This window comes from Ischnura elegans, chromosome 2 (genome assembly GCF_921293095.1).
Source record: "Ischnura elegans chromosome 2, ioIscEleg1.1, whole genome shotgun sequence".
Classification (NCBI taxonomy): domain Eukaryota; kingdom Metazoa; phylum Arthropoda; class Insecta; order Odonata; family Coenagrionidae; genus Ischnura; species Ischnura elegans.
Window position 1 is genome coordinate 43,311,722 of NC_060247.1, and position 426,834 is coordinate 43,738,555.

Here is a 426,834-nt window from a genome sequence, read left to right on the forward strand (position 1 = left end):
CCACAATTCTATGTTACGCATATCGAGCACAGACGTGCCTATATTTTATCATAAAGTGTACCCTAAAAGTAAAATCTCAATTTATCTACTATGCGAAGTCGACTATCTTGCTTTACTGTTTGAAGAATAATTTATATGCCGTACCAATAGAGTACCAAGAAATGCTGAAGAGGTACTGTGCGAGAATTCCCACTTAGCGACATTATGGAATAGCGATAAGACCTTGATGACAAGTGCTAAAGTTACGCCTATTTATCTTTAAATTGGCGTAAGTAAGGTTTGAATCAACCTAGTCAAATGAAGTCCGAATGAACAATAGTTGACAATTCAGCATTACCAAGTATGTGCATTTTCTCAATGTCAAGGACAACTCCAGGGGTACTGTGGCTGAAATTCCACGTACCCATGCCAATAATTTTCTACGTGTCAACAGAAAAAAGTAGCATTGTTGTGATAAAAGCATTAAAATATCCACCAAAATAACAAATTCCCTGATTCTTTGTAACTGTATTAATCTGATCCCCATATTCGATGATTTTAGTGATTATAAAAATAGGTATTATACATGCACTTAAACGGATTTTTTTTTCAATTAAGTGAATATATTCCCGTGAAGTAGATAAATATCGAAGCGTTAGTGTACGTACTGCTCTTACCGTAAGTTTTCGGTCCGAGTCAGACGAGTTCGCCAACGCGAGTGAAGACAGGTTCAGGTGATGACGAAGGTTCCCGACGGCGCGGCACAGTGGGATGGGGCTTCAGGTGAGGGGAGGTGGAGGGGCGTCCGAAGAGGGGAAAAACGTGCTGAAGAGGGGAAGGGGGTGAGAGCGGAGGGTGGGAGAAATAGGGGAGGGTATTAGAATGGAGGCCGCCGCGTTTTTTCTCCCGTGATGAGCGCCTGGGTGTCCAAGGTGTGTGGTGAGACAGTTCTTCACGCGAGTGGTCCGGATGCTGGAAGGGCTCTTCTTTCCCACTACACAGTTGTGCGGTAGGAAACTTGTCAAGCACTGGGTGTTGCTAGGAAACTATTTTCCACGAGGATCTTTGGAAAATTTTAGATCATTCCATTGCAACAGTGATTTTGATTTTGCCATCACCCGCGATATTTGCTTGAGGCACGAATCAATCAGCCTTCTCCTTAGGAAGAAAAATGCGACCGTCTCACAGTCTTTGAGGAATGCCGAAGGCTCTCCACTCCTCTCACTGTTTTTACCAAGTTTTGGAAAGTTTTCGTAAGTGTATTTTGCCCTTGAACCATAAATACATCTGCGTAGGTCCACCATGGTAACTCGTGGCCAAACTATAATCCTAAGCTCAACTCGTTAACCTTCACGCATTCCCTGGCCACTGATTTGAGTAGTCAACACCGGCAATGCCGTGATAAACACAGCATCACTCATCCTCAATCACATTTAGTTTGGCGCTGAACAATTGGTGTGCAGACTTCAGTCACAAATTTGCTCATCACTCGTAGCAAACGGCTCGAAAAATTTCGTCGAAAATAATTCGGTAGAATCCAATCCAGGGTGAATAATACGAGTATAAATTTGCAGAAGAGAGCGCGATCGCAGAATTTTCCGTGCACGACCGACCAGGAGCACTTCGCGCGAAACAAGTGAACGGACACTGGCGTAAAGGAAAAGGACAGAGGCTCTCTTTCCTTGTGGCCTTACACCAACCTGCGGCTCCTTCCTTTTCCGGAGGTGAGACGTCACCTTGGCGACGTGAGATTCACGGGAAAAAAGGGACGTTTTGGGGGTAGGGGGCAGTGCGGGTGCATATGAAAGGGTGGGCGGAGAGGAAACGGCCTCACCTTTTCCTCTTCCGTCCACACTGAGGCCCTTTTCAAGAAGGGTTGGACAGTGGAGAGAGGTGTCCGTAGGGGAAGGCGAAGTCTCATGGGAGCGAAGCAATGGAATGGAGAGAGATGTCAGTTGGTTCTTCGTTGAACCACATGAGGAAAATCCATTGCTACCGATGTTTCCAGATCCGACTCAGAGCTCATCTTCAGAGCTACTGGATAAAATCTTCATCGGTCTTCTTATCGCGGAGTTATTTATTTTTTATTATTCTTATTTTTTAATAATAACAATTGCCTTTATTTGCATTTACAAATTTACTTCTATGCCACGAGGTCTGTCAGAAGGTTCCATTTACAGTACATAGTGGCATATTAAAGCATAAAATTTATTTTAAGATACATTTAAAATTTTAATTTCATAAATAAAATCAATGACAATAATATGATACTTAACTTTCTAAGGAATATTGAAACCAAATTGGGAGATTTTAATATTGCTTATAAATATCAGGTTATTTGTTTTGACAACCAATAAATAAATCCAGGATAAGAAGGCCAATTTCTTTGATACGACATTCAACAGCTCTGAGGATGGGCAATAAGTCGAAGCTCGAAAGTTCGGTAGTTTCTAATCCGGTGGGAATCCTGAGAAAAATTTACCCGCATAATTTACCGGTAAAGGATCAAATATTTTTTCCCCGCGAGGAAATAATCATATGAAAAACCAAGAACGTCTCTAAGTTGTCTCGCAATACCTCTATTTAACTAGTAACTGCGTGGACGCCGTCATTTTAATCGGGTAAAGATTAGATTATTAGAACACATATTGGTAGCGGTGATATGTTTGACATAAATTTTATTTAAACGTATGAGGGTGAGGAAACTTGAAGGGTGAGGAAAAAGGATTTGTTGAATGAATATATAGAGAGGAACCCGGGGCGGAACGGGGTAAGCGATTTATAAGTGCGCAATAATGCGGAAATGACTATAATAATAATAAATTATGCTACTAATAAGTTAATTTAGTCAAGTTGCTTATAAATTAAGCAACATCAATCTGGACTAGATATAGTCATTGCAGCTTGCGCCTCACCTTTTTTCGCACTTGATAAAATCGCTTACCCCGTTCCGCCCCTGATTACCTACCTACATATCTGTGTGCTCTTTTAATGTGAGTTATGCCCAATTAAGATCATGAAAATGAATTGAACTGTAGGAAATGATGTAATTCTGCCGATGGAAAAAATCAAATTTAAATCCATAAATGACATTATGAGTCATTCAACCCTACGGTATGAAGTACTCAGGGTACTCTGCAAGGTGGCGTCACGTAGGTACATAACATTTTCATTGGAAAACGCGCCCTCTGAATTTCTTATACAAGGGATTATTTGAAAATCCTCGAACTGCGAGATGGCACAGGGAAAGATACCTCCCCCCCTACCCTGAATGTGTGAATTCATATCCCTATGGCTTAGTCTGGGGTGTGCTCTACCCTCACCTAACCAAACCAACTTTAGGGTTGGATCGCTGAGGGAGTGTAAAGGGGTTTCTTGAGGCGTTTTCGTATTCATTCTTCTTCACGGGACTATTCTCAACTGAATTTTTAACTTCTACAGGTAAGGAATGAAAATTGGTGAGGAATGACTCGTACCATCCATTCATGATGATTACACGATTGGCAATCTTAACTGCGGACCATATCTTTTGACTGGTACATGGGAACAAATTACATGCTTGGCCGTTGAGGTTTTTCACTCATTTTGCGAAACCTGTCTCGACAATTATTCTTATTTTGTGTTGGCTATGTCCCTACTCTTTGTGGTTTTTCAGTTGATAGCTATCAATCTTAAATGGTTACGTATAGAATAGCTTCATTTGCACAATGATTAATTTCAAAAGAACACAATTTGTCAACTTTAGGATAACAAAAGATCTTCTTGTGTACAATATTTTAACATAGATTTTCTAAGTATACGGTAAGAGGAATTGGTCAACAGTAGATTTATTAGCGATTAAAAAAATCCATCTCTTTCACATGTAGTTAAACTGAACATTTTCATTAGTTCTCAATGAATTACATCTTTAAAGTGTGGGAAAAATGGAGTCAAATATGTAAGCCCTCAGGAATTTAAGCCTCACGTCCGCATGGTTAATTGAAAGTGATATTTTTGTTTTTATTGAAAAGTCTCTTCTCTAGTAAATCGAAGTGATCGAAGTAGTTTCAGTTATGTTAAATATACACGGAGAATTTATTCTAACTGGGAGTTCAGGATCAATAGTTTAATATAGTAGATTTATAGCATTGTAAAGTCCTTGAATCCCTGAGTCAAGTGATGATAAATTATGTTTATAATTATAAAAATTATAGGATAATGTAAATGAGATCGTCACAAAAACTATTTTGTATTAGTGATTTAATGAATGTTCATTATAGCTATTAGTTCGCCGTCATAATCAACCATGGACAGAGTAAAATGGCGTTTCCTCTCCATGATTTGTGTTGATTTTGAGATGAAACATAAAACAACTTTCTATAGGAAATTTTGTAGCAACTTTTCAACCTTTTTCGCCAATATCTCCCTCCTTTATTTGAGAATCCTTAGGTATAAGCTCACCGAATAGGAGCATAATTAAAGAAACCATTTACATTAGCAGTTGCAAATCAACTTATGAATTAACTAAAAAAGCGACATTCGAGAGAAACTGCTTTTCTAGTATCTATATCCCATCAAACCTCCACAACATCATTCCCATTCAGTTATTTGACACGTTTTTGTGGCTCAAGAAATGAGGCAAATCGAGCGAAAGGCGAAGTGTATGGTGAGAGGAGAGTTTGAAAGAGGCAGGAAGAGGGCGCGGGTGTTTACGATGGCGATCTAGATGGGAAGCAGGAAGAGACGGTGCGAGCAGATGGGAAAGAAAAGCGAAAAAGGATGCTCTGAGGTCTCTCACACATCCTCTCCTCTCCCTCCACTGTCAACGCTTCTTCAGTGTGCTCTTTCGAGAGGTAGGCGAAAGGGAGAAAGGAAAGGGGAAGGAGGCGAACACCTCCTTCTTATTAGCGATTAAAATTCCATCGGTTTCACATGTAATTAACATAAACGTATTCAATAGTTATGAATAGACTACATCTTGAAAAGTGTGGGAGAAGAGAGAGTAAGATGCATTATAAGCACCCTTGCACTATAGGCTCATGCTAGTATGATTTAACTAGGTAAATACCGGAAAAAATACCAAATAAAAAATATTTGAATTAATCACAACTAAGATAAGCTTTATACCGTAGAGTTTATCAGTATAAAGCTTAACTTAGTTGAGATTAATTCAAATATTTTTTTTAATTTGGTATTTTCCCGGATATTTTTAAAAATTCTAACGATGAGTTAGACGCAAATTTGATGAACGCGGTCGTCTTGAAAATGTTGAAAATGGTTTTTATCGTGACACGCTAGTGTTTTCCTCGTAATTTAGAAGTTGAAACATGAAATATCGTCTGAAGTAGTGCCTTTTTTTTTACCAAAATTTGACTAAAATTTGACGAAAAGCACCTGATGTTAAAATCTCGTTACGCCTTCACGGAAATTGGCTCACAAGCTGATTTCTCCAGCGAAGTTCCCGAGAAAATTTAGAGCTAGTATGTGCTAGTAAATTAATTATTCCCTCTAATAATGAAGAGAGTAACCATTTGGAAGTATCTTGGGCTGACATAACCATTTGAAGATAGGTATGTCACCTATAATGGGATTAACTGCCTCCGCAAAATCACTTTCCTAATAAATCCAAAAGAATTAATATAAGAGACTTACGCTATTTGACTGTATGATGTAGAATGATGGTATATATTTCGTAATATTTTTTCACCTAGAATATACTCCGTCCTTGTTATCCATTTTTCTATTCATAAATAAGTATTTCCATAGGAAAAGAACGACTTGTCTTGTATGTAAAAACTCAAACTTGTAAAACTCATGTTTCTTAAATGACTTACTGAAGTGGTAGGAAAACAAGTTATTTTAGTTTCCATGGAAAAGGCGTCTCATTACATTTCATTTAATCATGAGTGTGTAATCACGTGGGAGCCTCTTCCAAAAGAAGAAGGAAAGATGGCGACAAACACAGGTTGTTCAGTTCCGTGAGGGAAAATTATTCATCTTATCCTATAATTTAAATTATATCAACTTTATGTATTAATGAATTTTCGATGTTGATGTTTCGTTGATTGCCAATTGCCAAAACCACACCTCATTCCTCTAAATCCACCACATTCGCTTTCATTCTTTGGTAGATCATCTAAGAAAAGCAGCCTTGGTAAAATTCTTTTTCCGCTTCGATTTGGTCTCATTCACAGTTTCCAATGAATTGAAAAATTCATAATTTCATGCTAGAAATCCTTTCCCACTTGATGAATAGATACTTGTTTGACGAATGTATAATAATTGCGTTTAGGAACTTAAAATATTAATTTAGTATTTTCCGTTAGTTTAATTATTTATTTATTTTTTAAATTTCGCATTGTGTCTCTACGCATCTACTCCATTGTCAGGACTGAGTGGATCGATGCAAATCTGAGCCTATAATTAGAATCAGTGTCGTAGCTATGAAAATGCCTTGGGGGGGATGGGATACCTAGAGTGGCGACCCCTCCCCTCAGGAAAAATCTGGTGAAATTATTGAAAAATGACATCTCTGGAAATATATTTTACATCATTTTGGCATTAAACATTTAAGCAGATGGAGTTATTACATATGTGGGTTGGAAGCCAAGGGGTATAAGTGATTTCTTTTTCTAAACAGAGTTAGGTACAGAATTAGGTATAGTAAACAAACGAGATGAATTAGATATTTGATATAGTGCATTTGATTTTCCACTCGATGTCAGCACAGAACAGAGACGCACTCGTTTCCCTTGGCAACCAGGCTTTTGTGTATTTATTCTAACAATTAACTTTACCTAACTCTGTTGGGAAAAAAATCACTTGTACACCTTGGCGTCCAACCCACTCGTATGTAGACAATAGCTGTTAAGATTTTTTTTTTTTATATCTCTGAGGCTCTGGGGGGGGGGGATCTATCCCCTCATTCCCCCCACAGTTACGCCACTGATTAGAATAATATCTAGACCTGCAAGTTACTTCGAATTACACCACTTTATTCCGTTGCATTGTAGTATAAGCTTTGATTAAGTTATCACTCCAAAATAGAACCGAACCAAGTGAAGTAACGTCGCTGAGTGTGTTTTGAAAAGGGAGCTCCTTTTTCTCCCGGCTCACTTTCCGTCTTGGTCGGTTGGGCGTCGAGAGAGAGGTAAGCCGAAGGATGTGAGACGTGTCGTTGGTGAAAGGGAAGGAAGGTGCGAATTCGAGTGAGGTAGGGCAGGGATGGAGGAGGAGGGGAGTGGGCGGCGGAGGGCGGGACGGATCATCGCCGCGCGCCCTCCTTTCGCCGCTCGAGTGCAGACAACGAGCAAAAGAATGTGTGCCACCTTCTGAAATGAGCGGCATGAGTGGGCGAAATTGCGTTGTGTTGAAATGAAAATCTAAATCTCATAAATACCTAACTGTAATGCTATCAGATTCGCAGCTGTGAGATATCATCTGGTGTGAAACAAGAATTTACGTGTATTACTATAGCAGACGGAGGTTTGTGATTTCGGCGTTTCATACTGCTGAAATAAACACTTGAGATCTGGAGTTCATTTCAATGTGGAAAAATACGCCACTCCAATACGCTTGAATCTTCGGATTTTATTTTTTCTGATAACTACCTGTAGAGATGTACGCTCAGTCACCTTCAGACGTTTCCAGAAAATCTGAGAACTTCTCAGACACCTTCAGAGGTTTAAGCTCTATGGCAACCATACCACTTGTCAGGTCACTTACTTCTGTGAGATATCATCTGGTGCAAAAAAAGAATTTACATGTATCATATCTGACGTAGATTAGTGGATTCAACTATATCTGCTAATAATACTTGCTAATGAGCAGGAAAATGAATGCAATAATCGATGTATGATATTCTTTGAAGAAATGTATATAATCAATTGCGTCGTCATGAAAGAGTTCAGATAGCCACAGAGTGGAGACCTGTAATGATACCATCTACTTTTCAAGTCACTAGAAAAGTGATGTTACGAAGCAGTTATGAAGCTTAATGAGGTGTCGTTTTGATAAGGCATGATAGGTTGCCATTGCTTCATATCGAAATGAGAACTTTCGCTCATAAATACCAAGCTTTAATGAAATAGTTTTCAAGGACGGGAGAATTTAAAAAAATGGTGAATGCAATGGGAATACACGAAGGCGATGCATCTTAAAGCTATACCAAGGGCCGAGACCGCTGGAACTGGTGAAGTATGAGAGCGAGGTTGACAAGGAAGACCGGGTTCCACACATATTGAGGTGCGAATTCTAGGGAGCTATAAAGGGCTTAAAGGTGAATGAACCTCCTGGAGCAGACAACATCAACGGTGAAATCATCAAGGCGCACGAAAATAAAGCCAAGGATACCCTCTATGGCATAATAAAAGATAGCGACCAAAGTGGAAGACTTACGGAGGACCCTTAAAGGAGTGTGATTATCGCTATACCGAAGAAGAAGAGGACTGAGAAATAGGAGGACCACGGAACCTTGAGTCTAGTGACGAGGCGTAGAGAAGCGCGAGAAATTCGACTAGAATGAATTGGTATCAATGGGGAAGAAACGAATATTATCCGCTTGGCAGCTGTGGTGGATACATATGGGGGTGCGCACCCCCCCCCCCTTCCCTGGCGGGGCTGGCCGCATTGCCGAAAACTGCAGAAACACAGTTTTAATATTTTTATGTCATAAAATGGCATTGTCAAATTGTATACGAGTATAATCAGTATGAATAAAACTTTCATAAACTTTTCATGTGACTTTATTTTCTTCACGATGGAATTAAAGGTAGCTCAAAATATATTTTGAGCCCCCAATATTGAGTTTTTTCTGTATCCACCACTGCTTGGCAGACAATATCGCTGTCATAGCGGGAAACCGGGATGATCTTCTAAGGTCGCTAAACTCAATGGACCAAGTTCTCTGGGGGTTAAAAATGAAAATAAAGAAGGCTAAGTCGGAAATGCATGTATGTAGAAGAGAAAAGGAGAATGTAGTCGTCTCATTGAGAGGAAAGAAAGTCACTCACCATTCATCTTGGAAAAAATCAACATGTGGGATGGAAGATGTACCTACTATGGACATCAATCGAGGAATAGCGCGATCAAAGAAATTAATGGGAAGGTAAATGGGAAATAGTTTTTCCCCCGTATCATAAAGGACTTTAATAAATGCTAATCATAATTTCGTTTTGATGTCATTTCATATTTATGTTTAAACGGCTGGTGTCGTAACACCCCCTGCCACACGCCTTTTAGGCGGCTTTCGTGGTAGTATGTAGATGAGCTATTCATGATGAATAGACAACTGATGCGTGTTGAGCATAGAACTCTTTGAATCAGAAGCATGGATCATTAGAAAAGTAGTTCAAAATAGTCTTGAAGCTTTCGACATCTGGTGCTGGAGGAGAATGCTGAAGATAAGATGGACGGATAAAATAAGAAACGAAAAAGTATTCAGAAGAGTAGAAGTTCCATCACACCCTGAAGCACGATGGATTCGTGAAGAATATAATTGAAGTAAATAACTAGTGGGAAAATCCCCAAAGGCTCAAGGACAAGCACATGGAACAGATAAAGAAGTAAGTACAAGGCAAGAAGTGCGAGGAAGTGAGCCAACTATTATTCAATAGAGTGGGATAACCGTTGGAGTAAAGCAATCTCAGTACTGAGCGTCCAAAGAATGAATAAATGAATTTTATAAATGTTTAATGCCACATTCCATCTTTTCTTTACACCATTAGCACGGATTATCAAATGACATCGAGGTACTTATTCAAATACGACGGTAGTTAATCCTTTTTTTAAATGCATGAATACGGTTAACTTTATCATTTTATGATAACATAATAAGCGCAAATTAGGCGTTTATTCCTTACTCACCTGCATTTCTACCATCGTGGTCCCATTTTATAAAGATTGCGTTGTTAATGGCGCGCATAGCAGTTATGAAGTATCATTACGTTTTATCTGTGATAATCGAGTCATATGCACCCACACTAGATCCGCTGAACGAGAATTCATTTTTCTAGTTAGAAGTTATTTTAAGTTTCCCGATGATCATTTGTGCCTACATTGAGTGTGACTAATTCTTTTTAAAATGATACGTTGAACGTTAATATGCCACTCCATCCAGATTTGGTTTCTGGTTTTCCTGAATGATCAACTGGAGGTTCATGCGAAGAGCTTCATCTCAAACAGGTTAAACGAAAGGTATAAATTCAGAGCTATGCATGGGTATTTTTATGGGTATTAATTTAGCCTCAATACTCCTTCATAGATCAGCTGCTGAATATTTTTTTTACTGTTAAATGACCTGCCGTTTACTTGTTGTTGACAAAATAAAGGTTCAATAACCTTGTAAAGAGGACACCATCCTCAGGGTGTAAAGAGTAAAAAATGTATGGATTCAAGTGAGGATGCTTGCGCATACCATCTCCAGCCAAGTTGCAATCCTTAGTAAATGTAATTATTTCATCTGGTCATCAGTGATGATAGAAAATTAGTTATTTTCTAACTTGATAGCTCCACTTCTTTTTCAACATTGCAGAATATCTTTCGTAGGGAGAGGAATAAATTTTTATCATAGGAATTTTTCCCGTAATTTAATACAAAAATATTTTATTCTCTTAATTAAAATGGTTTCTTTTAAAAAAGCACTTCAAAACTATCTTCCAAGAGGAAAATTTCCTAACTTTTGAGCATTAGTTTAGTACATGTCGATAGCATAATCTTGCATAACTTCCTGTGGCGATGTTGTCATTTTATTACAAAACATTTATCATTTTTTGTAGGTATTTCCGTTAGTCCAGTCAATTCATTTTCCTGATACAACTGGGAAACTCCAAACCTGTAAACTATCAAGAACTTTGCGTACTTTGGGAATTGATGATATTTTATTCGGATTCTGAGGTAGGGGCTAGATGGAGACCAGGCGACTTCAAGGTAATGGAAGATCCCGGTGTTCCTTCCCTGTGGTTTGCATAGAAACTTAAGGAAGAATTTATGCTAGGAATGTGATCTCCATTTCTACGAAGCAGAGACTCTTATTTATTATATGATCATTTACTCGTTAATTTATCTGACATGCCCTTTAAATATTATTTTCACATCGAAATTCCAGTTAGGTACATGATGACACTGGTACTTATGTCTACTTTTGTCTTATGTGTCCACATTAAATACAAATTTAAATTGATGCGCTGAACGGGAATTGATATTTCTATGTATACGAAGTTCAAAGTTTTCCGGTGATCACTTGTACTTATATTGGGCATAATTCGTTCTTCTTAAAATGATACGTTGAACAACAATATGTCACTCCATCTAGACCTGTTTTCTGGTTTTACTGAATGATCTGACCTGCCATTAATTTTACTTTTATATATTACTTCTATGTATAAAAATATATATACAATATACAATACAAAGTAATATTTAAAAATACCTAAGATTATACTTAAAGATAAAAATTCCTATCGCTGAAATTATAGAAGAATAACCTCGATTATTTTTTTCCAAGCTGTTACAAAGATAATGATGGGAATAAAATAAATTTAAGTCCACACCACATACCTGCATCCACTCTTCACCCTCTGAAGTGAAAAATATTTATGATGACTGCATTTTCATGAATACTACGATTCAAGTTACTGGAAATCTAAAAAAGTGTCTTATGAATTATTTCGTGTGGATGCAGGATAAAATATTTGTGCAGGTTAAATCATATTTCGTCGATCCTCCATCATATTGTTCAATCGTTTCCTCATATTCAAATCTGTTTGACACTCTTCCTGTTGGCCCTCTTGCTATATGTTCTTCTTTTTATCCATTGTGTGGTCGTTTATTGCTGTGTTTTCCCATATGGCATGATTTTTAACGTGTCCTCTTGTGGTCCTTGATGTATGCAAGTTATCGATGTAAATATTTCCCAATATCCTGCCGTAATCAACTGCACCGAGTCCACTGTCCATTTCAGATGACTTGGTGTTTGGATGTAGTTATTATATACTTTTTCGTAATGTTACCGCCTAAGCATTTCAATTCAAGCTTTCAATTTGAATATTCTTTTTTTATTTTACTCTTTTGTTGATGATATCACTCATTCATCCGCCGTATTGTACCAATTGTACCTACCATTGCTCTGATTTTTTTGAAAACTCTGTTTTACTATCCTCCCTGTCCTCCCATATCATGGTGATTTTTGAAAACGACGAAGAAAATAAAACTATATTTTATTTAACCCTCAAGCGAGCGCGCTGGTGTATAAAGTACGTCAATCTTCGAAAACCAAATATTTCAACATAGCACGTACATTCTGGTCTAGAATGGCCTCGTGTACTCTTACAATGTCCTTTGGATGGTGTGTTGGCTAGGCAGTCCTTCGTGCCTGGGCCTATCAGCTTTCCAACGTTAAATACTTTGAGTGCCGGCTGCTAAATTTAAAGCCCTACTGAAAAATCCAGCCATTTTTTTTATTATATTCGTACATTTTTTAAAACATTAGCATCAAAAATATATTTATATCGATGTTCATTTAAATAAAAATGGACTTTGCTCTTCTTTATGAATGAGTTGAATAACATTTATTGCTAATTTTTAAATAGATAATTTAACAATGAAAACCTACTGTTTTTGAAAAATAAAAAAGTTGCAACATATGACGTACCGCCATAGCATGCATAATAATTATTTTAATACGCTCAATTTGAACTATTTAAAGCATGGAAATCATAAAATAGCATCGTTCCAAGCAAAGCTTTATAAATCCTGGATGACAAAAAGGGTCAATGCACCCTCAACGAACGGTCCATTGGCCCAAAGAATTTTTATACTAAGTGGCCTAAGATGAGGATGCCGGTAGCTACAGAGGACTAATTCGTCCTCAAGACATAAATTGTACTCTTTTTCCATCGAGCAGTTGATTTTTGAAAAAACAGAACCCCAAAGCAGTAAACTGGAAAAGTACCACGGGCGAAATATTACGGCTTCGCGCATACAAACCCAATAAAATGGAAAGACGTAATATTACGTCCATGGCACGCAAAGTGTTAACCGTTTACAATGTTTCCAACGAGTTCCTTCGACTTTCCATAGTAGGAGTTTTTAAAGCTCGAAATATTGTAGCTAATTTACTTTTAGATCGGCAAGGGGAACCGACACCCATGGCATACAAAGTACGCCGCGCGACTAGCCGTGTACCTCGTGCTTCACTTTTCATGAATGACCTCGTGTATCATTACAATGTCATTTGACTGTCTGTGGCGGGTGTTTTTAAGTCACAAAGTACTGTAGCAATTTTTTTTTAAATCGGTAAGAGGAACCCGGCACCCGTGGCGTATAAATTACGCCGTGCGACCGGCCGTGTACCACCTGTGTACCTTTATATCTGTATCACCTATAAATGTACAAGCTTGAATAAATTTCTACAAATAAAGATAAATTTGAACAAAAATCGAGTGCTATCATATAAATGCATGTACTTATCGTAGACAAAGTACGCCACGCGCCCGATCATGTAAAATTATCTTAAAAATATAACACGTTCGTGGATATAACGTGTCCTCCACAGGCACTAATACCATTCAAAAATTCTCTGTGGTGCTTCTCTACGGTCTCAGCCAAGGAATATGTGCCCTTGAAAGGATTTAACCGCGGGAATCAGCTCACAGTCGTCCCGGATGCTCTTGTCTCTCGTCTTGGCATGCTTCCGGAGTATTATTCGGATTCTAACGCATCCGCTCGCACATCCTGGGGGAATATGGTCACCTCGGGTTGCCTGCTAAAATGTCAGCGACTTGTATTAGTTGACTTCACTTGGCAATTATGATAATAATTCACTCTTTTCGCTTCAACGAAGTATCATATTGCAGCAGCATCCCCGATAATTGTCTTCCATCTTTAACATTATGCCGAGTATAATTTTAAATTGATGAATTCTTCTCGGGTTTTCAACCAGGCCAACTCAGTCGTATAGGCCGACGTTTCGGAAGACGACTTGTCTCCCATTTTCAAGGCGTGTCGCTCAATGAAATTGGAACTGGTTGAAAACCCGAGAACAATTCATCAATATAATTCACCAGGAGACATTAAAATCGTTTATAATTTTAATAATGTTTCAAATTCTCGGCAACCCCTAGTTTATGGAATTATCTTTGCAATTGCGGGTTTTTTCCATGATATTTTGTACTTAACATTTGGATAAAGTGTGGCAATCAAAATTTTCAGGGTAACCACCAATATTGCCTTCCATAAGTAGTAGGAATGATCGCTTTGAAGGAAGCGAATTACATGCGTTCCTGCCGATTCCATCCCTCGAAAACACAATCTTTCTTTCCTGTATTTCGGGTGTTTCATTCGTAATCACAAAAAGGATGGTGGCAAAACACATTATTCAAATCACTGTACAGATAATAGGTATGAATGCATGAACTTTTTTGTGAATTTCGAATGTTTATGAAGAGTAAAATGCCCTAAACCTATTGAGTTGGTTCTGTCAAGCCTGTTCTGTCATTAATGTTTCACTGTTTTCTATGTATTAACATTCCCATTTGATCGATGACTACATCAGTTTTAATGTTTATTTGGGTCTCAATGGATTCATAACCCCAGATTGTGCTTTGTAGAGTTTCTGAAAGGTGTGATCCTTGTATATTTCTGGAGCTTTCAGGAGTTAAGTACTGTTTTCTTTTTTGTGGTGACTATCAAAAATTTAATGTGTCTTATCATAGGGTAAAATGGTGTAAGCAATCAACGCAATGTTGTGGTCATTAATTAATGAAGATTTTAAATATACCTGAAGATTATTTTCTTCATGAGATTTCAAATTGGTTTAGATAGTAGGTATCTGATTTTTAATTTTTTTAACTTGGGCATATGAGTGGTGGATGTTTTCATACTGTCAGCATCCTTATGGACTTTGCATTCTAAAACAAAGCCTAAAAATGAGTTACCATAAACGATCTTATTGAGGAAAATCTTTGAAAACAACTTCCAACAAAAATATTTTGACCCGGTGTTACCGACCATGCATTTACTATGTTCGACAATGCTCCCAGATTGGGGAAACATTTGATGATATTATCTGTTGGACATTGTATCACAGTAAGAAGTATCAAGGTGGCGATTGAAATTTATTTTTTCCAACATACAAAAATTAAAATATAGTATGATTTAATTATATTAATTCTTAAATCTAGCCTCATGCCAAAGGTTATTGAGATGCTTATCAGAGCATCATGTAGATGGATACACCGCTCATTTCAACTGTACGTTGGCCACAGTCTCAATTTTATTTTACCGAGGGTTGGGAAGGACAATATGATAGAATATAAACAGATCTGTAGCAAATGAAATCAACAAAGTGACACTAAGTCTGACAAGGTTTGTATCTGCGCAAAATGCACTTGAGATACAAAAATGAGATTACGCACTAAGAAAAGAACGATAGAAATATAAATTGAGTTGTTTTTAATCAGCATTATTAACATAAAAAAATAAGATTTTTGTGACTGAGTTTTGTCCAAATACATATCTTAAATTGATGGAATTTGCAATTGAATTATGCATGGCTTTCACATGTTTGATAAGCAATCAAAAAATATGTAAGCTCTTTTCGGTCGTAATAGGCAGTGCAGTGTAAAATATTGATTACTCATGTCACTTTTTGATCTGGGAACTAGTGATGGGCAAAGTCGATCATTTTAGTGATTCAATCATTTTGACTCGAGTCACATAAATGATTCAATCAATTGATTCAATCATTATGATCGAAAAGACTCAAATGAATCAAGATCGAAAAGACTCAAAGGAATCAAGATCGAAAAGACTCAAAGGAGTCATGATTGAAAAGACTCAAAAGGAATCATGATCGAAAAGACTCAAAAGGAATCAAGATCGAAAAGACTCAATCAATGGATGTAATAAATCACTTTGAATAATCGAATAAATACTGCCTCATCTGCGAAGAGCATTGGTAACGCTGATTGCTATCCATATTATCATTTCATATACTATTTTAATTGTGAATTCCTAGATGAGTAAATTAGATTGAAAAAATGAAGGAAGCAGTGTCATGAAAATATTTGTGAAGGCGAAACTGCCACAGTTTCTTAACACTAATAAAATAATTTCTAACTATAGTTGATCAAAATATAACACAAAATACACCACACAATGCATGAATCTGATCTGCAGGATAATTTTATGAACGGCACAATAAAATATAACCAGCTTTAACTTCTACTTCTTAACGTTCTCCTACAGGAGTCATCTTAATATTTTCCTTTTACGTGTACTGGTGTTATTAATACTGATAATTGCTGGAAAAAATTTAAGAAAAAGATTACACAAGTATTCAGTTCTTCATAACATAGTATTTAATTTTATCACAACTATTTCTGCCCTGACGAAAAGAGATTAAGCATCAGTCCATGAACATACGTATGTTCATGCATCGGTCGTTCCAAATTTTGAATCAAACCGGAAACTGAGATGATGGATATGAAACCGGAAGTCGGAGTGATTGATGATTGATGATCGACTTGTTTAACGAAATGAATCATGAGTCATTTGATTCACCTAGTGATTCAATCTTTTTGATCGAATCGTTCATGATCGACCCATCACTACTGGGAACTCCTTTACTGCTGATTTTTTTTCTTAGACTGTGTTAAATTCTTAAAGGTATCCTCTATTTGGGTTTTATAACAAGCTTAGTGAATTTTCTAGCGATCTCGCCGGCCAATCTCATGACCTCATTATCCTACTATCCACTCTTTCGTGATGCGTTAGTACTAAGACCAATGCAATGGAGAATGCTGCGTTTATATATATTCATTGTAAAGCAAGTCAGTATTTCGAAATAATTTAGTTAAGTCAGCATTCCGTTAGAAATGAAAGGAATCAGAAGAATAAAACAAATGAGTGTGTTGTAACTGACCATCCATTCCAACCTTGTATCTTTTTGGTTTTCATTTGATTAGAAATACCCAAATCGCAAGAATCAACCTCGCCACAATTTGTGATTATCAACTCTTGCAAGTAGTATTTTAAATGGGATAGAGTTAATCAATTCCGAATTGCCAGAGTAACGGTTTAGTAGATTACATGGCATCCCTACAACGTTTTGCCTGGCCTATCAATTTCCTAAAGAAAACACCACTCGGTACCCTTGAAGACTTTCGGAGCTGAATTTACCAGAAGAATGTTGACTATTTAATGCCTGGATAAAAAAAAATACCCCATTACAATGTATAATACCAGGGTATAATAAACACATTTCTCATTTTTAAAGTGTAAATAAGCAAACGAAAAGAGATATTTCCAATCCTAGGGATAGCTATCAAAAGATTGAACTGTAATGGAGATGTTAAGTGCACGGACCAGCGTCTTAATCTATTGTTGAAATTTAATGAGTTGTATGGAAGCTATCCAATTCAATATTCTTCATTTTTGTTTAAGGTTAACCTACTTCTTAGAATTCAGAACCGTAAGAAAATGGTGTAGATGTTCACAGTTCCGCCTATATTGTTTACAGATGTCCTGTAGGAAGCTTATCAATCTAGAGAATCCATTTGAATCAACGAGAGAACGTTCAAGATGTTTAAAGTATGTGCTAAGTATTCTTGTAGTACTGAAATGACATATAATTTTAGGCGAATGATTGTTGCGGTGATGGAGGTAGCGATCGAGGTTTTAGCTTTAACCTTAAGTAGGCGCATCGACCACATGGGCGTTTCAGTCGTGTGCCGTTTTTCTTATGATGGTATAATACACCTACATGAGATTTTCAGTAGCTGCACATTATTTAGTCCTCGAAAGCCTCACATATTTGTTTGTTAGTAATCGGCACAAGATTAGCGATAAATAGCGCTCGAATAAAAGCGGGGGTGAATAGACCACTTACGTGGCCCAAGCGCCTTGCTGTGTAAAATTTTTCTGTCAGTATAAATTATAGCTGTGCAGCAAATTTTGTATCACATTGTCCGCTTTGACGCGTAAACAATATTCGGCACGTTTATGTTACTTTGGGTACCTTATGGGTACCTCGGTAAGAGGCCTGCTTTCTTGAATTCTTCGCTGGGGAGAGGGGCAGGGGTGCATTTTGGTTCCACTATTCATTAAAAATGTATTATCTAGTAACAAAAAGTTCACTAAACAATTAACAAAGTACAATTTTTTTACAAAATGTTGAAAAATTGAAGAAATTTAAAAAAAAATTCAATTTGGGCCACGAGTGTATCCCGCGCATGCAACCGCGTAACAAAATTTAACGCGCCCATTGAACGGTTGATTAAATGACGCTTTTCATCGAATTCTTTAAAGATAAATTTATGAACAGATGTTGTCGAAAGGAAGAAGAAATGCTTTCCTTACGACAATTGTGTTTCCAGGTTCATATGTGACTAATTACTAATTTTAAAACAACTTTTCCGATTGAAATTCCCTATTGCCATCAAAATATTTACCTTATTATCTTGTTTCTGCCAATGTTGGCATATAGGTACTCATCATAACATATGCCATTCATCCTCTCGGCATAAATGCAATAGTAGGCCAAGAAATAAAAATAAACTCGAGGGGGCCCAAATATATATTTCGGTACATGGATCTGAAATAGACTCACTCTAGTTTTGATAAGTCATAGCAGTGGGATAAGCCCACCGTTGGAATATATATTTTCTAAGGAATGAAATTTGTCCAAATTAAAAAGGCAGGGATTGTGAATTAATTTCCGTCTAAATAGGTTCGACATAGTTGTTCATTGGAATACTGCATTATATTATTTATGCCTCTTTGAATTACCTCCAACGAGATATTCAGACACCGTCATCGCATAGTTAAAAAATACATACTCCATTGGGTTAGTCACTATGTAATTTAAACTCACTTCGAATATCTCAAGAAGTAAAGTCTCGAACAGGGTAATTGTTCAGAATACACTTACAGAAATTAGGATGGTTATAGGAGGACACGGCTGAGTATGAGTGAGGTATGGTGGGCGTGAATGAGTTGATAGGAGATTTACTGTTATAGAAAACGCATCGTTCCCACTGAAAAAGTTATCTTTTCCCCACGAGATGAAATTTCAGACTATTTAGATTAGATTGTTGCTAACATTTTTGCCTATGCCTCAAATATGTAAACATTACTCCAGTATCTTTTTAGATGCAAAATTTTAAAACTTTATGCACAGTTGACTGTTGAAAAAAGGTCTTCTCAATGCGTCCTGAATATTTTTGGATGATAATACAAATTCTAATCAAGGAATTTGTTGCGAAAAATGGACTGGTAATCCACCCTCTTTTGACGGTTAATCTTAAGTGTACCACATCATTTCTTATTCATGCTCGGCACTGAAGTGATACGTCCTCTTATTTAAACTCGTGGCAGAGACATCGACGCTTGATGTCAGAACGCGAGGAGCAGAGGAACAAAGAAGCCGCCGCATCTGCGCTTCCTCGGCCGCCGCCGCGGCAGGAGTGCCCTGCTCGGCCGTGTGATAGGGGCGTCCCCCGCCCGGCTGGGAGGAGCGGGCCGGCGGTGGGCGGGCTAATTGATCCCCGTGCCACCAATCACGATCGCCGCATCGCCACCTTATTGGGCGAGTCACCGTGCAGCCGTGCCCCCCTCCACCGTGAACCCCTCCCCGTCCCCGGCTGTCTACGCCCCCTCCAAAGTGTAATACTGTGGGGGAAGGAGAGGGGAGTCAAATGGGGCTGGGGGAAAGGAATGCGGTGGCCGGAGTATGAGAGACGCTATTTGGGGGGACGAAGGCTAATGGAGAGAAATAACACCATGCCGAGGCCACGCCCATCTAGGACCCCGCCCCCCCTGCCGTCCCCCCCGCCCCTCTCTCCCGCCCGGCAAACGTCCACCGCGCCGTCGCAGCCTCCTCCTCCCACGCAGAGCTCCCCCCCCATAACCACCCCCGCTTCCCCCCTCCAGGGCCGATCAGTGCCTTGGCTGCGACGGGCACGGCAAACGCCAGCACGCCCTCCTCACGTAAGCACGCGGCGACGCGCTCCTCTTCGCAGCGACGGGCGCCACACTGCATCCTGCCCCCCGCGACGCCGGCCGTCTCGTGGGCGCCGCGACGCCCGCTTTCCGCAGTGCCGGCGTCCTTCTCTGTGCTCGACCTCCTCCTCTCCGCCCCCACCTCCTCCACTCTTTCCTCTCACACCCTTTTTTAGGGGGGCTGGCACCCCCCTCCACTCAAACGCCCCCTCCCCCCTACCGACGCCTCCTCCTCCTCCCACCATTCTCTTCGACTCACTCCATCGCTTGGTCTTCCGAGGTCATTCTTCTCGCAGGCACCTGTTCGACGGCCACCAACGACGCAACACGACGCTCGTGACGCCGACTACGCTGGCGCCCCGACTACCGCCGAATCGACGCTCCTAACGCCCGGCGTCGCGACGTCGTCACCGGCCGCACTTGACCACCCACCGGCATCGGGACTTTGTCTCCATCACTTTGACTTGTTCTCATCAGTAGTGTTTCAGTTCTGGTGGGAAGATAGTTGCATCTGAAGTTACTACTACTTCCCGCGCCTTCGAAACTGTGGGTTTTCGTTAGTATTCCATGTAAGTGTAGAAATTTTCGTCCTAGTTTTGTGCCTAAATTTGACTCCGTCATCTTCAAGTTTCCTAACCGGTCGTTCCCTCGTCGATCTGCCAGGAGTGGATTTTTCTGTCGACGGGCGAAGAGCTGACTTTGTGTTCGATAAAGACCGGCGCACGGGGACTTAGTAAAGCTACTACCCCGAGTCCCGCTTCGCCGAGCTCGCCGGGTGCCCGTCTGCCGGGAGGCGACGGCGAGGAAGCGGGGAGAACCTCCTGCCGAGTGGCGGGGACCGACGCGGCTTGTAAGGAAGCTTCAAACCATCGACGCACAAATTACAGGAACTGAACAGTGAACAGACTTAGGCCATAGGAAGCTTTCTACAGAATCGAAACTCTAAGCCTTGAGGAGGGAAACGGAGGAAAACTGTGATCGCTCCAGAAAAAGCTGCTCCTTCCGCTGAGTAGCGGTGCAAGAGCTGTGATCTATCGCCGTGCATCTACTAAGCAGGCAGTGAACGTACCTAGGAACTACCCAACGATTCATTCGATACACTGAGGAAAACCGCGTAGAGTGGCGATTGCTCCCGAAGGAGTTATTCTCCTACGGGCGAGCAGTCTTAGCGCGAGAGCAGTGATTTTTGTGACCATTGTTCCGACTTGGTGCGATTGACGCGAGACGGAGTGGCATCTTCGGGGGCCTGCAGTGGTCTTGCGGGTTCCCCGGCCCCGCCACGGTGTCGACCGCCTTCCCGGGGGCGTACCCGCCGCATGGCCCGGCCTCTCGGCCCCCGACTGTGCGCCCCCCCGCGGCGGGCCGCCCGATCATGAACGCGCTTCACCACGAGCGCTCGCCCACCACCATCCACGTGTCCGCGCCCAGCGTCCTCGGGCCGCCTTCGTCCTCGTCCTTCCTCGCAACGTCTTCCGCGTCCTCCCTCGCGCACCACCACGGCCTGCCCGCGCACCACGCGCACCACCACCCCAGCACCATGCCGCAGCGATCACCGTTCGCCATCCAGGAGCTGCTGGGCCTCGGGTCCGGCGGCAGCGGCGGCGGGGACTCGTCCTCTTCGTCGTCGGCCGCCTCCGTGACTCACCCGCACCACCAGGCGATGGGACACCACGGAGGAGCCCACCTGCACCCGCAAGGACACCAGCATCGGAGCCCCACGGCCGGCGTGTCGGCCATCACCCCTCCGCACTCGTACCCGCCGCCCCCGCCGCTGCCACCGCCGCCTCCGCCGCCCCCGACCTCCTCTTCCGCCGCCGCCCGTTCGCTACTCTCGCAGGCCACCTCTTGCTTCGGCGGCGAGGCCGCGCTCAACGCCGCCATGAGTTCCACCAGCCGCATGTACTTCAACGCGCAGGCGGCGGCAGCGGCGGCGGCCGCAGCGGCCGCGGCCGCCGCCTTCCTGCCCAACGTGTCGTCGGTGCCCTCGTCCATGACCCCAATGGCCACCACGGCCACCCCCGGAGTGCTGGGTCTCAACCACGGACTTCGGCACGACAGCGCCAACACCTCCGGTGAGTCCGCTTGTTCCTCTCGCGAGCTTGTCAATCCGATCTTGGGACCAATATCCATCAATAGCATCCATATTTATTGCATGCGGCAATATTTCATTAACGTGAATTTTTAAAGAAAGACGTTCAGTTAACCATGATGTATAATACACTGCGAAATAAACTGCAAATACTTTAGCCCACATCGTTTGAGTGATTATCTAACATTATCTAAGTTAGGTATACCTACAGCCAAAATTGTTTTGGGTAATTTACAAATATTATAGTCTAAAACATCCGCTTGAGTCCGACCTGGGGCAGTTGTTCCAACTTACAAACGAAGCATGCCGAACTACGCCAATGCTTAAATGTGAGTGTCAAAGTAACGCATTCGGCCCTCACTGAATTGCCGTTCGATAGAAAACTTTGTATGTATATGAAGCATTACTGATCCTGCAACCAAACTCAAAATGTAAACCCAAATCACTAAGTCCAACTCAGGCTACCTATTCCTTACGTGTGACTATTAAAATGAAGTTTTTAAATGTTTTAGAGCTGTGTAAGTTACAGTATCATTTAGTAAAACGCAATATTTAGTGATTAGTAAAGAATAAATTTTTAAAAGATTGAATTGAAATCCGGTGGAAAACTAGGAGCGGGAAAGTAAGTTGGAGTCTTTTACTTATGCCCGTCTTATACTTCTCCTATCGACAGCCTAATATTTAGCGACGTATTCCGCCTGAATATTCTTCTTTTGCATAAATTTTTCCTCCTTTTTTTTATGTTCCCTTTCCTAAGTCTCTTCGAGAAGTGGGTAGCTTACTTTGAATTATTCTTAACAGTGCTCCATTGAAATTAAAGTAAATCGGAAAAGTTTCGAAATATTAGTTAAAAGAGGTATTGCCGTATTTCCACGGTAAGATTTTAAGTGTCGGCAGTAACGTCTCATATTTACTAGTACAATGTTATGAAAATTTTTGACCGTAGATGTAATAGAAAAGAGTAGGTACTCAAGCATCGAGAAGAGAGCATGAAAATATGCAATTACTTTGTTTAATTCGTATTGAATGTACGCTATTTCATTTCAAGTTATTTGGCGAATAATATGTATGAGTCGAGAATTTCGGGGCTGATTTACGAAGATTGCCCGGGCCAAAGGAGAATAGAGTCACTAGATTTAGAGTACAGCGATAACCATGCTCGATTTCTGAGTCTGTAATCTCGTTCAACTCTTCTATTGCCTAGGTATTTCGTTTCGAAAATCGCGGCAAAAGTAAAATTTCCGTTACTCGTTTCAGATCACAGCGCGATTGAGTGTCCAGACTTCCGTTTTTGTGCCGTAATTTCTTTCTATGCATTTTTAATTTCCTTTATTTCTCTGGCACTTGGCTTTGATAACTTAAAATGTAGATGCTCTATCAATAATTAATATTAATCCACACACAACTCTGTACTTAAGTCGGGAAATTCGGTTTTACGTTTCAATAAAATTCTTTGAAGCTCCTAGCTGCCCATGTTTTCTCGTTAAAATTATATGGCACGAAATAAGCCCACTGATAGCCTGCGTATCATTTGTGGCTGAAAATGATTATGATTTTTCCCACTCATTTCCCGGCAATGCTTGAGTACCATCAGCTATTCCCTCAATGACGTTATTTCAAATGATGAGATGATATTCGTCAGTTTTCGCCACATATACGTTAGGTATGTTGACATTACTCGCGTAAAGGTTCAGGTTCCGAAAGTTCTTTCTTTCGTCAGGAAGTAGTAAGCATTGAAATTATCATTTTCAAATTTCGAGAGATTACGGCATTATCCGATAATCAATCTAAAAAAATTGAACACAATGTTTCACTGTTTTGAACCAAGCGCGTTAACTTCACGGAAATACGCTAATACATAGCAGAGGAGGAATAAAATGTTTCCTTTTGCACTGAGATGATGTCCCGAACTTTCGTATGGATCGGCGGCAATGAAGCCGGTCGTCTGGTACTGGTCGCACTGGTCGTCTGCATTATACCTATAAGAATGAAATGATGGCACATATTTCTTTATTTTTCTGACGGAACTTCATCGCTTCCCGTACCGCGTACAGATTGATTCTTCAGAAATTGCATTTGGTTTAAATTTGAACTTATTTTTAATATTTCTCCATTATTCGAAAGATCTTAATAAATGGGAACCGTAAAACCCCAGATTTTTATTATAAGGATGCTGCGAAAAAATATTTTGATCACTAGAGTTCACTATGAATCAAGATTTATTATACTTACTGGTTGTGATTTCATTTGCATGAAATAGCATAGAGATAAGTGCGGTGTGTTTTAAATTGGCAGGAAGATAACAAAATAAATCCATAGAGTCATTTGTAACATTTATAGTCGATTTTCTCAGTAGGTACGGAAGTTATTTTATTTTACGTTTCTTCTGGTAGTTAAGTACGTGGTAAAAATCAACACTCGCAGGGCTACATAATCTCGTCATATTTTAACAATTCGTTTATAATCATCAATGTTATTCTGAAATCAATATCCTTATGCACATCAACCTAAGCGAAACAAACTTATTTATTCTATCACTGGGTAAGAGGGAAAATACTTGGATTTATAATACGGCCGATGTGTTGCCAATTCGGTCGGAAATTGAAAAGTGAAAAGCGAAATTCATTGAGATTTTGTCAATTTCACAGAATTTTAAGTTGTCAAATTCAGTTAGCCAATTATAAGGGCGAAATTTCGAGTAAAGATAGGTTTATAGATAATTTGTTCAATTTAATTAAATAAATAATAAATGAATTCAGCCTGACTGTTAAGCAGTTTGTCCGTTAAGATAATAAATCGCGAATATGCGTGATATAATATTCCTGCTAATTTGGAACTTCTACCAAATAGTGGAATGTATTTGCTGGAGAGAGAAATTTCAGGCGTATAACTTTTTTGTGATGTCATCAGGTACATATACCTATTTTCTCATCTATCGAATCTTGATGCTACAACCGAAAGCCCATTTTTGGTTACGTTGAAAATCTTATCGCAGAATACAATCAAGTATAATAAGTGCAACTCAGGTTTCGACTACGCTATGATTCATTGCGATATTATCTGCGCAGCAGCGTTAAATAACTGTAATAGTACATTTCAAGCGGTTATTTCGTTTTTTTCTAAAAAAAACTGTATTCTCCTCTCATTGTCCCGATTAATACTTTACTTCGGAGAATGATGGGTGATATCTGTTACATTGTCTTAATAATGCAAGTATCTGCTGTGATCACTATCCGCATATCAGTTTCTAATTGTTATTTAACTTTACTCCGACCATGTGTGGGCACTGTGGACACAATAGTGTAATCGAAGCATTTCTTGTGGTAGATATCATAGTTTCTTGAAAGCTGTTGTGCATTTTTTATGAGAACTTAAAATACATTCACTAGAGTCAATTAATGATTGCTACAGATATTTTTTATACTTTGCGCGCAAGAGAAAAGGATTATAGAAGTTATATTAAATTGCAACGTGAATTTTTTGCACAAAATAAATGTGCCTTTAGTTTATGAAAATAATCATTTAATTTGTTCCATAAATTATTGGTTCGGAAAGAAATTGAAAGTTTTAAGCTTCCAAACATAATGAGGTTATGTAGTCATGAGGGCTCTTAATACTTAATTCTTCGTAGAATCATAATTAAATAAAATAAATTTAAGTCCACCTTTTTCTCCCAATTGCTGAGTCACAGTTTTTAGATACCATAATTTCAGAATCAGCAATTATTCGTGATTTTATATGTGGCTGTGAGCGAATAGCTTTATTGGAGGTTTTGATAAGAATATTTTGTTAGGAAATGATGTCTCAAATGATTCAATATTTTCTATGTTACGACGGATATTTTGATGCTAGAATTATAGCGAAAAAATATATACATGCGAGAATTTTAATGATGAATTTTATTTACGAGAGGAAAACTAAAGGAGTAAGCAATTGCTACTTTGATTTGCAATGTTATGTATTAAAGTGAAACCTCTATTGCTTTCTGCATTTATGATGGTCGTGGAAATCATTTAAAACTTTTTATGTAGACATGATATTGGTCGAACAAAGATTGATTTCAACAAGCAGATTTATTTTGATTTCAGTTTCTGATAGAATTTACAGCTATTAGCGGTCGCAGATGCAAGAGCAAAATGGACATTTTATAGTTCAAAAGGAGGTGGAAAAACTGTATTCAATAGCATTGAATTTAAAAAATAAATTTCTTTGCATTCATAAACATGATACCCACTCAATTTACGACGCAATGTGTTATGGGATTTTACTTCGAGGGGTGGCATATTTTTAGCATGAAATATTTTTAATTACTGAAGGGCATATCTTATTACTGATAGTGAAATTTATAATGTGGAGAATATTAAGATGCCCTGTCCTAAAGAAATCCCATTCTATTAATATATTCTCGATTATTGGCATGTTTCTCGCTTGTACCATTATATTATTTTTGATTTGGTCAATGGTCTCCCAGTGTCTAGTTCTATCCCCTATTAGTCGAATCCCCTGTTGGTAATGTGCTTCTCAAATTTTGCATTTTTATGCGGAGGAAATCACTTTTAATATTTATTTACTGATTTTAACCAAAGGCTCAATTCCATATTTTTTCTGAAGGCCATGCAGTATTTTTCAGACAGTTTGCTGGCAATGGATGGGAAATCTGAAAATGTAATACGTTATCCAAATTTCCATTCAACGGCGTATGTAACATATACGGTATAAGGTCTCAACTTCCTCAGTTTGTCAGGTACTCGAAATTCTTTCCTCTACTTCCCCATCTAGATTCGTCGACGGTAGTCATTAGGTCCTTTGCTTTAGTAAATTATTCTATGTTGAAAACAAAAGCATCTATCTTCTTAGATAGTTTTCCCCTCACCAATAAAATAGTTCAAAACGTATTACCCGCTTCTATATACTTTATTTAGAGAATAATGAAATAAATATTCCCATGAAATGGAAGCCCTAGACGAGAAACCAAAAATATCGCTATCGTAGCAGCGAGAGTTAGTAAAACATTTTAGCCATTTATTTATCACTAAATGTATTAATAAACTTTGAATTGTCTTAATACTGAATATCCAATATGAATAATTTACAGTGTCGTGCTACTTCACGGGATAGACAAAGTATGTTCCGAACTTTACTATGTTATAGCTAATATTATCTGGAGACTAGGCAACACTTATGGCCTATAATTTGGATCCAATGCAAGGAGAATACGTGGCCTTTTAATGTATTGATAGTGATGACCTCGTCTATTTCTGCGGTGTTTATTTATTTTTGTGTACCTATTTCCCGGTAATAATGCGTTTTTCCGCGCTTCATGCTGACGCCCCGATTCCTAGGGTAGAACCATCAAACGAATACCGTAGTGTTTATAGGTGATGTAGAGAATCAGTTATTTCAGTTCATTTTAAGGCTAGGAATAGAAAAGGCGTGTGGTTTATAATCTATTTCGAAATCCTGGCATAGCAATGAATCTATTTTTATGCTATTTTATCTCCGCCCGGTTTTCAGTTAGTAGGTCTATCTACTGTTCGCTTTCAAGAGATTTTTTTAACAAGATCACACTTACCCAGCATAAATTGCGGCTACCATCTACAGTATTTGCAACGATAGAACTATTCCCGTGTGGATCAAACTGTTTGCTCGAAGAATTGTAGTGCATGATGAACGGAATTTAGAGCTAATAAGTTTGTAGATTTCTAATGTCATCAATATAAATGACAGAAATGTAAGCAAAAGAGAGCTAGCACGAGGTAATTTTAACACGTAAATATGTTGTAGTGGTGACATGGTGCCAGAACGCGCGGGAAGCCGTTCCAGAACTGGTAAAAAAAAGACATAATAGCCAAACAAAACTTTTATCAAATTTTTGCCTCAAATTTCTAATGTGTACATTTGTAACCAAAGCAAAAAATTGTAATAAAATGTAAATAATAAAAAATACAGAGAGTAATAATTCGCTTCTAAAAAAAGTTAAGGAAAGAGCTTTCTGGCACTGATAATTGTTGCCATGACTTCACTGGATAGTGGGGATGGAAGCAAAAGGTTCCAACGATATGGAACCATTAAAAAATTATGGATCAATCACATTTATAAAATGCCTTTTTCTTTGCGATAGTAAATCAGTGATTGCGACTGCATTTCCTTATGTCCTTGGCAAGAATTGCGGGATACATTCCGCGTCTTCCATTAAAGGCCAGACACATTTTTGTTTAACTATTTTTTCTTGGCAATATCCTGCAAGTAGACCATCCGACGGAGATAAGGTTTAATAACTTAATTGCTAACCATTATCTGCTACTTTTGTCAATACTGTGAGCGCAATTTGAAGATGATATTTTGTGTATAATTTCTGAGTTGAATCCTAATTGTCGGTGATAATATATATGGCTCATGCTTCTCTTTTCAGTTTCATTTGTTAGTTCAAAAGATAAATGATAGATTGATGATTTTTTGACTCTATGCGTATGAATTTAACATACGACAGATCTGTATTTTTATCGGGTTTCCTGTTGGCTAGTCTGTTTCACTCATGTATCTACCTTTATTGCTTAAGAGATAAATTTAGCCATTTAAAATGTACATGCACATCAAATAAAATTGAAGTAATTGAGATATTTTATATTTATAATTTAGATAGATTTACTGGAACAGATTTTTACAATTACGTTTTTATTGGCTGTGATAGATATGACTTTTCAGAAGATGGTTGACGGATAATGAATTAGGGTTAAAGATATAAATGATTGATACAGGGTTAAAGATCTCTGTGCAGTGAGTACGGCATGCAATTGTAGTTACCACGAAAATTTCAAGTTTTTGTTGGTAAAAAAGTTTATTCTTAAACGTTACGATATTCTATATTTATTAGGTATTCTAACGCTCGCGCAACCTCCCCTAACCAATGCCTATATTGTCGTATGACCCCGATAGAAAAAGTTCCTAATCTATCTATCATTAAATGCAACACTAATCGTGATTTCCCATAGCTCTATCGTTCATGGGCTAAATACACTTTTTAACGATAGACATGTATCTTATACCATCTGTTCGGCTAATCTTATATAAATTACTAAGTCTTATAATGTTTATGAAAACGTGAATACCTCTCTTGTTTGTGTTCGAACGATAAGTGTTTACTATCGTACAATACCTCCGAGATGTGGTTTCTTCAGCTGTCCAATTCTCGATTTGCAGCCATGTCTGATGTTGGAGTCTATTTTCACCGTCTTACTCTATGCTTTGTTCCTACCACATTTTCGCCCCGTTAGCCGCTCTGTTGCCAAGCTCAAAAATCACCATTCCCACTCATCCCCCATTTAGCAAGCTATATAGTAAAGCATACGCGTAGTTAGATGCTAGTCTCCATCCTATTCCCGTCCCTCCCCCCACCCCAAAGAACCCTCTATTTCTGCCGTTTCTCCCACCCCCTCATCCCCCTCCTCTTCCCTTTCCCCCAAAAACCACCCCTCCCCCACTTCCCCTTCTCCCCACCCCCCAACCCACGGCGTTCACGTTCCACCGATTCCCACAAGAGCCCATTGGCGCTGCCGTCGAATCCACGGCCCATGTCTCCGCGCCGCCGTCGTCCTTGCGCCCAGCGCGCGTGCGTTGAGTCGCCACACACACGCACAAAAACACGCGTACGGACACGCACAATGGCGATAGGGGGTGGCTGATCGTGCGGTTTGCTAATCGGACGAAAGGGGTTCTCTCTGGCATGGGGAGGGAGCAGTTCGGGCGGCTCCGTGGATGGCCGTATATCCGTATACAACGTGGGCAATGGTACCGTCAGTGCTTTTGGCCACACACTTCGGAGGGAGAGCGCACTGTTATTATCGGGTGGAAATGAAGAGGTCCCTGCGTCGGACGAGTGGGCAATTCGCGATTATGGTGTCGCTCACGCCCCAGTGGACGCAGCGAGTTGAATTATCGCGGTTAAGCGGCCAAAATAATACCGCGGCATGGATCACAAACGGGCTGTTTGCGCAGTCAGCTCTCTGAGTGTACGTGAGAGGATTCAATACTCAATGGCTGCTTTATCGTTATGATCCCAAGTTGATGGAAATTCTTTGTATGTTCCGAGTTTACGCTCATCTTCTTCGGCGGCAAAGAGAGCGTTATGCATTACATCTGATTGATTTTTGTGTGCATTTTTGAGATTGTTTCGCCACAGACAAGTATTGCATTAAGATATTACCTGACGAAGTGGGAGTAGACTATAGGAGAGAGAATAGGAATAAATATATCTACTCTTGAGTATTTGTTGTATATCATTAATGTAAAAATTAATTTCTATTAATTCCTAAAGTATTTTAGAGTGCAAAGTAAATTTCAACATATTTCTTACTAGTATATTTCCATTTTAAAAATATGTTGGAAACTTCAAGAAGAAGAACCTGTTTTTCTTTAATCGGAAAACATTTACCGTAAGTATTTATAATGACATTCAGCCGAAATAGGAGAAGTATTTATTGATTTCGATAATAATTTTAAACAGTATCAAGTCTTGAGAGTTCCCAAGGTCACATAAAATCTTACCAGGCCTTAAATTGTGAAAGAAAGCGATGTAATACTTTCATGCTACTTTAACCGGCTTGTTAATTTCTGCCGTGTATTAATTTTTTTAGTGGCAATGACATTTCAATTTTTTCCACGAAGTCCATACGAGAAAATGGAACTTGTACTGAGGCCATTCCTCTTACTTTCTTCTCCACAAAATCTATCTACTTGGAGATCTTTTTAAGATGACACTTACTATTAATTATAGAAAACTTACACTTAGCCTAATTGTTCAACGTCAGTCGTATCCAATCGGTAGGAAAACAAAACAGCACGTATTTTTCTAACAGCCTCGTAAGTATTTGAATTACGATATTATACTTTCACTCTGGAATGGACGAATTCCATGAGATGAAAGATTAGCTCATCGAAGCACCAGCGCATCAACGCAATTTCAAACCCGCACACGCACTCCCGCCGCACGTCGGGGGTGTGCAGTGCATAAATTATGAAGTATATTTACGGAGAGAGGTCGTTCCACCAGTGTCGGGGGAGGTTCAGGAGCGGAAATGCTAATTCAATTAACTCAGCCAATGAGCGATTTTCTCCTCACGCGTCATTAGTCGTCAAATTGGCACTCGCGGTGCAGGTAACCTCTTTTCGCCCCGCGATCATGTTTATTTTTTTCCATTTTTTTTATTTTGCACCCATTTATTATTCTCTCGCGGAAGGGGTGAGTGTTCGAATTGAGGTGAGTGAGGCGGTTTTTCAGGTAGGGTGGGGGGAGGTATGGGATTGTAGTGGGAAAGTGGGATGGGTGGGGGGGGGGCTTTCTCTCGGAGGCGGGGGTGGCAAAGGGGACACTCGGAGGGGCGGGAGTGGTCGCCGCGCTGCTCCGGTGTTACGGCACCTTCCCAGAGGGCTACAGTGGCGAGGGATGCCAGGATGTGGGAATTGGGGGGCTGAGGGGAGGGTAGGGTGGTGGCGTGTCATGAATATTCGTGCTCGTTTTATTAGGGATGCGGCAGCCCGGACGACTTCAACTGATCCACGTCCTCAGTCCTCTCTTGCCACCCTTTTCGTACGGGATTTCCACCTGCCCACTCCCACTAAATACTTATGCACCCTTCCAGACGGTAGAACTTCCTTCTCGCCTCCGAAGGGGATGTTCAACTCCTATTCCTGGCTCGTATGTTTTGAGAATGGTGCGATTACAGGTAGTTGGAGTAAATTAATTTGGTGATTGGAGTAAAAACATTAACAAGCACGATTTTCATCTATAGAGTACACGACCAAGTTGAGATACAAAATTTCAATTTTCCAAATTTATTTAAGTGTTTTTTTTTTTTTTTTTTTTAACGTGGAAAAATTCCGCTCCATCAAGCTTGGATTTTCAGATTTTATACGACCAAGATTGCGATGTCAAAATCCCATATCAAGTGACGTGTATGTTTGGATCACTTCGACGGAAGCGTTTGTTTTCATATTGACTATTTTCATTTGAAATTTCGTTTGAAAAATTCATGCCCACGTAGTATCAAAAGGACCAGGATATCAATAAAATCTAATAATGAGTATTTCATTTGCTATTTTTCCCCATTTCCCGTAGTAACACTAAAGTTGAGGTTACACTATCGGCCTCAGCTTTTTGTTACTGCGCATTCACCCTGAGGATTATTGTCGGGGCTAAGATATTCACCACATTCCTTAAAATCTCCATGAATCGGATTCCATAATTGACCCCATTTTGTGTTTTCACATGAAATTTATTCACACATTTACACGACCATGGTTTCAACGTTAGGCGTCATCATCAGGTGAACTCTACAGAGGTCCATCAGATCGTTTTATACCGGGCTCGGAGGGGGAGAGAGGAAGGTAACTAGGCTGAACGGATTGGTCAGCAGATTGGTCCCTCATCTCTGTTGACCAATCCGTTCAACCTAGTTACCTTCCTCCCTCCCCCTCCAAGCCTGGTATAAATTGATGTGATGGACCTCTGTAGAGTTCGCCTGATGATGACGTCTTACCTTGAAACCATGATCGTGCAAATGTGTGAATAAATATTCATGTGAAAGCACAAAGTTCCTTCTTTTTCGTTTTGCATAATGAATCGCTTTCACAAAGTTACGCCTCAAACCCAAAAACGGACCCTAATCTACGATAGTCGTAAGCTGCCTCTCCTTGCCCATCTACGAAATGTAAATTAGTCTTATTTTATATTCCATTTACCATCTCCTTTGGTCATATTTAAAAATGAGTTAACTTGTAAAAATTATCCATTTCAAACTTCTTTGATTTACAAACATGCTGAGTTTTGACTGTCACCTTCATTTGTCTTCATCTGTATCTCCTCCATGAGTCGACTATCCATAACTCAGGAGAGAACGTCTTGCTAAATCTGTTGCTTCTTGCCACATCAATAACCCTAACTTCTTTTCATTTGTCTAATGTAAAATTAAAGGAAACGTTATGAAATAAGATAACTCAGATGACAATATCAACTACTAGTTTACTACTAGTTTTAGTTTTGCCGTGATATACCTTTTTTCAATTTCCCGTGTACTTGCAGCCGTATTTACTCTGGAAAAGAAAATTTTTTTCTGAGCGGCAAGGTTGTTAGGGGAGTTCTTACGAATTAATCCGAGTCGACGACAGGCCTCTGGCCGGGTATTGTTTGATACTGGCGGCCCGCTCGAACGACGACGGGTGAAGGCCATGAAAAAAGTGCGACCCACGGCCTGTTTGTGTTTACCTGAAACCTTAGCCCTCACACTCGTTGGTCGCGCGCCCGTGTTTACTCTGGACACGAGCCCGCGGCAGATAAGGCCGGCCGGACGATGGGGCGACAGATAGCACTGCCTAACTGCCGATCGGCGCTTGGGATGTCGGCACGCACCGACCATTCTCGCCCCGTACTCGAGGTATCCACTCCCCAAAGGGGGCGCAATCTCTTGACGCTATCTCCATCTACTGCTGCATGCGGGTGCTAAACCCTGTGGCGGGCGCGTGCTGCGGGTTATCTGAAGTGGGGGATTACATGGAGCATCATCGTAAGGACCTAAGTATGTGCACACGGAAACAGTGAAGACGTTCCATCGTTCTTCTACAATTTTTATTATATCCTAAAAACATACGTGGCTCACGTTAGGAAAATAATTTCAATAATTTCATGAGAAAATATTTTTTTTCCTCGCTACATATCGCGTCACTAATATGTAATAGTGAAGGTGGATTCTATTGGTCTAATTTTTTTAGCATTGTCTTAATTTTAACTACCCTCCCTCTTGCAGTTTTCCTTGAAATTTCACCGAATCAATTGCTACACTTTTGATTTTATTAATTGGTAGCTGACTGAAGCTAAAATAACTACGCGAAGTAATATACTGCATGTTGCCAGGGCAGATGCTGTGCAACTGAGACAATTCTTATAATTTTTGGCGATCCCGAAGATTTTTTAAAGTTCTCTTATGGCAAATGTTTTCTAATAAATATAAAAATAAATATATCCAATTATATAATCAAGTAATAAAATTGTAGGAAGGAACGATTGATATGCATCGTCAAATAAAAATCGTGGTAATTATACTGGTTCTCAGGTTCTGTAATGTTAAACGATTATAGATACATCTAAGATGAATCATAGGTCGTCATCTTGGCTGGTTTAAATCTCAGCTGCATATATTTAGAGCGAAGTTTGAGGGGAATGGCACTTCATTATAATCCTAAAGTCTTATGAAATTATGCGAAACCTAGGATTTATGGTCAGCTTGTAATGCTGCAAATTCGTATTACGGGAGAGGCTACCAAATTCTTTTACTCAGCAACGTTTGTTAGCATCTTTGCAGTGGAACAATAAATACCTACTCTGTTTAAAACAGCACTTTTCTAAGGATTTGATATCTAAGGCCGCCAGGTGTAGGGCTCCAAGCGTTAGTTAATAGAATCAAAATGGTGAATTCAGTTTCTTGGCTAAAGAGCCAGCATATCGAGGACTTAACTGTTAAATACCTTCCTTCATTGAACTCTCTTTAGAGAAGGTGGTGGTAGGTGGTTTTCGCTGAATATTTTGAATGAATAACTCCAACTGTGATTTCCCACAGAGTTTTTATTAAATCATGACCAAGGGTTCAACGGTTAACGTTTTTTGGAGATGACTCTAACCGTGAAAATCATGGTCGTGATTTAATAAAAATCTGTGGAAAACATAATTGAAGTTATTCATTCAAAAAGAACTCTCTTCAGTTAGTAGCGGTGATATTACATTTAAATTCCCAGAGTATCGAACGGTATGCCAATGGCTAAGTTCTAACAACACGTATCTCAAAAATAGCAAATTTTCAGTAGAGCAAAAAAACGATATATATTTTTTACTTGTACACTGAAATTAAAAACCAAAAGTTCGCAAAACTGATAAAGAAGCATTCATTTGCAAACAAAGAGCTCTTTTCTGCTTGCATTTTATTTTTTTAAATGATATTACACTTTGTTTAAGATACCAGTCTCAAACCGGCCGAATTTGAGATACGTGTTGTTAGAACTTAGCCATCGATACGTGATTTTCTTCGGCACAAAACGGACCTTCCTTGTCCATGTGGCCATGCCAAACATTAATTTCCCATCCCACCGCGCAACCCTTCCCCTGTCATACCCCATCCTCCCATTTACTCTCCGATACAAACCTCCGCCCCACAATGCAAGACTCCCCTCCCCCCTCTTTTCCCCTCGCCCTGGCTCAGTGTTATCCTCCCGGAGTACTCGTTCAAGCGACACTCGTCACAAGTATCGGAGACAAGTAGCCAGCCACGCAATTTCAGACTTTCAATTGGCACACGGATAAAAAAAGAAAGAGCCCTCCCTTCTTTTTACACACTCCCCTCTCTCTCCCCGCGACTCCTCCAGCGCCAACGAACGTACGTACGTTCGTACTACAAAAAGTCGGTCCTTCGGCCCACAGAAAGAGAGTCGCGCGGTTACTCTGTGTCACCGCTCATTCGAGTGCTTATTTTCGGACCGAAAGGCACGGTTTAATGGGTAAAAAAACACAAGAGGAGAGAAGAGGTGGGAGTATGGAGTAGAGGAGGAGGGAAAACTTTTTTTTCGAACGCCCGTTGTGAATCGAAAATATCGCCGGTCGGATCTGTACTCAGATTATTCCTCTTCCTTGCCTCCGCTCTTACACGCTTTGTTTTTAAAATAATGTATTATATTTATCAATATTACGTAGGGGGATTCTCCACTTTTCAATGTTATTCCTCGCGAAAAACTCGTTTTAAGGCCATTAGGAATAAATAGGTCGCTCTTCAGTTATCTCCCTGCCGCGGACATTTTTGAAAACCGATTGAATAACTAGCGCAATGGCAGCATAAATCATGATAGAATAAAAAATGAACCTTGTTATATTCCATACAATGTTTAATAAATACTCCACAATTTTCGACCTTTTCAAGCAATTACCAAGAGGTAACAGAATAAAAAACAGGGTAAAACAGATAATAGTTAACAGTAACACAAATGATAAAACGGCTTCTTTTTTTTCCACGGATTTATTTTATTGGCACGACATGTTTCAACCTCAAGAGGTCATTTTCAGGTACTTGAAGTCGTTTTGTCATTTGTGAACTTCAACTTCCACAAATTTGAGCCGGATACCATTGAAAATAGTTTTGTTACCTCTTGATAATGACCTGAAAAGGTCGAAACCGGTCGAGTTTTCTGACTTGACCTGATGATTTCAGGCTTAACTGTGTGAAACCTTACCAATCTGGAAAATGAAGCAATAAACTTTGTTTGATATTTGTGAACTTAGCAAAGTCTGTTCTTTCATTTTCCACGGTAGAGTTTAAAAAAAATATCGTGCGGAATGTAACAAAATTTATCTTTGATTCTATCACGTCACCATTCCACAAAATGAACTCGCGAACCATTGATTTGAGCAAAATCATGGCACTACGAGACGGACTGGGTCCCCATCTACGTAGTACCCTTGATTATATATTTCGCCTTTGATCCGCGGCCGGGTATTTAAGTGGCGGTGTCCATTTCGCTCTCATTATTGCTATCATCGTCGTCGTCGTCAATATTATTTGGGAGCGGGGAAACCGATGAGCCGACGACGTCCTTCAACGAAGGATTTACTCCCACCCTTACTTATTCCTCCGCTTTCCCTCGCGGGACATCTGCCCTGGAGGGAGGGAGAGGGGTGTTTGAATCCCAAGGGGGAGGCGCAGATGGTTGGGCCTCCCGTGATGTCCCTCCCCCTTGCCCCATAGGGTCACCCCATTGCCCCATTGTCCACACCACCCCTCCCTCCCCCTGCCTCCGCAGCCACGAGATCCGTTTCTTTCGGAAAAAATCGATTAATTTAATAAGATTAGTGAGCCTCAATGTCAAGTAGTGATAGCTCCGAGTCGGTTCAGTAGCATTGACCTGAATTGAAATCAATATAACCCTGTTTTTGGGAGTTGATTAAGAACTGAGCTACTTAATAAGCTCTAAAAGATGTTTTTTTAAATCATCAACTAGGTATATATTTTGCAAAGAAAAATGCTATGTAAACATTAAAAAAATCAATGGATTAGGGCGCTACTTCGTGGAAATTCCGAACTAAAACCATGGTAAAGAGACAACGTTGTTCCTCGTAATTTACAACTCAGTGCCTACTTGTTGGCTCACTATTGAAAGTGAAAATTAGTCGTTGAAATCGATCGGGTTAATTATAAAGCTTTTTGGAAAGTGTTACGGTTTTACGTTGCCATGTTTTACTATGTAAACAGGACTCATACTCTATCGTGTGCAACCATGAGACAGCTCTAAAGACACCTTTAGTGTTTTCCACTAGCTCACTCATACCCCTGATATACATATGTAAGAATAGCTGCTTAGCTCTTTTACAGTGTATGCTACGTTTGTTTGCAAATAGTTTTCGACTTCCTAATGGAGTTAATGATGACTTTGTAGGCTGAAAAACTTCGTTGTTGAAGAAATCGCATGTAGAATCTCCAATTTAAAGTTTTTACCTGAAAGTATACTAGCAAAATTAATTTGCCTCCCTAGCTAAGTAATTGTAAAAGCTTCTTATATCTCGTTACGATTCCTGGTCAATTTGGTTTATATTTCCTTTATAGAATTTTCGCTGTCTAATTTAATGGAAGCTGTTCCATTAGGCCCTAGGATACGCATCTAAACGTATATGCGTGCCCCACGGAAAGTTTACAACATCCAAGGAAAAATTCGACATTCCATGTTCCGATAGATATCGAGTGAGTAATTTAAATGATACTGTCATAACTTTTGGTCATTCTGAAATCAACGTCAGATTATTGAATGTTATCGCATTTTCATATACAATCCATTTATATTCTCACCTCAATAGGTCTCACTCTGCTGACGAACACGAACTGTATGTTTGAAAGGCATTATTGAGTGAAAAATGATGGATGGATGGCCATGAAGAAGTGGCGATGGTGGAGGGTGTTGTGACGGTACAGAGGCGCCACAGATGCGCCGCGGACATCGTGTGAACAAAGAGCGGCAGAGGGACATTTCGAAGTACGCGGAGCAGTCGCGCGCGTGCGTCACGCCTACGCGATCCGAGCTGACTCCCGCACACGTCTCACCCTACGGAAACATGGGACACAATTACAATTTGGTCCAGACGAGACGTTTTTCATCGACCCACGGCTAACGAATAATAGCCGAAAGAGAAAACTGCGCCATTCCTCGATAAGATTTTAGTGTTCTCGTTTAATCAACTTTTACAATTATTGACTGTAAAATCGTAGTAACAACCATAGCGAAAATTTGTAGTAGAAATGAGAAATGATAAATAAAAACGTATCGATCTCATTGAGGCAGAGTCTAATTATGGATTAAGTACTTCGGAAATAACACCTATCAACAGAAATTTATATTTACAAAGAAATTGCGCAAAAACATCACTATGATTTCAAATTGATAACAATTTCAGGGTGAAATATTCTAAAAATAATTTTTTTCTATCAGCAGCAATTTATATTTACAAAATAATTGCGCAAAAAAATCACTACGGTTTCAAATTGAACACCATTTTGAGTAAAATATTCTAAAAATGAGTTTTTTTTCCTTTCCGCACCCCGGCGTCTAAGTATAAATGAGATACGAGTTTTACAGATTTTAGTAACGAAGCGTTTTGTTTAAAGTAATACCCTAACGATGTTTACCATATTTTTTGCTCCTTTTCCGGGTCGCGCACCGTAATCGTGAGTTCAGTATCCTGTGTCAGGGGTCGCGGAGGGAGGAAACTGAAAAGTGATCTCGTTTCATTGAATGGGTAACGAGAGACGGAGGCAAAAGAGAGAGAGGACGCGTGACCGTAGATTTGCGCACCTGAAGGGATGACAGGCGAAGCAATTCGGAGACAAAGAGGGAATCGGGAGGGGCAGGACAGTCAATGGTTGAAGCTGCTTCCAAGCGGGCTGAGTCGAGTTTGTTGAGATTGGCAATTGATTGGAAACGTAAACATGAATGGAGGGGCTAAGCCCTTCTCTTTTTCAAGAACCCCAATCTTTTTCGTCTCCACTTAGGCGAAATGCAAATCGGAAAGTGTAATCAAAGTGATCAGTTAACAATGTTTAACAAATTAAGAAATTAAATGGGTATATTTTTGTTGTTTTGAATTATCCTACTTTCTCTAGCGACGAAATTATAAAATAAAATACGCCATGCAAAATACCAGCAGGTTATCTTCCTTCTATATTATTGGTAATGAGTTACCAGTGCCGTCTTAAGAGATGTAAAAGTAATTTTGAAACTGAGAAATTCTATATGGAACATTATGTGACTTAAGTATTTGAAAATTATGATTAAATACTGTGCAGCGTGTTTCTTTTGAAAACTTTCCTGTCCTCAGCCAATGAATTTCTTTTCAATATTGTTTTAATTTTCCCCTCAACATTCGCGTGGCATTTGAGGGGAACGGCATCAACTTTTTTATACTATTTGTGAAACGAATAATAAAAGAATAAGCCAATTTCTGCTCAGGTTTTTAGCCCAAATTTTTTGTCAAATAAATTTTTTTTCAAATTCTTTGAAATGTATCAAATACGTACCTACCTACAAGCAATCAAAATAAACTGCTCTCTTGATTGTTCTTCCCATTTGTTGAGTTTACTTACTATCGTAATGCCTACTTATGATTTTTCCACGCATAATCAAACACAACTCTCCACTTAAACATGTTAGTCCCCTTCCCACACAAATCACCTTGGCAGTGACCCAAAAAAGTCTGTGGAAGCCGTCCATCACTTAATAAGTGACAGTATAAACCACGAAACAGAGACCCGAAATGTCCTGATACGCCGTCGCGGAGCATTTTGACAGGGGCCTATTGGGACGAGACATTTCTGGAGGTGATGGGAGCAATAATGCACAGGTCAGGGCCCTCGGGAGGCGTCGTGGAGATTCAGGGCCGAGGAAGGGTTGAGTCGGAGAGTGGTTTTCGTTGACAGCGCCACGGGAGCATCGACAAAGAGGTCCCCAATTAATTCATCACCCTCCCCTCCCCGCCCACCCATAACGCCCCTCCCCTCCACAATGAACATTCCTCCACAACAACCCTCCGTCCATCGCCGCCCGCATCAATTGCCCATCCAGGAACGGCTCATGTGCCGGGCCAAAGAAACCAATTACGCCCCGAACCACCGCCTCTGCCCATCCTCGCCTTCCACACGGTAAGAGGGAGAGGATAAAAAATATTCGTCCTCTCTTCAACATCGCACGCTCCTTGCCATCATCATCTTCTCTTTGTCCCCATCGCAACCCCTTTCCCTCATAAATACCTATCTACTCCTTTTCCCTCTACTTGCCTGACCACCTCCTCGGAGTGGTGTGTGTGTTCGTTCCTCGCTTCTAACCTTACCACCACTCCCCTCACCTTTAATACGTATATATATATATATATATGTAATGCGTCTTCTTTTTGCGGCTTTTTCTCCCTTTTCGCCGCTCTGGAGACGTTGGCATTTTAATTTGCCCCCGGCTTTCTCTTCCTTCTTGCCCTGTGCAAGTCTTAATCCTCCTCTCCCCTCGTACTCTTCGGCGACATTCCTCCTATTAACTCCTTCCTACGTTGCGAGGGTCGCCCCTGCTAGTATTCATTCCCTTCTGGCAGGGTCTTCTAGCCGTAGTCGACTACCGTGGTTCTAGTGAATAGGGGCCGAAAGTTTACCTCTTTCAGCTGATCAGGGAGGCTTCCCACCCGGCTTGGTTGATCGAAAGTGCCAGAGGAGATTCTTAGATTTTTAAATTATATTTTTCCGCCTTTACGCTCCTTCCGTATTTATAAGGCTCTCTGAAATAAAAATTTGAATCTATATGTTAAGCCTATTTTGAAAATGCCACCACTACATTTCATATTGGATACAATGGATGTTGAAATTCCTTAATTTAGATTTTTAGGGTATATTTGTCTGAAATTCTTGGTTTAGCAAAACCATGTCTTTTCCATCGTTCCAACCAGTGGCGGATACAGAGGGAAGGCGCGGGGTGAGCGCGCTTCCCTCGGCATTAAGATAATATGGCATTCCTTTGATTGTGTATAATCAATTTAAATAAAACTTTCTTATACTTTGCATGCCACTTGGTAATTTTTCTTTGAGATAAAAGAAAAGGCAGATCAAGATGTCTTTTGCGCCCCACTTGAGTTTTTTTCTGTGTCCGCCACTGGTTCCGACTCTGTTGCCCCAAAATTCAGTGTCTTTATAAGAGTACATTTGTCCTAATTTAGTTGTATTATTTATTTACGTGCCTACTATTATTAGTCTATCATTGAGAGTACAAATTTTTCAGCTCTTCGACCCACTTGTTCATCAATTGAAGCCATGGCTGCCATTATAAAAGACACACATGTTTTATTAGTACTTTGAAAAACGTAATGCTGAATTCACTATTTATCGATAAATGTCAATGGAAAAGTATGAATAAAGATGATATTATGTAAGTATTAATACCAACAAATTATATATTATTCTAATTATTTTTTTTCTTTTTTCAGGTAAGTGAAAATATGCAATGACTGAGTGAATGAAAGTATGTGCTGAATTCGTAAGTAAATAATTGTTACGCCATACATTTTGTTTATTTTAGGCAAGTAAAGGTAGAGTTTCTCTTAACTAAGCAAAGGCTCAAGTCAACATGTTCAACTTATGCCTCGGCTACAAAATTTTGAACCACTCTTTTAAAGTAAGGAAAGAAAATATTTATTTAATATTTCTCATGGAATTTATATGCGTGCATTATTTGTAAACGGCTGCCATTTGTTTATTTTGCGCTGAGTGTGCTGCATTTGTAAAAATTAGTTTTATGCTATCTTTCAACCCTCTAAAATTTTTTTACGGTAATAACTATCACTGTAAACTGAAGGACATGGAGTTTTTCCATTCTCGGTTAATTATATTTTGTTAGTGTTTATTTATTAATCAATCGGAAGAAACTAGAAAAATAACTTTCCAATAATAAGGAAAAATTTCAGTCAGCTGCAATGTAGAGCACATATGCCTTTTAATGCCAATTGACAATGGTAGGAATTAATTCATCTTGTAAGGTCTAGAAATTCCATGCAAGGAGCATGCTGCACATCCTGTGCAATAAGGCATAAGATGCTTCCGCATTATTATCGCCACCGCTTCACGGATAACCCCCTCCTGGATAAGGCGCTAGTCTTCGATCCACAGTGAAGGGGGTTGGGAGGCAATTAATCGACGCCTTGACACTTGTAGGTGCGACAAGTGCTCCTCCTTATCCCCTACAGTCTCTTGAGAGCTCGGGCGGGGGCGTGAACCTCTGCCCAAGGTTCGTTCGCCGTCTTGTCTCGCAACGGCGCAAGTGCACACTATATGTACTGTGTGAGGCGGGTCATGAAGAGGTGGGGAGAGGTAGGAGGCCTCTTCATCAGTCACAGCCTTACTCGAACAAGGAAGGAATTTGAGGAGGGGAAGAGAGGGGACTGGAGAATGAGCTCAGCGAACGGGTATACCCGTAGGCCTGCGGAAGATCGTCCACTTTTCTCACGTGCGGGCACTCAGGCGTGACCATGCGCTCCTGAATGCGTGCTAGTTGCGGGTCTCCAGTTTCGTTCTGATATCCTTGGAAATTATTTTCTCGTCATGACCAAGAAAACTTAGAAGCTGGAGCTTCGAGGCTCAAACGATCAGCTCAAATTATTTGGTGGATTATATTGCATGTCTACACCGGTGAATTGATGCTTGGAATGGCAATACCTAAGAGGCGAACGCTTATCGTGTTATTTATTATGTGATCATAGAGATAGAATGCCAGGACTTTTGTAAATAATTTGACCACAAAATATACCATATACTGCATGTAACCGTGAAAAACTAACGATTTATATGTGAAATTGTTCACGATAATAATTTTTGGGCAGAAGTCATTCGAGTGATGCATACTTACGATGTCATCTCTCTTAACTTAGGATATTTTTTAAAATGCCAACGCCAATACTGAGTTCGGTTTGATCATTGGAGATAGCTTTAATTCTATAAAATGTATTTTTTAAACTTATTTAGCTTCAAATTTGAATTTTAATCGGGGAGTTAACCATTCACTTTCTGAAACTCGATTCATGCAATGCGTAAATGTGTTCAACGCATTATGGACTCAAAAGAATGGACTTCGCAAGGTTCCCGACTCCAGTTTTCGAGCAGCATTCCTCCTTGGAGAGAGACGAGGTCTTTCGGGAGGGAGGATGTGTGAGGGTAAAGGGGGGGGGTGCGCGAATCGGGAGGCAGGGGAATTTCGGGGTGGGTGATGTATGCAGCCAGGGGAAGAGGAGAGGAAGGGAGCCGAGTGGAGCGGAACCGCTTAATATCGATTGGGAGATCACCCGTGCGAGAAGTGAGAGCGGATGCAAAGTGGGAAGAAATGAGGCGAAAGTGGCGAAGGTTGGGGGAATGTGCTTCCAGGCTGAAAGGCATACCTAAGAGTGAAACCGAGGAGGCAAAGAAACGAGAAGGCGAGACCAATGGCCAATCCATGGTTACTGGAACATAGTCACACGCCGGCCTCGATAGTCTCGTAGTAATGTCCTCACCTACCTATCCCAAGGTCAATGGTTCTAATCCCACCTGGGTGTGAATCTCAACATCCACTTCCTGGATTTATATCATAAAAATGGACTAGATGTTTCTCAATTCGCTCGAGATATTTCGTATTTAAGTTCTGCACGATATTCTGGCATTATTTAAGGCACCACAATGGACGCAGATTCCAGGTCTACTGCTTGGTTCCATAGTTACTGGAACAGGGTATGATTCGTCGCGACGCGTCCGTCTCTATATCCGCGTTGTAATTTCCTCGCCCACCTAACCAGAGGCCGTGGGTTTAAATCCCGTGAGGGTGAGAATTTCAGCATCCAGAGCCAGGATGCATATGTTTGTCCCACAATTGAGTCATAAGAATGAGCTAGACATTCCGTAAATCGGTCGAGTTATTTCGTATTTGCGTTATGCACAATATGCTGGCCTTGATGAAGATACTACAATGTACTGAGACTCCTGGTCCTCGGTTGGGTAAGGAGCACTCACAGAGAAAGAAACTTTAAAACGAAACTTAAATTTCGAGTGGTGCTCTTCACTTGGGTAGCATCAAAGAGATTAATCATTGAATAAAATGAATTAGGTAACTACAAATTCAGCTATATATAGGAAAATTATTTGTCAAGGCAAGGTGGTGCGGAAGGAATATTACCTCTCAGACATTTCATGGATAACATGCTTTGACCAGATTCTGTTTGTAGTTGGCTGCTCATCGGGTCGTATGTTATTTTCTGTAGCGAGCTCTCTGGAATGTTTTTCCCTTGGAAGTTATTTTCAAATCTGGCCCTATCACTGGATCATAAAAGCGTGGTCTATTCTTTTCTCCCGAGAGTGTGTGGAGGAGGGGAGGTGGTCGAAATTGGAGTGGGGAGGGAATTCAAATGGCTGGGGAATGGTAAGGGGAGTATTGTGCTCATGTCTAAATGAGAGGAAATGGCCGGTGCCAGGATATCCGTGGCGACCAGCTTTCGCTGTCAACTAACAGCCTGCCTCTTCCTCTATCTTTCCTTTCCCGTCAGGGCCACCGAAAACATGACCAAGAACTCACGGTTTGGGGGAAATCAAGGGTGCGGTATAAAGAGAAGCCGTTAACAATTATGAGTGGACATCTCATTGCTTAATATGTTTTCTTCAACACTCTGATTGGCTCCAGCTCACAACTCTTGCCACGAGATGTATCCCTAAACGCGAGTATATAGTACTTATATGATATGTTATTAAGCATGGATTTCATGACTCAGTTGTTAGCGTTTTTTTTCTCCTGGAGATGGAGTTAGTAAGTCTGATAGCTATAAAATCTTCTTTATGTAGGTTATGTAGAAGTTATGAAATGTTTTGAATTGACATTAAGATTAAAGTTTTATGTCTTCAAGATAAACTAAAATACAAATTTACGTTAACACTTGTGGCTACATTAATTCGTACAAATACTGCTCAGAATCTATCAATGAAGTGTCCTCTAGCCACTACCATAAAAGAGTTTGAGACAACTAGTTGAATGACCCTCGAAGTGTGTGTCACATATCTTTCCAAAATTCATTGTTTATTGCAATAGGATGTTATTTTTATAAGATTACTTCAACTACTCTCATTGAGATATAAATCGCTCTGGTGCCTCTGATCTGCAACAGACCCTCGTCTAGCTTCGTTTCACTTTCTGCTATTATTTCCCCCTGCCAAACACCCTTGAGGTGGCTCGTAGGGTATTATGTAGATTTAAATTAAATGAAATTTACGACATGTAGGCGTATTTGTACCGACTGATGTGAAACAGACAATTGTGGGACTGCTGGAATGAGCTTTTTACTAAAATTATTTTTATTTAAATTAATTTAGAAAAATTATTTAACACGTTTTCCTTTGTTTGTGAAATCCGTAGCCTACTTTTCGAAACATCAACAATCTTACAAATAAATACCAAAAAGCTAATAGTTGAGGTTATAGAGTTGACGAGTTAGTAGAGTTGACGCTGCACTAATAATGGAATTCTTCATGTGATCTCTCTTTGAAATAAATTTTCTAAACCATCGTCTTTAGTGAACAATCCTAATATAGGCTTGACGTTGTACTCCATTCTTCTCTCCAATCAGCTAGTCTTTTCATAGCGACGCATTTCTTCTCTTTCACAATTTTTACAACCTGTCCTCTATAACTGATTCGGGGCCCGTCTTCCATTCCACTTGTACTTCCACGATTGTTTTCATCTGACCATCGTGCCTTATATTCGTGAAATATATAGCTTATTTTAGATGCAATGTTTTACTGATTCTGCCTATTGCATCTAACGCTCCGGATAAGTGGACGACTACTTATTTGGTTATCGAATTCTTCTCAATGGTAGTGTCCCTAACCCTTTTACGTCCTCACCTCCACCCAGCCTTTTCCCCTTCCAACTCCCATTCTCTCTCCCACAAAACGGCATTCTTCGGACCTCGTCCACATGACCCTCCCCCGACCCCCACAATGGCACCACTGCTCCCACAAAGACCACATGCACATTCAAATCCTCTTTTATCTTCTCGCCAACCCTCCCACTCCACCCCTTGGAGAGTGAGGGCGATCCAACGACCCCCCACCCCCTTCCCTTCCCACCTCCGCACAAAACGACCCTTTTACCAGCGTGTAGTCGTCGAGCAGGGCGACCAATCACTCAATCCGGAGTTGCCAACCTCGCGAGATAATTAGGCGTATCGCGTTGCTCTCAATAATTTGGTCCATCGAAGAGGAGGAGGAGGAGGAGGGAGGGTTATAATCAGAGGATCCACTCCCCCTACCCCCTCACAAACATCCAACCTTATTTTCCGTCTCTCTTTCGCCGCGTGAGGAGTGTCGCTCGTGTGACAAGGGGTCGGTCGGGTCACCGGTGACTGCCCGGACGGGCGCACGTCCATCTCGGAAAATGTTGGGGCCTTGTTTTTTGGACGACTGACATCCCAATCGGTCAGTCCCGAGGAAGGGTTTTGCTCCCATCAACATGAAAATAGACATGTTATCGGTGAATTAAGACGTCGATGATGGGAACGCAAATCCCATCACAAAATTTTCTGCATCTTAAGGCCGTTTTACACGGTACATGTAATTACGCAATCTGACGTACGTGCGGAGGCGCAATCAAAATTGCGTGGTGTAAAGCGGTGAATTGCTAGAACACATGCGAGAATGCGTGGATTCGAGACGGCAAAATAGCCCCTGTTCTAATTTCGTTCATGCATTCGCGCAATTCCACGCCGTTTTAGATATAAATGCAGCTCTAACCTGCGCAATTCCGTGCCCCGTGTAAAACGGCCTTTACAATCAGTTGTGATTAGTTTTTTGACATCTCGACGAATAGGCATGCTAAAAGGTCTGTTAAAAAAAATCATACCTTTGAAACTTTGCAAGATGAAGTGAGGGCCCTTTTGAACGACTAACATTCGTTCGGTCAGTTCCTAGAATTGGTTTTGATTCGATCAGCGAAAATAGGTGTGCTATCAGTGTATTGGGCGTGAGGACAACGAATACAAATAAGAATTCTTGCTTGGTTAAGTGTATGATGTTCCCAGCTCAAAATTTCACTATCTTACAATAAGTTTTCATAAGATTGTTTTGATAAGATCTCCGCAAATCGGCATGCTATCAACGTCATAAAACCAATACACTTGTAAATAAAATCAATACACTCGTGTATTTGAAACTTTTCAAGATAAATGGTATGATTTTCCCTCCTAAAATTTCTCCTTTCTGCATTACCGATTGTGAAGTAGGGCTCAGAAAATATTTACAAAAATAAACATTTCATAAGTAAAACTTGGCTAGGTGAAACCAAAATTTTTTGTCATTTGCCATATTAGACATACTCTTTCATAATGATGAAAACTAGGAGAAAAATACATGTAATTGACTGCAAGCAAGAAAATTATCAACTTAAAATATTCTCTGTTATTTGCGGAAGCTCTCAATTTCAATGTGGTGCCTGAAAATCGGTAGAAAAATTACTGCAAATTCTTTTTCGCCGTTCCCGTTAAACATTAATTCATAAGATTTTTTTATTAATCTCGAACATGTTATTGAATAAGTCGGTTATAAATTCCCCAATGCCATCTAATTTACAACACACCATCGATAGTTCAATTCCTATTATACTCTTCCGGATTCATGATTGAAATCAAGCTTCGAAAATAAAACAATTCCCACCGAGTTCATCTACGCTGTGGCTACGCGTTGAACCATATGGTGAGATATGTCGTGTTCGCTTCTCGTCCACTGGAGCCAACCCGTTCACTCCCGATCCTCCCGGTGGGCCCCAGATAGTGTGTTGACTCGACACTGTTGGCAAAAGCGGGTCGAGTCTGGGGGGGTGGGTTGAGGGGGAGGCAATAAGAAGGCGTGGACCACGAGGACACGACACCGCAGACCTCGCGACCGCAGGACATGCGCGCACAACACAAACAATTTCACTCATCCTCCGGCGTAACCCGAGATTGTCCGGACACCTCATCCCATCCCATCGTGTTTTTGTCTTTTCATTTCGTCACTCCGCGTCCATCATCGCGCTCCGAGACAGCCCTCGAGGTGGTGTTGCTTTCACTCCGGTCGAACCGGGCGGCCGACGGCGGCGGCTTCGAATAAATTTCGCCGATATACCTACCTACTCCTCTCTTGCTCCTCATATGTTTCTCTTTTTTTTCTGCACCGGACCTACGCTCGTTTTCGTCGAAACCTCAAATTTACACGGATGGATGAACTCGAAGAAATTACCGCAGAATGCATTTATTGTGAGAGCTATTGTTTCAGCTTCGAAATCACCACCTCGGTGCGGTAAAACGGTGAGAGATAACAGAATTTCGTCGATGTAAAATACTTTTCAGGATATTTTGAGTTTCCAATGCCTCAAGTTGTTGTTGCTACTGATTTGCTCCCAAATTTTGTCAATAATCTTGCAAAAGCCGTTATTTTGAGGTTTTACTTTCGAGCATCATGCATCTCAATTCGTAAATTTGGCTTTAAAATATTAGCGAAATAACAGCTGTTAAAATTTGAGATGCATCTTAAAAGAAGGCTATTTTTTATTACATCGTCTTAACTACACTAGCATTTAGATATTTACTATAATATGCGCAATTCATCGATAAGCGTCGTTTTTTATAATTATCTTCGAGAGTAGGCGATATCTACTTAGTCTCATTTGCCAAGATGCTGACAAGAGGTTCAATTGATACTCCAACCGTCTCTCTCTCTCCCGTCCAAATGACTTCAGCGCCCTCGTCCAGTTGGCTTCGACAGCTATGGTTGACCACAAAAGATCTGTGACGACTTGATCGGGTCATCCTCTATGCAGCTGCAGCCTACAGTCTCTTTCAAGTCCAGCTAAATATTTCTCTATACTTAGCAGTTACAAGTCAGGCGAAAATATTCATTTTGTTACACGCCATTAAAGCAATTCACAGAACTACCGTTTTCGATTTAGGAATGATTTGTGTATTTTTAATTGTCGTCCCGCAAGTAGGATTTCGTTCCTACAGTGATTCATTCAAATGTGAATGTTAGGCTGGCGATCCGTGAAAACGCAGTTTTATGCAGCCTTACCAATTCTTATATTGAAAACAAAGATATAAAAATATGTTAAGTTAAATATGCTGGAAATTCAACATTTTTACCATGCTTGTTTTTATTGATTACATATTTTGTACTCATTGATCTCCCTAATACAAATTAGATATGAGAATAAAATGAATTGTTTAGGATGCAGATGATTCTGGATTTCAGGTAAAGTACCTCAAACTCTTTTTTTTTTTGCTACTAATATTCAATTTTGACAGTGAACATCAGTCGAGTCAAATTTAGAAAGTTTTTTTTTTCATATTTTATAGAATGTTTAACTATGAGCTGCTTGTGTTCATCCCATTCCGCAACAGCCTTTGGATTCACTCATTTTGAATGGTTATCAGTTCCTGAACCAGTGACGTCATGCCAAAATTAGCAGCACCGGAAACTTATTTTTAAAGTGAAATATTACTCTACATGCTTTTTTATTACAAGTTATTATTTACATTTAATTATTTTGTTTTGGTTACGAAGGCAACAAAAAAATGCTCATACATTAGAAATTTTCAGCCAACAAAACTGATAAAAATGTTATTTGACAATTATGGTTTTTGTTAACCTGTGCCGAAACGGCGGTCCAGCGCATTCCGGCACGATGACACCACTGTCCTTAACCGAAGTTAGATGTGAAGTACTATAAGATTTAGCGATTTCAAAAGACATATTTTTCTGTTGAGAAGCTTGTGATCCACATCTGAGCCACAGCTTGCGACCGCGGAATAAGCGCCTTTTAGTATAACCCCTGCTTTCTCAAATATCATGCGAAAGTATTTTTATGACGACACGTATATGATAATCATACCATTCATGAATATGTGAAAAGTAAAACTTCGCAAAACAAAACGTGGAAGTTGTTTGAGGGAATCGGTTGTTTATTGAGATGTGGTGATGAATTGTCCGTGATATTTTTCAGTTTTATTTTCCTTATTTTCAAGGTAGAATTCCACGAAATAAATACCGAGTCATCTGCCTCCTCCGAAAAAATCATCCGAAAAAGACTTCCCATTATTATAAATTGCCATTTCTATGTTAAAATGCTGCACTTTTATTCATATTATCGCTTTGAATGTCTGACGCAGGTACTCCCTTACCTGCGACCGTCCGGCTTTTGACGAATGGATAAAACTATTTAGAAAAGCAACTGGTAAATGATGTCAAAAATTTCTTTTTCGACTTCAGATAGTTAGCTGTTTTCTATGAAAGTAAGCTCGAAATATATATAATACCATCATTTCATTTCGTGCTTTGTGAACAGTAGATTTCACAGTTTTGTTTTAATTTATTAGTAATAAAGTTCTTGAAATGTTAAAATGATCTTAGATAAAAGTATGTGTACTTTGCAGAGCGAATATACGGCGAAGCAACGTTTAATGATCGATTGTGTCCAGTAGGTTATTTAATTCCTGCAATTACGTGTCATTTCTGCCTTACGACCGATCCGACACACGGCCAAGTATTCGTAAAGTACCCTTTTCTTGTCCTTGTACTGATCCTACTTGGGCACTGGGATTTATTTATTTATACGTAGTTCTTAACATACATCCAACAAACAAAATTTCCATAACCTACGAGAAAGTTTTCCTTCGATGCTCAAATATATTCAGGTCGTCACATAGTGTGTTGAAGGAATTGCAAATTCTATTTAATTTAATGTAGCATTTTTACAATAGTCACTTTTAGCATTCATAACATAAAAATTCCTCTTGTACCTTCCTTTGCTATTTGGAACATTCATAGATATTCTTCTCCTCTGTCTCCCATGTGACCGTGCCGTCTTCACACCTCACTTGACCCCTCCCTCCTCCCCGCCCCCACTTTCTCCTTCCCACTTCGCAATCGAAGCATCCTCTCGACCGATCCCGGCTGCGAAATGCTATCGCTCCCCGCCGTCAGATCGCAGCACTCGCGCCGCCTCCTCGCCATTTCAACTCCCCGCCGTCGGAGGCGCTCGCGAGCCTCCCTTTTGAACCGTCGTCGTCCTTTGCCGTGGACCACTCCCCTGTCGGAGCGAACACACCGAATGGAACGCAGTAAACGCACCGTCATCCCTTCGCTTCGTCGTCGTCTTTTATATACATCCCTCTCTCATCCATATCTCTCTCTCTCCGTTTCCCGCCAACTATTCCGCCACCCATGCGCTCCATCTTCACACGCGTTCCCTCTTTTCGAAAAATGAAAATAAGAGGAGCAGATGAATAAATCTGCTAGTCCCTGATTCCCACAAAAGGAACGCGGGATCGCTTCTGTAGACTTCAAGCGCGTCTCTCTCTCTCTCGTTCGAACGTTCGATCAGTCCCGCCGCTACTGAGGATATGAAGCTCAGGGATGATTGCGTCTGTTTGGCTGTTGGATTTTCGGGAAACAATAACTTTTTTTTACGTTCTGAATAGCTTTTGAAGCGTTCATAGCTTGATCAGCCATCACAGAGGAGGGACTAAACTGCTTCATGTTGGTTAAATCGACTCACAAGAGGATTTGCAGGTGTCCTCACGTCAAATCGTGTATGCAAAATGCTTCATTATGATCTAATGAATAAACAATGCACCCTACCTATGTATACCCACTCATAACCGAGGCTAGGAAACTATAAAATATGCAAAAATCGCTTTTAACTGGTTTGTTTACGGCCCGAGTTTCATCGATGATCTGTCGATGGTATAAAATGTTGAAAGCTGGGAGGAACGCATAGTGAAAGTACGTTTTATTTAAAATTATGTAGAAATTATGCATAAATAATTAAATATTCCATTTAAATTATTATCTCTGAAACAGTACGCAATTTGGAGTTAATTTGTAAATGCCATCACCATAATCACAATTAAGGACCAAATATTCCGAGAGTGCAGTATCCCGTACCGTTCTACTATCTAAAGATTTTCTCATTTTACGCATATATCTTACGTATATCTAGAACAGTTTGGCCTTCCTCAGCGATTGTCTTTATCAGGCAATAATTTGTTATTATTAGGCGATAAAGATGTCTCGTCTTTTTCTTAGGTAGTTGAGAGGAATGTCTTTTATCTTCCGATCTTCTTACTCATTTCTCACTTGGATGATCTATTTTTATTTTCTTCGTTGTTACGTAAACACATTGACGGTGCACTTGAAATGCTTCCAACCATTATGTAAACAAACACCATTTATGAGATCTAACATTTTTGGATATATATTATGACCATTTTTACTAAAATAAGCCTAGCTGTCCGTGAGAGCTTCTTCTCGTATTACGAGTTCTCCTTTTTTATGCAACAAAAAGTTTGGGCTTAGCCGAAAAGAAAAATATTGAACGCATATTTGTGAGAGTTCTATGCACATTGTGCATCTCTTGGTTGCTTCATCGGGAATGCATTTCGTTGCAACCCCTCATTGTCAGAGTTAAGTACGTTCTTCAAGATTTTCCAATTAGGTGCGTGAGTTCGATCTCATAGTAGATGCATGGAAAATAACGCTCGAAGAAGCATTCCGGCCCCAGCAAAATCGAAGCCCTTCAACGTTGCATCGAGCCCTTCTTCTCCCAAAGCGCCAGCACGTGTACCTTTTAAATGACTCATTTTTTTTCGCGAGAATAATCCATTCATATTTTTTTCCCTCTCTCTCCGCGCCGTTAATGAGTCTTCCACGTTTCTTTGCGCTGCGCATGCGCCGTTTGGTGAAACATGCAATCCGGACCCCTCGTGTCTCACTCCTCCCCCCCAAATTTTCTCTTTCCCCCCAAATTTTTTCCTCCTACTCCTTACTCCAAATCCTTTCCCCCTCTTCCACCACATCCATGCACTTCCAATGCATCCCCTCCCAAACACTACCCCTTGCACCCGTTGATGTTAAATATTTTACGCCTGACGGTGCCCTTCTAACGTGGTCCAAAACAATGCGGTCCTTTCGCACTATGTATTTCTGCATAAACGCTTCCTCTTTGTCGCGCTTTTGAAACGAGAAAAAAGGGTGAGAAAAAAAATATTTATATCGCATGAGTGGTATCCTTGGCTCCCTCGCACGGAGCCCTTGTCTCGCGACCTGTGTTCACGTAACCATGAGGACTATTCGCACCCCTCCTCAATCGAATACTTTTACGATTCCACCTCCCACCCCTCGCGTGGCTCGCGTAATCGCCGGTCCTCAAACCACTCACTGCACTCCCCCTCCCCTCCAAAGTACCTCTCTCTCTCTTGAAGGACCCCTTTTCCTTGTGTTACATGATCTTGCACGTTATGCGCGCCAGCCTAATTTCGTGTGTTCTTTATTTGAGCGCGCCCCGACGTCAAATACCTCATGCACGCATGATGCGTTCCATTCCTCGGAATTTAACAATCAAGTCTCTGAAATGAGATTTAAGTTACGTGGTTGAGTTTCCGTGCTTCGATAAGATTGGGTTGATAAAAATGAGACAAAGGCACTTGAATAACTTATTCCGTCTACCCTATTCCTATCTCTTCCTCAAATATTCAAATGCCAACACGAGCCGTGCAAGCTACCATCTCCCCACGCTCGTGATACACGCATTATGCAGAAGTTTAAACTAAGGCGTCCTATTGGGCACGCCGGAAGTTTTTATTCGATATCGCATGTATGCATGACGGGTCCTATTTGCGATGGCTGAATTACTTAGCCCGTAAGAGAAAATAGATAAAACACAGATTCAGTGGCGTAACTATGGGGATGAGGGAATAGATCCTCCCCACCAAAGCCTCAGAGAAAAAAAAATCATTTACGACTATTGTCTAGATTTGATGTATAATAACTTCATCTCCTTAAAGTTAATTTTTAAGTGCCAAAATTATGTAAAATGTATTGCTAGGCATTTCATTTTTCAAAAACTTTCCCGGACTCCCCCTTGCCTGGCGGGGAGTCGTCCCCCCAAGCCTCTGCGTCCCCCACCAAAGCATATTTCGAGTTATGCCCCTATTTAGACTGATATACCACGATAAGCTTTATGTGAAGAAAAGGTACTTGAACAGTATTGATTCCTATCTCCTACTCTTTTTCTACGTCAAAACATTTTACAACTAAATTCGAATGGTTAAATTACACATCAACTCCATCTCTGACTAATTCTATATTTATGCCAATACTGTGCATAACGCCAACTGCCTACGGCGTTAGTCTTCTCACAGGAATGGAGGAGTGAGAGAAAAATACCTGTCTCCTAATGTGATGACCCATTTTTCTCCCCTTAACCTTACCACAGAACTCATCACATCTCTCTGCCCTTGTCCTTCCTTTATTTGGGTCTCTTTTCACCTATGTCGTCACCCTACACCTCATCGCCTCTTGTGGTGATAACTAGAGTTGGGTTGAACTTTTCCTTTTGATGAACAGCTCATTTTCATCCTGTTCAGTAAAATGGGCAGTTCTACATATACGTTCTTGACGACCAGTCAAGTTACTTTATTTAAATTTAATATTTTCCATTCTTATCATTTCCTCTCCCGTGTAGCCGCTGCTTAACGAGCGATGAAGATTGATGCTATTCTCATATTTTACTGTTACGACCGGTGCATTAATCTTCCTCTTGGGCGTTTATCCGTATTCAATACTGGCAGTTGAAAGTCCAATTCCTACAGCTTCGTGGTTCTTCCATGCTCCACGATGCCGTTATTTAAGATTCTACAAAACATTAATTTCGCAAGCAATAATTTCGTATTACGTACTAATTCCTGAGACTAATCTTAACGCTGAACTAAATTAAGTCCTCAATTTCAATTAGACCAAAGTTATGCTTCAATTAAATATTGGTCTCATAATATGTCAGTAATAACTATTTTATCGCATCGAGGTATTATCAATCACATGCATTTAGTGGTTCGATTATTTTTGACCCGTCCCTAATGACAACGGCGAAGACGATGGTTGATTGCACCAAAGTGCGTACCTTCTGCATTCATTCTGTCTCTTTCGAGTAATCCTAATACCGCATTTCAACAGTTGTGGTGTAACCTTTTACTCCTCCCTTCTCCGGCCCACCCTGCCGGTGCCATTGGCAAGATTTTTCCCTCGTTTTTTTCGACCCGCACAATGGGGGGGCTCTTTTGACAGGATAAAGACCATCATTGGGCTGGATTGGAAACTTTTTTGGTGCGTGTAAAAAAAGAATATCTCGGCTTACTACCGTAAGATTCGGTTTCCTGGATTTAGTGTTAATAGCCTCATTCTCCACCCATCCTACCGAAAGTGGAGAGTTACCTATCTCATTTACAACTCTTCCTAACGGCATGATTTGGCCTCCTTGATTTTCGCGATAAAAATCTTCGTTGCTTCATATTTTTGCAGTTTTTACTCAATTTTTTTCATTCATTCACGATTTATTCCACGATCTTGAATGGTTTTCGGGACTTCCTACCACGCTCAGGAAGTAGACACAATTATAATAATTTAAGAATAACAAAAAAAATTCGCAGTCACGAAAACCAAGAAACCCTATCTATTGCTTATCCATTTCTAAGCGAGATTAAGCGATAGGGGTCACCAATGTAGTGCTGGAGACATCCTTTCTGTTCGAAATTATTGGCAGCAGAAAAAAATTAGCTGTTTTTTAATTCAGCAGTTTATTAAGACTTACATTAGTAGCTATGTTGGCTATATGTTGGGGTAGGTATTTATTTAGCATTCATGATGATATAGTTTCAGAACGAGCGCCAGAATTAAATACCCATTCGTAAAACTATCAATTCTTTCATGGTTCCTTCATCAAAATATAACTTTCACTTCATCCTTTTATGTTAGATAATGCTACTTTCCATAATTTTTCTCTCTCTTCAGTGCTCTTAACACCCAAGCGACGTTGCAGTGGGTCGTGAGAGATCAATGAAGAGTGGGTATAGAAATTTCGCAATCTCCCATTCTCTCGTTCTCCAGCGTCCCCCGTATTCCTCTCAAACCCCATCCCTTTTCGCCTGTATCTCCTCTCCGCACTTTGCATTCGCGTTCGAGTGTCCCGGGAGCCTCTCAGTCCGCATCCCATCGTCGCTACATCCTCGCGAACCCAACCCTCCCAATAAGTACCCGGAGCCGTGCTCGGAGAATAATTAGCGTTTGCAGCTGCGGCCCTCTCTTTCCTCATCCTACCCAGCTTACACACCTACGCCACCCAGACCACCGCCACCCCCCTCATCTCCGCACCCACCCGCCACGGCTCCCGGCTGCACCAGCAGCTTCAATTACTCCCGAGTACGGTTGACTTTTCGCTCTGACATCCTTATTACCTCATTGGCTGAGTTTTATTTCCTTCATTAGCCCTCCGCGCCTCATTCACGCTCACCCGTGCTTTTGTGTCCTCTTTGCACCGGTGGAAGCAAGAGAGAGAGAGAAAGAGACAGAGGAGAGTGACAAATACGGGATGGAAAAATATCCAGCAAGAGCGGGATGGTGTCGAGTTTTTTTATGAACGAGAAAAAGGGTAGAGATGGGACTGCATGAATATATGGTAAAGAATGGAAAAAATTCGTGTCCCAAAATTTTTACCCTGGATATCTGATCCCAGTAGGATCCAAAATTAATGTTAATGTTAAGGTCGAAAAAGAACCATTTTTGATCTACAGAAAATTTTTGTCAAGCGCTCCGATTGGCCGCGAGTTTGCCCTATTGTCGGATGCCTTGGATGCAGCGCTATCTCCAGCATATAGAGTATTCGAGGTCAAGACTTGTCCAGAGCATCTAAGGCCTAGTCATGACTTTAGCCATGGGTTTGTCCAATCGAAGCGCTTGGCTGAAAATTCCTGTGGCGTGCGTTTCGACCTAAAAATCGTTAGTAATTTTCATGCCTACTGGCATCAGCTATCCAATGTTAAAAGTTCGTGATACTATTTTTCTCCACCCTCTGAATAGATATTGCATTTTCCAACGTATATTACTCTTTCTCTTTCATCCCTATCCTCGCGTTCGCCCTATCCTATCTCTATTTTCTGCCTTCTCTCTGTCTCTCTCCCTACTGCATCACATCCTTGATCCGGGCGAGGAACGTGAAGCTTCGCCCAGGATCGGAATTGGATGGAATAAAAAAAAATGAATGGTTCGACCCGGTCGGGAACATAGTAATTTAATTTTGGCCCCGGGGTTCTCCCTCGCTCTGTCTCCATTCTTCGCCTCCCGTCCATCTCCCTCGCGCAGCCTAATCTCCCAATCACACGCCTTCCCCCCTCTCCGCAAGAGTGGGTTCGATACCCCCGCGAGGGCAGGCGGAGGGGCTGGCGCCACCAAAGGGGGTGGAAATGGGTCACTGGGCATTCCGATATTCAATTACAGTCGATTATCGGCGCGGGAGAGTGAGGATCCGGGCGTGGTGACGAGAGAGCCCGTGACTTCAAGATTTGAGCGCAACCACCTTTTGCCTTCCGACGCGGATATTTTTTTTTGCTCGTTCCGGTGGTGCGTGGGTGGTACAAATCCGGGTAGGTTGACCACCATTCAGTGGCCTAGCCACGGGGTTTCCGGGTTACCACCCCCCTTAAGCCTTTACAACCACTGTCTTTTCTTTATTTTTATAAATATTCGTACAAAATTACTGTTTTTGAGTCCTAAAATTTACGTTTTCGAAATTAAAAATCCAAAACTTTTCCCAGCACCCCCTTTCCCAGGGGCTTTTTTCCATATACTCTGGAAGGGCCTCTAAATCTCCGGTAAACCCTCCCATTTCAAAATCTTAGCTAAGCCACTGCCATCATTGCATGACCAATTTGACCAGCTGGCAAAGTTAACCCATTACAGTACCAATGATGCTTCTACGTGACATCAAAAATGTATAATTTTTCAGCTCTATTCAGGAAAGATGTGTTCTTTTGTCCTGTAAAGTTAAATGGCGAAATATGTGGTTGCCTCAATAATTATGAATGATTTGAAAACTTTCACCTTTTTAAAATGAGAAGTATTGAAATTTAATTTCTTCCGGAGGCAGCTCTGATTTAGAAAGGGTTGAGAGGACACTTCCCTCCTTCTCGACCGGTAGTAATTAGTCTCTTTCATTGTCGAATTACTCCATAAAAAGTATGTATTCACTTAGTAATTTATTAAGTATTATGAGTGGACGGTACTATATAGTTATTGGAGGAAGCGACCGAGGGCTGATGTCATTTGCGCCATGAGGAAGGGTAGTGAAAGGACGGGTGGAGGGAAACGCGGTGCCGAATTTTGCCTGCTCTGTATGATATGCACCAAGAGGACAACGGCTTAACGTCCCATCCGACGGACGGAGTGCTCTGCATGAAGTCCACTCCACAATAAATTCTAGCAGGGATCAGGCAGTCAAAATATTCAAGGAAAAATCGTTCATCTTGTTCCTGTCTGGCAGAGCCCGCGGACTTTTCTCTTGAGTATCTTTTTTCCGTTTATCACCAGTAAGTATTCCTATGTAAAGACAAAAGCCTGGGTTTCTTACCGATTTCTCATAATAATCATAGAATTCAATTACCCTAAACCAATTGGAATTATTTGGGAAACACTTTTCACATTCGAGCCCCATGAGATCAATTTTCTGCTATTTTTCATCATTTATTCCAAAGTTTAGATTTATGTTTTCAAATCTCTGTTTCTTGTGGCATTATGATGGGTTAGGTATGACATTCGGTGTCGTGAACGTTTATTATACGCTGAAAATCGTTACTTTGTATGAGGATTACCATAAAAATTCATGAATTTCCTGTTGGTAATTATGTATCTCACCGGATAGGAGCCGGCATACTGACTTTATTTGCCTCAAATTATCACTAATTGACAAATTATTTCAATACGTCATCAAAAAATACCTAGAACTCAATGCCTCATCAAATTTTGCCGTTCGTAGGGAGGAGACCCCTATCAGCTATCATCAGTTGCATAAAAAATCGATGCAAGTCACTTCGAAGATATATAATACTGGAACTACTCCTGCCCCGAGAATTATCTCGTGCGGGACGAATACCACTTCTAGTACTAGAGTCCCGAGCGTAGTTGTGTGAACCCCTGCGAAAGTGTCTCGCGGTGTGATCCGCACCAATTCGCACGTGGTGGTCGGACACCATTCAGCCTCCCGCCGGCTATCCCACGCTCCCCTCTGGGCCCACACCGCAGCCACCGGGGGCAGCGGGGGCGGGGGGAAGGAGGAAGAGGTGAGGTGGCCCTTCCTACCCCATTGTGAGAACTGTCAAAGCGTGGGTGTGGGGCCCGGATGGTTGCGAGGGCCCCGAACGCATTTCAATCCTGCGACGACCTTTTCTTCTCCTCGGAAACCTCAACTCCAGGGGCCTCCCGCCGATCCGAGAGGTGTCCGGTTACGCCAACTCCCCTACCCCGGCAATCCAGCCACCATCTCGCCGGAGCACTCCCTATTCCGCTCGGCGCGCGACCCGCAACCCAACGCCCTCGATAATAGCCCCAGAGCGAGAGAGAGAGGAGATGTCCTCCGGAGTGGAGAGCACCGTACCTTTTTCCCCCAAAAACCTCAACGCCCATTTGTCCGGTGCACGCACATGGCACCCTTCTCGCATTGACTCAGTTGAATGTTTGACACCCCTCGGAGCGTCTTCGGTTTCCCAGCTCGGTCCGACACCCTCACATCATCGGTTGTGTGCCTTGGATGATACATTTCCCTTCCTCTCCATCCCCCTTCCCTCCGTGAGTGAATCAATTAAGTGCACTTTGTAACGCCTGACTGCAAGCTCTATTCTGTTTTAGGTTGTGCTTGAAAGCATGCAGCTTATATATGTTTTGTTGCTTAAGTTTTGTTTATATTTGAGGACGGAACGATTGAAAAGTGATTGAAAGATAATTTAAAAACTCACCAATTACGTTTACTTACGTTTTTACCAATTTAAATGAATAAATTCTATTGAAAGGTGGTTGTTTTGTTGTGAAAGTTTTGTTTCTATTTGAGAATGGGATGGTTGAAAAGTGATGGAAGGCCACTCTTATGAAAACTTTCCGATTTGCCAATTTAAATTATTAAATGTATTGGAAGGCGATTTCTTGCGAATAGCGATGTAACTCATTACCATAATGGGAGCGTAGAAGCATTTTGCGTGAGAAGAACGGTTGTGTGTTTATGTTAGGGCAATAGGCTGAAATCCCGGAAGATGCCATCAGAATCTTCTGACAAAGTTACAAATTATATGACTTTGAAGAATGATAGCCATGATATAAAATCAAGTGGACTAGCCTTAGTTAAGAATCGCTTAATTATTGTTCGGCGAATTTTTTAGAGCCATAAAAACCGAAGTATTCCGGATCAGAGTCGATAGTATGGGTTACCAGATAGGTAGGTATAATTTAAACAGCACGATTAATAATTTTCTTTAGTCTCCCTCTGTGAAATAATATCCGGTTTTGGAAGTAGTAGCTTTTTTCAATAACGAAGGAAGGACGCCAAGGAGGAGCTGAGGGCCTAGAATCAAAACATATTTTTTAAATGAGTGTGAAATTCTCACTTTAAGAGGGTTCTGAGGCGTAGTGAAAAAGTAATTGTATGTTGCTGTGATCCCCACTGGCTCGATATATTTTCTCTTTCGTTAATGTATTTTATCTCAAACCATTGCCTCCCAAACAAAATACTCTACTCTTGAAATATATATTTCCCTGGAGCACGCCTAATATTACATTATCTGTTAACCATCTTCTTTTCATGAAAATACGTAATATCTTACAATGGAGTAGAAGTCGATTCAATGCAGGATGGAATGGGTTGGCGAGAATGTCATATTAAAAATGTGGGCAGTGATTTTAACGGTTGCAAATAAGTTTAAACCAAGAGATTTCGATGCGCTACTTGCTCCTCATATTTTGTCGGACGATTGGAAAAAACATTCCTCTTTTCGAAATATACATATGAGTTATAGAACCAAAAATTTGTCATAACTACAGTAAAACCTAAGTGATGAGGTCATCGACTGCTTCGCGGTGGTGAAAGACGTCCATGCAGTTCTCTCCACTTTTGACAATAGTCCGGTTCTTATTACTACCGGATAAAGGTAAAGTTTCAATTACCTATTTCTTACAATCAGTATAGCGCATTGATTAGTCCATTGACGATAAGATTCAACATATGTACGTGTTCCACGTGTTATTAATTTTTGTCTTTTCTAAATAAAAATATACAAGTGATGCTTTCATTTTTCTAAATAATTTCGGCTCGATTGAGCATCATATCATCCAGGAGCAAGTGTAGTGGAAATACAAATATAGATAGTAAGACGGTGATAGTAAGGCGTAATCGTCCAAACCAAATGTAATTTTCCCGTCCGTATATTTATAATGTTTTAATTTACTACCAGATGGAAGAATCAATTCGAGTGCAGCTAAACGAATTGCCATTCGATCATACTTCTCATCCATAATTGCTATCTCGTATAGTGAGTTTCTCAATAATTCGGCGGCATTTAATGACGTACAACAACAATCTCGATATTGTACGAGCGGTGGCGCCGGTAGTGGTGGCACCTCTTGACTACTGAGGTCACGGTGACCCGTGGAAAGGGCGAGGCGATTGTTGAGGGCGCGCGCGTTGAGGGCCCTCGAAGCCCGATCAAGTGGGTGGGGAGGGCGTGGTTGCGGTGTTGTCGAGGTGTCTGAGGTAGGCGGCTAAGACGCGCTCAAGAAAGGAGTTTGGACAGTGAAGGCCGGAGGCGGAGGCCATCCCCCGTCTCCACCCACATTCCTCATTCCCCAACACGACGAGCCTTTTCATTGTCGGGGCTGTCTCCGGAGGTGACGAAGGGCGCCAAGCTGGGCCCCCATCCCTCTTCACCCCACCCCCTGCCCTCGCTCTGGTCGGATAGAATGTGTGGAGGCTCTTCCCATTGGTTTTACCGCGAGCACTGAATTAGATTTTCATGTTGAGAATTATTTATAAAAGCGTATAAGTATTGTATAATAGAAATGCCTTGCTTTATCATTTCACTGCAAATTAATCTCTTCAATGTACGCCCAAATTTCCGAATTGTATTTCCTTGTATGATATTTCTTTGTGTTTACGACTGATTCCTCATATTCTTCAAAGACTTGATTATAGCAGTATCAATTGGAGCCGTGATCAAATTCCGAATGGCACATCTTAGCAAAATAAATGTAGCAGAATAATCAGTGAATATCAATTAAAAATAGAACACTGATTGAGAATGGTGTAAAAGTGTCAACGGGGTGAATATGACTTATGCTTTTGAGATAATTGACATTGAGTTTACGATTCACATTATCTTCAAGATATATTTTTTGGTACGTAAGCATTTGACGACGCAAAAGTAAAAACTCGTTGCGCAGGCAGTTGAATATTATTCCCATTCCATTGGTGATGTTTCGAGTGCCGGTCCATTTCAAGTCTATTTTTTATTGATAAATACAGAAATTTCTGATATTTTTCTCTTAAATATGCAGTTAATTGTACACATTCGACATCTTGCATCGAAAAGTAGCTATGATCGATCGCTAAATTCGTAATTAAGCGGTCTCAGTATAAAAAGCTGCGGATAAATTATGGTTCTCGCTAATTAATGATAATACTGAACTATTAGATTTTGAGTAACTTCTTGTTGTGTTTTTGGAGCAATGGAATTTTTTTGAAATGATCGCCGTTTAAAGGGAGCAACTTATAAAACACTTAGTGGACTTTTTGACAAACAATACATATCTCACTTTGCTTGAGCTGAAATAGACCGTCAAAATAAATTTTTAATGGCCCGTAATTGTGAAATGGCCTTCCTCCAAGGTAATCTGGGAAAAAATGATGACTCTTTGGCCGAGCAAAACAAAAACAGTGAGATAACCGCGGCTGAAATTGGAGAAGGGCTGTCGCCTATAGTCTTGGTGCGTGGCAATTACTCAAATACCTCCCCGTCGGACAAAAGGCCCCTATTTTAGGCGATATGGTCCTCTCACGCCTCGCTACTCTCGTATTTCGACTCGGCAATTAGGTCCCTGAAAAAAAACTCGTGGCTCGCCCTGTCTCACTGTTTTTGAGCGTTGGGTTGTTTCCCTCAGCGCTGAGCCGTGGGATGACTACGGTCTATTTGGCTCGTTTGTGCTCTCGACGCGTGGTCATTCCCTCCAACCCTAAGGGATGCTCCTCCCCCCATCGCTCTTATTCTTCTGCTCAACTTCACCCTCGTCAAACCCTTTCTCACTAAATGCCTCAATAGGGATCCTTTAAGGGACCACGCTACCTCGGCGGAAAGGGTAACTCTCTCGAAAAATAATAGCAGCGATGCTCCTCTTATTTTTTCGTTAAAACCGTCAACAACACTACCCTTGGATATTTAAGGGTAAAAAAAATAATACAGAGCAAATTTTGAGTCTAGTTGGATACGCTGTACAGAAATAAGTGAAATATCTCGAAGTATCCATGAATATTTTAAATATTGTAGCCAATAATTCATAAGTTAAGTAATGCTGTTTATTTTTTACGATGATGGACCGATACGTTTTAGCTTTTAGCTTAGCTTTTTGTATCATCACTTGCATGGTCTAAATAGCATTAATGTATGGAGTAAAACTGGGGGAGAAGTTAGCTTTAAGTTTATTTTGCCTAAATTCAACAATAAAATGAACAATGTCTCGTAATAATTGCTCATGTTCATGTTTGCCTTAGAATACCTATACTAAAAAAATCACTGTACGATCATTAAGGATTAGTTACGATATAGGAAATAGTGATGGTCATCAGCGTAGCATTCCGCATAGTCATATGACCTTAGGCTCAACCAATTCCTTATCTCAGGCCCAATAAACCTTTATTCAACCTCGGGCCTACGCCCTCATCATTGTTAGGAACTGCTCGATCCCTTTTCTCAAAAACCCTCATCACGCATTTCTCCCGATGCAGAAAAATATTCACGTGCAGCGGACACTTTTAACAGTTTAGGCGTGACAAGCTGATCATCTGGTTGACCGTTCGTGCCGTCGTGAGAGCGGGTATGTCGTCCGATTGTTGGGACTTATCAAAACAAGCCTCTTCCCTTTTCTTAACCCTCGCAGCTCCCAGACGTGTCACTCCTCCTCAAAACGTTTTTTTTTCTTTCGCTCTTCGTTCGGTTTTCTTAACCTTCACGCTAGATGGAGGTCATGGAAGGGCATGTGAATGAATGATAAAAATGAGGCACATCCCCATCCCTCTCCTCGCTAAGTTTCCATCTTCAGAATAAAAGGAGGCTGATGATTTTTATACGCTTACGAAAACACAGGCTGTCGCTGCTAATGCCTAATCTGTAGTCCTCGGCTACGATTAATGCTTTACGTACGTACGTCTACTTTTTTTGGATTTCTAATTTCGTGGATGGTAATTTAATTCTCTTTATTTATTTATTTGAAGGCTATTTTCCAATTCGATTACATATTTTTTCATTCAGGACCAGAATAATTCGTTGATTGTCCGAACATAAATGATAACTTTGAATATTAAGTTGCCATATTGCTGTATTTTTAAAATCCAGTCATCAATTAGAATTCTTATTGAGTGTGGCAAATTATTTTAATATCTGCATATAAGAGGGTGATAATTATGTTCTTTCTTTTTTCTGGATAGGTAATCATGTCATGCTTGTAAGGCGATTGGGTTCCGTAACAGTCATTTCATATACTTACGACGAAAAATAAGTACTCGTCTGTGAGTTTCTGTGATAAAATACGGTTAGTGCTAGTTAAAATACTGTTTGAGCTCCACTCCATTATGGAGCTTGTGGCATTCTGCTGCGACAAGCACGTGTCGGAAGGGGGAAAAGAGTGGATCTTCCACAGCCCCTTGGCGAAAAAGACCTGAAACTTTAAGGTTATGGGGCTCTCCGCCCTCCACCCTCCCTCCCGGCACGACTTGCTCCGTCTTAAAGGCCCAATGTGGGGCGATTCATTTCCCTTTATAAACTCCCTTGTCTCTATTACGGCTCTCGGGGAAAAGGGCGCCACCCTCTACGGAGGGCGGGAAAAAAGGCCTTCTGCACCCTCCTCACAGAGGGAGCTCCCTGCATCCGAAGGGTGTGTGTGGGTGCGGCTGGCAGATGTTGGAGGTGGCCGTGTTGGAGGGTAGTCGGATGTTGGCAAGAGAACAAGGGAAGCGAATTTTCTCGCGTTTTCTCTCCGAGAGTGTGTTTTACGGTTCATTAGCGTGGAGACGCGGAAATGTGGGAATGCGGACGGGGAGCGGGGAGTGGGTGCAGGCTAAGGGGGTGGAGCGGCGCGGAAAGGAGTGGATGCAGATAAAGAGAGGGCCTGGCGAGGACAGCGCCTGAATTAAAGTTGTAAAACTTAGGCACAATTAAGAGATTATGGCGCTGGGGGCACTCGTCCGTTTGCGTCTGCTAATATATTACGCCGCTGCCGTAGGAAGCGCTCTCTTCTGCACAATCCACCCACTCCGCTTCCTCCCATCCAACCCCTCCCCCCTTTTCCTCATCCTCAAACGCTGAATAAACGGATTCTCTTCTCTCCACACCCCACTCTCGCCCAACCTCCTGTCTCCTCACCTCGGCTTCCAAATCTTAATTTCTCAACCTACCTTTTATCTTCATTTTTTCAAGTGCGTGGCTATCCATAATTTGTTAAGTTTCGGACTACATCACCTATAGATAATAAATGACACGATTATAAAAATTTTATTTTTTTACTCAAACTATACTAAGAAAGACACGGAAAATCCTTGGAAAAACGTTTGGAACTGGTAATGAAGGAGGAAATAGCTTACAAAACGTTGAGATGACACCTCGTAAGATAAGTGAGTGGAGTGTTATTTCAAACTAATTTTAAGATTGTTCACAGGAAATGATAGTGATGAAATGTAGGCATCAGCCTCGCCAGTTTACTCCGTCGTGTAGTTTATTTTAATTGCGTAAATATAAGAAAATGGCGGGTAAAGTAAAAATTGAACCAGCAGCATGCATATATTCAATTCAAGCATGGACAGAGATCCACAACTTACCTTAATTTTCATGTCTTGGTTTTTGGTGTTCCTGACTTATGCTAACCTTATTTTATTGAGCTTTATTTTCGGCTAATGTCTTGCATTATGCAACGCGGACACTCTTACATTTAACTTTTTCGAAACATTTACACCCGAGTTATGTAGCATATTTTCCCAACATTTTTCCTCCTACTTGTATTCGGACTTTTTTCTTCCGGGTTCAAGCTTGAGAAGATAGATAGGGTGGAATTTCTAGCCTTTTATTGATTGCTACTGTAGTTCGGTCTAGCATTTCAGACTTCATTTTGTAAACTTCTGCCAAATAATTTTCAACTTCGAGCCAAATTCAATGCAAAACCTTAGGCTTACATCCCTCTTCCCTTCGGTCCTCTCTCAAAACTAAATACCCGCTTAACATTTGGCTTCGTTCTCTCCACGAAATCATAATATCTCGAACTTTACGATTTCACGGTAACGTAGACGTATCCATAAAAACATTTAAGCTCCTCACGTAACCTCCTCCGCATGAAATTCAATCCGCTCGGTAGGAAGAAATAATGGGGGAGAGAGAATGCCGACTTTTAATGTACCCGTTGCGTTGATATTGAAGACTCATCGCATCCCTTATTGCCAGACCGCATAAAAGGGAGCCATCTCGAAGCAATTACGTACCCTTTCCCTACCCCCACCTCCTCCCTCCCACCCACGCTGCCTCCTATTTCACACAGCGCACCCGAGCCAACTCGTACACCACCAGCACTCCAATCGAATTAGCGGTAAACTCCCGAACGGAGTCCCCGAAATCCGCTTATAAAAACTCCGCCGCTCTCCGGAAGAGCACAGGCGACGAAGGCTTGTGTCGGGGGTCCTTTAATTTGACTCTCCGGGACGCGCCTCGCGTAACCAATGCGCCTCCATTTCTTTGGACCTCATCCAACCCTTTTTCCTCCACTTAACCCCTTTAGTAAACCCCTTCCCTTTTCCTTATGAACCCCACTTTTGGAGGCGAGAACGAGGATTTACTTACTGCCGTCGACAACGGCTACTGTCTGATCTTCCGTGTTATTGCCACCGACTATCAAGCCCTTCGGCGAGGTCCCTGCTTCGCGTCCCAAAACTCGGCATGTCTCCGAGGGTCGGATTCCGGGCGTGCCTTCCTTATTTCATTCCCGCGAGAGAAAAGTGGGGACCCCTCCACCACTACATTTTCCAGCCTCCTCCATTGCTTCACAAGGAGGCACACACGGCTTGCCTCCTTTAATAAGAGGAGCTCGGTAGCAGGAATTGGAGTTGATGTCCCGCCTCCAGCACCTATTTCCCCCCTCAGCCACCCTCCTCAGTGCCTGTTCTTCTCTTTCCTCGAGGGCGTTGAGTGCCTCGGCCCAATTGCACCCTTCGATCCTTGGCTCGGCGTGTAGTTGTCGACCTCAACCGAGCGAGCGATAGTCTTCCCCCTTTTCCCGGGGATGTCTCACACGATTCCCCGTCTGAAATAGGCCTCCCCCCGTGCGCTTTATGTGCCAATTAACCGCTAGCGCCTCTGCTCATGTTGATATGGCCCAACAAAAAACGAGTTTAGTGTTTGATCAAAAGGTCCATTTTTTCTCATTCCAACTCCTAAACATCATTTTGACCTTCTGTAGGTACTATGAGCTAAAATTCACTAACTCTTCTTTAACATTGTGGTATTCCATTATAATTTTTCTTGGATATCACACAATTACTTATACCACTTGGTATAAGTAATTATATTTTTTTCATATTTTTTCATTTTTTTAACTTATATTTTTTTGTGGCATAATAGTGGTATAAGTAACTGTGTGATATCCAAGAAAACTTACTACGAGCTAGTCAAAATTCTTATATCAGCATAATTTAAAATTATTACTAATTTTTACTTTTTAAGGTAAAGCAATAAAATATAGGCGATTGAACGATCTACGGCCGTTGAACAGTTGAAAGAAAATAAATTCCCCAAGGCCGTATTCTTTGCTGGGCAAAGGTGGGGTGGTGGGAAGTTACAAAGCTGACAGGGGGGTAATACACGGAAAACAAGCTAATTGTTTCTTGTTCTGTTGCATAATGTTTTAGCATGTTTTCAGTGTATTACCCCCTGTCAGCCTTGTAACTTCCCACCCCCTACCTTTGCCCAGCAAAGAGTACGGCCATGGGGAATATATCTTCTTTCAACAGCAATAAAATGTTTCTTCTTATTTTTCATTATTTTCTTTCGCAAAACTTAGGGTATGTGATCATAGAGAAATTGTAAAATTAAACATATTCCAGATTCAACTGCAATTGATTTCCCACATCAGGTTAGTTGCTGTCTATGTGTTTTCATAACTACGCATGAATATTTTACTATTTCCCAGTTTTGAGAGGCTATATTTTTATGAAATTCTCCCCTTTTTTTAACTTTCAGAATATTTTCTCACTCATTGCTTGCTGGTGGTATCATTAAAACATTGAAAATTCAATTTTAATAACAAACGAATGTAAACTAGGCTTAAGAATTTTTTTTTCTTTTTTAGCCATTCTGGAAAAACCAAAAAACACTCTTTTCTCAGCGTATTCAATTTTTATTTTCACAACCAAATCGTACCAGATTACTCCCTTCAATTTCTCGACTCAAAATAGCTTATATACGTAAACTTCAAAACTTGGCATCTTGTTAATTTTTGATGACTTGTTTTAGGAGAATAGTAGAGATGTATAAGTAATTTGTAAAGAGTGTGACCAATGTATATGTAGAGATTATGATCAATGCAGATGTAGAGATTATGACCAATGCAGATGCAGAGAGTATGACCAATGTAGGTGAAGAATTATGACCATGTACGGGGATTTTGCTATCACATTAAACGTATTGAAAACCAAGTGCCGATAAGGCTTGCCGTAACCTTCAATTTCTTGATTCGAAATGAGTCCGTATCAGAATTTCTAAATTATTCCTACCCATTCATCTCCAAGTTTCGACCTCACTAGGCCCCCAGCATTGTTCCTCACCCTCTGTCCTCAGATCTCAGAAGGGACCCCTGCTTATAAGATAGCCAGGGGAGTATGCTTACGGGGGTTGGAGAAGGAATGTCCTCCAGAAACCATTCTCTTTCTCTGACTCCTTCTGGTCCCCCCGAAACCCAACCCCCCCCCCCCCCTAAAACTCACCCTTTTCTCTCACCCCTCCCCCAACACCCTCACAAAACCTCCTTCCCGACCCTTCCTCCCTCAAGAGGAGAAATTCCGGCCAAGTCTTGGGGGAAATGGGCTAACTTGCGGCTTAATTACTTGTTAAATTAAGAATTTCATTTACCCGTTTCACAAATCAACGCCGTTGGACAGGAAGGAAGAGGGGGTGCGGGGGTTGGCTCTCCGTTTCTCTCTCTCTCTTTCTCCTTCTATTTCTCTCTCTCATCGTATTCACAAGGAAGAAGGCTTTTCAATTCTGAGCGAAAGGAAAGAAGGCGGAGAGGATAGGAATAAATTCGGAGAAGGAGGTGGAATGGTTCAAGAGCAAATTAAGGGACGAAGCGAAAAAGGGAGAAGATGGAGACAGGAGTGTGGATGGAAGGGAATAGGAGGTGGTGGTGGGGAGGAATAAGATTCGGAGGAGTAATAGAGTGGTGTAGAGAGAAAAGGGGAAGGAATCCAGGGCTCATAGTAGGTACAACCTCAAGTAAGAGCGAAAAGGTACCTACTTCATTAATTTGCACATTTTTTTCTTTTGGTCTCATGATTCGGATTGGGTTGCAATTTGGATGAGAAATCTTTGGTACCCTCTACTATTTTGATATATTTCAAAACTACAGTGGAAAGAGGAGAAAATCGTATTTAAATCGTTTTCCATTAAAATTCATGCTAATTCTCTGCAATTGTTTAAGTTCTTTCTATAAAAAATATGCAAAAATTCGAAACGAAACTTAACTGTAGTGAAAATTTTAAAATAACTTAGGCCAAGGTCCTTCCCAACATAACCTATGATCAAAATCGAGATCGAAATCATGAAGGAAAATTCTGAACCACTGCCTGCATTTGAAAACGTAAGTTTAGGGTGGGAAGTGAACGTAATGGCCACCCCACCAATCAAATCTTCCATATCTGTGCGTATGGTTTGTTACAATCTGGGTTGTACCCTCTTCGGTATGCACTCCACTGCCGAGCGAACCAGTTTCTCACTACTCTTTCTTACCCTCCCTCGTAATGGAGAAGAAAGATTTTCCAATCCGAGGCGAATGGGAAGGGAAAAAATGCGGGGAAGAAGGAATGTCCCGAGCACAAATTAAGAGATGAAGCGAAGAGGGAGAAGGTTTAAGGCAGAGAGAGAGAGAGAGAGAGAGAGGAAGGTTTCAGGAAGAGGCGGTGGTGGTGGGAATAAGATTCAGGGGAGAGAAAGAATGGCGCAGGGAGGAAGGAGACTTGGGAATTCAGGGCTCACTGAGATAGAGTGAGGGCGAATTAATGAATGGGCGGCATTTATTCTGGCCCCTGGCTCCGTTTAAGACTCTCGTGGAATGTGCCTCGCACCTCTATTTACACGAGGGCGGGTGGCACCGACCGCCCCTGATCCTTTTGGGGGGGGGCCTCTTCTAAGGTAAAGCGTTGCCGGGGGTGACTTCCACGTGCGGCCGCGGTCTCGCCACTCACCGCGTCAAAGGCTTCCTTAGAGCAAGCGAGGGCTTGATCTCGGAATGACCTAGTTGGGCCTCGGAAAAAAAATATGTGATTATTAATGGTCTTATGCTAGAGCTAGTCTCAATACCATATCAATCTGCAAACCACGACCCCCATAATGTTAACTATGACATGTTAACTAATGTTGACACTCAAGGAAAAGGTGGATATTTTACTTGATCGAATAGCATAATTGAAGTGCATTAGTTCTTAATTTAAAAAAGTAGCTCTTGTAAGAACTTTTGTCATATGTAACTGCCATTTTTAAGATGCACTCCGCTGGTGGGAAGATATGCAACATTTGATTAACCGCCTTACCTCCGTAGTGCCACTTAGATGGCGCAATAGTAGACATTACTCGCTCGCTTTATGATTTTATTTATAATCTAAGAGATGTATGTGAATATCCATGTTTTGCATATTCATGTCGAATACTATTGGCATTTGCTTAGACACAGTATGTGCTGAGTGAATATTCGATGTGCTTTTCGAAATATTAGGATCATCCGCTGGCATGTAGCCGTCATCACCCTGAATCCCCCTCCACTTCTACCACCTGGATCCTAGTGCTATACGCCACATCAAAAATACCTCTCACTCCCTTCGCTCCCAGTTATTTTGATGTAATGGACCAAAAAAGAGCGAAGGACACACACACTTACTTGACGATGATATGTAAACATCTAAACGCGTTGGGAGTGTAGTAAAGCTTGTTGTGGTGATTGTGGATAGGATTTTTTATTTATGACAAAACGGTTCCACCACATATCACCTGATTAAAGAGTGACGTACGGCTGTATGCCGCATGATATATTGGATATTCCCCCGACGTTTCGTGACCGACTGCTGGTCACTTCTTCAAGGGAATGGACCATCTTGGGACCTAATCAGACCTAATTGGACCCACCATTCCATTGAAGAAGTGATCAGCAGACGGTCATGAAACGTCGCGACGCGTCGGGGCAATATTCGATGTACAACGCGGCATACACCCGTATGCCTCTCTATAATCATCATGAGTCGCGAAAGCTTTAATCAAGAAGTATATAACCTGAATCATCTGGATACATTTCGAAAGTCACAATCGCATCGAACTAACGGATGATTTCGATTTATTGCGTCGTCAATCTAGCACGTTGTATACCCTCTGCGCGTGTCTTGAGGGAACTCTTCGCCCACATTCATTCCACCGTCTCCTTGTTTTGTCCGTCGCGAACCCAAGGTGACCGGATGGAGGGGCGTGGTTGAGCGTCGCTGGATGCAATAAACGCGACGGGGCTGGGGGGAGTTCTATGAAGGGGCCTCGCCAGTCTTCGTCTTTGGCTGTTTTGCGACGAGGCTGCTTTCTCCACGGTGAAATGGGAAAGAGGATGCATTTTACCCGGAGACGGCCTCGCGAGGTGATTCAAGATGCTTAACATGGCTCACAAGGAGGCCTCATTATGAAATCCTCTGGCTGAGGATGTGGGGGATTTTTTAATTATGCCTGGCGTCTTACGGATGCCGTCTTTGGGGTAATTGGCGTGCCGAAGTGTTTGCTTTCATTTATAATTCGCCGCAAGGTGGCTTCAAGATTTTCGTATTAAGATAATTATGTGCATTAACATTTGAGGAGAAGGAAGTATTCCTGCTTCAATAATTAGCGTAATATGATGAGGAGAGTGGAGCGTAAATGGAGCTCAGACTCAAGAACGGTTCTATTTTTTTCACATTAGACGAGACCTATTTATTTCATAAAGACGATTTTTTATGTCTTGGTTTATGTACATGACAAGAAAAAGATTATTTCACGTAGGCAAGTGTTTCTGGCGTCTGTCTGGGGTTAGTTCTTCACATTTGTTTGCATTTTAGCCATTTTGCAATTTTATACATCTCAGTTTTCACAACCACTCTATTCTGCACTTGAAGATGTTGAATTAAGAAGTAATATGCGCTATGCTGGCGCCAAGTTATTATTTTGCTAGGGTAAAAAATATTGCCTTGTTACGTATATATCATAACCAATCTCCTTGAATTAAGCGTGAACATTTTGCTCTCAGCAAAATTAATACTTGGTTGTTCCACAGAGAAAAAATATTTAGGAGAATTAAATTGTAGAATTAATTTTCATTTAAATGCAGAATAATATAATAATATGCACACACTCATATTATCGCGATAATTATTGCCCCCTAACTGACCATTTCCCTCGAAGTTCAAAGCACTATTTCTTGGATCATTGCCTGTATTCAATCTTCTTGGTTTTAATTTTTCGGTGGCCTCCTCTCCCGCTGGAAGCCCTTCCTTACTTAGGTAGCCGCGGTATTTTTTTCAGTTAAATTAAGGATTAATTTGGCAAGAATCGTGCGGGGTTCATATTCATGGGGCTACTTAAAACAATAACTTCCCGGTGGGAAGAGCTGAAAAATCATCAAGGTGGGTAGGTGTGTAAACGAAACCTATTTGGGCGACCCCAGAGAATAAGTGCCCTTTCGCGGGCGAAATGCCACAGGGAGATAGGTCGCGCGGACGAGTTTTATTTCGGGGAAATTTTTCACTCTCTCGGGTTACATTTCTTGCTGCGGTCCGTGCGAGAGGCTGCGAATGTGGCGAACCAGAAACTTCACGCGGACGAGAGCGGTAAAAAAATGTAGGAAATAATAAAAACAAACTAAACGTTGGCATTCTCCTCTTCGTGGGGAGGGGGTAAAGGTCTTGAAGCTTTAGTGGGACGATTTTGGTGACGGTGGTCGGGCGGTTTGGTGGGCAGGGAATTTTTTGGGCAAGTCGGGTTGGGGACACGTAGGTTGGGTTGGAAATGGGAAGAGTGGAGGTCAGTGGTGAGTGGCGAGAGAAATATTGCCGGGGACGGTCGCGTTTTATTGTGATAAGTGGTCAAAGTTTTGGTCAGAGGCGGAAAGAAGGCGAAGCTTTATGTCGGCTTTAGTTCTTTTGAACACGGGTGTCGCGAGCCTTGTGGGGTGGATTTGGTTGGACAAGTGATTGTAGAGGGGGAATTGGTTGGAAAAGCACATTTTAAGTAGTTTTAGAGCGGTAGGGAAGTGGAGGAATGCCGTTTGCGGACGGATAAGGGGAGAAGATTTGTGAGTAATTGTGGGAAGAAAAATTTTCTCTTGCCTCCTCCTTGGTTACATGGGGATTTCATGAGCTTGGCAATAGCATATATTTTTAAAAGTAATAGGGAGAAGAAAATTGTTCCCTGCAACGTCCCGAAATAATTTCATTCTCATTATTTTGCATTGGTGGAAAGATCATTTCTCTCCCACTATGAAATACATTTTATTTAACACACTAATAATGCAACGCAATTTTTACTATCCAATCTGGCGTGGCTAATGCGAGATAATAAGCGTGTGATTTCTGTGTGAACTTTCAATGCCAGGTGGATCACCTGTAATGATTTTTATATGAGTGTATAGAATGTATCGACGAGAAAACATTACATGAGTGCTTAGAGCACCAACAGTTGAACGTACTTTGATGAAACTCTTATTAACCCATATCTTCAAAATTTTCATTTCAAATTAGAAGAAACTTTAATCGACTATTTTTTCGTCCTGTTAAATGTAATAATTGTTGTAATTATTAAATATGATGCAGGGGCAGAATTAAATAATGTGTATGATGATTACAGGCTACTAGTTTCTAGAGAAGCGTTTCATGATTGACCCGCATGATGTCTTGAATGACATAAACTTAAGGATTTGATGAATTTGAATCAATTTTTTTGCGACAGAACTAATTTGAAAGTAATAAGCTCAACAGGCAGTAATTTTCTGTGCTGTAATCGTGGAAGACGTAGATGTCTATTTCATCCGACTCCCTGAAGTAGCTGAACGAAGTCCTTGCTTGCGAAAAGGGATGAATCCGACTCCTTTTTTATTTCTCTCCCGGGACTCGTGGCCTCCGCCTCAAGGAAGGCACTCGGCTGCGTCCGTGCGCCCGTAAGTTAACTGGTTACTCAGAAGAGAATAAAATAAATGAAGTCGTCCCTCTAAATGCTTCACATTAAGCCAAGTAAGGAATCTAAGGTCGGAGGGAAGAAGAAAAGAGGAGTTTAATTAAAATATCCGCCCTTTTGCCGGGTCCACGTGGAGAGGGGCGTGTTTTTTCTTCTCCTTCTTCCTTTCGGTTGGGCGCACGTAAGTGTACGCGGGGGTGGGCAGTATAAGAAAAAAATGATGGTTTGGCCCGAGGAAGAGGTTAAGAAAAAGGGTTTGCTCGCAGGGGTTTTTGGACGGTTGGGAGAATCACAAAGGGACACCAAAGAAGGGTTAGGAGGTTGGGTGCGGGTGGTGTGGGTGCCGAGGGAGCGGCAGAGTCTCGGGGAGGGAGCGGTCGCGATATAAACATTGCGCGGGGTTGCGGGAGGAAGGCGGGGGTTAGATCCTACCCTGCCGGGCTGCGCTGCAAAGGGGAACGGAATTCGCTCGTAGTCTGCTCGTTACTCAAGGTTAGTGTTGACTCTTAGACTTAATTAACTCAAGTAATTCAACGGCGCGCGAAGGCTTGGGGGTGGTTCAAAGGGAGGTCTCTCTCCTGGACGAGACTGGGGGTTGAAAGGGGGAGAGAGGGGTCGAGGGGGTGTCTTTCCTTACCCTCCATCCCCTCTCATCCTCCTCCCCCACTTTCAATTCCGTTTCTCCCCACCAGGTGGCTTCCTGCGAGACTCATCTTCTACTCTTCACTTCTATTTCTCCATCTCTTCACTCCCTTTACTTCTCCATCTTTTCCTCTCATCCACTTCATGGCTTCCTCCCGTCTCCTGCTGCTGCTTCATTCCTCTTAAAAACTCCTCCCAAGATGGTCCTGCTTCGTTTATCATTTTAAGCCGCTTCTTCCACACACATGCTAATTCAGATGGCCATCATAAATATTTCACCCTCGGGTCTACTTCCATGAGACTATCTACGAAGAAGACGAAATGAAATACGCGCTCTGTTAAATCGATCTGTTTCGCGTTTACAGCATATATTGTACACTTTTCCACAATTTTTTTAAATATCTGGAGGTTTAACTTGAGCGTATACTTGCTTAACATGCTTTATTTTTCCTGAATTGATATTATGGTTGAGTTGGATCTTCAAACATTTCTTAGAGAATGTATATACACCAATCTCGAATGTACTTCGTGGTCCCTCAGTTTTCTTTCCTTGAGGTTAAGTATAATACGAAAGTATTCTATTAATATGTAGTTCTTATTAACATTCAATTGACATTTATTATTAACTTCGGTCACGTAAGAAATCGGTAATTCTTACGGTTTTTTTCGTTCGTATATCACGATTAGTTGCTGAAGATCTTCCCTGTGATCGGTTTTGATTTCCACAGTTCCATTGTTACTTGGTCTCATAATTACATTCCTTTTCTACGTAGTGAGCTATTAAGTCTGCAGTCGTTTCAATTTAAAATCTCCACCGTTGAAGTCCCCTTAACTCCTTTAGAAGCGTCACCGTGACGTAAATATCGTTCTTTTATGAAAAAAACACTCCTCATTCATGCCCTTTTGTTTTCGAATGCGACGATTAGAGCTGGCAGCATCTCTATTATAAAATAAAGCTTCCTTCAGTGAGCTCCTGTCCCGTTCCCTCGGCCATCATTTGAAAGGAAATCTCATCCGACGGGCGTTGTCTGAACGGAGATCCGAATGCTGGCAACTGACGTCCTCGGTTGTCGCTGCCAATTCATTTTGGGACGATCATTGGCACTCTATAGTCCCGACCCTTCTTCTTTACCCTTCCTCCAGCCGTTTAGTCTCTGTTTATCAACGCGACATCCCAAAACCGTGAGTTTTCGTTCTTCCCAGTCCTTCCAAGGCTCCAAAATTATTATTTTTGCCTTTTAAAGTGATTTTGTGTGAATTCTTTTGTGCATAATTTAATTCAATAACGCAGTTATTGAATTAAAAAGTTGTTCGCCAACTAAGTGACAGATAATAGTTTTAAAATTTCTCATTTTCTCATTTGATATATGCATTTTTCTCGAGTTTTCTACTCTTTTTCTTGGCGTTTGGCCTCTGTTTACCAACCCAACATCCCAAAACCGTGAGTTTCCGTCCATTCCAGTCCTTCCAACGATCTAAAATTATTATTTTTCCTTTCGACGCGATCTTGTGTACCTAGATCCCCCTTCATGATGTAACGTCGTGCCTTGTCCAACTCCTTTTTTATTTATCTTATTTAACTTTATTTATTTAATTTCGTTCGTTGTTTGGGTTTTTCATTCTATAAATTTACATGTTAGTGTATGTTTTTCTAGGCTGATGTTTAAGAAAGTTTATTGTTTGTTTAATGGAGCGTTGCTATGTGGTGGTGATGAAAATAAGGGGCTTGTGACAAAGAAAGTTTATGAGAGAAGACATGTAATGAAGAGGGGCAATGTTGAGATTTCAAGGAAGTTTATATCAATTGAGGGATCCCAACGTCACAGTTATTGAGTTAAAATTTTTTTGGTTGACTGCATAAAAGAAAATGTTCAAAAAATTTCTGCTATCACAGATTTGATTTCTGCATATTGTCTATGGTTTTCTTCCGTATCAGTTGGTTTGTGGACAATAGTAGAGGTCAAACCATCACAGCGGAAACCTTTGTTCTAACACTCACGTGTTTTTTGCACAGATACTCAGGCTCTCTTCAATTTTTTCCTTTGCTTGATCGCTTTGATGAATGATTAATCGATTTAATTGCTACGGTTCATTTACTTCAAAACTGATTTAACCTGGCATTACTATCTTATTTTACGATGCTTGCAATTGTGAAGCCCAACTTTGTCTTCAGCAAAATGCACAAACGAGTGAAAATGACAGGAAAACTTGGCACGAGAAACTTGATTTTAATAATATAATTATGCCAACCTTGATTTACTAAACTTTTCGCCGTTATAAAACAAAAGATACATTCTAAATTGGGATAGGTTATAAATGCGCGCATTGAATTCATGAGCATACTCGTCTCATTTTGAAAAGTGCTGGTGTACTCAAAGGTTGACTTTGAGTACGTCATGGCTTGATTTGATTGCGGTGATATCCCCTCGCGCTTATTTTGTCCTCATGCCATTTCTTCATCTTGTCTTTCGTGCCGATTTCTCATTTAGGGATGGTGTTGCTGTATCCTTCTTTTCAAGGGAGATATTCCCACTTATTGGCTGCCATCAATTCTCTCTGATCATTCACTTAAAGTACGACTTTAATATTGCTCCAATGCCACTTGTTTGTTATTTCCATTCCGTGTTAAGGCAAAGAGATGAAAGTCAAATGCGACTTCTCCTTGAGATTTATATCGTAAGAATCACGGAAACCTTTGAATATGGAATTGGCTACGGGTCAATACCTTAAAATTCAAATTCTTCCAAAGAATTCTTACCTCTCATTCTCTTTAATATTCATTGAATTGAGAATCAAGACAGCTCTGTCGATGAAAGGCAAATTGGGAGGCAAAAAATCTTGTTGAAGCGATACAGGTTGCTTCTGAAAAGAAAATTTAAATATTCTGTTTCAACGGAAATTAACATGAATCCATTTATCAAGATGTTTAGTCAAAGGACCTATTCGGGATTGCAATTTTGGTTTCAGTTGTAGTCCACTACAGACAATATTTTGCGTGCTAAATTCAGGTCCAACCTTTTCTAATTTGAAACTCAATGAGAATTAGTGATGAAGTAAAATATTGGAAGTGTTTTCTATCGAGCTAAGGATAATTCTTCTTGTAGATATACAGTCAGAAATTTACACCATTTTGTACGGCATTTAGTGAGGACTTCTACTTTTGCACAGCTTATCCGTTAGCTATTGTTGTCTGCTTCTTTGTAGTATGTCATTATCTCCTTAATTCATATCATCTCCTTTTTCGGTTTTATGTCCCACTATATTTTTTATTGTACGCAAATAATATCTGTGACTCAGAAAATACCCGTATTTTCCTCTATTTATGCCAGTCTTTCCTCTTGTAGGGCACAGAAATAATGCTATTTAACTGAGTTCTAATTAATGCTTTCAATATAACTTTTCTATACTAGCCTATAGATTATAAATGATAACTACCGTTTTGTACTCCTTATTTATTTACTCGAAGTTTTGTGCAACTTCATTTATTCTCTTAATATTTCATTATTTCCAGATAAATATTATTATGAATCAATTCATTTTAAAAATTTCCTAATGATGGAATATTCAGCTATAAAGATTCAATTAATACAGTATCATTCGGTGCTATTGACTGAGCATGCCTAAAAATAGTGTCCTCGGTTTTGAAAAACGAAAAAATAAATGTGACATGAGTTTTCAAACATGGTACTTCTAATTTCCACGCCCATGTCCCCTATAGTTCTGGGCTCCGTATCTGTACCCAGATCCGTATTCACTCTAGACGTCGTCTTATGCTCTCCTCCGTCTCCCCTCCCTTTCTCCCGCCACCTGCCTTCGAGATTAACGGGATGCTGCGCAGATGACGTCACTTCCTCCCCCCACCGTATCTAATTCCCTGTTTTCCCTCCCCATCCCACCCTACCGACTCATTGCGCATCCCCCCCTTCCCCCATAGCCACCCTTTCCTCCCCACACCCTCCCTTCTCCTGCCTCGCACCCACAAATCCTGACAATGACAAATCGCCCCACGAACCCTTGCTAATTCTCTTCTTCACAGTTAACCCTTCCTCTCTCTTCCCTCTTAACCCTTCCTCGAAATTCCTCTCTCGCCCCTCCACCCTGCTGCTTCCGCGCTTTTCCGATGCTACCCGAGTTCACACTCACTGACGAACAGTTTCAACGGTTCGATAACGTTTTTTTTTGCATTTAGAGTTCATAATTTTATAGCTTTGGCGAATCGTGTTGAAGAATATTTGGTGCTGATGATAACAATATTTCGACTAAGAATAATGAACTAATTTTATCAGATTATCTCAAGATAGAGATGTACACCATTTCATAACCTGGTGATTTTTACATTAATGGGATAGTGGAGTGAAGTGAAGTTTACAGTAATGAAATAGTTGAGTCTTGAATAGTTACAAAGAGGAATATGTCTTTGAACGCAAGAGGGAAGTAAAATGTGGGCATGGAGCATAGCAAAAATTTATCAGTCATTAAAAGTTCCAAAAACGGTGGAATTTAATAACGCGGTAAATTATACAGTTCGTCTTGATTTATATTTTGATGTACAAGAAAATGTTTCGAGTAGTACAAAGTCTTAAATTTGAAATTTTGTCCCGCTTATCGAATGTCATGCCTCAACCTATAAATTTACATCTAAGACCGTAGATGAAGACTTAGCGTGAAAACTTTGTAACTTCGATCAATTTACCATGTCGTTCTGTGCCTTTTATAAGGTCATTGGTGTACATGGTTGCGATAAAAATTCTACTAGTAAGTGCTAAATGGGTAGAAATAGATATGTTTTCAATTCTTAACACTGATTTGAACTCTAAGGTTACTACCAAATTATCATTAGCAATTAAAGATCCTCTTAATGTCTTCATAAAATAATTGTAAGTAGCTATCTAATGTCGAGAAGAACCATTCCGCTAAAACGAACGAACAGCCTTTTGTATTTATGTATGTATTCACGTGGCATCTTTTATTACATTTTTCTTGCTCAAAGTTTCATTTGTTCATATCTACGTTTCCTATGGCCTTATTTTATGCTCTCTTCCTTTTGCATCCGATCTATTCCCAGGCCGCCTTTTTGTCGCTCTTCAGCTTCCCTTGTGCTCAATTCTTCTGCGCGGTTTCCTAATCCCTTTCCCTCATCCTCACTTCTTGTCTTTCTCGACCTTCCTCCTTCCCCAAGGATAATTCCATCGAGGGTCACCCTCCCTGCCCCGCATTCATTAGCGCTTCCCCTATTGGTGGAGCACCCTATTTGCGGAGATCACTGCCGAAGTCAGCACTTTTGCGCGAGCCGTGTGTCTTCAGGACATTTTGTCGAAGATTTAATTGAATGAAACGCCAAGTAGTTTGAAGGCGTTAACCCAATTCCTCTCCCGATGGTGACGTTCATTCCCACTCCAACGCCTTCCTTTTCTTTCGAAGTGTGTTTCCTCTTCTCCTATTATCTTCGTTTTCGTACCTCGTCTCAAGTTTACCCTAGCATTCCTGAGCTCTGAAAGAGCGTATATGACTGAGAAATGTCCAAGGAGACACCCCCAACGTATATATCCAGCTTTCTCACAAAACGAATGGCTCTCTTCTTAAAAATTATTTACTTTCAATGAGCAATGAGGACGTGTGCTCTTTGATTCAGTGCCAAGATAATCATCAAGTGTTTCCACCGAGGTGTAATTGCAATTAATTTGAAAGCCGAGCACGATTTCCCACCACTGTGATTGAAAGTGGAATCTTATATTAACACTATTCCGTTGGATCTTAATTTATTCCATTTTTAAACCGAACGTGCATCTCTCAATTAAGCATGCAGCTAAATTGGCATGAATAATAATTTCTTTCTCTCCACAAGCCCTCCAATTACTTTCACTTGATCTTTTCATTGAGAACTAATTTATCTGATGAAGGAGAATACTTGATTGACCCTAATTAGATCTCCGAGTAGCTCTCCACTTAAATTATAATGGAGTATCCATGGCATATTTTAGTTATCACATGAATGAGATATTCTGCAAATGCCATTGTTCAGGCTATCGATAATTATTTTGAAGTGCTTGATAAAGTTTGCTTTATGTCTTATATTTCATTTATAAATCCATGTCCTATAAAGACATACCCATAAATATAGATGACAATAATGATGGATATCCGTAAATAAATCTTTGGTTACAACCAGATTTTAGGCCTCAAATTTAGTTTATTAGACAAAATTTTAGAGTAAACTGATTATCATTTTCGATAATCGATGAGGATAGTTGCTGGTTTTTATTAAAAAAAAGTTGGTCACCAATTATTTGTTTTGGAGTAAAATATGCATTAAATGTACATATTCCCATGATAAAAATAATACACCACAAGGTTTTTCCTTCACCTCCACACTTTTATACAGCTCGATAGTCATGCGGGAACTGATAGTAGGATAGACGACGTGAAATATTAGGTATTAAGCAAATATATCTTTTTCCACGTTTTGTGGTGTTTTATTTCGGGATTTCGACGCATCAAGAGTTTTGCCAAGTTTTCCTGGACATGGAGGGGGCATGAAACATAGCGTGTGGATGCTGTGCTTCCGACTTTGGTGTGGAATCTCAGGGAACCAGGCGGTGTGAGCCAGTGCCGAATGCCGGCGACTCCCCCCTCGTCCCCCGCGACTGCGTGGGTGGCGAGGGTGGGTGTGGCCACGGGTGAACCCCGGCCAATGGAGAGAGCATTTGGGGGGGAAAGGGGGTTCCCCCATGCGTATCGATTTTGGCACAATGGGAGGGTGGAGGAAGGGGTGGGTAGGCAACGCTAGAGTGAGTGTTGGGGTGAAAGGTAAAGGGAAGTCAATCTTCTAATTTGATCCATCCGGCATCAACGGGGATTATCCCGGCTATGCCTCGACCTCACCGAACCCCCTTGCCTTCCTCACGTTGATACATCCCATATCCCAGCAATCACCGCCCATCAACACAATTACTGCTTCTGAAAAAACATCAGCTTCTTAAAGGTTGGCGGTTTCCGGAGATACTTAATGGAATTCCCTGAAAATTTTGAATGAATTACTTTGTTTTTTTCCGCAGAATTTTATATTCAAACGCGACTATGATTGACGTCATCTTCTGGTGACGTTATCAGAAGATGACGTTAACTGTCGAAACCATGGTCGTTTTTAGCTCAAGTCATTCATTCGATAAAGCTCTACTTCTTGTTAAGACAAAATTCTCGGAAAATTCGTCCAAAACTTTGCCGATTAGGCACCTTCGTTCATGTTTTTTCGTTAATATTTATCATTAGCGTTTAGAAATCAAAACTGAATACCCCATCACACCAATGACTAAATAAAAGAACAGGTCTGTGGGAAAACTTACCGTATAATCTTTCACATAATTAACCCTGTTTTATTATCGTTTAGCTAGAATAAGTGCGCATATAATATATATTTTAAAAAGGCGTACACGCGAAGGTTTATGGATTTATTCAAAATCTGGAAACTGAACACTCCATCGAACCTATTACTAAATTCAAGAAAGTGTCAAATAAAAATAAGAAAGAAAAATATTTGTATAATTTTTCGCATAATTCACCGTATTTCTTATCAGCGAGAATAAGTACGCATGCAATATATTTATGTTTTTAAATGAGGCGAAAATGTTAAATGTGTATGGATTTATTCTGGAATTGAGCGGTAGGAAAGTTTCCCCGATCACAGTTAGACATTGTATGAGGAGTTGAAGGAGCCACATTTTTGTGGAAGTGGATTCTGTGTGCGCGAGAAGAGAGAGAAGAGGGGTCGAGAGAGGAGGCAAGAGAAGACAAGGAGGTCATTCTGTGAAAATAGTCTTTCAGTGCAAAACAACGTGTCTCTCAGCCACCCGCTCGCTTGTCCCGTTTCAAGAAGAGAGAAGGAGATGTCTTTCACGAGTGGCTACCATTATGTTCGCGAATAAGGACAGGGAGGAAGGAAGGAAAAGGAGGGAGGCGACACCAGCGCCTCGGAGCGGTGAAAAGGAGAAAGATGCGGACAACAGGGAGAGGATCCTACCACGGAGTCCATTTAAAAATCTCCCACCCTAAGCTTCTCCCTATTTCACCCCGAGGCCAACCTCAAAAAGGAGATTTAAGTGCCCTCAAAAAAACATTGTCAAAACCTCATTTGTCACCCTCTCGCACGACTTTTCTGTGGTCTTGGGGGCTGAGGTTAGAGGTGTTTAAGGAGTGCTAAGGGTGTTAGTTGTATTGTGGGGATGGGGGCCGAGTGTGAGATCTTTCCCCCACACCTCGGCCGCGTCCACTTCCTCCACAAGGTGTCCCTCGTATCGCTTCAGTCTATGTGTACCGCAAGGCTGCCGTCCCGGACCCCTTCGAGTGAAACACGTGTAGGCCTCGCCTCTTTCCATTCTTCTCTCGCAGCTTCTCTCTCAAAACTCCGTTTTCTTTCCTTTTGCTCCCAGTTCTTGTCCTCCACCATTCTTCCCTGAGCTCAGCCTCTTTCCTTGTCTCCGCTAAGTGAGGATCCTCTCATTCAGGATCCTGGGAGGTTACTCGCTCCTAAGTGCCTCAAAAGGTTCGAAAAGGAACCGTATCTACTTGACAGCTTCCAGGTTTAAGTGGAGCTTTTGAGTCGAGTTAATCCCCACACAATAAGTTAAAAGGAGGCAATTTATGTTCTCTATATTTTCGCATGTATTTGGCCTTGAGTGAATTGGCCAAATATGGGTGCTCTCGCTGAAACCGATATTACAAATTCTATTGATCGTTTAAGCACAGCCAGAAGGTTTTTATAGGCTATTTCAAAATTTATATGCATATTCATGTGTTTTAATCTCCTACTCTAAAGCAGCTGTGTACAAGCATCAAGCCATCATTTATCAACAATTTAAAACGACCGCTTCTTGTGCTTACCCAGATAATCTGATCAGTTGTTGTCGCTGCTCTGTAATGAATATATACCGCGGATTCATACTAATGACTTACACTGTATATTCAGTTATCTAACAAACTATGCATTGCTGCTATCATTTTGCATCCACCTAAAAATATCAGTGAGTTATGAGCATTTCGGCATTTAATCAGTAATTTTCTGATTTTCATGTTTGGAGATTGAAAAATTTCCGCGTAGTTTTTGCATGATCATGTTCGGTAATACTCATTTGACGGCCTTCATTTTGTTTAGAAACTTGAAAAGGGTTGCAAGAAAATGACTCAAGGTCCGAATTGTTTGTAGGAGTACGATTTGCTTTTCAATATTCGCGAAATTTCGGTGAATCGGATGCTCTTATTTGCTGCGCTCAAGACTCGTAGATTGGTTTCCCTATTCTCCTATGAAAAGTCATTAATTTGAAAAAAAATTCGAGTTCCTTAAACGCTAACCCCGTCGACTGATTTTGGATCTTCCTGGCAACTTAGCATTCGCCCTTACGAGGACCCAGACTTCTGAAAGAGGTGTGTTGGACCTCACTATAATGAGGTCAAGTGATCGATGTCGCCTTTTCGCTCTTCTTCCACTCGCTTAGTGAACATCGCCAGGGTGTCTCTCGTGACCCCTCAGATCACCGGCACACGCCCACTCAAGTGTCAACGGCCCTTTCTTGTCGCTTCCACCTTGGGAGATCCGTCCTGGGCGTCAAAGGTGGGCGGGGACGCTCAGTTAATTGCTTCCTGGGCCATGCTCTGCCGGGCCGCTGCACGCGTGCATCAAGGCGTGGTCGAGCGCCTTCCGTGATCGCGTCCATTGCTGCGGGTGACAGCGGTGCCCTCTAACCAGGGACAAAAGGAAAGTGGCGAGGGATGAGGTCTACTTCCGACTTAGGGTGCCTCAGGCTCTGAAGGAGTCTATTGCTCCTATTATCTACACTCTTTTATTCTCTGACCTGCTAGGATATTGGCGGATCTTTTTCTTTTGTGAAATTCAAATCTCCTTGTTTTTTATTAATCTCAAAATTTCTCCGGTCATGGCCTTTTACATAGAGGTGTAAGCATACTATATAGAACGATACACTAATCCATCTTTTGTGTGGTGAAACTCTTCCAACAGGATTAAAACCGGCATCCATTCGATTGGCAGGCGGGGACTCAAAGCCAATCCGTCTATTTTATTCCATCGTACTCAAGCATTTCCCTCCCATGGAACTCTAATCCGTGTATTATAGCCATTTCCCACTCTGAAAGTTTAAATGCTCATTTTATCGCTTCCTTCGCTATCCCAATTTTTTCGGTGATAAAAATGTTTGGTCCATGAACAATTCTTCTCTGAGCCACTTTTTAATTAAGCCACCTTTCTATAACTATACGTGTAAAATATAAGTTGAGGTGCTAAGATCGATATGGTGAAATTTTGCCTTCATCAACAGGCGAATTGAATGGCTGTTTATCCCTTTTTTGATGGAAAATATGGGAAAATTGATATCACATTCGCTAGTAGGCAAGTTCATACTTTTGAAATTGCTTTCTGCAGTAATTCCAAGAATGCATTAAAAATTGAAAACGTATAAGTCCCTGGAAATCTAGGATTCTTGTTTATCATAGTTGCTTGATGATGCTTGGCATACAATACGATGCACTAATGATCCCCAAATGGGGATTGTGGCGTGCAAAAAACGCACGAATCGGAGAACTGGCGACCGCACCCACTCTGCGGCCTCAAAACCGCGTCGTGTGCTGCCGTGCGCCGCGTCCCTTCTGTCGGCGCCACGTGCCTTCCGCGCCCGACCACGGAGACAAGTGGCGCGCGATTAGCTTGCGCGGGCGGGGGTTCGCGTCTATCGCAGCGGCGGTGCACGGGTGCACTCCCTGGGGTGCACGACGCCCGCCCGGCCGAGCGATGGTGACGTGGGGTGCGAAGGACGTCGCTCTAGATGAGAAGGGGCTTGCGGTTCGCGATAAGACAATGCGTGCGTGCGTGCGGCCGCCGTCGTGACGATCAAATTCCAAGCGTCTGCAGATATGGGAATATTTTTCACCCTTTCATGGATTCGCAAAAGCGTTTAACCGCAGCAGATGGGAGCTGGAGATGCGGCCGGAAGCACGTGCTCCGCCGTACAATGATTGGCGTACGTGTTTGGTGGTAACCCCAGGAAAACTTAAATGCTCGCCATCTAAACGCAGATTAAATTACAATTTGTTTTGCAAATCCTCCTCATATATCTAATTCATATCTGTCTTCAATTATTTCATAACATACTGTCTTAGCTTTCCCAGGATAAACTAAGGTGATATCAGGCTTAAAATTGCTTATCGTCGGGCAAATTACCAATGCCAGTCCATTTATCAATACTTCTGCTTATGTATGCATTGGTTTCTTTTTTTCTAATTTTTCCTACTCATAATGTCAATCATCTTGATGTGAGTGTCTTCCATTTAATTATTGACCCGGTATTTTGAGCTCGACAAGCTCTGGCACATTTATATGCGCCTCGGGATTCGCGCTTTGAAAGATATTCGAAATAGAAAAGTTAAGTTCAGTTCACATTAATATTTTTTTATTCACTGAAACTGACATTCCACGTTTGACTATCTCCTTGGCTTTTGAGTCTTATAATATATTAGTCAGGATTGTTGCATGGGATAAATTTCTCAAATTATATATCAAATATCGCTTGAGTTTAGCCTAATGTAATCGCCTCGCAATTATTCGCGACTAAGGCGGCTGCCTTCCCACGATCAGCCCGGGAAGTTTTTTGATGGGGAGTTAAGATCTCGCGCTAAGAATTTTCGTTAACAAAGTAAGAAAGGTTCATTGGAGGAGGAAGAGGAGGTTGGGGGGGGGGGGGGGCAATCTAATTGGCGTTGTGCTGCAATCCGTGTCCGGTCCGGATTCAGAAGCCGCAGCAGCGTCGTCCGCGCAGACGCCCTTGGAGGAAGAATGGAGGAAGGTATGAAGGGACGTGGGAAAGAGGAAATGGTTTTTGAAATAAGACAAGCCTACCTTTTCTTCTTTGCGAGCGGAGAACAACTGCGCGCGGTCAAACCGTGCATTTAAGAGGGTTTTTGCGGTCGCGCGCGAAGGAGAGGGGGATGCAAGATGGTGCGATGGCTTGAGGGTGGTTGGAAACGGGGGTACGGTGCGAAAATTGAATGAAAGTGGGCATGAATGACCATTGTGGACGCGGTCGCGGTGGGGCCGCGGAGGAAATGCCTGAGCGGACGGCGAATAATGCGCGGAGAAGAAAAACGGGCAGGAAGGGCCGTTTTTCGGAGAAGAAAGGACGGGAAGATGGGAGGGGGGAGGCGTAGGAGGGAGGAAAGGCGCGCGCCTTGGGAAGGATTTGGGAAGGTGCGGTGAGCGGGGAAGTTTGCGGAGTTTTTGGGCAAATTGGGCTTCGGAGGAGTGGTTATCAAATGGTCCATGTTAAAATCAAGGGACTCTTGGGGCCGCAGCCCGCGTATGAGAACGATCGGTTACTAGATACTATAATTTATGTAATATTTCGAAGCCTGCCGCGTGAACGGCGCGGAAATATTAATGAATTTCTATGAGAAAAAATTCCTCTGGACCGGAAATCGAACCACGGACCATTCCGTAACTTAAAGGTCTGTGGTTTTTCTCACGACAATTCATGTAAGTATACCATCATTTATACATTAGAATTCGGATTTTTCATTTAAAAATATCTTCAAGGAGTTCTATAGCATCAAATGAATTTATTAAATTATTTATATTAAATAAAGTTTAATTACCGGCATCTAGAGACATTTCTTAGAGACGTCGAGTTCTCTTACCGAAACCATTGTCAAGTCACTAGCCATATACAACCTTGGTTCGGTAATGTATACGAAAATTCCGTTTTTCTGAACTGGTGGATGACTTTGAAGGACTATTCTATTATGGTTATTGCTTAAATTATCTTTTTTCTTTAAAAGACTATTGATGAGCTAAATTTATTTCCAACCTTGCGCACGCTTTAAGATGCACCATTCCTTCGAGATGATCCTTCGAGAACGGTCGTATTTTGTCATTTTTGCTACGCATAACTTCTTCAAAATTTAAGCTGTCACCTTAAAACTTTCAGAGAATATAAATGTCAAAATTACCTTTTTTCATTAATAAATTATTTGCTACTTAAGTCGATCTTTCAAATTTTGTTATGAAAATGTTTATGCCTGAGTCTATTTTATGTACCTTGAACATTTCAAGACCGAAGTGTAATTTTTAACAGAGTAATCCATCACAAAACGAAGGAGGTATGCGTCCTCTTAAAGTGAGGCATGAGCAAGATGGGATCGTGTACTCCAATACAATATTCGTCGGCAGCGAGTTGAATAGGGAAGAGCTGAGATCTCTCGAAACCGATTCCGCGTTCCCACCCGCGCCACGGCTCTTGAGTGGCTCTGGAGTGATTCCCTCACTCGCGTCCTCTCCTCCGCACCGTGCACTGAGAAATGCTGTGCAGGAAAGAGGGAGAGGGAGAGATCACCCACCACCACGCTTACACATTATGAAGTTCCACCCCCGAACACGAGGCCCTCACAGCACACCCCCCAACACCACCATCCGAGTACTCCCTGCTAATCCTCAACACGCCCTCGTAATCCGGCTTCACAGCGGTTCGCTCGCGGAGCATCCACCAACTCGCTCTTATTGGCCAATTCCTTTGAGCTCACGTTCGCGACTTCCGAATTAATTGACATTTTTTATTAGCGAATCGTTGATAAGGAGTAGTCGTGGAAGGGAGAGAGAAGCAAAATGGAGCAGAAATGCTATCGGCGCCACGCCGCCCGGGGGTAAAACAAAAGCAGCGGCCCTGGAATGAATTGAATTGAAGGGTGGGTTGGTGTGGGAGACGTGCCAGGGTCTTTCTCCCTTCTCTCTCTATCTGTCTCCCTTTCGTTTCCGAAGTGGTCGGTGGGAGAGAGGAATTAATTAATAACTACTCAGGAGGGACTCAATTAAAAAATCTTTCCCGTTTTCCTCCTTTTTTCCTGTTTCGATGCTAATGAACGTGGAGGAGGATTCGAGGTATTACAAAAAAATTTCAATCTGCTCGCGATTTCAGAGTTCACTTTTGTTCAACAAAACCGTTCGGGAAGTAAGGTTTTTCTATACGCCATGCCCTGAGATTTGTCTAAAGGTATAAAGGAAGAGATTTCATTCTTTCAAATATAAAACCGCAGTATACTACTGATTATTTTTTTCCGGGCAACATCGGTCAAAGTTTCTAGTTTTGAAATAGCGAAATTGCCCTCATGCAAGTGACATCTTTTCTGCTTTATTTTTTTTACTGTGGTGACTAATTCGTACGATTTCTAAATTGAAATTATTGTATGCTATTCGTTTACTAATCAACTCGTATTCTCGATTGAGTTTTCTCCATATTCAAATCAAGTGATAACGTGTTCTTCTTTATCATTTAATTTAAAAAGGATAAGTTGATTAGATATAGATCCTATCCAACGTAAGTGCTCTTATTTAGATGCTCGAAGCGTATTCACATTCCAGTATCAAAAGAGTGCTTCAGAATACGAAGCAGGATAAGTTTTCAGTATTCTTTTTCGTGTGAATGTCATTCAATGTGCTTAATATGCCCATATACGGACCAATCTTTTCTATTTTGAATGTCATTCTTTTGAGTTTCTTCAGGCATAGGATAATGAGCTGTAATTCTTGCTCCTTATCTTTTAATTTTTTTAATATCATTTTTATTTATTCAATTAGATATTTGATGTACTTGAATCATCATTGTTTATCGATTAAAAAATCTACCATAAATATGAGAATCCAAGCATCTGCAAGTATATTTTGAGGATACCATTTATGTCTGTGAATTTTTGTAGCTTTAGGTTGGCGGATAACGAATTATAGTGTTAGCTTAAGTTTGTCAAGCTTCCCTTACTAATCAATTTATACATTCTATCCATTTTCAACAACTGTTCCGTACCAGGCCTCGCTTAACTGAAATGGTTAGGTGTAAAAAATGGTATATGAGGATTTATAATAAACTGAGGTACTTGGTGCAATGTATATCGGAGCATAACATTTTGATATTAATAAAAATATCCGTATTTAAAGGATTTAATTTTTCTAAGATGTCTTAAGTTTAGTGAAATGCATCTACTTGAGTATTTATTTTTCTCTCTGCCGAAAATATTACGCTGAGTTGCTTGCTTTGAGTGGCCATGGGGATAGTATGCTTGGGAAGAAGTCTGGCGGGAGGGGATGTGATGATTTGTGGAGGAATGGGTTAGGGGAATGAGAGTGTTTTTGGGGAGGGGGTATGAGGGAATAGGTGGGAGGGGTGGAAGGCGGGGGCAGAGATGCGTGAGCCTCCGGCTTTGATCTAATCCCTCGATTGGATTAATAAGACATACGCTACTTAGCGTAGGAAACTCATTTCGAATTTGAAGCGGAAGCCGATTAGCGTCCGTTTACAACCTACGAGTCCATCCTCTTATCATCTCCTTCCCTCCATCCTCTCCCCGCTTCCAACGCCGTTATTCTTCATCCCCTGTCCTCTCTCATTTTCTTTCTTATTTCCCTTTTCCTCCTCGATTCGTTGTCGTCACCTTCATTATGTAGGCTGCTGCGGATTGATCAAATGTATTACCGCCACCCTTCTTACTTTGTAGTGCTTTTTCTAATTCCTTGACTACACCTACCATTCAACGTTGGTCGGTGTTCTTGTTACATATTTATTTGGCATGTAATAGAATAAATAAATAAGGATTTCTTAGCATAATCTTCTTTTGCTCTCGATGGTAATTCTTGGTTGAGTGACATTTACAATTTCAGACATTATAGGATACTAGGATTTTTTTTACCGATTCTCGCTCAAAAAAGGTAAGACATTTATATTCCAGGCCTAAGCTTGTCAAAAACATATATGCTGAAATTTGTATAGATTCTCAATGTTAAATCTTTTCATCCTCCAAATGCCGTCAATCATAACAGGGGAAACATAATTTCTGGGGCTATTTTACCGGTTTGTGTTAATTTATTTTCACTTTAGATAAATAAAATTTGACTGTGTTCTTGATTTTCACAATAACTGAGCTAGCACGAGAAAGTGCACACAATAAAAATTGCAATTTTTCAAGAATGGCAATTCAGTATCAAGTGCCAGTCGTATACTGTTATTAATAAACTTTGAAATCACACCACCCACGACCATAGTATTCTAGGTGAGGAAAAATAGTAGCGGAGTAACTAGCCGTCATTTTCCCACCTAACGTTGTGGACTTGCCTGTCGATGTTCGCACGGTGTAGCTAGGCCCTGAGGGCTCCCATGTGCCCACCCCTGGGCCACTCTAGGGAACGCCCACCCACCCAGACCTCCCCCTGTACCACCCGTCGCCTTCTTCCAATCCTTACAATTCAGCTCCGAGAGCGACCTTAATTAGTCCGAGGATTGAACGTGGAGATAGTGGGGAATGAAGAAATAAGCCCTTGGCGGAGGGAAGGGTTGGCTGCGACCTCGCATCAGTGGGTGCGAGGCCATAGGAAGGAGCTGCCTTGCAAGCTCCCGCTACTCTTCGGAGAGAATCCTTTCCAAATACCCACTTCTTCGCATCCTATTTTTCCAACCTCATTTGTTTATATTTTCCCCCCCATTCAAAACCGTCTGAGGTCCCAGGGTCTCTCAATCACTCCGTGTCAATCTTTCAGTGTGTCAGTGTATCTGAGAATTTAAATTGAGTAACACCAAAACCACCGCTCCCTTCGTTGTGTAATAATCTACGTCAGAACTCTGCTCTCGTAGATATGTTTCTAATGAAGAAATTTAATATAGATTTGAATTAAATTTTAAACTGGAACTGTATCTTTAAATGATGAAATAAAAATGTTGAAAATAGGAACGAAGATGATTTTTTTTCGTGCAATAATTCCATCAATATTACTTTCCACTTGAAAAAACTCTGATTTTCCTCAATTGGCGTTCTTTTTTAAATTGCCCACTAACTTTGCAAATGAATTTGCCTCTTGAAATCCATTAAAAACTCCGCAAATGAGTGAATTCTTACCGATCATCATTTACAACTTCAAATTTGTTAACGTAAACACGGCGTAAGCCTTGCATTCATAAGGCTTGCATCGTGTAAGGTACGGGAAATTTTTGGAATAATAACGAATGTAATTATTTTTAAGCAATGCTATAATGTTTAAAATTTCAGAAAGTTGACATAATTGAGATTTCGGCACCATAACATATCATACTCCATTCATAGGAGAAGCGTACATTCTAAGAACATTAGGTGGGAACTCCATATTAAGGAAGAAAATGAGGTTTCGTTAAAATTGTAGAATAAATATCAATTGTAATCTCACCCTTTTCTATGTGCAATTTGTCGGATGTGCTTGACTAAAACAGGTCCACACCCTGGTGGAAGGGACGTTTAATGGAACTATGCATTCTAAGGAACTACAATCAAATTTTCACTGAACCTCTTACCGGGATACTATAGTTGACTTCCCAGTGCAAGGATAACAAGGCGACACCACGTCATGACCCGCCGCACAGCCTCCAGTAGACAGTTGATTGGGCGGATTATAATAACTCGATTTCGCCGACCACAAAAGAGTGATTTCAGGTCAAGACCTCGGTCCAATCAAGGAGTTGGCCGTAATCTTGGCGGAGTCGTCGCCTAATGACCGTGGCGAGGTGTCGATTAAAGAAATGAAGGCCGGTTGTTGGATGAGGGAAATTGCTGTAACGAAGTTATTCTCCTGGGTGCGACACAAGGGACGCGTAGACAGCCGCGGGTGTACTACGCTGCGCTACGGGGGATTGGCAGGGGAAAAGGGTGGTCGGAGAGCGTAGGTGTGCGGCGACAATGAAACAATTATTGCAGCTGTCAAGTGCAGTCTCAAACCGACCGCGCGACAGTCTCCATCTGGCCCGAGATCTAATCAATCGGGGAGAGTTTTTGCCGGCAGTGGGTGGTTGGGAGGCGGAAGCACGTGACCAGGGTGGGGCTGCGCCCAGGGGGTGTGAGGGGTGGGGCGGTCGCCCTGGGTGTCTGCTGCTCTGCTGGGGCTGGCGCGAATCTCTCTCGCCCCCGGGGCCCCTCCGACCCACCCCCACCCTCGCGTCACTCATATGTGTCGTCGTCCCTGTGGGACATAAACGTCACTCACTTCGTCGTCGTCAACTATTTCTCAATTAGTGAGCGCGTGTGGAGAGGGGTGGGTGGATATGTGAACCCTGGAACAAGTGTGACTATGATTGGATAAGCTTAGGAAAGGATCAAATCAAATGGTATCGGCGTAACTTGTTGGGTCCAAGTAATACACTTTTTAAGCATAACAAAGTACGGTTACGAAACACTGAATTGTTGAGGCCTTAAACTTGTAGAATTCCATTCTAAATCAGGAAAAATAACAACTTTGCTTTCCACAACTTAATTTTTAATCGCAGACTAGTTTAGAACTGAAGTAGTCGACGATTTAATATTAAGTTGTAGAAGGAAAAGTAGTTATTTTTCCTAACTTAAAGTGTGGTTGTACAAATATGCTTGATACTGTCGACAAGTTGCGTCATTTCTACGGTCTACGTTTTGTTGTTTACTCTGAGCTTAAAAATTAAAGTGAGGGAGGTAGGCGAATGTTGAGAGGAGAAAAGTTGGCGTAAGGTATGGTCACCGGTTTCTTAGTCCCAGATGTTGACTGGGAGTGGTATATTGCTGCAGCAGGTTGATTATAGAGAGTCCTGCAATGCAAGAATATTGTAAGCGAGGAGTTCATATTTTCGAGGATTTTTTTATCTTGGCACACGCACTCTGCATTAAAAATCACTTGATTATGCTCCGATTTTGAATAAAACTTTTTGAAACCAGTATACCTTGTTAAATGTTTCTCATTGTATAGTTTTCTTGTAGGTAATGATTTGACTCCGATTTCTTTCTCGTCGGAATTTTGTGAAACGTTGTTGGTGCTTCCAACTCCTATAAACTGGTACTTTGGTTGGTACTTAAAACACTTGAATTTGTCAATTTAGGATATATTCGCGCAGTATACAGTCTCTAATACACTCTCAATGGCTATCTATCCAAATCCATCACAATAATTTTCAGCTTTAAATTTTGAAAGAGTGCAGTTCAACCGAGTTTTTTGGAGTCTTATGATAAACGTTTGATATTTTCTTCGAACCAGTGGCGTAAGATATTATAAGAAGGGTTTAAGATATAAAAATTAGGCTTAAACCTACGAATAAAATATGTTCACCATTTCGCGGTCGTAATCACAATGAACACTACCGTTCAAATTTGGATATCTCCGCATCGCAGTATAGCACCTTGCAGCTTCGACGGCAGGTCGTCCGTTTCCGGCTTTCCGATTGGCAGCAGAGGGTACCGGAGAAGGAAATGAAGGGGAGATGTTCTATAGTGGGTGGGTTTGGAGGGGGTTGCATTGGGAGGAGTGGGGTAGGTGCGTGAATAGTTGAAGGGGTTGAGCGTACCAGAAGAAGCGGTGAGTGAGGTGTGAATATGCGACGTTTCAGAGAATTGACGAGTGGGAGACAAATTTTCAACGCAGTCAAAGCGGCGTCGCGTGAAGGGAATGAAAGGCTTTATATTTCTCGCTCTCTCTCTCTCCCTCTCTGACCGACCCTAAGCCCGGTCCAAAATTTTTACCGCCAACAACGCCCGCGCCGGAGCAATCATATTTCATGACTGGCGGCGTTGCACATTCCATGGTGACAAAGTCAATCACTCCCTCCATTGAAAATCTCCAACGTCGACTTGCCGTAATTGTATTTTCAATTAAAAAGTCACTTTTCTATCCTCTTATAGTCATAAATTGAACAGTAATCCATTGAAAAATTAATGCAAAGTAAGATTTTATAAAAATCCCGAAATTAAGCGTCAGCTTTTGGCGACCGAAGCTGTAGTGAGGTAAGGGTTTTAGTTTTGAGATCGCCTGCAAAATTTTGCGCTTTAATAGATTTGCGTACCATTGGAGGATTTATTGATAGGTGCGTCGAACGCAATAAATAATATATTTCGGAAAACTCGAGTCCCGTACATTTAATTATTTCTCCTGACATCAATTTGAAAAACTAAGCTTCGAGACAGCTTCTCAAAAGGTCATTTATTGGTGCTTTAAGGGGTAACTTTAATGAAAGCCTATCATTATGTATCAAAACAACATATTTTTTAAATACTTCAGCTTTCCCGAACTAGGTTTCAGCTATTGAATGCCGTGATGATGGCAGTGAGTCTCTGGAAATTTGGTCATTATAACAAAATCAGCGAGGAAATTACAAAATTATGTTTGTGATAAGGCCAGTCACATATTTCCGCAAACTTTCGTCCGGCAGTCTAAATTACGAATGTGTACGCAGATTTTGGCATTTGAGGTAAACTTGCGGAGAATTATTTTAAATATTTAGGCAGTTCTTCAAAGTTTTTTACCATACTCTTTTCTTAAATTATAAATTCAAAGAAGAAATGACTCAGCAAAAATTCTTGAAATCATTTCAAAACTCCATAGGATCAACATTAATTTTCTATGTATACTCCCTTTCTAATGGATTTGCAAATAGGAAACTATAAAAAAAATACGAAAGGTGGAGGTCGTTTTATTTTTATCTTTACCATATTCAGGAATGATAAATTAGTAATAGTAGCGGGCGTGACTTGGTGGAAATCCTTTAACGTTGGAATTGAAGGAATAAATACTTTGGTTTTTCCACGTGGTGATTTATTTTGTCCGATCATGGTTTCGTTACTGCATAAAATTTTCCACTCCATTTTTAATGCAGTATGCATATTCTGTTCAATTTACCTGTCCTTCTCATATTTAAAATTTTGCGCGGTAACCATGGTCGGACAAAACAGATCACTAGGAGGAAAAGCAAAGTATTTATTTCTTCAACTCCAACAAAAATAAATTAAATTTTGATCCACTTTAAACCACAGGGAAAACTGGAAACTCTCCCAGTGCTAATGCACCCTCATGTAAGATGCACAAACGATCAGCATTACAATCTTCCTATCTACAATCTATGGCTTGGACACTCTTAAGGCCACTCTCACACGATAAATTTACACGTCGAGTTAATGCCTGAGTGCATGAATGATTTTGGAGGAACGGATCATGTACTAACTCACGAACCAAAATAGAACAGGTTCTATTTTCTGTTCATGCGTTCGCACTAGTTGGGTTGTTATACAGTGCATTTTGGCGTTCATTCGCGCGTTTGTACATTTATGCATTAACTCATACGTGTTAATGTATCGTGTACCAGGATGTTATGGGAGATAATCCACGGTGGTGGCAGTTTATGGGCCGGTGCTGTGAACGAAGGCTTGTGAGTGACGTTCAAAGGAATCGCTCTTCTCTGTGACCCGTCCGTTTCTCAAAGTGGTCGATCGCGTCGAAGCGTCGGGTTCGAGATGATGGGGAGAAGAATGGCGAAGAGGGAAGGTCTAGCGGGGGTTAATATGGAAGAGGAGGTCGGGGCGTGGGGGTTGCGAGATGAAAGGGCTTATGTGTGTGCGCCGGAGGTTAATATGAGGGATTTGTCGTGGTGGTGGTGGTATGGGCACGTCCGTGGAATGCGGAGTCCTTTTAACGGGTGGCGGCGGGGAATGCGTGAGGCAGAATTGCGAATTAAAGCGACGCTGGTCAAAATGAGAGGGTGCGTTCCACGCATAGGAAGGCCGGGGGGTGGGTTTCATAGAGTATTAGGGGAAGGGAACTTCAGGGGTGGGTGCTCTCTCCACGGGAGGCCATTACAATTTCTACCCCTCCGTCCCGACTGTTATATGCATGCGACTACCCTTTTAAATCTTGAGCGCACATCTGTATTTTTTTAATGGTCTTCAGGTTTTCGCCATTTCTCGGTCGCTCATATATTTTATAATGGATTTCAATTTAGTTTCTATCGAGGCGGCCACCCAGTTGGACGAGTCGCTGTCATCGGCAGGGGTGGTTTGGGGTGAAGTGTGTGGCGTTGGTAAGACAGCATGGGGTGCGGATGCATTGGGAGACGACAGAGGCGATGCAATAGAAGTTCTCTGCTACTCCGTTTACATTGTCGAGATATAGTCTATCTAAGAATTCAATTCTAGATTCGTCATATTCATTCAATACGTACTAGTAGAATGGATGAAGTGGGAATTATTAATAATAGATATTCAGGATTTCGAAGCCCTATAGAAAATCGTCGGAATATTTAACTAATTTTTTTAAAACCAATTCTCTTTTATTTTTAATAATTCACGAAGTGGGGTTTTCCTAAAAGAAATGCCTGATATTATTCCGTATAATCTTCTTACTTTCCAAAAGCAACTGAGTATTGGTGAGATACAGTGGGAGTTTCATATCTCATTTGAACTTTGTAATGATGCCTCAACAAATCACTATAATTTTTAATGAAATTGACGTATTCTCCTGCGTCTTCAACTGATTACCTTCTCTGCGTGGTTAATTGTCTGTACTTCGATAGTGTTTAATTTCTGAACAATATTTTTTTTGCCTTTATTTTTCCGAGCATTGAGATAAACTTTAATTCAGTACTTTCATATAAAAAGGAGTGAATAAGGTAATAATATACGTCGGCCATCATGGACATTATCAGTTTAAATCTGACCATCGGCTGTTGTATTAACTTCGCTTGATTCACGCACTTTGTGATTCAACCCGAGGTTATTTTAGATAGGAAAGGGTTGAACTCATTCCATACATTTTCTGGGTAGGGGGTCACTTTCTTATCCTGGCAACCTCACACCTATTTGGGGGTGCCCTTAGACTTCACATGGGTATTTCTCGATAAGCACCCAACCGATCCATTTAATGGGTGAACACGCTACCCCATTGATTAAGATCATGTAAATCTCAATCAGGTGGAATGAATTTTTTTTAGTGAGAATTAGAATGTATAGCGATTTTTAGGTATGGTATTTGGAACAGGCCACCGGCAACTGCGCCATGTGGGAAGGGTTTGGAAGTAAGTGTGGAGAGAAACCCGGCGTCGACACTAGCCTGCTCTTAACGAAAGGTGCCAAGGGGTCAGCGGCTTGACGTCCCATACGACGGACAGTGTTGCGCTTGAAATGTTCTCCACAAAATATTAAAGCAGGGATCGGGCAGTCCCTTTAAAATCTCTGCCACCGCTGAGATTTGAACCCGAGCCCACGGGGTAGGAAGCCAACACTCAAGCCACCTCACCAACCCGATCCTCATATATTTCAAATTTTTTACATTTACCCTTACCTTTCTCGCCCCCTCTTGCGCTGCACCCACCCGCACACACGTCGCGTCGCCCGTCACGGGCACCCACTCCAATGGACCAATTCACACCTCCGGCCGAGTGGACAAAAACATCTCGCCTCGCGCTGCCCACTCGGCGTCTTTCCCTCCAGCGCCCTCCTCCACCCGCACTCGACCGATCCTCCACCGCCACGAGCCCCTCTATTGTCTCACATTTAATTATTGCCTCAAATTTTTGACGAGAGACGGCTGTTCTTTCGCCGTGGCCTTCGCGAGTGCCCTTCAAAAGCGTCCTCTCCTCCAGCGCCGCTCCGACATTGATTTTTCTTTCTCTCTCCCTCATCGCGGAAGTGCAACAAACCCGACAACAGCCCGTAATCTTCTGTCCTCCGTATAAATAGGCTGTTGGGGTCTCCTTCGCAAGTGCTATTTACATCGAGACTATGTAGACACTGGTTAGACTCGTTGTTTACTTCTCAGCTTTGTGTAAAAAAAGGCTGTGGTTGTTTCCAGTACTTCTGCTCGATACAACTGAGTGGCACAGTAATATTTTTATTGCAATGAGTTGTTATTTAATCGCTATCTATATTTAATCATTCAAAATAAATCATTCTTCAAATATTAGCATTCAGAAAAGTGATAGTCTTCTTGCATGTAGTCTCTACAAAATAGTCATGGATCTCAATTGATAAAATCACTTCTTATGCAATTGATCTGTCTTGCGCCTAATTTTAAATTGAAGTATAGTTACTGAGCAATGTTTAGAACATTTAGATTCGTAGAACTACGATATTATCGTGTTTTTTTTGCAGTATTTCTTCTGAGTGGCATAGTTAAAGATACAGTTAAATAACATTGGGAGATATATTTCATCAGAAGTTATATTTTGCCGGTCGAAATACATTATCCTTTTAATTTTTTCGCATGCATAAAATTAATATGTTCATGTGGTGAATACTAAAAGATTAGTGTTATTACAGAAAAAAACTTGAAATACTCTCGTAATGCCATAAATTTTCAAAATAATTGGAATTCTTTGCTAAAGAGTTTTGTAGCATCCATGTCGAATTTTCCCCCCTGCTCCGCCCCCGGGATTGATGCACCACTGGCAGCTAACGGTTGACTCTCTCTTGGCCCCCTGTTCTTCCCCCCGCCGATTTCGCGGTGGTGCGTACCATATACGCAGCCACTCCCAGGTGCCCGCGCCCTCGCCCCCCCCCCAAATTGATCGTCATCCTAGTGTTCGCTTGAACACCTTTCAATCGCTTCGGCCACCTCTCCTTTCAAACCCACTCCCCTGTTACGCAATCGCTGCTCTCCTCCGGCAACCAATGGCAATTGGCCCATCATCATCATCGTACTCATAAATGGCAAGCTCCCAAAATACACACATTCTCCTTCCTATTCTCCGCAGCAGATCGAGACTGCTTATTCTGTGCTCACTCGCACTTCCAGCCGATTCACTACGTTGTGAGTAATTGCATTCATGTCGAGTATTATTCTTGCATAGTGATCCGTTTTCCAGGTTTCTCAATGCAATTCCCCATTGTGTGCGAGTTGCACTACTGGAAACAAGAGCAGACGGCATGAAATAATGAAAAAGTATGCACGTTCTGTGAAAGGGTTGACGTATTTGGGTTTGAAAGTCTGGAAGATACCTAAATATGACAGACTTATTGTGAAGCTTTTGGAAAAGGGTTTTTCACGGAAAAAATAGCTATAAATTTATGCTATCCTTGGTGGTGATTTGATTGTGATCTTTGTTTAGGAAGTATTTGCGATTAAACTATTATAATATGCAATTAGATTTCACGGCTTTTATGGTATATTTCTTTTCGAATTACATTAATAATTTTTTTGCTTGTAGATTATATCCTTCGGCAGTTTTTCGAGCACTATTTTAAATAATATACTTTTACAATTATTCTCTAATTTTTATAAAGTGTGTAGGATATTCAGCTCTTCAGATTTACGGACAATAATGGACGCTGCTGTCAAATGAATATATGGCGGATGTCATTGCAATTTTTTTTATTATCAGGCGTGGTCTGTGATAATGATTCATGATGTTTCTAATTATTTATAGTTGTAGCGTCTAAGGTTTTTTTTTAGTCACATCTATCGATTATCCATCAGGCTTTTGCCAAACTTTCTGCCATAGCTTGAATTTACTATCACACTATCGATAATTACCTGACTGAGTACACATTTTGTCTAGAAGATCATTTCACACACTTCGAATATTTAGCAGTTGGCTTTTAACAGCACCTGAACCAATAACATGCGCTACTTCGTGTACAATGTTCCATATTTAACGCCGATATTTTTCGGACTGCGTCCACGTATTTTGCTGAACAATCAACTACAGTTTTGCCAGCCATACTGCCGGCGTCCTCAGGTCAAGGAGATGGAAAAATTCAACAACATAAGCGGACTCAGACCGAAAATGTCGGCGTTTTCCTTTCATCGCCGCGAATGTACCATATTTACCTGCCAATTTCCTCGGATGAAGCGAAGGCGATGATTTTGGAGTGAGCGGTGCGTGGAGAAAGTGAGCCGGCCTCTATAGGAGGTTCTTTCGCATTAAAGCGAGCTTGCGACGCTGATGGGCCCCTTCCCGCTCACCTTCCACCATCCGCGCCAACCCCTCACGGCGGTACTCACTCAGCCAACGCCGATTATTGCCTCCACCGTCACTCCTCACATCTCTCACCCTTGAACTATACCCTCCCACTGATCTCCATCTTCATCCACCTCTAAACCAGGAATATGGGCGGCGGATTTTTAAATCAAACGCCCTCCAATCCAAATGACACGATAGCGATCGCTGCGCCACAGTATGGTAAAGGAAGAAACCCCTTCTTCGGCAGTTGGTGAGTGAAAAATTTTGCTTCCTTTGAAGCAGAAAGTCGATCTCAATCAAAATTACTAATTTTTCTATCCCCGAGTTGGCGGAGCCTGATATCCTGCCTGCAAACGCCGTTTTGTGGTTGAAAAATCCATCCAGGACTTAGATTTTCTTGATTGTGTGTAATTCTGATCGCAAGAGGAAATAATAGCTTATGCCCGCTTAAAAATGCTTTTAGTATGTATCGCGTGAAATGATTGACGACTAGAATTGCCTTAAAGTCTAGTTTATATAAGTTGATAGTCGGGGATGCAGCCACTCGCATGCAGTTGCGACTTAAGAAGAGCATCGACTCACATCCGTGAACGGAACTAGAACACACCTGTCGTCATTCAATTAATCCTCTTCTTCCATGCACTCTCCTTGCTTCCCCTGATAGTATAAACAATTTTTATAAGGAAATTGAAACATTTCTACTGCTTTCCAAGTATCAGCGGAATTTGCATCCTAACTCTAAGCTTGAAATCCGTCTCAATATAGTTTTTCTTTAATATGCCACCTTAAATGTCTTTTTTATAGCACTTTGCATACCTTTGACGTTTTCACAGGTCATTTTCAGTTAAAATTCCTTGTAATTATTTGCAAAAAAATTCCACGCGTCCTTGTATTCTGAGAGAAAATTTAACCATGAGACTTGCACGTGTTATTTACAAGTTTCCTCCGTGAATCACAACAGTTGCTCACTTCTTCCGCTTCGGTACTGCTCCCTTAACCCGGTCCCAGAGGCTTACCTCACCTTCTCGACTCATTAAGCTGAGTTTTAAAATCGACACCATAGAATGTGAGGGGAACCGAATGTCAGCAATGGCAACAGCCCATACGTATACATATATTGAAAATAAGAGGAGTCAGTACTCATCCCACCCACCTCCACCGGAGTCCTCGGTCCCCCAACCCCTCAAAAATTCTCCTCTGAAAAATCCCCCCTCTCCTCTTGTTACCACCCTGTGTCACTGCTGCGTCTTGTCTCTTACTATTCGTGAGATTCGAGAACTGTACCTTTAGTCCCATCGGAGGCAAGCCAGGAAGTAAGGACGCACCACGCTTTCGCCGTCCCTAGGGGCCGCATGGAGAGCGCGGGGGCATAAGGTTGTTCTCGCTCCTGGGGGTTGGGAACAGGGGTTTTTAAGGGTGGCTGGTGGAGCCCTGGGGACACCTGAGGCCTTCTGGGGTAGGTGGGAATGGAGAAACGTGAAGGGACGCGGATGGAACTCACGTCAAGTAACCTCAACCATGTTTCCACCTTTGGAATCTTGTTATACGGGTTTGATTAATGCTATGGCTACAGAATAGTTATTATTATTACTTCTTCGGGGCAATTTGGTTTGCATTATCTCGGTGGATCCGCACGTTCAAACTCCGGGGAAATAATATATCTATCATTAGATATTCGGCACCTAGAATGATTTAGTTGAGCTACTCATTGGATTTTGTATAATGTCCGGTGGCTAGAAAATGCAATTGCAGATAAGGAGTATCCCGATATTAGACACCTCCACTGGTGTTTTGAGGAGTTCATCTTAACCCTTGGGCTGCAGGATTTCACGATTTTAGCCACCAGCTAGTGCAGAAGAGAGCCTCTGTGCATGAGGGATGGTCTGGTAGAGTTAAGCCCCTTTGCGATCCTTATGGTTAGGGGAAGTGCCAAAGTTCAAGATATCTAGGTAGCAATGAAAATTTTGAGTAAATGCCGCGCAAAACCTATAAAAATGTTCCCTCACTCTAAGGGCTAAGATAGAGTAATGCCTTCTCGGGTTTTCCGTCCATTTAAATTAACCCATGTATGCCTTCGTTTTCAATCCACGGGATAAAAAAAATCCTAGTCTCTCTAATTTGACGATTTGGTGAGCTTTGACAGCGGCCCCAAAAGTAATCTAGTAATTTATCATAGGAATTCATTGTCTTTCAATCTATTTTATCCGCGGTAACTTGGCAAAGTGAAGGATATAAGCGGGCTTAACCACGCAAGTACCGCGAAGGCATTAGGCAACACTGTGGAATATTACTCATGCCGCCCGATAAGGCAGTACACCGTGGTCCGCTAGTCATCACAAGGAAACTACTAGTAGGCTTTTGTAGCAGCAGGCTTCCCTTATTCCTTCAACCCGAGCTTAAAATCTCAGCCCAACAGCTGTCCTTTTGGTTTGAGTGCAGATTAGTATGATTAGTCTGGCTCAGAATACACCTATGACGATGGTTTTACCGCCCAACCCAGTTTTTAGTCCCGAGTGTGATTGACATTTCGTAATCACTGTTACCTGCAGTCGTGCGTGGATAATCCTGCTTAATATGGATCAGGCCTAATTCAAATTTGGATGAATATACAAATCCGAAATAGAAAAGTAGCAATTTACTTGGGTTTCGGGGAAACCTCTCTTGCAAGGCCTGTATTTATTTCTCATTAACGAGAAATACATTTTCGATGGCGCATATTAAATTGACAGTTGGAGTTCTGACGTAATCCTATAACTATTATACAAGTTGAGGAAATATTTAAGCATACATAAAGCTTTCCACTATTCTATTCATTGAGTCTTACATAATACCTACCCGAGCATGAATAAACGCACGCTTTTATAGGAAATTTAACGTACCAGGTGTGTGTTTGTTTATTGAATATTTAGTTTTTTATACACCTACACATTAACCGGCAATGTTCTCATTATTCTGAGGTTATAAGTGGTTAAATTACGTCCCTTTCACCTTCTACGTTTTTCTTTATTCTGTATAGGCTCGGTAGGCGTAAAAAATACCCCTCCTCCACCACTGTCATTATCTTACTTATAACCGGCCATGCTGGCGGGCAATTTTCCTGAGAATCTCTTTATTCAACCCATCGATCGTTCACCGGCCACTCGAAGCATTTGAGCGAAAAATGGCCTTCGCGTTATGAAAAGGATGGAGGATGAGTTTGGAGGGCGAGGTTGTGTGCATGGTTGGAGTGTGGGGGATTACTTTGCTCTTGCTTCAAAGGAGCGGCGAAGGGTGCAGGGAGGGGAGGCGAGGAGGAGTAGGGGGACTCGGGTGCGGCCACGGCTAGCGGGCACGCACCAGCGTCAAATCCGTCGTCCCGCGCCCATCCGTCTGTAGGATTAAGGGGGACCTCATTAGCCGGAGCGGGTGGGGAGGGTCCGCCGCTTTGTGGACACGCTTTGCTGCCGCGCGCCAAATCGGTGGAAACTTCTTTCCGCAAATTTTCATCCCTCTGTCTCTCTTTCTTTTTCTCTTTGTGTTTCAGCTTCGTTATCCCTCCCTCCCCCTACCCCTTCCTATCCTCCGATACTTACCTCCACATTCTTCTTCCCCCTCTTGTCCGCCCATCATTTCCTTGTTAACTTCTGCAACAGTGCCTCCAATAACTACCTCCTAAGTTTTTTTTCCTACGCCTCGAATCCCTCGTAGATTCTTTTACGGGGATAAATACAAGATTGGAGAAGATTGAAGAAAGATCGCAGGCTTTCCCGGCCTATTGTATCGTGGAAGGTTACTCGGGATTTCCACCGGGTCAGGTTCTTCATCACGGCCGACGTTTCGATGGATGACTCGTTTGTAGGCAACCTGGTGACGATGGACGAGTCGTTCATCGGATCGTCGGCCGTGATGGCGATCTTGACCCGGTGGAAATCGCGAGTAACTTTCCGGTAGTGTATATTTTTTTACCATTCGTCAATGCACGCCCTCTCTGATTATGTCTCAAAATTGGTTAAAACATTTTTTTGACGGTATCGACTTTTATCCGCACGTGCCTAGAAACAAAACTAGGGTGAAGTGATTAATAACGAGGTGTGATTTCGGACATCTATCCGGAGACCGGAGAGGGAGGCGGCCGCATCGGAATCCCGGTGTGTGCCGGAGACCTTCCTCGGGACCTCACGCCGCCTCTCCCCGATCTCATTTGCACGCTTCCTTCCGACTCCGGGGACCTTCATTGGCCACCCTGCATCATCCCATTTTCCCACTCGACCCCTTTCGCCTCTCCCACCTCCCTCTTCCTCCCGTTGGATAAACAACCCTCTCCCGACCCATTAACGAGGCTTCCGAAGACCCGAACGAACACAGGGAGAGAGAGAGAGAGAAAGAGCGAAAAAAAGGGAATAACTTGAGCCGTCGTCACAGGAAACAGAGTTGATTGAACGAGTGGATACGGGGAGTTTCCAATTATTGGTTGCAAATTATTTTTGCCAATCACTCACGCGCCGATCGGACCTCCGAAGGGAACGTGTGACTCGCTTTTATGCCTGCAGCGTCACGTACCGCAGACGGGTGGCCGTCTGGGTCCGACCGTGCTGTGTATTTCGTGATTCCTAAGCGTTGTTTTTTTTTCTAACTTGTCGTCGTGATTCAATTTAAAAAATCCATTCTCCCGACGGCAACTATTCATAATTGGTTCGGCCTATTTTTTTTGTGACAAATTATTTGGAATTGATTTGCTCGCTTGGATAAATATCTTTGTAAATTTCTCGGTGATGATTTTTTTAACACGTTTTCCCGAAGCGGACAAGGCTCTCGAGGAAATAAAGGGTATATGCGATTCATAATTGGATTTTACATTTATTTGTTGGCGGAATTTCGAGGAACAAAATGACAAGCAATTTTTTCAGCTTAGTTAAATAAGTTGTGTTCTTATTTTGAAACATATTATTGTCGAAAAATGACGTGCCAGTCCACAGCTTTTCACTAAGTGTGGCATTCAGTGGAGTCAGTCAATTCAGAGAGTTATGAGAATCTTTCTGAGAGGTTGATAATGTTTCATCATATGATGATAATGTGACTATTCTTGCCGGAGGTGGGTTGACATATTTTGCCAATTGTTATAAAACTAGATGCTAGCAAATCATGCATAGACGTGGTGGGATATATAATGGATCGATTACGGTTCGAGGGAGAAGTTCACATCCAATCTAAAAGGTAATATCTCATTCAAGGAAACGACAATTTCATTAAATATTTAACAAATATTTTCCGCAATTTCGGACTTGAAGAAAACAACAATAGATGATTTATACTATGTTGCTGCTTGAACTCAAGAATGTATTTATGAAATTAGTGCTTGCGTTGTAAATTTTGAGCAATGCTCGTGAAGTTTATAGAAGCTAATCAACTTATATTTTTTTGCAGGTTTCCCTCAGCTGAAAAATTCTTTTGCAACTGGTTCCTGTATGCCTGGTAAGTTATATAATATTTTAATTTTATATCACTATTATTATTTACCCATGTATATTTTTTTCTTATACATATATTGATAAAAGAAATTTTGATTTATTTATTAAACAACTTCTTAGGTTACCCACTTGAAGATTATATAATACTTTGTATGGCGAGTTAAATACTTGTGATAAACATTTTTTCAACACCAAACTAGTGCACTTACCATAAGTTATGTAAAATGTTAAGCGCGAGAATGTGGTAAAAAGCCTCTGTACATTTTAAAGATCTTATTTAGTATCATTTTCTTATTTTTGAACTCAATATATATTTTTGATGATCGAAATTCGTCGTATGAATTCGAATTTCTTCTCGAATCATCCATTTATTCATCTCAGCTTGGAAATTATTTATTTCCTAAAACATTAAGAACTTGATAATAATGAGATGTTAATATTATGATCACACATTATCTAACTTGAGTTATTCAATTTTCGTCACTGCCTTTAGTTATGCGTGGTCGGTTTATGATAATACTAGGGTAAATATTTATATTTTAGTTTTGGAATGAATATTTTTTGTATTGAAAACTAAAAAATTCTGTTGAATATCTCTGGTGCCGACCGGGGTGCTGGGGATGTTTAGGTACTTTTTCGGATGCAAACATTCGGGTGTCAATCCTTGAAATTTAAAACTCACCTAGGCATGAAATTTCCGGGGTCGAATTTAGGACCCTCAGGATCCTACCGCGGCCCTCATGGGTACCCTAGACGACAGAGGAGAGGACGGGGAAAAGCGGGGAAGCTGAAGCTGAAGCTGAAGCGGGGGTAGGGGGTGAGCTAGCATCGGTCCTCGGTCAGAGAGCACGGGGGCACGGCCAGTGGTCAGCCGCCAACGGGGTGTGCCGCGCGTTTGAATGAAATGGTCGACCTTTTTTGAAGTCGGAGGTGGCTCCATCGGCGGAGAGGGAAGGAACTGAATGAAGAAATAAAATAATATTTTTAATAAGCGCCCGGGAAAAGGGTGAGTGTCTCTCTTTTAACCCGACGGAGCAAAATAGGTGGGAGGTTGAGGAAATATAAATAAAAAGGGATGGGAACTTAAAAAAGATGAGGTTTCTTTTTTTCGTTCAAAATGTTATTTGTTTTTAATTTTCGGACCGATGCGAAGCGGATTACCAATGGTTACGTTTGAATTTGGCGTCCGGTCGTCGTCTCGCCGGCGATTTTTAACGAACTTTGATTCGTTCCGGGTTTTGAAGGTGGACACGAGGCGTGGGATAGGAAGGGAGTGGAGTAAAGAGAGTAGAGGATACGAAAGGAAAGGGGACCATTCCTTTTTATTTTTATTTGAAGGGCAGACGGCAGCGGGCGTTAAAGGTCTCACTCTGTGTCGTCCAGTGCCTTTCAGTCACTCCGTGAATGAACGTCCACCACTTACGCCATATGAAACGAAAAACGTGTGCCCTGGAGACTTCTTGCCCGTCTGGGTGAAGCGGATCTCGACTCTATCTCAATGTGAGAATTCTTTCCGTCATTTATATTTATATTTTCATTTCGCCGTAAGTACTGCTGTGGAATATTTTGTTTAGATTCCACAGTAGTCTACCGATTTCGCGATTATCGAGTAACGACTCTCAAAGAATAGATTTTATCTTACGGCATGTGGGGCCGATTTAATGCTTTATTAGGCCTAACTGCTATGAGAAAACCGTATTCACTGCCCTTTGTAATTAGATTTTCTTATTAATTCAACAACGGAGTGGTACCCATGGATGTGACGCAGAACAGCTGAAACGGGTTTTATAAATAAGAATTACGTGGCATAATAACAAATGTTACACCCATTTCATTTTATTAATCTTATAATATGAATACATGAAGGGCTAATGAAGGTAAATAATGTATCTTTAGATTCAAAACGCAAAGTTCAATGTGGTATTTCGCATCATAACGCACACGCTTACGTATTGCGATTGCACAGTAGCTATTCTTCGCTCTTCCACGGAGGCGTGTCATTTCAGGAGATAACTGTATCCACCCAAGCCGGTGTCCTCCTTGTTGAGCGCACTTCCACTCCCCCGTTAGGAAAACAAACAAGATGGTGACTTTATGGTCCAATATGGCGGCAACTTCCTTGTGTCCCTGAGAGTTTTGGGGAGTGGGTATGAGGTGTTCAGGGGAGAGAGAGGGGATCTTTGGAGGAGGAGTGGGGGAATCGGAGGGAATGGATGGGGAGAAGGGTGGGGGGGGGATGGATGGATGTGTGAGAGGTGGTTGAAAGTTTTCCGTGGGCACGGCGGGGGGCGTTGTAGCAGGAAATGGAAAGGATGGAGGAGTGAGCAGGAGAGAGGGGGTGGGGAAGGAAGGGAGGGGAAGGGGGAATGGAAGGGAGACTTAGGGAAGTGGGATGGGAGGTTACGCCGCCGACGGCGGTGTCGGAAGGCTGGCTTCACTCGAGTCGCCCGCTCTCCGTTAGCTTTGCGCCAACTCGCCTTTGCCTTCCAGACAAGGGAGTGATCGGGGTGGAGATAGACAAAGATCTTGGACCATTTAAGACTGTTTTTTTGCAACCCGTCATTACATAATATAATATATGTTATCATCATGTCATATAATACGTATAACATAAATTATATAATTTAAATTGACTTTTTGTGATAATTATTTTCTCCCCTAAAATAGATGCTCGCCAATTTAAAAAATGTCCTATTCTTTACGTCTCTGCGGAAATATCTTGATGAATGTTGTGTAACCGTTCGAAGCCCGTCGCACTTGTGTTTTTCTTTTCTAATATGTAATCTCTATCACCGTAGATATTTTAATAATCGAAAATCTTCGTCATTCAATGGCCTTTAAAAACCTTTCATTGATCAAATATCTGTTATTTTATTTATAATTTTTTTAGCATAAATATATGAAACGTGTTTATCCACCTTGATATGTCACAAGTACAAACAGGAGTTTCATGCATGTAATGTGAAGGTGGATAAATTTAATTCATGTGAAAGATGTAAGGAGTGAATATTTATTTTATCAAAATTTTCATAGGTAATTATTCTTCAGGCACCACAAAGATAAGTACGAATGAAGCTGACCCTTTTTCATGGAACATCTTATTAAATGTATATACATGTAGCTGTTAAATTTTATTTCATATTCCCAAAAATATTTCCACAAAGACAAAGCATTCAAATTGTGACATATTTAAATTCACAATGAAACGTGTTTTTCGAGATTTCATTCACGGGAATCTTCTCCAATTTTTTTCTGCTACGGAAGGGTCTTTAAAAAGTAGTTCAAGAGTCCTGTCATCCTATCTTTCTCTAGGCGCAGACATCAATTAGCTTTTCATCAGTTTTAAATGGACTCCCAATAGCACGGGTTGCCGCCGCTCCAAACCTTCCCATCTGCTCACCGCCCGCCCGCACGCCATTAGAAAAACACTCACTCCTTCACAGCCTCCTCCGCCATAATTCCCTTCCGGCTCCCAACTGCGCTGACAGGGTTTCACGAAAGGCAACCGTCCAAAATAATTGGGAGCCGTGCTTTAGTTCGAAAATTAGTTTGTTTGCCGTTCTCTGCTCTACCAATTTCCCTGGCTACTTGCCAGAGAGGAGAGAGAGAGAGAGAGAGAGTTTAAATTCGCTCGTTCGGATGACTCGGCGGCCGCCCGTCAGGTGGTGAGGCTCTTTCCCCCGGGGAGCGGCAGGGAGGAGGGCGGGTGTCTCTCCATCCCCCTGTACTACCGCCGCCGGGGGTGCGGGAGGGGCCGGGCGAGAGGGAAGGGTCAGCGTGGCCGCTGCTGCGGCGAGTCGGAGACCATTGGCCGGGAGTGGGTGTTCAACTGGGCCCTGGAAAGAGGGAGAGAGAAGCGAGCACACACATTCGAGGGCATTAGGAGAGATTCAATGCGGATCCCCGGCAAACCTCTCATCCAATCTCACTCTGTATGCATGTGCAGACAGTAGGTACTCGTTGAAACCTAGGGTAACTGGGGACTTAAACATCCCTGATATATTTTCTATCGTTGTGCCTGGATTTTAAGTTGTCTAATATATTAAAAAGTGGCGACCGGAGCTCACATAATAAAGTAATAAAATATACCTACATTTAAAGTTAGTTTAGTTTAATATATTGTGTATAGATGTATTTTTTATTTGACAAAGAGTAAAATGTAGTTTTTCATAGAAGAAAACTTAAGCAATAGATCTCTCCTTCTTTTCACCACATCATCATTTAAACACGCAGGCATCTCATTCATTGAGACAGACACTCATCTTTCTAAAGAGATTTAAGTAAGACTCACCAAATTCCAATCATTATTGTTTTTCATTTATTTGGTGGGTTTAATAATAAAGATAATTATATTCAAAGCCAGGAAATCGGTATCCTTGAAAAATGCTCCATCGGTGTCACTAAGAGTTTTTTATTCATCTTAGCATTAGAGTTTAAAAGAAAATGAATCCATAATCACGTATTGCTTTCCTCGCATCAAAATTGGTGATTTATGGTTTGTTTTTGCTACGTTTATAAGGGCCCTTAAAATTTAACATAAAAGTTTAGTCATGCCAATTAAATGATCGAATCCCTTAAACTCTTTAAAATCGCTTTCGTTTATCAATGTATTTACCCATTATAAAACGTTCAAGAATAAATGAAACTTAAGGAATTGTTTTAGCCTTAATGTCGTGCCATTCAAAGATGAAAATACTAAATATTATAATAATTGCGATTTTCACAAGAAAATGAAATTATTTTAAGGGAGATTGCCGGTGACTATTAAATTATCATTGGTGAAATAAACACTACAATTTTCCGAGAATATATTTCTAATATATCCATTGAAAATTGCTTCTTTATAAGCTTCTATCAGCATGGAAAAACTCCACTCCATCACGATTAAATCTTCTGAATTTATAAGTTATCAATTTTTGGAACTTATAAATGAAGCGCAGAAGCTTTTTCAATCCTTATTTTATGCGAAGGTGTCTACGGTGATGTGACAGTTCACTACAAAAGACTCGAGCCTTACTTGTTCCCGGTTTGGTTCGTGTTCTTTTGACTGCTGGCGCCGGCATCTTGACTCGACGTTTCTTTTCCGTGCGTGTGTTGATGTGTAGACAACTGCCATCCGGTTTCATCAGAGGGACGCCGCCTCCGAAAGATTGACACCACCACCGCCTCTCCTTCGGACATCCCTCACGGCCTCCGGGCCGGCTGCCTCGCCTCCCTTTCTGCTCCCATCGAGGCGGCGGCGTTTAGACCATTCGAGTGACAACCACGAGGGCTCCTTCTTCGGGGGACAGCAGATTTCCTGTTTCTTAAGGGGAGGAAAACATTCGTTACACGATTCCCGGGGACCAAAACAAACGTTTGTCCAAGGGAAAGAGCTAATCTTTGTTAAATAGACATCAGACGGAAGACACTTGTGAGTGCAAAAGGCGTCCGATTCAAGGATATGGAAGTGTGGTCACATCCGGGGCAGTGAGTCGCGTTTTTTTCCTGAAATTTATGTTGAAAGGACTGATTGAGTAGATGCTTTCTCGAGTTTAGGTTGTATCAATGGTGACCGATGCAAATTCGTATAAACTCCTCATTCAGTGTCATTACAGCTCATCATGTAGCAAAATGCGTTTAGTCTTATTATATATATTCACTTGCCGGTTTATTGATTGTTATTTTATTATTCAACTAAACGAAAAAGGACATAGGCAGCTTTTCTGTTTTTTTTTAAGAAGCTATCATTGAATCTCAATTTTCGAAACCTGATGCACTTTCGTAGCAAGAACTGGAAATTTAGCTAGCAGCTGGAAATATAGAGGGCATTGTTTCATAAATATTTATCAATTTTTAAATGTATTGACTGCCAGCCTATTCAAAGTGTGCAAAGTCTTGAAAACTATGATAAAATAGTTCTAAAATTTATTTCACGAAATGGAAATTTCGGTTTACACCCCTAATTATACCTTATATCCTCGTGAAACTCTGATCAATTTGCCCGTCAGCGACGCGTGTGGCGACTTCTATAAACAAATTAAAATGCGCGGTGGGCGACAACACATTATGAGGCCGACTTGAGGATACTCTATTGCAATATTCGCGTTGGAGAGAATGAGGGTGGCGAGTGGTCGAAATAATGGCAAACGAAGGGCGAAGGTGTTGAAGGCGCAGGTGGTGCCTCTGGTGGTCAGGTGGGAAATGTTGGTAGCCGTGGAGCCGTGCGGGAGTCGTGAAAAATTTATTGAGCTAAAGATTGGCTGTGAGGGGATGGCCTTTGCATTACTGTGTTCGGCCGGAAGCGCCACTCTTACATAGGACGGGGATAGCAGGTCACAAACTCGATTCATGTAAACTTTTAGGTTTTCCCGGCGTATAGATTGATGAAAAATTTCTCGGGATTCCCACCAGGTGTGGTATTGGGTTAATTCTCCCAACATTTCAATGGCTGAGTCTGCCATCGTCTTCAGGGGTTTACTCTTAATGGCACTTTTTTACGGTACTCATTTATTTATCCGTATCCCTAGTTGCCGTTATTGTTGTGTGCAGATGTAGCGATTAATTATGGCATTCCAAGCACTTCTCAGTTGGAAGCCTTTATCTTTGTTTAAGCTCTTCTCCTCAAGGCTAATAGCAATTGCCTCCTTTACAATTCTATCCCAATAGTTATTAGTGCGGCGCAAAACCTTCGTATCTTTGAAGTATCTATGACCGAGGTCCAACCAATGCTCCGCTACCGCCGACTTTAGCGGATAAAACAGGCGTATGCATCTTTCATGCTCCGTCAGACGTTAAGAGTAAACCCCTGAAGACGATGGCAGACTCAGCCATTGAAAGTTTGGGAGAATTAACCCAATACCACACCCGGTGGGAATCCCGAGAAATTTTTCGTCAAACTCTATTCATGTTCTGACGTTCGAAAGAAGCTATTGTTTACATCTTAGGGTATTGCCAGATTGTTTAAACATCATTTTGCATAATATCCTGGTGCTCATGTGAGCATTTACTCGAGTCTTAGAGATGTTCGAAACTATGTGAGGGGGAAAGATGCTACAAACTGAATTGCCTGTCCATTATTTATTTCTCTCCCATTATCCATTATTGCGTAGATTTTCTCATGCTTGGTTATTAAAAGAGGATCAAACAGCATTTCTGCTTTACCGTCGATCTCGTGTCTTTCCTGCTGAACAACTGGCATAGGGTATGGATAAGTAGGGCCATGGATATGCAATCCCGGTTATTACAGGATAATAACATTCCGTTATTTAATGAATCATTACTTATATGCTGATACTTTTTAAATTTAAATAAAAAATGTTTAAAATTGGCTGCAAGTTTTTTTATGACAATCATGTGCACGTAATATCATCATCATCATTGGTCAACAACCCTATATATGATTGCTTTGACATTCCGCACTCCTATCCGCTAGACTTTTCATAGTGACGTATTTCTACTCTTTTTCATCACTTAATGTAGTAAAGAACCAGCTAATGTTGTCCATCATATTGAACTTACTTCGACAACAGCACTCACAAACCAGATTCCGATTAACGAGATTTTATGTTGGAATAAAGTCTAATTTCCTCTTACTGAACCTGTTTTGTGATATCACCTATGCGTTTTGTAATTGTATTTTATAACGTAAAAATCACGTGCCTGATCGTAATATCACCGATCATGAGACTTGAGCCTCGTGTAAGTTCTCTTGTGGTATCTCGGTACACTGAGGGTTCGCCCACATTGCCTCACGACCATTTAGCAGTGCTTGTCCTTTTTTTCCCGCCCCTGTATTTCAACACCACTCGAGTTACCCCCCACCCCCAACCCCTTGGGCCGCTGCCCCCGCGAGCCGCACTTATTAGCCGAGCCACCCCCGCGAACCGCTCGAGGGAAGCAGAAAGGGAGAGAGAGAAAAAAAATTGAAGGAGAGGTTGCGAGGACCCTTTGTTGTCCTCTCGCGGCGAGGGCGGCGGTCAGAACCCGCACACAACGCACACCATATCGCTGCCCCTCTTCATTACCCTTATTCCTCTCCCTCTTCTTCTCCTCTCTTTCTTTCGTTCCTTTTCTCCTTTATTCCTTCTCTTTCCTCCTCTCCTTCTTGCCTCCTCCTTGCCATTCAACCTCAATTAGCTCGCCATTCGCGTCGCTCCAGGAATTCTCCGGCTTTGTTCCGGCCCCCGAAAGGAATGATGGAAGATATAGAAAAGGGGTTCGAAAAAATTGAGTAAAAAAAAGTGAAGGAGTGAGAGCGTATGAAAGGGAGCGGGTGAAATTCACGCTGCCCGGCTGTGCCCCTCTCGCAGACGGTCGCTCTCGCACGCTCGGACGGAAACGGAGGCTCACGAATCGTGAAGCAGAGTGATCGGAGTTGTGATTTAGGTCTAGGGTGGCTCCTTAGCCGTTCCGTCAATATATTCAAGCATGTCTCCTTTCAGTTAGTCAGGGAAGGTCTACGGGTGGAATTCGTGGAGGCTTTTCCTCAAGAAACAGAGTAAATGGCTGAGCGTATTAAAGAGCTTAGTTGCTAGTCCACACGTTATTCGATTCAGACCCAGGTTTCGGCGTAGTGTAGCATCCAGCAGCCATTGCTACGCGTGAGCCGGCACGTTGGCATGCTAGTCCAAAGTGCAAATCTACGAGATGACTCGCTCGTGATCGGCGGATGTCGTTCCAGGGGTAGGGTAGATAAGAGTGCTTTTTGGACATTCCCTTGGGGAAGATTAAAAGGGTATGCCTAGCTTGGCTCGGGGCTGAGTTGTGGCTTGGCGACTGGATGGGCTGGATCGCCCAAGTGGCTGGGGACATATTTGTTCATTCTTAAAGGGAATAAAGTCACTGCTTTTTTTATTCTGAGTGACTCCTTTTATTTCCGGCACCAGATCCTTCAATTCGAGAGACGCTCGTATTGTCGCTAATATATCGTTCGAAGACGAGCGGGATGCGACATTAGCATACCATCATCAGGGTACTTATTGATACCATGAAAAAAGCGGAATTGAATCATAGTAAGGACTAAAAACTGAGTTTACATTTGTGTATTAAGAAGCTGTCCCTCAGAGTAGCGATGGAAACGGTATCCTATAGTAAATAGCTAGACTTGAAGCATCATCTGTTAGCTTATCGGCATGACACCAGTGGACGCTATTAAACTCTCATAACGGGCTTTTGAAGGAATGGCTTGCATTCTCGGACGGCACAGGAGGCTGTCAACCGCCAAATAGGTGAACGATAATTTTTAGAGGTATTATTTTGGTCTAAGAAATCAGGTAACTCCTTGACATTCCACCGGCAAAATTTGAAAATATCCAGTGCCAGCAATCGTGGGCTTTCTTCTGTAACTTGTGAAGTGAATAAATGGACTGTGTCATATTCACTGAAATGAAATTGGATTGTTTTGTTTGCATTTTAAAAGGCGTAGGTCGTCTAAGTGTAAACTAACCTTCTCACCGCAGACCCACGATTACAGCTTCCCGTAGTAGGTTTAATAAATATGCAAACGTATCATTTCGTTATTAAAGCTCACCTATTTGCATCCTCAGGAAAATGTGCTAATTCGTCAAGCATATGACAGTCGACTCTCCAGCATATATATTGATCTTCTCAAGTCTGTATTGTTCGCACTCAAAGATTCACGTTTTTTTCTAGCTTCATGGGAATGTTCTTTGACCGAGACAATAGCTCCGTGAATCTTTTAGGTCTGAATATGTTGGATTAACAGTTAGAAAACGCTGAATATAGTGCGAGATGGTCGTTGTTGTTTACAAGTTCAGAATGAAAATCAGTTAGGTAATCCTTCCTCTTCCTACTCCTTTCAATTTTTTTGCATTCACGCTAACTTCCCTGCTTTATTGTCATATCTTTCGAGTTCTTTTCTCCAAATCTTCAGTGTCATTGTAAGAGCAGATAGGGGACGAAAATGCCATTATGCACTCTTACTGCGACACTCTTGTATACAACTGTTTTCATTTCAATCGGGCAACCATTTAGTATATCGACATTTCTCTCTTTCTCTTGACTCCTCTCCCATCCTATCATGCCACTTACCTCGCAGTCGCTCGCGTAAGAGCGCCAGCAAAACGAGAGTCACAGTTCAAGACGGGAATGTCGGTGCGCAGCAGCAGTCGTTTGCTTTTTTTATTTCAATGTCAACGGGGTGGGAGTTTAAGTCGCGGAGATTGGCGGGAGAAGGGTGGGGGACCGCCGGGATAAGGCACTGGAGGCGCCGAGCAAAGTGGCATTTGCTTAAGGGATGTTTATGAGTGTTCGGGCGAACGGTTGCGGGAATTTTTTTTTCTCTCTCCGCGTGTTACGTGCGGGGAGGGGTTGGAAGGGTAGGTGGGAGACGGTGGCAGGAAGAGATGGGGAAACAGCGGGGGTGGCGAAGTCCTCCCCTCCCCGGGGGGTATTCCATGGGGCTGTTGGGTGGGAGGGGGGGAGAATTGTTCGGGGAGTGCGAGGGGTGTTGCGTGCTCTTCTTCATTTTTTCCATCTTTGGGTGGTAGTGTTGGCGGCTGGAGAAAATATGGGTTCGTCTTGGTAGGGAGGGATTTATACTATATGGTCGTAGGGTTGGTATATGTCGACGATATAAGGGAGAAAGAGGGTGGTTTAAAAAAAAGGAGGAGACTTTGAATGTAAGGGAAGTGGCGACCCCCCCCCCTCCAACTCCCCTCTTCGAGTTACAAGGGCTGCGAAAATATTCCTCCCTCTCCCGCGCAACAACCTCACATTACTACTCGAGAGCATCTAACAGATACATACATACAAACAACACAGAGTGAATATCAACCCCTTCAAACATCCATCCCCTTGTCCAAGGCATACGCCATTTACCCCGAACCATATCGCCCCCACTTCCCAGTGTCCCGCCCCACCCCACCCCACACGTCCGAGGATCCACCCCAGTCCCCCACCCCCTCCACCCCATCACCTCCCCTCCCAGCCTCCTCTATCGCGGACTAAAATCAATACGCCGAGCACAGCTATCTCCCATCCCTCCACCGCAGGGAATTGTACCCCCTTCTCCAAAACCCCTGTCGAAGGAGTGGGGGGGGGGGTGCGATCGGCGCCCGGAGGGGAGGCATTGTGTATATACAGGGGGTGTTTGGAGGCGGGGGTGGTTCGTCTGAACAGGACTCTCTTGTTTAGCAAGCCTTGGAGGCGGCGGAGCCTAGTATCGTGGAGTGGAAGGCCAAGGAATCGCTGTCTGCCGACCCTTGACCATTATGCATGCAGATTCTCATGCTTTTTATTCCAAACTACCCTCCATTTCCCTGTCAACCCCTCCATCCCTAACCTCTGCCCTCGTTATCGAGACTATAAGGGAGGCTCAAGCCTTTTCGACTAAAATAGCAATGTAGTACTGAGAGCCATAGCGAGAGTGTGTTTGTATTTGTTTTGATTCAGTGCAGTAGTGTCACAGAGAAGAATACTTTTTAGATTCAAGGTGATAGGGAATCATCTCCTCTATACCACTTGCGCCGAGACCTTTCCCATAAGAATATCACCGTGTTTTATCTTTTTGTGCATTCCACATTAGAGAAGAAAGGTGAGGACTGAAATTTTTACCCAAGAAATTGCGCGTGAGTTCTTCTATCACTTTAAGATCATCTTCATTGTCATGACTTTTGAATGATGATCAGATGGTTTGGTAATTTACTCGAATCACTAAAATTAATTTTATTTTTCCTGGATTTTTATTATTTAACCAAACAACCCGCTTTATAGGATTTTAATTTTAATATTACCTGTCTTTTTGAAGAATTCAAACATAATGATATAATGGTAGCCCTTAAAATTTGATGCTACACTTTGATAATTTTGCAGAATTATTTGCTAGGCAACTGATTTGTCTCAGATTAAAAGGAATCAATGTCTTAGTAGGTGTTTGCCGCCAATTGTATTCTGTTAATTTATTTAGCCGGTGCTATGGTTTTGAGACTGCTCTTGCTTAAAAAGCTCTGTTATCTGAGAGAAGAGCAGTTATACTTTACAGTAATCTCAAGTTAGAATCGGATATAATCTTCTCCGGGCTGTGAAATGTGTGATGTAGAATTAGATTCAACTGCCCAAAACATCGTGGGTACTCCCTGCCTTTAAGAATGCTCTAGTTGTGCAGGAACAGGGACTCTCATCTCGAGGTCTCATTTGGAGGTGAGGTCTGCAAACACTCCTCGGCCCAATTCCTCCGCTGTTCCCGAGGAGGGTGGCCTCTGCAACCAGGGAATGAAGTCACACAGTCAGAGGTAGCACCTGTGTCCGACAAAGAAGGATGTGTATGAGAAAAAAGGCAAGAAATATATTTTAACAGACAGATACTTAGCATTATAGTAAAACTGATTGGCATAAAATTACTTCACAGAGAAGAAAGTGATCCATAAAACTTTTTGCCATTCTTATTTTATTTAAATTTCGGTAGTCTGCCATCAGCAAGTGAAAAACCTATGAGATGTATAAAAAGTAAAATTTTCTATTATTCAAAATTCTTTGCCCTCGATAACCCAACTGGGATACTAATATATGATTAATTAGTTAAATCGCACATCATTTCGCCCTCAGATCTTTCTACCATATCATTTGCATTTAAAAAATCAAAAAAATCTTACATTTATAGATTACAATTTTTAGCGTCCCTCTTCTTAAAGGAATAATTGTTCTGTTATAATTTTTCCCAACACTCACCAACTGCATGTGTACCTACTGCACACGATGTACCCTAATCTTTGGCTTTGAGCTACAAACCTCACTCTTTAGTATGTAATTGTCATCTCAAAAAGAACTTTTCAATTAGACTTCATGTTGACTCTTGTGAGCAACTTATAGCCTGATGGCATTGAAATCGCCGTTGTGTTCGTCATCGATTCAAGGTCTTCCCTTAAAAATCGAAGTCTTTTGGCACTCATCTTATGGATGGATAATGCGGACTTTTTTCCACGATACCCCTAATTAATTACTTTCGGAGATAAGCTATTCCCACCCACAGCCTCCTTTATTTATCTCCATCATTCACTCTCGCCTATCTGTGGTGTTTGCCGCGGTCTTTTTTATCCCTCTCTTCCCTTCGAAAAGGAGGAGAGAGAGAGAGAGAGTGATTTTTGCTCCTAACCAGAAGAAAGAAGCGCATCCTCCCCTCCGCGTTTCTCGTTCATTTTTCCGCAAAATTTCCTCCACTCGTGGAAAAATTCTCGAGGCCTCATCTGTCGGCTCAATCCTCCCATTCTCCTCATCTCCCCTTCCATTCCCTCAACATTTCTCGAACCCCTTACCCCCTCCGTCAGCCTCCCCGTCTAAGTGATTGCCTCACCAGTAGGTACCTACCCTTCCTCCCCACGGCCGACATCACCCTTCCTCGTCCCCCGTATACCCAACCTCAGAGACTGCAGCGCGATAAATTCCGGGAAGGGCGTGCGATGCCTTTTGTTCCGCGGAATTGAAATGCTCCGTCCCTTCAGGGTGTGTGTGTGTGTCTATTTTTAGTGCTATAAATTATTACCTTCTATTTTTACCTAGACCATTTATTTGTTCACAATATTTATTTTCCTCTGCCACTAATCTCGTGGCGTTGAGGAATCTTCAGTTGCAATGATGGTGGTTAATAATTCAATTAGTGTATTTTTCTTGTTAAAACTTGTAACTATTTCATTAGCGGGGAAATTATTCATGTATAATTGATGAAATAAACAATAAATATTGCTTAAGGAAACCGAGGGCAGGTTTACGGTTGATATGTGAGTCAGGTTGGAAGTAAATTTGATTTAGTTTAATTAGAATCATTTCACAAATGAAATAGCTCAGGGAGCTGTGATAATAATTTTTACTTGCCAATGATAGGTTTGTTCTTTCTAATTTAGTTTTTCTCCGTCGCATCCATATAATACTTAGGAAACTAGGCTCCCCTGAATACAAGTAACATAATAATACTTAAAAAAATACTAGACCTCCTCCCCTGATTGTAATACATTCTCCCGTCTTTGGCTTCATCTTGGGTGAAACCTACCCTCAAACTAGCCAAGCAAACCAACCAGCGGCCAAAGCAGCGTGCATGCATTAGATGTACTATCTTATCTAACTATCTTATAGTAACTTAGCTTATATCTAGTGGTACGGTAAAGATGGCTGGGGGAGAGAAAGACGGAAAATTTCTCTGGGAAACTCTTCCTTTCCATTTATTTCTCCGTTTTCGATTGGAAAAGGGAGGAGGGAGTGAAAGGGGTGAATTCGTTTCGGGTTTCCTTTTATTTTGATCGGGGAGGGAGGGTAAGTAATGGGCCCGGGAGTGAATCGGGAAAGGGGATGGTCGGGCTGAAAGTGAAACTCGCCTCGTTTGGGTTCGTTATATGTGCGTGTCGTCCGGTGCAGTTGGGGGGAAGGGGATGGGTAGGGACAGGCCGGTCACGGAAGATCACCGTGATAAATGGCCCAATAAAATTTCAGAATTGCATTCATTGTGCTCGCGTCAGGCGACAGAGGGACGACTCGGGGAAAATTTTTGTCGGCAGAATTGATTATTAATGGTCGTGTTTGATATTCAACTGTTATGGAGATGAAGTCTTCTCTTTTCAACGGGGTTTCACTATATTACGTAATGGGATGTTATGTGTGTCATCATGCTATTACGCTTTAATCGTAGGCTGAGAAAAAATGTGAGAAATCATCATTGCTCTGCAAGGATTTTCCCAGTTTTTAATTTTTGCAGCAGTTTTATTTATTTATTTCTATAACCCCGAATTCAGCACTATTTGGCCTTTACAATGGAGGGTTTTCAACAATTAACATGGGACAATCACAAACAACCATGCCCTGGTAAGGGGTGAACCATCCAGGCGGGATTCGAACTCAGGACCTTCGGTGTGGCAGGCGAGGACTCTATCCCGGCAGAGAACATAAGTTTTGATTATGTTTTCTCTATGATGCTATTGTAATTGTGCCAGTATAATTTTATAACGCCAAATCTGATAAAAATAGGTTTACTATGGGACGCTGAGACATTACGTCTTCAGCAGATATGATACATAATTCCTTCTCGGATTGATCACAACTTGTTTCGAATAGCATATTTTCAAGATCTCATTTAATGGATTAAAATATACTACTTATGGTTAGGAAGATCCTTTGTCAATTATCAGACTCGATTCTCTCTTAGACTCAATTTTTGTATTGATTCTATTTAATTCATGGAATAAAGTAGCTTTTCGACAGTAAAAGGGCATTCATTGGATGTGAAGTCTCGTGATTGTAACTAGTTGCGTTTGACAGAATGGGTAATAGACTCCCGATTTGAAATCCTAGAATACCGTGAATGGTCCAGTGCGTAGATTCTGCCTACGCGTGACAAATGATGCAGCTGACGTGTATAGTGTACGTACGTTGGTACGTACGTTTTTTTCTGGGGTAGAGTAGGGAATGGACCAGAAGGGTTGAAATAAAACGAGTGAAAACGGGGTGGGGGGTCAAAAGGGAGAAGAGTTTATAGAAGATTGATTCCCGATTGATTATATTCCTTTAACGCCCTTTTTCAGCGGCAGCCACAACTATCCGGCACAAAGGAACTTGTCGCGTAAAAAAGACGGGGGAGCTCTCTTGAGAGCGGTATGAATAAATATATGTATGTATGTACTTGGTGCACAAACGGCCGCGGCCAGAATCGAACCCGGGACAAGAGGGAATTGGGGGGAGGAGAGATGAACAAAGGAAGTGCAGCGGGCGCTCTTTTCCGCCGTGATGACACACCACCACACACGGAGAGGGAAGACAGATCTGTCGGGAGACGCTTGTGTCAGTCAAGTCCGCCCGTGGGCTGCGGCGGCTGGGCTATGTTCACGGCGGCGGAGGAGGCCCTCCTCTGCGGAGGGTAGGTGTCTGTGGGGTGGGTTTGTCAAGTGAGACAGTGGATCGGGGGTGGCTAAAGGGGTAGGTACTGATGGTGGTTCAGTGTGTGTGTGTGTGTGTGGTGTTTTTATACGTGTGTATTGGATGGTAAGAGAGGGGGATTGGGAGGGAGATAGAGAGAGAATGGTTTCTGAGGAAGACGCTAACCCCCGTAGCGTGAGCGGCAAAAGAGGGCCGAAAAGGGAAGGGTGGGGAAGTTTACCGATCGGAATTGAAAATGGGGAATTGAGATTAAGTTTTTGGGGGCTCCCTCCCCTTTTTCGCTCCCCCCCCCCCCCCCATCTACCTCCCACCCATTTGGCGTTTGGAGGGTTTTTCTCCCTCCCCTCCCCTGTTCGGATACTTTGAATCCCCCATCCCCTTTCGGTCCCCCGGGAGTCCTCGTCGCCCCGTGTGGCGGAAATCTGCCGCCCCCGGCCAGGCTTGGCTTGAGACACCCGTAAAAACCTACGAATCTCGTCGAGTAAATTTCGAAGATTCGGGTGATACTGCATTGGATTTGTCGGCATACTTACTTAAAGCATTCTTGAATATCATTTTTATTGAATCAAGCCATACCTTCTTTGTAAATATTCACAGATTTTTTTACTTGACTTGTCATAGCTTTTTACAAGCGTGTCATAGCTTTTTCCGAACGCTTCGAGTACCCGAAAACTCAGCGACGAAACGCGTCGTAACGAATGAAAAAAATCTGTGAAAATTTACTTAGGTGATGTATTTTCATTCAGCGTGAATTTTCTCCGACTGAAATCGTTCGATTTTATGATTTTAAATATTTTGGAAATTATTGGTTGCGACAGAATTCAATGTGACTAGCATAATCATAATGGCTGAAAAGTGGACGTCAACGGCAGTATAGGCACAAAAAATACGAATATAATTACTGGAATGACTAAATAATGGAAAGGAGCGCTCAAAAATGTGTAGTATGTTTTGTATGCTATCTCCATTTTTCTATCCATATCTGAACACGTGAGACACCGCAATAAGTGATAATATATTTTATTGGTGATGTTGTAATTATTTTATATTTTGGCGCATCTTTTTACCTTCCCCTTTCCCGACTATGCTATTTTTGGACAGTAAGCTTATATTTTGAAATAGGTTTGACTTGTACCTATTGGGGCAAAATCGAAAAAATTATTTTATTGGAAATTTTATATTTATTTTATTTTTAGTGCATTTTTCAACCATCCCCTTTCCCGATTCCTCCTCACATTATTTCGACATTATGCTAATATATGAAATAGGTTTGACTTGTACTCAAGGCCGTCTCTAATACCTTAGTCTCCTGCCTTCACCCCTTTGCTTGGCGTGAATGAAGGAGAGCAAAGGATGTCTGAGGAACGGTGCGAACAGAATGGGTAACGCGAACTCATAATCATACCTCGCCATCTTCGGATGAAGCGAATAAAATCGATGAGCTTCTAATATTTCGATTATTTTTCTCTCGTTCGACATCCTCCTCCTCTTTCACCGTCCCATCACTTCTTATCCCTCGGGACGAGAGTTTGGTCGCATTGTAAATATATTTTTCTCCTCTTCCATTCTTAAAAAAATTGCTTTCTCGAAAGGTATTCTCGAGTGTCGAATGGAGGATGTGAATATTATGGTTTATTTCTGTTTCATTTTTCATTAATGTTTCGCTTCACCCAAGAGAGAGAGATGGAATCCGAGCGGGGATTTTTTTATTTTTATTTTCGACGGGTAGGAGATGAGGATGAAAACGCAAATTTGTCGGCTCAAAAAGTGGATTGTTTGGATTACGTTTTGCCGCCGCGCGATGCATTAAAGAGACCGGCGTTTATTCCCAATTTCGTGAAAATGTGAACACGATACAGATTGAATAGGCTGCGGGGAAAACCAATTGTGGGACCAATCCGCTTGGAAATTTTATTCTGCGGGGAATATTAGATTGTGCTTTCCTCCATTGTGTTGCCGATTTCATTTTTGCAAGACCATATGAAAAATATTCAAAAGCTGTATGACAGTAGTTATTCCCTGCTTTTCAGCGGAGTTCTAATTTTTTATCGTTGCTTTCTGATTCGAAAACAGTCCATCGTATTCTTTTATTTGTATCTCAGATTGATAGATTCTATTTTTTTCAATGTAGCAATATGCAGTCCACATAGTGATTTTATATTATGAAGTGCTTGTTGTTTACCTAACTAGTTTTTCAATCCAACTCTTTTCCGTTTCAATCTGATACACAGTCGTCTCCCAACAATCTCAAGTTTTCTACATTTTTTTCTGAGAGACAAGGAAATTTTATCCATATTCCAAGCATATTCATCTACCGATAAGTAATGGCGTGCTCCAATTGGTTATCGAGTTCGATTCCTCTCCAGAAAAATCGTATGGTTGTGCGATCATTTCCATAAAATTCTGTCGGTGAAAAAATGTAGAGTTCCGTACCGCTAACATTCCAATAGCCTATTCGATGACACTTTTTTTTAGTCACACAACCGTTTTGAATTCCCCAGGCGATACGGCAGACTTGGCTCGAATTATCCACTCCTTGTTTCGAAATCATGTGCGCCAAAGCAGAAGGAAGGAATTGAAAAAAATTAATAAATGAGAGGAGGAGTACACTGGAGAGATTGCGGCATTGAAAATGACATTTGCACGAGTGTCGCTAACAGGTTTTTCACCGCGGACAGAAAGGCGCGCGACGCGAACATTTAGTTCGCTCTTTCCTCCCATTCAAAAACGATACGCAACGAATACATGCACGGCGAAATACCTTTTCTGCCGCGATCGTTCTCTCTCTCTCTCTCCTCGTTAAACTCTCGCAATTCTTCGCCAGATTTCCATTTTAGTGCTCGACGAGTCTACACTCCACTCGGTACGCCACCCTTCGCCGATGGTGGTGGGAAAGAAAATAACGAGGAAGAAGAAAAGGCCCTCCCAATGCACACTCTTCTCTCTCTCTCTCTTTTTCACCAAAAGTTCTCCTCTTCTTTTTCCGAGCTAATTTAGGGAATAAAAAAAACATGCACACACAGAGTCGGAGTGAGGGAGAGAGAGAGAGGATGGATGTAAACAAAAGCGGCGAGGCCCTTGCAGGTGTGCGCCGAGCGAAGAGCGTGGGAGGGCGGTTGCATGTATTCCGCGTGGGCACGGATGTTCCCGTGTACTCACTCAGTCTCTCTCTCTCTCTCGTGGATCAAGTCGAGTGGAAAAAGAGAATCCCCAAGTAGCATCGCATGCCATTTTTTAGTCTAAAAGACGTCAATTTTATGTCACCGAAATCACTTATACGTCACCATCCCTTAAGTGACATAAAAGCGATGTCATTCAAGGATCAATTTGGATGTTACTTACGCAGAGTTGTTTCAGGCATAATATGGTGGTATTCGAACATAAAAATAATTGGAAAATACAAGAAAATTACTTAATGTTCACTTGATGACCGTTTTCGATATATAAATGTGTTCTGTAGTAAACCTATTGACACCGCTCTTGAAGTAAAATTAAATTTTTTGTACGAAAGTGCCATCGTTTTTCAAATCAATCATCTATTATTAAAATTGATGGCATCAAAATTATGAAAAAAAAATGATTTCAAGGAAATAGTTCTATGCATTAAGATTCGATATCTCCCCTTTCTACGAAAAAGTGATACCAATTAAATATCACTTGGTAATGGCATTGTAGTTGGTAAGTTTGGCGAATTAATAATTTTTACTGCAGCGCACCAAAGCAGTTTTTATTAATTGACGATAAATCTTATTTTTGACGGATAGGATAAGTGTTAGATCAAAATCATGAAACTGGTAAATATCAATGTGGTGATGAAAATCTTAGAATTTTCGACGTCAAAAACGGTGTTTTCAGCGATAGATTTTCAACATAAAGTGATTCAAAAAGATATAACTACGCTGCATGGGTTTCAATCGATCTCGTCACCCAAGCCATGCGGACCCGTTATCCGTACAAAAAGTATTTGGCTTGAGTAAAATTAAATCAACTACCTCGACAATCAGAGCTCATTGACATCAGTCGTCTTTCAGAGGGAGAGAAAGGATCGTTGATCAGAGGCAGTGCGGTTTGATATATCTCTCCCCCGGATTTCTCGATTCCATCCATCCGCTGTGAAACATTCGCCGCTATCCCTTGCCATCTGCCGACAAGCGTGCACCCTACAGCATCGAGCGAACCACAAGCACCCATGGACCTCAAACTGGTAATGCCGAGAATCAGCTTGTATATTTCTGATACACATTTTTTAGTCAACAAGAAAAACATAATGTGGTCGTTCACTAACACCCGAAACCGTATTTTATTATGTATGATCGTGCAATTTCATTTTATAATTCGGTCGATGGAAGGAGAATGTAACTTTCGATGAAAAAACGATTTTCCCCATTCAGCCCTATCTCATAAAATGTCTCTTTGATGAAAAACTATTACTTATACCATATCTTTCTAAAATAGAGCGACCCGGGTTTCGATAAATAATCATCATAGGGTGAAAATTATTATCTATTTATCTTATTGTTGTAACCTTAATTACATAACGGAAGGAGAGATGAATTTTGAAGCGGATGCCAGAATAGGGGAAAAGAGCTGATGAGTCTTATCACACGTGAAATCCATTGATTGCGAAAATTCATACTGAATAAATAAATGCAATCTATGTAAATTTCACAGAAAGTTCTGTGGAAATTAGATTTTATTCTTATCTCATATATTTAAAATAAAACAGTTGTCGCTAGCTTATCATGATACATCCATTGAAACATGGATTAGCTACTGGCTGTGAAAAATAATTGGACGTAGTAGTCTAGTAGGTTGTGTGTTTGAGTGATGAACGAAGGTTCTAGGGTTCAAATAGGGAAGTCTTCGGACACGCCGAATCAAAATCGTCCAAGTGGGAGTTTGCCAGGGAAAGGTACCTACCATGAATATATGTTATTCACACGTCTGTTTCAAATTCTATTGTGGTATGGTCTTTGGAGGAGGCGACCGACAGCTTTGGTCTTTTGCGCCACGAGGGAATGGTAGGTAAGGAAGGGTGGAGAGATACCCGGCGTCGGCATTGGCCTGCTCTTAACAAAAGGCACCAAGGGGACCGCGGCATAACGTCCCATCCGACGGACGGAGTTTTGCGCTGGAATTGTCCTCCACATAGCATTCAAGCAGGGATCGGGCAGCCTCTGAAAATTCTCTGCCACCACCGTGATTTCAGCCCGAACCCACGGGGTGGGAAGTCAACACTCTAGCCACCACACAAACCCGATCCCCGCAAAGTCTGGAATGAGCTCTATCCTCACTCACCCGAACTAACCTTGGGGTTGAATCAATGAGTGAGTGAGCGAGCTGAAGAATATGTAAGAATTTCCGGTGGTATCGGGGCGGGGAGGGTGGAGACATGTAAGCGTAATTAACCAGCCCGTTCGCTTCCGTCTCGTAGTTCCTCGAACTCTTTTTCCTTCCAGAACCTCGCGCAGGGTACCTCCTCCTCCTTTCTTCGCCACCACCCTCCCCCCCCTTAGTCTCCCATCCACACCACCCTCCTGTTTAAAAATCCCCTCACCCCACTTCCCAAAACCATTCACCGTCTCCCCCACCCATCTTCCATATTCTCCGCACCCATTCCCCCCACCTCCTCTCCCGTGGCGTACATATAGGGAACGCACGGCGCGTGTGTTATTTTTCATTGCAGACACTGAAGCAGCATCAACCATGCCTCCTCTCTTCCCCCTTCCACTACCCGTTCTCTTTCAAGTGGGCCACTCGTTATACCCACCCCCTACCCAATCCTTGCCGCCCCACACCAAGATACCAGTACCTCAACCCTTATGCCTCATACCCCTCCCCGCGCCCATTGCCACTGCAAAAAGCCCTTCCCCCTCATCACAGGATCCTCGTGAAATCACCAACCCGAAAGCCTTGGGAGCAAAAACTAAAAAAAATAAACTTACTCTCCCATTCAGGTCTTCATGGCGTTCAGAACTTCAATATTGAGTCGTGATCGAAGAGTTGAATATTTCCACGAATGGATAATATTGCTTACCAAAAAAATAAAAATACCACGCCAATACGAGGCCGAAGCGTAAATATATTTTTTTTTGTTTTCAAGTCGCGGATCGAAGCAGAGGCCGAGATACGTGTGGGAATGCCAATTAGTCCACCTGAAATTGCCGACTTTCCTCAATCAATCGGGATGCAATATAATGCATCTCGTCGCAGGTCGATATATTGGACTGTGATGCTTTTATGGTCGTGGAGCATTTCTTAGGGATAGCATTCAATGCTTTCCAGGCCTGCTGTCATTTTTCTTTCATTGCCATGTGCCTGTATTTTACTTTTCTTTTGCTGTCTGTGGACTGATGCTTCTTCTGATCCTCCCTACTCTATCTAATATTCTCCTGTAACAGTGTAACCAATTTTGGAGATGAAATTTGTGCTGAGTATGTTAAATGAAAAGACGTTTTTAAATATTATTTGGAAGTGTACCTTCATGCGTAGATATCGCCAAATTTAGATATTTCTTTTACGCACAGTTTCAGAAATTTATAGCATTTTAAGAATTTCTGACAAATATAATCAATGAATGCGTAAAGATTTGTTCATTTAGTTTATCTTCAGAGAGACGGTTTTAGTATCCCTTATGTTCACAATGAATTCGGTAAGAACGATAATATCGGTAAACTTATCTACTTAAGGGCGAATGGCGATATTTGGTGGAACTGTGTAACAGGAAACATAATCACAGATAGACTAATACTGCATATTCGGCAATTTTTTTCAACTGTCTCATCCAGGTTTGGATACAATGCACAATGTTTTTTATATGTACTATAACCTTTGAGAATGACATAGTACAATGTCGAAACTTGGGTCAGCCAATTGAACAATTTGTGGAACATGTGGTATAAGTGTATGATCTCAAGTTTTCCCGACGTATCAGGTGCAGAGAAGTTTCTCGGGTTTTCCACCGGTTGATGTTTCCCATGTCTCCCAGCGTTTCGAGCACCGACTTGCTGTTCATCCTCAGGGAATCCTCTGAATAATATTATTGTCTCCGTGGGATCTTCTGATATAATATAAGTATCTCCGTGATTATTTTTCCCATTAACTTGTGCAAGAGATGAGTTACGTATCTCCACATCAATAAAATTATATTTTTATATAGTCTCTACACCGCCGCCATCCCTTTCTTATAATCTTATTTTTTTGGTTCTTCTTCCTCTTTCTCCTTTCTTGAAAATTTCAAGAAACCGATCCGTTGCCTAGCGGTTCGACGTCTTTTTTCGCCGAACCCTTCCTTTTCTTTTTGTTCACTCCTCCCTTCGAGTTTGTTCAGGGATAACGTTTCTTTTTTTTCGACGATTTCACCTCCATTGCGAGGCTCGTCCCAATTTCTTCCGCCCCGTGGCCGATCATAATGAAGGAGGGGAGGGGGAGGGTGGGGGAGAGAGGAGGGAGGGGGAAGGGGGTGAGGCTCTCTTCTTGGAAATACTTTGTCGCGTTCTCCCGAGGCGCGCAATACAGCGGAAGCAACGCGTCAAGCACGCTGCTGCGGATCACTCCTCCTTCATAATTAGCGTGTTTGTGGCTCTCTCTCTCTCCCTCTCTCTCCAATGCCCCTGCCACAGTGTCTCCGAGACCGTGTAGTGCATCTGTGTTGGTGTGTACTTGCATGGGCGGGCAAGGATATACCTACAACCACACACACACACACATATATATAGACACGTAATTTTTTTTTTTTAATTTTTGGGCACTTCCCTCGATCGCTTCTCTTAATTAACACGGCACCAAATATAGCGCCTCCCTTTCTCTCACACCCCTTTCCCCCCTACTACTTACTCCTTCCTTTTCCTCCCCCTCCCCCGCATCCCTTCTCTTGCGCCTTAATCTTTCCCCCCCCTCTCTCTCTCTCTCTCTCTCTCCAATCCACCCCATACCACCCTCATGTTTTTTTTTTCGAGAGAAAAAAAATCGATGCGTCGAAAAAAAGGGTGAAATATAAAACATTTGCACCCCTCTCTCCCATTCCCCCTCATACCATCTGCCCGTTACAGTACAATCCAGGGTACACACGTATGCAATTCACGGAGAAAATCCACCGCGTGCATTCAGGATAATGCCCCATGTCTTAACCGATGTGTATTTCCCCCTCCCCCACTTCGTATTGCTTTCCACCCAAGATTCTGATGCGAGATATCAGTGTGGATGAGTATCGGTGGTTTGATGTGTCATGCATGTGCCCCTGAGTCCTTGATCATGTCGGCCGAACACAACTTTAGATAAATACTCTTGGTTAATTATAGATAAATCTATAATTTTGAATTTTTAGTCTTATTCAGTGAATTAAATTTGATCCCCATCAGTGAAGCGTTATGTGAACAATGTCTTAAGGCCGCTACACACGAGGAATTATTTTGCGAATGATCATGCTGAATGACAATGCAAATGAAATCATTCGCCGTGTATAACGGAATGATTCGCGAGTGAATTGCGCATGATCAGTCAATGAGAACTAGTACATGTTTTGTTTTGCTCGTATAATCCTGTGAATGATCACGTGATCATTCAGCATGATCATTCGCATGATTATTCACCGTGTATAGCGGTCTTTACGAAAAAAAAGACTTCCCGATTAATATTCAAATCATGTGTGTGTGGTATTCTCATAAGAAACTGGCGAAAATTCTATTACAAAGATGTGTGAGATAATGTATGTTAATCAACTACAACATGAAATAGTGGTAGATATTTTTCCTGAAAATTATTTTATTAACTCTTTATAGATGTCATGATAAACTTCCTTAGATTATTTCGATATGCCTGGAAACAAATTTAGTGAGCCAGTTTGTCGGTGTCGCAAAACGAAAATAGAATGAAAACCAAAGAATTGAGATTTCCTATATTATTTCCTCAGAAATAACGCCTTTGACAGTTACCTTTCAATCTTTTGTTATGCATCTCACCTATTCTTTCTTTGATATCGATTTCTTCTTTGCATTCCTACGCTGTCATGTAACATGAATTCGCTATTTTATAACAACCGGTGAATGTTTTTAATGAAGCAGGCATTTAATCGTGTTTCTAATCCCGTACTTCTAGTCAGTAGGAGCGTGAAACTTTTGATGCTCCAGGTATTTGCTAATGGCTTGCCCGAGAGTAGCCCTTTGTGAACAATCTTAATGAGCAATCACGAACGCCTTACTATCCTTTGATGATGCTATATATATCAAAAGCTTATTGTCAGCCATTTAGATGAATTGGAAAGTATTTCATGGTGGTACATAATGAAATTGAGCGCGGAGCGTTTTGTATCCTCGACGGAATACGCTAGTGATTTCAACGCTGGGTCTTTATACAAGCAATACTAATTTTGCATTAATGAAGGTTATGATACCAATATGTTTCGTGCGATTCTCATCCAACAGGCTCTAAAAACAATTGATCATGATCTGGACTCGTCTCATAGCTATCGGTGCGTAAATTGCTTACCATTGGGTGAGGTATCTCATTTAGAAGCGATTTCTTGAATTTAAATAACATATTTCGCTTGAAGAAGGTCAAGTCGTCTCTATTCCTCACACTGTTCTCATCCTTGTGGCCCGAAGAAACTCGGACCATGACCCACACCCCTCGGCTTAGTTAGAATGTTGAATACCTTTCAGCGAGGGTATCAAACAGGCAGGAAATGGAGAGGACCTCTAAGTGATGACGAAGACGTTTGTCCTCAGATGAAGAACGGGCCATTTGGGAATCGCAATGCATGGTGGGTAACATTATGGTGGGGGGGGATAGCCTCTTTTCTTTCTTTTTCAAGGGAGAGAGGGATAGAAAGACTGAGGCAGATCAGAGTCAAAGCTCGAATGAAGCATTGCATTATGGTCTCGCGACCACGTCGCAAGGGAGAGAGGGGGGGTAAGAGTTATGATGGAAGGGGTTTGGAGAAGGGGTGCTCGGGAAACAAACTCAAAGAGGCCTGGGGAATTCGGAAGGCGCAGGAAGAGGTATTACGGGAGCGAGAGAGAAAGGGAAGAGGAGAGGTGGTTTTTGGTTTTCTTCTTCAACTTGGCGTCCCTTATTTTTGTTGGCCTGTCACATTTTTCCTCCCATCGCCGAGAAAGGCGTCCTTGTTCCGAGGCTCATTATTGTCGGAGTCGTTGTGACGCGATGCAAGTCCTGCATTGTGCTCGTCCCATTCAGAGCTCTCGAGGAATTCTCCGGGGATGGCTTATTTTCGACGGCTGGGTGTGAGAAAACTTTCAATAAATAGGTAGCTACTACTTTTAGAGCTCTCGGCGCGGTAAATCTGCATTCCGCAGCGAACAAAACTCTTCCAGATGGAGGGCATTGTGTGGAAAAAAATTTCAGCAGAGAGGCTCGAGGGATATTTATTTTTATTATAAGAAAAGTTTCTCCGGTTCTATTAAAAATATTGCCCTCGTTTTCGTAATTAAACCAACTTTGCCGTTTGCCAATGGAACTCTTAAATTAAATTAGTCGTCAGAAGAGAATTTGCGATGAAAATGGTGTACGTCAGTGAGACATTTGGAAGAATGGTGTTATTTCGGGTGGTTTGAAACAGAAATAATTTTAATCTAAAAATTACGGGGATGGAGAGCCAAGCTTTCTTTTTGTAAATTCGTCCTTGGCTATAATGTCCTGTTAGTAATTTATCGGAAATATTTTAATGCGATTCGCAGATTTTCTGTGAATGCATTATTCTGTTCACAATGTTTGCCACTATTATTGTAGTATGTTTTGCGTCTTGTATTAAGGAACTTGTTGGATTTACAATTAAGAAATGTGTTTGAAAAAGTGCTTCTTTCCTCAAAAAAATACGTTATCCTTATAATTCATCATTACAAACTTAGAGGATATTCACACTTTTCAAGAAATTTGAGATTGACAATGCTGAAAAGTATTTGAAAAATACTTTTGCTCTTTTTAAAAATTTAATTCTATTTAATTCGTTTATTATCACGGGGCTTTCTGGCCAATAAGATATTTTACATCAATATTTCAGTAGTTTTTTTGACAAAAACCGTCTTTGCGTTATTTATTGCATTGTATTTCTTAGCAAATACTCACCACTGAATAAATTTGGAGGTGATTATATTTTTCGCTCCCTTTACTTTTTTTCCTTTGATCGAACTCGTTCAATATTGGCATTTTATAAGTTTTCGCTGGTAAAAAATTTTTTGTTGCGCGAAAACTTTGGGACTGGGAACTATTGGGAATTTTTTGGACTGACAGTTCTGAAAAGCGTTTTAAGAAGAACTTCTTCCCGCAAAAATACGTTCTCCTTACAATTGATAAATTTATATTGATATATATATTGAATATAAGACACTAGGGATTGAAAATGCTGAAATTTATTTGCAAAATTAGTTATGCTCTTTTTTGGCAAAAACTGCCTTCATTGCGTTATTTATTACCATAATTTTCAAGACATTAGGGATTGACCATATTGAAACGTATTTGGAACATTAGTTACGTTCTTCTTTTTTTGCAAAAACTTACATGCAACAACTTGCCTATTACATATTATATACTAATATTATTATGTTATGCATTACATCGTATTTCGTAGTAAATAATCACCGCTGAATACATTTGGAGGGCGCTTTAATTTTTTGCAGCCTTCGCTATTTTTTCCGGCGATCGAACTCTGTCAATAATCGAATTTTATAAGTTTTCGCCGATATATAAAATGTTTTGTTGCGCGAGTGAAGAAAAAAATAGATATTATGTGGTAACTCGAAAAAGTTGGCCTTAATGAGCTCTTTAAAAAGGCTGAGCGAAAGGAGAAGGAGAAAGAGAGAATCCGCTCTTGTTGTTATTTCCTCCTCTCCCCTCCACGCCACGCCACTCCGCCACGCCACACCGTCGCCAGCACGCCCTTCCCCCCCTCGCCTCTCTCCTCCTCCTTCCTCCGGCGACAAATCACCATAATTACGCCACCTGTGTGGCAACTAAGGAGGAGACAAAAAAGGGAGGGGAGGCGCTGGCAGGAAATAAAAGAAGGGCGAAAACTGGCGCGAACAACTGGAGGGGAGTGGAGCGTGGGTGGGGGGTGGTGCGCTGCTTGCTCGCGGGAGGGTGGGGTGGGGGGAGGAAAACAGCTGACTTGCGCCTCACGCAGGAGAGGGGGAACGGAGGCGATATGAGGATCGGAAGGTCGGTGCGTGTAAGGAAATTAGACTTCTGAGGTGGATAAAAATGGGCCTCGTTTGATCGTGGAGTTGGCAACCGGCACTTGTGGTCATTCTCTCCGTTGAGTGAAGCATGGGGTTGTATTCCTCGGAAAAGTCTTATTTAAATCTGTATCCTATTAATGGTCTGCTATTCCTCGGAAAAGTATACACCTCCTGGATTCGAATCTTGATCCTATTAATTAAAAGTCAGATCTCGGACCCCTCGAACTTAGTATTCCCTTCCTGTCAGCAGAGTTGATTGGGAATAGTGATGGATTTCTCAGCCCCCACAGGCAAGGAAGTATTAAATACTCGGGGATACTAAGCGAATAAATTAAGTCTTAAGCATTCATTATTCCATGCTACCAAATCCTTTGTGCCACAATTTCATAACCTGATTTGTTTCTGCGGTTTTGTGCAACTTATGAGTGACAGTTTTACGAGTTAGCTGTAAAAGGTTATCTTAAACTTTATAGGGAGCCAGAGGGCTACTCTCCTCCTTGCCAAAACAAATATTCCCATCGCTAAACGAAAGTGAAGTAGAGGAAAAACCAGTCTTGAAGTCAGCCTTCTGTAAATGGTTGAAGATACCACAACTAACCCTCACACAGCAATGTTATAGTGATTGGATTCTTCTGGAAAAAAAACTGTGCCACCCGGATTTTAGTGTGCATTAGAAGTCATTACTCTGACTACTCTACCTAACTAGCGACGGATCCAGGATAGGTGCTAAGGGGGATGGCTAGGCTGGGGGTAACATCCCAGCAGTGGTGAGGGTCCGGGAAGTTACGAATTTTTTTTATGATTTCAAGGCTTGTAACAATACTTTGCTTTAAGGTTGTCTCATTACTAATTTTCAAAAGAATTAAGCTTTTTGAACACACATTTATGTACATTTTTAGTATATATTCGATAACTGAGCAAAATTGCCATTCTATATAATGTGAATTGAGTATTGCCCATCTGTAGATCCGTCACTGTGCCTAATCAATCTTCTCAAATTGATTTTTCCCAAGTTCTCAAGCCCACCACCAGATCTGGGACCCACATACCGTGCGCCTTACACCTCCGCCCTTCGCGGCGATCTGTCGTGATCCTCCTCAAAGATCTCCCTCGCCTCCTTCGCTTATATTCCGCTCCACGCACTCGGCCGCTCCGCGCCGGCACCACCACCAAACTGCGAGGGGAGGGAAGTCCCGCAAAACCCTTCCAGTCCCTTCGGCGGCTAATTAGCGGTGAGTGGGGCAACTTGGCCTCTCCTCGCAGCCGCGGCGAGGGCGTCCGTCTCTCTCTCCTACCGGAGTGGATCCAGCCCCACACCCCCGTGGGTGCGGAGATGTGCCCATGTGCGCAGGTGTGGACCGCGCCGTCCCGCTCTCAAAGAAGTGTGTGACTCCAATTAACGGTAATTATGTCGTTAGGAAGGCTCCCAGAAGCACTGTGTGTGGCATTGTGAACCTCCCCCTCCATCCCCGTATCCCTCACACCTTTATATCATCCATTCTTTTACTTTTCTCTCTTCTTTTCACCTCTTTTCTCTGCCGCTCTCTCGTGTGTTCTTCTTTCGCGTTGTGTAGAAAAAGGGATATTGGAGAAGTGCGGAGAGAGAGAGAGAGGCAAAGCACAGAGGTCGCACCACAAAAGGGACGGAGCAAATAGACCGAGCGAATCGAACGTAGAGGGGTTGGGCGCAATGGAAAAAAATACATAAAGGAAAGGGTTCTCTCTTTCTCTCCCTTTTCTCTCTCGTGTTTACTTTCCATTGCGCGGGGCGGCCTTTCCGCTTTGGAGAGATTCAGGCGCCCCTCCCATTGTTTGCTTGAAGAGCGCCAGCGCAAAAAAAATCCAAGGCTTTCGAGGCGTTCACAATGCTTCTTTCCAGCGGTGAAACACAATCATTGACCCAAAAGCTGTGTTATTTATCGCCATTTGGCCGCGAATTACCCCTCTGTAATCTCACGCGAAGTCAAGATTTTCACTAATAATTTTGAATTACGCTGCCCTACTTGAAGTCATCTGCACAGTTCCTTCATATTCGTAGGCGTCTGTTGTGAGAATGTCATATTTTCAATCATGGTTCCGGATGGTTATAGGTGCCAGTATATCTTTTACTGAATCACTTCTAGTGCTGCGTGTTATGCTAAGTGATGTGAAGTGGTTGATAATTGATCGAAATCCCATCTATGACGTGTTAATGTAGACATTTTCGTCGAAAAAAGTCCAAAAAATACGTCATTTGCAAGTGAGTAAATGCCTGTTTGCTATGAAAAATTTTCATAAAAATCGATTATTGATAAAATTAATTGACAAACTTTCCTCTGATGGCTTGGTGGAATCATTTCAATGCTAAACATGACTAATATCTTTGTTAAAAATTTAATGCACGAGAAGGAATTGGTCCAATTTCACCCAGCCACTTTGGTATGTGGTGTACAGACATATTAATATTCTTAATAAGCATTGCAATCAACATTTATTGAAATAATTTTACAACTTAGCAATAAACTACCATTCATTGTCCCTTACCCTCTTTAGACATTTTTCAGTTTTGGAATTTATTTTTCAAAACTTGTATCACTCACTACTCCATGAAATCATCTATTTACAAAGGTTAATCATATGCTGTTATGTATTTATTTCTCTCAACGTTTTATGTTTTAACACTGATATCTGGGGAATATATTCCTTATTCATTTTTCATGCCTATCTTGCCGTATTTCACCGTCAATTTCTAATATTTTGATAGTATTTCTCTTTCCCGAACATAAATTATTTCAATTTATTGAGTAGCTTCAATTCATTTTCACTCTTTTCAAAATTCGTCTCTTAATTCGTCAATCGCTCTTCCATTTTTACATACTTATCTTATTTATCCTTTTATACCTCTAATTACGTTTTTAAATCCTAGATATTATCTCTTTTTGCCATAGTTAATTTATGGCAAAGATAGAGGGCTCAACTGGTTATTTACTAATGGAATTAGCGTAGTTATTAATATTCAAATATTCACAATGAAATGGAGCATAGTCGAGAGATGTTGTATTCACGTTTTTTCTTCCAACGTATATTCATGCATTGTAACCCTTTGCTTTAGTGTTAAGTAGAGTTGAGTATGAGCTACATGGAATATTTCGTCACCGATCGGCTTGATAATATGGACTCTATCCAAAGCATAACTGTCTGACATTTGTTGATTTATAGGGCGATGTGTATCTAATTTTATATTTTGCTCAGGTGATGTCTTTTCCATTCCTCGTCTGTCCGCGATGGAATTTATCGGATTCCCACTCCTCCCACCTTCCTCTCTTTCCTTTAATTCATTCCTCTCTTTTTTCCTCCCTCCACCCTTCCGCGTCCACTGGCCAAAGCACATGTGCTCATGAACGGACATGGGTGCAAGCGTGAGCCTACCATTTTTTTTCTCTTTGGGCAGCGGCGACTGGGAAATACGGTTGAAAGATCGGTGTGGTCCAATATGCCACGTCAGGCATGCTCATGGGTAATATGAGCGAATGACTGAACAATTTTGGCATGCCTTTACCTCAAGGGTAACCGCACTCTGCCATTTAAAAAAAATGGAGGAAATCTAATCTGAGCCTCACTAACCGTGGAGGGAATGGAGCATGATTTATTTAGTTTTTTTTTCACTTTATTTCTATGTTTTTACTACTGCTGAATCCCAGTTTTTTTTCTCAGTTTTAAAAATGAGTTTCAAAGAAACATTAATACAGCACCCGTGTAGTTGATGCGTGTCCTTTATAATTCTAGATACTTATCTAATATTCAAACGCTCATTTTTCAACGAAATGCATATTTCACATCCCTTTTTATTACTTTACATGATACACTTAAAAACAAGAGGACGTGATGTGCATTCTATTATATTGGTAGAAAGTAATTCTCTTCAGTTACTGACTATATGAAAAATGACGTGATCAATATGATCTTATAGGCATTTGTTCACTGTATTTTAATGTGGTAGTGCAAATATTTGCCTATTCAGAAATTATTACATAGCATATGCAAAGGAGAAGTAATATTTTATGGATTTTTGTCAGCTCTCTCCCTCTCTGTCACCCCATGATGCAATAGCGGATATTGGGACATATAAAAAAATACTTTCTTTCATACGACAAAATCCTTCAAAACCGGATGTGGATCTGTAACGGATGAAGGTCCTAAACTGTATTCCATGCAAAATAGCTTCTACTTGACCTGACATTAACTGGAATAAGTTGCGTTTGCTGCGAGAATTGGTTACCGTGTTCGATATTTTACGGTCGCGGGAGTACAGCGTTCCCCGGCCCTTAGGCTGCGTCGGACGAAGAAAAATTTCCGCCGCCCTCCCCGTTTTTAATGACTTCACTCCATACGTCAAGCGATCATTTAAATTATTTGCTCTTTTGAAGTTAATCATGAAAAGCAAGGTTTACCTGAGCCTATGTCTTGGGTTTTAATGTCTGAACATCCCAAAATACTGTCTAGAATAATATGTCAATTCGCAAGTATCAGTTATTTTAAATCATAAATGATTTCGCAAGATATGAAAAAGAGAAGTTATATTTAATGGATTTTTGAAGTTTTCTCTCTCTCCCACTACTGTACGTAATAGCAGTTAATGGAACGCATTTAAAATACTTTCTTTCACAGGACAAAATTGTTCAAATCCGGATGCGCGGTAGATGAGTTGATACGGAGATTACCAAGCTAATATGGATGTATAACGTACTTACGGGAAACATCCAAGAAAATGAAATTCTACTATTAAAAAGCCGTACATGTAGCAAAAAATAATTATTTCAGTATCAGGGCTAATTGCGGAATCATTTTAAAGGGCCGTGTAATATTATAATAAATGGTTGTACGCTCCAGAAAAGCAATTCTAATGCACGCCAAATTAATCCTATTGCTTTAATATTTGGAAAATATTTTGGTAATACCTTTTATATTGTCCCTGAAATATCCGTCAGTCTAGCCACACACACAGTTAAAAATTTCGTCGTAAATCATGAATTTCAAGTTGAGAAAGCATTGTTTCTTTTGATTTAGAGTATCATTTAAGTCCAAAGATGGAGTTTAACCAATGTAAAAAGCTTGCATATTTTTTTGGTATCGAAATCCCTCACAACAGGGTTTTATTTATTTCTCGTGCACTTAACTTTTGCATGAAACATGCATTACGTTAAGACCTAAATATTTTTAGTTGCACTCCATTTAGCTTCTAGCAATGATCACTGCAGTAAAATCTTTTCTTTTTCGAATAATTCGCAAAAAAATTCGTCCAAATCTTTCAAGGAATTCCTGTTCCTCTCCCACTATTTGTATGTGTAATTATATGCTTTTTATGTGCTAGGGTACCCATCGCGTTTGATGATTTTGCCAACAATATTTCAAACCTGTTAATCGTCCGGTTTTCACTTCCTTCGCTCATTTCCGTAGGCAACAATTACGCTAAAGTCTCAACCAGTATTTAGAGAAACTATCTTCTGTAAAGATCGTAATAAATACGAACAAAATTGCCGTCAGTAAACAAGTTCGAGCGCGTTGAAACCCAATGACTATAGAAAGCTCAACACATCAACGCCGGAAATGTAAACGTATAACCTCCTCACTAACGGGACATATGCCCTTATTTTTGGTCTGAACTTCGAGTTTTCTGGTTAATTAGATGTTAAAAAACAACATTTTTGATATATGTGCTTCTATACGATGCTTTCATCTGTCAGGAAACACTGACCAAGTTGCAATAACGACATTTAACTTAAAGCCAAGCGGTAAAAAAATTCAAACGTCAGTACACTGTATACAATACGACTGGTCCGAGGACATACGTCAACTTTTCCCATATCCGTGTATTACTTAATTTGGCCTCCGCAACATTACCTCAACTTTTCCCATATCCCTGTATTACTTAATTTGGCCTCCGCTGTCATAGTTGTATTGTTAAAGGTACGTACCCGATGATAATCCGCGCGAGAGAGTCCTATCCTTATCGCCGAGATACTTCTTCGGACCTAACGCTGCCCAAGGGAAAGGAAGAACAGTCTCCAGCACATCCGCGGTCACCGATACGTGAAAAAGGCCGTCGCCCTCATTGAAGGAAAGTCTCCGTCCGCGAAAATCACGGCGATCCTGCATGCTCTCTGCCTCACTTTGCCGAACTGATTTCGTCGCTGACCGCGGTTGTCCAGTTCAGTCAACCCTCAGCTCTCTGGTTCTCGCCGCGAAGGATCTGTTTTGAAGGAATGAGAAGCGGTGAAAACGGACTCAGCCAAAAGACTGGCTGCTTTTGCTGGTGGTCAAAGGCGTTCAAATAGAAGTGTCGGGGGGATGTGGGGGGGGGTTGGGGACATTTTCATGAGCCCGAGATTGCGTGGCTGGGGTGGGGGGTGCATACCGCAGCGCGCAATGCTGTGGAGTGGGGGGAGAATATATTCAGTGGTGGAGGAGGAGGTGGGGGGGCGGTGGAGCACATGGCCGGGAGGGGTGTACGGGGGTTGAGGGTGTGTTGCGCGGGCAGCACCGGAAGGAGTGGACAGATGACGACCCCGAAGGCCAGTCGAAGGCGGTTTATTTCGCCGAGAAAAGCTTCGGCGGGCAGGGGGGGTTGTATTCATTTGCTCAGACCCTTCATAGCTGTCGTGAGTCTTGGAGAAATTTCGAGGTATAATATTCGCTATATCCCTGGTAAATATTTTATCAATCCTTTAACATCTTTTGAGGAATGCTTTCTATAAAATTATTCCCGGAGCAATGAAGTAGTGTAGTAAAAATTTAGGTGATTTAAAACAATCCAAATTGTGTATGATAATTTTTACTCAACCTTTTTCCTTCTACTTGGTTGGTGCTACAACAATCCCAGTCACACGTTCATGCGTCGGCTCGTAGGTCTCATGGGTGAAGAGAATTTTTAAGCTTGTTTATTGATGGAATGTATTGTAAAGGGTCAGTAACTCTTCAATTATCACCCCGTTTGAAACTATTATCCTCCACTTTTTATCTATTTCCGTGTTTAATTCACCAACATGAGATTGGAAGATGTTATATTTGTCTACGTTCGTGGGAATTGCGAGCATTTTTTCCTGAAAGTTGTAAATATCAGAAATGGTTCGGAACTCCAATTAATAACTCCAACCACTTTTTAAAATATATTTTCGAGTTTAATCCACCAGTATGACTTTTCAAGATTTAACAGCATATATGTTGAAATGAAATCTCTGGTAGGTACTTATTAACCTATCTATTTGTCTACCTTCGTGGGAATCGCGGGCATTCTGATCGTTACAGATATCAGAATTGGTTCGGGACTCAAGAGTAATCATTCTCGAGCATTTGCAAGTTCCCCAACTATGCCTCCCTCTGTCGAGAGCGAGGCGTGTTCCGGGTGATATAATGGAGCTGAGGATTTGGTCCAGACAAAGGGAAATTATGGCGGGGATGCTGGGAGGTGAGAGAAAGGGGGGAGTTATGTATTTAGACTTGGTCATGGAGGGCTTTGAGTAGTGTGGAGTGTGAGTGGAGGTGTTTCTTGGGCTGAATGGAAAATGTTCTGGCCTTCGCTTAAATAGTCGGAGGGTCAGGAAATTGTGTGCGACTACCAAATTTGGAGGTTGTTCAGAGAGGAAAACAGACTATTGGAAAGCGTAAGAAGCCTTACCTGGCATTTCAGCTCCGTTTTTGGCGTTGCTAAGGGAATGTCGCAAGACGTAACCTTGAGTGCGAACGAAAGAATCATCCTTGATGTTTTATATCTCGATAATAGGGCTTCCTTGAGAATTCATTTGAAAAAGTTGTGTATTTAGCTCAAACTTTCAATCATTGCTTCATATTTTATTTCATTACCAATATTTTTATATCCGATTGAAATTTTATAGTTTTTTTTCCAATTATGTATTAATAATTTATCTTAATTCTTTCAAATTTAAAGGGTACGTGCGTCAGAGTTTCAGAAGTGCTCTATATTTTTCTCGATTCCTTTGCTTCAATCTTTTCGGCCTGTAGAGCTACAAAAACCTGAGATGGTTGGACTATCTTTTTGCCATATGAGCAATTGGGTGGATGGTGAAGCTACTTTTTAAAGCCACTATAAATTATCATCTTAATTTTATTTAGTTATTAAAGGCTATTCTGTATCATTAGTAGTTGACATTTACAATGTATAGACCCTTATGATTTTTTGAAACGGTCAGAGCCATAGGTAAAATATGAATTATTTAAATTTCGCACTAAAGGTTTTGGGAAATGAGAGAACGAAAAAAATATGCATGGCATACTTAGTAAATGACTTTTGGCAATAATCAAGCAAGCACTGTTCACTGGAATGTTGAACACCATCGTGCAAAATATTTCCTGCCACGGTGAATGGTGTCGGGTTTATATTGCCCACTTGATCGCTGCACGGCTTCGCGGTGGGCACGGGGAATTAAACATGGGGCAGTTGTGCGTGCCCGTCAATCGAGAGGGGAGGGTTAGGCCGGCCGCGGATGGACCAGAGGGGTTGAGAATGTACGGGGAGAATGGAGGGAACGGGGGGAGGAGGACATGCGTGCCTTTGGACGTTAAAAAAAAGGGGAAGGCATATTTTTGAAGCGGTGAGAGCATAATGCATGAAAAGGGCTGATAAAATTCAGTTGGGGCGAGGAGGAAAAGGAGAAATGAGAAAAAAATATGGAAGAGGAAATGGGAGAGGCAAGAGAGAGAGAGAGAAATGTGGAGATGAAGTATGAGGGGGTGGGAATGGGCGGAATGGTCCCTACCCTTGACCTCCACCCTCGCCCGGGGGTGGGGAGGGGTGAAGGAATAACCACGAGCGGAAATAAAACAATGGGTTGAAAAAACTCGCAGAAGAGGAGGTGAAGGGAGAGGGATTGCGTGGTGTACCGAGAGCAAGCAAGAAGGGAGGGAGAGGGGGGATGGAGGGCGATCTGTGAGTAAAAAGCCATCGCCCAGTTGTGTGCGTGTTATGGGAAAGGATGTGGGAGAATGTGAAGGAGAAGGGGGTAATAATAACGTATAGGAGGGAGGCTTATGGATTGTTTGCGTTCGTGGACTGGGATGGACTTTTGAGGGGGTTGGCCAAGGGACGGTCGTCGTGCAAGCTGGCTGCCTTTGGCGTGTGGGAATAAGACCCAGAATTATTTTTGCCCCCGTCCATGGTTTACGTGGGGTCGCGCACTATAGTTCATCGTGGTCTTATGGAGTCACCTTTCACTTATTCAGTCTTTCAACTGAAAGGTTGATAAGTGAAGGCGATACATCAATACAATGGAAGATGGGATCAGACACTATCAGATGTAAATTAATAAGTTAGGTACGTTAAGTGGGTAAGTCCGGTTGTGTATCATAGTTCCATGTAGAATATGAACCTCATGATATTAACGAATTTCTTTTACGAATTTGGATATGCTTCAAGTTATAACAGACCAGATGGGAGATTGTGGTAGGGAATTTAGCTAAATAACGTAAAAGCACCATGATTGACCAGGTAATATTCAACTCAAATTATTTATACAAGTGCTAAAAGAGGACTGAAATTTTAAAATGAATAGTCACTTTAGAATTTTAGGTGTATACGGAAATTTTGTCTCCAATAATCGGAATAGGACATAATTTTTACCGTATTCTTATTTATAGATCTCATATTTTTGAGCTCTTTTTGTATTCAAATTTGGCCCCTAGTGAGAGAATATCGGTGCATTTCAATGCATACGTAAAATTAGAATGACATTTATAATAACTCTCACACAATCATGGCAGGTCTGTGAATGCCTTTGTTTAAAGAAGTGAAAGAATTTTAGAAATAAGGATATTTGATCGATCTGCCAATTATCGTGACTGAAATGAAATATGGGAAAGAATAGCCACGGTAATTAATAGATTTCTTGGAGGCAAACCGTTAGAACACCTTTTTAGGATTCGGATCGCATCCGGTCTCGCGATGAAGACAGGGCCAAGGGCAGCGAATTCCCGTTTTTCGTTCCTTTGACCCAATCTATGAGAATAGGGGGTTGGAATGGAGGAGTAGGGGGGCACCACCACCCGGCCCTCGCTGACCACCGCGACCTCTAGGCCACACGTGTCCTGCCACCTTCCAAGACTCCCACCACAATGCCCCCTCTAGATAAAGCACAGCACAAACCTTATGGACTAACCTCCTTCCGTCGTCGTCTTTCCAACCCCCCTCCCCCATAACCCCTCCTCTCCTCCTCACACCGTTCCATTATTCCGACCATCTTTGCCCCCCTCCCCTTCCTTCACTCCCGAATTACCCCGTCGACGTCCCTTGAGAGATTCCGTAATACCCCCAAAGAAGGAGGAGAGAGAACACGAGGGATGAAAGACGAAAAGGGGGCTGGTTCATTTAGTGAGGGAGCGCGGGTTTTCTTCCGCTCATTATGAGCGCCAGTGAATGGTAGCAGCGGAAACCAGCCAGACGCACGCGACTCGACAGCCAAGGGAGGCGACTCGTATGTGAATGTGCTTGCTCGCTGCCAGCTTCATTCCATTGCGTTCGAACCCCTTTCTTGGCTGCATTCCTGGACCCTTCCCATACCCTTGCTGAGGTGTACCTCACCTCTCCTCAACTGCCCAACTTTTTCTCCTCTCTCTCCCATCCTCAAACCTCTTGCCAAACTTTCCACCCCTTGTTCGACCTCTCCCTCTGTCGCCCCCAGAGCTTTTTTTTATTGTGTCAAGGCTTTTCCCGAATTGGTGGGAGTGAATTAAAAAAATAACATGTTCTCAGTGGACCCACGCCCTCACCTCTCAGCTGACTCTTGGACAGGGAGTTAGACGATTAGTGTGAGCATGATTTTTTTTGTGGGCCAGCAGGTCATAACATTCCCTGTTTATCACTGGGTATTTTTGATTCGTCTTCATCCGATTTCATCCGATCCGATCGTCTTTCGTCTGGTATCAGGCACTATTATTTCCGTAATGTGATGTTGACTTCAGTTCAAGTGCAATATTTGCTGATGGGGAGGGTAATTTACTTGCTCCGATCGTAGTAATTTAAACGGTAGAGAATTCTTGACTGCAAGTTTTAACAAGCAGGGCTGTATATATTATGGCAGACTTGGCCTGTCATCTTTACATTCATGGGTTGTACAGTACACCAAATTATCAGAACAGTTTTATCAACTCAAAGCTCATTTATTGTAAAAGAGGAAAGTTAAAAGAAGCATTGGAAATATATGTTTAGATTCATACAGAACATAAAGAAGTCATATTTATTTGTTTGTTTTTTTCTAACGTATTGCCGTCAAAACTGTTATTTGTCTTTGTTATACATGAAATTTACTTGACAGAAGCGGTTCTTCGTAGAGGTAGCAAAACAAAGAAACAAAACAAAGAAAGAGTCCTGAATGCTATGCATTACTTTTCACTAGCTTTGATGACTCTTGTGTCATTTTGAAGAAAAATAATGCCTTTTCGCAATATAAACGTCAATTTTCGTCATGAAAAATTACACAGTAGTCATCGAAACTATTCAACCGCAATACACGGTTTGTGCAACCGTGTTTTCTAGCGTGCCGAGATTATTAATTATTGCCAACATGTAAGGCCGAAAACAGTTGATTTAATTTATTCACCACTCTCCTTCAATGAATCATCGGGAATTGGTCGACGCATTCCTTAGCCTCCGGATATTTTTGAGCGTTCGATTCATTACTATTCTGAATATTAGATTCCGTCCAGTCAATAGATTTAATCCAAGAGTTCCCCATCGGAAGACGGACGAAATCGTCAGAGGATGAATGAATCTGTGACCACGGTTGCTTCGTCCTTGGACCCGGTGGCACCGACCTCTCTGACCGATAGCCAAGACCCTGGTTGACTGCATAAGGGGGTGGCATTAACGTTTTCCCTAGTTAAAAAGGGCAGAGTTGGTTGTGGTGGAGAGGGGAGTGAGTCGTGGGGGTCAAGTCATGCAGGGCCCGAATAGGGGCGATTGCAGCGGGGCCCGCAATGGCGATGGCCCTGCCCAGGTGCCCGCCACCCACTTCCGCCACCCCCTCCCTCCGCGCGTAAAGCCAACCACGCGTTGGCATCGCGACGGCGGCGGCTCCCGTGCGCGCAGATGTCGCATCATAATGAAGTTCCAATGGATGGATGGAAGGGGTGGGGGAGGAGGCGAGAGCGGAACTTCTCTGTCTCTCTCTCTCGCCAGAAGAAAGAAAGCCTCCTTTTATTTTCCTCCTTCGTGCGCGATTTGGAATTCGTTGCGACGGTGGCGGTGTCTGCTGTCGACTCCCATAAACCCCATCACCGTCACGAGGGGACCGTAAATATAAAGGAGGCTACACTGGTTCCCATAGAAGCTTGATGTATTTGAAGCTTGGAAGCCACTTTTTGGGCTATTAGTTTGATTTTTAATCGGATTTCTTAAAATTCCAAAGCACAAAATTGGGTTCATGTACTTTTAATACTTGCAGTAGAGTGGCAATTTGTGAGTGTTTGCAATTGGAAGGAATGCCATCGGAAAGTTATGTAATCGATTGATTATATCTTCACGAGTGATAATATTCCTAATTATTGGTTCTTTCCCCGTGAAATTAAGATCACTCCACCTTTAGCGTTATAGTTTTTAGTATAGACTTTAGTTAAGCTACTTGACTCCTTTTAACCCAGAGTTGCTCCTGGGAGAAATTAAATTTCAAGGCTTCTCATTTTAAAATGTGAGAATTTTCTACTCAATCATAGTTATTGCGGTAGCTACATATTTCGCCATTAAACTTTACACCAAAGAACATTTTGTTCCAATCTTTCCTGAATAGAGCTGAAATTCTAAACTTGTGCACGTTACTTAAAAGCAATGTTGGGATTTTATGGGTTAACTGCGCGGTGAGCGACAACACGCCCAGAGGCCGACCATAATCGTCCGTTATAATAGTCGTGCGTCGTCATTTCGCAACGTTATCCCGCGGGGTATGACTACACAACCCTCTTGCCCAATCCAACTGTTCCTTCATTATTATTTTTCCTTCTAAAATCTAGTAACGAAACGGTTTGTTCAGCGGGATCGTCCCCATACATAACCGCAATGGTTATAACTCATTCACTCGGTGGCTCAACACGGAGATTGGTGGATTTTTGCAGGTAGAGCTCACCTTTTACTAATTCACAGACGCACGAATTGCACACATTCAGGGTTGGGGAACCAGTTCCTTTCTCGCTGCCGCCTCGCAAATTTGCGATTTTTGTTTCCTCAGCCGCGGAATATGTAATATCAACCGGTATGAATCCATGGCTATCATCAATGGCATAAATTGATGCCAAAAGTATTTATGCTCATTACTTGAATTGTACTAATTACGTACTTTATTAATTTCTGAATAGATACTGTAGAAACTATCCATTTTCCTGCTTCATGGTCTCATCATTTATTTTATTGTTTAATTGGGTCTAATTATATTGTGTCCTGTCCTTTACATCAAGATTTTCCTAAATATTTCTTAAAGTTATTGAGAAGACACGATACTAATTGATTCTATGCTATTTAATTTAAATAGAGACGGAAGAAATGTCACGTGACTAATCTTCAATATGGTGTTGGATGTATTTACGATTGTCCTTGGGTACTCAAAAGCAATTCTTAAGATACGAATAGCTACTAAAGACTACAAATATGTCTCTTTTTATGTATAATTACTCAAATATCATCGAAGTCGAGTCCAGCATTTTTCGTGGACTTAATGAAATTTTTGATGATATCATGTAGTTCTTCAAGAATTAATTTTAATTTATCCCATGGAGAAAAAGCTTAGTAAGTCAAATTTCACCCTTATTTGCAAATAATCCCCTGAGATCCCATGAAGAGTGCTCAGAAACCACTTCTAGTTTGAAAGCTGAATCAATTTAGTCTTTAGAATTAATTCCTTTACCTCACAAAACTTGAATATTTCTCGTTCCGGAAATTAATAATTCCTTTCAAATTCCGAGTTATCCAATTTATACCGGAGAGCCCTTATTCAACCCTACTTTTAGCGACTGATTTACATTCGTCAAATTTATTTCCGATCCCATTCCATTTTGATATGGAAATGAAAACCTCTTATTGAATCAGAATACAACTTTCCTTGATATCGAGTTTTGGATCTTAAAGAGTTCCAGTTTTGAAGTGTATCAATTAGTATTTTTTTCTGATGTGATTGAATGCTAATTAAAACCTCAATAGCTTAATCGCAACTATGGTAATTACAAAGGTCGTCTCGTATATCTGAATGCTGCTATAAACATATATTTTGAGATAGTGCTCCGACGTGCGTGGTGTGGCCTTGAGCCAATTGAAGACATGTCACGTGACTGCACTTTAATATGGTGGTGAATGTATTCACGATTGTCCGTGAGTACTCAAAAGCAATTCGAAAGATGCGAATAGCTATAAATACTACAAATATGTCTCTTTTTGAGTATAAACTTTTTATTCCTCCTCTGATGGCTAATTTATATTGCCATTTATGAGACTTCATGTTTTATCTAAAATATGTGAGGGGTCCGAAGCGTTAATCCCCTCGGTAATAAAAACAGAGAATTTCCCTAAAATATGTGTCATGTGCGGAAATGGAACTGGAGAAGAATGCACTTCCTCCTTATTAAAAAAGATGAAATATCGTGTGTTTAAGGCCTGAAGCAAGTACGTAGCCTTATAGCCGGAGACTAAAAAAGGTTTTTTTGTTCCATGCCACTTGGCAAAATGCTTTGGCCACGACGAAGATGATTAAGTATAATTAGATATGAGTTAATGCTTTGATTTCTCTTCGATACAGAGTCCACCTACCCGTATATACTCATTTGCCCACGTATTTGGCAATATATTTTATTCAATTTTTATTGGCTACTTTAATATCCTACCTCAAGGCAAGCTATGTAATATGTGAACGTTTCAACGTGGTTGCTGTTACTGTGCAAAAAAGAAAGGGTTTATGCCCTTCTAATGAATTAATGAAGTTATCACGATATAGTTACTAGATGATGGAATTATCAAGGGCATCGCGATAGCCATATGCTAAAATTGGTTACTTCATCAAAAGTTACATAGTATAATGTTTTGGCACCAATGAAACCAACGTATGTGAGAATTTTATAATACATAAATACCTTTACATTCTCCCAGATGCATATATTCCTTTGATCCTGTTCTCACATTTTCTTAAGCAAAGATATTTTAATTTTATCTCTCTCTCTCTCTCTCTCTGGTGACTGCTACACGAGGCTTAAGGCTTTGAATGAAATATGTGGCAAGTGCGGAGCCGCTGAGCTTTCTCACAGGTACATAGGAAGGAACCCCACATATGTGCGTGCTAATGGAATAATCGACCACAGCCCGTTGGGCCGTGGACTGAAATGAAGTTACTTAGGTGGAGAATGGCGATTGGCTCTGGACTTATTAAAACACCGAGGACGGAGGGAGTGGAACGGGAGCAGGACTTGGGCTCCCGTGGGTGTCGGCAGCGGAGGGGGGGAGGGAACGGTGGGTCTTCTGCTAATGAATCCCTTACCATCATCACACAGCGGCGACTCATCGCCTGCGGTCCTGTAGCACCACCTCACAAACCCCCCCCATTCCCCCGTACCCCCTCGTGCACCCACTCTCCCCACCCCCTTCCGGCTACCCACGTGACCACAGCCTCCCCTCAGGGCGAAAATCTCCTTCTGATCAAGAAAATCCTGCCCCCCCCCCCCCCTCTTCAGTTCATTTCCCACGCCGACGCGGCGTAGCAAACGCCCGAATCCTCAGCCATTCCATTATTCTACCCTTTTTTTATTATTATTATTTTTCCCTCTCTCACGAACACACTCCGGGAGAACGCTACTTAGTTCTTGAGGGAGAAGAAAGATTAAGTCCGCTGATTTCTCTCCCCGGATCTAATCCTCCGCAAATCTGCGAGCAATCCGGAGTCCTTTTCCCTCTCTCATTGTCTTTGGGAACAGTCTTGGCGTTGTAGTGATGGAGCGAGAGATAGCTCGTGCAAGTTCATCGCGCAATTAACGATACGTGACGTCGTTCGTGAAATACTTCATATGTATTTTTGCAAACTACTGATTGAAATTAGGATCAGAAGGTTTATTTATGGGGGAATTTTCTGTTCATTTATTTATGATAGCTGTATGTCATCTTTAATAGTACATTACATCAAGACGTATTGATTTATTTTCCTTGGAAAATCCCCATTTTCTCTTGATATAAGGACTAATTTTCGCGATCAATTACTGATAACTTGCTATTGCTTGAAATGCTGAAAGGAAAATTTCACCATGTTTTATTATTGGTGAAGCTCATTTACGCACTAAAATGATTTCAGCTATTTCTCATAGGTTTTGGTGCCCTGAATAAATTTTCTGGGGGATTAACTGACTGTCGTAGTGAATATCTTATTGTATGGATCATTATGCCAAAATCTGCAAACTTTTTTTGTAATTATGTGAATCTATGCTCATTTAGATCATACCTTATTGCACATTAAAAATTAGACGAAATTATAGCCTGCTTACCTTGTTTAATGGTAGAACAGTGAAAAGAAAAAATATTATGTTCCCCACTTGTTGACGTCGTCCGTATAGTTAACAGCAATCCCTTCCTTCGTCCTCATTTGCCCTTAATCGAGTGTGAGAATATCTGGCGGTCGCAGTAATGGCTTCTCGTCCCTTAAGCTCTCAAGGCCGTGGGAAATTGCGGAATTCCTTCTCCACGTGAACGTCTCCTCAGGTGCAAGGGCCGGGCATTGCATTGATTCTCTCCGAATCCCTTCCGTCCCCGCTTCCTCCTCCAATTCCACCTTCCTCCCGCCCCCGCCTCCAACCCTCTCCTGTGCGCGGCGTCACCTTCTTTTGTCCTCGTGCGAGAAAAGGCGCAACTCCCGCGCCCGCACAATGCCAGTCCTTCCTCCCGCTCTCCACGACAACGCCTCCTCTTCTTGCTCATTAGGTACCCTCTCTCTCTCCTGAGATATCTTTAAGGGGGAACACCACCAAGGTGGGAAGCGGAGAAGTGCTCGAAATGTACTGGCAGCAATTGATCATCTTATCTTTTTTATGAAAACACAGTAAGCAGGCTCCATTTACGAATGCAGAGGTGCAGTGAACGAACGAAGTTTTAATATTTTTTAAGGGATTTCTTGTTTACTCCGGAGAAATAACTCGACATTAGCCTATGCAGAAAATGTATGCCCGTAAATGCTGAAATGCATAGTTTTTATACCATGACGTGAATTTTTAAATATTTATTGCAAATACCTACGAAGCATAGAATGCAAAGGAGCGCATACTTTGATAAATTTTCGACGATGCTATACGTGGAACCGTGAGTGAAATAACACGAAACGTGCATTTTTTCATTCCATAGTGTAGCTATATGATAATCATTAATTCAGTAATTAGGTTTTTTATGAAGATGAACGACCTTTTCGTGCAGCCTTTACATCACTTAAATTATTACATTTTGGGTGAAAATGCGTATGAGTCCGTTAAAAAACAAATCAATTTTAAGGCTGTTATGCCTTAACATAAATACAAAAATAACAATACCTTCTTATGCCTGATTAAGTTCAAAGAGGCGTATTTTTCTGCGAGTATAAAAGTACGCTAAGATGTTGTAGTGCACCACCGCCAGCGTATAGGCTACGGAATGGGGAATAGATTGTATGATGGCCCGCAGCGCCTGCAGAGGTGGTAGGGTTCCACCTTAAAACCCCTTTCGCATCAACCTTCCTCTCCTTTCCAGCGCTAATAAGGGGCCTACCCGGGCGGGTGAACAGGGGTAGGGGGAGGTGCCGCGCTTAGGCAATGAGTCGGATCGGGTGTGGAAGGGGTGCAGGGTCGGATGGCGTTGAGGTGCCCACGGGGCTGAGTCTGCGGTTCGGCGCGGGAGCGTGGGAAGCAGTTTGGGCGAAAGGATGGATGGTTATGCCGGTCCATTAGGCACCCTCCCTCCCCATGCAAGGCCCTGTTCCGTCCGCAAGGCCCAGGAGATCCTTCGCACCGTGCGTTCGCACATGATCGGTGAGAGACGCTGGACCATTTTCGTTTCATGGCTCCTTTGGGTTGACGCAGACACCAAAGCCACTCGCTTCGGGAATCAAAAAGCTGGATCATAGATAATGCTTACCCTGGTTTGCCGGCATCGGTGGCGGCGGGGTAAAGTCGAACCGAAGGTCGTGTGTTCGAGTCCCGCCTGGGTAGGTTACCCCTATCCAGGGCAACCAACCCAGGATGTTACAATCTATCCTATGGATATTCGTATACGTTTAATTGTTTAAAATGTTATGAAAATCCCGTTGTAAAATGCCAAATAGAGCTTTTTTCGGCGGTATGGCGATAAATAAACTAACTTAGATAATTCCAACGTGCTAATGAATTGCTTCCCTTTTCGTTTTGGAAGAAGAAAATCAGTGTAAAATATTAGGAAGTTATGCCTGATTTTTCACTTTCTCGGCGGAAAATATTCGCGAATTATTTCCCAGCTTCGCTTCCGGGATATTTATTTAAGGTTAACCGACGTTTTTGGTTCTGACTCGTCAACAATTCCGTGTCAGTAGCCTTCGGCATGGGTGGCGAGTGGGAACACAAAACATTGGCAGATCGTAAATTCCTTGCCTCGTGGTGAACCCGAGAAGAAGTCACGTAATTATAGCTCTTTGGCGTATAGTTGATTCAAGTCAGATAGGATGGTGCCAAGAATAAGGAATGCGATATGATAACATTGTTATTATACCAAAATTGGATGCACAGAAATAAATTGAGCAGTACCTAAGCTGTATATAGGAAGTTATTGAATTAATTTATTGCACTAATTTATTTATACCACTATATGGCTGTCCATTTTTCATTTATTGCCATTTACAATTTTCCTAAAGCGTTTTGAGATTGGAATTGATTTTTCATTGAAAATATCTGGTAAAAACTTTTTCTGGACCTTAGAGTTTTGGGAGCTATTACTCTTGCTTAGTAATTATTTTCTCAACTTTATTGGTTTTATATGGTTTATATGACAAGTAAAATAATTAATACATTTAAAGTAAGCATTGTTGGAAATCAAAAAGGAGCGTTTGCAATATATACATGCTGCATTCTGTTAAGATTTTCACTAGTCATTTTTTCATTTAACTAATAGTACGAATAAAGATTAAAAAATGACCAATCATATTTTTGAATTCCACAATGCTCAATCGCTTTTAAGGATATTTCAACCTCTACTACAAGCCACATTGGTGACCTGGCCACCCAAATTGTTGTGTTCCGTACCATTGCTTCGGACCGACTTGGCTGCGAGCGAATTCATTTATCCCCGGGGAATTCCAATTCCATTCCATTAAAGGAACCAAAAAAAGGAAAAAAAATGCTTCCATACACGGGCGAGGAACTCCGCGGGGGCGGGCTTATTTTCCGTCCAATACTTCGGAAGGATCTCCATTCCATTACTTCCTTTTCTTCGGCTCTGACTGCGTGGAGAAGAAGATCCGGTCGTCTCTCGTGAAAGGGGGGAAAAAGCGAGGAAATAGGCTTTTTTCATTAGAAGATTGGAACAGCAGTTCACCCTCGCCTTGCTCTCTCACTCTCTTTTTCCTTCGTGGGTTCACCAACTCCCCTCTCCCCCACATCTCCCTTTCTCTCTCTAACTTCTTCTTATCATCATCTGGCCACCCTCTTTCCACCTATTCCCTCCTAACCCCACCCCAACCTTCCCCCGCCCACCACAAAAAAAGATATCGCAAGGTATGAGCAGTGTGGGTGCTGGTGATCATCTTCACAAGAAACCTTTTTTTAACGCCCAAGACCACCAAACAGGCTCGATGAAGGTATTAGAACATTTATAAACTGTCCTTACAGGGAATTGATAGTGATAGCGAGGGAAAACTTTATGTCCGATAAACATACAGGTGCAACTCGAGTGAAATTGTATTTATACCGTCATCATTGTATGATGGAATTGGCTAGATTTGATGACGAAGAAAGATGTAAATATGTTGATTAAAATAAAAAATCACACGTAGGAAAAATTTTTTGCCATCGGGATTCTATTAATTTCAGTTAGAGCACGCATAAGTTATATTAGAAATTAGTTTTTCCACGAAGTTTCTCTATTATTTCGAGAAAGATATTAATTATATCTTCGGTAGCGCCAAATTGGCATTCATGATATCTCGTAATCATCATACCACCCCGTCGTATTTTGAAAAATAGTACTTACTGTGTATGCACATTTTATTGAATTTTAAGGCATGTGTCAAGATACAAAGGAATCTATTATTCCTGCAGGGGCTATTCAATTCCCTCTTTGAGATTTCACTTGGTAAATTTAGCTAAGATCTGCAATGCATTTCCAAATTGATTATAGTTTTAATGCAAATGCTGGTGTATATACTATTACCTTACCTCAACTTTCAGATCAACTTGATGATCGGTATCCTATGTTGCGCGGACCAAAGTAAGATACAGTGCAGTAAAGGGATGAGGTAGTTTCCACCGGTTGGCGCGAGGGGTAATGAGGGGTGTTTGTGGGTTGCTAGCACCCGGGAATGAACCCGAGTGAGTGTAGGTGGGTGGGTTAGCGCGCTGGAGGGGTGGTAAAAAAAGGTTTCAAGGAATTTTCCGGAAAGATGAAGACGGTTTGGGGGAGGTGAGGATAATGGGGTGGCGGAGAGATAAGAGAGAAGAAGATGGTGGCCTAAGGAGTTCAGCGGTTCAGTAGATACGGGGGTTGGGGGAAAATCCAACGGAAGAGCAGCAAATTACAATTTCTCATTTTTTTCCTCGTCTTCCTTCTTGCCTTTCGCACACACACAGTCAACTTTCCTCTCCCTCCTCTCGCCCTTATTAACGTATTTCCTCTCGGATAGAACTTATTAGGGTGGCCCCGTAAAAAAGGGTCCGAAAGGGAGCGACAAGGGACCCTAAGGGGGGGGGGGGGGGAGGGGTGCGGGGTGAGGCGAGAAAAAAAGTCGGTGACACAAACTACCGCTCCAAGACGGTGGCGCGCTCGCGTCGTCAATGACGAGACTTTATTTTATTTTTTTCCGAAAAAGCTCCGAGGGATTAGAGGAAGAAAGGGACCACCCAAGGATGAAAAAAGGAGCGGAGTTTGGGGAGGTGGTTATATCGGGAGGAGTTAGCGAGGAGGGGGGTCTCTTGGAACGGGGATGAGTTTTGAGGAGGCGTTTCCATGGATTTCTTCATTTATCACGCTCCTGCCGTGAGCTGGCCGTGCCAACCGACTTTGGTTTCTGCACAAAGTGACCTCGAGCGCGCGATCTCCTTGACCTTTGGTGATTGCGATGGGAAAATTAATGTCCATTTTCCAGTCGGGGTATCAACAAGGTGAATATTAATTCTTCACTGTCAACAACGTGAGAAACATTTCTTAATTGCATCATGCTATCATCGCCAATTAAATATCCCAATTTTGATTCTGACGGAAATTTTTATGTCCATATTCCATTGAAACATAATCTGAAGAAAGTCTTGAGTACATTTCCTTCCAATATCCACTGTAAAATAGCCTGATTTTGTGATAATGTGTGAGTTAAATGTGATGAATAAAATAAAATCTTTTCGCAGGAAAAAGAGCACTTTCCCTCATGCATCAGCCAGTTTCAGTTTCAGCCGCATATGTCACTTTTGCAATCAGTGTCAGCAAAATATTCCTCAATGCCTTTCAGAAAGGAATTTTTTCACCGTCATTACCCTCGGTATTTCGAGCTAGATATCTTTATTTATTATTCATGAATAAAATCTGCTCATCCGTAAAGTTTGCTTACGTCAGAGGGTTTTTTTCTAATAGAGGAGGAAAAATAAAAATTTTAAATATTCTTATTTCGCCATGCCGTTCTGCTGACCTGAAAGAGTAGGCTGCAACACTTTGTAGATACGAATAATCCAACCAGCGATTTTTATCTCTATATCGCTTACCCCTTTCAGAAAATGTTCCCTTCAGCTCCTAAAACTTCCCATCGGTATTAGTCAAATTTAATTTCAACTTAGCGGAGGGCTTTGCGGGTTGGAGGTAAATCTTCGAAATGCATCGCCAGCACATCGTGGGCCCTGGTTAGCGATAGCTGCTGAGATGAGCTAGGATGCTCCATCCCTCCTCTCCTTGGAGATCAAACGGCCATGAAGGGAATTGCCATCCGAAAACTCGGGACGCGGAGGAGGTAATCCTGTGGCACAAAGAGATCCCGTCGTGAAACGCGATTACGGTTGCCTCTTAAGGTGGATGAGATTTTCGTAATTACAAGAAAATAGCAAGATGAAGGCTTTTACGAGGGAATTGGAGTGGGGGGACCCCAAGTGCTGAGTAAGATGGGATGAAAACGCGATATAACTCTCTTAAGAGAAGAGAAAGGCCTCGTTAGGTTGTAGGCTACTGGTTTTCAACAAGACAGTATGGCTAAAATGTTTATTTCATTATCAACATACGAAAAATGAAGACGAGGAAAAAATATTCATATGGAAATCAACCAGATAAAGATTTTGGGTAGAGGTACCGTATTTCATATAATGCCATATCCATTATTTATCCTGTGATATGACTTAAAGTCAGTTTAAATTAGAATTGAATGTTGAATTAATTTTTTATAAATCATTTAGTCATGAAGAAAGATTTCGTGCTTTCCCGGCGAATGGACTTGGTAAAGAGTTCTCGGGATCGCCACCGGGTCAGGAACTCCATATCTGCCAACGTTTCGATGTCCGACTCGGTCATCGTCTTCAGGGCTGTAAATTGGTGTGCTGTGGCTGTGGTGTGCAGGGCTGTGGTTGATTCACAGCCCTGAAGACGATGACCGAGTCGGACATCGAAACGTTGGCAGATATGGAGTTCCTGACCCGGTGGCGATCCCGAGAACTCTTTATCATTTAGTCATATAATTAAGCGAAACTAAAAATAAGCGATTTTACACTTATTTTCCTACACCAAAATCACAGTTATGACTGTGTGACATCTTAACTTAAACTTCCTAAACAAATGTGGTTAAATTGCAATGAAATAGCATCTTTGACGGAGTTTTATTATGAATGTCACTCAGCGGGAAACTTTTCTACTAATGCTTTCTCATTGGTTGGAAATAATACGCAATATTTTATAGCTAGCAGCTACTAGAATCCTTTTTAGCATAAATAAATAGTCGTTGATGGTAGTAATATTCGTAAACCCTGAACCTGTACTTTCCTCTTTATTATGCAGCAGTAACAATATTGGTATTTATTAAAAGATATGCGATAGCTTCAATCTCGTTCGCTCTGTCTTTTTACTCTGGTACTCTTCGAATACATGACCGCGAAGATTTCAACGCCACACTCACCTTAAAAGAGAGATTTCCTTTCCTCATTCCCAGTTATTATATTTCTGGAGTTTTAGAGTGTTATGTTGATATTTTATAAAAAAAGAGGGACCTGAGTTGCTATTTTAATTATTTCTTCGGAACGCAACGACTTTCCAAATTATTTCGAGCAAGGCCAACGAAGCATTGGAATCCAAACTGTACTTATGCTCTGATATTCTTTTATCCTTCGTCGGTTCGTGGAAAACTGGCCATCAAGAATATGTATATATGATGATGAGTGAACTTAGCAGCGTTGAAAAATATCAGCCAGTGAAACAAGCTAACCCTAACCTATTTGCCAACCTTCGTGGGTGGCATATTGTCCTTGCAATTAATTTACTAATTTTGAGAGCGATTTTAGCAAATATTATGAGTTCTCTCCCATGCAAAATTTACTCTTTAATACTTGAGGTTGAATTCAAGAAAAAATAATTTTATGACCCTACTATGAAATGAATTTTCGCTGAATACTGCGCCTACCCTCTTTCCCACGTCGAGGATTTGTATAAAATTAGAAAACAATACGCATTCATGCAAAAATATTTTGAGATGAACTGAAAGTGTAACCTTATCGAGAGGCACCACCATTCTTTCGTTGAGATATTAGTGGGAGCCAGCGCTGTCATACCTAAAAGTAAGGCAACTCATTCATTATATTTTTCTCTCTTCATGCGTTCTTTTCAACGCTCGGACGCTTTGGCCGGCTAAATTTTAATTTCCCCAACGAGCTTCGTGATGTCCATCATGTTTGTAGTGTCTAAAAAGGCATTTGGAACTGGAGCGAATGAGTACCTGCCTTGCTTCGACCGTGGAGCTGCCCGTGCGAGGTGGGATCAATTGTTCAGACATAAATGGGGGAGTCAACGCGTGTTGGGCAGGTAACGACGCGAGGGATGGCTCGAAAGAATGGATATTATTATTCACGTGCCTTTTCGCCATGCCCTTTCTTCATTATGTATATATTTTTTTAAAAAACTCCGCCATTCGCGAGGCACGCGGAGACGGGTTGCCAGAGAAGAAAAGGCTGTTGGGAGCAGGGCCGCACCACGTAAAGAAGAGTCACCTCTCTCGGCTGCTGCGGCACCCACGGTCCCGCGCCCCGGTCTCTCGCAAAGGAACCCCCGCACCCCAGGGCACCGCTGCGCTAGTATCACCAACACATTCGTGTCCACCACACACACCTTTCCTTCACATCCGCCAACCCTCTCATCTCACTGTCGCTCTTGTCGTTGCTTTCCGTGGCGTTAGTTTCATTTCTTCTGGAAACGAACTGTGTTGGAACCTGAACAGGGTACCAAATGCGCATCATGTAATCAACATGTCATCAATCCATAGATTGGCTGAACGCAGTTCTCCAACGCGCTACCCTATCTGCAAGCCTCCAAATAGCTTCAATCGTTAAATTTGTCGTTTCATTTATTATTATTATTATTATGCTATTTCATTGTCCTTAACCTTGCACTGACCGATCGCTCGCATTCGTAGTGCATTACAGCGTATTTTCAATAATATTGTCATTATGAAATTGGGTGGTCTGATTTTTGCATTTTGCATACGAAAAAATTTCGTATATGGGTGTATCAGAAGTTCATTTGGTATCAAGTTTGTTTTCAATACTTATAGCTCATGAATTAGGGGTCTAAATGGCTATGGAAAAAAATAATGCAACCTCCGCACGCATCTTAAGAAGAATTCAAAATGTTTGTCAATTTGTACATTATTAAACTAGTTTCGGTGTTATTGGCTAGCATGATGTTATAGTTAGATCATAGGTCTGGCCATAGAAATAGGCTATTTTGGAGTCTTCTTGCAGTGTAATCTTGAGTCACATGTGAGAGTATGACACGTAAATTAATATAATTGTTGCTTTCAAACGTAATGAGCACCTCGATTAGCAAACAAAACTGGAGGTCGGCAGCATTAAGGCCTTTATGCAGCCTAGAAATTGCTCATCATCCACCCCTGCTCACACCAGCCTTTCCCATGACGTTTCGGACGCTCCTCAGCTGGGCAGCCTGCGTTCCTTCAGGACGTGACACTGGGGAGTTCCAAGGTGGCGCTGTCGTTTTAGCCCCTGAATGGAGACACGTTGAATGCACTGTCTACACCTCGTCCTGAGAGATCACCCTTTCAGAGTCTGCATGCAACAAACGAGAAGCTTGGAACCATCCCTTACTCCCTCTCGTATTTACTTGTATGTAAGTACATGTTTTATTCAACCGATGGGCTGTCTCTTTTCACCGCCGGCCTGCGCCGAAAAAAATACACATGGGTATATACGTTTGAATAAATCTCTCAGCAGCATTGCGATGTCCACTGAAAGGCGTGCGCTCGGAGTGACTCCCACGATTTTCGAATTGCCCCCGGGACAATGCATCGGCGGAGCGGGCAGTGAACGTGAAGTGTGTCCGCAAAACGGGTGAATAGCAGCGCGTCACTGAACATCGGCGCCTGAATGAGACTCGAGGTGCAGATGAAAACGGGCGAAGTGGGCTTTCATGCCAGAGCCTGGGTGGTAGTACGTGGAAAGATTATTAATCATTTAGCGAGTGAAGTAATTTGTGCGGGAAATTCATCTCATTTCGTGTCATGTGTAGGTAAAAAGAAACAATAATAAAATGCAGGTTCCAAGAAAAAAAATTATGCGACAAAATCCTGAAATTATGCGCGGAATTCACTCGCCTGAGATTCTTTCTGAATATCCCAGAGAGTCGTTTACAAAAATTGATTGAATTGAAGTTGAGGGCTTATGTGAAATAAATGAATTGAAAATTTATTTTTTTATCATTACCTTAGACCTCTTGCTGGAAAAAAACAGCTTCACTCCGAGCATTGTAGTATTAGTTATCCCGATGCCCTGATGATGATGGACGATCGTTTATTGAAACGTCAGTCGTAATAGAGAATCTGACCCGGTGGAAATCTTGAATAACCATCCACAAAGTAATAGAATGTTGAATGAAGAAATTTCTATTTCATACTTAGCTTTACATGTATTCCGATGGATTTTGCGATATGAAAATCTTTTTTATTTACCGCATTTAACTTTCGAAACTTTCACGGATTATCACTTTCATTCTGAAATTTAAAAGAGATTAGAAATCACGGTATTTACCTTAATTTGTCGATTCTTAGAATGATCTCATCATAATAAAATGTTGATATTTAGCTAGCACTGCAGTACCCGCTATGGGACAAATTTTGGCCACACAGATTTGTCAAAAAATGTATGACCTTATTCCGAACCGAATTGAGTCATCTTTCTCTTCCAACGGGCCAGCCTTTGAAAGAGGAGGAAGTGCTTGGTGGGCAGATTCCAGGGGATCGCGCTCTTTACATTGAGCCACGCATTGTTCGAGACGGACGGCTTCGTTGACAGCATTAAATAAAACGGTGACGGACAAATCAAGCGTCCGCGGTCTTAGGAGAGAGACTCATTGGGCCCCTTCCGGTCGCACGCCAGTCCGTTTTGGGCATGCAGCCCGTCTCGGGATCCCAATATATATATAGAGGAGGGCATTCGAGATAACGGTCCGTCATGGAAAAGCCCCGTTCTTCCCCTATTATTCCTTTCTCGAAAAAAGTGGAGCGAATAACGCTACCCGTTGTCCATTCCGGAAGTGTTTTGTTTTCGTGAGTGCAGTGTGGGGGACGGCTACCTCTCCGTGCTTGCGACGGACGGGCTGGGTGATGGAAATAAAGTGGGAGGATTCGAAATGCATAGATTGGGAGCAAAAGAAATGTGGACCCGAATCCGTTCTCTCCATCCCGTGGTCAAGTAGGCCGGCGCGAGAAACGAAGTACATATATGCATAATTTTTTAATAACATATACGAATAGGATTTGTTATAAGGACATATAGGTTATGCTGGTTATTTAGATTGGATATTTAAGTTATTTAATACTCATTGTCAGTAAGAAGGAGAGGCACCTGGATTTCATTAAAATTCATCTTATGATAAATTAAAAAGGTAAATTAAGTAAATTAAAATTTTTGTGAATGGTATAAAGTTTTTTATTTTCACAATGAATGAGTGAAAATACCCCGTCAAACTTGAAGCCATCGATGTCATTCATCTTAAAGTTTTCCATTCGATAACGTTTTCCGTTTCCCTTAATAATGCTAAATATCATGCCGGTGGTCCACAGCGGCAATGGCCGACTGCTAACCGATTTTTTGTTTCGGCACCGGTGCGTGGTCGGTCAGTGTACAAGCTCCCATGCCCTCCCATTGTTCACTATTGGAATGTTGACTGCCGATAAATCTATGTGTGTGCAGGGAGCCTATGGTTGTTTCATTTTTGGTCTCAGCTTCTGGTTACTGCACAACCACCTTGGGGCGCGCTTGCTTATTTCTCTCGGAGCGTTGCAAATCGAATTTGACCGCCTCCTGAACGAGGCATGCGCATTGCTGCACCCGCGAGCAGATGAGCGGGCGGTGCGCTCACTGTCTCTCCCCCCTTCCATCCCGCCCCCGCCCTCCCCGCCCCCGTGACTCATCCCCCTCCGCTCACTCGCACAACTGCAAATCCCAATTCTCCCCCGCACCCTTCGCGTGAAATATCTCACCGGGGGAGGGGGTAACTGGCAGCCCCTCCCGCACCACCCGCATTTCTTCCGCGCTGGAATCCACTCCCTCAACTCCCGCGCTCGCCTAACTTTTATGAGTCGCCTTCGAGTGTCATTTTGCAGATTGGCACTTGAGGGTCGTAAACAATGGCAAGATCAACAAAATTACTATTGTTCTCAAAATAAGTAACATATACCAAAATTAATTTTGTAGCTTGAAAAAGCAGTTGTTTGACACTTGAGTTATTTTTCGGCAGCGAAATAAGTACAAGAGTAAATAAGCATGGCTGCATAAGAAAATTCGTCTATGGCCGCCACGGTGAAGTATCGCCTTTTTAACGCTATCAATATCGCGGTCGAAAGAGTGGCCAAACCATTGAAATTATTCTCTATTAATTGCGCTTCATAATATAGCCTTTTTTATGAGTCATTTTAGTTTAATAGCATGTGAATAATTTGGAAACCTCATTTATTCTCGGAGGTCTCTGTGATACATATCCAATGACATTTCTCTTTGCTTTTGCTGAAGAGTCTACATGAATTAGGAAGCATAATTTGTAAATGATACACGAGCTACTCGAAATGAAATTATAGTGATTTTACCGATGAGGCTGATGCTTAACTTTGACGATGTAACCTCTCTAGGATCCCTGTTTGAAAAAGGATTTTGATATTGCAGTCCCATTTATGGATCTGGAGTCTTTATAACCGCTTGGCTAGTTTTTTAATGTTTCCTTTCTTATTTAGTTTTAGGGACAAGATTTTTCAAAGCGTTGCTCCACCATTCGCGCAAATATTTTTGCTATACATATTTTTCGAAAATCCACGATATCCCTTGGTTAATAATTTTTTGAAAAAGCAATGCCATTACTTCACCTCTCAAAGGTGGGCGATCGCATGAAAAATAGTTTATTTAATCATAATTCAGAATACACTCATTTATCATGTACGGATTTTGTAATGTATCCACCGTGGTTTATTAAATGATAACAAAATCAAACGATTATACTGATGGAAATTTATAAACACATGACCATCTAGAAAAGTCGATACTAGAAAAGTCTAGAAAATGCGAGCTTAGTTAAACAGGATTTTGGAGATGGATAGTCTATCACGGGGGTAACAAAACGGTTCAACTTCTGAGTACACTGCGAAATTTGAACTTCGAGTTATGGATTGATGTTATGAATTGGCCCTAATGTTTCAGTTACCTAAGAGGACATGCAAACAATTTGGGGACTCATGAGCATGGATCTGGCCGCTGTGAATAGGTCGGTACATTTCAGCTCAGCACTCACGCAAATATCTTGTGGACCCGAAATCCGGACTGGTGAACGACCGCTCTACGTAGTTATTCACTCAATCTCAAAGGCTCTTCTCCTCACCCATCGTTTACTTGGCATCCTCCAGTGGTTAATTAAATAAACAGAATTGGAGGTGTGGGAGGGGCCGTCAGTTTTCGGAGGGGGGTTTGGGTAGGGGTGTAGATGGTGGGTAATCGATTTTGGAGCGCGTGCCTTTGTTTGGGGCGCGGTGATTCCATTGGAGGAGCGCGGGGAGGGTAGTTTCCTCTGAGGCGGCGAGTGGCGGGGGGTGTCGCCGGCAACAAAACGCGTCGCGACGGAGGCGACGCGAGAGCCATCCCGCGGAGGGAAGGGGAAGCTGCAGACTCCCCCCGCCGCCGCAGCCCAATCACCCGTCATCATCGCATTGGCGGAATGGCGCGCGCGGCCCCGACAAGAACCACTCTACCCTCTCCCCCCTCTACCTGACGTATCCCCTCAGCATGGAAAGCGGTGTTAGACGATTGAGCATGGGGTGATGGCTTGCTCTAAGCTTCCATTGGTAGGAAATTAAATTCTCCCCGGCTCCCGTGATTTGTGATGGGTAATTGAACCCATTATTTCGGAAACGGAACAAAACCCCTGTTCAGAAATATGTAATGTACAGTTATTTGCATAACTGTGGGTCCACTATGGCTGATGCCTCCCTTTCTTTGCTTTGATTATTACATAGGGTAACGTAGGTGATCGAATAGGTGATAGGTTATCGAATGAAATATATGCCAAAGTTAAAGAAGGATGTGAAAGTGTAGAAATGCGTAGGTGAGAAAAGATTAGTTAATAGAATAATTGAATGGAGAGCTACGTCAAAACCATCTTTGAAATTTTGACCAGTGATGATGAACGTAGGTGAATTATGATGGCTAATTTCACCCATAATTTCCGAAACGCAACATAGCCACTGTTCAGAAATATAGTACGCACAGCTATTTGCATAACTTTAGGGCAGCTTTGGCCGATACCTCTATTTATTTGCTTGAATATTACAAAGTGTAACATACGTGAATTGTGATGGCTAATTTTGAACCCATTATTTCTGGGAGAAAGCTGTTGTTCAGGTATTTGGGATGAACAGGTACTTGCATATCTTTGGGGCCATTAGGGCCGATGCCTCTATATGCTTTCTTGAATGGATATTTCATAGTGTGACATAGGTACAATCTATAGGAAAAAGTGGAAGTGATGGCTTCAATAGCTTTGAAGGTATACTGATAAGGTGGTATGTGTGAAAAATTTGCAGAATGGACTTGTGGTGTACTGAAATTTACGGTATCAATTGAATGTTAGGTAAAGTGTTGCACTACAATTCTAGATTTTCAATAAGACTTTGTAGAATGGCATCTCTATGAAAGAGGCGAATTAAAATCCTGGAGTTTTATGTCCACAAAGTTATATATTTAAGTGTATCAAATACCACAAAGTCAAGGTAATATATCTGCCAAACCAGTGGAAACAAAACTGGACTAATATTTTAAACGATACTGTAGTAACTCTGTAAGTGGCGAGAACACGGTTAAAAACGAGTATATCTTTGCGAAACAAGAATCTATAGTACATTTGATGCTTCAAATTATTATCATTGATACGCTTTACTGTATACTAATAACTAATAACTAATACTAATAACTAATAAAGCTTAATTTAAAATTCCTTACAATCGAATAGTTACTTATTTTTCCTATAGTTTGGTTTTATTGGCGCATTGCCGGTGGAAATAGCATGTCTGATAAGTGATAGTGATCACAGAATTTCAGAATGTTCCTACCTTATACTCTAACGTCTGATTACGGTTATAATATCTGATATGAAAATGTCCCTTCTATTACATATATTTTCAATATTCTAAATTAAAATGATCTTTCCATTAGATTATATAAACTTACATTAAAGGTTCTAGATGTGTTGCCGTTTAGTGAAAATTCTCTTTTTCCTTACATGGTAATTTTCATAACTACATAACTCTGTGTGAATTACGTGATGCCAGTAAACAGAAGGTATTCATCCTACTCAATATGTATGATATTCCATCGCCCTAAGGTTTAGTTAAGGTTTGGGATCGTCCCTAGACCGGGACGATCCCAAACCTTAACTAAACCAAAATTTCGTTGATACGTATCGAGTAAATCCTTGTAGCGCACCCTTGCAAACAACACACTGGCTGAACAGGAGTTATCCCCGTATTACCAATATACCGATAATCTTATAATCCTTTGTGTTTCCGCGCCTTTTGTGTCCCGTAGAACGTCAACAACCATCCAGCTCTGGATCTGATCTGGCAACACTGATACCGGCTCTTTCTTCCGCCAGTAGCCTTCGTTATTCCGAACCCCCAAACAACTCGGTCTTGTCGTCCCCTCTTCCCGAAAACCTTGCTCCTCCATCTCCTCTCCTTCCGGCGTCGATTTCAAAAAAACGCCAACAATACGACATCCACCGCGAGGATCCAAGGCAAGCGATGGAGAGGAAGGAGTGCTATGCGCGATAGTGGTGGTGGGAGAAGAGAGCGGGCGAGTGGTTTGTGGATTCTCCTTTTCACTCTCTTCGTCTTCATTCCTCCTCCTCCTTCTCTGTCTCTTCTCTATCCCTCCTTTATCCCTCACTCCCTACATTCACAAACATCCGCACGCATACCCCCCTCCAGATATTCCATTCAAACGAACTCACGTTCTCTCTCTCCTTCAACGCGCGGAGGCAGTCAGTCAGTCAGGCAGTTGGGGGGGGGGGGGGGGGTGGGAGGTTTTGCTTTTTGGGCTTGTCGGAGAGGAGCATCGGATGCTGTGGTGGGGGAGATAGGTTGTTCGGGGAGAGGATGACACGTGAGGGAATCCACGACTCTTCCGACGGTGCCTACTCTCCGCTCTTCGGCACCTTGGTGGGTCTAGTTTCGTTGACTAAGTAAGTTAAAAAGCACATTCAGGAGCAGTGCTTTGCAATCCGATGCAGAGAGGACTGTGAGATTTGGGAGGAAAGTTAGAGCTAGAGTTGTGGATTTCGTAATGTTGATTAGTTGGCATCGGTGCCGAGAGGTGATATTCTTCTCATCAAGCACAATCGATTCGTCGTTACGTCAAAATTATCATGGCCTTTTCAATTTATATTTTTATTCTGAGTTTAGGAGATTTTATTTTGATTATATTTTATTCTGATTTATTCTGATTTTAGGAGAGTATTCATTTTTATAAAGTATGATTTATTTAGTAATTTTTAATCCGTTATTTCTACCACATGGATAAGGTGGAATGGTATTTTAAATGAAAAATAAATCTTGGCAAACATTTTCCTCGACCAATTTCCTAAGAAAGATCGTATAATTTTTAGTTTCCAGTCTAGCTAATTTTCAATTCGGTCTCTTTGATTAATCAATGAGTTAGTAATAAGTTATGCCTTTTAGGGAGGAGATGATGGCCAATAACGCGATTGATATGCAGTAAATTTCTTCTCAATATTATACTTTTGCTGTAGCTATACTTCTCTACACCGTAACTTCGTATGCCAAAGCTGACCTAAGATATTATAAGATATTATATGAGAATCTGCAAAGTTTACCAAGAGCGTTAGTTTTTTTTCTGATACATGCGAAGAATTTTGTTTAAAGATTTTTTTGCTGTCTTCATGCCATGTCTTCATACGGACATTTTCTCTTTCCTATCATTCGATATAACAACAACGATCATTACTTTTTAAGTGGCAAGCAAACTTTATATTTTCCAATTGTGTTTCATTATCGTCTATATTTGTGTGGCTGAGTTTATTTTATTATTTAGCCATTCACCGAACCTTATGATGTTATGCTCACCTATTACTCTTCCGTCACGCGAGGAAAGGCGTATCCCTTGGTTTTCCTTATCCAGTGAGTGAGTATCACCTTTTGTGCGATTTATAGCGTGGGAAAATGGAGGACCGCCTCTAGCCACGGGGAGCCACGATGTCGTTTGCTAGATTCGCTGCATCGCTGTTGTTCTGAATCATTTTTCCTTGTGAAAATACCCGTACTTCCTGAAATTAAGAATCTCTTATTGATGAACGGGAAGGTTGACGATGCAGATGAAAGCCCAACGTCTTACACGTTTTTTCATTGTGCAGGAAATGTTTTACGAAGCGAAGATTATCATTGCCTTTTTCCTCGTTCAACCACTACCAAAAACTAGGTTGTCCTACCTTTCTTTTAGATAAGAAGTAGTACATAGTTTTCTTATTAACTATAATTAAATATTTTATCTCCTCTCAGCCTTTCTTGTATTTTATGTGTATATTTTTAAATAGATTACAGTAAATTACATTTTAGGAGGGCTTCACAAATATTAAGTTCCTCAACACATTTTCTGCATCAATTTCTTTGTTCTCATTTTCATCCAAATATGCTGCCTTTAAAATCAGGGATGAGGGCTGGGATTACACCTGAGAGTTTAGAAGCGGATCTTAAAAAAGCATTGAGTACATTTTCGGATATCTCAATGAATGAAGATTGAAAAGATTATGTAATTTTTTCCTTCTATTTGGACTCATTAAATAGCTGTGTCCATAGGAATTTTGTTTCCTATGACGATTGAAGGAGATGGTTTCAGGGGTGGAAAATATTTCGCGATGTATTGAATTCTTGAACGTTAATTTCATTTCAATTCTGAGAATATTTCCATTCCATTGGAAATGTACATATTAGCTGAGGTTTGCGGTTGTACACACCGGAGTAAACAACTGGCATGAAAAACATTTTTCAGTGTTCAGCGCTAATTACATTATTATTAATTTAAAGAAATAGCTATATCTTAAGGGTTTTAGAATCAGGCAGCAACTAATGTAAACAATTTTTACAGAATATGGCAATTTCTACTATAGGAAATATTTCGTTATCTTTTCGACAATTTTATTTCAATACTTTTTAAAATTAAGTATATCTGCACTAAGGTTGAGAAAAAGACTTCGCTGTTCCCTAAAATAAAATATATTTGCGACCGGTTTCGATACAGCGTCTCAACCTTTGTGCATCATGAAGGAGTTCCACCATGTTACGCCAACCACCATCGCATTTAAGTATATCTGTTGGAATATATCGAATCAAGCAATCGTATAGTCAATCCTGGTTAAAAGAAGTGCCATGAGAGTTGTATATTTCCATTTCAGGGGTTGGAAATATTTCTTTAAGTATCCTACGCCACTTTGATTTCAATTTTATTGAGAGCTGTGTCCATTGGAATTTCAAGAATTGGGCCATCTATTATGTAGTCCCGATTTAAGGAATGTTGATCGTGATTGAAAAATATATGGTGATATGTGCAAGTATTTGTCGTCTCGAGTGCTGATAGAAGAAGGTCGAGGCCTTGAGGGAACAAGCTTTCCTCTCCTTCCCCTCCACTTCAACCCGAGAAAGAGACCGCCTCAGCTGGTCGCCTCCTCATCCAAGGCCCCTCCTTCGTCGCTCACCATGAGACGGATGTTTGCAAACACACTCGAGGGGGGGCAGCACCTGGGAGGGAGGCGATTGGGCGAGCGGGTCGAATGGGGCGAGGCCTCTCAGAGGGGCGGGCTGCCAAGAGGGAGGGCCCTCTGCTCTCTTCGAGGGAATGGCCTCGCGAGGCCCTCCAAATATCATCCTTCTTTCTCCCTTGGTAAGCCTAGCTGGGATTGAATCCACTCTGTATTGTGCGCGCGAGGCTACATTCAGATCCGTATTTCATTTCCATCTCTCTACTAGGGGTTTTTCAACATTGTTATGGCTTTTAAGTAACTTAGATAGGTACCAAATAATGTCAATGCAAAAATTTTAGTACCTAATTTGTCTCTGGGATGTAATACATATATTGATATTTACATGCAATTACTAATTTAATTTCACTTATTTAGTTTCAAAGGCTGCAGTTAGCTCGCCGTATGCTAAAATAGATGGGTGGAACGTTGGCATAAAAGTTCAATAATAAAGGTTTTTTTTAATTGACCACCCTGAACATTGTGCCTATTCACATGCGTCTACTGCAATAATAATGAATATCACTTGGAATATTCGCTTTTTGTCAATCGTCACTGGCAATAGTTAACACAGCATTGCAGGTCGAGTCTTTATGTCACTGAATACTTGTGTGACGCAGGGAAAATGTCGAGATATTGACTTCACCGAGCCTGGAAACTTCCACAAGGATTTCTTATGCCATGCTGGTAAATCAAAACGAGGGATATGTTGCGTGTGAAAATTTTTACCCGAGTTCGATAGGTACTGCTTTCAAGTTTTGTAAATATTTACTCGTTTAAGTTGAGTATCAATTAATTTGCACCTATCGTACTCCTATTTACCAACGTCATAAATTGCGCTTCATTATCTTTGCAATACGGCTTAATCAACATCTTTTTACCTTCATGTGAAAGTATATTCTATTCTCTTCCATAGTCAATCACATACATTTACCTCAACCATATGTATCAACCGTATACAGACGAATACCCTAGTGATTTTGGCATTAATCATCATAGTTTATGCATTTAAAAAGATGAGTTTTATATTTTTGTCACATTAAAAAGCTCTTCAAGTCCAATTCAATGACATTTTCTTTGTGAACCTTCTTTTCTAACATGCATATTCGCTTAAAAATTATTCACTGTATTCATCACTGCTTTGAGGTATTTTTTATACGTATACATTTAAAAAACATCTTCCCTCTTTGTATAAACTAGTGATCGCCTTAAAACATTCACTTCATGTTGCATGGATTGATTCTCGCTGCAAGTCAAAAATCGTCCAAAGAAGTTCACAGCCGTAACTTCATCAAACGTGACCAAAATTCTCGATGTGAAATGAAATGATTTGATTCCGAAAGATTCTACCTTGACACCTAAAAACTGGCTTAAAAAAATTAACTTCCAATGCTTTTTAAAAGCAATTGATTTTAACGACTGATCCAGAGCTTTCGAACCTTTACGAGGATCATATTTTAAGAGCTTTTCGGCGAACATTTGTCATCATGTCTACTCCTGACAAGGGTTGGGTTAGGGTGTTTGGCAAGGGCGTGTCTATGATGAGACACCATAGAAAGAACTTCCTCTGGGTGGGTAAGGTGAAGAATGGGTGGAGATTCGAATTCCTCTCCACAGCCTACTGTCACCACCACAAGAAGTGACGAGTTCTTTCAATCCGCTCGCGACTTTTGTCCAAATCGGGTGGGTAGGTATGGTCGGATTTGATCCGGGATCCCGTACACAACCCGCTACGATCGCTTGATGGTGAACTCACTCATAGTTCGGTTTTTGCAGCGTGAAGAATTCTCGGGACCTCCACCGGGTCAGAAACTGCATTAATGCCGACGCTTCGATGTCCAACTTGGCCATCGTCCTCATGGCTATAGATCATCAATAGCCCTGAGGACGATGATCGAGTCGGACATCGAAACGTCGGCAATAATGCAGCTCCTGACCCGTTGGCGATCTCGAGAACCTTTCGCGCAATCTATTCACCGGGATAGCACCAAATTTTTCTTTGCTTATTGCTGCTGCTGAGGACCGGAACACTCCCCCAAACATCTGCCCGACGGAACGAAGCTCTTCGAAATGGATCCGACCACATCTCCTTCCATTCAAGGGAAGAGAGAGCTTGCAGTTCGGGCGAGGGACGCCTTCTTCGCCTGGAAGTTGGTCAGGAGTGTCGCGGACAGCAGCACCGTCTTTAGATTTGGCCGGGCGGAAGTCCCTGGACAAGAGACGTCCCCCTCTCTTGTTCGCGCCGGACGCCGCCGTCCGCTTCCCGTGGGGGGACGAAAGGGAATTCCACAGCCGTCTCCGCTCTTCAAGGTAAAATGCTGTGAATTTCGTGGCAGAATCGCACCGGCCGTTGAATTCATTCCAGCTTGCGTGAATTCATTGATAAGTTTGGACGACTCAAGCTGCTGTGGAGGAAGTTCTTAGCGTTGGAGATTCTTTGTCTTCAAGATTTCGCTTTCGCTGAATTTAACTCGTGCTTTAAAGCGTTATTGGTGGCTTAATGAAAAAATATAATTTTCATATATTATCTATTTTTATCTACCGTATTTCAATTTATAGCCTTCTATAAATGCAGTACGCCCAGTATTATATTTACCTATTTTGGTAGAATTGTTAAATATCTGGCGGAAGCGAAGAACATGCACTTCATTTCTTACACAGCTGTAGCCTGAGTAGAATTTTGTAGTTAGCTGCTCCTTGTTTCATTGAGAATTCTTTTTATGATTCTATATGTCACTTCATTTTTGCTTTCTTAGTCTTTTTTCCTCGAAATGTTCTCTTTCCATATTTTTTTGTCGTGTGGAGCTTCTACAATTATTATTCTAGTAATACTTTACCACTTCTCTGAGAAAAAAGATAGCGCAAGAACTTTCATGATACGTTTTATATTTAATTTAGTATTTAATTTAATGTTAACTTTCCCTTTTCTTGCATTTTATAATCTCTCATTTTTTTAATCTCTTTGAGACTGTGTAGCTGTTACAAAAGACGCGATATCAAAATAGTGGATAGTGGAATACATTTGGTTGAGGTTAAGATTGCTTATTGGCCAACCAAAATTGTCATTTTTCAATGTAGCTTTTAAACATTACCGTGCATTGAAATAAAATTTACCTAAGTACCAATAATTTACATTTCTCTCATATGAAGTAATGGGAATTTATGGAATACTTTTAGGATATTCTTTCCCAAGGCAGTAGGTAATCATGAGGATTTAGTCTTGAAAGAACCTGTAGCTTCCTATAAAATGCAATCGGCAATCGCTTCCATCGCTTAATGGATGTGTGCCGTTACTCACAAAGCCTGCTGAAAAAAGGGAAAGAACCGAAGGGAATCACTTTCATTCGTCTCTGATAGAGTTTCGTCCCACAGGCGTCTCTTACTTTGTCCTCTTCTTCCATTACTGACCGAACTACTCACTACTCGGATTAAAAAGTGGAGAAAAGGCTCCTTACCTCTCTTCATTCCTCGGACGGTATAAAAAAAAGACGGAGCCGCATTTGTTGAGCGTCAATCCTTTCCCATTGCCGTTCTTCGTCCGTCCGCTGCTCCACCTTTGGGGTCGGCATACCACTCTCGTGAGATTAGCCCACGTCCTATGAGACGAAAGGATCTGATCTTCTCGGGAAAAAGAACTGAAAGATCCACCTCTGCCGTCTTCGTCTCCTTTTAGAAATTGAAAAAAAAGAATAGCAGGAGTAGCGGTTTCTGTGGGACCTCATCCATCCATTGCCTTATCGAGTGACGAGCTTCTAGCTCTCTCTTCATCCCCACTCTCCATCAGTTGGGAGAGGTTTATTTGAGGGGTATATTTATTAAAATGTGGTGCGGGTTTAATGGAGCCTTGGAGAATTATTTGATGGGTGCGGTGATTGGTCGGAATGCTGATGGTAAAAATGCCTTCTTTCCAAGCGTCCTCTTCGCTTGGAGCCACCTTGCGGCTCAGCTAATTCCTTGAATGGACCGAGGTCTTCTCCTATCTCCCTTTCTTTTTCTTGCGGGCAAATCAGGGAAAAAGGTGGCAAGCGAGGGCAAGAGCGATGAACGTTGGCCGTGAAAGCAAAGGGAAACATTGGGCACACGAGAACCATCATGAGGCGAAAAGTGAGGGCACTTCCATTATTGACGTTCCTTCTTGGAATGTTCTTCAGTGAACATTAGGCTAATAACGGCATGACTTCACTTTTTCTTGCCCTCATTGCAATGAATTTGAACGTTATATTTGGATTTTAAATTCCTTTTCGATGCTACACTTTTTAATAGCTGCGTTGGAACATTAGATGGAATTTTAATTCGAAGATTCTGTTTTTTTTCCTTTGAGTTTAAGCTACGATTGCAGTGTTTAACTTCCGTTCTCATAAGCGAAGTGCATGACTAATTAGTTTTTCATTTACTTCCATTTTTCTGTGTTTAAAATAGGGTAGTTTACTTCATCAAAGAAAACGAAACGCATTGTTTGCGATTCGTTACCCACCATTAGTGTAATCACAATATACAAATTATTTCGTTTTAGAAAACCCAATTCATACGAATGTTAATGGTCAGTTTTTAACCTCATTTGAAAAAGACCAAATTGGCGCCCATGCGATACCACTCCACGTGACATCACAGGGACCTAGATTCTGCACGAGTAGATAGGAGTATTAGATCGTCTGAGATTGCCAATGTATGCATGTGGCACAGAGCTCAGGGAAACATCTCTTAATGATCAACATAATTGTCTATGGTTGGAAAGTTTCCTTCATTTGATAGGGTATTAATAATCCTTATTTAAGCCAAGCGCTACCTTCTAGCAGCCTCGCACCAAGGTGGCCTCTCATGGCGGCAGCCGGAACCAGAATGACGTCACACGGGCTTTTCTCAGCATTCTTACTTAGCCGTCGTGGTTTCGCGCGATTGAAATTTTTCCCTTTTCATTTAATCACGAAAAATAGATGTGTCGTCATTTAAAAATCTAAAAGCGTGAAATACTTACTCCAGAAGTATCAATTCAATCAAAAAAAAAGAAGTACCTTTCAATTTACGCAATAAAAAAATAATAGGAAACCACTCTACTACAGCATTTATAAAAGAAAGAATGAACGGGAGCAAATGTAAGAGGATTTAAAAACATCATTGGCCTACATAAGAAAAAGCATGTATTTCACTGGTAAAAAGTTTAGAGGCAAGCATACTTATATGAGTGAAAATCAAATTTCAGTAGCTTCAAGTACGACTTGAAGTCCAAACTACCATGCTGTAGGTTGCAATGTATGCGAAAACACATGGTCGGCATATTTAAATATATTTTTGACAAACAATCAAAGTGACACCGTGATCGAATAATCTTATCCTTGAAATTTCAGTGGAAATCACAAATTTTTGATCATTTCATCATAAACGTTCAACTTTTTCCATTAAGTTATTATTACTGAAACTAAAAAGCAGTCATTATAAAGTGACACTGAGGTTAAAATCAGATAATACTAAACTTATTTACCGAAATATATTACTGGTCATTGCTGTGCGACCAGTACTTTGAAAATAATCGTTAAGTATAGAGAGAGGTATCTACCATTTTCTCGCGTTTTACCCGTAGGCTTGCAGACGCGTGCCTTACGCCATTACAACTGCCATCATAGATATCGCCATTATCCTCTCTTCTTCCTCCTCCCTTCATGCACCCCCGATACATTCTCCTCTTAGATTTCACCTGACATCCCATAAACACCACGTACGAATAAGCTTTGAGCCGCTCGAGCGAGAGAAAAGGGAAAAAGACCATGGTCTCGCCTTAATGGCCCTCTTCGCGAAGTAGCTGAGAGAGGCCTATTTCCAGCAGTGGACGGCGACGCCAGCCGTGGAGATGGCGGTGGAGGGGTTGGAAAACGGAACGAAATTGTCATGCAGCAGCTACTTTGCCCGCGCGCGAAGAGGCTTTTCAATTCCGCAGAATGCAGCTTATTAAAGGGGACGAAGGTTTTTGCGCGCACTCTATGTCTGCTACCACAACCCCCTCAGCGGGTGGCCAGTCCTTCGGGACGCTTCTTCCTCCCACACGTCGTTTTCGTACACCCACTGCCATACTACTGCGCGAATCTCTCCCCCCCTCCTCTTTTCTGACGCTCGTCCCCCGCCGAGCGCGGATAACTACCCCGCGTAGTCATGGTCCCCTTGTTCCGTCGTAATTCAGCGGGCATCCTACTAGGGTCTTTCTTTCCGCGCATCATGTTTTTTTTTAAAAAAAGCCTCCATGGCGCGTTGGTGACGCGGAAGATTGCGGTATGGAACCCTGCTGGCGAGGATAATGCTGTTCCAACACCCGATCCGTGGGTTCCTGGTCGTGCATCACCTCTATATAACTACGGCGTAGTATCCATAATTTGGTCCAGTCTATAAATATTTCGTCAAGAAATATCAGTCATAGAATGTTTTTTCTTTGCACAGAATCCTTACTTTGTCAACCTGATTATGGTTACATGCTCATTCGCAATGAAATCGGACGGAGCAGAGATCTTGGAATCAAATACAATTCTTATGCGTGAGCTCGGCAGAGTTGATTATGAAAAATGGAAAAAAGTAATCGTTGTTCTAACTTAAACGGGTGGTGGTCTTTAGAAATAAGTTTTCGATCAATTAGTGCGAGGCAGAAGTACAAGCCACTAGAAGTGTTTGAATAATTTGCAATAATTATGAGTGAGGCAGAAATGTTGGTGGATCTTAGACTATTAATACGCACTACAATAAACTGAGTTGAAAACAATATTAAAATACCTCCGTAACTATATAGTTTCTCCTACGCTCATATTAATCACTGGGTATTAGATATCAATGTTATGAACGCTTGCAAAATAATAATTGTGTTGTCGCAAAAGGAAATACCTGTAGACACCAATGCCAATTATTTGAAGCTAATTGGTTATTGATTCTCTCCCTTAGGTTAGGTGATGATGATAGCTAAGCATTTTAAAAATTAATCTGTGCATTCTGTGAAGGAATGAGTGGTAATCGGAGCTCATCTCTGTCAAGTGCGCAATATTTCTCTTCTTATATTTTTCCTGGGTAAGTGACTCACCATCGAGGGATACTTTCAGCTGATTCCGCAATGGTGCTGGATCGTATCAAATTCCTCTTGTGGCCATGCATTGGATGAGCAGGTCCCTTTTATTCTCTTTGCTCTTTCAAAATCACCCACGCACTCACTGATGGCTCTACTCAGGGCCATTGAGCACTTGTGATTCTCGAACACCTTGGTGTTTTTGGCAGTGAATAGGGTAGCCTCATTACTCTTCTGCAATGTCCCCATCAAAACAGATGAGTTGTTTCCAATAATGGCAGCTACTTAAAGCTTATTTTTTTAGCAATGGGCCTTCGCTCTGTTGTTCCGTAAAGTAAAAGATCTCATCTTCCATTGTTATTTTACCATTTACCAGAAGCAGAATAATTCATATTTGGCAAGCTTCATGCTTGTGAGGAAACTAAAACTTTCGTATTGTTTTGTGTGCGCGGTACAATGATGCTTTTCAGCTTGATTAACCCTTTTTATTATTAAATGATTTGATTACCTCAGGAGTTAGATACATAATACCGATATTCGTTTTCATCGATGGTTTTTATACCTTTGAAAATTGAGATGTCTTGATTGCTTAAAAGCATTTAACGGGGCATATCAATATTCTTTCGTTTTATGATAAACACGATTTGACAAGCAACGCCTTAAAAAAGTGAATTTTAGTTGGATGAGTTTTTATATTAAATTGTATTGTAATCAAATTAACGTATAAGGTTATTCGAAAACTAAAAACTATTTAAAGTTTAACTCGATTTCTAGACAATTACTAAAACGCTTGCTAAGTGTTTGGAAATGTTTTTCGATTTCCCACCGCCTTTCGGTAAGGAAAGGTTTATATTCGTGGAATATTTCTCTTGTTTATTTTAAATTAGTTCGTGGTTAGTAGCAATTCAAATCGCTCTTCATTATCGTCCGAAAGCCTTAAAAACGTTCGGCCTCGAGTGCTTATTAAATCCTAAGATTGACCAGAGTCTCAACGTCAGTTACAATCACCGTCTCATTATAGGTTTTTAAGGTCTTAATTAAAAGTTCCGATTCAGAGCTTAATTACTTTATCGGGGCAGAGGCAAAGAAAAAAATCTCGATTTTGCAGATCTTCGTTATGGTCTCTCAGAATTTCATCCCTCCCTCCCATCACTTAGCTACATCTTATCCTCACCTCATTCCCAGCTATAGTTTCCTCAACGCAATATCCTAGGTTCAATTATTGAGTGCCAAGGAAGACGAAGTTATGGTGGTCAGCTCTCGATGGACTTAGTCTGTCAACTATTTGGCCACTTGCCACTAGACTCACTGCTATCTTATTAAATTCATATATTTCATCTCGACGAAAATCTGATGTGGCCAACATTGTTCTCTTAAAGTTGACTGCTAAAATTGTCTATTACAATTAAGAAATCGAGTTAATCTGTGAAGGGCATCATTGTAAACGTGCTGGCTTCTATTAAGAAACCACCCGGGTCAAGAACATGAAATTTCCTTGGGTTCATCCGACTTTTAGAGTCGGTTATAGATGACTAGATTTATCATCAATTTTTTTCTACGGTGTATATCGTCATAGAAGCCAATTTTCGCGGGCTTACATATTTGAAACGTAAATTCAAATTGAAATAAATACTTACTAGGATTTGAATATCAAGTTCTAAAGGATACATTATTATTCTCAGTTTACTCGTGATTTAGCTTCTCAAATATAGGGAATTGGAGGTAAAGTTAAAAATTTATCAATCGGTATATCTGGAAGGAGGTGCTCATGAAATCACATTTCCTTCCTCCAGATATTATACAGTAATAAAGCTGCGTGATGGCTGCAAAATGCAATTGGGATCAAATTCCTCCTGTCAGTCACATTCTTTTAATTTACTTTTTCCATTTATTTCTCCTCCAGATTCTTTAATGGTCAACTTCATTCACGTCCTCCTCTTAAAAAAACTCGCTTTCTCTCCCGTCAACACTCTTGTGCCATTTTCTTCCACTCGTTTTGAACGACGATCTGAGGAAAAGGACAACAGAGACCGACTCGGTGGATAAGAGCGCCAGTGTTAAGGGAGCCAGTGTTTGTCTGCGTTGAGGTGAGCGAGCAATTTGTGCGACTAATTAGCCGACAAACCGTTTTACTTCTTCTTTTTTCATTATTTTTGCTCACGTCGGACCGAGTTGGGGGTGACCTTCCTTTATGTACTTCTCCAGCGGGAAAGAACTCGTTCGCAGGCTTCCAAAAAAAAAATAATAATAATTTCCTTCCTTTTTCGGCGAATGGGTTGTATGTGTGTGCCTAATTAATGAATATCACGCTCAGTGTGAAATAAAATGGAATAAAACCGTATTCCTCGCGAGCTCCAAAACCGTCCGCTTTCTTTCCTTTAAACCCTGAGCGGAGTCTGCATAAAGAGAAGGTGAGGCTCTTGTATCGTGCTCGGAGTCAAAGGTGTGCGAGTGATAAACTTCCCCTCCAACGCGCCAACTCGTTCTCAATTTTCCTTTCGAGAATTGTGTGTGCGCTGTTGTTTTATTTTTTTACGGAATAGCCAGTGAATGACTATTCATACCTTTCATTCCGAATACTTCAAGGCTTTCATTTATGATTTGCAGGTTTTCACCATTCAGTGCATTGTTGTTAAAAAAAAATATCGTCGATGTAAAAGAATGTTTAACGACAAGAGGTGATTAAATTTCCCAATTTTGCTCTTTAAGTTTATTGTACACTAAGGAAGGTATTCATTTTACATTTATGCTAGAAAAAATAGCTTTTCGAATGATTTCATCAAGTATATTTACTTTTTCAACCGGCATGATGGTGGAAATATTTTACTAAAATTTCATGAAATCTTTTAAGTATTTTTTCAGTGACTCTGCAGACTACTTACTACGATTTATTGGAATTTTTATTCTCTCTTAATTTAATATTTAACATTAATTTATAAAAAGATTTGATTTTAACAAGATAAGTAGTTCAAGGTGAGCTCTACCCTCGCATGTCCGAACCAACCTCCGGGTTAAGTCACTGAATGAGCGATACTGTAATATTTTTGGAATCAACGGTATTTTCTTAATTTCTGTTTGGTATATTTTTCTCGTGTAGTCCCTTGTCTAGGGAATGGAGTTTACGGAGTGTTCCGTGCTATGGCGTGTTCCGGTTGGTGTCGCCAACCCTGAAACTCGCTTGGCGCCCTCGCTACCCTTCACCACTATTCTTCACCCCATCTCCCCTCGGCTCCCGCCGCCACCCACTTTCCACCCACATTCCGCACCCTCTCTGCACCCGGCCGCTCCCTAACCGCCAATCTACCCCCCATCCGGCTCCATCCCACACCGGGGGAAACCACCCTAATATCGCCCTACCCCTTGGCCCTATTGTCGCCCTCCCCTCCCTTCTCACCCCCCGCCGTAATAAATACCGTTAATGGCCGAATGGTATTTCATAAAGGACGAGCGGGAGAGGGCTTTTGGGGGTGGTCGGTGGTGGGTACGCAGGGCAGAAGGGCACGCGATATGTGGATAACCCTCGCACAGCCCAGTCAACAGATAAAATGGAGTTTATGTCAGTCGAGGGGGTGGAGGGGGTCCTTTTCGGCGGATGGAATGACGGAATTAAGGTGGCGAGCTATTTAGGGCATTTAAGGCACTCCCGATTGCGTGTCCGTAGACCCCACAAGACCTTAAAATGAAGACCCCCTTTCCTCATAAACTCCTCACTTCCTTCGTCCTCCTCTCTTACTACTTCCTTCGCCATCTCCACCTTCCTAATTACATTTATTTATTGCCTTCTCCTTCGATGATTTTAATGGTTCGGGAGTTATTCTCAATTATTCGCAAGCCTTGGGTTATTCTCAATCATTACCAATTAAACCTCAAAGCTATTATTTCATGCTTTAATTCCCTCCGAAGTGGAAAAATACTTCTACCAAGATCACGTACTTCTACTTTAATAGCTTTCCCAGTGTGTCACGTCATCCGTAGCAGTGAAACGTTTTATTTGTTCCTCTCTTTTCACCTTTTTTCGTAGCTCCGGAGTAGAATCCCGCGATAAACAATCTGTAATAATATTCAAGTTCCCTTTTGACCGACGTAACGCGACTTCCAATATTGCGCAGTGCCTCAGATAGCTGACAGCTTAGTACCTCTGCCACATAGTCATCTCTATCTATGCTCTATCGGGGTGAGCTCTATTATTGTCGACCGAAACGCTGAAAAGTATGGTGGAGAAGCTGTGTCAATATATTTCCTTTTCGCTCCATCTTCATTTAAAATATTTTTTACTGCATAGTGGCGCATTCTGAATCATCACCGATGCGGAAAAATAGGAACTTGGAGATTTGAATGAGTCATTCACTTAGGCCTGCTTGGTTTTTAGTTGTTATATTCTTTCTCAATAGCACTAGTCTGAATGATAGTATATTGCCGGCCTCGATAGTGGCGTGGTAAAATCCTTGTCCGCCTCACAAGAGGTCAAAGGTTCGAGGCCCTCCAGAGTAGATTACCCCTATCCAGGGCAGGGATGATCGTGTACTTTTAATTTTTAAGCTAAAAACTCTGATGTAACTCTGTAAAAAGTCGATGGTCCTGTTTTCGGTGGTACAGAAATAAATTAAAAAATAGGTATTCGATTTATTCAATTGTTCATATCATGTTTTAGTTTGCATTCCACCGTTATCTTAGTTTTTCATTGGTCTATGGCTGGCAAAATTTTCAAGACGGTTCCCAGCAGTTTGCATCCTGTTTCATTTTCCCCCAGCAGAGAAATATTGAAATTCTCGTTCTCTTGTAAGCACCAAAGCAGACGTTAATGATGGGGAATATGCGATTCTTCTCCGAGTGTACACTCCCGAACGCAGACTTCTCGGGGATTTCCTTTCATTTCTCTCCGCTTATTTTCCCGCACTCCTTTTCTTCTTTCGAGCCCCGAGGTGAAGAGGGGAACCTAAGGTCTCAATTTCGCCCGGGTCAAGGAAACCCCCTTTTTTGTCTCATTTTTCCTCCCTCCCAAACTTCCCCTCAACCCCCTTCTCCTCATTCCTCGTCCCATTTCCGCTACCCCTCCCCCCGATCTCCTGGCCACCGCCATCAGCCTCTGCGTTCACGCATTTCTTCCAACAAACCCACCGCCCCAGTTCCTTCCCACCCACTTCCCCCTAAAATGAGCATAAAATGAAAGCCCTCCCAGCACTAGGCGTGAGCAAAGCGCACTACTGTACAATGTTCAGGTATGCGAGTCCCCGTATGATTCATTGAATGTCTCATTGAATACCTGAAAACTCAGATGGAATATGTACAGCATATTTTTTTAATGACTGCCTGCCTCCCGGTCAGCGTATTTCTGAATACTCGTTTACCTCAACGTTATTCAAAATAATAAAATTTGGGTGTTCAGGTGATTTTCGTATGATTAAAGTGATTCCATATGAGTACTGACGTATCCTGATGATATATTTACAGCTATTCGAGCACCAAGTCGAATGCATGGGTATCGCCAGCGTGGTTTGCTCAAAAGGATCACTTTATACTATCTTGAATAATAGGTATATTAATTTTACCACATGCGAGTAGTGAAAATGAAGTACTAGACTCCTAGTTTCATGATTGGTTAGTGCTAGATTGGCTAGATTTCTTTTCCGGACGCCGCTTGCCTGCGATATAATATGTTTTTTCAAATCGTGCTTTTACGTTACCCTGAATCCAATCTGCCGTGGTTTACCGCTCTGGAGACTTAGTACCGTACTCGAGTACACTTGGCAATCTTCGCCTTCACTTATCTTTCCGAGGACCTCCCCCAAACCCTTTCTCTACCACCTACGAGCTCTTCCCCATCCTCACGCCCTCTCTAATTCTCCTCCCCCGCCCCCTCCTTATTTCACGCACATTGGCAACCCCACCCCTTAAGCCCCCACCCCCAACTCTCCCTCCCCTTTCCCAGCATTCCCAGGCCTCCACCAATCACCATCACCACCTCTTCTTTCAAACTTTGGAATTCATTGCCTCCTCTCCTCCTTATTACCCTCATTAGTATTCTTCCATTCTTATTGGGCTGTTCACGTTTCGGAGGGACGGGGGGAAATAAGTCTCCTGCTTCGAAACCCGAAACTTCTCTCTCTCTCTGCTCCTTTCAAATAATCCTTCCTTTTCTTCGGACCTTCTTTCATTCGGTATTCGTATCGACCTGCTCCTCAACACCAACTCGCACTTTCTGGGAAAAAATCTGCGATCCGCTCTCGTCGTCTATGAAAACACGGGCCTCTCTGGGGTATTCATTCCAGTTTCCCTGGATTCGGAAGTCGCGAGACAATGAAACGCGAGTAAATTCTGGGATATTGCACTTCTGGTGACAAATTTGCTGCTGGTAGGAAGTACAGGAATCTGGCACGGCAATTGTCTGTGAGAATTATATTTATACTGTGGTTTATGATAGTGAACACGATTTTCAAACTGCGGCAAAGTTATCATCTTAATTTATAATACATGATATTTCATTCATGAAAGATGCATTTTCGGCTACCCTTAAAGATGTATAAAAGACACGACACATTTCAATGTTATTACATTAAGTTTTTAGCTATTAGTCATTTAGCTTTATTTAGTCATACCTGTATTCTAGAATATTTAGTCAATGAATTATTTTTTAAATTTCACTGCAGTTAATCTAGCTCAAGGGAGCTGAGTTGAAGTCAGTTTTTAAAATACGAATTTTTTTCTCTGCTTCGGTCTTTAACTTTTAGACTTCAGATCTCCCTTTTATGCTTACATTTTCCCACTTTTTAAAGTAAAGTTTTTGTTTAGTATGTAATAGTTTTATAAACGGTTAAAAAATGGGTAACTAACGCCCTCGTCTTTCGCGGTATCCGCCTTATTTTGTTTTCAGGCACCTAATTCATGCTATTCAAGTGAATTAATGCCTCATAAATGACTCCAGATAATTACTTTGCCTACAATACAAAAAGGCGTATTTTTCCGGAGAACTATTTTTTATTTTTATTGAATATAACCATATTTCATGACAACTAGTGACCTTCAACAGCTAGAAAACTTCTGTTGCGTAGGCAGTGATTTTTCTATGGCTAATAGTTTGTGAAAGATGCTAGTTCTTTTTCTAGTCTATTAGTTTTGGGTCGCCCCATTCCCTCCCAGCATTTCATCACCATTCTCTTTTGTCCCTCCTAACGCCCAATCCCTTATTCCTCGTCTCCCTTTAAGGGTTTCCATGGCATCCCTTCGCATCAGAACCCTTTCGTCCCAGCTCCCAGCATGCCCCTCTCGGTCTCATCATCTTTGTCCTTTCGCCACGGCGGCGGCCGGGAAGTTTCGCCTTGAGAGAGGCGCTGCTGCGGCAGTCAGGCTGATTAGTTCCGGACCACGTAGAGGAGAAAATGGCCAATATTGCCATTAGAGGCGTCGTCTCTCCTTGTGCAGCGCCCTCGACCGAACCAGCGTCCCTCTTGCCGCCCACTCCCGCTCTCCGGAGAACGTCTTCGTCCGCTTCCTACCCCGTCACATTCTTCTCTTTCATATTCATCCCCTTCACTCCACCTCTTGGGCTCACTCCGTCATTTCAATCGAGTTCGAACGTCATCAGTCTAGTTAGCTAGGAGGGCACATTGAGGGTAGTATCTAAATAGGTACGTTCGACTACTGTTCACATGTCCCTCGTATTCATTATCCACTTTTTGTATTATTAATTACAATTTTCTAACTTCTACTCGATAAATATTAAATAGAAATATTATTTTTTATTTCCTCTGATAGTTCGAATAATTTGTGGACTTATCTTGTATGTTTTTGTATTATATAATGCAGGGTAGTGTATGTATATCGCCTGTCTTCTTCTACTAATAAGCTCCTCATCTACATCATCGGCTATACATGTCATACATTGATGAATTCCCACTATCTTGAATTTTTTTGCGTTATTATTGATTTTCAAAATTGAGCAAAAATATTTTTTCTCTCTTTTAGATTGATTTATTTGTGGGCTTATTTTATAGGCACATTTTCTTTTTATTTCATCAATACATTGTTCTCAAGGAATCATGAATTAACACGGCTTAGTTTCTAGATCCATGCGCATAATTTTGTACAGTTGGATATGAAAGTAATTTACTTTATACTTAGCCATTTTGTTTGGAAAGAAAGTCGTTATATTTAGAGCATCTGAATGTTTTTTAAGGGAGCTGTCCATGGCGTGATTGCCCAGGTTTCCTGTTGTCCCTTCTGCTGATTAGAGTGCGGCGGGGGTTGATTTAGCCTCCACTGCTGACGTAAATTGGTTGATACCCTTCCCTTTGGACCCTTTCCACCTAAACCAAGCAACTCATCTGCTCGGTGCCTTTCATCACTTGGGGCAGCGCGCAGGCCATATGTTACTCCTCCTTACGCACGTGAATTCCATATAGAAGCTCCACTAGTCTAAGCCGCAGATGATCCCAAGTCCTAGCATTGTCATCATATCCTTCTACATCTCTCTAACTTCCCTAATCACCCTCTCTTCCATGTATCTTTCCCCTCGTACGCTTTAGCTATTTGCTTTGTTATCACCTAAAGAGTCACCCGCTATACGTAGAAACTGCGTAGTTTGCTAGAATGCAAAGTATGTATAGAGTTACGGGGAGTTTTAGTTTGAAAAGCATTGAGGCAAGAGAAGAAATGCCAAATTGTTGAAGCAATACGATGAAAAAGTAAGACTCAAGAAATATATTACCTTGTGACACGAAAAAATCCTTAGAGGGCATAATATTTACTTCTCATTATCTAATTACTGATCTTATGATTAAAGCTCAATCGCTTCAATCCATTTAGCGCAAATAAAGGAGTGACGTTGCACTGCACTATCAAGTTCTAAAAGGACTGATAATGTTATGTGTTCTAAACAATATTGAGTCTGTAATTTTGAAGCGTGGAATAAAATGATTTCTTCCGTTTTCTAGCAAGAAATGATGATTTACTCACGATGTTAAGCCTTATTCGAATCCCCGTTTTTTTCCTTTATTCGAAATTCATGTCGTTGTCTCATCCAACCGTCTGTATCGGCTTCTTTGTATTTTAGCGAGTTTAAATTCGTCGGGAGTTATGCTCTCCAGAAACTGCTACATCAATTCTATCCATCAGTTACAAGTGACTGAAGAGACCCAGATAGATGAACACAGTTACGTTTTCAAGCTCTGCGCGTCATTTATCTCTGGGGATTTCAAAGAACTTGCCTGATAATCAATTAAAAAGGCGCCATTAGTGAGTCATAACTGGAAGCTGTGAAACAATCAACATGAGAATTGAGTATAGTTGAAGTGTATCGCTACGTCAAGATTCGCGTTACCCTCCTCCACCCACTCCTGAAGTAAAAAAGGGTACGGGTGCATTTTAAGTAATTGCTGCAATTCCATGGCATTTTGAGTTCAGCGCTCATAATGGAACGACGTCGCTCGCGAGAGGAGCCGTAGGTACACGACGGGTACATACATACATATAGTATAAAGCTTGAGCGCGGGAGGATTCGAGTCGTTTCAAAGTGCCATTATTTAACCCTGCTCCCGCGGTTTTCTCGGTTATTAATACTACTCGCGCAAAGTGTAATTCTCTCACCCTCATTGGCCGAATGAAGGGAGCGAACATCGGGGAGCGGCTGTAAATGACTCGGCGCCTAAATTGCTCCGACCCGCTGATACCCTCCCACTCCCTTCATTGCCTGCCGGCAGACGCGCGAACAAGGAAGCGCGGCATATCTGCGGGGATTTCCGAGCGCGGCGGGTGGGGAGCGGGTTAGGCGCGTCCCTCGAGGTCATCCCCGCCGCTCCGCTCCCGCGGGATGCGAAGGAGCGGGAGCCGCGGAGTGGAGGCACTTGGGACGGCGGGATGAATTATGCTTTTTTCCCCGCGATCTCGCCTCGATGGCTGATGGAAGGATATTTTTTGTTTTCTTTAAATCAGTGCGTCTAGGTAGGGGTGACGTCTCTTTCGTGAGGGGTCACCTCATCGAGACGTAAATTGATGCCTTAATAAGGGCACCTATTGGCTTAAAAATTGTGAAGAAAGTGTGAAGAGACCTTAGTGGTTGTGTTTGCTCAGTTCTAGAATATATCAAGAGAGTAAATCACTATCTAAAGAGAGGAAGACACTGAAGACCTATCTGTGTGGTTTAGATATTTAGGCTCACACAACGTGTTTGAATCCCCCAAGACCAAATTTTTCTCTCTCAGAAATACCAAATTTATTAGTTCAATCCTGTCGCATTGTATTTTTTCGGCCAATTTTGAGACTTTATTTGTTTTTATGGCGTAAAAGGAGAAAATATGACTTATGGGCCATCAATCGTGAAAAAGATCGAGTGATTTAACAAGTAAGGTATGTACTTTTTTCAGTTGGAATAAGTCAAGCTACCCTGGTTTAAGTTATTCCGATAAAGATTTTGGAAATTTATATTTATTTTTGAAATAAGTATTAAATAATTGATCCCGGAAGTAAATGGGAAATATGTATTGTTCATATGTGAATCGTTCTGTTAAGTTGAGCAAGGAGCACGCATTAAGGTGCTGCATTTCACAAAATATGGATCCAAGTTTTATATTCGCCTTTCTTTATTAACTCACACCTTATACCAGAAAAATTAATGCCTAGATATGCGTGGTTACCATCTGTAATGTGGGATCATAAGGTTGACTAAGGTATACTGATTTCGCTGCAGATATTCCGTAGGTCATCGTAGATTTTGTTATTTTAATGTTACTTAACAGTAGAATTGCCCATTTATCGCCAATTTCGGAGCAATGTCATAAATATTTAGCCAGATGTTGTCATCACTGCCTAAAATCGAAATCGCTTTAGTTATTTTTCTAAATATTTTAAGACACTTCTTTTAGAAAATAGGATCCATAGCCGATCATTTTCGCTGCAAGCACAATAACTCTCTTTTTGCTGGTTACTGAATGAGTCTATCAATGTTCCGATGATTCATTCATCATTCAGCACTTACATCCTAACGATTGCGCTCGCTGATTATTGTGTTGCCGTTTTAAGGTCGCATTTTCCTATTTAATATGGAAACCGTCCAAACTTTCATTTCTATTGTCCTCTGTAGAAAAATTAGCATGTGTTTACTTTTCATCAGTGATTGAATTTAAGCTTCCATCTCGTAACTACACAGCTGAAAAAACATATTTTCCTATTTAGATAAATAAAATCGAGTAACTAACACCACTGTTATTTTTGGCCTGTGGTTCTCCTATACAATTATTCCGACTCATATAAATATGTTACAAATGGGTGTCAATCGCAGAATTATGTCAATTTTCATAATCAAAATTTCCTGTACCCTTCATTCATTTTAATGTAGCTGAAATATAAAGCATTTGATTCTATGATTCTTAGTTATTTACTTCATAAAAAGAATTCTCGCTGAGCTATAATTCTATTATGTTTACGCGATTAGATCATTTCCTCTCTCCATCTCTTCTTCACCCTCCAACTTTTAAGAATGAAGGGTACGCGGAGAATATCTCTGGAGCATATGGAAAAAAGGAAATCTTTATCTTTGGAGAACAATGACATTTTTCGGTGTGAGGTGGAGGGGGAAAATATATGAAGGGAGGAGAAGCGGGGGTATTCCAGGGAGATTTCTCCGAGAGAGAGAGACCCCTATTTTCTTTGGAGATGTCGCTGTTCTTGTGTTCCCATGACAGCCATTCGGTCGTCGGCTGCGGCGGCGGCAGCTCCATCCCTCCAAGGGATTCCTAAGCAGATAAATGGACCCTACTTTTCATAGCACGGTTAGGAAGGAGGAGGGTCAGAAGGAGAATCGTCTCGGGGGTCGTCTCCGGGGATATTGTGCGGACGGGAATTTGCAAATTTTTAATCTTCCGAGTCAATTTCGCTAATATCATGCGCGAACTGAAAGATGGTCGCAGTCTGTCCCTATGGTAAAGGGGTGAGAATGGCTCATTTGTTTTGGGTCTTCCGTAAAAATATTTCAAACTCGGAGAAATATTATGTAAACGAGTGTTAGCTATCACAGACAATTGTCAAGTTTTGAAGTTAAAAGCACCTCTTTCATCCTTTTTTATATCGTTAAAATATTAAGCACTTAATATTATGATATGTATGTTACCAAGGCTAGCCTGTAGTTGAAACCTGTCTTATTTATGGGAAGTCTCATTTTTATCCTTTCACGTTTTGGATGGTCTGTTCAAATGCGATGGGTATTCTTCCAAAGATATTCCACTTATAGATAAGAAGCCTCATAGTATAGTTTTCAGGAACAAACAAACATGTTTTTTTAAAATTTAGTCGTTATTCTTCCATAAATTTCTTCAGGATAATATTTTTTAATGGTGAGAATAATGAAATGATACTGAAGTAGTATTCAACATATAGCTTCAGTGATCAGCAAATGCTAATATTTATTTTTCCTTCTTCTTCTGAGAATTAATTATCAAAGTTAATTATATTTTTGGGGTTCAATCTTAGTCCACGCTATTTAATACGGATTTTCGCTAAGATCGCAGATGATGATCGCTAAGATTCGGATAGCAGATGCTAAGGTAGAGCTGCTGTACGTTTTGGCTAAATTATCATTCAGTACATTTTGACTTAGTGTTTTATTTATAAATGTGAGAGTTATCTTATTTCTCAGTGCTTCATTCAATTACAATTTTCTTTCAACATAAATAATTAAGCACTTTTATTGAATGAAATGCCTAAATCGATTCTTTTTCTGACAATATTCAAAGACTTCCTCCTTCTTTAATTCGTTTTACAAGTTTTAGTAATCCTTCTGTGATGCGTAAATCACTTAATTATGATGATTAGTCATTTAAATTCGTTTCAATTTGTCTTTCAGCCTTTTTCACAATCACGATTACAAGCTACCCTTAGGCTAATGGAGATTACCTTATAGAACATTATCAATCATATTTGAATGACTTCTTTTCTTATTGGGTGCTTATTGGGGACGTACAACGCTTCGTGCAATCAGTCCATTATAATTTGAAATCTTATCGATCAAAAGACTTGTAATACATTTCGTCTGAGCACGCCTGGTCTCCTTGATTGCCAGCTCCTCGTCTCATTTTTTTTCTCTTACGGACTCATTCACACACTCAATTCCCTCCGCGCGGAAAATCCGTATAATATTCGCCCTCCCCATCTCTCAAGGAGTGGGAATTTAGCTATTTGTGCATTAACGCCATTAAAAAACCACGGATCCATACTCGCATAATGGGCTCGCGCTCTCGTATCGAGGTTAAAAGCGCTCCAGCGGAACCTCGAACCCGTTTCTCTACTTCCGCTTCATCTTCACTCTTTTTTTTTATTCCAACGCGCCTTGATTTTCCCATCCACGGCCATTATTCTCCCTCGAATCCCTCGAAAAAGCTTTTTGCTCCGTGGCCAAGGAGCAGGGAGGGGACGAGGTGTGTTAGGGATAGCGGGAGTTGTGTGAAGGGGCGGGGGAGTGGGATACATCGCCCGCCGGACCCCCGGTCTACGCAGCGGAACCCTGAAGAACCCCTGAAGGTCCCTCCCCAAGTTGTGCCACTCGCCTCGCGGGTCGGACTCGACTCCCTCCCCGTCGTGCTGGTAGATGAGTTCCTCCCACCCACTTAGCCACCTCGAACATCGACAGAAACATATCGTTTACTTAAATGTAAAACCTCGTAAGCCGAAAATTTCATGGAATTAGATTTTTATGCCATTAGTTGTAAAATCTCGTATTTCGTATATTACAGCTCTAAAATCTATTTAAAATTTCATTTAATGAATTTAAAAACCAAAACCGAAAGTTAAATGTTGTATGACAAGAAAAATGAACAATATTTTGTTCAAACTGTAAATTATGGTATTTTTGATTTGCGAGGTTCATCTAGGAGGAGAATAGGAATATTTTCTACCTTGACGATGATGTAGTAATATCAAAACCTAGGTCGGAATAAAAGTTCATACCCGTGGAAATTTGCATGTGTTTCTTTCAATATGGAAAATCCCTCTAAATCACACTTAGTCCTCCTGATTTTATCCACTTAGTCACCGTCCACACTTAGTCATCATTCCATTGTCCCATCCATTAGCGCGTGGATGCTTCTCCTCCCAGATCACTTTCTCATTGAATGTTTTATTTCAATATTATTTTCCAAATTAAAGAGTGAGAAAATGGATCCTTGTGAGATAATGACCAAGTTTTTATGTCTTCTGCTAATGGTATGGCTTGAAAGGATATTATAATTATCGTCGTGCCAAAGTGGGCGCTAAAGACCAATCACTAGTAAAAAAAATTTCTAAGTCTTCTCAACGGCGAAGGGATCAGTTTTTGCGTGCCAGAAAAATTACTGGTTGCAGTATCCGAGTCTTAAAATAAATAACAGATCCTTAAGACATTCAGGTGTCTATCGTAACTGCTCAATGGCTTGGTGATGGAATTTTGTGCAGATTAATGTTGATCAGCGGGCCAATTGCCTGTTATTATTAATAGTTATTTTAGGATCGAGAATAACTCGTCAAACTCAACTCAACAACAGAAGCCAGTAAATAATCTGAATTTTGTATCCTGAAACAGAAATTAACATGAGTTTTACGCGCTTGGGACTTCATTAGAAATGTGGAGGAAACCTTTTATCCCATTCTATCAGTAGCTATTAATTACATTTTGATAATATGCCAAATGTCAACGAGGCATCCGTTGATTATCTTGTTTTTTCCGTGGTGCCTGAAAAGCAAGCATTCTTGTGCCTGAAAAGAAGTGATTTTTATGATTGCTTTTCAGGCCTATGTTGAAAAGTCCCACCCGAGCATTGTTTTTCATGAGACTCACAGGAAATATGAACATCGATTATTGGAGAGAAATGTTGAAATTAATAATTTGTTTATTGTCGTAACACCAAGTAATTTTGAAATCAGTCGATTTAATTTCTTCATTGCGGTTTTGTGACCGACCGAGATTCTGCGCGAAGTAAATTGTCAAATGGAGTAGACCAATCGATTTCGTAAGTTAAAAACTAATTTTGTGAGAGGAAAACACAAGTCTTTCCAGACGTTTTCGCGATCACATGAGGCCGTTTCTCATGCGTCGCGAACGCCCATGCGTCATCGCCTGAAATGCCTTCGCTCCTCCCGACTTCCCGCACTCGCGACTCCGACCGCACCCGCCCGCCACTGCTCTCAGCCAGCCTCCGCCCACTCCTCTGGCCACCCCACCCAAATTACCACACGCCCAAGGACCCTCTCCCTCCCCCGCTCTCCGCGACTCCCTCCTCTCCGGGGTTGGCGGGCTGGGGAGGCGGCGGTGGTGGGAACGCGATGGCCCTTGTGCGGAGGGGAAGTCTTTGGGGGTGAGGCGGGAGGGAGGGGGTGCTCGGTTTTGAGAATGGGGGAGTGGAGTGGGGTTTGGGAGGGAGGGGAAATATGTTGAACAGCGCCTTGAGGGAAAGGAGCGGAAATTGCTGGCGATATTATAAGGAAAAGTAGCTCGCTTGTGCCAGTCTTACGGCTCCATCAACCTCCCTAATTGCGCTCCCGTGGTGCAAAGAGTGTCTCTCTTTTGATTGAACGCCAAAAGGCGAGTAATGACTGCGTAATGCATAACATTTATCTCCGCGAAGACTGAGGAAATGTTTTTGTATGCCTATTTTTAAGTTTGAAGAGACTCATAACTGTATTTCTCTTGCGGTATGTATTTATTTAAATATCGTATGTTACTCGAGTCGTTTGGATGTGTTATCGTGTTATTCCTGAGAATAAATCATTGCAGTACCTACATAAAAATTCAAACTACATATATATTGAAAGCTGCTCTAGCATTTTTATGGGAATTATTACTAGCGGCCTAATGAGCGTGATTTTCAAAGAGTTAAAATAACATTGTCGGAAAAGGTTTCCTTCATGTAAAATGTTTAGATTTATTTAGGTTTTGATTTGGGATCAACGTGAAATTTAAAATATAAATACACAGAATTAAAAAGAAGTGGGAGGTTGGTTGTGTTACGCTGAGTAGCAGCTACGAATCGCATCGTATAGTTCTAATACTGTTTACCCTCAGTAAGACCAGATTCCACGACACACTAGGAAAGGTCAATTATCACCAGGGTATCACCATGGCTGAAAAATCCTATAATGGGTTTGACGCAGCTCTCCATTCCTCAATTTTCCTCCTAGCTAATCTTCTCATTCTACACTTTTCTACGTTTCACTATTGCTTGCTAGTCACTTTTCCCTCTCATCATGAATCGCATGAATCTGATGTGTAAAAAAAACCTCCTCATTCATGGATCAACTTTTCCACCAATTTATATTGGTACTCTACGCATTAATATACTGCTCTTTCTGGCAGTGGTGTAAGTCTTTTTGTGCTGCTATTTCAACCATGAAAACGTTGGTGCACACAAGAACGAATGCTAGCCGTGGCCCGTGGGTTGCTTCATTCACACCCTACCACGATCCCGGGGGTTTGGAGAGAGAAGTGCTTTGGGGAGATGGGAGGAGGGTTGAGATAAAGAAGGGCCAGGGGCTTCAGGATGTGTTGTAGTGGAGCAATAGGTGTGCGGCGCGGGGCGAAACAATGGCAATTTGGCGTAGGGTGGGCTGTGTAGGGGGGAGAAGGAGGAGGGGTGGGTCTTTAAGTATTTTTGGGAATGCAGTCAAAAGGGAAGGGGGTTGGTTTCCCTTGGGGTGCAGTGTCGCGGGTGGCATAGCGAGTTGGATTTTCGGGTGTTTTTTTTGGAAGCGGAGAGTGATATGACTGGCGCTTGAGTAGATTTGAGTGTGTGGATGAGCAATGATTTTTTTCTCTCTCTCTCTTCTCCTCCTTCTCGTCGTATTGTGAGGCCCCTCCGCGACACGCCCACGAACTAGTCGACCGTTATTTATGGCAACTCAACCTAACCGCCGAGACAAGACGGGGGCGCGAGTTGGACTGCACATTGCGGCCGCCATTCGAGCTCTTCCGCGTCGTCGAAAAATGGGCCCAATCAGCGCTAAGTGGAGGGAAACCCAACGCGGTCTAGACAAATCCTTTGAAAAATCCAGAGTTGGTTCCCCCTCATATTTCGGTTTGCATCGAGCGTAAGACGATGGGGATATCTATTAGGGATTTGCTGCCGGTCGCATTGCATCAGCTCTAAAGTAGCCGATATCTACCAGTCGGATCTTGTAGTGTATTGCAAATTCCTTTCCGATAGCATTATTCAGATCACTGAGTCTTATTTATTGATGATTTTAATTCCTACTACAGAATACCTTGATGGTTTGACCTTAAATAAGAGAGCGATTTAAGAGATAATTTTGTGAATCCGATTGAACCTGAATTTTAATATTACCCCTACTGCATTGTTACCGTCTTTTTAATTCAAATTGACCATTAAGTCAACTCAATTGACATGTTATGAACTCGAGAATTAGGTATCTTCAGTATCGTTGGGTGAATCAAAATATTATACTCTGGAGGAAGTATAAAATAGTCAGGTATACCGAACATGAATGAAAAATATACTCACTCCTTAATAAGAGCATGAATGCCACCATGAAGCACATTTATTCTTAATAAGAGTAGTAATCTTCATATTTCACGTGTTTCTTTCAGTAAATTTATGAATTCCAAAAAGCTGTCCACATTAGGATTAGAAAATAATGTTTTCACTCCGTGAATGGGCTCCGTCTCGGATCGCCTCAGAAAGGCCATGGAGAGGTTGAATGGGGGAAGGTCAGAGAGGTCGAAGGAGAGGGACAGCAAGGGTATTGGAGGGAACTGCAGACCCCGTCCACCGCGCCGCGTCGAGGCGAGTGTCTCCCGAGGGGCATTGTGGGACGCGCCTTCACGAATCGGGGACAGGGCGACGTAAAAATAGCCCGACCATTGTCTGCCTCCGTACGCGGACACTCAGGGATCGTCCACCGATGCATCCACGTCCCAGAGGGCGTCCCGAGAGAGACCCAGCTCCTCGCAGCAACGGTGCGGAGCGTTCATTGTCCCGTCGCGGCACCCGTGGATGCCGTGGTTTCTCGCGCGGAGAGAGGAGTGGAAGCAAGTCGAGCAATGTTGGAGGAATTAACCCCCGCACTCTTTCGTCGCTCACCCCGAGACAATGCGCTGTCCCTCGAAGCCCCCGAAGGAAAAAAGGCACGTGGAGATGCGCTCATCAAGAATATTACTTGGGAATATATGCGGCCAGCCAGTCAGTCCGTGTGGTGGGGAGGCCGTGACGAAACGATCCGAATGACTTCGTTTTTCCCCGAAAAAAAAGAAGGCCTATATTTTTATTTATGTTAATGCCTACTTCAAGTACCTCCACCTCCTTTATTGCTTTGTGTACGGGAGTCATTTGGAAAGAAAGCGACGTCTCAATGCCACATGGATGCTTCGAGACAATAGTTGTATCGCCGACTCACCAACGCTCCTTTGCATAATTATTCTTTTTTTCGGAGTTGCATAATGGTATCTGGTCTGCGAATCATGCAGTTTTCGTGAAAGAATAGCTATTCAAGAAAGATTTTTGTTTAATTTCTCCGTCGTCTTTGTTGGTTTTCTTGTATTTAATTATTAATGCATTCCTTCAAATGTTATAATACGTTCTTGTTGAATGAAATTGTTTTATTCTGGAGCCTTCAGGTAGGGTGCACTAAGTACATTGGGCATGTTCAAGTCCTCTGAGAGGAGAGTACGTCTGGATCAGGATAACGAGTTAAGTAGTAACCATGTAATTGATAATCTTAGCCTTCATAGGGGAAAAGTTTTTTATGATCATCGTTTTACTCCAGAATACGTCTAAACCTTTCCATTATAATTTTTGACACCCAATCCAAATGATTAACGCTTATTAGTTTCGAAATAAATACAGAATAAAAGTGTTTAAATTAGCGCTCCTTTTATTATATAAATTTGTATGAATGTTCACTGTGATTGAAATTAAAATATCAAAATGCAAGCTATTACATTTTGTGTATACAAATGTTACATTTGGGATTTGTGTGAATGAAAATAGCAATATTGTCATTTCCGTTTAAAATCTAAAGCTAAGTCTGGGGAAAACACTCATTTTAGGTGATAAACCACAAGGAATGGTGTTTCCGCCCAATGTTTTCTTTGAAAGTCTCACGTTTTCATAAGAGCAATCAGACCATACTTGTTTCAGCTGCGTTTTATCTTAATTTCCTCAAAACCTTCTCTCGAAAGAGGAATGGAACTCGTTTCTGTTCTTGAGCTAATGTGCTCGTTACGTGTCATTACAAAGACTCCACGACCGTCTTTATGAGCCCATGAGGAATGCCTCGGTTATTACTTACATACGTCTTTTTTATCCCCTTTCCTTACGGCTCCCTCCTTGCCAGCCAACTTCCACACACACACACGCGCGCGCGCAAACTCGAATAAAACAAGTGCAAAGCAGGATCCGCTTTCTTCCCCCTTCCTCCTTTCTCCGCCATCTCGGCTTAGCCTTTTCACTCATTAACCCCAGGGTCTGTGAATGCGCTCTGCCAGCCAAGTAGGGAAGTGGAGTGGATGAAGGAGCGGGGCATTAGGAGAGGGTGGATGGATAAGGAGCTGTTTTTCTGCTTCAAATCCCGTGGCGAGGAACGCGGGCGGGGAGGCGGGCGGGCGGGCGGTTCCCTCGCGACCGTCGAGGCCTTCGCAGAAGATCTCTCCGTGATAGAAAAAAAAACTTCTCTTGGGCTCACCAGCACGGCATAGTACGCACAGTCACACACGCCTTCCGAAGCAGTTCATAAAGCCAACACCGTTCCTTCTCCTTTCAACCTCTCCCTGTCTCTCTCTCATTAACCCCAACGGCTCTCTTTTCCTTAAACCTCTCCCGTCGTCATGACAACCGAGAGGTTTTTGGGGGGGTGGGGAAAGGCCTCCTTCCCTTCTTATTATCCCCTCTCTCCACTCCTCACAGAGTACCACGAAATATTCCTTTAGCCCTTTCAGAATGTGACCCTCCCTCTATCCCCTTACCCAGCTCAGTCCCTTCAGGCAGCAGCCACTCATCTAGGGGCTTGCTCCATCGTCATCATCATCATCATCTACTGCTTCTCCGTCATTCATTCTCCTCCGCTTCTCTGCTCACAAACCCCGAAATCAAGAGATTCTGCCAGTTAGCAAAAGAAGTTCTACTTGGCAGTGCACCGTTTTAGGCACTCGTCTCTCGATTGCTATGAACCCCTTTCCTTGCCCGCCTTGAAAATTTTGTTCTGTTGTTTGGCAGAGATCAAGAAATATTTTTATTGGGCGATTTGGTTAATTCTATAATTAGAATGTCATCGCAGAGTTCTCTTGCCATCCAGTGGGTAGTTCATTTCCTTATATTATAGCTCCCTTTTCGTACTTTGAGTGTTAACCTTCTAAGATTTATCCGAAAAAGGAGATATACTTTCTCATAATTAATTGTATTTTTTAGACTGAAAGTTTGCTACTTTCTAAAATATGAGAAAGCAGAAATATCTTAGACATGTAATAATCTGCTTCACCACATTACCAGATTCTTTTGTGTTTTATCGTTGTTGACTGATCGTTTGAAAACCAGGTGCACTAATTTTTCTGCATTACCTCCCATATTTAAAAAATATACTGTGCCGTACCTAAAATCTGTTATGCCTACTCAGAAATAATTTTATGGAAATATGTCTCTTGATCCTTTTTTGATTTCAATAGTTGCTTTCATAACAGTTGGCTTATTTTCTGGCCTTTTCGAATCTACTGAAATTGAATTTCTTTAAAACTAGTTCTCTTACGTGCCTGATTAATGCATGAGATCTCTTATAAATATCGTGTCAGAATGTGTAAACTATTTTTAAGTGCATCTTGCAATATTATAAATGTGCTCCAACTTAAAAGGATGCGACATTACTCCACCTTTGAAAGCTCAGAATGGTTCCAGTCAATAGTTAGCAAGGGAATTTCAATATGCTCATTTCTAAATCGAATATTTTTTTACCATATTTTCCTTCCATTACAAAGTCCAGCCAATTTGTGTTCTCAGTTTGCTATGGAGCTTTTCAGATTGATTAGTGGGTGTGATTTCTCACCCAATTCCCATTAAATATGCGCATGCGTCGGAGTGCTCTCCTATTTGATTAGTCGGAGTTGCGTGACTCCCTCAGCAGATGGCAGGGCGGGCGGCGACGAGGAAAGCGCGTGGGAAACTCAAGAGCTGAGGCGTCGAGGAGACCCTTGGGGGAACTAGCTAGCGCCTCGTCCCCCGAGCAATCCCCTTCCCGTCTCCTTTGGGGCCCCTCGGGGCCCTGAAAAGGAGGGGGAGAGCCGTGCAGCGACACTTGTTCGATTAATGCGATTAAAGTTGTTCAATCGGCTGATACACCATCATCGAGTCTATCCCCTCGACCCCAAGTCCCAACGGGACAGGTCCTGCCGAAACACCCTCCTCATTCATAGTGCAACGGGCACCCCCTGCCCTTTCTCCTCTCCCTTTCACCCCCACCCCATTACTCTGGGGCCTCCCCTAAATCATCCGTCCACCCTCTCTCTCTCTCTCTCCCCGTGCAGCACTTGCGTTAACCCACTCAAAAGGGAAATTAATTTGGTGACCGCTCTCGCCCCTTCTTGTGTACGCGTGGGACGGACACCCTGTCGCTATTACGGGACCTCCCCTCCCACCCCCACTGCCCCATACCCCCCTCCTCGTTTCGCCACCGCCAACAGACCCGATAACATCCCCCAAATACACCCTCTACACTTCCTTCCTTCCACCGGGGAACAGACGTCGTCGTCCGGTTACCCCAGCCGCCGACCCCATTCCCCGCTTCCTCGGATAAATCGTCCGTTACGCCCTGCATCTCGGCCACTTTTGCGAATGCTTTTCTGAATAAATAGGCGCAGTTTCTGCTATAAAAATTCATCATCGATTGATTTGGTCAAGTTGCTAAGACATTAGTTGGTGTCATCGGCTGCTTCATTTGAGATTGTTAGAAAATCAGTGTAATTTCATAATTTATTATTGGTAACTTTCTTAATATTCAGGCGTAATCGTGTGGAATGGAAACATCACCATCATCATCACTGGAGTCAGGTTATGTGAAAGTGTCGTGGAAGGCTAAACACTGAGCGTGAATTCAAGTTAGAATTTTTTAAATTATGAATTTAAAAAAATTATATTAATTATTAGATCCCATCAATAGATGAGCAATTATAAGCGGGAAAATTATTCTTATGTCCAATAACTTCTATTAACCGATATTCCGCGAAGCAGTCGATTGCTCACTTTTGGTTGATTGAGCTGTTCAGAACGATTGCTTTCTTCAATTAACAGGCCCTGTTATTCCTTTATCTCCCCCCTTATATCATAAAGTAATATTTTACAAATAGGGAATGGAAAGTTTTGCACACCTAGTGGTCAGGCCAATACGACCTATTATATGGTTCTCTTTATTTATCGGCATGCTTGTCTCAGAAATAAATTCTTCTTCGTGACCTCTTGTCTACGAAACCCTACCGCGATATATTCAATGACACAATTTAGGTCACTTTAAACATATAGTTTCACAAAGATCATCGTGATGCTCCCACCCAAGTTATTTTTTTGTCGGCTTCCTGGTTTCCAGCCGAACGAACCCAAATGATGTCACTTCTGTTTACTCGCATGTATTCATGACGTGGGCTTTGGGGCGGTGAGGTTCCCCCTTGCTTTGAGCACCCCTTGCGATGCTCACAGACACATTCTGCCCGATCCCTCTTGTTCCCCGCACCCTTCAACGCAGTTCGCAACAATCCCCAAAGGCTTGTTCGCTACATCCATCCATCAGCCGCAGTCGGCCGGTAATGGCGTCCTCGCTTCCCCCCAAGGCGTCACGCCCGCTTACTCCCGCGCGACCCCAACACGCTCACCCTTTGGCAACAGCACTAAACAATGAATGCGGAAGAGGTCCGATGTTTGGGTGCTAATCGAATGTTGAAGGAAGGGGTTGCGACCTTTTGGGACGGGAAGGAAACCAGAGTTTCGGACCTAAGTCAAAAGGGCTTGGATCTGTTCTTACCGACAGTCTTCGATGACGATGCGATCAAGACTAACGGCTAACTTTTCATGTTTCAGCAGTATCATTATCTGGAAGAATGGATTGTAATATTTTTTTCGTCTATTTACAAATACCAACGGAATGATGCTAAGGCAAACTTTGAGTAGTGTACGAAAAGGATATTGACTCTTGATAAATAGTTTAAATTCATGAGCACTGAATAGCGATATCGTATTTACAGAAGTTCTTAAGCGAAGGAACGAATCGTTTACTCTGCCTTTGTGTCACCAAATATATGATGGTAGAACACCATTACTTATCCTTGAAATTTTCTTCCATGCTTTAGTTTGTATATTTTAGTCGATTTTCAATGCGGATATGCCATTCAGAGGATTAATTAATAATTTTGTTACGCTTTATGATGAACTATAAGGATGGTCTCTTAGAAATGTATTTTTATGTCTTTTCGATAGCCTCCCCAGATTTACTTTATATCAGTAGGCAGTAAGAGAAAAATCATATTTTCTCCATGATTTTTTCAGCGGATATAGTTGGCTAAATACGAAATTTATCGTGGGAAAGAAAGTAGTCATAATTATTATATGGTAAATATTTTGCTCGATCTTTCAGTGGGGCATAAAATTTATGGCAGGGAGCTCGGCGATAGAATGGTCCAATAAATTATTTACTTCACCATTTGGGCCAGCGTTTGAAGCATCGCTTCCTAGGGAATCGTGCGGTGTGTATAAAATTCTCTACTCTGGTGGATGGGAACAGTTTCGTAGGAAGGTTGCCGTTGGTTTGGGCTGTTTTAAGTGTGAGATGGGATGGGGCGATGTATGGGGCGCGTGTTGGAGAGTTTGAAGGCAACTAGTTTAGCGGGGGCGAAGAGGGTGTGGGCCCCTCTGCCTCCAATTTTCCCCAGAGAACAACTCTCCAACGGATTAAAGGTTTTTGGTGCTAGTAGGGCTATGATCGCCCCAAATGAAACCGGCTTGCCTATCGCATTACATCTATTCACCCCAAACATGCTCTCCCTATGATTTTCAGCTTCTAGTGTCCCAACGGAAGGGAAAGGTCAGCACTCAATCTCAATTTTTTCCCCGAGTACTCATTGTGTTTCTTGATGTAATTGCATCAGATTCATTTGCGATTCAAATTCGACCGAACCGTGTTTTCTCCAGATTTCTCTCAAAATTTATCGGCTATTCCGCATAAATTTCCTTTGTAACTGCGATTCGATATCTATATGTTAGATTTCTGAGCTTTTGTTTTATGGTTCTTGCACCTCACCTCTCTAACCCACTGAAATCCAAGAACAAACGAGCAGTACCTTCTACTCCATACGTTATGGAGAATGTTATATGTCCGAAAATATTGCAGTTCTGAATTATTTAGCGACGAACTGCCTTCGTAAACTTTGGCAATGCGTGGGAAAACTTTCCTGTATAAGATCAGGATTTTAAAGTTCCGATTGGCTTTGACTAACGATCATTATGGCTCATTTTACGTCTTTTTGAAATATTCACATTACTCTTTCATATACTTATTATTTTGCCTATTCGTAGCAATTGAATCATAACCTGAAACAAGGGATACTTCTTCTTTATGATGTAATACTAGTGCGTAGATTGCCTGGCTGCTGATGGAACGGTCACAGGTTCAAATCACCAGTGAAGCTTTCAGACACTCAAATTAAGTTGTCAAAGTGATCTAGGGAAAAGAATCGGCCTCCCCCTAACGTAAATATATATCTTCACACACCTGTGGCTTAGTCCGCGGTGAGTTCTACCCCCATCTATAGAAATCGACCTCCAGGTTGAAACTTTTGAGTGAGTGAGTTAAATCATTCTTGGCTGTTCGTGCGAAATTACATGTCGGGATAATACTCCTTCCCTCACAATTCCGAGAACGGCCTCTCGGCCGTGAGCGTATTTGAGATAATTCGAATAGGCAACAATGTCACCAACCAAATATGATTTTTGGAGGAGAAAAGGTGTCGTGGACAGTGAATAGGGCCCATTCGGATCGAATATCTGCGCTGGCGATGAGGTCGTTTCGCTTGGCCTGCGCGGCAGGGTGCCATCTGGAAGGATATGCCAACTTAACTTGTTGTGAGTGGACCCTAGTGGGTTATGGTACCTATAGATGGGATGAGTGTAGAGGGTCTTGGAGGGAAGAGAGCACTCGTTGTGGGGAGTTTGACTAGTCCTACGATCCCCTAAGTCTCGCGTGGCCAAGCACGCCTTTCAGCGGAGCGAATTACGGGTTCGGGAACTGTATTGGGGAAGCAGGGATACTCCTGGGGAGAAGGGTGTCCATCCCTCTGCTCATCCCCTGACAGGCCCCTCCATACACCTTTTTGGATGCATCCCTCTCGGCCCATTGAAAGAGAAGAGGCAATGGAAATCTTTCAATTACGTGTTCTCTCCCTTCCTCATGCTCGTCCATGTAACTCAGCTTCGAGAAGCATTCTTTACGTGAGATTAGGGAGGGTTGGGTGTGTGTTGGTCGGAAGTCCAGTATGGTAGGAAGATCATTACTGCACTTGATCACCCCACAATATGCAGTCCACTTAGGGAGGAAATTGTGTTAAGCTGTTGGTACCTTACTCTTCTTGATCACTATAAGTATTTCACAGGCTTTTAAAATATAAATACGGGTTGATCACTCGATTTTTGATCGCTTGATGAGTATAAGAATTGGTTGAGCCCGCGGGACGTAGATGATCGTAAACGTAACATAACCGATCTGTGTCCTAAACAATTTATACGCTCACTTCAGCTAACAACATTTTTCATTAAGGCTATTGGTAATTTTGCACCCTTCCCTCCTACTCACTAGGTGCCGCTTTCAAGATAAATTAATAGAATTTTAATATTAATTAATTTTATGTCTTAAAACTTGAATTATTATTTTTAATTTTGCATAGAGTATTGCTCTTTGCACTGTATCTTCCTACTTACTTCAAGTTAAATTTCTTTTCGTATTTCACGACGAGCATTAATATCTACGATCACATAAATCAGTGATGGTTAACTGCGTGTCGTTATATTTATTTATTTCTTGTTTTTAGTGCTGGGAATGTAGTTGTGGAATGTAATCGTCAAATGAGCACTTGGGACAAATAATAAGAATTTGTATTAACATATCTTGAAACATTCGTTTTTTCACATGCAGTCATCACTATTAGGAGCTGGTCACATATTATTCCGTTGTAATTTGACCACCACAAGCCTCATTATGCACCTATCCAAATTAGTCCAGTCGTCTATTACTGTCGAACTCTTGCACTCTGGTCAAATCAGTTCAAATATTCCCTCTTTTATTCTGTAAACACGCTTGAAGCTCGCCCCTATCAACTTCCGATCCCTTGGATATCATCATCATAGGAGAAATTCCCCTAATCACGCTTCCTTACCCTCTCACATGCCAATTCCCTCAGCCTTTCGGATCCTTGGGTTCTTGCCCGGATTGGTAGGTGGCAGCAGCAGTTAGGTTGCGACGGGAGGGAAGGGGAGGCTGTGCAGTTCAGGAAGTGGAATTAAGGAGTGGAGGGGGGGGAGAGGGGGAAGTGGTGGGGATGGCGGAGTCTTTCTGAAAGAGCAGGATGGGAGGGGGAGCGAATGTGTTCCGCGGAGTCGAGAGTGGAGGGGGAGGTGCGTGACGAATAGGCGATGGTGGGGGAACAGGAGGGGAGGGAATAATAGTTCTTGGGGGAAAGGGAGACGGGAGAAGGGTGGCCGTCGTTTTCCCATTACGAAAGTCGTCGCCATGAGCTGATGCTGGAATAGCCGATCTCCTTCGTAGAACTCCATCTTCGTCTATGCATATTGTAAAGGCCAGTGGCGTAACTATAGATCCCCCCCAAAGCCTCAGAGTAAAAATTATTATAAAACTATTGCCTAGTTTTGATATATAATAACTGCATATATTTAAAGTTAAATTTTAAATACCTAAATGATGTAAAATGCCTTTCCAGGCATGTCATTTTTCAAAACTTTTCTCGGACCCCGATTGCTTGGTGGGGGGAGTCGCCCCCTAGGCCCTTTATCCCCCCAAAGCATATTCCTAGTTACGCCACTGGTATTGGCCGTTTTACACGATTCGGTAGTCATTGCGTAATCTAACGTGTGTACGAAGGCACTGTCAAAATTGCATCTATATCTACAAAATACGCTGCGAGCCACTTCTAGGGTGTTTGGCAGGAGGTGATCAATCACCTGCATGCAGCATGCAACTGGACTCCTACATGCACACCACACGGTCCAAAAAAACGTCACTCATACTAATAAATTGCACTACCATATGTTGTTAGAATAGTAATAAAATTCAGAAAACATCATGTAAAAATTGCATCGCGTAAAACGGTGAATTGCTAGACCGATTGCGAGAATGCGTGTATGCGAAATGGCATAATAGCCCCTGCTCTAATTCCGAGCTCGCGTTGTCGCCATTTAACTGTTTTCGGTGCTAACTTGAGCAATGACTTACCGCGTCTAAAACGGCCTTTGGAATGGTGCGAGAAATCCACAGAGAAAAAAATCATCCGCCTTGACCGGGATGCGGCCCAGCGTATGATTTTTTTCTCTGTGAATTTTTCGCACAATTTGTGCATTGCGGGTGACTACCGTAAAGTTTTCACCGTGGCTAGGCCTGGTATACTTAAATTGACATTCAGATCATTCAATAGGAGGCAGTAATACAGCAGGACCGGTCATATTGTGTTTTTGTTTGGCGAAGTGCTTGTTTGAAATATAAGTTATTATCCTGACGAATTTTTCAGCTATTTTAAAATATCCCCAGGTCAACATTTGCCGGTATTTCAAGTTATTAATATATTCTCAATTGGAGAATAGAATGAGGTAATATTTTTTTAATATGATAGACAGGCAAATGTCTGAAGTGTCCGTTGAAAATATTGATATGGTTGCATGCTTTCAGTTGATTACACAATCAAAATATAACGCTCTAGCGGAAGTAAGAGTAGAATAAATTCGTCGTGAAAAATTAATCATTCGTTCAGAGATAGGTTATCTCCTTGTGTATTCCCTATACATCTCGATATGGTTGCGTACTTTCATATTATTACAATGTCAAGAAAACAAAACGCTCTTGCGGAATTAAGAGTACTTTCTCTCAAACAGAAAATGAATAAATGTGTCATGAAAACATAAATTACTCATCCAAGATTTGAACCTAGATTTTCAATTGCCAGTCAGGTATGATATTTGATTCTCAGCCAAATCATAACATTCTTCGAAGCGAAGCTTCTTACGTTTCCATCCTTGTAAGTCTTTCCGTATCTATTTTTCAGCCATTTACTCAGCTATTTCTTACCAGAATGAAGCGATTTGTATACTTAAGAACTCAATAAATCCCTGATTTTTTTTATATTTACTTGAAACCTACCGCTCGAATGGCGTGGAAAATAACATAATGCAATGAAATAAAATTCCCCAGATCGGGATTCGACTGGCTTTACGAACCATTGCTGTGATCACTCCGCTACCCAGGTTCATCAATTATAATGGCAATTCACATGGTGGTGCGTGTCTGAACAACGCAGTCTATCCTACATGACAATGCGAAATCACTATGTGATATAATGAATCTTGATAGGTATTGCGCAATGGCCCTCAAAGCCGAAGGTCCGTGGTTTGTTTCCCACTCCAGTCGAATTTTTCCCAATCCAAACTGAAGGTTTTAACGAAGATTATTTATTGAGGCTTTTAAGGTTCCCGGTTGATAAAATTAACTTTTTCTAGTCCAACCGCGTAGTATGAACCATCTAGATTGAAGAAATGACCAGCAGTGGCCGCGAAACGTCAGGAGATAACACGTAGTACACGGTAAGACTCGAAAAAGTTTATTTTAGCGATGACATCTGTCGCAATTCGTTATAATTTTGAAAACTGTCACGGATGAAAAGCCAATAAGCTTATCAAATCCGTATTGACTCGGAAAGCTCATGTATTTTATCTTCAAACTCCTCCTTCTTTCCTTGTTAAAAAAGTCTATCCTCTCCGCGACCTTTAACTTCCGTCTGTCTTAGAGATAGTTCCCGTACAACGAGCGTAAATCGTTCCCTACCCATGGGCAACGGCCTGGAAATGTCTTCAGATTCGCTAGACGCGACAGTTGGCGCTTGATATCCCAATTGCACCATGAATCCCTGTGTTGAAAGGTGCTGCGTGCAGTCGTGCTGTGCACTGGCAAATGGTGCTCACAACGTATGACCGTCCTGCGCGCGTTTTCTTCCGGCTCCGGTACATGAGGGGCGCGGGTTCGAAAAGATCAGCGAAGCGAAATCCCTCTGGCCTGGAAATTCTGCGTGAGTGAGTGTATTGAGGGAATTGCATGACGCAGTGAAGGCCGGGGCGCGTAAAGGGAAGCCTTTCATCGGAATAAACGCATATCGGCGTGAGGCCTGCCTGGAGACCAATGGCTCATGCCATTCAAAGACTCGCCTCCGATTCAAAGGGAGGCCTGAGTTCTCCCTCAGAATAATGATTGTGCAGCCGGAGCAGAAATGAACTCCATAACTGATTAACTTAAAAATATTAATAACCCAATCATCTATTCCGTTGATATTTTATCGCCTGTATGAGTGTTTTATACGTTGGGTATCATTGCTTTTCTGCGATTAAAAGAGTTTAAAAAATAATATGCGCAAAAACCCAGTATTGATTGTTATTACTAGTGTTTTGCGCCAGTAGTTGTGAAACAATGACCTGCTTTAGCGTTTCTTTTGTCCTAATTGTGATTTTTTTCCGTTTAATCAACTAGTGTTGGCGTAGTGGACCCTTTGGTCTTCCTGAACCATAATTTTACCATGGTTAGGGGCCATATTTTATTAAATGCTCACCTAAGTGCAATTTTACAATAATACACGTGCCCGCCTTGTTTACTTTCGCTGCAAGATCTTTTTACAATGCGATTTCTCAAGTTTTATTGCCATCATGTCATTTTGCAGAACGTGGAACGATTTATAGCTAGTATATAAAGTTTGCTGCAAAACATATATCTCCTAAACAAAGTATTATTTCTTCCGAAATTATTCTTTGACTTTCTATACCTTTCGTATTTTAATTCAAATACTTAGCTTCACAACTAGGAAATAAAGGTAGAGAGTCCCTCAAAAATTTCTTTAGAAACTACCTAGATCCTCGAGATAATTCATAATGAAACGCTAAAGTGGGAATTCTAGTTAGGGCGTTCGTAAGCTTGATCACCCACCGCAAGGAAGTTCAAATGATATTCTCATTGCTTTTGCGCCTTTTGTCAAGGCAGCCTCGGATTAACTTCTCCATTCGTTTCGCATATTAAACCATTCCTTACCCTTAGCTTCGCGGGAATGGATCTAATAAAACTTCCACTGCGTTCTCCTTCGGATGCGAGCCGTGCTACCATTCAGGAAGGCAATCCTCCTCGAGGCTAGCAAGACCGCCTCAGTGTGCCGGGGATGTAGGTATACTTTACTGAAGTAAGGCAGGCGCCTTCCCCCTCGCGGCCTCTCCTTCAAATTCAAATCAGACCGCTCCACCGCCTCGCTCCTGGATGTTTGTTTTGGAGAGGCGAGTGGGTGCGGTAAGAGGGTGCGGGAGTGCGCCGCACCCTCCTCCCTTTACCCCCCACCCCCAACGTTCTCTCCTTCCTTCCCGTTGCACTTTAATTAGATCGGCAAACCGCGCATTGTCAGACAGGGACGAAGTCATTACCCAAGGCAACGCTTTCCTTCCCCCCCCAACTCCCCTCTCCCTTCCAGTCGCCTCCTTCTCTCCTCCAGCTACTCTTCCAGTGCCTCCAGCACCGTCCTTCCAGCCCTATCCCATCGTCCCAACTCTCCAACTGCTCCGTAAATTCCCTCTCCTTTACACGCCAAGGAAGTCCCAAAACGGAGTTCCCTTGATTGCGCCGGCACTCGAGGCCTTTAAAAAGGGGGCCATGGCGGTAAACCTATGTAGTACATACGTACATGAAGGTATTACCTCGTAGTAAACGTATGAAAGAACTCTCAAGGTGGCTAGAAATAACGAATCGCTAATGCTAACATTGAAACCCATAGCATTCATTTGGAATAGGCATTATATCGAAAATTGAAAAAGCGACAATTTAATATGGATTTTATTGGAAACCTGATACTTCCTCTAAGTGAGAAGTAAATGTAACGGTAAATAGAGTTTCTAATCCAAATAAACAACGCGTTCCTAAAAGCTACGGTCGGAATCAGCTAATCAGATCCATCGGGTCCATCACATGAACCTCTAGAACTCTGGTTTTGCCATTTCCATCTTATCACTATGCGCAGAAGTCGATTATAGCTCGTGTGTATATTTATCCTTAGGGCATTATGCGTTCCGACAGAGAGAAGTGAATTTTCCATACATTTCCAAGCGGAAAACCAGTGCCGAGGGCTGTTGAGGAGGGAAGGTTTTAGTGACGAAGAGATTTCTGCTCGTGAGAATGTGTATACGCGTGGGAGACGGAGGAGAGTAGGACACAAATCGAATTGAATTCATTAGCGCCCGAGGAAATCCTGCCGTGCGTGTTGGGGAAATATCGCGCGTTTGTTTGATAACCCAGCCATTTGGGAGCGCCGCTGTCGGCGGATGGGATGCCGTTCTTATTCGCGTCGTGACCTGGAACGACCGACGCGAAGGCGGCGGCACAAATGGGGCGGAATCCTTCCTCGGGCCCGCTGCGATTTCCCGGCTCCATTCACTATTGACTCCTAATCTCGGTCGCTCACGACGCTCTGAAAAGCTATCCCAACACTGATGGAGCAAAAGCATTTCCAGCGAATTGTAACCAGGCTACCTATATTGGTACAAAAAGTCTTGCTTTTAGGAGACGAGGTGTAAATCCCAGTTAGTTTACTCCTACGACTACTCAAATTCTTCCATTCTGATAACTCCAGGAGTAAGATAGAATACGGGGCTTTCTATTCCAAATCTCGCCCCATAGTGATGCATTTTTATTATTGCATTAATTTCCTGGTTAGCTCTATAATCATGTAAGGAGAATCTTGGAGGCATTCCCGTACAGCGCATAAGATTTATTTACATCAGCTGATTCCACTTTTTAGAATTTGGTTATTCATTTCACTCCAGTGTTTGATCTATGCTTAATCGATTCATTAGCTAAGGCGGGCATATGTATTAACATGATAATTAAACATACTTAATCACAATTCATGCTTGAAGCGAATAGGACTTAATTGGAAGTGAATTAGGCTCAAAGCAAGAATTCATTCAGAAGCATCATGGATTGAAGGAGTTTCTAAGTCTATCAAATGCGGCTTCACTTATATTTTGTGCTTAGCTTGGACCTGATTATCTACGTGTTGTGTTCCATCATCTTCAATGCGCAACACATTTAGAAGTTAAGTGATATTATTTCGCTAGAAGATAAATTTTGTACTGGAAATTATTTCTTTCGACCACTGTAGTATGTCTATTTCAAAACACGCACGTCTACGGTAGAAATTATTGCCTTACTATTTTGCAATGTTAATGGCATGCAATTTGTCTGGTAAACTATGAACCTCTTTTTCGTGTAAAATTTTATTTTCCGATTCATGTAACGCGTCATATTCTCATACTGAGAAAACTGAGAAAATACTGTGGTGCGATGTTATAAATTGAGTTTGTCTCTCATTTAAGAACTCCAATTCTTGTGGATAGTATGAAATATGATACTTTGGTATGCTGCTGTCAAAAATATTAACTAGTCAAAGTTTGCGATACACCCGTTATTTTTGACGTCAACCTTTCATCATTAATAGTGTTCTAAAACTTACATAATCAAAATATTTTAATGACATCACTTTTATGTCATCTGAGGGATTGAAGCGTAAAATTGATATTGGTGATATCAAATTGATGCCTTTTAGATATAAAAATTACATATTATGTTGCGTTTGTTACACTAGAGCCAGAGGCTCCCTCGCAGACTGGATAATCAAAGCCTGATCATCCGCGAACTACACTGATTTAAATATCATTCCTCCCACAAAGGTAAAATAAATTATCAGAATCAATATGTTATTCTCTAAGACGAAACTGTTGAGTATACGAATGATGATGAGTTAACATATGAGATGACATGATGAACCGACAAGCTCTTACGCGGGAGGGACACCGCGTGTGGATCACGCTTTTACAAATCCCGGTCGGCGCCGCGGGTTTAGTGTACTCTTTGCCCGCTCCCCCTCCGCGCGCCGCCACTCGAGAGCTCGACAAATGTGTGTAGGACGTGGGTGGAGTGCCTCCTCCGTATGACAACATGGCACCTCGGGAGAAAAATCCTCCGGCTGGAAAATGTCCGCTTGAAGCCGCTCCCGAGCGCCGCGGGGTGGCACTCAAGAGGAGGAGGAGGAGTTGCCCCATCCCATGACACCGAAGCTGGGAAAGGGGTGTGTGGAGGAGGAGAAAAAAATAATCGCTTTACGTAATTTGTGGGAGGCCCCCCCCTCACTCTCCCCCATCCCCCACACCTCTCTGTCTCCACTTCAAGAGCCCCATCCTCCGCTCGGAAGTGGCGTTTGCGACGGGAGGGACAAGAAGAAGACAAACAACATGCGGTGGTGTTGTCTTCTTCGGCGGAGGGGAATGATGCCGTGCCTTGTTGTCTCCCACCCCACAGGACGGGAGACTTTTTATGTAGTGCGGCGGTGGGCCGCCGCTGCTGCAATGGGATTGGCCGCTTTCCCTTCCTCCTCCGCTCTCCTCCTCGCCAAGAATAAAAACCCCTTCCTTCCCTCGCCTTCCTTGTCTTTCCTCCTTCCTTCGCGTGCAAGGGACGAGGATTATATATATACAAGGGGCCGTTTGCATTTGTGTGTGTGTGTGTGTGAGAGAGGTAGAATGGAGTCCCAGGGGCTAGCACCGGTTCCGGATTGGTCCTCGGCATCTCTTTTTAGCAACTTAAAATAAAAAGGAGGAAGGTTTTGCTCGGGATGATGACCAAAATGGCCTCCACTCAACTTTGTCCAATCGGGATCCATTTCCCACCGATGTCCGCCGTCTGTCTCGTCCCCTTCGAGCGATTTTGTGGGGTTGCCCTGGGGATATCGCACTCTCCGTCCGGGAAGAACTGTGATTCTTCCGATTTTCAGCGGTTCATATAAATCGTATTGGCATCAGTTGCGTTTAGTAGTTGGAGGAGGGATTTATTGATGGTCACCTTCATGAGCGTGCGATCTGAGGTGAAAGGAGGAATTTATTGTATTTAACGGTCGTTAAGCCGCCACTTTAGTGATTGGAACCGTGGACAGACGGGTGATTTTTTTTATTGCAGCTAGGAGACAGCAATAGTTGACGCGAGAATATTAATGTCATCGACGTAGTTTTTCGTGACTTTTTGTGACTTATTCACTGTGCCAATTTGCCATCTAATTAGTGATCCTCATTGTACAACATTCAGTTTAGGATAAAAGAAAATTTATATCTATAGTAAAATTTCATTTGGTTATCTTTCATAAACGTCATAACCTCATGTTTCTTGGTAAAAGTTATCGATTTGTATCCTTCGTTTGTATAGGGATTTAACCAAGGATGTGGCTGCATTTAACTTTATCCTTGGAATAAATGAGTTAGGTAGGCAAAAAATAAACAATCAACCGCTCATGCGAAAAAATGTGAACAATTTTTTTCAGCAATACATTTTCCTTTCGTTTTTCCGTCTCCCTCCACATGAATTTATTTTTACTGTCCGTCAAAACAGACTATTGCATTTCAAGAGCCCACTGCATTTTCTACAAGTCCCAAGAAGTGTTCCCTCCAATTATATTTTCTCTTTCATCTGTGGCTAAATATTTCAATGAAACCCTTACTAATGTTATATGTGGTATATTGATAATTTTTACGTTCTCATAGGTTTGATGATAGGGAAACGTTCAAGAGAAATCGAGAATATTTTCAAAAAAAGACCTAAGATATCCTACCAAATAAGTGTGCTAGGATAAATGAAATGTCGGCAAATAATAACATTTGTTATCTCATTTATAATATTCTTGGGCATTCTAAGTGTTCGGAATTTGATAAAACATTAACTGCCTGAGGGAGTAACTATCCCTGATGTGTATGTGCGCTGCAAATAATTCAATATCCCAATGTAATTGTATGCAATTTTGTATTTTTAAACCTTACCGGTGAGTGGGCACAGAACTCTGCCTTCGACAATGTAACGATACATCCATTGGTGTTATTCGTTCATAGTTTTCAATCTGTAGAGTGGGTTGTATTGAATAGAAAGTCAATATAAGCTAGAAAATTTTCAGTTCATTCTCGTCATTATTTCTCTATTAATATGATTTCAATATTATTTATCGATTAATTTGGTGAAACGATAAAAGTAATGGATAAAACCAATAGGTACTAGTGCATCGATTTTCAATTTCATAATATCCTTCAAAGTTTCCATACGTAGATCGATGCCCAAGATAAGGATTTAATGAGTACATAAAGACAATATTTTGGCTTCGCTTTGTTTGAATTTCTCGCGGCACAGTCTTATATAGGCAATATCAACATCCGTTTAAAGAGACAAGAATATCGCTATAACTGGCAAGCAGTGTTTTATTTTATATTCCGCAATAAGATGCTTAATGCTAAATAACCTCAAGCACACTATTTTTATTATCTAGAGAATGTTGAAACTAGGTAGGTCTTTTATTCTGTCATTTCATTCAAACGTTTTTTATCAACTTCACACTGTTTTTTATCAATACATGCCTCGATTAGGATCATACCGGTAGGGATAATTATTAGAAAGCACAAAATTACACGATGCGAATATTTCACTCTATTCCGCTTATGAAAACCATTTTGTTCCCGAATCAAATCGATAACTGAATGTTTAAAGCTATGGACAAAGAGACATTTTTAGAGTTCTTCAAAGCACATCCTTTTAATATAAAAAAATGAATTGAAGTTGGAAGCTTTGATAAATTTGTATAGCCCCATAGTGAGTATTTTTTGCTTTTACATTGAAAGGTTACAGTTTTATTAGATTCGTACTGTTAGGGTTTCAGCGTTTCTTTTTCCAACACTTCCTCCAACTGGAGAGCCTACTACGCCTTAAATAGATTTTTATCGATATATATTCCTGGCACATGTTAGGACTTTTTTTGAAAAAAAAAGAACTGTGGGAATATATTCATCGAAAAAACGTGAGCAAAATTTTTACTTTACGTGAGGAGACAAAAAGAGAAGACTCGAGACCATTTCCATAGAAACCATTTCTCGCAGCCCGGGCAGCGTTCCTGGTACAAAGAGCTGGAGAAAAGTGATTCACGTCCCGCAAATCGAGTTATCGAAATCGATTTGGCCCGACACTTGACGCGGCGGCGGCGACGGCGTGCTGAGCGCTTTTTTCCCATTTGCTCTCCGCACATGTCGCCGCTCGGAGGCCGGACGGTTCGCGTGTTCTGCTGGGGGGAGTGGCCCTTTCAAGACTCGCCCCTTCTCTCGTTAGCGGATGGCTTTTGCCACGATTCGGACCTCGAGTGGCCCCGACACCCAATCGGTCCCGAAATCGTGAGTGGGAAAACATACGCGCCATCGCTGCCGTCATAAACATCTCATCTCGCCTTATTAGCCCTCGCCTTATAGCTTCACAAATGCCAGAGAAAATTCAGCGTAGCGTAAAGAGTCCAAAACCCGAATCTTCCCCTGCAGCACCATTGAAAATATAGAGAGGAGGGTTACGAGTTCATTCTTAGTAAATTTTGGATGCATTCATCGACCAACATGATAGGAGTAAGGTGTGATTTAAGATAGCCATCATCAGCAGTCAAAGATTCAAAGATTGGATGACTTCTTCACGGGATTCCCACCAGTTGAGACGTTCAGTCAGAGCCGATGCGACGGTTCAATGGCTAACTCTACCATCGCCCTCAGGGCGTCGAATGCTGGATCAACCCGGACATTTTTTGACTCAGTCAGCACTCAACGCCCTAGGGACGATTGGAGAGTTGGCCATTTAAACGTTGGCTCTGATAGAACAGATCACACGGCGGGAATCCCATGAAGAATTCATACTCATCGTGCGAAAGCACCAAGTTCTGTATTCAAACATTGGTTTTACGCAACTTCCATACCAGATTATCACTTTAACATTCGCTTGCATAATTTCATGTTTATGTCCTTACTCATCTGCGCTATATAACTCATGCGAGCTAATCCTTTGCGATCATTCACTCCCACTTACCCTACAAAGACTGTCTTCATCAGACTAACAAGTATCACGGTGTGGCTGGCTAAGTTGCCCTCACTTGTTCTCAAGTTTTGAGTTGACTTCTACTCAAATCGTCTCAGTCATCCTCATTACTCCCACGATTGAGAACTCCACATTAGGTTCATCATTAAGACCGAGGAAATTTAATCTTCTTTGCTGCTTAGTACTGGTAAAGTAAGGGGAAATAGAAACGAAAATCTTCAAAAGCAAAAAGCTTTACATTCTGGGCAGGCAGAATGGTACTTTTTAGTCAATATGCTCCTCAGTGCTCACAAAACGTTGGAAGTATGCTATTTTCGCCTTCTAATATCTGCGAATAAAGTGGGAAATAGAATTGGTGGCAGTAATTTTTATTTTAGTAGTATCACCACATAAATGTAATGGATATTTTTCAAAAGTATTCCTTATGGTAATTTGTACTTTTCCTAAAAATTGCTGATTTGGCTCGATTGATTTGGTTTTTAGACGGACTGAAATGGTTCCCATCCGATGACAATGCTCCTAAAAATAAGAGGTATATTTTTTCTTTATCATCCTGTCATTTTATGGGTACATTATATAGTAAAATCAATGGCAGGAATGATATTTGGATTATAAAAATCATGCAAATTGAAAGAATAGTGATTTTAAAGTATTCCTGACAGTATTAGTTACCTTACCATAAAATTTGTAATTTTTTAAGACTGTGATATCTAGTTATTCCGACCATCAATAGCCCCGAAACCTCGAAAGCCCGTAATGGATAAAGCACGAGCAAACGGCTATCGCCATCATCAAAACGTATTTTGGATTTGCTGTGAAGAGTCGCAGCCACTTACGCCCTCCTTGCAGTAGTACAACCCGAAGCGTGACGTGCGACACCATTAGAAAAAGGACTGTAGCGAGTTTAATTTTATCAAGTCGGGGACGCATCTGGCAGCGTTTTCCATTATTGGAACAGGGCGTGATACGAGATGGTAGAGATAACGTTTTATAGTTGGAGGATGCTTAAACTTGGTTGCAATTGGGAGGACAACTACGGCGTAGGAAAGTCTGACGGCTTAGACGACCTTACTCCGAAGCAAACGGAAGAGTACTCATGTGTTGATATTGTTCCTCGAAAAGGAAACATTTTGTGCCTTTACCATGTATGAGTTTCGTAGAATAATGAACGAAATGGTATTGGTGAAAGCAACGCTGATTTTTGCGAGAGAATCAGCCTATAAAATGGAATTATAAAGTTATTTTGAAGGGATTTATAAAGACAGGAGTAAATTTCAATTAAAATATATTCATATCAACTGTTTAAAGAACTGAAGCAATGGTTAACCGGTAAAATTTCACGAAAATGGCATTTATCCTCGTCAGAATCATATCACTACATTTTACTTTATTATCTTCAGTGCCTTATCTTATGTTTCAGTCGAATAGTATCTTCTTTTCTAATTTATTTAAGAGATATTATACTTAGCTATAACCTCAAGATTAAATTAAAAACTCATGTAAACTGCTATCGCTTGACCTGTTTTGAACACCTAATTTAGTACCGTAAGATCTATATTGTTACGACTACGATTTTATGAAAATTAGATGACTGAGAAAATTTATTTCCTGTTCAACAGTTTTTCTCTTAGTAGCTGAGAATACATTGCTGACCGTAAGTCGATGCATCAAAAGTAGTAAGTAGTGCCGACTGAGAAAAAAAACTTATTTTCTTGCTCCTTTCTTTTCCGGTCAGTTTTTACAAAATAATATTTTTGGTGAAATATCTGTCAGGTAATCTAATCATAAACGTTTTTAGATCTATCGTTTTCTTTTTATTCTATTTTATAAATTGCACCACGTGTTGATTCGTCTTTGTTATCATTCATACTTAGGTGTTACTTGTTACTACGTATTTCAGGCATAATAAACGTGTATTGCATAACTGGTGACGAATAAAAACATCCATAAATACATCCATAAACATATTATGTGAAATTTAGCGTAAAATCAGACGAGGCTCATATGGAAGCAAAATAAAATAGATCATATTAAAAAATCTTATTCGAGACCCAAATGAAATTCAGGTGATAGATTTTGAGCAAGAAAAACAAATCCTTGAGCCCAGATAGTTAATGAAACCAAAAATCCACACAAATTACGTGCTTTTGTAGAATTACAGAGAAACTATCGTTATTTCCAGTAAACATCACGGTAGAAATTGCAGTTCACGTCATTATTTTCGCAAACCTTCTTTCGTACTTATGTGCGTATAAACATTTGTTTTATTCTCCTTTGATAACCGTCACTTGTTTAAGTACTATTTTTTCTTGTCTTCGTATTGTTTTCCATAATATTTCAACAACTTTCTTGAGTAGTAGTACTATGTTAATGAATTTTCACTGTGCAAATAAGAGCACACTATTAAAATTTATTATTAAAGTTATCATTATCTTTTTAAGCTACATTTAATAAGTTAACTTGTAATAAATTGTTTAATCATTACTGGTGAATTCATAGCACCATTTGAAATTTAAACATCAACTTATTATGTAAGCATTAATAATTTCTGCTTTCGCTTTTCTTAAATATTTGATTGCCTCTTTTCTACTCATAATTAATAAAAATATTTTTAACATTTTTCCAAAATTTCTCTTAAAATGACTGATTGTAAAACATTAAATTATAAACTGTTATAACTAAAAAATTACTTTCTAATTAAATACAATTTCATGTGTAGTTAAAAAGCTGTAATTTATATTTTAATTACGTTTTTTTCCTTTGTGTAATATTTTTTGGTTGCTCGCTCAGTTGAAGGATCCTTCTGATTTTTAGATGGACTGACCGCCGCCTTGTACTCAAGTTGCCGATCTTTCCCGACAGGGCTCGGACACCTCGACGCCGGTAAGGACTTCACGCCCGACGGCCTCGGTGGCTTCAACAAGAAGAAAAAGAAGAAGAGGAGACACAGGTGAGCAACATACCTCCCCGCATCCGAAACCCAGTTTCAGTCCCGCATGATCCTCCCGACATCCCCTCTTGAGTGATAGACGAGCATGCATCCATCATGAGCATTGCGACGAGCATCTCTCATTCATGATTCATGTTTGTGGCCCTAATTTTGTTGCCACTAAGGCATTTGTATTTATACAAAGTTCTTAAATTGTTTTTTGCCAGAAGTGGAAATATGCCGAGTGTAAGTGACAAATATAAATATAACTTAAGGAATGAGTCATTTATAGTTGCAAATAGACCTAAGTTAACTGTATATAAACGCTGTTTTATTTACATGGGACCAAAATTATTTCATCTACTGCCCGCAGGAATAAAAAAAAATAATACCACATATGTCATGTTGTGACTTGCTAAAGACTGGCTCTTCTCGCTAGAAAAAGTTGAAAATTTATTTTGATGTTATTTTCATAAAACTTAATGTATCATATACTGCATTATTATGTTTTGGCATACATTATGTTATTTGATGGTGGCTCAATTCTGGTCCTATGACCTTCGAGAACACCTAAAGCTCCTTCTCTTTTTTCATTGTATTAAGATGTAAAAAAACAAAGGTAGGAGTAATAAATTATTAATATTATATTATGCAAATTATGCATGACGATGTATTTATTCAATTATGGAATGAAATGAATTTTTGATTCAATTATGAAATGAAATTTTGGCTATCTCAGCTTCAAATCGGTATAAATCTGAGAAAGATGACATAGTATATTTCTTTATTTAATGAAACTAATTCTGGCTATCTCTATCTTAAAATCATTATAAATATGAGAAATATATCAGTAGTTTAAAATGCTGTCATTTTTCAGTTTATTGTGTGCAATTTCCCAGAATATGAAAATTAAATATATCATAATACTCTTGCGCTCAGAATCCATCATATAATTTTTCTTTTTTTTTTAATCGCGACTATTTTTTTAAATATTCCTATACATATTAGGTCTTTTCATGCAAAAGATGGCTTCAATCCATATCGAATATCGTTTAAAATTTAATACTGGTTAACTCTGAATTTAGTGATCAATTTTATTTTCCCGTGTTCATCATTTTCTCAACTTCACGAGGATTTTGAGGCATCTTAAATCGTTAGTCAGGCATATAATACAAAATATGCAGAGTTTCGATTCTTTCTTTAAGATGGAGTAGATATTCCTCTTTACTAATTGACGGATGAAATTGATGAGTTGTCATTGAAAGGATTTAACCGTTGAAATGCCAAAATATTGAGTTTTGTTTATTTTCTCGCGTCATTGATCTCAGAATGTGACTTTATGGGAAAAGAACTGTATTCGATTGGCGTTTTCGTTATTGTTGTTTGTAATCAATTGAATGACTAATTAAAATCTTAATTTCAAACGAACTACGGTGACTTTCTTGCGGTCCTTTACCTCATTGAGTAATTTTCAACACTTCATGGGCTCGGAATAGCAATGGGGACTTATGATAGTAGGCTAAGGTAGGTTAAGTTTAGGGGTTATTCAATATTTCTCATCAATACTGGCATTGAAGTTCAATTTTTTATGAAGCGAAATGACCTTGGCTGGACGTAATGGACTTTATAGCCTTTAAGTTAAGTATGATAATGCATTTTGCAAGGCTAAGTAAATTACCTACCCTCTAGATCCCTCCAAGCCAAATGGTTTCTTAGGGAGCGTTATCTCTCCGATGTCTTACGTCCTCGTCTTCGGCTTAGACCTGATGCCCCGGACACTCAGTCAGCTGGCTAGGAAGAGTCCATACCCTTCGCTTCCGGCCACATGCCCCCGGCTTGCGGGGAAGCGCGCGGTCGCGGCTGTCGACGACAGCGGACACCCTTGCCGACGATGCTATACCGTGAGTCCTCCCAGGACTCGGTCGCTGGAGCCGATGTCGCCGTCGCGTCGTCGGAGATGCCCCGGGCCGCGGCGAAAGAGCCTGATTGTAGCTGCTTCCTACGCCAATATCTGGCGCATTGTCGATTTGGATTGAAAACGCGTATAATCATCGCTCGGGATCGCTGCAAATACTAAAATTTCGGAGAAGAGTGAAGAGCGTTTTAAAATGTTTCAGTTTTTTTGGCCGAAATTCATTCAACTGGTTAAATTTATTTTAAAAAATTTATCATTTTTTCATTATAATTTTACACATTAATGCAGAAATTTGCGGAAAATGTAGCCACTCTCTTCGTCGTAAGCAATCATAATGTATTGTGGATATTTCGCAATTCAAATTGATGACAAAAATGTTGGGTGAAATCAAAACGCTCCCGACCAATGATAGCATTTTTCTAAAAGAAAAGTAAAACCATCGAAGATGTTTTGTTTTAACTCTAGCATTCAAATTTAAGTCTGTAGGTTTTTGAAACAATGTTTGAGAAACATGTATTTGTGAAACAAATTCAAAAGAGCAGATAAAAATGGCATTTTATCGTTTGAATGTTAAAGGCGTATGATAAAGTCATGAAGGCAAACAATCTCCAAAATTATACCAAAAAGAATTCCAACACATCTAACCATCAATTAGAGAGGTAGTCACTGTATGTTAAGTATTGTGTTTTTTGCTGGAGTTTTAAAAGGTAATGAGCCTTTTTTTTTAACAAATATGACTTCTTATAAATGACGTAATTTATACTAGTTGTTTTAAATATGTTTTAGATCATATTAGGCTAAATTTCAATGTGATTTTTACCCTAAGGGATCGCTCAGCAAAGATGAGGTTCTGTAGTAAATTAAAAAGTATATTCATCTCTCTATTGTGTTATATAGAAGCTGTAAAAGTAAAATAATTTACTATTAGTTCTCTGACTAGGGAATTTTGTTGTAGTCAGTTTGCTCATTCATAAAATATTTGATTCCCTCGTTTTTGTTTTGGAAAAAAACTCGTAGACGGTTTTTCTCTGCGATCAACTATATGATTAGTCCTAATTCGCCGCCATCACAGTCTCGCTTGGATCTCACCGGGACTTCATTTATTATCCCGACCATACTCCCCACCCAACCTTTCCATCTCTCACTCCTCCCTGTTGTCTCGCGGCCCGCTTGATTTTTTTTCTGCACCATCACTCCGTTTTTTTCGGGACCTGATCAAAAATAACGCAGAGAGGCGGCGGCGGATGCGAGCCATTCGTGTGAACCGAGTCGTTGGATATATGTACAACACAACACACGCGTTTGGTACTCTCGTGATGCGGTCGAGTTTTCGGGGAAAGGGCTCGTCGCACGCTCTGGAGCCCTGAATGGAGGCGGGAGGTGAGGGCAGAAAATAAGTTGAGTAGGGAAGGTGCGAAGATATATCTATCCATGATGGAAATAATCAAAGCATTGTAATATGCCACACAACTTAGTCAGCTCAATCGTTTCTGACGCCTGCTGCGCTATAATGTGAGTAGAAGGGTTATTCGATGAGTATTGACACGATTAGTGCCGAAACATTTACGGGTAAATCAATTCTTCTCGAATTTTACAAAGTGACAGTGTCAGAGGTGGATGATCAGTTCATTTATTTACGGAAATATTTAAAACAGTAGCCTCAAATGAAATTGTTCAGTCAATAAATGACAAGCTAATAAATTACCAGCTATGTAAATTTCATCACTCCCATCATGGCATAATTCTTTAGAGTGAGAAATGAAAGAGAAAATCGTTGCATTAATATCTATATCTATGTCATCTGAATTATTCAGCAAGCTGCCTCCATCGATACGTGTCCCCTCATTAAGAGATTGTGATTGTTTTGATCGTGATCTATTTTTTTCCATTCCTATGTAACTTTTAGATGACGGGAAAAACTAATTTCTTGTGTACAAATAGAACTTCGAATTTTGTATTGATAGACGCCACTCAATATTTCAACTTGAATGAATTAATTTCTGCAATGAATTGCTATGTTTCTCTATTAAAATGCATTACTATCGATTCCACTACTGGTTAATTACTATTTGGTATGATAAAAATGATAACTTTTGAATATGGAAGGTTGTTGCATCTTTTCATTATTCATTGGCCAGTGATACGCCGGAAAGCATTGATTTAAATCTGTGCGTTGGGTTGGATAGGTGAGGGCCATGTTCATCCCGAGCTAAGCGCATGATGTGTGAATTGCTCACGTTCAGGGTAGGACGGTCAGTTTACGAAAATATTCAAAACAGCAGCCTCAAGCGATCTTGTACGATCAATGAATAACAAGCTAGCAATCTAGTAAATTATCAACTAAAAGACGTAGAATCTTGTACCATTTGTAGTTTTCATCATTGACAATCTTAGGATTGTTGACCAGTGGCAATGAAAAGACTGATAGGAGGAGAAGAGGTCAAGTGAAGGTGCGTAGTACAGTTTCGGGAGTCTATCAATAAGGGATCACTGGGAGAGTGAAAGACGAAATTTAGGTAGGTTTAGAGGATCACCGCTGGCGTAGGTCATTCGTATAGATATTCCAGGCCTTTGGATGGAGGAGGTTGTATGTTTGTGGGGGCGGGCGGAGGGAAAAATCGGGTGAATTACTTTATTTTATTTTTTGGAATCGGGCGGCACTTCCCCTTCCGCGGCCGCCGCCAACACCACATCCTCTCAGGTGCGATGAAAAGCGCGAGAATAAGAGGGAAGCAAGCGATCCCTATCCGCATCCATTGTTTCCTCCACGCTCTCGGCTCGCACAATAAAAAAGAAAAGGGAAATAATTCCGCAGCTTCCTTCCTAGCATCCATTCCTCACATCCAACCTCTTCCACCTCCTTCGGTCAATGTGGTGGAATTTCCGCCCTCTCTACCAAAAAGCCTTGAGAATGGAGATAGGAGAGAGAGAATATTGGCTTCTGCGAAAGCGGGAAAGAGTGTGAGAGAAAATCTACCAACTCACGCAATCCTGCCCCACCTTACCCGACCTCTATATGAAGTGTACCTGCCCCACCTTACCCGACCTCTCTATGACGTAGAAGAACAATGTTTGGCCTATTCCGTGGACAGTATCGTTTGACTTGTAACAGAGAGCGCTTCATCGTAGCAATGGGTTGGGTATTATAACGCAATTCATTAATGGCTTTGGAATATTGTGCGAAAAATCCACAGGGAAAAAATCATTCGCTTGCAGGTGACACCCGTAAAAGTTTTCACCGTGGCTAGTCCCGGTATATTTAAATCGGCTTTGAAAAATTCACCAATTTAAATGAAGTACGTGATTGAGAACTGAAGACGAGAGCCGATCAACAAAGTGGAAATAAACCGTTCTTACTTATTTCCTACGAGAATTTTTCCTAAGAAATAAAAGGCTAACAAGGAGGAAGTCTAATAAGTTACGGAGTAGAATTTTATTCAAGGTCATAGTCCAGTGTATTTTTCCTTCTTGTCCCTCGTCGGCCCTTTTTCGTAGGCTTGTAATTATTTCCTTTGCTGCATTTCTACTACCCCAAATCTTGGGTGCCTTTTACCATTCGCTGGTCATCCATTGCATCTTTCTTTGATGAATACTTCGCCTATGAATATCATCCATACCATCCTCCTCCTACTTCTTGCCTCTTATGTCATTCTATTCCATCTTCCATTATAATATGATGATATTTATCATTTTTTCAGGTTAATACTACGTCGACTCATTTTTGTTGTATTACACCTTCGGGCGCATTATATGAGTCGACGCGGCACTAGCCCGATAATAAAATAACAATTTAATCACCGCGGAAGTTTCCGTAATAATATTATGACCTTGTTCAAAAGGCTCACGGTTACAATTTTTTCATAAGCTTCGGTTTGCGAGCGATCTGTTTTTACGCACTCTGAGATCCTTCCCCGGTCGGCTGCAGTGGCGGGTGGGTGGCCGAGTGCCCCCCGCCGTCGCCCGGGTTGGCTCCCGGGCCTGACGCGTCGGAGGCTGGGCGAGGGGAGAGGTGTTGCCGGCCAATTACGACACACCCTCCGCCGGGGAGGAGTGCTTTTCTCGGGAGATCGCCTGACTGGATTGGCGGTGGGAGGAATACCCCTCAAAAAGGCACCACCAAATTAAGATAAAAACACCACTTTCGACATAGCTGAGCAAAGCATAGACCTGACAGGTCATCAATCTGAATATTACAATATATTTGTATCTATAGCACTAATGGAATTTGAAGTCCTTTAGTGTTGGTTGATTGAAAGTGGCTAGGTCCAGAGCTTATTAAGAATTAAATTGGGGAGTGTATTTCGGAAATTTCAGTTCTAGAAAATCGTGGTACAGAAAATTTTTTTTTCCTCCAGGACGCGGTATTGTGTGTACAAAATATGATCTTGATTGATGTCTTTCAATGAGTGAGCCTTGTAAGCGATTCTCTTTCATCATATACAGCGGAAATATTCATTAATAATATGCCTGATTTGATTGAGTAATCAAAACTTACGATTGGGGTGAGAGTCCCCTTCGCCCCTACGTAATTCTTTCCACTGATTGAGATCCCTTGGGTGCGATTTTTCTTGACAATGGATTCAGACGAGAAAACCTTTGAAATTGACTATTGTACCTGAAGCGTTAATTGTAGGAGTCCCTTCATAGGGAATGCAGTGAAGCAAACAGTTCGTCCGTGTATATGGTCTTGTGAGAGAGCAAAGAAGTGCTATCAGCGCTTGGAAATATTGTTTTTCTCTGTGATGAGCAGAATTCCTTAATGAATCTGTTCCGATTGATCTTTTTATCAATGCATACCGGTACTAATTGTACAAACACGTCAGCTTTCATGTTAACGTTCCATTGATTTCACTGAGCAAAGACTTGTTTGGTTAGCATCATATTCAGGCGTAAAGCAGGAAGGGAGGTTAGCTGGAATGATTGTTGCCTAAATATGACCATAGTTGGCAGTGGGAGTGTTGTATTCCCACGGCATTAGGATCATGGTCGCCTGTCTTGCACTGTCGCATAATATGGGTTTAAAAAATAATGTTTCATACGAAAACCACAAGAGCGATAGGCTTTAGGATTTGTTTTTCGTGAGAAAAACTCTCAATAAAGAAACTCCATGGAAAAAATATTGCATCACACAGCAATGATAATTATTGGCAGTAGACACGACTCATTATCCCTACTAGTGCGAGGTGGCTCAGCAAAAGGAAACGCTGGGCCCACACTTACTTAACCCACACGCGTGACACGCCAGACGCTTGCTCTGGGTTGATATCTGTCCTCACCTATCCGAATCAACCATTTAGTAGAATCACAGAATAATTGAGTTAGGCAAAAGTATCAGTCACTGCTAGTGTTACTTGACGAGATAGCACCTTTTCAAATGATTTCTTATATTGTTCTAGTCACCCGGCAGATTATTTTATATTTTCATTTGTATTTTCTTATTTTGAACCTTTTTCCAATATGCCAGGAATCAATAGAGAGATTATATTGTAAATCAACCTCCGTTAACGTTGAAAATACTAATAGTTATTTTATTTTCATTAAATTCCTAGTCTTTATGACTCTCTCCTCGACAGTGGCGTAGCCAGGAATTTCGTTCGGGGGGGTCCAAAACCAGGGGTGAACATTTTTGAAAAACAGGATACTAAGTAGAGGATTTTTAACAAAGTTAAACATTTTTCATGATAAAAATACTTCATTTGTTAAAGAAATACTTTTAAAATTCATGATTTTTCAATATTTTGTTTTCTTTTATGAAGGAAAATGATTGTGTTTTTATATTTCGGGGGGTGGGGGGTCTGGACCCCCTGGACCCTCCCACTGGCTACGCCAATGCTCCTCGTAAAATTACATCGCCCGACATGCCCGAAATAAATTCCTGTTCCGACGCATAACCAGGTTATGTCTAATTCACCTCGTGTCGTGCTCACCGTGGGAAGGGTTAACCGAGGAGCGGGTTCGCAAACTACAACGAGGACGGCTCCTCGCATTGGATTCACAACTTCCGACCAATTCAGTCTTTTCTGATTTCCTCACCTAGGAAATGCCGTGGTGATGAATGAATGAAGAGGAAAGAGAGTGTGCGTGCGTGTGTGGTGTCGAAATAATGGCTGCGCGGCCAGTTGGGATGAATGGTCAGCTCATTCCTCCGGTGATGTCGGCCGGAAGGCTGCCGGGGGCGTGGGGTGGGGGAGGGACTAGCAAGCTGGCGATCGGTGGCGCAAGTGGAGAAGGCTTTGGGTGTGAGAATCGCTCGAATGGGATAACGTCCAAAAGCAAAGTATCGTGGCGGAATAATTAGGGATATTTCATGTGGCTCCGTTTTTCGGTAATCATCGACCGTGGAGTGAGAACTGCAATATCATTATATTGGTGCTTAGCATCAGGACAAAGATAATTATCGAGGTATTCGTGTTGATATTCATTCTAGGCGTTTGAAATAATTTCATTTGCGTTGATCCGTCAGTTTCACTCCGTCAGTTTCACTTTTTGGCGGGATATTCAGGTCCAATGTAAATCTCTATTCTATTATACCTGGAGACCTAGAGATTACATCAAAATGAGTATGAAAATGTTCCAATAAGTGAAGAAAGGTCGAAGGTGGAAAGAAGGTCGAATCTTTAAATACTGAGTTTAACAAAATATATTTTATATACACGAGTATCAGCCAACATGTGTTTAGATTATATTTAATTTTTTCATTTGTATTGATGTATTTTTAACCTTTTGTCAATACGTCAGAAATTAAGAGAGAGATTACATTTAAAATAAACCTCTGTTTACATAGGAAATACATATGCTATCATGGGCTATCAAGCTCATGATTCAAGAACATTCAATTTTTGACATTTTTGGGCAGATAAAAATTGTTTAGTAGTGTTGGGTGGTGGTTTAAGGCATGCTCCCACAACACTAGTTCTTCAAAATTCAGGAGGGCCCTGATGTCAGATTGCTTTTGGATGTTGCACTGAAACTCGGAGGGGGTGTGGCCCGGGTGGGGAATCGTTCGGATGTGGTATTGTAGGGGAATTGATGGGATGGTAGGAGTAAGAGAAGAAATGGCCGGTTGGAGAGCTGGTGACTCCTTATATATATTTTTTTTGAAGGGGTCTGAACCCTCTTCCCTTTCGATAGATGGGAGCGTGCGATTGTGGTGTGGCTGGGTGGTCATTTCTGCTGATCCAAGCCATTCAACACAACAAGCCTTACCTCCTCCTTCGTCCCCTGGAGTGAGGACGCAATAGGAAGGGTCCAGCTGAGGGAATCCTCCCAACAAGATGAACTCCGTCTCCATTGGAGTCGTAGCCTTTCTTTCCCCATCTGTAAAATTGAAGGCTGCGCATTCGATTTTATTTGCCTTCTTCGATGCAACATAAATAGCAATGTCAGTTAAGTGAATTACGGCCTGAGTTTAGTTTTCCAAAGCTGTCCGGAATGTAATCATTTACATTTTAAATTTCATTTACAAAACTATCGGGACATTCTATGCGATTTTAAACTATATGGTAAGGATTAAGTGCTTTTTCTTGTTAGAGGATTTTTTATATTCAGATCGGATGTGATATTTTTTGGTGTCACATAATGTTTGGATGGTTTAAAGATTCTAAGCTAGATCTCGTTCTGTTTTAGCTTACTAGCGTGCGATATAAATGCATATATTGATTCAAATATGGTCCTTTTTTTAAGGTATTTTGTGATTTTAATTTTTTACAGATAGGAAGTAAGGGCAAGGCTAAGTTTATCCTCCTGCTATGACCATGCAATGATTGACTTTTTTTTTAAGAGGAAAATATTAGTAAAATTCTTAAGTGGGCGTTCATGTACGAGTTTTTCGTAGTTTTCTTACTCTTCATAGCACCATCATGTCTTCGAAAGAACAAGTTAATTAAAGAGAAATTAGGCTTATCCTTCGTAACAGCTGCATCTTGCTAATTTTTCTAGTTGAATAGTCATCAAAATAATAGGGAGTTCGTGTGGACTAATGGCTAAATATATCCTCGGCTTTCAAAATAGCACTATTGTATTAATGCATATGTGTTCATTCGGTTATTGAGGCGAGTAATGGTGCGTTATGAGATCTAATATAGCTTGAAATGAAGCTCAAACATGGCCAACTGAACTCAAAAATCCTGGTTTAGGCTTCGAGGCCACTTATATGGGCTTGACAAAGGGCATTAGTTGTTGATTTCCATTACATGCGCGACCCAAGAGCCTATGCATAATTAGGGAGCAAATAGGAGTTAGGCTTGCTGCTTGAATTTGAAGTCGCCATTCCTACCCCTCTACCTTGCTCTCCTCCCCTGCTCGTCAACGACTGCGTCACAAAGAACCCATCACACGGCGAGGGAGGTTTTGGGGGGGGGAGGGGGAGGGACCCTACCCCCAATGAATTCCGAATTTCAACTACCATCACCCGAGCGTTAAAAATTTCATGCGGCATGGTAGCATGTTCTACCTTCATCCCCATACCACCCCCAACTCAGAAGCCTTTTTTTTCTCCTTTTTTCCCCATCCTACCACCCCGAACCAAAATCACCCCCACCTTCCCACACCCCACTCTTCCAACCCCCTCGCAAGCAGAACCAAAGCACACATCCTCCTCTACCCCCTCAATTCCAGCTCCTCAAAAGCCCAAAGTAGACGAGACACACACACACACACATCTCTCCCTACGTTTTCTTTCCCCTTCTCTATACGTAACGCACGTTCTCTTCTTCTGCTTCCATCGCTCTACAATTCCTCTCCCCACACCCCACCGTTATCCTTCGCCTCGCCTGTGAATCAAGCCAAAATTCCATAAAAAAACCTCTCTCCCCCCTCTCGTCGAAATACCTCATCCGCTTCTGCTTCACTGAGGACCAATGTTTTACAACGTGAACAATATGCCATTTTTTTGGAATTTGTATGCTCGTTTCATCCGCATTATTTGAGGAACCAAGTCCATTCTGCGGTACGGATCCGTCGGGGGTTTTTCCCCACTCAATATAGCGGAGTGAGTGAGTAAGTGGGAATAAATTGACTCACTAATGTCATTTATGTAATTCAGATGTTTAGGTAATTATGAGTTTGCTTTCTTTCCAAGGAAGCTTGGCCCTTTGCGTTCGTCGTTAGAATTTAATCCAAGTGAGAATGATGCCGAAGAATGAGTATAAATAGCCGATTGCAAAAAGAGATCAGATTGACTTCGGAATCATTGTCAAACGACGCTAATTAATTTAAGTCTTACTTGAAGTTTTGACCTTAATATTTTATTTTTACTCCTCTAATATGCCTAGTTAATTTCAGATTCTCAGTCGATGAGTTGTATCGCGAAAATTGATGCAATATTTCTTATGTAATAGGCACATTTATTGACGTGATACCTCGGTCTTTAGATCGGGCTATAAATTGGTGCATGAAATCTCTTAAATTATGAAATAAGTAATGGTAGTATTGCGACAAATCAGTCAGCTTTTTGGTGCCACGGATCTTTACCTTCGAGAGTATATTATTTTTGTCATATTGAATTCATTTTCCTGGCATCCGTTATAAGCATACATACATACCTTCAATGGGCGACGTCATTCTATTTGTCAATACTACTCGCAGATAGTAAGTGAATCAAGGCATTACGTTTGCTTTAGATATTTTGATTACCACAGTTGATTTTCGTGGATCCGTATGTCTTCTCCCGCATCCCAGCCAGTAACACGGCGTTTTCTCCACCTCGCAATCTCCCCCTTAGCCAAGACGAGTCAATCAATCCATCAGAAATCCCACTATCCCTTCCAGCCCATCGCCAATCCCTCGTCACCCAACACAACACAAGCCTCCACTTCCCCCTCTCGCTTCCCCCTCAATCCTACACAAGAACACAAGCGACACACGAGATCGCAGGCACAAGGCAAAAACAACTCCACCCGAGCAGCTTGGTGTCATTTAATGCCAAAAATATATCCCTGCATTATTTTCAATTCGTGAAAAATGATTAAAAAATTTATCTTCTTAGTTATATTTACCATTTATATTATTTTGATGTCAAATAGGCATTTACAAGTTCAATATTGTGGTGCCATTTGAGAGCCAAAAAGAAGAAAACCTCATGTCATTAATTTATGATTATTTCTTTGTGCGCTGATATGGAAAATACTCAGCACCCATTTTTTAGGCAATTACTATTATTTTACTCTTACAGCTATCAACTATCCTGGTTAGAAATAATATCGCATTATGACACGGATGACTATTTTTTTCGACACGTTTTCATCATTCGTAGTGTCATCAAATTTTCATATCCAAAGTGATTTTTCATTGGAAGTAAGTCACCCAAGAAATACAGATGTAAAAGTGGCATTGGTGATGTAAAATTGACGTCTTATAGATTATAAAATGACGCATGATTTAGCTTGGGCTCCTTCATTCCCACTTGAGTACCCAAGCCACTCGCGATTTCGCACACCTAAGCCAAAGCCAGCTCCACATGCGTGCACAAATGGAGGAACTTCCTTCCTTGACATTCTCCTTCAGCATTACCCCCTTCCGCCATTCTTACACATCCTTTTTGCAGTCTAGACCAAGGGAACACTGCTTCTACCACCCCATCCCTTTTAAATTCGTTCCTTACACATCCCCTCTCCTCCTATCCCTCTTCCACTTCTCAAAGCACATCAAAACCATCCCCCGCCCACTCTTTGCCACCACACAAGGAGGTGGGGAAGAAGGAATAGGTGACTCCCCCCCCCCCAAGCACACACTCCCGTTTTCCCTTATCGTCGCGACGAGGGAGGATCTGCTCGCCCGACGGAATCGACGACGTCAGAGCCCTCCGGCGTCGCGAGGACGAAACATGTCCATCCGGTGCCATCGCGGTCCTCTCGCCTCGATCGCTGTGCCCTCCTCTCCCAAGGCTTTCTTCCCCTCTTTCTCAGCCTCTTCGTTTGGCATTCTTCCTCTCTCTGTAGATGACGCAGTGACGTCATACATTATCTATTTGGGGGAAACACAACAATTAATTGCCCGAACAGTTTTCAAAATCCCCATTGCTACCGAAAACTTCATAGAGTAGCCTGTGACCTCGAGGGCTTTAAAACACGGGCACTAAAGCCCTGGGTAGGGGTTGCGAAAGCGGGCAGGACCCGCACCCACTATCATTCGATTAGGCTAGCAAGAACTTCATCTCTCCGCCACTGAGGTCGGCTAAATAAGGCTTGGTGAATTATTTTTAATTAAGGAAAGTAATTATATTGTGGTAAATACGAAATACTATCACTTTATTCTGCGACCATACCCTTGCGTATGATTCTTCAAACAAATTTGGGTTATAATACTCGTTTTTTCTTAATTTTTCTCATTTTTGTGGGCAGGCCGACCTCCTTTTCCCCCTGACATGTTATGTTTACATATTCGCTGACTAGTAGTCTTGCACACATTGGCTCCCGTATTAACTATCACTGTTCCTCGGTCGGCTCTTACTTTTCTACCTTAGGTCTCGTTACCTGTCTTTTTATCCTTTTTTCTTCATATATTTGGTCACCTTTTCTCCCATACACATTCATTCCCATACTAGTAATTACATTGATTCGTAGTCTAATATATCAATTTTTGGGGGAATATTGACTCTATGAATTGCAATTGCGGTTTCTAGAATGCATTGAAACGGATAATGGAAATTCCCATGCTTACATATATTTGTTTAATGTAGGTACCAATTTTTACGCCAATTGCTTAGGTATTACTAATTTCTATATATCCTTTGAAATTCCTTGATACGTTTCATTTATTAATCCCACACTAAGGCGTAGCTCCGTTCCATCCCATAAGTAAAGATACAATATTTCTTCCCCGCGAGTCTTGTTCCAATATCTCCTTTTCTTCTCCTTCTTTGAGCGTAAGGGGGGAAAGGCGATATGCGATCCACCCTCCTTGCCTCCTACTTACTGAATTCCTTGCCGCCATTATAATGAGGACGCCTCGGCGACAGACAAAGAAGTCCCCCTTCGCGACGAGGGAGTATTAACTGATGCCTCACTTCATTTGTCTTCGGTGCTCCGAGGTTTTCATCCCCCGGGCAGGAACGCCGTGCACTGTCCGTGGGGGAAGAGGCGTGAAACGCCGCCAACGAAATCGGAAGCAATGTCAATATTGGGCGTCTTATTACGAGTAGGGTGGCCGGGGCGAGGCTATATGGCGCTGGGGCCCTTGGATCGCCACGCACGGGAGAAGCTGCCGATGCGAAGGGTGTGCTGGCCGGATTCAATGATTGTGTGACGTGTTCTCTCGTTGCGCCCTCAACGCCCTGGGTGTGAAGGCGGCTTTATTGAGCTGGCGTGGGTCTCTCGATCCCCCGCACTTAGTAAGTCCCCATATGCTCTGTCCTCCTCCCTCCTGCATTGGGCCAAAAGTCCTTTCGGAGTGGGTGACAGACCGCATCGTATGTGGACTCGCTGCGGGCTGGAGAGAGTGTCCCTGATCTTGTTTTCCCTATCCAAAGTTGACGTTGAGCTGACGGCATCGAACGTTTTTTATACCACGCTTGTTGGCTCAAACCTGAACAAAGCTCTGAAATTTACTATTGGTAAATTAAATGGTTGAGTCAATTGAAGAGATGATGGAAATCGGGACTTCAAATGTTTTTAACAACTTAGTAACAAATATTCTAACTGTATGTTACACAGCCTCTGATATTCACATCTTTGCATTTAGTGCCCATTTTACCACCGTGTCAACAGATTAGTTTGATTGTTTTAATTTTAGAAACGAATGCGGATAATTAAAATATACTTTCTTATTGGAAATTATAGATGCTTAACTTAATTGAAATGGATTTACCAGCTCTATTTTCTTATACAGTGTCATGCCCCATCAATTATTTCACATATGCACAAACTTTTCTTTCAAATAATGCTCTATATTGGGAATCGATGCGTCATGTTTTATTTTTATTTTTTTATATTTTTTATGCCGTTTTCATTCGTCATGTCGTTTTCATAGCAAACTCTGCTCTCTAAATGTGTCGAGATATAGATTTTCATTTATAGTTTTTTTTCCCAGACTTATTTTTATATCATACGTTCAAATTCATTTCTGTGGTGGTTGGAATCGTAATGTGAATCCGATATTTTCATGAAAAAATAATCCTATAGTCTGCAAAGGAATTATTGATGTTTTGATTGATGATCTATAAATATATTGCACGGTCCAAAAATGTATCAGTGTCAACTGGAAACTTTTTCATCGTATCTCCATGTCCCTTTCTATTCAGAAATTTGCAAATTTCCATTTTGACCGATGAAAAAACCGCATTAAATAACTTTTCAGGCATGATAAGGAGTATTCCTAAAGAATAATTATTGAAAGTATCAGTCTCATTATTAAGTTATAAATATCTTTCTATCCTCTGCGTACACTAATACTGCGGGGGTACAGCAAAGAATTGGCCTTTTACTCACAACCACTGTTGTGGGAGGGAGGTTATAGAGAGCCTCCCCTCTCCTACCCTGTTGGCAAATAATAGACGAGCTCTCCTAGCCAATGACTATGGAGTCCACCCAATCGCATGTTCCGATTGATTGGCTGATTTCCCCCATCCCTCATTCTCTGCAAACCAAACAAGTCCACACGACTGACTGAGCGCACACATTCGCGAGATCTCCGCAGTTGATCCCCCATCCCTGCATCAGCCTAGGAAGAGCCCCCTTTGTCCCTCTCCGCCCGGGGCGCAGACCCCCCCCCTCCCTCCCCCTGATTAATGCCTCGTCACCCATTCATACGCGAAGAATCCGCCGGGGTAATGAGCATTACAGAGCGGCCGTTCGATGCGGGATTATTTAAATGCCAATACAGAGATGGTACGGTCGCATGGTTCAGTGTGCTCCGAATCCAATGCCGGAGGCCACGCCAACGCACGACTCCTCTAATTCCTACTCCTTCAATGGCGAAGATCTCGCGTATCAGAGAGACATAAGATCGTGGCGAGCACAAAAGGAGTTGCTCCAAGTGGATTGTACGATTTTTTCATTTCATTTTACAGCTTAGCCTCGTTTCGTTGGGTATCATAAATAAGCCACTCTGGTTGGAATTAGTAAAATTCAATATTTGCCATTATTATTTTACATGCGATTTGAAAACAGATTTTATATGTGGTGCTATTATCTCTCCCAAATTTATTTTATATTTTACTTTTGTTTTTAAAAAATTGCTTCTTTATGAATGGAATGGAAGTAGTTCAGTATTCCTGATAAATCGGTTACAATTTGGGTGAGATAAATTTTTGGTCATTCGCTTCGAGAAATTATCCATCTTAATTGTGACGTTGTATTTTGTATCGGCGATTCCCAATGACCATTAATATATTTGTAACAACATTGATCCATTTATTCTTATTTTTATTTGCAATTTATTGAAAAATTCTTATCGTGGGTATGAAATTTAAATTGATAAGTAGGTGGATAAAATACAGATGACGGATAAATATTTTATTCTGCCAATCAGTCATAGATTAAAGAAAAATGTTTTACACGAAGTTTAAGCTTTGAAATACATTCAAAGTATTTTACTATTTCAACTTGATGTCATCAAGCGGAAACACTTTATTGGCCGAGTACTTCGTTGAGCGAATATAATTTGAATTAATTTTTTCTTTTATGGTAATATAATTGTTGTTGTAATCTTCCGTGTTAGTTAAGTAAGTAAGGTTTCATATCTCAGTATTGTTATTTCACCGTAAAGTATAATATTGGGGTTTTGAAAAATGAAAGTTTTTTAATGGCAGAGAAAATAGTGCGCATGCTACTTCCTAAAGCAAAAATTACTGCATTCCAAATGCATCTGCTAGTAATTTGACTCGGTATGTGTCGCGACGGAAAAATGCAAAATTTTATCCTTCGTTCCCGCGTCACAAATGAATATCTCTCACTCATAACAAGGGTTATTTGGTATCTGCCAGCCGGATCAATTTTGCTTCTCACATTTCCGCCCGTGACTTGATTTTTAACGAAGCGACATTTCAGCCAGCAGGAAAACTTTTCAACAAGGCTCATCAGAAGAAAGAATCCTCAGCAGCCATTAACTTGGAAGGAGGATTGAGGGAAGAGAGAGGAAAAAATTCTTTTTTTAATTGCGGTTGTAATGGCCCAGTCAGTATCTGCAGAGAGAAAAAGAGGAGAGCAGTCGGAGGAGGGGGAAATCCCAGCCCCTCGGGCCTAATGGAATGAACTGAAGCTTTTTCCTAGAATCCTTTCACGAAAATACTGCGCATGCGCCGTGATCCGATAATCAATATTAAAGACGAGAGATGTAGAAGCCCATTTGTGAACCTCATTCCCAAAGACTAATGAGCCGTGGATAGAGAGATAGAGAGAGCCCCGCATTCGCTCAATGAAGCCGGTGGGTCATTATACGGTCAGTTATCCACTCTTTTGCTTCGGAAAGCCGGCTTTTCTACTGTGAGCGGAGAATATTCGTTGAAAGAGCGCCTTCATATGGGTTGCAACCTAAGCAGTACGCTTTTTTGTACGTTACTTCCATGATATGTTTTTGCACCTTTCCTCGGGCTTCTTTGTACAAGATGCCGTAAAATGTAATGCTTTGCGTAGATGAAAGATGTCTTTTCAGAATCGAGTCAAAATCTCTTTCTTTGGAGTATACGTAGGATAGGAAGCATAATTCTTTAGCTTAGCTGAGTGATACTATGGTACCTGTGTCGTTTACTTATATTTTTCAATTATTTCGAATGATACTACCAAAATATGTGTTTCACATCATTTAATCATCATTTGTAACTTGAATCAAGTGTTATTAGTTAACTTTTTACGACTTCCCATTTTTGAATCAATCTAAATACTTTCTCCGTTCTAATAAGCTGTACCTTTTATTTTACTGATTTGCTTTCAATTTTTATTTACAATGTATTTAAATTTTAATTTTTTATACTATTTTGATTAGTTGTGACGTCTTTCATAAAAAAATAAAGCCATAAACATATAATCGTGTTGAATTCATGGAACATTATGGCACAAAAAATTCAATGCAGTCGATCACGTTGATTCCTAATTTTACTCGCAATTCCATCTCGTTTCAACTGTTTAAAATGTAATTTAAGAGAAAAAATGTCAATAGATAAAATGAGGATTTTAATAATCTTAAATATTGCGCCAGTAGTTTTGTCGTGGTTTTATATTCAGTCTTCAATAAACCGAACTGTTAAACAAACAGGAGTCAGCAGTTTATTCAGACATTTATGAACGCCATAGATTCCAGCAAAACCTCTAATGCTGTGTCATACATGATTAAAGGAATCGTTTGTTTTGGAAATTCCGTACTTATTTAGATATTCATTTTCATATTGTTCTTCCTGACTTTGTGAGCAAGGGTGCAGATGACCTTAGTTGTCGAGGCACCCTTAAAACAAAAATATTACTACTACTTGTAATGGGCAATGGGCAATGTGTAAAGTTGCATAACACAGCATTTCACATTGAAAACAAGCAATTAATGTAAAGTCTATTCACGAATCACAATCAATGATAATTTTGTCGGAAAGTAAATTTGTTAGGATTTTAATGTACATGTAATGCATTTCAAATTTTTAAGAATTGCAGAAATACCTCGATTGCTGTGTTACACTCAATGAAGGGATTCTTTTGTATGGAAAATTGCACACTTATTCTGACATTCATTTTTATATTGTTGCCAGTGAATTTGTCAGTAATAGTTGAAGTTGCAACACTCGTCATTACACAGTGAAAAAAGTAATCAGTGAGGAGTCTCTTCGTGTAATGCAATCAATGATAAAATCTCTGAAAGTAAATTTGTTTAAATTAAAATGTAGATTTAATAAAATACACAATTAAAAGAATCAGCTTCCATTGGTGCATGTTTTCTTCCACCAATGAATGCGTGATCAATAAATCTCTGTAATAAGAATCGCCATTATCCTTAAAGAAAGGAGAGTGATGTTTAAAGTTGCATAACTCATCATTTTATCACGAAAATGATAATTATTGTGAAGTCCCTTCATGCATTGCAATTGGTGATAAATATATCTGAAAGCAATTTTCTTAAATTTTAATGTAGATTCTAAATTTAAAATTTCGCAATGTAAAGAATCAGCTTCAATAGGGACATGTTTTCTCCCATTGATGAATTAATGAATGCATGATCAAAGAATCTCTTTGATTAGGACCCTCCCCACCCAACTTCCCCCCCAATGGCCATCTCGGCCCCACCGTTGTGACCTTGCACGCTTCTTTCTGATCTTTTTTCGCCTCTTCGCACCCGCGGCAGGACCATCTTCACGAGCTACCAGCTGGAGGAACTAGAGAAGGCCTTCAAGGAAGCGCACTACCCGGATGTCTACGCTCGCGAGATGCTCTCCCTCAAGACGGACCTCCCCGAAGACCGGATACAGGTGAGGGCCCGCTCATTATAAATCTCTCTCCTCGTTTGCTCCTCCCTCCACAGCTCGGCGGCGCGAATACTCACCACCGTGGGTGTCCATTCATTGAGGACCGCAGCCGGTAAGGTTTGTGTGTGTACGTGTGAATGTGCTTGTGTATTGCCGTCGTTGAAGGCTCGAATGGGTTATACGTGACTGGTGAGAATGGTCTGGAAAGGCGCGCGCGGATTGGGCATAGTAAAGTGAGCGGGGCCCTCAAGAGGGACCCCACGCGCGTCAGATCCACTTTTTTCTGCGGCACCATCCGCGCGACGACGTGGGCGAGCGGCCTGGAGCGACGCGGCGCGTATAATCGCGCGAAAATTATTCAGCGATCATCCTCCTCCAGCTGCTTGGAGTGCCTTGCGGGACGAGATGGGAAAATTGCCCGCGTCCGCAGCGTGGCGATATTGGTGGGCTCCGGAGCAATTCGCCCAAGTGCTCTCGAGTACTTGTGTATTAAATGGATGAACGGTTACACCTCGCAAAGTAGCATCGATATGAAAACGCTTGATAATTACCTACTTGCTTTTAGCGTCAGTTCGGTGCTTTCTTTGTCTGATATCAGGTGCCAACTTCATTTCAGGTTATTTATTTGAAAGTTCTGATAAAATCAATCAAATATATTTGTATTAAGCTCCTGTCGTACAAATTCCCACATCATTGCGATTCCTAAATCCTTTGGAAAAATGCCAACTGCGATGAAAATGGCATTTTTCATGAACTTAAGTATTTGATAATAATTAACCGACTTGGACATGTGCAGCAATTATTTTGCTAGATTTGGAAAGTTTAAAAATTTTAGAAGCTTTTGGAGGGTGTGAATTTTCAATATCTTGATATCTTAATTGCTGCAGTTGTTGAAGACTGCAGAAGTACCCTATGAACCTTTACCCGGCCTTAAACCGAGAAGGCATGCATGCAATCAAACAGTCAAGGTTCGCTTCTCTTCGTCCACCCAGGAACTTTGGGTTCGGTGTTTCTTAACCTCTCGAAATGATGCAATCGCATTAAAACCGGTTGAGGATAAATGAAACCGTGTGGAAATTTATGTAGTTGTTTCATGTCAAATTTATTCCACTAAGTCATTCCGTCGTCGATTCATTTTGTCACCTTGGAAAGCTATCAATCTCCCGATGGGTGAAACCACTATCACGCGATTGCCCACGCTCTTCCCTGCCCCTCCAACCCATCTTTGTCACCATATCCTCAGTCCGTCTTTGGAGCCCTCACCAGCCCACCTTGCTTCCCCCATCAAACCCACCCCCGTCCTCCCTTCCCTTTTATTTTCTCCTTCACCACACCCCACCACTCATCGTCTCCACAGATAAACGCGTCTGCACTCCGGAGGAGTCTCCTAATTCACGACGAGCAGGACATAATTGGAGGTATTAAAAGCGGGATTCCTGCAGTGTTTCCCGAGAAGGGAGAGACGGCAGATCCATTCTCCCCCAGTCTTCACCTCCTCCTCCCCCCGTCTCCCTTGCGAAAGGGGGGCTCCATCCAAAATGCGTTCGAGAGGAGATGGGACGTAATATGCATAATATTCGCCGGGGGTTGCAGTGGTGTGGGGGCGGTTGCAGGGGCTCGCAGGGGAGCTGGTCGGGGGCGGGGAACGGCTCCTTCTTCGCCCCCGCCGCGGTGGTCCGCGGGGCGCAGGTGTGACTCTGTTGGGGGAGGGGAGGTGGGACGGTTGCTAGGCGACGATGGGTCCATTGCATCATCGGAGATGGGGATGCTGGATGAGACGGCCGAGGACAAAAGCGCCGGGCGCCAGCCATCTCCCCCTTCTCCCCTCCTTCCCCCTCCCACGGCCTCAATGGAAGCTCACTGCCCCTCCCACCCCTCACCCCCTATCCACCCACTTTCTCCTCCCCTCCTCCCGTCTGTAGACACTTCTTACCCCACCCCACCAATCCTCCCACAATCTTCTAGGCACTTTTCATGACGCTCTTAGCTGTAAAGCGAAATTCTCGACACGTGGATTTTGCTACTTTTACACAAAAAAACTTTTCAGAAAGAAAGAAATGTTTGCGAATCGACCACTATACCTACAATATGTGAGCGTACATAATGGCGATTATTTTTAGCTCAAACCGTTGGATTCATTTTCAAATGTTCTTAATATTAATCGAAAATATGATCCCAAATGTGAAGGCTTTCTCTTTGGCTTCAAACCCCTTTGTTCGGATTTCGTATATCAATCGCTCGTTTCATGGATCTTATAGATTTTTTAAAATACTGAAATAAAAGCGGTAGTTGATACACGCCTATTGTTGGTCGCATATGTGAGCCAACGGGGAATTGGTTTCAGATGCATGGTACTTGATGATATCTTGATGTGTAATGGAACGTAATGTAGGGTGTTCATTATTGGCTCATGCAATCGACTACAACTTTGATCACTTACCGAAGAAGAAATTTTATTTAGTTGCATAAAATGTAAGTTTCTCTTTAATATGAATTCACTTGTGTACGGCTTTCTGTTGCTCCTCAGTCATCTATCTTAGAAAATGCATGCGTTGTCGTGTATATGTTATCCTGAATTATGCACTTTTTCTCCTGAAGAGCACTGTTAAACACGATTTCACTCCTAAATTACTTTCGATACATACTAGCTCATCGTTCAATACCGTTGCGATAAAAGGTACTTTTAGAGTCACTTATAGGTATATTAAGATGCATATAGATGCATATTATTAGGAATAAATAGACATAAACATTTATGCTATGAAAGCAAGTTGAGGTTCCAGAGATATACAATTCATATTCCCTAAATTGAACTTTCATCATATTGCTCTTCCAATCTCAAGGTTAAACTTAGGCCTTAGTCATCTGAGTTCCTACTTTTAGTCATTAACTTATAGTTTTATGCGTGTGAACTGCATATAAATGCTAAATTTGCGTTAGATCTCAGAGTTTTCACGAAACATATCGCATTTGGCATTTCATCGTCCACTTGTGGGAGTGTCGCTCGGATAGTGACCGCTCGGTCGCCGCCACTCCGCGGCGTCACTCTCGGTAAGACTGCGTCTCCGCGCGTTAGACATTGCTGCCGCTAAGGCCGTCCCTGGAGCAGCGATAGGGGAAGGAGTAGGGCGCATCCCTTTGCCAAATGAGTAGGTCCTCAACGGACTGGCCCGATACACATTCGCCCTCGCCAAGCGCAGCCGAGCTCTCTTCGCGTAAATTTCCCAAAAATATTGCGGAATCACAGTGGAAAATCTACGATATGCAGGGGTGGAAATCTTCGCAGTGGAACAGCATCAGTAGATCTAGAGTAGGCTTGTTTTACTCTAATAGTCCGTTCCGGTGGATGATAGTATGGTGAATTTCATCCTAAGCTGAATATACGTTATCTCTGGATGCGGAATCAGTTCAAGGAGCGGCTGCGCACGTAAATATTGCCATTTTAGATGCGTTAATTTAAAAAATAATGCCTTAAATTGCATAATTGATGACATACTGTGGGAGTAGAAATAAATTGGTAAAATTTGAAATGATCAAAAATGCGAAAATATCAGCTCAAATCGTATGCCGAAGCCATCGTGAGTCGAACCCATACTAAAGAGGGGATAATATATTTTACTTGTATAGGCTTTCTATAACAAGTAATTTTCCTTGTTTTATAATTAATGTCAGCTAAATCTTGGCAATATTACATCGAATTTCTATCTCTAAAAATAGTTCAAGTATCTAGTTGTGGCTTCACACAGAATCGTCTTAGTATCTTTAGGAGCATTTGAATGTAATATCTTAATCCACTCTAGGCGTATTTCCAGCTTGATTAGCGGTAGGCCTGAGAATAATTTTTGAAAAATCATTTTGTGACCAAGTCACATGGCTATGGAGAGATAAGATTGGGTCAACTATATGAGAATTCAGTTTACTGTAGTTTTTGCTGGTAATACTACTTTTCCTTTCTTTTAAAAATTAATCGCTGTGGACTCATTTCAAACGTCGCGTCAGTTTCTCGGTCCGGATCTCTCTCTTCTAGGCTCTTTTCGAGTCTTTCAATAATTTTATTAATGTTGGTGTTCAGTCTTATTCATCCGTTTTGCATTTGCTAAAACATGACTCTAAATATACTGATATATCTCTCGTTAGTGACTTTCGATTGTTAATTTTTTACAGCAGTATTTTTAGCTATTCAACTTAATTCTGCACGTGTTCATTCTCTACCTTGTTAATGCCTATTGCTGAGCGACTCAACCGCTGATTAATAATTTCTTTTCCTCCCGGTACCAAATACGAGATGTAAAATTGTACGGATAAGGAGATTTTACGTACAATGCTACAATACAGTCTGCTTCTAGGATCACTGTAATGAATCGTTATAATTTTCTCCATTTTCAATCATTTATTTACTTCTGCAGTGACTTCATCAACTAAATATGAGTTGGCGACTGAGAATATGCCAATTCTGATGGTATGACTTTCATGACTATAACTTAGATAAATAAATACATCGTGAATTCCCGCGGAGATTTTCGTAATCCGAGATTCCAGCTCATTGCGCGACGCAACACATCAGGAGTGAAATCTTCATTCACCTTCATTCCAGTTGAAGCCCGCAGGGAACATGAGTGATCAAATCAGCTCATTAATACAAACTCAGTTAATTTAAAAGCAGTAGGAATGTAAACCCCTTGTGAACATCGTCAAGGTTGATATGATAAATGATGCTTATATGTGTAACGTTAGAAAATTGAATAGACTTACAGACCTCGAGCGAAAAACTTGTACTTTTATCACAATAATGGTGGTTAGTGAGATGTGATCAAAAGCTCTTCATTTTGGGGAATGGTTAGCCGAAATGCAGGGCGATTTGGATGGGTTGTCCAACTCCCCAGGCATAACATTTATCCCAGAGTGAAGAGTTGCAAGTAGATTGAGACCCTGAGGCTGGTGTCAGCACGGCTCCTTTGTTGTCGGCATGAGCAGGCCTTTTGAGGAGAGATGGCTGGTTTTCTGATTCGGGAGCCCTCGTCATTTGCGGTCGGCGGAAGCGCCGGCCCTGGCCGGGTAAAGAGCGCCTCCGGCTCGGGAAAAAATTATTAGGGGGATTACCCGCCGGGAAAATGGCCTCCGCTTTATTAACCGAAGTCGTAATTACCGGGGAATCCGCAAACTAATGAATCCGAAAGCTCGGGAAGGTTATTAAGCCCTCCCCTTTTGAAATGGAGATACCTACTACTTTTCGCTACATCCACGAGAGAAACTGAGGGCAGACATTGATTTCAGCGCTTCATTAGGCGCAAATGCGCCTCAAAGGTAGAGTTAATTTATCAATTTAGCAGTGAAGTGTTTTAGCCGAGTTTGTTGAATTAGATATTTTAAACTCAGGTCTGTGATTCAAAGAGTGTGTAAAAGTGATCTGAGTGTGTTTGTAATGAAGCGAAACCAAGTTTCTGTGATTACATTTTTTTCAAAAACATAGTAGCTGATGATGTAATAAACATGATCAATTCCATTAATAGGTGCTAACGGATATTTTATCTTTTTTTCCTGCGTTGGTTCATTGTTATTTTAGTTGGCGCAGTTTTTTCCCGGCTATGCAAGAGAGTGACACGCTTTAATATATTATTTTGGTTGCTAGAATATAACAGATTATTCTCAAAGTGAAGCTCATGTGAAATAGTTGATTAATCAGATTAGCATGGCAGAAATGAATTTCTTTGTTTTTGGGCAGTTCTAATAGGATATATTTTTTAACTCACTAAAAGGGAAAGTTGAGAATAAAAATTTTCCAAGGACATTAGACTTTTGCGGCTTATTGCATAGATAGCTTGACTATTCTAATGAAAGAAACGGAATTGAAGCTCTATCTGATGCTGACAGTCTCAGAAAGGTCAGTTATAATTATGAAAAGACTACTTAACCAGAGGTCGTGGGTCCTAATCCTGCCTGGGTGGGATTTTGCATGCGCATATTATCTTATAAAAAATGGTGATAAGATAGTACTTGACACTGGTATTTTCCCTTCTTTAAACATAAACATATATCTTAATATCGTGTATACTTGGTGAATCCGTACAAGTACGCATCAAACCCTCTCCACTGCCCTTTTTTCGTGACGTATTTTTTTATCAAAACTTTGGCTATCATGCTAAAATTTTCAGAGATCCATACCAACACTTGTCTTTATCAATTATAGTAAGTTTTCTTCGGTGTTCTCTTACTCGTAAGGTTCAGGTCTGAAATACTGGAATGGTGAGCGCTATTTTTCGTGAAATTGATAATAGGAAGTGGAGTGAGTGAGTATAAATGGAGTGAGTTTTGAACAGGTAATACGTCTCGAAAAATACCAGGCGAGCATGAGTAGTGCACACAGGATCAGTAGACACGACATTTATTAATATCTCTCCATCAAAAGGGCCAAAAACAGGACTGTCAAGTGCCTTATCACAATGAATTGTCATCAGGATAATGAATCAGGATAATATATATGCAAAAACATTCTACCCATGCAGAGGGGGTGAATAGGCATTAAATGTGAAAAAAAAAAGAAAACTACTTGTCTTAGAACGCCCAAGGAAAATAGACCCTGTCTTTACGATGGGTTCTACTCACTATGGATTCGAAATACGATCTGAGCTGATTTTGTGTGCGTCCCCTCAATTCTCATTTGATAACAATCAGCCTCACCCGAGACGGCCTCTCTCTCCATGATACCCGAGTAGATCGAACGGTGCCTCCATTCGCGACCGACTCGAATCACCGCAGTGACACGGACGCGGAGATCATTCGCCGTCGTCAGCGGATGGCCGCCTGGCGGTGGTCGGCCGTCCCATCGCTGCGAGGCGAGTGGTGCCGGGCCATAGGGGGCGTAGTATTGGGGGAAGAGAGGATTGAAGAGAGTGAGTGCGAGATGAAGGGAAGTCTCGAGGGAGGAGGAGCGAAATGGTTGAACCAGTTAGTGGGACCCACTCAGCGTCCCCGCCCAAGAGGTGGAGAGGGGGGGTAACCCCCCGTGCACCACTACTACCCCCTTATGCTTTACTCTTATATTATCCCCTTCCCCTCACCACTATAATCCCCCCCCCCCAACCCCAGGTCGAAGCCACTCCTCGATCGAGCGAGGAATGAAAGAAAACTCCTTCAAGTTCACCCCTTCCCTCACTCCGATCACCATTCCCTTCGCACTGCTAAGGTTTACGTACCTGCCTACCGCGCTGTGGGGAGTGGCCGACGGCTTATAACCTCTATACTGAATCAGAGACTCTCCTCGTGGTGTCGAGTGTAACATTGAGTGTATCGCCGGATTCGTCCTCGATTCCTGTAATTTTTGCATGGAGGAAGAGATGAACTTAGTTTTTTCCACACTCAGGTCGCGCAACGCGTTTGACCGCTCTGCGCCATGGTCGCGTGAGAGCAGAAACTTTTGCACATTCATCGTAAATGCTCAATATTTCCAGATAGTTCTTGAATTTCTCAGTTAAACCCGTTATTTGTGTTGCGGAAGCAAAGTCTGGCGGAATGCGAGTGTTGAGGAAGTGATCATGGGAATAAAATCCGAACATTCAAGCTCGATGGAGTGGAATTTTTCCATATTGAAATATAAAATCGCGGAAAATTGCAAATGTTTATTCCAATATGACATTGGGAAGTCTGTGCATTTAGCACGGATCAAATCTAAATTTTGCTTGAGCGATGCGTTACAAGCTTCATTACGTCTTCAGATTTGTTTTTGCTTTCGATAAATTTGCGTTAAATGAGATGATATCTACGTATTTCCCTAAGATTAACCTAGAAAGGGAATGGATTATGAAACTTGAGCTTTTAGAGCAAGTATGAAAAGAACTACGCTCTTCACTTTATAACTGCCCCAGGAATTCACAGGAGTTCAAGGAACAACGGTGTACTTACTGTGCGGCCCTTCGAAAATGTCTGCATTTACAAATTTATTTCTTTCCCCGTAGCATTAAAATCTCTAAAATCTCAGCTAAAATTGTCCATCAAAGATCTATGCTAGCATGGTGGATTGAGAATTGGCCCATAAACTTAAAGGCTCGTCGATCGATTAGGTTTCAGCAAAGGTTGTATTTTCTGGATGTTACCTCTGTCTTCTTCAGATATCGGCATTTTATTTTTTTACTCACCCGAAGAAGTTCCTTAGTTGGAAATGAGGGATTCGATACAGTATTAAAAAGATCGTAAACCCTATATAATTTGAATTTAAATATTCATTCGATTACGTGGGTATTGACATTTGTGTATTTAATTCAAGATAAAGATATTTCTGACAGTAGTGAATGGTAAAATTTTATTTTGAAGCTGATTTTTTACTCAAGTAATAAGGTTAAAATATAAAAGTGCACCTTAATTATTCCCAATTAAAGGTCTCAGCATTTTAATAGCTTGCGAAATTATTATTTTTTATTCTTTGTCGATGACTATTGCCATCGTTAAGGACCGTCCCACGCCAAATCAACTCACCACCGGCTTAAATGACTATGAAGCATCCCTCTGTCCTCTTTTATCCTGCCCCCACCCCTCGTGAGCTGGTGTGTATGTGACACACACTTCCAATGACTTTGGAGCGGAAAAATTGAAAATAACTCATTAGGTATCGAAACCGATCCAGTAAAATAAACGTTGTGTGAAAAATAATGAGTCTTTATTATTCCTATTATTATGTAATTAATTAATGTATGTAAGTAAGAGGAAGCACATCGACTGCAGTTATTTTTGTAACGGGAATTATAATTTGTCTACCCCCCTCATTCATGAATTATGTTCTCTGCCTGCGCGGTATTTCACAGTTAAATAAACGTTTTGCGGGAAATTACAAAGTCCTTATTATTTCTTTCATTAAGGAATTAATTAATTTGGTTATTTCAGATTTAACGATATCAGTTCATTTAATGATGGGAACCAAAATCGGTCTGCTCCCCCTCATTCATGAATAGTGTTATATATATGCGCTATCGCTTTAAAGTTCAAATTACTGTCGGATTCCGTTTGCCAATAGGTAACATATGCGATCGAAGGCTTCCCTGAGTAGGCCACGGGAGCTGGCTACCGTGAGTTACGGCCCGAGGAGGAGCAGATCTTGACATCGCACCTAGTCATCGCGAAGGAGATTGTTTTCCCTTTTCACTCATCCGAGAGTGATGCTAATGTTCAGAGTGTGCTAAGCAAAATCGTGAGTTGTGTCTTCAAAAAAAAAAAAAGAGGAGTGAGAACTTAACAAGCCGTCACAGGAGACCGTGGCATTCTTATCTCAGTTTCACGCTGGATTGGCTTCTTTCTGCGAGTACGAGTGAGCGTGTGCGGGTGAAAGAAATACGCCAGGCGCTCGTTGGAGGCTGAGTGACGTGGAAAACTGCCTCCCAGCACCCCCGAATCATTTTCCTGCGACCTCCCATCCTCCAACGCCTCATTCATCGTTACTACTGAATTCTAGCCCTTCCATGACGGTACAGGGCACTTGATGACGTTAAAACGTAATAGAAAAAGTTCATTTTTATCGTATGAGATTGTTATTCCATACACTTGTTCGTAAAAGTCTCCGTTATGGTAATAAAAAAACTTTCTTTCGCCTATTTTTTAGAAAATCTCTACTTTTTCAGTGGAATACCACGGTATATACCTCGTGCATACCATTTTACCTGTATTTTTATTCATAATGTATGGTTTTGTGATTATTGAAACTATTCCATCGTTCGTACGGTTTTTTTATGCTTTCGTTGTTTTTACACTCACCAACAATCACTCCTCGATCCAGGGTAAGCCTTGTGTGGCAAACACCGTCTAGGAAACTTACGTTGGACCTTCTACATCCTGTCATTGTCTTCTTGTCCATCTGCCATAAACCTAAAATGAATGAATGAAGAAGTAAATGTAAAATCGTTTGATGAAAAATTTGGAATGCAGACTTCAGGTAATCGAAAAAATATTAATTATATGGTATGATTATTATTTCCAGTGAAGCAAAATCATTTGAAGCACATAGATAAGGAACTCCTAAAATAAAAAAAATAGTCTCCGAAAATTGTAGAGGTGATAAAATTTGATTTAACAATTTATATCTATTTGATACTGTCGAAATTATCTGGAAAATCTTTGCTTACTAAGGCATAATGAATCATTGTTTTAATGCTGAAATCGAAAATAAGTATTTTTAAACAATTTGATTAAAATTTTGAAATCGATGGTTAACTGCAATTTATTTTCCCGTTTCAAAGAAGCACTAAGTCATGCCGATACATTAACGTGTCTTATTTTCCTTGTATGATGGTACTAATTTAACCTTAGGCAACTTTTAACTTGTCGCTCCATAAATATCCGTGGTGAGAATGAACCATTTAGAGGTATCAGAGTGCTTGCTTTCCCGTCCTTTATTTTTCATTATTTTTCCGCTGAGGAGGCTGGCTGGCACTCCCGTCTGCTCTTCAAAGGGAGAAAACAAGAAATAATTTTCTTGAGTAGCTGGGAATTTCTCTCCCAACAAATGCTTACTTCGAGGCTTTAACGGGAGTCCTGGGTCGGCGGTGGCACAGGTTGGGTGTGGGAAGGGGGTGAGGCAATAAGGGGAATTAGGAGGCAAGAGTGGTGCGGTAACAAGGGCAACGCGAGCTTTTCCGGCGGGAGCGTGTTTTTGGGGGCGGAGCGCGATCTCCTGCCCCCCCATCCACCCTTCCCGGCAAACCCTCCTCTTCTGTCTGGGTGCGCGTGATGCTGTCGGGGAAAAGCAAGATATATTGTGGGAGGGATATTAGTGAGATAATAAAGGAGAAATGTTATAACGAGAAAAGCATTACTTTTCGATATGAATGTGAATGAGTGGTGGTATAATTCCCTTCAGGCATATACAGGTTTAATTTGATTAGGGAGATCTAGAAACTGTATGTTGACATATTATGTTGGTTTTGTTACCGATAACGTTGTGAAAATGCGTAGAAAGCGTTTTTGTAGCAGTCGTACTTGTTTGTAATCGATCTTTTCTTTCCTGTCGAATTCACCTCACGATAAATAATATCTTCGATAATGCTGCCATTTTAACACTGTTTTGAAGAAGTGTTTTCTTGAATAGCCTGAAAAAGATTATAGTAATTCCTTCTCTTGTAAAAAAAAAGACTTTCTACCATAAAAAGTATTGCGTTTTTGTAATAAAATACATTTTATGAACAGTTTCATCCTCTTCTTCTCAGTTCCTCTCGTTATCAAAAAATGTGAAACAAATTTTTTGTTACTTCTGAGAGCTTTATACATGGACGTAGTAATGTCAATATATCTGGGTAATTATACTTTTTTAGAATATAGATATTTTGGAGGTGATATTTGTAAGTTGTTGATACATTTTGTGTGAGCAAGAAATATTATTTTCACAGTTTCTCGTATCGAGTGCATCTTATATCTTTTAACAAATTTGAGGTAAGTCAAATAAAAGGTAATTAATTTCACGGTGTTACTTTACGAAGTTATGATATTTAAGACATTTCACGAGTGAAAAATGGGTTTTATCGCAATAAAAACACAGGGCAATCCGTTGGAGTGCATTTCGTTATCAGCTTTTCTATCACTCGGCGTTCTCAATTAGGTAGGGCGAATCTAGAGGAGTAAGTGGCGCGAAGTCCTCCTCGGGGGGTCGTCTTGCCTCTGCTCGTGCCGGGGGCTCGTTTCTCCGCGTTCACGGGGCGCGAACTCTTGGTAAGGAAGAGCCGTTTGGGAGGGAATGGCTCTTGATGGGAATCCACGAGATTTTTTTTGAAGCGCTCAAATAAGCCCCCACATTACGTACATTCTGGAAATTTCGAGGCCATTGCGCCAATTTCCGCGGTGACCCCACTGTGAACGAGACGTGAAGCAAAGAAAAAAAAAAGAAAATGAACGTACTTAAGTAAATACGATTTATTCTACTCGCAATGAAAGAATCGAGATCATCATACCAATTATCTTTATGCATGCTCTGGCCAATGTAATGAAAATGCATCTCTCTCTTTGAAACGAGAGGTTGGATTTCGTGCTAATGAGCCAATTCATGGAAGTGTGAAAAATATCCTCTCAAGTTCTCACTTGAGCCTGCGTCTTTTCAAGTCCACGGCGCCCTTAACGCTGAAGTCGTTCTAGTCCCCAAATATTGGCGCATTTCTGCTCGGGTGCATAACGGGGACATCAAATCAGCACCCTATGGAGAGTATTGAGGGCAGCGCACTTTCAGGTCGCTGAAGCCAATCGAAAGAACTTCCTCGAAGTGTAATTTACGAACCCTGATCGTAAAAATTTACCTCGGCTAAAATTTGTCTAAAATGCTATTTTCGTCGCTTTTAGAATGGAACTTAAAGCGTTTTGCCAATGCGCTGTGAAAAAACTCTCAGATGTGGTACCATTACAAGTTCCAAAAATTGTAATATACCATAAAGTATAATTCTAATAGAATTGAGTGTATTTAAGTAATATAAATGGAAGAAGATAGAAGAGTTCGTGGCTTTTTTGTCCTTTCCGTCATGTTTACCATGCATAGAAGGCAAATGAGAAAATAGTCCTCAATTCAGGGCTCAAAACCTACTGTAGATACTTTCATATATTTTCTCTTGCCTATTATTGCAGAACTTAAGAGAAATTTTCACTCCATAGCCGATATTTTCTTTAGCAATAAATAAAAATGCAATTACCGTCTTGATGATATATCATATAAGTTTTCTATTTTAAATTTTAGGTACTGAAAAGTTTCTTCGAATTTTTTATTTTCGTAGCGTATTGAAACTAACTTTTAGAGGTATTTAGAACTCATAGCTCATTATTTCACCAGTACGGTATCGGTCATGCGACGGATTACATGTCGGCTCATAGTGCGTCAAAGATTGGTAACTTCATTAATTTGTGGTGCATACAGTTTCTTTCTAATGATTGCGCATGGAAATGTGTTATTAAGCATCAAATTTCAGAATATGTGTTATTTTCTTTCTTGAACATATCTCGTTTAATACACCCATAACATTCGGGTAGTATAAACCTTCACGCCGTTTTTTATTTAGCATAATATTTCATATAGCCAAGAGAGTAGAGGAGTAATTAAATTTTGAGTACCTACCAGGTCCTGTTCCTGCGAACGATACCATGTTTTTAAATCATCTCTGCCAGCATTATTGCGTATAGCTAAATGCATCATTAAGGAAAGATAATTTTTCCATACCAGATTTTAGAAAAAAAAAACTTATTTCTATTCGTAGTTTTGGTATAACTATCGGAATAATTTTCGCTCAAAATTTTCGAGAAAAGTTCCATTTCAGCCGCTATTGAGATCCATTGCCAGCAATCCAGGAGGTTCCCCACAGAGTTTGGCATACTCCAGTTCTGGCTCATCATTTCAAACAAAGGGATCCAGATTTTTTTATTTCGCATGTATGACTCTGAATGCAGGGGAGGTGGCATATGGCCCATAATCCCTCTCCATTGCTCATTTCCTGGAAAATTATCACTGATGTCGAAATATATTCATGGATATAAACTTATCGCGTACTTTTGTACTGCGCCGTTAAAGATATTTCAGTATAAACAAGCATTAAAACCAATTTTGGCCAAAATCCTTCTTTTTTTAAGCTAAAAAACGGACAATTATAATGGGATAGTATACCCCTCTTTAGTAACTTTGGGTACGAGTGTTGTATTGCGTTAATAAGAACGAATTTTGATTTTAAAAACTAGGATTTTTTGAAAAGTAAGATTGCAAGTCTTCGAGCGTTCATAGGCCATTGCTTTTTCGGTTATTTAAAGGCCCCCACGGTCCAATCCCTCGTCATTTTGCTGGCGTAGGTGCCGAGCACAAAAGAATAAGAGGGGGGAAAATCGCAGCGCGCGGGCTGAGTCATAGTGAACGAGCGTCGTCGGCCCCAATATGGCTCGCGCGCGCATAATGGCTTCCCTACTTCTACTACTTCCACCACCACCGCTACTCAGGGTATTGCTTGGCTCGCGAATTGATCGCGGCCATGCGTGGAATTTGGAGGGTTCGGGATCGGGTCATAGAGGGCGAGGAGGAGGAAGTTGAAAAGGGCAAGACAGGGCGAAATGCAAGCAGGCGCACTGAGGCGTCAAACACAGTGCGTTTCGCGCCTGCGCAATTCTAAAACCCCCTCCTCCCCTCTCGTCTGTGTCCTCCTCCCGTGGAGTAATTAGAAGTTTTTCCATTAATTGGAAAGATCGGTGTCGTCAATAGGAGCACAAGGATGGCATAATCGAGAGGGCCATGGTCTTGTGATTCCTCACGTCATCCTCAGGAGTCCCGCAAGGAGATCTTATTACTTGAGAGGAATCGAACAAATGTTCGGCATCAGCGTCACAAGCTCTAACGCCATATGCAAAGCGTAGCGTCGAATCAAAGCACCGAAATGGCACCTTTTGGAGAATGGGATGATATCACGCTGATGGTGCTAATTATTTTTGCTGCATTGATGTGTTTTTTTTTTTTTTAATTTTCCGACGTATTTATCTCCAGTCATAGGCGTAGCGTATTTTGAGGGCTAATTTCGACCATATATGGCAACGGAAATTCAAAATATGTATGAGATGCTATTCGTGCGAAAAAGATGGGATTACTTCCGGAATGCAGGAACTTTGAATGCTAGCCCATTATCATCAGAATATTTACCCTCTTCAATGAGCAAATTATCTCTGGCGTTGACTTGAAATCCTTCCTATGGAACAATACCAATTATTGAAGTAGAAAATTAAAACCTACACTGCTCTTTTTTAATAAAAATCGTCTATTCAACTTCACCTCCAGAATCTGCTGATTTTACAAGAATGTTTTTTTTTAATTTTAATGGAGGGAACCAATTTGCAACTCTTGGGTGTCAATTTTCATCCATGGTAAGTAAATGCTTCATGCACATTGTTAACTTCATATCGTCAACTAATGTGTTGATTAAATAATATACATATTCCGTTTACAAAATATTATGCCTTAAATATGACTGCCCCCGTTCCAGTAAAAACGAAGATCGCTTTAAAAAAATTTTCTCGCGAAATCACAATCGAGCAGATTGGCATAGATTAGCGTCCCATCTTCGTCGGGGTCAACCCCTCGCCGGGGAGCACATATTGCAGTAGCGTCCCGTCGTAATTAGCATTTCCTCCCACTCTCCTTCCATTATTCTGAGCGCTCACAAAATACACTCCATTGCACCCCCGCTCCATCACGAGAAAGTTAATCCTCAAAATGGCTGCTGCTTATTACGGAATAGAAGACCCACTCGTACATTCATCGTCGTCGAGGGTAATTTTTTTTATTCTCCTCTCTCGCGCGTCCGTTTCGCGCGCGCGGTGGTCTTCTTCTGTTTTTTTATATTATTATTTCCTTTACTTCGTCGTAGCGGGGTGTTCTCTCTCTCTCTCTCTTGAAAGCGAAGTCATCGACTGGCGAGCGTTGAGGACCCTTGGGCGTCGGGCCAGGCCGTGTGTGCCGTTGAGGACTGGAGGACGTATGACGTCACCTTGAAAAGGCTTTTTTGTCGCGTGATTGAGGTGAAAATACGCGGAGAGATCAATCACTCTTGACGGTCCTGGTATTGGCTGCGGTATTCGTCAGGTTTTCCTCTAATGAAATCACGTGATTTGCAGTTTAATCAAATATATCCCTATATTAAGCAGGAAAAGAATAAAAATCTAAAAGCCACATCTGAGAAATTAAAATTCATGAACCCCTTTATGCCATGCGAGCAGGAGCTTAATTAATTACTCTTAACATACGAATGATTCTAACAAAAATCATGTATCATATCAACTTCATAAACCCTTCGCTCTCAATATATTCTGATGAATGGTATCTTCCATTGCTCCCGCTTTTACTTATCGGCAGTTTTTGCTACCTGGAATGCTATACGCTCTCTATCCTTATTAGGATGAGTACTTTTGACGGTTCATATGTTGCGACCGTAATTATATGAAAGAGTTGGCATCACAATCAAAACTCCTGTATGCGACCAGAAAATGTCATGAAAGTCAAATAAAAAGCAGAGCCATCGTGTTGTAGCATTAAAAGAAGGTAAACATGGGTGAAAAACTATCCCTGAGGAAAATAATCGGTGAAAAACCATAAATTAGAAAACTCGACCACTAGCCACCACCATGGGGCACTCAGAAACGTCGGCCATCGATGCTCCTCCCTGCCACTCAGCAGTGTGGGCGACCAACGGCTTGGGTGGGAACGTTTTTTTTTTCCTCCCCCGTCAGCCTCATTCACGGGCTTCGTTGGCGTATCCCGCGCGGAAGGAGACGTTCGCCGTGCACTTTGGAGGACGCGACGGCAGCGTGATTCACGCCCCGCGAGCACGCAAGACGCGTCGATGCGTGATCTTGCGGGATAATTTCCGAATAATAAAAAAATGGGGTGTATAAAGAGAGGGCGAGGGAGGGTATTGTGGAGGTGAATTATGGGTAGGGACAGGAAGGGCATGATGGTGGGAGGGGAAGCAAGGTTGTTGGCGCAAATGGATAACCGTGGGAATCCGAGAGAATTGGGTCGGAGGGTCACGAATTTGGGCTAGGTGGAGTAATTGCCTTTTTCCTAGTGATTGTACGTAAATCCTTCGTTATCAATAGGTGCCTCAATGTTTACTGATGAATAGTTCATCAATCCTAAGATGGAGTCTGTATGTTCCTCTGCTCTCGCCATAGCTTATCGCCATAGCCTTTGATATTTTGAATGCGATACGCCCTATATTCCCATTGCGATGAGTTTAAAACTGTTTTCACGGCACACATGAAGTAACCGTGATTATGTGAAAGCGCTGGAAATAATAGCATGGAACAGATTTTCAGAGCGATATGTATTTTATCATCTTGGAACTTCAGCATGTTTCTAGATCCGGCGGAAACGACAGAATAAGAGAGATATATTACCGTACGGATAGGTTAAAGAATGCATTTTCTCCCGAACAAGAAAGCACTTAATAAATCCTACGTGGGACTCAGATGCCATACATCAAACGCATTTTTTCCTTTTTTTACGTCAAAAGTTGATGTCCAAACATTCCTCTCGTCTCGTGACGCGGCGTACAAAATTGTTTTTACAAAATTTTAAACTGCCTACATTAAAAACTTCAAAGCCACGTTTTTGATTTAACTTTTTTCTCCATCTGGGAGTGAAAACTTTAGAATGATTTAATTTGCCTTTTTCGCTATCTGTTGCCATTTTCAGTATAGGGTGCCATTATTTTTTGCAAAATATTATGGTTCTCAGACATTAAACTATAATACGGTTTCCGTAGGAATGCGCAAGAAAACTGTGAATTGTACGGCATTCGGTTGAAAGCCGGAGTCGTCCTGACATCTTTCGAGATATCCCTAACATGCTCAGCCCCCGGCCAACTGAATGAACTGAGCAAGTTGTTGAGAGCATTATTTGTCGGGAGGAAATAGCCATCCGACGAAATAATGGTCTACTCCTTAAACGTTTGTGCCCATCACTCTTGACTGCGCGGCTCCCACCTCGCCTTGGAGAGCGGATGTTCCCAGCGGAGTGCTGCTTCCTGTGCGAATCGGGCGAATCTTGGCCCGCCGCCGGACAATGAGAGCTCGCAGCCAACCACCGACTCCTACCCCCTCTACCCTTCTTATTCTCAACCCCTTTTGCGAGCACTACTTCCGCTTACCACATTCCGGCAGTAAAAACGTTTGCACCCCTCACCCTTTCCCCAACTGAAAGCCCTCAAGCATGCTGCTCCGTATTTTTCATTCATTTCACCATATCGTGTGAACGTAAAATAGATCGACTTTTTATTAAAATTCTAAGATTGGCATACTGCTGCCCACCATTTTTTCCCCGCACCCAACGTACTAGTTCCTTCAGTTCCCTTACATTCTTTGTTCTTGTATCCCTCTTAATCTGTCCCATGTACTCATAACTGGGCCTATTTAAGGGTCCTTCTCTTTAATGTGAAATGGATGTTTATTTCAAATTTAAACGAATAGTATTCGTTTTATACGGACCTTCACCTATATATTACTTTTTATTTGTCCATTCTTTGTTTTAAGTCACAAACACATAACTTAGCCAATTTTTTAAATACAATCCGTCGTGATTAACCTCCACGTCGTACGATTCGGGTAAGGTACCGAGGTCGTAATGTAAGGATCCATTTTTAGATATTTTTAGACATTTTTTCTGACTTGACCAGATTATATTAATTTTTTCTGTTAGCAAGAATAAAATTTGGCTTCAAATATGCAGCGTAGCTATTTAGTTTATAATTACTCATTTAAAGAATTAAATAATTAATAAGGCCCAAAACGAGTGCTACTCCATCAATAAGTTTGATCACTACGTAAATGTTTTATTGATAGCGTGTTTAGCTCTCAATTCCAGCAGCGTAATGATAACACCCTGATTTCAGCGAGTATTCTACCTCCGCCGCGCAGAGAAGATGGTCTCATTATTGATATTCTTGAGTTAAGAAAAAAATAGCAAAAAGAGGAAACTCCTTCCTTAAAAATAGTGCCTGAGGATAAATCTAAAGCATCTGCAGGTATTATTTATGTTTTTTTTAATGGCTTGTGCCTCCGAGATGTGTACAAAAGTGTGGCTAATAACTTGCACCTCGGAGTACGAATGCAAAAGTGACACACTCCGCCTCGAAGGAACATCCCTCTTAATTTCCTCCGGCCTTCCTCCACTTTCGCAACCGCGAAAGCACCTCTCTCGCGAGCACCCACCACAATTAGTCTAAAGTGGCTCTCCCTCACCACCCTTTCCCCGCACCCCCTCCGCATGAAGAATTCCATATGCGTGATATCGCAAAAGATGGCACACTCCATCCCACCCACCCACCTCTCTTCGGAAACACAACCTTTGGGGGGGGGGGGGGGGGGGGTTCGCCCCCTGCACCCCAACCCCACCCGTGTCACCCTATAGTCACTCAGTCCCCTCTCTTCTCATTCACCAATTGCCCTAACACCACCTTTCTGCACCCCTTCCCTCAACTCCTCCCCCCGACCCCTTTTCGCGTCCTTCCTCTCGCAAATCGAGAACAAAAACGACGCAGAGGGCGAGAGAGAGAGGGAAGAATTATGCTTTCACGAGGAGGACAAAAGATGGAACTGCGGAAGTCATCCGTTGCAGGCATTCGTGACCTCTCTCCCATCCCACATCCGCACGTACCTCCGAGAAAAGTGTGTGTGTGCTTCCAAATATTTATATAGCTTCCTATGTACTCGGTAATGTCTGTGATCTTGTGCACATATTTACTCATAGTATATGTATGTTTATCATCACTTTTTCAGCAATCCTGGAGTTGGCATGGCACAGCTCTTCACTAAAATCTCAGATCAGCAAATCTCTTCACACTTGCAAGATTCTTGTGTGTCACATTCTTTGCAAAGTTTATTATACCTACATACAATTATCTCTCTACCTTCGTGACCTATCTCCCAGCTAATCTCTTCACGCTTGCATGATTCTCCTGTACCACATCCTTCGTAACGATTATTATGCATAAAAATTTCTCTCTACATTCAGTGAAGTGTGTGTATGCACATATGTATTTAAACACGTGTTTACCAACTTATCGGAAGCCATATTCCCATACTCTTATTTAAGTTGTGTATCTTACCGTCCCCTCAACTCTCAGGAGTGAGAGCACTAATGATATACGTGTAAAATACATGTGTAGAAGCAGATATCCTTCATTACATTTACATATATCATGACGTGTGTCATGCAAATAGTACCTACTATCTACGCCTTACGTGTAATGTGTGAACATATTACTGTAAGTACATAGATACGTGCTCAAACAAACTCATGTGTAATGTATGATTTTACACTTTCCCGGCGAATAACTATAGAAAAATCTTCTCGGGATTGCGTGCGGGTTAGATTATTTAAGAGCGCCGACGTTTCGGGTACCGACTCGCTACCCATTCTCACGGCTACTGATAGAAAATTCGAAAAGACCGTTGAAGCCCAGCGTTAGGAGGAGCCGGATTGGTCGAGATCCGATTGTTGTCGCGGAAGACCGTGGACCAGCGTAGACTTAGCTCTGGCAAGCATAACTCTTTTAAGGGTTCTATTCCAAGAGCTGCTGATCGAAAATCCGGTGTCTCTGTTTACTTTCTTATTTTCAAGTTTAATTTCAATCGCCTCTTTGGTTAAACGATCCCAGAAATGATCCGATCGCCATAAAACTCATGTGTATATAATACATTCGCATTACATACTTACGTTATGCCCTTATAATCTTCTCCCTTCTCTTCCTTGCGCCTCTGTTGTCTGCCTCACTCATTTTCGTCTTCCATATCACTCGCGCCCCCTCCTCGCGTTTTCTCACCAACTCCGCGACACACCAATGGATGTTGTGAATATGCACGCGGGGGCGTGCTGATTTCAAATGCGTCCGGGTACACACACACGTCAGAGTGAGGGAAATATGGGAAAAAAATAATAAAGGAAATCTTGCTTCGTTAAACCTTTTGTGCCCTCGTAAGCACGGAAAGATAGGATTAATGTCCGACGCCGTTGTCGTCGTGAACAAAAGGGTGCACTCGAACATATATATTTCGTTTTTCTTTTTTTCCCTCCACGCGACGGGGTCCAGTGAGATTCATCCCTTAAATCTCAAGGGAGAGAGGGATGCAGAGAACAATGGGATGGCCTTGGGATTGAATTTTTCAATTTGGTGCCATGGTGCTAATTTCGCAATAATTTCAGAGTGCCTACTTAGAGATATTTGCGCGTGCAGGTCGCGTTTTCCGAACAAGAGATTACGCCACGCTTTCTTGAAAAATAAAGAGGATTAAATCGCGCAAGATGTGGAAAAATATCTTACAGGAAATTTGTAAAAAAACCAACACATCGTACTAGATATTTTTTCTTCATTACTCTAATTTTATAGTGAGTAATGTATAAGATAAGAAATATTTCGCTAGGAAAAGTTTTTGACTGCAAGAAAACAATCGAGGAATAGATTTGTTGCAACATAAGGTAGCCATAATTAATTTTTTTCTGATTACAGCATTATCTTCCCACATTATCTGGTCTATCATTCATTTATTTAGGTCATGACACAATTATAAAAAGCGGTGCAAACGTTTTCCCCTCTTTAGATATATTTATTTTAGATAGCGTAGACTTGGGGAAATAGTGCATTACATTCTGCAAGCGAGTTTAAAATGTCCTTATTGCTTCCTTTGCAATGATTAGGGTTTCCTGTTGTGTACCTTCTCCCAATTCAATTTGCCCCGTTGTTCCCCTTTTGGAAATTTTCAATCTCCTCACATTCTTTTGAGTTTCTTTGCCAAATCTTTCTAAGCGACTTCCCGGATGTCATGAATGGGGTGAGAATTTTCCAGCGGGAAATTCCACGGAGCGAAGAGGTTGAGAAGGAAATAGGTACACCTCCATCTGTCAGTGCTCAAAGCTAGGGATGGGAATGTTTTAGAGGGTAGGTGGAGTTATTATTGAGATTACTTAAGGCGGTTGGGTTAATGGCCAAATGTGATAAATTGTCTCCCGTCTAGTTTTATGAACTGGCAGCCTGGTACAATTTGGGAGAGACTTCCAAGCTTCTAGTATATCTGTCGTAGTAACCATTCTGTACGCGGGTGCATTTATCTTGAAGAAATCGCAGGTTTTATGAACGCACATTCCATTTTGTGATAAATTTAGTTCTTGTTTGTGGCCTCGGTTAATGCACCACATAGGTCATTTACTGTGAAAAGATATCTAAATTCAAATGTACGTAAATTTTTAGTGATTCACTTTTTATAAGACCACTTACCTACATGCTGCAGATTTTTTCCACTCACAAAGTCTCATTGTACCATCATAGTCAATATAACTCAATTATGAATTTCCCGGCCGATGCCAAGTAAAAATACCAACTATCACTTTCCAATCTAATTGACAGTTTGATCGTTTAGTCTATCCTGCGAAATTTTCTAGCTATGCATAGTTTCAAAAAATAGCTTCGGATCAGCTATTTAACCTTCATTTGTAATATGGAGTCTCCGAATGTTAACGGGAATCAAAAAGTAGGGAACTATTGTTGGTACAAAATGGTTAAAGAAATAAGAGAATTAACTTTCATCAATTATTTTTAACGCTAACACGAAGATAAAAAGTGGACAGCATCCTCTACGGCCGCATCATTGACGAGCGAGGGCGTACGAGACAGACTGAGCGACTGAGCTGAAGAGAGAGAGAGAAGCCAATCCACCCCTAAAACACGCACTTATTAGGCCCACCTCCCACTTTTATCCACCGTCTCGGGCTTTCCGCTGATTGGCTGGTGATTCTTGGGTGACGTCGCCCTCTCATGCTCTCCGCGGGGAGGCATTTAATGGGAGGAAGGGGTCGACACGGGGCGTGTACGCCAAGGAGGGAATGAGAGAAGCAATGTTCACGGTTGGATGGCGCGGAGGAGGGGTGGGGGTACGTTAAGGGATTGCACGGGGGAGGGGTGGGAGAGGTAATTTGGGGAAACTCCTAGGAAACGCGCGATGGAAAGGGAAATGCTAATAGCTCATACATGACCACGACCGGAAAAAAAACACATATCCAAGTCACACATGCAATGCATGCTTGTGGACAGAGCACAGATGATGATAGAAGTGATTTAAAGAAAGTTTTCCCCTATAAAAGACGGAAAATACGGACGGATTTTACGGAAAACACGCTGAAATTGGTCATTCTGTGAGACTAAGAAGGAAATTCGTACACTCTTACATAGCACCGAGATTGAAAAATCTGCTTTGAGGGATTGATTGTATCGCTAGGGAAATATATTCAGCCAGTAGATATTTGGTCCCTGACTTTTGATGAGCAAATGCTGCAGTTATTTCTTCATCGGCTGAACGCAAAGGCTCAAGAAATGAGAGAGAAAATAAATTATGTAAATCGATAGCCTCAGAGCTCTTTAAACCCTAGACTCTGAAAACCTGATACGGTATAGTGTTACGCAAAATCTTCATCTACCGTTGGAAGAGGCGAAAGAGATTGAATGCCTAGAGAAACGGATACCTTCTACACAGTAACCCTCAGGAATGTAACCAGAATATTTCCTCAGCAGGCATGTCGTGAAATGCGGGTTACCTACATTAATATATTGTTGTCAATTCACCATCATCGGAAAACCATACCTTTCAATAGGTCCGATAAATATTTCGCTTGCATGTTGCTGAAAGCCGAACGCTCAATTCATCTTTAGTTAATAGCAAGCGTGATGAAATGTAGCTATGCCTAAAAATGGAGTGACAGATTATAGATTCCCCTGGGCTAGCGGACTCCCGAGGAAACTTAACACGCTTAGTCACCACGTTGGAAAATATTTCGGGTAATAACTAAATCCCCAAATCCCCTCTGCCGCCATTCCTGATCAATATTTATATTCCCACTGAGCAAAAGTTCTTACTAAGTGCTTGTACAACCTGAACACATCGATTTTATCAACACTTAAGCAAGATCTTTAAACCAAATAATGTTGTTGACGTATTGTAAATACCTCAATCTTACTTGTCATATCATTGCATTACTTTTGACGCGTAGGCTTAAAATTGATTGCGCATGCGCTGCCATAAGAAATGCTTGCCAATGCAAAGTTGCTGTAATATTGATACTTCTTGCAACCACCTTGATGCATCTTGTCACTTCTTGCATTCACATTGACACATCCTGTATTTACCTTGACACATCTTCCATTCACCTTGGTACATTGCATCTACCTTCTCGCATCCTACATTCTAATGGTGACGGCGTTGATGCTGACCGAGAAAAGCTTTTGATTGGCTGTATTAAAATGAAATGAAACGCTCCTTGACGCGTAAAGGTTGTTATAAAAGCATAGTTTGTTGAATCTATTTATGTTACCTTTGCCTTTACACATCAATATAGTCTCATAGTTGACTGGTTACGCTATAATTTTATTTTATAGGATCTTAATTAAGGATAAAGTAGCACGGATAATCTGCGATCGGAGTAATAAATTAGTGGGGTTATTGAGAAGGAAAACATTGAAACACTTAAATCGATTATTTTCGGCTCCTTCAGGTCCCTGGTGCGGATTTTACTTGTATGAGCGAACATTTAGCATCAAATTTAACCTTTAACGTGGTTGGGAAATTTATTCATCTTAAATTTTCAAATTACATGTAAATTAAATGTAGTACACATGATGGGATATATCTAATGGAAGCGACCTCAACGCTAAAAATTGAATAAGGGTAATTGCACAGTATAACTGCCATGAATTTTCACATGCATTGTATCCCCACGAGTATTCTCAACTCCTCTCCAAACAGTCTACTTGAAGGTTCTCGCCCTAATGGATTCTCATCATAATAAGGCCCTCACCCCAATTGATAGGCTCCATTGAGATCCGTCGAGGAAAAAAAATTGAAACATCGTTATGTATATCTGCAAAGAAGCTGCTATTCACTCGGAGCTCAGGGATATCCCTGCCCCGCTCTCTTTTACCATTCTTCTTCTGCGATACCTCCTCCTTCCCCTTTGCGATAGGAGAGGAGGGAAGGGGTATTGCCCCTGGAGTCCCTAAGAGAAGGGGCCGCGGGGAAATTACATCGTCTTGCTCTCTCGCGAGAGGGAGGTGGGGTTGGGGGCGGGAGCAGATGAGGTGGAAGGCGGCCGCGGGGGTAAGGGGGGTGGGAGGGGTATTCTTGGGGAAATTCTGGGGGGTGGGGGGGGGTCGCTCTGGATTTCCCTCGGGGTCAAAGGGAATTGTGCGATTCAGGTCACGTGGCACTCACCCCCCCCCCTCCCTTCATTCCCTTGTCCCGTTGGCCCCCAAGGGGCGCCTATCTCCCCCTTCTCCTCACAGCAGCTCCATCTCTCGCGAATGTCGTAAGCTCCTTTTCGTCGCTCTTTTGTTTGCGTCTTCCTCGTTCCATTTTCTTTCGAAATCCTCACGCACATTGTTGTTATGTGTAAGCGCGCATATAAGCGCATACATCTTTTCGAGCACTTACGTATTTTCATCCCAAAGAGCGTGAATGGTGGATGATTAATTTTCATTCCGGTTTTTCATTTCGATTTTGCTGTAATTAAACGAACGCTTGCCAAAAAATGATGCAGGGAATTAATAAGAAAATAATTTTGGAGAGTAATGAGAGTAAACAAACTTAAATAGGTGCTGAAGTATCGTATTTGATATTAACTACCACGGAATAATTCGCTATTTTTGAGTATATTATTTGAACTCGATGAGGGCTTACGTTGAGTTGTTTGTATGCGAAATTTATTCGGCACAACATTGTTAAACTCATAGGAATTGAGTTTTAGTCTGGCATAATTTTCATTGGTTTACCAATGCAAATAATAAATTGTTGTTATCGACTTTCTATCCTCCAAATATATAGAGTCAAAAGTCACAACATACTCATGCAAATGGGGCCAATAACATTCTTGAAAAATACAATAAGTATTATTTCCACTATAATGCCCAATAATGATCAATATAATATGATAATTTATGTTGCTACCTTACAGGGCCAGTACAACATTAATCAGTGTAAATTATCGTACCTATTCCTTTTGTATTTTCCCAAATATGTTTTTGTTGAGTAGCCCTTTTTTTGCTCATGCTTATGAATGGGAAAGCGCTCTCATTGGCCCAAGTGCATTCGCTCCCTCTACCGGCGACGCGACTCCCGAGGTTTTCTCTCTGCTCAACCCGCTTGTATTTCTTTTTCCTCCCCTCCTGGGTGTGAGTCCTTATGCATGCGGGTGTGTTTGTGCATCCCACTCGCGATGCCTTGTGCTCAAGCAGTGTGCCATGCACTCAGATGGAACACGTAGGAGGCCGCGGGAGGCGGAACATATGGACCTCAGGATTGGCTGCCTATTTCCCTCCCCCCCTTCCTGCAAGAGAGTAGTAAAAAACCCTTAAAAAATTCTCGAAGCCAGCGAACACGCCGGGAGAAGGGGCGGAAGGGAGGGGGTCCATAGGAGGGAGGGTTTGAAGCTAAGGGTTTTTTTTTACCCCCTCCCCTTTCTCAGGGGTGGTTCGCGCCATCCTATAATCCACCCCTCATTTTCTCCTCACCCAACACCCTCTACCCCTCGGGATCTCTCCTCCCACTACTTTTTTATATCTCCACCCGCTTCCTTCCGTTAATTTTTCATTTAGTGTTTTATGAGACCACGCTGGGGGGAGAAAAAAAGACTTCCCTCTCTCTCTCTCTCTCCGTCGTCCGTGGTTAAGGTAAGAAAAGAGAGTTCTCATTGAATGAGGGGAAAACTCTCTTCTTCTTGTGTTTTATTTTATGTTTAAAAAGGAGAGGAGTGGATGAATAGGGAGGGTTACGGAATAACGGTTTTTCAGTGAGCTTAATCTATTCATTAATTACGGAAACGGTCGAAAAGGGTGTCTTTAGAGACTCGCATTGGTGCATGTTATCCCTTTCAATTTTGGGTTGACAATTTCTTTCGACTTTCGTTTCATCTTGAAAAATAAATGATGATAATGGATAATCATGCATTTGAAAGGAAGCAATATTGTACAGGGTAAGCAGTATTGTACAAGTAAAAAGTTAATCGGAAAATGTTAGCTTCACAGTTTTCACGAAACATAATGGTCATTTAACAATTAGCGTCCTATGCACAATGGTTCTTTCGCTAATTTTTTCTAATCTAAAGTGTCATGTTTAAATAAAGTTATATATTTTGTAAAAAATTTTATTGTAAACATCCAATGGAAAATTTAAGTTACATAAAAATAAAGTAAATGCACCAGCTAGCATTAGGAATACATGAAGTAAAAACGCATGTAAACCAAATAGGCAACCTGGTAAGCCTAGTTTCGAAATATCGAAATCCCAACTCTCCTCCGTAAACCAACAAAAAAAATGCAGTGTCACTGTTAATATATATTTGAATCATCCCTTTTCCACCGCAGTTCATCAGTTTACGAAAATTACTCCGGCTTTAGCGAATAAAAACCTTATTATGGGAGTCTCTTTCACCCACCCTTTATATATTCCCAACCCGCAAGAGATTCGGTTTCCAATTACGGCTATTTTCCGGAACGCCTTTTGTCCTCCTCCGGTACTGCGGACTGGGGATGATAAAAAAAATAAATAAACGAGAGAAAGAGAGAGTGAAGAACCGTGAAGAGGGAGGAGGAGATGGAGGAGAGTAGGCAGAGGCGTGTAGAGGAATAAAGAAAACAGGAGGGTACGGCGGCGTGGGAGGGGAAGGGACCTTTTCATATCCCCTCCCCTCCGCTCTAGGGCCAATGAAAGCCACCTCTCCCGGCGCATCCCTGGCGCCTGCCCAACCCTCTCAATACCTACCCCTCCCCACCGCCTCTCTCCCGAGAGTCAAACACATCCCTCTCTCTCTTTTTCCCTCTGCTCTTCGCTTGGCGCCTCGGAGCCCCCCCCCCCAAACTCCCGTCCTCTCCCACCCCTCTTGCCCGTTTGCACGACACGCGTACCCCACCTCCCCCGCTCTCCCGCTGCAATCGATCTCATTCCTCGATTCAACGCCCTCCCGCTCGTCCGAATCATCGTCTCTCGACGTCTCTCTGCGTTAAACCATCGCCTCTCGCTTACCTTATCTCGCTTTGCCAACCCTCACTCTCCACCCACTCGGTAGGTAGGTTGGTACTCGAAGCGAAAGCGTTCAGGAATATTTCTTGGGATTCCCACTAGATATTTATTCGGGTTTATAGTCCAACAGTAATATCAATAGCAATAATTATAATAACAATAGTAGTAACGATCACCAAAATAATAATAATTGCTTAAAAAATAACAATGGCAATATATTAAACACAAAAAAATCATAACTTTTAATATTATATTACATTATATTATATTAAGTTACATTAATAACAATAATATTAAACCATCGCCTCTCACTTACCTTATCTCCCTTTTGCATCCTTCTCTTTTCTTCTACTTGGTAAGTAGGTCGATACTCGGAGCGAAAACGTTGAGGGATATTCTCAGGTTTCCCACCAGATATTTATTCGGGTATATAGTCCCAACGTTTCCCAGCACTCAGTCTCTCGACGACACCCCATATCCCCGCGTTAAAGCAACGCTTTTCGCTTATCTTTTCTCACTTTTGCATCCCTCTTCTTTTTCGTCAGATCTTATTCTCTATAGAATAAAACAATGTTATTTTATTTTATTCTACAATGAAGCAATTCCACAAAGTAACGCCTGAGACCGTGTCTTATATCTTATACTCTATTTGATTTTAATTTAGAGCTCGTATATTAGAAACTATAAATTCAACTCAACTCGCATGAGCTGTATTAACTGTGATAAGATTTAAAAAATAATGTATGTACCCCAACTTTTTTCATTCATAGTCTCCTGCTCATGAAATACTAACGTTACTTCAGAAAAATCACACTTGGAAGCATTTTTATTTCTACGTTTTGGGTTGGTACTCCTAGAAAAATCTTTCAGGAATAATTATCGGGTTGTCCGACGAGAGATTTGTTTGGGCATATCATCCCAAAGTTTCTAAACACTTCCAATTCCAGAACGTTACTCAAGTCTTGATCCAGACTCAAACTCGACTCGGTTGCGTCCGTATTTCGAGATCTAACTCAAGTCTCAACTCAAATCGAGTTGCTAAGTTCCAAGATGTCCGCTTCCTTGACCTAACGTTTTTATAATGAAACGTATCACGTAAAAATACTTCCGCATGTGATATTGTGCTCCAGTGATACTAGTTTTTCATGAGAAGGAGAACAAGAATGAAAATAGTTTGGGTACATGCATTACTTTGTCAATTTTACTACAGTTAATCTAGCTGAAGTGAGTTGGGCTGAGGTTGGTTTTTAAAATAGGAAATTCAACTCAAAATCAACTGGAGTACGAAATATGAACCAACGAGATAGAGTGAGGATTCATGATTGAATCAGTTTCTGTACTACGGCACTCAGTTTCTCGACGCAACCTCATATCTGCATAAACCGTCGCCTCCGGCTTACCTTTTCTCGCTTCCGCATCCCTCTCTTTCCCATTACTTGGCAGGTAGGTTTGTACTTGCAGCGAAATCGCTCAGGGATATTTATCAGTTTTCTCACGACGTATATATTTGGGTGTATACTCCCAACATTTCCCAGCGTTTTCCACTGACATTCACTTCTGTTATCTACTTGCTGTACTATCTATTAAAACTACGTCCTAAATTATCCAACGACGAAAAATAATTACATCTTTCTTCACCCATAGCCAATGGACATTATTGCCAAGATTTATTTTACACATTACTTCATCGGTAGTTACAAGGATTAACACCATATCACGCATCTTTCACAGCCATTGTATGGCTTATCATTAGGGTAACGTTCAGCTGCGAAGGTTTTTTAAAGTCTATATAGAGATTAAAATCAGATTGCATTACTTAGATGCGTCTTTCGGCAATGGCCGCAATTATTAAAGCCTAAAGAAACCTAATATTTCCTTTGGATACCACGGAATAGCAGTGAACTATGCGGGGAAGTGGGCCTTTTCAAAAGACATGTTCCGTTCCAAAATACTCTCACATAATAAAATGAAAACAGCTGTAATAGTTTTCCACACTATTTTATTAACTTCACGTCATTGTCAAAAGCTGTCCGTCTAGAAAATACCTTATAAAAATGAATTTTCACAATGTGAACTCGTCAAGAAGCGATCTAATATTCTCACATTCTGAGAAAATATAACAAGAAATAATGGTTCCATATTAAAGTAGTCTCATAACTTCAATTTGAATTACGTCTTAAAAATAAAAAACTTGGTGTACCAACAGTTGATAAGAAGGCATACACAGGAAGTTACCAATGATCATCATCTATACTGTCTAATCTGTGCGTCCTCTATACGTTTTATACATCTAATCCTTCTGATCGCAATGCATGATCACAACGATGCGTTGCGGTGTACATTTTCGGCACTTTGCATAAAAGTGTGGTTAATTAAAGAGAGCGGCATGACACGGTAAAGAGGCGAGGCCCCTGTGGGGGAGCGGTCACCCGCCAGCCGCGCTCGGATTAAATGGGGAAATTTGCGCCATGCGCCGATAAAAAAGAGCGCGCGTGTCCTCTTTGGGATGTCTGCGAAAAGACCTCAGATGAAAGGAGTGGACGAGGATGGGTTCTCTGAGGGCGTCCGGCCATTACGACGCGGTGCGAACTCTTTTTTGCCCCTTAATAAGCAGGGGCGGGCAAGGGAAGGATTGGAAAAAGCTGGACGTGTGCATTCACGCTGTACATACGCTAGGTAGTGGTACAGGGGTCAGGGTTAGCGATCCCGCTGAATGGAAATATAGATACAGGAAATGAGTGAACAAATCGCGGCAGAAGATGTGATAGTCGCCCGCACTTACTGAAAACATTCACATGCTGTGGGGGTCAAGGGTATTCACCCCCGAAATTAGGGAAGTAAAAAAAATTAGGATCGTGGTCTGGATTTGTTTGATGAACTACGCGAGGGCTTGGCCAAGCCATGCGGGGATACTCCGTCGTTATTTTACATTATTATTCGTATTTATTTAAATTTAAAATATCACCATGTGTTGTCCTAATCTGAAATGAGTTGACCTAACTTATATTAATCTCTCTTCCCCTAGGATAAAAGTATTCTACGCACGCTACAGTCTGTGTACTTACTTAGTTATGTATATGTTTGCGTTGATAAAAAATTTATCGCTAACCTTGTACAAAAAAGATACGGTGTGAATTTTTAAATCAGAGATTGGTGTGGCAGAGGACCAAATATAACGATCACTGGATAAATACGAGTATTACTCCGCTAATTTTAATCAACATCAAAAGTTGTAGATAGATGTTTTACTCACGGATTTTTATTATGCTTCTTTCGCTAACCTCTACAATTCCTCTCTAAAGGGGCAGGTTTTGTTACAGGGGTCAGAATTGAATTACTCGCTCTGCAACTATTGCTTTCACCAGGCCATCCTATCTCATGATATGGCCAGATAAGTCGTCCCGTCTTCTTCCCATGGGTTGAATAGGAACTCTCTCCACTTCTTCTGAAAACTTTATCCATTACACATCACGAAACTACTATGCTGGTGGATTAGAGTGAAGGTATGGGGGATTGATTTAAGCATACTTTAATCATTTAAGGAGCTCTGTCTTTCACCTTGTACCTCGTTCCTGCACATCCTTGCCAACACTTCACCCACCACAACGCCCTCCTCCTTCCTCTCCGCGCTCCCCCTTCTCCAGCTGGAGGTGCAGCGATGATGATATATGGATGCAGCGATGCGAGGGAGAGGGTAACAATGGGTGCCGTCCAGCGAGCGCCCGGGAGTGGAGAGAGAGAGAGTAAAATGGAGAGGTGCTGGAGGGTGTGGCGAGACGGGGGATGAAGAGACCGGATGCCCAGGGGAGAAGCGCTCGTCCAGATACACATCACATTTACACGCGAAACAAGAGACGAACGCAATTCATGGAATACCTTCCTCACCTCCATCATGGATTTATTAATTAACTCAAGTTTAATAACAACATCTCACTCCATCTCTGGCCATCATCATCATCAAAACTGGTCAGCAATCCTGACATTGGTTGGACGTAGCTCTCCACTCCATTCTCCTATCAGCTAATATTTCGTAATGCATGCATTGCCTAATTCACCTCAATCAGAGAAAAAAATCGCCTTGACCACGATACTGATTTTTTGTCAGTGGATTTTCTCTGTGGATTTTTGGAATCACCCGCAATGTACAATTATCACCGTGGCTAGTCCCGGTATTCTTATATTTGTTTTACTTTGGTTGAGAGTAATGGAAAGTGATTTCTCCTCTCAGTTGATGAGATTGTATATTAGAGGTGAGAGTAATGGAAAGTGAACTCTCCAAGGTCCCTGAATGAAGACTAAACGTGGGGAAGAGGTAAAGATGTCGTGAAGTTTGTGCTCGAGATTTTAATAGAACATTTCAAAGGAATTAAATAACGATTATACTCCAAAATTTAGGAACAAGCGGTGAAAAGAAGAAGACGATGCGACGTTTCAATTCCCCGTGTTAGAAGGAAGCCCAAGAATATCTAGCCATCAGAAAGGAAACAGATTTTCTTGCACGCCGATAGCGGCGGCACAAACTATTACGGGATAATTTTACTCCTATTATACATGCTGCTCCATCATGGATTTATTAATTAACTCAAGTTTAATAACATCATCTCACTCCATCTCTGGCCATCATCATCATCAAAACTGGTCAGCAATCCTGACATTGGTTTGACGTAGGTCTCCACTCCATGTGTACCTGGATAATTTTACCCCTGTATACATGCTGCTCCTCAGACTAGCGAAATAAGCAGATACGTGGTGGTAGGTGATTGGACACCGGTATTAAGCCTCTAGCAGAATACTGATAAATTAAGTGGCGCGTTGTAAGAGATTTGAATACTTGAGTATAACCTAGTATTTTCACTTGGATGCGTGCGTAGAAGTAGTCCTTTGACGAGTTGTACCTCTTTTCTTTTACTATTGGTAGTTGATGGATTAGATCTTTTTGCTCCGGATCCAATATGGTAGCCTTAACTATCGGATTCGAATCTCATATGCTTGCGTATTCGAATTGCGACCATGGAGAGGACTTCACCTATCTGATTTGCTACAACTAAACAAATGTATTTAAACTCAATGCAAAAAATGCAAAATGGATGGGAGTTATTGCATGAAATTTCAAATGGATATAATAATTACCAGAAATATTTTAATTACAGCTGCTAATTATCTTTTCTCTCGTTAATTTAACTATCTCAGTAAACTTTCTACAGGGTAGCTTACACTTAGGCATTTAAAGATATTTCAGTATATTATTTTTATACATATTTTTACCAAACCTTACCACCCCGACATCAAATTATACCGAATGCGAAAGGTATGTTTTTATGACCAATTAGCAAAGAGTGAATTTAGCATTCGTTTTCCTATTATTTTTTTGTGAAACTAATAAATTATTGGGATGCAGATATGGGTGGCAACCCTATAAAACGACATAAACAGCAACAATGCAAGTGCAAAACTCGGTATGTGGGGTATGTGTACGCTTGTGCATATAGTTTTTGTGGTTTTTCTCGAGAAAATTGTACTTTTTTCTCGTAGTTTACTTAAGGATTTATAGAAAATGAAATATGTTGATTTTTTTCGTACACTTGATGCCTCTTACCACTGAATCTTTTAACATAATTTCAGAGTATGTAGCGCTAAACAAGTCAATTTAAATTAGACCATAATTTAACAGTAAATTTATTGTTATTAATATTATATATTTTTATGCATAAAAATTTCACCCTTAATATTCTTTTCTCCGCCTGTTATATTTTATTAACAGTTCTACCTGATAGTGAATATAATATCAATTGATCAGATCCATTGTAATATCATTTGAAACGTTTTCGTTGTTTGCAGTAATATTTCATTGAAATTTATGCTCACTCGTAAATTTTGGGTCCGTTATTTACCAACTAAAATGTTTTTACAATCCATATTTCCTTGCTTTGAGGCAACTTTTGAATTTACCACTGATTATTCCTTCCATCCCAATACAATCGGTGTCCCAAATTGGAAACTCTACACTGGCGGGTAAATAATAATGATAAATGAATTCGAGCGAAATACGCGCATCACGTACTTTTATGTGTATGCGTGTGTGTTTACAGACAATGGAAATTTAATAGTAAAAATACGGAAGCTCCGCTACACTCCAAACTTTGATAAGTTGCCGTATGTAAGCCCTCGTTGGCTCGTCGATGTTGCGAATGTATGACAAAAAAATCCCTCTCCATGCATCAGGCACTGTGAAAATTCGAGCAGAGAACACTGGCGTCGGAGTGGCAGTTTGATTCGACTTTATCACAAAATGGAAATGATTCAAAAAGAGGAGGAACGCCCACCACCACTCCTGAAAAATGTTACCGTGGATTGGATTCTCTCCCTTTATATAAATATATAAACCCCGATGGGGGAATGCAGCAGAAATGTGTTGTCTTTCGTGAAAGCGAGAGAGAGAGATAGGAGGGGAGGAATTTGTGATGGAGAGGAATGGGTGGAGAGGGGGGGTAAACGATGTTGCAACGGCAGAGGAGGAGGCGGTGAGGAGGAGGAGGGGGAGGCAAATACGAAACAATTGCCGAGAGAGCGGCGCTCTCACCGCTTCGGCGCCTTGTCACCTTTGTCTCTGCGGCGTATTGAGCCGTGGTTGGCTGGATGGTTTGCTCTGCGTTGCGGGGGGGGGACCCGTTTTTGTTTTCGGAATGACTGAAGAAGTCCCCTTTCCTCCCATCGCAGCGGCAGAGGGGGTGAGACGGGGGTATAGCGGATCGGGAACAGGTTGTCGGGGGAGGAGGGGGTGGGGAGGACGCAAATTGCCGCCGTGTGTGAGTGTGGTCTGGGAAGGGATGACGGCAATAATAAGCAGATATGAGGAGGAAAAGGAGAGGATGAGCAGGGCGTATATAATGCAGGGAAATAGAGTGAGGTAGAGAAGTAGGAAAAGCATTCTCCTCTCCGTCTCCACTGCTAGATCCGCAGGGCCATTCTGTCCTCCCGGCTTCCCCTCCGACAATCACTGCTTACCTCCCCTCTTCCCGCACGATCGCTCGCGCATGCGCAGAACTCTACTCTTGCCCCTTCTCTCAACCCTCCCCGCTATTCATTGCATTAGTTTGTTTTTTTCCTTTCCCATTTTATTCCCCCTCTTCCCGCTCCCCATCCCTTTCTCCGCGAAGACGCTAGGGCTTCCCCTCACCCCTCCGCGTTCCAGTTCCAGCATCCCTCGCTGGAGCGGTCTACGATTCCAGCCATTCTTCCACAGGGCTTCCCTCCCCCTCCTCATATCGGATTGGTCGAGCGCGATACTGAGGAAGGAGTAGCGCGATACACACTCCTCCCCCTTCATCTGTTTTAACTTCCCTCCCCTCTTCAGCGCCTCATCCTCCTCTCCTTAAAAGATCCCCTCTTTCCCCACCCCCCCCAGAATCTATTTACTCTCTCGTCCCCACGCGGCCATTTGAGTCCTCACCTTGATCCCCCTCTCTCTCGGCTTCTTCCTACTCCCCTATACCTTTTATTAGGCACCTTCCTTGAGCTTCCACATCGGCTCTCCCCGCTTGCCCACCCCCGTGATAGACGCTCTCCTCTCCCGGCTGCGAATGCCTACTACCCCTATAGGCATCTCGAGCGTTAGGCTTCTTCGATGAGCAGTGTTGTTGACGCCCGGTAGGTATCGATACTGGGGTCGAAAAATTAAATGTTTTATCGATCCTCCTTATTGTGTGCGATTACATTTTTGTATCTTGTCGATTCCCGTGTAGTTAGAGATATAGAAAATATTAATGATGGCTTCAGGCTTTACACTGTGATCAAGGGCGTACCCAGGATCATAACTAGGGGGGGGGGGGGGGCAAGCCATGGCCTAGGTGGGGGAGAACCCAAGTTGTGACAATAGTTAATGAGATTTCCTTGAAAAAATAGTTTCATTTTAGTTACATATCTTATACTAATATATACATATCATTTTTCGTGGGTTTAAAGAAAATTTTTTGAATGCTTTCGTTTCAATTCAGAACTGATTTTGCTTAAAGACTTTTGCGATTTTAGCTTCTAGTGGGGGGCAGCTATCCCCCTCCCCCTCGCTGGGTACGCCCATTACTATGATATCTTCCCATTACGTGAAATTAAAATGTTACAAGCAACGTTCACTACACATGGTAATACTTGAAGATGTAACTACGTAAAATTACGAACTACAGTAAGCGTATTATTTTATATTCATTACTAAATTGGCACTGGTAATGTTGTTTAATTCATCCCTTACCTACTTTGCAAGTTACCTACCATTTGATTTCTTAACCTTTTAAGGTGAGGGACAGGTTGAGTCAGTGACGTCACTCACCAAGGCCCGCACGCGGTTGTAGATGATAATTATTGAAGACTCGCGAGATTTTCGAAAGGTTGTCTACCTTAATGAATTTTTTTCCCTGTGGGTGGCAAAATTTTGATAGTTTATTCACCGAAAATTTATTTTCACATCCGTTCGCTGAATCATGAGTTTAAAGTAAATAGTAAACGAATTCATTAGTAGAAGTCTCAAAAAGTCGATATTCTCTAGTTTTTGTCCATTTTCCACGTTTATGGATTGGTTAGCTTATATGGATGCTAGATATTAATTTACGGTTCTAACAAAATTTCAATAGCCTACTTGGAATTAGAGTATTGTGATAATTGCTGAAAAAGTTATTTCTTCATGTAAGTAAGCCTCGAAAGTATTCATCGCCAAAATGGTCGATTAGCATAGCCATTGAGGAAGGCTATCAAGTGCCATTTAGACTATCTCGGCTATTTCGGTGTTTACAATTAAGATAACCGTTGCCACATCCGGAAATATTTATGTATTTCGACCACAGATATTTTTTAAAAGTTAAAGCTGATTAGTGGCTAGTTCTGGAATTCTTGGTCAGTACTTGGTACAGTTAGTACTTAAAATATATGGTGAAGTTGATGATTCTTTCTTGCTGACCCATTTTTGAGGCAATCGTCAAGTTAGATATTTCCCTAGCATGTAAATGTTGTGGCCGCTTCTCCTACGGACATCAAATAAGGAAAATTTGTTATTATACTACCATTCACACACGTGTTTCGCGACCATTCAAACTCAGCAATCAGCGTCTATAAATAAAATAGAAATATCTACTGTAAATATATATTTTTCAGCTTCAATTTTTGAATGTAAATAGGGAACTTGTTGTCATTTATCTGCATCATAAGTATGAGAGTTTAACCTTAGTATTTTTTCATAGGTAAAAGTCTTACATTTGATATCCAGGCTTGTCTTGACAAGTGTTTACTGTACAATCCCTGAAAATTGCAAGACAAAATGGTCAAATTTGAACATTTGCACCAAATAAAGAATGAAATACCACCCTTGAAGCGGGCATATTGCATCCTCAAGAAGAGGTTCAATATCAGGATCCATCGAGTATTTTAAGCTATCAACTGTTTTTGCTAGAAATCGTCTATCAAAGAAGCTTACAATGAGGTATTTCGTGTCGAAATGGGGTGAGTTGCTCCAACCACCCCTTCCAACCTGCGTGCTCTTGAAATTTCCATGTTATATTGGTTGAGTGTGCACGTCTGCTGGGGAGAGGGTCGGAGATGGGAGACGGAAAAAAAGATGAAGAATTAGGGAGCTCACTGTGGTAAGGGTCGCTGCTGACCGTCGCCGTATCCTTCACTCGTTTTCACTACAGAGCTGTTACTTTTCAGTGTGTTCTTAGGAAAGGATGAATCAAAGTAGCAATTACTACCCGCTGATTACTTCAGCTTTGATATCAAGTGAAAAATTTACGTTCTCATTGTTTTTCATCGCCCTCTCAGTCATTTTATGGCACCAATAAGCATACCACGTTTGTTTCTTTTCCGGTTAAAGCAGTATCTAACGATGGAGGATACCAAGAATGCAATTATACAAAGCTCAAGTATGGGGTGTATGAACTCATACACCAATCGAGTTTTTTTTCTAATCGAGGAATAACTTGAAGCGGTCGAGGAAGAACTTGAAGCATGCATTCAGATATTTTTGTAACAATGTCTGGCGACATTTTAGAAAAAAAATGGCGTTCAAAAAATAAGTAAACTTATGTGGCAATTGATAATCATGAGAATTCTTTTCAAAAGGATTGGAAATATTAGAGGGTAGTGTTACATGACTCACGAAATATTAGGAAAAATAGTGTCTAGCTAATCAGTAAACTTATATTGCAGTTAATGATGATGGAAATTTATTTCAAAGAGTCTGGAAACATAAAAGGATAGTGTTGAATGACTTAAGAAATTGTAGAAAAGTAATGGGACACATAAACTTACAAATACGCATTATATAACATGCATAGAAGAAGGATCTGATGATAACGGAAATTAATGGTATTTTGTCGTGAGATACCCCCTGAAAAATTGTGGATATTTCCTCCAATTGCATGATGCAGTAGCGATCACGAAAGATTATTTTCGTCCATAGTGCAATTTCCTGCCAATGATTGATCGCTGCTTCTGGGAGGAGTAAAACTTCAAGACTTCTCTTTTTAAAAATGTGAAAATATCCTAAAAAAATCGTAATTAATGAGGCAGTTACATACTTCACCATTAAACTTTACAGCAAAAAAGAACACGTAGTTTACATATTTTCAAAGTAGAGCTGAAAATGTATGCATTCTTGATGTTACTTAGAAACAACATTGAGCTATGATGGTTTGAAATGGAATGCTATGAAATTACTTAACCGTTTGCGACGTGAGCTAACAATCGCTAAAGTTACAATTTTAGCGAGATATTTATTTCCTGGGGACTGAACTTCTGTACGTAATTCATCCGCTATTTTTTCCATTACCTCTCTCCTCCAATCCGTGGTCCTCCCTTCCTTATGTCCCCATCTATAGGTGTTTTACTTTAAATGGAATATGATGAATATACTTAACAGTTTTTGAAGGGAGCTAAAAATCGCTACAGCTGCAGTTTTAGCTAGAGGTACTGCTTTAAAGAACCTCTCTCATTGCCAAACTCGCTCCAGCGAATCTGTCGCCCTGCACCTCCATATGTAATTCATCGCTATTTTTTCCGTTATCTCTCTCCTCCAATCCGTATTCCTCCCTCCCTTATTTCCCCATTTATAGGTGTTTTACTTTAAAAGGAATATGATGAATATACTCAATAGTTTTTGAAGTGAGCTAAGAATCGCTACAGTTACAGTTTTAGCTAGATATTTATTGCCGAGGTACTGAACCTCCATATGTAATTCGTCGCTATTTTTTTCCATTACCTCTCTCCCCCAATCAGTGTACCTCCCTTCCCCCGCAATCACCCTGCCCCGCGATCCCACCACCGCAACTTCGACTAATAAAGCTTTAAAGAACCCCTCTCATTGCCAAACTCGCTCCAGCGAATCTGTCGCCCTGCACCCTCCTGCATCCGCAACCCTTCCTTCCCCTTTCCACGTGGCTCCTCTTCCCCTCGGGTGCGCCGCTAAAATTTAACGCCATCAAATTCCGTCTCGTTATATACATGAGCGTATTCGCGTGCACATATATTCCAGGCGTCGGACCTCCCCTCCGGCTCCTGCCCAAATCCGACTCGTTCTCGACTCGCTGCTACACACAAACCCAGTGAGGAGACGAAATACTTTTATACGTATAAAATTTATATCATTTTTTTTTTCATTTAATTTCAACGTTTGCCACCTCCTCTTCTTCTTCGCCACGTGCCTCTCTTGAATAGATTGCCTAAGTGGACTCGAGAAATACGTGTATATATATCTGACATGCTCGCGGAGAACGCGTCCACGGGTCTCCCCAGCCATTTTTCTCCCCTCATAAATAAATAACAAGTGCCCGCACTTGTCAAATTCCGGATTGCGTGTGGTTTTTGTTTAAACTTGCCTCTATCGACTTATTTGACTTCTTTCTCTGTCGCGTGGCTTGTTTTCATCCTCCACGCTTTCCTCGTCCTTCTTCTCTTTCTGGACTAATGACGTAACTGGAGCCCAAATATCTTTTTCACAAAAGGCTTTTCTTTTTATAATTAATTTTTGGGCTGATCAAATGTGACAGAGATGTAGGATACGATCTTTTCTTACATCCAAGTTACTTCAATGAATGGAGACGGTAAAATCTGGCATTAAATCCACTCATAAGTAATTTGAGCCAACTAGCTGAATGAGTCCAAACATTTGAGATACAGTACAAGTATCTCGAATTTGGTAGCATTGTGGTATCTTGATGTTGAAATTTTAATGACACGCTCCTACTTCCGAAGAGCTTAGCGTCGATGACTAACTCATACCAGTCATATCTAAATGTGTTTTTTAAAAGGAAAAAAGATTTGCCCTGTATTCTATGTAATAATTAGGTTTTTGGTAACTGCTTACTGATGGCACAGCTAATAAGCGATTTTCGTTAATCACTTGTTTTGAAATTTTCTCCCAAGCTTAGTTTTGTTTTGCTATGTATTCCAGTGCTACATTATACGTTGCCACTGTAGCATTTAACTTGCAATCGGTTTTAGAGATGCCTGCGACAGTGTTGATTAGAATGGGCGTCCTATTTAAGGAAAACCGGATTATTTTGAGGAAATAAAGTTTAAAATTATAAAGCAATTATGTATCAAATTTCGTGGAATGTGAAAATCATCTTCACCTTCACTAGTTGTTTCGCATTAAGTCCCACTATAGAACAGTAACAGAAAGATAATTGCTTCGTTCACCTATCTTAAAAATATTATGCCCTTATGGTAATGGAAACTAATGGAATTTTTGTCAAAAGATACCATTTGAGGAAATGCTTATATTTCCTCCAAATCATTCATTAAGGGGCTATGATTAAAGATCAGTATGATACAGAACGTATTTACTAGTGTAATTCCCTGAGCGATAGCTTCCGTTTCAAACTATATTTCTTCGTATGTACATCCCCACGCACTCTTCGACGTGAACGCTAAAAATCATTCGCAAATATGGACGTGACTTATTTATTTCTCCATTCACTGGTGTCTTACTTGAATTGAAATATTATGAAAAGACTATACCGTTCTTGACGAAAGATTACGAAAACGTCTCGTATAAAACGTCTCGTGTAAATTTGAATTTTTAAACTTTGCGTTTATTGCTGATATTCTTTGAAATGTTTGTAATTTATTATTTATTATATTTTGAACGTAACTCCAACTTTATTCTAGACATTTTAAAATTTATTTAAAAAAACCGTAGATCTAGTGACTGCGTGTCAGTTTATTTTAATTTTATTTCATGATTCATCAAAAAATTGCCTTTTTTGATTCCTTTTAAGCTAAACTCCTCCGTTTTTCCAGTATTGAATACGTAAATGTTTGTCTTTTAAGTCAAAGTACAAAAAGTACTTCCTCTTTCGAAGGCCCAAGCCAACGGTAAGTTTTTTTAAGTAAAGGTTTCAGGCCCTGTGAAAATAGGTAAGTAAAGTTAAATTGCATTCAGTCATTTTTTAAGAATGCTTTTGGTTTAGGAGAAAAATACTTATTGATTTTTGGGAAATAATAATTATAGCGATTTCAGAGCTACCAACTTAAACGACATTGTGGAATTTCATTCACTCTCTATGAATGAAAATGCTATTCTTTTAGTGCCAACTAACATAAATAAATATTTTTTTCATTTTTTTTAACTTTTCTGATTTATTTTTGTTCTTTTCCCAAAAATATTTGTAACGCCGTAATGTTCTTGCTCCAAGGTAAATCATTTTGTTTGTGGAGGCAAGTTTAATAATTTGAAATTAATGCCGATTCTCTGCTAAATTCAAAGTTGATTAGTGGAAAAATATGGGTAGGCGTGATGTAAAAAAGGTATTAGAAGCACGTTAATGCCAGGAAACTGAAGAGAAAGTGAAAGTTAGAATCTGTCAAAACCCGATTCTAAATGGCATTTCTTAAAGTTAAAGACATATATGCCACCTATGTATTGTTTAGCATTATCTTTCATTCCATAACTTTCTTTGGTTTTAACTTGTTTTTAGTTCCTCACTTTGTTTTTCAATCCAAAGTTATCTTCGTGTTAAGTTGAGGTGTGAATGAGCGAGTGTAGTAGATTATATATTCCTATTTGCTCTTAAATTATATTATTAAATGATTTTTCTGGTAAATTATTCAGCCACAAAATACCTGCATATATATTTTGTAACTACACTATTACCTATAGTATTGGAAAAGGAAAGTTTAATGAAATATTTGAAGGCCTTTTCCCCTCCTCACGACACTTTCATCAGACTCATAAGAAAGTCAGAGAACTAGATGCATTTTCATGCAGATAGGAGAGTATTTCTAATACAAGTATATGCTTCAAGTATTCTTTCTTTTAACTCCTTCGGAAGCTATTAAATGGGATATTTATAAAAATAAATTCCCCTTAGCTGCTCTTTGAGTGAATTGAGGTTTTACGTGGAACTCCGCACAAATTTTTAATTTTCCACCCCCACTTATTCCCAATACCATTTTATATTTGGCTCTCTTTACCTCATCCTCCCACTCTTTTGCAGCATTAGGCCCATTATCACGATAGATTTAAAATTAAAACTTTGTTATAATCCATACAGTACCTTGTTATTTACCACACATTCATTTTCAGGTCATTATCAAGAGGTAGTTACAGAAAAAATTGTATGTTCTGTTATCACTTGATAATGATATGAAAAGATCGAAACCAGTAGAGTATTTAATAAATACTGTTTGGAATATAACAAATTTTATTTTTGAATCTATCATGTCTCCATTCCACGAAACGACCTCAAGACCCATCGATTTGATTCGACTATCACCATTTTAACCAGCTGACAACTCAAGGAAAAAGGGAAGAAAATTGGTGCATCTCATTACTAAAAATAACTTCGTCAATGAAAATATCAAATTATATCTATGTCAATTCTAGATCGGGGACTGAAGGGCAAATTAGTGATGCATATTCGTGTTTGTGGTAAAAAATAATGTTCAATAACGGGAGGTGATGGAGCAGGGATGGTGGGCGATGGCGTTTCGCGTGAGCGGGCGTCGCTTCGGGGACGTCGGTGGCGCAGGGAGGGTGACAGCGGCGCCCACGGCTGCCGCCGCGACGCCGTGGACCAAGAGCGTCGGGAAGCGAGTGACACAACTCCCGCTGCCTGGCGTCAGTCTTACAGGAAGCTCTCCGAATGAAAGAGAAATGCTTAACATTTTGTCGAAAATGGTGGAGAAACAGAGCTTTCCCGAAACCTAATCTCATCTGGAAGGGATGATCAATGGGGTTATTAGATTTTATAATTTCCCGACGAATAATGTGGGTAACATCTCCTTTGTGGGTGGGTTAAGATTCCCATTGGTTTAAATTCTCCATTTTAGCCGACTTTTCGAGCTCCTACTCAAGGCTCACCCGCAGGGCTGCTGAATGTCTTTTTATTTGTTTGTTATTTATGGAGCTGATACTGTAGGGTGAGAAAAGAGATTTTGCAAATTCCAATGAGATTTTCGGTTCACATATGCATTGGGATTGGAAAGCTAAAGGCGTTAAACTTCCAGTATCTTCGAAATAATGTGTCACTATTCGGTTGAGGAAAAAGATTCAACTATTGCGAATAACGCTATAGAATTATACTGTGCCCGAGTTTCGGCTGTTATTCGTAACTTCGGCATGGTATCTATTGCTGAACGTTTTCCTCTATTCTCATTGTAAATGTTTTCGTAGATAATTCATGAAATTAATTTCGTATGAGACTTGAGTTATTTTTCGTGCAAATTAAATTGGAGCATTATGCTATCATCCTCTGTTAGATATCCTATTTAGAAGATTGTTTATTTATAAGTATTAATTTTCAATTCGAAACTGCAGTTTTCTTTCTTGATAATACTTTGAGATTCGAATAAGAATGCCCATGTTAAAAGATATGAATTTTTCTTAGCCTTATGTTAATGATTAAGCATCTGATACGATTTTAATTCATTTTATAATTGTTACATCACTTAAAAATTAATATCCGCTAGAATGCTTGTCATAAATTCGAAAATAAATTCAATATTTCGGTAGGAATCGTGTAAACAGTAGCATCTTCTATCTCTGAATACCTATTGATTTCATATTTCTGCTTGGTTCATTGAAGGTTTTAAAAAATCATTCGTATCTTTTCTAGTAGGCATACTTAAGGCGCACAATTTTTTTCATCTCCAAATTAATTACTGTAGATGGCTGGATCTCCGAGGTAAATTGTAATTCGTCTTCATAGATTTTTCCATGTACTTCTACTTAGCTATTCAATGGGAATGAATGCATCATAGAACTTTGTCTGTTACACGTAGAAATGAAAGTAACGATGGAATGTTTTCACATGTAGCATAAACTACATGAAAATTTCACTATTCAAGGTGAAGACTTAAGCTTGAAGATTTAGTCACTATTTAACCAAATAAATTATTTTTCAAGTACGTAAATGTGTACTGATCGCCCTTTCTCAAGCATTCCTGTTGGTAATTTATGTGCATTGCTGTTCATAAGCAGATTTCCGGAAGAAAGAATACCATTCAAGCTTAGGTAAATCTCTTTTATATGAGAGAGTGACATATACATCACTTATTTCAACCTGTCTATTTCGAATAGCCTTCATCAGAAGAAATATAATGAGCTTTATACAGTCCACAAATGCATCTGATAAGACTAACTTCGGTTGTGTCTTATACGGCCTTTTTATGCGCAACACTCGATTCCTGGGCTCCTCGTATCCATTTAATACGTGGGGAAAACTAGTTTTCTATTAGCGAATACTATCATAATTCAGCGTCACTATTAGGTCTATGTGAAGATCAGCTTTTATCAATGATACTATCTTAGGATTTCTCTGATGGCGTATTTTTCCATTGTATTGCAGAAATTAAATTCAATTACAGTATTACATTTAATAAGGATAATTTGTAGAAATTACGATCGAATTCATTTAACATACAATCCCACTATGCTCACCATATATTTGTCCAACGGCCATCCACATTTAAGCTCTTCATCCAACTTGTAGCCCTTTCATTTTCCGGACCCCATACGCAACGCCAGAAGGCGGTCGTCTTCACCCGTGAACCAAGCAGCGAGAAATCTCGAGAGCGGCTACCCTCGGCGATAACTTATCTCGACGACTAATCCAGACCCCAGGCGGTGAGACTCCGAACGCCTACACCCTGGAGGAAGAGAGTCTCCCGGAGTGCTTCATAAAAAAAGTCAGTCGAAAAAGCAAGCTGCCGAGAGAGCTCGCTTCACGCTGCGCTCTCCTGAACTCTTCACTTCGCTTGCGGATCGAATTGGCAAGTGCGGGGGAGGAGGAGGTAGGAGGGAAGACGCGCGTGTATACATACATATATATATAAAGATTAGCCCCCCATGCGGTGGTATCGCGGTCCGGCCAATGAGAGGAGGCCACTAATTACATTTCCTCGCTCTCCAATCCGAGGCGAGGAGTTCGGTGGAAACCCCCGCCCCCTCCGCCGATGCACAAAGCCTTTTCCCCCCTCCACCTCTCCCCTGCCGTTTCTTTCCCCCCTCCCACCCACGTTTCTTCATCAACCCCCTCCCTTCGTCGATAGAAAAAGACCATTTCCCCCACCACCACCGCTTCCCTCCCCTCTGAACCCCCCTCCCGCGCTTTACAAACTCTGCGAGCTTTGACCAGGGATCCGCGGGTCATTCCTCCGAGAGCCTCCCTCCAGGGAGGATCTAGAAACTTCCGCTAGGGATACAGCCGTGGACCAAGGAAAGCATCCCCCTCCTCTATCTCTCTCTTACGTTTTTCCATTTATATTTTGATCATATAATCTGATTTCGAGATTATGCTCCTAATGGGTTAATGAATTTAATCTTACTCACCTTACTTAATTGTATCTATTAATATTAATTTTGTGGGTATTACTTAAATTTTCTCTCTTCCGTTTTTCCATTATTTTTTTACGATATAATATGATAAGGAGTTTTTACCCCTTGCAGTTTTTTTTAAATTTACTCGTTTACTCGTCATTTCAAATACCATCGTTGTCAGTTACTGCTCTTTTCTTTCCATGTAATTATTCTGCTCTGATATTTTCCAAGAATCATAAGAAAGTAATGGAATGAATCGACTGTATATTAGAGAATTAAGTTAAAAATACTTGTTATTAGTTAACTTCTGAACTACTTTCGCTATTTGGAACATGGTATCAATTACTGAACTTGCATGTGCCATTGGGAAATATGGTTGATATCTGAGATATGATTGCTGGAAATGTCGGAGAAGCATTGGCGTTGGTATTAGCCTTCTCTTATCAAGAGGTTACGATAGATTCTGATGATCATAATCAGGACCATCAAAATTTAATCTTCAGTCGTAATATACTGTGCAAAGTTGCTAAAAGTAACATCTCCTGTTTAATGCCATGTAATTTTTAGCAATTTCTTGTTAAATATAGTTAACGACCATGAGGTATCATATAGAATGAAATGATATTTTTCACGCATGTATTTTATCGATTAATTATTTTCAATATATAATAATCAAATTATAAATAATGTGCGATGAATTTGACCAATGTTACCTCTCAAGTACTAAAGATGATGAATATTGTCGCGGTGTCGTAGTAAATCTCTGAAAATGTTTTAGAGTTTCGACCTTATCTGATAATATGATTATATTGATGATCATTAAAATTAGTTATCTCCTTTGCTAGGTGTAACTATTTTTCTCAAGGCTTATCCAATTTATATCCAGTCGCTTCTTAGTACCCCTGATGCTCCGACGAAGTAGCCAGTAACGCTGAATTAGGAGAGGATACGTAAGGAATCATAATATGAAATCAGTTATGTAAACCTTCGTTTCCGTTCCTTTTTCGAAAAATCACAGAGACAGCCTGGAACCCTAATTTATTGTCTTTTTTTACGACTGAATGGTTTTATTTTAGGGTTGAGATAAAATGTTATCCTAAATCCGCTCCTTCAGGAATCGGCCCAATTGTGGTGATTTTCAGCACGGAGCTTTACATGAGCCAGGAGGAGGCTTACCACATTCATTTAATCTGTAAGGGACAATTTAATCCACTCTGCATTTAATTTGTCGAAGGAAGGAGGGAACAGAGGAGGAGTGGGCGAGAGACAATAAGAGGGCTCCGAACTCCCGGACCGGAATCGCGGAGGAGTCGCCACACCGCGGCCCTCTCCTGAGACACTGCGGGGGTTGGCCCACCACGACCACCCCCTGCAACACTGGGGGGGAGGGAGAGAAAATAAAAGAAAAAAAACCCACCCCCAAAAAAACTTACACCTCCTTCCATTTCGCGGTATTATCCCAGTGCATCCCCCACACCATGAACACTTTTCCACCCTCAGCTCCACCTCCACCGCTCTCCCGTTAACAAAACTGAGAGCTTTTTTTTACATTTTTTTTACCCGTCTTCCCCTCTCGGATGGCGGCCATTGGCTGTGGTCACGGTTATGAGAGCGACGGGGGAGAGTCGGTTCAGTGGATAGGCGCCATTACTCGCGAGTTCCGTTCTCTCTCTCTCTCTCATCCCCCGCAATAACCCTTCCGAAAAAAAACTTGCCTCCCAACCCACCCCCATACCTCTCTTCTTTCGCACTCTTTTACCCCATTGCCGAAAATCACGGCGGCCCCTCCCACCGCGCGCGGGGACCGTTGGCGTATCCTCCCCCCTGCAGCCCACGCTTAAAGCGCTCTTTTCAAAAAATCGCCCGCCTCGCTCCCAATGCAAGGCCCGTCCCACGTTTTTCGGAAGGACCAGGGGATGGTGGTAGAGTCCGAATGAATACCTACTCCCACAATATTCCCCCCCGCCTCGCGTATATATCATACGCGTGAATACGCGTGTGTCCCAAAAAATCAAAGAGCACATCATCCCCCTCATAATTTTTTTGTTTTGTCCAAAACGGCCTCATTCCGCGATAGATTCCGCCCTCCTCCCTTACCCTTCCATAAAAAAACCTCATGCCTCCCACTCATAAATGGGGATTATAAAAAAAATTAAAGATGGCCGCGAGGGGGTACTTGCGTTACGTGTTTTTTTATGAAAAAAGAGTAGGCGTGATTAAAAATTTTTCTTTTTAAAGACGCCAATCCCCAGTGGTTCCCTTTGTGGCGGGCGAACGCAGATGTGTTGGGCACCGCCCATTTTTTCATTTGCCAGACGTGGCGACGTCGCAATTGCCTGTTCATTGACTACGACAGCGATTGGTACGGTGGGCTCAAACTGCGTATGCGACCGCCATGTTAGCTGCTGCAGCACTTACTGCTAAACCCTTAGCCGTCATTGGCTTCTCCGTTTACGATCTACTCGAAATTTTATATACCTAACGGCTATTATTTAAAAGGTCACCTTCGATAATACACTTTTTATATATGTTATTGAAATATAACGAATCTTTGCACAAAAATTGCTTTTTCCTCGCGGTAAAACCATTCATAAAATATAAGTGTCAACTTATATGCAGCTGCTATATGAGAATCATAGCATTTATTTAGTAGTTAGTGTGCAAATTCTTAAATTATCTCGTGCAATTTTGTAAAAATATGTATCAAGTGTTAACACAAACACAATTTGAAAAATTCAGCAATAACTGTTATTGCAATGTCCAAAGTGTCTTACCACCATCTTAAAAATGGTCGGTTGTGTAAAATTCATTCAAGTTATCACTCCCCCTAAACGCCATTCTAGGTTATTAGGACCTTTAATTTAATTTTACAGCCCATTTATGCATGCAATTATATTTACTCATATAGTAGCGGGAAAAAAAATTTCGATGTTCGATGATCATCGAAATTTTTTTCCCGCTACTTTTGTCCAATATTCGTGCATTGTATAATGCTCGACCACACCTCAAGTGATAACTAACATTAGCTATTTCATGGAACGAATTTATGGCGATTAAATCTGTCTTAATACCGTAATTTTCGTAGAAAACACTCTAATATCATTTTACTTAACTCAATTTATTTTATATAATATTTTACCGAGAGCAAAAAGGATTAGGTTTTTATCGCCTCTCAATCAGAGAGTAGGTATCATTCAAGTAAAGGAGTGAGTCACGTCAATCTGGCAATATACGCCCTCGAAATGGTGTCTAGTGGGTAGGTGCCTCCATTTGGCCATTTTCTGCGGCCATTTGGTTTCAGCGGGAGAGGGGACAGGCACATCTCTCAATTTACTCGTAACTTGACGTTTTCAGCGGCCTCGTGGGGGTAGTTCCCTGGAGTGACTTTGCAATTAACATTCGTCACGCGTTTAAAGATTCTGCTAATGCATTTCTCGTCATTACTCCACCCTCGCCACTTCCAGAAAATGACATCAATTGCTCGCTCGGACGTAGGCTACGGAGAAGGACGCATTTTGGCTTCCTCGTTTCCAAATAATACACTGGTCTCCAAATTTAGATTTTTTTCTTTTTTCCCATTCTGACGTCTGTATGAACGACCGAAACGCCTTGCTTATTTAGCAATTGAAATCCGTGCCAGTTTTAATGGTTTGCGAAATTGAGTTAAGTTCTTTTTCCTTGAAAAATTGGTAGATCCCATCGATTAATTGGTGAGAAACCACGCTTTATTTTCAAAACATAATGTATGTTGAGTCAACACCCGGTAGATGGCAATATCGTTGCCGGACTAAACGCATGACGTTGCCGTAAGACAACTCATTATCCCGCCACTAAAATTTTCCTCCTAAATAATCTAATTTGGAATGCGCTAACTAAAAAAAGCATAATCCTTCTATGAAGTCATCCAAAATTAATATTTGCTGTGCCCTCAAGGAATAAGAGGAATTTGCTCTTTGTTCGCGACCGACAGTTGGCTAGCTTTGAAGTCGGTGTCAATTCCGACGGCGACTGAGGCAGTTGAGTAGGAAGGAGGAAGTAGGCATGTCTTCGAATCAGCCCTCTGCGCTGGTACGAATACGTTCGTACCTTTCTGTACCACTGCCTTTGGCTCAATCCTTTCCATTTCATTTGCTTTTGAGGATCGCATCCCTTCCGGCGGATTGAGCAGCCGTGAGAGCATGATTAGCGACGCCGTGGGCTGTGATATGGAGTGGATGATCGGATGTCCCGAAAGCCGTCGTGGATTGGTACCTACTCATCGGCATCTCCCCATCTTCCTCCGCCTTTGACTTGTTCCATCTCCTTCCATCCATTTCCCTCTTCGTATTTTGTCTCCTGTCTCGTCCTATATTGCCTCTTCTCTCTTCGTATTTAAAATTCTTATCTCTTCTTATTTTATTTTATTCCTCTATTTCTTCTCCCCTCTTAATTTATCTCCTCCGTTATCTTTCTTCTCTCCTCGTATTTTCTTTCTTCTCTCTTCGTAATTTATCTCTCATCTTTTCGTATTTTGTCTCTTATTTTTACGTATTTTATCTCTTCCCTTTTCCACCTGCTTCTTACCTTCTTTTATGCATAATTAGATCGAAGAGGAGTGTCTTCATTTCACTACCAGCTACTGCTCTTCCTCATCTTCTATTACCTCTGCGTCTATCAGAGTGAACCGGCATTGCCGCTATCTTGATGGAATATCCTGCGTTTTATGTGTCCCTGTGAGACAGGAGGGGAAAAGTAAATTTACCTCCCTCATTGGTCCATCATATTCATTATGCATCCTGGAAAATCCGCGCACGTTTTTTTTAACGTTTTGATACACAATAATTGCGGGTGCTCTGTCGATTCACTCATTCAATGTGTGTATCCACTCATTTACTGTGGAATTCATCCACTTCTTTGGCATAATTAAGGTGAAATTTCGATTTCAGAAGACCGCTCCATTGCACTGTGAAACTGCAGGAGATACTCGATTAGATTAGTCACCGTTGAAATTCTATTCTCAATACTCTCATAAAAAAGATTTTTCCTTTCTTTCAAACGTTATAAATACTTTTACTACACGTTGGCGTTATGTCAATTAGCAATAAGGGCTTGGAGGTTTTAATATGGCCACTTATATACATGTTTGTTTCATAATTGTAAAATAATCACAGAGATGAATAAAATAAGTTATATTTTGTGCCTTTTTATTCTACTCCGGTATAAAAAAATAAAGAAGTAGTTTAGAAAATCCGTGGATTCGATTGCTTTGAGAAGAGGTGCATAAAATAATTTTTTCATGTATCAATATTAATTTCATATAAGATACTTATCGCAAAAACAAGGAATTCAGGTTAAATATTAGGGTTAATAAATAAAGATTTTTCAGAGACCTCAGATGTTAAAGCTTTGTGTTATCTTAATCGTCGACATTCTCTTTTCTTTCGCATCGTTAAAGCGAAATGAGGGATGCTGAAAATGGAGCTTGAATCAGTTCGTCCTCTCAGTCATTAAACCGTGCTAAAAAGAAATGAAATCGATGTCCATTTATGAGCTAGCAGTTTCTTGCTCTCTCAAGGGGAAAGGGAAATGTTTCTGCGGATATTTTCCTCTTAGTTACTCTCAATTCTCTGTCGATGCGATAACTGTCAGATTTTTTTTTCAAGTAGGGGCCATTTTCTTTGATAGCTATTGTGTTCATTAGCTCGAGTAATCTCGATATGGAAGGAATCCTTCTCGTAGTGTTGGATTTTTATCATTGGTAGGAACGATCTATTTCCTTCCCTTCTTGCTTTTGTCTCTTCCGTGTTACCCCGCTCTCCCAGTCAAACTCCCTCATTTCCCTCCTCCCACGCTGAAATAAGACTGTATTGTCAGATGCGGTTATATATAAATAAACGATGCATCACCGCCATCCAAATATATAAAACAGAATAGCGAGGGATCTGTGACCAAATGTTATGGACATTTCTCGTTGACTTCTTCAATTAGTCTCTTTGGATCATCAATATATACAGTGGCTTACGAAAAATATAAGTTTATGTATTTGTAGTGTATGAAACACAAAATTCATACTTCTATATTTCGATTTATTCAAAAGCCCTAGGAGAGTGAAATTCTATGAGACAAATATTTTATTCTTCAGGGAATGAATGAATACTCAAAATAGTAATATTAATAAAAATTAAGTGTTTAAAAGTGTATATTTCTGCTTTTGACGAATGAATCACGAAGACAATGGCAAAAAGCATTCGTGATTGGGGAAAACAGCTCGAAATCCCCGAATTTTTTTCCATCGTTAGGGAAACCATCCCCCTCTTTTTCTCTCGACGACCAAATGCTGACTCACTCCGCAGTGAATGGAGATGGTTGGTCTCTAGGTTTTTTTCCCCTCTCTCTCGTGATAAGAATAATAAATAAACAAGCTCCGGTAAGCAGCCATATTGTCTCGATTGCTGGTACCATTGTCGTTGGAGAAGGGGGAGGAGTGAAGCTTGTGCGTAGGAGTAGGCGGGTTAGGAGGATTTAGATGGAGATGGAGTGTGTACATGGAGGCTGTTGTCGTGGCAGTGGAGAGGGTAAGTACGCTGGACGAAGAGCACGTGAGTGCGGCAAGGTGGAGGGAGGGGATGCATGCATGAAGCTCCAAGTGGCACCAAACGTGGTGCTTCTTTACCAGCACGGCGCGGCGTAGTGACCAAAACCCCTCCCTTTATCTCTGCAAGTACGTACCTCTCGACTTCCACGCCCACCTCTCCTCTTGCATTACTATTCTCTTTTTTCGCGTGCTCCTCGTGTAAAAAAAGAAACTCGTCTCTCCATCTGTCCCACCCCGACCAAAAGTGTACCATCCGAAAATTCGTTGTCCCACCGGCACCACTTACGCATCTTCCCAATTCACAATATAAAGCCCTGGTATCGCCCTCCTTGAAGCAATCGCGTCCCGGGTGTGAGATTTATCATTTGGGATTTATTTTTTAAAATTAAAATCTCCCCTTTTTTAATCTTTGAGATTAAATTAATCATGAAAATGTTGTTTAACATTTTTCGTCTGATGGATAACGTGGATATATGTGTAGACGTAGATAAATTTCACATATTACGTCTTCGTTTATTTGAAGATTTAGTGGTTTGAGATGCTACCGGGTATTATGCTCATAAAATGTTTTTTTTGGTTGGTAATTATGATACTGGAATTATATTTTGCTATTAAATGTGTGGGCAATGTGGCTGTCGAAGGCTGAAATTCCGTTTTATTTTAAATTTTTTAATGATGCATCTATTCAATCAAACGTTGCTCGTTCGTTTGTTTCGCCGATTCCAGGAATTACATTATATCAGTGTTAGCATTTGCTGAGAATCGCTCACTCACGCAATATTACAATCAAAACGATGATTTTCTGAGAAGCTTCCATTAGATATCAGTAGTGTTCAAATGATGGGTTATTTTTCGTAAATTCAACGTAAATATCTCATTGACACCGATGATTATTTTTCGATCAACTGTTAGTGTGTGGGAACTTCTCATTAAAATTCGTTCATAAAATTAAAAATAAGTCGACTGCTTAACACATTATGGGAAAATAATGTATTCCCACTAACGGTACCAATTCCAGGGACACATGATCAAACCGTTTTTATCATAATATCATCTCTCGCCAGTTTATTTGGCTTTCGAGCATTTGAAACGATTTATTTCATTCATCCGAGTTCTTTTAGGGTTATTTCCACATAATCCTGCTATTTTGATGCTAACCCAAGCGGAACTTGCTACAAGGAAGACATGAACGATGAGGAAAAGAGTTTGGGCCACCTAAACCTCTCTTATTCAGAGAAAGGCAGGCCATACTTCTTGCGGTTCGTCGCTTATGATCAGATCTATCGAGCCAAATAATTGGATGGATAACGTAGACAGATGAAAGAGAGCTAAAGGAATGGAGACAGACGGAGGAGAAAACATTTGTGGGAAACGGAAGAGATCGACTTCACGTATGGGTGAAACGAATCACTTTCCATTTGCTTGGCGTGCTGAATCTGTTAACAAATTACTTCCACTTCCTTATTCCCAAAATGTTAACCAACTTCCGCAAAAATAAAATCAATCCCGCTTGTTTTTAGCACACTTTCTCCATTTTACCTCCCTTTGACTCTCTGCCTTGCGGAAATACAGTCACAATTTACCTAAGACAAATAATTTTCAGAAAAACTTTTACTCTTTGAAAATGCAATTTTTTGATCGGTTTCCTTTACTGAGATTGGATGACAGGGATGATGAATGGAACCTAAGGCCACAACCGTTTTCTCTCAAAATTTCTTCAGTTAGCTCAAATGGAAGAGGAAGTCCCTTGTTATTTTTGTTTCGGGGGATCAGTTATGGATTTTTGTCGATACCTTTTAATTTCAGTTCGCATACTAAGCGGGAAAAAGACCTTCGGTCAATTTTTTTGCCATTAGAACAACAACACGACTACCTTGTTTTTTTAATGCTTTTTGGAGTTGGATGAGCTATAAACGCTCTAAACTTTTACATGCACTCAATAACTTCCATTTAATTTCAGTTATGGTGAATACTTCGTTGATTCTCATGTATCTAAGAGAGAATAAATAAATTAAACATATAATGGGCTATGCAGAGAATTTAATACTAGGATACGGCTTTTTTGTGAAAATTTTTAAATTGAAGGGCCTTTTGAATATTAACGGGTTCTTAGTTCTTAAAATTGAAAAAGCTGGTTGAATTTTAGAAAAAAAAAAAAGACAAATTTTTAGCGTATACTCAAATAAAAGAACGAGTAGGTTCGAAGTTAATGTACACGATGTTGCTGTCGTTTGAAAATGCTTTCCATTTTGCTCTCTTAGAATTTACACTGGAGAGTCGTATCGCCATCCTTGCGCACGGTCGCGCGTCCATTTTCCTTCCCATCCTCCATACGTGCGCCTCGTCATGGTGTCCGTCATGCTAGCGCAAAGTGCTCTCCCGCGCTCCCCTCTTGACCGCCGCTGCGCCAGTCACACGTGACTTTTGTGAGAGACGGCATCAATCCCGAAAAAATAAGGGTACCACTCCCCCCCTCCGAGGAGGGAGAGAATCGCGGCCAGACCCCCATCCACCCACCGCCGCCGCCGCTCCCACTGACTGGGCGCCATTGCCTGCTCAGGAAAAAACGTGCCCTCCACAGACTTCCTCAGGTCATCTTTCCAACAAATTCCTGGGTTATGATAGTTTTTGTACGATAGAAATATAAGTACACTCACTATTATTTCAGTTGACATAAACAGTTCTGGGGTTTCCATTCGAGTATTATCCTCCATCCCCATCATTATCAACGTTTCGGCGAATGAATTATTTCCATTTATATTGTTTCATCGTATATTTTTCCATCAAATTTTCATCATAAAGTTTTCATCGAAATGTCAGCATGTATGAAGATAGATGATTGACCCCAAATTGAAACCCGTGAACTGTTTGCGTCAGCCATTCGCCAGGAGAAAATTAAATATTTCATATTACTTCATTTCCGATATTTTATAGGGATTGGATTTGATCGGATGAGTCTTGAATAAGTTCTTTCAAACTTCGGTATGTCTTGAAAATGCCAAAATTTCCAAAAATGATTCGCTATATTACGGATAGCGATTTATGAATTTTCTACCAAAAAATATGAATTGTATTCCAGGACAAAATAATATCGAGCACTTTTTCTTTAACGGTGGTAATATAGCTTCACAACGATAAGTGGTGTAATTCCCTGCGACGATGCGGTGATCCATGCAGAAATATTAATTCCTAATCCTCGCCAGACACGAAAATCACCTCATTCAATGATTACCAGCATTTTCCAGATCTTTAATTTGGCTCCTCGCATTTCCTCACGGTCATTTGAACACGTCGAGAAGACTCCGCTTCCTGTCCTAGCACCACGCCATCATCGCCGGCTTTTTGTTTTTTTCTGCCTCATTAGAAAGATTCTCTCGCTCCGAACGGCTCAATGGGAACCGGAAGATGAGACTTATGTGAGCTTCCTCGACGCGACGATGAGCTCTGCGGATTGATGATGATTATTATCTTAGCATCCAGCTAAGCGTGCACTTGTCCAAAAAAAAATGAATAAACAATCGAAGCTGTAAAGTCAATGGCGGCCAGTGAGTGGGTGGAGGAATCGCAGCTTCCCACACCAGCCAACCCTTTTGTGTCGCAGGGAAAACGCCATCCGGGCACGCACCGCCAGTCCCCACCCCTCTAGCGAGGCCATCAACCATCCGGGGACTTCGTGCTTCACGGCAATTCATCCCCGGAGCCACTAATAAGAGACGAGCCCAGCCCACTTTTCCACCCCCTCAGGACCTCACCCCACAGAAATATCACCCCTTATATCCTAGAGCAGCGGTTCCCAGCCTTTTTTTGCCTCCCGCACCCCTCTATATGTGTGCAACTAATATTGTACCCCCAAAAAACGTTACGTGCACATTTTATTTCATGATTTAACCACGTTTATGAGACACTTTCAGTTATAAATAGTTGCATAAATAGAGAGAATCATCACTTTGTGCGAAATTGAGAATTTTATCGCTTCAAGTCCGCTCAATGGCGTTAATATAGGTGTATCAATCACTATTCCACCTCAACAAATACTCCAAAACCATACAGCCAGCCACCACCCTGCCAATCAACCACATTAATTAATCAATCACCACCATTACCGATTATTTTCGGCGTATCCCCGACTGGTTCGTAGATATCCACCGGTTGGGAACGGCTGTCCTAGAACCCCCACCAACCACCACATCTAGACCTTCTCTCCCACACCTCCCACGCCCCCCTCGCCGACCGTGCAGCACACGGCACCTCTCCAGTCCGAGTAATCGCATCTCTTCATTTTCTCCAACGTCGGCGCCATTATCGCCAGTCGACAGCGCCCCGAGAGCTCTGTCACCGGGGAACAACAGAGTCGTCCCGCGTACTCTATCCGCCATCCCAACTAGTCACTCCTCCCACTCGAAACACCATTAGCATTTTGAAATATCCACTCCTCTCACCCCCATCTCCCCTTGTGCCTCTAATGGCCACCCAGGTTCTACCCACTCCCAAAAAGCACTTCCATTTTCCACTTTCCCGTTTTCGAGATTAACCGCGCGCAGATTTCCTTCTCATCTCGTCGTCGAACTGCTTGCTCTCTCCGGATAACGCGTGGAGAACCATCCCTCCGCTCCCGCGAGGAAATGACGGGAAATATCAAACAAATGACGGGGACAATTAACGGATGGCGCAATTATGGGGACGAGTTCGGAGCCTAATGGTTGGACGCCTCCTCCGTCAAATGCCACGGAGAGAGGGAAGTGAGCGTGTTAAATTGGGTCAGGAGCCCCGAGCGCTTGAAACGAGCCAACTAAAGTCAACATGGCGCGGTGGTGATTGGTTAATTTTGGGGATTAATTTGTATGGTTAATTGGCATGGTGGTAAATAAAGTTGGGTGCATGGTTTGGGAGTATTTGTTGAGGTGGAATAGTCATTGATACATCCTGTTTACCGATATTGAGCGGATTTGAAGCGATAAAACTGTTGTTATCGCACCAAATAATGAGCCGGGAGGAATAATCGTGTATAATTAATGACTGAGCATCGCAGAAATAATTAATCTGTGTTTCAAGTATCAGTTTTTTTATCAATTAATGCACTGAAAATCAGACGATGGAGCTTACGCCATTCAGAGGTAATTTAACGATCTAAAATTTAATTTGAATTACCCTTGGGTCCCATTAAACTCAAATATTTAATAGCCAATGTGTAATAGTTGTAATATGAAGAGTAGTTCTATTTTGGGTAATATTCTCCATAGCGATGGAATATAAGAATATCACAAGGTGAAAAATGCAAAAAATTGTAATGCAAATACATTTAATCAGTTTTGGTTCTCTTTGTATGAAGGAGAAATGCCCTTCTTAGCTCTCCCGCGCAAATCTCACTGCTGGATCGCACAAATGGATTGCAAACGAAATCAGCGTCGTATGCAGGGGTACTGAATAGAGGAGGCCCAGTTACATCCCATATACCTCAGATTTCCGTTGCCACTTCGGTCGCATTTTATTCGGTTTTCAAAAATGTCCGCGGCGCGAAGATGAGTGCAATTTGATCCACTTTATTTTAACATTTTTGTGCTTGTAATTGTGACGATAAGCATAGGAAAGCTATGAATTATCATAATGTCATGATGATCAATGAATCATATCATCATGTATATAAATTTCGTTTTAAACTCATAATTATACCTTTCTTTCCCGTAAAACTCGGATCAATTTATCCGTCAGCGACGCGAGTGGCGACTTTTGCAAACTCATTTAAATGCGCGGAGGGTGACATCACATTTAGAGGCCATCTTGAGGATCCTCTTTTGTAATATTCGTGGTCATATGGAACAGGCGCGGACGAGGAAGCGGGGTAAAAAAAATATGAGGATCCCTTTCCAAATTTGCTCGGGTATCCTTCAGAAAATGACGAACATTATGCAACGCAAATTGGATCGCAATTTACACCGTCGGCACTCGCACAAGGACGCGGAACACGAGCCTTTTTTGTTTTGGAACACACCTCCCTCTCGAACAACCCATATCTCATCCCTATTAAATCTCTTGCGTGAGACGTAATTGTCGGCATGCATTTGTCATTTGCGCGGAAAAAATGCCGCGCGGAATCTTTTTCCTCCGCTACGCCTCTTGCCTTTAATCACCGCTCTCATCTCACCCTTCTATCAGTGTCCCTCTTCTGCTCCTCTTTGTACATCTCTTTCGTTCCTTTCAATTATCTCCTATCCTTCTTCTTTCCTTCCCTCCAATTTATCCCCTTAGTGGAGAGTTTGATTAAATAAAAAAATATACGTATATAAACTTATTATATTTGTACATGTATTAAATTCCCCCTGCGTCTCCCTGAGACCTCCCACTGGGAGATCCTCCCTTGAAACTTTCCCAGGAACCCAAACGCACCCCTCTATACTTCCCCTTGCGTCAGCATATATATAGATATATACGCCTTCCGCACCCCTCATATCTTCCGCATCTCTATCCAATTACGTCATTAGTTCAATGCGTGATTTTCACAATTTCTCCAATTACATCATTAGCATCGCGCACGGGAGATGGAATGAGAGGGAAAAATAATATTAAAAAAAATACTATGAAGACAAACGCTGAGGAAAAAACCTTATTTTTTCGGCTAAGAGACGGGAGTTCGGCAAAGACGTTATGGCGGCGTCGGAGGCGGGTGGAGTGATGCTTGGGGGGTTTGGGTTTTGGGGGGCCTAGGAAGAACGTGACTCCGGAGGCGGAGAGGGAGGAGGATATTAATGGAGAGGGAGTGATAGACACGAGCTTGCACACACACTCACACACATATACCCCCAATGAAGGGCGAGGATGGAATAGAAGACACGAACGGGGTACGTTCGCGTGAGGGAAGGGGTAAAAAACTATGCAATTGGAGAGGGGACAATGTTGTCCGCACGCCCCTCGCTCTCTCCACGCCTCCGCCGTTGGTAGAGTGCATCATCTCACTCGTACGCGATTCATTATTTTTTTATTTCTGCGTTTCGTGAAGAGATCATGGCTCGGGTATCCCAGCGACTCCAGTTGGCCGCCTCTAGACACCCTTCGTCGCGGAGGCGTGCCAATTAAAGCGCTGGGAGGGCTAATGCGGAAAATGGACGACGCGGAGTGCTTATTACGGCGCTTGTCGTCGCGATAGGGTTAATGCAGGCGTTAATTATATATTTTTGCGTGGATTTTCACGACGTAATAATTTTAATCTCTTAGTTCTTCCACATATACTACCAGTTTCTATACAAAAACTAGTCTAAAAGTGTTACTGCAAAAAGAAAGGAGAAGAACGTTTTTGTCGAGAAGAAAAAATGACGGGTTACTCGCGTTCAATGAGCTCGCGATTTTTTCTCGTCGTTCTAAGTAATAGCCTGACATTTTTACCACTATTTGAATTCAAAATAGTCTAATCAGTATCTTAGATGTTTAGGTTTATGCTTGTAATGTTATCGATCGCAGGATTTGGCAATTGGTTAATTAATTATTCACTCTACCTCCCTCCTCACGTTTGGAGGGTAATGATCATTCTTTACATTCATCCAAGTGAGTAGTGCTGCAAGTTCAGGCTCATGAACAGCAATTGGCATTTTTATTCTTCATTTAAACCTCGAAGTGCGCATTTTTAACAGTAGGTTACTATTTATTTGCTTTTTTATTTGGCGTCCCCATGTATTATCAGTCATTGGTTTTTCTAAAAATAGCATGTTTAATTTCACTAACCACAAGAGATCCGTGTGTTATAAATGCCTCAATTTTTTATGCATTGTATTTTATTTTCAATGATTAACCCCCGTTATCCTCCTGATGAATAGTTTCAATATGTATTAAGTTCTTATAATATAAAATTTAAGTTTGTATGCACTTTTTTGCTTGATTTGTAATTTATTGCGATGTATAGATTTTTATGTGGAAGATATATGCCTTAAAATGATTTTACAATATAGCTTTGAAGTTTAAATTATACTAAAAGCGTACCCTAAACAAGTAGGCTATCATTCTCTTTTAACCTGTACTCCGTCTCCTGCGTCCGCCCTTTAGTGCCTCGGTGTCTTCCATGAGTGCTCGGATAGAGTTGCTTCATTACAGCGAACCCGACAGGACTCGTGTAGGATATATGGGTAATCATATACGCCGAACCTACTCAGCCAACTGCCTCCTCAAAGCTCACCCTAGACTAGTAAGGACGACCATGTGGACTCTCCGCCAATGTCGAGGGATACTGAGGGGGGGAGGTGTACCTACTTGGGTTCTTCCCCTACTCCTCGTCGCCCATGCACCCCTAGAATTCCCCCCTTGCAGTAAACCAACTTAAGAGAAACTCTCTCAGGCCAAAGAAGGCCATATTTCAGTTTGTTTAACCATTATATATGCCTTAATAAACCCCTTGGGGTGCCTTTGATTATTGCAACCGTTAGGATAGTATGACAGTCAATCGATATGTCAGAGGTTTTTGGAGGAAGCGTATCTTAAGGAAGAGAAAACCCACTTTTTAAGGCCATTAAGAATATAAATTCAAGATAAAAATGGAATTATTTCTTTGCTTATTTTTCAAGCAAATTCATTGATTAGATAGTGCATCTAGTGCACTTGAGCGGGACACACATACCTGGTGATTATAAAAACACGTTCAAGACAAATATATTCCTCCACATACTATTCAAATTGGGAACAGTACATTTTATAGCATTATTGTGTCAGTTTTTTCATCCATCTAGAAATTATAGAGAACATTTCCCTTCAGATTTCTTTATAATTGAGTAGCAAATGAATCAAATTTTGAGGATTTTTATGTTTATTAGTGCGTCTGAATGAGTATTTACTCGATGGGACAATAATCAGTAATTCATTCCATTGATTAGTTTAATTTTCTCCCTTAATTATTGTAGGTGATTTAGGTTTAACTCATGGTAGAAATGAAGTATTTCACTCTATATTAATATTAATTTTCGATTACTGTTCATGAACGGCTTTTGATAAAGCATCTTCACATTTAATTCAACTTTTGAATTAAAATTTGTTCAAGGATTACAGGCATTACATACCAGGTAGCAAAATAATTATCTTAGGGAGCATTTTTTAGCTTATTAGTTATATAATTAATTTCTTAATGAATTATTTTAGCCTCATAGATACTTCACATTGATGAATAAGGAGGTAGATATATATATTGAAATTTAAATACAAACTTAAATACCCAGATACCATTATCATATTATTGAGTTATGATGCACGACGACCTTCACTTGTCTTTCGGCTCTAATGTGCATGGCAAGGTCGACGAGCATATTTTGAGTACTTGAAGTGTATACCGTTGTGCGTATGTTTTGTGATGGGCACTACGGTTTGAGGGGTAGTTCATTTTGCTCTCACATATGAAATCATTAGTACACGGAAAAAACGTTGAACTGGCCGTTGAGGTTACAAAGCCCCAGAAGCGATAGAGGTTTTTGGGGCGGAGTTAGACTCAAATGGAGCCTTGGCGGCGCCTGTCCTTCGGAAGCGGAGGGTTTGTCCATCGGGGCACGTGAGTTATTCACGAGGGGCCACACCCACTCGGCAGGGGTACTTTATTCCCCCCCCCCCCCCCCCAAACCCTCCCCAACCGACAAAACACACATTCACTGCGTGGAATCAATTTGCAAATCCATAAGGGGGAAAGAGGGTGATCCCAGCGGGAAGTCCTGCGGGGGATGGAGCTTCTCCGTTGCTAGGTGACACCCTTCTTGCACCCTCTGCCGCACCCCTTGCTCGAGGGCGATCATGCATATGCGAGGGAGCGTGGGAATAGGGGATGTGATACGTCGGCTGGAAGACCTAAAATATTTCACCTAAAATCGTTTTCCCAACAAATAAAAAACTTTTTGTAAAATATATGCGATAGACGATTTTATCAAGAATTAAAGGAAGTAATTTATTCCACTTCAGCCTGACTTGCCGAACGCCTCTTTTCTGTAAAACTATCATTTAACCATGCAATTATTCTTGTATTAGTGCTGACCACTTATCTATTGCTTAATATCGATGAATGTTTCCAAGTGTACATAAAAGTTGCTGAGTGAAAAATGATAAATGAGTTTAAATTTTGTACCGCAAAGTAGGGTAACATAATTAAATTGAATACTGCCGACAGTTTTCGGTGAAACTTTAAGCCTTGTTGGGTTCGCGGATGCGCGCCTTAAACTTGACAATATTTCATTAGAATTTTTATGATTTTTTTTTATTTTAGCCAAAACATAGATATCATCTTTCATGATACCTCTTACTTGATACCTCTTTTCTCCTCAAGAGTATTCCAAATTCTCGTTTTCATTCAGGTAATAGTGTTTTGCAAACTGGAACGCATTCGAAAAAGAGTTTAAGTCACAGTTTTAATGTTCTAAGGTATATTATTTAAAAAGCAATTTTCAGATTTAATAATTTTGTGTGTATATACTAATTAAAATTATTAGGGAGATTCTCCAAAGGTAATGGGGGCGTGGTTTGGACGCTGTAATTCCAGTATCTCGCGTCAGTCGAATTCCAATTAAATTATGGCTTAGAGACCCCAATGAGCATCATTCTATCTCGGATTTCTCTCGCGTAGGCTTACAATCCATCAAACGGAAGATAATCTGTCCCGCACCGGGTAATGTTAAACCATGAGCTCAGCAGATTTATGCCTTATGAAAAACATATCTTATTCTAATATTTTCGTAAGTATATATTTGTTAATTAAGCTGCCATTATATAAATACCTGAGGAATGAAATTTAAAATTATATTGATACTTAGACGAGCTAAAAAAAAACTTTGAGGCTCTTAGCAAGGAGAGACTTTCCAAGTCATTAAAATTTTCTTCCGTTGTATTTATCTCTCTATAACGGCTGTTTGTCAGTTTTGATCTTTGGTTCTTTGGATCTTAATGATCTCTCAATTGGTGGTTACTTAATACTTGCAACTAGTTCATAATTATTATTAAGATATAATAATTATTTAACCTTACTTTTGAGCTTTCCGCGCTAAGTTCTTCTATTATTTTTCAGTCCAAGGAAAGGAATATTTGCGACGTTATTTTAGTCAATTTTTACGATGAAAAAAATCCTATAGCAAAGATGAATTTTCGATAAATATATCATCATATTCCACATATTATCAAGAATATTCTATTGATTCCAATTATTAATGATTACAAAGTGTGTAAATGAGTTGCTTCGGAAGACCTCGGGAGAAAAACTAAGACGTGCTATGATTGGGAAGGAAAAAAAAGGGCAAAGTCATTTTTGGAATTAGGGAAAAGCATAGCTGACGTATATTTACCATAAACTTATGCTAATATATATGCTGTTTGTCGTGCGTTTAGATGTTTGAGGAAAATTACAAGGAAATATATTTTTGGGTCCATTAATCCATCATGTTTATAGTGGAATGTAACGATTAGCTCTAAACCAGTAGTAAGTCCAGTTCAAAGGATCAGGCATTCATAATAGCTTATATTTTACGATGTTTTAGAAAATCAAGGTACTTCAAAATTAAATTAGTAATATTCAACGATTCCTGCTCATAAACTCAGACAATTTTTCAGATATCTCGATAATATCTGATCTTCACGTGTGTATTTTAGATGCTTGGGCGGACCTGACGATAAGTAGATAGGGATCTTCCGTTTTGCGTCGGGACGTGTGACGAAAGGGATAGGAATTTTGGAAGATTTCCGAGCGAGTGCCTCGTGAGGGCCCTTCTCCTTCTTCTTGTTGGGGCCTCACCGTCGGGGCGGCCGTTAAATCCGACATGCGGCTAGGGGGGGGGGCGGAAGTAGGTGGGTAGGGGGCGGAAGGAGATGCCCTCCTCTCGTCCGACGACTTGGAGTGCCACTTGCGGCGGAAACTTTTCCTCCGAGTGGCACTTCTCACGACACGACTCAAGGAGTCGTCGGCAACGGTTGTGGCTGCGGCCTAAGCCGTGTTTCTTCTCCTTCGAATATTTCTTCCCTTGCCAATCTCAAAGAGAAGAGACCTGGAATGCGCCTCTCGAGGCAAAAAGGCCGTGAAGCAATCTCCACCTTTTTTCACCGCTTTAGGTGATCTAATGGGTGGCAAAGCGGACCTCTCTTCCGTAGGAAAATACTTTTCTCAGGTGTTGCGAAGAAATTACGTGGGGAACGAGGAGTCTTTTAAGCCTTTCCGGTGACGGAATTTTTTCCATATAGTCGTACGTGGATAATGGATTCCGAATAAATTATGTTATTGATAAATTATTTTATTGACGTATTTCTGATTTTTTATGATAATTCGGCCGTAAATGATTCAGAGATACTGATTAAATGCTTATTTATTCTATACAGTTGATCTCATAATGTTCTGTAATGATAATTTTCCATATAGCCGTAAACGAAGTAGTGATACTGATTAAAGTCTTCTTTTTTATTTCATTGATGTATTAATGATTATTTTGGTAAAGAGTTCTCGGGATCGCCACCGGGTCAGGAACTCCATATCTGCCAACGTTTCGGGGAGGAGGAAAGCACGAAATGATTATTTTGTTCTCATTAATTCAGAAACATTTCTTCCCATCATTTTATGGGTTGCCTGATCACAAAAATGCAGTTTTTGGATTTAAAGACCACCTACGTGTGATTAGGACCTTCACGTTAACAGCCTGCCGCCACTACAGGCCGGCGACTAGCAATCACATGAGTAAACTCTGGCGAAATTATAAAAATAATGGGTTAAGTGGAATAAAAGAAATTTAGGTTAGTTTTAAGCCTCTTCGCGCCTAAAATAATAATTTAGATTTTGCCATTGATTATTAAAAAAACAGCGTAAAATCAGTTGTGTTTGAGATCTATTATTGTGAATGTCTGACCTATTTAAGTATACTTTTGGGTAAGACTTAATCGTTATTTTTTTAGTCTTTTCCTAAGTCCTCCTCTTGCCTGGATAATTAAGTCTTATAGTAATCGCTAGTTATGAAATGGAATGGTGACTCTTGATTAATCATTTGCAAGTTTAATTCGTCCAAGTTAAAAAAAATGTGGTCTTTGGAAGAGATACGGTAAAAAAAAATGTAGAGACGAGCGTGGGTTGACTTTTGTAGTAGACTCAAACGTGGAGGCAGTCTTGGAAATGAAAATCTCGCTGAAGGTATTTTTATAGCCATTTACAGCTTGATTCTAATTCTTAACGAGCTAAGGATATGATTACTGGCATTTCCTTGCAAATCATTGCCCAATGAACAGCTTGACCGTTTCAAAAGGTTAAATTTTTTTTATTAAATCCTATTTTTCGTGAAACCGACTCGCCTTAATTCCCGCTCGCGTAAATTAAGGAGATCGGTTCAAAGGAAACGGCGCTGACCCCATGACGTCGTTTCAGCTCTTTCCCCAGCTTCTACCTCATTTGTGGGACAATAGTTGTCGATTCTCTGACAACACATAATGTTGACGAAGCAGCTTTTAAAAAATGAGACTCGGGCACAAAAAATTCAGACGCATCAAAGAAAATTATTTTTTTAATACCAGTTCGCCTTGACGATACGGTTTTGCTGATTATGTCTCGGTTCCAATATGGAGATAATTTTTATTTCTCCTAAATGCCATTTAAAAGTTATGCAATTGGAAAGGGTTGGGGTCAGTAAAGTCACTATTAGAGCACGATGCTGCAAACATAGTGCATATGTATGGTTCAATCCAACGGTCTTTAATTGATATCCGTTCGCTAAGCTCCCTGTGGTATTCATGTTGCACGGAACAGGTGACATACCTTCGTTTAGATGAAATTCGTGTAACTCGACTTTTAGAGAATTAGAAAATTAGTTTTGGTTTAATGGACTCTGGCACAATAAATTTCAGACGCATCAAAGAGAATTATTTTTATTTTAAATACTTCTCCTTTACGTTAACGTTTTGCTGACTCTGTCCCGTTTCAAAGATGAAGAGTTATATTTTTTTCTCCTAAATTCCATTTAAAAGAGCTGCAATTGGAAAGGGTTGGAATCAGTGATGTCATGGAAAAATTAGAATGTCGGAATGCACTTTGTGTGCTACTCTGTGTTTTTTTATTACAAGACATTATTTACATTGTATTACAATTAATTTTGTTTTGGTTACGAATGTATATATTAGAAATTTTGAGGCACCAAAATTGATAAAAGTGTTGTTTGACTATTATGTCTTTTGTTAACCAGTGTCGAAACGGCGTTTCGGCACCATGACTCCACTGGTTGGAGTCAGAAAGGTAGCTTATACTCCAGAAAGATGCTGCAAACATAGTACCTAAAGTTGGAGATAACTTCTTTTTCTCCTAAATGTCATTTCTTTTAAATGGTATTGGAAAGGGTTGGAGTCAGGAAGGTGGATACTAACATAGTGCATAAGCATGGTGCAAGTCAAGGGGCTTTAATTGATGTCCCTTCGCTAAGCTCCCTGTGGCATTCATGGGGCGCGGAACAGGTGACGTGCCTTCGGCTCAATGGAATTCGCATTACTCGGCGTTTCGAGAATTAGAGGCGTTTTGCGGTCTGGAGGATGGGGTGCGGTGGTGGCGCCAACTGCCGCGGAAGGAATGCGGTGGAGGAAGGTGCGCACCAGAGGAGGTGCGGCGGGTGCGGCAGAGGGGTTAATGAGGGTAAGAATCGCATTGAGGGGGTGGGGGTGCACAGGAGGTGGTCAGCGGTGGCGATGTTTGCGTCGCTCGGGAAACGAATGCTCGGTCGCCTGCAGGATCGGTTTTTTTATCTTATTATTTTTTTAATGGACAAATATCGTAACTCACAATTTCACCCATTATTTCCTTGTTTTGTGTGCTCTTTGTATCTAATGAGCTCCTATTTTCGTGTTCGTGTGATAGTGGCTTGAAATACAATTTTGTTATATTTTTTAAACCCAATAGTTTTTAAATTTAAAATAGGAATGGGTCATCAAGGTCGATCAATTCAAAGTTATCTCAGTAGACTGAATACTGTTTGCTGCAGATATTTTTAGTCGATAATAACTGGCTCTGACCTATATCTTTTGCTATCTTTGGAGCGCTTAAAAAACTATATTTTTGCAGCTTTTATGCTTAAGCGTATTCAATAAAACTGTTCATCTTTTCTGCTGGATGATGTCCTTCACATATCCCAAAGGAGGATAATCCCCGTCTGCTATTTCCATTTTTGGCACCATCATCTACAGTCCTCATTTGAGGACCTTGGCAGCTTCATGTGCTCTTCAACAACTTCGGATAGATATTTGAATGACAAAGGCGCATCTGAGAATTACTTATTGAAATCTCATTTGATGCACTGAGACGACTTTTCAGGTTCTTTGTACTCAGTTCTCGTGTGTACAATTATCTGCCCGGACTTAGAGTAAATAGCCGCGAGGACGCATGACGCAACGATTTCTTTTCTGCTGTCGAGTCAGAGGGAGTGGTAAGGAAATAAAAAGCATCCTCATCTCAAGGATGGAAGGGCCCACGCGTGTGAACCATTTGACGGAGGCAAAGAGAAGACCACACCATAAGATCGACTTCCTCCTCTCAAATTGTCTGAGAAAATGCAGTTCTCTCCCTCCCAAATGAGCGTCTTGCAAAACATTAAGATTTCTGCAATATCCAAAGTTCCATCCTTGAATTACTTTTGAAGAAACTTAGCCTTTGGAACTTATTAAATACGAATTGCATATTATCGATCAGGATTTCCGACAGCGGATGCACTTTCAGTATGCGAATGAAATTGTAATAAACAAAAATAAGTTTGTGGTGAATTATAAGGAAAGACGACTGCTGAGAACAAAGACGTGAACGTTATAAACACCAATTCTGTTGATTTTTCGTTAACAACTAAGTTTAGCATAGCTGGAATAAAGTTCTCCGCACTGTATTTAAAGTTTACTCATATATATTTTTCTAATTAATGAGTGGCAATTAACACTTATCCTCGATGTATAAAAGTGATTAATTTTACTGGAAATCACTACAATATTTTGATATTTAACGACCTTCGTTTTAATGTTCTTTAACGTAGTGCGTTTCTGCGACCTGTCTATCCGACGTTTTAGGCGTAATCTATTTTCACTATTTCGACTCTAAACACTATTAGTGTGCGTGTCAAAACCTGGGTCAGACCGTCAAAACATTTGTGGAACATACAAAATTACTGTATCAGTGCTTATTATTCCTGTTACACAGTTTCACCGAATATCACCATCTACCCACAAATTGGTAACTCTTAGCTATTGGATCAGCCGCATCAACTTAGAGAGGTTTTCTTTAATTAAACCTCGTTGCGCAGCTGTCTTTTATTGTAGATCATCCCATCTAATTTTTCTTGTGTAATTACTGTCTTGTTTCAAACTTGCATCAATCTTCCATTATCGGATCGAGAGAATTGAAGCCAGCCTCGTGAATGAGACAATCTCTTGCGAACGCAACGGGAGTTGATTACATTGCCTTCCATTTTATCCTGCCTCGCCGCCGTCCGCCGCTTGATTCCGGCGTTTACTTCGATGCGTTCCCGACCCACATAATGGATCTCTTCCTCCAATTGAGACGTCGAGAGAGAATGTTCCCCGAAACCACCCCCGCTGACGTCGACCCTTCCTCCACCCCCCAACCTCCTCCACCCCCAAACCTCCTCCGCCCCGCCCCCTTTCCCGATCAGCAAGCCACTCTTAATCTCCTCCGTCCCCACTGTACAACGTGGGAGAGAGATAGAGGCCAGCCCCCACTAGATGATGCGCAGGGGGAAGGGGGGGTTGGACGGAGAGAGCTGCAGATTGGGCCGTAATTACGGGTTGCTGACGTGTCGACCCCGGGGATCGCGTATTAATCATTCTGGAGGCGGAGTAGTCGGGGGTTGGTGATGCTTATGGGGTGGGGGTGGAGTGGGTGAGGGAGGTTGCGGATTGGAGGAGAGTGGGAGAGGTTTAGGAGGACGCGCATGCCACTAGATTACCCCTGTGGTTTCAATTCAGTGGCAATCCACCATTGGTAATCTCTCCTTATCCCCCTCGCCTACTCTACTATTGACGTTTAACTGTACGGAATGGAGCGGTACTAATTTTTTAAGTTCTGCTGGCACAAACAACCACTTTTCATCAAGGAATCTGTGAGTCTTGGGACTTAAATCTCCTTGTTATTCATATGCACATTGATGTATTAAGACCCTTAACACCACATGATTATTCTTACTGGTACCAAGCTCTCTTGCTTGTGTTGTATTACTTAATATTCTTTGTATATTTTTGTAAGAAAACCAGTACAAAGAGAGTACTTTGTGATACACCTTATTCTCTACTTAAAACCCAATTACACCGCTTCCATAACATACTTATTCCCTGATAGCGTGAAAGTGCAAAATTTTCGCACAGGTTACCCAGTATTCTCAAAATGGGGATATTTGCAGTGTAACGAATTAAAATTTGCATTTAGTCACCCTATTGGTTTCTATTGCGTGCAAAATTTCCATACATTTTGATTTATACTGCTAGAAGTTCCCCCTAGATGGTGATCCAACCATATCCATCTAATCATTCACTGTGACCCATCAATGGGCATGCTATTTACGAAATCAAACGTAGGTACTTCAAATGGGAAGTAAACTTTTTCGATTTAATATCATCACTACTAGGTTCTGAAACCTATGCAATAATTTTTTGATCAAAATAATTGGACAGATATAGATATCGTCTTTATACTCTGATTCCTCCTGGTGGAGTTTTCATTTTTAATAAAAAAAAGTAGTTTCTTAGTGCTTTGAAAGCTATTTCTAGGAACATAAAGTGATTAAATACCATTGTTACGGTAGTAGAAAAGTTAATCCTACATTGGCTGAGTAGCATTTGATATTATTATTATTTAAATGAAGAATGTCATTAGTCTTTTTTTAATTTACCAACGGAATAGACAAATTTTCTCCAATCATTTTTTCTTCTCCTCGTTTGAATTAGTATCCTCCAATTCTATGAAAGGGAAAAAACTTAATATTCATCCTTTTGTAGTCTCTAGCGCTCCTGCAAGTGTTTGCATTTTTCCCGACGTCCATCATTAGTCATCATATACGTTTCTGAGCACGTTTCCCTATCATCCAGGGTCGGATCGAGGATTTTTTTCTGGGGGGGGCACAAGTGACTGACAGGTCTTCTCATATTTGAGATACAACAATTACTGCTGTAATTTTCTCTTATATTCGATATGAAAGTTATTAATATTATATGAAATGGTTGAGTCTCCGTAATTTGCAAAATAAAACGGAATTTATGATAACTGTGTTAAAAATCTTGTCTTATTTACAAGCACCTGGGGGGACGTGCCCCCCTTGTCCCCACCCCCTAAATCCGCTTATGTTATCATTCCTTCATTTTCTCATCATGAAATTTTCTTAATATTATTTATTCCAATATTATGGCATTGCACCTTCATTTTCTTGGAGGATTAGAATAACTTAGTTATCATTAGAGATGAATTCAACTAACAGCCATGTTTTCTACGGAATGCTTTTCACTTCTGATCAATAATAACCAACGAATTTAACATATGATGGTATTTATTAAAATTGACTATCAAATTGTCTTCATCATCTGATTTCTCCAAGCTGAACTCTACTGTGTATTCATATTTTCTAACAAGGCACATTTTTTAAAAGAGCATACGTCATATAAAGACGTTAAGTCCCTAATTAAATGGAAATGTTCTAAGGTAAATAAATTTTGATATTGCTCATGCTCCTTCGCTAGTTGATTTTAAATATTTGTACATTGGAGTGAAATCTATTGGTTAATAAATAAAACATACATAAAATCGAAATTTATACACGTGGGAAAGGACTTCAGCGGGCTAATTCGATGGCTCGTTCGTTTCGGCCCTCGCTGAATGACTTTCATTTCTTTTATTGGCCTTTGCTTCTCTCCTATTACTCTCTCGACCGAAGAAAGGACCTCTTCCCCTTCCTGTCTCACGTGGGAACAATTGTCACCGTCCGAACTCCAGTGTATTTAGTTTCGCTTATCATTAGGCGCAAAACTCAGGGAGTTAGGTTCCGTCGCGAAACAAGTGTGTCGATTCATTGCATGGAAATCCACTTTGGAAGAAGGCATTCAGCCCAACACCGTAACCACAGCCTCTTATCGACTTTAAATCCACCTCTTTTAATAGATTTACCATTGTTACCTCGCGGGTTCTATTTACACATTATCAAATCAGCATTTCTACGAACTATTTTCTGGAGTACAACCTTCAAATAAATGATGTAGTTCATAAGCATAATAATATTTGATGACTTGAACTTTTGGTGGATTGAAATACGCCACATATCCGCTTATCATTTTTATTCCTAGTGGTCCCACCACATTATCAGCGGAGATATTGTCTGCATTCACCTAATCCATGACTAAAAACCTTGATTTCACTATATATTTTTCTTAAATAATTATTATTGTACGCCTTCAATATTGAGTGCATTGGATTTTAAAAATTTGTATGCTACATTATTTATTAAATCACTGTTTCTGTCAAACTGTTCCAACATGCTTTAGGAAATGCTACATTTGATCTCATGAGTAGAAAAATTTGTGTCATTTCAAAATATTAGTGAAAGGGCGTTGTGAACTCCATAGTTTTATTGAATTTTTTTTAGCATTATATGATCACTAAATTAACCTTCATTGAGGATTGTTTATTTTTTTAATGTAGCATTTTATTTCATACTTGCGCGATTCGAGGAATCGGTTATTTATTTTTCCGAATGGATTAACGATGGCAATTTAGATTGATCATATTTTTTTTCCTTTGTATATATTCTCTGAAACTGCGAGTACTGCATTCCACTCACTCCCTTTTCTTAGCCTCACAGAAACTCTACGCGTCGAGCATTGCGTGGCGTCGATCGCAGAGCCTTCCCATCCCTTTCATTACCTCCGCTATCCCTCATTATCCCTTCACACCTCCCGAGAGCGAAAAAGAAAGAAGGAAGAGCCATCGCCTCCATTCACGTAAACACTCGATGGACTCCGGCACTACACAAGAGGTGACGTGGAGGGAAAGGATGAGGACCGTCCTCTTCGGTCGAGGGCCGTGAGTAGCAAGCAGCTCGCCTCCTCTCGATGCAGAATGCCCGAGTCACGCTCGCCAACTCCTTGAATGGGGCGATTTTTGAGGATGGGACCTTCCATTGTTACCCCTCGCGGGGGCGTCACTCCAACGGGGCCCCGATGGAGTGGGGGAGGAGAGGAAGAAAGGCCCTCTCCTCACTTCTGAATGGGCAGAACGAGGAGGAGTTCTAAAATTTTTTTTATCATCATCATCATCATCATTCTCTTTTTTATTATTTTTTTTAATTCAAAAGAATGGGACGAGCAAGTCACTCGGTCTCACCTGCGCTGCCCTGTAATAAGCGGGCGGTTGTATTTGGCTGAGGGGTTCAATTACCGCCCCCTTCCCTCCTCCGGTGGACCCCCGAAAAAAAGAGGGGCCAGATGGATGTGTGGGAGAGCGGGTACAGCCGTTAGCACGGCTGGCTCGACGCAATTGGCCGGCATTAGCGCCGCTCTGGTGCGGCAAAAGCAGCGGCGGAGGTGTCCGCCTGGTTCGTTCCCATTGCAGGAATATCCTACCACTAGCCTCTCTTCCGTCCGCCCCCTCGATATTCCCCCATGCCACCTTCCTCGGCGTCTTTTCGTTACACGTCGTGGGCATTCTCCGCTTTGGTGAATGCGGCAGTGAGGGTGGGCGGTTACCCCGAGGTGGCCTTAATGACGGGCCCGCTTAAGTTCGGCCTACCTTCCCGCTCTTCCACCACTGATGTCTCCCAACGGTTCGGAAGGGTGTCTCGCGCAATAAACCGCGCCACCTGTCCCCGTTTCCCTCCGGTGCATGAGCCATTATCGCACCGAGTCTCCGGCTTTCGATCTTGCGGTCTCCCTGGCGAAGTGCGGCTTTTTCACAATGGCCTGAGGTCACCCTTCCGCGTGCCTCGGAAACAAAAGGAAAATCACCCAATTCTCACCGCCAACGAAAATTGATCACTTCCGTATTTTCATTATTTTCTTCTACCTCATAGTACCTTTTCCTTTTCTGTTTTACGGGTTAAACTCGAGTTTTTTTTGTCTGCATTGCATATTTTCGGGAATGATTTCTTTCTCAATTCTGCAGGATTTTTCTAAAGGCTGTTAACTCCTTGGTGCAGTATGTAATTTGCTTGGAGACCAAAAATATGTGAATAATTAATTGGGGCATGTATATTTTTCCGGATAAGTAATGATCCATTAATTTTTGGAATATAGTTTTTCTTATCTCCGAGGACCTTCTCCTTTTCTTTCTTACATGTTAAAATCTAGTCTTCTCTGAATTTCATATTTTCGGATGTGATTTCTTTTAAAACTATGCAGCTGATTTCCAATGAGGATTTTAAATTATTAGACACACCCGCCACGCCAAGTAATTTTTAGAGACAGCGAGAATATGTCGCTAATAAGTTATGGCATGTATATTTTTTGGAGTCAATATCCATTTATTTTTTAAATATAATGTTTTAAACCTCATATTTATTCTTCTTACATTAGCAAGGTATTAATTTTCTTTGCAATTTCGCTTTGATGCTAATCTAATAATATCGTGCGACATTGAAAGCCGTTATTAATAACGGGTACTTGGACCCAATAATGAATCATATCTCTCCACAGCGGAGAACAGAAAATAAATTCCTCTCTGCAGAAAAGAACGGCTTATCCTGCTCGGCAGAAAGGTAATTTTGGCAAAACTCGATTCAGAACATGTGTGAATCATTCATGGCATATTCTCATTCCCAGAAAGAACATGCGAACCATCGCGTGAAAGGAACGAGCCATCTTTGGCTCCTTCATCCGCGAAAATAGCGTCGGAGAAAAAGGTCGTCTTCGGCACCCCGTCAACCGAAGCGCGTTCCACACACATCGCTGTGCCGCGCCGCGGCGTTATTTATTGACGAGAGGAGGGGCGAGTGGGTTAGGGACCAATGGAGGAAGATATAGGGACGAGGTGGATGGGAGGTGCGACAACTGTTCATTCGGCTGCGGTTGTAAAACCCGGGCGGGAGGATCTTCGCGCCTTTTGCGAGCTCCGTTTTGAAAGTCAAATGAGGCCGCTCTCTTTACCCCACGGACTCCACCTCGTGCGTCGCGCATCACCACCCATTCCCCTGCCTCGATATATATACATCGCTGCGCTGAATGTATTTCTACATTCTATACCGCGTTATACTCCCTTTTCCTTTTTTCCATCTTCTCTTTCCTTTTTGTACTATCTTTTGAGTTTCTTTCCGTAGTACCGCAATGGAATTGTGATCCTTTTTGCAGCTAACTCCTCAAAAATCCTAAAGCGAAAAAGGCTGAGAATCTGAAAGTATTTTCATAGGCATCTATATTGGCTCCTGTACTTTCGCGAATAAAAATGTTTTTGGATTTATATAAACTCATTTTTTTACTCTATAGTTAGATTTTGTTTCGTTTACCACGATATTTTTCAGGATTTGTCCTCGGACCTCATGAACACAGTCACAAATGCAAACGAATATTTAGAGATGAATAATAATTCGAACGTTTTGGTTCGATTCCCATTTAAATAATTTATTAAACAGTTTTACAAGAAGTCCATCTTAGTTAAATTTGCTGTTTTTTAATCCTGTCCATATTTGTCGTTTTTTAGTTATTCTGTGAATGAAAAGTTTTGAAGAGTCAATTCCTTGCTTGCATGTTATTTTCTCGAGATCCTGCCAATGTTTAACCCTTCTCCAGGTTATATATCTTTCTCAGCTAGAGCATAGTCATATTTGTCGATTTTTTACATGTTATAATTTTCCTTTGGATTTGGCGTTGAGTATTTATCTTCACAGATATGTGCATTTCCAGAGACGTCTAAAATCGTCCCGCAAGGTCGCCGCGGCTGCGGTGTTGGCATCAGTTATAGACAAATTGAAAAAAGTGATCAATTTTCCGCCAGCCTTTGCTCGGCCTACTTTTCCATTCCCATCCCACATCTCCTCGTCCTCTCTGTCTCACTCCTTCAAAGCCATTTGCCCTCTTCGCGCGCAAGGATGCAATGAATCAGTTAAAAAAAAAACTAAAAACATTTGCAATCCGAAAGAGGGAAATTTTCCGTTCCCTCGTAGTTGTATAAACTCGCCTTTTTCCAAACGAAGCGTCTGCTTTTATGACGGCCGCGGTAATACGCAATTTTCTTGTTTTTCAGCTCGTAATTCGAATTGCTTTCACAAAATTTATTCCGCGTATAACTCCGCGGGGATAAAAGGGACACAGAGAGAGAAAGAGGTTTTTTTTTAATGGAAAAACGACAGCCATCTCCCCATCCACCCCTCCCCCTCTTATCATCCTCCCACTCCTCTCCCTCGGCCCTATCTCCCTGGCGAGTTGCTTTTTACGACACTGTTGTTTTTTTTATTTAAAGCGGGTGGCGCGGAGATGAATTTTCCATCAAAGGTTTACCCCTCTCTCACCCGTCGCGGGATCAAGTTGACACCAATCCCAAGCCTACGCCGTCGACGTTGAGAAGAGTTTTCTTGTTCTCCTTATCGGGGAACTCGTGGTGGTAGGCCTAGTTGTGATACATTGGCTTAAGGTCACATCATGAGGTTTAATTTTCCTTACAGAATGGCCTTTTGGAAAATTCCATTTGTACAAATATTTAGTTATCACTGAATAAGAATTGAGGCATTTTGATAATAGAAGTTTTTATCAAATCGCTGCAGGTGTCACTTACAATGGATAATATAATAATGGCAACATCTCAAAGGTGCTTTTTTTGTTTTGAGTTTCATGATTTATGCGCCTTTATGTGTTTTCATTATTTAATTCAGAAGGTTGCGCGTCCATTCCGAGTTAGGTTGCCGGTAATGCTGCAATAAGCTCAGTATATTATGTTAGCTTCATAGTATGCGATATTGAGTCAAGTTACGAAGGTACTAGCGTATTAAGTATTACTTCTGATAGTGCTAACTACTCAACTACGCCTCGTTATATTATCGCAGTTTTTAAAAATTCCTTTTGAGCTAGTTCTCGTGTAACTGTATCGTGGGTATCAATCAAAATTTGGTTTATTGGGAGCTTGTTTGAATAAATAGTTGTCATGAGAAGAAGAGACCTTCTCCTCGCTCTCTCACCCACACCCGGTGTGTGGAATGTGCTCTGCGCCGTCAGAATTCGCCTTGGGTGGCAGTAGTTTGGCGGAAGGTATCCGGGAGCCGTAAAAGGAGGGAGTTGTGTCCTTAGCCCTTGGTGAGGTGCGTCGGATAGGGGCATAAACTGGTCCTCTACAGCGTTGGACGTAAAAGACGCCAGAACGGAAGGTTTCAAAGTGAAGTGGCAAAGGAGGTTTGGGGGAGGCAGGCGTGGAATGAGATTGGCGCAGTGAAGTTGGACTGGGAGAGAAGACGGGCTTACCCAAGGTAACCTGCAATCGCACCCGAATATTAAGGCAGTGCATACATTTTATAATAGAACACTTACTTTTTTATTAAATCATGAAGAGTCATCATCCATAACTATCAATAATCCCAAGATTTACAACATTTGACGTAACTCAGCACTCGATTGCACTCTCTACATTGTCCTATCGGCTAATCTTTTTACAAGTAGGCGTTCCTTCTCTTTCGCATCCTTCATTACCTGTTCCTAATATTTTATCCGAGGCCTTCCTTTTCCATTTTTGCCATCCAACTGTTTCTCGACGATTGCCTTCATTTTAGGAATCACACCATTTGAATAAAATTACTCGGGCTAAGAAAAGTTAGTTGAGTGAATCATCGAGGCCGGATTTTCTCACTGTTCAAAGCATTTCAGATGCATACACTTGTTTGCTTATTGTTAGTTGAAAATTGATCTTTTCGCGACTCCTTTTTTTGGGTGTTTATATAATTTTCTTTGTCCTAACTCTATTTAGTTTCCTTATGGTGCTGATAGGAGTATCCATAATATTTCTCAGATTAACAAAAAAGTTGAAACTTCGAGATTTTCCACGGTTTCTAGGGTTGATTAGGATAATGATCAATTTCTAGGACTTTTTTGATAAAAATATCAAAATCAAATAAACCCTAACTTATAAGATTCATAATGGTATTTTTGTACCATAAAAGCTATAATACCCAATACGTACGTACTAATATAGAGTTGAAGGAAGGTATAGGTTCAAATTTTCCCATATCATGTAACATGTTATTTCGATTGTCTTACATTGAATTCAGGTCGAAGTACGGCCATGTTTCCCGAGATTCTCATTTATGCCAGAATTTTGTTGCTGTAATCGGAAGTGTATTTAATTTTTTAAGGACAAATGCCCCAAAAAGCCAACCAAATTTATTACCACGCACGAATTTTTAGCTTCCGATATTTTGATACCTCTCGAAGATCATAATCCCTACACACTCTCCGAATTGAATCCCAACGAACATCCTTCCCGGAGAAAACGTCCGTCTCCCTAGGGTTCGGAAATGGACCCATGTGAAAGGGTTCTCCCATCAGACTGACGTGACATGTAAAAGGGAGCCAAAGGTGTGACAGGATCGAGAATGGCAACAGCACGTAGGAACGAAGGCCTCTCTCAAGGGTGGAAAGAAAAGGGTTCGAGAAAGGGTCCCATATGCAAGATGGCCCCAACGAAATGTCAGTCGCGCTAGGGGCGTGCCTGGGGCCCCTATTGTTGTCCCAGGGAAACTGCAAAATCGTCGGGGACACTTCCTCTCCCGCCCGTACTTTTACCCTTTTGCGCGGCTCGCGTTTCTGTTGTTATTTATTTAACCCGAATTTCGGTCTCGGTCCCATGGATTCCCAACGGATGAGACCCACAACAAACCGCCCTCCGTGTGTCAAATGTTTCTTTTTTTCTTTCACTTCTCATCACCTTATCCGACCCTTTCTGCGTGCTCTCAGGGGTTGTGTCTACGCGTGTTCTGGGTGCCCGCGTTCTGCTTCTATACCCTTCGCTACACCTGCGTGGGGTAAATCTCTATTGGGAAAAGGGGCTCGACTTAAAATCGTCCCGTTTTGATCACTACAAAATGAAACGGATTAGCGCAGAATGTGGTTAGGTCTACTTTGGTCTTTGCTAGTCCCAGGATGCTAGCGAGTACAGGCTTTGATAAAACCAGGGATGCTCTAAGCCGCTATCAGTGTAATCACGAAATACTATATCCTCATGAGCTTGTTCATGTTTTCTAGCTTCGATCATGCGCGTAAACATATTTAGGGGCCCATTAAATACCTTACAATTGAGGTAGATCTCGAAATCAACCCGGATAATTGACATCACAATGTTCGTAATTTCACCTGAGAAGAACATTCGTGACATGTTTTTGAGTTTGTTATTCCGGATTGCGCATGCTCAATGCGATTCCTGAGGCGTGTGGCGCTAATGGTCCCGAGCAAGTTCTTCATGTAGCAGTTTGGATGCTGCGACCAATATTTTAATCCATATTTTAGATGCTTAATGTTTCGAAACACCAGAAACCGCGACACCAATCACCCGGTGGGACACCCGAATAGCCTTTCATGACGCCAAGAAAGCACTGGATTATACTTGAGGGGGGGGGGGGTAACCCATCACCCTCTCTCACCGCTGAATGAGCTTGCGTAGTGGAAACAAGGCATAAAAGGGTTTTTGAGTGGGGAACGGTAGTTGTTATGGGGCTGTGGTCCCTCCCCACCACGTATGCCCTTCTTGCTTCCTTCCTCTCTTTCGATGCGATGGCGATGCAGCTGCCACCACCGATGGATTCACTCACTTACTCCCTCTTCCTCCCCTCCCCCTCCTTTCAACCCTTCTCCGTCCCCGCCCACTCCCTGTCCGTGTCCCAATATGTCGCCCCTCCCCCCTCCACCTCGCTCCAAACCCCTTTAGCCGAACGCAACGCGGCGTTGAATGGGCCCCCTGCTCTGTTCTCCGGGTTGCATCCGTGCACAGGCCTGGTCAAAATGGCGGACTACTCCGTGCATTGGTCAGGTTGAAGTGCGTTTGGCCGTCACACAATCCAATCTCTGGAAGGGAGAATTCTAATTATTTTACAGATTTGCTTGCTCGCCAATTTTATTTCACTGTCGATTATCTTAGAGGGGTTTTTTTAAAGAATAAACTGTTCCACAAATGACAGAACGACTTCGTTTTCTTCCACGGATTTATTTTCTCGGTACGACATGTTTCAACAACAAGAGGTCATTTTCGAGTATATTTTTTTTGTATATCTTGTAAATTTATTCCTGGAAGGGACTTAAGACGGTTGGAGGGGTGAAGAGGGTTTTAGGCGGGGGGGGGGGGGGACCGGGGAAAGGTAATGTTTTGTTTAATGGGTAAAGGTAGTGTTTGTAAGTGAGGTCCTCCCCTCCAAACCCTCCCCACAACCTTCTCAAGTCCCTTCCAAGCCTAAATTTGCAATAAATACAAAAAAAAACTTTTGTACTTGAAAATGACCTTTTGAGGTTGAAACATATCGTACCGAGAAAATAAATCCGTGGAAGAAATCGAAGTCGTTTTGTCATTTGTGAACTTGAACTTCCACAAAATTGAGCAGGAAACCATTGCATAAATAAACTGGTCTTGATGGCGGCGGATTGAAGTCCTCGCCTGTCAAACCGAGGGTCGCGGGTTTGAGTCCAGTCTGGGTAGGTAGACCCAATCCAGAGTGTGGATTTCCCTGTACGTGTAATTGTTAAATGTTATAGAAACCCCGATGTGAGGGACAAATAGCGCTATCTTCGATGGTGTGCCGATTCAGAAAATTTAAAGAATGAAGAGACTAAGGTGCCGGAGAGACAATTTCCGCTCTCAATGTGCCATGATAACGGCAATAGGCACACATACTGGCAAATAGGTAGCCATGGAAGAAATTACTAGATGGATTAGCTACTTCACCCGCGCTAGCGTCATGCGACAATACTAAAAGCAGCCTTCCTATGTACATGCAATTACATGATGTGTCTTTTCTTTGATGGAATGAAGATGAGCGTTTGACAACTGTGGACCGAGCCACGTTAAAAACCTACATGCGGACTATGTAAATGGAATCCACCCGGGTAGAGAAGTTTAAAATCCTTTGTGAATATATTTTCAATTTTGAACATTACCAACACAATTTTGTTCATTTGATGAATTTTTTGTCTCTCAGTTGAACTCTTTGCAGTCCAATGAGGCTTAATAAATATTATTATCGAGAATTACTGCATGCTTTTCAAGAAAAGTGACTTACAACAGATTATTTAAATGCCTGGATTGATGGATAGATTAATTTCCAGTGTCCACCAAATACTGCATCAAGAAAAGCAGATTATTTACACTAAGGTGTTCATTTTTACATTATTTCATCGAATTTTGGTGACCAAGAAACTGCTTAGAAAAAAGGATCTCCACCCCCAAAACTTATTCACAGCGCTAGACCATTGAATGGACTGAACTTACGCCAGGATTTTACGTTTTATCTTAATAGAAATAAGAAATACTTTAAAAAAAAGTGCCTTTTCACAGGAAGTAAGAAAGAGTTTTTACAAGATATTCGTTACTGAATCCATGCCAAAATCCAATGAGCTATTAGTGAAAATGTTTCGAAGTCTAACAATTACTGAAAAGACGAAGCGTTTTCTCGGATTCAGGGTCATGACGCATGGGACAAAACTAAGTTAAGAATAAAATAGCTGAGTTTAGTCCCTAACAGCCACCACTAGACGCGTAACGAGGAGTGGCACGCAATATACAATAAAACTCAAAATTGTTTTCCGCGTTTGTTATTTTAGATTGAAGAGAAAAAAAGCTCACAGAGAATTGTAGCACCGTGTGACTTTGTTTGATTTGAAACAAAGACTTCGTAGTATCACGTACGAGTAAGAGAAACGAGAATGTGTTTGACGGGTCCCTATAACTGTGGCAAAATGCGTAAAGCTCTCCGGCTTTGTACAGCGAGAGATGGCGAGTCCCTCGAGAGGCGGGAGACCGTGATGACGGACGCGAGCATCGCACAAAAGGACTCGCATAGACGACTCCAACTTTCCTCGAGGGCCTCTCTCGCAAAGCCGGAGAGCGGAGGGTGGCTCTTGGCCGGCGCACCCCTTGGGCATCGCGGGCGACGACTCGCCCACGCCCCGAAACATCCCAAGCATGAAATTTCAACTCGGACGGACACGGATTTGTTTCCGCGGAATGTATATACACGGCCGCGCGTCTCAGACGAATTACACTCGAATTAAAAGGGACTGGGTGAGAATGATGGGAAACATTCACTTACCCGTGTCTGACCCCGCGGACGCTCACGTTTTTTTTCGTGGCTTGTTTCACAGCAATTTTCCTCTCGCGTTTCTCTCTTTGTTTTATCCGCGTAAGCCATCGCTTCCTCACGTTCCAGTGCACAAATGCGAAAAGATGATGCTGTTAATCAGAGGAGAATGATATTTCAGCGCATTATACGCGCGTCCCCTTGTAATAGAATCGGGAGACGAAAACTTTTAACAATCATTTTCCACGCTTACGGCTCGTAATTCCGTTGTCATCAGTGGCACAATGCTGGAAACGATATGGAATCTGCTTGCCTTGCGGTCATCAAGGCGAAGCAGATTCCATGCGTAAAATTTGGAGAGGCAAAAATGAATCAAACAAAAGAGATACAGTCATCTCGAGTGATAAATCCCAAGCGACCACAAACTCGAGATACGCTCATCTGCACATCGTAAGTTACATAATAGAAGGGTAACGAGGAGAGATATGACAAACATAAGGATCGCATAACCTGTTTATAACAATGGAAAGAGCTAAAAGGCATAAAAATTAACTAAATTCTTTTTTTCCATCTCTCAATAAATACTGAATGTATGGCCAAGTTATACCTCAGTTGAATCAGTTTTAAATGCAGTGGCTGTTGGTTTACCAGCAAAGATGATAAATATGCCGTTTGGTATGTGAAGTGTAACAACGCAAAGACGAGACACTTTATTTCTAGTCCAGAAAAATATTCATATATTTTACAATCAACATGAGGCAAAGAAAATTTTATGAGAGCATTAGTTAATATATTGATTACGTGTAATAAATTTTTGAGAAGGACAACAAAGACAAATTGAAAGGAAAATCAAGTGAAAGAGTTTCAAATTTTTGTATAAAAAATATTCAGCAGCACAAAAATGATTTTGAGTGAAATATCAAATAGCTGCTAGAAAACAGCCTGAATATCAAGACTGACTTCAGCGTTTTTCACGCTTGGAGCGGCATTCTGGAATGAAATTTTACTAGCGAATAGAACCGTACGCACCAAAATCTTGAGACATTTGCCAAACTAGGCTTAAAAATAGTGTGTTCTAACTCGGACATGGGCACTGGCACGTTTCATAACAGTTTCCTCGTACACTCAAATATATATTTATATTTGACAGTTCATTTCCCCTCATATTACACAGGAGCTGAGCTTTTAGCGCATTTTCCCTTCCTTGATCCTTTCAAATTACTCTTAAAATATGTTATACACTTGGCCGGCCCTTTAAATTGTCACAAAAGTGAAATAGTGACCTAATAAAACACCTGAATAGTCTGCGCCAGCAAAGTAATGTAACAATATTGGCTTATTTTACGAAGGAAAACCTATCGTTTTCCTATCGAATCGCGTGATGAGACTTTTTCTCGGGTTTCGTGTTAGTTTACAGATCCCTAGTTTTTTCCCTTGTTCTTTTGATAATGATGATTCTTCCCTAATGATGTTTCCTAAATCGAAGATGTAAATGTGGGCGTTTAGCACGAATCTTAGGCTTTTCTTATGAATTGTAGTATTTCAAAGTATATTGCAATATGGCATGATTTCGCATTTTGAGGTAGGTATAATATAACCGACCAAGATATGTGTTTTTAAAGCGCCATTAAAATGGCTTTCGTCCTTAAGTCGCCGTGGCCTTTCAATTTATAATTGTGTTCAACCGTGTCGTGGTGAATTTTTGGTGCCAATTAAATGCTTTCATCCTATTTCTTTCCTTGTATAGATGTCTCAAGAAAGAATTATTCCTAATTTTGTCCCTGTATTATATCGGTGCCATCAAAGTTTTTCATACAAGCGAAATTTTTATAAAAAATTCACTGTTACACTACTTTGGCTACCGTTGTATGAATGAAATCCGGTAGGTGTTCTGTAGCGGTGAATGCTTAACTTATTGACAGTGCTGTCCGTTGGAAACGCGTTGAAAACAAAAGGGAAGAGTGCGGTGATCGCTTACCCACTCCGTTTCACTTACATTCCGTTCTCGAGGGTGAACCTTTTTGTGCGGCGTGTCGCGAATATGAAGCTTTTCGATTGGAAGTGGAGAATGCTTTCGAAAAATTGCCATCTTTTATCACCTCTCGGTACGCATTATTCGTCCTCGAGATGTCCATAACCCCATGAAAACCACTCCGACCCTCCCTCTTAGTGGAGAAACTGACGAACGTGACTCATAGTTTAGGGTTATGCATGAATTTGCGACTTCGAAATGGATCCCATTATTATTTCTCGTGGTCTGAAGCCCTTGTCGTTTTCTGTATCACCCTCATTCCGGCTTGCACAAGAGAGCTCCATGCATGAAAGATAAATGATGCGGAAATCGAATATAATAGTTCAGTCTCTGATTGCTTTTTTCATCTTATTCTTATTAGTTTGAATTTCCACTTTGCAGTCCAATCGTTCCTTGCTGTCTTTTTACCTCACACGGACATTTGAAAATTAAACAGTCCAAAAATCCCGCTTTAGACGCCTTATCACTCACTGAATCTATTTACGATGACTTCCAATAGTTTGTTTATGTGCTATTAATAGGTATAAATATCCTGCGAATGGCTTAAGTGAACAGAAGCTTGTGTTTCTCTTAATAATCACGTTGAGTTGAAGTACGCGGCTTCAGGTGGTTGGAAGCTACTAGAAACTCTTCTCAGGTTCCCAACCCCAAAGTCAAACCAGGTAACGCCAAGTTAACTTGTTGAGGATGAGGCGTAAAGAAGTATGTTAATTTCGCGGAAAGATTGCCTGCAGCACCAACGCAATTTGCCTTTCGTGGCTTCACTTTGACAATGTAGCACTTCAGTAGGTCTGCTTTCAAAAAATAAATGATGGTCTCTACGGTCATCGGGAGACATTGCTCATTTTTTGGTTGATTTTTATGAAATACAGACTTAAAAGTTACGATTCTTCCGTTTTTCATCATGCTTTCATGTAGTTGTTGACGGGCAGAAGAAAACGCTGCAGAGATTGGTCCTTCATCGTCTAATTCGTACCGTTTGCATCCCTGAATGTTTTTATAATGAGGAGCTGTAGGATTTTTAGATTTTTTCACTCACGTTTCCACGGCACGGATAAAACTTAGTAGTCATATTCGAAGCTACATATTTTCATGGTGTTGACAAATGTTTTAATGCAGAAATTAATTTCCAAATGCTGCTCCGAGCGGTAAGTTCTGAGACAGCGTGCCCTAGGTATTAAGAGAGGAGGCCTAGTGCGTTTCCTGCTCTTCCGTTGGCTGTCAGCCTCATCCGGCAGTACCTCTTCCTCTGCCCCTCCTCCTCCTCCCGCCTGAATGCCTCTTCCGCAGAGGCCTTCCTCGCTCCCCCCAGCTCTCCTCCACATCTTCCCGCTGCGATAGCTCACTCGCTCCCGGCTCAACGCCGCTGCCTCGTTCTCCCAGGCACCAGCGAATGACGCCGGCCGCTGCGGCCGACACTACCGGGCCGCGGACCGACGTAACGCCCCAGCCGCTCCGGGAGGTCTTCCCACCGCGATACCGACGATGTCGCGATGGTACGGCGAACGGAGTTCACCATCGTAACGCGAGCGTTTCATTCGAGTGTAGTGGCAAAAAAAAACCTTCGCCGAAAATGCGTGATCGGAAAACAATGAGCAACTTCAATTAGAAAACATATGTAGGTAAATACGACCGGTTTCACTTGTTTCAGTGTCAACTGCTATTAAGTGGTTCAAGTCCGGAAGCATGAAAATAATATTTTATGCCTTTCCGGCGGATAATGTGGGCAAACTTTTCTCGGGATTCCCACCGGATCAAAAAGTTCATTTTAATCAGCGTTTTGGACTTCGACCCGGGGCTCATCCTTAGCGCTGCAGAATCCTGGGGATGACCCCCCGAGTCGAATCTCGAAACTTTGGCAAAAATAGATAATTTAACCCGGTGGAAATCATTATTATGCACATTTGAAGAGACTAGCCAAGGCAATATTTTTTCAAGACGTTTTCTCTTTACGGCATGATCAAGAGAAACAAGTGAAATCGCAAGGCAATTTTCAGTTGTAGCAATGCATTATTTCCGCACCACCTTGATAGTGAACTTAGTTAGCGTATAAATATACTACTCAAACAAAAAGAATTGGCGTGATTTAAGTATTTGATGTTTGAGGTTGCGGGATGGAAAAAGAGTATTGATACTCATCTAAGTGTTTGCGTGATATGCGTTCTCATCCATTATTTTGACTTGAGCTTCGTCATTTCAATTGCCGGCCTTTCGATGCGAACGTTCGTATTAAGATAAATATCCTGCTCCAATCTTGCCTAAATCTTGGCTCTCTACTAGTTGGAAAATTGCTTAAATACATAATTTTTACTTCTCCATCTTAGCTAATAATGAAATTCTTTCCCTAACGAAACTAATATGAATTTGCAAAGTTATCATGGAATTTTACCTCTTTTAACCTACGGATTCTGCTACAAATGCATTTCTATGCTTCATAATGGAGGAAAGTAATCAGTCCTTGGCAGTATGCATTTTTGATGGCTGTTAAATGTTGTGAGATTCTAGCTCGAGGCCATTAGTTTGCGGTCAAAGATTACGCTTGTTCGAAGGTTTCGTGTTTTGCATGGCGTTAAGGGTCCGTAGCAAATGGTCCTAATGCCCTGCTGTAATCGGGCTCAAATCCAACATTATACGAAATTAGTCGAAAAACCTCAGCTTAAAATGCATGATTGCACAATTTTCAACCTAAATACGGTAATAAACTGGCTGAGAGTACCATTAAGGTTCTGAATAGCATTATCGGAAATCAGGCTCACGAAATACCTTCTAGTCATCTCACATTATTTCTCTAAGCTCTCCACTGCTGAGTTCGGCGGAAATTGATATTAAGCGGAGCCGAATTTAAACTACCAACAGTTAACAAAAAACCACATTTATAGAGGCTCTATTTCAAGTGCTATTACCGTTATTTCCCTAATTATAAATATCATTTTCCCAAATCATCGAATCTCATCTAACCACTTGGGTGTTTGAAATTAAAATCGCGTGCCAATGATGCGTCGTTTGTGATGACGCAGCCCTATGTTTATCGAGCCTCATTAATGAACATCATGCTTTTCCGCAGGAAAACTACGTCGCATGTTTAGCACTAGAAATTAACGTGTTCATTTTTTCCCGAGGTCCCCCATGCGCGCGAGAGGGTTAAAATTGATTCTGGATGTTATTCCGCCACAATCGTGGAAGAGCAGTAGACCTGCTCATGGAGACGCGGAGGACTTCACAAAGTCCTGACCCTCTCGACGCGGCGGCTCATGAATTATTTAGCGCGATGACTTCATTAGCTCGAGCGAACACGTTTTACACCTCGGAAAGGTGAGACCTTGAGCAAAAGCGCCGATACATGTGCATTACTTAATATTCTCCGCCTCGCGTCACCCGTCCGCCTAAAAACCCTCGGAGCTGTCACGGTGTCTCCCTCTATCGCCTACATACCCCGTCTTCTTCGCCGTCAAACCGCTTTGTTTTTATTGGGCCTCTGGGAGGCGCCTCGCGAGCACTGCTCGGGGACGGCAGAGGACTTAAAAGGCTGATTTGCAATTCAAACAAGTTTCGTTTTCGTTTATTTTTATTTCGCTCGGCACTGCCGGAGGATGATAGTTTGGGTAGGGAGAGGAGGGGAGGTAGAATGTAAGATGTGGGAAGGGAAGGAGGGAGGGAAGTGGAGGGGGGGAATTAAAAGACTGCTGATGGTGATACGGGTTGAAAGGTGATGCATGCACGAATAAGGAAACGTCGAGACATTGGTAATCATTATCGTAAATGGCGGTTACATTACCGAGGCAAGAACCAAAAAATAAAACCGCTTAACAGAAGGACCACCAGAGAGGAGGGCCTTCGAGGCCGATTAGGGCGTATTCTTACTAACTAGAATGTATTTAAACCTTCTAGAATAACTACGTATATTTTCCCATTTTCATGGTGTACGGTGAAAAGATGGCGAAGTCAACCGAATCCAAAGGGGTTCATGATATCTTATACCGATACGTTCTTTGATTTACTGTATTGGACCCGTAATCTTGATATAAATTCAGCAGCAACCTCTAGTTTTCAAACTGCTATGCTCGAAGCTATCAAACAAATATGTCTGAAAATCCTTTAGAAATCTTCTTAAGGCTTTGCTTGAGCCCTAAGGCCAATGAAGGAACGCAGAATCCGGATTTTCTGTTCTAGAGGGAGAGTGGAGAGGAATAAGAAAATAAGGATGAAAGTGACAAAGGCGAGAGATTATATATATAGAAGGGGCCACTCTTTCTGTTAAAGAGTGGATAATATGGAGTGGAATGTTTGGTGTATCGGCGCACATGGACCAAAGCAGACAGGGTGCGAAGAAGAGATGAGATTGAAGAGATTTTTTTCGGAGAGGGGGTAGAAACGAAGGAGATGAATCAGTGGAGTTAGTGGTGGAATGGGGGGGCGCCGACAGTCGGAGACAAAGGCGCTCCGATATAGGTAGGGAGGCTTAATGACTCGGGGTTGGAAAGAAAAGCACGGCGAATCCCTTACCACCCTTCAATCATCTCTTTATTATCGTTACTTTAGCTCCAGCGTATATATGAGTACATATGTATTACATACGTACACATGCTTACATACATACACACTATACCCGCTTGCATCACCATCCTGACCCACCAATCCGAAGATTGGTTGGTCGCAGTTCTGCAATTTGTTCTCTCATTGGCTAACCTTTTAACTTTTAAATTTTTCTTATGTTTTACCTCCTTTTCACATGCTATCAACCTAGGCCTGCCTTTGTTCTTCTTCCCTTCCAATGCACAACATTTGTCTTATGTATTACTCTAGCAAAACCCGTAAGATGTTGTACAGCTGGAGTTTATTTCTTTGTTAATAAAATATAATAAAAATAATAAATCTATATAATAAAAAACTAACGTAAGTGGAATATAAACGTCTTATTAACGTCCAGCACTCAACGCAATACAAATTGAGCTAGTATGAGATTTCAAAGTCACTCACAAATAACTCGTACTAATCGTTATCACGATCGATAATTGTTATTATTGTTATTTGCTGTTAAGGTAATCTGCTAAATTATTACTGATTTAAGATATTAAAACGAGATTCTTTATCTAAAAATATGATTCTCAAAAATATTTCGAAGCGCAAAAGAAACGGAAATTCTTGTTATTAAACCAACCCATTAAAAAATTCAAGCCGTCTATCTTGAGCGAAAGTTCTTTTGAAGCCAAAATATGAAACCGCTACGTCAAACCAAAATTATTTGAATTACCAAGAAGGGGAGCTTTCTGGCCTATTAGGGCTATTTACAACAAACTAGATTGAATTTAAACCTTCTTCAATAATTACACATACATTGCCAATTTCGTGATAGTCGGTGAATAGGTGGCGTAATCTATTGGTCTCGGTTGTGCAGACATTCTCTTTTACATATTTTACGCATTTATAGATGTGCATATTTATTTTCCGTCTGTTGACGTCCCAATCACTCAACAAGGGTCTTTTTAAAGAAAGCGCGGAGGGATGAAGGGAACCTTGAGTGGGGATTGGAGGGGCCAAGGGGTTTTAGCGGTAAGCGGGTGAGACTCGTATCATGGAGGGTGGCAGGGGGTGTAGAAGAGAGGCTCACGGGCTTACCGCTGGTGGGTAGAAGAAAAAAAGGGGACGCGAGAAATAAGAAAATGATAATAAAAAAAAGAGGAACGAGTTCCCTTTCCCTGTATACGCGCCAAGCCCAACTCCCTTTCTCTCGCCGTCTCTCCCTTCATTTTTTTTACCTTTTTGTGCCGCTCTTTTTAAAAAGGTACTTTTCCCGTTTCGCTCCATTAAATTCCCCCGCAATCAGCAGGCACACGCCGCCTCCGCGGGCATAGAGAGCAGGCAAATACTGAAAAAACATCGCTCCTCTTGCGGGAGGGAAGCTTTGCCCGAACACACTAGCGCCGCGGCGGCCGCGCGACGAAACAGCCATTGAGGCGCGTTCGTTATCCTGCCAATATCGCCCGATGGAAAGGGAGAGGGGCCCGTTCTTCCTTCTGCCATAGCATCCATCCGGTCCTTGAGTGGTGGTTTTCATTATATTTGGAAGGCGAAGGACGATGGAATTCAGCGAAGGCATTTGCAATTTGTCGAAGAGAAAGAAGGTAAAAAGAAAGGCTTCGGTTGAATCCAAGGCGGTACATTTGTTGACTGAATGGAATTGGCGATGAAGTTTGCTTCCTTAGATCTGCTTCTTTTGATTGTTGTGGTTACAGGAGATGGTTTTAAGGTTGAGATTCTATTTTTGCTGTGATATTATAAAAAATACTGCTAAAAAAATAGCACTATCTGTTAGATTTCTCATTAAATTATTACCTCTTGTTAAGAACAGGGTGGGTAAAGGTTTTTCATACACTTTCATGCATTTTTGCCCATAAATCCTACGATTTTTACCGCAGCCGCTCACTATGCTGGTAGTTAATTCAGTAGGAAATCCAAGATTATTTCATCCACTCCGTTCCAGAAATAGACTGCAAGTGAAAGTCAACTCTCGAAGGCTATTTTACTGTGACTTTCGAAAATCTCTTAGCGTAGAATTTGGAGATAGTAAGATCTGAGCGAAGTTCGACGGCAGTGGGTGACAGGGAAGAATTGAGGAGATAATGAAGCATGTATGCGTTGCAGTGGTGATGGTCTTTATCACTACCAGCGGCGCGCGAGTGCGGGGACACTCTGGAATTGGAATAGACGTTAGAGAAATAAGACGCCACCAGGACGGCAGCCAACGGAAACAAGCGGAAAGGAGAGGAGCATTCTGGGAGTGAATTTCTCGCCACCCTTTCTTGCGTCATCCTCTCTTCAACACAAAAACAATGAAGGATTATTCGGGGAAACTAAAGCTCGCGATGTATATATACCGGAAAGGGATCACCTCAAACAGGAGGTTTCTCAGGAAGTTTTCAGAAGTTTTTTGCGAAGCACGTGACGTGTGGAACGCTTCATAAAGGCCCAGGAAGCACAGGGTGAAGGTCGGAAGTGTCGCCATCAAAACGGAAGCCTCAGAAATCCTTTTTCCTTCCCGTCTTTTGAGCATCTTTGGACCGAAAGAAGCAGAAGAACATGCAGGGGACAAGATGTCACCACCCCTTGACACGTCTCCGCATTGTAGATAGATTTTCCGTGAATCCTGGGATAAATATCTTCCGGCGCGACCGAATAGTCCATGCATAGGTGGGCCCTCGAGGTGAGAAAACAATGGGATGGCAGAGGAAACGGTCGGCAGCCTGCGTGAGAAACAAAAGGATTTTATGGAATTTATGAAAAGACGCGCGGATGGCAATGTGGAGGAACTTCCCTAATTCATCCACTTCCTCCCGAACCGCTCCCCGTTCGTGTCCCATCTTCCAGTTTCCTTGGACAGAGCCAGAACTCTTTTTTTTTCGGCTCACCGGAAGGACTTCCCTCCTTTCTCGCCAACGGGACGACGCGGCGTGAGATTGCAGGGTGACGGAAGTGCCCGAGTCCCCGATGACGAGGGAGGAAGCTGCCCGCGAGACGCCCCGGCCGCCGGCCGTGTTTCGCGACGTCCTGCCTCCTTCGCTCACATTATTGGAGCGGGAAGTGGAAGCCGACTAATTACCCGCGATAGCCCACGTCTCCTCGCCGTCAACGTTTTTTTGTGTCCTCGGGCGGTTTAAATCCTCGCTTCCTTCCTGCCGACGAAATTCGTTAGGACCACCTATTGTTCAGGACTCTCCATTATGCCGCGGGTATGGTTGCCAAATTCTCATGCTCTCGCCGCTGTTATTCCCATCCCAACGCAGGAGCTCTTAGCTTAGAACTTACCATATTGCTATATTGAGTGCGTTTTGGCTTTATTCGTCTGATTGTGCTTTCAAGTCGTTTTTATTGGAATTTGGCATCTAAAGGCGTCATAGTGATCTTTATTTCCTGAATAATATCTGTTGTAGTGAGTCGAAGAAGCACATCAATAGCAACTTCCCTGTTATAAATATGCCTCATGTAGTTTGTGCAGTATCAATATATTTGGAAAAAATGGTCAAGTTTATCAGCCTTATTGACTTTCTTCTCATAATTTATTACAGGAAAAATATAGGTTGACAATTTATAAAGCATCTGTCGGCAATGAGGCTGACTAATCCGCTTCATGGAGAATTATTCCGGGAAATTCACGCTATAATTTCATTAAATATGGAAGAATAAGCACATCGATTAAGCTTGCCACTGTATTGAGAAGCTCTTTATCTGCTGTGCTTGTGTCTAAATATGCAGTTCAATTTCGATTTTATAGGAAATTATTTCGTACTCATCTACTCCTGCGCGTACGGTCATCACGGTGATTCCTCTCGTAGCCTTCCCCCAACCCATACCAAAAGTCTTCCTTCCTGCACCTGTGTGTTGGTTAACCGTTGAACAATGGGTTCGCGAACTTTCCCATACGCCCCGCCCCCGTCTTCATTCATGCCTCGCTTTATTGACAAACACCTGCTAGTGGCAACTCACGCCAGCATCTCCCGTTCCCACGCGTTCTTGGAGAAAAAATCTCACTCCTTCAATGGTAGCGGTCTTATGTTAAGTCTTTACGCCTTCTTAAAGCTTTCCACAAACCTTAGTAAACGCTTACGTTGGCTTTTCTGTCTTCTTGATGACTGACAATTTTATTAATCCTTAAACCATTAAAAATTGCTATGTGTAGCATTGGTATGTGAGTAATTGAACAGGAGTAAAATATTTTCACTCATGCTGCCAAACTTTTCATGGAAAAAACTGACCCTTTATTCTAACCATAATATTATATCAATTGTGAATTTGTGAATGTTGAAAAAAGTGAACAAACGTTGAAGATATTTATCAGAGGAACTTACAATTTCCGCTATTTTATTCGAGCAGTGATTATACCACCATATTGAAATTGATTTTAAGGATCTATCGGCATTCAAATTTCAGTTGAAACAGAAAAAAATGTATTCAAGAATTGATAAAAAATATGAGTACCTATATCTAATATTTAACTTCTTTGGGACACAATCTACTCCTCTTTGCATGATAGAAGCTCGCATAAAAAATAAATTACCTCGCGGTGGTATATGCTGCATTAGAATGAGATATTGATGGCTTCATCTGTTGAAATGTACGAGTGGAATTGATTGATTGGATGATTGATTTGATTTGCTCTTTTGAATAAATCTTTTGAATATTCCTTTTGTGGAACACGCTCGCCTTGGCGATGAATGAAGTACGCTTACTTTGTATACGATATTAGAATCGAATTACGGTCGATGAAACCGCCACTCGACGCTACTCTTGTACAATACTCGTACCAAAGCACGAAAAATCATTCGCTTCTCGTCTCGCTTTACTACAAAAAAAATCTGTGCACGAAAAATCGAAACGGAAGAATGAAAAGAAATTCCTTTCCTGGAGAAGTATGCCACGTAGAACGTATCAATGCTACCAGTCCGTACAATATGGATGCGAGATTTCCGAATGATATTTCGAAAGAGTCTCTTCACAATCTGCTTTTCGCTTCAGTATTACCTCCTAACTATGAAATAGTTGATTGGCTGTTATAAAATGCAAAGCGTTATTGGCTTTTATCTACCAAAATTGGTACTTGCTCCTTGCTAAATTAGTAGTACTATCCTTCATTCGTAAATATCTAAATGTGCTAATTAGTTGAAAGCTTTAAATGGTCTGATGATAAAATTTCACTGTCATGTGGAGTAAATTATAAGTGATCATAGTTTTAAAATAACATAGAGGGTCTTGTGCTTCAAAATCTAGCCCTAAAAAAGGTATATTGATTTCTTTCATTAAAATATTGGTGGCGGTAAAATCTTTCAAATTCATGCGCAACCTTTAATGACACCTATTTTAAGTATATAATGCAATTATCATGTGATCATTGATAGAATATAACTATCAGATGTAAGGGAAATTGATTCATAGCATACGCACAACTGATCCTAATTTTGAACCGGTATAACGTGCCTTCAAGGCACAAAGGAATCATTCCACTCGAGAAATCCACGACAAATCAGTGCGACATCTCATTGATCTACTCACTATTCTTTCTCATTCTCGTACACGAGAACGCATCTCTCCGCAGGCATGTTTTCTTGTTTGCTAGCCAGCGTGCATCAAGAGGCCGCATTATAACGCACCGCTCGGCCGCGCCAGAACCGTTAGATCACCGTTCGAGGGAGCAACAACACGGACTGCCTGTGCTGGGAAGGGGAGACGTGGTTTGGGGTCGAGAGAGAATTGGGTGCTCGAGACAGAGAGAGAGGTATGGGGGATCAGGGAGAAAGAGCACATAATGGGAGAACTGTTGGAGTGAGTGAACGAGACCATTAATGCATCCATAATGCGAGAGCGAGTGCTCAAACGCAAACACTCGCGCGTGGCGAGGGTGACTGGAGAGAGATATATATGTATACATGCATGGACGTGCAGTGGGGGTGGGGTCGGGATTTTAAGGGGAAAGGCCAGTGGGGTTCAGTGAGCGGTTTGTCCGATCGATGTCACCACCTTCGGCCCCGATCGTCCGGACGGAGACCGCTTCTGCCCACTTGAGCCCACTTAGCACGCGCGTTTGCAAGATTACCCGTCGTCGTGCCCAACACGGACCTCATCCGGTTCGCCAACAGACCAAGAGGACGGGACGAAATCCCACGGCCGCTGTGTTGTAGAGAGCGCGCGGGTGCGCAATCTGGGTTGCGATCGAGTCGAAGTCTCGGGGCAGAGGCTTAGCGGAGGCCAATACTTGCCAACGCTCCCACCCACCCTACTCTGCCGATAGTTGGCACCACTGGGGTATGAATTTTTAATGGGCGATCGGGAGGGGTGGTGTTTGAAAGGGTGTGTGGAGGGTGAAAAAAAATAGCGATCGGCTTGGATAGTGGGTGTTGGTTGTGGAGGAGTGGCGGTGGAAGTAGTTGGGGAAACGGAACGTAAATAATAGAAGTGGCGCCATTAGAGCGGTCGGGCGCCTCCCCCCCCCCCTTCCTCCGTGGGCTTTTGCCCGCCGTACCGCCGCGCTTCGCTGCCCCTTGAAGAAAGGAGCGGGAAATGGGAGTGGCTGGCAAGAGACGCAGAGGGAGAATTGTGTTCGCCGCAAAGCGAGAGGCGCGTTCTTATTACCCGGTCGCCTGACGCTTCTTGCCTCTGTTCTTTTTTCATGCTGATAAGCCTCTCGGGGCAAATCTTGTTTTGAGCTTCGCTAATAAGCGATTGCCTCGCGTTATTTAACAGAAATGAGCAATTATTCTCTTACGAATAATCGATCTTTCAGCAATAAGTGGACTTTGCTGTACAACTTTATAATTAGGGCGTAGTGCTCTATGTTTGGATATAAAATGACATTTAAGTGTCTATATCCTCATAAAATTAGCATTAGATTGCAAAACGCTGGCTTAAGAACATACATCTTTTTAAAAATAACTACCTAATTCGTAAGAAAAATGTATCGTAAATTGATGAGGTCTTTTAGGAGAAGAACGGTGTACAATCTGGATAACTGACAGTTATGATGTAGGCTGTGAATTGAGTGTATTCTTTAGCAGCGCTTACTAAGCAGACATTTAGTGCATCCCCTTTTCTTTTTATAGTATACAATATTTTAAATAACTTATTTTTTCATCCTGCATCATTTTCTCGAGGAACTATCTACTGCGGCAGAATATATTGAATATAAATGCAGTATCCGGCACTTCAAATTGCATTCTTGCGCTGCTTATTCTAATTAGAGTCAGATTTGCAAACCCATGGATCCTTAGTGCTTATCATTAGTTTCAAAATTTGATTTGTTGTTCTAAAAAGTAGCCATCATAAAGCGCTCTTGATTATCGTATTTATATGCTATCCTCTGTGCAAAAAATGTTGGACATTTAAACAAATACAGTCGTGATAGATCCTGTGTATATCGCTATTTTATCCAGAGACGCCAAAAATTCAAAATCCTCGTCCGTTTAGTGATAATTTTCGTTAAAGACTATCCTGACTGCACTTTTCTAAGCACTAACGCCCATTCCTCCCATCAAATGTGATTGGGAAAGGTGGTCTTTCTTAGCGAAATGGACTGAGAAGCGAGGGTGTAGAGGGATGAGGATGTTTGCCGCAAGTGGCACTTTTTCCTTGATTCGTTTCGACCACATCCGAAGGGTGCGGAGGCAAGGAAAGGCCTCATTTCGCCAAATGGGTCCATTCCCGTCGGGAGAGAATTAAATGGGCATCAGCGATGAACATCTTACAGATCAGTGCCCGAAGGAGGAGCGAAGGGACTAGAGATTCGAGAACATAAAGTGAAAGCGAAAGAGATGGACTCATCCTCAATGGTCCAGCTTCCAAAACCGAACGCTAATGGCATAGCATTTCCAAGTGGACCGCTTAAGAGAATGAACTATTCAGCTTCACCGATCATATGCTGCATCTTCTCGCATTCCTTGCTTTAAATTTCATGCCAATATATTGAAATTTTCAGAGTACTTATGCGGAGTAAACTTATTTGCGAGTTTTCTTTTATCTGAAATGTGAAAGCTTAACTCCCTCTGAGGAAATAATGAGGTGAAATTTTTATACTTGAGCTTCTGTTAAATATTGATTGGAATCGACTTCATGTAGCCTGAGCATTTCTAGGCGAACTATTCTGTTAAGAAATATGTTATGTAAACAGGTATGCCCATTAAGACGCTTTCCCATCGAGGTAGGTGGTCCCAGCATCAACTCATATCACAGACTCAACACTGCTTATATTGTCACTTCAGGCACCTATTCATGACACTGTCCTTTCAAACTGCGCATGCGCAGCGCGACTCATGAGGCAATTGACGCTAATGGTCGAGAGAAGACTCTTCGTGGCCCCTCATAAAAACTCAAGGTGCTGGCACCACCATTTTTCCGCGTGCAACGCATCCACTGTTTATATGATCGAAAGGAAAGAATTATCATTCGATTGGGAGTGATGCGTCCTTTTAATCCATGTCGGAAATTAAGTTCCGCATCGGCTTTTTCCGGAGAAACCAACCTCAGCGGGCGTAATGCGATTTTGGGTCTTTCTCCCTCTCTCTCTCGGAACAGTTGAAAGCGGGGGAGCGTGCGGAGGGGAAGTTGAAGGCGCAGAGGCGTAGCGAGGGTTCCCCTAACTCCCGCCAGGGTGATTGATTGTCGGGGCCCGCGTCGACATTCCCTCCTACCCCCACCCACACTCCCTGCGTCACATCTCGTCGCATTTATCATAGTGGGTTAGGGGCCGATATCGGTGACGTCGATTAGAACAAATGACTGCGCTCCGCAGTTCCGGGGCCACTGATTCAATCAGGTCGTGCCGCATAGTATACCGCGTCCCCGGGTAGACCGTCCCACAATTTCCGTACACTAAAGACTCAAGCTCTACCGCAGAAGAATCACGATGTTCTCTGCGGAGAGCATCTACAATTTACGCACAGAATGATCAGTACTCCATCCTGAGACCTTTAGATTTGACGGCCGTGCTGTATTCCCAGCGAAACCTTTGCTTCACTCAAATTAGAAAAATTTTGAAACCGGGTTTTGTGAGATTGGGTAAGGCTTTGAATGTTCCGTGATAAAAATCGTGGAATTCTAATTTTTCGGTTTATATCTCGCTAATAATGTCTAATTCTGAATTCATGGCTTAAAGGATGCAACAGATTGAAAAGTAAGGGAAAGGAATAAATAATAATATTTATATGTTCACCATGCAATTATGGAAAGCAGGAATGACTCAAATACCTCTAAATACATAAAATTACACGCTCTTCGTTAAATTCCAAAAAGCATGGAATTCCAATTTTTTGTTTGACATCTCATCAATAATATCCAATCATAAATTCATGGCTTGAAGAATGCAAAGGCTAAATTATTAAGGGAAGTTAATTCATAATTTTATGTATATGTTCTCAAGTATATTACGGAAACCAGTAATGTCACAAATCTATCTAAAAATGCGTCAAAATTACGTGCTATTCGATGGAATGTGGGTGACTGACCTTGTCGAATCGTAGAGCTTTTTTAGCCAATAAATTTTTACCCCGACTGTAGCGAAGACACTGTGTCCATAAAGGAAGATTTCTTTAACCGCTGAGGAGGAAAGAGCATCAGCTCGAAATCGCCGATAAGCTGATACCTACAGGTTTAACGTGCGTTCGATTTTTCTCGTTCGTCCCCTTCGGGAGCAATTTCACTGATACGGCCGGTGCCCTCCCAAGGGCGAGATTCTGAGTGGAGTGGAAGGAACAGCCTTTTGAAAACGGCCCTTCTCAGTTCGTTAGGCGCGCTTGGGATTTTTGCCCTGCAGAGGGCGTCCGCGTCCACTCAGGGCAAAAGCAGAGAATCCCTTGAAAGGGACGAGGTGGAAAAAACACTTCGTCCGTGGGAAGACCTACTGCGGCTAGATATATACAGTCTATAAAAATATATCCATGTATAGGAAGTCGATAAATTTTAAATATCCTATATATTCAATAGGTATATCGCTAAAATATCTACAGACGCTCTGATATACCAATTCTATTTGTACTGGTGGTGCGTATATATTTATGGCGTTTTTCATTCTCAACTTTTACTTATTTTCGTCTTTAGCTAATCTGATTTACTGAATCTGATAGTTCTCAAATTCCCAGAAATCTAAATAGAATCGTTTTAGCTCAAAGGTATAGTCCATGCCTATGCCGAAGCACCGCCGAAAATAAGAAACACGTCATTTAAAGAATTCCAAAATCAAGGAGAAAACAGTTCATCATTCTTGTATGCAAATAATATTAAAACGGCAGGTAAATATTATGAAATATGACTTCACATTTTCTTTTTTTCGCATTGAATTTTCGACATCACCACACTCTATACCCTTTTTCTTAGTTTAAATAAACACTTGCGTTTTTATAATAGTGTAAAATAATAAGTATTTATTTCACTATGGAAAAATTCCACTCCACCATACTTGAATCTTCGGATTTTATCCATTTTCCTTGCTTAATTGCAGTACTCCAATGTATGAGTTTTTAATTTAGACAGCTGATCAGCCACCCGTTTTATAAAACAATGCATAATCGAAATGCCGGGTTATATTCTTATACTCGCTTAGCTCGCTGGGGGGGCTCTGCCCCCCCTAGGCCCCCCCGAAAAAGGCCTACGGCCTGTTATGCTCACTGTGGGAGGTCTTACACTTTTTGTTTGCTACTTGTTACTTAAGGATCGTTTACTTTTAAGCTGGCAAGCTTAGGTATAAGCAATATTTCCACTTTCACGTAAAACGAGCGCATGGTACGTAGGCTACAATATGAATGTAAATATTTATAAAGAGAAACGTTTTTCTGAGGGGCTGAAAAAGTAAAATAAATTTCTATGAGTTTCTTTAACTTATTCAATTCAAATACAAAAAGCGTTGAGACCACGTTCCACTGTAACACCCAATGCATACGTAATATCATAACATAACGACTTTACGTATTACAATGAAAAACACGTTTATTAATTATTTTCCACAAAACTCAACCAAATTCTTATATCATATACGACTAAGATGTAACAGCTGTTCCCCGCTTCGTAAGCGAATTACGTAGGGGCTGAATATCAGTATCTAGAAACAAATGCGCCTTAGCATGAATTGGGGCTAGTATGACGAATTTTATCGAAATATTATTGATCCTGATCGCGAATTATTTCACTTCAGAAATACCTCTATTTAAAGTTTTAATGAATCGGGATACACAAATATCTCAGCTTTAATATCCAACGCAATGCGCAATAAATCTGGTGAGTAACGGATCACAGCCTTTGGTGTACAAGGCATTGTGAATGTCAAGATTTCGATAATTTTCACAGTTGAATAACTTAGTCACTCAAGGAAACGTGATTTTCGCAAGACAAATAATTGAATAAGAAATACCTTTATTTGCACTTATCTTGCCATATTGTATCATTCACTGCCTATTCACTCCTGCAGCTCACGGATAACATTGTACATTAAAAAGGAAATTAACGGAAAAAAGAACGTAAACAAAAATAAAAAGTTATCACCATCACAAAACACGATAATAAAATCATTTTTACCAACCTATATTATGTAAGACTTGTTTAAAAGTCTTTCTACTATAGTCAACAGCACGAATCATATTTTTAATATGGCATTTGGAGCACTTGTTAACTTTGAAATTAATAAACACCACACTCTCGATGTAATATACCAAAATCAACAACTAATTTCTTACCTTACATTTATCCGCTTTTGATTTGAATGCGCTTTGATTTAAACAGATGTTTGTTCTTGCGGAAAGAAGACGCAAAGGAATAGACACTTCAAATATTAATTTCTTAATTTCCTTCCTTGTATTTATCAGTTTTTCGTTTCATTTCCTTTATCTTCTTTCCCAATTTAGCTCCTCTTGTTTGCATAAACAAATATGTTGCTATGATTCTTCGTTTGTATGACTGCCGCGCCGCCATTGGAATTTGGTGGCCATTTTTTAAACTAATCCCCATAAACTCAATTTTATATGAATAGACTGATAAATAATTGTAAATTTAGTGTTTTCATAATTTTTCCTGGGGTTTCAGACAATTTTAGAGGGGGTCTTCATTAGACTTTTTGCCGTATCTCGTCTCGTTCAACCCAAACATTTGTATACGTGAATGAATGAATGAATGAGTGGTCGTTAAGGGGCTTCATGTTATATAGATGTATGCATCGCAGGAAATGTACGAATGAATACCGCACAACTCTAGCGTGGGCCATGGCCACTCTTGGGAGTTATCGGGACGTGAAACTCGATGGAGTCGGTCGGGGAGAGATTTCGAGCGGTCGATGTCCACTGTTCCACCCTGTGATCTCCTTCACGCACCCGCTGCCACTCACTCCTCCGCTTTTTTTTCTACCACATAGAATTCTCTCTTTTCCGTAAAAATCCACCTCATCTCACCGCTGCTCCTTTTTACTTCCATCCCCTCTTTTCCGAATATGATCCAAGCGGGAACTGAATCTGGGGGAGGTTTAATGAACCGTGGACCAACATTGGACGTGAAGGTACGAGGGGAGAAAGAAGAGCCGCACGTGGTTGATTTGGGGGTTCTAAAAATAAAGTGATGGAAAAGGAAAAGGTATCGATGTCATGCCTCTGTGGAGCATGAAATTACATGCTTTTGGCAAAAATAAAAAAGTGGGTAGCGCAAAAATGGCTTATTTGTGCAAATTCTGGGCACTTTTAATCGAGAGCAATCGGGGAGTGAATATTTGTGAATGGAGGTATCCGTTGAAGGAAGGGCATGAGGTTGAAAAAATATGAGAAATCAAATGGAGGGAACGGAATGCTTAAACGTGTTTCAGGCAATATGGGAAAAATGATTTCTTTTTGCCATTTTTAGTATTTTATCCCACTCATAGTCGTTCACTATGTTTAATATTTGTTCTACTTATAGTTTATGCGACTTCATTTTGTGAATTAGTTTTTTCCTGGATTTTCGTTACTATCACAATATTAGAGATTGCATTCTTTATCTGTAGTCGGCTCAAAGTTTGCCAGATTCCTTTGTTAGTTTCCGGAAAAAACTATCCTTGAGTATAAGTTTAACATCCATGACTTTTAAGGCTTCAATCAGCTACTTACGACTAGTTTTTATTCCATGGTGAAAAAATAATGATACGCAATAAGAATCGTATGCTTGAAAAACATCTGGTAAGGTCAACAATGTGTATATTATAATGCAAGTGTATTTTTAGTTCTGTGTGAAGACTGCGTGTCTGAGAATGAGCATAACTTATCCCCATGTTACCACAAAATTTAAGTGCCAACAGAGTCGACTTTGGAGCACACAGCGTAGAATGCATATAACTCGCATATTTATGTATTTGGAAAACATTTGGGTGCTAGTTACCCAGAAATCAAGATAAATTCAGTTTTCGTTAATGAAGTCCTTCATTACTCGGTGATAACTCAGCCATTTAGCGCGTGCCTATTCTCCAACCTAGTTCAGTAACTGATTTCGACGAAAGTCAATGCAAACATCACAGCGCACTCCTCTATTTCCTGTCGGGCGTTTGGAAACAGAGGAAAACTACTCTCTCCCATTGTTGGGTAAATCCTTGACGCCGAGCCAAATTCATTGATTCCGCCCGTAATTGCGTGCATTTTTTCGCTCGACTGCACCTTAACTTCACTTTGTGCTGTGTGGGGAAGGGGGAGGTTGACGCTAGCTCACAAACCCCAGTATCCGTGGCCCTATACTCTCATTCCGCTCCATTTGCGTTTCCCATAATGCACCACCGGGCACCCTTCTTTGCCTCTGCCATCGCCACCCATCACGTCTTCATTACTTATCGCATTAGGGGGACATTTTGGATCTGAGAGTGGACTATGTGAATATGTGTTGCTGGGGACGGAGGAGAACTCGCTTGTCATCGGAGAGGGAAGAGGTGAACATATTTCAGTTTGAAAAGAATTTATTGTGTTTTTAACATGCTCTTTTAACACAAAAACATTCGTTAAAATAAAGATAGACATCGATACAATAATCTTTCTCGTTGTAAGAATAAATTCATATCCTTCATTAACAGATAATTGTGTAGCGATAACGGAAATTCGTTGAAAAATTATTAATTTTAAAATTTTTTTTATAGCTATCATCGCCAAAGAATTTCAAATTATTTTTAAAATTATGCTTTCTCCTTAGCGTGATATTCACTTTCTCCGATGCGAATACTGCGGATAAAGACGTCGATTTCTAGCAGCATGAAGCCTAAGAGTTGTTTTTCTCTAATTCCAAAATCAAATTTTCTAATTGTTTATGCATGGGCTAATCAGTAATGCCGAGGACTATGATTATCTATCTTGTCGTCTAAGTACTTTCATTAATGGTGCAAGTTACATCGAATTATTATCAGTAGTTTTGGGAAGAGTAAAGAGGGGGTTGAGGATTACAGTTAAGAAAGGATACGTTACAAATCTCGTATATTATGCCGTTTGCCGAATATTGGCGTTTTTCCGTATGTTACTTAGAAATCCTTGTTGTCTTAACCTTTCCTTTCTCTCATGATGCTCGAGCCAAGATAACTTACCCCTTTCTGTTCTCTACCAAGTATGCCCAATTCTTCATTGTCCTCCAACCCCGAGAGGAAACGCTGAGCATTTTTGGAAGACGGGACCAGACGAGGATGAAGAAGGACGCGGAAGAAGTTGACGACGTAGATGATCGCCTGTGAAATGCTTTGGGGAGAAGCGGGACGAAGTAAAAGGTCGGCATATAGAATGGAGCGTAGAGTCTTCGAGAGATATATGGTGACTGTAGTTGTGAGGGGAGGTGGCTGGAGTGTGGCGGTGAAATTGATCCAAATTTCATTATGCTGACTGCGTGCGTTCGAGTGTCGAGCGGTCATTGGGGAGGGGAACTGATGCCCTAGGGTGCTCCCCTCTCCTTATTCAAGTGTTAGTGGGAGTTTCTCTTTTATTCTGCTGCATTCGAGAGAGCTACGATGATATTAAATCATTCCAATGATAATTATTTCTTTAAAAAGCTATTGTGTTGTTTTTTTACTATCAAATAACTCAATAATGCTACCGGTTCTGATTTTTCAATGCCATCATCAGTTATAGTAGGCATCGGATGAAAGTGCTAGATGGAAACTAAGCGGATGAAATGGTCTTATATAGTTACAAAGTTTATAAATGAAACAAATATTGCTCTTGGATAAACGTAAAACCAACTTTTTTGAAAACGATGGAATCATCCCTGCAAATCGTTTGCTTCACGTGTAAATCTTTTTATTTTATTAATAAATCTTACGAATGAACACTTCCAAAAAGTTAAAATTTAGAGAATAGTTCACCATGATTTATTTTCGTCTTATTCTTGGGCAATAATCCACTGTTATATGCCCTAAACCGTTTAAAATTTATAACCCGGATTTGTGTGCTTTTCGTATAATTAATTTCGGCTTTAATTACCAAGTCCTATACCTGTGTGAACGGTTTTCTTTCCCGTAACATTTTCCGGAGGATTACAAAAGTTTACCGATGCTTGGATGCCGAGCACCATGCAACAAGCTCTTCGAAGCCCGTCGATGAGCATTTCATCGCTCCAAGGGCGAGCACAGTGTGTGCTCTCAGAGGCTTTTGAGTTATTCGCCCGCACCCAGCGCTCGGGAGCCGCGTCTATAGGAGGGTGGGCTCTGCGTGGGTGAGAGCGGGGAGGATTCTGCGTTGCTGCCGCACCGTGGGTGGTGCGGGAGGGCGAGGTGCGGCTGCAGTGGGCGGAGCGAAGCGCTCCCCAAGGCCCGCAGGATTAAAAGGGGCGGCGGTGGTGGGGGAACAACGCTCGCTGTTGTGGGTTTATTCAGGGGTGGAAAAAAAATCATCCCGCAGCATTTTTCGACAGAGAGAAAGGAGATGGTGCACGAGTGGAAATCCAGGGCACACTGTGTGTGTATGTGTGAACGCAAGTTCGATAGTGTTTGGTCACTCGCTCAGTGATTTTAACCGGCAAATCGACTTGGATAGTCATGGTAGAACAACAAAATAGTACAGTTCCGCAAACTTTATGGCGATGTCGACTAGTATCGAGTCGTATGTCGTCATTCTCAAGAGATTTACTCTTTAGCCGTCGAAACTAGTAGTCAGCACAATAAATTTTGTGGACCTGTAACGTGTTTTTTTTGTTGTAGGTACCATAAATATCTCCTCATTCCACCTAGTCACGCCAATATCAGTTGATATCATTCGACTTGTATATGTGAGGGTAGAGCTCACCCCGGACTTGCTACAGGAACGTGAAATTTGCGCTCTGAGGAGACCAGGACCATTTCCTTTCCATTGATCACCTTTCACTTTGAGGACTCACTCGGTGATTTTGACCTGCAGGTTAACTTGAATAGGTGAGGGTAAAGCTCAACCCGTACATGCTACAGTTACGTGAAATTTGCTCACTGAAGGTAGGAGGGCCACTTTCTTTCTCTTGGCCACTTCGCACTCAGAGGAATTTTGGGTTCGATGTCCGCCTGCTTCAACCGAAATTTGAGAATGGAATCCTTCGGGATGCAGCAAAGCCATTAACCTACTACACCCCCAGCGCTTGCTATCTTTTAACATTTGTCTCAATCAGAGCCTTTTAACTTGGTAGGAGCAGGCCAAAGATAATGAGTATTAGTGTTTTACGAGAGTAAAAGGAATGATATTGTGTGATTATTTGCATAATTTTATCGTTGAATTTAAAATTTATGCGAGCGCTTGAACAAATAAGAATGTGCAAGTGAATTTTGACTGTTTTGGCATTAATGCGAATGTTGTGGAAATTCGATGATGTTTCTAACGATATGATGATTATTTTTTGCATTTTTTATCTAGCATAAACAATTAAACTTCTTGTAGAATTAATTATGGTTTTTTAGCATAGCTGATACAAAATCGTCCCCTTGGTTGCATGATCTCTAGTCAGCTCCATATGAATTAGAATAAGTATATTCGTTATTTTGAGGGTTAATTAGGATAATCATTTACAAAAGACATTAATACATGTAATAATGCATTAATATTCTTACAAATAATATGGGAGATAAAGAAATGAGGCCCTTAATGAAAAAATTTTAACACCTATCATTGGAGTTGGTACGTATATGATATTATTGTTGCATTTTTGTGAAAACATGACGACTATCAATAGAGTAGAAGATCTTTTGGGCAAAAAAACTGCCGGAAAAGATTTTGGGATATATCCATGTTGTGTAGGCAGTGCAAGGGGTTGGGGGGGAAGACCGTGTAGGAAGGAGAGGTGGGAGTGGGAGCGTGGGTGGCGCCGGACGCCCGCTCCCTCGATGCAGGGAGGGGAAAGAGGGGAGGAAGAAAAGAGGGGAGGGATTCGGAAGGGAGGTGGCGGGAGAGGGGGGAAGGTCCGGCCGGCCGCGGCGCCGCCCCAAGGGCCAGATTCAATTAGCAAAAGTGACCGCGGTTGCCGGCCTCTCCTCCACCCTCACTCACTCTCCATTCAACGCTCGCCCGACCACCTCCATTCCTCCACCCTTACCCGCTACCGCCGTGGCCAGGGGCAAAAAAAGGAGAGAAAGAAGCCGGCAGAAGCGATATCCGATTGCCTATTCGCGGGGTTGACCTTACCCAAACCCCTTTCTCTGCTCTCTCTCTATCCGAGAAGGGCCGAAACTCCAAAAGCAAGAGTAATGGAAATAAAAAAAGGAAGAGATGGTTAAGGCTTCTCGGGCGAATAAAAGGAGTTTTCAAGCAAAAATACATCCACCTGTCCTCCAGCGTCATTCTTCTTATCTTCAGAAGAGGGATACTCCACCAGGGTATTGTAAACAAGTAAAGGAGAGTTGGAACGGAACTTTTTCTTTCCTCTTCCACTCAACCGACTCCGCTCACAAGCCGATACGTTGGCTCTATTTAAAAGGTTAACACGTAAAATGATGAATCCGCATGGCCTCGAAAAGATTGCTCTCCGAGGCAATACAGTTTTAAGACCTCCAATATTCTATTCCTCGCATACGTGAGTCAAAATTATATCTCTCTCAATTAACTCGATTTTATATCTCATCTTTTCACAAAAGTAAGCTAAAACTTGTTTTGAGCTGAAACTATTTTCATCCTGATTATATCCTTCTCTTATATCTAAATCTATTGCATAATATTGCTTTGCCTGAGTGAAAATTTGTCCTGTAATTGAAGTATCTTTCTTTCTGGTAGGCACTTCAAATTCCATGCATCAGTACAACCGAAGGCCCACTCGAATAAATGATCTGAAGATGTCGGAACGCAATTTAGTTTCCTTCTGTAAAAGTCTTAGCTTAAGGTTTTCCAGCTGCATTTTAGAACTTAGTTTTTATATGTTCTTAATGATATATAACTAAGTTTCCGGAAAAGTAATACTGCTTTATAACAACGCATTAAACGAAATTCATTTTTCACTTCAGCTGAACTTCATCGTGTACATTATTTTTTACTTATTCTGTTAATATTACTTTTTATTCAGTCGCTTATTCGATGTCATTGATATCCTCTGCCATTCGGTTTTCCTTTTGTTGACGTTTTCAATGCTCACCTCTTCTCCCTCTGGTTTATCCCCCCTGTTGCTTTACTTCTTTTACCCTCTCATTGAATGCCTCTTTCATTGGTCCGTTCATTTTGATATTCCGTTTCAATGCGACTTGAATTATCCCTACGTCATGACTAATATATTAATACGGCTTGCTGCGGTTTTGGTTCAAGCCGGATTGCGAGCACAATTGAATGAACATGAAAGACCTTTGTGACCCTTCAACCATTATGATCTCCTCTTTGGTATTTTTTTCCGATTCTGTTTTCCCTCGTAAATCTCCCTTCTCCAACTTCCTAATATCCACTCCCCCACACCATTTATCCCCTCTCGTTGTTTTCCCTGCTTTTCTCCTTTATCGTTCTCTCGCTTATTCTCTGGCTTTATTCTCTCCCTCTCTTACTGCTTCCCTAGTTTGTCCTCCTCACCCTTCCCCCGGCATTTCAACTCTCACCCGTCCTTTTGGCACCCCCCGCCGCACGCCCTCCGCCCGTACCATCCCCTCCGCGCCCGGCCAAAGCCTTGCCTCCTCCCGGCGCCGTGGCCGCCGCCATCCCCGTCAAATCAATACGAGACCGCCTGCGATTTCCCCGACAAGCACTCCAATTACTGTCAAAGCCACAAACACTGCGTGCGCCCCATTCTCCCCACTGGCTAACTCTACCCTCCCTCGCCCGCGCCCTAATCTCTCCTTTGCTTTCCATGTTTACCCATTCTCTCTCTTTCCATAATTCGTATGAATAAACTTATACGCCATCTGCATGTTTCAACCAACACTTCATCTTATTTTTGTGTTTCCCTAGGTTATTTATAAAATTCTGTCTCATTCTTGCTGCAGTATTTATTATTGTATTCATTTGAATTTTTAGAAGGATACCGGGAGATATGAGGAGGGCCTCGTACAGCAAGGGTCTTCAACTCGCGGCACACCGGCTAATTTCTTGCGGCCCCAAGAGGCTGCAGAAAATATTTACAACTGCGAAAATAAATCCAAATATCGACGCACTCGTCAAAAATTAACAATGTCAAAAATCGCCAAAAGTTGATTGACCTTTTTAACCCACAAAGATTATTGCACTTTTGAATGATATGTTATTTTTTTAGATTTTATTGGTGTGGCGGTAAAGTGACGTGGAGCATTGTGATCTTCTTGATGATGTGAAATCGATTTTTGGCCCTTGCATAAAAAAGGTTGAAGACCCCTGTCGTGTAGGATATATATTCAATAGATATATACAATTATTTCATTTTAACCGTTTCATGAACTGTGATATGTATATAGACATATATCACAGTTCATGAAACGATTAAAATAAAATAATTATGTCAATGTTGAAAGATTATTCTTTGAAATCGAGCGGAGAGCAGTAGGATATGAGGACCGCCTCGTATAGCATATCTATGGTGCACTTCATGCAACGTGTAAGACATAGGAATTATGTCAGTGTTGAAATATTAATCGGTTCAATCAGTCAGAGAGCTGGGACAAACTAATCTCTCCATATTTTAGTATTAATTATGACATTTTAGTTCTTCAACACCATTTAGCATTCTCAGCAATAATTTGTGTTTGTATGTGTTTATAATGAATTAATGAATAATTTGTGAATGTATTTATTTTCTTGCCAGATACACTTGCATGTTTTGTCCTGTTCCTTCGTTTTAACTATATGTGTTTCCAATATTAAGTGTATGCTGCAGTGGCAGCGTATAAATAACTAGATATTGTTTACTCTTTAGTCATCCCTTCTTCATTCTTCTCTTATTTTTGTTACTACATTGGTTTAAACGATTGATTTTTATTACGTATTGACATTTTTACACACTGAGAAATCCTCTTCTTGTTACTTTTGTTCTAATTTGAGTTCCTTTTGGAGTGATATGACTCCTTAGAATCTCTTCCTTTTAGATAAATGTTTAGCTTGCTTGAAGTATTTTTCATATAAATTCACAATGCTGAATTTTTCAATCAACTTGATTCCATCGCTCCTTTTCATCGTTGCTAGTCCAGTTTGTTTAATCTGATGAGCAGTCTTTTTTCTCGAGCATACATTTGCCTAGCTCAGCGAATTCCCAAAAGCTAAAATCTAGGACATGAGCCGACCTTGTATTACTGATGCGCTTCCAGAAGAGAAACAAGCATATATTTTCACCCACAGAAGCATCGAGCAACTAAAACCTTCCTCTTTCACTTACCTTAACTCACCAACATTTCTCCATTCCCACTCATCCTTAATGTCGCTCAATAGAGAGAATCTCTCCCACTCTCTGCAACAGTCACACTCCCTTCATCTCTATTCTCCAACCAACGGAGTTAATCCAACAAACTACCACCATACAGCCAAGGCATTCGACCGTTGTCATGGGAACGGCACGTGTATCGCGAGATGAACCCCGACGCTTCGCAGGGGGTCCGGCTATCGCTCGGCTATATGAAGGGTGACTGCCTGTTTTAAGGGGACGGAATTGTTGCAACGACTTTTCTGCCAACTTCCCCTTGAAGCCAAGTCCCGCGTCAGAACACTCCGTGTGTAGCTAACGTAGGCTCATGATAATTTTCCATTCTCTTAACTATTTCCCTCAATCTCCATGTGAACGTAGCAAGTGCCCTAATGCCTTGTTCACTCGATTTTGCTGGCGTAATCATAGAGTTAAAAACAATAAAAGAGAGTCTGCTAGCTTGCAATAACTTTAAACAGAGTAGCTTTACTTAGTATTGCTATAGGTTGAGAAAAGCTCAAATCTTCCTCAATATTAATCAGTATTGAAGGATACTTATGTTTATCGAGAGCCTTATAATTTAACGAAAGTCCTTTTAGAAACGATTTCGCGATTAATATAATTACTGGGCTGTTATTGATATAATATTTAAAATGTTTTAGCTCTCGGCCACAAAAATTTATGTGACACCAACTGAAGTTTTATAAGCAGGTCTTTAGCCTCGTATCCCTCTTTCCACCAACCAACGTGTGCATGTAACAAGTCAGAGCTGAGAGCTTCCGCGCGGGGAAACACCGTCGTCACTTGTCTATGTTTTTGATGCGATCCAAATACCTTCGTAAACACGTGCACATATAAAGGTTTGTATGTATTTTGAGAGGAGGAATGGAGAGTTGGACGGCTTGTGCAGAGGAAATAGCTTCGCTAATGAGGGAAGTAAAATTAATTTTCGGGAACTGTGTCGGAGCATCGACGTCGCTAGCCGTTTCGTCGTGTGTCTGTGTGTTTTGCCGTCGCCTCCACACTTTGCCTTCGGCGCTTTTTCCCTCCTCTTCGACTCCCAGCTCCACGACTCCCCGTTCGCCTCCCTCCCTCATACCCCCTGCTTCCTTCCCTTTCCATGATCTCTCTCGCTTTCCACCTTTCCCTTTGCGCTCTATTCGTCACATTTTTTTCTCTCCTCTTTGATCTCTCCTTGTTTATCTCTATGAGTATCTGCTCATTAGTGGTTCCATTGAATCTGAAATGGACCAACTCCGATGATTTCTCTAAAATTTTAAACTTTTCGTCTCGTATTTTCAATGCTTTACACTTTGCAATTTCAGAAATATCTGTGCCAATAGATATTTTCATCTTATTCACTCTGCACATCCTATCATTGTGGATTCAATAAGTGTAGCTATGCAACATAATTGGCTGTATATAGCTGTCGACAGTAGTGGAGACTTACGGGGGGCCAGGGGGCAAGTAGAATAAACTCATAAACGTACATATAGACAATAAACTATTGGGCATTATCTTATAAAAATCCTTTTGCTCGCGTATTTTTATTAAATTTATATTATAATTTTTCCATTAATTGTGATTCACATTATCATTTTCCGCTCGTAAACTATTTCGTGCTTCCTTAGCATTGAATTTGAACTTAATTAACTTTTGATTCGGGAAGTATTGGAAACTCTTGCATTAAATTCACCACGATCTTGAAAGCTCTCTTCTCGCATAATGGTACTTAGGGACTCTCCAAATACGGGGACTCATTAATGCTTCAGAGTAATCCTTTACAGGGTCTGAAGTTTCTCTTCCGGGCTCAGCCACAACCCTAATTCTCCGACGCCTTCAAACTCTAATTTCTCCTCCTAACTGAGAACGCTCCCGCACCTCATCGTGCCATTTCATTTCTTCAAGCAGATCCACATACGTGCCAGTGCCCGTCTCGTTCCGTCTCTCTTGAATGCGTCTCCTCCTGAACCTCTCAAGACTAAATGAGCGACGGATGACGTCAGCCATCGGAGGTCTAAATGAAAGTATCTACTCGGCATCTTAGGAGCAGTCGGTTCTTTGATAATAAAGAATGCGTTTAAAATTTTATCTTGAAAATTTATCCATTCTCCTCGAAAATTTATTCATTATGATTTATATTTTTTTCAAAATTGTAATCCTTCTTGTGCTTTCATCTTTTATCGTTTTTGAAGCTTTCTGGCGTGAATCGAATGTAACAAAAATCGTGATTTTTTCGAATTTGTCATCATAAATAATTTTCTTTGTGGCTTGAAAATATTCGTTTTCGTATTTGTAATCACAGACGCGTGATATATACAGAATACAATTTAGAAGTGATGGTTGCGGCCGATTCAGTCGTGATGATTCTGCATTGGAGCAAAAAAATCGTAGGCTTGAATTAATTATTAATATATTGAATGTAATTTCGCAAAGTGTAATTACTTTTCTGTGGTCATTGTACAATTTAATATATTCCATCCTCACGAGTGGAGAGATAAGAAAAAGTCCTTTCCAATGCAGGAGTATGTACGTCATCGTAACGGGCTTTGATATATTCTTAATATCCTTCAATTGCGGACTGCGTTACGGCATTCATATTGTATGTGGTATACTCGTCATAACTCAAGAAAAGCATACTATGCATGGCATCAAGGCAAATCATGATAAAATTACGGATATCATATTTTCCATTGCATTACGTTGCTTGCCTGAGTTCTTGCGTGTTAAATGTAAACTACTAATTTCGACTGTAGCGCTCCATACGTGCATTAACGCGAAAATTGTGGAAAAGCACGCATACATCATGGCAATTTCTCGTCACGACATGTAAGTAAATCTACTCGTTAAGAAACAATCATAGTAATGAGAGCAGCCTGAGCGTGCAATTAACTCTGCTTGCTCCGGAAAGCATGTGCCGCGATGATTAATGTGTGTTCTCCTTCTGCCTTTCACGCCTGTCATCCTCCCTCTATTCCGCATTTTCTCCTTGTTTGCTTTCTCCCAAGGAGCTGTTCCGTCCACCTCCGTCCGTCGTAATGAGAAGCGAAAAGGAATCAAGAGGCTCGGAGCCTCCTCGGGTAATTGGATTAAGTGGTGAGCTTTCGTGGCCGCGAGGTGCATTAGCGTCCCAACGGTGACTCCTTGTTGCACCAATGGGACAGGAGCGGCCAGTTTGCCTGTCGCGGACTACTGCGCAGCAGTATTCGTGCACGGAAAAATTGTATCTTTGGAGGAAAAATGAAGTATTCAGGATTTTCTCTTAGCGGTGCTGTTGGATATAGTGATTCAAAATACTGTTGGATGTAGCAAAATTACGGACACTTAATCACACACGTCTGCAGTCAATGGTAGGATGTAAAAACACTCAGTTGAGCTATGCGTGTCATTCAAACTTCATTCTACCCTCAACTAAGGAGCCGCATGCGTTGAAGATAGCTTCAGAGATTTTCACTTAAAATTGGCTACAACTTAAAAATTTACATACATTTTTATGCGGAAAGTTATGCATTTCTAATTAATTTTCCTCGTTTGAAATTTAAAGTCGACAATTATCAAAAATATACTGACATATTTTCTTCTCGATTCATGGTTTCATTTGGTTGAAGCGTTCACACATCCTACTAAGGATTCATTTGATTCTCTATTGGAAAGTTTTCCGTTATAATAAATAAAAATTTGAAAGCGTCTGACCTTATATTTCCATGATAACTAAATTTGCTAAATTATAATTTAGGTATTCATATGTTAGTTAAAAGCCTAAGTAGGCCTTAGCAATCCGTTGGTATTTTATAAGCCTGACCATTTTTCCATGATAAATATATTTTTCGAATTAATATAATTGTGTTCATACGTTAGTTAGTAGAGGCCAAAAGAAATCCAGCAATCCCTTGCTGTTTTATGGAGGCGGTATTAAATTACTTTACAATCACACCCACATTCAGTGATCCTGGAATCTATGTAAATCGAGTTTAATCCCGACTTATGGAAATAATCTTTAGTTATTCTTTCTTAATAATCAGTATTGCATTGAAGTGGACCTCCATGCGCCGTCAGGTGAGATAAGGCGGAAGGGTTGTATGCAGTGGAGCGGCTGGATGCCCATCGGCTTGATTGGCGGCGGACGCCCCCGTGGTAATGTGGCCAGCGGCGACCGACCCCCCCTCTTCCGTCCGCCCACTCAAATGCCGTCCACTCGCGGAATATTAACCTTCCGCTCTCCCGGCTTCCACTCGGGCCGCCCCATTCAATCCCCTTCCGACATTCGCTCGTCTAAATGAGAGCTCTACCTCTCTCCCTCTCTCTCGCTCACTGTCTTCCACTCCTTGCCACAGCCAGCCATCCGCGAAGTCAATTTGCTCCAATTGACGGCAGCTCTTGATTTCCTTCTGAGACGCTGGGAAGGATGCATACACATCCGCCCTCGCCTTCATTGTTATGTCCGCCGGTTTCTTCCTTCCTTCTCGTTCTCTTCTTCGTTGCTGGGATACATTTGCGGAATTGGTGAAGGAAACAAGCTCTCTCCGGCATTCTACGCTTGCCTCCTTGACAGTATAGTTTGTTAAGGATTCAAGGTTTAATTTTTTTAATGGGAAATAATTCGCGGGGTTACTTTTCCGCTTTTCCCACTCCTTTCCTCGCGAGCATCTGAGACTTCACGAGAATGTGGGAATTAAGAGTAATTTCCGTGAATATGTGTGCAGACAAAATCCTCATATGCCATTTCTAGAAAATTATGAGCATACTGGAAATGTGGACTTATGCATTTCATCTCACTTCATGTTTTTGAAATGTCTCCTGCATAGTGGTCATATCAAACTCGAGTTATTTACTTATGCTCTCTTCCTGCTATTTTTCAGGCTTTTTTTATTTAGCTTTCAAATGCGCTTTTGGTTCACGCATCATCCAGATATTTAACGAATACTCAAACACCCCTATTCAATTATTCTCAAACTGTGCCCTGCCTTTCATTGACAAAGCTACATTCTGTATGTTTTTGCGATCAGTTTTTGACGGATTAAATTAATAACAGCCTTGCATTTTTTACACGAATCGTTAGCATCGTATTCAACCAATTTCCATCAAATAATTCAAACAATCTGTCATTATTACTTCTGATAGAAATAGGTACAACTGAAGCGTGGCGGAAACGCTAGCGCCTTGTATCTAGGCTGCCGTCAATATTATCTGTACTGCGGGAAACGGACTACGAGGCGCAAGAGATACAAATTTTGCATCATGGTGTTCTTGATTTTTGCTCTCCCATTGAGTCGTAGGGACAAGAAAAAGAGAAACTCAACGCTCGCCTAATTATTTAATTAGTAATGAATCAGCGTCGACATCTTCCGTCGTAGAACCTTTTCATTAAGTATTAATTAGCGAGAGTCTTGACTCGGTGTAAAAAATGTGCTTTTAGGCGAGTCTCTCTCTCCTCGCCCAACTCCTTGAGACGCTCCCGTTCCTAGCAGTCGACTCCCACGCCTTACCCCGCCTCCAGCCCCTCCGTCGCCATGGCTGCAAAACAGTCCCTCCTTCCTGGTCCGTCATTGGCTAATCCGATCCCGGCCTCTCCCCTTCTTAAATCCAGTCCCACGAAAACGCGGATTCTAAGGTTTGCTACCCCGTTCCAACTCCGCCATCTAATTATTTCTTGCTTCTCCAGCAGTTTGCCTTTATTTTTTTCCAAGTCTCCCACCTCGTTGTTAATCCGCTTTTCTCCCTTTTCGGAGACAGGCTCTCCTCCACGCTGCTACGGAGGCTCATTGCCTTGCTTCATTTCGTCACGGCGTGCGCACGCTGGATCGGTGGATTTTGTGAAATGTTTTTTTTCCGTGGCTAATGATGAAATCGTACCCGATGGCAATTTAAAAAATATCTCTTAATTTTAGCGCACTGTAGTTGTTCGAATGGAATATTCTCTCAGATTCAATTAGTATGTAAGTAATAATGGCTGTTTAAAATATGCTTACATTCCCTGAAAATAATCTCCTATTGGTTGCTTATTTAACATTAATTTAGCGAAGAAAGTAATATCTGAAAGGAATTTTCCTCTTTCTTGACGGAAAATGTCGGCTGCGACCTTCCATAAGGTCAGGCCTTCAATCTTTTGGTACTTTGATTATTTCCATTGTTGTTGTCTATGCGATACTTGGATATCTTGTAGAAACGTGTTCTTGTATTACATCAAACTTTTCGAGTTTTTGAGTTTCGAGTTTTTTTAAGTAATAGGAAATCAAAATTCATCTCAAGGGCATTGAAGGTGATAAATAGATCTTTCCGCAAGTGCATCATCATATTTTTTAACTTGCTTCAAGGTCATTGTGATATTAACGTAGGCCAGTAAATAGTGCAATAGTTGAAAAACACTCTAGTGGCAATTAGGTTGAGGCTTGAGAAATATTTTATTTAATTTGAACCACGGCTCAATATAAACCCGTGGAGAAGTTTAGTTTTTTTTAGAGGGAAATGTTCATTAGTTGACAGATCAATGATTTATGATAGTGATTCGTGGTTAAATGATTTCCTCGTCAAGTGCTCTTCCTCAGGCTTCCTGCCAATCTCTCACCTCGCTTTATCATTCGCTTATCTCTTTTCGTTCTCATCCTCTCCTTTCCTTCTTCACTCCTCCTTTTCCTACCCTTCTCCATGCTGAATTCTCTCGCTCGATGATCCGCTCCCGCCCGTGCCACCTTCCGTCGATTTCCTGCCCACCAGGAAATCGCTCCAATTTGCGGATTCCATTTCCGTAATGAGCGGTGGGGCGGACGAGATGGAGGAGGGAAGGAAGTCGGATTCCTGCGAGGAGGGAAGCGGTGGCGAAGTGCTCAGGCGAAATGAGCGAGAAAAGGGATTGCTTGTGGAGTGACAAATGACATTAGCAGATCGAGGTAAATTCGCGATAGGCCAATTGTGAACTACAACTGCTATAGGGATGCCTATTTGATGGACCAATTTTATCTCCACCATTTCAATCCTTTTCAGGAATGGATAAATCTATGCTGATGTTTTTTTGAGGAAGGATATGTCACCAGTTTGTACACACCACTGTTCTTCACAATCGAATGTTGAATGAATTTCTGTAAAACGACCGCAGTATTATAATTGCCAGGAGTAGATAATGTTTCGTGCTCAATTTTTCCTCACATTAAATTATTTTGAAAATGCACTGACTTAGATTCGTATTTTAGGCAATATTGGTTGATTGCGCTTCATTGCGTGAAATATTGCTTAAAATGATATTTATTACTCCCTATTCTGCCTTGAAATAATTCTAAGAATTTAATAATAGTTTTCTTTTCAAACTAAAACTTATTTACTCCCAACTTACCTACTAATAAGACTACCGGCGTCTAATTGAAAAACTATTTTGATAAGGAGTTGTTCTTTTTAATTTGATAAATGAATTGTGAGTTTTAAATTATCACTGAAAGAGCTTTATTTATATGGGATCTTGCCCCACATTCAAAGGATGAGAGAGGTAACGTATGGTGGCAGGATAAGTGGAGAGAATTAGTCGTAAATGTCAGGGAATCTGACCTAGTTTATTCGTCCAAAATTGAAAGCGACTTGGTTTTCTAGTGAAAAAATATTTGTATGTTGCTCATTGTCCCTGCGATCGACATTCTAGCCGTTCCCTCTCTAAACTCTCGCATTCTTAATCTGCATCAAGAGATTGTATCGCTTTGTTGCCCCCAGTAATCTCTTTATTATTGTTAATGGAATAATTTCACCTCTCCCATGAGGGATTCATCCTCTCACAAATCTCTCTGCCCATCAAGTACCTCTCGGCAATTTCTCTCCGGCGCAGCATGTGAATTTACGACACTTCGTCAGTCATAAACGGCATCAAGCTCTCCAGGCCTTCGCCCAGTTTGCATTTTTCACCCATACCCATCCCTGACCTCTCAAACTCCCCCCACCAGACAAAGCAGTCCGGAATGCAGTCGTCCACTGCAACTGCTGTTATTGTCCCTATTGCCCGACGTGGATCCTTCGCCATTTCAATTTTCTCGTTTTCCGCGAATTTTTCAATTCCATAGTCCACCCGGACTGAAATCACGGAGAGGCAGGGACTGGAGATGCATGTTTTTTTTCCCAAAAGAGAAACGAATGTAGTGACTGAGGTAAAAAAAAAGAGAGAGTGTGGGAGAGCAATCCATTTTGTCCCGGCCAGGTATTTAATTAAAGTGTGCGAGTGTGTGTTCGTACGGGGACATATTATTATTTTTTAAACCGTTGTTGTAACTCTAATTTTGTCGAAATTCGTTTCGTTTCACGCCAACGGGGATAGGGAGTGAGTTAGTCAGGGAGAGATTCATTCTTTTTTTCGAAAATGAAATTTAAAAAAAAAGAGATGACAGGCGAAGGTTTTAAAAATGAAAAAGGAATCTCAGATTAATTAATTATGCATTCGTCTGCCCGAGGTTTTCACAGCACCCCTGTCTGTCCTCCGCTCTCTCCCACCTCAACCGTTCCCCCCAAGCGCCGGCTCGGCGCCTGGACCCAACCATCCCGACGAGGAAGCGTTCGCAGAAATTGGGGAAACAAGTGATTGCACAACCATAACGCTTCAGTTCCATTGAATTGTTGCACCTTCGTCCCTCACACGGCAGGCAGAGGTGATAATATGTCTCTTTGGCCCCAGAAATTTAAAAACCTGATATTAGTAGTAAGTAGGACAGCCCAGGGAGAGGTCTGCCGTTTATTGAGTATAACCATTTCATTAATTACTATTTCAATATCCACTTTTTTATATTATTTTGCTATCAAAATATGTAATTGTAACAATTGCGTATAATAAACTACATAAGAAATGCAGAATGTTCTGTAAAAGTGAAGTTTCATGCTTTAGTAATCTATATTAGTGGAGTAATATTTTGCTACCATTAATGATTTTTTAGGAGTTTATTTTTTTGGGAGGATATGTTACTGGCCCGGAGGAAAGTCAGTAGACATTGGTCCATTTCTTTTAGTTTAATGCAATTTTCGTACATTTTTTGATGGAATTTAAGCATTTTTGGGTTATATCGCTTTTATGCTGTCAAAAAAGATTCCAGAACAGTATCATAAAGGGTTAGCCTTTGCAACCGTTCAGTCTAAATGGAAATATTTTTCGCAACATCGATGTATCAGGGAGCTGAGACACATTTTTGTCTTGAGATTATGTGTATTCGTACAGTACTAGATTTATTCAAATTGATTTAATGATGATAGCGCAATCAGCGCTTGACGTTGTGAAAAGTAATGTAGTGACACAAAAACTTGACTTTGTATCAAAACAAAAGAGGAAACTCTTGGTTACAGTGGATGAATCACACGAAAGTAATTTAGGCTCTTCGATTGTGAGGAGTAAGCCAATTAAGCCGTAATTAAGGAGAAAAGGACTTATTTTTGGTCGCGTAAGCATACTCGTGAGGAATGGAAAAGACAGTGGGGAAGTGGGTTTTTCAGCCTCCGGGATGAGTATGCTCAGGATTCTTGCGAATAGCAAGGGCTGAGTACAAAAGTAAAGGGTGCGAAAGGTTTTCCAGAGCTGTCACATTCCCTCTTCACTCGGTATACATAACATCACATTAGTACTATCTAAAAAAGGGTCTTGCCCCTCTACCCTACGCTACCTCTCTCTAGATACCTTGCTCCAGCAGACTGCTCACATTGAGATGTAAGTGACAATTTCACACATTCTGATTAACATTTAAACTGGCGCTTTATGTATAGATAGAGCCGTTGCGGTATTCATAACTACTAGGTAATCCATACTTTGAATTCGAGAATAAATACAGAAATAGAAAATGGACATTTGTGTGTTTTTCGTGATACAGAGAAACCTAGCTAACTAATTATTTGTATTTTTTAGTTCATACTATATTTTACACACACGCTTATCATGATAATGCCTGCTTATTATATGCCTCTACCATCCCTGTGTACGCGAGTAAATACAATGGCTACAGGGCGATAAGTTTTTTCTTGCTGGAATACTAAAAATTTATAAGGTGTCCTAACCTACTGAAATTCACTGTAGCGTCCTTATGTTTTTTTTCTCTTATTATTAACACGTTTTCAATACTTATAATTTTTGTGTATTCGAACATAAGCCAAGCGACATGGCCAAGCATAACTTTTTATGCTCTAAAATCTAGGCGTAGAGAATGTTAACACAAAAAAAAAGTCTCATGCTAAGGAAAATTTTAATTCACCATTTTTTTCTTTATTCCTTCCCTTTCGCATAGTGCTGTTTACCCGTGCTCTCTCTTGGAAAATAATTTCGTACCCTGAGTCATATTTATAAATATTTACGGAGACCCGCTCACAAGCACGCGCGTACACATCTCCGTAATTACATAAATATGCACATTCAGACAATCAGTCCGTCCGCTTCGTCTCTCACCTTTTTCCACTTGGCTTCCCCGTCAACATTCTCACTTCCCATCCCGCTCACCACCTCCCCTCCTCTTTTTCCCCACCCCCTGCCTCCTGCCCTTTCCCTCCCCTCTTCCCCCCTCTAACCCCTCGCTCACGTTGTCGGCGACCTCCGCGGGGCCTGAATGTATTTTCCAGCTTAATTATAAATTTAATTTCCAGGTAGTTTGCGCTCGTCTTTGTTCCTCAAGGATCGTTACGTTTAATTAATGTTCCCTTCTTCTTCATTTGCGGGGTTTTTCAATGCAAATGAGGCGAAAATTGGTGAACTTATGAGACTCGAGGTGGTTTTTATTTTTTTTTCCTCTCCTCCTCCTCTGTGGACTTATTTCGCGCACGCGTATATACATATTTTTGTTGAGTATTTTTTTTATTCCCCATCGCCTCCCTCTCCCCCCCCTTTCTCTATTTCCCTTGACATTCTTTCACGGCTTTCCTCCTCTTGCGAGAAAAACATTTTGGGCCACATCTGCCATTCGTATATCCGCGTCTCTTTCCTCTTGCTCCACCTATAGTTTCCTCCTAGTTTTCCCACCGCTACCATACGTTAAGGCCCCCTCCTCTTCCCCTTTCCATCCTGTCCCACCCCTACCCCGCCCGCCGACCGACGTTTAATGAGGGACCCTTTACTGTGGCCCTCCTCCTCTCCGGCCCGTGCTTACCCGCTCGCCAACAATCCAAGCGAAACAATGGAACCAACTCCGGACACACAATGGTCTAAGGGTCCCTCCTACCCAAACCTCTCTTTCCCATCGCTCACCTCGCCTTCCTTCTCCCAAACAACCCCTTCTCCCATCCTTTCCTTTCCCTAGGTTTGAGAGACCTTCGTGAAAGAGATTCCGGGTTGTTTCCACATTTTTTTATAATTGGTAATTTCTAAGTTGGCCTCAAAAAGTTTCCACAATACGTTTTCCGCTTTCCTCTCTCTCTCACGTCCGCGTTTTATTATAATTTTTTAAACCCATGCGATAATATTTTTACGTCATTACCTCATTGAATGAGCTGGAGCTTGAAGCAAGTTAGTAAATTTCAGCTCACTCATATTCTTTTCCTCTCTCTCTCTCTCACTTCGCTAGAAATAACTTGCCGCCTCAAACAAGGATTTCGGAGCGACATTTCCTATCTCGCTTTCCTCGGCTGGTGTCCCCTCGCCCGCCCTGCCGTTCATATTAATTCCTAAGATTTAATTCAAGGGAGAAAAGTGTATTTTCAGATCCTTACAAATGATATATTGCCTATCCTTTTTTACAGGACTCATATATTTTGGGTAGATTAAGTTCAAGTGCTGTGTAAGCACCTTAATAAAATTTGCGTATGAGCATCCAAATATTCTCTCAAACATAAAACATGTGGTGATCACTTGATACATTATGATATTTTCGTAATTTTTTACAAACTTTGACTAATTTTCAGTCAAGCGTTTTCAGATACTCCTTGGATTTAAAGAAATTGTAAAAAAAAGAAATAGCGCTGAAAAATGGAACATATTGTTAATTCATGTCATTGTTGAGTTAAGGTTGAAGGGAAAGCAATTATAGAGATAGAATTATTTTAAAATTAGGCACTTCCTTTTTAGTTAAATTAGGGAACCTCGAGAAATATCAGTTAATTCTTTTCATCCGGTGAGTCTCCCGGAAAAGCGTTTTAGGACACTCAAAATGAAGCACCTGCATATGAACTAAAATTGCTAAATGATATGTAATTTTAACTTTGACAAATATGTCGAAGGTTAAGGTTTTGATGTAATGCAAATTTGTCTATAATAACTGTGAAACATTTAGCCCTGCGCTTGCCATTTAATAGTTCCATTGTTTAAGAAAATATAGAAAATCTCGTTCCTTCATTCTAAAATCTTATTACTCTTTCCTCGATTTCCAGGAAGCTCGCATTTTGAGGTCTCAAAATTTTCCTGAACGATTTCAAGTTCATTTTTTAGGATCAGCGGAGGAAATCGATGTTTTTCCCTCCGATAATCGTTCTTTTTTTTAAGCACACTGCCTCCCATCGCCTCGAAATTTAAAAAGTGTCTTTCACGCCGTGAAAGGTGGCGATCCCTTAAAGTGCGGAACTATTATTCAAGCTCGAGGCTCCGGTTTCCTCGGGGCATTATCGCGTCGGTAAAAGCTTGCACTCAAGGAGAAATAAAATAACAAGAGCCAAGTGCTTTCCCGTCGGCTTGATGGGAGAATTAGGGAGGGAGAGTACACGACGGGGTGAATTTTTCCGGGTGCTTCTTATGCTCCCAGCTCCCATTACTTTCCTCGCAACCACCTCCGGGCGTTGGAGCCCTTCCCTACGAGAGATATATGCTTCTTAGCGATGACGCGGTGACACCAAGATCGCTCCTCGTCAACAGCCGCAAATCTCGCATGAAACTGGTATTTAAGTATTCGCCGTGCCATGTGGCTATCGACCTGCAATTCATCACGGCGTCTTTGAGTGCGCGCCATGTGCCGAGCCATTTGGATGCATTACGCGGCAGTCCATGTTGAGTGAATCTGAAGAAAATTTTTCAGCAGGAGTTATTTTCCTTGTTTAATGGAAGGAAGTGTTGGCAGAATTTTTTTTAATGCTAACATCATCTTCTCCGGACACGGTAGTGGAGAGAGTAGAACTATGGTTTACTCGTATACCGGCTCGTTACTACCAGAAAATAAGCTTATATCCTCTTACTGACGCAAAGCTTAGCAATCGCCAGAGATGAATTATTCAATACGACATTTGCATTTGCAAATGAGGAGAGTGAGATATTAGATATGTTGTTGATTTTCTGTGCAGCTTTCAAAAGATTAAGTTTTGTATACTTCAATTTTGATGCGAATCAAAATAAAGACATGCGTGCGTCTGCTACAAATAATATTGAAGCGAATTGTGAGACTCTATTTGGAATAATAATCTGATCAAACGCTCAACGAATATCATATTTGTAGCGCAGTTGATTATCCATTACGGTAAAAGAGTATTCATATTTTTCCTTCTGCTTATCACCCCTTCTTATCCATGGCGCCCGTGAACCGCGTGCCACCTTGTTCTCGACGGGAAATCGAGCACGCAGTGGGTTTTTATTTTTTCTTTTGTTTTAAGTTCTTGCAACTCATGGCACCTTATTCGACATCTAATGCATGCACTGAAGCCTTCTATTTGAACGGCTTCGTCGAAGAAGCCTGATGTTCCTCCCTTTCAGGCCCGCTCGGAGTTGAAAGGCTTTTAACATTGCTGGCCTGCGGTTTGTCAGCTGAATTGCTTCACCGTAATCCGTTTTGTAAACAATAGCGCTAATGATATTATTTATAATACGAAATCATACGTTAACAACCAGAAAAACGTATTTTTTATTTACCTCCAGGTGTTGGGAAATGAAAATTTTGAGCAATGCTCACCAGTAGAATATATTGGTAAAAATATGAGGTATTTTGCTATTCATCGCCTCTGTAAGGTTTTTTAACTTTTGAAATCCTTTTTTAACAAGTTTTAAAAAACGTAATTGACTTATGGGGTGTCGTCGCCATATGTGCAATGTTCGTAGCCACAGTTATGCTATTCAAAAATTTGGATTCGTATCTCATATTCGATATACTCTTTAAGAGGCATCAATTTATATATTACGTATGAAGTAATCATTTCCCCTGAAAAAATGTTCAATTACAAACTGTTTCACCACTCTACTCTCGTTACTCTAGAGATATATATGTTCTAATTTGCAGTAATTTCGTAAATTACTTCTCCTGCGTATCCTTATAATAACTTTGTTCCAGCTGAATTTATAGTTTTAGATAATAAATAATTACGGACAGATATAGTGCCCGTTTATTTTTGGTTAATTATTCAATCCGTATTTTTAATATATATATTTGATGCCATTAAATCATCAGTGAATTCAATTTCCCTCTCCTTCTTCGATGGCTGTGCATTTCCTTGGCACTCCGTGGTGTAATTGCTTCTTCGGAGGAGGAAAAAGTCGAGGCGCGTTTTACCCAGAGGAGAGCCCCAGCGCGCCCTAGTGACGTCCCGCGGCCCCCTCCCGAACTACTCTCCCGCCGATCGGAGCGTTGCCAGCCATTCATTCAACCACTTACATTGTTTTCCTCCCGAACGGAGACGGCCAAGAGAGAGGAGCAAATGTCTTCCATTAGCGTAAGTTTAGGGAAAGGTTTCCTGCTTGAGAAATCCGATTCCTCATCTCGGGGCGACGGAAAAAAAGACGAAGCACGCTTCGCCTCCGTCTTTTGTTTTCTCTGTATCTCTCTCTCTCTCTCCCCGCGTTCCTCCATTTCCCCTCCCCTACCATCCCCCACTCCCTCTCGAGGCAATAACGGGGCGAAGGGGTGAAATAAAAGGCTGCGAATCGGAGAAGCAGAGTTTTGAAAACAATGGCGAATCGAGAGCGCGTCTTCTTTTTTTTATTATTCTCCCACCGCAACCCCACTACCATCCCGTAACAACGCCAACTCAGGCTGAGGTTTAGGCGCCCAAGTGGCAGCTCCCTCACCTCCTAACAGCGCTGCTGCCCCCTATTCTGCCCGCTTTTTTTTCGCCACAAACTCTCGAACCCTTTTTGTGTGTGCTCCTTGAGGCCTCTCATCTCCCCCGTTTTTTTCACTCTTTTCCTTCCCTTCCCAAAGCCAGCACCACGTCTAAATACGCTCGCACCCATCGGCACCGCTAATAGTCCCTTGACCCCCTGTTCTGTTTTCTGTTCACCCTTTCGCAGTGACAGTGTATTCCTCTGCAAGTATTTAATGTATGGCGGGAGGTGAGATGGAAGATAGGACCTTCTAGTCCCAATCTCGTCCAATAAAGACGAATTATTATCGTCGTGTACACGGGATAGCGGGAGCTATGCGCTGTATTCACCAATGAGTATCGATTGTCATTTGAATTCATTTGTTCGAGCTGTGAAAACTGAGGGAACAGAAATAGTTGAGGTAAAATAACTTAAAATGAAGCCGGAGATTACGTGAAACGTTAAGTGTGTCTTAATGAATGAGGCAAAATGAATGACCTTTGTTGTTGGCCCAGCTTGAAAAACTATGTAATTCATCTTTTTTAAATAGGTAATTTTGATTACACGGTGTTGTTTTTTTTATAAAAAATTGTGATTTTTCTCTCCTTCCAAGACTTTTTGTTTAGCACCAATAAATTTCCGGTATCCACTGTTCTTCCATCTGTCTTCATGTTACTTTGCCAAATTACAATATCATAAGCCCAAAACAAGAACAAAACACTATCCTTTCCTATCAATTCTATCTATCCTTTCAATTCAACTCGTATGTTTTCAGTAAAACAATACAAAGATCGCTGGAAGTTGATCCATTGTGTCAAATGCATATTGCATTACGTTATAGGTGTGTTAGGAGCACAAAATAAAGATCTCACACTGATAAACAATCCCAAAATAATGAAATGATTTGTTGCTGTTGTTTGAGTCTAAAATCAAATCATTGGCTATTTATGCTGACATAAAAGTCCATGCCTGGGTTAAATTTATATTTTAGCGTCAAAATAAGATTGCTCTGCAAATTTTAAAGAAAATGCCTGTACTTAAAGGTTCGGTTGTACGATTGAAATAATCCCTCACCTTAAACTCGTATCAAGTAATGTAGTTGATAGGTCGCCGATGAGCAATTTCCCAATCTTTCCTTCTACGCTAATCGTGTATTTTTTATCCCCGACTAACGGATGGTTGGAATCGGAGTGCCAACTACAATAATAGAGGATTAGAGGCGGCAGAGGGAATTAGAGGTGATGTAATTGGAGTGGGGTAACGACGAGGCGGTCTAGTGGTAGGTATGCTGCTGGGTAGGAGACATGGGGTGATGTGGCTGGCTCATCCAAGTCGCGAAGTTGTGTCACACAAGGGTGCCTTTTGTCTCATTCAGCCCGTGATTCGCTTCGCTGGGCACGTCTTAAGTGAAGCACGTCTTCGCCAACTCGTGTATCGGTTATTTGTCGCCCTTTGCCTCCCTTTTTTTTGCCTTCTTTTTTTAACCACCTCTCGTTTCTTCTTTATTTTCTTCTCTTTTTACCTCGTCCTCCTCTCCGCTCGTCTTCCATCCAATCTTTTGTTGTTCCTCTCACGCCTCCAATATTTCCACAATAAGCGATCGCACGCCGGCCGTACGATGAGTCCCTATTATTTAACGCCGTCCCTCCTGTTTTTTTTTATCATTTATTCGTCGTTCCCCCGCAAATATTTACAAGAAAACGTCCGCGTTGAAGTATTCCCCCGCTGCAGCGTCAGGCTCACACCCTTCTCGTGGTAATAACGAAGCGCCCTCAGCCCAATCCGCGATATCGTTTCGCTTCCCTGATCCTTATTTTTACTCGGGCCCCTCCACATTGGCTGAATCCATCGATTTCTTTCCACCGCTTCGCTTCTTTATCTTCTCCCGGGTGCTTATAAGGGATTTAATGTGCCGATAATCATTTATCGGTTTTTGCGGAACGAGCGACTCTCTTTCTCTCTCGTTTCGTCTCCGCTAGAACACATGTTTTTTTCGTTCCCTCCCGAGATTATTATTTCTCGATTTCCCAAAAAAATACTCCAACTCGAGCGTGTCCTTTGCGGATATCTTCAATATTTGAATCGATATATTCTCGCCACGCTGAGGATGAACGAGAAATGGCAATCGCTCAGTGGGAAAGTAGAAAAATTGGCTCTCGAAGCAATTATTATTTGGCGACACCAAATTGAACTGTTAAAAATATGGACGCGCCACTTTTGTATTCATTTAGTTCCACTTCTTTTCATAAATATTTTTGCTTTATTTGAGGTGGTTGTTTCCCTTAATTTTAATACCATTCGGATAAAAGACATCGAATGGTTTGTATTTATCTATGAAGTAATTGTCTACATTATCTTCATTTTTTGAAGGCAGTATTTCTGTTTTAAGTCCAGTTAGTGCGAGTGATAGAATTAGGCTTTGGAATGAACTCAGTATTTCTTATTATGTCGGAAATTCTACGTTTCTCTTGGCTGAAGATCGTAAATTTACGTCCCTGATATATTGCATCATCGGGCCCATCTATATGAGTACGTACCAACTCGGTGTATTGATAGAGTAGGCAGTGTTCTTTAGACAACTATGAGGAACCAGCAACACGCACCATCACTTGCAAAATTATTAGATAATATCTGCCCATGTATAATTGTTAAGTTTTTTTGCATTACTTTATGATAGCCGTTAATAAATTACTATTCTTTTTTACATAAATCGTGCATTTCGATATGGAAACATTACAGTGCCCAGAAATATTTTTCACTTAGGGTGTAAGTACGTGCCATACACTGCGTATATTACAGGTCTCGTAGCCTCTTTGAAGGAAGACATTGTTCTTATAAACCCAAATTTTTGTTTTCTCTGCTGGCTTATACTTTACGAGGCTCCGACTCCACAGCGAAACTGTAAACTATGCCCTCCCAACCGCACCGATCGACTTCTTCGCCTTCCTTGCCCTTAATCCTTGGGTTGTTTCCCTTGCTCAACCTCCGCCAGGCACGATTCTCTTGGGGAGACCCTGCTGGGGATAAATCCCTCCCTCCACTTTACCAGCACCCGCCCCAGAGACACAGGGCTCTCCACCCGCCCAAGGGTCAGCGCTATCGCCGGCGGCGGAGGCACAAAGGCACCGCGGGGGGCTGAAGCGCGTGCCTCTCTTGAGCCATCGACCGCCGCCCTCGCCGCGGGGAGTTGGACGTTGCGAGCCGCGGGCAAATACACTAGCATGCGCTGGACTCCTCCGCGACCCCTGCTGGGAGCGGAGGCTAGACTCCGGGTTGGAAACGAATAGCGGCGGTTGCTCAGAGGGGGGCTGAAAAAACTGTATCACTTTCGTAAGATTAGGGGTAGCTCGTAATGATGCAAGGGCAATGGGCAATCAGGGGGGTTTTCTCCGGGCTTTCTCGAATCGTAAGATATAAATAATCGCCAAGCTGATAGTGTGATTATCATTACCTTCTTTACTTTATACATATTTTATTTATTCCCATTCTTCCGAAAATAGCTCTGCATTGCCTTTCACATAGGGTTTTTTATTGTGATAACAATTTTAACCCACACGTACAATCATGCCCTGGATAGGAGCAATCTACCCATGCGAGACTCGAACCCACGACCTCTTGTTTGGCTGGCGAGGACTTTACCATGCCGCCGCAGATGCCTGTCAGAGGTACTAATTGGGTGTTCTCGCGAACCTTATCTCAATACACTCTCAATATATTCGGCATTAAACTTTATAAGACATTATTTTCGTCAAAAATCAATAAAAAATTAGACACTTATTGTTAGTATTGGAGAACAATAAACAACTCCATTACCTTTTAAGGAGATGAAGGAGCATTTGCAGAGATTATCAATTGCTGAATGATGCATACTCTTATGGCAGAGATATAAATGTTAGTATTCAGAGTTTAGGAGCTGAATTATTATTTTAAAACCCATTATAATTGCGGGTTATTCATTGAAATTGAAAAAAATCTCTATGATTTTTTAATAGTTTTTACGCATATCAAAAATTATTGCTCTTTTTAGGTATATATAATTTAATTATATAACTATTAATATTGAAAACCTTTTCCTCATATTTCTAAAATAGCTAAGAAAAAGTACGAATTCCATCTTTTTCCTTGTATTGGATACGATTCCTGTTCAAAGACCTCATTAATCAACCCAATAGTTATCCATGCCGTTTCGAAAGCTGGTTGATTCTCCATTACATCGTCATAAAGAGGAATAGTATCAATTTATCAGGGATTATTATGAACCAAAATCCTCTCAAAATCAGTTACGTGAATAATTATCAATTAGTTAAAAATAATTCAAATGCTCGGTGATTCATTTGCACCCAGGGAGTGACACATAATACTAGTGATCCCACTTCTGGCCTTGGCATCGAAAAAAAGATCCTTCAAAATACTATCAGGGGAAAATAATGAAAACAAATAGAGGCGCTGTTAGTGTATGGTGAGTAAGCTCTATTCTCTTGCCACAACCCGGCGGCAGAGCTGAGCGGGGCATTCTGGGAAAGTCGGTCATTATAACTGCGAAACGGCGTGCACTGCGCCGCCAGGGTAGGTGGGCAAACCCCAGAGCGCGTAACGAGGGCGTCGAAGCCACGTGCGACATCAGGGGTAGGCGGATATCATGGGAGACCGAAAAAGGAAGCTATGCCGCCTTCATCTCACGGATCACTCATGGGAGATGAATGGATTGAACCAGGAGTGTATCGAGTGTACTCGAATGCTAGTAGTCGAATAACCACATATTTATTTATTTAAATATTAATTATATTTCACCAAATATGAAAACGAAATAATATGGTAAGCCATTTCAGCAATCAATCATAATTATACCTATAATATGATATAAAAAAAACAACGTGATGCATTAATAGTACCATTAATTACCAAAACAGTCAAGGCCAGCTGAATTCCACATACAATATATGTATTCCAGCTGAATATTACTTGATTGCCCAAGTGGGCGTATGAATACCCACGCATTTAGTTAGTACCCACATTAGTACGTACTCATAATCACAGACAGATAGTCATGTTTGTACTGATGAAATCTTCAGGGTACTCACGGACCGAGGTAAATATGGGTCACTAACTCGCTCAGAGATGCAATCCAATGGTTTATTTTGATAGGTGATGGAAGAGCTCAATCCGGACTAATCAGTCGTGCTAAATTCACACATTCGGAGTAAGGGCCAGTCCTTTCCATTGCCATCTTGCACTTCCAGAATTTTTTCGGGCTTCACCCTGGATTCATTAGGTGGACCCTTTGATTTTTAGGTTGACCTATTAGGGTAGCCGTGTTTTCCCAATCACCAAATGTATTTTTTGAGTTTTATATTCACGTGTTCTCGGAGGTGTTCAGTATTTGCCTTAGGTTCGAATATAATTTCTTGTCGTCTGGGTATTCCTGTATTCGTCTGGGTTTATGCTTGAATAGCCAATGAATATAATGGAAGCTTGAGTGCCCATGCACGTAATCGGTTGCCTATTTTGGTACGTGAAAACCATCTGAGTACCGAAGTAGCAACACTCGATCCATCATAAAATATAAACTACAAACTGTAATATTCGCACTATAATATAAAACTCCTCCACCGACCATGATTTAGACATTTTTTGTCATTTTCAAGATCACCTTGGGCTTGAATAGGGATAGAGAATCTAGAATGTGGAAAGCATGGTCAGTAGTGGAGTTTGATATTAAATTGTGGATATAACCATTCGCAGTTTATATTTTACCATGGATGTATCGCATTTCCACCAGAGTCAAGCCCGAAACAAATTCATAAGCTACACTCGAGTACAATTTTCACACTTTGTGGGTGGACCACCGGAAAACTGGTCCGAAACACCCGTTGGCACCCGCCACCAAACCCCCTTGTACACTCCGCACCCTGGAGAGGCACTTCGGCGAGTAAAATCGGCCGAAAGGGGGACTGGACGGCCAAAAAAATTCATCCCGCGCACTACAGAGAGGGGGATTATTCCCTTGGCGTCATTATGCTGTTAAACTAATCGCCTTTCCGGCCGCGGAATCGTATCCTAGAGAGGGAGACGAGGTCCTGGGTGGGTGGGTTGCCCATAGTTTGCATCCCCTTAGCGACACCCTCTTTTTACAGAGCGGCCGACCGTATCGTTATGGGGTCTTCGATTGGCACGCGTCCTATTCCACGGCACGGTTCACAAGCATTGCCATTACCCTCCCCTCCTCGACGGTGCCAGGCGGCCGTACCACCCTGCACGGTCTCATGAACCCCTCATCCTAAAAATCTCCCTTCCATACCGCAGCCGTCGTGAAATTAATAGCACATCAAACTCGTCCCGTCGTGTGAATCACTCGAATACCACGTGTAGCGCGAGCGTGTGCACCCTTATATGTGCCTGTATAAGGAACATAATGAATATATAGGGTATAAGTCGATGAGTGTACGTATGTATGACATTCACCCCACGTATCCGAAGCATGCAGCCACTCTCCAAGTGCTGCGTGTTTATCGAATTACAAGGACATCTATCGATGCAATTCAATGCAGTTCTATGGATTTTGTGCTGCTATTCATTTTTCCGCCTCATCTTACACTCACTGAGATCCGATTAGAGGTATTTTCCGAGAATTTAGGAGTAAGTAATGGATTTATGGTCTTTACGCTGCTCTTTATCAGCAAATCCTTCTTACTGAAATTGCTATAATGTGATTTGTCATGGGTTATTATGTACTACGATATATCTTGGTTTGCACCATTTAATACAAATTATGCGCACTCGGCAGGGCTAAATTTAAATATTTTCCATTTGTATGCACACTTAAAGGTATGGTTTATGATATTGTAACAGGATGGCTATTTCAATCTTTGTGCCTCTGGCCACTTTCCTTTTGCTAAAATGTGAAACACAATCAAGAAACGATGCAGATTTTACGGTAAAAATTCTTTCAGTCGTATGATAGTTTATTTTTTGTTATGGAATTACTTTTTGGTTAATATTATATTTATTAGTTTTTCGCTTTTGTGTCATATGATAAACTGGAATCGGCATTTTATCAAATCTCAATTCTTATCGCACTTCGAGATTGATAACAAACAATAGCATAATTCTTAGCAGTTTCAATAATGAGCAATTTTACAGGCATTGAATGCTTCATGAATACACCATTTTACATTAGACTTTCTATTTAAGAGTATCAATTCGAAAGCAGTGTGACGACATCTTAAATGCGAGAATAATGAGCCTTGAGCAAAAAGACCCACCAGTCCCTTCTAACATCTCTCGTCACAAAGCTTTCTTCGACGACATTGGCCCACATAAATAACACCTTCCGACGCTTTATATAGGGAAATAAGAACGAGGGCACCCTCCACTCTTAGTTTGCCGTCGCTTTGTGAGAGAGAAAGGGAGACCCTCGGTGAGACTGCAATGCGAGGAATGTTCTGTCGGGCGAGGGATCCTTCGATCGAGACGAGGAGACGGCGGAGGTGAGGCGCCCGGATATCGGTCGTCCACTTGATGACGCCGGCTTCCTCAACACCCTCCATTGTACTCCGTACTTATTGGACTACGCCTTAATTCCCCTTTACCCAATTCTCACCTCTCCCTTCCACGGCCCACCCTCTTTTCCGACAGGCCTCATATACATGCGCAGTCACGTCCTCTCTCTCGCCTTCCCCTTCCACTCAAGCATGACTTTTCCTTGTAACCCCCACCCCCACCCCGATTCCTCCCTCTCCAAACCACTTAGTCCCCTCCCCCTAATTTCCTCTTTAAGGAGCCCATTCTTCCCATTAGGAATAAAGTCATCCTTTAAGCTGCTCCTTCTGTCACTCCGCCGATCTCACCGAATTCAACCGTTGAGAGAGTGGAGGGGGTCTGATAAATGTGCTGAGGGGATGTGAATCTTATTCATTTTGGGGCGTCCTTCAAGCGTATGAAGGCAAGCAAAGTGTCTCTGTGATGTTCTCTAATAGTACCACAACTGAAGGGCTCGATGTGGCTTGGGACTTATCGAAAATATGATCCCATTATCGCAAGACATCTCCCCTTTATAGGAACTAATCGAACCATGCTGTGCGAAGAACATGCGAAAATTTAAAAGAGAAAGGCGGTGTCGAAGTCTATAAGTTGCTTTTATAGATACAAAATATGTCTTCCATGTTATCACCCCATTTTATCCTAATGTTATTTAATAGTGCTAATTACAGTTTTTTCATTTGTCGAATTGCCGTACATCCGTGGCTAGATGTTTAATATGTGAAATAAAGTAAATTCTGTGGTAACTTTGTTCAGTTTCTTATGTAATTTTAACACTGATTGAAAAAAATTGGCTCCCCTATAATATTTACAGTTCGTAATAAGAGCATATAAATTAAAATATCTGTGCGAAAAAGTAACTTACACAACGGTGAACCCGAAATGAGTCCATTTCCACTGCCAATTGAGGATATTCTGAATTTGAAGTGTTTATTACTGTCTGCCTGGTAGATCTATTAATTATAGCCCATGACATCGGCGCCCCAGCGAGGGGTGGGAGGAGGCAGCTGCCTCCCCCCCCCCCTAGAAGCAAAAATCGCATACGTCTTTAAGGAAATTAATATTTTTTCAAGAAAATGACTTTAAAAACTAATACAGAGCTGTTGCAGTTTCCTTAAAATGTTGGTTTCATTCACCTTTTCCATGCTTAAATCTTACTTGTATAACTTGTACAACCATGGCTTGCCCCCCCCCCCCCTAGTTTTGATCCTGGGTACGCCCTTGGCCCAAGAAAGGGCCTTTTTTTATTTTGGTCGATTTCAATTAATAACAACTTTTAATTTTCACTTGTGCATAAATTTTGTTTTGAATCCATTTTTTTATTTGTGGCACTCATGGGTGCTTTCTGATTGCTTTTAACGCTATCATTCCTTTAAACTAAGTGCTTACGTTCTCTGCCTTTGTGCTTGTAGGTCTGGTTCCAGAACCGGCGGGCCAAGTGGCGGAAGACGGAGAAGTGCTGGGGTCGGAGCACCATCATGGCCGAGTACGGGCTGTACGGCGCCATGGTGCGCCACTCGCTGCCGCTGCCGGAGACCATCTTGAAGAGCGCCAAGGACAACGAGTGCGTCGCCCCCTGGCTGCTAGGTAGGAAAACACTCTGAGAAATCAACAAGAACATCCGACGCAGGTTGGCGCGCTATACGTGAGTATAGCCACGGGCGCTCTCCGTAGGAACATGAAACACGTATAGGCATTCGATAGATATGAATGGTGGGATTTCGTAGGCGTTAGACGGAGGGAGAAGAAAGTAATGGTAGGGAGTAAAGTTTTTTCGTAGGAAAGGTCCCTGATAATGGTCGCTCAGCTGTGATTCTGACTCCTGCTAGACATAAATCTTTCCAAAGGTCCTTGTGACTGAGGTATGGGCCTGATAACTTTGGGGCTGATTATGAGAGAAAGAAAAGTCACTTCGCTTGCGATTTCACGCGATAAAAGTAAAACTATACCTACTGCATTCATGCAGGTTTGTGTGGTGACGCACTTCTTTCTTCATGTATCAAAAAAGTCTTAGGCATGCCTTCTCACCCTCTTAAACATCTGAAGCGGACTGTGGGGTTGTTAAAATATCCAAATATATCAAAAGACGCGATACACAGTCAAAATCTCTGAACTCCCGCGCCGCTCCTATTGAACATGTGAAACTAGCACGGAATGTTAAAGATAAATGCTAAAATTCAGCGCGTTCGTTTCCACGCGAGCGATCACAAAGTTACAATGCGTATCGTGTCACATCAGCTAATCGGAATTCTTAATCAACTGTGCCAAGCCTGAGTTGGGTTGTCTGTATTTAGAAACCTTGAACAAGCACGAAAATTCTGATGACCTGTTTTGACCCGATACGTGATTGAACATATTTTTCGCCATAGCTGCCACTTAAGAAAATTTATATACTTGAATCTTTGATTCCAACGCTTATTAGTCCCACCTTTCCTCCAGTGGTGGCGCGAGTGATCACAGAGTTTGATTACCTGATGAGTCAAATCGGATGGTTTGCTTTTTTGGCAACACTAGCGATAAGGATCTGATGCACAGTTGAGCGATGAGTATCTATGGACCTTGGAATAGGAATTCGAACAACGGAGGGGAGGGGATATTAGGCAGGGTGTGAATGAGGATGTTAGAGAGAGAGAGAAGGGAAGAAGAGAAGTGGTGGGGGACGAAGTTTTTGTTGTAGGCGTCGGGGAACACGGAAAGTGAGACGGCGGAAATTAAGAATGAGAGGAAGACGTTTTCTCGCGTGGAGTGGGTTGAATTGAGGTGGATCTTGAAGGGGGACGGGCTTGAGGGTTGACGAGGGCGTGTGGGGAGAGTTGGAGGGATGGCTAAGGTGGTTGGCTTTTTTTTATTTTGTTCGAGCGCGAGCTCTGGTTCTAGCTGGGAGTGCGTGTGAGGCGGGAAGAATGGGAAGAGGATGAGTAAGCAGGACTGTGAATTGAATACGGGGAGGTTGAGAGAGGAAGGAGTTTTGAAGGGGAGGGGAAGGATGGAGGTGTTGGCTTGTGGTGGAGAGACAGAGGAAGTTGACGAAAGGAAGGGGTGGGCGTGAAGGGGGAGGTGGAGACAGGGAGTGAGGATGGAACATCAGGGTTGCTTGCGCGGGTGTCGGGCTGAGCAAGCCGCGGACGACGGATATCAAACGTTTGACCGTGACGCCTTAGCCGTCGGATACCCCCCAAGTATGCAGTTTGACGGATAGGTTCCTCCTAATGGGACAAAGGATGGCTAGGAAATTTTTGAGGTACTTCTTGAGAGGACGAATCGCTTCCGCTCGACTGGTCGTCTAACTTTATCTTTTTCGTGACGTGATACTCGTTTGAAACTAGCGCTATCTTCTTGAAATCGTTGAGGAACGTAACGAAAACCCTTATCAATATTTGACAGCAAATCAATTGTAAACACTTCAACTCTGAGAAAACATTAATGTAATTTTGAGTTCATGTAAATTTGAAATCGAATGGCCAACAAATTTTGTTAAGGATTTTACGTTGTGTTACCTGAACGTTTCAAGTTGGTGGTCTGTTTTAAACGAGATATACGTCACGAAAAAAAATCGTGCGTCCTTTTAAATTCACATATGTACACCGTAATACTTTATAGAGAGAGCAGTGTTTCTCTTTCATTATGACGTGATATGGAGCGATATAAGTGAGACTTAGGTTTACACATTTGTTGCCGTACACTAATTTCAATTCTTTTTATCCGCTTGAAGATCCGTGAAAGTGGCTCATGTATACGGACGGAGCAGTTATCTATTCATTTAGACACTTATCTTTCCGTCATCCAAGAAACACATTCATGAACAATGCAAGTTTAGCTAAAAAATGCTAATATTTAATCTCTATTTTGATATCTGAGTTTTCTTCACATAGTCATGCTTATGAAAGTTGTTATTATTAGTTCAGAGAGAAAATCAATCTTGCGAATCAATTTTATTTCATAGAAGTAAAAAAAATTAAATCCGATATTTTCGAGAACACAATTTACACATTCCCTTGTATACAAAACAATTTCAATGGATTTTATAAACATTACGCACACTTTAATTTGTAATAAATGTTATATATTTTATAGTGTAGTTAACTAAACTAAAAATAACTCTTAACTAAATTAAAAACTAAATTTGGCGTCGAATAAATCCCTGTTTTCGTTCAATACATTCGAATTTCTTTTGCGATGAATTATTTTTATAATAGCTGATAAAATTCTTAATGATTGATTCATGGTGAAGTCAAAATTAATAACATCCATCACCCCTTGAAAACCATGTTTCAAGACATGTGGAGAGGTTCGAAAAGAGCCTTGCCACTAAAATTTGATTCACTGGTTTCGCGTGATTAACGGGAGTGTAAGCGGGCAGCCGACAGGTATTTTGATGGAGACTTGCCGCTGACCTGACTTCGTTCTGAACTTCCAGGGATGCGCCAACTGCCTTTTTTAGGAAATCCTCTTGGATTGACTAGGGTTAGCTAAATGGAAAAATCGCAAGGAATTTAATTTCAGCCCGACCATTTCAATTGTATATCCCTTAGGTATGCACCGGAAGTCACTGGAGGCAGCGCAACAGCTGAAGGACACTGAGGAGAGCGACAAGGAGTCGACCTGCTCGCCCGAAAGCCACTGCAGCAACGGCGGAGAGTGCGGCAGCGGAGCCGGAGGCGGTGGGGGCGGCGCCGGGGGAGGTGGAGGTGAAGGCGGTGGGAGCGGTGGAGGCGGAGGCGCGGAGTCCAGGCAGGGAGGGGGCAGGAGCGGAGAGTCCGGCGAGAGGACCTCGCGGCCAGAGAAAGGCCCTTCGCCGGGGGCATCCGAGGGAGTCCACTCGTCCCCTCCGCCCCCGAGGCCCCCTCTCTCCCACCCACATATGGCCCACCTGGGGCCACACCTCGTTGGTCCCCCGCACCGGCCACACCACCATCACAGCCCTCACCCGCACCCAAGCCACTCCCCCGCCTCCTCGCTCTCGGCCGCATCCGCCGCGCTCAAGCAGCACCACCAAGACCTCCTCCTGCACCACCAACACCACCACCACCACAACCCGTTCCAGCAGGCGCACCACCATCCGCAATTCCCGGGGATGGGCTACCACCCGCCGGGGGGGCCTCCGATGAGGACCCCCGCCGCCTCCTCACCTTCCCCCTCGCCTTCTTCATCGTCCTCTTCCTCCTCGTCATCCTCGCTCAAGGACCTGGGGGCCCTCTCAGCCCCCGCCTCCGCCATCCCGCCCCCACTGTCCCTCGTCCCGCCCCCGAGGCAGCAGCCTCCGAGTCCCACAGCCGACCCGGAGGAGTTCCGCAACAATAGCATCGCGTGCTTGAGAGCGAAGGCTCAGGAGCACCAGGCCAAGTTGCTAAGCGACGCGGTGAGGCGGGGGGCTGTGGCAGCGGCGGCGGCGGCCGCGCTCCTCAATGGGGGCGGAGGAGGAGGGCTGGCCCCACCGGCACCCGCGTCCGCCTCATCGCCTCCGCCGCCCCCGCCGAGCGACTCGGCCGGACCCGGCAGCGGAGAGGGCCGGGATGGAATGCCGTCGGCGGGCAGCTCGCCGCCCGGCATGTTCTGACGCCGGGGCGGCGAAGAGCCCTCGACGGACGGGCACGCGACGTAATCGGTCCATGCTGGGAGATGGGTCGTCCGCGGCGGTCGAATATTCTGCGCCCGTAAGGGAGGATGCCGGAGATGTCAGCGGCAATGCGACTAAACGGGATTGGAACCAGGAATAAACTGCAATGATTGTTCGCAGGGCTGATTTGTACCCACATTCTTCGAGTAAACTTCATCACTCCCACAAGGATTTTGTGAATGATGTCCCGTTGGAACCAGAAAAATCTCTCTGTTCTTATTTGTTCCATCTACAGTTAAAACTTGTTACAAAGACGAAAGTTTTAAAAAAGGTGTGTGTACTTTCAAGCGTTTTCTGGTATCCTCGTACGCAGCATATGCACCCGTTAGCTTTATTGCTGAACTCCCATGAATCCTTCCCACGGGACGTTAAATAAATTCATTGTTTTGCTCAGGAGAAACTGGGTGGGTGTTCGGCGAGTCATGATGAACTTGAATGTTCACCGCCCTGTTTCGCAAATTGTTTTCCCACCTCGTTCCTGGACGCGCTGGCGTGTTTGATGTGTGTGGTCAAGAGGCGAGAAAACTGTTTAAGTCTCCTTCGTCTCAGAGTGTGTTTGGTGTGTGAATGTTGAGCCAGGTTTGTGCTAGTGGAAGACCGGGACACGTATCGACGCGACCTGAGATAGGACTCATTATCGAATGCAATTCTCTCGTCCGCGAATCTGTGGCAGAAGCATTAGTAACGAGTGTACAATGCGGCCTGTACTTCCAGACCGACTGGGTGCCAAAGTGAACGGATCTCGAGTTTCCTCGGATCGTGCAATGCCTAAGGCTGCTTTTATTATCATCCCACATCGAAAAAAAAATATATATGGGTTTCGTTCGGACTTTTGTGAAGAGCGAACGAAAATATAGATGCATATAAAAAGTATATATGAAATATATATAAAATTAAATATATAACGTATTGCTTATTACATTTTCTTAAAAAAAATCAAATCGAAATGATGAGACGATATGGTTGAATCGTTCCACGTTGCTTCTAGTTTTCTGAAGTGCCGGTAAAGCAAATATACATGTGAAATAAGCGAACTATTGTGTACATGTAAATTATGATGGGAAAATAGAAATAGTCTTAATTTAAGTGCAATAGTTTACAGCAGATAAAAAAGTGAACTCAAGTGAAAGAGTACCGCGATATGTTTTTACGAAAGCTTTCTGAACATGGTCTCATGACTCGTTGGGTAATGGCATACCGCAAAAGGAGACTGTGAACTCCACTATTTTTTACCCTCTGTTTGTTGATAAGCGGGACAGATACTGTAATGCAAAGAATTTAAGTGCCGAAGTTGACGTAGACTGCACCTCTGAAATTTATTTAATTTATTTCATTTTTATTGTGTTATTTTCTCTCGGCTGGTATTTTTATTTGAAATTTAAAAACTGAAATTACTTTTTTAAAAAAAACAACACTTAAATTCACTCAAAAATGCATAGTTTTCAATATCTTCGTGGAAATGTATGCTGATCGTGAGGAAGGTTTCATTTTGCATCGTTTCTTCAGAACTGTATCCATTTCCAAATTTTAGAGGTACCTACCACACTAATTGCTTGTTCTAAATGTGTGGTTTTCCTGCAATCTATTCTAACTTCTATATTTTTTTAGAATAGAAACTTTGCCCTGGTGGTGACATATATAAGCAGCAGAGTGAAAAACAAGTGAATCCATATTTCTGTACCATACGGTGACGTTCACTGTCCACTTTCGGTAACAAAAATCTTTGCAGTCTAAACCTACTCAGAAATAAGTCAGAATGTGAGATAGTTTGGATGATAATATATTACCTACGATGTATATAAAAAAACAGCAAATTTTATCAGAGTAACTCTTTTAAGTGGACGAATAATACTATGAGAGAGAGATATATATAAATACAAATAATATATTTGATGCCTCCTTCATACTAAGAGTGTTGTGAATAAATGGACTACTAATTGTTTGCATCCCTGATTTTGGAAGCCTCATCAATATTTCTCTGTAGTTATTTTTTCCGTTGTTTCGCCGTTCCAATTGCTGCCCTCAACATTCAATTGTCTTCTCTCTCTCTATTTGTCCTAATCACTCGCCTACCTTCTCCAAATTCTTCTACTCTTCATTACAATCCTTCATGATTCCTCCTTAAACGTTATCCTTTCATCTTATCTCAGGAGGAAAGATGCTGTATTACAAAATGCCATTATTTATTCGTGCAACATGAAAAATAACAATAATAACTATGTATTCATACACCTAAATGTACTTCTTGTGAAGTTTGAATAAATAGATTTGTGGATGGGAAATTAACCATGCATTTGCTTATTTTATGTGCCGCAATATCCATGCCTTCCCCTCATCAAGTGTATTAAAATCATATCACATACTTGTGTGAGTATGAATTTACGTTGACATGTTTTTTATCACCTAAGCCGCAGAATTGCTTGAGACGGTACTTGACAAACTTTTGGTTATCGATCGATAGCAGTAAATCCAATCCACTGTTTGGTCGGAAATATGTCATAACAATAAAATTGACCAAATTTTTATTCTTCTAACAGTTCTGTGTTTCTTTTTCTCTTCAATTAGGATCATAAATTAGACATAATTGATAATTGTATGTTTTTTGATGGGTCTCAATGCTTTAACCTTAAACACACTGGTATTTTATAGACGTAAATCAAGGATATCGTAAAGTCGTAAAGCAAGGCCTGAACTAGAATGCTAATGCTTAATTGAAGTAATGTATTTCATAATCATCCGGTGTACTTTTTATTAAACCAAAAAACGAATCATTTTCATTTAACTAGTTCATAAGGGCTTTTGTGTGGTGAAATATCTCATTATGGTTGAGAATACACCGGGAGATCGGACTAGCACCTTTAGCGGCAAATAAGGCTTTCTCTCGCTGCGTATTTTCTGAGTTACCATATTTTAAAGCGCTTCAGAGAATCAGTACTTTTTACGGTTGAAATTCTAACGCGGCGTAATTGAGTACTCACTTTATCTCATCAAAATATCCCCGTCTAATAGATCCAATGTGCCATTATACTAGAAGGTTTTCATCTGATGCCTTTTAACTGGAGAGAGAGTACGATAGCGAGGAATTTATTTCCCTTAAGGACCCGTGTTAGTTGATTTTTGTTCCAGTCTGGCAGCGGGAGCCTTACAGGACAGTGCGTAGTGGTTGGAGCACCGAAGTCCTCTTCCGTAGCTCTTCTGAAACCTGGAGAAAAGGTTAGTTTGAGTGATCTCTTTTAAAAAGTTGAAACTTTTTCTTTCTTTCCATGGTTTGCGACACATTTTTTCTCCACGTGCCATTTTCAGCTTCTATATATGCGTTAAAATGAATGACGTGGCTTTTTCCAAAGCCAGGCCAGAAAGTCATTAATTGTGCGTTTTTTATACCTGGGTCTATTATTCATAACGTGAATGGTACAAGTAATGAGCCAAAATCATGAGACTATATCTTGCCAAATTTTATGGATTCCCAGTTTTGTCCTCATGGCAGCTAGTTTTCACGAGCACCTGTCATATCCTCCTTACTCAGTTTTAAAGGTTCATGTCAAAACTCATAATCAGGGCGCTGAAAAGCATTCTCATATCCTGCCTACTGAACGTAACACAAGATGATGGAGTGTAAAACGTCTTTTCTGAGATTTTTTTTTTCAAATGATGGTAAAATAACGGCTCGCTGCATGCTTTACGGCCTCTGTGGGAGCGAGAGTGGTTTGAAGTAAATCCTTTCCTTCTAACTTATAGGTCACGAGTTCAGATCCCTAGCCCTCCAATAGGGTAGGGTTCTTCACCTCAGGTGTTGATATTTTTTATTTTCCACGTCGCTATATGTCATATATTGAAGGGGTTGAATAAATGGTCAATAAATCAAACGCATTAGTGTGATTTTAATAGCCCTCACTCGTAAGAACACTGAGTAAACTTTCAAATCATACGATGTAAGTTCCCACTAAATCTTATTCGTCAATTTATTCAAACTTTGACGCTACAATCTGGGAAATTTATTCTATGGACTTGCCTTCAAATTTAAGCCACAAATTGAGTTTAATTTTGAAAACTCAAGCCAAGGGTATTGAGGTTAAAATTTTCCATGGGAAAGCCCCGAGTGAAAAGTGAAGATTTTTATGTCAGGATAAACGTGATTCAACACTCACTTTTTATCACCTGGTGATCTTCATGCTAATGAGGAATAAGCGCTGAAGAATATGTGTCGCTGGCTTCCGTGGCGGCGGGATAAAGTGATCGTTTACCAAATATGTGGTCGCGATTTCATGCCGCGCCAGGGTATGTTTCCTCTATCCTGCTAATGGATGTTTGTGATCGTTTAGTTTTAATTGCTTGAATGCCTGACACAAAGGGATTATTTTTTTCTGTTTTCTGTAAATAAATAAACAGTGAGCATTTAACTTGTAAAATATTTGTTTTAACTATTGAATTTGCAACTCCTAAATTTCTCACTTTTTATGCTTTGATGCATCCCCTAGTCTCCGATATAAATGGATCTTATTCCCTTCAGTTGGGAAAAAAGACATATTTTGTGTTAAGTCAATGATAAATTTTATTTCTAATCGTTTTTTAATCCCTTGCTTTTTCTTAGAATTCTCTTTTAATCACACTAAGTCATCCCCCACTGTGATGGGGAACCCTGAAGACTGAGGTGGCCCATATTGCCAAGAGCATATGATTCAGTCCTTGGTACTTAACAAAAATTCGTCGCAATCAAATGGAATCTAAAAAAAAACTAGCAAACGTATCCATCCTATTATGGAGTATATGTTAGTACAATGGTCAGAATTAGTAAGCAGCCGCGGGTCATTCACGATAGCTCGGCCGACCCTCAGTATTTTAAATTTCAGGCGAGTCTAGCTCATAGTCCCCCCAAAGCCATATAGGTATTGTAGGACGTCTAGGATTGAGAATAATTTCGATTTTACGTTGCAAATTATAGGATTGGAAGAAATATGCAAAAGACAACGTTGCACAGTTATTACTCTGTACAAATTTTACTACACTAATCGCTTTCCAAGCATATTATAATAATTCTCGTCTAGCGCTGAAACACTTATCGTCGTAGCACTTGTATGTCCCTTATCGCCCTTATCTAGGGTAATTATTCATGACATTGCTCATGCGAGGAAACGGTGCTAGCTGAGATGGAGGCAGAGAGGAAGAAGTTTTCTCTCAGAGTCATTTGTAAATGTTACCCATAACGCTAAACACATGTTCACCGGATTCCCCTCAAATGTTTCTAATCTTCATCAAGTTTTTTTTTTCTCATCCCGAATTGCCATTGATAAGAAAGAAATCTATAACACTATCAGCGCTTTAAAATAAATTTGGTGTATCATATAACTTAAATCTTAAAAATGTTCATAAGACATACATTCTCTCTCATGTATCCTCTTGTAACTGTTTTCATTACGCTCCGTAAGTCAGAGCGACAAAATTAAAAAATATATATAAAGTGAATATACATGGTAAATATAATTAAGTTAGGTTTATTTGAACTCTCACATTTATCTGCATTATTGTTCCCGGTTGGAAAGATTCAACGAACTGAAAAGGTTATAAAGAAGATTCCATACAGACCAGATATAGTGCAGGAGTTTGTTAAACATTGTATTCCTTACACTAAAGCTACAGAAAAGTCATTTATTTCAAAATTTAAGGGGATGTATTTAATTTCAACAAAAAAAAACGAAACCATTATCATGCTCTTCTTGAACACTATCATATCTGAAATTCTGAGATAAATAGTGTCAAAGTTCCTGGATAGTATCTTTTGCTTTGATTAAAATTTCTCGAGAACATATAGGGCCTCTTATGATGCCATTATTTCGGTGGTGTGGTGGCCTCGAATCGCCTCAAATTGCTTATTTCTGCAAACACTAGCAATAAATGAAGGCGATTTCTTCTCAGCCCAATATAAACTATATTATATTTTATCATGTTCATTAATCAACCTTTTGCGGGACATTATTTCTTTTCAATCAGAGTTTAACTCGGTTGCCAGTATTCAATTCAGGAAAGAAATCATTTTGGACAATTAATTGCATGTAAAAGAGAATAAAAGCTAAACAGAAATTATAATTTCTTACCATCACCTGGACTGTTGCTACTGATGTGTCTTTCACTATTTTTTTTACCCTGCAAGAATTTAGTTATTCAAACAATAATCTCCTGAAATCTGTTTCCTACATTTCTTTAAAAGCTTCAATTCTCATTGACTTTGAATTTGCAATTTCTATTGTGGGAGTATCTTTTACTCTTCCAGTATTATCTTAAAAAATTAGTTCTGGGATTATTCATATAATGTTTATTAATTACTTTATTTTGAATCGGATCTTATTTTTTAGCATAATTAAATTTATTAAGCCATGTACATTTAATTTAATTGAAATACATTATCAAAAATCGTTGATTATTTAGTGAAAACAGTTACTGCAGTTGAATGAAAAGCTATTTCAAAGTTTTAGATCCTCAGAGTAAATTCTAGGTTCATTCTCATAAATGGGGCTTTTGTTTAGCGTTTTCCAGAAGTTAACGTTTTTTGGACCAATATAATTCCATGTGAAGTCAAAGATAATGGTCTATGGTTTCTCATGTAGTGCTGTAATGACTGTCAAGTGCCCTGACTTCAGTATTTTACCACATAGGCACTTACTTGGGCAAGAGTTTAATCAGACCTCATCCTGGTGTCTTTTGAAGTAGAATTTATTTAATTTCTTTCCTCGTGAACAATACTAACGGCTTTACAATAGGTTTCCAGTGGTAATAATGGGATACAAAAACAATCATGCTCCCAATAGGGATCATCTACCCAGGTGGGACTCGAACCCACGACCTTAAGTTTGGCAAGCGTGGACTTTACCCCACCGTTACCGAGGCCAGTAGAATTCTATAATTCTAACGCCTGAATGCTAAACGTCAAACTGAAGGTGCCAGCAGGAAGGCTGCTGAAACTGTCGCAAAAAACAAAGAATACACGGCCAAAACCCTGAACCTGCGAGCTATTCATTTGCTGATAGCGCAAAAATCATGCATGCAGATAATTTTGCGATCTAACATTATTTATACTCAATTTGCATATTTCGCAAGAACACCCTTCCTAGGACATTAAATCGAGTAAATGATACACTGTTCAAATCAGCTGATTTCAATCATCAACTATGAGTTTTCAATTTATGAGTTCTAATCACATCAAACGGTAGCGATGAGTTAGAAGGCACCGCTCTCATACAAGTATTTTTCTCAGTTGTAGATGTCCTCTTGCAATTTAACTGCCTTGTTGACTTGATATTACGCCAAAGAATTCTTGGTTCATGGAATAGAAAAACCTTCTAGTAAGATACCGCTGACATACATGTCGTCTCATATTTCATGCCTGAGAGAGATGACAGTATGATTTTGATTATAATATTATTTATTTGTAAAAAATATGTACTTGAGCACATAACTTTTCTCGGATGAAAGATCTGGTTTCAGTCACGGTAAGTTGTGAATTTATTATAAACTTAATCCATTAAGCCCCATAGTGCTATTAATAATCACATAAATATTTCAATGCTTTTATGAGCAAAATTTGGACATATTAGAAAACGAAAGAATATTGCTTCGGACCGCAATGGCATGTATTTAACTACACATTGAAATAAAAGTGAGATAAAGGGTAGGTATTATATTATGTGTAACCAAGAAAGTAAAGTATTGCACTGCCTGCATAGGATCGTACGTCAATTATCGCATAGTTTTCGATTTACTCCTCTCTCTTTCTCTTACTCCTAATTTAAATTTCGAAATTTAGCCCATCACAGCATAGGAGTTGAGGCAGATTAATTTCAAGCACCTCTTTATATCACTCAAGATTACCCCAAAAAGCCAATAGCTTTTCTCGCGTAAGGTTGATGGTGGAAATGTGCCATCAGCCGGAGCTCAAATATGTCCGACCACTTGGCCCAGTAGAGTCGAGCACAAAAATAGAAAAAGAAATGGAAGGGGGAGCATCGTAGTGGAAGGGGGAAGGAGACAGATGAAAGAAGGGAGGGGGGGACGGAATCGAGCGAAGAATTTCGGAAAGCTCCGGGAGCAAAATGCCGTAGAGGATTATTCTTTTTTTACGGCGCCGGCGGCACGGGCCATAACTCCTCTCGTCAAGTTAACACGGGCGTATAAATCAGCAAGATGTAAGATGGCCCCGGGGGCGGGGGGGAGGGTAGAGAGGGACGGATGGTATTCAAGGAGGTGGTGGGGGAGATCCTGGGGTGGCCTGGTGACAAAGAAGAAGCGTGGGGCGTCCCTTAATACCCCGTTTCCTTCGGAGGGTGGGGCGCATAGCGCATAAGGGATGGCTCCGGGGGCCGAACTCCGCGTTGGGAACCTCAGTCTCTGATTTAAGCGCTCCTCTCCTCCCCAACCTTCGTGAACCCTCTCCCCCATCCCCAAGTGCTGGTAAAAGTACCGAGAAAAACTAACTGGGCTTAATCACAGTTTTTTCGTAACAAAAGTTATCAATTACGAGTACACATTACAGATTTGAACCCTTTCTGACCCAGAGCTGCTTCTGAGAAAAATTAAATTTCAAGACTTCTAAAAAAATAGTAAAAACAAGAAATAAACTAAAAATTTAATTCCATAAAACAACAATAACCATAAAAGGTAAATTAACTAGGCATAAATATAATAATATCAAACAAATAAATACATACTCTATACTATCTCATGATAAATTCTCCATTTACTTGTATGTATTGGTCTTTCTACTATGATGGTCGATGATGTTATCAGTTTCATGGTTTAATGTCTATAATATTGTCTAAAAGCTTGTTATAGTTTCATTGTAAAAATGTGAAATTTCCTACTCGGTCATAACTATTACGGCAGATAACATATTTCGGCATTAAAATTAAAAGCACAAAATATCACTTACTTTAAATCTTTCTTGAAAAGAGCTGAGAGTTTTACTTTTTTAATGTTACTTAGGAGCAACATTGGGTTATAATGGGTTAAATAGTAATCAGCATCGGATTTATGAGGTGGGGCGTGGGTACGTGGCCCCCCTAAATCCGCCTAATACCCTAATACCTTTCCAGACGCTCATAAAAATGACCAGATTTTTAATAAGGCTATCATCACTTTCGTTTTGTTTTGTGAATTACAGAGCCTGCATCATTTAATTTCATATCAATAAATGTCACATTAATATAATGAGAATATTTCACACAGTAATTGCGGTATGTTGTTTTTAATCTCAAATATGAGAGGACCGTTTGCGGGTCAGACCCTTGTGTCTGTAAAAAAAAGATAGTTCCTTTTTAATCGTAAGGAGAAAATTACTAATAAAAGTTACGTTTCGCAAAAAGAAACCGTTGAAAGTAAAAATTACTGCAAAAATAAGCCTTACAAGAAACGGTTGTTGTAACCGTTACCTCCGTTGTACTCGTTACTTTCTTTGTAACAGTTACTTAAGTAATAGTCGTTAAAAGTAACGGTTGCAACGAGAAGAACGATTCTTCCTTCATCGTTAAGAGTAAATTACATATAAAAATTAAATTTCGTTAAAAGTAACCGCTATAAGTCAAAATTACCGCAAAAGTAATCGTTACAAGTAATCCGATTACTTTTACTCGATTACTTACCAACACTACTTCCCCTCCCACGATCTTCTCCTCCCATTTTCCTTCCAAGACAGTTCCCACACGTCCTCCCCCCCTCTTACCCTCTTTCTATCTCCTCTTCCGGCCGACCAAACCGCCCCCTCTCGAGCCATCGCGTTGTAGACGACATCTCCGAGGAAAAACCCACCCCCTCTCTCTCTCCAACACGACTCTTCCAGCTCCCTCGTTACTCCCACCCCCTATCCACATCCCTCGCATCCCAACCCACCCTTTCTTTCAGTTATCCCTGGCGTCCCACGCCTTTCATCTCTCGCGCGACGTCCCATTTTTATGGAATTACGTGCTCGGAGGAGGAGGAGGAAGGTGGGGGAGGGAGCGGTTTAGCGGAGTGAGGAGGCCGCCTAACCGTCGCGCTATAGTGAGAGTAATCTTTTCTTTTTCAGAGAGGACGAGAAAAAAATTAAATGGAGCCGAGATGACTTCTCGGAGGAATCTTCCAGCCAATCTGATCTAGAACCCTGCAAAGCGACTACCAAACTCGCCATCTTTCCCTCGGCTCGCTGAGGAATCGACTTTTTACACTCTTAAGCCTTTAATCAACCGAATGTGGCTGTACACTACCGCTCAGTCGTCTCGACTTAACGATCAACCGCCGATTGTTTACGGGTTTGGGTGACTCGGCAGCCTCTAGAGCAGGGGTCTCGAAATACGGCCCTCGGGCCGGATCCGGCCCGCGCACTCGTTTCAAGTAGCGCGCGATTCTCGCTCGTTTAACTCTGTGAGACACCACTGGGAGCATTGCAGCGCTGTACTGCACGTCAAAGTCACCTTCAACTGTTCGTAAATAAGACATACACCAACGTTGGTATCGAATACTCCAGTCATCGGCAAATTTGCTATCCGGCCCGCGGGGCGATTCGGAACTTGGAATGTGGCCCTCGTGGCCTAGTAAATTGGAGACCCCTGCTCTAGAGCGTTCACTCACAAATTCGCTTCGCTCAAATCTGCAGAGTGGATTAAAATCGTGTCAAGAAATTTTAACCCAGAGTAGCTGATTCCGGTAGAAACCAAAATTACCAATGGTGTTTCGGTCGAAAATTCACCATTTTTAAACAACAGAAAGTTTGCGCCAAGCACTAAAAATTCGCCGCGATTGGACCCTGTTGCTGGATGCTCTGAACAACTCTTGACTTCGAATGCTTTGCCTACCGAAAATGCATCCAAGGCAGCTTTCCAGCGCAGTGGTGGCGCGGCAAAAGGGAAAACTCGCGGCCAATCGGAGCGCTTGGCTAAAATTTTCTGTAGTTTAAAAATGGTGCGTTTTAGACATAAACATCAGAGAGAGTTTATGTTCCTACTGGCATCAGCTGCAACGAGACTCCTAGGGCGGGCTCGCGAGTATGCACTCCCGGGGGCAGGGTCTGTAAGCGCGAGCTTTTTACCTCTGCACCCAGAAGGAGGAGGACAGGAAGGAGAAAGGAAGGAGGCGCCGCCGCGATAGGAGCCCGACGACGCCTCCTGGGACGGGATAAGGAAGGAAGGGAAGGGACGAGGAATCCCGCACCGTCACAAAGGCGGGCGGGTCCTACCATCAGCGAAACCAGGCATCAGCCAATGCTATTCTAACAACTTTGGAGGATTATCCAATAAGGAAGAATAATCCAACGATCAAATCGTTAGATACTGGCATCAGCTATCCAGGATTAAAATTTCGTGAAACCGTTTTCGCTACCTTGTTTAAATGAGGAGCTGTGAGAAGTGAGGCAACATTTCTCGGGCGGCCAGGCGAGTACAACTGCTCTCAATGATTTGACGTCAATTTTGTCCGTACTCGGTCGTAGATTTCTGATTAATATGCCAAAGTGAGGGCTCTCTACTTATTCCTCCATCAAAAACGTATTTAGGAAATGACATACTAACAACCGACCGATTTTGGCCGAGTGCGGAAGCCGTTTGGAGACAATGGTTTGAAACTAGGGCTCAGTGGATGGTTTCATTTGCCGCAATAGCTACGGAAGAAACCCTTCCCTAATGTCGATCCATCGTTGATTGTCGTAGAAAAAATGTTATCACCATCTTTTGATACTAAAAGTTGTCTGCTTTAATTCATTAGTCCTGTCAAATATAGGTTTCCAATATCCATATTCCAATTATCCCGAGGCCTGTATTATTGCTGGCACCGCAATGGTTTAGATAGTTGAGACGATTCTTCGCAGGAATTTACTAGCTAATCTGATTATGGTTTGAAACCAAGGCTCGTTCTATTCCTTTTTTTTAATTTCACCGCAGTAGAGACAAGCCTTCACATCATTCGAGTCGTTGTTAATTGTCGTGCAAAAGAATTGCCAGCCTCTTGTTACGTATTTAGCTGCCTGGTTAAATTCCGTAGTCTTTTCAAATGTAAGTTTCTAAAGGCCTCACTGTACTAAATGTTTTTGTGTTTGATAAATGGGCTAACGCTTTTGTTTTTAGACATTCCAGTTAACCCGAGGTCAGTGTTATTTCTGGCATTATAATAGCTCAGATAGTTAATATGATTCCTTACAAAAGTCTTGTATTCAATTTGTTCGTGAATTGGAACCAAGGCTCGCTTAGTGGTTGTCTTCTTTCGCCGCATTAGGAAAGGGCAAAACCTTCACAAATTAGGATCCGTCATTCATTGCCGTGAGGAAAAGGTGAAACTATATCGCTGCGTGTTAAGCTGTTTAGTTAAATTTGCCTCTTCAAATATAGGTTTCTAATGGCCTCAAGTACTCCACAAAAGGTAGAGCTACGAGTCATAAAATACATTTTTGATTGGTGAACGGGTAGAGAAGACATTCCAATTACCCCATGGTCTGGGTTATTTCTGCCACCACAGTTATTGAGATAGTCGATACGATTGTTCGCAGGAAACTTCCAGCCTATCTGATCCTAATTTGGAACCAAGGCTCGTTTTGTAGTTCTCTTGTTTTTTGCCACTGTAGCTACGGCATATGCCTCTTTTGACGGCACTCTGTTGAAAATAGTTGTGGCAGAAAACTAACCACCTAACCGTCACGTTTTAAGCTCCATGTTTTAGTCTTGCAGTCACTACAAATGTAAATTGGAAATCATTTCAATATATCACTAAGTGCAGTTGTATTTGTCATTGCGTTTTTGAATGGTAAACGCTTGACCCAAGGACCCCAAGTACCTCATGGTATGAGTCGTAAATAGCAATATTATAGCATTAAAGTAATTTTTATCCAAAATAAAGTTTATTTAAGTCGTAACTTTGATATATTCCGAATAAAATTATGAGCGGATAACTACTACCAGATGTTTTTTTTTTATATAAATCTTTATACTGTTCCATCTGTTCATTCAATATGAACATATCAATACTTTGTTCAAATTTTACTTTATTACGCCACTGTGTTAAAAAAATTGCTATTTAGCAAAGCAACCCACGCCCTCCCTCGCTAAGCGTCTTATTTTTCACATTCATGGAGAAGGGGTGAGGGTCGGATAGCGAAATTAGGTGACCCCCTGGCCGGCGCACTTTATTGCAATCAAAATGTTATTTTGTGTGGAAAGGGTGGGAGTAGTTTCCAATCATTTACCACTTTAGTTTATTGAAGACGCTGGCTGCGAATTTGAAGTTCCTAATAATATTCCTAGACATTAAGAGAGTTGAACAAAGCACTAAGTGTATACTGCTAGAAACAGAAAAGCCGAAGAAGTTAAATATTTTCTTCCGTCCAAGTGATTTTTATAATTATTTCGTTACTAATTTGCGTTGGCAAGCCTTAGCTTTGGATTCAGCGCCCGTAATGATAGAAAAAGAAGCAAGAAAACTACTTAAAAATTATCCTGGAAACGCTATCCTTTTCTTAATGGACTTCTCCTGCCAATCTGATCACAGCTGAGATCTGATGCTCATTTTACTCTTCCTTCCTATCATCGCCGATGCTGAAAAATTGCGTTTGTATTCCATTTTAACCTGCCTGATTTAATGTATCAGTCTCTTGATGATTATTGGTTCCTAATGTTCACAGATACTGCACAAAGTGCAGTGATATTCCTCACTTAATAATTCTTTTAAACGAGTGGACCAAAAATCTTCAATAGGGTGGTTGCCTATTTTTTTTATTGCCTAAATCGAAAGATTATTACTCCTGGAGTACGCATGTCACACTTTTAGATTTTTAAATGACGATATCTATTTTTCGCGATTAAATCAAAAGTGAAAATTTTCAAGGGCGCGAAAACGCGACGGGTAAGTATGAATGCTGGGAAAACCCCGCGTGACATCATTCTGGTTCCCGCTGACGCCGTGTGAGGTGACCTTGGGGCAAGGGTATGTGCTTCGCTGCGATGCAGGCTGCTAGCAGGTAGCAGAGTACCCTGCTATCGGATAGCGCTTGGCTTGAATAAGGATTATTAATACCTTATCAAATGAAGGAAACTCTCTGACCATAGCCAGTTTTAATAGGTGATTATTAAGACATGTTTCCCTGAGCTCTGTGCCTCATGCATGCATTGGTAATCTCAGACTATGTAAAACTCCTATCCACTCGTATAGAAACTAGGACCCTGTGACGTCACGTGGAGTGGAATCGCATGGGCGCCAATCTGGCCCTTTTCAAATGCGGTTAAAATTGACAATTGCCATTCGTCTAAACTGGGATTTGTAAAACCAAATAATTTGGTTTTAATGAATACACTAATGGTGGGTAACGTTTCGCAATCAATGCCTTTTGTTTTCTTTGATGAAGGAAACTACCCTATTACTACAGACATAAGTAATATCCGTTACCATGACAATTTTCAAGTGATTCTCACCACTTGCGCCAATATATATTAAAGTTAAATTCTGTATAGTATCTACTCAGTGCTAGTGTGAATTGATATCATTATTACAAGGACGAGTAATTTTTCCTGAAGTTTCGTCAAAACAGCATTCCTTCGGCTTATCTTTTCATTCTGTTAAAGTAAAATTTTACTCTCTGTTTTTCATCGTGAGGCAAAGAGCTCTCTAACTTAAATCCCGTGACGCTAGAACCGTTGCGCATCAACTTTACCTTTTTCCTCCTCAGTTAATCAAGGCTTCCCACTCATTTCTTCGCACAATGTCCGGTTTTTAAGGAATGAGGTTGTTCACTCACCCAAAAATTGTATTTAATTAAAATAATTCGGTAGGTGATGGGGACGTAGAGAAATTTCTTCTTCATTCAGCCATTTTCTCACTAAACTTAACAATGAAAAAAAACCGAACGTAGCCGCCCACACTTTATAAGATGGTAAGTCATTGGAGTAATGGCTCATTGATTCATTCAGAGGGACCCCGTCCTTGACGGAAATAATTGGTCACCATGGTTAATGACAACAAAAAACGATAGGCGGATGCGTGAGGCCGATGATTAGTGTAGAAGCGATGAGCGGCGAGAGTCAGTGACGTCATCAACGCATCTGACCGATTTTTCGCTGCGAATAGCATTAGTATGGCAGAGAAGGGGACGGTAAATGGCGTTTTTAGGTACAGCTCGAGTATATGCGTACCGAGGTGCTTCTATCGGTACGTCAATGATACGTTCGTGGTTTGATCTCATGGGCTTATACCGTTAGAAGAATTTCCAGCATTGAAATATCAAGTTGTTCATGGAAAAGGATGCCAAAAGACTGCCCTTTTTGGATATCATGATCTGCCCAATAAAAGATGGAACACAAGGCTATAGTATGTATAGAAAAACAACCCACACGGACCTGTACTTAAATGCCAACAGCCACCCCCATCCTTCGCAGATAAGAGATGTCACCTTTACTTTGGTGCACCGGTCAAAAACCATTTGCCGTCAAGAAAAATTAACCCAAGAACTTCAACATCTGAAGGCGGCATTCCTCCAAAATGGATTTTCGAGGCCTGAAATAATTCGCGCCTTTTTCAGAATTCCGAAAAAGATGGCCCTTAAAAGGACCAAGGACCATGACTATATCCGGTAGAATCTCGAGAATCCTCAGAGAATATTGAATCGACACCATCGAATTCATTATTCCAAATGTCAAAACAGCTTGGTTACTGCCAAAGATCCAAATGGATTGATGACTGAAGGGGTCTACATCAATACCTGCGAATACGGAGAGAAATACGTCGAAGAAAGGAGAACCATTGACACAAGAATCAAAGAACATGAGCGCTTCACCCGGCTGAGACAACTGGACAAGTCGGCGGTGGCCGAGCTTAGTCTACTACATGGCCACTTTGTCAGCGAGGACAAATCAAATCTTATTTGGCGATCTGCGGGTTACTGGGATCTCATAGCGAAAGAAGCCTGCGCCTGAAGGTTGGAGGCAAATAGGATGAACCGTGACACTGCTTTTCAACTCAGCCGTGCGTGGATACCAATCGTGCAATACGTATAGAAGACGTGGGAAAAATCCACCAATAAGGTGGCACCTCCTCCTCCCACCTGACCCATGTAAGACCGACGAAAATTATCAGAGTAGTCATTCCCTTCGGACGATTATGGAGTAGGCTGTCGAAACTTCGGCATGGTGCCAAATCTGACCCGGTTGAAAGCCCAAGAGTGTACTAAATCTTCATAAAATAAGTTATGATAAATTGATAAGGAAAGCTAATTTAATATATACAGCGTATTCATCAGAGTATTATCGTATTTTGATTTTAAGAAATTGTGATATAACTACATCATGATGTTCTGATGAGTATCAATTCAAACTTTTCCTTTTATAAGCCATTCCAATGCATTATTCCTATAAACTTGGTAGATAATTTTATTATTAAGATACAAAGCAAATATTTTCTTATTACCGGCACACCACTGATATTAGTGCGAATACAACTTACCTCAAATGGAATTTTTTTTACCCGGGGGTTTACTGAACTATAACCTGAATATTTTTTATGGATAGAGTTTCTTTCATTTGAATAGTTACATGAGCAGCACAAAGACTTATAATGTCATGAATATTGTGAGAAGTTTCCAAGATAAATTATTTGGTACCGCTTATAAAACACATTTTTTGGTATTTTTCTGATTTAGTGAGTAAAGCATTAAATAGGAGAGATATCAGCTTCTTTGAATGTTCGGCGTGATTTACCAACATAGTCGTGGGTGGGCAGAAATATTGATATTTTTCATCTTATTCATTATCATCTAAATCAATTGATCATAAACCATCACTCATCACTATGGAACTGAATTTGGCCTCCGTAATGGACTTAGGACATGTAGCACGTCATTGGTCCGCACGAAAATATGGACTTTTGATACTTATCAAACAAGCTGTTTTTCTACTGGAGTACGAATTCGATTATCGTCACGTTAATCTATGAGGTTTAACGTCACGTAAAGGCCTACCAGATGGCTTCATACTGAGTACCACAAAATTATTCGTGCTTCTCCTTTCGTTTTTCTTTGGGGCACACTCTTTGTATAAGTGAAATTGATACGGATTAAAATCATAGTATGAAATGATTTCCTTCTGACATAAAAACGTAACTGACTCTACAGCTTGATTCGTTTACGTAAATTCCCTTATCCTAAATATCCTGGGTTAATTAATCCAACTTAAAATGTTACAACAATTTCGATAATATTTTGGCTATTCAGTGGAGAAAAAGTACTGATGTCACCATTTTATACAATATAAATTGGTAGCTTTACTTAAATTTCCGCAAAAAAGCTCATTAATGTTTATCGTATACGCAGCACAGTCTCAAGTAATCGTAGCGTATGCAGCACAGTCGCAAGCTTTCGTAGCGTTTCTCCTCAGAATAAGGAAAATTAAAGTATACATATAGTACCATATTAATAGCTATAGTATTATTTCGCGTCACTGAAAACTTCAAGCCTGAGTTTTTGTTTGCTGAAATATCATGCCATTCAGGAAAAAGTCTTATCTTCATTAATTTCGAAATAAACTGTAGTTGAAGCAAATTGTAAAATAATCTCTAATTCTGATGTAATCTCTGTATTATTACGTAAATAGCACATTTTTATGAATCATTGAAACCATTCTGATATTTTTATATCTATTTTTACCACTAATGGCAAATGAATTTGTTTTAAAATTCATATGTCTATTTACTTATTTTATTTAGTTTGACAAGTTCCTTTATCTATTATTCAATGTAAAATCTTTTCCCATAGCACAGGGTCTTATCAAAATAAATTAATTATTATTTTGGATTCTTTTTAAGCCCTACTTTTGCTTGTTACATGTTAACATGTTAATCACCCCGATGTAAAAGGCCACATAGAGCTGTTTTCGGTGGTATGGAAATAAATGAATGAATCACAGTGAATCCTATCAACTGTATTTGACCAGCACTCACCAAATTAGGAAGATCGTCAATGCTTCAGTTTGGATGGGAAGGAGAAATATCGTTAAGTATAGAAACGTCAAGGATGTAGGAATAGTGCGTCTGGCTCCGCGTAGGGCGGGGTTTCTTTCTTCGAATTGGTCGTTCGTGGGTCGAGGCACTTCATCCAACCATGATTCTCTTCCGAGACATCTTAAGTTGTAATTTTCTTGATGCTCGCTTGTTACCGCAATTTGTTTACCAGGCTCTTCTTTCAAAATCCCTCCGTCCACCATTCCCCGTGGCCCCAAAATCGCATAATGCTCTCTTATTTCCACATTACCGTCCGAGTAATAAAATCCCGAGTGACTTTTATCGCATCTCGTTCAGATCTCCCCCAACAGGGACCGTCTCCGCAGCCGCCATCCTAACTCCCTCTCATCGCTTACCCGGGAGACAGACGGGTTACCCCAGAAACAGCAGTTATCTCGGATGGCTCGATCCAAATACGGTTGCTGTGGTGATTTAGGCGTCTCGGTATCCTGTCTTCCGAGTCAGGCCCCGCCCCATGACCGTATTATTTTTCGTTCGGTATCCTCAGTGGTGATTATCAAAACGACAGACGGGGTAATTCATCGGTAGAGTTCCCAGTGGAAAATATAATGCTATATTATGGAAATAGCCCTGCAAAGATATGATTTTAAGTGTTCCCCATCGTCGCAACTATGTCGGCGTATGACAAATATTTTTCATAGTTTTCTTATTCAATTCAGTCATTTCCAAAGAAACAATTGCCTCTGCAGTGTTCGCTATTATGGAAAATCAGTTAATTTTTCTCATTTAGATCAAAGTCACACTAAAATGTGTACCAGTTATATTCCTTCAAATGTAAGACTTATCAGCTCATATAGACATCGGTTAAAGGACAAAGTGGCAACATTTCATAGTTTCCGGTACCTGTTCAAGAGATTGAAAGGCACAAAATTCCAAGAGTAAATCATGGATGATTTCTTATATTATTCGAAATTCATTCTCAGACGATAAAGTCATTGTCAATGGAATTGATCTATTTAAAACATTTCTGTCATAATTTTCCACTAATGAAGTCGTAGTTACTTAAAGGTTGCCAAACCAAGCTTTTATTCTAATGGAGGGAGTATCTGTGTGAGGGACGGAGTATCGCAAAAGTGAGGCTTTCTCCAGTTTTTAGATCTTATCCCTATGACCATCTCACATCATGAAGTGTAAGATATGGCTGTTTTGAGCTTATTTAAAATTGATTTTCAAATGTGACTGATAGGTGATGGTATGAAACATTCTCTAATCAATTATCTTGGCATAATAACCGATTGACTATCGGAAAGTGTGTTCCTCTTTGACAACATATAGCAATTTTTTTTTTAAGTTCAAATTTTCAATATACGAATGACGTTTGGAATAGGCACACTGCTAATTCCTTGCGGTTTTAAATATCTGCCGGAATACGCCATCCGTACACTTATTTAAAAAATAGCCCGTTACTCCATGCTTTGAGCGATTGTTTCCAAAAAAAAATCGTAGGACAGCTCAAGCATTCCTCATCAAAAACCAATTTTGCGGGTAGTATTATACAACAAGGTGAAATTGCAATATATTAATAATTATAATCGCTCTTTTTTACTAATTTGAAGGATCACGTTGTAAAAGACTTGCTTGTATCTCCCAGTCCACTCCAGAATGAGAAATAATTGTAATTTTCCGGAAACAATTACCCCATAGAGCTCTGGCTCAAACGCCGTCATACTCGTTACAGCTGAGTAGACAGCGCCTGCTGCGGAGATGCAATGATATAATAAATGAGAAAAGTAAAAGCTCGATAGATGGATTTTTGAAAGAGTACTGACCCCTAGGATCCTCAATTCGCGATGCTTTCAATTAATTAACCGATTCCCTTACCTGATATAGGATTTAAATACAACCGTTTCCATTCCCAAACGAGTTTTCCTATGATATTAGTAACATATTTACTTCTACGACCATGTGTACCAGTGAATTTATGGCAAAATTAGCAGTGCAGGAACGCTCTTTCTATAACATTCTTTATAAGTGAAATATTACTCTGCGTGTTTTTTATTACAAGTCATTTTACTACGTTTTACTTTTTATTACTCTCTTTCTTGCTTATCCTTTCGGGCAAAATCTTGCAACTCAAATTTCGACCACTTCCTGATTAACTAGAGCACTGAAGCAGGATAGCTCAGAACTGGATGACATTGCAATTTTCTTACATATTTACGACGGTTGGAAGAGTGCCTCGAGTAATATTCAGATGTAAAAATTAAATATGGAGGTCTAAAAATGGCCAGTTATATCCAATGGAGGCACTGCAATCACAGTGGGTGCAGTTAAGTATCAGCTGTTTGTAAAGCGTAAAATACTTGTTTATTTTTTATGTAGTTAATCTTTAACAGAAGCCTGCAATGTACCATCCCTTTTATGACTTGCTCTCAAAATTGTTCATTGCTACGGGGAATTTTCGACATCGAACATAACTTCTGCTGTCTATATGTTCCAATCAACAATTGAATAAACAAACGTTTGCCATAAAACCATTTCAAATCGAAGGAAGAGGTCAACAAATTGAATTTAGATATGAAAAGATTTTTTTAAAAAGGGAGTGTGAGTAACTGTATAATGATACAGTGTGTTAAGACATCATGACACGGCAGGTTGGCAAAATGAACAGATTAATTAGAATATTTTATCAGATTAGCGCTCTCTGACCAATAGGCTTTAATTGATTTTAATAACAAAATTACAGCACATGATGGTTTTTTACGGAATATCCATTCTGAAGCTCTTAATAGCTCTTGAAGAAACGGTTGCATTAGCTCTTTATTTCTTTTTTCAATTTAAAATAATAGAGATTACAAAAAATACTTCTAAGTTTACTGTCAGATAAATAATGAATGAAAATGGATAGAAATCTATCCGTTTTTAAAGTAAATGGAAACAAAAGTTCTTTTACATGATTCAAAAACTGAAGTGAACCGAAGTAAATAGAGCAGCTATGACAATAATGATTATCCTAATTAATTAAAAGTAGACTCCTGCATTTTGCTTGAAATAGATTTAGAAAACTTTTCTCCCCGCTTGAAATTATAATAATCGTTTTCGCTGTCGGGTATAAAAGACAATATTTGAGATAACCTCTTAGTGGTTATACTTAAAATTTAAATCGATTGCAAAATTCCTCTCTGACAAAAGTAAAAATCTAAAATAATTTTAAAGTATAAAAATAATTTTTTTATGAAAACCACATTTTGTTAAAAAGAAGAAAATAACTGCCTACGCCCCCTTAAATCTTTGGAAATTTAAATATGAATGATGAGAAAGTGAAATAAGTTTTAGAAGAACAGTTCAGATATCAAAAACGAATAACGCGATGCGCATGTGAGATTATAAAATTAATAATTGCTGGTCAATTCCACCAAAAGAGAGACCTGCTTACAGCGGGAAACTTAAATATAGAAGTAAAGAAACAATTTATAAGAACCTACATCTGGAGTATGCTCCTATACGGAAGTGAGGCATGGACAATGACCGCAGCGGAGAAAGCAAGGATAGAGGCCTTTGAAATGTGGTGCTACAGAAGAATGATGAAAATCAAATGGATCGACCGAGTTAGTAACGAGGAAGTCCTAAGATGGGTAGGAGAGAAGAGAAGCCTCATGAAAACCTTAACAAGAAGACGGAACAACCTTATAGACCACATCTTGAGACATGATGGCCTGATGAAGACAATCGTCGAAGGACAGGTGGAAGGCAAGAATGTAAATGGAAGACCTCGAACAAAATATATGGAATAAGTAAAGAGAGATGTGAAAGAGAAGAAATACGTAGGAGTGAAAAGATTAGCTGATAGGAGAACTGAGTGGAGAGCTGCGTCAAACCAATCCTAGGATTGTTGACCAGTGATGATGATGAAAGAGAGATGTGAAAGAGAAGAAATACGTAGGAGTGAAAAGATTAGCTGATAGGAGAACTGAGTGGAGAGCTGCGTCAAACCAATCCTAGGATTGTTGACCAGTGATGATGATAATGATGATGGTCAATATAAATCAGATCCTAGCGAAAGCGAACGTAATCTTACATGCACACCACGTTTCTAATTTTTGATATCTGAAATGTTCTTCTAAAACTTATTTTACTTTCTCATAAATCATTAAGATTTCCAATAATTTAAGGGGCCGTCGGCAGTTATTTTCTTCTTTTTAACAAAATTTTGTTTGCATAAAAATGTAATTTTTATACTTTAATATAATTTTTTTACATTTTCTTACTTAATTTTTTTTTTTACAAATGTAAAATTAGAAATTTTGAGGCAGCAAAATTGATAAAAATGTTATTTGACCATTATGTCTTTTGTTAACCAGTAACATAATGGTCAAATAACGTTCCGGCGCGTTCCGGCACCATGACACTACCGATGCGTACCCAAAGTATTGGCGGCTCGAGGAAGTGCCTCGCATCTTTTGTATGGTCTCATGTAAGTCATGTTTTTCTTCACTTGGTATTTCCTTCGCTACATAGGCCTGCCCGTCGTCTACCATTCTGGTTTCCTTCCCATAGCTGGTTTAAGATGCTTAATTCTTCCTTTTAAATGATGTGGTTCATATAGGACTTCCGGCACGAAAATTCTAATGTCTTGACTACGTTTTATTCTCCATGCGTCGCTTTTGTTTGTAGATCCAAAATGTTTACGCTGGATTTTTATGTAAAGGTGAATAATTTTTGCTATATTAAATTTATTTCTCCTTGCATACGCAGTTTGGATTGGTAAAACTTACAAAGAAATGATGAAACTTTTATTTTTTCCTTCAATATTTAGAATATATTTATTTTTACTGAATTTATGTTATATTCATGCCAGTTTAAGCTAGGGAAAAGTCTGATTTTAACGAATGGCTTGCTGCTTCAAATCTTCGTTATAAGATTATAAAAAAAATTGAACATTTTGGACAAAATTCAGAAGTAACTCCAGATATAGGATTTAAAAATTTCCTAAAGAATGGAGATAACAATTTGTCGACTGCATGCGTCTGCTTCGGATTGTTCGCACAGCCTTAAGAGACGAAAGTATTCGAAGCAGCGACAGGTATACTGGAGCAGATTGCCTTTCTAAACGTGAAAGGAAAGAAACTTAGGAAAATATAGGTCAACCTTACGTCTCATCGTATGAATTTTCTTATTTTGGATGTGTTTAGGTTATGTCACCCCTTATATTCCTCATAATTTATCACTTATTGAGTTTAGCCGAATTTTGTTTGCTATTATATTTTGAAATCATCACTTGCTGCTTTTTCAATTTAATATATAAAACTTAATTTTTGTTTTTAAATAAAATTCTGCCAGTCAAAGGAACAAAGGGTACTTCAGTCGGTACTTCTGAAAGATAACTGTTCAGGGTACTCGAGTGAAGCAGTTATTGCTGCTAATTTTGAGTATCATTGGCATAAAAAGTCTTATCATATAAAGTTTTGGTAAACTGATGTAATTCAGTTTTTATTGTAAAATCCAGAATGATGAAAGTATTAGATGAAAAGCCAAACACTTTCTGAGAGCTGTTATTTTCTTTCTTTTTTGCAAATCGCTCATTAATTAATTTACGTATTTTAAATGATGGCATTTTTTTAACATTATCAAGAGTCATTCACTATAACATGAATCCTGATGAAAACGAGAAGATAAAACATACAATTTAAATTTGTTCATCAACCTTTTCTAACTTAACCCCTTGCATTGAAAAATAAGAGAAATGTTTAATATTCATATTTTTGTAAAAATTACAGACAGGTAGAGATATTTTAAAACAAGCTAATATTCAAATTCACCCGCTAAAATTTGGTTCTTCTCTTTCTAATTACCATTGTGAATTGGCCTTTTTCTTAGCGAGTATACCTTTTAGATTTACGCGCAAGAGAAAATAGAAATTACCGCGGGAGGGATTAAAAATAAATAAACAGTTTTCATTCCTCCTTTAGCCTTTAATTCCTTCAGGGCACACGAAGTAGAGTTATTTTACCTAGTTCTCATCCTATCTTCTTCCTGTCGTGCTATTATTTTCTACTAATTCATCAAACTTCTCTTACTTACCCTATGTATTAAAAAATATGAGAAATTTATATTAATCGGGATTTTATGAAGATGACTGAAATATTAACTTTAACAAGCTAATATTTAAATTTAACTTCTACCATTTTATTTTTTTCTAATTAATATTATAATCGTCCTGTTTTTCCTTAGGGTGTATACTCCTTACATTCACGCGTAAGAGAAAATAGAAATGCGAATTGGAGGTATTAAAAAAAACATAGTTTTCATTTCCGCTGCCTACAATTCCTTCAGGGCACACCAAGTAGTGTTATTTTCCCTCGCCTTCATCCTATCTCCTTCCACACATTCTATTCTTTCTTACGTACTCCATACTCCCCCTCTCTACTAAACCAACACCTTCCCACCCCTTCGTTTCTCCTTGTTTCCTCCCCCCCCCCTCCCCCCTCCCACAGACCGCAAGAGGAAGGCATTATTCCCCCTTGCACACACAATCACACACGTTCGCGCTCACCCTTCAAAGCTTTCCCTCCCCTCTCTCCCCACCCCCCTTTCCTCTTCCTTCCGCCGTGGCGCGGACGCCATATTTTTTTAAGCTGATGATGGGCGTTACGCGAATAGGCAGGCATTTGTTTTCCGCGGACCGGAGCGGCACTGGGGTGGGTAGGAGAGTGGGAGGGAGGATAATGGTGGTGGTGGAGAAGATGACGCGAAGGGGGGGAGGTTAGAAGGGGGGTGGGAGGTCCCTCTTTTTGTGTACTACTGGGAGGGTAAAAAGAATGGGAAGGAACTTGCACACATACATGAGTACAAGAGGGTTGGTGGGAGGAACTGGAAGTTTGGGCGTGTGGGAGGAAGATAAGTTTTTCGCGAGAGGAGTAGGCATATACTATTGTAGTATTGAGAGAGAATGATACACCTGAGGTGGCAAGAATATGGTAAGCCGAGGAGAGTGGAGGAAGAAGAATGTTTGAGGAGAGGTGGTAGGAGAGAAGAGTAGGCGGGCGAGGAGTTTTCGCGGATTGCGGTGGAGAGGGAGAGAGAGGAATCTCTTTTCGCACAAAGAGTCTAATCGGATGTAAATGCGGGGATGCGGAGGAGAGGCGCCGCCGCCGCCGGTTTTTGTCTCTTCCCGCGCATGCGCACGAGGGCCACTCTCGCTGTAGGGGAGGGGTAAATGAAAAGGTGGGGAAGGGAGGGGTACATCTTCTTCCCCCTCATCCGCAATGGAGTTGACACTCCACAAGCCGCGTTTTCCCCTCCTGCTTCTTTTATTATTCTTTCTTGCCCCTCTTGCGTTGTTCTTTCCGTTAGATGATGAAAGCATTAGATGCAATAATAAATGGCTTTATATTATCCTGGTGAATTGATCGTAAATATGTTTATCTGGCTTTACACCCAGTCATGCTTTTTAAAAGCGTCGACGTTTCGGAAAGCGAATTTAAAAAAATAATACTGACGTTTTTTCCCTGCTCTATCACTCTGATACTGAGTCTAGGAATGAAATTTAACTGCAACTCGTTCAATGGTATTAGGATCAACTATGTGGAAGTTAATATTCGAAAAAGAGAAGGACACATCGTTGACTTCCACTGATTTATTTCGTCCGTACGACATGTTTCGAACCATAGAGGTCATAATCAAGTACCTTACTTAACTGCAACTATTTTAATTTTTACCTTCAAATCACTTATTAATGAAATTATACATACATAGTGACTGTTATAAATAACGCTAAAATTTATCAAGTAATTTACGAAAACTTGAAGCCTGATAAAAACAAAAAGATTAATTGTAGAATTTAAAAATGAATGAATTTCCACATGAGCTCTTGTTTCTTACAGCTAACACTTTGAAGATGCAAGCGTGGGAGTTATTAACTCTGTTGCTAATGATCATAGTTTGAATCCTGATAGAGCAGGGAGAACGTGTACTGATGGTGATAAAAAGTTTTTTCTGGCAAATTACTGGTCCTATTATGAGACCCTGAGGAGCCAGGCTTGGTTTGCTTGAGAATTCGCGACCAATGTCTATTTTGTTTATTCATTATTTCTATTTATTATTTCCATTATTATGTTTCTAAGTGATACAGATAATTATCATAAAATTCCGCTATACTTCCAGGTCCGACAAAAAAATAAAATCCAGAGATATTTACAGAACGGATGGGTGTAGTTTTTTTCCGGGAAATTAAGGATTTTAATGAATGATCAGCCAAACTCTAGCACTCAAATCACTTACAACTGGCACCTCAATTTTTTCTTAGAGGTTGTGGTTCATACACCTTTCATCACGCACCTAATGAGACGTTTTGCGGGTTAGTATATTCATGAAAACGTAGAGGTCATGAAGAGATTGCTTCGGACCGCCACTACCTTGTTTACAGCAATTTAACATGTCTTAATTTGGTATTAATATAGAAATTAAAATTAGAAAAGAGTTTTTGACTATAAGAAATATATTTCAACAGCTTCTACGCTAAGAATCAAGATTCTAAAGGCAATATCGGAGATCAAATAATGTCTCCATTGGGACCGAGTAGTCTGCAGCGAAAATAGTGTTTTTCATGTTGTTTGTTTCAATTTGAAAATATCTTTCCATTTAATTTGGGAATGGGGAACAGTGTGGGGAATGTGTGGATATTATTGAAGGCATTATAGGTTTTTCAATTGCATTTACCATATATCATAATAATACCTAAATTTGAAGTTTTAATATTAGCCTCGGTTTTTTGGTTTCTGCGAATCCGTGATATAGGCTCTTGTATTTATTATCTCTATGATGTGTGCTCGTTGACAAAAATTTTAATTGTAGTAACATGACTAGGCAGAATGATTAGTTGAGGAAAGATAAAATTTATTTCATGGGGCTACGAGTAAACAAGGTCACTTTACTATCATGTTAACTATTCTTTGTCCTCTAAATTAGATATTACATATTGATATTCGGTTGAGTTATTGGTATGTTATTTCAGTTATCCATTTGTCCAAAATTACGTCAAGTTTCTCTAAGTAAAGATACTGTAATTAAATTAATTTTCAAATTAACAACGACGTTTATGTTAAGATAAGTTTTTCCTTGGGATAAATATAATGTAAATTGGCCAAAATTATATCAGTGGCATGGTGGTTTCAACTTTGGCGTCAACATTTGTTAATGTGCAATTACCGTAAAACTTTTTTGGTTCACCGGAAGTGATAAATTAGCAGAGATATTTGCCAACCGGAAAGGTACGCGAATTTTTCCCTGTGAAATGAAGACGTTTAATAAGTAAAAATTCGAACTCAAGTACAGAAATGGAACCCTGGGCGGGCTCGCGGGATACGCTCCTATGCTGGGCATTTGAGCCCGAGACTTTTTTTTCCGGACCACAGTAGGACACGACGAAGGATGACGAACGGAAGCGCCGCCGCGATATGAGCCCGCCGACACCTCTTGGGTAAGGATAGGTGTGGAAGGGACAGGATGGAAGAATAGTGCGCCGTATTTAGGGCGACGTAGGTTACCACTTGCGGAACCGAATTTGCTATTCCTAAGGAAGTATTTTATGAGGAGAAGACGGGACAACTAGGTTGGCCACATTATGTGGCATAATGGCATGATGAAAACAATAGTAGGCCATATTGAAATGAAAGGTAGTTGCACTTTTTCAGTGATTGTGGAGAAGTGCAAATTTCCAAAATTACTGCGGAAAGGTGCAAAAACCTTTAATTTAAATATTGCGGACTTCCACTATATAGCGTCTGAGTCAGTTGCATCTAATGTGCACCCATTTTCTAGCACAAGCACAGGTTAGCGTTTGGTATTCTAGGACTTTATGCCCCACACCTAAAGAGGCGGCTTGATAGGTAGTATAGGGGCAAATCCAGAATTTTTCTGGGAGGGGATCAAGGGTCTGAAAAGTCCTCTCATATTTGAGCTTAAAAACAAAATACAACAATTACTGCATAAAATATTCTTCTTTGATTTGGTTCCCGCCCCGGTGCGTTGAAACCCTCAGAGGACCCCCTTGCGTTCTAATTCTCTGCATAAAATATTCTCTTTATTTTGATGTGAAAGTTATTAATATTAAATTAAATGATTGAGGCTCCGTAATTCACAAAATAAAACGAACGTAATGATAACCGTATTGAAAATCATATCTATTTATTAAGCGTCTGCAGGGGGAGGGGCACGTGCCCCCGTGCCACCACCCCAAAGTCCGCCAATGGTAGTATGTATCCGTAGATGATAGATACGTCTTTGTCTTAGCTCTGAAGTTGAGGCGCAATATACATCTACATCCACATGCTACTCCGCAAGCCGCCTAAAAGGCGTGTGGCAGGGGGTGTTAGGAGAACAGCAATTTCCACATAAAAAGGAAATTCTATTACTAAATTACGACTGGCATTTATTAAAGCCCTTTATGGTTCGGGGGAAAAAGGAATTCGCATATCTATCCGCTCGGCAAAATATTTCTCTTACTTTATCGCTTTTGTCGGACCTGAAAATATAGTGGGGCTGTAATATTATGTTCTCCATGTCGCTCTTAAAGGTATCAAAACAATATTTTACAAACAAAATATAATTTTAGTGAAGTGGTTCAGGAGACAGACCTCTTAACGTACAACATCCGCCACTATTACATTGTGCTTTCACCTCGCCTCCTGTGACGTGCACCACCACCCCCATCCCCGCTGCCCACCGAGGGTGTGCAGTGCCGAACGTGCGCCCCGAGCACCACCACGCAGAGAACGACCCCTCCTTTTTCACGCATGTCATCTTCCTCGCAGCAGAAGAATCGGCCCCGTTCCTTCTTGGCGCTTAATAATGTGGAAAATCCTCCCTTCCCTCACTGCGCGTTAGTCAGTCTCCCCTTTTGAATCATTCGTCAGCAAGATTAAACCTATGATCTCTTGAGGAACTCTGTCTTCTTTTTCCCAACACACCCAGGTTTGTAAGAGTTATAAAAAAACTGTTCAACTTTCATCTTCTCGACCGATGCCTGGAATGTGAGCGATCCCGGAAACAGATCTTAATTGTTTTGCTCAATGAGTCACTGAATGATGAGCAAGCTAGAAGTGTAATATTTTTTTTCATAGGTTCTCTTGGATTCTGCTAAAAAATTAAAACTTACTCCAACAGAAAAAAAGAATTCTTCAGTCCTGCACCACATTTTGAGTGTTGCCATGTGCCTGACAGTTTAAAATTCCAGAAATAAAAATTGAATGTTTTTGTCACTTGAGTCTTTTTTTAATTATGCCAAGGTTTCACTTTTCTTTCTCTATGCCTTAGTACATTTCTTTCTTTGTTTCCTTTGGAACTTGCTCCTCGTAAAGAAAATTAGGTGTTTTTTTTAACAGTTCTTTCCAAACTTTTTTCATGTCAGCATTTAGTCATCAGATCATTTTTAACACAATTGGAGAATTTTTTCTAATGACATGGTATGAAATTTGATATGTATTTGGATATAAATTAACGCCTCAAAAATTAACTGGAACGCCAGATTAGTCTTCACCTCTTATATGACTTTGAAGGATGAAAGACCGAGATAGTGAAACACTGTTAGATTTATATTTGGAAATGTTAACATTCTCGTTCAACATTAAGCTACTGTCATTTAAGTAGCTTCATAAGAGTCTGCGAGGATCGAAGAGTAAAAAATTCACCCTTTGTATGAACGATTTTGCATCAGAATTGTAATTATGATTTTAAAAAGTTTGTGAATCCCCACTATGGCTCATGTGAAAAATTCTGTGAACGTGAAATAATTCTTTCATTCTGAGGAATATATTATCGAATTACGATTTCAGACATAGCATTAAGAGTGACGAATGCTGAAAGGAAAATTTCGCGTTGAATGCGAACCAAATCATTGCTCATCTCCAGTAATGGCTAGTTAGCGTAAAGAATGTGTTCTTCCTCATCTCATTGAATCAGAGATAAGTGTGGGTACACTTATCGAATAGATTTAGGTAAAAATGACGAATATTCGACGTTTCAGAGGAATATGGGAGTTTATCCACCAGCTCGGCAGAGAGTTAATCCTCACACCATATAAATTATAAAATTAAATGTATATCTATATCATCCATTTAATAATAAAATTCAACAAAAGGTATTTTAGTGAATTTGTAACCTTCAACCTTTCTCGAAGAGAAAATAAAAAATATTATTTTATTAAAAATTTTGTCTATTCATTTTATTAGCACTTTTATTTTATTAAAGGTAGTCTAGACTTCAAAAAAAGACGCTTTTTTTGGGGGACGAGAAATGTCAAATAGCCTTTTCGTTATGTTCCGACGCCTATCCATGAGCAATTCAACTGTGACTGATATGCTATTAATCTTAAGTGGACTGTGGAATAATTACCCAGGTTCTATATCTACAATATGTTTTAACTAAGATAATGAAAGTTTACTTCGGTAGGATACTTCGGTAGATACTTAGAAAGATACTTCGGTAATGAAAGTTTACACAGCATTAAATTAAGTATAAATGGGACAAGGTTCTCTTGCTAACTTTTGAGTTGAATTACTCATTGAGTGAATTAATTTAAGGGCAAGAGCAGAGTGTGAACTGGGACCACAGTTTTCCATTTAGAAAGGAAATTAAGGGCCTCTAACAATTGATTTTTGTCCCCTTTTATGGTTGATTTCCCCGTGAAATAGCTCAACTGTAAATTAATGCATATTACTCCTGAAGCCTTTCATAGGTGAACGAAACGGTACAGTTTCAGCATCTCATGAAAGATATACAGAGATTTACAGTGACACTATGCTTGCTAGGTGATCAGTGATTGATTATTTGCGGATGAATCATAAGTTAGGAACCCTAGCTAAGGAATAAAATGAATTTTTTGCTTTTCGAGGTTTTCATTCTCTTTATTTTCTCTTTCCGGTACATACTGCTACTAAAAAAAAATAGGCGACAACTCGTTGAGCTCTTTCCTTTCTTTCGCTTTCGTTTTCTGGAGTAACAGGATCTTTTCAAATCATAGAAAAATTTCTTAATATCATAAGTAGTAGATCGTCCCAAATTGTATCTTTTTTATATCTTTGTAACGAAATTTTTGTCCTCTTTCTGTGTATGAGCATGCGCACGAATATTGCTAAAATGTTGAGGGATTGACTCCCGAGCGAGGGAGATATTTAATGGATTGTGTAATAAAATTGTGGAAGTAATTCCTGGCCTCAAAAACCACTACTGCACATCCCGATCTTTCAAATATTTTCAAAATTTTATGCTTCAAAATTCAGCCTCGAAGTGTTTTTAGACAAATACAATCGAAGTAAGATTGGGTAGAATTGGTTTAACTCTTTAAGAAAGTTTGTGCGCTACTGTATCTATAAGTAAATGCACTGCAGAGGAGTTATGATCACATTAATTTTTAATTACATTCTTTAAATTAATTATTTATAATAGGTCATATCAAAACTACAATTTTTACTGCATTAAGTTAACCGTGGAAGAATCATTCTGAAAACTCCATCCAAGCCGTAGTTGATTTCTTTATACAATATGTATTTACAGTGTAGTAAAAAGACTGCTTATTGACAAAGTAAGGCATTCAGATAATCATTTTTTTTTATTCTGTAAATCGCTAAAAGAAACCTGTTTGTTAATACATTTTTCGGCAATGCTATTGTCGAAATTATATATGTCCAATTTCCTGAAATTAAATCCTCATAGCGTTTTTTCAGCTAAGATATCAGCAAATGTCGTTGTAAAGTTCATGCCGGGATTCAAAAAATTAGGAAGAGGAGCTGTTGGAAATATATTATCAAGTATCAGAGCGTGGATTACTCCTCGGAGCATTTTTACTCCTAATCCATATTTTTATTTCATCACTTGCGAGAATATTTAATCTTATCAGTAGCAAAAGTAAAAGTTACTTTTTTATTTAGCAAAATAGAGTTATTTTTAAAAAAATTGTGAGACCATATACATTTATGCGTGGAAATATCTTTTACGCCAAATTTTATTCCATAAAATTACGTCAAATACGCTTCTTCAATTAACTTATCCCATCTAAATTTTGGATCCGTAGTAAATTCAGAAAGTAATAAAGTAATCATGAATAGCTAAAAGACTACAAGACCCCTAATTCCTCCATCACAGAAGAGTTTAATTGCGTTTTTGTGGAATATTTTATTTTGAGAAATGAATCGCCAGTCGACTTTGCACTGTTTACCATTAAACTTCAATTTATTTCAATTAATTACTCTTTAAATGTATGATAACTTCACCAAGTACGCCGGCTCCTCATGACTTCCAATTACGCCACAAGTGACAACTGGAGTTCCAATCGATGACGTAATTTTGACGCGATAGCGAGTATGTGTGCATAGTGATGATAAGACCTCTGGAGCTTTTGGAAAGGGCTTAGAGTTTCTGGCAGAACTCAAAGCAGCTCTAGTAAAAAATCATATTTAATAATTTGATTTTCGTAAAGGAAAACATTGTATTCTGCAGATATTTTCCCTAATATTTTCTTGAATCGGCGCGGCGCATCCTTGAGCAGAAATAAAATCAATCGAGACGATTTATCACCAGTCTATTTGATACCAGGAGTTTGATATTGGATTTCGAAAGGTCGTGGGTGACCCGCCATGAATAGCAAGTAAAAAGAGCCAACCAACCGCATCCTTCATAGTCCGCACCACACCCACATCCGAACATTATGTCACCAAATCATCTTACTAAGCTATTAAATGCCAATTAACTCCAATTAATTCCTTCTAAACTATCGGGAATATATTTATTGTTGTTCATTTGGCAAAATTAAATATATATGAGATTATTTACTGAAAATAGTATCTATTGAAGTCGGTGAATTTACCAACAATGTAGCACTAGGTAAAAATGCAAGTTAATCCTTAAATGAGCGTAAAACTTCTTAGAAAGGAAAGAATAATCCAACTTACCAAACCAAGTATGCTTTTTTATCGCCACCTCATCACGGTCAAGTTGCTACATTGTAGTGAATAAGCATGAGGAAACTTTGCATCTACATAAGGAATGGTCTATAAGCTAAAGCAGCTACGAGGTAAGCAGCAAAGAATAATACGAGAAGTTAAAGCAGCTCGTACCATTTTAACCATTGCAGTTTAGTAATATTGTTATCTTAAGAATTGTCGTTGCATATTTTTTCTGATGGGTTCATAGTCACACAAAAAAATCTATTGCGAATGTTTATCACATCCTATTTCCTTACAGGGTTACGATATTTGATATGGGATCCCGCTGATCGTAACGATTGGTAAGCACATTGAACCAACCGAACCGTCCGCGCCCTCCAGTTCCCACGCCACCTAAGCTCCCGCATCATATGTCGCCAAATCACTCAACTGGGCCATCAAACACTGATTCCATTTGATTGATTTCTTAACCTTTTGTGAACATATAAGATATTCTTCATTCCTCAAAATTATATCCATTTTAAATATATCACATAAGAAATTTGCGTTGCGATCCGTGCTTTAGCAAAGTAAGAAGACGGGGAAAAATAAAAAGAAGAAATTAATCCAAAAATGAACGAAAAACGACCCAGAACAGAAATTAGAATTTATTTTAATGTTTCAAATGTGTTTTTTTATACCTCCGAACCTCATTCGTATCTTCCTGCTCTTGTAGTTTGCATGAGCAGACAGTGCTGTTAGAAGTTAAATATGGTGCGGAGTAACATTGTACAATTGCTTTATATCGAAATTTAGGAATATTTTTGCATCTCAGCTGGAGAATTAAAAAACTATAAGAGCTATTATTTCAGCCTCAGCAATTTTGTTGTTTTCTAAAGAGTCATCTCAAGAGACGCATCGTAGAGCCGGAGAGAAGGATAAATATCCCTCGAGAAGATTTGTCGCATTCTTTTTCCTGCCAAGGTTTTGATATTGGATTTTGGATCCCGTGGGTCCCTCGCCACAATCAGCGAGCAAATTGAACCAACCAACCAAGCTCTCGAATAAGAGAAAGCTAAATTTTAAAAAACCAAAAATTCGCGAAAAACTTCTCTCGATAGAAAGCATTATTCTATTATGTAATGCTATTAATTATACTTTTCTCCTTCTCATTGTTTTCATTTTGTTAAATGCACTGAATGCAAAGCTATGTATCCATTTAAAATCAAAGTTAGTGAGGTTAGTAAAGTCAAAAATTAAAGTTTGTGATTGATCACTAATCTTAAAGGGGTTATGATGGCTAAATAAGCATATTGAGAATTTGCTAATCGTACAAAACTTTCCATGGTAAACTTCGAGTGATTTCAACACTCACGCGTCATTTTAAATAGAAAAATACCAATTTTATATTGAAATTTTGTATTTTTCTTGAGAAAGACATGCAAGTGTTGCATCCGATCGAGGTTTGCCAAATGAAGCTGTGTGGAATTTACAGTTTCAAAGTATTTAACAACTTAATATACAAAGTTCCTTCTCAGGTTTCAGCGGCGTTGAACGGATTACGTCAACAATTTGCGGGCTGACTCCGCGTATGTTGTTAAATAATCCACAACCGTTTCCTCAGGTGTGGGTACTGGAGGGAGTGATTCTTTGGTTCACTTTGCTTACTACTCCTGAGAACCTAAATCCAACATCGCAATCCTGTATATCTTCAACGGTTTGCGGATTATTTTCGAGAGGCCTTGAATTTATGGAAAAATAAATATATTAAAAATTTATTACATTATTATTATATTATATATTATAATATTATTATATTGGCGTCATTAATATATTAATATAATAATGACGTCAATATTTGCGAGCTGCGTCGGGGTATTTTGCTGAAAAATCCACAAGAGTTTCGTCAGCTATCCTGCTGGCATCACAAGGTGAAGGATAGTAAAAAGCTCGTGGTACTATCTTGTATAGGGAATTTTGGTACCCACTCCACAGCACATAGAAATGTATTATTCCGCACAAATTTGAGGATGTTCCCTGAGTGGCCGAAAAGAATTCCCGGTTTATGCGCCAAAATCCCCTCAATTCTCCTCTTCAGACCCAAGGTAAACACACGTTCATCTCCACGTTTTTATTATTATATTCTTTCAAGTGTGAATTATTGTCGTTTAAACCCGCTGCTATACTTCTTTGTATCTTTTAGAAGGTACACCATTCTGCCACTACATGCCACATGTGCTTTGTTTTTCATTCGTAAAATATGATGGATGACACAACAGCTTGACAAAATGTGTGTACGTCGACAAGAGTTTTCATTGAGCTATTCAGTGGTGTAACTATGGGGGATGCTACTAGCGGGGGATAGATCCCCCCGAAAGCCTCAGAGAAATAATAATAATATTGAAAACTATTGTCTAGTTTTGAAATATAGTAAATTTCAACGTAACCTTTTAATGAAACCCAAATTTTAAGTGTCAAAATTATGTAAAATGTAATTTGCAGGTATGTCATTTTTCTAAAATTTTCCCAAACGGGGGGAGGGGGTGGGAGGTCGCCCTTCCCAAACCCCCAAAGCATATTCCTAGTTACGCCACTGAAGCTATTTAATTTTAATACTTTCACAATTTCACAATACAACTAAGCTTTTATACTTTCACAATAATGAAAAACTAGCTCGTTTCCTAATAAATATTTCACGTTCACAATGAAGATTCATTCAAAATTTTTATAATGTGTTATCAGTCGTTTAAAACTTATGAATAATATTTATAAAGATTATATCAATTGAAAATAATGAATGGTAATGAAGTATTCTTTATGAGAATAATTTATTTGTATTATTGTAGTGCATAAAATATTTTCGTAAAAACTCAAGATACACATATGTGTCCCATGCCGTAAAATATTTGTTAATAAACATTTCTTTCAAATTTCACTGTGATGTAATTTTTTCCATCAACCCTGATTATGAAAGGAGCCCCGAACATAAATAAAACAGCTCAGAGACTTGTGGATCTGGAGAGAAAAAGAGAGGATCTTCTTACCATTCTTCACCTAACGACGCCCGCAGGATAGCTGATGAAACTGTTGTGGATTATTCAACTAAATACACGAACGCAGCCCGAAAATATCGACGACATGCAAAGTTTTAATATATTTATTTAGCCATGAATTGAAGTCCCCTCAAAATAACCCGCAAACCGTTGAAGATATACAGGATTGCGATATTGGATTTAGGTTCTCAGGAGTAGTAAGCAAAGTGAACCAACGAACCACACCCTCCAGTGCCCACGCCACCGCCTACGCCCCCAGAACCCTATGTCGCCAAATCGCCCCACTTGGACATCGACCGCCATAAACAACGCTGACCCTCCCCACCCCATTTCCCCCTCTCTCCCATTCCCTTCCATCGTCCCCTACTTCTCCTTCCCCTTACCCCATTGGGAACCCCACCCCACCACCCCAAACAGTGCAGCGAGAGACTTCAACTCCCCTCTTTTCACGATCCACCCGCCTTTATTTCTTTGCCGCGTCTTATTTGCACTTTAAATTGATATTTACGGTCGCATTGGAAGAAGGAAGGACTACCGCACGTTTCATTAAATCCGGGAGACTGGGATGGGTTCCTGGAGTGGGAGTTTCGTGGGTGGGGTAAGGAGTGGGGTTGGGGGTCTGGATGGAGGGGAAGAGGGAAGGCTGTTGGCGACAAGGGAACACTCGCGTGGAATGGTGAACAAATCGGATTAGTGGAGAGCGGATCCATAGCTTATCCTTCTCTACCGATACACAGAGCCTCCCTACCCATCCCCACTACGTCTCGTCTTCCCAAAGAGACCCTGGGGAGAGAGAAAATCGTGGAAGATAGAAAAAATACACAAAAAAAGAGTGAAATCCGTTCAATGCGTTATTCTCGAATCTTGTGGATCCAAAAACGAAACGAAATGATTCGCTCGCTAAGGCGAAATTTCCTTTCCGCATTCAAGGCTCGTTGGGAATATGTTTCCCCACCTCATTTCACCTGAGACGGTTCCCGTTTACCGAAAGCTTTTGCGCATTATGTGTTCCTCCCGGATGCTCGCATTGGAATGTATTGCGGGATAAGCCTTTTGGGACGGTAGAACTGTATTTTTTCGTTCCTATTCCAAGCAGCGAAGCCCCCAAGCATGAGTTTGGAAATAGGCGCATTTTTCTGTTCTACTGGGTCCATGAATTGGCCGTGTTTACGATGGAAAAGCTTTGCCTACAAATTTTATCAATTTTGCATCAACAGGATGAACTACTGGAATGGGCTTTTGATTAATCCTTGTTATCCAAGTAAGCGACCAGAATATCCATCATCAAATATAAATGCGGAATAATACATTACTCCCTGGCGCCTCCGCTGAAGCAATATTTACAAACTGATCAAATACAGGACGAAATTGTACGTTAGATTTTTCAAACAAGCACGGGGCTTCAAGCACTATTCTCTCTCAAAGTAATATAATTCCATGCAAGAATAATTTTCGAGTGAAAGTGATTTGGTGGCAACGGAATTTAACGAAGTATAAACCGCTGCAATGAATGAATAGATTTTATCAAGAATAGTTGTGCCTGATTATGAACTTAACTAGATTTAAATATCTAACCATATTTTATTCCAGAGATTCGTTGTTTTAGTGTGCATAGAGATGATTAGTTATTCTTTGTGTGCATTAGAATTAGCACGATAGCCGAGAATATTTTCTTGAATGGAAGCCAATATTGCTATTTCATGTTCGCTTTTAAATTTCATTGATGTGCTTGATAGTTCTTTCACTAACTGAAATATTGTTCCTTTTTGGGATGAAAAAGCTGTATATTTCAGTCACAATTTCTATCCACGCGCTTACCGCAGTACGTAAGAAAGGCTTCTTCATTTTTAATTTATCCCGACGTCCACATGAGCGAGTTGGAAGACTCTGGCTCTTTGATGAATTTGTCTCAGCCCAGAAGTTTCTTCTGTTGTACAAATCTGGAATGCTTAACTCGTATGCTGCTCGGCCGCCATGCATACTCGCGCATTTCGTGCTGAAAAACCCCAGAGGAACACGAGCTCATTTCTTTCAATGGATTGTGATTCCAAGAAATATTGTCCAGCTGAACAGCATTAATCCGGCCCTCGCTCTTCTCCCCTTACCCCCACCTCCCCCTTTGTCTCCTGGCAACGAGGGGCGGGGGTGGAGAGAGACTGGCCCTGGGAGAGCTGAGACCACTTCCCGAAGTCCACAAACGGAAGTCTCACTCACTCGTCCATCCCGTTTGCCCATTCCATTAGCATAATGGCTTTCGCTTCCACGAGATTAAACTTCGCACGTTTTAATTTCGTTGTTTTTTTCACTACGGAATTCTCATATTTAAGCATGAAATGTGCTGAAAATTCTGTAGTTAGCTCAACTCGTCTGGTGTGAAGGGGAGGCGAATTGATGTGTTATTTGCGATCCAGTGTTAATCTCGATTAAAACTTTTGCTACTCAAGGATAAATAATTTTAGGAGTCCTCATTTTCAGCAGTAAGCTTAAAATTCTGTAGTAAGCTCAAACTTCAAATCTAGGAGCATTTATGCTTAAAATACGCTACTAATTTCTATGAAAATATTTCTTATTCCAGGATGTTTGAATGGGGAACGATCTTAGTATGGTTTATTAAGCGTGATATCAGCAACATACTTCATATGTTGAGAATGATGAAATACACATTGTATTCATACAGTAAAGAACAGTATATTTATTCATCATCTAAGCTAATATGGCTACCGACGCATGAAATATAAGTATCTGTAATCATTCAAATTACCATCAGTTTCTTTTTTTTTCTCACAGATATCTTCAAATTTTGTGTGCTATACTTTTATACGGACACAGATACATTACATTTGGTACCGGTGTACCCTGGAAATATTGGAAAATTTATCATCATACATTACATAGGTGTCAAACTTTCAGGTTTATTGTCCGGCATTAAATACTTAACTAAATAATATTGCGCATTATGATTTTATTCTCAGTACATGAGATCACTGATGACGTAGTAAACAGGTTAAGAACTTGACAACTTGGTTTCGATTGTAGACATAACTATTCATGCAACATTTCATCAAAAAAGGTAGAAATTGAATGCTTACCTTTTTCCTCCAGGGAAATATTCAGGAAAATACTCTGCGACCAATGATCTGTCAAATTGTCAGTCCACATATCCGAAAGGATGGATTCGGAACATTGTGTACCATAATACATATATCTTATGCGAGCAGTGGTATAGAGATTTGACGCAGACTTAATCTGGTGGAACTTTAACACATTGAAAATCAATACTTACTAGCTATTTTCCACAAACACTTTCATTTTCACAACCGCTTTCAATATATTTAATATAATCGCGATGATTCAAATTATATTGAAACCGGTAGTGTGAATCTAGAATGGAAATTTTCCTGTAAATTTAATATTCAAGTGTATTATGATATTGAGTCATAATATTATTAGAACAATGATTTAGAGTCGCACGATACAGGGGAATATTAATGAGTAAATTCCAATACTCCAGAATGCAGCTTAAAAAGTGTCATCATCACATTTCAAAATCTATTGGAAAGTTCAAAGCGGTCAAAAAATAACGATTGATGGAAAGTGGAAATAAGCGTATCAATTTTTGCCAGTACAACAGAACTTTCCTACAATTAACTTGAGGAGATCTTTATTTTAATAACGTTACTCATGAAGCCAACGTTAGACTGCCAGATTAGCTAGGGTGTTAAGTGATACCAAGAATCAGAAGTTTAATTCTAAACTGGGAGTGCAGGATAATTTTTCGTGCATATGTCCTTTTAGACCTGTAAGGTCATGGTACTTGTATGATTAATTATTATTACCTACCTGCTTTCTCTCTCCGAAATCTTTCTACCCGTTCCGATGGAGTGCTTAAATATTGGTTGGGTACTTGGAAGGCTTTCTTATTTGCTCATTTTTTACTCTCAAATGGCTGCGCAGGAGAGTGAGGTTGATGAGAGCGTGACGTAATACATGGTGTGTTCTTTGCTCCTAGATGTGTATGATGAGGAAATTGTAACGCTGGCCAAATAAGAGTTCTATGTTTTTCTCGTAACCAACGAATTTAGTTGATGTTTTCGGGAGAGATATCGTTTAACAGCATAAACGCAAGATACACTGAGATATCCTACTATCAACTTATTATAAATACAAAACACAATTACTAGTAATTTAACTGGTTCGCTGTCATCATCAGGTTCAATGATGACTGCGATATATGTAAGAAAATATAAGAAAACGTGAATGTTGCTGCTCACTTTCCGTGAGTTCATGGCGTCATTTGAGATCTGCCTCAGTTACTAATTCAGGGAGAACCTTTGATTGAGGATAGGAATTGTACACAATAGAGTAAACCACCACAAACCACGCGAGAACAATGCAAAAGGCCGAGGAGTAGCAGAGAAGCGGTGACACGCTCGGCATGAGTAATAGATGTATCTTTATTTTGCAAACTCCATCTCATTCAGGAGCCCGTTTATTTACTCAATCAAGGTTTCTTGCACTTTGGATCTCTATCAAGGATTAATACTCTCATGTATTATTAGGTTGATGATGGGAATATGCGCAAAATAACCTTTGCCATTTGAGTATTTACATTTAGAGTAGAATGTCATGATTTTTCATATGCTTTAGATATTCCATTCTCGCTGGCACTTTTCTACTGTACATAGCTACCACCAAAGAAGAATTTCCTTAGCTTTTATCAAAATTTGAGTGAGAAATAACAGATATAAATGCATTGTTAAAATCTTTAGGTGATGGAAAATTTTATTATTTGGGAAGAAAGTTGGAGGAAAATGTGGCATTGCCTTCCCATAAAAGCATACTTAAAAGAACGTAGTATTGGCAAAGGAGGCGATTACCAACACAAAATATTTCATGACCAAAAATTATATTATACTGCGGATAAAAGAGTGTGATATTAAGGTAATCGTTTCATGATGCTAAAAATATGAACCGTAAGAAATCATGATGGAGAAAGTAGGTTGGAATAGAGAAAAGGAACGAGGAACCAATTTATACGGGGTTGGAGGTGAATGGGGAACGTTATCACGGAGAGATTTATGTTACCATCATTAAAGTAGTCAAACGGTGTTTTAGTTAGTTTTACACTAGTTGTATATGGAGCAGTTGTTGAAGGATGCAAAGGAGGAGAATTATGTCGGTATTAATTAAGATTAGCCGATGGGAGAATTCAGCAGAGGGCTTCGTCGAACCAATCTAAGGATTGATGACTGTACTCGATGAAGATAATCCGAGGATGATTTGTTATTTTATTTTAAATGTGAAATATATCAATTAAATATTTTGTCTAGCGTCAAAAACCTACAGGATATATGGCCATCATAAATAGTTATTTGGTAAATGGTAGTGGTTGCCCGAGATTTGAACCATTATGCAACCCCGCTCCTCACTAATTTTGAATCTTATTGATGTACTTAGCGAGAGATTAGCGTGAACATTTTGATTTAATCTGAACTAAAATATATTTAAAACACATGTGTACCGAGATAGCAATAATTTTGATGTTTTAAAGCATATTCAAAGATGTAAGGTTCGTTCAGTGATCCAGCCAGTAACCGGTAGGTAATGGATGAAAATTTTATAATATGTTATTGCTCAATCTTTAGATCTTCAATGAAGAATCTTTTGCTAGTTAATGAAAAGGGAATATAATGAATCTTTCCTCTATTGAAAGATTTTGCAAAGCGAACAGTTAAGCGGATTCATTGGGGAAGAAGGGGCAATGTACTGATGAAATTCCTCTGGCAAGTAATTATTTTCACAGTGATACTTCCATGTTTTGTGCTAATAATGCATTCGCAATTTTTATTAGGAAATTTCTCTGATAATTTAGCCCAAATAAAGCTTTAAGGTGTTGTATCATGCTCCACTGACTGAGCCTACTTCGTCACTCAGCTTCGTCACAGAGCCGAAATTCAGACTAGTGGAAGCGAAGAGATATTTTGCGCTGAATTTCTTTTCATGAAATTCTGTCGACATAATTTGGGGCACCAGTTCAGTTTTCATGGTGCTAACTTTGCCCTTCCTTCCACATATACATAACGATTTGAGTTCCTGATGATGTGAAAAGTTTTAAATGTTTGTAGCGATTACAGTTATTTCTTAGCCGAATGGCTTCAGCATTGACATTTCTTGACCTTTATGCCGATAAAAGAGAATTTTTAAAATACACTGTGGCTAGAGTGTGAACGGTGTGGAAACATTACGCCTGTTCCCATTCAAAACTAAAGAGCAGGCATGCTGACTTCTGGAAGTGTTCTGATCCATGACAACCCCCGTCACCTCAGCGCTGATGCAGCCAAAGCGCTCCTTGAGGAATTTCAATGGGACATTTTCGATCACCCACCGTTTAATACCAACCTAGTGCCGTATAATTTCAATCTTTACGCTGAAATGAAGATGTGGCTAGGAGGGAAGCGTTTTCGAACGGACGATGAACTTCAGGACAAAGACAAAATTCATTGGAAATCATTGGCGGCAACATCCTATAAAGAAGTTATAGTAAAGCCACAGGCACGACTAATACCTCAATCGCAGAGGCCATTGAGCCGAAAAGACATCACAAGTGTGCTCAATATTCAATATTGAAATAATATTTAATCATTCACTTCGTGTTCTGTTCTGGACACATCGGAGGTTGAAAAAAAACCGCCCTTGTACATTTTGAAACCGCGAAATTTTAATGAACATCGTTTTGTAAGTTTCATTGTTAAAGTTGAAAATTACAATTGTTTTCAAAATTATTGTCGGTTGGATTAAAAAATTGTAGATTGTACAAAGTACTGTTAATTTTCAACGAAAAACCATTTATTTTTCGATCTGTATTTCTCAATTTTTCGTGACATCTGCTCCGATACATAGTTTTTAACTCTTTCACGTAAAGACGGGGAAAGTTCTTGACGTACCAGACACTCCCGTCTAATAGCGATAGCTGTGATGCAGTAAATTCAGGTGAAGTATTCAGGATTCAAGAAAGGATAAGGTTGGGAGTGTATACTTTTTTCTGTGGGTCATCCATTGGTCCAAAAAGGGTTTGGAAACGTAAAAAAATGTTGCTTTGTGGCATGCCAGATTAATTTTAAAATTAAATTACGTGGAATATAAAAAAGGGTAGACGATGAATGATAAAATAAAAACAGAATAAAATTTGGCTTGACTTTCTTTAGCAAACAACTCAAAATAAACTACTATTTAATAATAGGGTCGGACAGAGGGAACATTGCTCCCTTCCTCAGAAACCATAAAAATGGTTATCAAAGACTACGGTTTTTCTACGCCTGATATTAACCAGCTCATTATATAATGCTTATATATATATATCTCCTTCAGGTTCCATTTACCTTGAATTTCCAACCGAGTTCTCCCAGATACCCCAATGAATTCATTAGTATGAGCCTTTTTATCATTTAATCAAATTGTTATCATGATGGATTACGAAGGAAATATAAAATAAGGGGACCAGTATTTTTCTTTTTTTGATCTGTCACCTTCTTATCAAGCTGTTTTCGGTTAAACATTGACGGCCTAAACCCTTTCACACATGAGTCGATGACGTCACGAGCTCATATCGAGCGCGTCGGCTACCAGTTCTCAGCTACTCCTTGACCGCGTGCTTTGACCTCACGTGGTTTTTAGTCGTATTTTGCGATCGATTTTTTTTCTATCAATTAGCTGTTAGCTCTCAAGGATTAGTTAAGGCAAAACTCTGATGACGGTACCAGCTGGGCGTAAGTGGCGGTGACTTCCGCATTTTTTTAAATAATGACAGAATGGCTGAATGAGGAAGAATTATCTTTCGTGGTAGCTCTTTTTTGCCTGTATCTACCGAATTCTTAAAATGAATTGCGATTTTCGGCCTGAGGGAACAACCCTGTTGTATACTCACCCTACCCATCGAAGAGTGATGAACAACCTCCTTTCGAAACCAGTGGCCTTAATCCATCCCTAATTTGATGAAAAATCCGATTAATCCACGGATTAGTTGGTCTATTTTGTCGAAAAATGCACACATTTCGGGTGAAAATAGCGATCACAAAATTGGGATTCGTGAACTGCAGCCTCTCATTTTCCCCTTCATATTCTATCTCTGCTCGTTCGTTAAATTACTTATGGCTCTTCTACACCGCATTACTCTTGACCTGCTCAAAGTGCCAATGTCTTTACCTACCAAGGGGAACTTTACCTATGACTTTTTCCTTTCATTATGCTGTTTAATTGTTGTGTCTCGTGACTCAATCCACCGTGTTGCACTTTGGATTGCGGTTCCCCATGATACCATTTCTTCTCCTAATCTTCCGTGTGTATTCGCATATCATCTTACAGGTGTATTTGATCTAAAGCAGTGGATCGAGCTTGTATCGTGACTGGAATGTTGGCTTTTCGCCCTGTCGGTCAGGGTATATAAATCCTGATGGTGAAAGAGATTCTTCAAAGAATTGCCCGATCCCTATTTGAGTGTTATGTGGTGGTCAATTCAATTACAGCATTGCGTCCGTCGCATGGTACGTTAAAACGTGATCCCCTTAGCATATTCGTCAAGAGCAGGCTAATGCCAACTCCGGATTTTTCGCCACCCTTCCCTTAATCCATTAATGACCTCAGGTGTCGGTTGCTTCCTCCAATTGCCAAACCATATAATCTTCAGCATCATCCTCCAACATCCAGTCTCGATGTCCCTGTTCTTTATTGATCAGCCTACCTATTAACCCACGTTTCTGATGCACAGAGTGCTACTATTCACGCGAATTCTTTCATCTATCATTTCCTGACCTCTACTCATACTCCTAGGGAAAGTAGCGGTTTTTATTATTTTTGCTGTCGTATTAGATTGGGCTATACAAATTTTGCCTGTATTATACTTCCCAACCCAGGAAAAGGTGCTCCCGAGGAGGGTGGATGATTTCACTCGCTCCAATATATCTCTGAATCAGACGTTTCCTCTCTTCCGCATTCAAATATTTTTATACCATTTTAATTTTTTATGTAAACTCAGAAACGCTTTTTCAAATGTGTATAATGAATTATGTAGTAATTTTTTATGCTGTGATGTCTGTGTCGTAAGCGAAGCGTAACACATTATTTGCCATGAGAAAAATGTCCCTGAACAGAGAATCGGACCACGGGCCCTTGGATTTTTTGCACACTGCATAGGCCATTACGCAATCCAATTCCTTTATTCCTATTGCAATTTCATATCTTAAATCGGAATAGGGTAGTTTCCTTCATCAAAGAAAACAAAAGGCAATAATTGCGATTCGTTACCCACCATTAGTGCATTCATAATATACAAATTATTTCGTTTTATAAATGCCAGTGTAGACGAATGGCAATGGTCCATTTTTATCCTCATTTGAAAAGGGCCAGATTGGCGCCCATGCGATGCCACTCCACGTGACGTCACAGGGACCTAGTTTCTATAGGAGAAGATAGGTGTTATACGTCGTCTGAGGTTACCAATGCATGCATGAGGCGCAGAGCTCAGGGAAACATGTCTTAATAATCACTTATTAAAACTGGCTAAGGTCGGAAAGTTTTCCTCGTTTGATAAGGTATTAATAATCCTTATTTAAGCCAAGCGCTACCAGGCGGTAGGGCACTAGGCTACCCGCTGGCAGCCTGCGACGTATCAGCGCTAAGCCTCGCCTCAAGGTCACCTCACCGGGCGGAGGGGTAACCAGAAATACGACGTACGGAGAGATTTCCCATCATTCCTACTAACGCGTCGCGTTTTCGCGCGCTTGAAAATTTTCACTTTTCATTTAATCGCGAAAAATAGATATTATCATTTAAAAATCTAAAAGCGTGAAATACGTACTCCAGGAGTAATAATCTTTCGATTAAGGCAATAAAAAAATAATAGGAAACCACCCTATTGAGTGACCTGAACAGCGAGGTGAATTACGAATTGGCTAGCAAATTCAAAGGACCGTTGATCGATTTTTAGTCCTGGGGAATTCGTCCTGTGGCTATTAATGTGAATTTCGCCCCTGTACGGATCGTGACACGCTGATTTCATCTTCTTTCACCTTCCTTTGATACCTAAATATTGTGTTTTCTAAGTAAATTCCTCTCTGTATATGAGTGCTTAAAATTGGTTACATCTTTGCCCCAGTGCTGTAATTAATCTTTGTTGAATACTTTCTTACTACATGTGTATTTTGCCCATCTGGTCCCAGTGGAGCTGCCTAGATGATTCTTCTATCATTCTCAATCCAAGAAAAGTTTCCTTATTTTATTGAATATCATGCTTCATCCGACGTTAGCGAATGCCTCCTCCAATTTCACGAAAGCTATACACAATGGTTTGCTCACGTGGATCATATAGCATGCTGCATTATCTACTGGTAGTGATATGATCTTTCTCTAATATTCTTTCAATGCCGATTTTGATTGTTTGAAAAAATACTAACACCCGTATTTATTGCACGATTTTTCAAACTTGCTTCGTCAGTTTCATGGATGGAATCTTGTAATTGATTCACCCACTTTTCACCCACTTTCCATAGTTGGATTGGCTTGAAATTTTGCACATTTTCTTGCTTTTGATGACAAAACAGAATTAAATAATCAGGCATTGGAAATTCTGTTCCATTGGGCTTAAATTAATTAACTAAATTTCCGTGCGAAAAATAGATTTCAAAATTTTCAATTGATGGCGTTAGCTATAAATTTTGTGGCGGAAATTTCTTCAAAAGCTCTGGTTTAATCAGTTAAATGATTAACCACTGTAAAGTAAAAAAAATAAAATAAAAAAGACTAAGATGTCGCGCTGGTCCAAAAAAGTATAAAATATACTATTGCGTAAAAAAATAAGTTTTCCATTGCTCTGATAATAAAGCTTGGGTGCTGATAAGAATTAGATGTTAATGTTGAGGGTCTCTACATACTCACCTTTTAGGCTTTTCTATACCCATGTCTCATAATCCTAATTGGTACATACGCTTTCTTCTCCGAGTTATGAAAAGCTTAATTTTAACTTGTTGGTGCATTTTATACTTTTCTTCCGGAATAGCATGTTATTTTATTTTGTTATTTTCATTCTGTTTTACGATCCTTCACCATCCATCGCAAGCTGTTCGCGACGGAAAATCGACCGCCTCTTCCCTATCGTACATAAGTGGATGACGTCACGAGTTCTTGTCGAACGGGTCCCCCTACTGTCCGCTGTTGTTTACGCTCTCGTGTGAGATTCCTCCCTTCAATTTAAGATTTTTTCTGTACTAGCAAATTAACTGGAACTCTAAAAACGTCACCAACGCATGAAATATGGGCAGAAAATTTCGCCATTTTTACTTTTAATCCATAGGAGTGAGGAAAATTTATTTTGTCCATAACTCATTCCTTTTGTCTGCCAAATTTCATTAATAATTTACGATTAGGGGTATGTGTGAATGATACAATCGTTTGTACCTCAATCTCAACTCCATCAACATTTTATTGTTGGAAACCGTTAGATTATGCAGATATTAAGGAAAAGTATTCTTTTGTTGTCTGCCATCAAAGCATGCTATGAAAATCTAAATATTAATGCTGTCCGTCGCGAGAAATTTCCTTTAATAATTCCTTTTTCCACATTTCAATTAACCATTTCTCTTCGTATTACCTACATTTTTAATGCTTTGCCCTTTCGTAATTTGTGAAATAAGCCTGACTTTATACAGAATTTTGAATCTTATTTTCGAAATGGGCGATAACATCTATTTTGTTGTTTAATTCAAAGTAACAATAGATGGATTTTGTTAATTCCTTATCATTGACATGAAAATTTCATCGGTCGAGAATATTCTTAAGCTGTTGCAAATATGTGGAGTGAAGTGGTCTACAGGGTAAAGATTTGAGCAACTTATAGAGGGGCGCTGGTGTATTATTCCGCTGAATATCATCGCAGAGGCAATGGAAACCAAAGAAGGCAAACAAAAAGGTATACTGAAACAAAAAATGGATAATGACAACTAGGAATATCCTGTTGTCAGGAGGAAGGAAATACTTCTTTACCAGAATTGGCAGGAATTGGTATTGTAGAAATGGGATATTTTAGAAGGCTTTAAAAAGACTGAAATGATAATTTGGTCTTACTTTAAGATGGTTATTTTCTCTTTCTGAGAAATTTTTCCATATTTTTCTCACTAAATAAATCCTAATTGATCCTCTCTATAAATTCACCACTCGATAAATCATGTTGCTAATCCTTTCCTGGTACAATTATTTTTTTCAAGTCATGTATGTTAAGATTTCATATAATCACTTCATATTTCCATCGTTATTTATTGCACATTGCAATTTATGCTAGCAGTAACATAATATTACTTTTTAGCGAACACCACGCAAGCAGAAACGTGATAACAGTGATCCTTGGAAAATATTTCAAATTTGATTCCCCTTATATTTCGGCTCCCCTAATTTTTTTTTGTTATTTCGTCTTCAGTGTTCGGCTATAGATTCTATGAATTTGTATTTTCTTGATTTTTTGTTATGAGTGAGATCACTAGTTTCCTCAGGATGAAGTCGATGATTTCATATAACAAGGTTCATGTGCCATTTCGATTAATTTGTACAGCGTTTTTCTGTGCTTTTCTTTTATTTTACTGTAATAATTTTCTAGAAGTTTCCTTTATCGTTGACGTTTCTCTTACATTCCTATCTCTCTATCAATGCATACTATTGTTTGATCCTCTGTACCTTGCCTACAGCTCCCATTTCTTCTCTTCATTTTTATCTTCAGTTACGCTCGAGGGTGGAACGCCGCATCTGCAAATGCTAAAATATTTACGTAAAACATATTTCGAACGCACCAGTAGCGCTAATTTACTGTGAAACATTAAACATATGAAATAAGAGAAAATACAATAAAAATCAGCATCGAAGGAACTTTAGGCGAGAAGAAATCTTTAATTTGCTGACAAATAGAATGTACCTAGGATGGAGAAATTGTTAATTGATAAATAAAATGGAGGAGCAGTGTTAGGGAGTGAATTCAGAAGGGAGGATAAGGGATATGAAGGTGAGCTCTAGGAGAAATAAATCATAAACAGATGGAATTGGGAAGGGTCGAGTTGGCGTCAGATGAACAGAGAAAGCAGCATGGAGTCAAGTTTAGGGCATTATGACTTATTTTTCAATCGTTGAAGTCTAAGGTTCTGGGGGTTAGGAATGGAATATAGGATAGCACAGCACGTGAGGATTTATTGCGTAAATTTGGAACTATATCACCATTTTCACGAAGCAGTGAGGGATGCAATCAAGGTATTTTAGATTAGTCCCGGTGACAAGGACCAAATCGGGGAGCAATATTATCCTCTGGGAAGGACAATAGGGAAATTGCATACTTTTTATAAACAGTATGCTGATATACTACAGTAAACACTTAGTACCACAATATACTTTTTTCCGCTTAAAATTCAGTTTATACACTAGAAAATGACTCCCAAAAGTCTCCCGAGTTTCGCGGGCTAAAAAATACCGCCCCCACTAATATTTGGCCGTGACGTCATAGTTCAGTAGGAGTCCAAGATCCAAGCCCAAACTGCAGGTTTGGAAGAGCCACGTTGCGTTTAAAGGAGAACATGGGTGAAGTAAGGAAAAATTACAAGTGGTGCATTGTTCCTCTGTGCAATAACACCCCAGAAAAAATTTTCGTCTGCATTCCCACGGAGGAAATTAGAAGAAAAGCCTCAATGTATGCCATCTGTCGGGATGAGCGTTACGGAAAAATAAGAGTATAATAAACAGAATGATAAACCCGTGTGCTATGTGAGTGAAGATAACTTTAATATAAATAATATTTCCATATATCATTGACTGAATAACTTGAAACTGAGATTTTTCGATAATTCGGCCGCCGTAGAATACAAACTCAAATTCACAACAAAAATCGAGATAGGTGTTTCTCGATGGTTACGATGGACTCAAATTATTTATGGCACTTGTTCAATTTCAGTTACGGAAGGACATAGAAAATTCCATGATGTTTAAAATCAAGGGAGGAAATATGAAAATATAGAGCAACGTTGATCCTCATGCATTCGAGTGCCAGCCAAGAAGACAGCGTTTTCTTCTACTGTCGGCGTCAAAATGATGTGCCGCTGTACTATGCAAATTTATATCCTAGCTTCACTGCATGCTATAGTAATGAACTATACGTCATTTTAAATGAAATTTTATCCTAAATTCTGATTTATTTTATTACAAAAAAATTGAAAAATGTAGACACGGCCAGTGCAATAAATGACTCCGCGCACCGAAAAATTAGCCGATTTGTCAACTTCATGAACTTTGCAACTCAACCTAAGGAAAACTACTAGGTCTACACCATTCATCTTCCACATAAATTTACACTCATCAGCGCGAATTAATAAAATGGCTTTTGGGTATTTTTAGAACATCTATTTTGTTATAAATTAATGAAAATATTTAAACATTATCTTGTCCCATAGTTTACCCCTAAAGATAAAGGAAGTTGTATATGGAAAAAGAATGGAATCCAGAGGTGGTCACAAAAAATGAATCGCAGCATTCTTTGATTTTATTCTACGCCGGCTTGCTTTTCAGAAAAAGTTGAGTCACAAGAGGAATGTTCCGCGGCCCTTGATTTGGAAACTGGAGATAGAGGAAGACGTGTGGATCAGCAATTTCCATTTAGTTGGTTGTCAGGATAAACCAAGGATCCATTTAAAGGTTGTCAGGCCATCGTATAAAGATAGGACTGATGTGCACCACAGGGGAAATGGGGTGTTTGAGGGAAAGTCAAACCCAAAGTTGCCCAAAGAATGTGCAGTTCTATCTTGCTCTTTCCCCAGTTAAAACCAAATAGAAATAGGATTGGGATGATATTTTCACCACGGGTTCCAGTGATAGTGAGAGTGCAGGTGATCATGGTCATCGTCGAAGGTCATCCCTCTAGGATTTCCGATACGGAATTTTTAAGTGACAACCGATCGCAATGAAGATTAGCTCCCCCCTTTAGAGTAGGTTTCAGATACATCGTGAGAAAAGCTTCCAAAATGTATTAAAGAATCGGTTTGGAAAACATTCACATTTTAATGCTAATTTAGGAAGGATTTCATTACAAAAGTAACTTATTAACACCTGAAGACGTTGTGTTTATTATATTGATCGAAGTGCGATTGACCGATTCTTTCTGCAGAATAGGTAGTGGCTTCGGGGTTTTGAGTCACAAGATGGTACATTGTGTTGGAAGTTCGTCTATATTATCGCTACTAAATTGAAACATTGATAGTCTGGCTTCCTCAGAGCTTCCTGTCGCCCTTCAGGCAAGGTATTTTTAAGTTGAAAGTATCATCGACAGCTTCGAGGTGGAAATAAGTTCACCATAAGACTCTACCGGACTGCCAAAAGAATACACATTTCACATGAGTATACGCTTTCGCCAATATTATACGCAAGTCTCACTTTTTTATGAACTATAAAACATTTCAGATGCACATCAGCTACCTTTCCATTTCTCGACATCGACTTTCCGCGCCGACGAAGTCTACAGTTTCACTAAAATACCCTGTTATCATGATGGAATCAGTAACAGGAAGCTTGCTAGGATCAGCCTAAGAATAACCATATTCCTTCATCTTTACGCACTCTATCGCTTTCAATGGAGGAGAAATAGATCAAATAATAGCCCTGAAGTCACAATGAACAACTTCGATACGTCTGCACTTCAATAAATGAATCATAACCACGCCGTCGCATGTATTCAATTCAAGTACTATGGCCGTGCCTCCTCGTACTGAACTATGACGTCACTTTCCTACCAGCCAATCATCGGGCGTTTTCACTTCTCACTTGCATTTGAAAATTCTCGTGAACTTTGATGCATTAAATATCGCAAACCACGTCATAAAATAATAAAAAAACTTTCACCGAGGTATGCAAACATATATTTTTATATAATTTTGGGGCTATTGATTATATCTGAAATATATGCAAGTTCCCTATTGTTGAGAACTAGCAATGGGTGCTATAGTATCTTTTGTATGGTATGGTATTATGAAGCGGCAAAGAAGGCCTTATAGGGACATCGCCTTATTTTTTACAGTCGGAATGTGGTCGGAGTTATTTACTTTTTGTATCTCCATTAAATGTGGTCTTTATGGTCCAAATGCATTATTTCTTATCGGAAACAGAGTGAGTTTTGATATGGCTCAATAAAATCTATCCATTCAGTAGAGTGAGGTGCATTCCGTTATGAACAAGTTTACCTGCACTTAAAAACATAAAGTTCAAAGAATATTCCGTAATAATTGCTCGGGTTTAGTAATATTTTTATTCCATTATAACTCCATCAAAAGTATGATTTAATTTCCCTCTCTTCATTTTCGTTCCCAGTCCACACTTTTCATTTACAATTCCATTTTCCAAATCTTTCATCCTATAATGACTCCATCCTAAAGTTACCCAATACCTCTTGGCCGTTCTAAAGAAGGCGTTCCCTATTCATTTCATATAATGGCTTAATTTAACAAAACTTGGCTTAATTTTTAATAATAAAACGTTATTGTACTTTTCCACACGATTTAATAAATACGACCTAATTAATATCGTAATTTAATTTATTAATCGTGTGGAAAAGTACAATAACGTTTTATTATTAAGAATGGATTTTCACAAAGTAAAGCCAGAAACAATCAAGTTTATTGGCTTAATTTCACCAAACTTGTTACGTATTTGTAGTAACATGCGGTCTATGCCAGCATATCAGAGGATTTTTTAAGCGGATAAAGATTAGGATTTTGGAACTAGAAAAACATCCGAGACTATTATGTGTATTTAATCGTATCCATTAATTAAGTTTTATTCCAGTTTTTATATCTCGAAAAACTATTTTTTGTCAATTTATCTAGAAAAAACTCGCTGTCCATCACGTCTTCCGCTTTATCACGACAAAGGTAAAAGATTTGTCAATATTTCTTAATTATACGTGGGTGTGAAACATTTTTATGGTAAATAGTCTTATTGTTCACCTTATACTACCTTTATAGGCTTTTATAGTTTTTTTAGCAGATATTTTTTTACACTGACTTTATTTAGCGGAAGACGTGATGGACTACGTACATTAGTAAAAAGGCAAAGTTTTTTTCGCATAAAATCATCAAAAATTATTTTTTGAGAAAATAAAAACTAAATTTAACTTAACTTTGTTAGTGCTATCTATTAGAGATACCCGTTTTGAGTTTCGTTCATTTCTAGGCCCAAGATCTCCGTATTGATTCATATAACCCGCATTTAACTTTTCTTGGGTGTGCCTAAATTTAATATTTTCTGAATTCTTTCATTCTTATTTTCCTATTGTTCCCATTTTATTGTATGATTTTCTGTCATAGCTAACATAGAATAAGACAAAAGTTCTTCGCTGAAAATTACGCCGCCATTGCTATTCCAATTTCAATTCATCCACCTTTCATAATGTGTACCAATAGCATGAAGATGTGAATTCCCGTTCTTCCACTTCCTATATTTTCTAACTTACCGACCATCATTCTTGTCACCATTTTTTCTCTTCCTTCAGCTGCTTCTTTTCATTTTCGACCTCATTTTTGCATATTATATCCTCAATGTCATCCCGTGTTTTCTTCTGCTATAATTTTAATGATTTTAACGCTATGGAAATCGCGAAATCTTTGTTTCTCCGCTGCTATTATCCTAGTTGCTGTTGGAGTTTATTTCCCTATTTTTTCTTTCCACATCGTCCAGTGGTTGACTGTTAGTAGAATTTTTCCCAAAATAAGCAAAATTATTTTGTATGAGACAGTGGCATTGATTAATTTTCAACAGACTCTTTTCTTTCGTACTGTGGGTAACCCCAACGGTTTCAATATGATTATTCACTCAAATCCAAAATCAGGAACCAGTAAAAGAATTCGTTTGATGGTGGAGAAAGATGAGTTACGATTGGTTCGTCATAAACTTATATGCGAAGGGCTATAGACCTCGATTTTCCGTGGGGAAAATCTCGATAAGTTGGCGACATGTCGAAAAGAGCAAAAATATCTTTATTTTTAATGGTTATTAAAAGAAAATTGCTTAAATAGCCCATTTCTACCACCTGGGTCGTCCATTACTTAGATACTTAGGAGGGATGGGGTTGCTTAAAATCCATCGGCGGATTACTTGGGACCTGTAATGGGTTTCACTCGTATCATAGTAGATGTTAGAACACACCTGCAGCTAACTTTTCTTACTCGCCAACGTTATTAGTCTCATTTCAACCTACCTCTAAAAATCAACTCATTAGTGGTTGACGAGTTGAGAATTGCATTCGTGAAGGTAACATTATGTGTCAAAGAAGAAGTGGGCTTTGGTAAAATATTAAGGTTGTCCACAAATGAGGTTGGAGGGGGGCAAAGAAATCTTTGCACCCGTAACGCAGTCCCTCCTTGAGTCTTAATGTTTATTGTAATACAGCATGCGTAAATGAATGTATCGTGAATATTTCAATGTATGTGTCAAAATTATGGTGATATTTTGTGAAATATTTGCCATAGAACGTAGAATTAGTCTGAAATTGTTGCTTTAAGGATCATCGACACACAAATATTATCCTATTGGAAAATGTACCTAAATGTTTGCCAGAATTTAGACATTTATTTTCTACCGGAAGTAAATTCGTTTGTAAATTTAAAAATATTGTCTATTATTTACGTATGCACTTCTACAATGTGATGATTCTTATCTGTAACGTGCTAATTATTCGGAATGAGTGCA

General features: G+C 40.9%; 2 protein-coding genes across 4 annotated transcripts; both read left to right on the forward strand.

The window, feature by feature from the left end:
• The first annotated feature begins 19,347 nt into the window (after positions 1–19,347).
• Positions 19,348–20,343, forward strand: LOC124174218 (proline-rich protein 36-like). The gene has a single exon (XM_046553313.1). It carries the CDS (start codon positions 19,348–19,350, stop codon positions 20,341–20,343), a length of 996 nt encoding a protein of 331 aa, XP_046409269.1.
• On the forward strand, positions 19,936–374,447 carry LOC124153655 (homeobox protein unc-4 homolog). Of its 3 annotated transcripts, none has more exons than XM_046526951.1 (6): positions 19,936–22,028; positions 106,487–106,534; positions 216,290–216,425; positions 235,576–235,702; positions 367,957–368,131; positions 371,077–374,447. In XM_046526951.1, exons 1-6 carry the CDS (start codon positions 21,329–21,331, stop codon positions 372,099–372,101), a joined length of 2,211 nt encoding a protein of 736 aa, XP_046382907.1. In that variant the 5' UTR covers positions 19,936–21,328; the 3' UTR covers positions 372,102–374,447. The 3 variants fall into 3 exon arrangements, with proteins under 3 accessions (XP_046382907.1, XP_046382908.1, XP_046382909.1); XM_046526952.1 differs by having other exon boundaries at positions 235,579–235,702; XM_046526953.1 differs by having other exon boundaries at positions 216,338–216,425.
• Positions 374,448–426,834: the final 52,387 nt, after the last annotated feature.

Bases quoted from the DNA above. Each gene is read 5' to 3' on its own strand.
- LOC124174218 (XM_046553313.1), top strand. From the start codon at position 19,348: ATGTCAGAACGCGAGGAGCAGAGGAACAAAGAAGCCGCCGCATCTGCG.
- LOC124153655 (XM_046526951.1), top strand. From the start codon at position 21,329: ATGAACGCGCTTCACCACGAGCGCTCGCCCACCACCATCCACGTGTCC. The intron at 106,535-216,289 runs GTAAGTTATATA...TCTGATTTTTAG, and splicing joins AACTGGTTCCTGTATGCCTG to ATGGACTGACCGCCGCCTTG. The intron at 235,703-367,956 runs GTGAGGGCCCGC...TTGTGCTTGTAG, and splicing joins TCCCCGAAGACCGGATACAG to GTCTGGTTCCAGAACCGGCG.